The following is a 576,716-nucleotide window of genomic DNA, read 5'->3' as shown; positions in this document are numbered from 1 at the left end:
ATATAACTACCTGGCTTTCCAAAGGTGATTTGGTTTTTTTTTTAAAAGTCTCCCTCCAGTACCTTTTCAGGAAACTAATTAGTCATGGCATTGCATGGTGAATACTTGGTTAAAAGTCCGGAAACAGAAAGCAGGGTGAAAATCGAACAGAATAAGGTTAGAAATCTGGATTTATGATAAAATAAGTTGAAAAAATTAATGAATTCTGGGGATACTAAAATTTTCTATGAGGTCAAGGTGAGATCAGACAAGTCCCTGGAGAACTCCCCCTATATGCTTGTCCTGACCTTATAGTCTTTGTAGTAGGCATCTATTACCGCCTATAGCAAACTGAGCTAGAGGTAACTTTGGTCTGACCTGCTACCAGTATTTTGTTTGATCTGATCTCTGTTTTTATGGCATCATGCAAACAGGCAGTGTCAGGGCCTAAAGCGCATCTGCCTGCTCCTGGGGATTTGGCTGCCTAGGCTCAGGGCCAGCTTAGAGAGAGCACAGCTGCTGACTTTGAAAGCTGCTGTGAAGAAAACCAGAAGAAACCTCAGCAGACGCTGCCCCACCTTCCCTTGGGAGATGCTCTCAGCTGTGATTGTCGCCCTTGGCCTCTGCCGGAGCTGGATGCAGTCACGCACCTACCATGCCCAGCCCATACCCCACGGCCCGCGCTGTACCCCGACACAGAGCAGCAGTGCAGGAGCTTGATCGGTATCTTCTGCTAATATCCACCCTGGATCGGAAGAATACATCAATAAAATATGAGGAATCTGAACAGCCAGGATGCCTGCGACAGCATCTTTTGTCTTTAAAAGAAAAAGCATCTGCTAGCACACTGTCATCATTCAGAAGAGCTTCATTTATATAGAGATTTCTACTGTGAAATTCTATTGATTGCATAATACAACATTTCCTTTTGGAACTGGCAGCTAAAGTATATAAAGCCCTTTATCACAAGAGACTTCTGTCCAAAGTTAGTATACAGGAAAAGTGGAAAAGAAGGCTAAATACAGGCTGTTCTCTCCTTCAGTGTGCTTTTAGAACAATGTTCCTCATTCCTGTCTCTGCAAGAAGCACTGTGAGAAATAACTCAAACTGTCTGCTCTAGTAGGATAGCAAAATTGCAAAGCTCTGGCTCTGAACACAAGTGTAAAAGTACATTGAAAGCCAAGAAAAAAGAGGGAAAGGGGAACAGAAGCCCTCAATTGACATTTTATTTACTGTTTGGTTAACTGCAGTAGATATTCCCCTAAATAATACATTGCATTAAATTTTAAAGTACTACAGATTTCAAAATGTTTGATCCTTCATTCTGGTTTGTATACCTGTGGAGTTCATTTATTTGATTCTTTCTGTAGTCATGAAGATTAGAATTTTCCTTTTTTGTTCTAACGTGGGAATCTTAACTCATTTAGTCAGCTGATTCCAGGAACTGAGGTTTTAAAAGCAGAACATTAAACATTGAAAAATTAGCAATAAAGCCTCGAGAGTTGGCAATAGTTACCACTGCAAGGACTTTTCTTTTTGGCTCTTAAAGTTTTACAGTTCTGAATCAATACAGTTCAACGATGGAAACAGTAGACATCTTCTGATGCTGTCTCCCAAAACCTCTCCTCTTAAAACTAGAATTCCCATAAAATAAGTCCAAACAGCAAAAAGAACAACAGCTTTTATGCAGGATACCAGTTACATGTGCATGTACTTTACTACTGATCAGACGATTCACCTTTCTTACTTTCCCCACCCCATTTTGCTCATTTACTTAATTGTCTGTTACCACGCACAGTGAATATTGCTTTGTCCAGAATGTAATGATATTTCTAATGGTCTAGAGCAACAAGTTCACTGCTGTTCTGCTGAAGTTAATGCAAGTTTTGCTGATGACCTATTGACTTCAGTGTCTGACAAAATGAGGGGGTTTTTCTGCCTTGGTAAAACATGTTGTTAGCATTCAGTCCATGAGTCTAGAGTTCAAGCAGATTTTTCCTTTACAGCCAATTTAAAACACTAATTCTGTGAAGTCAGGTCTACATATATTGTAAAATTTAAATGTTAAAATTTAAAATAGAACATGAGCAGTTTCCATTTCACTCAAAAATGTCTTTTGTATTCAAGAAAAAAAAAAAAAAAAAGAGCAACTATAAGGAAGAGAATTGGAAAAAAAGACAAAGTTCAGGATAGGCTTAATTTTAATACCTGGTAGTTTACGATAGAATGAATTTCACTTGAATTCTATCAAAACTAGAATGAGATTTCAGGTAAAGCTTTCTGAAATAAATGTATGTATGTAATTATGATAGATTACATAAAAAGGAAAAACCAAGGTTTGTATTAGTAGACCTTCCTATCCTTCAGGCATTATTGCAGACCAGAACTGAGATGTGTCTGTGTTCAGGAAAAGTTGCTGCTGCTAACTGAGATGAGGAACACAGCTTTCTTTCCAGCTGCATTTAGATGTGAGCTGACCTGTATTAGCAAATTTTTGGGGAAGGTAGGCCTTCTGTCTTATGGTACTATGTGATATTTGGCTCTTTCCTTCATCCTGCCTCTTGAGTTAAAATGAGAAAGATAGATAGGCTCAACCTCTCGTGAGCATTCCTGAGAAAGGTATTTAGCAACTAAGCTTACCTTGTCATCTCCCTGCGAGGAGAAATTCAGATACCTGTCTTCCCATTTACAATGCCAAAACCTAAACATTATGCCCTGCGATAGTGTCTCTCCCTGCTAATCCACATATTAACAAGACTGAAGGTTTCTTTCCAAAGAAGCCCTGGAGCATTTGGCTGATTTACATAGGGGCTGATTTCTTCACATGTAACAGAAATACCACAGTAATCAATCCACTAAGGGAGAAAAATTAAATATTCCCCCAACTACTCAACTTCTAAAGGATTCCAGCAGTTTCTGAATTTAATTACTGACAAGTTTAGATATGCTGGGAGATTCCAGGGCTGGTTTTATGCACTTTCCCTTGAACCTCTCTTGTCAGACTTTCTCACAGTTCTTCATAAATGAAGGCCCTGATTGTTTAGATTAAATTGGAACATTGTGTTTATGTCCATACAGTGTAATACTAAACATAAACAAGTCACATGAAAATTCTTGGTATGAGAAAAAAAAGACAGATCTCCAATGTAACTCTGTTGTATCACAGAGCACATAATTTCTCTTAAAATCCAGAAACAATATTGCTATTTAAATCCAAACAAATTACAATGCAAAAGAACATACAGATTTATTCTCAATAAGGCAAGCGAGCCCTGATTCCTTCCACTGAGTATGCAGACAACTTGTTGTAGTACAAATAGGTTCAATGCTAGCTCAAAAGTCAAGGTCCCTACTCTGGCTCGGCTGAGCACAGTAAAGAACGCTGAACAAACTTGCACAAAGTTAGCTGTATCAGTTCATGCATTTTCCACTCCTTCAGCTGGGGAATGTTTGTGTGTACACAGGACCTTTGAATTGGAAATCAGAGCTGCCAGCTACACAGAGTTGGTGGACAGGCTGTTTCCCTTTTAGTCGCAACCTTTCTCGGCGGCTCCTGGCTCCTGAGCGCTGTAGCCTGAAGTCAAGTACATTGCTCAAAGACAACGTAGCTGCACATTCAAGTTCAGCTACAAAGGTCATGTGCTCAGGATGCAGAGATCCAAGAAAAAGGCTGAACAAGAGGCTGGTGGTTGGAAGCAAAGTTCTTGAAAATATTTTGCCTTTAAATTAATGTCAGAATAGTCTCAGTAGAGCCACTTTTTTATTATTATTAAAAACATTTCTTAATGGAACACCTGCATTTTCTTAAAAGTAAAAAGTAAGATTATTAAAAAATTCTTTCAGACAGGCAAAACTGAACATTTCTCTCAACTTTTCCCAATGTCTTTATAGAGTAGTAAGCTTTTTTCTTTTCCTTGTATGTAAGTAAAAATGCTGAGCATAGGAAGATCACAACTAAACACACAGTCAGCTGCAAAACTCCAAGAATGACTTCCTGATCCCTCCTCCATCAGTCCTTCTTCCATTCTTACTACAACTGTGGTCCATGCACCGCCAGTAATGACATTTGATATCACATTTTGGTACCACAATTTGTAATTTGAAACTCCAAGATGCTGCAATGACACTCAGGAAAGTCAAGTGTTTATCTTAGATACTGACTGGTTAGTAAACTGTCAGCAATCACATTATTACCTGCAAGATACTGAAAATACTAGGAATAAGTGTAAACATTTATGTATCTTAAATATAGGAGGATTTAAAGGTGTTACCCTTTCCTAATGCCTGCAGTGACTTTTTCATTGTAATGGCCAAGAGGTCTAAATGGATGTCTTCCAATGTCACTTAATAGAGATTGAACCAAGCCTTAATTAACAGGCACTTTCAACTTCGAAGAACCAATGAAGCACGCAGACACACACCCCAAAAGAAACCAAAACATATGACAGTATTTTGGGGTATTTTTACAAGATGTTTGACATACCTGCTATGGCATTACTACAAGGAAACAAACAACAACTGAACACAAAAGGATTTTTTTGCTGCGAGATTAAAACTTGAATTCTTTGCACTACCTGCATTCCCATGAAGTCATGAGAACTCGTAAGTCATTGCTGTACCTCAAAAAACCTACATTTTCAGCCTTTGACACTGTATTTTAGCCTTGATCCACACATAAGACCCAGGAATCTATTTGGAAGCATTAGAAGCATGCTCATGCATATGTAAGCATGTTTTGGATTTAATGAGCAGTGAAAAATTAAGTGACAATGATGACACTTCAGCATAGTTTATAAACTGGTATTTGGAAATGTGCATGCACTGTAGAAGCAGTTCTATACTATTATTTGAAACAAAAGTAAACAGCTATCAGTATGTACTTCCCCATATAAAAATACCTCATTTGATAACCTTACTTAATGTTGTGTAAAAACACCATATTTAGAAAATAACACGCAGCAGAGAACTACTCTGCAGAGGCAGCTACTCTCAGGAGCAGCAACTTTAGATGCAGAAGGTAAATCTTTCAGCTAGAGCTTACCTTGCACCAGAACTCATTCTCTGTGGACTAGAAATTAAGATTTTTTAGGTTCCAGGGTTTTTGTGAAGCTGAACTGCCTTCAGCATGAAGATGTGAGCAGAAAGGTAGACTTGAATTGCATGTAAAACCCCCATTTCACCACTCACTGCTAGCTACCTGGGTCCTCAGTCACTTCCTAAGATAATAGGTTTAATTTTTTAACACCATTGAAATTCAATCAGTATATGGTGTGACCTCCCTTCACTGTGCTGTGCTGATGAGGAAAAAAGGTAGCAGCTTCTCCCCACAGACTCTCATCATATAGGTTCCTTGGCTACGCTTGAGGTTACCTGGTGCGCTCTTAAAAATAGGCATTAAACAGGCATTATCATCATGAGGATAGAGTCAGACCAGAAGATGAAGTATCTTAGCTCAAAATACATTAATTTTGTATAGAGATAAAAAATTAAGGGAAGCAGTGTTGATATAGGTCACTGAGGTGGAAGGGGACAAATACTAAAGGAGAAAAAAGCCATCCATTAAAGTTAAGAACTGGGAATGGGAGGGAAAAATACTATACAGATGGAAAATTGCACAGTCAAATAAAGGAGTTAACAAAAGGACTGGAAATATGGACCTGGGAAAGTATTTCCTACTGGGGATAGCTGGGGAGGATATTATCCTAATTCAGAGGAACATAGTTATGTTGTCTTTTCCCTTTTTTCAACCCAGCAATAAAATGAACCACTGGCCATTTGCATTGTACTCCTACATAAACAGAGAAAACCCAAATCAAATATAAGGGAACCAACAAGTATATGCTATAGAGGGAATCCAAATTACCTTGGCTAAATGGTTCAGCATATATAGGAAAGAACAAGCAAGGTAGAATTGTTTCCTTAAACAAAAGAGTTTGGAACTCAGTATGATCCTAGTTTTGAAATTATAGCTAGGAGACCTGATCCTAGCATTATAACCTACACTCAGCTGCAATTTTCTTTAGAAGAGCTCTTCCTGTGGACTGCTATAGAGGGGGAACTAGACAAAAACTGAGCGGAATCCAGCCTAAAAAATGGTGCAATGGGATTTTATTCTAAAACCTCTATACCCGAGGGTACAGCAGTATAAGAAAATAATAAAGGTGTTGGATGAAAGTGAGGTGGAACTCGTCAGTAGGCACGTACTATGGGAGATCTCAGCTAAAGAAACGGGAATAGGTATTTGCAAAGACTACAGAAAGAGAGGTGTTTGTACACACATCAACAGAAGGCTTCCTTGTACAAAACAAAAGCAAGAAACAGAGACAGGAAGGAAATCGCAGGGAATAGCTTGAGTAATAGCCAAAACGCAGTTTCAGATCTGTGTAAATGTCAAGGTAGAGGACAGGAAGAGGGGAGAGCTCACATGTAGTGTTAAAATCAATTCTCCAATCAAAGAAAATAATGTGAGAAAGAGGGAAAAAGAGAGAGGTCGGCACAAGTACTTCGAACAAGAGTGTTACTCCCAAAAGATATACTTTCCACCTGTAAAAATAAACCCCAGAGTCCTAGCAGTGCCAGTGGGTATGAACAACAAACTGCAAACATTAGCTGAAAGACAAAAAGTGTAATATGATAAACAAAACACAAGGCACAGGAAGAATAGTTAGAGTAAAAATTGGTCAAGTGGAGAACATACTCCCAGATGAAAATTTAGTAATCTCTTCATCTTCCAGTTCCCAGATGAAAATGGATGACCAAAACATTAGAGCAGAGGAGGAAGAAGAGACACTAGCAAATACTCTTTCTGCCATTTTCACTTAAGGTAACGAAGACTAAAGGAAATTAAATGGCTGCCAAAGGCAGCAGTTAATGCAAGCAGAAGAACTATTTTTAAAGGAACATAAATAATATTAGAAGGAAGTAGACTGTGTGAAGCTTCTCAGGTGTCAGAGAGTGCAGCAGATTCATGAATTTCCTGGCTTCCTTTTTATCAGTGCTTACATAGCACTATTTTAAGCTTTGCTGGCTAACTCTTCCAGTCCTCCAACTCTTTTGCATACAGAATTTGTCAGATACTAGAAAAAAAAATCTAACCTCAAAAATTATAACACCATCTCTCATAAGAAACTTGTTTTGTTTCCATGATCATAACGATGACGCCTTGCTGCAAGGTGAGAGAAGGACAAACCAGTAACTATAAAGTGAACGTTTATCACCTGACCATGGTGGCTATGATACGGCCTTCAATAATAAACAAGACGCATAGAAACATCCTTTTCTACAAGATCAGGCTATGCATGTTGCACAGAAACATCATCCAGAGTAATTCTTGTTGAGTGCTTGCGTGGGAGTGCTATGCTCAATGTACCTTTCTGATTATGTATCTTTGATCAATATATAGCTGCTGGCATGGTAGAGCAAAATCTAAATATGGAAAAGAAGAGCTAAAGGGGAAGTATAAGAAATAAAATTTAAAATGGAGGTAGAAGACCTCTTGTAAGAGATCTACCTTTTAGACTTTCTTTCAGTGTTCAGCTTTCAGCCCTGGTCAGAAGGTGAAGCACACTGAAAAATCCTTCTCGGCATCATTCATGCAATAATCAGCAAATATCTTCAAGAAGGCCAAGTTACGTTGCTCATCAGTAACCATGGCTGATAACAAAACCAGACTATACAACTCTTTTTTAAGTCTAACTAATTTGAGGCAAGGATTTTTGACAATGAACTCTTTGGATTAACAGGGAATGTTAGGCCATTGACTCAGTATGGCTAAGGTTTCATCCTTGTTACATAGGAATATGTATAGTATAGCATTTTTTTTCCCCAATTCTCATTTCACTAGCTGATTCAAATGGTTTCCTTGTGCTGATCCACTGTGTGATCCACTAGATTTCCAAGTGGTAAAGAAAGGTTAAGAAAAGGAGGGTGACAGTTTTCACACTACCTTCAGAACCAATGAAGGAGGTTGCCCACCTGAGGTGCACATTTGGACTATCTACCTATCTGACCTAAATTAGGAGCTCTTTCTGACAGCTGGGAGAAAGTCCATCAAGAAGCTGAAACCTGTCCTTTTCAAAACATTTGGGACTTAAGTGGAACAAAACCTGTTTTCTTGAACAGAAATTTACATATATGCTCTTTTCTTTACAAGTGTAGGTATATAAATTGCCAAGAATTAAGAACCAGGTAGATGATTAAATCAAGTTTTGAGGCTTCCCCCCCCCAAAAAAAAAAAAAAAATCACAAAAATAATCTTAAATGTTTGGGGTTTGGTTTGGGGATTTTTTTCTGAAATTACTATAGCTAGAGTTTGGGGGCTTTTAAACCTAAAAATACCTTTAGTTTTTGAAAGACACTCTGCTTGCATGCCCATTTTTTAAATTTGAGATCAAGACCTGTGAATAAGACTGCATAGACAGACTGTTACCTTCACTTTTGAAAGAATAAGAGGGAGTTAAAAAGAAATTGCTCAGAAAATCCTACTGTGAAGCTCAGATGGCATGTGGGAATGTTCACAAGCTTGGTTGCTTACGCAGATTTCCTCAGTGAAGATATCAGATTGAGCCTCACCATAGGTTTCCTAGCATGATGCATTTCTGTGTTTTGAGGTTGACTCTGGCACCACTGGAATGGCTGCGTTGCAGATATAAGCCATACCCCAGCAAAGATCCAGGTCTGGCCATTTTTAATGCAAAAGATAAAAGGATGCAACCCTTTCCTAGAAAAAGGAGTACAAGCTCTATTGTCAATTACTGTGAAGAATAATTGACCTTAAAAGCCTATAAGTGAGTTACAGAACCACTCACTGCCAGGTTTAATTATAGGCAGAATGAACAGTATGTGACGGAAAAGAGGAGTTTAATTTTCTGCTGCCTTTCCCTCATATAGGCACCAACAGATATTATCAGAATATGATGTGGTGGCTTTCTACATTTGCTTTTTTGCCAGTAAGAAGTAACATACAATTATACAAAGTGGAGAACAAACATGGGGGGGGGGGGCGGGGATCAAGATTTTCCACTCAAAATCTCTCAAATCCTCTGCAAGCACATGCAAAAGTTAAGATAAAGACACTCTGGAAGGTTCTTTTCCCAGAAAGGGTACACAGTAGTTGCTGCAACTACCATCCAGTGAAAGGCTGAATTGTATCTCCTCATGAAACTGCTTCTTGCACACCACCTCCCTTCCCCTACTCCTCCTCAGCAAGAGGAAGAATGTACTACATTTTCTCTGAAACCTCTGATGAAGTATGCCCATTTACTTGCAGGTGTCTCATCCTGGTTTATTTTACCTGACTTTGCTGTCCCAATAAGGGCTTGTCCAATGCCTAATAACTGGGAAATTCCATTGATGGCTGAAAAAGGATAAATGGTCTTTCCTAAACCTTACATAATGACAAAAATATTGTCAATGACTCATCTCTCTGAGCATAATTTGATATTATACAGAACTGAAAATGAACATTTAGGGCACTATTTTATCTTTAATAGCAGTTGAGCATCCCCAGGAAAAGGCAACCTACTATGGGAAAGGATCACAGGACTTCAGTCTCTTTTTCATCTCTGACTGACATGTTCCAAGTCATATGGCTTTTTGAATTCTTACTGATCTCCATCAACATGTCTCTTTGATGTTTAAAGTCTCAGCTGGAGTCACATTTGTAAGCCAACAGCTCCTTTCAAAATATTTATGTCCTTCGACTCAAAGTTCAAAACAGAGCAAGATTCTTTTTGTATAATAGCTTAGAGCAAGCACAGTATTTCTGTTACACCAGTTCAAGGAACAGGCATGACATGTATTTTAAGACACTATACCTCATGCAACTTTTGGCACCAGCGTCGAAGAACTATAGCCTTTTAGTAAAGAACAATATGCTCAGCGCTTCTCACGTTAAGCCAGTTTTGACTGTACTGAAATCAACTTCAGTAATAAGTTTTCCATGAGGAGAATCAAGCTATAACAACGCTCTAAAAATGGAAGTCGTACACAAAGTTTCCTGTGACTCCAATATATACATAAACTACCTATGAAAAAAAATCCAATGGAATGTGATGGTGATTAAGTCAGTAGGGTTCATTAGGCATTTATCTTAAAGAACTTAATAAATTAATGGCATCCTTCCTCCAGAATTTTTAGAGTGATATGTAATTTCTCTAGCAGGAGAGAAAATGGTGAATCTCAGTTTCTAGAGCTCTGTGTGGAGTACCAATTTTATGTATATCACCACAGATTTTGTTTTGCAAGACTTTTAGATTTCTGGTTCCAGTGTCCTTCTGCTTCCTAGGTATGCTTGGCAAGATGCTGAAGCCCCCCTCAGGATGTCAGTTCTTTGGCTAGCTGATCCAGAGACAGGGTGTGAGACAGATAGGGAGGAGGAGCAGTTCCTTCACTTCTCACCAATTTGCATAGCAAGTTCTGTTTGGGCTGGTGGGCTCAAGCCAGCTGCTGCAGAAAGAGATGTCAGTTGCCACATAGAAAGATACACCCCAAATCATTCCATAACTCGTATTCCAGATACCCCTGTTCTCAAAGCAAGAGTCAAATAGAGGATTATATTAAACATAGGTGGCGGTTTCAACCTCTCTGCAGCTGAGCCTGACTGCTGCCACTGCCTTCTCTTTCTCATTTGCATCCTCCCATCTGTTCTTGCTTCATTTCCTGCCACCCCACACAAATTATTACACTCCTTTCTCAGCCCTCCTCCATCTCATCTCTTTCCTTCTCCTGTTACAGCTACTGTCACTGCCTTCTCACTTGCCCCTGCCTTTCCCAGGCTGTCACATTCCTTCCTCCTTACCCAGCCATCACAAGTCCTTCCCTGCCTTTCTCTGCCTTGCCTCTCCCCACCAGCAGCTGTGGCAGTGCCAGAACAGAGAGCACAACCACAAAGCTTCCTGAATCTGCTGACTTTATTACAAATCTGCCCCCTGCACAAATAGAGCAAAAACGTGGCAGTCTATAAGCCTTATGTGACATTACATTGCACTTTCGTCTCTCATCAAGCATGCATATAACCTTGGAAACAGTAGTATAGATAAAAGATGTCTCATTTAAATGAGATTTATTTTTTTCTTTTGTATTTCAATTAATTACTCTTCATGCATAGCATAATGAAAGAAATCTCTGTGCATTCTCTCAGCCCCAGGAATTTTGCAGAAAATTCTGGTGACTTTCTGGCTACACTGTTTGAGGAACATGGGAAATTACCAAGGGAACTCCCATGGAAATTATCTTTCAATATTTTCAACTTTGCATATCTGAGAACAGTGCGCCACACACAACAAAACTAATGCAATACATCTGCTTCAGAAAATAAATGCCTCCACACTCTTCTCCTTGTACTAAATTCATTAAATGGCAAGCAGAAAATGCCTCTGCAGTTTATGATGAACCAGCAGAGAACATCATGACCACTGAGGTGCTTGAGCAGCTCCAGATATACTACAAAGACCACTTTACATTGAAACCATCCACTACTTTTACAAGGGGTTGCCTTAGAAGACTGCCCAGGTGATTAAGGGATTACCCTGCCAAACTATGAAACGCAGCTTTTAACCACAGAGAAAACTAAGCTGACAACTACAATGTTGTGGTTTACTTCAAAGCCTGCACTTTTTGCTTTATTTGATGAATGTAAACTCTTTAATGCAAAGCATAGAAAACCTTATTCCTAGCATCAGGCTTTCCCTATACCCATGCTTGACCAAATAGGGACCACTTCTCTCTCAAATCAAACCTTGTATACTTTCATCGAACTGCAACAATTCAGAGAGAATTTCAGGCCCTACTTGTGCTTCACTCCTGTTGCACCCATGTTCTTAGTGTTTCAAAAAGAATGGCATGACACTTTCACAAACCCACTGTGAAGCTGATGGGAAATTTTGTCTGTAAGGTATTGTGGCGGAAGGGAACATCATGAGGATGTACAAGATCTACTTGACTCATGTGTCTGTGTCCTTCTCTAGCAAAGACAAGTCAATTCTGTGAGGAAAATTATCTTTAAGAAAGAATTGATGTGATGCAAATTGGCCCTGCTTTATTTCAGGCAGGCTTGTTATTATCTTGTGAGTGATTAGATGAGAAGGTCCAGTGAATTGATGCTCTGTGGAACAGGTTACAAAAATACAGAGAAGAACTTTGCTAAAAAAAAATTACAGTCACACCCCCACACACACCCCCATGATCTGCAGCATTACCCCTGGTCTGCAGGGTCCTAAAGGTTATTAGGGAAAGGTAATCGGTTTATGATGCAGGGGTTCACTCCATAGCAGGATTTTTTCCTGCTCACCGAAAAGGAGTGAAAAATCACTGCTCTAGACTCCTTACAATCAGATTTTCTCTGTGTGATTGTATTCTGCCAGAACAGCTACATAAGAGGATTTAGCTGTGTTTTCACTAAAGGAAAGAGCCGCAACTTCAAGTGGCAGAGAAAGCTTGCTTCTCTGTACTGCCCTATATCTACGTGTCGCTATTCTTACCCACCTTTACCATTAGCGAACCCTGGCTTCAGATAGGGCCTAACAAGAGTGGGTTGAATCCACCTACACAGATCTATAGTGAGTTTGCTGGGATTTCCCACACTGAATCAGGAACTGAAAATGTATGTGATGTGTACAGTAGTTGTATTTATAGGTTATGACTCCTCTGACTGACCAACCACACATTTGGGGATTTTGTTGTTATGGAAGCTCAGCTCTCTTTGATTTATAATAGGTGTCAAGGAGGAAAGCTGTACTTGTAGAAATAAGATAGCATAGGCGTCTAGACTAAAAGTACAAAAATAGGTCTATTGTCATAGGGTAGCCTTCAGTCAGGCCCACAAAAACTAGTTCTGCTTTGGCATCTTGAATTTTTGCTTTGATTTCAAGTGGGGAAGAGGCCACTCACGTGCATGACATAATTTGACTATGTACAGCCAAAAACCAATTTATTCTGGCTATTTACTTTGTATGCAGTCTTGCATAGGTTTATTTTTATATCTGTGACATCTTTATTTGCTGTTGGCTCTTTCTAAAAACAATAAGCCCTTCCTGTGCTTTTGCAGACTATTGTAAGTAAACAACTTTCCTTTTGGTTTTAAAATTACTTTTTGGACAAGGAACATTTGTCCTACATAACAGTCAGTAAATTAAAGAGGATGTTGACTAGAAGATACATCTGTGTATAATATATTACAGCCAGTTTGCTGACTTCCTACTTAGTGACTTCTCTACAATTTTACAAGTGTGGGCCACGAGCCATTCTGGGGTGATCAGGAAGTCAGAAACTCCTCAAGTGCCAGATTTTCCATGGAAGTTACAACAGGCAGCTGAGGTTTTATGTAGATCTGGACCCTCCCCACCTCCCGACCTCTTCTTCCACATTGTTTTATGGCCAGATTTTCAAAAGAGTTCAACCACAGTAGCAGACCATTTTGAAGACTTGACAAAAAAAACTTTAAAAATCTTGGAAGTTTGAAAAAAAACAACTCAGAAACCTGGAAATCTAGTCTGTATTCAGTACCTGACCTACTGTGCCAGGCTATCTCTTTTTTTTAAGTTTTCAAAATCACCTGCAAGATCTTAAGAAACCTGTTCAAACTGCTTCTGCACAAGTCCTACCTCACTGAAATATATGGGACCCTTAGAACAGTTGGAGCAAATTGCAGAGGGATTTTTTAGCCCAATAGCTGTTTGTGAAAGATTCCTCTTTGGAATATTTCTGCTTCCTACCTCCCCCATTTCCATCCCTTCATTCTTCCACCTATATTATTCCTTAGCTAAACCACATGCTGCTCTTCTTTTCCAGCCCACCTTCCAGTTCCAGTAAGTACAAGTCATGTATTCTCCTGGGTTTTCACAGCTGACATTACAGTCTTTATTTTCACCTGTTTGTGGACAGGGTTGAAAGGGACAGTTCTGCTTGGTTGAATACAGTGAGAAAGAACAGTTTGCTCTTCATCTTCCATTCTCCCTCCTGCCCAAGTGGAAGTAGATAGGGCATCCCTGATCCATGCTTTTGCTTGTTACAAATGCTGTCCCAGTTTTTCCATTTTGAAAACCTGCAGGTTTTTTAAGCAGGAAAAGAAGATGACACATGAAGGCAGCCCTATGCTTAGAAGAGAGACAGAGGGTTATGAGACCTCTGGAGATCAGTTTTGTTGCTGGATGAGAAAAGTGTGAAAGAGAGACAGCCTATGAGCAAAGACAAGGCAGGTAGGTAACAAGCTGAGAGAGCAAAGCAGGTTGTTGATCTCCAGAAGCAATTATCAGATCGACTCTGTGAAGCACATAGAGCAAACAGAACATGCAAGATTGGTGTCACAGGTAATAGAGAAATCAGGCAATGAGCCCAGATGAGAAGACAAGATGGTCTCTGGCAAATTCCACAAGCTTGTGCTCAGTGGTTGTCAGCACAGATACAGACCAGAAGCGACAACGCAGATACTGGCCATGGAAACCTGGCCGTCCAGTGCTCCTATCAAAATCACAGTGGTTTTTTGCTGACTACTAGAAAGTAGCTTGTGAAAGGTCTATGCCCTCTGATCCCAGCCAGCCTGGGCAAGGGATGAGCCCTGGCAATGTATCAGGAACTAGAACCTACTGTTTTATACCTGTCTCTGACCTTTCAGCACAAAAGCCCAGCTTAAAATATCTGTCACAGCTTGTCACAATGTACCCTATGATACCTTACCAACAGTATAAAAATAGTCAGTCAGCAGTAGTAGTATTTTATCAAGAACCTTTTTTAAACCTAACTAGTTATGGGAGGAAAGGGTAGGGGGGCTGCAAGAAAAGAATAAATTTGCAATTTTTATTTTATTTTAGCTATCTTTAAATACATTCTTCATCAAAACTTTTTCAAGTTTTGCCAGTCCTGTGCTGACGTGCAGCTTCCCTGGTACAGGTTATCAGACCCTGTGCTGTGGAGTCTAAACATGTTTGCAGAGATAAAAGTCAAATACATGCAAGCCCAGAACACTCCAGTGAAAACTGGAGAGTTATATGGGAAAAACAAATGAAACCTGAAGAGATATGTAAGGACATGCACTGTTTAAACAGCTCTTGTCCCTTTTCCATTGATAGTTCCTGAAGATCCATCAAACTGCATGTGATTTAATAACAGAAAAGTAGAATGCCCACCTCCATGTCACAGCTTAAAGAAAATAATGGTCCAGCTTTGTTTCTACTGAAACCAGCTTCACTTCATTTCCCCATGGCAGCCATCAGCATGACAAGAGGAACACTCCCCTGCCCAGGTCAGTCAGCTGATCCATTTAGACTGCGCCTAACAGCTCAAACAGAGCAGAGCTTGGCCTCTTGCACTGCGATGGCCACTCGCACGGTGTGACTCACCATCAAATGACTAAGCTTTCCCTTCCCCACACACAGCTGGATGGGGTCTCCCACACTGCTTGCCAGGAAATGTCCTCAGCATACGGTCCTTCCCAAACCATGCCTGGAAGCATGTTAGCAACCATGGGTCAAACAGGAACACGGTCTCAGTTATCAAGGGCCAGTGCCTGAGCCTCGGCCCTGTTTAGGGGACTACCATGCATGCAGCCTTGTATTGCTTTTACAGAAGAGCACCAGGAGCCCAGCCGAACTGTGACACAAGGAGGGGACAACAAGAATTGGTAGAAATTGATTCTGCTCAATTTAAGAACTGAGAGGAGATGAGCTGTGAAACATGGGGATGTTATTTCCATTATTTGCTCTTGTGACAGGCTTGCTGTCATCATCCCACTGTACACACCAAGTTCCAAAAAACTGGGGCCAAACACACAAATGAGTTTTGGCAATCTGTCACATACCTAGCAATGAGTGCATTTTTCCCATGAAAAATATTCTGCCTGATGCAACAAACTTCTTTCCTCAAAGGGCTTCTGTTGCCTTGCCCCTGTCAAATACTTTCACTGAAAGCAAGATGGTGCCAAAGGGGAGAAACAAACAAGAATAAAAACCCCTGTTCAGGCTATTTATCCTTAAGACTTCTACAAAGTACGAAACAAAGCTCTTATTTGTCATTGAATACCTGCACACAGCTTAGGCCACTTGCCTTCAAAAAGTACGGGTTTTTTAAATGTTGAAAGCATCAATTCCCAAAACATTCCCCATTAATTTCATCTTTCATCTGAAAGGAGTTTGATTATATCAAATGGGCCCTACATCAAGGACAGTAACCCCTCCTAGGATAAGCCTAGAATGAACTTCTAAAGGCTGCACACTAGTGTAAAACCTGGATACTCTATATAATAGTGGATCAACTATCTAAGAGGAAAGCCGTTTGCTTTGAATAGCTGAAGATTTCAAGGGGAACAGAACAGAGGGAATAGTGCAGGGGACAAAGTTTCAAGACTGTATCTGGTTTAGGTAGCAACTTTTTATCTGCGACTTCTCAGTCACAGTCAATGCTCAGAAAATGTTCTCACTCCATTTCATACACAGTGAACCTGGTCCCAGTTTGTACCCTCTCTTACGTTGGTGCAATACTGTTACTGATCAAAACAGATGTCCTAGGACCGAACAGTTTATTGCATTTGGGAAAGAACATCTGGACCTGGTCTGCAATTATAATGAAGGCACACAAATAAACACAGAGGACTCAGGAGTGACAGAGGCAGGCTATGAAACAGAAATAATCTGACAAGTTCGATAGAAATGGTGCTAGGAAGGCACTGAAGACATCGTTACACTAGAGGTTAAATGCTGAGCTGTTCATTTAGTGGTTATCCCATTAGTGCATAGACTGGAAATAAGTAAGCTTTGCTTTACCCAAAAGTGCACTGTCAGGTATCATAAAAATGCCCTTCCTCTTAAGGCTTTTTGGCCTCTGGCAAATCAGATCCAGACTGCTGAGGTATAACTACACTCAAATACATTTGAGGTCATAAGAAAGATTTGCACCTATGAATTACTTGGATCTCATCTGGAACAAATTTATTTATTCTAAGTGAAGAGATACAGAATTAAATGCTCGAGACATGGAAAGTTTTTATTCACCCCTTTGATTCAGCATCTTAAGGTTTGCCGTGGCACATGCTGACACTTTCTTTTTTTCTTCATGTGCGCAACCAGTTCATGTAGTTTCCTTCATTAATGGGGAAAGATTGTCTGCTTAGGTAATGACTTCTCTCTTATTGACATGACTTTTTCTTTTCTTGCATACTGATTCTGTGGGTTTAAATGAAACTATTCCCCTATACAACCCTCTTCCTCATTTCAACCCCAACGAAAGTAATGGATCCTATACTTTAACTTTTTCCTAAACTCAGACTGAAATTTTCTTTTAATAAATTTATTATCATCAATTGTTACTATAATTGTCTTATTCATTCTTCTGTAAGATTCTGCTCTGTTATATTGGTGACCTTGACCAGCTAAGTTTCGAGATAAAATTTTCTCTTTTGTTACTGGCTCAGTCTGATTTTTTCTGAACAGTTTTCCATTTACCAAACATCAGTCACTTTTGAAAGACTAGGGAAAGAAAAGCATGGGGTTTTTTCAGTATTAAAACTGGCGATATTTTCTTTGAAAGTTACATGGTTTTGAGCAGAAACTACAAAGGGAAGAGGTAATGGCCTTTGTATCAGGAAAATGTACTTTGCAAATATGCATTCAAAATGGATTGTGCTACAAGCCTTCTGGTGCTGGGGCAATTATCCAATTTTGCATATGTACAGTAAAGATTAACTAAGATTTGATAGTTAAAACTGCCGTTCCACTCATGTTTTCCAAGGATAGAGCAATGCCGCCTTTGCCACACCAGCTTCCCAACATGTGTGACAGATCCCAAGTAAGGAACAGGAATCTACCGGACTCCTATACAAAGGAAGAATAAAAGATAGGATAAGCAAGTAGATGTGGCAAGAAGAGGTGTCAGGAGGAGTAGCAAAAAGGCGACTAAAAGCAGCGAACCTGCAAACCAGTGAAAAGATGCCCTAAAGGATAGGTGAGACAGACTTGATGAAGCATGTGGGTATGGAGCTGACTGGGCAAAGATACCAGGACACAGAACTGTGAGAGATTCAGAACAGAGCCAGGGGGATAAGGAACAAGTGACTAGAGGCCAGACACAGAGTGAAGAGATGGATGGGACAGAAAGGCGAGAGTAACATTGTCAGAACAATGTTTTAGAGCTCTTCCCAAATACAAAATGCTCGAGTTTGTGAGAGTGGTGAAGACTTCACATGTGAAGGAAGGAACAAAGTATGAATGTGGTCCTGTTTTGACTACCTTTGCTTGTGCTTATGGACAATTACAGGATCAAAATTCAATGTGATCTTGCAGCCAACAAATATCATAAGCTAAGGGAAAATATAGTCCAGTGCCTTAGCAAATAAGCATTTAAAGAGAGAACATATAGAACTACACAGACATAGAAAGAAAACAACAGATTGCAACATGTGTCTAGAAAACAGGAAACAAAATAAGAGGAGCAGACTGTTACAGTTGTTATGGGCAAAGGTTTTCTTATACTTCAGTGACATCCCACTATGTCAACAGCAAGCAGGGAGAAATCTTAATGTTCCTGAGCATTTTAATTCATTAAAAAAATCCTGTTACATGAAAGACTCCTTTTTTCATCAATCAAGAACCTGCAGAACAATGGGTCAGAGCTTTGGCAAACTACACAAAGATGACTGATTCATGCAATTACCAAATTCTACAGGCTGAACTAATTTGCGATGGAATAAGGACAGGACAAAAATCCAGGCACTCAAATGAGAGTGTTTAGAGATCCCATTTACTCTACAGAGAACTAAAGACATGTGCACAGCTAGTGAACAAACTCACATCCAAATAGAGAATATAAGCAAAGCAGTCACAAAGCTATTTCAGAAGACAGAGCAAGGAATGCATGAAAAATTACTGAAAATTTGACAAAGGCAGGCATACAAACACAAAGCAGAGGAGAGGAACAAAATCCAAAGTCTACGGCTATTGTGGGGAAAAAAAAAAGGATAATAATGAAATGCCCTTTACATGGGGTCACATGCAAAAACTCTGACAAGCCAAGTCATTATGCGAAAGATTGCAGACAAGAAAAAATGCCCCCATATTGAGAAAGTAAGCAGTGACTCAGAGATCTTTGCATGTATGTGACATCAGTGCAGTGCAAAACAGCAAAAAATAAATGGACTGTGAAGTTCAGACTACCACCAGATGCAAAGACAAGGCAGCAGAACACAATAAGAAATGGAATGCAAATGAACAGTGGGCATCAATGTATGTGAAAGGCACAAAGACCTCTTCAGAAGTGTACATGAAGAGAAAGGAAAATAGTAGAACCAAATTTTAAATTCTCTGATAATATAATCAAACCACATTTTAAATTCCCTAATAGTATAATCACAGTACCATGAGGCCAAGTAAATTAAGAGCAGCATATCAAGTAAGAGGCAGATAGACTAAAATTTCAGGTAGCACAAATGTTAGAGACACATTTAGCAAAGAGAGTTATTAATCCCAGCACATTAAACCTAAATTCCACATGATTCCTATGAGACACACAAATAAAAACTATACCCTGTGTGGCCAGCACATTATTGCATGCGTGCAGTGAAGGACTGGACTTTTAAGGCAAGACATTAACCGAGGTGTTCAGAGACAAAAAATGATCAAATGCCCACTCTTAAGATAATAAAAAATGTTTTTTGGTTTTTTATTTGCTTTTACTATCACACATTATATAGCACTATTTCAGAAAGCAGCATAGGATATGTATCAGGAAGCCAAATGTATACCTTCAAAAATAAAAGGAAAATAATAAAAAAAAAAGTTTATATCTAACTACTCACAATTAAAGAACCATTACCTGATATACTAAGACAAAACTCTTCTTAATAAAATCAATACATGTTACCAAGTAAGAACAGCTGTCTCAGTAATTTTATGCAGTAAAACGGTTTGTTTTGCAGTTGCCACCATAGAAAATGATTAGTGCACATTATACAGTGCATAGGCTATGGTCTTTCACTTGGAAGCTTGGAAGGCCTCCAGGAATGAGCAGGAGACAGTGAAGTACCATGGGGCAAAGAGATCAGGCTGCAGCAGAGGAGTCTCTGTCTCTGAGAGTCCTGGTCTCTGAGAGTGAAGGGGCTGAGCCAGTATGAGAAGAGGTTTGGGAACACATAGCCTCCAAACCCGGTGGTGGTGGGGATACACAGTGGAAAAAAAGTGCTGGAAATAGGCAGAGGAATAGATCAAAATATTTTTATTTATAACATTAAATAGTAAATCATGCCTCTTACCATCTTCTCTTACATGACAATCAGCTGTGATTACACACCAAGACAGCAGTATTTGGACTTACATTTGCAGTGGAGGGACATGGAAAAGGAGCTGCCCAGGGGACATCAGCAGCCACCTTGAGAAGGGGCACCCCTGTGAGGGATGCTGTGGTAATCCTGCCAGCAGCTGGGTGCTGGGAGCTGAGGGAGACCATAGCTCCGCTCACCTCTCCTCCAGAAGAAGCCCAGAAAGAAGTCTGAAATTAAATTACATTAACTTGGGGCTCCACCCACCCTGCCCACAACCCAGGAGCCCATTGGAACCCCAGGACTCCCCCCACCACCTCATGTCAGCCCCTGCCTCAGCAATGCTGCAGCAGGGCTGGTCTCCAGCTCCCCACACCCTGCCCTGCCTGGCCACAGGCCCCACCGAGCCAGGCCCACCCATGGGCCCACGTCCCTGCCCGGACTCAGCCTGTCCCCAGGGAGGTGCCTGATGCGTGGAGCTGGAGCTGCCCCGTGCCTCCCAGCTGCCCTGCTCCTGGCTGGGGGTGGGACAGGCCCTGCTCCTGCCTGCAGGCCCTGCCATCACCCCCCCAGGGAGACCCTGTCACTCCTAACGCCCAGCCCCAGGGAGCCGCCAGTCCCCTCAGTGCCTTGACACTGGTAATGTGCTTGTGCCACCATTCAGGCAAAAGAAAAGCAGTTACAGCTCCTGCATCCAGGTACCCGCTAAACGCAGAGGCTTTCTGTACTAGCAAGTTAAACAGAGTGAGGACACAGGCTTGAGCCCTGGCACACAATAGCCCAACTGTTGAGCTGCCAGGGCGCCCTCGTGGCAATGTGCCATCTCCCTGACACGGCCCCACTACCCCTTTGGGAACCTTGCAAGCCAAGGGTCAGTGTTTCTCGCTGACAGCACAGGCAACCCCATTTGTGAGAAGCAGAAAGGGAGCAGGAGGACAGTTTAGCCATATGGAGATGCCCTGTAAGGCCTGTTTTATTTACCACTACTGGTGAAAGCCCAGTGGAAAAGGAATACCCTTCAGTACCACTCATGTGGGAAAAGTTCAAGCTGTATGTTCAAGGAGAGGGAACTATTCAGGCAGAAATGAAATACACATCACTACAGATCATTTTTAAGGGTTGCTACCTGCTAATCTGCAATGTTATGTCTTTGATGCATGGTACACGAGACAGGTGTGTGTTTACCAAGTTATGTAGAGCAGCCTCACACTACAAAATAAATAGTAATTAAGTCAGAGCATGAGACCTTCAGCCAGCTAGAAGGATGTTTATCTTTCTATAAGAAAGAAATATAAAACAGAAGGCTAAGGGACTGCTCTGTCCTGGTTTCAGGGTAAGGGGGTGAAAGCGTCCAGTAACAAATCTTCCAGAGCAAGGATGAATAAGTGTTCACATATGTTGCTGTGTTGGGCGCTTGCAGAGTAACCTCACCTCTCTTTCAAAACAGCAGGACTTCACACAAGCCAAATGTGTAGCATTTTACCTCCTATATTCTCATAATATCCACGCTAATGAAAACAGAAAATATCCTAAGAGAACAGAGCCACTCTGAAAAAAAGGCAACAGAGAAGGACCATATAGATTCCTACAGTTGAATTCTTTTAACTGCAGGCAGACAGAAGTTACACATGTCCTCTAAACTACTTGCTTACTCTGCCCTGAAAGCTAATAGACAGCTATCTCTGGATGAGGTAACCTATCCTGGAGGCACCTGTTTCTTCGTACTGATTTCAGGGGGAACCTTATAGCTAGCTCAGAGTACAGGCCGAGCTTTTTGCTAGCTAAAGCCAGGAAGATGAGTCCCAAGCAGCTCAGGAAATACCATATGTACAACACCACAGGAAAGGAATTAAGAAAAATGTGGAAAAAAATTTGCACATGAACTTCAATCCTTGAAGCAGAAAGAGAAGTGAAACTGTCACTGCAAACTACTTCATTATCATAGGCCACTAGAAATTAAATGAACTGCCCCAGTAGTCCTCTCAGACAAGACAACAAGACATTTTAGCAGCTATGATACCCCAAAAATATCACTTCAGCCAATGGACACCTGCTTACACAACTCAAAACTGAGAAGCAAAAAAATCTAGTTTTTTCAGTGCCAGTCAAATAAGCCAAATAAATTGTTAAAAATGGTTATATACTATGAAAAGAAAGGTGAAAAAGTAAAAAAAGTTATGGGATCATAGAATCGTTGAGGTTAGAAAGGACCTCTGAAGGTCATCTGGTCCAACCCACCATGCTCAAGCAGGTTGCCCAGGATCATGTCCAGATGGCTTTGGAATATCTCCAAGGATGGAGATACCACAACCTCTCTGGGCAACTTGTGCCAGTGCTTGGTCACCCTCACAGTAAAAAAGTGTTTCCTGATGTTCAGATGGAAACATCATATGGCACCATTCTTGCATTCCAAAAGATAGTCATAATAAAGCATGGGCCCACACTTTTGTGACAGTCCCTCTATAATAAATAATATTGAGGAAAAGGGGTAGTATTTGACCAAGCACCAATTTTTTTCTTCACTGCCTACTGCATCAATGTATCACAGCTGATCTGTAAGAAATGCTGGAGGCAAGTTGTGGGGTTCACAGGGAGTTCATGCCATAGTCATTTTTAAGACTGACTATGAAAGAAATTTTGCACCAAACAAGAAGAGGCTGTGTGAAACAGGACAAATGGCTTGGTTAAAGACAACAACTAAAACCCGAAGCAAACTCTCAGGTTGAGGAAAAAGACTACATTTACCATACGTGCTCAGTAAGAGAATGAATTTGATGGCAAGTGAAGCTAGACCACTGCAACAGGAAAAGTAGTATATTTATATTCTAAAGTTCTCATATATGAGGCGACTCAGTATTAAATTTGTATTTTCACTGACAAACAAGACTGCAACACCACTGAGTTGAATAGCAGGAAAAGAGGACTTAAGGTGTTTTTCTGAAATTCACTTGCATTTAGTCTTTAGACAATAAGAAGAAACATCTCCAGAAAGTCATGGTTAAGAAAAGGATCCAGATCTGTGAATCAATTAAAAAAAAAAAAAAAAACCCAGAATATCTCTGGAACTGGTCTCTCAGTAGGACTACCAGTAGATAACTTTTCAGAAAATACATTTCCAAACACACCACCAAGTTCCAAAGGCTACTCTTTGCTAAAATAAGGTTGATGGAATTCTTTCAATTAATCTTGTATGTTAATAAGATATTTCTTAAAATGGGCTCACAAATGCCATGGTTTATTTTTTTCCCCCTTAGCAAATAACTCTGCTTTGAGTGGTGCACAGATATACTCCTGAAATACTTCCCCATTACAGGTGCATTTTGACAATCTACAAAGTAGGAGCACATGCTTAACATGTGCTTGTAATGGTCAGCTTCAGTGATACTCAGATATGTATTGGATCAGTAAAAGGAAAGCTCTCCTTTTACTCTTCATCAAGCCCTATTCTATTCTAAAACTAAGCACCTTCAGAGAATCCACCAGTCCCATGCGAACAGAATATGATCCAAAAAGCAATAGATGACAAAATAGATTTAACGTGTCCCAGCACAAGGTGAAGGAAGTGCAAAGCAGTAGCCAGTCATCAAAAGAAAGACTTGAAGTTTTTCCAGCATGTTGCTAAATAAGCAAAAGACTTTGTACCAAAACACAGAAGACATTATTCCTGAAACAAAATAATGAAATTTCAGTAGAGTTGGTGTTAGTTTATCTGAAATGGATTTTCAAGGAGTGTACCTGAGAGTTCAGTATGTGCACAAGTTTTGTTATTCATGTTTCATTTCATTAACTCCCATGAAAGCAACACAAGGAAAGTTACAGTATGAACCTCCTAGCACGGGTCTGTTTGACATATGTTTATAAGTTAATGCTCAGGAATTTAAAAGCACTTACAGAAAGTACTTGGTGGTTGTCATAACACAAAGAGCAGAATAAAGCCTGGGTACTGCTTTTTCTTGGCTGCCATTTTACATCAATTGAATGTGAACAGCAAGGAATGGAGGCAGGCCTGAGAAAGGAGCTAGGAGAGAGAAAGTGTCTGTAACAGGGACAGATTAGATGTAAAGGAAAAAAAAAAAAAAAAAAGAAGCAGGCAGGAGGGACTATGCCCCTAGAGCACACTGTCCCAGAACCTGAGGGAGTCTGAGGGCTGTGAATCTCATCTCACATCCTCTGTTATGGAGCCACTAGGAAATCCATTGGAAGACAGCCTCTTCCTTTTGCAGCACAGGCTACAACAGAGGAAGACGCCCCGTTACTGGTGCCATTGTGAGCTACAGTAACCCACATGGCAGAGGTCAGGGTGGCACATCTAAGGGGCTCCAGTCATGCTTTTGAACAATGACATGTGAATATGGAAAGGCACAGTGGAAGCTGGGAGATGCAATTTGGTCCACTGCCTTTCAGCACACACCTAATACTGTTCAGCTAACAGTGGCTTCTATTGCTAGAGTGATCTACTTTTTTTAGTCTAACTGACAGTAAAACCCAGAGGACTGAGCTGTTTCTGATGACCAAGAGCTAAAACCAGGCTGTTTGCTCCCAGAGTGAGAAGAACACCATGTATTCTATGAAGTGGTACAAGGTTGAGCTTAAATTTTAATCTAGTTGGAAGAGAGATATTTTTAATAGAATTCTGATACAAGGAACCAGTACTTTTTAGTTCAACATTTCCTGAAATTTTCCCAAATGCAAAAGCAAAACCAAAATAAAATAAAAGATGTACGCAGTAGGACAGAAGATATCTGTGGGGAAATCCAGTTCTTAGTTCAGTAATTTAAGTGGAAACAACCCATGGAGGTACTGAAGATTTAGACTAGTGCAACGAGAAAACAGTCTTTACTGGAGACAAAAATGTCAATTAAAATGTTTACAGACACAGCATTTTGCTTTTCATTGCAGCATAACAGCCCAATATATGTTCAAATAGCAGGAATAAGCCGATTCCACAGCTTCAGAGAAGCACAAATGAGCAAATTCAAATAACAATACTATAGCAACAACCCTATGATCACCCTGGTGAAAGAAAATTGCATCCTTTTGGATCACTATGTGGACACTCGAGGTATTGACATGGAAATCCTCAAACCTTATAGAACTGTTTTTAATACATTTCTTTTGCTTTTTTTCCTATTGTGATTATCTAATTAGAGATGGGATAAATTAATTTTCCCACCTTTCTACACTGTGCTTTTTCTTCATGCCACAATTCACAGTCACTGATACTAACTTACTTCAGCACTGAACTGTTATTAGCTACAGCCTAGTGCAATTCTGGTTTAAAATTGCAACAATCTAATTTACTTTTGCAACAGCAAACAACATTGATATTAGATGTGAAGGGGAAAATGAAAAAGTCAAGGTTATTACTTCTGGGAAAAAAAAAAAAGAACCTAAATATTTTCTCTTGGGATTAGATAAGTTTATATCTGCTGGAAAGGAGTTGTGAGGCATCAGAAATCCAATGGTTCAAAACTGGAGGTAATCTGCAGGGATCAGCAAAGAACACATGGTAGACAGTGGCATACAAACAGGAAGAGAGGACATCCAGCTCCTGTGTCATTTACAAAAATTGCCTGTCACCTGCATACCTCAAGGATCACAGCACCTTCCCTTTCCACCTGTAGGAACCATGATGAGATGAGGTAGCCCACTCACTTCAGCCTAACCAAAGAGTCAGCCTGAAAAAAGGACCTGACCAGAACAGCCACTTGCAGCCAACGTCCCATCTCAGAGCAGCTGACCATTCATGAACAGATGCTCATTGCTGATCAGGTGCTTCACATACTGAAGTCAACAAAAAGCAAGAACAATGACAAAATAAAACAAACCAAAATCCGAGATCAACTAAAAGCTGTACTTTGTGACAAAATAAAACTCTTAAATTGTGCATCCTGTCTGGAAAGGGAACCATACGCTCATTCTGCATAACAACTTAATTGTGAAATAGATTTATTTTGATGGTATGTGTCCACATCATAGTCCATAAAATTCCTGGCTTGACGTATGTTTCTCTATTGTTTACAGGTATCTCTTTAAAGGTATCACTATAAAGAGTTTAACTACCATCTCTGCAGTGCAAATCAAAACCTCATGTTTACAGTGACCAACAATGTTAAAATCTTTGACTTCTGAAACCCATCACTTTCATCAAAATTAGTGATTCTCTCTATCCAATGGGTCAAAAAAATTATTGCTCACAAAGAAAATTGAAATAACTGAAGAGGGAGGCAGGGGTTCTCTAAAACAAACAACATTGATTTTACTTCTTGTCATGACTACAGGGGTTTAAATTACTCTTAGAAGCAGAGCCTTAAGATTAATCTCTTTTGCATTAATTTGTCTCCATGCACTGCATAGCTGTGGCTCCTATTAAAGAAATATTCTTTCACCAATAGATATTTTAACTTATAAGTCAAGAATTAAAATTCTAAGTGTTTTGATAAAAGGCCAAACATTGTACATATTAAAACCTTTTTTTTTTTCTGAGAAATTGAATATAGCTTGATTATAAGTCTTAATTTTTAGCTTTATTTTCTTTCTTTGACATTTCTGAAACTGATTTAGGAACAACAACAACAAAACCTCCACCAAATTCTATGAAGAAACTAATGCAAATGAAAAAGGGAAAAAGACTAAATATGCTATTTGGATACTTAGCCAGCAGTTATTATACCCACCTCTGTAAAAAAAAGTTTAATATTCTATCAATACTCCAGAGATTTTTTTCACCCTAAAAATGTAAGTGATCCTATGGCTACTGCACTGTGTTAAAGACACACATTGTAGACTCCAGTAAGGGGGTAAGATCCAGGAGGACAAGATGGTAAGATCCAAGGATCCAAGGTTTTGTTCATGCAGTTACAAATAACAATCTTCCATTGCACATTTTCCCCTCTTTGAGCAAATTATTAAAAGCCCAAAAATCAAGATGACATAAGGAACAGTAATAGCTGTCTACAAAACAAACAAACAAACAAAAATTGCAGCTGTTACGATTAAAGAGATTTCATACGGCAAATTTGCACTTCTAAATGAGATGTTAGACTATGCTATGCATTACTTGTAACTGTCTTGATGCAACTTTTATAATCATATGGGTTGGGATTCTCATGGTATCCTAATATTTATAGATTTCCCATAACATACGCCCAAACAGAATCCACAGCCCCTAAAATTTACTGCTTCCTCCCATTCAAAATTATTTGACCTCATTTGGTTTAGTGATAGTCTGATGGCCTTTTAGGAGAAGGTCCTCAAAAATTATATAAATATAAAAAATATTCTAATAAAAAGAACGCTAACAGCACACGATATTTCTCACATAGATGGAGGAAGCACTAGCAAAGAGGCAACATTTCACCTGAGATTTCAGCTGCTTGGGGAACTAACTGTTGATGGGTACTGAGAGCTTAATTTCCTACAGAACTGTCCCATCTTCTTTTTCCCCCACTACTTCCAAGGTACCCCCACAAACTCTTAAATTTCTCCTACTTTCTTCTTCCAAGCACAAACATGATGCAAAGCAGAACATAAGGTTTTGAAGAATATAGATTATTACCTGCCTGTCAACAACCAGCTGCCCTTTGTGGTTTGATTTGCAAGCTCATGCCCTCGAAACATGAAATTCAAACTTTTCTTTGTTCTCATCATTTCCTACCACAAGTAGGTGAAAGAGTTTGTTTTCAACTGCTCTTCTTGTCCTGTAGCAAATGTGTATGACTTAGATCATTGAATCATAGAATCATAGAATCATAGAAAGGTTTGAGTTGGAAGGGACCTTAAAGATCATCTAGTTCCAACCCCCCTGCTGCAGGCAGGGACACCCTCCACTAGACCAGGTTGCCCAAAGCCTCATCCAACCTGGCCTTGAACACTTCCAGGGATGGGGCAGCCACAACCTCTCTGGGCAACCTGTCCCAGTACCTCACCACTCTCACAGTGAAGAATTTCTTTCTAACTTCTACTCTAAATCGACCCTCCTTCAGCTTAAACCCATTACCCCTTGTCCTGTCACTACACTCCCTGATAAACAGTCCCTCACCAGCTTTCCTGTAGGCCCCTTCAGGTACTGGAAGGCCGCAGTTAGATCTCCCCGGAGCTGCCTTTTCTCCAGGCTGAACAACCCCAACTCTCTCAGCCTGTCCTCATAGGAGAGGTGCTCCAGCCCTCTGATCAGCTTTGTGGCCCTCCTCTGGACTCGCTCCAACAGCTCCATGTCTCTCCTGTACTGGGGTCCCCAGAGCTGGACGCAGTACTCCAGGCGGGGTCTCACGAGAGCGGAGTAGAGGGGCAGGATCACCTCCCTCGACCTGCTGGTCACACCTCTTTTGATGCAGCCCAGGACACGGTTGGCTTTCTGGGCTGCAAGCGCACACTGCCGGCTCATGTTGAGCTTCTCATCAACCAAGAGCCCCAAGTCCTTCTCCTCGGGGCTGCTCTCAATCCATTCCTCGCCCAGCCTGTAGTCGTGCTTGGGATTGCGCCGACCCACGTGCAGGACCTTGTACTTGGCCTTGTTGAACTTCATGCGGTTCACATGGGTCCACCTCTCCAGCCTGTCAAGGTCCCTCTGGATGGCATCCCTTCCCTCCAGCGTGTCGACCCCACCACACAGCTTGGTGTCGTCGGCAAACTTGCTGAGGGTGCACTCGATCCCACTGTCCATGTCGCCGACAAAGATGTTGAACAGTGCCGGTCCCAGTACCGACCCCTGAGGAACGCCACTCGTCACCATTCTCCACTTGGACATTGAGCCGTTGACCACAACTCTTTGACTGCGACCATCCAGCCAATTCCTTATCCACCGCGTGGTCCATCCATCGAATCCATGTCTCTCCAATTTAGACACAAGGATGTCGTGCGGGACAGTGTCAAATGCCTTGCACAAGTCCAGGTAGATGATGTCAGTTGTCCTTCCCTTATCCACCAACACTGTCACCCCATCACAGAAGGCCACCAAGTTTGTCAGGCACGATTTGCCCTTAGTGAAGCTGTGTTGGCTGTCACCAATCACCTCCTCATTTTCCATGTGCCTGAGCATAGTCTCCAGGAGGGTCTGCTCCATGATCTTGCCAGGCACGGAGGTGAGACTGACCGGCCTGTAGTTCCCTGGGTCTTCCTTTTTTCCCTTATTAAAAATGGGGGTTATGTTTCCCCTCTTCCAGTCAGTGGGAACTTTGCCAGACTGCCAGGACTTCTCAAACATGATGGAGAGTGGCCTGGCCGCTTCATCCGCCAGTTCCCTCAAGACCCGCAGATGCATCTCATCAGGTCCCATGGACTTGTACGCCTTCAGGTTCCTTAGATACTCTCGAATGTGATCTTCTCCTACAGTGGGCGGTTCTGCATTCTCCCAGTCCCTGCCTTTGCCTGCTGTGACCTGGGCAGTGTGGCTCAAGCATTTGCCAGTGAAGACTGAGGCAAAGAAGTCGTTGAGTACTTCAGCCTTCTCCATATCCTGGGTAACCAGGTCACCCGTTTCATTGCAGAGGGGACTCACATTTTCCCTCGTCCTCCTTTTCTCACTAACATACCTATAGAAACTTTCCTTGTTGTCCTTGACATCCCTGGCCAGACTGATTTCTGTCGGGGGTTTGGCTTTCCTAACCTGATCCCTGGCTGCTCGGACAGTTTCTCTGTATTCCTCCCGGGCTACCTGCCCTTGCTTCCACCCTCTGTAGGCTTCCTTTTTGTGTTTGACTTTGCCCAGGAGCTCCTTGTTCATCCATGGGGGCTTCTTTGTGTTTTTGCCTGACTTCCTCTTTGTTGGGATGCATCGCTCCTGAGCTTGGCGAGGTAACCCTTGAATATTAGCCAGCTGTCTTGGGCCCCTCTTCCTTCCAGGGTTTTGTCCCATGGTATTCTACCAAGCAGAAGCTTTATGATGGGAAGGGAGGTGAGTGGGCTACAGTCCTGTGTGTCTCCGTGGAGTTTCTGAGGGCTCAGCAGAGAAGGCAGAAATACCTGCCAGAAGTTCTGATGGGATTCCTGCTGAACTGACAGACGTGAAGAGCTGCTGACCCATACACACACTTGGGACAACTATGTTTTGTTAATTAATTTAAATCACATTTGGTATAGAAGAATGTGTTTTTCATCCAGAGCATTGTGTATAGCACCAGGTGAAGTTTTTCTGGCTCAGGCTGAGTAAGAGATCAGACGAGATAGTCCCAACAGTCCACTGAAAGTTTTGAAAAGCTTTTGAGCTGACCAGTAATCCAAAGACAGTTCTTACAAAACACAGATAACCATGAAATTGAGTCCTACTTTGAATTCATTGGCAAATACTTCATCACAGAAAGACTAGAAAATATAATTATGTAGAACAGCATGAAAAACTATAAAGACAATTAAATTTCTTGTTCTGTTTGCTAATATCCTGTAAGAAAACAACAGCAACAACAGAATTGTAGGAACTGGTGAAGAAAGCTCAAAAACATAACATAATGATCTGGATATTTCAGCTGTTTCTTTTCTCTCTGTCCAAAGCACGGATGTAAGCATTTTTCAGGTATTCTAATTTTACCAGCATTATTTTCCTGTCAGACAGTGAATATATTGATGAGAACATTTAAAACACAAAATATTCCTAATGCTCTCCAATTAGAGCTAAAACATTAGCTAACTTCAAAGAAGGAGTCTACTGCAAATGCCAGTGTTTTAGCAATTGCTTCACATTGGAATGCTTAACTGTTAGCAGAGAATGAGACTCTTGAGTATCATATTTGACTTTAATCTGTTGTGAGAGATACATTTACTTCATTAAAAAGACTGCTGTCTGTAGACACAGTTAATACAAACAAGTTTCCTTCTGGTAAGGTTATTTAATGCAGAACACTATCCCAAATGTTTATACCTTGCTTTGACTATATAGATCTGTGTACAGATATGTACATCTGCACAGATCTATTTACTTCTATATGAAATGCACTGTATGTATTATGTATCACATATGTATCTGTGAACTGGGTGGTAGGTTGTCCTCACATTCTGTTTTCTTAACGTGTAACAAATACTAAAATTAAAATTAAAAAAAAAAAAAAAGAAAAGAGAGGAAAAAAAAAACCAGCAGAACTTGTGGAAATCTGAAAATGTAATACTCTGGAGATTTTCCTCTCTGCAAAGGAAGGACTGCAGCATTTTTCCTATCCTTTCAACTATAAGGCTTTCCTACAATTCTTTACATGTCTTCCAAACTTTACCTGTTTGGACTGAAGCATTCTATATTATTATTTTTCAGAAGTAAATGAGCAATGTCCTCAGATATAAAACAATATAGAGGAACCACCATGTTAGAGCGCTCTAAGAGTATTTGCCAGGGTTCCTCTGTGGTTTTGAACAAAAGCTTCAGATTTGGCAGATGGATCAGCCCAGTATTGTGAGGGTTTTTTCCTGATGAAGGTCCAATCAAACTAATTTATAGGCTTCTGAATATTTCAGTCTGTATCTGTTCAGTGGTTTGACAGCAAAACTCTTAGAAAACTCTATATTCTCTGCTCAGACTTCCACAGAGCCTGAGGGAAGAACGGGACTTTCCCTGGAATTACATGTGCCATGACATAGTACCTGCTGCAGTGACAGCAGAATGACTCAGTGACTGCTCTAACAAGACCCAGGCAACTTAGAGACGGGAAAAGAAGCAGACTGTTTACGAGCAAGTAAGAAGAGCAGAAACTGAGATGCAAAACCAGTACAGATGCTGGAGGTGTGGGACACTGCGATAGGAAAGTAAATGAGCAGCAAGGAGTTGCAGAGCTGGGAGATAAAAGCAAGATTCTCCCTCTGCCCCAGATATTTTCTGTGACGCTGAATATACCACTGAGCCAAACTATTTTTCCACAACAGATGATCAGTGCACAGCGTCTTTTAAATATCAGTTCCCAAACTGATTTGATTTTCCACTCCCAGGCTCTGATCTGCAGGAGTGCTAAGCACTTTATGCCAACTGAGGGCCATGAGAGCTGTGCTCTAAGCAGAGGAGCTGCTTTCAGGAGAGTATCTAAAGGCAGCCACAGATAGCCCATGTTGCACACTTTCACATGAACAGCACAGTCCCTCTGACCCACAGTCTGACAGGAATTTAGGTGCCTAGCTTCCACGTAACTGATTTTGCTGGGAACTGAGAATTTAAATATCCTTTTTTAGTGTTTTTTTCTAAAAAAAAATAAGAAGTGGCCCTCAGTTCCATCTGTCAAAGGGCCCAGACTTTACTCAGGCCTGGTCTCCAGGTCTGCCATATAATCTTCTCAATCTTCTTCACAAATCTTATCATGTAATTTCCTCTTAGAACGTGTTAAACTACAACCAGAAGTGAGAGAGGAAGATCTTGATCACACAGGATTTTCTGAATCAACAGCAAGATCCTTTGAATACATTATATAGGCTGCCACCCTGAAAGTCCTTAGATTGATCTTACTGTTGGAATGTGTTGTTTTGCTGTTTCACAGCATGGAGGGGACTCTGTATGAAATTCACCAGCTGTTTTTCTTTGAGAAATGTATGGTATAATCACGTTATCAGTTTACTCATTTCTGTAACAATTTTCTGTTTCACATCCTTTACAATCTGATGTGACTGGATATGCTGGAAGAAAACATTCCTCCTCGACTTGTCAGCTTTTTTATAACACTTCAGGAAAGAAAAAAAGAAGGGAAATTTGCTCTGACTTGGCACATCTGAAGACCGACCTCTCTGCTATAAATATTTTTTTAAAAAAAAACCCAACAAAAACCCCACCCAAAAAAACCCACCTAAGCCTTTATTCTGCATCAATGAATTCAGTGGAAACTTTCCCTTTGACTTCATCAGATACAGAAATAGGCCACAGAAGAAGGGTGAACGTGAAGATCTAGTTATGTACATAACTATCACTTCATCAGCTGAGACTTTATCCCCACAGGAGGGACGAAGAAAAGAATAAATCACTGGATAACTGTGGTGCAGTTGGCAGCCCTGGGCTACAGAAGTTACACAGGGAGCTCTAGCTTCCATCATGGGACCTTTGCCCAGAATCTAAGCCCTCCAAGTGAGCCACCTTTGTCTTACACCATCCTCATTCTCTGGACCCTAAAGAGTCAGTTCTTTAGTTGCAAAGAGCCATTTGGAGAAGCAGAACTCCAGGCAGGTAGGTAATAAAGAGATGATGAGCCAGACACTGATTAGCAAAAGACTTTATTTAGTTGAATTTGGGGGTTGCTTGTCTCTCTGTATAATAAAGATCTATTCAATTATATCACTGCAGTCAGAAGAATACAGTAAATCTAATCTCAGGAAGCACTATAGCAAAAGTGTCTCAAGGTTTCTCAACCCCTTCCTGAAACACCATTCAATAAACCAAACATTATTGTCACTCACTCTTCAAAGTAAAAACACTTTCTCTTTTACTCTCAGGAAGAAGAAAATATGTGAGCTGCATTATAAGATGACTAACAATTAGCACGTGAGTTAAAGATGGAAGCTGCTAGCTGAAAGCAATACAAGGATTGCAATGGGCTTTACTGAATAAGATACCACCCTTTGAGTGGTGTGTGAGATAATTGGAAATTCTGAGCCTTATATCACACTTAATGACTTTACACTTCACTACAGCTATTCCTAATTTAAATCTGAACAGACTCATATACTCCCTAACTTTCCCCTTATCCTGAGACATCTTCCTCCAGCAAGATGTCTGCCATCTTTAAAACGGGAGTATCCATATTCCTCCTTATTAGACAGGCCTAGATATTCTTACATGTCTATTCTCAGACATCTAAATATTCCTCTGTTGTATATTAATCATTTAGCAAAAAGGAGTGAAAGAGGTCTGATTAATCCAGAGTCTCAAAGCTGTCACATCAGAGAGACACATCATAATGTGATAGATTTTTTTTTCATATGATAGTCCTTGGAGCGAAATTAGTTAAGAAGAATGTGGTCTTATACAGGGATTCCTCTCTATTCCCAGAGTAATAGTGTACATATACAAAAGACACGGCTTCAGAACCACTTTCAAATTTTTTCATGATTACTATAATAATGTTGATACATGTTTCCATGTGCTTGTCAAACTAAGAGATTAGCTCAGATTATTTGAAGGCTTCACTTAATTGATTTTCTGATACATAGCTAAATTCTCTGCTGGCTCAAATTGGCACAGCAGCACTGCATTTGACCAGGAAAGATACAGGCATTTAGAGGGTCAGCAAAGTATAATGGTCAAATTCAGCTTTCAGTTGCTATAAATTGAGAGAGACTTAATTGATTTCAACTAATGTATTCTATAGTTGCACTCGTACATTTGGGAGCCAAATTTGGGCCAAGGGCAGTAAGGACTACAGTCACAAAATGATTGTGACAGAGAAGTAGCATTTAAAGTCAGGGGTTTAGGGGCAGGTTATAAGCAGGCCATGGCAACAATGGGCTGGGTAACTGACCAGCCGAAAAAAGCAACTGAAATTAGCCCGCAGTTGGGTTACAGATAGATTTGTCCCAGCTCTAAATTTCTAGCACTAGCTAGGGTATTAAACTGTTGGACAGCAGTTTGTGTTGTAACTGCAGCACAGGTATATCCCAAGTTATACAACTCTGGAAAAAAAAAATTGATTAACCAGTCACCTACTGCTGATAACATGTTTTCAAACTAATTCCAAATACTTCCTTACCACAGCACCATTTCTAGAAGATAGCTTAGCACTTTCCCATGGTGTCATTTACAAAACAGCAGGAAAACAACAGCCTCCAGGTGCTGTGAATTTCAAGCTGTTCCTTGTGAGATAAGTACCATCAAGACTCCTTAATTTAGTTTTGGCAATCCCATATTTAACCATGTTGTTGAGTGTGCTGAAAGAAAAATCTGAAACGGCTTTTCTCAGTTTTCATGTAAGTGTTGCTATAGAGCTCGCAGGGTGATTGTTTTTTAAATTTCCTTTGAAGTACAATTGTTTTTTGGTCTCTTTTCTTGAACATGGGCTGTTACTTGGTTGCCTTAAAACCTCAGCTGAGAGCAGGGAAGTGCCTTTCAGAGTTAAAAGACACACACCAAGTGTGTGCAAGACTTCTCAGACTGAGACATTTTGAAGCTGACTTCAGATTTTGAAAGGGTACTGTAGAATGACCACAATGAGGAAAGATAATCCCGTGCTTGGAAAACATGCTTAAATGTCATTTCATAGATACACATTCTGTGTTTAATACGAAACAACACATTCTAAACTCACATTCAGCTTTTGAGATCACACCTTGCACTAGTTTCTGTTTTCTCTTTGAGCTAAAAGATATAAAAGATATTCTACAGTGAGCCATGTAAAATTAAATAAAATCTATGCCTTTCTGCTCCTCAAAATCTCAATGTGAGGCCCACTCAGTTTTGTGGAGACTGATAGAGAATATCAGTGAGTGCAGAAAGTTCTGTGAAACCATCTGGCTTTGGGTCAGTAAAACGTGAGACCTTCTGGGAGCAGGGAGAGGGGCACAAGTCAGGAGCTGCTGGCAACCCCAGCACTGGCCAAGCCCTTGCCAAGGAGGAACCAGGCCATGGCACCTGAGCTGGTGACAGAAACAGGTCTCATCGACAGTCTAGTGATCATCTAATGAAGGCAGTGGGGTGAGTCAAGTCAGGCCAGGGATCACCCCGTGAAATCCAAACAATTCAAAATGGTCACCTGCAACATAGCTCAGGAAGGGGCTGAGGGCCCCAGGCTGAGCTGAAATGGGGTCCTGGGCCATCAGCAGCATGGGGAGAGCCCCGGAGTAGGCTGGGCAGAGACCATCAGTGCTACCAGTGCTCTCAGAGGCCATACAGCAGCGAAAATAATGAATGTCTTGGACACTTTCAGTATTTGAGGCTGTGATTTTTGTGACTGGTTTTGTTACCTAAGCTAAATCCAGACTTTAGCCCTCCACTCCAGATCCTAATATTATTTTCACATACAAAGCCTAAACCCTAAAAGGTACCACTCACAGATATATGAAAGAAGTGTTTTAATCTACAGATGGACCAAGGAAGAACAGACCCAGGTTTAGTCCCTACACTAAAAATACATCACAGGTACTCCTTATACATACACAATCACCTGTAACAGTGGCATCTTTTGCATCTTAACCTTAGCATGTGAAATGAAAATGCCTTGATCAGAAAAAGTCGTCCTCTAGTATATGGAAAACTTTCCTGTACCTCATGTCTCAGAGCCAATGAAATCAGTAAAACCCAGTAAAAGCTTTCTTTAGAAGAGTTGTCATTGAGAGCCTCCTCATTCTTTCTTACATGCTGAAGCATTATTTCCCCAAAGTACACTAATTAGGAGGTTTGGTAAAGTTTCCAAGGCACATTTCTGTGGGATGAGGAGGTCCAGCATAATGACTATCTGAAAGACACAGCACATCAATTAAACTATGAATGCTGCTTCCTTTCCTGCTTTTCTTTGACCATTATTCATTTATTCATTAAAGTACTAGTAACTAGCACTAGTAACTGCTGTGCTTTCAAAATTTGCCACTCCACAGTCCCAGAGATGAAAATCCCCTTTCTCCTTTTGCACAGGATAGGAAACCTCCTGGTGTCCCTCTCCTGGTGCTTTGGAGCTGTTCTGGAAAGCCCAGCTATGGCTGAGAGGTTAGTTCAGTGGCCTCAGTCACTGCGCCCTGAGACGGTGGCTACCATACTCTCTTGTATGTGCAGGACAGAGAACTAGCTGCCCTAATTATGCCCGAACCACTGGACCACACGGTGACCAAGGTCACCAATAGACATCTGCAAATTCATTTTGCAGTACAAAAGTCCACGTGCCACTCACCCTTGATCTGGTGCAGAACTTCCACTGAGAGTGTGTGGATTTATGTGTACGACCTAAGGAGAAGAACAGATATCAGTTATTTATTATTGCTTATATTTTTTTCCTGGGGGAACTGCTGATATCCTTAGTTTTATTCTGCCTCTTTAAATAAATAGAATTCAAATGTTCTGAGCAACAAGCAGTGGTGATTCATCTGCAGCAGTGTAAGTCACTGTGGTCCCCCAGAAAAGGAACAGCAGGGGAATTATACATCCATGCCTGAGCTTCCCCAGCCTCATACTGTACACACAACTTCCTCAGCAATTTAAACACACAGGACCGTGATCGAGAGTGGTAAAGCTGCCATCTAACACACAACTGGCCATGCTACCCTTGCTACCACAAGCAGGAGAAGAGGACAAAAGAGAAAGTGGAGAGAAAGCATGGACGGATGAAGCCAGTCATTTCTTCAGCTGCCATGGTTAAATTCAGGAGTAAGAAGTAAGATCCAGTGCTCTTCCTAAATGAAATCTGATATAATCAACGTGATTAAAATTCCTGATTTGGAATCCCTGAGGTAAATAGCTCGGCTCATGCTTTAGAGGTAATCCTTTCAACAAGAACATTCGAGTTTAGGAAATGGTTTGAGGTAAAAGAGAGCAAGGCAGAAACCCAGCCTGGAAGAATGTCTCGATCCCCACAGGGCTCTGGCAGGTTGTTTCCTGAGGGTAAAAGATACATGCCAGAACTGCACTGTGGGCTTGTGAACTGGAAAATGAAAGGGAGAAACTAGCTACCTTCATAGAAAGTTTTAATATTAAAATAGAGTTGTTTTAAGTGAGCAGTATCCTGCAGAGAGCAGGGAGCATGTATGCTCATTTCTGCTCCTAAGACTTCTCCGCTGCCTGCTGCTCGGAGATCTGTATGGACACGATCACTAAGGGCTGTAATTTAAAACTCAGAACAATGCATTCATAAATCTGATGAATAACACAATGAGCACAAGCCAGACTTGGGAGCTGCAGTAAATGCTGGAAAGCTGATGTGGCTACAAAAATTTTGTCTCATGACCAGCCTGGATTGCTTTTCAGTGAGTCACCTGACCTCAGAACGCGGGCCTGTGAGGGCTGGGCTTTCTGATTACCCTTATCAGGGGTTTATTGTTTCTCAGGTTTCACACTGCTGCACTGTCATTCCAGAAAACGGCAATGCATCTGATGGAAGAATCCCCCGGGGGAGGCCAGTGATTCATTTTGAGTGCTGTGATAAAATTGCACAGATGTTTTGGTTACTAGATAAGCAGGATGCTAATGTGGTGACTACACTTGCAGGACTCTAATGTGGTATTAAGAGGACCTAGTATATATTTGTGATTCTGTTTTCACTGCATATCGAACGTGCCTGCGTTAGAACAGTAAGTCAGGTCCACATAACTGAATCACTCACTGTGCAATGGCTAAAATAAAAACAGAAGTACAATATACCAACTTCAGGGTCCCAATGTATTGAGAGACATGAAAGGATCGCCCTTGCTAAAAGCTAATGAAAAATATCCTTTCAGAATATCACTTCTAGTGCTAAATGCAAATCCAAACTTACTCAAACACTGTCTTCAGATCTCAGGTTTCAACCTACACAATAAGGTTTGAATTCTGAAGCCCGTCTAGATCCAAATTTGGGATTTAGATTCTAACCCATCTTGACTTATTACCAACTTCATATCTACTTCTCCCCCACACCCCAAGAATAGCTTTTCTTTAATGTAAAAAAGGAAATGTTCTCTTTGAAAATTTCAATCTTATTTCAATAGCTCCTAGCTGCCGAAATCTGTAAGGCTTCATTTTAAGCTGCATTTTAATTTCTATAGGTTTTTAGGCAGTTCTTCTACTCCTATTTTTAAGATAAAAAACCATAATCTATTTCTCGCTTACAAGTAGCTTTACTGTAGTCGAAGCAGGCAGTGGCAGAGGAGCGACTAGAATCCAGAAATGAAAATTTTTATTAAATGCTGTTTCACATTTCTTTTCCCTTCCGGGGCAGAGATACTGTGAACCAAACCTTTAATCTCAGTAATTGATATGCCAATTTATACCACCTTTGGCTTTGATCTTTCAGTCCTACCACAGTGCAAATTTGGCCTCATATTTAAAACTTGGAAAATCCCCTGGTTATAACGTCTGCTTTTTCTCACTTCCCATTCTGAAATAGTTGTCTTTTTTGTGGTTCCTTTGAGAAGTGTAGCCCAGCATCTCCTCTTGAACTTTCAATTCTTTGGGTATTTACACAACTAAAGACCACTACTTAGAGATTTTTCTTATTATTACATTGCAACAATTCACATGGTAGAGATCTTTATAAATTAAAAAAATTCGAGTGTGCATTGAAAAAAATGCAAGTGTGCATGACTTTTACATACCTGCTAAAGTCTCATTAAGCTCATGCCTGAAGTAAAATCCACCTAGGTATTTTGCTGAATGGAGTCCTTTTGGGTCTGATCCAATGCACATTGAAGCCAGTCAAAAATTCCCATTGACTTCAGTGGGCTCCCAGCCGATTCCTGGGAGGTATTGAGTGTGCGAAGTTCAGCACTTCTCCTGCCAAGCTTCAGTTCTTGCTCTGACATGTGTTCTTTAGTTTTTTTACACTTTCTCCTCTCAACAGAGGAATATAAAATTTTTAAGGCCTCCCTGAAAGGCCAGAAGAGTTTTTCACCACTGCTTTAAATACACTCATGTCAAAACTGAAGCATTTCAAAACCATTCATTTCCTCCTATGAGAAACATAAAAAACGAATAGTTTCAGGTCTAATATATAACTTCAGGGCTGATAAATGTCACTGTAGCTTTATAATTTTGAGGTTATGTTAGTATTTTTATACACATATTCAAGACATTCATTACAAATACTATATACATGTATGAACACAGAATGCAAACACACACTATTGTACATATTTGCAATCTTCTAATGGTTTAAATAGTTAAAAAAATGTTTTCTTTTTCAGAATTACAACTTTCATAAGTTTGGGTTCAGTTGGAAATTTTAACATAGAAGCATTTTCGGTTCAGATTAAAACCAAATTTCTAAATGTTCAACTTTCCATAGAAGAAAAATTTCATTTTTCTGTTGACATCTTCTAGAATACTTCAGATGATATAGCTTTATATAGTTACTTTTCCCTCCAGCCTTTTACTGGCAAACATGGAAATCCACTTTTCAACATCCTCCTTTATTACAAATACTTCTACGTTATGTATACAACCAGCATCAGAACACAGTACTCAACCTGTATAAATGACTCTTCCAAGTTACAGTGCATCAGATATTCATCTCAAATGGGAGCTCACAGCTAATCATAGTTTATGTCAGACTTGGAGATTTATACTACGACCATTCTGTTGATTAGCAAGTACAAGTACACATGGCACTTTCACCTTGGCTTGCCTGTTTGAAGTAACTTAGAAACACTAATAAAATCCTCCTTAAATAATCTTGCAGTTAAATAAATGAACTTTGTATACAATGTGACAAGCTAAGCTAAATTCTGCAGAGGAGAGCTCTGGTTTCTGGGCTTTGTGTTAATTTTGCGGCAGCTTCATTACATATAAAAAATGAAAGTCAAAGCTTAAGAAGTTTTAAGACCACCAAAGCTCTGAGTCTAATGAGCTACAGTGGTTCAATGCAGCTAGAGATCCATTCAGTTGAATATGAAATTGAATAACAGGAATTGAATAAAAAGAAGCCTCGATTTTATGAAGATAATATATTCAATTTATTTTTTGTGGTCCCTGAATTTTCAAAAAGCCTCTTTACCTTCTTGCTGTCTTCTCATTGAAGCTGTTAGGAGGGTGCTTTATGTTTAGACAGTGGAGATGGGGAGCGTGCACCCAAGAAGGTGTAGGAGGAAGTCTGAGACTCTCAGTTTGAGTCATAGGATATACCTGCTAGAGGGATCAAGGCAAAATTTAACCACAATTTAAATTTATCACTTGGAGATTTCACAGTTACTAGGCCATCGGAGTACACAGGGAATGTCACATCTTTCAGATCTAGGCACAGATTGACCCCAGGGACTAAGGGGCCTGTTGCCCCCCTCTCCAGAAGCCGTTGAGGGAGAAGCAAGGCACCACTAAAGCCGCTGCCCATAGCTGCCTTAGCCTTGCTGTTCCCAGGGCTGCACCAAAATGCCAAGTGCCTGGGGACAAGGGCATTGCCCTCGCTGGATCCCTGCCTATGGCAGCCAGCGTCAGCTGCCGGGGCAGCCCTGGTTTGGGATGGAGCCTGGCATCCAAACACGGCTTCCCCTGAAATACCTTGGCTCTCCGGAGCACATCCTGTTCTTACCCCACCACCCTCACGAGGGCAGGACTCAAATATTTCTTATCAGTTATTTGTATGAGAAGTCTTCCCCACATGTTCACAAATGCAGATGTGAAGGACTGTGTTTATTTCGAGTGATAGCTGAGTTATGAAATGTTTTCCACACCTGGAATATTACATAAAGCCAAGCGTAGTGGCAGAAAGAAAATAGAAAATAAAGCGAGAAAGAGAGAAAGGCAGCAATTAAAAAGAAGGCTATATTTATACAGTGAGCTGTATGTGAAAGATGAGGGGACTGAACTTTCTTCATGGGAATTTAAGTCTCTCTTTCTGTGCTTGGGTAGTCACTGTACTGGCTTCAGATTGGCCTTTCACCATAACGAGGATCCAAAGTGTGTTTGTCCTGTGAAGAGAAAAATTAAAATCATTGTCAGTCATCTCCTGCAAGCACGTTTTCCTCCTCCATCTTCTCTGCCTGCCTGTTTGTTCACAGCAGTGGCTCTTCTGAGCCAAAGAGAAAATCAGAGAAAATGGTGATTTGAAAAATTACCTGTTGATACTACTTTGAACTTGTCCTCTCCCACGCTAAAATCATGGGTGATTTAATTCATTCCTTCAGCGTGGTGCACAACCTGATCTTTGCTTTGCAAGGACCTTGTTCTTCAATCATTACCAGTTAAAGTAAAACTTCCCTCAATTTCATTCTGAACAAGATTAGGATATATATTCCTTCTTTTCTTTTGGTTTGTTTTTTTTACCATGTGAAGCTGTACTTGCTAGGATAAACACAGAAAAAGTAGAGAGGTTATTGGAGCATCTAAGTTCAGTGACTTCTTTTACTCCATGAGAAAAAGAACAGATTAATTGGGGTCTTTGTTCCCCAAAGGGAAAGCGGTCATGTTCTTTCCATCAAGATTTTGATGAGGAAAAAAAAAAAAGAGAAAGAAGAAAGCCTTAAAAACAAAAGCCTCCACCATTTGTGCTTCCCTGATCTCTTAAGTTTAGCTAGTGCTTTTAAATCTTCTCACTGACTGTTTCCCTGTTGCTTCTCTGGCAACCTAGCCCCTCCCCCCCACCCCCCCCATAGAATAATTAAACAAATAGACAGTAATTTATACTACTGTAATTCACATGATGCCTCTTGATCATTCCAGGATAATCCCAAACATTTTCTTTCTTAGTGGAGCATTAGCTTATGTTGTACAGATATCTACATAAAGGCAGCTTACCAAAATACCCAGTTGGAACAGCATTGTACACATAGTTTTAATAAATCCTTATACTTCCAGATAATTTAATAGAGTTAGTATTATTACAAATAGATGAAAACATAAGCTTTTAAGCTTTGCATCTCACCAGCATTATTTCTCTCCCTGTTTTATCAGCAGCTAATGGTTACACCAGAGCAACCACGTCACGCTTTTTTCTCCCTCAGATGACACTGCCTGGCCAGACTCCGATGCCTGGCTGCAAACCAGGAACTCGCCTAGACTCTCACAGCCAGGGAAGGTGGGGGGAAGAGTGGGCTACATGGGTAACTAGCACATGCTTGATTGCAGAACAGCAGTTAATAATGAACAGCACAGATACCTTGTCCAGGACAAGGCTGTGTTGTTTTCGGTTTGGCTTTCCAAAACCACAGTGAATTAGACTGTCACTCCGTAATGCGCACTACTTCTTTACCTGCTGCATTACTGCTTATGCGCTTGAAGCCCGAACTACATGTGACTGTTTCAGACTAATTTGAAGCTTTGTTTTAGACTGAGGGTGGTTTTTTTAACCTTCTATGTTATTTTTCTCTTCACTAAGAATAGATCCTGCATTTAAGAACATCTACAGAAAACTTCAGGCTCTAAAAACTTAAAAGTGATCTCCTAAAAAGGATATATGTTAGTAAAAAAACTGTCAAATGTTGCATAATAAGAAATTAATAAAAAATAAAAATAATTTTTCTTCCTGACTTTCCACCCCCTGCCCTCAAGCCTCCAGCATCTCTTGGGAGCTGTTCTGATTATCCTCTTAGATAGCTGCTTTAAAACTAAGCAAATTCAGGGTAGCAAGTTTAAAAAATTGTTTTGTCTTTGTCCCAAGGTAGAAAAATATCTCATTAAACATAAACTCATGACAGAGTACTGATATCTGTGACTGTCTGGGTTATCAGCCACAGCAGGAGTGGTATCTCTTACCATGTGGCACAACTGGATTCCAGTTGCGTGCCCTATGCGCTGTAACAGCTATATGCAATGGGAGTATATATACTGCCATTTATCTTCCATAGTGAAATCAGCTAATCAAATATACCTTATAGTCCATGAGGGAAAGTTGCCAAAGTACATATTATATATTTCCATTCATTTAATGATTTAAAATACCATCACTTCTGCACAATGAGTGCAGATAATGAGTCTTATGAGCAGTTGCAATCATTGTAATGCCAAATACTTTACACACAGGAGAAGTTTGGAACATTTCCCTAAAAGAAAACTATGAGAACTGAAAATATTGTAACTTTCCAGAGGGGGAAAAAAATTAAACCACACTGCTATTTCATGTCTCTTAGATCTTTGTTAACCACAATAGGAAGAGAAAAAGAAGCTCTCCTCTTTTTATTACTGTGTTTAGGTTTGATACAATGGCTCAAGGAACGCGGCTCTCCCCTTAGTTATTCAGTAACTTCTTATGATGGGTCCAATTGTACACTCTGTAAGAAACTCATGTTTCTTATTTGAAAAAGATAAAGTTGTTCAATAAAGATTAGGGACTTTGTGGGAGTATTATAGATAGAGACAGGCAAGTACTCAAACACTACATACCTGCCTGTATCTGCATAGCGATAAAACGCTGGAGAAAATCTACACGGTAACAGGGAAAGACACCCGTTGCTTTCAGATACCAGGTGAGCTGAATCTTTGGGAACCACCCATGAATAAACAGTCCAGATTTTGTGGAAGGGCACGGCTGATTACTCAGCAGCTCCAGTTTTTAATATGGAAAAGATGTTCAAGCATCTTGCCTACATGCAGTTGCTCCAGTTGCACAAACTCTCATTTTCTTTTTTCCTTCATTTTAATAGCTTTAATGATTATTTTAAGAGCATCATTATCCTGGCTAAAATCATGGGAAGCTGTACGTGCAGTCCGGTCCTTAAGCTCATTGAAATTTGGATGAATTTGGCCAAACTAAGATGGGAGGAATGGGGGAAGCATGGAAACTGTGGTGGTTTCCAAGATTTTTGCTATAAAACCCAGCAGTTTTTGCAGATATTTTGCTCTGAGGTTTAGGTGTTAATAGATGCCAGGAGTCAAGATAGAGTACAGAGGGAGACGAACCCATGGAGTTTTCAGCTGGAAAGAGTTTGAAGGAATCTTCAAAATTATTAGTTCTTGAGTTTCAAATGGATCTAATTACTCTTACGCATAGGGCTGAGTCACTTCTGAGCAGCTTCTAGTGTCCAAATGTGGCTGTGTGGAGATGCACAAGGACTTGAGAAAGTCTGACCTAGCATCAGTTTCTAATCCCATTGCTCCCTCCCCACAACAAAAATGAAAGGCTGAGAAAATAATTTTCTCTTCAGGGTAAAAAAAGGGAGTTTAAAATGTTATGATTTCCCCTATGCCTATCCCAGCTCTGAATTAACTCAGTACTAGTATATCTATGTACAGGCCAGCACAAAGGAAAAAGCACAGAACAGCAATGATTGCTCAGCAGTCAGCACTGTACATGAGACAGGGATTTTCCAGGTCATTTTTATCCAGTTCATCACTACAATTTGCTGGTCCAATTCTGCCAAATCAGCAGAAGTACTTCTTGAAAGAAAGCCTCACCCAGTTTTGCACAGGCAGCACTCTAAGAGCGTGCAGGGTTACTAGCACTTTTCATCAGAGATCCATTCTGAATTGCACTTTTAAATAAAGCACACAAAGATTAGAAAATTATCACCACTGCTGGACACCTGCATATCCCAAAGTCAATTTATAACACCTGGTAATTTTGCCCAGTTGAAATAGCAATATGGTCCTTGCCTATAGCAGGCTGAGACATGAACCGAAGCGCTGCAAAAATATATCCAAGGCAAGGTTGTGACCAAAACACATGCTATTGTTTCTCATTTGTGGTTTGATTGATGTACACAGAAAAAGGTAAACAGTTTTGCCTATTGATGGCCTGGCGGACAAAAGAATGGCTGGAATGAAATCATGTAAGAGAGGGGGAAAAAAGCAAAGTAAAATTGAGAAACATTTCATTCTGGGCACTCGGACAACACTACTAAATCCATTTAAAAGGGGGATAGTCAGTATCCCAGAGTAACAGTCTGCAGCTATTGAAGTACAGCACTGTGGGATTTATTTAAGACTGAAACGTACCTTGTACTGCCCTTAGTCCTGCTGAAGGCAATGTAGAGTGAATTATTATTCCACGAAAGTAGATATAGTCTAGCTCTTATTCAGGTGAAGGAAAACAGTTCTCACTGAGATAATCTTTGGTTATATCGCAGAACCATAGAAAACCTGAAAGACTTGGACTTTCAAAGTGGTTTAGGGCTTCCCATTCCCCTGCCCTAAGGGACATGCAACCATACCCACATAATTCCTGACAAATAGTTCTCCTCCCCATCCTTAAGCTCCCTCAGGGCAGTTCCACAGCCTCCCCAGGTGATTTATTGTCCTCCAAGCCAAGTCTCTTCAGCAGGAGAGTGGTGCAGATACACCCCAGGCTGGAGGAGGAGTGGGGGGCAGGCAGGGAGAGGCAGCCCACCTGCAGCCCACTGCAGGCAGCCCCGGCGAGCTACAGGTAGGCAGCTCTCCTCGCCCCCGCCGTCAGTCCAGGCCTGGCAGCACGCAAGGCAGACGGAGAAGTTGCTTATAAAATGATCTCTCTGGGTTAACAGGACCATTGTTGTTTCAGGTAAGTTCTAAAACACCCACCTGTACCTGCATAGTGATAAAACAGTGGGGAAAATTCATGTGGTAACAGGGTAAGGCACGCGATGGTGCAGATACCAGGTGAGCTGGTACGTCTTTGTTTTGTACAAGATGCTTTGAAGGGCAAGGATGTACACGAAGCCCCTCCAGAAGCACAGGAGCTCTCTGGAAGACATGTGGTATGTGTCACGTTCCTTTTAAATGGGTGCTTTGGCCACTTTAGGAAAATCTTGCATATCTTGGGGACAAGAAAGAGATGCTTGAGGGAAAGGTTAAGTCTGCAGGAGGAAGTGAGTATCACTGTGGGAGAAGTAGAGTGAAGGAGAAAAGAATAGCAGCATGTGACTTTGTGCTTTCACATGCAGGCAAAACCCCTGTATTTTGCTTTTGCATAACTTCACTGGCCTGCAAGCCATTCTATCTAGTCCAGACTCTCAGCTTGTGTCTTGTCTTCATACCCATTTGAAGTGGTGCTCTGAAAATCATTATCCTGGCCTTGCACATCGACCACAATCTTATCCTGACATTCCCTCTGTGACTGACTTCTTCTCAAATGCTTCTCTGACATCATAATGTCTTTTTAGTCGTCTTCTGTATCTACACCTACCCTGTCACCGACTTGCAACAGAAAGATTGATTCTTATTTTCAATGCTATCATATTAATTCTGGGATTTTCAAGCTGGAGAGCAAGGTTATAAAATCAATGGAAACAGCCATTCACATAGAAGTTGCTCCTTCAAAAAAGTCGTATCAATGCTGAGAGTTTGGGTCATCACCTGTTCAGATCCCCACTAATGTAGCCATGTTGGTCCTAGCACATTAAATTCAAAAAATTGTTATAAAATTAGGTCAGGTATGGCTACCAAAAATAGGGCAGTGCAGTGAAAACAGAGCTGCTGTTCAAATCTCATCCAAAAGTCTGGTGCAACATGTGTGGGGTGCAGCTAAGCTAGAACACCAAAATGTGGTGCAAGACAAAATTCAAGCCCAACATATTTAAGTGCAGCACGATGCAACAGTTTAAATTTAACATCTATTAGAAAGTATATACCACACCCCCCCGACCATTATTTTTTCTTCTCCATTTCATTTTTACATGCATATGTAGAAACATGTTGATCCTTATGTTGTCCCCCTTTGTCTCACAGAAATACTGTGAAGCATTCATAAAAATCCACTACCTAAAGTCTTGAATAAATCCTTTAAATTTACTATTTCTGAACTTATATTACGTTCCTAATTAGCACTCATACACTGCTTCAATTCAAATCCAAATCTGTCTGTCATTAGGTTATCACTAAGGTTAACAGCCTAATTCTCTCATATCCAGTCATTCAATGTTGCCTACTATAATGTGACATTCTATTGCTAATGATTTTTTTTTTTCAGATCTATATGGAATAACTGCCAATAAAATGATTTTCATACAGTTCAGTGGACCTGAATCAATAATTTTGCTAGCAGATGAACTGGCCTACTGTGTTCCAGGTTTTCTTTCCTTAGCCTGCGATGTGTGGCCAGATTCCATTAGGTTGTCCATTTAGCTTATCATCAACTGTTATGCTATAAAAGCATGCTTTTATGAATATGTCCTTGAAAAACTGGCTATCAGGAAACTTCTTTTAAATAAGATGTTGGAAATGATTCCTAAGTAGTGTTAGAGCTTCTTCTACTGGAAAAGGTTATTCAAGGTTTAATGGGATTGAAATTTTCCTTTGCAATGTACACGTGAGCTACTGTTGTTCAACTTTTGATACAAAAATGCTAGCTTGGGAATGCTGTCTTTTATTTAAAAATAAAAAAAATGAAGTGCAGCTGACAAAGTTCAGATAATTGGACAGAGCAGCAGAGCTTAAACCAACAATGTATTCAGCATACTGACATGTGATATCTTTTGAAATTTCCATAGGGTCTTTTAGCTCACAGTGAGCCATTTCAGAATCCTGGACCGTACAGAAGAAAGTGTTTGCTCTTTCAGACTTGCACCAATTTCCAATGATATAATTATTTTTTCAGCTTCTCCTTTCCACCAAATCAATTCATATTCTACTTGGTCAACATATATGTTTTTACAGACTCAGTCCAGAATCCTGCAAGTAATGCCAGAACTCTAAAAAAAAAAATTAAATCTACAAAAATGCTATCAATGGAGCATCAGTACAGTCCGTCATTACAGCACACTATTTTCATTAACACATAATAAGCCTAAAACTGGTAGAAAGCCAATAAAAGAGGGATAGGGGAAAAGGAGTGCTAAAAATGAGAGCCACTGGAACAGACAGAACAGAAGGCCAGCAGCTAGCTTCCTGCCACACTGGGTATCTCTAGCAGCCCAGCTTCTCAGCAGGGCTGTGTACCCTGTGATTAAAACACCTACCTTTCATTTTTAAGGTTTAAAGTACTAACTGTTAAGTTTTAACGACCATTTTTTGGCTAGTGTGGCTTACAGTCTGGCTGCTTTGAGCTTTACCCTGTTCCCAAAGCGAAAAGACCATCTAGGGACAGCCTCCTGTTGAACACTGGTTTTCTGAACTGGATGGAAGTGAATGGAGGGAAAAAAACCCTGAATTCTATTACTTTTCCACCTCCTAATGGGAACAGCTCTATTCTGTCCTTGTATTGAGCTGAGTACAATTTGTTTAGTTTTCAAATGAGACGGAATGCTGAACTTTACCAGGTGTTAATCTAAAATTACTGGCCAGCTGAACCAGCAGTGATGTTTAGCAAGTTACTCATTTTGCAGCAACCTGGCAATGTTCCACATAAAAGACTGGCAGGGCTTGTAGGAAGATTTCCCCTTACCCTCAGCAGGAACATCGTGTGAAGCCTTTGAACTTTTGCTTAGTAAGTGAAACAAAGTTGTAATTCAATCAAATCTGCACCTCACTTGACTCTCAAAAAAGTCATCTTGATCAAGCCAAGCCATCAAGAAGCTCAGTCAGCCTCCTGATGCAACGGGAGGGAGACTCTCAGAGATGTAAGACTTACATTGTGGAGGGAAGACAAGCTAAAGATGGTGGCAATACAACACGGGCTTCCCACGGGGTCACGGCCTCCTTCAGGTGCCTCCACCTGCTCCGGCGTGGGGTCCTCCACAGGTGGATATCTGCTCCCCATCAACCTCCATGTGCTGCAGGGGGACAGCCTGCCTCACCGTGGTCTTCTCCAGGGGCTGCTGCAGGGGAATCTCTGCTCCAGCACCTGGAGCACCTCCTGCCCCTCCTTCTGCACTGACCTTGGTGTCTGCAGAGTTTCTTACATCTTCTCACTCCTCTCTCCGGCTGCAAAAGCTGCCGCTCCTTTTTTCCTTCTTAAATATGTTACCCCAGAAGTGCTACTATCGTCGCTGATGGGCTTGGCCTTGGCCAGCGGTGGGCCCGTCTTGGAGCCGGCTGGCATTGGCTCTGTCAGACATGGGGGAAGCTTCTGGCAGCTTCTCACAGAAGCCACCCCTGTAGCCCCCCCCGCTACCAAAACCTTCCCACACAAACCCAAAACAAGCAGTCATGAGAGTAAGAGCTGGAATTAATATTTATTGCCTGCACAAGCAAATATGCGAAAAGAAAGACAAGTATCCTGACAAGTTGGAAAGACTTGGTAACCCTATGGTGGCCTGTTAGCATACAATAGTGTTGTCTCCAGGAAACAAAAAGATTGTGTTGTCTGTCCTGTGTCCCAGCTCCTGTGGTTGTATTTTGAAACATCCACTCCTTCCCTTTCTACTCCCAACAATAAAAACCCTAAAAATACCTCCTCCTGCTTACCTGACTCTATGGCCAGATCTGGAGCCCACTGTGATAAATGCAGCAAGCAAAGAAGCAAAGCTCTGCCAGTCCCCGAGAAGACTCTCTTTCACAGCAGTGAAGGAAAACACATGTATTCTGCTGTTCCTTGTGCTGTGCTTTTCCCATGACTGGAGGGCCACGGTTTCCAAATCTGACTGCTTAACAGCTGATATGCATTCATATTGCATGAAATAAGGTGGGGAGGTTAAATATAAAACAGGGTGTTAAAAAAAAAAAAGTAAATGAAAGGCAGAAAGTCAACCACATCAGACTCAGGATAAATGGGGACAGTTTGGTGCAGAAAAAAATGCGTGACCACGAAAAAAAAAAAAGCAAAGCAAGTGATTAGCATTTTAAAAATCTTTAAAAAGAGCCTTAAAGACTATGAATTCAGTGCACGGAGACAATGAAAGTATAGCAGTACACGTACTGAAGAAATGTACTGTGAGAAAATGCCTTCTGCAGCACTGGCAACAAATCTGAGATATTTCTTTGACACACTCCCCAGTTTGGCTAAATAAGGATAAATTCACAGAAATGCAATCTAGTGATAAGAAGCTCCGGAAGCATGACTGAGGGCTTGATTCATCCACTGCTTCAAGCTCAGTTCAGTACACGAGAACCAAGCTGGAGTTCAAGCCGATCCAGAGAAGGCAATTGCTAGGTGAGACAGAGAACGGATAGACCTCCTAGTTAAGTGCTGGGATAAAGGAAGCACCAGCAGAAATTCGGGAGTCACAGACTGTTTAGATACTGGCAGTCACACAGTCACATGCCTAGAAGTGCTGTCGCGTAAGATACCAACACATCCTATAATGTTTCATTTTACTGCTTCTTCATGGAAGTGTCTATCCTGTACAGACACATATGTAAGTGTACAGAAATCAGCTACAGGGCATTGCTCCTAGGAAGCTATTTCATTATGAATATTTTAACATAACTTTTGTTGGTTTTCCATCTCAAAATGTCATTATAAAAATACCAGCAGGTACATTTCTAGTACAGTAAAAAAAAAAAAAAAAAAAAGGAAAGGTTAAGTTGCTGTACATTTAACAGCAGCTGCATTTCTCCTTGCTGTGAAAGTGTGAGCAAAGTGTGAGTAAAGCTAATGGCACTGACCTTCCTGTTGTTGAAGGGAAAGCAAGAGATTCTTGACAGTCTCCAAGGCAAAACAAGGGAGACCTTGCAAACATCTCTCTGTAGGGGCTCTAAACAATAGCGAAGGTTCTTTCCCAGGATTGAATTTCTCTATTCCTTTGGCACACTTTCACAAAAGGGCTGGGTCCTTTGAGGTTATCTGCAACGTGCTTACGCTCAAAGCATTAACATGCCTGTTAGCTCTGTACCCTTAGCATACTTTTACTGTTATTAGAGTGATTAGAACTCAGAAAAAGAGGATCTTGGAGATGAGATACTGGACTGAGGTGAAGAAAAGCAGGGCTCTAGGCTCTTCTCATGCCACTTCAGGCAAGCAACAACCTTCACATTTCTATTAACCACATATGCTTAGTTCGTAAGCTCTTTGAACGGAGGTTCTTTCTTTCCTTGCGTAGGGAGGTATAGAGCAATGGCCTAAGCCAGAATGCCTCGGCACTACCAGTTACACACTAAGCATTTTAACTACTATGACAAGGCTAATTTTGCAGTCCCTTCTGTTAACAAAATATTTAAAAACACTATATGGCAACTTTCCTTTTTATTTTTTGAGAATACTGAGCACTTAATTAAGTGCATTGATCTTTGGCTGCACTGCCTCTCAGCTTTCCAAACACAAGTGCGTATTTCTTTGCCCGTATGCTAGTGATTTCCAGCCATAACATTCCCTCGCACCATCGACACTGTCAGGCAGAAACCAGCCTCAGGAAGCAGGTTGTGAGAACTGTAGCACGCGTGCGAACAGCTTGCTGTCAACTGCTGCAGTTTGGATACAGCTGTGGAGCCCTGGGGTATTTTTAATTGCCTCAAAGAATTAAAGTAAGACTGCGTTCAAGATCTTCGCACTAGCTCTAAGTAGGCCGACTAAAGAAAGCTCAGGAAAAACAAGGCATGTGGTGATTGTCAAACTATTTTAGTAATAGAGATTATTTCGAACGTTGTATTCAAAGTGAATGGGTGCGATACCAGCCAAGGTGTGATGTTGTTAGCAGGCATATTCACGTACCATCCCAGTAAACAAGTTACATACCTGTTGTCCATTGGCAGCCACTTCCAGCCCAAAAGCAGAGCAGAGGTTTAGTCCCATCAGCTTCGGGTCGATTCCGTACTATGCCACCACGAAGTACTGCAGGATCCCTGCACTCCTCCTCTCAATCCTGGACTCGTCTCACGAAAATTTGTGGGGGAGTTGTGGACAAAACTCCCTTTCCAGGACACACCTACATTGGGAAACGATGGCAGAGGGCTCCTATAGATTTGTAGGAAAGCCGCAAACTTGGCCACGCAAAGATGCTGTAGATTGTGACAGCAAAGGCTGGTAAACCACTGCAAATGTGTTATCTGCCCGGCCCCTTGCAGTGCTTCAGCTATTTAATCTAAAAAAGCCTGCCTTCTTTTTAAGCCAGAGTACTTAGCTGACCCTTTTCTGTGCAAAAGAATCCACTTTATTTTGACATGTTATGCATGAAATTGACTCTTTCGCATTAGGGATGCAAAAGCTTGATGGTGGTGCGTGCCCTGATCTAAACCCAGCAGAACTACTCCTGCCTGTTCCAGTAAGCTTTCCACAGGTTCACGATTGCACATCAGTATCCCCAGCGCGGTATAGGAACCTTGTATTTCTGAATAAAATAAAGGATAAGAATTATGGAAGTCTGTAGAATGAATCATCCTCACTGCATGGGGAGAGAGTATGTGAAACCATTTATATCATTTTAAACCACCATTTCCCTTATTTACTAAATACAAGTCCACTCATCCCTTTGGTATGTGTACACGCTGTGTTTCTATTTACCATTGCCCACTTCTCTCAGAACTTCTCTTCAGCTTAAGAGCTTAGTGAACGGGCAGACGCAATATACTTCTTTAACCAGTTTTGTGAATCCTGGGCTCTACGCTGAAATCGTTGTGTTTCCAGCAAGGATGCCACTCAGCAGACACTGTGATTATTCAGCAGTTCTGCTGCATAAAAATGGAGCAAATAGGCAAAACTATTGAAAAAATATTGTTTATGCTAGGCTAAACTCTGCTCAGCTACACAAGGTTACCCATTTTTGAAATACACAGAACTGGCCTTTTGTGGCAGCTGCGGTTCATCTCCTGCACAATGGCAATGGGGAAAAGAACAAACTGTATCAGCACGAGGAATATTTTAATAAGACTAGGGTTAAATTTAATTGCCTCATTTTAAAAGATCAGTTTATCAAACTGTCTTACTCCCAGTTAAAACCCAGTCAGCATGCCTCTTGCTCTTTAAATAGCAAAAGAGCATTTTTTTTCACGTTAAGGCAGGCAAAAGCCATTTCTACTTTGCCTGGGATAAAACATGTATGAGATGTGCTGTTCATCTGCCACTTCTTTCAGCCTCACCTGTGAATGCTTGTGGCTTCTGGCGTAGTAGCTTATGGCAGCACGTTTCTAGGATCATGAGGCTGATGGTTCTTTGCCTCTACTTCACTATAAATAGGAGGGAAAACAGCCCCAGATGTGACACTTCTTCTCTAAGTGTAAGAATCTCCTTTGCCTAGTTCCCAAGGAGTAAAAGTGAAGATTTAATCAGTCTTTACACTTTTATATTTTTTAAATTATTTAACTTTTATTACTGTTGCACCATTTATACAATTACATATAATTTCAATGCATCCATTGTACATTTTGTTTTTTTTCATTTGTTTTCCAATGAGCGTGTGTTGGTGTCTGTGACACAGAATGGAAGAGAAACTGGAACTGCAATGAACGCAGACTTTTTCATTTCCACTGACCAATAAACAGAACTACAGGTGCACCCAACCACGGACATGCATTAACTCGTCATGAGAAATCTAGGTAGGCTAAGTAGGATGAGAATGCTTTTTACTCCCAAAAAATATTTGGAGAGGAAGAATTGGAGGATTGGCATTGAGAAGTATGTGGACAGCTAAGTGGGTTTTGTCTGAAAGTTGGCATTCATCCACTGCATAAAAAAAATATCAAAATAAGAAAGGCTGTAAATAAAAAAAACACAGAAAATACTGCTTTCATAAAGATCTGATTGCCTTGGCACAAACCTAGTGGGCAGAATCAAACGCATCACTCCCAAACCCCATTACAGAACAAAAAGTAGGTTTTGATACATTGGTGGAGTGCATTTACAGCAGTTCAGATACAAAAGATGTGCTGTACTTTCAGACATCCATTTATTTTACTTTTTTTTTTTTTTTAAATCCAGGACTTGTGTCAAGTTGGCAGAAAGTATATTAGATATTTCCCCACAAAAATACTATTTGGATTCTCCCCCCTCCCTCCCTCCCAACTTGATGGGACATCCTTTTCATTTTTTCTTTTTCTTTTTTTTCTCCTTTTCTTTCTGGGCAATACATATTTGTTATTTCAGATCTGAAACGAGTTAGTATAGCTGAAAAAATAAAAAAAAGACACAGGTTGTTTTAAGTGGTTGTTTCAACAGGCTGTCCAATTTAATCTTGCACTGCTATGGTTTGATCCGAATTAGTCGCTGGAACTTCAGAAGGTTTCGCTTCCTCTGGTGGGGCTGCAGGGTCCGAGGCCTTAGCAGTGGAACTAGGTGCTGCTGTTGCTGCCGCGGTCTCCTTGGAAGAAGGCGCAGCCTCGCTGCTGCTAGGTTTTGAGTCTGAAGCTGGGGCCACTTCACTTTTAGTTTCTTGGGCTGCAGGCGTTGCGGGAGCCTCAGTCTTTTTGGCTTCCCCTTCCTCTTTGCTCTTGTCATCTGCTTTACTGGGAGCCGTGGCTTCTGAAGGCTGGGAAGCTTTTGCATCGTTGCTAGGCTCAGAGGTTTTGGGTGCTTCGCTACTGGCAGCGGGAGCAGAGGCTGCAGTCGGCTCCTCTTGCTTGGGTGCCTGTTCGTTGTTCTTCTGTGGCTCTACTTTCGCATCGACAACAGCCTCCGACTTCTCTGGTTCTGGTTTCTGAGTTTCTTCCTGGGTCACTGTTTTCTCCTTCTCCCCTTCTTTTTCTTCCGTCTTATTGGCAGCGACCTGAGTATCCTTTTCGCCCTTCTCCTCCTTGTTGTTCTCCTTCACTTCTGTGGTCTCTGTGGTTTGCTGGGCATCCTCAGCCTCCTTTGGAGTCTCCTCTTCCTCAGTTGCTGCTCCTTCAGCCTTCTTGTCTTTGTCTTTAGCTTTTTCATCATTGACACTGTACCCCTTCTTCTTCTTGCTCAGTTTGCCTCCCATGTTGGACCTCTGTAACAGAAAAGAGGAGGAGGTGGTTACCCAAAGCCCAGCATTTACCACAAAATCAAAATCAGATCAACTGAGATGCAAGAGAAAAATTGATGCTGGCTCCTGAAAAGGAGACTACGTCAGGTTTGGTCAGATGTTATTAGCTGAACGCACGGATGCTGCTGCGCACCACTGTCCCTGAGCTTACATCCTGCTCAGCCCTGCAGCATTTCAGTCAGCAAAACCCCTTCTGCCACATCCTCCTAGGAAGAGTCCTTCTCTGAACCCCTCCAACCCTGGCTACTTTTCAGGGGGAGGGAGAGGAGGGAGGAACAAGATGATGGAGGACTAACACACATCACAATCTCTTGTGTCCTGAGAAGGGGATATAAAGCGTGGAAGTAGAAAAAAAGCCGTATTTATATTCAGGTTAGGCACAAGCTGAATTCGACTGTCAGTCTTGGCACACCCACCCTCGGTTAACAGAAAGTCCAGCAAGGGCTACAAACAAGCTTTTCATTAAGGTTTGGAAAAATCGAAGCAAGCCTAGAGCCAGTGAGAAGGCTGATGTTCTCCCTAAGACAGAAGACTGCATCTACTCACTCCGCTCTCACCGCCTGTTACCCACACAGCCAGCAAACACGGCAGATAACAGCCTACGCGCAGGGTGACGGTACCCAGAGGCCAGGACCATGTGCCCTCCTCACCCAGAGGCAGGAGCAGCTCTGGAGTGGGGACGTCCCCACGCACAGAGTCCCACCCAGCCCCTTCCCACCCCGCAGAGCCTGAAACACAGCAAGCCTGTGACCACTCAGTAAGACAACAGAAGCAAACACAGGCGCTTCTGACTACAAGCTTACATGTGGCACGTGACATGACGCAATAAAAAATTGGGGGGCGGGGGGGGAAGATGGGTGCATGCTTTGTAGCCTCTGCTCACGGTTTTCAAGCATGACAAGCGATCAGGCACTTAGTTCAGTTCTTTAAAATAAGTTGAGCGTGTGTGTAACCATACCAGTACTTATATATCCTTCATGTGGGAGTCTTAGAATATACAAAATCTCTCACAGTACTTCAAAGCAAATTTTGTCTATTAAAACAGAAGGAGACACAGATACATTGGGTCATTATTGAACATGAAAACCTGTATGACTGGCTAAAAAATTACACTTCTGGTATTAAAACAAATATTCATACTCGATGAAAGGTTAAGAAAAAAAAAATCCTAGTTTCGTACTATTTGAAAATAGGAGAAGGTGATTTTCTTAAAGTAGTCAAACAAATGTTTAATTTAAGAGCTTTTCCAGGAGAGATGAATCATTCTAATTTTCTGTTTTCAAAGGCAGATAGACTTATAGGCCCTCTATTTTTCACACACTTGCCAAAATTCTGAATATGCACCAGTAAAAATTCATAGCAGTGCTCATAGAAGGCTGAATATTAAATAATTTTAAATACCACTAAGAACTAGCTGCCTCTCAGTAGAGTTTCTGCTAACACAGATACAAGGCCAAGGCACAGCCCAACAGTAGGTTTTCCATGTGTCTTGGGCACAAATGAGATATTACGGTCAGCAGAGACCTTTCCGATTTCAGCTCTCAGAAACAGTAAGAATGTACAAATACTGTTGAAAGGTTAGCACACAGCCCTGCAAAATGGTAATGTAGTGTTACAGAAACACTGCTTTGTTGTCTGAAATTTTATGGGGAACAGCAATAAAAGGATTAACTTCGACAGAGGCACAGTTGAGCAATCTAACCTCTACCTTCACGGCAGAGATACCAGCTTTTTAGGTATTTAGGACAGGCTATTAGTTTGTTATCTGACAAATTTACAGGCTTCTTGATACTCCATAAATATCGCTCCAGCTTATTGTTTATGTACAGTTACAACCAAATACTTTGAAAGGGCTTTTGCAAGTCAGCGGGATCAGAGATTTATACTGAAGTCATATATGTGTCCAAATTTACAGTCCGTAATTAAGCCTGTATTTGTTTCCCGGCAAAGCCCAGGTACTGTGAGCCTAATTTCATTGGCTGCGTCTTCTGTATTTTTCCAGATTTTGCTATTTCATGAATAGTAGTAACCCACCACAATTTGTATTTTCTTCCACAAAAGGTTTTTAACCTCAGATACATTTGGCTACAGAACGCGTATGCCAAAGGACCTTTAACAAGCAGAGAAGCATGCATGTGAGAAACGTGCTCCCAAACTATGAAAAGAAACATGCACTGTCTTTGCTCGGAGGTATACTGCGAAATCACTGTGTCTCAATTTGCATCACAGCCAGCTGGCTCAAGATACTGGAGCAGAAGATGGGGAAGAGGTTCAGAGACTATCATTATGCTCTATTAGTAAATATTTACAGTTACAAATGGACTGCCACCTTCCAGCATAGTTTCAACTACTTTATAACAGAATAGATTCACTCTTTGTGACGCTGAATCTCACATGTCCCTATTTAAAAGCTGCCTAGATCATCGTCATTAATAGCCACGCCAGGCTATCATGCAAAAGCACAGCAATCATCAGGGTCATTGCCTAGCCCTGCAGGTAACAATGCTACGATGTTGCTTTCTCCTTACATATGAATTACAAATACTCCTCCTCCTCCTCCTCTCCTCAGCCTCCCGATAACGTATTGGGGCTCTCCTGTCACGTTCTCCAGAAACAGCCCCCACATGCTCTACTGCCTCAAACAGATGCTGACCTAGTCCCTGTCCCACCTGAACTCTGCCTGAAGCACAGCTCTGAACCCTCCAGTGCAGAGTCTCAGGGTGCAGCAGACATAAAGCAGACCTTCAAAAGCACTTTAAAATTACAACCAGCTACAGATTCATAGAATGGTTTGGGTTGGAAGGGACCTTAAAGACCATCTAGTGCCAACCCCCCTGCCATGAGCAGGGACACCCTCCACTAGACCACGTTGCCCAAAGCCTCATCCAGCCTGGCCTTGAACACTTCCAGGGAGGGGGCATCCACAACCTCACTGGGCAACCTGTCCCAGTGCCTCACCACTCTAACAGGCAAGAATTTCTTTCTAACATCTAATCTAAATCTGCCCTTCTTCAGCTTAAACCCATTACCCCTTGTCCTATCACTCCATGCCCTTGTAACCAGTCCCTCTCCAGCTTTCCTGTAGGCCCCTTCAGGTACTGGAAGGCTGCTGTAAGGTTTCCCTGGAGCCTTCTCTTCTCCAGGCTGAACAACCCCAACTCTCCCAGCCTGTCCTCACAGGAGAGGTGCTCCAGCCCTCAGATCAGCTATACCTGGAAGAAAAGTAGCATGTAGATCAACCCACTTACACAACTCTGTGATTGTGCTGGATATTCTTGCAGGGATGCCACATGAAAGGGAATCTCAGTGAAACATCTCACAAGTGAAACAGACAGCAAAGTGCATTACATCATTGAGGTATGTATTCATACGGCGTTAAATCCACTCTGTATTACTACCTACATATTAACACTTGAAAGAGCACAGACCTTTTTGCTCCGCCCCCCAATGGACTAAAGTCTAACAAAAAGGAGATACCCTGTCTGTCCCAGTAAGACACTGATGGCCCTGGCTCTATTGCTTCAGCCTCTCCCACCTCCCCTGCCTCTCCCTAACCCCCATAACCATTGCATCCACCTCGTGAATGACAGACCCAGAAAAAAAAAAAAATTGCCTACAACTATTTACCATACAAGCTAAAACCCAGTATGACTTCAGTTATACTTCTAGTGGAGGGTGTCCCTGCCCATGGCAGGGGGGTTGGAACTAGATGGTCTTTGAGGTCCCTTCCAACCCAAACCATTCTGTGATTCTATGATTCAGTTATTTGCACTACCATTTGCACACACAGTGATTTTGAACTAGCCGTACCAGCTGAGTGCAAAGCACTTTGTAGCAAGCATGTCCAATAGGAAGATCCTTGAAAATTTTGGTGCTGAGCACCATTCCTGTAAAATGGCACAGCATTTGATGGCTGTGCCTCTTCGCTACCGGACAGAAGAGGGTCTAGAGAGAGAGAGTCTAGAAACAGATTTTATACAAGATGTTGCAATATATCAGTTATTTTCAAACGGGAACTTTGATGAACCAGTTGGCAGACCAGTGCTTCAGAAGAGCAAGGTTAAATACAACATTTGGAAGTTATAATAGACTTCATCTGCTTCCCAGTGGGCTCAGTATTCTTTGACTGTATTGCTCTTCTCATGGAAGAAACAAATCAAGACCACTGTGGAGGACTTCTACAAGAGGAGCAAGGGTTTCTGCAGTTTCTAGGAGCTCCTGTTGATTGTGCTCATCCTGAAGTTTCCACTCTCCTGCAGAAAGCAGGAAGAGAACTGGAGAGCTTGCACAGGTATCTTTCTATTGTAGAGAAGGAATAACCTGACTACATTTGTATTACAAAATACCATGTCTACAGGTCACCTAGACCATGTTAAGCACTTTGAAAATTGAATATTTGGGACAATCAGGATTTCCTGGGATAAGAGTGTCAAAAAAAAGAGTCAGTGTCCATAAAACCATAAGACAGCAGGAAGAAGAACTCACAGAAGACCTCAGACTTTACATCTGAGGACTGAGCTGATCGGATGGAGATGAGTCCCTGGAATACAGGTAGCATACATTTGTACAGTTTGGGAAAAGAAATATTATTTTGAAGTTTTATAGTTCAAATTGTGCTTCTATATTGAAAAAGTCCCTAGAATTAGATTCTTACTCTCTCTTTTGTCAATTATATTCCTCATAAGCTTATAAATTTCTAAACGTTTCATTCAGCATACACTTTTGCATCCCACGAAAGGATCTGGCTATTACAAGAATGGAACTGCTATCATCACCCTCATTCTCAGTACAGAGAACAGTGCCTCAGGGAAGGACAAAACCACAGATATCACCTGTATATTGCCATAGTCTGACTGCCAAAGCTAAACTTCCAAAGCTCCTGTTCAATGTCATGTGAAGTGTGGGGAACTCGGTCCACCTCCAGAAAAAACAGTTCAGGAAGACAATAGTTATCTTCTGAAATCCCACTGCCTTCAGCGTGACATAGGCACGTGCGGTGGGCCAGGCCAAAGTAGCCCTTGCACAAGCCTGTTCCCAGGCAGGAATTATCTCACATCACTGGCAGGCAAGAGCTGTAAAATGCACATCCCTCCCAAGGCAGGGTTTCAACACTCCAAATCAAAGGAAATACCGATCCCAGAAACTGGGAAGCTTAGGAATTCTAAGAAGTAATATTGCCAAGTCTAAGGGTTTAATTCTCAGCCAGATTTCGGTTCTACTTTCCTCTGGTGAGAAGCAGAATATATTTGATGCAAATGTCTTAACAAAAAATAAAGGTACTTTAATTTGTATATTATTTTAAAATTCCTGGGGACATGTACACTACACAAAAATGGGAAGGAATATGTGCTTTTTTAATATGGGTTGTTTGTCATCAATATATCTAAATTATGATCACTGATAATAGACTCCAATTATGAGTTATAATAATTTAAGCACACTGCAGGCTGATACAAAATTCTGCCTGGCTATTTAAGAACTTGTACATAAGTAACTGCTTCATTTGAGAAGCATAACTACTACTAATACCGCAAGGTATCAGAAAAGTTAATAATCACATTGCAATTATTTTGAGAGCAAATTAAAAAGTTGTACCTGAGATATTACTAAGATTCATGTGTGTCGTGGTTTAACCCCAGCCAGCAACTAAGCATCATGCGTCTGCTTGCTCACTCCTCCCCCCACCCCCGGTGGGATGGGGGGAGAATCAGAAAAAAGGTAAAATTCGTGGCTTGGGATAAAAACAGTTTAATAGGACAGCAAAGGAAGAGAAAATAATAAGAATATACAAAACGAGTGATGCACAGTGCAATTGCTCACCACCCGCTGACCTGCCTAGCCTGTCTCTGAGTAGCGATCTCCCCAGTTTATATACTGAGCATGACATCATATGCTATGGAATATCCCTTTGGCCAGTTTGGGTCAGCTGTCCTGGCTGTGCTCCCTCCTTGCTTCTTGTGCACCTCTTTGCTGGCAGAGCATGGGAAGCTGAAAAGTCTTTGACTTAGCATAAGCATTACTTAGCAGCAACTAAAACATCAGTGTGTTATCAACATTATTCTCATACTAAATCCAAAACACAGCACTACAGCAATTACTAGGAAGAAAATTAATTCTATCCCAGCTGAAACCAGAACAATATGAAATACTTGAGGCATATGTATTAATTCATCAATTAGGAACCTACTTTTCCAAGAACAGAACAGGAATAAAGACCAGCAGTTTCATTATAGGCAAGGGTTTTGCCAAAATTATCAATTCATTTAGCATCAACCTGAAACCCCAAGTACTTTGCACATGTAATTTATCTTTGCACCCTGTGCGGAAAAAAGCTAGCTAGATAGGCAGAATTCCTGAATAAAAATAAAATTTATCCATTATTTGATCAAAGAGTGATGGCGGTTTTGTGCATTACATTGAAAGCAACTATCGAAGATTTTGGACTTGTGTCCTCCTGACTTGGAGGACTGCACAGCTGAAGAACCTGGAGGCACATGGTGACTGAAGATCCACTACCCAGTCTGTCTCTGGTCAGACACACCAGCGCTACTTTAGCTGCAGGAGAGTCTGCAGAAACGCATACATCAAGGTACCGCCTTATGCAGTTTCTCTGTGTGTCACCCTGTATTAAAGCCACTTTAGTGAAGTACTGACCTGTGTGCTGCAAAGCCACTCTGTAGGAGCGTGCTCCCGAATGTAATACACCTCCTTTCTTTAAGCCAGCACACCCTTAGCTTCTCCAGCTACAAAGCCACCTTGTAGAAAATGCGAGCAGAACATGGACCGATACAGTCTTGCTTTCTGACTCAACGAGCAGCATGGAAGAAATGCTCTGCTGTGTGTGAAACCCCCACGCACCCCAGGCGAGGCTGTGCTTTGTAGGCAGAGAGAACTTCTTTTATTAGACCAGCCAGTATGGATAGAAATACCATCACCCCTGTTCTCCTTAGATGATTGTCTAGAGCTGATCCGTTTTGGTGTTAGCACTATTTGATCCTTTCTTATTGCTGGTTTCAAATCAGAATCGCACTGGTTTTGCCACAACTGGTTTTTTTTTCAGTGATCCAACAGAACGCTACATTGCCCAGCAGCGCAGATGCAATTGCCAGTGCCTCCACTTTCATTCCCGGCAGCTCCTGCAAGGCCGTCTTGCATTGTTTATAACAGCAACACAAGCCATATTAAAAACTGAACAACACAGAAGCAGCATAAAATAGGTTATTTTTACAGTGCAGTGTATGTGTTGCTCAGCCTTGCGTTCCGTTCATCCAGTGCTCCGATTGCTTAAATCAAAAATGCTGCCATTAATTTCTCTTTGCCTCCTCTGCCTCGTTCAGTCTACCAGCCTTCCTACAGACCTGAGACGCAGCTCACGTTCAAAGCATTTCTCCTGTATTCAGATTAACTGCACATGTTCTTTTTGTTGAATAATAAAAGCAGCTTGCAGACATGCTCATGCAGGTACACACATGCAGCCAAAAGTCAGCCTGCCCCAGACTGAGATCTTAATCACACTATTGTTAGGCGCACAGTTGGAAGGGGAAACTCTGCTGTAAACACCTGTTTTGCAGAGACCGAGATTAATTTTACAAGAGCACCTCTTATAGAAACAGTTTGCAGGCTTCAAAATAACCTAAAAGACTAAGCCAAAAATATAAGCATGTGCGTCCTCTTTATTCTAAGTTGCCACATCACTTTGGGGTTTGCACATGACACCCCAGGAAGCAGTTTAATAAATATTTTACATTAGCCTAAACTTTCTAATCTGTATCCTAGAATTAAGTTCCTAAATAGGAAACGATGCAAATTTCAGAGGTGCTTATTACCCACATCTTTCAAACTGTTCAGGTCCCAGGGAGACAGCCGAGGGAGAGGCGAGATTCCACACATATTGTTCCAATTATGGCCAGCCACTTTTTGCCTCCTTCAAATACTTAAGACACCACCACCGTGACTAATTGCAAAACACACAAGGCGATAAAAGCCTAGATAATGGCACGATTTCCTTCTAATTCACATTTTGTTCAAATTTGGTCCCTCCAGCGCTTGCTCTATGGTGGATCTCAATACCACAAATACACTTGGCTTGCAGACCCCTGAACTGTTTTGAGTGCCTCCAAAAGAGACGCTCCAAAAAATCTAACAGTCAGATGCTAGTAAGCAATGAAAACATTAGCCTTCTCCACACGGCAATCCTAGTGAGGGGCAGATGGGGAGACCTCATTCCCGGCGGGACGGCACACTGGGAAAGGGAATTTTTTTCAAGCTTAACACCTATAGCTTTTATTTCTCTAGCCTCATCCTGAACAAAGAACATACAGTACGGGGCACACGAGGAGATTTCAAATTCATGCTTTCTATTAAAAAAAAAAAATTACTATAAGATCCTCATTTACATGTTTTCTTCAATAGCAAATGTTCTTGGTTACTATTTGCATAAATAGCAAACTTACCTGCCACTTGCTTAACAAGGACATGGAGAGCCACATTCCCTTTTTGAAAAAGGCCTTAGGGTATTTAAGTAGGGAACTGTCACGCAAAAATTATTTATGGGGATTTACATTTACATTGTATCTGTTTAACATTCCACACTTAAAAACCCCTGCATTAGTTAAATGCCCATTTAACTTGTCAAACAGTTTTAATTAAACTCGAGACAGTCCTTAGAATATAAATTACAGTATGCTATAAGAAATTGATACGTTAACTTTGAAATCTTGGAACTACCACTTTTACTTTGAAAATGGATTCTCCAAGTGACTACGAAATTCTTCAGCATTTTTCTTTCCCATCTCCAGGCTGCTCGTGGTGCTGCTCACTGGAAAAGCCCTGGGCGTACTACTCCCCAGCTGTAAAAACCCCGTCCTATAGCTGGGAACAGGACTCTTAACAGACAGCTCAGACCTATGATAGATCATCACCATCCTTAGACTGTATATTTCCTTCTTCTGTTTGCATGACACCCCCACTACAGGCAATGAAACCACGTTTACAAATATGAACCAAACCCAATTCTCAGTTTTGTTGTTTGTGGGGTTTTTTATGTACAAGCTACATGGACAGCACAGCATTTCTGCCTGCAGCACGTGACTCCACCATTGCACCACAGAAAGGAAGAAAACGGGGAAGCAAGACCAGCCGCCCTCCACCTAACGCAGCACTCTCCGCTGTGGTGCGCGTCGTGGTGCTCATGAGTACGTTGCAAGTGCTTCCTTCCAAAATACACAGTCTCTGCTTTACTCAATAAAACAAAAGATGACCAAGTTGAATGAAGTATTTGTTGTTGACTTCTTTATTCCATTACCTAGCTACTGAAGTATTTTAAGGTTTAGGATCTAGTTAACACATTCGCTTCTGCTTTTATCTTTTTCAGCTCTCTATTAAGCTGCAGCACTAGCTTTTCTCTGTTTTTCTTGAAAAGGAAATGACTGCAGATCCACTTGATGCTCCAGGAGGTAGCACAGTTTCAGGTTTAGACATTGGAAGAGGTTGATTGATTTAAAAAAACCAAACCCCACAGTTGTCCCAAATCTCCATCACAGAACATGCAGCTGCCTCTGTTACTGGTGATGTCCCCACCTTCCTGATAACCTTGAACATTGCAATGGCATTCCTCAGGAATAAAGGTATATGCAAGAGTCATGGGATTAAACCAATGTCATCCTCCAGTTAATATGCAGCTGCTAATAACAGTTAAATTGGTAATTGGAATGTTATTGTGAAAATACCTGCAAGTTTAACATTGCATTAGAAAGCTGCGTGCACTTACGTCTGTAGGACGGTATTACACGTTGTGGAATTAAACCTACTTACCACCTCAGCAGCACCTACAGGGTGTTTTATCCTGCCTTCCTGAAGAGCTGCTGCATTTCTCCTTGGACTAACAACTTTTGACTTATAGTCTAGTGTACCAAGGTTCATTTTAAACAAAAAATCCTGTACTGAAGTCAATGTATGCAAGTCAAGTCATGTTTTGCGTAACATCAAAACTACCTATAATTAAACCCTGCAAGACTTTGGGCTGAATTACAAGTATTTTTCATGTTGTTAAGAAAAAACTCCTCCTCGTGACCACAGTATCAGTGTCAGCACCTTATCAGCTCTCAGCTTTTTACAGCTCTGTTGTAATCATGTCTTTTAGTAAAGACATGCTCAAAAGAAATGAGAGAAATGCAAGCCTTAATGCTCAACATCTTGGAAAACATGTTGCTTTCATGTTCCTGGACACTCGTTTGTGCCATATACATTTTCTAACAGACTGTAGCTTGGTCTATTATATTAATTTTGTCACTTGGGTCATTCTCACTTCCTGGTTCTCACACTAGCACAATATGTGGTTTTTTCAACAGCATACATTTGACACAAAAGAAAATCTCATGTTCCAGACTTTCTTTTTTGATCTGCATGTTTATACTGGATTTTGACTTTTTTTCCTCCCCCCTCCTCCCCCTTCGTTTTTTAAACAAAGAATTGCATTCAAACTACCAGGCTTACCAGTTTCACTTTAGTTACTGGGGGAGGATTATCAGAATAACATGGAACCAGTACACAACAATCACTGGCAAAGCAAAGAGCACTAAGCATCTGATTTCTGTTTGTCTCTTACAAATCTCTCTCTCCATCTTTTTCACCACTGCTCATTAACACTCCTCTAATGGCTGTTCAAAATACCAAGACGTCTTAGGCAAACTTCTATTAAAACTGGCAATATTCTCCAAAACCTGAGGAATGAGAGCTGTTTTTCTTGACCCAGATGAAGAACTGTAGGTATGCATCACTGAATGCTATCATGTGAAAGCTTTTACACTCCTTCAGTGCCAGATTTTGGTAATAAGGTAACACATATTCAGCATGTGCCATAGATGATTGAGAGGAAAGAGGCAGAGAGTTTTGTCTTGTGTCCCAACACGATAATGGTTTGCTTTGAGAAATCCACTTTGAAAATGTAAAGTGTTTCTAATAATCCCACATTAAGAGCTTTGCCAGGCAATAAGCCGTACCGTGTCATGTGTTGAACTGTTAGCTATGTCCCCGTATATTCCAGACTACCAGATCTAGATTGATAGCCTGTTTCTTTCTGACATCTTCACTGACTGTACTTTCTCTTTTCTTTTCCTTGATTTTGGTTCGGGTTATTTTGGGGTGGCTGATCAGCTCTGCTAGAGGGAAGGTTACGTAAGACTGGAGGCTAACAAGTCCATTTGGCAAGATGTAAAGATAGCAGCTAGTGCAATCCATGAAATGCACGAAGAGGTTTGTGTTCAAACCAAGAAAGGCAGAAATCTGATTTAATAATTACTCAGTCGGAACCATTCCAAGCTAGCAGCTACCCGAAAAGGAAAAGAACAAACAATACAGAAGGAATGAAAACTAGAAATGAGGAAAGGTGATCAGGTGTATATCTTCTTTCAATTAAATAGCTTGTTTTTCTTTTCCATTTAAGTAAGAAATCTGTCCATCTTAGAGCTATCAAATTTAAACTCACAAAATGAAAGCAAAAGAAAAATAACTTTGCAGGGATAGCTGTGGAGTTGGATATAGTCCCTTTCCCTCCCCCTCACCTGAGCACTGACTTGTATTTTATGCCAACGAATGTAATTAATACCTAATATGGCCACAATTAAATTTCTGCAGTTCAGAATGCATATCAATTCCTTTGATTATATTACTCTTGATGTAGACTAGCCCTCCATCAGGACTGTATGTATGCCAGTTTGCAATTTTGGTCAACCCGGACCATGTAACAGAACAGAGCTTACTTTCCAAGGCCCACATGCTGTACAGAAAGCTATTTATAGAACTCTTGGAGACACTCCTGCAGTTTAAAGGGCCTTTGGTCCATGGCTATTTGAAAAATTATTTATTCTAACCAAAGAAGGCAGGCAGACATCAATATAAAGTATAACCAAGCTATTTCAGCATTAAAATGAGAGAAGTCTATCAAAGATGATTTTTAAGGTCCCTTCCAACCCAAACTGTTCTATGATTCTATGAAAGTAATGGAGACTTGAGAAGCACGGAAAATTGGTTTTCATTTTTCAAGACAGAGCCATAAATAAAAAGAAAAATACCACTAGAAAGTTTCTGCTTGCTCTTTCATGGCTAATATGTTTCAGTAGCAGCCCATGCTTCAAACCAGCACTGGGGTCCCGTTTTGCTGTCCTCCACATTAGCACATACGTGGAATCCATCCACGCCCCAGGATGTCCACGTTTTAAAAGGAGTAAGAGGATATCAATTCATTTTAATGCTGTTAACAGAATATAGCTGCCAAGACTCCCGACAATAACTGGCTTTTCCAGAGGTTTTCTTGTAATCAGTTCTCCTGGCTGGTGAAGTAGCAATGGTCAGACCCAGCAGCACTTTGATTTATTTTTATTTCCTTCCTGCACGAGCAGGTCAGCTGGTGGGACGGAGCCCCTGCATTCCCCTAAGAGATCTCGTGGAGGAATGGGAATTGAGCAAGTGTCTCTGCCCTGCTGCCTCAGCTCTGGCTCCCAGGGTTCGGCAATTCGTTTGCTTGGAGGGTGGGGAGAGGGAGCTGTGCTTCATAAACTTTAAGATGTTGGCTGTCACAAGCCGAGAGGCATTCGGCTCTGCAGGAATCACATACGCAGTTCTGCTCACTGCAGTTTTCTGGGTAATCCCCCCCACACGCACAAGTTGAGCACTAAATTCACACATCCCAAACAAGGGGGCTGGGTCTAAATGTGATTCAAGCACATAAAAGTCTCGTACCCATATTTGGAAATATTACTCCCAAAGGTCTCACGCTATTTCAGAAAAGGCTGAGCCAGTATCAAGAAATACGTCTCAAGAAATGCGTAACTATTTTAAGAGTATTTGCAACCTCAGATCTTAATTTAAGTCTCTTACCCACCACAATCTCTTACCGTCTTGTATTTCTTCTATTTTTAATCACAGGTAATTGGTTAGCAATACCACAGTTAAGCTTATTCTATGATTTATACATAAAACAGAATAAAAAACTTTTTCCCATAAATGGCCAATTTTACTGCCCACTTTCAGCTTGGCAATTCTTCACTATAAAAGGGCAAGTCTTCTCTTTAAGTATTTATTAGCTTTTGCAAAGGAATGATTAATAAAAGGTTTCTTTTCAAGTCTATTCTGTGTGAATATATGGGGCTAAAAAGAGGAGTCCTTTTATGCTAGTTGCCAGTGACTGCGAACTTCTCTCATGTCACACGCTTCTCCTGACGGAATCTGACATGAGCCACTTCATTCAAATACAGAAATCAAATACAGAAGGAATTATTCTCTTTATTCAGGACAACTTAGATAAATAATGAAAAACTACCATCACAGCATTACATTTTGTCATACCCTGCCATTCACACTTCGCTTCACGTGTGAAGCCTGTCCCAGCTCTGCATCTTTCTGCAAGTCTGCAGAACCAACCTCATATCTCTAAAATCACAGCATGCTCATTGGGAGCAGGAGTCATCTCCTCAAGGTGAAATTGCCATCCAAGAGCGGTCAGACAATATCCCTTGGTTTAAGCTTCTGGGAGCTGTCATAGTACGAAGCCTAGCATGGTAAAAATGACAGACGAGATCTTCCCTTCCAAAGCCTAAATGTAGACACATATTACTGCAATAAAACCATAACGTACTACAAAATCATGAGAATATCTCTCTCTCCCTGTTTTCAGGGGTCCACAGCAGTCTGGGGTCAAAGGAGGCAAGAGCCCAAAACTCACTCAAGTCTTCCAGTAGCTGTTGCGTGGAAGGCCACCTCCCTTGGAGCCCAACTTCCACATTTGCAAAATGGGATAGTATCACTTTTCATCCTCAGAAAAGCTCTGCCTGATGCCAAAAGGTGCTATAAAGGGTTGGAAATATTTTCCCTTGTTTTAAAAAGCAAGCTCGTTCCGTATGACTTCTTCACCCCAAATCTTTGTTAGAGAAGGTTGTTTTTCTGCATATTGGCACTGTACTGAATTACCATCTCTGAAGCTTACCATCATATCACACGTATTAGAATAGCATAATGGGCAAGTCACTCATCTGGATTTTAAAGTACTGTGCTAATATTGTAATATGGAGCTGTAAAGCATCGCTGAAAATTTTCAGGTATTGCTGAAAGCTCCTTCTGGAACCAAGCTCCTTCACATTTATGCCTCTAGGCTGAGAACATCTGTATGTGGACATTTTGATTTATAGTTCCAAATACACACATTTCACTCAGTTTCGGTTCACTTGATGAGAAGGATTTTTCTCAGGCTAAGAAAGCTCAGGTGTATCCAGCTGGATAAAGATGAAGCTACTGCTTGGCAGCCATCTGAGTGCTTTATTAAAGACAGATGTAAGAAAACAAAGTAATTTTGCTTAAACAGAACATTGTAAATGCTTGAAAAATGACGATAAATCCCTTTTAACCTGTTTTCATTAGGTTTTCAGGTGCTGGACTGACACATCATGGTCACTGCTATGTTTTTTCTATGTTTATTAATTAGCTGCATGTCTTTGTTAAAAGAACATCCCTTTTAGGAGTACTTATTCAAATCTGAACAGATGCAAGAGGAAGCTCTAAACTGGTTCACTAACTTTCCAAGACCTTTTTAAAGATTACGCAAGTTTGAAAATTCTGAATTATATTTGTCACATACTGCAGAAGCTGCCTTTCCTACCTACAGATCTGAGCTGTAGCGACTGCGTTATTACCGTCATAGAAAGTCACGAAAATTAGAAGTGTCTTTCTTTAACGTGTGATTAAATATCAACCAGACGTAGCAACACGGCGCTGCTGGAGATGATGCTCAACACAGCAGGATAGGAAAGGATCATCTGCAAGGGATGGCAGGAATTAGGGATTTGAAGGGTGACAAGTTTAGGTAAATTCCTCTTAGTAGCAGCATTTTCACACTGTCTACTCAAACTAGTCAGTATTCTGGAGTTTAAGAAGCCTTGGAAAGGAAATTAAGATCAGCAGTGAAAATTTGGCCAAGTAAATAATATTAGGGGAATGAAGAACGGGTCTCATTTCTTACTACCTGCACCAAGAGGCAAGTGGCTACAAAGGACTGCACTGTGGGCTCGAAGTGACAGACTGAATTTGTGAACCCCTAACTTTGTACCCATTGCCTTTGATGTAATTTTTTTTAATGTACATTTTGATGCAGTTGGGGTTTTATTATGAGTAGATGAAGGGCATACACATGTTGTTGCAGAGACTTCCACTTCCATGCACGTTACATCATGGAAATTACATAAACATGAGGCTTTGGAAAAAAAATCTCATATGAGTATCTGTTGAGCAGGTTCACAACTTATTTTGTAGTCACTGGTTGGAAAATCAATTTATCTTAAAAGCAAAAAAGATTTTGGATTAATTTAAAAAATAAGCATAATTTCCATGTTAAAAGTTCAAGTAACTGTTACCAAGGAAGAAAAAAAAATTAAGAGGGGTTTTTTTTCTTTTAAATGAAAATTATTTTCATTATCATGTTTGTCAGAGGCTAGCCAGGAAAAATGTTATGTATGCCAAAAAATCTTAAAGATCGTAGCCTGAGAAAGAAGTGGGTTGAAGTAACTAAATAATATCGGATCATAACTATACAACACTCAGTTTCAAATGAACTCAGTTTCTATGAACTCTTATATTTGTTAGTTGTCAGCTCATAATTTTATCATAACCTCAGAGTATTTGGAATTTTTTTAATGCATCAGCTCTAGTATTTATTACAAAAATAATCTAAGCTTTCATTTCTAATCCTCGTTTTACCAAGAAAAGTCCTGAAAGAGTCCTAAACCCAGAAGGCATTTTTTGTCTCATGGTTTCTTACGACATCATTCATTTTAAATGCTTAAGGCTGGGAACACTGCATGCTTGCAAGAACAGAAAGGTATCTGAAACATCTGTTAAAAAAAAAAAAAAAAGTCAATTTATTTCAGTCATTCATACCTGTTAGCCTGGTATTCAGATTCAAGAAACACAAGAGCTCTTTAAATTTATTTTAAAATTTGTGTGAGTGTTTTTTCCTTAGCATGCTTTGTTCTGGCAAGTTAACCTTACGTATTCAGGAGTCAAAACATCTAGCACCATTTGAACTAAACCTGATAAAGGAGTGTACGACCAGGCCACAGGGAAGTCAGAAGAACTGCGGATGGGAAAGAAGAGAACTGAGTATCTGGTAACTGGTATGTCGGGAGTGCAGAGATGGGAGTCTGTCAAAATCAGTTCAGGTAGAGAAAGGAGGCATTCCCAACAATTTTTCTATTTCAAACCTACATGGAGAATCCAAAACTGTCCTAAAAAATTAAATTAACTTTAAAATGAAAAAGTCAAGAACAACTTTGTTGTCTATGAGCTAGCTACAGTGCATCTCTACAAGATGATCTATGCTATTAGCTCTCCATCTACTGAGCTTCTGGAGCATTTTGACATAAATTCCTTTGCTCATTTGCACTTAAGTGATATTTTTGGTGTTCTGAGTGGTTTTCCAGCTGGAGTACTGTAACAATAATTTGATTTTATTTATATTATTTATAGCATAGAATTAATCCACAAATGAAAACATGGGAATTTGAAATTGGCTGCCTGTTAGGCCACTTCAACTGTTTTGCCTGGATATTTTTGTCTATCATTTTTCCTATTTAATTCCTATTTTTAACAAATGGCATATAACTATTTGCTATCAGGCTAGACTAAAACAAAAGCAGTTCTAAAACTTGTCTGGAGCAATGATGTGGTGATATTATCTGCTTTACCAAGTAATTCAGATACAAATCAATGTGTAATCTCAGTATTGCTGAAGAGATGGGAGTTTCCTCACTTTTTTTAAGTTCCAAATTTTATTTTCATGAGTTATATTTTCAAAATTCAGTTAGGTGCTCTTGAGAGTTTTTCCTTATGATCTTTCTCTCAGAGATAACTACAGATAACAGTGCAAAGCAAGAACTGAGTCTTTGCAAAATGCCGCCATCATTAAGAATAATTTTGCAGTTTCTCTTGAAGAACTACAAAGTAATGCTTAGAAATGCTAAACAAAAGTTAATCTGCAATGACTGCCTGTAATTCAGTACTTTCAAATGTGTATTAAATACTAATTTTTTATTTAGGAGATTGAAATTTAGCTGGGATCTTTGATCACATCTATAGCATTTGCCAGTACAATTCTCTTTCAATCAAAAACAAGAAAAAGAGAGACAGAAAGACTCCAGCACTGTTTGCTAGCCCTACAAATGAAGTTAGAAACTAGATCAAAGCATGCTGAACCAAGGCCCTGAAGCTGGTTGGCTTTGTTGAACCCCACATTCAATAATTCTTTTTTTTTCCCAAAAATCATGTGTTTCATATGCAGCCCAACCGTATGACATCTACAGTTACTCAAATGTGATCCTCAGTTACCAGAAATATGCTCATACTAGCAAGCAGCAGCTGGAAAACATTAGTATCAATGGTAAACTTGGATGGATATCAATAGCTGCAAGCTAATAGCCAGAGAAAAGAAGTATTACAGTTGTACATGGCCACCTGCCTATACAGATTGAGAGCGATTAACTCTCTTCTCAACTCAGCATCACCCTCCTCAGACTGCTTTAATGACTTTAAAATATTGTTTAGAAGGTTACTGAGAGCATATTCGTTACATTTGCAAGGTACAATGCCATTTCCCCACTGCGAATCGCTGAGATTTACAGCCTCCCCTTGACTAGCACCTCAGCACGATGCTGCGGAGCAGAATGCACCGCTGGGCTTATGAAGATTTGGTGCGTGTGATTAAGCATGTGGAACAAAAGACTTAGTACTCAGCTGCAAAAACATGCAACAATTAATTAAATATTTGACTACAGCAGGATGAAATTAAAAGCCTGACTTTCCATTAGTACTTTGTAACTCTATCTCGGAATAATGTCTAAAAAAATTTAAAGCCCCATCTTCCCTCATGTGGCATTATCAAGCAGTGGACGGTTGTGTTAATAAATAGACAGGAGAAGGGAGCAACAGAAGAGCAACTTTGTGCACGTTCATATTCTTGTGTTAAAAAGAGAGACATTAGACCATGACTGCAATTAAATTTACCAGGAAACAAAGTTTGGAGTCTGTAAAGAGGTAATGAGAAATGAGAAAAGGTGTTCTTTCCCCTTCTTATTTAGTACTGGAAAGGCACAGAAAAAAGTTTGTTTTGTTTTGTTTTTAAAAAAAAAAAGAGAAAATGTCACTCTACATTCCCATTCAGATGTGGGGACTTCACTGAGCCTGTCAATCTGTGCCTGTTTTCAATCAATGGTTATCCAGACAATGGGAATGCATCACAGAGCTGTTTATTTTCCATTTAACACCCCACCTTCAAAGATCACCAATCCTGCAGCTCTGAAACCACTGCTGATCTTGCTAAGCTTTGAGAGACCATCAGCACTCAAGAGTGCTATGCAGATTTATAGGGCTGAACAACCAGTCACAGCCTGAAACACTGATGTCTAGAAGAAGACACTTCCATACGATAATTGTATGGACACCTCCAAGTCGTACTTTTGTTCTTGAAGCATGATATTGCTGGGAGGTTTCTGTAGCACTAAGACGACTCATTTTCTGATCAGATCACCAGAATAAATTTGGTACAATAAGTTCATGGGGGTGGTTACTCCTGTCCCCTAAATCCTCCCAAGATGTAAAGTTTTCTACTTTTAATGTAAAAAGAAAAAAAATTCAAGCAAACCCACCATTTTTTTTGCCTGAGAAGCTATAGGATTTTGCATCTTAGCTGTAAATAACTATTTGGTATCATTGGGTCATGGTGCCTAGCTGACCGAGGAATCTGAACAATCTATATCTGCCACTAAATTCAGTGGGGCATAAAAAGTGTTAAATGGTTCTTTCATTCTAGGCTATGCTTTAATTCTTTTCTACAGCAGTGTTTTAGATCCCAAAAATATTAAGGCATTAGGAAGTCATTTGGACATTACAAGCATAGCTGCCAAGAAAAGCTCGTGTAGAATCTGAGAGCTGAATGTAGCAAGGAAGGTTAAAACACACATTTGAACTAAGAGCACTAGCCGGAACATGAGCTACTGAGGTGTGAGGAATTATTGTAGTTCAGAAAATGAAGTTACTCACTGCCATTGTCCATACTGAGCATGGTCTAACAGCCAATATGTAATAAGCAATGCCAGAAAAAGGTTACCAAATTGGTCCTTACGTTTTTCTGATTATTCAAATGTTGTGGAAGTATCTGACAAATGGTAGACATCTTTGCAACTCCTAGGATTAGCAGTCATTTTAGGATGCCACTGATTATATCTGAGGTCAATCTGTGTAAATGTTAAAGAGGGAAACTGCTTTTATGTCTAACAGAGTTTGCAAGAGAAGGGAAAAGGACGAAAGGGCGACCCTTTCCCTTTAGAATATTTCTGAAGAAAGCATGTCTCTTATCTGCTTCTACAGTGGATACTGGAACGTGGCAGGTCACCTCCCTTCCACTGTCTTTCCTCCGTGTTTTTACCATGTTCGTCACGGAAGGAATATCCAACACATTATTCTAGCGTGCAGGGCAGTGTGGCCATCATACAAAGACGGCAAGATGTCCTGTGTTCTAACCAAGAAACCGAAGCAACTTATGTGCAGGGCCAGTATGGTCCATATTGCTGGGTAGGTCTCTGTTACCACGACAGAGCACCTCAGCTCCAAGCTGCCCTACGCACATGTAGCAGGGGAAGTGTCCCCTTCTCCCTTTCCTGGCACCCGTTAGCATCATCTTCCCGCGTCCTCTGCACTGGCATGAAACAAAAGACCCCTACGAAAGAAGCTGGAGTTTCTAGATGAAAACACAGAGAGGAGGAGATTTACACTTTCAGGGAGGAGAGGGACAGAAGAGAGGATAAAAAACTACGTAGAAGGATACAGAGGACATCTATTCTTCTCATGTTCAAAAAGAGTAAGAATATGCTGCCACAAGACCAGCTTTCACCTCCCTTTCCATGGGGCCCTGGCAAACAAAAAGTCCTCCCCACCCACAGCTGTGAAGTCAGATAATGCCCCGTTACACCCGGTGTTGTACACAGGTGTGAGATGTTCTCCCGGCCCAGATAAGAAAGGTGCAGAACTAGCAAAACACCGAAACAAAACAGCAAACCGGCAAACAACAAAAGCGCTCTCAGACCAGTAGTAGCAACTCCAGCACTGGAGCTCGGCATCTCTTTGGACACCAGCCTGGCTTGCCCAAAGTGCCTGGTGTCACTGAGGCAGCGGCACAGTCTGAACGCGCAAGACAAGGCCCAGCATGACGTCAGACGAAATTTAACAGCAAGGAGTACAGAAAAAAGCAGTATCCTTAACTCATGCTTGGTAAACAGCTATTCAGTGCAGTTGGGTTGAGATGCATAGCTGACCTAGGAATCTAAGCAAACTACATTTGCCACAACATTCAGCAGAAAAGGGGCATAAAAATTGTTAAACAGGTTGAAAAAAATTCTCACCTTGAGTTTAATCTAGAGCAGATAGAAAATAGTTCAGTTACTCAGCAACATATTTTTTATTTTTTTTATTTTAAGAGTTACCTGAAATTAGAGGCAATAATCTACGCCTCTATAACTACTTTTATAACTGTTTATATTGCTTTAACTACATAAACTGCATTTATATGCTGGAACTGATTTCTGGGCATATTTTCTGTGACAAACAGGGATAACAAATCACAGTCTTCTGTTCTCCACCGTCACCTTCTGCTGTATGTCACATTTTGGTTCATACGCTACCTTTCATACATTACCGTCCCTCTTCACTTAAGAGTGCCCCTTCCCTTTTATGAAACACAGCTGTCACGGACTTCAGTAACAAAGAAATTCCCAAATTCTCCCAGTCTCGGGCATTTTCCTGTCTATTACACTGCTCACAACATTAGAGAGGTATTATGTGAAATAAGGCTGCCTTAAGAGTATAGCTGCCACTATCTATTGACACAGGACACTTTAAAATGAGAACGTAGTAAGAGTCAGAGTTCAAGAATCGTGCGCTCAGTCCAGCTGGATAACATACAAACATCTTACAACTCAGTCTCATTAAATGAGTTCAGGGAAAGGGCATTGCTAAAAATGAAGAACAAATGTCTTGATTTACAGTACATTAAACAGTAACAGAAGTCATTTTTAATGCAGCCTCTTTCACTGAGAAGCACATAATGACACCGCATCTGTGCTGCTAAGGAGGAACCCAGGAAGGACACATACAGCGTAAGTCATTTGCGCTGCCTTTTACTGAAAGTCCATACCAGCAGCAGGTAATGACGGCGGTATGTTGAGGTACAAAATACTGCTCCAGTTACCTAAGCCAGGATCCTCAATCCTTGCCCTTCCTTTGTGATCACTGCCTGTCCAGCCCCCAGGCTGCGGACAGCCCAGGAGATGCTCTCGACGATGACCGAGTTGCCCAGTCTACTGTATGTCACCAAGCTTAAGAGACTCAAATTCATGCCTGTAAGGAGTGGGGTAGAAAATCAGAGACTTCACATTCATATTTTCACAGCAGGGACATACTAATACAAATCAGAGTACTGATTTTCCCAGTTTACCAGTAATAACCAACTGGTCCATAGTAACAATACTGGTTGTTGAATAAAGGTGCTTTTTTTTAATGAAATATGCACAGGCCTCTGCAAAAGAGCTCGGTGTCAGGGCAATTGCTTCTGAACTGCTACTCCACTCTTTCCAAAGATGCCTAAGCGACTTCCCGCACCCTGTTTTATTTCTCGGCTACTGCCAAACGCCACGCAGCACTGAGTACACAGCCCAGATCCCACTGGGATGGACACGAAGCACTGTCGAATGCATCTGCCATGGGGGAACCAGGTCAAAATGCCGGCAGTTGATTCAAAAGAGAACTGCTTTGATTTGGGATTTTGGGAGAGGGGCAGCAGCTCATTTCTCTAGTCACCGCTAAGGTGTCTGAGAAGGCAGCATGTTGTGACACGAGATTCAGTTTCAAGTTCCTGCTCTGCTTAATTCAGGGTGACCAGGAATAAAAGAGCTCTGTCTTGACAAACAGTTTGAACTTTGGATGTCCTGCAGCCTAATCTGGCCTTTAGCACCCACGTACGACATGTGCAAGACACCCTTCCCTCTTCCCACAACAGGAGAGGACCCGGGACACTGCCTGGGTCTAAAACCAGATATGTTTCCACAAACCAACGGTGCAATTAAATTTAATTTGAAGCAGTACAGCTATTTCTCTTCCATGCACTACTCTGAGGGGAGGAGGAATAGGTGGAAAAGGGCAAAACTGTGCAGCAATTTTGCAGCTCACAGGCAAGACCCCCCCCATAACCCTGTAAGCATAAAAAACAATGGCACCAATCCAAATATCTTCTTCCACCTTGGTGTAAGCTTGTTATCCAGTCTCTGGCAGAGAAACTTAGATCTCTCAAGCAAGCACGAATAATTTGCTTTTTTTCTTTCCTCACCTGAAGCTTTGAAGATATTCATCTTATTTTCACCTACATAACAGTTTCTCCAGGTTTAGGCACAGCATTAGTTAACTTGCTGCAGCTAAGTAGACAAGCAGAAAAAGACTCACAGGATTATAAGGATCATGTATCTGTGGTGATTTTAATAAGAAATCTTACTTGCAGTAGAATAGATAGAAGCAAGGAACAGAATCAGGCTTCACGGATGATTTATTTTAGTTCATCTCCTAGGAAGTAGGATGTTACTGGTTTGATTTGAAGCCAAAAATTGTAAGCCTGGATCAAGTTCTTGAGATTCAAACTCAACTATATTCTTCTCTCAGAAACCAGGACACTGTGGCTGTCTTTATCTTGAATATACCAGTTCTCTTTGGTAAATTGCTTATAATGTATTAAGCCAAGTTTTGACAGAGTCATGCTGTGAACATTAATTTCATCAACGTAAGTATCTTACTTCAACTGCCCTGCTTCTTTTCCTATTGCTTTCTGAAAGAGCAGTATTTATGGTACTTCTGTTCCTCCCCAAGGCCGCCAATGTTTAACGTGCTCAGGTAAAGTAGCCTAATACACATAAATCTAATTCTGTCAATTCTTCAGCCAGGAAAGGACAGGAATTTGCAGCACATGTCGGGATGCTGTGTAGAAAGGAGCACTAAACAGTTACAACTTTCATTTGTATCTATATTTAAATTACATTATTTTTAAGAATTTGTATGCATATGAATATATACATATATGCATATATACATATATAGGTTCTACTGAGTATGAGCACCCCTTGTTTACAAAAATTCTTCTTGGCTCAGCTGGTGAATGCCCCTTATTCCTTGCAGCTGATTGCTACATTTTCTGAAACACAGTAAGTTTATTGTCACTATTTATTTTAATAAGCTATTCTATCAGGCATTTTTAAATTGCTCACCACCACCATATTCCCAGAGATCCAGGATCAACAGAGCATTTGGGCTCACAGCACCCACAGGATTCTGTGACTAAGGTGCCCAACTGCAGGTGTGTCCTAAGCAGTGAAGCTATCTATGATGCTAGAGAGGCTGTTCCCTGCCCGTTTGGTTTCCCCTGTTGTCTACAGCTGAATTTTACTCAGTGTCCTTGCTCAAGTCAAGGAGGAAGAAACCCCAAGAGAACTACGTCAACAAAGTAGAATTTGATAGAAAGACTTGTAAGAATACGGAGAAAAGAGACCTGTTTGCCTTGAGACTGACTCTGTAGGAGGGAGATGCCACAGTTCGAGTATTAAGCTTGATCGAGCTAAGACCAGAATGGAAATTTCGTTAAGGCTTCTGAGAAAAGGACTCTGACAAATGGCACCAGCAGTGAAATGTTTGCATTCCTTTTGCAAGGTCCAATAGCTCTGTTCCCATAGCTACTGTATGTTGAGATGGATGATGTAGCTACAGCAACAGAGAGCCAACATCCATGTTCACGGTAAAATTCCTAAGTCATTACTTAATCCTTCTTTTACCTCCCTCCAAACTTCTAAAAGAGGAAAAAATTAGGGTTAGCTTGTTCTCTGAATGAGTTAAAATGATGCTAAAAATATTAAAACTAAAAGATCCACTGCAGACAACTGGAGCTATAATTCACTTCCCTGGCACAAATCTCCTCATCCCATGATTGCCCTCTCCACACTAACTGGGGGCCATTGCTGTTTTGCTAAAAAGAGAGCTGTCACTGCATTACTCGATGAGTGATGTTTGGCAGCCTGCAGCTCCTCCAGGTCCCACCATGTTCAAGTGCAGCACCTTGTCATTTATGAGCCAGTCCTTCCATCAGGTATACTCGGCTGTTTCCTATCTCCCACCCCCCACCATTTCTACCCCACTACTATTTTGAAGAAATACCTCTACTCAGAAAAGCTGCAAATTTTCACGGCAATTATTTGCCTCCACCTAAGAGTGCCAGTTCCGTACATAATTAAAAGGGAAATATTGCATCAAGCATGGAAAGGGGTGTTTAAAGCAGAGAGTCTTTTAATCTTCAGCATGTTGTTTGCCATGTGATTGCCAACTGGATAATGTCTGGCAAGCCAAGGGCATGTTTTGTTATATGTATATACAGCTAAACAGAAAAGAGTTTAAAGTTTAACCTACTAAAATGATTTCTGCTTTAATGCCCCAATTCAAGTCTCCCCAAAACCAATAGGATTCTCACTTAGGGGGATTTATACTGGAACCTTAAGAAGAACAGTCAGCACAAGCCTTGATTTCCTAAAGGCCCTACGCAGCACTGCAGGATCCAAACGTGGAGATACTGGCAAAAGTCAGCACCCTGAGCTCTACTTAATTTTGCTTCAATGTCCTATTTAAAACTGCTTTTTTTTCAAAGCTACATAATCTTACTCAAATGGTCAATCTTTGCTAGAACTGTAAAAGGATTAAGCAACACTTAAACCCTGACAATAGTGTAAATTAATCTGTAACCATTGATCAGAAAAGCACTGAGGCAGTTTTATGTTAAAAAGTCAACCCTAGAATATTCTTAATGAAAAAACCAACCAACCTCAGTGCTCAGAAATAATCTCACAAGAGTCCAGAAGGCAGCAGAATCTCAGTGTAAATATTTAAAGTTTTAATAACAAGATGTTTATGCAAGCTCATAAATCCATGTGTGGCATAACTACCCAACGTCCACACTGACATTGCTAATTTTGGTTTGTGTGGACAGAAGGAAGGCTCGAGTAAATACTGCAGAGAATTGTTTTTCCAGACCCCATCTTTCTGTCAGTGCAGAATTGTTAAGGCTTGCAGACACATTTGGTTAATGTCAGGATAATTTTTTTCCTGTCTGGGAAAGGTACCGCACAGGTAGCACGTATGCAGTTACTCCTTCAGCTACTGGCTTCAGTCAACAGTTTTCCATTAAAAATAAGTGAAAAAAGAATACGAACATAGCCCAGGTTTCACCTTTTTCAGAGGAGAAGATGACCACTCAGGTTATGAGAAACTACCATTTTAGAGATTAAGTTGGTTTGGGTTTTTTTTTTTCCCCCTCGTGGCATTACAACATCTTTTTCCCACTCCCTAGGGCATAGGTTCTGAAAGAGGAAAGTTTCTCAACACTGCGCCAGCAGAGCAGGCGTGCATACTGCACACCAGCCTGGGACGACAAAAATTGTGCAGGAAGTGAAACTACTGTAAGTTCACAAGTTTTCAAATACAGAGCTGAATATAGATACAAGCTAGCTGAAAAGTGGAAGAAAAGTAGAATTGATAGGGTTCATGCAACATAGTGAGAGACAGAAAAATGCACAGTAAAGAACTTAGGGGTTTTTAATCTGGATCTTTCTAACTTAAATCACTTGATGGGTTACCCAAGCAGGCTGGTATTTCATTCATATTAAGGTATTTAAAGGAAATTTACAAGTAATCTCTTTTTTATCTAAAAAACTGTATCAGCTCTGGGCAATCTAATAAAATAAGAGTCTGGTAGGTCATCAGGTCATCATTAACCTTGGTGATGTAATACTTTTGAAGTACTGCAGCAGAGCTCATTTGAACACATAAGGTTAGCTACCAGGTTGCACTGCTAGAATCCTCCGTATCTACAAATTTGGGGTGAACGTAGGCTCTGAATGAATTAACAGCAGAAAAGGAGATACGCTGCTCCATACAAGTTCTCCATACAAACAGAGGCACAGGCACCACTGGAATTTCAATCAGAACCAGGGAAAGGCTTGCAAACGGCTGCACAGAAATGTTTGTCATTGTGCTGCAAGTAACAGTTCTGAGGCCAAAAGTAAAAAGAGTAGCAGGTCATCAAAATTTTATCTTTCAACATACGAGATTCCACCTACATACCAGGTTAGTGTGCAACCTGTTTGGTACACGCCTAAGCAAGGAGAAAAGAGGATTCAGGGGGCATGTGTGTACTCTGGCACTTCCAGGCCTAAGCACAAACTGGTTCATACATCAACTTTTACATCAGATTCTGTAGGAATGAGTGACCTGGTGGACCAGGACCACCTCTTCTTCAAGCTGTGTCCATTCTGTGAAAACAACAACTAAATGTTGTAAGATACTGTCCCTTACCTCATCTGGATTTAGCTTCCGCTATTGACTTGAAAAGACTTTGAAACAAGGAGTCCCCGTATGACATAAAACAAGCCACGGTTCCAGAGAAACCCAAGCTTCCTTCCTGCATGCTGGCCATTGCAAAGGGATAGCGACAGGAACGCCGAATCAATATGACCATTTCAATTATTAGTGAAGAACCCTGTAAAAGTGAAGTACAAAGCTGGAAAATAATTTGCTGTGGGATTGCCCCAGGCATGCTAAGAGAAAGGAGTGCCATTGCTACTTCGTCCTGAAGGAGAGATGGAAATCACCTTGGCGAATCGGGTTCCAGTGCCAGAAAGGCAGCTTGAAGACTAACAATAGGGAATAAATTATAAACTGTGAGTATCCTCAAAACTCAGCATTTCCAAGATACTAGTTTTGTGATTCTAAAATATATCTAGAAGAAGAAATCCTCCAAATTGAAGAGAACTTATAAGAAACTGCCACTCTATTGTAGAGGCACCAGTCTTAAGTTACGGGTTTTACTCCACTGTACATAATAAAAATGCCAGATCTGGCATTACATTTCCTCCATTCTTCATTAGATTTTCTCCTTAAATTTCAGCACTCTGATCCCTGGCATAACTTGAAGAAGACGTAAGCAGTGCTTTCTCCCAGTAATGCAACGCACTCTCATTGCAGCAACACAGACTCGGCACAACAGCCCGAAAGAGAGAGAAAGAAACACTTCACAGATAGAGTCAACCTTACGACTTCCATCCTGCATTTATTCTAGGAAATGCAGTAACTTATTCTAGCCCACCTGCGCTAGGAGAAAGAACGTGTTTTACATGCAGGGACTTTGGTGCCACAGCATTATTTGATAAATAATTCCAGAGCTTCTCAAGCGAGCAACTGTCATGTTCTGATCACTGTGTCAAAAATGAAGCTTACATAGATGGTAATGAACTGTCAAGTATAAACAGCAGATGTTCTAGCTGTAAACTAGTACTCAGCAAGAGAATTAGTCTTAACCGGTATTCTGGAAAGGAATCTGCAAATGAGAGAGGCAGCAGGGAAGATCATCCCAGAGATACTCATCTCCGTACCTGCGACATAGTTTAAAAGAAGTTTGCAATTTTATGTGATTCCGCTTTACTGTGTCTTCAATAACGAAAAATAAAAAAAAAAGTACAACAGTGATGTGGACAATACTTAATCAGTATTATTTTGGAGGAATCAGCCATGCCATGGTGATGCAAGAGACCTTTATTCAGACAGCTCCATGTTTTTATTCTTTTGTTTGTGTGCACCAACAGATTAGAATAGAAAGTCCTTAAAGAGTCAAATGGATGCAGATAGAAGCTCTTTACAGTGAGTGGTCTGAAGTGACTGCAGGAAAACGCATTATTACTCAGCATTGACAGTGGCAGCAGTGAGGTGATCCAGGAATGGGAAGGAAAAGAATTAGGAGTTCCTGATATGGGTGAAGTCACTCATTTCTAAGAATGTATCCCAAAAGGCAAGATGCAAAAGTGATAGCTGAAAATTTTCATTTAAGAGTGAAAAATGTCCTAAGAAGTGGCAGTGGGAAAAGATCATAAGAGATCTGGAAGCTGCCAAGAGATGACTAGGCTGATACACTTTTGATCTGTATTTGCAAGGTAAAAACTTAAGAGCTTCATGTAGCAGAGCAGGATTGAGCAAATTCAAGTGTCCCCGCAGGCCTGTGAAACTCTGTTATATAAGTTCTTTCCATTTTACATACCTCAATTATTCACTACTTCCAACATACCAAGCACACAGGAAATTTTCTAAGTATTTAAATGAAAGCGTTTGCCAGTTAAAATTAATTATTTTCTCCAGCAAAGGAGGTGATCCAGAGAGTGAGACTTCTGCTTTGAGGTACTCATTTGCAAAACACCCAACTGTTGGGGGGCGGGGGATGAACTATCTCAGAGAATTTCTTAACCCATGAGAGAATTTCAACTCAGTGCAACTGAAGGAGTGGCTAATGGTCAATGAACAAAAGGAGCTGCCTGCTCAAGGATGTGCGCTTGCTACAGCACCTAGCGCGTGCCTACCGGGCTCCGTTTATTCCTATAGGCCTCAATGGAAAAACGATGAGAGAAAATTTAGGCCAGGTAAGCGAGGAATTTAAAATAAACCCAAAGTAAGGAAGGACCAGTATTTTTGGAGATACTACAAGTACACAAAAGAATGATTGCCAGCTGGCAGACTGTGGGGCAGATAGCCTGCCAGAACAAACTATCCTGTGCCCTGGCGCAAGGTTTTGGCAAGCTTTGCGGTGTCTGTTGGAAGTATATTTCCCGTGAGCCCTGGCAGCACCAGGCAGGCTCTCGCCTAAGCTGCAGGAGTGAAGGCAAGGAGAGGGGACACAGGAGAAGAGCAGGGCGCGAAGGGGAGCCTGTGGTCAGGCGGGGGTCTGGGAATACCGCGCACCACGCGGGAGCGCAAGAAGTAGAACTGGGATGGGAACTGACTGCAAGAAAAGCCCTGAGATCCAAACACATGAAGGATTTGGGAGAAGGATGAGGAAACCGCACAAGAGGGGTTCCTAACGGCAGAGATGTCTGTGCCAATAATTAACTAGAGAGGGCTCTGCACATTAAATCAACGACTCTGAAAGAGGCCGTTGCTGTGATAAGGGATAGGATGACCATGCCAAACTGCAAGGGCAACGTCTCCAGAGCAGGAACACAGAAGTGCCAGACAGGAGAAAATCACACTGTTGGGGACTGGAAGAGATTAGGTGCTGAGCTGAGAGCCCCCGGCTGGAAACGATCTTTGCTACCTCTTTTTGGTTTGGGGTTTGGGGCATGGAGGCGCTTGGGGAGGAGGGGGGAGGGAGATAAAAGGGGACAGAGATTGTTCAAGGCAACAAGGCAATCCTTAATTCATACAGATAGATTTTGGTCTTTGTTTCAACCTCCATAGCGAGCGCGAGTAAGTGTCTGTGCCTGCATGCTGCCTCCCAAAGGGCTGACAAAGGTTGGGTCAAGATTCAGGAGGGCTTGGAGAGAGCTAAATTAAGTCTGGAACTGAACGGGAGTTAAAATCAAGGAGTTTTGTGCAATCACACTCCTCTCTACCAAGCCTTCCTCATCGGTGTTTTTTCCTTTCCCATTATCTGAACTAATGAAGAATTGTCCATTACGTTTGTCCAGCCCCGAAGCGGTTGCCCAAGAGGAGCAGAGGTGAAACGGTCTCCAGTACTGCAAAAAACCCCACATATTGGCAGACAGCAATGGATTAAATACAAACACAGGGTTCATCTGTTTTTCCATTCACTCTAGTATTTAACTCTATTAAGGTTATTTTAAATACAGAGGTCTCACTCACTACTGTAGTGGGATATTTTTTGAAGTCATTCCAGAATATTTTTACTGTGTTGCTTTTTTGCTTTTTTTCCACTCTAATGGGAAAGCCTCACCAAAAAAAAAAAAAAGGCCTCAATTCTAAGAAAACATGTCAATTCTTTTATGTCCATAAAGACTTGGAAAGCAGGCAGATTTGGCAAGCGGAGTCATGGCCAGGCAGCAGCTTTTAAGTTTACGGACACGAAGGCCAGTGACATAAGGCACATACACTCTGTATCACAGCTGCCTGCTACTGAATTTCCACAGTGGGTCAGTGACTCAGCTACATAAACAGTGGAAATAAGAGATCAAATCATCCCCAACACAGCCAATCTATTAATAAAATAAAGTCTTGTTGGGTATGAAAAATCAGGAATTGGCAAAAGACAAGCTAGGAAGGTTCCCTGGCTTAAAAGACATCACAGACCTGAGTTTGAAGTTACTGGCTCCAGTAAACTTGGCTTAAATCAATCTCCAGTATCTACAACTTTTTGAAATATCACGCATGGCTTCACTGAACACATGGTATATTAGGATTCTGGCCATACAAAGAGGAAAGGCAGTACCTTACAGAACCTGTTTCTAACTCACACTTCTCATCTTTACTTTGCTTCAAAGAAATCCTCAGATTGTTTTCATCTCTGTCGCATCCGAGGTATGATAACCATGTCCAAATACGGTCAGCTAATTATCTTCAGTGGATAATTAGGAGGACTGAGGAGCTTGGCTTTCTCTGCCAATGGTAGATGTCAAGGCTTTTAATTTAGGCATTTAAGTTTGTTTCTTAAGCTACTCGGTGAGAACTGCAACGCAATGTTTTCAATTTTTATTAAACCTCCAGAACAGAGGAAAATCTTCCTTTAAATAACAAAGATGTGTTTCAGAGCACTACTAGCCCATTGTCGTAAAGACCTTCACACACGAACTAAGGCTTCAAAACACCATATAACGCAGGCATATAATTATAGTTGAATTTAAATAGCTGCTAACCATAGCTAAGTTACAATCCCCTACTAAGACTGAGGTCACACAGAAGGGATAAAAAGAAGCAACAAGAGGGGAGGAGTTAAAGCATCCTCTGTAACAGTTAGCTGAGTATCTTAATCAGCTGTTTTGTAATCATTTATTGCTTGGCCTAGGCAATTTGCTAAAAATGTCAGGGTTTCATTTGTGGTGTGGGAAATTAAATTTCAGGTGCCAGTATCTAACTATCTTAAGACATAATAACATGATCCAGTTTTTCTGGAAGAATGGTCAGGGAATTTCAGATTGCCACCACGCTGTGTCAGAGTGAATCCTTAACTAGTACCTGCAAGATACCCTCTGAAGTCTTGAAGTGCTCCACAATTGTGGAGGCAGCAGCTGGTTGAAAAACAAAACATACTCTCATCTTTGCTTTATTGTTGATCTGCATGATGTCCCTCTCTTGGCTACTCTATGTGTTGTTCTCTTCAAACAATTGGACTATTTGTCTGGGAATAGAAATATTCTGTATAGTGAGAAAATGGTCTAATTTTTAATTTTCTTTTAAGATGACGTGAGGAAATTCTTTCTGAAGCAGTGCAAGTTACATGTACAGTTAAAATGGAAAATAGAAACATTGTTCCAAGAGAAAGAGGAAACAGTCTCAAAATACTTAATGAATTTTCCATGCATTGCTCCATCTGAGCATTTACATCAATCACACCATACAAGACGCATTACACCTTCTCACCTCCCAAAACTACACATATTTTAGGCATGAGAAAATTAAACCCATGTAAAATTGAGAAATTGTAAGCCCCTGAAAACAGATGTTTAAAGAGTCTTATCAATCACGCTTGTAGCAGTGTTACGTTTGGAGAACATCTTGCTCTTAGCTTAAAGTGACACTAGTGACTGATTTGACTTTGATATTCAGAGTTGCTGGGTTTTTTTATTTCACTGTTTGACTACTTCACAGGAGAAATATTTGTACAAAAGTTGTACTTGTTAGCTAGGACAACGCATACAAGCCAGTTGTTGAGGCCAACAATCCCCCTGAAGCAATGCTTCAGCGCTAGATTGCGGAAATAGCGGAGCAGCCCAAATGAACTCAGAATTTCAAGGGAGCGCTCTTCATATCCCTCTAATTGGGTGGACACATCAATCCTTGTTAGAGCACCTCAGTGATTCATTTGTTGTTTACTGAGGCATGTGCTAGAAGTGTCCACTGGCATGCCTTCAAGGGTCACAGAGAAGCCTCTTCCATTGAAATTAAAAATCTAGTTGTCTTTAGCAGCTTTTTAACAAACAGGATTTCCATTTGACCCACATTAGAAGCTTGCTTTGTTGAGATTTAGAAAGAAATGTTTGTCCTTGCAAAAGAGCAGAGGGGTCTATTAATATTCAGATTAGATTTCTGCAGTGATTAGGTATTATTAGCACTTGAGTTTCGGCTCCAAATGACTGTAGTTTCTTCCTTGTCTCAAGAGGTTCTTCTCACGGAGTCACCTTTCTTCCTCTCTGAGTCAGCAGCCTTTATAGACCCTAGAACCTTTTTAACAAACGGATTTCCAATCAGACCTGCATTAGGTGAGAAGCCGGAGTGCTCCAACACCTCATCGGGCGTAGGTTCGTACAAGACCATCTGCAGCGCAGATGCACGCAGCCTAGCCTTAACACCAGCTACGCCAGGTGCCGGTAGCCATGTGGGCTACCCCAAAGCGCCGTGTGGGCTAACTATTTGTGTATTCACACTGCTGCCTGCACCGTTTCTGCAGATTGCTGAGCTCCGTGCTGCCATGCAGCTCTAGCACATGCCCTGAGCTAACTCAGAACTCGTGGTGCATCACAGAGCCATCACAGCAGCACCAGCAGTGTAGACCTGCCATAAAATTCACAGGCAGGAGGAGAAGGAAGCAATTTTACATCCAGCAGCGCAGTTGTGCAGCTTGCCCTGCAGGGACAGCAGGTAAGCCCTCAGGCATAGCCCCTCAGCCCCCCCACGCTGGGTAGCTTCCCCACCAAGAAGGCACGTGGCATTGCCCAGGGGTGATGGGGCCAGAAAGCTTCATGAGATCACAACTTCGCTCTAAATCACAAAGTGCTTTTTTCAGCCTGTTCTCCTTAACATGCTTTTAGCATTTATATCAGGGACGGTATGATTAGCCATATACTTGTTATCTGAGTATGTTACATCGCATTTTTTACAGGCTTAAATTCCTTCATTCAATGTGAGTTTGTTTTACAGAAGAAAAAGCACTAGAAAACAGAGGTTGGGTCCTGTTCCCTGCAACAGAGGGAACACTGGTTTGCTATAAATGGCATTTATGCTGACTACTTGTAATGAAGGAATGACACTGGACCCATTAACATTTGCATGATGGAGCCAGTCTCTGTAGTGCCATTCATGTGTAGAAGTGTGCAAATATAAGGTAGTGGGATTTCTGTCATTATTGTCATCTCTCATGTTGCCATTTTCTAATTATTCAGTTATTTAAGGTTTCAGTTAAGAGAGACTGTTAGATTTTACAAGCATTTCTGAAGAGCTATGTGCACAAAGAAGCTTTATAATGAAAGATAAACTGGAGTATTTAACATTGATTTTTAAATGTTATTGTTCTTCAATCTAATTCAATTGAAAAGAACGGAACAAGGATACTTAGTACTCCAGGCAATACAACGCTGAAACTAGTACTGAAACACTCAGTTGGAAGGCAGAATTATGGGGCACAGAGCAGTATAACATACTGGTACCTACAATAGTGGAAGCAGTAGGGTAAAATACGCATGAAATTCTACCAGAGGTGACTACACATTCTCCCGAGGATAAAACTCGCTCCGACAGAGCTTCCTCATGAACATGGCTATGGTGCGGCTGGGAACAGAGCTAACTCCAAATGCACTACGGACATATTCCCACTTTTATGGCTGCAATATAAATGAGGAGAAAATTGTGGATCCATAGCTGTAGATCTGATGAATTAGAAATGGTCCAACTGTTCTCCACTTCCAGATATAATCAGAAGACAAATTTACTTGCAGTTGCTTTCTCAAAAATCCCATCAATAGTCCTTTCTTTTTACTGTATTGCCTCAGGACATGGTAGAAAACACTTCTCAGGGAGTTTCGGTAGGCAGGAAGCACCCTGTGAGTTACTGCATGAAAAGATAACATGATAGCTGGGATAACCTCACAAAATACAGCTTTACACAAGCGCACTCACCTCGCTGTCCTGACAAACCGTCTCATGTTTGACTAAGTCCTACCTCGCCCTCCCACGAGCAAGTGGTACCGTTCTCCTGCAGCCAAATGGCTGACACAGTAGACATAAATATGAAAAACCTGTACAAAATGAAGCTCAGTTTTATAGCCATCTTGCAAGTACACTGAGTGAGAAAATGACACGTATTCATATCTTATGCTGAGCAGCTATCTACAGGATAAGACATTTCATAAAAAGTGCTAAGTTCCTGTTTACAATATAAAGGATTTCTTAAACCGGCACCCGTGTAGCAATTTGTTACGTGCAATACATCTTGATTGCTCCTTTACTGATCTAATTCTATCAAGGAGTACAACCTGTAGTTTACACAATCTGTTTTGTAGCAGGAATCAGGAATTACAGATGAAACAGTTGAGCTAAAATATCCTTTATCTTTTGAAGTAAACTATGAGTGACTCATATTAACCAAAAGAAAAAAAAAAACAAAACTCCTTTGAAGAGATCATAAATATGTATTAGGAATTAAAATGTAGTCCCCTTGATTAAAACTGACGGAAATCCCCCCAACTACCCCTAGTAAGCATTAAACGAACATTAAGAAACACTTGAAAGTATGAACCCAAGTTTCCAGTCCAACGTAACAGTTTTATCATAACAACCTACTCACTATTTTTAATATTCAAATCAAAAGACAACATTAAAGTAAGAATTTAGTGAGCCTTCTGCAGCTGTCTTGCAGTGCCAGGATCACAATATCCCTTGAGAGGTCTGGCTGCTCCCCAAGGCACAGAAGTGTTGGATGCTCCCAGGCATCCCTTTACTCGCCATACCACGTTACTCACACCTGAGTTTTACACATCCATCTCCATTCAGATGTAAACAAAAGGATTGCATCATAAACCGTAAGGGTTATTGCTTGCTTTTATGGGAATCATAACAACTTAAAAAGACAAAAAAAAATAAAGGAAGCTTAAGATTTGAGTCGGTCTTCATTTATGCAAAATGGATACGGATGGAAGAGATGTAGATGGTCATTAGAGGCCTTAGTCTGAGTTAACTCACTTCTGATGTCCCACACTGGAACTCCCTTGTCAGTTCAGACAAGTTCGGTGATCTTTGGGCAGATTTAGCTCCTTGGCACTGAGGCAATTCACTTACTAATCTGCAAAAGTTTGTGCAATTTTATTTTTTTTTTAATTCAATAACGTGATATTTCCATGTTCTAATCAGAAGATGGATAGTCTTAAAAATGTGGGTTTAGATGAAAAACATGCTTAGAGGAGTAACATTAAAAGTCATGACAATCTTGAAATGAAGGTGTATTTAGGTGATACAGCTAAGCCAAATTAAATAGCTTGCTGTTTCAAGTGGGATGGGCCCACTGCCCGTTCCCCTTCCCTTGCAGCTGGTCTGGCTCTTAGCTGAGCCCTGGGCGAGGTGATTCAGCTCACTGAGCTGGGAGAAAAGGAGCCCAGCCAGAAAAAAAGCAAACGGGAGAGCATGCAGCCAGCCCACCCTAAGGAGCTGCTGATTCACTTCAGCTGTCCTGCCTGCACCCTTGAGCTGGAAGCATCTAACACCATAGATGGGATTAGTTCTCAAATAAGGAAAAAATCCCCCACGCTGTAACGTAAATTTAAAATTTTCACGCTGTGTAATTTGCCTCTAACATAAAGTAGCGGAATCAGCTCCGTGGTTAAGAGTCGTGCCAGGCACTTAATTGGCAGCTGGGGACTTGAACATCTTCCCGGAAACTCCTACAAATAAAATAAAATACTGCAAAATGGCAGAAGGGGTGGGTATTTAATTTATGAATCCAAACAAAGACACTGGCTTTATACTAGAGCTACATGGTAAAAAGCTGCCCAGTCTCCCACAAGATTGGTATTTATGGCATTTTTATATGAGCTTTTGCAGTCACACAGGCAAAAAATGAGCCACAGGTTTAAACCCTTTGCTTAAAGCCAGTCACTTTATAAAAGAGTGTGTTTCAACTCTTCTCTGTCCTGTTCACACCTGGACCTCAGCTTTCAACACCTCGGTGAGTGCTCTGACCAAAGACGGTCTCTTGGCAATTGGTAGTCTATCTAGCACGGAGTAGCCGGCTCCATCAGCAGGGGCTGGGACTGACCCAACCAAAACTGGACAATAGTCTGCTGAATACTGCCCCCTCCCTGGAAGTGTCCAAGACCAGGCTGGATGAGGCTTTGGGCAACGTGGTCTAGTGGAGGGTGTCCCTGCCCATGGCAGGGGGGTTGGAACTAGGTGATCTCTGAGGTCCCTTCCAACCCAAACCATTCTATGATTCTGTGATTCCGTTACTCAGATGTTTTATGCAAGACAAGTCTAACATCCCAGCTAGCATCAGCAAGAGTAAAAATCTGAATCTCGGCTGTCCATATGGGTTTCTTATGCATTAAATTATTAGCTAGCTCAAAGTGGGTAAGTCTGTCCTTTTTTTCAGCTAGAAATAAAAACCTGTATGATTATTCCTACAGAATTTGAGCTGCAAGAACTCAAATATTTTCCAGTAGAAAACATTTCATTGAAAGATTCCCAGCCAGCTCCATCGTCATGGCCAAATCTCACACCTTTTTATGATAATCTTTTAAAAACATAAAAGAAAATAAAAATTATAAAGTCAAAAGTACTCTTCACTTGACTAGAAACTACTTACAGGATTTTATTTAAACTTTCCTCCTATCAGTATCACACTTTCCATTTGGTGGAAAAAAATGCAAAGCACATGGTACTACACGGGAAGCTACAAAATCTATTAAAATACATTCATTTTTCAAATAATTCACATTATAGTTTGTGCAACAAGTTTTCTTATTGCTGCACATCTTCAGGGCGCTTTACCAACAGGCATGTGATACATGCCTTTACTTTATTAACACTTGTTAGTCCATAGGCTTTGTATGCTATTGCATGCTTGAGGTCTTAAACCTCAAAACCCTATGAAGTGTGCTATTTATTAAGTGCTAGTTACCTTATGGTAGAAAATGGAAATGTTTTTACTATCCTGCTGTTGCAGATAGTAGTCTCAGAAGCATACTCTAATCCTGAAATACAAACTTGAGGGTTGATTTTAAAGTTCATGTTTATTTTCATTGGCCTGTCTCTTAAGTAGAAAAGGTTTTTGTAGAAGCAGACTAATTATGCCAGCCATATCTGGTTTATACATGTCAGATATTTCTCTATGACAAATCAGCCCAGCTCTGGATTTTAAACATCGGTATGCACATAATACTTAAAGATAAAAACTATTTTCTAGGGCCTATCAACCCTTGAATGACGTTCCAGCCTCGTCATTTTTTAGCACTTGATCTTGCTTACCTGTTGCCTGTACTGCAGAGCTCCATAAGGCAGCTGACAAAGCAGGCTTGGTCGGATGACTTGTGAACGGTTTTGACTGAAACCAGATTCATCACCAAAACACAGCTGAAGCCAGCTCCGACGCAGGATGCTGACTCAAACCCAGGACAATCAGTGAAAGGCCCACAACCACCCTAACCCACCATCCTCATTTAGTAGCTCCCACACAGAGATCTACTGCAGAGAAGAGGGCACTGCCTGTGTATACATTATAATACACTCCCTACATACCTTAGTATATACTACTGCATAGTAGTATGTGCTTGCATAGCCTAGTATATCTAGGACACACTCCCTCACTGCCGTAATGACTAGGTCTGCTGTTTCTCATGTACAGGTCCATGTACTGGGGAAAAAAAAAATCTCTGCTCTACAGACTATTCTGCAGCCTTTTGTGCCAGTTTATATGAGCTTATTAATATTAATAAGACCTAATGCCAGGGATTTTGTCTCTGACCAATATAATCCTAACCTAAGGCATATTTTTTTCTGACCTATCTACTCAACATGAAAACTACACTGCTGTACGCACTTACCTTCTACAGATTAAAAACATAATCCTTCTTCCTCTTCAGGCAGTAGGAAACTCACCTTCAACATCGATACTATCCAAATTAACCTACCATTGGTTTCTCAAAGGAACCAAGGAGGAAGATGGGAAGAAAAACAGATGACAGAACACTGAGATTTAATGTTTCGGTAAATGCTTACGTATTATGATTGCAAACACAAACACTGTTATATCACATAAGAGCATCAGACTCAATCAGTGCTGCCCACCCAACCATCCAAAATACTGTGGAATTCTAGCGGCTCACAGCTCTGACTTTATTAGTACAATTCAGTAAGATTCAAAGCAAGTACTCGCTGCTCAACAACATAAATAAAACCGGAATGAAGCCTACAGCTCTAGTTCTGCTCCCAAACACACCTCCCTCATTGAAAACTTTACTTTAGTACACACTGTTGTGCACGGCTCAAAATCTATATGTCCCTGAATAATCTAACAATTAGCAGCGAAACGAAGGTGAGCATTTCTTCATCTCTAATAATGCCAAGATATGGGCAGCTAGCCAAGAATCTGGTTCATTAAACAGAAACATACCTGCAACTGCTTCTTAAGAGCACAACAGTATTTCCAGTAGGCACACATGGAAACTAAATAAATCTCAGGTTGCCCTCAGGTACAAAAAGGTTGATTGATTTCAAGCACATAGTCCATAGTAGCTGCAGCATGGATAGCCCCTGGTATTGAACCAGGAACTTCAACGGCAGCTGCCCACCTGCACACAAAAGATAGACTGCACAAAGATATTTGTTCAGCTAAACACTAAGTCTATTCAAAACCATTTATGAATGCACACCAAGGATTTCTTTAGAAATGAGCCTAATTTATATCAGGCTTAACCTTCAAAGCTATTGTTATTATGCCATTAAGTTTGAGCAACCATGTGTTGAAAACGTGTGCATAGCCTTTGTTACGCGGTTAGAGCCTCCACTCATCTGTGGAACAACCCAGCAAACGTCTCTGCAGCCTATAGATTAAGTAACAAAAGACATCCTAGTGTAATATCAATCAGAATTACACAGCTGTCCTCAGACGCAGTCACAAAATTTCATCCTGGGCTTACAGAGTACAATTTTCAAGCACAGCCACATGACTACATATCACTGTCTGAAATAAAATTTAGGAACTGAAAAGCCTCAATCATTTTTGTAAGCTTTACTCCCCTTCTTGCACATCAGACCCAATTTGAAGAATAGCTCAAACTTACAGCACATTTCAGGAATTCTGTCACAAGTGCAACAAGAAATCTCTGTGTAACAACCTATGCTGTTCAGCATCAGTAAATTAAATCTCCTCTTGCGAGGTCTAGAAAAGCCTTATTTGTGTATTTCTTTCTAGCACATACCATATCCATAAAGCATCTTAGCAGAGATCTTTATCTTTTGATCTCTATTTTAACAGAGCTCAGACATACTGCCAATAAATTAGTACGCTTGGGAATGATTTTGTTTCAGCTGAACTAATTTCTCTGCACTCAAGAACAAGCTCGCTCCAAAGGTTCCCCATATGCCTGGTCCCACGAACCACAGGGCTGGAAGGAACCTCAAGAGAAGTCTCAATAGTCCCTCTTCTTGCCCCAAGGCAGAATGAGTTACATTTAAGTGATCTCTCGCTGGTTATTTTCTTACCTCTTAAAATAATGATTCTGTTCTTTACACTGCACAAAACCAATGTGTTCATTTTCCCTTTTCATAGGCCTTGTTTGATCACTCTTATTGTTTACATGTGCATCCACTTGAACGGTATCACTCTTTTATGTGGCATATGACCCGTGCAAGTAATATCTTTCAGCGCACAGTATATGAAAGGAAATTCTTAGATGTCCATTTTAGCACAGTCAAAAGGCAATTTATTCTATTTTGGTTGCAAACACTTAGCACAACTAGGGAGTGGACCTCTGTTATCCTTGTTGTCCCTTTCTGGTCAACAAAATCTTCTTTATGGCAATTCTGATCATATATTCTTTATGGCTACCACGTACTGTCTTTATTAGAAATTATTCCACAGACAAGGAATTTTTACTATGATTTATTAGTTTCAAATTATTCAAATTATTTTAATTCAGGTTACCGACCATCTTCCATCTGTTACAGAGCAAAGGGTAAATACTTTCCATAGAGAGGCTAAAGTTATGTTCATCTGCTCAACAGCGGAAATCCCATTTCTTGCTAGTTACTTGCACAGTTACTTGCTAGTCCTTAGTGGCAGAACAGAGGAAGATGCCTCCTTGTTTCCATGAAAGGCTGTAACGTGCTTGTAAGTGATGAGGTGTATTAATAACCAAAAAAAATATTCCACCATGTTAATTAAGATGAACTCTCTGTATTTTTTATTTCAGATGAAGGGCAGCTGGGAGGTATTCCCGGCTGTGACTCCATAACTTTGAAATATAGTCTCTTAGGAACCATGAACAGATTTAACCACAAACAGCTAAATGCGCCTAGATACATGAAGTTATATTTAACTATCTCCCTAGCTAATTAGATCAGGGAACCAGAATCATATGGCTAGATTAATTAATATAAAACAGGGCATTTGTAATAATTAAGTTAGCTATTTGGTCTCCTTTCCAGTGCAGGGAGCCAACGGACATCGTTAGCGCAGCAGCCGCTGCCTGGCACTTCAGACCCTGTTTGCCCCAGGGATGCAGTCCCACCAAAGCCACCGTGTTTGCAAGACAGCACAGAAGGCTCCTGTGGCCAGGCTCATTTTACTTGTTTGTTGGAAGAAGAAGATCGAGCAGCCAGAGGAGCGCCTTCCCTGGAGGAGTCCCTGAGGCTGCTCAGAGGAGAGAAGGTTTCCAGAGATGGCGGAGTGAGACAGGCAAGAGATTCAAGCCGGGAACCTGCAGCTCAGGAACAGAACTAAAAATGCTGTGAGGAGCATGTAGCAGACCCCAAAGGTGCTGGAAAGGAAGTTCAGGACCAGGGAGGACTGTGGACATTTGCTCCAATGCAGAAAACCATGGCCTCCTTGAAACCAACATTAGTATTTGGAACTTGCAAGGGCTCATGGGCAGAGATCAGGCTACAAATAAACCTTTCATCTATTATTTTGGTTCTCTAATCATTGTAAGTTTTCTTTATTTAAGGAGTTAATTAACTGAAATGACTAGTTGTAATTCTAATGAAAATAATGTCCTTGGAGTTTTTTGGTCTTCTTTGAGAGCTCAGTGTACAGGAGATGATCTAAATTGATCCACCTCAGTTCTCTGGCCCCCTACTTGGGGACCCTCCACAGTGACCAAAGACTATTTTGTGGTTTTAGTCTGTAGCTACAAACTTGTACTTCAAAAAAAAGGCATATATATTTGCCATCATGAACTCATTTGGCCCGAACACGGCCCTCATCTTGATGGCATTCATAATGAATTTGCACAGCAATCATGCTGTTGTCTACATCATTTATAGATGTTATGCTTTCTTTGGACACAATGAAAATCTCAAGCAATTAGAAGTAGATCCAAAGAAGGGTTTGTCTATGAAAGAAACTCAGGCCAGTGTAACTGTGACAGCTACTGCCCTTTATGCAATACGCAGCCCAGCAAAGCCACAGCTTGACAGACAAGCTTTGTCTATTATAATAGCAAACGTTTCCCCTAAAAGTGTGTTTTGGAAGGTTTTGCAACTCACCGATGTAGTTTAATTATGATCTTGCAGCAATCTGTATAATGGCCTACAGGAGTCAAACAAATCCAGTTCTTCTTGAAAATAAGACTGACAAAGCAAGCTATCACATACAGGTTTTGGGTTTGGTTTGGGTTTTTTTTTTCATTTAGTCAAGAGCCAGTTTTGCTTAAAACTAAAACAATATGTAAAAAGGAAAAATTTCTATTCCCTTTCAGTCAGCAGGAGAAATCACATTAATATTTTTCAAGTGATAAGAAGTTAAAAGTGTTGAATGCTTTTGGCTGGCGGAGGTCCAAGATTTCCATATTGTTACAGAATTTGCATAAAACTTTGTTTAAGATCAAGTTCTCATGTTGATATGATCTCACTCTAGTGAACACCTAGATTTGGGAGCCATATCCAGGCAAACGGTTGGGGTCTAGTAGCATTAGTTTTAGAGTTCAGAATTAAAGTTTTGCAATAAGTGGTTCTGTTCTCATATCTCTGTTTATTACACAGGAATGACAGCACACACTTAAGCTTATGACATAGATTCTACTGTGTTCTGCATATCTGCTAACACACATATTGCATGTTACTGTGTGATTAACAAGGTGTTCTCTGAAATAGGTTGAGGTAGTCCACAGCTGAAAACGTGGACTTCTAGAAAGGATAACCAAGGGCAACGGCAACATAGCCACTGTGATAATTTAATTGAAATACAGACAAATGATCTACAGGGACATGGCAAGGAAGGATACAGAGCCAAAGTTAGCTGAAAAATGAGTAAGCACTAGCTTGAAGACACCAAAACTTTTTTTACTGTGACACATTCACAAATATGCACAGAGATGATAAGGTACATCCCAACATGTTAGAATACAAAGTTTCGACCAAGAAGCATATTGAGTGGCTTCTTTAACCACAAGAAAATGTGCCAAATAACTTTGGTTTTTAAGTAGAAAAGAAATAAAAGCTGCTGAGATAAATATTTCTATTTTCAGATTGTAAATTTACTGTCATTGTTTCACAGCAAACTCCTGGAAAGACTTTCTTCCTGAACCACAAATCTGTCAGTGCAGAACTTCCTTTGCTCCCTATCACCTCTGTGTTTTAGATGGTGAGGCACTCGGATGTTCAGCCTCTTGCCTCACACGGTCAATGGCTGTGGGAGAACATGCAAAGCCAGTTCGTTTCCCTCAACACCATCCTCCATCTGTCAACTCCAAGTTAGAACAGAGATGGCAAGTATTTAAAGAGACAATATTTATCTTGCTTCAAGCAAGGGGGATCCATTATCTTTGTCATTTGTTGACTGATATGTTTGCTTTTCTCCATAATGCCTTGGTGACAGCATGGTTTCAAGAGATGTTTACAGAAACACCTATAGGTGATTTGCAGTAGAGTTTGAACCCTTGGTAACAGAAGCTACCTCAACACTGAAGGCCACTTTCAAGACATTGTGCCGTAGTGGATTGTCAATACAGTGTATTGTTCAGTCAGGAATGAGACACGCTGAGGAGTGTCACATTTCTCTTGCCATCACCACGAATAATTTGTTCATGAATCTGTCAGTCACTGACATCCACAGAAAAGGATGACAGCTAAACTTTCAGTGACCTAATAATTATTCTAGTGCTTATAAAAAAAAATACTGTAATATTAGTTTTCTTGAGCTCTGTTGAAGTTTTACTCAATATTACATGCACGGGGAAAGACTACATTCGGGTGAGCTTTCGTATTTCAGTGCACATGGCAGTTCTTAGCTTGGTTCTAAAAGTATTATTCATTAAGGCAATGTCATCAGTTCAAGGCAACTGGATGTAAAGCATGGAGCCACTATGCAGAAAGCTGAATGTTCCTCTAAATATCACCTAGGGAAAACAGCACTGAGGAAATCATTAAAACGTACAATACTGGTGGAACATCAGATGGCCACAAGCAGCTTAAAAGGGTTCTGCTGATACCTCTACACTGTAGGATTGTTTTCTTCAAGGTGAAGATCCCTGAGAGCAGGAAATAAGAAAAGGGAACAGAGTGCAGGAACAGAGAATGGATAAATCCTTCCCTGCAAATAATACCAGATCCATCAGAAAAAAATTGTCTGCATGGACAAATTCTCACTCTCCTTGAACTCTCGCATCCTACATGCAGTTTTCTAGAGCCATCAGGATGCTCTTAGCTATGAATGCTGGAGTTATGCAGAGCACGTATGGACTGCAAACAAGGAAAGAGTTTCCACATGTGCTTCAGTCCGCTAATTCAAGCATTTGAATTACAGGCTCAGGGGCTATCCTGGGCACTCAGGGACACTGCAGAGGCCTCACGTGCTCCTAGTGAAAGCTCCTAGTAAAACAAAGTTACAAACGAGCAGTACATTCTCCTCCATCTCAAGCAAAGTATGGAATGGAAGAGCTTGGAAAATCTGGCCAGATTTTCATTTTTACACTCTGGGGAGCCATCGTCTCCCTCGCTTCACAGGGCTTGTAGATGTGAAGAGGAAAGCAGTAGCCAACGGGCAGCTTTCTCCCACTCTTCAGCGAGAGCAGCTATTCCCAGCGCGGGCTGTACGTTCACTGCTGCGGAGTTTGCACACAGGGCTGAGCGATGCTGCTGGAGGAGAACAAGCCCCACTCTCTCAGCCCATCTGGTTCGGAAGCCTGATTGTTAGAGCAACTAGCACATCTTCCCTGTTTGCCTCAGCTTTTATGGTGACAGCACAGAAACCCAGAAGATCTGTTTTCCCCACCTCAGAGCTCACTGAATTTGCTTCCTCCCACCAGCTCAGCACAGTTAGTAGCAGAAGTCAATCATGCACTTAACCAGTGCTGGCCAAAATACAAGCAACAGGAAACTTTGCATATGAATGGGGAATGCCAAAATCATCTGAGCACCACATCTAGTGGTGACAGGTTTCCCCCTATCCTTTTCCAGACTCCTAGCTTTATACCACCTCTAGCCTGTTTCTGGTTTTGTTTTCTTTCTCCTGGAATGACTTGCTTCACTGCTTTGAGGAAGGATGATTACAGGAAGCTGATGTAGCAATTCTCAGGCTCCAGTCTGTCTTGGACAAAGAGATGTACCAAAGGGTTTCTCATGGCTTTACTCCCCCTGATGTGTTCGCAACTGGGTTTTCACCATTTTCTACATCCTGATTTGCATTTGTGTATGCTTTTCTAAGGTAGTTAGATGAGAGAGATGTGTATCAGTTCTATTATTGCTGATCCATTTTTTGTCTTGTCTAACTTTGCTTGATTTCTTCTCCATAGTTCAGCAATCAAATTCGTCTAGCAGATGCACATCTACAGCATCCTGCCATGCGACCATCTTCTACTTCATCTTAGAACAGTTAATAACATCCAGATGTAATTTTGAATATGAGTCCCTCCTTCACCCACCAATCACCTAAGGAAAATAGTAACAGCAGAAAATAAATTCACAACCTAAACCCAGGCTCTATCCTTTTGCAGGGGTTATGCTCCACATCCCATTGAGCATTTAAGGACTATTGAAACAGGACATGGCCAGCAGCCCACTGATTTTACTACTTGTACAGAAGTGGCTTCCATTTGTCATGTAAAGTCATGACGGTATAGAATTCTGTCATTAAAATTAATCCTATGGGAAGCACTGCCGTTATAGTTCCTAGGCTTTTGCCTGGAGTAAAAGGTTATGCTTCAACATTGCATTCACATCCTCTTCCTGCCAATGCGTTGGTACTGCAGCCACCATCATGACATCATTAGCAAGCATCCATCAACATACTTATAAAAAGTAGCAAAAGGTAGGTGGTTAAGTCCCAATCTTATTACACATTCAGTGTTGCATCCTTTGTAAGGACAGCAAGTCTGTAATCAAAATGAAGCTCCTACCATCAGTCCTACGGTTTACATTAAGCGCCAAGCACACGCTGCTCTGAACAACTGCTAGGGCAGTGTACATAAAATCTAATTTTTTGAAAAGACATTCAAATTCCTACAGGGTAAACCAAAATAAATCCCTGGATCAGCAGATCATACTCATATGTGGCACTACTTACCAGGCTAAAATCTAAACTATGCAGTGTGTGACTGAAAAGCATGTGGCTTTCCCAACGCTGCAGCGCTGGTGAGGTACCTGGTAGCCTACACCCAACAAGTCAGATCAACTATACAGCCTACTTCATTTCTATTCTGCAGAACACAATCCCAAAGACATCAAAAGAGACTGGCGTCTGATTTATATCCTAAGACAGAAGGTTTTTATTAATAAAACTGTTTCCTCAGAGTTAAATTCCATTAACCATACTTAAGAGGGAATTACTACACATCTTGCTCCCAGGCAAAACCTGACCATTCCACATGTGTTACAAATCAGTATCTCTTTACATTTATTGGTGTGCTGAAGAAAGTCAAAGGATTTTATTTTCAGAGTCTGGCAAGTCAGGAATCTTTCATGTTTGAGGAATCATGTTGCTATCAATCAGTTTCTATTTTAAACTCATGAATTTTCATATCAAATAACCAGCAGCTACATTTTTATACTAACCGCATTTCTCCATCTTGAAGTAAGAAGCTTAGCTGGCATCACGTTTTTAAGACAGACAGCTGTGAGATACAAGATGCTGTAGAGAAGACTTTAAAGTCCTTTCCATTCTGCACAAGGTGTTTCCCCCCTTCCTCCCCCTGCATTTTTTTTTAATCTTGAAAGCATTTCCTACTAATGCATGAAACCTCTATTATGCTGCATATGGTTTCTATTTTCAAGTCTCTAATGCTTTCAGGAATTTCTTTGATTTCTCTACTTGTTACCTCATTCTTGTCATCCCTGATTGACAGAGAAGAAGCAACCCTCCCCCCCCAAGTTTTCTTTCTTTAGTTATGAAGCTGTCTTAATGCATCTGTACAGTACTTCAAAATGGCCTGCCTTTACTACCCTTGTAGGAATGATGGTAGGGCCTTGAATGTTGGTTGATAACTCTTCATTACCTTTTAATAGCATCCAGTTTTCTTACTTGAAGAACTCAGATTTTAACCATTAAATTTACAGTGCACCCAAGGACACCACATTTACACCTACAGACCTAAATCAAGACCTGGGATTTGCGCACAAATTTTTACGTACAAATGTAGCGTCCTCTTCTTCCAGATGGAGAAAAAAAATATTCTGAAATACCTGTTTTCAAAATTAGTGCAAAATCAGTTTTCAATGGCAAATTTCCAAATAATTAGTGGCTCAATGGTAGCTAAATGCCTGAAAATGTAGCCACACAGAACTCTCCCAAGATTTCATGGGAAAATCCCATGGGTGTTTGCCATCAGGGCATGGGTGGATGCCTGCACAAGGGAAGAATTTAGCATTGTTCAGACTGAAACAGTCCTGTACACAGGAGGCTCTGCTGAAGGACTTCATGGTTTACTGCATGGGGCAAAGCTACTAGTGGAACACAGCACAAACACAAGAAGCTTCACTTGGAAAATACAATTTATTCCAGAGACTTAATGTTGAAAGACCAAAACACACAAATACTTAAGGACTACAGATAGCTCTAGAAATGGTTCTGAAATTATTGAGTGTGCACACTCTATAATCTCAGGGAAAGGCAATGCTCCAAAGGTATGCCACCTTCTGAAATAAATCAATCTTATCACCAGGTTGCTTCAGTGGGTGTTGCATTTCAAACGCAAAGACGCATGGAAAGAGAGGCAAGAAAAAAAATAAAAGGAAAAAAAAGCGCACCTGATCATTGCTTCATGCAATAACAGGAACAGTAATTTTACCAATTTTACCTTTTAATGTTGATTTTATTTTAACTGGATATGATATGCTCAGAGGTTCGTATCAACAGAATAATCTGCTGCATGATTGCTTTTTGGCAGCTACGTGCAATTTCCCTGAATTACACAATCACCTATTTCATACATGAAGCATACAAGAATAGACAGAGACACCATGAATTACTCAACGCTTTGGGTTTATTCTGTCCACAGACCAGAATCGGTGCTCTGCAGTGAAACTAAAACAGCCAGACAAAACGAAAATATTCACTGCATGCAATCCAGTAGGTAGGAAGATCACAAAGCAAAGCTTCTCCCTCATACGAAGTTCTGTGAGACAATGAGTAGAGACAGCAAGTGCAAAAACCTTTGGTCATGTCCTTGCTTCTTCCTTTTCCCTCACCCCTAAAGCTTGGAGGGTCTGCCCAAAATTCTCAGAAATACCCTGAATACAAAAGGATTGTGTGGGTCAAGGTATCTCCACTGGAGACAGCAGCAGCAGATGGCACTCCCAGCCGACGATCTCACCGCTCCCGTGCTTAATGGGGAACAGCTATACTGGGGAAAAAAACCCTCAGTGTTTGAAGCCTGGCCACTGGTCTGGGTGGTACCTGGCCAGCATCTGGCAAGCAGAGAGGGGACCTTAAGACAGGTTTTAGGGCTCCGATGGCAGTGCTTCTTCAGAAGAGACCTTAACTGAAAACACTGGAAATACCAAGTAATCATGCCTTGGGGTGCATGTTTTCCAGTGAATGTTCATCACCCTAGAGGGGAAGCAATAGAATCCCCTGCCACCCTCTGTTTTGGAGCCCACTCACAATACTCTTTTGTCATCTTTAACTCCGGCTTGACAAATACACCCGTTCTCTATGGTCAGAAACTAACTGTCATTTGCTTACAAAATTACCCATTTCCAACAGGCTTCAGCATGCTCACCCTAAAGAGAAACATATATACGAATTCTGGACAAAAGCATCTGCTGGGAAGGAAGAGGTGCGGAGGAGGAACGAGCACCGATGCCAGCATCGACATGCAACAATTCGAACAAAAGAGATTTCAAGATGTCGCACTAACACACACACACCCCCCCAAAAAAAAAAAAAAAAAAAAATCTTCCTCTTGAAAGATTGCTTCCCCTCGGCAGAGGGAGATGCTTCAGGAGACCGCCCGGACACGCAGAACACGAGTGTCTCCCCCTAGACGGAGCCCGGCAGCAAGCACGTCCCCGCGGCGTGGCTGCTTCACAGGGCACCCAACTGCGGCACGGTCACTGCACCCACTCCGCCCTCTTTGACCGAAAGGACCCCTAAACGGACCCGCGCTGCTGTAGAGGGCCCCCCTGCTCCCTCTTTTCCGCGCCGCCCCCCAAAGGCCGTTTTGCGGGGGGAAAGGGGGGGGAGTTGGAGCCCTGGGCGGGGGAGCGCTGCGGGCACCCCGCAGCCACTCGCCTTCCGCCGACCGAAACCTGCTGCGGGCGGGGGGCAGCACCGCCTTCCTTTTCCTTTTCAAAAATGCCAGATTTTGTCTCGGCGAGGTGAGGGGCTGCACGGGGCGGGGGGACACGGACGGGTCCGCTCCGCCGTCGCGCACGGTACCAGATGCCAAAAATAAGCCGGGCGCAGTGCGGGCACTGAAGGGTGTCGGCGTCCCACTGGGACGCCCCCATTTACCTCCCCCGGGGCCGGGTGAAACCCCGGCAAGACCGGGGTGCGGGGGGGGGGGGGAGGGGGTAGAGGGGGCGGCCCGGGGGTCGCAGCGCAGCGCGGCGCCTTTGTTCCGCCGCCGGCCCCAACCCCGCCTCCGCGCATGCGCTGGGCAGAGACAAAGGCGCGGGCAGGGGCGGTGGGGCGTCAGTCATCCCCCCCCCCCCCAGGCTCCGCGCTCCCGGCACTGGGCAGCGGCCCCCGCGGGGCGCCCACTCGGCGTGGCGGGTGGGTGGATGGCTGTCCCCTCCCCCCCCCGCGTGAGTCGCCACGCCCAGATGAGGCACGGGGAAAGTTCCTTGCGGGAGCCGCGTCTGAAACACGCGTGTGCGTGGGGAGAGGCGACACGGCGGGAGGAGAAAGAAAAAAAGGTGGTGGGGAGGTGTAGCTTGCTTTGGTGGGGAAAAACGGAAAATGGGGTAAAAGGGGGGGGGGTCTGTGGGAAGAGGGGGGCGGCATTCGATGAATATTCATGGCAGAAGCGCACCGAGGAGCGGGGCGCCGTGAGCGGAGCAGCACCGGGGGGAGGCAGCGGCGGTCCCTGCCCATTTTGCCGGCCGGTCCGTAGCCCCTGCCCAGGCGGGACTCGGGGCAACCGAGCCCTCAAAACCCTGGCATAACGCCCCGCCAAGAACAGGGATCAAAATCGCCGTCGCGTCCACGCGCACGCGTGACCGCGAAGGCAGCGCCGCTCCTTCGCTGCTTCACTGAGAACAATCCCATTGTTGCGAGCCACAATGGGCACGCGCCGCCCCGCGCCTCGCCGCTACCGCGGGCTGCGCTCCTCCGCACGCCCGGCCCCGCCCGCCGCCCCCCGCAGCGCCGCACCGCGCTCCCGGCACCGGGGCGCCGGCCCCGCCGAGCCCCCCGCGCAAGCCGCCTGGTCCCCCGGCGCCTCCCTGCACCAACCACCGACACCCCCCACCCCCCCCCCCAGCCGCCCTGCCATGTTCCTAGCGTGGTGCGTTTTCTTCTCCGAGCGCTTCGTTTCGTGGAGAGGTTTGGGGATCCTTTTTTTTTTTTTTAAGCAGCTTCTCTTCGGAAACAGACTCAAGGCACCGAAAAGGAATTGGACATAAACCACTGTTTTTCCCACCACACCCATCGCTACCCGCGCCCCCACCCCCCCCACCCCAAGAAAGGCTTATCGGGCATTTAAATTTCACGGCATAGCCTTCCGTCTGTTTTGTGCCTCGAACCCGCTCCTGGGCGGTCTCCCTCTCGAGGAATCGAGCTCCTCGCAGCGATACTTCTAAAATGTGCCCGGGCAGGCGGCTCCCGGTCTGCTCCGCTCTCCCCACTCTTTCCAATTCAAACGCACATCTGTCTCCTTTCTCCACATCCGAGACAACACGGGCGGGGGGGGGGGGGGGGGTGTGATAAAAAATCAAAAGCTCTCGGGCTCTGCTATATAAATGGCATAAGTGAGATATACCGCTTCTTACCTTTTTATGTTTTTCCGCTCTCCCCCTCTGTGTATTTGTGTGCTGGGGTGTCACAAAGAGAGTCCCAGGTAGCCCAGTGCCCGCTCGGCTTGCTCTGAGTGCTGTGGCTCTCCCCCGCTCGCTCGCCGGGACTGGAGTGACTAGTGCCTGCTGGAGCAATGCTGCCGCTACCGCGGCTGCTGCCTCTGCATTTCTCACTCTCCCCCCCCTCCCTCTTTCCCTCCCTCCCTCCCCCCTTCTCTGTCACAGTCTGTGGGCAGTTCAAAAGCCACACGCACTTATTTATTTATTTTTCAGGAGATGCGCTGCGCGATGTTCACGCTTAGGGGGCGCACGGACCCCAGATTTTAAATCCTTGCACGCTGTGGGAGGACTTGCTCGGAGGTCCGCAACGCACCGTGTAACCTTACCCTCCCCCGCCCCCTCCAAAAATATAATCTCGGGAAGGATCCCGTCGAAGAGGGGACGGTGAGCGGCAAGGGCGAAGCCAGCCTTCCTGCCCCAAGGAGAGCGGGCGCGGTGTGGGGGCCACACGCCGAGGTGCGAGGCTCACCGCCACCCTCCACACCCGCGCCGCGGCGGGGGCGGCTGTGCTGGCTGTGTCCCGTGGGGCGGCGGCGGGCCCGGCCCCGGCAGAGCTGGGGAGCTGCGCGGCGGAGGGAGCGGGCAAGCCGGGCCGGCTGCCTACAGGTGCAGCCCTTTCGGGGAGCGCGGGAGCCCGCTTTCCCCTCCGGAGAGGGGCGGCACAGGCGGAAGAGATTGAAAAAATCCCAGGCGCTTATGCTTTTGGCACGCTTAAGGAGAGGTTCTGCTCGTTAAACACAAAAGACAAAAAAAAAATAGAGGAAAGCAACCCCATTTCTCAGGAGAATGGATCTCTCCCGGGCGCTCCTGCAGCTGAAGAGCTGGCCTGAACGTCGCTGGGGCTTCAGGTCTGGTATCCCTCCAGTTCTCCCCCGTTCAAAAGCCTCCCTGGGGCCGCCACAGCACCCCCGCACCCTCCGCCACAACTAAGGGCACTGCCCGCATCTTCCCACCTCCCTCTTTTTAAAACCCTGCTGCCAGGCACAGCCCTGCTCGTCGCTCCGCGCTCTCTCCGCGCTGCGGAAGCCTGGCGGCGGCTGATGCGCGGGGCTGGGGCGCCCTCTGCTCCCCGAGCGGCAGGCGGGCAGGGGCTGCTGGGCCGGGCCGGGCGCTGGCTCCAGGGCGGGTGACCGCCCCCCGTGGCCCTGCTGCCGGGGAAGGCCGGTGAAACGGACCCGCTGGGAAGCGAACCGCGGTGGCGGCGTCTCCTCGGGGATGCTCCGGCTCAGGGGCGCGGAGGGGAGCGATCCGGCTACGCCACGGCTTCAAAGCCAGCAGCACCGTCTTTCAGCGGGGACAATGAAAGCTATTTCCCATTCATTTGGGGACAAGCACCGCGTGAGAAACACGTAGCTGGCCCGTGATACGGATAATTCCGGTTTGCGTTTCCGATAGAGACGGAGCGAAAAGGGCGCAGGGCGTGTGGAGGGGGCAGGCGCGGCGCGCTGCGGGCGCGGCAGGGGCGGCGGCGAGGATGCTTTGCTGCAGGGACGTGGTGTGCGGTGCGGTGTGCGACGCGAGGAGTCCCGCTTCCCATACATTCCCATGTAGGAGAATGATCGGGAAATAAAATGCATTTGGGGTTTATGTTTCACGCACCGCACCCTGCAGCATGTGGCCGCGCCGAGCATCCAGCCGCTCCCGGGGCGAGGAGTCGGCCTGAGCTGTCGGGAGGGAGGGGACGGGGGGGGACAGGAGGACAGCGCGGCGGGGGCCCCCGTTGTTCCCCCGCGGTCACACAAAAGCTCCGGGCGTGGAGGGAGGGAGCGAGCACGGGTACGACGGGTTCCCCGGGCAACTGCAGGGACAATTTCCCCTATTTTCGTGCAAACCTTCACATGCCAGCGTTCTCTTCAGCCTTTTTTTTTTTTTCCTCCCCTTAATTCTTCTCCGCATCTCCGGGTTTTTTTCCTGGTGGTTTAACCCTCATTCCGCAGCTGCGAGGCGCAGCAGCTCGCCATGCCCCACCTGCCCAAATGCAGCATCCCATCCCTCCTCAGGCGCGGTGCGGGGCTGGCCGCGCCCTGCCGCAGCTGGGGAAAGGAGGGCAGGCGGGACCCCCACACACACCCCCACCCGCGACATCTCCCTAGGGGCTCACGGTAACGGGCTACTGGGGGGCGGCTGCACCACACGGATGAGGCAAGCAGCATTTACCGTTAGATTGGGTAATCGAGGAAAAAAGGGAGGGGAGGAAGCGCCCTGACACGTCTGAGCTATCGGGAGAGAGAGGGAACTGCTCCCCGCGGAGCCGAGTCGCGTCCCGCCCCCGCGCTGCCTCCGCGGCTCTCCGCGGGGAGCGGCAGGCCGAGCGCCCCGGGGACCGTGGCGGCTGGCGGCTTTCCATGCAGCGCTGGCGAGCCGGGGTCCACCGCTCGTGTTCCCGGGAACGTCCCAGTAGAGGGAGCGGTAACACCGGAGCGTGCCCGTCGGTGGCCTGCTGCAAGGTCAAGGCAGAAAATCCCTCTCCCCAGTTTTATTTCCGAGCCATGCGTATTTGTGAGGCAGGGCTGGAGAGAAGTGACAGGCAAGACGGGTCCAAAATCTAGCCAGGAGATGAGACAGAGACAGGCAGAGCACAGCATGCCCACAGAATAGCTCAGTCAGGGACTGAAGGGCTGGGCTGGGCTGAAATGGGGTCCTCGACCATGGGTAGGGCTCAGGGGGAAACCCCAGGTTAGGCTGGGCAGGGACAGTCAGGACTAGCAGCCCCCATGGGGCCGTGACATTTTGACTGTTGAGGTTGTCCTGTAAAACTGGCCAACCACTGCAGAACCAGTGTGAAATAATACAATAGAGGGAAAGAAAAAGGCCAGCATTTAAGCCTGTATTTGAAGGTGGGCTTAGGCAGTGAACGTTCACCTGCATGGATTCAAGCACTAGCTGACTTGATAGGGGAGAGACAAGTTACATAGGGTTCCCAGTATATTCCTGAGTGTGTACTGAGTCATTTGCTTGGGAGAACCTGTACAAACAAAAGTGGCATGGAAATAGTCATTGCTGCCAGCAGTTCGAGAGGGGGTTTGTGAAAAGATGGAGAACCAGGTCTGTTCTGGAAATACAGGTATGTCCAGGCCCTTCTGTGTAACGTAACAGTTCACTGCTTTTCTGAAATCCACACTGTTACTCTGGTGTGACAAACGCCCAAGCTATCTCCCTCTCCTTAGCCAGGTCCTCTTGTCACCTCTTGCCAGTTAACTCCATCTCAGTGCCTTTCCCTCCAGCTTCAACCTTTCAGGCCCAACTTTGTTTAGCCCTCTCTGTCTTCCAGGTCTCACCTGCTGTCTTATTTCCATCTTCCCCATTAGGGAACAAATCCAATCCTAAATACATTTCCCCCCCCCCCCTTTAATTTGCATTCTGTTTGTTCTTCTGATTAATAAACAGCTCTTTGCTCTGTGAGTATCTTAGGTCTGACAACAGAGCCACAAGCCATGGCTCTTAGCCCCAGCATTGTCACAGCACAAGTCCGAAGGCCACCTTCCCTCTTCTTCTCCCACCCTGCCAACATCCCTCCATCCCTATCACCCAGCGCCTCCATTTATTTGTCTGATCACTCTCTGGTCTTTTTCCTGAAGAGAAGCTAGTATCAATAAGGAGCACCTACTCTGGGGAAGGAGGGGCCTTTGCATTTTACTCTCTAGGAAGATAGAAATGACCAGCAAGCAAGGAAAAAAAAATAAAAATCACCAAGCCAAAAATCCCACTTTCCCTCCTCTTTCAGAATCAGCCTAGCAAGAGAAACGCCTCCTTCCTTGCACTTATCATCACAACAAAACAACAGCAAACCCAGAGTCGTAACAGCTCAGGGCTTTCCAAACCTGCCGACTTCGGCTGCATCTGCCGGAGCAGCCTGCCCCCCCCCCAGCCTCCGTCTGCTGCCCTGTCTCCAACCTGACACCACAAGAGGGAGCATTTTGCTCAGTTTATTGGCAAACCCGAGGTTTCTCTACGTTAAGGCGAAGAGAATAAACCCAATTTCCCGTATGTAGAGGTTTTCCCAAGCCCGTTTGTTCAATAAGCATTTTCGTAATAACACTTTTTGTTTTACCGTGCAATGCAATTTTTTAACATTTCATAAGAGTGTTATTCGCACATAGTAAGTTTTATAATGAATATCTAAAATGTAATTAGAGTCTAATTCCTTGTTGATTCACCTGGTTATAGAGTCATTTATTCTGGGGAAAATAAAAGATGTCAGTGTAAGGCATATGTAAAGTGTTCTATTTGCGGCAGATATCATTCTCCTCATAAATGTAAATACCAGCTACACAAAGTTCAAAAATTGATTGCAATAGCATAGGCAGACACAAGGTGCTTTTTCATAGATTTGCAGGCAAAGCACATAAAATAAACAGCTTTGATAAAATCCTAAAATAATGTCTTTAGTAAACCACTACTGGAACACCTCAATCCAAATTTAAGTCCTGACATGAAGACAGTTGCAAGCCTCTGATAACAATTTTAATCTTAACGACCCAAAGTTGTATGGTGGTAGGCATAGCTAAGTCTAGTTTTACTAGACTGGGTGTTACTGTAAAAAGTGGCACTTCATGCCTATAGCCAGGTACAGATATGTGGATTGTACACCCTGCTTTACCCCAACATTCCTGGCTTCAGCTCAGTCTATAATTCAAAGCATGTGTGCCTCCCAGGAGGTCCTGCTTTAGCCATCGATTTTAAAAGGCTTCCCTGCTCCACAGAAGTCTGTATGCAAGTTTTCCCTAAGAAGGATATAGTTGCTGTTCTGACAGTACAATTATCTGGGCTATTTCTGTCTCCTACCCTAAATATCCTAAAGAATTAGAGTTGCTTATGTACAAAAGAAGCAAATGTGCTCAACTGCTATAAGCTTTCCTTATGATTTATTTATGCCAGGTTTCTCCGTGATCATCTGTAGGTTAGATCTTGGAGTCTTTGCTCCATTTTCACTTGCAAGTTTCACCGAAGCAACAGCTGAATAAGGTATTCACTGTTTGGCTTCTATGGCCACAAAACTGTCTTTCAGTTAACAGCTGGAGTGACTATATCAATATCTTGATAGTGATCAGAATTGGCTTCTCGTGTAGTATTTTTCTTCTGTTCTCAGTCAACTACAAGAATGTCAGTAATGTAGGATCAAATGCACGAATGGCTGGATGATCTAACTAATGTGACAGCTACGATGTACCTCCTACAAGGTACACAAGAAAAGAGTGTAAAATACCCTGAGAGAAGAAAAATGTGATTCTCTGCTCCAGTACTTGATGTTCTGATCTCTGCACTGAAGGCTGCTTATGTGCTTTACTTACTGGATTAAAACATTGCTCTGTTTGAAACACAAGTTGGATTCCTACCTTGACAGAGAACTGGCTGTGAACTCCAGGGCCGTGGCCCTGAGGGCACTGTCCCTTCCACGCTTCCCCTGAGATCTCTGCCCACCTCTGCCCAGGATGCCATTTCAGCTCAGCCATTAGTCCCTGCCACAGCAACGCCACAGTTGTGCCTGTCCCCAGCCCTTCTGACTGGACCTCCTGTATGGACCCTAGGTCTGGTTTATCTTCTCATCTTGCCCCCCTCAGCTCCTGGCTCCTCCTGCCTTGCAGAGCAGCCCTGCACTTGCTGCTCCCCAATATCCAGTTTGTCACAGGTGCCTCCTGGCAGCCCAGTTAGTCGTGCAAAGGCAGCACAAAATGCAGTTCCCTGAGATAACTCCAGCTTAAGCCATTAGGTTTACCTGGCACATTGCTCCTTGGAGAAGGCACTCATGACATTGGTACCACTGCACCGCTTTCAGATTCAAACTGGGTCACGTGAGGCCACTTCAGGAGCATCTGCATCCATACTTTTGCAAACTTAGTCTTATGATTAAAACTCTCCTAACAGTGCCAGTGTCACCCCAGAGTCATAGCAGAGAAAGGACAAGATGGACACCCACCTCTAATTTGTCTAACAGGGGCAAATAATCCTGACAGTCACCCATTGTTGCCGCCACTCCTGTCCTGGAAGGTGACTTCTGGAAAGCCTGGGGGTTCGTTGCAGGGGAGAAATTTATAGAATCATTTGGTTGTCTTCCTACTGCTCTAGGTTGCAGCACTCATTTATATACCTTGCCTGTCCTTTTCCACCCACTCCCAATGAAGTGCGTTCCTAGGTCAGGAACTGACTGAAATGAGGTATTCTGAGGATCTCTGGTGATTGAAGTGGTAATGGAAAAGAGTTTAAACCTGCATAAATTACAGCAGCTGTAGTCCTATACAGCCACCTTTCTCAGTCCCCTTTATTCCTTCAACTTGGAGGCACTAGATTTAAAGCCGTCTGCCTCTTGTACATTGCTATGCTATTTGTGCCAAGCACAAGCTGCAAATGGCTTGTTGAGAGTCTAATTAAATAACTATATTTGAGGTGGCTAAAGCTGAAAATATTTGTAAGCATTGAGATGGAAGTGGCTCTCCTGGAAAATGAGAGCCAGATAATACTCATGCCTCAAACCCGTTATTCCTCATCTAACCACCAGACATGTCAACAGCACGAGTTGTTGATATGGCTCCCTTGTATGCTAACACTCCTCTGCTTCCAGTCAAGAGTCAATTGTGGAGATTTCTCTGAAATTGAAATGTTAGCAGTAGATCGTCACAGAAAGGACCCGGTGCTCCAGACTACCGAACGCAAGTGTGAGCAGCTACACGGTAAGTTATGCGACCACACCTAGATGACCTGTCCTCTCCATACCAGAGATGGGTACATTCTGAAAGCACGCTCCGCGCGTTCAGCCGCAGGATTCTCCGTGTTGGAGCAAGACATGCTGTCTGCTTCCTGAATGCTTCTTTGAAATGCTACACTACTTCGATATTTTTATTTTCGTGTTTTTACGTGCCAAGTTTAGTTATCAGAGAGGGCAAGTGAAAGTACGTGAGCTCTAAATAAACCTTCTAATGTGCATTACCAGCTGTTTGTAGCTGAATGACAGAGGATCTGTAGCCAGGCTATACCTTTTGCCTTTATTGGGTGAATTTTGTGGATACTACAAATGAAAGAACATATGGGGAGTCCTGACATATGGCAGGATGAAGGTTGTTGCAGTGCATAAATCAAACGCTTACACGCACAAAATGGTTTGAGCTTTACTGAAACTCTTCAGAAAGAAAACGATAAAGGCCAATGGGATCTGTGGAGATCCAGAAGCTGATAATCTCCAGCACAGAAGTATCAGACATCTACTTTATCAGCTACAGTTCATTGACCGGTGTAACTGAATGACTTCATGTAATGGAGGCAGATGCCGCTTTTGCTTGCCCAGCAGCTCCTATTTGTTTAGCGACAGGTGACAGGCACAGGCTGCTATTGTCACCATACTACCAGTCTGTCCTTCAGTGAAGATCAGTTAATAGCAGTAATAACATCTGAATGTACAAACAGCACCTCCAGTTTGTATTTAGTGAGTTAAAAAGCTGAGAAAGAACTTTTCAATGTGACAAGCAGGGCATCATCTTTTCTCCTCAAAATCAGTGAAGGAGGCCCCACTGCTGGTAGGTCTGACACAAAGCTGACAGGACAAGCAGCCTGTTTGACTGGAAAGCTGTAACTTTCTATAAGGAATAGTTTCCAAGTGTTTCTGGAACATCATAGTTTCCAAGATAGTTGAAGTCTCTAGCACCTTCCAGAAGAGCCAGTGGGCCATGATGTGACCTTACAGCCTAGACTTCCTGAATGTATTGTCTGATAGGACTTCCGTGAAGAGGCATATGGTTTTACTTCTGATCAATCAAGTTCATTGACGCCATCTTGTACCGGCCCCATCTGCTCTGTAGTCTCAAGCGCACCTGTGTGTTTTAATGCATCACTCAGGAAAACAAGGCTAATACCACACCTGGGGGTAAGTCACGGGTTAGTAAATGTATCCTGAATTCCACGAGCTCCATAAGCCTGAGGCTGAGCTATTAATAAGCAAAGATTACAAGCCAAATCAGTAAAGAGTTTTTGTTCCAAATATGGTAGCCACCGCATTAGCAGAAGGGCTTTCATTCAGCTATTTCTTTGAACTGAGAAAATAAACTGGGCAAGGGCATAGTACAAAACAGTTGCCAGTCAGCTGAATGATTAATTGTTTAGAGTTTAAGCTTCAGCTCTTCTCTGTACTTTCCCTGCCCGTCCTTTCCCCTTCCTTCCCTTACAAACTTTGGCTTCTTGCCAGAGAGGCTGTGGTACTCGGGATAGCGAGGGTAGGAGTTTATACCACCTTTCACCAATGCAAAGGGAATGTAAGGCATCTGCAGGAATTCATAATGTAAGTAAAATCAAGTCATAATTAAAATTCAAAATTGCCACGGTCGCCTTGCTTTTCAGTCTTTCATGTGATTTCTCATCTGCACAGTCCATCCTGTTGCAGTTTTAGGTCTTTGTGACAAGGGCAGAAATTTTTCCTGCTCATGCACACCCATGCATTGTAGCTCCTAGCCAAGTCAAATAGATTAGTAAGATCACAATGCTGGCTAGACTCCTGTACAGTGTAAGGATCATAAAAAACATAAGGATGAGCAATGCCCCTATGGTGGGAATAAGAGAGCCTGGGAGGCAACAAGGCTGGATTTTGTGAGGGCTGTTCCACTCTGGTGCATGGGTAGCTAATGACGGCGCAGTTGGCTCAGGCATCTCCTGCTGCTTGTCCCAACATAGTCAGCATGACTGAAATTATGCATCAGGGAGGATTACTGATGCCAGAACTGCACCTCGAGCAGGTGATTTCCTGCTTGCGGAAAGAGAAGAAGGATGTTGGAGGGGGTATCAGATCAGTTCAGGAGGAAGCTTATCTACACCCAATTTTCGGCACGGAAACGATCAGTACTACTAATAAAAATCCTTATTGTTGCATTTAGAAAGAAAAACTGACCAGAGCATATTGGGGCAGTAAACGAGTAAATGTTCTGCTTTTCCACAACAGATGCAATAGACTTAGTTTTGAGAATTTCATGGTGAATTTGCAGTGGTAGGTAATGAATAAGACACATGACCATGTACACGGTCTGAAGCGCCAATCTTCTTCTGTCTACAGTCTACAGCTGGTTTTCTAGTTCTGCCACTTCTACTCCATATCTGTTTCTTTCGTTGGTGGAAGTTAGTAACAAAACTTAAAGCAAATCCTGTTGCCTTCTTTCTTTACATGTTCTTTTTTTAAAAATACTGTTTTTAAGCAAAAGTTACTGTATATACCTGAATGATGAAATGTACCATTAGAGGACAAAACCATTAACTTCCCCCTGTTGCCTTCTCAAACACTCTTTTCTATCTATAGAAGCAAGCACTTGCTAGCCTTTACTATGGCATAATATTGAAAATCTTTGCCAAAATTACCAGTTACGGTGTAGGCCTTTCTCATGGAGGAACTAACCTGTAGCCAGCAATTTATTTTACAGCCATGAAGCAATTTAGTCACAAGAGCCACTAGATGCCCCAAGTGGACAATGAAACAGGAAGCTTGAAAGAGGGCTGTCTTCTTTTCCTGTTCCCTGTAACCATCCACATTTGCAAAGCTGCTTTCAGCACAAACTGCAAAGACACTTTAACCTGATACGGCTCATTCCCGATACCATGTGATGAATGAAAGATGATGAAGATTTACCTCCATTTCTTTCAGCCTTTTCATACAAAAAAAAAAAAAGCTAGAACAAGATTTATGTCTGTTACTCAGTAAATAACAGGAATGTTGAGTCCACCACAAGGTAGTTCTGCTAAAAGGAACATTAGAAAGTATATACTGCAAGCTCCTGCATCATTACAAGTGGCGTTCCTCAGGGGTCAGTATTGGGATCAGCACTGTTTAACATCTTTGTTGGTGACATGGACAGTGGGATCGAGTGCACCCTCAGCAAGTTTGTGGATGACACCAACCTGTGTGGTGTGGTCGACACACTGGAGGGAAGGGATGCCATCCAGAGGGACCTTGACAGGCTGGAGAGGTGGGCCCGTGCGAACCGCATGAAGTTCAACAAGGCCAAGTGCAAGGTCCTGCACATGGGTCGGCGCAATCCCAAGCACAACTACAGGCTGGGCGAGGAATGGATTGAAAGCAGCCCCGAGGAGAAGGACTTGGGGCTCTTGGTTGATGAGAAGCTCAACATGAGCCGGCAGTGTGCGCTTGCAGCCCAGAAAGCCAACCAAGTCCTGGGCTGCATCAAAAGAGGCGTGACCAGCAGGTCGAGGGAGGTGATCCTGCCCCTCTACTCCGCTCTCGTGAGACCCCACCTGGAGTACTGTGTCCAGCTCTGGGGGCCCCAGTACAGGAGAGACATGGAGCTGTTGGAGAGAGTCCAGAGGAGGGCCATGAAGCTGATCAGAGGGCTGGAGCACCTCTCCTATGAGGACAGGCTGAGAGAGTTGGGGTTGTTCAGCCTGGAGAAGAGAAGGCTCCGGGGAGACCTTACAGCAGCCTGCCAGTACCTGGAGGGGGCCTACAGGAAAGCTGGTGAGGGACTGTTTATCAGGGAGTGTAGTGACAGGACAAGGGGTGATGGGTTTAAGCTGAAAGAGGATAGATTTAGATTAGATAGGAGGAAAAAAAGGCTTTACTGTGAGGGTGGTGATGCACTGGAACAGGTTGCCCAGAGAAGCTGTGGCTGCCCCATCCCTGGAAGTGTTCAAGGCCAGGTTGGATGAGGCTTTGGGCAACCTGGTCTAGTGGAGGGTGTCCCTGCCCAGGGCAAGGGGTTGGAACAGATGATCATTGAGGTCCCTTCCAGCCCAAACCATTCTATGATTCTATGATTCTATGATTCTATGATAGGAAGGCTGAACCATACCATTCTTACCAGGGTATATAGAGTTAATATTGTAAACAAAAATAAATGTCTGCAGTTTGACTTGAGGTTCTTTGCCATTTGATTGCTTAATTATCAGTTTCTGGATTTATGTGCAATGCAATTTTATTGGTTATCCAGATCTTTCAAAGCATAGTGCCTGAATATAATATTTCTCTTCTCTCTCCAAACAAATAACTCTAAAAAATACCTGCTTTGACATGACGGGGCGGAGGGGGGGGGAGGGCGGAAGAAATAGACCATAAACTGAAATGAATTCCTTAGCCAGAAGTTCTCCTTGACAATCTGATTTGTATATCCTTCACTGATATATACCACACAAGCAAAATAAACCCCTTGAAATGCAAAGTTTCAGTTTGAACTAAAGACACTTCATAGCACATTGCAAGAGCTGTTTGAGGGAAACTTGGGAGGTATATAGTTCAGTTTTCTGCTTAAAGCAGGACAATCATTAACACTAAATTAGACCCATCATGGCTTCATCTGGCTGAGTCTTGAAAACCTCCAAGGGTGGAGACTCTACAGAATCTCTCATAGCTTCTTCCAGTCCTGCACTACCATCTTGGTGAAGAATATTTTCCCAGTGTCTTATGTGAACGTCCCAAGTCACAGCAGATATCCTTTACCCTTGTCTGTTTTGTATTTGCTACTGTGAAAAGAAGCCTGTCTTTGTCACCTTTGCAACTACACTGTGTGCAGTCATAGGCTGCTATTCAATCTCACCTTCGCCTCTTCTTCACCAGACTAAAGCTCTGCTCCCACAGTTTTTCTTCACAGCTTATGTGCTCTGTGTCCCTGGCCATCTTGATAGCTTTCTGCAGGACCGTTTCCAAGTTTTAACCACCCTCTTGAAGTACATCGGGGGTTCCAGAACCAGACACAGTAGTCCAGCTGTGGCCTCCTCTACAGCAGATTAAAGCAAGGAATAAACTCCCTTGATCTGCTGGCCATGCTCCCCCTAAGGTAACCCTGAGCCATTTGCTTTATTCATGATGGGAGCACATGGCTGGCACATGTTCAACTTGGCACCCACTGTCATATCAGTTAACACCTGTAATCCCAGGTCCTTTCCAGTAAGGCTGCTGCTCTGCCGGCCAGTTCCTAGCCAGTACAGATGTATGGGGTTAGTCTGCCCTATATGTATTTTTCCTTACTGAGTCCCATGAGTCTTCTGTTGCCCCAGTTCCTGAGTTTCTCAAGTCACTGTGAACTAAAGTTCTGCCATTTGCTGTGTCAGTCATTCCCCCTAATTTATCATCAAGCATAAATTTGTGGAGGGTGTGTGCTTTCTTATCATCAAGGCTGTGGATGAAACATTGGATAATGTGGATTGTAGTGTTGCACTCCGAGGGACTCCATCAGTTACCAGTCAGAACTCAAGCCATTGATTTCTACCCTTTGAGTGCCAATTTCTACCCTACTCAAGCCCAAACTTCCTCAGCTTCTAAGTGAGATTTGGGATACAATAGGATGTGGTGTCAAATGCTTTACTAAAATCAGATGTATTATATCCTCCACTCTTATCTTGCCTACATAGTCAGTCATTTTGTCAGAGAGGGTAATCTGGTTAGCCAAGGATGATTTGCTCTTTAGAAATATGTGTTGACTAGTCCTCATTACTTTCTTGTCCTTTGGGGGTTTGGAAGTGTCCAGAGGACATGCTCCTCAGCTGCCTCTCCTGGTTGTCATTATTTTCCATCGACAGACATCACAATCACATCTGCCGTCTCTGTCAGCACCCACCTCTTCCCACGGACTGAATTTTTGCAGCTTCTCTAGGTAGTCCCTAAACTGCTGTGCCCCATACTCACCATCTCCTTCCCAATATGTGCTGGTACACACAGTGCAGGTTTTGTCTGTGGTACGCTGGGAGCAAGTTTTGTCTGTGAAGACAGAAGCAAAAAAGGACTTTGGTACTTCAGTCATTTCCATGTTTATTAGGTCTCCTCATTCATCCACTGACCTACCTTTTCTCTGAACTTCCTTTTCCAGCTAATGTACCTGTATAATCTCTTATTGCCCTATGTGTCCCTGGCCCGTTTTAGCTCCAGACCCACCTTCTATTTTGACCGTCCTGATATTGTCCCTACAGCATTTGTCCTTAAGCAGTGCTAAGCAATCTTGTTACACTCTTCTTTCATTGCCTCTCTTTGTTTCTGCTTCTTGTACTCTCCTTTTTTGTGTGTTTTAGTTCATTGAGAAGCTCCTGGCTTAACCAAGCAGGCCTTGTGCCAGACTTCCTGGTCTTCCTATACAACAGGATGGTCCGTTCCTGAGCTTTCAAAAAGTTTTCTCTAAAAATTAGCCAGCTTTCCTGGGCACCTTTCCCCTTCATGGCTGCTTCCCAGGGCACTCTGCCTAAAAGTTCCCTAAAAATAAGCCGAAGTCTGTTGTCCTGAAATCCAGAGTCCTAACCCTGCTACTTTCCTTCCCAGCCTTCCTTCAGGTCGTGAGCTCAATCATCCTGTGGTTACTGCAACCCAAGCAGCCAACTGTGACTGCATTTTCCACCAGCTCTTCACAGTTTGTGAGCAGTAGGACTGGTAGAGCATTACCTACGGTTGAGCCTCTGACATTTCTGTGTTAGGAAATTAGCACCAACACAATCTAGGGTTTTCCTGTAATGTTTACATAATGCCATGTTGTCAATGTCTAGAGGGTTTAAAACCGCATGAGGATGAGATCCTATAAACAGGAGACCTGTACTAGTCATTTTAGAAAGCCTCATCTGCTATGTCCTGTTGGTCAGGTAGTTCTTACAGACTTATCCTCAGTGTACCCTCCTCCTCTGTTCTTGACGTGGAGACATGCTCAATGAACATGTCCTCCAGCTTTATACTGGAGCACTGGGCAGTCAGACTCTTCACGAGCCCCCCTCCTCTTCTTCCCTGTTTGTCCTTTCTAAACAGCCTTTACTCATGCCTGACCATGAGCTTCAGTCTCTGTTCACCAGGGATTTATGTTATACAGAGCGGAATACGGGATCCACATTCAAGTTGTCCAACCTTGATGTCTGTTTATAGCTAGCTTACTGTTCACTTACATGGGTTAGGCAAAATCTGCTGGTTTAAATGTTTCGTATTTTGGAGGGAAAAGAAATCTAAGACCTGTTCTCCTTACCCTTCTGCAAACAGGGGTAGACTAAGTTGTGATCTGAAAGAGGACAACACAGCTGTTCCCTGTGACATGGCTCACAAGCACAGACAAGGTGTGAAATGAGCCAGGATGAGCCACCAGACAAGCCCCAGCACTCCAGTTTTCTACCCACGCCTGCATTTGCACCCACAGAAAACACAAGAATAGTTAGAAGAGCAATGGCTTCACCTGCACTGTGATACTACAGTTATGCTGCGCACATGACCGTTCAGGCTGAGGAAGAGCAGAAAGAGAACTTTCTCTCAACTTCAAAGTAGTAAGCACATTCCTTTAACTCAGGAAATTCTCATAAAAATGTAAATATATCCCATTTCCTATTGTATTCAGTAGTGCCTATATACATACAGCAATACAGTTCACAGCAATCTTTTACAGAGCTCCAGCCAAGCTAAATGCTTTTGAAATGCTAATGAACACAATGAATCAATTCTTCATAACCCAAGACACTGCTATGCGCTCAATAAGGGGAAAGCATCCTTGGGAAAGGCTGACTATCCCCCTTTGCATGGGAAACATTAGGTTTGGACTGTAGAGCTTGTGAGTGGGAATCCAGAGCCACCTTCAGGTTAGTACTCATGTGGATTTTGTTGTATGCTTGATTGTTTATAAAGCAGCTAACTTAAAGTATGTTTCAGCTACAAGCAAGGAAAATTATACTTGTATTCCATGTAATAAACTGTAAGTCAGACTGTGTGTGGCTTGTGGATCCCTCTTGAATTTGTGATGCCATAATCTTGAATGGTATCCAGTTTCCTTACCACCGCAAATAGGAATGCAGCGCCCTTATGGAAAAGGTACAAATATCTGTGTGAATAACCAGATACCCCCTGAAAAGCTAAAAATCACTAATGTCAATGAAAATGCATTTTGGCTTTATTGTCTCAGTCATAGGATGAATGACAACTGCAGAGAATGCATGTTTTCTGCATTTGCTATTTGCTGACAAGCCCAAGAATTCATGATGTGACAAGAAAAAGAGCTTTCTGGACTCCAGGGTACAGGACAATGTTGATAGTGCCACTGTTGATGCTCTATGTGTAGCAAGGTTTGTATGGAAAATATAGTGTTTGTGAGCAGAAATGCAAAGTCTAAACTTCTTTCCCCCACCACCTCCACAACTTTGAACCTACTGAGCAGTTTCATCACACAATGACAGAGATGTCACATGAAAAGCTTGCACATGTTCATTAGAGAAATGGCCTACTTTTCTAGAGAGACTCCATTTTTGCTTCACTTTAGGGGAAGGTTGCAATGTGAGCTTGCACCTCAAGGACATCAGAAAGTGCTTTTATGAGCATCCTGAATGCCTTGGGTTTAGGAAAAGCTTTAGACACATCTTTAGGTAGAGAGTGGAGTCACAAAGAAAAAAGTTATTAAGAGCACGTTAAGAACGTCTCTCTTGTGGCACACGCACATGGCAAGTCAATGTCTCACATAAATGAGGCCAGATGTGCTGCACAGATGTTGAATGGTCTGATTTTACTACACACATGCTTTGCAGTTGCTGTGTGCACACGCAGTGTAACGTGTGTGTGGTAGACACTGAACATCAGCTACAGGGATCTGGAAAACAAGTCTCCACTTGTTACAGTAACTTCAATTGCTCACAGAGTTCCTTGTTTTCTTGCACAAACCCATTTCTCTTGATATTGTTAATCCAACAAGGCCAGAAGGAGGATCACTTCCTTCAAGCACTGTGAAGCCCTATAGTGCATAATTCTCATAGCTTCCCAGTTGGCTCCTGCCTTTTGGGTGGGATCACTAAGCATCACAAACTTGCATGCTACAAATGTCACCCAGTGCTGTCGGAGGTCAAGGCAATGCAGCTCTAAGTCCTGGATGGAGGGTGGTCTTCTTAGACTCTTGGCTTTCTGCAACGTGTGAACGTGCTCCAGTAGCATCTTAAGCAAAAGAAATGATTTGTCATGTGTTTGGTTCCCGCTTTGAGAAAGCAGGCAAAGCTTTCAAGTTACCTCCCTTGGAATAAGCAGAGTGGCACTGTTAGCTGCACTTGTGCGTCCCACTTTGATGGAAACTGGTGAGCCACCCAGATGATTCAATCTTGGTGACAAGTGCACTTGGAGAGAGCAGATCAGCACAGTTGTACGCAGCAGGTTTTGCTAGAAGTGATGTTACCAGAAAGCTTCATGCTTCTGCTCATTTACCAAACCAAAAATCAAGCAGAATCCCATCAGGGCCATTTTTGACTGGAGGGGAATGACTCATTTCAACTATTTGCAGTCCGAGTGAACTTTTGAGAGAATAGCATGTTTATCTTTAGGTCCTACAAAAATATCAGTTGCTGATTCCAAATTTTCCTCTGTTTGAATCTGATACCTTTTGTTTTCTATTTTAAGCTCACGCAAGTGGGGCCAAAACCAGCTCTCAAGTAGTTCAAACATCCCAGGCTGCCTGCTGGGGCGAGCAGAGGTCCTGAGCTCTTAGAGCAGGATCTGATAGCTAATTCTAACTCCCAGTTTTGGAAGCAATACAGAAGTTGCACTGATGTATATTGTCTATCTGCCCTGGGCTCTTGCTATGCCCAGGCTTACCCTACCTTATCTTGGAGTGGGACTCCTGGAAATTCACTGCCCTGCCCACTCAATCTTCCACATGCAGGAAGCAAGGAACGGTTCCCATCTTCTGTCTCTTGGCCAAATGAAAGCTGTAGTGCATAGTTTGTAGGATCAGGCATGTTAGCCACAGTGCATTTGCTGCCTTTCCTCCCAGTAATGGGTTAGTCCACAGATACTCCACCGATACTATAGCCGGAATTAGCTGAGGGAGATAGCTCTGGAGGCAGTGCAGCTTTCCACAGGGTAGAGAGAATGGGAGACATCTCATTTTGTCAGCCAAAATCACTGCTTATTAGCTAACCTCAAGGGAGTCAGAACAACAGATTTACTCAGAATCTGACTGAAAAAAGTCTTTTTTTTTTTTTTTTTACAATTAAAAATATTCAAACTTTCCTGAAATTATTGCTAGTACTGCTATTGGAATGGCATTGTATGTTACAAGAGCGTGGTGTTTATAGTCAGTCCCTCAACTTCCTTATAATTTCACTCCAACTAACAGTCACCAGAACTAAACAAGATCTGAGCAAGACCATAATAGTACATTCATTAATAGAACACGAGTCTATTTGGGAAGTGTAAAACATCTGAGATTTCTCAAGTGTCTTTAAAAATTGGAGCATAGTGTGGTTTTTTGTTGACATTTGTTGCGCTTCCAGTGTACAAATAGGCTGGAAGGATACTAACAGGAAATTCTGTTCACAAGATAAGCAGCTGTTAGCCCCCAAAGCTTCAGAAGTTCACAGGGGCCAAAAAAAAATGTCTTTCTGTGTCTGATTTAATGAATAGTCAGCATTCCACATCAGCCAAAGGAAATGCTTTGGGGGCAGTTTTTACAGATGCAATCAAATCTTGTGTTTGTGTGAAGAAGGACAGAGCTTGCCATTTGTTTGTGAAATAACAGTTTCAAAGGTTATGCTTTCACCACAAAAATCTTGAACTGTTATCATTCCAAAATGCTCGAGAACCAACCTATTTTGTAACCTACTGTTTAATTTCTGGAAAGTGACTTGGTCCAGAACATGTCATTGTTTTCAGATTGGAAATCCTCATGATTTTAATGCACATTTCTTGAAAAGTGTTTTGGTCTGGCTCATAGTCATCGACAAAACAGCAAACAGAGAACTGCTTCAGTCTTTTGGTCTTCTGTTTGTGGCTCACAGATGCTAATGCTTTTCGAGTAAACTCACAAAGGAAAGAGTAACAAAAGTACATCAGTAGTAGACCATATGATCCTTTAGTAAGATCATAAAATGCGTATGTCTTCGCCAAATTTCTCTGTGCTGTGCAGTGAGGTACATCTTCAGCTGATGTAGATGGCATAACCTCATTTATTACTGCTATGCTAATTTACATCAGCCAAAGTTGCAGACCTGGTGAGTCACTGGTACTTCTGGGAAAATTCCATGCTTCTTTGGAAATATTTGTTCTTGGAAATGTGGTGTTGGATTTTTTGTATATAAAGCATGTTCAAGAACTGTCCTTCGCAGCAAGCAAGTAGTAAATTTAACTTTAGACATTATGATTTCCTATGAAAAGATGAAAATAAAAATGAAAATTGAACAAGTTACTGCGGGTTCTGTATGATCTATTTGTAGAAGGGTGGTGAAACTTTAGAGCCCTGAATTCCTTCCAATGGAAAAAGCAAGCTCTAAGGAGCTTGGCATTCATGAAATCTTAATCCAAAAGGGCCAGAGATGTAGCAAGCCATGCTCCTTGCAGGGAGATTGACATAATTACTCCAAACCCTTCACAAGCCTAGTGACAGAAAACATGATGGCCCTTCAATCAAGCTGCTCTTAAGTTGTCTTCAACATATAAGAAGCCAAATTATAAAATTTATATTCTTCTAAACTTTAGTAGTCTTCTAAACTTTGGCTCCCTTTCCATGTTTTCTCTTCCCAGTCTAGGAGAGAATGAAGTTTTACTTGCGGTGTACAAGAAATGTGTATTCAGATGCCTCTATGACCAAAACAATGTAACTGTGCATATGGAGTTCTCATCAAGCATAGGGTGGATTTATTTCCTCAAGAAAATACAATGGTCTTAACTGCAATTATAAACAAGCATTATGCTATTCAATTGCAAAGTAATGAAGTATAGTAGGACACAGCCTAGACAAGACAGAATACGTACAAAATGCAGCACTAATTGCTTGCACAAACGCTACCATTGATAAAGTGAGAATCTCCTCACGCGTTACGGAACGATGGAGCAGAGGACCACACAACTGCTCTGACCGTGTTGCATGTATGCACCAGGGCTCTTTTTGCATTCAAGCTTCTTCTGGGCCATGGCAATGCCAAGCTGACAGGCACTTGAGTATTCAGCTGCCTTGGACCAGAACAGATCAAGTAGGTGTAACCCAAGTGATTTTCCTGTCACTAATGCATCCTCAGAAGGTGCAGGTGTAACCGATGGTGGATATGACACTGTGAAAAGGGAATAAACAATTTTTCAGGAACACCCTGGTCCTAACATGACAAATGATGGGTTTTTTTCTCTGTATTTAGTATGTTGTTTTCTTAGTAATGCCTAAAGTGCACAGAAGTAGAAACAAATTGTGACATTTATATGCATTGATTCCTGTCCTCAAATTTGAAAATATATTTTCTATGGAAAAAGTTGAATGATTTTTATTTTCTTCCTCTGTTTTGGTTTGGTTTTTGGGTTTGGGTTTTTTGTTTGTGGTTTTTTTTTTAATAAAAAACTCTTTTCAAAATGGAAATAGATGTTTCAGTTTTGGTTGAAAGCAGTATTTTGTTGCAAGCGAAGACATTCTTTGAACTTTGTTATGTTTATGTGCACATGCATTTCATTAATGTGCATTTGTATAGAAAAGCTTATCTGAAATTTCACTAATTAAAAATCACTGCAATGTTTCAGAAATATATTTAAATGTCTAGTCTATAGGAAACTTGAATTTACCCTGGATCACATTCTAAATTAACCATCTATATTTTTGAATCAGCACCCTTCAAGACTGAACTGCTGCACTAGGTCATACCTCACTGAGTTTGGACAGAAATTGCATCTTTTTTTCATCCCTTTTTTTCCTGACCTGGGCATTTGTGCTGCTTTCACCTCTTTGCTTGGAGGCATTACTTGGGTAAACTGAAGTTCCTGCATCCCTGTTGCTAAAAGCAACCCTCTGGATTTAGCTGAATACGAGCACATTTTTACAGCAGTCTCACTGGATTAAGTTGGTAGGCTCTTGTGCTTTTATTTATCACACCATTTTCACTTGTGTCTATACATAAAAAGTGCTGAAGGGATTTTGTTTGTATTAGCGGAAAGGATGAACTTCCCAAAGGCTTCTGTGGAAGTGGTAAAACTCCCATTTTGTTCAATGGGAAAATCCACCCTGGGCTGTCTCTGGGACCCAAACACAAAACTGAGCGTATCACACTTAGCCGAGCTACTGTCTCAGGCTGCCTGCCAGCACTGTTTCAGAAAATGCTCTAGTTCAGCTTTCCAAGCTGTCCTTCAAATTCATACAGACAGCTGCCAAGAAGCTTTTTTAAGCAGGAGCGAGTCTGAGACTTACTGAGACAGAAGGGGAAGGCAGCTGGTTTTAGTTATCAGCGATAATACATATCACCAGGTATTCCCTGCTACGCGTGGAAAGGCTGATCGCCACAGAAACAGCGTGCAGCAACTTTTATGGAGATGCATTAGTGCCGCTGTGCATATTTACCTGTGTCCATGCCGTCTTCCTTCTTCACACAGGGAATTCACGCTCCAGCCTACACTGAAGCACTCACAGACAAGGCGGCTTTCCCTCCCCCTTAGTTATTTCTTCTCAAAAATAAATTTGGTATTTCGTAGGGTAAATTTTCACTTCAGTATGGCGTCAGCCATGCTACCACTCTACGGACTACATGGGCTGTCACTGAGGTAACCCCATACCATGCAACATCATCAACTAACTCTCCTTTCTCAGCAGACCTTGGTAAATACAGTTATATAGATGATACCATTTGTTCCAGTTCATGAATCATATAAACTTTCTGCATCTGCTCGTTAAGTCAACCACCTCAAAAGATTTCATTTTCCCCTTCCCTTAAGTGATTGGTTACACACAAGCAAAACACTGTCTGATGTTTTGATGTTTGCAGGCTACTTCCTCTTGCAGCTTTGAAAACTCCTTCCAGTGTTACCTATACAAATATGTGGTGTTCATTCATCTGGAATTAGAATAGGAAAGCAGTTGAAGCTGTGAGGCTCTTTGTGATGTAGTTAGAATTACGTAGTTAGAAATCCAGCTGCTCTCCTGCCTTCCCATCCCTTTTCCCATTGCTCATAATTCAAATTCCTTTTGGCTTCAATTTTCCACACTCGACCTCAGCCCAAAAGTGGTCATGTTGGATGTCTGAGTAAAATCTGTTGAGCCATTTTTGAATGATTCAAGTGTGAAAAAACACTGCCATATGCTCTGACCAAATATAAATAAACAGAGGGAAAATTTAGAGCTTTTCTTTTTTTTTTTTTTTAATTTCTGTAGAGATCATTGAAGAAAGTTTCTTGAGTCTTTTCAGCTTGATGCAGAAGTATAGAATAGGAAATTTTGGTACACGTTGCAAAGTAGCAGCTCCCCGACCTAGCCTCGTATCCCTTACTTTTCCCAGGTTCTACAGCAGGGCTCTGAAATTTTACCCGTAAGTGCATGTGGGCACACACGTAACAGGCATCAATCTGTGCTGTCTGTGCTGACAGCAGCAGAATTTCAGTTTCCTCTCTGCTTAATGGAAGTTTACCACTGTGTTAAAAAGGGAAACCCAAAGCAACGCACTGTTTTCTCTTCCAAGTGAACTTTGTTCATCTAAACAAAGTGTCTGAAGGGAAGAGAGAGCAAGGATGCTACCTGGCAGGGCTTCCCTCTCAGGCCTATCTGGACATGTACCCCTGGAGATCCAGAGGAGGTGCTTGATGACTAAAGAAAGGCAAAAGTCATATGCATCTTCAAAAAAAGGACAAAAGGTCAACTTGAAGAACTACACTCGAACTGGTCTCACTTTGATAGTCCCTGGGGAGATAATTAAGCATGGATTTACCAAGCGTAAATTATGCTTGATCCACCTGATTGCCTTCTGTGATCAGAATCTCAGTTTCTGGACAAAGGCAGAGCACTGCATGTCATTTGTCTTGACTTCAGCAAGGCTTTCAACACAGTCTTACACAATATTCTTGTATGCAAGTTAGGATGTTACGGTTTGGATGGATGAACAACCATCCATCTAAAAACTCATTCATTAGGCTCATAAGGGTAGGAGTTAATGGGTCATAATTTATCTGTAAGCCAGTAACAAGTGGAGTACTGTGGGGCTTTTTCTCTAACCTGTCCTACTTAACATCTTTATCAATGACCTGACAGCACTTTTTTCCAGTTTGTAAATTACACTAAATTGGGGGAAAATTGTCAGGGCTGCCATCTATAGGGACCTAGACAGGTTGGAGGAATGGGGCAGCAGAAACCAGCTGAAATTCATCAAGGACAAAGACCAAGTGCTGCCTGCGGACAGGAAGCATAGGTGCGAGGACACAGGTTGGTCCCTCCCCAGCTGGGAGCAGCTCTGCAGGACGGGACCTGGGGCCTTGGCAGACACGAGCTGGGCATGAGCCCGCAGTGTGCCCTGGCTGCAGGGACGGCCAACAGCGCCCTGGGACGTATTCACACGGGCGCAGCCAGGACACCAAGGGAAGGGTTTATCCTTCTCTACTCAGCATGTCTTAGATCACATCTCAAATACTGCACCCAGTTTTGGCTTCCCAATACAAGAACGATGTTAACAAACTGGAGCAAGTTCAGTGGAGGATCCCGAGCTGCTCAGGGCCTGGAGCACTTGCCTTGTGGGGGAAAGTGAGGGACCAAGGCTTGTTCAGCCTGGAGAAGAGATGGCTTCAGGGGCACCTAGCAGTAGCCTGCCTGTACCTGCAAGGAGGTCATCAAGCAAATGGAGCCAGGCTCTTCACAGCAGAGTGTGGGAGGACACGACACAAAATGGGCATAAGGTGAAACAGGAGAGGTTCAGGCTGGAAAAAGGAAAAAGGACTGGAATAAGGAAAAAAAACTTTTTTCACTCTGAGGATAGTCAAGCACTGGAACAGGTTGCCCAGAGAGGCTGTACAGTCTCCCTCCATCCTTGCAGACTTTCAAGACCAGACGGGATAAAGCCCTGTACAACTTGGTCTGATCTCACAGCTGACCTTGCTGATAGCAGGAGGTTGGAATAAAGACCTCCTCCAGCCTGAATTATCCTATCATCTTGTGTTACATTCAAGAGTAAACACAGCCTGTCCTCCCAGCTCTGCTGGTGCAAATCACTACTGTAGCCTCAGGGTACCAGTACTGTGGCCAATGTGGTGTCAGGAGGCAGCCGAAGAACCATGAGAGCACGCTGTCTGCAGGGTGGCACGTGTTCCCCACTCACCTGCTTGCCTTTCCCTTTAGTCCCTGCTGCACTCCCACGCGCATGATTTGGAATATTTTTCTATCATCTTATGTATCAAAAGCATTAAAGAAAATGATTTCATAATCCACTGTCAAGCCCTGTTAATTCCATAAGCATAAGAGTAGGATCCAGCTACTTTGAAGCTCAGGAATGGAATGTTGGTATTTGTTTCAAGAAAAGAAATTTAAGCCAGAATTGCTATTATTTCTAAGACATCTTCCCCCCAAGATCAGAAGGTGACAGCCTGCTTTGGCCGAAAGCAGATTCAATCAAATTCAGTGATGCAAATCTCCTTTTTTTTTTTTTTCCTAGACTCAGCAGTGACCAAATTAGTGTAAGAAATAATTTGGGACTTCTAGGGTATAAAACACTAAGTATCACAGAACATGAGGGCCACTGTTATTTTTACTTGAATACAAGGAGTTTTAATATGTGAGCAAATCATCATTTTCCAGACTCATTCAGAAGCTCAGTAAAGTAATTGGGTTTCCCCATCCACTGCCAGCTGGCACTGAATCAGACTTAATGCGCAGTAGTGGAAATAAGACTGGTAGGTTTGAGTCATATTTCAGTCATGACAATAGATCAGCTTGTATTAGGAAAGCGGTGGATATGGTTGTAAAGAAGATTAGTTCCCAGGCATATGAAGTAGAATGGATAATGAAAGACTGTAATAATGAAGGGTTGTGAGAGAGCAAAAGGAAACCAACGTTGCTGGACGAGTGAGTGCATGTGATATCAGAACAAGTCAGGCAGATTATATTGGAAACTAACGTGAACGAATGGCTGGAAACAGCAATAGAAGATGGAAAAGCTGTGATCTCAAGGTAGCAGGGCAAGATCTTTTTCAATGACTTGAGTTACAAAATTGGAGACTAAGTAGGAATTTAGATGGTTAGCAAGGAAGAGTAAGCACTTAAGTACTTAGGAATAGTGTAGGATCAATGGGTTCATCTTCACAATGATATTTACAAAAAAATTTATTTCAGTGAGGTATATTTGCAAATAGAAGTAACAAAACTTTTGATGTAACACACCTAGTGCTAAGCCATCTACAGCATGTAGTATTTTACTACTCTCATACAATCCAAAATATTATTGACTCATAATGGTGGTATGTGATGTAACAATTAGGTGGTGTTAATCTTACGTACTTGTCCTTAGCCCAAGAACATCACAGGACAGTTAACAGAGTGATAAAAATCTCCGTAGCTGGGATAACAATTTGTTTTCTCTTAGTTCTTCTTTTTGTGTTATCCTGTACTTAAACATAAGACTTTTTTATGATAAAAGCAAGAAAAGTGAAAAAAAAAAAATCTGAATGCACCAGCACGTGAAAAATATGTTTTCATTTGACAGTATTAAAAGACGCTTACTCCTAAATGAACTTATCATGGCATATAAGTCCTCCTCAGTATGAGTACAGTCAGGGTATATTAACAATGAACACTAAATAGTGAGATACTACAACTGAAAGAACAAAATCCTAACAAGTAAGATTATATTACTTTGGAGTGTGCAGTTGCCAGACCTGTTTGAATACTTTTGAAAATGGAATTTTGACTTGGAAAGTGAGACCTACATGTGTGATTTGAAGTCTGAAAGCCATGGTTTGGAATGAGAAGAGCAAATTCAGTCGGTTCAGTGAATTGAAATCTACAGAACTTAATCACTGTATCTGCCACATATAAATGAGCTCCAGTGTAACAGGACTTGCAAACAACATTGCAATAAGAGTAATTGGATGTATTTTGTTTAGCATCCAGGATTCATACTGATCATTTTTTGGTTTTGTTCCTGACCCTGCTTTTGTTATGTTTTCTTCAGGTTTATAGCACTGGAATGAGACTGAGCTAGGAAAAGCTCAACAGAAAATCAGTTTCACCCGAAATCATCAAAAAAATAGTCACTGAACTTGTCAACATGTAGAACTTCAGGTACCCCAAGAGGGAACAAGGAGGGAATGAATGCTGAAGAGCTCCTTTAATGCTTAGCTTGCTTTAAAGAATTTACTTATCACTCCTGTTGAAATGTGATATTAAAACTAAAATGTTATCTCCAGGGCATAAAGTCTTAAGACATTTGCAGGTAAGAAAAACTAGAACTAAGCTTAGATTTTTGAAAGAAAAATGGCAAGTATTTTGAAAAAGAAGGAAAGACTTTGTGTACCCCTCTTTAAATTGCTCAAGTCCCTTTGCTCTCCTCATTTTTTCCTACATGGCAAATTTAGTTTTGTCCCTAATACAGAAGTCTGAAACAGTCACTATCTTGTTCACCAGGAACGAAAAATAGCGCACAGCACTGACTGAGATGTAGACAGGGTCGTCTTCAGTACGGTCTGTGCGGTAACGGTTACAGACCGGGATTTGAGCTTTCAGTGACGCTGCTCGGTTGCCCGCAGGTTCTTCACTTCAGCGATCTGTCAGTGTTTGAGACCCACAGTGAACTCACTGCATTAGCAAGGTCATTAGGACTGAGCTCATCTTACCCCTGTGCTCCTCATGTCGTCTTATTCTCGTGCCAGTGTGTTTCCAGATGCAGAGGTAGAAACACAGGAAGGCTCAGCCAGGTGAAATGATCTCAGGGCAATGTAGCTAAAGCCATTTTACATATGAAGGAGTGCATATCTACATCCTTAATCACACGCTTACTTACTTTGGGTAATTCCATTAGGTAAACACAAAAATAATGTAAACTTGACAGCAAGTAGGTACATAATTTTGAAGGCCATCAAGTGAAAGGAGAATTTAGTACTGAATAAGTGCTTTCCTAGAAAACAGGTTAACTTGTCTAGAAGCGTCCTGGGTGCCACAAACTCGTTTGTAAAAGACGAATGACTCTGCTGGAAAACGGAAGGACTGTGCAGGCCATGTACTTCCCTTAAGCTATTGCAATGAATGACTCAAATGCCTTGTTAGTGTAAGAGACTTCCAGCAGGAACTGGAGCAAACTTTATACTGTTTATACTTTAAGAAAACATGGACTATGTTGATTTACAGCTCTCTAGGTTTCTCCTTTAAGCAAAAGTACAGACTCCAGATGAATTCCGTGGAAGAAAAAAAAATACAACCAAATAAAACCCCACAAAATTCAGCAGAAAGCACTGTGAGTAGAGTTAGACAACATTATAGTCAGGTAAGTAGCAGCATTCAGTTTCCCAGTTTCACCATCTGCTTTTTAACTTCACTCCTTATGTGCAAAGCTAAAAATTTTAGAAGGGCAGAGGGTCACCATTACTTCAGATAATTGGTATTTTAAATATGTTAGAAATACCATGAGTGCTGGCAGGAAGCCATTAGCTGCAGACAAGGAAGCAAAATTTGTCTTCTCCGATTTGTAATGAAAAGTCCGTGCATTACACTAAACCCCTGCAAAGAAAGAGTCTTTAGAGAGCAGTTCAGTTCCTTAAAGTTTCACATTTTCATCAGAATACTCCACTGCCTTGTCTATCTTAACTAGCTGTTTGTACAAGAGAATTCATAACCAACAGGAACAGAGTTCAACTGCATGAACTCTGACTTCATACTTCTCAGAACAAACATGAACTTAAATCCCTACTTTTGAAAGGCATTTGCATTGGGGCTCTTTGTGTATGTGTGTGAAACGTGTTAATCTTGTCATTTCCCCAGTTAGTAGCACAAAATTTTACTTTAGGTTCATGAGCACAAAGGTGCTTCTTCAATTTTGTCTAATTGTTAAGGGACAATCTTAAAACCTTTAGCCACTGTATCACAGACTGCAATGACTAAGCCTCTGAAGTAGAATATGCCACACCAAGATACTTTTCCACAAACAATTTAAAAATAAGAAGCAAATAAAGCCAAGGTTTTCAGCTTGCAGTGCAGCCCAAAGCCTAGCATTCGGTCCAGGTGAGGAGGAGTGTGCACAAAAGTCCACACATAGGACATATCAGCAGGTCGTCTTTAGTAAATAAATTTCTTCTTCAGGGTGACATTTTGGATAGCCTGACTGAAGAAAACAGGAATTCTTGCACCCATTTAGTCTGAAGTGAAAGCTTTGCACACATGAATGAGACTTGTTCCCTCTCCATCGAGTCACATCTATTTTGTTTTACTCTGGGGAGATCCCATCAACTTCAGTTGAATGGAGGGGGAGAATTTAGCAGCATGAACTTTTTAAAATTCAACATAGCTTCTACCAGTCCATTTTTAATTCACTGCTGCTTTCATGAAAATGGTACTTACTGGGTAAACTTTCATTTATCCCATATAATTAATTTGAAATAATATTGCTTGGACAGTTCTTAGAAATGTGATATTAGTTTTGGCAGAGTTTCCCTTATTGTCTGCCATGTTCTCTAAAATTATGCCAAGCCACAAGCTAGGTCATCACTGCTTTTATAGACCCAAGTAAAGCTAGCTAGCAATAGTACGCTTTTGGCAATTTTAGAGTTGCTATTTTAAAGCTCCTTTGCTTGGAGCTATTTAGTCTCAGGGGTTACAAAAGGAATCCTAGACTTTCCAATATAGCATCCCAGACAAGGATGTACCCTGAATTTTCAGTAATTGAGAATAGCCATAGGATTAGACCATCATTTGATACTGTGTTTGGATAAGACCTTCAATTTAGATGTTATTCGTATCAGATGTTTATTTTGAAGTGAAGCATATTTAGGGTTTTAGTAGCTCCAGCCAGATGCCACGTCAGCTTTCTCCGTGCTATACATAGCCACCATCTGGCACAACTGCACCAGCGCAGACCCCCAAGGTTACAAACTGCAGCTCTCAGTGGCACCAGTGGAGCTTAGCACAGTTTCAAGCAGGTGCGAATTCAACTCGAGCCGCAGGTCTAGCACTGGAGCACACCACAGGTTGCCGGTATCTAATGCGTCACATTGAGGCTAGCGTCGGCTGAAGATCAGGCATTTGTTCTCTATTTATCTGCATTTATCTAAATTATGGATTGAAGGGCTTTAAATGGGCTGTCGTCTTATTTAAATGAGACTGCTGGGCCCATTTTCTAACATTAATAATGCTGAGTCAGCTTACTCCTGAGCAGGGGCTTGCCAGTCAGGTCTCTAGAGCAACAACCTGGCGTGTATGAGAACTGCGTTACGAGAAACTTAACAAGGACAATAAAGTCCATGTAGATGAAAAAAATATTTTGTGTTGGGCAAATTAATCAGTATTCATTAATCGTGTTCATTGTTGACCTCTCAGATTGATCCGGAGTATATTGGCTGACTCTTTTAGATGAGGTGTTGATACTTGAAATGCTCGGAGCTTCACCTTTTAGAGTAGCCTTTAAACTACTATTCAATACATCCAGCTGCAGCTCTGACATTAATAAGTGATATCAAATATTTTATGCAACAAATAAAGATCAGCTGTAGATGCAAAATACACAGTAGTCTGCACGTTAATGCTTGAACTATCATTATACTTCTTTGCAGAAGCTTTGACAGACTGTCCTTAAAAAAGTGTACATAGCCTATTTCTATTTCACATGTGGCAGCAACTTCCAGGCAGACCCCAAAGAACAACGACTTAATTGGGCTATTAGGTAGACGGCCTGCATGGCCATATTTACCACATTTTCTCACTCTGTTTGCAAGGATAACTAATTAGAAGCAGCTCATCCAAACATATTAGAAAAGAGCTTAACACAACACCTGCTGTGCATAGTTTCTGTGCTGCATACACAAAGAGTGCAGAATTACACAGTGGAGAAAGCCAACTCTGACTAATGAGTGCCTATGCATTTGCAGAACACGTACTGAGGCAACCGGAGGGTAACAATTTTGAAGTTATCTATTTTATACTAAAAACCAAAACAGCAGTTTGCCGTTTGATTTGTATTCTGCTCTGCATTGTGATGTAAAACTGAAGCAAAGGAGTAAGAGGGAGAACTTTGTGATATCCTTAGAGGACCATCTGTAAGGGGCCATCCTCATGGCTGCCAGGACAGGAAATGGTGTAACGGTTCTGCAGGGTTATACCAAAGGTACGGCCAGCCTAACAGCTAATACCTAGGGACGAGGGTGGCAGAGAACTCATGTTGTGATATGTTCCCAGAATACTTTCCCATCCTTTAGCAATTTGCGGTTTGTTGGCTTCCAGAGGCAGATGTCACAGGCTTTGTATATGATAACCCTTGATGAATGCTCTTCTACAAATGTTTGGTTGCTTTTTGAATGCACGCACACTGCCAGTATCCACACCACCCCTTGGCAAGGCATTTCTTGCAACAGTTTAACTTTTACATTGGATGAGGAGCTACATCCTTTTCCTTTTATTTGGAACCTCCCTACTTCTAATTTGGCACAATGACCAAGTCTTCTTCTCTTGGAAGAGCTGTCAAACAGCCATTATCCTCCTCACCATCTCCAGGCTACTCATGATTTTCTAGCACTCACTTATATCTCTCTCTGGTTATCTTTTTTCCAAACTGAAGAGTCCTGATCTTAGTAGGGAAGCTCTTCCATACCTTGCTGGCTTTCACTAGACCTCTTCTAGTTTTGTTTTATCCTTTTTGAGTTGACAGAGCAGAACTGCACACCATATTCATGATGGGGGTGTGCCATGGAAGTATTCAGTGACATACTGATACAGTCTGTGTTCTGTATCTTTTCTAATAACTCTCAAAACTACCTTGCTTTCTGATTGCTATTGAGCTGATGTATCCACACATTAATAACTAAAGTCTCATTTGTGAGTTATACTAGTTTGTTCAGAATCCATCAGTTAATATTTGAATTGAGAGTGCATATTTTCATTAACACCACTGAATATTGATCTACAACTGAATTTCATCCATCATTTGAAATTCTGGTCACTCAATCCAGTAAGGGCTACATGCAATTCATTCTTATCCTGTATAAACTGACATAATGGGAAGACTTTCTTACCTTGCTGCTCGTGCCCTTCCAATTTTTTTATGACTGTGCTGAACAGCAGATCTCATCAAATCAGCCTCATCACATTTCACCATAATGTGCTGCTGATGTCCTCTCCCTACAGCTAAAGTTAACCATTTTCTTCTACCCTTATATATTAACTGTTTAATTATCTATGGAATGATCTTTCCTTTTATGCAAAGGCTTCCTCATTTCCTTAAGAGCATTCTGGAAATCCAGGAAGACCAAATCAGCTACATACTTGACTGCACCTTCAAACACTTCCAAGAGATTTACGAGATGTGACTTCCTTTACAAAAAACCACATTGATCCTCTGAAGTGTATCACTTATCTATACATGCGCTAAGTCTTCTACTGGTTCTGCAAACTTACCTCTGCAAGAACAGCAAACTCACTGATCGAGTTTCCTGAATTTCCCCTGGAATCCTTTTTAGCAAAAGGAAGTTTGTCCAGATAATTTTAACGTGTTAGGAAAAATCTGCAAGCCAGCCAAAACAAATCAAGATATTTATAGGTTTCTTGCTGAAATCTTCTACAATTATATTCAGGAAAACAATATACTAGCATGTAAAGTCTTCTGCGTTGTTCTTCACTAATTCATGGCAGTACTATAAGCAGAAGGGAAAAAATGAAGAAAAGCTGATATATAAGGGATAAAAGACTCTCAAAGGCCAATACATGGTTGAAGGGAGTCTATCTATAGTGATGATTACAGTCACGTTAGACACATATGTTCATCCAGAATCAGTATTTTCTAAACAGGTATATCAACTGGGGATGATAACTCCTAAATTATCTCACTTTCTCACTGTGAGAAAGAAAATGCTTGAATACATGGGGGTCCTGTGATGCCCCTGAGCCAAGGAGGGATGCAAGGCACCATAAAGCAGTAACTGACTGATAAAGCACGTATGTTTCATCTTATATTACAAATATAACACGAGAAAACAGAGCAATGAGGACAGATTGTCAGAGGTCACAAGATCCCACCATCCCTGATCAGGTGGTATTTAAGATGTTTCAGTACCCTGTGAAATGGGCTTTGTGAACATTTGCAAAAATGCTGACCAAACACTGCAAGAGCTTTTCTGGGCACCCTGTTCTGAAAAGAGGATTATTAGGTGTCTACACTTTTTCTAAAGTTTAGTCAACTTGGAGATCCTCCTCATTACTTAAATATTTCAATTAGAATATTAGTTGTTGCCACTGACAAACTGGAAATACTGCAACATAAAATAACATTTTATGTTATTTCAGATTCATCAGTGTAAACCCATAAAGTGTGATTACAGTCTGAAGAGAGAGCATATGTTTTGAAATTTGCATTCATAGGAATACTGCTACAAAAAATGAATGTCAAGTGACTTCAGTGCTGCAGGGGCACTTGATCAATGGGGCATGACTGCATAAACTGTGGTGTGTAACTAGTACATAACTAACTCTCACCTTTCGGTAGGATTTACAGTGGGGAATGGAAGCTTTAATCTCGGGAAGGTCTTTGTGGTACTCCTCTGATATGCTGGAACAATGAATATCTGCCGTTGTTGTTCTGGGAACAAATACAGTCAGGGACAAACTGCCAAATGTAAAAAGATTTCCAGGCAATCTAAATATATCACCTCACCAGCCAGAGATCTAACCATTGCTGTTATCCACTGGTGACTTAAGTGCCTGACTCCGAAACAAGCCTGTACGTATTTGTCTTCCAAACTACAGTGAAAAATGTCACAAGTAAGAAAAATAATTCTTTAATAGTGGTGATTTTCTAAAGTATGTTTTAGAATCTTCCTGAAGAATCTGAAGGCAGCTATGGAGTTACCGCCAAAGAGAACTAGATGTTACACACTCAGGGTTTACACCGCATGTATGCAAGAACTTCCCTTATTTTGTGTGTGGCCACAGTTCGACTAATGCTGATAGAGCATCTCTTTGGACAAGCAAATGGAAAACGAATCTGTCAAATTCTATGAAATAAAAAGTACGTCTTCCTGCTCAGTGAGTCTCAGCCACAAAATGCTGGAGGCTGGGAGAGCGTTTAGAAGACGTGTCATTACAAAATGGCCCCGCTTTTGTATTCCCGCTATGTCTCCTGTGGGCTATTGGTTTTCCCTTAAGCATGGGAACCAGTCCCCCCCCAGAAAACCAAATGAGGGTAGAGAAACACCAAAAGGGAGAAGTAGAAACAGCAAGCTCAGGAAAAAGCATAAGTGGTCCCACAGGAGATAAGTGGAAAAAGGATGGGGTGAAGGATTAAAGAATCAAAAATGCAAAATAGCCAGAGGAGATGCTTAGCTGAGATCTCCAACAGTGACCATTGCTCCATGAAAATGTCTGATGCTGCCAGGGTGCTCTACTGGGACACATGACAGGACAAGGGAATTTGTTCAAAAAAAAAGTTCAAAAAGAGCAAGGAATTATATTTCACTGATTTTTCAGAGAAAAGTAGGACATGTTTAGTTTTGCATGAAGTATTGCATATTACAGCTCTTTGATCCATAGAAAAACATACATCAAACGTATGTCATATTCTAGCACCCCAAATCACAAATCCAATAATGAGAAATTTTTGTTCCCTAAACTTGAAAAAATTGTCCAAGATAATGTTCTGTGCTATATAGTGCCTTTTCCAGTCACAGAAGACAGAAGGAAGCTGTTCTGAAAGCACTTGGTTACAGTGAATTAAGAAATGCAGAAGGTATACAGATTGTGACCTATGGGATATTTGTGGGAGCTGTAAAGCTATCTTAATGTTTCTGTGGTTGGGCATCCAGTTAAAATTATTTCTAGTAAGGTTCTCCCTGTAATGATACTCCTGTGTCTCTCAGGTATTGTGAAGGTTGCTTCCTTAATATTCGTACAGCACACCTGGATTTCTTGACAGAAAAAAATTGAAATGGTAGGTACTATTTTATCCCAATTCTTTGCTATTGAACATGAGTATAACACCGAGAGATCAAGATACCTTTTACTATACTATAGAGCTTTCTCTTCCTTATTTGAAAATGGCAGTACTACCATAATTTATTTTTAGAAATAAGACTGCATTTGTTTTAGCTTTGTCTGTTTAGCCTTCTTCGTTCTGACAGCATCGTCTCCTGAATTCATCCCCTTTTTGGTGAGCATGTGTCTGCATTTACATGGCAACGCTATGGGAAACAATAAGAAGTTGCATCTTGGGAACTCGACCGTATATGGATGAGATTTCAGCTCTGTCCTTGGATCCAAGTGATAGAATTAACTGCTTCTTCAGCATATTGGTGAGAAATGTTTGAGCTGGTTGGCTAAAACTCAATCTTAATTTAGGTCACTATATTTTAATTTCACATAACCTTGCTGATAGGCTGAAAAGAACAGCTAAAATAATACTGCCTCCCCAACATTACCAAAGCTGCCGTTCTCAGGAAATGACATAAAATAGAGAGGAATTCAAATTAAAATTGAGTCTGAGTAGCTGCAAACATTGCAAGTGTTGGGAGTTCAGAATCCAAACTTGGCATCATCTGTTATCTTTGACCCTGCATGTGTGAGTTGGGCTAAATGCATGCATCTGAGAACCACATCACTTTGGAGATCACCTCTCGTATTTCTCCTCTCCCTAAACCAAGACCTAGTGCTCATTCCCTCTGACTTCGAATCTGAATTCTGTACATGTTGCCGCAGCTGTGGGGTGTCTCTCACCGGGAAGCCTGACCCCTGCGGTCCCTACCCAGGGTGTGGAGGAGCAAATGTGTGAGATGGGAGCTGCTGCAGGCATTGGACCATATGATCATTTTCAGCCAGTGGCTCGTATGAGCTCACTTTCCTTCTCCCCACGAATAAAGAGTGCTTTGTCTGTACTGCAGAATCAAAGGCTACATGCAGGCAGTTCCCATGGTATAGTGGGTTTGCAGAAACTTGGCAGGAGGAGAACTCAGCTCCAAATATACTGTGTAGCTCCAACCAGCCTGCACCCCGGTCTGCATCCCACAACCATCTACTATTGCAGACTAGGAAGATTAGTGAGATTTTTTTTTCAAAGAGGAGGATGATGGAAGGGAGCCCAGATCTACCTGTCTGCTCTGTGGAGACCTGATCAGCAGAGAAAAAGCAACTGGGGAAAAAAGCGCGGTGCTCCGAGACAGCCAGCCTTCCTCCCCCGGGGCTCTGCCGCCCCACTGCTCTCCTCTGCCCGCTGCGTTGTCCCGGCTTCACGCCTAGCTTTTGTCTCCTGGACTCGCCTGCGTTTCTCATTGCTAAGAGCAGGGAATTAAGACCTCTTTTTCTGGCTGGTATTTGACATGTACTGTCGTTGCCAAGAGAGAGCAACCCTTCTCAAACAGTACTCACTCTTTGCTCTGTGCAAACACAGCGCTTAATTGATTTAGTAAATGGTGCAGCCTGCTTTTCCAAGGGTTATAGCAAACTGTAAAGTTTGCACTTTGCACTAAAACTTAGTGGGGAAAAAAAAAATATTGATTACTCTCAGGCCTTGAAGAGTTTCCGCACTGGATGGCACGAGCTGCTGGGAAGGAGCATTGCCAACTGTATGTGGTGAAAGATGAGGAGTTGTCCCACGCCAAGGAGAAGGGAGCACTTCACTTCCCAAGGACGTATTTCTGTGCTAGTAAGTAGCAGCTTCTGTTAAAAGAAAACATATTACACAAGTACATGATTATAACTGGGAATAGGGACTGTTACTCATCATCCCTAAATGCAAAAACATAGCAAACCCTTTGGTACAAACTGCCACATGTGGGTAGGACAAGACTGTACAGTCTGAAATCATGGACCCGTATTTTAAGGCAGAAGCTGTTTTTTTTTAAAGCTAACCATATGTCAATAGCAATCCATTGACAGAGGCTTTGGAGACTGACATTCTGAAGATGGAGAGACTATCAGTTATTTTTCACTTCGGAAATTAAAGGCAGGGCACTCATTAGTTTTGAGAACAGGTTAGATATCTTAACCCAAACCTTTGCCCAGAAGGCTTATAGTGGTGCCACGTTCTCCATCCTTTCCTCTTTGATCTGAAACTATATCCCTTTGTATATTCGTTTGGAGTCAACAGGATACTGCATCATTACCCTTCCTGATGGTGCTTTCCTTTATTTTTCTGAAGGAGACACGATTGTCACTTGTCAGTAAACTGCTGTAACCAGCTCCTAATATTTACCCTTCTTCAACAACAAACTTAATACTACATATGGTATCTTTTAACTTTTGAAGTTGATGTAGGCAGTGAACTTGCAATCACAATATCTGTGTGAGGTAACAAAAATACTGTTAAATTTGGATTTGTAAATCTCAAGCTTTTTGTCTAAACTAGCAAGTACCATGCCCATTTTATGGGCAGTAAAAATGGAAATTAACATCTGGTGATACATGTCAGTTGTTCTTTCTGTCATAGTGAGCATTCAGTTCCTGGGTCTTGGAGCTCCAATCACAAATACCCCTGTTCTGCAGCAGTGATAAATCCCTACTCCCCCTATACTGTTCAAGATCTTTAGATCTTCACATATGTGAAAAAGAAAAGACATGTTACATAGCATTTTCTTAGAATATATGTATAGGGAAATATTTCTTGACAAATATTCTAAATAGAACCGTAATTATATCTCTAAAGTGTAAGGCCAAACCCAATTTTTTTATAAATATAAAGATCAAAATACAGAAATATCTTATTTCTTTATTTCATTTTACTCCAGTGTGTTGTACCAAGGTGACACAACCTATCTTATAGTGCCTTTTTACTGGGCATGTAATAATTAGTATTCATCTTGTCATTTTTTAAAGTTGATAAGTCCATGATAGTCAGTGTGTGAGAATTACGGGAAACTAATTAAAATTCCATCAAATTGACTACTGTAGGTGTATTAATTGTTTACTTTGAGAAGCAAGGCCTTGACGTAATGCCTGTGATGAAAAACCTCATTGGTAACTCTTATGGGAAATGAGCAGTCACTTACTAAGGCTTTGAGAAGTCCCCGCTGGCGCAGGGAGCGGTGTGCGCTGGCGGCTGCCGCTGTACAGGTTTGGCTGGGTGGGCCAGACCTGATCTGCAGAAATGTTTGTGCTACCACTGCTAAGTTTTAAAATTGAGCACACTGTTATTCACGTTTGAAACAGGGGACAAATAACCTGTTTGCTGTGCCCAATCAGGGTTAAAACCTGCAGGGTGAGTGAGTCTAGGTCAGTTTATAAAGGCACGGACGGAGAGCCGAAGCAGTAATTCCCCCCTGCGCGGCATAACTGAGCACTGACAGTTCTGTCACAGCTCGTATGGCACCTTTACAGACCATTTTCTTCTTCCATTCCTAAATCCCAGCGGTCGGGAGTAGCACCACCAAGAACGTCCTGCATCCTGCAGCTGCAGGAGGTGAATTGTTGAAGGATGACTACTGAGCAGAGTATGACATGTAGCTTAGCCAGAGAGGTAGCCACTCAAAAGCTTAAGAGCTCAGCACAGGGCTTGACTGCGGTGCCCAGAGGCAGCAGCCTTGCTGACTGAGAATTGGGCTGTTGCTGGGTTTCTTTGTTGCTCTTGGCCCGGTAAGGCTGGGTTCACGTTCAGGTCTGGCCAAGGACCCAGCTGGTCTATCTGACCTTCCCAACGCACTGCCTGAGACCGAGTGCTCGCCAGGAACCTCCGGAAACCAGGTCTGGTTCCTCTTACTCCTGTGCAGCACAGGGTGACAAGGTATGTCCTCTTCGTTGTCTGGAGTGTAAGCAAAGAACATTTCATTTATTTTTTGTTAGTTTGGTTTGTTTTTTTCTTTTTTTTAGTTTATAATACTACATCATAATACAAACGAGGAATTTCTTTAAAATATTGAGGGAAGTGATTAAACTGTCAGTGAATTTGACAATATACCTGAACGGTCAGCATGCAAAAGCAGAACAGATGCTAAAATCAGTTATAGATGGCTCTGGTTTACTTTTTCTAACTCTGCTTCTCTATACATATATTTAGTTCTGACTGTACCAGCATGCACACAAAATGGCTTAGTGGCCACTGTAATGGAAATGAAATCAGTTAGTAGCCACTGTAATGGAAGCTGAGTGGAATACTAAACACCTGTTTTCATCAGTGTTCATCCACACAGAGAGGAGATTAACATTTTCCTAGAGAATGAAATAAAGTAATAAAGCAGAGCAAATCCCTGGAGCACAGCATCACTTGTCACATAATAAATAACAACATCATTACAGATGCTTCTGTTCTTCCAGGAGTTAAGACTCTGCATGACATTATGGTTATAACAAAACAGATTTTGGATGCAGAAAATGAATAAAGTGAGATTGATAAATGAATCTCTTTGCTTTTTGGGAGCGAGCTCCCCACGTGGTTTGACGCTTCCAAGTCAGGAGGTATCCGCCACCCTTTCCCTGCTGATTGTCCTGTAGCCTGTCCCTCCTGTGTGCTGCTCCAGACCATGCGAGGGCACAGGGCAAGAAGCAGGAGGCCCACAAGAGCTCCTACGGCATAGGTTCTCCAAGCAATCCTTACCTTGCCAAGCCCAGCAATCTTAGTTCCTTTGTACTAGTTTATCCCTCTTCCACAGCACAAGGAACATAACACATTTTTCATGACGAACAAGGCTGGCTTTAAGGGAGGTGAGCAGGTTTCGCTGACACCAAAGTAGGTGGGACTGAGGTGAGGCTTAGTTTGTCTTAACGCAGGCTGTGAAAAATGCTATTGGCAATAAATGCAACAATGGACATAAAAAAAGAATGGATAATTGTTTAGTCTGAGAAAATGTGTGAGCTGGGGATTTCCAAGGTCTCTGAGGATATAATTATTATAAGAAAAATTGCCAAAGAGCTTGAGTTCAAAGGAAAGTACAGTAGCTCCTGGTGAACAGGATGACTCCTTACTGAGCCTCAGGGATGGCAGGGCTGCCTTCCTTGGTACTTCCCTGGGAGATGTGCTGTCACACACTGGAGTGCTGTGCACAGCACCTGCATGGAGCTAACGGCTGATGGACCTGCTTACACAGAGTGAAAAGGTCATGTTGAAACTGAGTTCAAAATTAAAAAAAATTAAAAAAAGTTCAAAACATTCTTCTATTACAAATACAAAAATAAGATAGATAGCCAAATATTGTGCTGGTTCTCACGTGCAGGGTGACTCAGGTGTTAGACCTGAAGTTCAGGTAGTAATAGGCAGCATAAGGATTCTGTTTCTCAGCCCACACTTGATGGTCAGAAAGAACACCAGAAAAGTGAGTTTTATCTTCACTGGGCATTTCTACATTGTGTTTGTCCTATTACTTGGTCTTGCTCTGTGGAATGGGAGATGTTTGATTTTCACATGTTTATCTGGGTGGAAGTGAGATCGTCCTGCAATGTCTAGTACCTTCATTAACATGTTGAGAATGTGTGATCCAGCCATACCATTCTTCCAAGAGAATAATGTGAGTTTCGTAGATATGAAAGGAGTCAAATGAGGGAAGGATTTTCTCAGTCTTGCTTGTGTGGACAGAGAGTCATAGGAGAAGTTTAGACAAGCACTGTTCCTCTAGTTACTTTATCAAAAAAGTAAGCTGGTTTCAAGCCAGAATTTGACCTCATTGTGCATGGAAACTGGGGAGTTCAAGCAGGTGTGCTTGAGCCACACTGCCCAGGTCACAGAAGGCAAAGGCAGGGACTGGGAGAATGCAGAACCGCCCACTGTAGGAGAAGATCAGGTTCGAGAATATCTAAGGAACCTGAAGGTGCACAAGTCCATGGGACCTGATGAGATGCATCTGCGGGTCTTGAGGGAACTGGCGGGTGAAGTGGCCAGGCCACTCTCCATCATATTTGAGAAGTCCTGGCAGTCCAGCGAAGTTCCCGCCAACTGGAAGAGGGGCAACATAACCCCCATTTTTAAGAAGGGAAAAAAGGAAGACCCAGGGAACTAAACGCTGGTCAGTCTCACCTCCGTGCCTGGCAAGATTATGGAGCAGACCCTCCTGGAGACTATGCTCAGGCACAGGGAAAATAAGGAGGTGATTGGTGACAGCCAACATGGCTTCACTAAGGGCAATTTGTGCCTGACAAACTTGGTGGCCTTCTGTGATGGGGTTACAGCATTGGTGGACAAGGGAAGGACAACTGACATCATCTACCTGGACTTGTGCAAGGCATTTGACACTGTCCTGCATGACATCCTTGTGTCTAAATTGGAGAGACATGGATTCGATGGATGGACCACTTGGTGGATAAGGAATTGGCTGGATGGTCGCACTCAAAGAGTTGTGGTCAACAGCTCAATGTCCAAGTGGAGAACGGTGACGAGTGGCGTTCCTCAGGGGTCGGTACTGGGACCGGCACTGTTCAACATCTTTGTCGGCAACACGGACAGTGGGAATGAGTGCACCCTCAGCAAGTTTGCTGACGACACCAAGCTGTGTGGTGGGGTCGACACGCTGGGGGGAAGGGATGCCATCCAGAGGGACCTTGACAGGCTGGAGAGGTGGGCCCGTGCGAACCGCATGAAGTTCAACAAGGCCAAGTGCAAGGTCCTGCACATGGGTCAGCGCAATCCCAAGCATGACTACAGGTTGGGCGAGGAATGGATTGAAAGCAGCCCCGAGAAGAAGGACTTGGGGGTATTGATTGATGAGAAGCTCAACATGAGCCGGCAGTGTGCGCTTGCAGCCCAGAAAGCCAACTGAGTCCTGGGCTGCATCAAAAGAGGTGTGACCAGCAGGTCGAGGGAGGTGATCCTGCCCCTTTACTCCGCTCTCGTGAGACCCCCACCTGGAGTACTGCGTCCAGCTCTGGGGGCCCCACTACAGGAGAGACATGGAGCTGTTGGAGCGAGTCCAGAGGAGGGCCACGAAGCTGATCAGAGGGCTGGAGCACCTCTCCTATGAGGACAGGCTGAGAGAGTTGGGGTTGTTCAGCCTGGAGAAAAGGCGGCTCCGGGGAGATGTAATTGCGGCCTTCCAGTACCTGAAGGGGCCTACAGGAAAGCTGGAGAAGGACTGTTTATGAGGGAGTGTAGTGACAGGACAAGGGGTAATGGGTTTAAGCTGAAGGAGGGTCGATTTAGATTAGATGTTAGAAAGAAATTCTTCACTGTGAGGGTGGTGATGCACTGGAACAGGTTGCCCAGAGAGGTTGTGGATGCCCCCTCCCTAGCAGTGTTCAAGGCCAGGTTGGATGGGGCTTTGGGCAACGTGGTCTAGTGGAGGGTGTCCCTGCCCATGGCAGGGGGGTTGGAACTAGATGATCTTTAAGGTCCCTTCCAACCCAAACCATTCTGTGATTCCGTGATTCTATGACCCTGACCCTGGTTTGTCATCTGCTGTGCCTGGGGCTGCCGATGGACCATGGTACCAGCCCAGGGTGTTCAGACCCTGTGGGACAGCACCTGTTGGTAAGGGCACCAAGGAGGACCCCAGCTTCTCCTCCCTCATGGAGCAGCCCCACTCTCACTGCTCCCTGAGACTCTCGGGTCAGATCTTGAGGTTAAACAGCTCAGGGATGGTATAGAAGAATGCCTCAGCAATGTAAAATAACAGTAAAATGTGCAAGCAAGCCTCACAGCACTAACATATTTTTTGCTTAACAGGAAATGATCTGTGTTTTAAAAGGACTGTGTTGTGTTCCTTCATAAATAAATTCCTCTTTTGAAGAATTTTTCATAAGTCTTTCATTCTTAGTTATTTATTTGTGACTATGGGACTTTCCCAGTAACTTTATGTTCATGAAATAATAGTTTTCTAGAGGTTGTATATGTCACCCTGACACACACAAAATCATGCTGGATCAAATTGGCTCTGTTCAACCCATATTTGACACTTCTTACTGTTGCTGGACCAACCAAGTAGCTGGGGTGTTTGGCATGTGTAGTTTGGATGCTTCCTTCCTTTTTGCCTGTCTCTCGAAACTCGGCATTAAAATTCTCAGGCATGACTTCTGAACAGAAGAAATTATTTCTATTGAGTTTCCAGGCAAGGGTGAGGAAGAGAGATTAATAATTCAAAGATTTCTGCTGTTTTCAGAGTTTCAGAAGCCAGGTGTGTTGTTTGATATTTTCCAAAAGGTCAAATGCATGTAGTTACTGCCAATGAAAGATTTCGTATTTGGGTTATGACTGCACTTTACAGCAAGCGAGCAATAAAAATCTGACAGTTAATGCATATTTAGGAAGTTTCACTCAACTTGCCTGGCTCTCCTGGAGATGATTAGTACGGCTGTATCCACTCATCCTGTGGACAAGGGAACTTTTTCTCTGAACTGTGGAACTGCTCAGGGAGAGGAGCAGTCTCAGGGTGACCTTTAGCAGTGTTTATCAAGGACTTCTGCATTGTATCAGTCCATGCTACAAGAAGAAAATTTCCAGTACATTTTCAGAGTAGCTCTAAGGAGAGGTGGATGGGCTTTTCTGGTAGGGTGGGAGCTTTCGCTTGGAAAAAAAGAAGCACCAGCGTAGCCTTGTTCTGCTTCTTTGTATCCTACAAGCATATCTACCTTTAGCAACACTTCAAAAGCCAGTCAACTAGCTAAAAATAGAGTCTTCTATGGAGACACTGCAGATTAGTTTAAAAAAACAAAATTGCATGATTTCTTGTGATCTGGAACTAACTTTTTTTTTTTTGTAGTGGTAACTTACTGCAAATTGAGCATGTGCAAATTACTTTACCTTTAAAGTGGCATAACTGTGATAGCCTAATGCTGCGCCTAAGCATGTAAGCTCTGCTCATAGCCATTAATTTTGGATAATGACATGGCAGAGCACACAAAATTGCTGCAGCCATTGTTGCAGCTGTGTGTAAAAAAACCCCCAACTTCTCTGCATAGCAGAGACAGTGAAGACAGTAAATCCAAACTGTTGGGTTGGTATAGCCGCAGATACAACTGAACTGATAAACTCTGGGAGCCAAAATCATCAGAAGTTGGTCTGTTTTCTTTATCCAAGTCTAATTAGGCTAGAAATCTTGCAAGATTTGGGTTTCTTGTAAGATTTCCGGTCATATGTAATTTTTGGCTTGGGAGGAAATATCATGAGAACAGTCTTTTCATGGACATTTAAGTAGTAAATTTTGGTTGGAGCCAGCAGCACAGGACATGATGAGGTGTTTGCCAAAAGGGAATTGGAAAAGATGAAAAATTTTAAGCATTTTTAGGCAGAAAAATAATGATGAGATTTAAGCTTCAGGGAAAATTCAAACTGGTTCCTATATTATCTAAATAAGTTTTTTTCCCTCAAAGGTGATGTCAGTGTTCCTATTGACTTTGTTGTGCTTTGAACTGTATCTTTAAGCATTAGTATAATTCCAGTACAGTTGTTCATTCTGAATACTTTAAGTGAAGATTTTGAGGGCAAATACATTCAGCCTCTGCTTTTCTTCCTTAACATGGATATATCTTTACCTCTTCCACATGCTTACTTTCTGCAGAGCTGTCTTGAGTGTCTGTTCACTTACTCATGGGCACAGCCATATCCTTACAGTCATTAACAGAATTTCTTTGGGCTTAGCTGCACCACTCTGCTGGAAAATACCATGGCTCATGTATCTGTATCATACATACATCTGTATGTATGGATTTTCTTATCCACTAAAGAAAAGACAGTACTTTGAGATGTATTTATATCCACACCATTCAGTATAGGAGAAAAAAACCATAAAATATCAATTACAGCAAAACTGAATCAGTGGAAAAGATTTTCCTAGTTGTGTTGGGTTTGTGTGGCAAGGTTTTGGTAGCAGGGGGGCTACAGGGGTGGCTTCTGTGAGAAGCTGCTAGAAGCTCCCCCTGTGTCTGATGGAGCCAATGCCAGCCGGCTCCAAGATGGACCCACCACTGGCCAAGGCTAAGCCAATCAGCACTTCTGTGATAACATATTTGAGAAGAAGAAAAACACTTAGAGAGAGAGCTTTTGCAGCTGGAGAGAGGAGTGAGAAGATGTAAGAAACCCTGCAGACACCAAGGTCAGTGCAGAAGGAGGGGCAGGAGGTGCTCCAGGCACCAGAGCAGAGATCCCCCTGCAGCCCGTGGTGAAGACCATGGTGAAGCAGGCTGTCCCCCTGCAGCCCATGGAGGAAGGATGAGGGGGTGTAGAGATTCCACCTGCAGCCCATGGAGGACCCCACGCCAGAGCAGGTGGAGGCACCTGAAGGAGGCTGTGGCCCGTGGGAAGCCCACGCTGGAGCAAGTTCCTGGCCGGACCGGTGGACCCGTGAAGAGGGGAGCCCACGCCAGGGCAGGTTTGCTGGCAGGACTTGTGACCCCGTGGGGGACCCCATGCTGGAGCAGTTTGCTCCTGAAGGTCTGCACCCCGTGAGAGGGACTCCACGCTGGAGCAGGGGAACGATGAGAGGAGTCCTCCCCCTGAGGATGAAGAAGCAGCAGAAACACCGTGTGATGAACTGACCGTAACCCCCATTCCCCGTCCCCCTGTGCCGCTGATGGGGGGGAAGGTTGAAGCCGGGAGTGAAGTTGAGCCCGGGAAGATGGGAGGGGTGGGGGGAGGTGTTTTAAGAGTTGATTTTATTTCTCATTCCTCTACTCTGTTTTGCTTAGTAATAAATCAGATGAATTCCCTCTCTAAGTTCAGTCTGTCTTGCTCGTGACGATAATTAGTGAGTGATCTCTCCCTGTCCTTATCTCGACCTACAAGCATTTCGTTATGCCTTTTCTCCCCTGTCTAGTGAATGAGGGGAGTGATAGAGCGGGTCTGGTGGGCACCTGGCCTCCAGCCAGGGTCAACCCACCACACTAGTTTAGTATGGTGTTACAGAATATCAACCATGATCAATTGTTTAGTCCTCTATAACACTGAATAGATGATAAGTATGGTTTAACAAGACCAAATAGTTTTTAACTGCTTCTATTATCTACCGATACTGGACATTTTTAGGTTTTGGCTTATTTTATGAAAATACTTTATGTTTCAAAGGGCTTGGGGGAAGGGAGCTTTTATTGTATTTGGCTAGTCTTCAGGACTCTCCTCATAGCTACCAACATTAGGTAAAGTCGGGTAGATTAAACCAAATGATAGCTGACATGACAAGTCACAAGGGATCATCCTGTGCCTTCTGTCATTCTGTCAGCTCAGGTCTACCATGACTGTTCCACTCTGCAGTGATAATTTGTACTTTAATTTCTCACCTGCTGGAAGTATGTCCTGTTTAGTTCGTTGAAAGAATAAGCCATAGGTGATTACACTGTGCCCAGCCAACTGTGTCCATATTCTCCCTTTGATTCTTTGACAGACTTCAATCAAATTTACTAGAGATGAAGTCTACAATAATTACTGTAAACTTTATAAAAATTAGTGACTCCAGAGTTTCTACTTGGACACCTACTATAATTTTTTATTCCCTTATAAGACACTAGGAATTACATCCAGAAGAAATATGCAGAACTGGAAGGACCAGGAGCACATCTGTAGGAAACCAGACTCCTTTAGTACTCATGCGCACAGCACCGCTGGTTCCTAAGATGCTCTGCAACAGCTAGCAGTAGATGCTGCAGATCTTGCTCTCTTTCTTTTTTTTCGGTCATATATCTCATTATTCCTGTAAGGCAAGGAAACAAAGAAAGGAGGAATGAAGCCAGGAGCCAGTATTTGTTCTTGTTCACTTCTTGAGTAAGACCAGAGCTAGCAAGGAACAAGCAATACAGCTAAGGGGAGCTTCTTGTCTTGCCAAGGAGAACTACGGTCATCATCCCATTCCCTGTTCAATTTACACTTGATGTGTAAAGAGGTCTGGATTTTCAGAAATTTACCATTTACTTCAAAATAAAGTGAGCAAAGAGGTGAATTGTATACTCTTTGAGAGAGGGAGATGTTTTTTCTTCTCACCAAAACTATTTTCCTTCATTTTGTAAGAGGTTACTTGATGTATTAAGTCACATATCAGCAGAATTCCCAGGGCAGGTCTTAGCCTGTCTTTCTTTCTTTCTTTCTTTCTTTCTTTCTTTCTTTCTTTCTTTCTTTCTTTCTTTCTTTCTTTCTTTTCTTTTCTTTTCTTTTCTTTTCTTTTCTTTTCTTTTCTTTTCTTTTCTTTTCTTTTCTTTTCTTTTCTTTTCTTTTCTTTTCCTTTCTTTCTTTCTTTCTTTCTTTCTTTCTTTCTTTCTTTCTTTCTTTCCATCTTTCTGTCTTCCCCCCCCCAAACTATGCAAGATTTCTAATTCTGGGTTTAGCATGACAACTTCCCCAATGGCTTTGACACAATCCTAACATCAAAATAGCTTTCAGTGCTGTGCAGTCCAATATAAACAGCCCTAGAAAACACCTTCCAGACTTCCAGCAACCACTTGATATCCCCTTTGGATAACTCTTTTGCTGCAGTAGAGTTGCAGAGAATCTATGAATTTATTGTTTACTTCTTTGAATCTTACAAATGTACCTTCAGCTCTGCAAGTTATATTAGTCCTACTGCAAAGTGAGGTTACTGCTCCAAGCATTACTTCTCCCAGTGCTATGCAATTTTTACCCACAGTATCCTAGATTTTTCTATGGCCTTTTCCTTTTAGTTCTCTTAAATTAACATGCCCTTGATTGGTATTATAGTCCCAGACTAAGTGTGGATCCAAGCATTCTTGAACTGAGTGGAAATTCATATCCAAATTTTGGTTCTGAACCAAACCAAAATCTTAGATGACAATCCCATTCTCAGGAATAAAGTTAAAATTGGCTAGAGATCAAGCTCACAGATCATTAGATTGCTTTGTATAAGCTTTGTATATGTTATGTTGCAAATAGCAAGATTTCCTTTCTCTCCATCTATTTCCTTTCTCCTGATACATTTTTGCAGTGTTGTAGCCCTGATGGCAGTTAATAAAAGAAAGGAAAATAAATATTGGGGAGAGAATCTGAAGTAAGTTTCATAGCACTTAAATCAGTTTAACTTCTGCAGTAATGAACTAATCAATTGCCTTTCTCTTCAAGCTGGAATTTGTGACTTAAGTTTTCTTTAATTTGGCATTCTTTTTGTTCGAAGGCTTTAGAAAGTCATAAAATTAGCACATAGTAAAATGAAGTGCTGAACTCTACCATTGAGAAAAAGAGCTGTAAGACACCCACATACATCGTGTCTTATGTTGAAGACCAAAAACAATACTAAGCATACCTAATATTGCTTGTTCATTATTTTTTCCCTGTAAAAAGTAAACACTAAATATTATTAATTCATGTAGCTATGTTAGAGGATTTGGATGAAGATGTTGGAGCTGTTGCTCTCCTTGGGGGGAAATTATGTTTTAACATAAAACCGGGTAGAAGACATCAAATCTGGAAATGAGTTGGAATCTGGAAGAAGACTGTCTTTTAATATGTACTTTGTCTTGGGCACTACATCAAGGAATGCAGATCACCCTTTAGACCATATGTCTGATATAGGTTATTAGCAAAATATTTCATATCACATTTGGTCTTAGTGCTGGCTGCTTACCAGCTTCCCACATAGGTAATTACATTCTACTTGTAGTGAATAAATGGTATTAGAGGAATTTTTGATCATGTTTTAGGTGGTATTCTGGAAGATTGATAGCCAAACTAGAACAGATTTTATACATAATAATTACATCAGGCAATAAAAAGGACTGGATTTAATGTCTTGTGTTTGTTATTGGCTCCAATCCCACCAAAAAACCTCACCCCAAAATAAAAAAAAAAAAAACAAAAACCCACCTAGTAAAGAGAATTACATTTGAGTCTGAGACACATTTCTCTGCTTGCGAACATTAGCTAGGATTTAAGCTAAGAGAACTTGGAAGGGTAAGGGACGGGGACAAATAGGATTTGGGAAATCTTAACAACATGGATTTGTACTGGGGAAAACAACCACCTCCAGAACAGCAGTGCTACTAGAGGCTGAGACAGCTAGCTGCTACCCATCTCTCATTATAACAGCTGATGGGCAGGTTGCTACAAGGTATGCTTAAATTCCAGAATCTGTCGCTGGTCTCAAATTTAATGATTAATATTCCATCTGCTCAAACATTAAGACCAGACTTTGGTGCTTTTAAGTGCCGTCTCATTCCTAGCTAGTCAGTCCTGCTGACAATGACTCCTAGCTCTTCTATAATATGAAGTTTACAAATGCAAAATGTTTCTACTGTTTTTCCCCCAATATGCAATAGGGGATGATGGAAGAATTATCGTCAAGGTGTTGGCATCTAGATCTGGAGAGATCTAAGAGAAGATTTTTCAGCTATCCTGAAAGAGGCATTTGTGCAAGCCTGATGATGATAGTCTCAGCACCTGATGGCCAGCAGAGACAAGAACTGTCCTTCCCCAAAAACTCCAACTAAACAGAGCCCTCTATTAACACGGGTTCCAATCCTGTGGTTGAAAGAGCAACTTGTCAGCAGCTTTGGAGAATAAAGGAAAGGAACTGCAATAGCCCAGGCTTAGGCAGGCTTCGTTTTCACTGATGGTCTATTATATTTGGAACATTTCTGTTAAAGACAGCCATATTTTAACCTTGGACAAACATTTATTTGCACTGTGCAGTCAAGAATGCTGCACTCTGAGGAGTTCATATAAGTTCAGTATTGTGGACTAGAAGCCAGCCTCCAAGTGTCAGAGCCTACACAAGTTTTGGTTTTGCAACCATCTGCATTCTTTTGTGTTTCTGGGAAACTGGTCAACAACAAGACATGATCCCAGTGTGGCAAAGTCTTAATTCTCAATGTTTGGTTGCATGCTGCCAAAACCACAATGCAGAGGGCTCTTCTGCTTTAACATGGTATGTGAGGTTAGTAGAGAGGTGTTAGGCAAAATTGTGAACTGATGGCAAGTACATCCAGGTAGGTTTGCATAAGGTAAAGTATACAAAATATAAGGACTACAAAGTTTTCAGCTTTGGTAATAACACACGTTTTGGCTTTCATAATTTCACACGTTACCCCAACAGCACACATTATGCTTTCTGGCCTCATTAGCCCAGGCAGCAGGCTGAGCATGGGCTTTAGCTGTTCCTGTGTTGTTCCTTCCTTGCACACTGACATACACTCTTTCTCCCAGGAATGCTTTGTTCATGTGCTTCTGTGACCGAAAATTTCTCAATGGAGAACAGGTCCTGTCCAATCACACATGGGTTTTGGCCTAAATTATTGGGTTTTGTGTCACAGAGCAACAAAAATGTTTATGGCCAGAATCACCTGTACAGAGACATGCACCTCAGCAGTATTTGGGGCAAATCAACGAGACAGCTAGTGTCATACTGCAGACCTTATACAGCCTGACAGTCACTGTAAACAAAACAAACAAACAAAAAATTGAGCTCTGCCAAATACAGAGAATTTGTAGAAGCAGCTATGGAACACATGCAACTATCTATTTTGTAAGGATTGAGTTGGAATTAGAGTGGGATGTAAGTCATAACATTGTCACCCCTGTGTGAACCTGCCTATGTGAACTTTCCAATCAACAATGAAAGGTCAACCACTTGTTTTTTCCTTCAGCAAATAAAGAAAGTAATAAGATAGATCAGGGCTATGGGAGCTCAGGGAGCTGCATCATTTGTCAGTTTTCCTTGCAGAAAATCTCACACAATCATAGAAGCATTGGTTGGAGTGGGCATCTGGATGTAATTTAGCCCTTTCTTCTATTTAAAGGAAGAACTGTTGCCATTGCTAGATGACTACATCTATCAGCAGATATCTTTGACTATCACCAACACTAGAGCAATGGCTTTGCTTAGCTGCATATTGAAAGGCAAAAGAGAACACGCACTCTCTACCTGGCTGCTTTCAGTGCTGCACCATCCTGCTGGTGAAGAAATTCTTCCTACTGTCCAATCTGAACATCCCAAGTCACGACACATGTCCCTTGCCCGTTGTTATGTTCTCTGCTACTGCTGAGAGAACTCTGACTTTGTCATGTCTATAACTTCCCTTCCGGTAGTCATAGGCTGCTACTCAATCCCCTCTTAGCCTCCCCTTTGCCAGACAAAAGAAGTACAACTCCCTCAGGTTTTCCTCATTGCTCATGTGCTCTGTGTCCCTGATCATCTTCGTAGACCCTTTATAGACCATCTCCAGATTTCAACATCCCTCATGAAGTGTATGTGGGTTGCCAGAAGTGGACACAGTAGATCAGCTATACCCTACTCCTCCAGCAGCAGATTAAACAAGGAATAACGTCCCTTGATCTGCTGGCCATGTTCCCTCTAAGGTAACAGGTTTACTTTATTTACTTTATAAATAAAGGGTTACTTTATTCGTAATGGGACCACATGGTTGGCACACATTCAACTTGGCATCCATGGTAATGCCTGAGTCTTTTTCATGGAGGCTGCTACTCTGCCAGCCAGCTCCCAGCCCGTACTGATGTGTTGGGTTATTCTGCCCTAGATGTGCTTCTCCCTACTGAATCCCTTAAGTTTTCTGTTGCCTCAGTCCCTGAGTTTCTCAGGTTGCTATGAACTAAAGTTCTGCCATTTGTCATGTCACCCCCTTAATTTAGCATGGAAACGACATCCAGATTACTTTAATGATTGATTAAAGAGATGTGTTATATCTGGATGCTGAGAGTTGATTTTAAGCTCTCCTCCTGGTTTGCATTGCAAACCATCTCTCCTGCATGGACTGGACCCTAGGTGAATGCTGCTGAGAGGAGAAGGTGACCTGTAATACTCACCAGATGGCTTCAGCCCACACTGTACTTTTTAGAGGAGGACTTTTCCGTGCTGCTTTCTTACAAGCTGATCTACTTTAGCTACTCAGAAAACAGCTGTGGTAGTTCTTAAGTACTGTTTACTTATTGAAACCAGGTAATATTATTAGAAACATTTATAAGTATTGAAAACATAACAATGCTAAATGATCTAGCATCTTCATGGAACAGCTGGTACCATTCTCTGAGATATGTTTTTCAGCTGTAAATTGTGACTAAAAGAGGGGAAAAAATGAGCACAACAGTGGGAACTGTTCCAAGGGCAGCGATAAAGATCTCCTTCCTTGTCTGGAATTGCCCTTTAAGCCCTAGACTCTTAATCAGCAGCAAAAGGAAGCAAAAGCTTCCTTCCCCAACCGGACCTGATTTCAACTAAGATGTGAGAGTGTCTTTCACAAAATACTCCCGTCACAATCTGTGTAAGAGCCACTTTAAAAAAAAAAAAAAAAAAAGAAAGAAATTAAAATAGTTTGGTCTTTTGCTTCCTTCAGTTGTTAGACTAAATAATAAGAGACTAGCACCCTTTCTGATGGTCACTTTCATGAATACAAAGCTGTCCCTGTTTCACTGAGATAAAGCAGCTTCAGCAGCGTGTGTTCTGCTTTGCCAGATACAGTTTATCTTATTTAGACGTTGACATTTCTGCAAGCAATCTACATTCAAAAAGTGAAATCTACTCATTTTTACAGGAAAGAAGTCTAACTGAAGTTTGCTGGTAGATGGCTGTATTCTTCAAAGCTTCCCATCCCTGGGAAAGTTTTCCAACTCCAGATTTGCCAGGGAATTAGGACCATTGTCCTAAAGTGGATTTCAAACCATGTCATGAGGTCTGCCTTTTTTTTTTTTTTTTTTTCTTTTAATGAAAATCATGTAAAGGGCATAAATTGCTATCTTCTTAGCTCATGGCAGGGAAGGAACACAGGACAGAGTAAAAAGCAGAGGCACATCTATACCTCATCACTGTAAAAGACCCTCTGGCCTTTCCAATGCTAACTTAGCCCAAAGACAGGGCAACCTACTGCAGACAGTGACTAGGTCTGAAGAATGTTGATTCCATATGGAAATGGAATTCATGAAAGGAATGGAGGAAGACTGACAGGAACCGGGATCAGAGACAGCAGCAGAATATGCTTTATGTTTTGAGTGTGTGGCTTGAGTACCCTCCTTTGAATACACAGAGCGATTGGGGAAAATACAAAAGAATGTTGAAAGGTATGTGAGTGATCTGGTCTGAGTGAATTAAGGCAGGACGTTTCCTGGTAGAGCATCTACATGCCAGAACTGAGAGGAACTTTTATTCCACGTATAGTTAAAAATTTGGGTGCTTTCAAAAAGTCCCATTAAACATTTCTGTGAATCCTTAAGTGGAGACAGTAGTAGTTTTAGACACCTGAGAAAGTCTTCCATTGCATCTCCCAAGGAGAAAGTTTTTGTGGGTGATACAGGATAATCATTACTCAGAATACAATGAGTCAGGCTGTAGATCTGTCATGGAGAGCATTGAACTCATAGCAAAAAGCCATAATTCATAGCAGTTGCTTTTTGGAAAATATACACAGGACGGCATGTGGCCACGGCACTCCACAGAGTAGGAAATGTTGCTAAATCTGGTAAGTCAAACTGACTGTATTGTAGTGAGTGTTGCTCCCACATTTCTTTATTATTTTATTTTTTTTTCATCAGTCAGCTCAGAACTAGAGCCCTGAATCTGCCTTCCCCTAGAGGAAAAACATGTTTTCCCTTTGTTTGCCTATCCTTGTTACTTTTATGACCTTTGGCAGCTTCTGGAAACTGCCACATGGAAGACAAAAGAGCTACAGTCTCTGATGTAGGACTGATGAAGTAAGCATGTAGTCATGCCCATAAGAGTTGGAGAACGGAGCTGTATCATACTTTAAGTGCTTCTGTCTGGGGCACAGTTGAATATTATGTTAAATTAGGTTTTGCTGCCGAGTACCTCAGACCAGTCTGTGAAACCTCTTTTCCTGTTCAGGTTTGCTAGCTTTGATGTTCTTATCTACAGTACTTTCAAAATGCAAAGTCTACCCAGGAAGTTCAACTCCTGAACTTAAGTGTAAATTTAAACCAGTATAAATGCCCTCTTTTTCTCGGACCAGTTCCAGTGGTCTTCAGTATAGTTATTTTGCTCTTGCAAAAATCTGTGAAATTTGTGGATTTGTTTGCATAGTCTGCATTTTTGTTCCTGACAAGTTATCTTAATTTGCAGCTGATATTCAGGTTAATTGCTGGTAAAAACACTTTATTAATTGGAGAGAGTCCAAAGAATACGTTTCAACTAAAAAAATTTGACAGTTTAGATTCCTGACCCCAATAAATAATTTAAATTAAGCGTGTTGGTCAGTGTAATTTGAGAAAGATTTTAACTTTGCAGCAAAAACTTACTAGCTTAGACAGAAAATATATTCACAGAAATGGGGTGTTTGGTAGATCTTAGGAGTCAGTGAGGGAAGAGCAGGGAAATAATGAGTGAGCGGGACCATTTTCGGTTGGAAACTAGAAGGTGCAGGGCTTACAGGTGGCTGCAGGATATTCTTTGTATCTGGTCATGCAAAGCAGATCAATAGGAAAGAGCTGATAGCAGGGCTCCGAAGGGCAGTGGGTTTCGGTGAGCACAGGAACAGGGCTGACAGTGACGTGGACTTACACAAGGGTAGTGTTGTTGCTGCGAGTTTTAATCTAAGTAAGTTAGACGTATGAATACAAATGTCACTAGGAAAGAATTTGAAATGTTCAGGTTGCCAGAGGTTGTGAAAGAAATTAATAAGGGGTGATAATGCGATTGGTCACGTGTTGGTTCTCAAAGTACTTTTTCCCAAGACAGCATTAGTCTGGGTTATTCATCCTGCCCACAGTGGAGGAGGGTGTCCGTGATTATTTTGACTCTGCGATGTTCAGTGTCATGCAGTGCTCAATTCAGAGCAATAATCATGAATTGTGGGTTTTCTTACCCATGTATCCAATTGTCATTCATTAACTTTGGGTTTGGGAGGGGGTTTTGATATGAAAATAGAAGCATATCTAAAAGAATGTATGCCTGCAGGGTGCCACTGTTTCTCCTTGACTATTAAAATTTTTCAGAAAAAAATATCAAATTGCCACTTTCTCCACAGAAGCTAATGGACTGCACAAACATCACTGGGTGAAGGCAAAGCCGGGTTGCAGATGTGGCAATGAGGAGGAAGGTTGGCTCCTAGTTTCATTTTTAGCGATTGGACTCCAAGTTAAATTTAGAGGGCCTTCTTTATTACAGGCTTTTCTGACACTGGCAAAGGGTTAATTAGCTGTTACAAACAGCTTGGTAACTAGGATTTTGTATAAGCTCCTATTTACCAAATTATTATCTTTGCCGAATGCAATCGAGATTGAACTTCCTTTGGGTATTTGTCTAAGAAGAAAAGGTTTTTGAGCATGAGCCTAAATATTGCAGTTGTTTCTATTACCAATACAAGAGAAATAGACATAGTTTTGTTGATAGAAATAAAGCAAATTGGAGAAGATTAAGGAGACAAAGTAAAGAGGATAGGATGGGGTAGCAACAGGGATCAGAGTGGGGAGGGAGGAGAGCAAAGAGAGGGACAAGGAGCAATGTGGGTGTAGACAGAAACAGAAAAGGTCTGCAAAAGTAGGATGAAAGAAGGTAGGCAGTAGGGACTGTGAGGAACTAGCGATTGGACTCTAGTATCTGAAAAGGCTCAGCAAAAGCCACGTGTGTCTCCTCCAGTGATCTGCCTGAACAAAGAAGAGCAGTCTGCTGTGAATATCACTGTTGGCTCAGATGACAGAGGTCTGTGCCATGATATTTCAAATTCCAGCTCTGCTGACAGGCACTGCTAGGATTGTCTTTTATAAGATCTGGAAAATGGTATGCAAAACACTGCATGTCAAAAATATTAAGTCCGTAAAATCAAGCTCTCTTCAACCATGCCAGAAATATTGTTACCTGTATGGTTTTAAGCTGATTGTCTGTAACATGCATTATCATTGTTTCTAAATAGAGCATAGTAGGACTTTTTCCCCCTTCAATGGCTTCATAGGTTTGCATAACATGAATTATGTCACCTTTAGTGACTTCCAGGTTTTTTTCAATATATTGAGAAGTACTAGTAAAACATTTTGGAGGCATGGCAAGTATTTTTAGAGGACTAATGATTTCTTATACCATAATGCAAATCTGAGCCATACTTGTAACAAATTTCTTTACTGAATAATATCATGAATTGAACTACAAGAAGATGTTATCTGTGTGAAATACATTAGAATTGCTTTGTTTTCCTGACAGGATTCAGCTTTAAAAAAGGGAAGTTGTCTGGGGAAAAAAAAAAAATCTCATAAAATGGCTCTTACAAAAGTTAATTTGATATTGTCAAACTACTATGTTCTGCTGGTGTATGAGAAGATCTAGAGAGCTTGTAGGGATTTAGTAAAGTACCAGCTTAAAAATGAGCTAAAGAATGCTTAATGTCTCAGCTTTCTCACTGATTACTGTGTATTTTTAGTGGCTCCATATCTTTTAACTAATTAAAACTATGCTTGACATACTCCAAATAACTAACATATTAAAGTTAAGAAGAGGGGATTGTTGATTATAATTTATAAATGGCACTACTAAATACGTGGCAAAAGGACACTGCTCTTAGTTATATAAATTATTCTTTAGCTTGAGGGCTGCTAATGGTGCTGGTGTAGCCCATTGTTGAATTCATTCCTACTACGAAGTTTTTAGTACCTCTGACTTTCATTAGGCGAAGATCCTTGAGTAGGTCTTAATCATGTTACCAATTTTTAAGCAGCTTTGAGACACCAATAGAAATTACTCCTTTAAAACCCAGTAAGTCCTGACCTATAGTTCTTAACCTATCCCTCCTTAGACAACACCACTGTTGATTTTAACGGGAGTGCAAACAAGTCCTAAATTCAAAATCAGCATGCTTACAGAAGTAAAAAGGTCAGCTTCACACACCCCCACATCCCCACACCCTTCACTACCCCAGTGGTATACAACTTCAAAAAGGGGTAATATGTGAAAATCAGGAATTTGTTAAATTGAACCTAAAGGGAGTAAATCTTTGCAGGCTACAAGGAGGTTACTGAAGGACAGCATACTGGAAGCCCAGCATTAGTGTGTGCCACCTGTTAAGAAAGGCTTGAATAAGGGTGAAAAGGAAGCAAGCATGTCTAATCAGCACAGTAAGTAGGTTATTAGAATAAGAAGACATCTTTCCAGAAGCTGGAATTGTATCAAAACAAGGGAAAGACAAAGGATTGTAAACTCTGGCAGATTAATTGTATAAATGCAATAGTGCATGTCAAAATAGAGCTCAAGGAACAATGAGCAAAAAGGATCAAATGAATACTAAATAATCCTTCAGACATATCAAGAGCAGAAAGCATACCAGAGAGGCTGTAGAGTCGAATGGAGCTCATGGCATTAAAGGAGCACTGAGAGGGCAAAACCACTGCCAAATGAACTCTTTACATAAGCTTTCACTGTGGACTAAATTGTAGATCCATGTTGGATCCCTTTGGAGAAGGAGGGTGTTCCTCAGAGGGCAAGTCTGACACTGAAGTGGCTAAAGAGGTTGTGGAAACATTGACAATGCAAATATTAACCGGTGATGGACAGTGTTCATCCAAGTGCTTTAAGAGAAGTCAAGGATGAAATAGATGAATTGCCAGTGGCAATGTGTAACCGCTCAGTTTAGAACTATTTTGGTACATAAGGACTGGACCAATGGCAAATGTTGTTCCAAGGAGAATGAAAGAAACTACACATCTGTAGCATAAGATCTATACCCACAAAGTTAGTAAAACTCTGAGAAATGATTGAGTTAGTGGACATGTGAATATTTGTGATCTATGTGGGAAGAGACAAAAAGGCTGTTTGATAATAGCCAAGCTAGTTTCCTTTAAGAGCTGTTGGGAATCCAAAGAGCCGTGGGTAAAACATGGATTGGCTGTGAGATAGGATGCAAGGGATGGAAGGAAAATGTCATTTATAGCAATTGAGAGAGATCACAGAAGTCTGTGGAGGTCCATGCCCAAACCTGTGCTGCTGAAATGACTAAGGAGGGGGAGGACAAAGGAGAAAGTGAGCGATAAGTGAAATGATTTATGGAGGATATTAAGTTGTTCTGATAGTAAGGATGAAGACACACAATGAAGAAGTATAGGAGGAATTTTTGAGAATAGTGACTGGGCAATAAAATGTTAGATAAAATTCAGTGCAGATAAAGGTAAGGAGGAAAAATCCCATTATACATAAAATAATGGGCTCTGTGCTGACCAATGACGTTCAGGAATGAAGCCTTTGGATTATGGGCGGCAATTCAATGGAAAATGTCAATTCAATGTCTGTTCAGTAGCGGTCAAAAAAAAAGCAAAATAAAAGTTAGGCATGATTTAGACAGGAATGAAGAGCAAAACAATAACATTGTTTTGCATGCATAAATGCATTGTTTGTCCTCAACATTAATACTGCGTGCAGTTCTGCCTCCCTTATCATAAAAAAGGGTTGACTAAAACTGGAAAAGACTGAAAGAAGGTAAACAAGGATGATCGAATGTATGCCAGGAGACTGTCCAGGGTAGGGTTTGTCAGTTTGAAAAAGAAAGAGTTTACAAGGCAATATGACAGAGGTCTTCAGAATCACACATTGTGTAGAGATGATGGTAAGTATTGATGGCTTACTGTCTCTTGCAGCATAGGAGAGGCTTCTAATAGGAACTGGATCCGAAACAAATGAAAGAAGGTAGCTTTTGGCACAATGGGTGGTAGACTTACAGAACTCCTTTCCAAAGGATGTTGTGGATACTGAAAGTTTACATGAGTTGAAAAGGATAAGGAGGAAAGATCTTATGCAGAGTTGCTAAACAGACAAATCATCTTAGGCCTAGACTACACTGATCTGAAAATATGTAGCAGCTAGGAGAATATGTGAGATAAATACTGTGCCCTATACTTACTCTTCCCTGGCATCTGTTTATTGCCATTGTTGAAGGAGAAGAACGCTTGGTCTGTATTGGATTCTCAATGAGCATGCTTCACTGTATGCTTTCCACTGTGATTATTCTAGGAGAATAAAATTTATCACTGACATCAACCTCACTTGTCTGGAGACTTGTATGAATTATCTGCACTGAAACAAATTTAATCTGTGGTTTATGATGGATATTCTTAAAATTAGAGAATCATTCAGCCAACGTGCTTTATTGTGGTCAAAGCTGCCTAGGGTTTGAAAGAGTTAGGTGTGTCTAATACTCCAAAACAAAAGGAAGGAATGATACAATATCTTGAGTTGGAAGGGACCCATAAGGATCATCGAGTCAATAGAAACGATACTCACTATTTAACCCTTGTACAATGCTTATCATTGCCAGCAAACCCCATCATTCTTTAACACAGGTGAAATTGTACCAACTACATGGCAGCAGAGAGCTTTATCCAATAAGGATAAATATGCTGATTCCTAGTAAAAGTCCATCTACTATCTTGCCTATGACAGAGGCCAACAGTGGATGCCTAGGAAAAAATATACAGCGTAAGGGATACCTTCCTGAAGCATCTGGGTCTGTCCTCAGCCAGAATCGTGTCTATAAATTTGTCCAGGGCTTCTTGAACCCATCTACAATTCCAGTATCATCAGCAAAGCTGTGAAGAGTTGCACAGCTCAACTACATGTTGTGTGAGAAATGTATCTTTCTGTTTTGAATATGCCATCTACTAGCGTCATTACTCCTCCATCGTCTCTCTTTGAGCCTGAAGTATTCTAGCCCATTTAATCACTTCCCATATAGAAACTGTTCCACATGTTTTCCCTTCTCTACACCTTTTCCAGTTCTCCTGCATATGTTTTGAGATGGTAAGAGAGCTATATGAAGTATTTAAAATGTAGAAGTACATTTAGTAGGAGTATTTAAAATGTAGAGGTTTATATTGTGGCATGGTATCTTCTGCCTTGTTCTCCAGTCCTTACTTAGAATTTCCTAATATGTGGTTGGTTTTGTATTTGCTACTGGACACTGAGCCAAGGTTCTCAGTAAAGTATAACCCCTAGATCTTGTTAGTAGGTGGAAATACTGAGTTCAGATCCTATACTAATAGGTATATAAAGTTAGGATTGCTCTACGTTTATCTGAATTTCATCTGCTATTTTATCACTCACTAAACCTCATAACATCTTTCAGTTAGACATTTCTCTTTATTGTCCTCAACAACTTGCCTCATAAGACAATTCTCTTGCCTTACTCTTTGGGTGTTTCTTCATAGTGACCTGCAATGAAGGATGTCTTCAAAGAGAGAATACGTTTAAAGCCCTGCTTTATTTAATTTAGCCTGACTCTGCTGCTAATCCCATGCTTTCATACTGCAGTCTGTCAGATGTATTTCTTCTTTGAACATTATGCTATGAAACAATAAGTACACAGGTAATGTAAAACAATACCATTTACCATTGGTTTCATGCTAGGCTTTTCTACAGCAGACCAGCAAATGCTCTGAAATACTTTCTTTGTGGGAACTTGAAGATTGGATTGCTTAAAGTTATTAAGCTTATGACTGCTGTATTAAGGAAGGAAAAGCTTCAATGGAAGTCTGTGAACTTTCCCACAAAAGTTAAATACTTTTTTTTAACAGCATTGTTGGGCAGATCCCTTCAGGATCGCAATACAATTGAAATTAACTGGGTGCTGCTCGGTACTGTGTTTCTCATTGCATGATAACATGCCATTGTGCATCATAGTGAACTCTGAGAAGAAAAAAATGTATAGAACATGTTCATTATTCTCCTCCAAGAACTTCTATGGTAAGTGGCTGTGATACTATCAGAGGAAAATAAATGCTAGTGCAAAGCAAAAGCAAATATAAAATCAAATGGAGATCAACAGCTAAGATTGCATACAGTTGAAAAAGTGTTGTCTATGGTTGGGACAGTAGCCGCAGAGTGTGGCTTCAAGGCAGCCCAAATTTATTTAAACCTGCACTGCTACAATCCTCTCATTTGCAACAGCAATATTGCTTAGGTGATTTCTTGCTAAATCAGTTCTAGAGCATGAAACCAATTGTTGTGGTTAAACCCAGCCTGCAGCTAAAACAACTACACAGCCATTTGCTCACTCCTCCCACCCTCCAACAGTGGTGTGGGGGAGAGAATCAAAAAGAAAAAAAAAAGGTAAAACTTGTGGGTTGGGTTGAGATAAAGACAGTTTAAAAGGACAGAAGAGGAAGGTAATAATAATAACAATGATAATAGCATATAAAACCAAATGGTGCGCAGCACAATTGCTCACCAACTGAAGCCAATACTCAGTTAATTCTCGAGCCGCACTGCCTCCCGGCCCACCACGCAGTTAAATACGGAGCATTATGTCATACAGCAGGGAATATCCCTTTGGCCAGTTTGGGTCAGCTGTCCTGGTTGTGTCCCCTCCCAGCTTCCTGGCTGCCCCCCCCGCTTCTCGTTGGCAGGGCATTGTGAGAAGCTGGAAAGTCCCTGCCTGCTTGGCAACAACTAAACCATCAGTGCGTTATCAACATTATACTCATCCTAAATCCAAACCACAGCACTATACCAGCTGGTAGAATATTAACTCTATCTCAGCTGAAACCAGGACACCAATCAAAAAAAAAAAACCTGGCAAAAAGTGAAAGGATTTATTCTTTTTTACTATGGACTGGTTTACTGCCAGATCAAACTGGCACAAGGAAGTACAAGAAGGGGACTGGGAAGATGTGGCTAGAGAAGAAAGAGGCACCCATAGTAGTCCACAGCCTATAAGATGTTCTTTTCTCAACATAATCTTGACGTGTACTGCATGATTGCAGAAGTGTTTTTTCTTTGGTACCTTTCTTCCTTCCGCAATTAATTTTTAAATTGGCAAGAGAATATTTCATATTTTGTGGAGAGGTCATAGCACTAAGTGCTACTAAAATCACTTTTCTTACTAAGCCATTTCTCAAATTTGCACATAAACACAGGGCAAATACTGCACTTTTCCACCTGTAAAACTTCTAGGACTTCATTAGCCTTGATGGATTTTGTGAGCAGTGTATAATATCCATTTTAAAGGAGAGTAATTACAAGGAGCCTAGCAGTGCTATTTTGATGGTTCTGCATTGCAAAGGTATAACTTGCAAGTAAAGGGAGAGCAATCGCACTTGTAGCTACTGCACATTCTCAGATCAGTGATGATCTGTAAGGAAGAGCGGAACAGGTCCACCTTGGTTAAAAGCCCAGTTTGACAGCAGCCAAAGCTGAAACACAGCACCATCTGTTCCATTCTTCCCATTGTTGAACTTGTTGAATTTGTTATAACTAACTCCCAAAAGTGTGGGCAGAAAAGAATTTAGATGATTCATGATATGGTCACACTGTTTAGCCTCTTTTTTTTAGGGCTGTAGAATTTTGTTCCTCTGTACCTACAGCCTGGCCTGAAATCCCGAGATGATAAGCATCGTGAAAGTGTAAAACTGAAGGCTTTTTACTAAAGCTGCCTGTTTAACAGGTGTGTCAGTTAGCATTTAAGTAGCCCGGCAATAAGATTTGTGCATTAGCACTCTGCTGTGAGAAGTTCTGAGAGCAAGCACAGTAAAGGCAGGTTTCTTTTATTAATCCAGGTGGATAAATGTAATCTCTCTACAGAGTGATAGGCTTTACATCATAAATAAAAACTAAAGGAAGAACAGTTTCGCAATTAGTCAGGGAAGAGGGAATTGGGATTCCTACTTTTCTCCCATTTCTGCCACTGCTTTATGGTGCTGCGTTGGATGAGTTGCTTGCTTTATAGAGCAGCTCCACGTGATGGTGAGACGGTCTCATTCGTTAAGTACTGGAATGCTCTTGCTGACGAACAAAACATAGTTATGGCAAGCTGCATTTCAAAGACCTGTCTGAAATAAGTTTTCCATAAAGAACAGAGTTTACGAAAACTGGTTTCTAAAGGAGTCCCGTGTTCCTTATATCTCACCACTAAGAGTATCGCTGGTTTTCTGGTCAGAGATCCCCACTGGGCACTGGGCAGGATGTGCTGTGGCCAGCCCAGAGCTGCGAACCTCTTCTGCTTTCAGCCAGCTGGCTGCGGTGTCGGGGAGGGGGGGGGCGGTCAGCCTCGGCTCCGCTCCCTGGGGACCCTCTTTCCAATTAAATGCAAAGCTTGGGGAAAGGGAACATCAATAGAAGTCTGATAATCGATTTGATTTTTTTTTTAAGTCAATTAAAAGTAAGTGTCCCACTTAAAGCTCACTTAGAAGAGTAAAATTTCTTACTAAAATAAATGCATTTCAGTTATGCTTTACCATGTGAGAGTGAGTCATGCTTCCATCTTTGGATTTTTAACCAAATACTTATATAATTCCAGACAAAATTAAAGACTTTCACTTACTTTCTATAAAGGACGGTTGATTTCCCACTTCACAGGGATGCTGTTAATAACACAGTTTACTTAAATGATTGCCATATGCTCAGGACGCATCGTGGGTTGGGAGCACTGGAGGCTTCCCGGGTGGGTCCGGGCAAGAGACCGGCCCTGCTGCAGCATCACTGGGGCAGGGGCTGGTGGCCCCAGGGGGCTGACATGGGGTCCTGGGCCCTGGGCAGGGGGTGGGGGGGCCCAGGGGGTGGGCAGGGACCGTCAGGGCTGGGGGTGCCCACCAGTTCTACTGTTGTTTCAGCCCCGTGACATTTCTTTCTGCGAGCGATTAGAAAGAAAGGGTTGAGGTGCTGAGGAGGAACAAATGAGGACGCCTTTAATCATGCTTTTTAAAACTATATTGATTAATCTGCTTAGCCCAGTATCTGTAACTGAATCCCTGCAACTGTTTAGAGAAAGGACATATTTAAGGAGCAGGTATCTTCAGCTTTTAATGATTTAGCAGAATTACTTCAGCTGTCCATTATCCAAGAGACTCCCATCAAAGCAGAGAAGACTTCTGGTGTGCTCAGAAATGTTGTGTTCAAAAAATAATCGGGCATTTCATAAAAGGAATCCTAAATGGTGCAATTTGAATTTTCAAGACATGCGAGGCTTAACCTTGGAAGTTTATGTTAGGTATTTAGGTCTCTGTGTAATGCAAAGATCATTGTAGTTAACCACACTTCAGAGTATACATCAGTTTCCTAAATGTACTTAAAAGTCATCATTGCCAATTTTTAGAATTCTTACTAAGAAATGGTACAAGCTCCAGAGCAGAGATGACTTACAGTTGACGTAACTGATATAACTTAACCATTAAAAAAAAAAAATCCTTCTGATTTATTTCATATATTCATTAAACAAATTTAGGATATGTGGTGTCCTCCAGTACCTTTGAATGCAGGCACACATTCCTGACAGAGTGTTTTTTGAGTTTGTCCCTGTTGTTTCTCAAGTGGCTAAAAGGTGATGTTGCTTTAAAATAATTCACCATCCTTTTTTTCTGCATTGCATAATCACATGTGCAGACTTTGAAATTAGACATCTGATTTTAGAGGACTTCCAACAGCCCAGACTAGAGAAGATCAATATGGACTATATGTATGTTAAGAAAAATACGATTAAACAAGAAAGCATTTGAATTGTCTATTAAAATATGTAACCTGACATGAAACAAAACAGATCATTTCTTCCATACAAAAGTGAAATTAAAATGGTAACTCTAGCCTTTGGATCTGTCCTTTCCTCCTTTGAGCAGAATTTCACATCTGCAAAGGAAAACCTAGAAGTAATGCTTAGATGCAATTGCACCTATGGGTGCAAAGAAGATACCTGTAAAAGCAAGGAGAGGCTAGTGTGGCGAACACAAATCTGACAAATTCTTTGAAGCTCCCAATCCTGACCTCAACTGCCAAATCTCTTGAGATATGCCCAGCACCACCAATTTTCAGTCCTGGATGTGGATAATTATACCGCTTCCATGCACAGTGAGGATGCCACTGGACCAGGCATTTTGCACAGAGCCCCATTTCAGAACTGCTGCCCGTCTGATAAGAGGAAAATGAAATTAAGGATGTTATTTCTCCTCCAAACAGTCTATGTAGCCTCTTGACTTGGTATCTGAAAATTTCTCCTTTGCCACACATAGTTTTAAAGAGGGGAATGTAAGGGGTGGGAAGGCATTCAAACAGGCCTATATGGATTAAACAACTGTTCATCGCTGGTGGAGATTGCAAGAGCAGAACTTCCAGCCCTGAGCTCCTAATAGTTGCAGAAAATAGTTTTGAAAATTAAATAAACAAAAAATAATCTTGGTAAGCAAGACTGAACTTTGCCTAGTTAGGATTTACTGTTCTCTGTATTATTTAACAGAGGCCGTGCAATTTCTTCACCAAGCAATTTCCATCCAGCATGGTAAACTGTAGCATACTGTAAAAGTATAGCATTCTGAAAGGAAAACATGATGTCTCTGTGTAAGCAGTATGAACAGCTAAATTTACTTTAAAGCTTGTACCTGATTTGTGGTGTGAACTTCACCCCTGTGAGCTTCAGCTCTGGCCACTGAATCTTGGAAATCCTTCCTTTGATAATGGGCTCTCTCTCAGATCTTCCCTCCATCCCAGCATTTCTGACTAGGATCAAGATTCCTCTTAACCATGCTGCAAATAAACTAAACAGAAACAAACACAGAACTCTTTTTTTTTTTTTTTTCCCCCCCACTGGCTGCTTCTTGTTGGTCAGACCCCTCCTATTTTCACCCTCAGCAGCTTCTTCCAGTGCTTATGACTTTTAAATTCTCAGTCTAATTTAGCTCATAAACTCCAGTCAGGAACTATTTTTACCTGATGCCATGTATTAGCACTGCTAGCTAGTGTCAAGTTTTCACTATTAGAATATATCATGTTGCGTAACCAAGCATTAATTTTAATGCCAGTGTTCTGTTATTAGCATAAATACATATGTTGAGTGGTTTTTCCAAGGTTGCCACAACAGTTGGGGCTTTTTTTATTATTTTTTTTTAGAAGTGGTCTTATCTGATTTTTAGTCCTGAAGTACAGAACTTTCATAATGCTAGATTAAATATATATATATATGAACTTTACATCCAAATCTGAATTCAGCAGAGTAAAGGAAGAGATTTATTTACACAATACCCAGGACTTTAAAGAATGAGTAAATACTTTCCTATAGTTATGTCTCTGACTAGGTCCTTTTCAACACTCATAACTTGTATTTGGTCAAGTCTTATGTTGGACATCCTACTCCGAGCAAATTGTTGAGTCCTTCCAGTGAAGCGTTTTAGAGGTTAAAGTACATCCTCACCTGAGGGTGAGGGAAGTGTGATCTTAACCATGTATTTTGTAAAATGGTAAAATCCTGTGAAGTTCCTATAAACTGTAATTTGTGCTTGCATTAAGAAGTTAAGGTTAAAATTATTCACGAGGGCACTTGTTTTACTAAAACTGACAAGATCTATTTTAGATATGACATTGCCTGTGATAGTGTTAACAGCAGAATGTAGTGCTGCTTTTTTTCTGACCTAGTTATTGGATACAGATCGTATAAATAATTTACCAACTGCTGATAGCATAGGTGAGCTCTCTTTTTGACAGGAAAGTTTACTCAAATGTCATTAATATTAGAGAATTATTATGAAGACCATTAACCTCTACCTCCACATGCACCTGCATCTAGATCTGTAAAAGTTTATGAGCGTGTTTTGTTCTTTCACTCCTATTCCTCTGGTCTCATTCAAAAGTTGAATGATAGAAGGAAAAACACAAATCATTAATGTCTTTTGAGGGCTCCTTTGTGATAGGTTGTCTATGTTGCAGCCACTTCTTAGAGGACAGTATAACATAGACCTGACTAAACCAGCTATACACTAGTTAGCATGGCCTATGAAGTACTACAGACACTTGGAACTACACTGGGCATAAACCACATTAATTGCCCCAGTACTTAAATAGTTTTTGAAGTGAGCTTTCCAACCCAGGTCAAGTCTTGCATTATACCATTGTTCCTTTTGACCGGAATAGCTTAGTAGGTTGCTGCAGTATTGACAGTGAAGATGTCCTCTTTGATTTTCAAGTCGAGCAATCCCAAGTCTAAAACTGCTTTGTGTGAGATGGAAATCCACTGTGTATTGAACACAGGGCTAATGCCATCATCATGAAATGACGTATGGCGAAAGGAGCCCTGAACCAGCTGAGCAGATCTGGGCAATGCAGGGAAGCAGCCCTGGGAGCAGTGTCATGCTCTGGAGTCGCACTGACTGCAAGGAAAGCAAACCTGCCTCTTGGACATGAAGTCTCTTGGACCTCAAGCACAGAAATTCTCAGACCCCTAAGTACTGCTTCCTTTTCTGGGGACTGCCTCTAGGATACGCAGGCCCTACTCCATTGTACACATGCATGCACTCGGAGAGCTTTTGTACAAAATTCCAGTCCCCTCTGTCCTTGCCTTGCATTAGCTTAAAGGCATGAAAATCACAAATATTAATTTCCTGCAGATCCTTGTCAAGTATAATAGAAGAATATCTTGGCAGACATCTTCCCTCTGTGCCACAGGAATCAGGGGCAACATGAACTCCTCATCTGCCTTCTGCAAAATTTCATTAAAAACACTTTTTTGTCATGTTCCCCCAATAGTCTGAAATAGTCTTAACATTGACTCCTTGAAGGGTTTGCTAGCTTTCCAGTTGTGTAGAGTTCTTTCTGAGAGAGGATGCACCTCCAGTTTATGGACAGCTGTGTCTCTCCGGCACTATTTGCCTTGTTCCTTGTCCTTCTGACTACCCTGCCAGTAGCTCAGCATCAGGTGCAGACTGTTTCTGTGCTGTGCTCGAAGCCCGAGTGGCAGCCGGCTCCCTTTCCTGCAGCCACTTACAGAGCTGTAGGCGGGGGTGCGGCTGTAGGAATCGCTGTAGAAATCCCTGGGAGAAGGGACGTGGGAGAGGGACTGGGACCTCCTTCCCCTGCAGGGTAGAGATCGCTGGGTTTCATGTTGCCTGAGACCAGCTCAGGCAGCAGTTTCTGGAGGAAGGGGTAGCAGCAGGGAGCAAAGTATGCCCCATGCAGTGCTTGAATGATAATACCAATGTATCTTGCTCTTACAGAAAGCACAAGGCAGGCGTGAGTAGTTTAAACTTTGCCCACCAGTCAGTAATGAAGTTCGTTCATCAGCATGTTGTTCATTCACTTGCTGATGCCATCCTAAATGTTCTCACATCTCTCTTCTTGACTTTTTCATATCACCTGAAAAATGCTGCTATCTCAGTTTCATTGTTTTCTTCTCTCCACCTACACAGTGATACTATTAGGAGGCCAAGTGTAGTATCTGAGATCCCTCTGTTACTGCCCCTTTGTCATGATGGAAATTTACCATTCACTACAATTTCACTTCTCTCCTAGGTAGTTTTGATCAAAAGCAATACTTTGACTCTAATTTTACTCAACTTTTCACTCAGCATTCATAGTATTATACTGATAAACTAAAAGCTGTAGAGCTTGTGTAGCTACTGCATACCTCATTCCTCAGTTACAAACGTGTTGGACTGAACAGTAGCAAAAAATAGCTTCCAAAAGTGCCAAAGCTGGGAGAAAATTTTTGATACAGTACAAAATCCTAGTGTAGAAGATGAGGCACAGAGTTCAAAAAATATTGTGAGTCTGAATACTTTTTCATGGCTTTGAAGTCATGGAACAAGGAATTTAAATTACTGGGAAATTGTGCACTGAAATATACGAACATTTTGGCTCTTTCTTTGAGTAACTTTTTTTTGTCTACTGAACATATGAGGAAATACCAGTTCTTTGATAAATTTCCCTAAGAAAATGAAAATAGCTGACTTGTGTGAAGGTTTCTATTTCCTGCTGAACTCATGTTAGCACAAAAATTAATTATGGTTAGCCTTTTCTTTATAAGATGACTGAAGTTTTAGTAGTCTTTAAGGAAGACTGAGAACTCGGACACTACATTTTCTGCAAAAGACTTGACCATTTTTCAATTTAAGTTCATCACTAGCCTATATGAATTTACCCAAAAATCTCTTCTGTTAGGAAAAAAATATGTGTTTCAGTTGCAAAATCTAGAGATTTTTCCCTGTCAGAAATATCAAAACTTTCACAGCATCAAGGAAAATCTAACTACTAGGAAAACCGGAAGGAAGGAAGGAAGGAAGGAAGGAAGGAAGGAAGGAAGGAAGGAAGGAAGGGACAAACTACTTACCTACCTGTGAGGAGCAATTGTGTCTATAGCAGGTGGTTGAATCTGTTGTTCTTTTGATACCATATTGTAGGATCAAACTGTAGAAGAAACAGGTACTGAATTTGAACAACACAATGCATCAAGTAATGTGCCTTTGAGCATGTAAGACCGCCTCCATGGTGGGAGCGCTGCAATGGAGGGTACAAGCTTGTCAGGAAAGACAGGCAGGGAAGAAGCAGAGGGGGGATGCCCTCTGTGAGAAGGAGCAGCTGGAATGTATGGAGCTCTCCTGTGGGACGGACAAGGGTCTGGTGAGACCTCATGAGTCAGAACTGAGGGAAGCCCAGGGCAGGCGGCAGCCAGGGCTAAGCCAGGAACTCTGTTTAATATCTTTATCAATGATCTGGACAAGAGGATTGAGTGCACGCCCAGTAAGTTTGCAGACAACACCAAGGTGTGTGGAAGTGTTGATCTGCTTGAGGGTAGGAAGGCTCTACAGAGGGATCTAGACAGGCTGGATGAACGGGCCAAGGCCAACTGTATCGGGTTCAACAAGGCTCAGTGCTGGGTCCTGCACTCGGGTCGCAACAACCCCATGCAACGCTACGGGCTTGGGGAAGAGTGGCTGGAAAGCTGCCTAGAGGAAAAGGACCTGGGGGTGTTGGTCAACAGCCGGCTGACTATGAGCCAGCAGTGTGCCCGGGTGGCCAAGAAGGCCAACAGCAGCCTGGCTTGTATCAGGCATAGCATGGCCAGCAAGCCTAGGGAAGTGATCATCCTCCTGTACTCGGCACTGGTGAGGCCGCACCTCAAGTGCTGTGTTCAGTTTTGGGCCCCTCACTACAGGAAGGACATTGAGGTGCTGGAGCATGTCCAAAGAAGGGCAACAAAGCTGGTGAAGGGTCTAGAGCACAAGTCTTATGCGGAGCGGCTGAGGGAACTGGGGTTGTTTAGCCTGGAGAAAAGGAGGCTGAGGGGAGACCTTATTGCTCTCTACAACTCCCTGGAAGGAGGTTGTAACAAGGTGGGCGTTGGTCTCTTCTCCCAAGTAACAAGCGATAGGCAAGAAGAAATGGCCTCAAGCTGTGCCAGGGGAGGTTTAGATTGGATATTAGGAAAAATTTCTTCACCAAAAAGGTTGTCAAGCATTGGAACAGGCTGCCCAGGGAAGTGGTTGAGTCACCATCTGTGGAGGTATTTAAAAGACATGTAGATGTGCTGCTTAGGGGCATGGTTTAGTGGTTGGGCTTGGAAGTGTGAGGTTAATGGTTGGACTTGATGATCTTAAAGGTCCTTTCCAACCTAAATGATGCTATAGTTCACGGCACAGCTCCACTGCAAAACGACCACGTATAGGAGGTGGAAGCAGGGCCAGGCTGCAAAGGAGGGCTTTAGAAATATCGCCCAGGCATGCAGGGGTGGGGCTGGGAAAACCAAAGCTCAGCTTGAACTGGCAGGGACATCAAGGGCAAGACAAAGAGCTTCAGCCTCTGCATGAGCAGTAGAAGGCCAAACAAGATGATGTGGGCTTGCTGCTGCGCAGGGCTGTTGATTTTGTGGCAGCAAACATGGAAATTTACAAATTGCTTGTATATCCTGGATTATAAAACCAAATCTTGACCCATTAAATCTCAATAATATATGTTGTTATTGATAAATAGAGGAAGAAGTGCTTTAGGACTACATACCTGTGCATTTACATGCTGGCATATGGCACACATGTTTTTATCACGACTCTTTCCTCACTAGAACTTTAATTCTTAAAGTCAGACAGATTTTAGTACTTAGTAGGTTAATCTTGTGATATTACCAAGGATAGGTGAAGTGATAGGTGCTTTTTAAAGACAACACCAGAAATGAAAGAATATAATGTATTTTCAAATTAAGTTGCATGTCTTTGTAGCTACAGAAGAAACTTGAAAACATTAGAAAAATCTGACGAGTAGGAGGCTAAAAGAAAAAGGAGTCCAAAATGATTACTGAAGTCTTGAAAGATAAGCTCATCACCTGGATTTTCAGGATCAAATGAATGTTTTTGATGAATAGTTTAAATTGCCTGATACAAAGCTGGATTATATCAATGGACAAGCTCTCATTAGTTGTGACATCTACTGCAAGAGGAAAATTACAAAGCAGAGGTATCTTTGCTAAAGCACCGTTAAAAACTGTTCTGTTGAAATGCTTTCTGATTCCCTGTTGGTATTGGGCAACATGTCTTGTTTGTGGTTATGACTTTAACATAATGAAGTATAAAATATTTGCATGTATTGCAACAAAAAGAATAATTTCTTTCATCATGATTAAATAGAATTGAGAAGCCTGTGAGATGCAGGGAAACTTTAGTTTCTTTTAAATACAAGGAAGCTGACTCATGGCACTGTGTCCCAAGCTAAGGTCAGATTAGAATTTAGCAGTATTACAGGGAGTAGGAGATAGACCACCGGATTCCCAGTTCTGTACCGTAAACACAGTAATCCCTTCTGGATTGCTTAAAAAAAAAAAAAAAAAGAGAGAGAGAGAGTGCTTTGACACATAGGAAGTTGATGACATTAGAAGAGCTGATGATCTAAAAGAAGCTATCGGTGACTTGTTGCAACAGACCTGTGATGTGTCAGAGAATGAGAAAGATAGACTTAACCGTCTCCCATCTCCAGCCAGTGTTGCAGGAGGTTAATATCCCCCGTCCTTTGATGGTTTAGAGCAGCAGTTCTTGCAGCACTGGATGACTAACAGTACGGCGCAGATCCAGACTCCATGGACATTATGCATATTTCCTTCACCCCCTGCAGCTCTTTCCCTCTACACTTCAGTCATGATTTGCATCATCATTGCAAGCCCCGTCTATCATGTTTCCTGAATGAAAACAGTGTCAGTTTGACACATGCACAAAGAGCTGGAAATGGAGCCCCTAATTTTATTTTTGCTACCGATCTGTTGAGAATGTGAGTAGCCTTGTTTTTCCAGCAAGAGGTTTAATTTGCAAAACAAGACTGGAACCTTTCTTCTGACTCACCTGTTTTGTACCGTGTATGCCCCATCTTAAGTACTTCCTTTGCATTCCCTTTTTGAATACCATCTGTTCTAAATAAAAAACAATTCAGGATGCCGTGTTTATATTCAAGTTCTTTAATAGTGCGTGTAGATACTACCATATGTTTTTCTTTCATTTCTAAAAGGAAATTCCTTCAGGGCCCACCTGGGTAACAGCTGAATAGGAAACCTGCAGAGCAGTTACAGTTCCCAAATACATTACTTCCTGCCCAGATTTCCACACAGAAGTTCTCCAAACATGCAGAGAGCCTGTGTTTTTGACCAGTCACTGTTTGTCCTCTGTCTCCTAGCTCGTCTACTTTAAAAGCAGACAAAAAAACAACACAAAACCAAAAAACAACCCCTTGTATGATGTAATAAATATCAGAGGATGTCGGTAAGAGAGGATGTTCTTCAGACTGAGACCTCTTTTCATGGTATCATTGGCGAGGATGGTGGGACCGTACCTGAGCTCAGCACTCCTGGGCACTACTGCTGTACAAATCTTCTTCTTGTACCCACAGGCAGAGTGAGAGACGCATATGAAAGTCTGTATTTGAGGATCATGCAGGGGTGGGCAAAGCAAGCTAGGATTAAGTCAAACGTATACTTTAAATCTTCCCTGAAATGTTTCTTCTGCAGATGCAGAAGAGAATTTATAAAGGGCCAGAACTAAGTCATGGTAATCTCAGTGCAGGAAACAATTTTAAGCTAACTTTGTGTTTGCCTAGATTCAGAGGCCTGGGAGCCAGATGAGCTTTTGGTGCAACTCCATATAGCCACAGGGCTAGAACAGTGTGGGAATGTTTGTTTTTACACACCAATTTGTGTGTTAAAAACTGTTCCAAATCCACCAAGATGGTGAAGGAAGTTGTCCCAGAATAGCTAATGTGCCTGGGTGATCCTCTAGGCCACTCGGGTTAAGTCCTTGTTCTCGTGTCTTCATTTTATGGGAACATGTTACCTGCCCCCTAGGCTGACTATTCTTGGAAAAACTAGAAATGGGTAGGATGTTTCAATTTCTCCCTTTGACGTTTTTGCATGTTAATTATTAAATATTTTGGCAAGCCCAACTGTAAAGAGTGTAACTTGGGATGGTGGGAACTCAGGTTCAGGTCCTTGCCCCACAGAACACCGTGGAAATCATGAGAAGTGGACCACTTCAACAGCAGAGACTGGGAAATCCACTTGGCGTTTGCCTGCAGCCTGGTGGTTAGGTTGCAGAGTTGAGTCAGACCAAGGAGTAATTTAAAACTGAGCCTGGCTTATTGGCTATTGTAAGGTATGTAATTTGGATCAGAAGTCTTCTCAAATTAAATTTCCATCAATACTAACACTTTCCCACAACCTGTTCTTATTCATTGGTATCTTCTGTCAGTTTGGTTGGAGAATTCCCAGTCATCTGTACTGGACGTTAATTATGGTGCGGTATAAATATAGCCAAAGACTCGTAGGACCAGCTGAGATGAATAAGAGCTGGAGAAAAGGAGATGTGCTAGTCACGGACCTGCTGCCAGGGAGAACTAGCAGAGGACCATGCTGGTGTCTTTGCATCTTCTCCAGAATAATTTTCCTGTAAGGTATTTCCTAGCAGGCCTGTATCTGCCCACCACTTCCATAGCCTGCTTACTCTGTTTTGATTATGTAAAAGGACCCTTGGAATTCACAGCAGCCTAAATTTCTGCAAAATACAAACGTGAGATTAATTGAACCTACCTCTTAATTTTTACAGAGGTTTGCCCAGTGTACAGAAAAAAATATATTCCTCTGCCCGATGGTGACCTGAGGGAATCAGTCACAGTGCTAGCCCAGCAGACTCATTCCAGCAGACCTCGACGAAGGAAAACAACCTTAAAGTTCCTGACCAGACATTTAAGCCTCGTCACAGACAATATTCAAATTTGGCTGTGTGGTCACCTATGTTGAAAGTGCGCTGTTTGGCAATCAGAGCATTTCAAGAGATGCAAATGTATCCTCATCCTTTAATTTTGTTGGATCCAGGGTAACTTGAAACACTTCATTGCTTTAGACTTTCATGTAGACCTGTTGTTTACTCATCAGTCCTTTATGCTTAACTGTACCTAGCACAAGGAAATATAGGAAATAGCATAGGATAACCTCAAGAGGTAGAACAATATGATAATATGGAGAACAGAATATGACAGTATTGAGACCAACTTAGTATATATGAAAAGTAATCATAAGAAGGCTATGTTCAGTTTAATTTCACTTATGACAAAAGAAAATAAAATGTCTGCAAGTCACTACCAGCTAGCACCGAGAAATAGAGAGAGGCTTTCCTGGGGCAGAAGTCAGAGCCAGTTTGATTGTTACTTTACTAATAAATTACTTTATGTAAGACAGGACAATTGATAATATCAGTAAATATGTTTATTTACTTTATCAGAATAATAATATTTTGTGTAGGTTAGGATACTTTAACATTGTTAATAACACAATAAAAGAAGAGAGATCTTCCTAGACACTGTTAAGCTGTACTTTGACCTGCTATTATCTTCAAATCTTCTTTGAAAATTAGTCTCTGAATTTATGGAAGCAAATCTTTCCTAACTTCTATAATGGGTTAGCTACCTGTAGTTTTTTTCAAATAACATTCTAGTTTTTAAATTTGAACACTTTCTGTTCACTTAATTACTAAACTTACATGTTCAGTATCACTGTAAATATTATTATAAATCTCTCATGAGATACCATTTTGTATTATTGTTTATTTATCCAACATATGCACATTTGAAAATTTAACTTACCTGTTAAAAAAAACATATGTTGCTATAAAAGCTTACATTTTGGGAGCTGGATTCCCTGAACTCTTCTGGTTTCCCAGCGATTAACATTTATGGGTTTTCTTTTTATTTATTATGTGTTCACTATTTACAAAAACAAATTACTCTTTTTTTCTTTTTTTTTTTCTTTTTGGTGAATGGTAATGTTTTGGTGAGTCGTGAATGTACTCTCCTTCATATGGTATCACAATCCAGACACTCTTTCAAGTATTAGAAACTATAGTCATCTGACAGGTCTTACTGCAATTTTAAGTCTCTCACTTCATAATCCTATTAATTAGCTAATTTTAGCAGGGCAGGCTGAATACCTAGTCCCAGTAGAATTGTTCTCTGACTAAGGCATGAGTCCAGGATGTCTGGGTTATGTGTCCCTTTTTGCCAAATTACTCAACCTCTTTGTGTGTCACTTTTTCCTTAAAATGTGAATAACACGTGTAGTGTTTAAGCATATTTAATATTAGGAAAAGGCTTTGAGATCCAAGCATAAAAGATGCTGTAGAAAATTATAGCCATTGGACTTATCCATGAGTAGTTTATTTCCAAAAATACTAAAGAGTTCCAGGTTGTTGTGTATATGAATCGGTTTCAGTATGTTTTGTAAACTGAAAATAAAAAACAACCTTAAACCTCCTTGAATACATCATCAGCTCCAGACAAGCTTATACCAAACTTAATTTTGAATTAAAAGGGGTTTTCTTGGTTTTGAATTCAAAGGGTTCGGAATTAAAAGGGGGTTTACACAGGGATATGGCTAGAGATGTAGAGATAAGTGAACTGACGCTAGACACCGGGAAACGGATGTAAATTATCCCAGGAGGAGAGCCACGGGGATGTGGTTGCACTGTTGCGCCCAGCTCAGAGCGCGTTCCCGCAGTGGCACAGCGGCACGTGTGCGCGTGTTTGGTGAGTCCACGCTGGCTCCCCGCTGGGGCTTGGGTCCTCTTGCTTCCAGCGGGGCTTGCAGAAATGGGAACGAGCACTGGCTCTTTCTCTTTCAGCCCCTGCCTTCAAGCTATTGGGTTACACTTAATTTAAAATCCTAGCTGATTTTAGGGACAATTTGCATCAAAGCTGTTCTGTAAAATCCTGAGATGTGGTGTTCAGCCTGTGTTAGCTGGGAACGGCAGCTTGGCTTGTAAGTCATACCACTGAAAACCAAAAAACAAGCAGAGCTCCATTACGATGGTTGTAAACCGATTTAAGTGTGTTATAGTACCATTAAGCTTTAAATCAGGTTTGGAGAAGTATCTAAGAAATATAAGAGGTATGAAAACACCAAGTGAACATAGCACTAAGGTTAATGAAGACTGGAAAGTGCTGATGAGTTGAATTACTGACCTGGAGAACAAGCTCAGATCAAGGAGCTGAAGGAGCAGCGGGGATGGGAGCTCCACTATCAAAGCTATTTATCAAAATACATTCATGATACAATGCATAAAATATCTAAAGTATTGCCACAGTTTTATTTCCCTGTGGGCCACATCCTGTTGCTATTTTCACAATAAAGAAAGAAAAAAAATTATTTACCTGAATGGGAATAGTAGAATTACTACATTCTCATGGGGAAATGAGAAGAATACAGAAACACAAATGATGGTTATGCATATAGATGTAAATTTGATGGTGAAGGTAATTCACTTTCCCATGTTCTTTTTTGCCATTTGGTACCTGGTGAATATTATGCAAGCACTTATAGCCCTGGAAAATGTGGGCAGAATTATTAATTGTCAGTAAACAACCACTTACTGTTTCTGAATTGATGTATTTTGAAATAGATCAAACCTAAAGTTTGTTAGGCAATACAAGTGTAGATTATCCCCCCCAAAAAGCTTCTTTTTACTAATCTTTTTACTAACATGAAGCACTATAAATAATTCAGCCCATTTGCAAGAACATTAAGTGAATTTTGACCTCCCAAAAGTAAATTTAAATTTGCTCCTGGCATGAATAAGAAAACAATTAAATTAATAGCAAGAAAATCACATTCCCTAATTTAAAGCGGGATCTGGACTTTATTATCCCACACAGCAGATGAGCTGCCTTAACCACCAAACTGTTGGTTCTTTTGGCACATGTCTTCCTCATTTCCACTGACACTTCATTCTGGACTGAAAATATAATTCAATACATTACACTTCTTTCTTTAGCGTATACTTTAGAAAAAGCATTTTGTCCAAAGATTTTTTTTTTTTTTAAGATTCTTGCGAGTTTCTAATCGTAACTGTTGTAGTGAATCTCTATTTTAAAACTTTTGGTTACAACATGCCTGGATTTTGCCTTTGTCCCAACTGCGCGGTGTTTTTCACATCGCTATAGGAGGTCCCCTGCTGCTCACCAGTGCTTGGGAGAACAGCTGAGGGGGGTAGAAGACACACAACCTCCCCCCACCTCGCTCTGCCCCACACACGGATTGAGTCAGCTAGATCTGCATCTTCCTGACCAGACCTCAAAAGTAGAGTAGCTATGCTTTTAGGTGGCTTTGGGCAAAATTTGTTTGCTTGCTTGTTTTTAATGCCCAGCTCCTAGCACTTTATTGCACTTAACAGAAACTACCAGAAGTACTATTAGAGTACTCGGTCTTCTTGCTGAAGTAGTGCCTGCCAATGGAGGCGATGTCTGGGTTCTAGAGGAATCTTGATATGGGATTCTTCCAAGAATTGTACACCATATTTCAAAGTTAGTTACGATCCCTTCAGTGATCTAGTTAGAGCATGAGGATGCCCATGCCAGGTCAGATCCAGAGTCCACTTCCTGGTGGCCAGGGGAAGGCACGCGGTTTGCTCTCCCCGCCCGGGTCTGTGTGGCACAGCCATATGCCAGCCAGCTGCCTGTGCCAAGGCCCGCCTGGAGATGGGGCCACATCTGTGGCTTGGTGGAAGGGCTTTTTGCCAAGGAGACCATCTAGGAGCTGCCCAGAAGTCTCTGTAGGGCACCTTCTTCTCCAGGCTCTGTGGGCTCCACATCTGCTCTGCCACAGCCCTCAGTAGTGGTCCCCCACCAGGGTCACTGCCGTAGGCTCCTAGCTGTTCCTCCGGTTCACCCTCAAATCCCAACATTTCCAGCTTCCCCCGGGCTCTCCCCTTGCCAACATCTGCCCTGGCCCCTTCCAGCCCAGGCCTGGAAGAGCGGCCAAGCCTGAGCAGCAGGACTGGTCAGCGGACATCTGCAACAGCCCTGCTCCTGACGGTGTGGGGCAGGGAAAACACTGCCTCTGGGAGCGGCGGCAGACGCACCCTGGGGAAACTTGACAAGACAAGACGCTTTTTACCGTCGCTTTCCCATCTATTAGCACCTCACGCCAGCCCATATCGTGGTTTTAAAGAAGAAAAAGTAGAGGCAGAGAGTTGAGAGAGACCTTTGTCCTCCCTGCCTTGCTGGAAAACTTAGAAAGAAACATTGCGAACATGCAAACGACCCACCCCAATTTTCAGTATCGGGTGACGTGTAACCCCTATCCTATTGTTTTAATTAAGTGGATGGAATATCTTTGGACTGACGTTTTCAGTTGATTTTAAACTCCACCCTGAAATTCGTATTTCAAAGTGGCAACACTATTTGCCCTTGGGTATGAAAGTCTTTGCATCCTGTTGTAATGGGAGATAAAATAGAGAAAAAAGATTGTCATAAATACTTCTGAAACTCTTTGATTAATAACCTGATTTTAGTTTTGAGGCCGCCATGCTAAGCTTTAACATGAGATCTGTTGCGAGGGATAACTGACCCCAGAAGAGACGTGAGGGATTGTTAATGGATGCCTGTGATCTGCTTGCCTCGTTCATCAGAGCCTTCAAGTGCAGAGATTGAAATTTGAAGGAATTTTCCAGATGTTGCAGTACTTGCACATCAGCTTGCAAGGTTCTTAGATGAATTCTACACTTGATTTAGTATTACTTCATCTTTTCTATTTTATTTATTACTCTTGCTTGTGTACTTTCATGTTTTCTTTCTACAGCAGATACCCCAGACTCATTTTTCAAAGGTAATCCTTTTGCTTGCTTCACCAGTAATAGATCACAGCCTCCTACTGCCTTTTGACTTAAACACAGATTGCTGCTCTACAACTTTGGTCCACCTATAACTGAAAAACAGTGAATTTGACACAGGTAGAATCCTTGTATTCACAAATAAATAATAAGGTGGCTGGTTACTCAGCCAGTAGATGCTACATTGCAGACAGCATGGGTAAATTTCTTTTTCTCTTTACCGTCTCTACTTCTGTAAAGTACTTGTCTTGGATAAATCAGTAGCCAATTGGCTCTTTAGTACTTAATATTTCATAAACACTAATGCAGATACTCCTCAATTGCTCTAGAAGCTCTTCTTAGCCTGATTACTAGCTCCACTGGCTAGAGAGGAGGGGATTATTATTTATAGTTTTAGTACTGGGGAAAACTACAGTTGCTAGTCTCCTCAACACAAAATCCTAGTGTAGCTAATCCAGTGGGGGTGAGGAGAACAACCTTGCTGCATTTCCAGCTGCAGTCTCTCTATAAAATCAAAAAATCGGCAACAGCGTTTGCTATAAACAGTGGCTATATAAACAGTGTGAGAGTTACTGTTTTGCTGCTGCCTCCACATTTGTGAGAGTTCCAGGGGAATAATTTCTCCCAAAAAGGACTTTAGAAAGAAATTTGATTTGTGTTTGAAAATTGTATATATTGAGGAACATTTTGTTGGATGTTAAAAATAAAATGTTAATATAATGAAAATATATTTTCAGTAAAGTGAGTAAGCCCTTGTTTGAAAAATAATCTTGAAGGCTAGGAAACCTTGAAAGATGGAGCTTGGTAGTGGTCAGAATCGGACTTCCAGCAACATAGCTGCTTTTTAGATACATTGAGGAGTTGGATAAACTCATGTCAACATCCCAGAAGTATCGTTTCTACGTAAGATGGACTGTTCACAGGCTTTTTGTGTTCCTTTTCCCTCAGTTTTTCCCCTGTCTTGCAAGGGAAATTTGAATGCACGGGAACCGTGGGGTTCTTGTCAGAGCTGAAAGATCAGTAAATTTCCATATGGGCTTTACCACTGTTTTTTTGTTATTTTTCCAGCACAGACCACCTATACCTTAAACCTGGTGGTTGCTGGTGCTGCTCTAAACATCTGGCAGGGAAGTCTGCTGAAGGAGAGTCATTACTGTGCGATGACAAAATTAAAGACTGCACAAATGGAGAAAATTAAGGTTGCCTGGGTTACCTTGAGGCATTTCCTGTCCACTCTGTACTTTGCTCTACAGACTTGTTTGCTCATTTTGATATGGCATCTGTATGTACGTAAGCTTCAGGACTTCAAAATTGCAAACAGAAAGATGTTCTAAAGTGAAAGTTTTTGCCACAGATCCCAAGGGTAATTCTCCCCCCCTCTTTTTTTCATGCAACAGTTTTCCAGCTGTTCTCACCATGGATGAGGGGCTGGTGCTGCAGAAAGCAGCTGCGTTGGGAGACTTGGTCTATCAAGAAGATTCAATAAAGGATTAGGGCCTGTCAGTGAAGGAGGTTGTTTTTCTCTGTCTTTCTTTGCTTAGGATGAGTTGAAGAAAAGAGTACCAGCTAAAATTTCAGGTTTTAAATGTTTGTCAGGGACACCTTTGCAAACAAGGTAATCTTTCCTTTGAGGATCCAACTATGTAAATGGATGCAGGGACACAGCATTGACGGTCTAACCCTCCCACACATCTTACTAAGTCCTGTGGGAGTCAAGTACGTCTAGCAGCGTGCCAGTAGACCTTCTTAGTGAGTTGCCCAAGGTCAAGAGGAAAATCACTGGCAAACTCACGTGCAGAATCCAGGTCTCCACATCCCGCATCACGTAGGCACGCTTCATTCTGGTCATGCGGATGCACTGTTAGGGCTAGGCAGTTCAAAAAGCATGGTAGGTCTCTGATCTTGATAAAAATGCACTCGTTATGCTCAATTGGACATGTTATAGATGATATTATGGGCAATGTATAACATTAAGCACGCGCATAAATCTCTGCAGTGTGATAGAAAACTTGTGATTATGAACTGCTCACAATGAACAACTTAATTATCTTTCATTCCAAATTTTTATGACCTGAAGATCATGTTTGTTATTCATACATATTTTGCACATCTTTGCAATGCTTGAAATAGAAGGCAGTAAGATTTTTTCCAACGTGCACATTTTAAAATGTTGTAATAATTTGTGTTTAACACACTGTCCTGACACAGTGGCCACTCGGAGGGGTTTTGCCTTGTCTATGCCAGTGTACAATGCTTTTTGATGGATACAGTTTCCACATTTTTTCCCCATTTTCTTCTCTTGCAGTAATAGGATTAGTATTATATTAAAGAAAAAAAAAAGTCAGTATAGCAGACAACCATCTTGGTGGGAGCTTTATTATTGCATTTTCTGATTTGACTTTAGTTTGTTATTTTAGAAATAAGTTAGTCTAGATTTTGTATACAATACATGAGGGACATCTTTTAAAAAAAACCTGAATCTTCAAAAAACCCCGAATCTTAGAAAAATTTTCTGGATTGTTGTAAAGGCTTGACATAAATTGCACCATGATTCATTTTTGTGAAATTTTCCATTGACATAAATGGGACTGTTCATGTGCTTAACACTGAATGTATGTTTACTCTGAAAAATCAAAGATTAAAAATTAATACGGCTTTTTTGTATTGATTTATTTTCCTCTGACCAGTTACATCCCAGAGGAAATAACTCACTGAAATTAGGTTATTCTCTTACGCCAGTTCATGTTCTTTCTCCTAAAAAATCATCTGCAGTTAAGCTAGCTGGTGGTGAAAAAGGTATACTACCGGTACGGGGAAATTATCTGAACTTTGCTAATCCACTTGGACTAAGGTGATATGTCCAACAAGCTGTTTGTTCTACGGATGTTTACAGTCTCGATAAGTGCTTTGTAGGAAAGGTTAAAATTGTAAATCAGGCAGATGTGACTTCCACCTTAAAATGTTGGCCTGCGGGTTCTTTGAAATGCTTCTCTACATCAGACTTCAAAATGGGGTCTAAGATCTTCTGGTCTGCAGAGACTTTCCCCACTGTTTAATTACTGCTAATCACACAAAACATAGCTAGTGTAATGAGCATTCATTTCACTTTGTGAAACCCTGGACTTGTGAGCACAAACTTTGATGATGTGCAGTGTCTCTGCACTAATTGCAAGAGAATTTACAAGAGCAATTTTAATTTGTTCCTTGGCTATGATAGTACACAGCTGTCATATTTCTGCACCTGTACAATCTGTTTTCAAGTGCCAAATTCTGCAAGTCCTGGCTTTTTGCAGCTCTGGATTCCGTGGTTTCATTGCTAGCTATTTAACCCTTGCTGGCAATTAGATTTACTGAACTTTTGCACTATGGCTTGATCTGCAACATTTTCAGAACACTACAAAAATCTTAAATGGTGAGCATTGGGAAAGACAAGCTGAGGTGTAGCTCATCCAGGCGTAAACTATATAAACTGTATCGTTTTATTCATTGACATTTCATTAAAGCGTGGGAGGGCATTGAGTGATACGACTGAGTCACACTGACAAGACGTACGGAGCGTGTTGTGCTTTGAAAGCGTTTTGCCGGCGAGCGTTGGGAGTCCTGGAGCCCCGGGGAGCCGCTGGCACTGGGCTGCACCTCCCGGGGTACTGGTGACATGTAACTGGTCCTTCCTCTTGGCTTCCCTGACTCTGCAGGAAAAATATTATATTAAACTTCTTTTCTTTCCCTGCTAGAAATGGAAGGAACCACATGTCTGTAGCTGTCAGACACAGGTTACAGAGTTGTGGACGGGCTGGCTGAGAATGCCACAGCCAGAATGCAGGTCACCTGCCAGACTTACTCCGATGCATCCTTGCTAAGAAGAAAAATTCCCTTCCGTACTGTGCCATGCAGTTCAAACTAGGTAAGAAAATGCAAAATGGATCATTAAAAGGGCTAAATTTATGAGTGATCTGGCTTGCCTCCTCCCTTAAAGAGGGTGGAAATCCTTTCTCCCAGGGTTGTGGTGACCAAGGCGGGACAGGCTGCCAGCGCCTCCTGGGAATCTGCATCAAGACAAATAAGTATCAGGACAGGGGTTATACCACACCCCATATACACCAGTTCTCCACCCAGGCGGTTAGCACAGCCACTTTCACTGACGGGTTCACTGGCCTGTAAACTTGCGTATATTGTCTGTCCCACGTTTGCTTTTGCTGACTTTTCTGCAAGGGGCAGTTCAAACAGTGCTAATGTAAAATAGAACAGACCAGACATGAGGACTTGTGAACCTTAAAACTGCAGCTGAGCCAGTGATTATAGTTGCCACTCAAAGCAATATGGCCCAGTATGAAGGGACGTGAGGAGTTGTGAAAAGGAGGAAATGATGAAGCAGGATGAGTTCAGAGAAGGGAATCTGGACAAGGAGGTGTAAATGTATCAATATTTCCTCGCATAGAGCTTGTGTGTAAAATTGCAAGTAAAGTGGAAGTCACAGATCTGTAATTCCATTGGTATTTTAATGAATCAGGCTTCTTTCCTGTGGTTTATAACATTACCTGAATCTTTTGATACAACTGCAACCCCATAATTCACAGCTGGTTGTAATTCATGCATAATATAAATCTGTTAAGGGCTTTCAATGATACCATAAACTATAAAAACACTGCTCAAAATTTAAAATAAAAATCTTGACACTGTTTATAATTGGATGAGGTAGTGGCATCCATTAATTTTCATAATATATGGCAAAGATGAAAACTTGTATTTAGCTGTTAGATGCACATGTAAACATACATGCCCATTATACTCCTTTGATGGTGAGTATCATTAAGATCATCTGTGCTAATCAAGAGACTCTTCTTTTTCTGCATTTCTATATGTGTGCATCTCGTCTGTGCATCATGACATTTTGAAGCATCTCAAATGTATGTATTCCAGAAAACTAGAATAAAGGACATCTGCCACGCTGTCATCTAGCAATGAGCAAAAGTAGTAAATAACCGATCTAGGAATGGGTCAGTGGGTATTTCATTGTGCCTGAGCCAAATCAATAACAGCTTATGTGCTGTATCTCTTGTCGTCTTCCCTGGAGTCAATGGTGTGCTTTATTGACCTTAATAACTACTGTAATAAATCCAGTATAAATGAAATAAACTCTGCTCTGTAATGAAAATCTGATTGTTTATCTGTCATGCTGTCCTATGTAAAGAGCTATGTTCAGTCTGCCCTGTCCCTGAGGACATTGTCATTAGATATGCTGCAAGACTATGAACTACCACAGAATTTTATATGAGGTTCATCTTGTAGCTTTTCTATACAACGGTATTTCTCCCAATCTCACTTTTGATCTTTAATAAATTGAATCTTGTTTGCTTCTATCTTCTATTTTTATGACTTCTTTAACCAAATAGACTTATCAGCAGGGGAAAAAAGTGCAAGTGAAAGAAAACTAGGTCCGTGTTGTGCATCATCACTTTTCTGTTTAAAGTAAAATTAGATTATCATAATAAGGTGCGTTCAGAGACCAGTTCCTCCATTCTCACTGCTTACGTTTCAGCCCAGGAAGCAGCTCTGAAGTGCACATTTTCCATCACAGTGTAACTAAAGTACCTAAACCCATTGATTTTGAGAGATCTTTTAAAACATAGTTTACCTGCAGAATTATTTGGACTCCAAGTCATTAGATATAAGTATGGTGGTACCAGTTTTGAGATGCGAATGTTTAAGGGCTGTTTCAGAATCTCCTTATTGGCAGTGTTTTCTTCATTTCACCCTAGTTTAGTAGAAATAGAGACCATTTGCTGATTTTATATAAAGTCTGTACTTACGGACTTTAAAAATCCGATGTTTCACTGTCACCACTTGGATGACCTATTCATGTCTGCAGGCCTTGCTCTCATTACCATCCCTGTAGACTGCAATGTTCCCGACAAAACACAGTTCTTTGAAGAAATACCAGCTGCTTCACAAGCTACATGTGTAGTTGTGTGCTACTATCAGGACTATTCACTACTGGCCCTTTGTGGCAGCCTTCCAAGCAAAAACTGGATTGTATTTAGAAGCTGGATTGCACCTTGTTAAGTGACAAATCTTCCTAAATACTTTATTTTGAAAGATCTCAAAAGCTGGATACTGCCAGAAGTTGAGTCAAGAAAACGTTTGCTGATTTGTATTTCTCCACTGCACAATGTTCAAGCTTCAGTCAGGGTAATTAGACATAATGTGCCCTTTTTGGCTGCTCTTTTATCATGGTGAGCATAAAGACCAACTGCAAAAGATGTCGTGAAATTACTGTATTGTGAGTACTGATGCCGTTCTGTCAGCATTTCAAATTTTGCTACAGAGCAACATATAGATAAGTCTAAATTTGAGGTCAAAGCAATTTGACAATAAACTTTTACAAATTGAAGACAATATTCTCTTTGTTGGCCTGCTTCTCAAGATGAGAATGCTTCAGTCTCCATTCTGTTTCCTGCTGGCATTATTTTTTGGAATATCAATTCTGCCTTTGTGAATTTTTAGGAATACTGTAAGACTGGAAGAAGAAAACCTCATGAATGGATCTGATGTAGTTTGGACAAAAGATGCTGGGGGAGGAGTACAGAGGAAGAAGTGGTCACTGTGAGTGTCCTGATCATGCCACCCATTGTATAGTCTGGGTAATTTAAGGTCACTCAGAAAACAAAATCTCCCATTCCCCCAAAACCAAAAAGAAACTCATTTTGACTGACAGTTTTAAAGCAGTAGAGACCTCTTAATTACAAAACACTCTTGATATATATGAACTGGGAAGCCTTACGTCGAATTTATGCTCTTCCAGACCAAGGCACTCCCTTGCTGTGCCAGCGCAGCGTTGCGCTCTGCAGCGGCACATTGCACAGGTTAGGGAGCAGCTCTCAGAGCTCAGATAGGTGCAGAAGAACACCAGAAAAGCCACGGGACCCCAGAGTGGAGCACAAAACCTTCCTCTTCAGAGGCTCTCCACGTTGCTGCACAGAGGATAGGCATGGCTTAGCCAGAAAGTGAAAGGATTTATGGATTTGCCCGGTCCATGAAGTAGAGTGCAGTAATGAGCACTTGCAGACTGAGGCTTGAGCAGCAGTGGCTCGGCTGAAACGGGAGCTACTTTCCCACTGCATCGCTGTTCAGCGTGCAGTCCAACTGCTTGGACTTCATTTGTCTCTCAGTTACACAACTGTAAATCCCAGCACATTTCTAATAAGACTGGAGTAACTTCCAATGAGACAAAAAATAGCACCGAGTGTATTTCATAAATGTTCTTATCTACTGTAAGCATTTAAAACAGGAAGGATTTGAAAATTAACATTTTAAATTGCCCACACATCACTTCAGGTTCCTGGGGTTTATTGCTAAACAGTCGTTAGGTGTTTTAAGGGCCACTTTAGGCAAGATGACTGTCACTTGATCCAGTTCAGTGAACACTTAAGCACAAGCTCATCTTCGTGCAGCTGAGACATCACACCAAACCAGACGTGCAGTGTGACGTGTGAGCCTGCGAACCACTGCCCGCACTGCCTGCTGCTGCATACGCAGAGGGCTCCCTGCCCTTAGCAAGGGCTCCAGGCAGTTCCAAAAGCCCACTCACACGGCAATAATTTGGAAACCAAAGGAACCTATTAGCAACAGCAACAAACAAACAGAGGTGAGTATGTGAGGGACGAGAAGAAAACCCTAGGAGTGCTTGACCAGGTTCCTAGCTTGTGAGCGTCTTGAGGGCATCTTTTCACTGCTTCCATGACTAATTTGCTCAACAGAACCCTGCTCAGACTTTAAAAACTGCAATAGCATTTTACATCTAAATATGGAAACCTTTTTGGGTTTAAAGTTTCTTCAGATAGGGTCCTTTTAAAATCACTTAGACTATTAAGAATGATTAAATGTTGCTGCACAACCATAAGTAAAATTAAAAATACATACTTTTTCTGTAGCATTAATTATGCTTTTAAAGCTGGATAGCTATCTTACTGAGGTCAGGCCAAATATTGGGAAAACAAAAAATGGCAACTTTGAGCAAAGTACTCTGACAAGCAGAACCCTTTAACATCTTACTGTCGGGAAGCTCCATTTCCTACATGTCACGTACTTAGTGCAGCATGAAGGCAGAAGAAGCCTTACAAATGCTACTTCATTTCAGCAGTGCCAGTATCACACAGTGGAGACTGCCAGAAGGTCCCAGTAAACACCAAGCACGGTGGTAGAAGAAGGTGACTTTCGGTACAAGGTTTGTATTATTTATCTCCTTTCCCTAAAGGCAGGTGCTTCCCACAGCAGTAATCCAGCCACCTGAGTAACAGGAAGAGTTGAATTTCTAATCAAGCTAAAAGGTCCACGTATAAACACAGTACTGAGCCTGAGATGTGCAGCCCTTTAATCTATCATTTCCTGGGAACAAAAGAAAAACGACTGCAAGTGTGTAAGCGTTGTGCAAAGAGAAGCGACACGAGTTTATGCCAGAGAGAGAGCCTGAAGGCGAGGTGAGATCGCTGCAAACACCGGCTGGCCCCTCAGCTCTGCTCCTCAGACCACAGGTGAGGTCTGTCTGTGCCCGCGGCTGACAAACCCCTGCTTGCCAAGTCACAGCTTGGAAAACCAATCCTTGGTCTGACCAGGTGTGAAGGGAAGGGTACTCAAAGGCCGCCAAACCCCCAATTGTTCCCTGTTAGAAAACCTTGCAGGTAGCTGGATAACCTCACGAGATGGTAACTTGGTTCCTTTTAGAGAGTCCTAAATTGAGCCCTTCGCTGCCCATGTTTCTTGGTGTTTAAACAAATGACGACTGGGTCTGGAAACTTCCTTATGTAAAGAAAAGGGAAGAGCTTCCCTGGTTCCAGGAGTGTTGGCTCAGGATGGGTCCCAAACCACAAGCACTTCAGTCATCGAGTGAGTCAGTATCCTCTGAGGATGCCATTAATAACAGGAAAGACAAAACACACAACCCTAATTTAGCACACATTTTGTTCTTGACAAGACTCAGCTTCATCTTTTGATGTTTATTTTTTTATGTTAGTTTTTTTCCCGAGAAAGGATTTACCTATTTTTTCTGAAGATAAGAGGAAACCTTCTCCCATCACTGCTAGACAAAAGTTGATTCACTAGATAGGAACCTAAAAACTGAGCTGCTTGTCCCTTTCAACTAGTAAAGTTTATTTAGGTCAGTCAGCAGCAAAGGCTGCTCTGAATTCAAGCAGGCATTTTTATTTTTAGTAAGGACAAAATATCCTTCAGATTTGTTGTCACCAAGAAATTCAGTCTAGCTCAGACTTTAGAGATTGCCTCTCTCAGCCAGGGCAGAGCCGTGCTGCCAGATTATCGTTCAGCAGATGAACGGTGGCTGCAGTGCTTTACCTGTGCACAGAGCTTGATTTCCTGCAGTTTTTACTCCGGTAACTGTGACTAGGAGGAATACCGCTATTCTGCTCACCCTCCAGCTGTCAGCTGGCCATTCTGCCAAATTTCACTTCAGATGATTTCCCTCCATCTAACTTGACACTGCTGGGATTTTCACACGAATACGTTGGTCCTGGCTTCCTCTCTGAAGAGGTTTTCACTTGCTTTTGAAGATTTAAACTTGGAAGAGAATTTGTGCTAGAGGCAGAAGAAGGGATTAGCTGTGTTGCAGCGTTTCTAGAAGGCTCTGGAATGCTTTTGAGTAAAAATCTCTTGTAAAATTTTCTAATGGAAAAAGATACGGACCTAATAACTGAAGGGAAAAAGCCACATCTTTCTGGTTGTGGAATGCCGAAGTAGTTGCGGGGGGGACGGGACAGATAACATAAGCGTCACTAGTCACTATATTCCACTGTATCTGGAATTCTACCTATTTGCAGCAGCTGGGCAGAAAAGGCATAAGGTTCTGGTAGTGCACTTGCTTGGATGCATCCCCACAGGTGTTAACTGTTTTGAGAAAGAATTTGCAAAGATCCAAATGCAAGTTATTTTCCTGTTTCCCTTTGAATGCCCAATGGCATTAGGGGGCTTGCTGCTGTCACATTGTTGAAAAATACCTGTTTTGCTACCATGTTTGTTACTCAAATGTTGATGACTGTATTTATGGAATTGTTCTCCACTTTATTTTCTGTTTACAGTTTGCTGCTGCATCCTGTGCAAATCCTGTAATTCACTGAATACAAAAAGAATGAGCATTGCTACAGTTTTATGGGTGTTAGGGGAATGGTATACGGTAGAGCAGTTGGGATAAGGATCAAGGGAAATAGAAGATACGGTCTCATATATCCTTTAACGAGCCTGGAAGTAAACATCACTACCGTGTCTTTCCAGTCTACTAATTGTCATATGTTGCAAGTAAACACAAACACCAAATACTGCTCCGGGCAGACTGCACGCCAAGAATGTAGCTAGCACTGGGCTTGCTAACTTCCCCAGCTTCCTCCAGCATCTCAAGTTGAAGTGCTTTGTATCTGTGCACACAAAACAAAGGTTTTCCTATTTCTAAATAGGGACGTAAACTACCTCAGCAGCCTTTGATTTTATTCTGGGACAACAAGCTGATGTAAGCCGGGGACTTTGCTTTTGTTTGTACCAAAGAAGTGGCATGTTTATTCACTTGAATGCATTCGGTAAATAAGCAAACCCATAAAGTACAACTGAGACCCAAACACATCCTAAACTTATGCATGAATAAGATATTAAAGCAAAACAAGTGTATTTGGGCAAAACTTTAAGCTAACAAAATTGAAGGCATCACATCAATGCAATACCGGAGAAGGTTTTGAGAGGAATTCAGGCAAGATTTGTTAAGTTGTAAATGTGATTATGAAAGGATACAATAACCAAATTTCATTTTTGTATAATTAAATGCAGTTTTCAACACACTTCTTAAGAACATCCTCCTCTACAATGTGTAGGTTCACAGCATTCTGAGTGCCTCGCTAAGACCGTGTGGTTGTCATTTAAGCCCTCCCAGAGTTTGTGGGAAATTCTGTCCGCTTTGAAATGAATATTTTGCTCTTCTGTGCTATGATGGGATTTCTTGATTTCAGATGCAGGAAGGAATCTACGGACAAGGGGGAAGAATATTTCTTACTGTGGCAGAGCACTGACGGGCAACATTAATTACACCACAGGCTGATAAAGTCTAAATATCTGAAAGGCATGAACTTTCCCTGAAGCACAAGGGACTGTGAAGGATGTTCCTCCTGGCTCTTTGAAGCTGTGATCTGGTACGAGGAATAAATGCTAGCAACAATGCAGAGCACCTTTGTCCCTGTACCTCTCCCTCTTGCAACAATATTCGTTTGCAAGGTATATATCTGAACCTGCTGAGGGAATTGGTCAGATTCAAAACTTTTTTCTGTTCAAGTTTTTGTTAGAAAATAAAACCAAAACCAGAACCCAAACCAAAAGAAAAGGTTTGGGTCGGTTCCCCCATCCCATTTGCTGCATTGACCCACGGAGACATAACAGCTATGCTGCACAAGCAGATCGCGCAGGGAAACAGGAGCATATGCGTAGAGTGAAACATCATGCTGGGGACCCGGTGTCCTGAAGTGCTCCTCAGGAGGCTGTATTTCAGGCTAGCTCTAATCTGACCCAATGTCCTGAACACCCTTTAGCTGGTCCAGAGCGTTTCTGGAGCGTACCTTTTAGCTTCATTTCCTACGGAGGGCGTGCAGTTTGCTCCGGCACTGCTCCCCAACGTGAACCGAAGCGTGAGAAGTGGGAGAGACCCAGAACCTCACTTCTAAGGTGCCAAGCTGCAGTGCTAAGGCAAGCTCACCTTTTCCACATATCACAACTGAGGGGGCGATAAATAGTGGGGACTGAGCACGGACATTGTTTAAACTGGCCTGACACCACAAGTGCGAAGGCAGCCTTTCATTTCTATTTGCTGACTGAACAGCTGCAGTGGCTTAAGATATGACCGGCCCTCGCAGGGCTTTGCTGCCCTTTCACTGAAGGCTTTTCCTTCCGTAGCACTGCCAGTGGCAGGGAAAGTGTGAGTGTTCCTTGTTTGTCTCGGCAGAAATGAGGATGACCTAGTTTAAATTGCTAGCGGAAGGGTTTTGAGCTAACCTGGCTTACGTAGCACCGAGGCAGCAGAAGGTGCCCTCGCAGGTTCCCCCGCTGGGCTCTGCTCTGGGGGTGCCGACCTTCGGAGGGGGGTAAAAATGTTTTGCACAGGTGTCCTGGTTTCGGCTGGGATAGAGTTAATTTTATTCCCAGCAGCTGGTGTAGCGCTGTGGTTTGGATTTAGGATGAGAATAAAGTTGGTAACACACTGATGTTTTTAGCTGTTGCCAAGCGGTTGAGGACTTTTCAGTTTCTCACGCTGCCCTGCCAACGAGAAGGGGGGGGTGCACAAGAAGCTGGGAGGGGACACAGCCAGGACAGCTGACCCGAACTGGCCAAAGGGATATTCCATACCATATGACGTCATGCTCCGTATGTAACTGGGAGGTGGTGTGGCTCAGGAACTAGCTGAGCATCGGCTCTGGTTGGTGAGCAATTGTGCTGCGCATCACTTGTTTTGTACAGAATAATAATAATAATAATGATGTTTTTATTTTTGACTGAGATAAAGACAGTTTAATAGGACAGAAAAGGAAGATAATAATTTTTTAAATTGTTTTATTATTATTATTACCACCTTCTTTTTTATTCTCTTCCCCATCCCACTGCAGGAGGAGGAGTGAGCAAACGGCTGTGCGGTTGTTTTAGCTGCCTGCCGGGTTAAACCACGACAACAGGTCTAACTACCTGATAAATGAACATGTGCATAAGCTGCGGCTGCAGGATTTGCAACTATAAGTTGTGTTTAAACAGATATCTTTAAACAGGCTTCCTGGGTGAAGACAAGGAAAACATGCTCACAATCTCATTCAGAAGATGATGAGAAAAGCTTTCATTTCTTTTTATCCCTTTTCTTATGCTTTCCCACTATTTTTTTCCCTTAGCCAGTTCTAAGCTTTTTGAAAGTTTTTGCCTGTCACTCCTCTGTTTTACTTCCAGCAGATGTCTTTATGGGATAAACCAATGCAGCTGTACAACACAGCTTTCTCTGTTGCTACCTTCTCTAAAAACTGTATTCCAACCTGATACGCAGAATTAAAGTCAATAGGCTGCAAGCAAGATTTTAAGAGAAGAAGAGCTGGATGAAGAGATGCAGCAGCTATCTTAAATGAGAAGAAGGGTCAGTGAGGCTCAGACAGCCAAGGGTGACAGAAGCTGCACGTGGGGAATAGCCTGCCACCACGAGCGGTGATGCTGCCTGGAGAGCTGAGAAGGAAGCAGGTGGCTTCATGGTATGAGGAACTGCGTGAGGAAGCAGTCTAAGAATGATAAGCAAGGGAGAGCAAGGCTCTGCATAGGCAGTGCCTGGGGGCTGAGTAGAATTCAGGAAATAGGTAAAAATATGGGAAGTTAGAAGGCTGTCCATCGTCATAGGTGTGCTGCCAGCTGTTAAATCAAGAGGTGGCTCTGTGTCATTGGGGACAAAAAGGCTGGAGTCTGTGAAATCATATTTTGAAATCTTATAATAGAGACCATTTTCTTATGTGGAAAATAAAACTTAGAATCTCCCAGGTAGAGGTTCTGGTCAGAAACTGAGATACTTAATGCCCTTCGCCAGACCCCAAGCTGATAGGGTTCAGCTGCACTGTTGTATGTCAATCCAGCTCCATGATAACACTCCTGGATCTGTACAGCCCAAACAAGGAATGGGCCTGCTGTTTTGGATATCTGGTCAGCCCAGCAGCACAGGAGGTATCACATCCGTGGTGTCTGTGATTGGTGTTTGGGACTTCTACAGTTGGTATTTTTTTTCTCATCCTGGACTCCATAAAAAGTACTTGCACTGAAAGTACAATCAAGAGAATTAGGGTGTAAGGAGGTCAAAGTGATGGAAGAAGCTGTTGGGATCCAGAAGAGACAGGGAGGCTGAAGAAGCCAAGAAAATGTCTCCCAGCTTTTTTTCTTCATTCCTATAGGGAGGTTGTTTACATAAAAAGAAAATGTTGAAATGACTTTATGTTACAGTAGCTATAAATGAAGCTGCTACAAAAATCTGCCAGCTCTTAAGTTTTTATTTATTTATAACTCCTAGAGGTTAATAACTAAAGTTCATCTGTGATCATGAATAATTCATGTGATGCATTGCTTGTCACAGTTAGGGGCTAGGCTCATCCTGGCAAGATGTAGTTGACCATAACAGGACCTAACGCTGAAGCACCTCGCATCTCACGGAGCTCACAACTGCTAGCCAGACACTTAGCTCCCGGTACAGCACACAGGGAGAGCTGGCTTACTACAAGCTGGATTCAAAAAAAGAGGAAGGCTGAGCAGCCCTGTTGTTGGGTATTCATTTGAAGAGAATCCATTAATTATTTTGAAAGCTAGGACCATGACCTGGAACTGCCTTTGAAACCGGAGCACATGTTTGCGAAGGAGTTACGATGGACAAGAACGTGAGGAATCTGGGGTTTTTTTTGCTCTGCACAGATCGTGACAATTTTGGCTGGAGCAATCTTTCATTGTGTCCTTCAAAACTTGCATGGTAGGAAATTGTGCTCTGTGCTAGCAGTCTGCTGTACGCTGTCACCCACTACAGAAATATTTGAACTCTGAGATTTTGTTGGACAATGTCAATCCCAAACATCTTGTCTACCAAAAGTTAGCTGAAACCGGATTGGAGCTCACCAGTGCAATAGCAGCCCTGGAGAATAAACACAAGTAGTGGTTAAACTCCTCTTTTGGAGTAAGTTTAAAGAAACAGCAATTCTTACCAGAAATGTAGACCATATACAAAGCCACTCTGAAAATGAAGTATGCCATGGACAAAGACCCCAAGGCAAAAAACCTGAGAGCAAATTTTAGAGATAGTACTGGATGAAATGAGGCCTTGAGCTGTGAGCAAAGAAACACACTGCCTCATTTTGGTGAAAAGAGAACTTTAATTTAGACTTCTTTTAATTAATCAGATAGAGTTAACTGAATATATCATTTAATTCTTTGACTGAAAACAATCCATGTCAGACAGAAGGGGTAGCAGTGCTGTCAGTAGGGAAAGGAAAGCTCCTCCAGAGGGTGATGCAGAGGGAAAGCTTTTGTCAATAGACGTGTCAGGCATGCAAAAGTTAAAATCACTCAGTTCAATGATACCATTGTAGATAAATGGTACATAAAAAATAAGGTAAGCCAGGCAAAAACAAGGCATCACATGCATGTAATGAAAACTCATCAGCCTTTTTAAAAAAATCATTGAATATAAAGCTTTTTAGCATGAAGTTGCCCCCCACAGATTTTGTATTGAGGTTGGGGCAATTGAATGAGTGTTTCCTCATTGAATAGGGAGCGGGATTTGTGAAACGCACGGAAACCGTCTTCATGCACAGTAAGACACGGTAAAGACAGGGACTTGCACCAGCACAACCTGTTTGGTTTCAAACACAGTTACTGTCATGGCCCCGAGGGCACCGCCAGCCCTGACCGTCCCTGCCCACCCCCCAGGGCTCCCCCTGACCCTGCCCATGGCCCGGTGCCCCCGGCTGCCCTGCCATCACCCACCCGGGGAGCCCCCAACACTCCCAGCACTTGGGAGCCACCAGCCCTGCGGTGCCCTGACAGTTTTGGTAGATGAGAATGAGAGAAAAGTTACTTTGAAAAATGGACATCTAGAATTTGACCAAGTGTGCTCGAGGTACTGAATGAGTTAATGGTTCGTTGGGATGCAATCATGTCTATGAACTTTGTACTAAATGCAGGTGCAATAAATCTTTAAAAAAAGGTCCTACAAATTTGGTCTGTGGAAATTCCCTGTGAAGAAACACGGCTCAGGTGAAACATAGGATTTATAGACAACTGGGCTTCAGTCAGTAAATTGGTTTTGCCCCTAGAGCAGAAATGGAAAGAGCTACATTTTATGGGAGATTTCCAGTCATTGATAGAGATGGGAGTGGTTAAAATCTGTTTTAAAAGTCCAGGGTCTTACGAAAGTTGCAGCTGCTAAGATTACTTTGGAGCTAAGGAAGAAAGAGATGTCTTTTGTTGGACATTTTGGTCAAATACGGACTTTAGCAACTACTGGTAGGGGGAAGAAATGTCAGAAAAGCTGGGTGAAGATGCGACCTGACCCATGTAATGCAGCGAATTTAAGCGAAGAGTATTAAAATTGTCTAACAGCCCGGCTGAGAGTAAAGCCAATCCAGCAAATGCCAAAGCTGTACTGCACGGAGCAAGGGAGAGGCTGGGGGAAAGGGGCCGCTGACCAGCCACCTCACCACCCATCACCAGCACGAGGTGGGAAGACCTTTACGGCCAGTGAGTAGGTGTCTCATCAGGGAGGTGGAACTGAGCCTTTGGTCTGTTCCTGGTCCTCAGCCGGGCTGAAAACCGAGCCAGCATGCATGTGAGCAGCTTCAAAAGGAAGTAATTTACCTTAGGCACACAATCAGTGAAGGAATTTCTACCGATTAAAAGAAAACTGGAGCTGTGTAGAACTGGCCAAGTCCCCAGATGTTCATAGATGTACGGAGCTTTGTACAGCGTATCTGTGGGGTTTTCCAAATTCCAGAACAATTGCCTAAAATGAGTAAGAAACTAGTTTGGGGTCATTTTCAGAGCGGGAAAAGGAAACGCTGTGTTTCAAACCCCCTTTCCTATGAAACACAGATGCTAGCGCTTACAAGCTGTGAGCGGGACTGACATGAGAAGACAAAGAAGGAGAAAAGGAAGAAGTTTGTTGGAGTGACTGTACAAACTGCTCTTCCCCTCTGCTGCCCAAGTCCCTCTTCTCTGCAGTTGTTCTAAAGCATAAGAAAAGTCTTAAGAGTTTTACAGTCTTTTGCAATACATCCACGCCACAAGAGAATACTCATTCTTTCTGCAATGTATTTTTAGGCTGCATAAATCTGGTCCTATTCCATTGGTAATGGTTTCTTGTAATTTACTGAAATTCTCATTTTAAAAAAACACAGGCTGCTTTTATTGGACAATGGATTCAAAGTTTTCATGAATTCCTACATTTTTTGTGATTCATAGACCTGAGTACGTGCAATGCAGTAGCCAGACATGCGCGTTACATTCCAATAGCACGGTGTCAAAGTACTCAATCAGAAGTCAAAATAACTTAATAAATACCTCTGATCCGACTAAGCCCTCCCCAAATTTGGGCTTGTCTGAGTGGGGAAGCTTTCTGGCACAGTGATTGTGGAAAAAACCCATTCCCTTGGAGTAACTTTGGAAGCACGGTAGTTTGGAATAGAGTTACAGAGCTTCCACATCGGGATTTATACCATATAATCTACAGTGGAATAATTGTAGTGGAATAACTAGGCTAACTGCACTGTTAGTACTGTGTAGACAGGTGAATTCAGGTGAAATCCTCTGCAAACCTTGAGTTTCGAAGCAACCGTAGGAAGGTACAACCTGTATAGCCGGGTGTAGAGACTGGTGGGGCTGGCAAGAGAAGTGACACCCCCCCCACCCAGGCAGCTCCCAGGAGGCTGCAGGATGTCCTAACGGGATGTCTCCCAGCTGGGCTTGGCAAGCTGCAACAGGGTGCTGCCCAGGGGACTCCATGCTGAGCTGCGAGTGAGGTGGGAACTGTTTCTGCTTTTGCTGCCGGGAGCCATCGTGGCTGGCCACGGTAAGGCGAGCTGAGGGGGCTGCTGACCTATAGAAGATGGCCATGCCCATGGCAGTTGCCGTCTTCCTGAAGGCTTCCCCCCACCTTGTCTCTGTCTGACGGGGCAGGCAGCCACAGCCCCCACGCAGGCTCTAACAGGTACCCAGTGGACAGAAAGTCCCTCTTGTGCTGGATTGTCCCAGCTCTAACCTTGATGGCGCAGCAGTTTGCCTGGATGTCACTGTGTGAACCTCCAAGACCTGCAGAACCCCATTTTGGACATTACGTATCTCAAAGCCAAACTTCTTTTACCTGCTCTCTTCTTTATTCAGATTTTTTTGTTGTTGGACACAAAGATGAAAGAAGAATGTTTTTCCTTGCGTAATGTATATATTCTCAGACTTGCTTTTTAGCGGTGTTTGTTGTGCTCTATACGTTAGCTCCTGTGACACCTTAAAAAAATGAGTTGCACACTCGTGATTTTTTCTGATCTCTCATATCGCTACTCACATGCTCAAGCATGCGACCAAAAGCAGCCAAGCATGCTCTGCCTGTGACCAAAAGACTGAATACTGCATTCACTTTCTTTATGGCTGAAACTTACTTTTTGTACACTTCTTTCTGTAATGCGAATGAAATAGGCCCATATCAGCAAGATTTGATTTTCCGTTGCCGTGTTCCTTGTGCTGTTACTTACCATAAGGCAAGAGTGCAAAACGATGACCAAGAAACGTTTCCAGAAAAGAACACTTTATAGCTGCTTTGCAGAAATGTAAAGGACTAAAAAACCTATAGAGTGAGCTGCTGAACCAAGCCCGGTGCGTGCCTAGGAGGTGGCCCGAAGGCTATTTTCATCTGTGCTGTTCTGTCAGTAAAAGTAATGGCTGTTGCAGTATGCATTTAGTAAAGGAACATAGGTACGGCTGACACAAGCCCGTACACAAATTGGCCACAAACTTAAATAAGAGCTTGTTGTATGCAACGGAAGCCTGCAGGTATATATTCTTTAAAAGTCATTTAACTCCGCCAGTAACTTTTGCCGGATGGCGGTGCTTTGCATGGCTTTGTGTTGCAACGCAAGGGAGCGGAGCCCACCCTCCGACCGGCGGCCAGCCCCTCGCTTCTCTCCCGTGCCCGCGCTCGTTCGACTCCGCATTTGGACGCGGGTTTCCGTGCCCCGAGCAGCCGCCCCGGCACGGCGCAGGGCAGCGGGCGGACCGAAACGCGCGCCCTGGGGCCCCCGCGGCGCCGCACCGAGGAGCCGGGGCGGGGGACGGGGGGGGACGGGAGGGGGGCGCCCGGGGGTCGCTGCCCGCGCTCCGGCCGGGGCGGGGCGGGGGCGCGGCTGAGCGCGGCGCAGGGAGCGGCGCAGCCCCGGCCCCGCCTCTGCTCCTGCCCCTGCCCCGCCGGGACGGGACGGGGCGGCCCCGGGAGCGGGGCAGGAGCGTGTGGCGGCGGGAGCCTCCTTCCTCCTCCTCCTCCTCTTCCTTACCCCCTCCCCCGGCTCCCAGCGGCGGCATGCGCTGCCGGGACCGCCCGGGCGAGCGGCTCTGAGGGGGCGGGCGGACAAAGGCTGCGGGCTGGTGCCGGCGCTGGGGCGCGATGGAGCGGCGCGGCGGCTGAGGTGGCTCGGTAGGGCCGAGCCGAGCCGGGCCGGGCCGGGCGGCGGCGGCGGCACATGGTGAACGGCTGGGGCCCGGCGCTGCGCACCCGCGGGCGGGCCCAGGGGCCACCATGGACAACTTCTTGGCGGAGGTGAGCGCGGGCCGGCGGGATCTTCCTCCCCCCTTCCTCCTCTTCCAGCGTGGGATCGCTTTGTGGGGCAGGAGCCGGCAGCAGAGTGGGCTCCCGAAAAGTGTTGTGTGTTCCCCCAAGCACCTCGGCTTGCAGGGGGTTTGCAGGAGCAGCCCCTCGGGGGGGTCGGTCGGAGCTTCGTGAGCGGGAGGGAGAGAGCGGCGTCCCCCCCAGTTATCAGCCTTTCGGGCTGTGACCGGGGACGGAACTCGAGGCTGCCGAGCTGAAGCCGGGGAGTCGCTGGGCGCTAATTGGGGCTTACTAGAGCGGGCAGGGGCTGGAGGCGCCGGTACCGCGGCTTTCCCCGCGGCGCCGCCCGAGCCCCCGCTGCCGCCGCCCCGCGCTCACCGGCGGCACCTCCCGCCGTGGCGGGCTCCCCCCGCGGGAAGCAGGCTGCCGTGGGCTCCGGCGGGGCTGGTCCGGGTCCCTGTCTTCCTTCCTGCACTCGCCCCTGCTCCCGGCGGCGTGGCAGCCGCTGAAACCGTGTCTCGGAGGGGAGCGGGGGGCTCCCTCCCCAGGAGTTCCCTGCGCGAAGCCCGGGGAGCGTGCTTTTACCGGCTTGCGTGGGCACATGAGGCTTCAAGTGATGGAGGTTTCAGAAGCAGAGCTGCTGTTAGGCAGTCTTTTTTTAAGGTCTGTTTATTAAGTACGTGCTCTTAAGGGTAGACAAAGTCTTCTGATAGAAAATGCAAAGTAATGAGGCTTAAGTCTTGAAAGTGGTTTGAGCTTTACCATTATCTTGTGGATCTTGACAACTTCATCGTGTCGGCTGAAGAAACCAAATCAAAGGCGCTTTGCTACTTACTCAGGGTATGCGCTAAAAATCAAAACTGCGATCCTCTTCTGGTCTAAGTTATCTGAATTTTATACAACAATATTTTACTAAATCGGTTCAGCCTGCCTAGTGTCGACACAGCCTTGTGAACGTAAGGTGTCCGGTATTAATGCAGCGACTTCTGTGTGTGTCTGTGCTTGTAGATTGCTGGCAAAGCCTGCGCCTGGGTTGTGATTTCTGGTGACTGACTGCATGATTGCTTTAATCACACCCCTTGCTGAAGCAGTTGCGCTGTCACGGCTGTAAATACAAGCCAGGCATCTGTTTTACAGGACTCTTATTAAGCTGCAAAACCGTCCTTTGCCCTCGTGAAATAACTTCCTTCTTGTTCTTGGTGCTGCTATTGAAAAATAGGTGATCTGTTTACCAGAATAGTAATTAGTCAACTAAATGAAGGTCATACACCTTACTGCTTGTTAGCTTTTCATTTGTCAGGCAACAAAAGTTCTGTCAAGTGCAATAAGAAAGAAGAAACGCAGGATTAACTTTCAAAAAGTCTGAGTTAAGTAGTAATATTGCCTTTTTTTTTTTTTCCCCTGTAGAGGATGTAGCCCTTACCTTTCAAAAGCTTGCAAGCCGTGAACAATATGCTAGTATTAGCTTTGCCTTGCAAAATTAATCTGAAGAGTCATTCGCTCTGACACAAAGTACTGTAGCGTGCCCTACATAAAGGTGAAGAAGAGTTTTAATGGGTTTGACTCCCCTATTAGCCAAAATTACTTGCCCCAGGGAAAATGCAAGTACATTTTGCCAGTCTGTGTTAGTATTTCAGCATGTATTTATGTTAATTTGTGGTTGCTGCATGCAGACTTTGATCCTTCTTAAGAACTCTTTCCCCCTTTCAACATGTTGATATTACTTTAAAAGATCAGTAAATATAGCACCTTGACTTTAATCTGCATCCAGAGTTCCACCCATAAGTATAAACATTTTCCTTTCCTCACACCAGAGCGTATGTAAATTGCATATAGGGAGTGTGAGGCACAATAGCAGAAATGCACTGGGCCTGACCCAGCTACCACGGAAAAAACGTCTGTTGAAGGCATTGGATTGATCCACTAGCTGGATAATTTAATTTGTGCGAGGCAGACATCCTGCAGCTGCTCTTTATGAAAATATTTGCTGACTTATCTGAGAGAATTATTGTTCTCGTTAAAATAAGCTGTAGTGCGTGGAAGAAAGAGGAAGCTGGATGAAAGGCACAGGTAAAAAGCCTGGTCTGCTCTGCTCTCGTTTGTCAGCAATGTAAGTCCACTGATACAATTATGTTTTGGGAGAAAAGCTGGTAGGTGACAAGGGTATATACTGGCATTTCATAGGGATTATTCCTCAGTGTTACCACGAAGCCCCTGTTCACTGCACTGGAGTCAGGAGTGTCTTCGATCTGGCTGTTGCAGAAAAATATTGTACAAGTAAAAGGTGTTCCAGGAAAAAACCCTGCATTACTATTTCTCCCGTATTTTTCCATAGCTAGATGCTGATTGTAACCTGCCCTCAGTATAGGATGATGCTCACTGGAACAAAATGGGGCAACTGGGTAAGATACTGCTGGAGTGCAGGAACCTGCGCGTCGCAGAGGAGACGCTCCTGTTGCAACTTGCCGCCCTAAGTGAGGTGTGGGATAGTGCCAAGCTCCCGCCGATCAGCTGGTGCTGCCGTCATCCATGACTTAACAGCTTTTTGGCTTCTCCATCTTGCTGCCCTGTTTCCTTCCTTTACTATTCCTTAGCATTCTTATCTTTTATTCTTATTGGACAACAAGTGGTTGTAGCGGTCTCCAGAGGAGCCTCAGTTTCCATCCCTGTCCCAGTTTTCTAACTCAGGCAATTAAAAAAATAATAAAAAAGGCTCTGAGTAACAAATTAGGCTAGAAGAGTCAGCCCTGGAACTTACTCCCCAAAATGCTTTTATTGCTGGAAGACATTAAAGTAATCCCAAAGTTGCATTCTAAATACAGAGGAGAAGTGTTTTCTGAGACTTTTAAAAACTTTCAGGCTGTTGATTGGGCTGTGCTACCTTTTGGTGTTTGAAGGAAGGTCAGTGGTGGAATCGTAACTTTTTCAGTATAGTTACATAGTCATATTTTCATATGTGTTAAAGCCTGTAGAAATCCTGGAGATCCGTACTCAGAATTAAAAATATGGATGTATGCAATAGAGTCATTTGTATGTGTTGCTCAAAACAGCCTGAAAAAATTGTTCCCATATGTTTTACCAACATCTAGGGTGCTCGCAATGGAGCAATCTCTTGTGGTAGCTGAGGTCAGACTTCTTTTTTCCAGTGAGAATGCATCCCTGCTAAAAGGGGATGTATACCATGAGGAAAGGAGGAGAGTCCTTTCAAGATGGGGTTACAGCGTCCGTGGATAAGGGAAGGGCAACTGACGTCATCTGCCTGGACTTGTGCAAGGCATTTGACACTGTCCCGCATGACATCCTTGTGTCTAAATTGGAGAGACATGGATTTGATGGATGGACCACCCAGTGGATAAGGAATTGGCTGGATGGTCACACTCAAAGAGTTGTGGTCAACGGCTCAATGTCCAAGTGGAGAACGGTGACGAGTGGTGTTCCTCAGGGGTCGGTACTGGGACTGGCAGTGTTCAACATCTTTGTCGGCAACATGGACAATGGGACCGAGTGCACCCTCAGCAAGTTTGTGGACGACACCAAGCTGTGTGATATGGTCGATATGCTGGAGGGAAGGGATGCCATCCAGAGGGACCTTGACAGGCTGGAGAGGTGGGCCTGTGTGAACCGCATGAAGTTCAACAAGGCCAAGTACAAGGTCCTGCACGTGGGTCGGCACAATCCCAAGCACAACTATAGGCTGGGCGAGGAATGGATTGAGAGCAGCTCTGAGAAGAAGGACTTGGGGGTATTGATTGATGAGAAGCTCAACATGAGCCAACCATTGTGGACTTGCAGCCCAGAAAGCCAACCGTGTCCTGGGCTGCATCAAAAGAGGTGTGACCAGCAGGTCGAGGGAGGTGATCCTGCCCCTCTACTCCACTCCTGTGAGACCCCACCTGGAGTACTGCATCCAGCTCTGGGGGCCCCAGTACAGGAGAGACATGGAGCTGTTGGAGCGAGTCCAGAGGAGGGCCACGAAGCTGATCCGAGGGCTGGAGCACCTCTCCTGTGAGGACAGGCTGAGAGAGCTGGGATTGTTCAGCCTGCAGAAAAGAAGGCTCCAGGGAGATCTAATTGTGGCTTACCAGTACTTGAAGGGGCCTACAGGAAAGCTGGTGAGGGACTGTTTATCAGGGAGTGTAGTGACAGGACAAGGGGTAATGGGTTTAAGCTGAAGGAGGGTCGATTTAGATTAGATGTTAGAAAGAAATTCTTTCCTGTGAGAGTGGTGAGGCACTGGAACAGGTTGCCCAGAGAGGTTGTGGATGCCCCATCCCTGGAAGTGTTCAAGGCCAGGTTGGATGGGGCTTTGGGCAACGTGGTCTAGTGGAGGGTGTCCCTGCCCATGGCAGGGGGGTTGGAACTAGATGGTCTTTAAGGTCCCTTCCAACCCAAACCATTCTATGATTCTATGATTCTAAGATGAGAAGGAACACAAGGAAATTTTGCACAAAAAAGGCAGGAGAGGGAAGCTCAAACTGCCTCTTCAGCATCTGTAGTTCCCAAGCAGTACCTACCAGGGCAGCAGGGAAAGAGGATGCAGAAGTCAAGTTCATCTTCCTCCTCTTATGCAGGGAGTCACTTTGCCCAATATATACAGTGTATTGCACTGAACCATGGTCACTGTCCTTGTCACAGGAGAAGTGTGGCAGTTGCTGGCCCAGCTGAGGTCAGAGAGCAGTTGAGGTTGGGGGGACCTTCTGGGGGTCATCTGGCCCAAACCGTCCCTCTGAGCTGGTGCTCAGCCTCTGGGGAGCTTGCAGCACAGTGTGCATAGCGGTGGCTGCAGGGATTGATTGCGTTTAGCTGCTGCGAAGCTTGAAAGACAAAGGATTCCTCCCCACTTCATTTCCACAACTGGAAGAGAAGAGGGGAGAACAATGCTGTCTCCTGCTTTCTGTCTACCATGCCTGGATAGATGATGTTGGAGAGCATTATAAAAGCATCATCAACATAGAGGTCCTACTGATGTTTCTCTGATGTTGCACAGAGGTTCATTGGGAACTGCAGAGCAGCTTCCTTTGAGGCACAGTAGATACTGTGTCCAGCATGCTTTTATTTTTAGCAGTACTGCTGGTACCTCGTGTTCAGAATGGTTTCCTTCATTTCTGCTTTCCACAGTTGCACCTATTTGCTTGTGTACCCTGTTCTAAGGGCAGGACTTCCGACATGTGTCCTGAAGGAGCTAGTGTTGAACCTCCCTCTGTGGGGAGGATATGGGGCAAAAATGAATTCTGAGGGTTTGAGCTTAGCTTCAGGGAGCTGTCTGAGGAGGTATCTGCCGGGCCTGGAATCTCTTGTTTTGGATACATGGCTTGTGGCAAACTTTTCTTTGGTGCTCCTGTGCTGTGGCATTTGGCAGATCACTGCCTCCCAGCGCAGAGTCCCTTATGGAGACCTTTGAGAGGTTCACCATCTCCTGCAACCAAGTGACCTTGGCACTGCCAAGTTTCTGCTCTTAAAGTGAAAATCTGGCGATGCTAATAAATTTCTGCATCGATATACACGAGTTCTGGCTGTGCTGTGCAGCATAGCATACGCGTTTAGGACAACCTCGGAAGTCTCCCAGTTGTTGTTTAGAAGTGTTTTACTGATAGCATAAGTACGGGTCTGATATTCCAGCTTGCGATATTGGTGTAAACTTTGCTGGTGTAAGCTACACAACTGTGTTTCAGACCAGTGGGGGAAAAAAACATCATCCCATGAGCGATGGTGTAAAGATTACATTTCTGGAAGGCTTCTGAGCACCAAAGCCATGCCAAGCAGGAACAGTGCCTCTTTCGGTTGTTGATGTTGGCTGCGTTTTCCGAAGTTTCTGAGCTGTGACTCCTTCTCATATTTAGGTTTTTTTAAAGGTGATGGTTGTTTTGTCAACAGTTATTTTTAGGTTAGTTACAGAGCATTCATGTTTTGAGTAGAAAATGTTTCAGGGGGGCTCGGGACTACCTTACTGAGTTGGAAAGAAAAGAAAGTTTTTGCAGGTTTATTTCTGTAAGTTGGGAAATCACATTCAGCTCATCAGTAGCACGTCATCGTAACTGCCTACTACATGTACTTCACATGTGCCTTTCATAAGATAGATTTGTGCAACTGAAGCATAGTTATCGTCGCTGGGCTGGAGCCTAGCAGCCCTGCTGGCACCATGAATATTGTAAAAAGGACACAAGAATTCTCTTAAAGCTGCAAAACACATAACTATTGAAATTGGCAACAGAGGCTCTACATTGTGCAGGGTCTGCTCGTGGTTTTTTAGGTATGTTCAGTCAGGCTCCAACCAAAGGAGAGCTGTGAAAACCCCACCATTACAGAAGTCTTGGCTGCTTCTGAGTCTTGGCTTTTTTTACCTTCTGGTGACACTTCACTGAAATGGTTACTTTTTTTTGATCTTTTCCCTAATTGTATGTTTGTGTCAGCACTTTGTGTGTAAGCTATTTTGCTCTAACCAAACTTTTTTTCTTTACATGTATGGGTGGTACTGAAGGTTGTGAACGTCTTTGGCTCCTTTTGGTTTTGGAGCTGTCGCACAGCCTGCTGCCTGGTGAAAGGGAATTGTGTTTGAAAGCATGGCCAGTCCCAACTTATTTTTGAAGCTGAGTGGCATGGGCTTTTATCAGAAACTTTCTACAATTTTTTTCCATGATTCTGTGGAGACAGGAGAGGACCGCTTTGCAAGAGAGGGAAGCAGAAGGGAAGGAGAGCTTAAGCTTTCCATGTCATATGCAGAGTTCAGTATGCTGGTCCTGTGAGTAACCTGAGAAATCCTGCAACCTTTCCGTGCCTTTTTCCCCCAGTGTGCCTCAAAAGATGGAAGAAAAAGTTTGGGGCCCCTTATCGATGATAATACTGTCAGTTGGCTTGGTTGTACCATGTTACACTTCTGCTGTGGTGATTTTAGCTGAATCTTGGGTTTCAGCTTGGTGAGACCAATGTAGTCTCATGAATGTGCTTTTTGGCTTTGGAAGGTAGCTGAAGGAAAATTGGTAGGTCCTTGGTTCTGTGTGTGGGTGCATGCGTGTGTGTGTATTTATATAGTGTCACTGTGTTTGCACAGAACAAATCGAGACCGAACACATAGCAAGTGAATAACTGGCCTACATTTTTTTTTTAATATAGGGAGTGAATATTGATGTTACTTAAAAAAAATCTAGCAAGAGAAATGCCTTTTTGTGTTTCTAGGGTGGATGCAGCCCCAGTGGAAGGTGCTGCAGACTCCTGCGAGGGGCGGGAGCAGTAGCTCCATCCCTTGCACGCCCTTCATCCCTTGCACACCCGGTGTGGTGGCTGTGTGCGCATTGCAGTTCTGGAGGGAAGCGTGTCCTCTAGGTAGTTTGATCTCACTAACCTTTTTGGCCGCAGGGCTGGTATTTTTCCTTAGTGAATCACAGTCCCCAGCTGTGGTCAGAGCCAGGAACGTAGTTTTGGGTGGAGCCTGGGACAAGGGCAGGAGGTAAAAAGTCACTGTGAATTAAGACTTTTGCTGAGGGGGGGGGGGGGAAGAATTACCAACCTGAAGTCACTAATTGTGACTACTTTACAAGTTTTGGGATGTGACCTCAAAACTTGCTAGATTGATTATGACTTCAGGCTTGTACGAGAGGGTCATGGCTTAGGTGTTCTCACTTCTCTTGATCTTCCTGTCATTTATTATGTGACATTTTAAACCATTAGTGAGACATGAAGGAGGATGGCTTGGTGTTGGGGCAACAGTTCAGGGCAAGTTACTGGGTTTTGGGTATTACTGGTTCAAATTTTGCATGGTGGCTTTTTTTTTTTTTACTTATTTCAGATTTTCTAAGATGTCCTGTGTATGTCTGAAATGTGCAACTTTGTTTTGGACAACCCTCTGATTAAGAAAAATTAAGTGGACTATCCTTTTTGTTAGAAGTCCATTAAGTAGCTCAAACGCTCCACACTTTAAAAGACAGGACATTTCAAATGTCCAATTTTGGTTCAGATTTGAAGCATGGCAGAAATTGGTGTATATTCTGTTTTACTGACCAAAGTTAACATTTCTGTTTTGTGTAAACTCTTCTGTAGAGGGTTTTAACACACAGTTTCTGTATGAGATCTTGTAATTTTTCCTAGTGAGCAATTGGGCTTAGTTATTTTTCACTAAAAAGGAGCAGCCACGGCCAGTAGCTGGAAAAAACCAAATAACACTCCAGCCCTTTTAAGGCTTTGAGGAAAACTTTGCAGTTCAATCTTGTGTATGGAAGGAAGTCTTCAAAAGTGAATGATACTGCTCACTTGTACGGTTTTCTGAGCTTGCACTGAAAATTCAGATCCAATACATCTTAAGCTGGATTTCTTCCATGTCTCGGTGGCCCTGACCCAAATGGGTACATATAAGCATGTTGGAGCAGAGCCTAAATGTGGGAGTCAGTATACTGCCTTTTACTCCTTCTAGGATTAATGGCATGCTGAAGGAAAACATCCTGGAGGATAGGCTTTATCAATCCTCTGTACAATCCAGCGGCCTGCCAGGCTTTGAGTCGAATAGGGTTCCCTTATTTGTATGTTAATACATTTTAGCAAACACTTACATTGCTTCCTTCAATGGGGCATTTCACCTGGTTTATGGTATCAGACTTTCTTTTCTTCGAAAGTATGTAATCATCTTGTGGTGAGCCTTGCCAGAGATTTTTGACTGAATATTAAGCGAAGGTGAATATTGAAGAAATCAATATTCTCTTTAACCCATGGGTTAAATCTTTCTGTGAAATTATTTGGGTGTTGGTTTTGTTTTGTTCCAAATGAGGGAAAGAGGAAGGAAGAGAGAGGAGCTCAGCAGCAGACTTCAGGAGCCGAGCGGTCCCTTCCTTCACACGTGATCCTGGCTGATGGCATGCACGGGGTGGACAGCTGTGCTGGAGGACACGAGAAATAAAAGGCTACGTGCACTTTGATGTGTTAGTGTTGCCTCTTCCTATATATTCTTGGGAAACTATTCATAATCCTTTATTATGGTCAGTGATACAAGAGTGTGTTAATACAAGTCGCTGTTTTGTTTTGGGGAATGCCCTTACGGGAGATGCCGTAAGGACACCTTAGCAGAGGAAAATGGTTGATTGTTGCTTTTTCCCCTGAGGGCAGAACTACATTCCTACCCTGAGCAAGTTTACCCGAGGGCTTTTTATCATGGCACATCTGCCTCTGTGCTGGGTTAGTCGTTGAAAGTAGTGAGGGTTTTTTGGTTCGTTTTTTATGTTCTTACCTTCTTGATGTGGTAGTGCCGGCAGAATGGCACCCTGCTGCCCAAGCCTGCCATCACAGCCTCGGCATCAGAATTGATTTTGGTGCCTGTAGCATAACCTTGGGTAGGGACCTGAGGCTCAGCCTGAGGTTGATGAGTGCTATCTGCCATTAACTCCAGCTGGAATTACAAAGTAGGATATTTCTGAAAGTTGTCATCAAAGTTAACACTCCGAGCCCCTTGGCCATCTTTCTCCCTCTTTCTCTTACAAACCTTCAAAAGGCTTTAGAAAACTCATTTTGATAAACTTTCCGGCATCTGGAAAAACCATTTCTGTAGTTCCTGAAATGATGTTGGACTGTAAAAGTGGTACTACTGGCAAAGCCCTGGAAAAGCATGGTTTTGATGTTGTTCACTGTGTGCGTCTGTTATCCTTCTTCCTGACCTTGGTAATAGAAATGCAGGATTTCTCTGAAAGGATTCTTGTGCTTCCCATTTCAGTTCATCCAAACTGGCCCTGGTTTTGGGGACAGGAGATAAGAGAAGTTTATTCCTTGTTTTGAAAAAGTATTGATGTTTCTAGCAGTATCGGAAATGGATTATTTGGTCCTATTTTAGTTGCTGTTTAGCGTGCCATTAAAATGTTTACTCAGATGAAGTTAAATATATTTGTTAAGAGAATGGGATTGTTTTTCTTATAAAGTTGTTTATCTTGAGGAAAAGTCAAATCCCTTTGTTTAATGTACCCGTCTGACTTACAGAAGCAGTGGAGATCATTTCTGTTTGACCATTTTAGTGGGTCAAAACCCAACTATGTATCTTGGTTAGGGTATATTTTTATTTGCTTCAGAAAGGAGCCAAGTTGGCAGGATGCTGGAGTTCACGTCGGGACAAGGAGTAGATGGCGATTCTGTAGGTCAGACTTCTTGCTTTGTTGATTGTCATCTGGGATCTCTTCCCCTTATTAAATATAGACTGTGGTTTTGTGATTAGGGTTTATCTCCTCATTACAGCTTTCTGGTGATGGGTACGATGGATAGGTTTGTTTGGCGTGTGCAATCAGTTAGTATATTCCCTAGAAGAACATGAGAGCGACGTTTACAGCAGGGCTTTGAAGGATGGCATTTCCTGCTGCTTTTCAGACTGTGTACCAGGAGGAGTGTCCGATGAAGTGAGCTCTTTGTTGTTGCATTCCTAGAGTTGGATTCTGCTGTGTGACACTTGATAAGCTATTTCAAGGAATAAACAAATGCAGCAAATCTGAGCTAGAAAACATAATTTGTGCAGCCGCCTCCCCCTTTTTTTTTTACCCCCCTTGTAATTACATTTCTAGTATTTTGTGCGCCAAATCTGAGAAGTTTTTAACAAATGACAGATGGGATTTTGGCATAAAGTTGCGCAGTGCTTGCAGTGAAAAGGGTAATTCTCTGTTTTGTGTTAATTTTGAGAGTCTCTACTCCTCATTTCCGTTTTTGTCGCACCATTTCTGCCATCATTTTGCTTTGGTGATTCAGTACCTTAAATGACTACAACCCTAGTGCAGTAGTAAACTCCCTGGGTTTTTTTACAGAAGCCTATGAATAAACTTAATTGGAATGTAATTAAATAGTTGTATTCAACTTCTATTGCATAGTTACACCTTTTTCAGTAGGATACCTTCATACCATGCAGTTAAGGTGGAGATGCCATCAGTAGCTGGTGGAGGACAGGAGGTGGTACCCAAATCTGTGCATTTTCTTGTGAGTGTCCAGCGGCTTGTTCTTAGCAGTCCTTACTGAATGCAAAGGGAAGACATCGAGTTGTGGGATCCTTTTCCTTCGGATAGTGATTCAGCATTTACTGAGTTCCAGGTGCTTCTGGAGTTGGGCAAATACAGGCTGTCATCCTGAATTTTGATTTCTTGAACTTGCGTGCTACTTACAGAAACACTCCTTTATATGGCTTGCAAATATTTGATTTGAAAAGTGCACAGTCCCTTTATGCAGTCAGAGAGGCCACAAAAGCCTTGCTGTTTTCCTGGGATTTTTGTTTTTTCTGCTGGAAGGCATCAGAGGTTTTGGTAGACAGCATGAGCTGCGGCTGCCCCGGAGCACAGGGAGTCGTCTCCTGTTAGGAGAGCAGAGTGGGTGCATGTGTTAATCAGTGGCTAAATTGAAGGGATGAGAAAGGCTCAAGGCAGCAATGGTCTGGACACCTGCAGCAGCAGATCATGGGTCACATCATTGCTGCGGGGATCGCCCGAGGCGCTCCTGGGGAGGTGGAGGAGAGGAGGCACCAGGCCCTGAGCAGGGGCAGATGCTTTAGCAGAACGGCTTCTCAAAGGGGTCTCCTTGTCCGATGGGACGATGATGTCTGACAGCTACTGCTTTAAAATGCATAAAATAGGCTTTTTTTGGCTTTGCAATTCCTGTCAAAGTCAGAGAATAATCTTCTATTGCTCTCCTGAAGCCAGCTGGAGTTTTCCTAGCTGTAGGTTTTGAGTGGGGGGGGGTTGTGTTTTTTTGTTTTGTTTTGTTTTTTCCTGGTAGGGTCTCTGGTATTACAAATGCTAACATTTTGGGAAGTCTTACTTTTTCAGGTTGTCTTTTTAAATCTGTTTTTGGTGGTATTGAGCAATGATGTGCTTCTGGGTAGTTTCACATAGGCTTATTGGAGAAATCTGGCTTTATTCTCGAGAAAACTGCAGTAATGTATGTCCTAAAAATAGGACTTTGGCATTTGTTATTACTGCTCTGTTGGCGGCAATATTATTGTAGTAAAAATTGCCCTTTTTAGTTTTATTGACACTAAGATTCCTACTTTTTCTTGTCATATGATCATCTTTTCCTGTAATTTTGTTCCAGACACTGTACCACATTAACTAGTAATCAACGAGTGGCTCTTTCTCTCCAGAAGAGCAGTCGTGGTGCTACCACTTGCTCTTCAAGAAACAGCTGGATTTTTACCAGATCTTTGTAATTTTTAGAAGAGGGAGAAATTTCCAAAGATTGCTGTGACACAGTGAGTGCTTTACCTCTGAGGCTGCTGGAGGTAGCCCGTGCTTGGGACTATTGGGAAGTCCACTTTTTACATCTTCATCTGTGGAAGGGTCTGAGACCACCTGGAAGCTAGGATGCTCCTTGTATGTACTTTGAGAAAGAAAAGGCTATGTCAATAAGTTCAAAGTTATGGCTGTATAAGCTGCTGCTTCTCTCGTGGGTGTGTGTATTTACTTAGCTTGCTGATATTTTATTGTAGTCCTGCTGCAGTGCTGTGCACTGTTGTTTCCTTTCCCTATATATTGATGGAGAGGAATGGCAGAAAATAATATCTTGTACTCTTTGCCAGTACAGATCTAAATATAATATTTGTGCCTTCTTTTTATATTAACCTGTTGTTCCTTGCTAAAGTTGATGTTACCTAACGTTCTTGTATATTGCACATGCTTTTTTCCATTTCTTAAATTTAAAGTAAATTATTTGGCGCAGCTGTGGGGAATGTCTGCGTAGGAGGAAACATGACGATGAGTTGCTACAGGATTATTTAAAAGCAAAAAAATTGCAATTGGTTTGTATATCTGCTCCCTTTTTCTGACTTCTGTAGTTGGAATTAACTGGAAGAGTAAAAAAAAAAATTGCTGTTTGAATAGCTGAAAGCTTAAATTCCCTGCTGGAAAGGTGGTTTGTTGAGGAGAAAAAATAACTTCAGAAGTGGTAACCATTAGTAGCTATAAATAAGGAGTTACTCATTTAGACTCTCAGATGGATAAAAGAAGGAGGTTGTTCCAGTTTTTCATCTTTACCCTGTAGTAAAAAGTAAGGTATGTCGTGTCCTGCCATTTTTTAGATAGCTTTAAAAATAGCTGCACTTGTGCTGTTTTCTGCTCAAAGAAAGGTCTTCAAGTATACTTGCATAAATGGCAAAAGCTGTTTGGCCCCAGCCTGAAATAAACACACGAATTTATGAATCATTTCAGTTTTAATAAGTTGTGTTCCCTGCAGGGCAGCATCTCTATTCTGTCACTACATTTACAGTTGTGATAAAACACTGAATTTTGTTCTAAACCAGTATATGTAATCGTGTGAGCAATATGGAAGCAGGGTAGGGGAGTAGCTCATGTGTACCTAGTGGGTCAGCAGGTCTTGTCATTTGGAAAATAAAAGCTGGTTTGCAACCTCGTGAAGCAGCAGGCTGATTTTCTTCCTCAGGGACAACAACTGTGTGGTGAGGAGCATGCCACAGACCAGCCTGAAGTAGTGATGCACTGAGACTCCCCTGGGAACCCTGGAAATGACCTGAAGACCCCAGGGGCTCCCCACGGGGTTTGGGAGCTGCTTCGGAGGGGAGGCCGGTTTTCCTAGTCTCCAGGTGTTGGGATCAACCTTTTCCAGAAGGGGACCTTGTGCAGCCTGGGTCGTTGGATTTCCTTACTTGTACTGCCTACAGTGCTGATCCCACAAACTACATTTGTAGTTTAAAGTCTTTGTTTCAAGAAGCAGCTGTCTTTTACACCTAATTAAGTGAGGAACTGGGGGCTTACATGAATAGCTAATGAGTAGTTAATAATTAACTTCTCTTTGACTTCACTGGTGCAGAACTAGAACGTTCATCTTCAGACCTAGGTATCTTCTGCCTTGGCGTTGACCAACCAAGCATTGACGCTTGTCATGTCCTCTTTTACCTTCAATGCCAAGTGCCTCTGTGTACATGTTACACTTCTCAGGCTCCTTTGGAAAGTAATAATAAAGATGCAATGCTCTCGGGCTTATCCCAAGTCAGAAGAAGTTTGGTTTTGAGTGTCCTACTCGTTGTGTCTCCGCACAGTGCATTTTGCACGGCAGCTCTGCGGCAGCGAAGAGGGCTGTTACAAAGGTCTCTTCGGAGCTGTGGGTAGTAGAGGTGAGCAGACCGTTCCTGGTGGTGAGCTTTGCTTCTGTTATCAGCAGACACGGGCACTTTCCAAACAAGCGGCTGTGATAGCGCAGGAAGGGGAAGTTGTTGGCAAAGGAAAGGTGTGCAGGAGGGTACATTTAAAGGTGCAAGAGAGTTTTAATGATCTATAGCTAAGCAATGTGATCATGGCAAAAGATAATTAACCCAAAAGAAGCAGTGGGAGACAGTGTTTGGGGTTGGGTTTCTAAAACTTGGTGCCTTGGCTTGCATAATATTGGGATGTGTAATTTTTTCCACGGAGATTTACCTTCTGATGTTGCTCTACTTAAAATAAGCAGAGAGACCTTGATTCAGCAAGGTTGATAATCCCGGGATGAATGTGGGACTCACAGTTCCACCTGAATTAGAAAAGAGTCATAATGTATTTAAAATTAAGGGTGTTCTGAAATTCCTTGTGGTTTTGGCTTCTAGCTGGGTACAAGTCGCTCGGGTTCCTACACATCGCAGTCCAGGCTCACCACGGGAGAGTTAATGAACGTCTAGGGAAAGATGTCCCTGCCCATGGCAAGGGGGTTTGAACTAGATGATCTTTAAGGTCTCTTCCAACCCAAACCAGTCTGTGACTGTGAACACTACTATCCCTGCTGGGACTCGGCAAACCCCCCAAACTCCCCTTAACAGTAACTGGTCAAAATGACTAAAATCCAGTAGGTAACAACTGCTGATCTTTGTACAAATTAAGTTTAAGTAGTAGTGACCTTGGTTCAAGCGTAGCTTCTGCAATGCTTCCATCAGGCTTGCTGTGACATGCACACGGAAATGCCCTTCTGCATCGCTGCTGTAGCTCCCGAGTGGGTGAAATAGCCCCACGTAAGGGGTGCTGCCTCGTCCCCCTTTCACCCAGGGGCACTGGTGCAGCCTCTGCCGCCACGTCCCTACCATCAGGGACAAAGGCGGGAGGTCTCTGCCACAGTCAGGTCTCTGTGCTCTCCACACAGATCTGGCTTTGTGAACAAATGACGCGTCTAACTTAGCGCCCTTTTTTTAATCTGTCTTGGGATCATTGTTAAATTGATTTGTACATTGACTGTAGAGCTGCTGTTATTGCAGACATGTTCCTGGAAAGCTAGAAATGAGGCGTTTATTTGTTTTTTTTTTTTAAGAAGCCAGTAAGCCATCTCCTTACTGATGCAGTGCATGGCATGTGTTGAGTAAGAACATTTAGCACTGGTGACTTTTGTAGTGGAGATGTTCAGAACTGACTCTGAAGTTCTGTAGGAGATTTTTTTGGCTTTTAAGGAAGCTGTCCTTAAGAGACAATTGGCTTTGGAAGAGTGCAAATGTTGCTACTATATTAGCCCACAAAAGGCTGTGTTTCAATGACGCTTCCTTTAATTTAGCAGAAAAGAAGCAGAGCAGTGTATGAAGTCAGGAGTAAAGGAGAGGGTGTCTTGTAGTTCCTAACTGCTGAAGAAATTGAATTGTATTAGTACTGGATAAGGGATAATTACATGCCAGCCTGTGTCCTTCAGGCACCAGATTGGTATCATGAGAGCTGTTGTTAGGAGGAAAAGAAAAAGTTGGAGGCATTGTGTAGAAAATAGACTTAAAGCAGGATTGGACATTGCTTTCTCCTTCAAATGAGCAGGAAGAAGCAGTGTATGATTTTATACATTATTTATTATTGGGCAAAGGAAAGTAGCAGCTCAGTTTTACAGGGCGGGTAAAATGTTCAATGCCTGTGGCGCAGCACTGTGCGTGTTACTCACACAGCTACCCCGGGAATGGCGGGGGGGTGGGGGGTGTGTGGGGGTGTGTGAGAGGAGGGGGGTGTGTGCAGGGCGATTCATGGCCAGGCCCTGCTTGCTGTTGAATATTCAAGAATCAACTTGCTGGGAAAAAAATTCTGCTGGAAACTCATTTTTGCAACAGAAGGACCATTGAATGTGATCACATACTTGATTTCTGTAAATGTGTCCGTAAATTGATTTTAGACAAAAGATAAATGTATACAATTTTACCTGAGGGAGAGACTTCTGCAGTGTGTGGGGTAAAAACCCAAACAAACCCCCAAACAAACTCCTTGCAAGTTGGCTGAAGTTGCGTATTACCTCTGGAAGTTGGGTATGTTTGAGATGGGTCTTAAGGTGAGGAATTAAAACGAAGCGTGTGTATCTGCATACTTCTAGCTAAAGGCCTAGATTTTGTCATTGTCCTGTACAAATGGGATCTTGCTTACGTGAATATGAGGTGGGGACTTAATTCTTAGGAGAAGAAAACATCGTGAAAGCACGTGTATATCTGAAAATATACACAGAAGTTCTGACGGTCACACTTGTGCATAAACAAACATGCTCATGGCTGTCTGAAGACGAACGGGAACCGAAAACATGACCAAACAATGTCTTATAGGCGCTCTCTTCAAAAGATCTCAGTTCAGTGATAAACATGCTGCCAGAGTTTAACTGTGCTCATCATATGCGTGAGCAGCTGGAATTATGATGAAAATAGAGTCGCTTCTTCAAAACAAAGACAAGTTGATACTTGAAACAACAGGGGAATTGTAGGATGACCGGCCCGTGAGCAAGAGGGAAGGTGATGTCATGTGAATGCTGTCGTGGGATTTGGATGATTTAAACTGTATCTGCCAAAGACTTGCGGCCCTCAACAAGTAATTCAGTCGGCTTTTGCCTCAGCTCTCTAGCTGCAAGATAGAGCCAGAGGATTTTCCATTTCCAACATCTTTTTCCCTTTTCCTGGGTAGAAAGGTGTGATGCATAAGGCTCTTGCCCTCCCTGGGTCCTTGCAACAATGCAAATAAAACCAGATCTACCACCTGTGCTAAGCGAGGGGCCAAGTTCTGGTTGACTTCCTTGGTGAAGGAGCATGCACATAGTCCTTGTGGTTTGCAATATTTTCCGCTGCACACATGAAAGCAGTGTAGAGCTCTAAGGATTCAAAATTAATTTCCTTACAGGTGAGGAAATCTCTGTTCGTCCCTGTAGAATGAAGTATTTTATATGCTGCATAGGGAGTTAAAGGTAGTATGTGCAGTAAGCAGAAAGTTATTGTTCCATTTTGAGATTACTTATGACTTCTTTGGAAAGAAAACTGGGTGTATTTAAGGCCAAGTCTTTTTGACCGGCCAAGTCTTTTTGACCAGCCAAGTCAGAGCTTGAAGGAAGCTAATACAGGGCTGGCAGCAGAGGAACACATTGCTACTGCAACATTTACTTGCAGTAAAGCTTAAGTGGCTTTTTGTGATTCCTGCTGTCCTAGTGTTAAGGAGCACCACAGGGGCACCAGCTTCAGCAGATATGTTGCGTGGGGTTGGGTTTTCTGGTAATCATGAGCAAGATGCTTTTCAGATGTTCTACTGCTCCAGGATTAATGGTAACGGACTATTTTTTGTGTTTTGAAGAGTAAAAATACCATTTTGGCTAAAGCAGTCTGAATAATTAGGATCATGCTTAAAAATATTTACTTTTTTTTTTTTAAAATGACACTTATAATAGGGACAGGTACCCCTCCAGGTGACTTGAGTTTGAGCACTTTACCCAAAGGAAGTCTGGGCTGAAGAAGCACTCATTCATTCTTGGGTGTGCATCTTGTTCACATCAACTGAAATCAAGCACGTGCTTTTCTGCCTGAGGAGGATTTCTTGAATCCTCTTCTGTTCTACAGTACTTTGCCCATATAAGCTTCTCTTTGCACAATTCTATGCTTCAGCATTTGTGGAAAAGTTGTTTTTCAACCGTGTTTTAGGTCATTTCATTTCACCTAAGAGTTAGTAAGAAAAACACCACCCAAACCCAACAAATAGCTGTTTTGTTGACTCACAGTATAGTAATATGAGTAGTGACTTTATTACTAGTATGAAAAGTAGTAAAAGATACTGGCTGTGTTTAGGCAAAGGAAGAAATTTATATTTGTTTTAGGCTTGCGTTCTTTAGTGCCATAAAAATCTGATTATGAGTATGTAAGATTAAATATGTTTTAATAGCACTATGTCAAGCAGTCATGGAAAATTTCCAGTCTGAGCTTGTGCAGGCATTTGGATACTATGAAGTCCATACACTTCGAGGTTGGGGTTTTTTTTCTTGTTTTTCTTTTTCTTTTCTGTTTTTAGGGTTCCTTTATTTAAGAAAAAACACCTCTGTGGGCAGGCAAGAATCAGTAATACTGCATTTTGAGTGCTACACTTGCGTTTTAATTTCGGCCCCCTGCTAATTTGACTTGAACTTACTGTGCATGCACCTTCTTTATAAATAATTTAAAGCAACATCCTTGTGATGGGAAGCTAATGAAGTCCTCCTAGGTTTCGTGAACTAGGGATCTGCACCACGCTGTGGGAAGTAGATGTTCATGGAATTGCCTGGGTTGACGTTTACAGAAGAGTTGGTTGACCTCATTGCCAAGTAAAATAAATTGCCATGTAAAGGTTCGTGCTCCTGAGTAGACATACTTTCAGAGGCAGCTGAGAGAAAAATCATGGTGCCCTGGACTTTAGTGTCAACAAGGGTTGCTTGTGAAAGCTTGTTGTCTGGTGTGTTGACTCATAGCTTCCAGCACACCTTTCGGGTGGCGGAGGGGGGGGAGGGAGGGAGGTGGGAATGGCAGGGCAGGGATGTGTGAGTCTACTGGAGCAGTTTCCTTATGGGAGAAAAGCATGCTTTTGTCAGACTTAAAGTTGCTGCATGGTTTATGTATTTTGTCTATCTGTTTCCTGCTAGAGGTATGTGTTAATCTATATATAGCCTATGGTACTGGATAGTGTGTTTTGAAATATGACGACTTCTTGAAGAGGAGATGGCCAGAGTGGAAAGTGGTGCCTGCTCTGAGGTATGCTCTTGCTAGCAGCATGATCCCCTGCCTATTCCTACATCGTGAGCTCTCCAGAAAGATATTTGTGCTTCACATGCAAATAGACTTCACACCCCTTAGGGCTCCATCCTCATGTCATTGTTTTCACCAGCCTTGAAGTCTGCTGGGTGCTGGGGTTTACTTTTGACTATCTGTCTCAGAGCAGCTCTGTTCTTGCCACATCTTTCTCTGGCCTCGCATCACTTCTTCTAACCTGAGGAAGCGCAGCTCTCCACAGCTGGCACTCGTGGCAGCTCCAGGCTGGGGGAGACGTGGCTGCTAGTCACAGCTGGCAGGTCTTTGTGTGAAGGAAATGGGATCTCCTCCCTGGATTTAGACCAAAAAAAAAAAAAAAAAGAGTGTAGCATCTCAGCCTAGTAAACAGTACGGTCTGATTTCAGACCTGATCCTGGAGGGGGGGGGAAAAATCTCCCTGTCTGCTGCGGTGACACTCTGCTTCTTGCTTGAGCTACTCCCCTTGGCTAACGGGAAGAGCTGGGGTGCAAGGGGTTCCCGCCTTGATATATGATGAATGATGCAACTCCCTGGGAGATTACAATGTATAATCAAAATCGTTAGGCTGAGAATGTCCTTTGCCAGCTGAGAGGCATGCAGCTGTTCAACCCTGGTTTTATTAATCTCTTACATACTGGACATAGCAATCTAGAACAGAGTCTCAGCCCGGATGCATTTCCTTGTACTTCTCGTTTATTTCTGGGATAAATGCCCATTTTGTCAGGTAGTAATGCTTTAAATCACTTCTGTTTGGTTAAGCTCTTCTAATTGCTTTATGGTATAGTTTTGGATTAAATCTTCTATCAACCTGCAGTACAGTAAAACGCACATACATGCAAAAAAAAAAAAACATTTACAGAAGCAAATGCTCTGTGTTTCTGCTCCTGCCACAAGTACTAGGTTGAGGTAGTCATTTTTTCTGCTAACAATTACCAGCTCATGTAAACATGCACTGAAGGGGAAAAAAAAAATAAAATCAGTGCCAGAGTGATGCAGGAAATTTTCGTCCTTGTCATGAACACAAAGAATGAGAATGCGTCAAATCTCTAGGTGTGCCTGCAAGTGGGGAAATGTGCCACACCTTTTTGTTGCAAGGTGGAGTGCAGATTTTAAGTTTCTTTGGAAAGGTGCTACAAGCCATGAGGAAAGGTCTGTTGCTCTACATCCTAAGGACCTTTAAGCTGCTTTGTATGACCTGCCTTGGGGATTGGTCTATAGATGTGAGATGGGAAGCAGTATGGAATTACAGGGTTCATTCCAGTGTATGGTGTGAAAATATTCATGACAGGAGAAGAGAAGGGTTGCTAATATATATATACCTGCTCCATTTCTGGGTTTTCTACTAAAGCTCTTCTCTTATGGCAGTTTGGTGAATTAACTTAAAATGGGGAACTTCTTGTAATTTTTATTATACGTAATATATATGAAAAAATCCCAGTAAAAGAATAAATGACTTGAGCCAGAATGACTCAGGTGACTCTCCCTGTAGATGCTTCATTTTATAGTTGCACAACTGCAGAAGAATCACAACGTGTATGCTAATAAGAGTAGCATTGCTGGAAGGAAACGTATCTGGTCAGGGAGAAGTAGTGGACTAAGCAAAAGCAGGAGATTGCTTTTCAGGGGGTTGTGACCTTGAGGGGCTGAATATAATGAATGCAGTGTTTTGGGCTGCCTTTTTACCTTGCAACTGCTGCATTCCATTGGTATTGATCAGCAGTGTCAGGGCTCTGCCACGTAAAGCCTTGCAAAGCATCACCTCATCCCTGAGAGAAGTTTAAAGCCAATAAAGTGCAAAACTGTTCAAAGCACATGCAGGAAACACTGCCTTTTATCTGAACTTCATGGCTTTCTAACTTTACCTAAAATATAAGCTTTGTTGCTGATTTTGCCTTTGGTATAGATCCCAAATTCACTTTTGGTTTTTAAGACATGCATTTTGTTGCCGTATGCAAGGCGGTGACCTGCAGGAAATCGGAGGGCAAAAGGTGTTGGATATCACATGCCATAAAAAGTGCAAACGGTCCTTCTGAGTGATCCCTAAATAAGGGAGAGGGGGATTTTGGGGGTTTTTTTATTGTTTGGAGTGCATGTCCTCCCTGCTCAAAGAGGGGTGCCTGCAGCGAGGCCAGCCGTGTGCCTGCTGTGCGAGGAGCCAGGCAGAGCTCAGCCGATGCTCAGCGGGCACAGCAGCGTTCCTCTGCATCCCCCACGCTCCCCGCGTGTGCGAGCCCTGAGCTGCCAACTGCCAGCGTTTTTGCTGCTGGAGGTGCATGAGAATAAGCCGTTGCTCTGCCCTTTAATGATAAAGCATGCCATTACATTTTAATTGGTTGTGTTTTCATCAGGCGATCTCCAGACAGGCAATTTGGAGTTGCTCAGTGATTATTGTGGTTTGCAGCATACAAATTAGTGTGGGAAGTTGCTAACGCTAGCCTTGCGACTTAGGACTTTGGATTGGCTTTTTCTGTGCTCACCCGAAACGTGAAAGGTAAGAAGGGAGAGCACAAATGGGTGCCGTGTTGCCTGCCATTTGTCGGGATGTCCATGTGTTGCCCTGGGGAAAGATCATCCCATCTTCCAAACCTCCTCGTAAAAGCCAGGCACCACAGGAGGGCTTCGGACATAGAGGGGTACAAATTGCTTAGCTCCTGGATTTTTAAGGATTTACAGGATTAATTACTTTAATTTTTAAGTGTGGTTAGGGCCTGGGTGTGAAGTACTGGTTCCCCACCACCTCAGGTTGTTTCGTAACCCATGCTGGACTCGTTCTGTGTGATGCTGCAAGTCTGATAACGTCTGCCCAAGCTTCCCAAATCAGCCTCAGCGCTGCTGCTACCAGGTTCCTGCAGTCACTTGTTGCAGGCCAGAAAACCACATTTTCTCAGCTGGGTGTCAACGTGGCATATGTTTATTCTTCATGGAGCTTCTCTGGGCTCCTGTTCCTGCCTTTGAGCTGTAGTGCCGCTGCCCTTTGCCCGCCCTGAGGGACGATGTGTGCAAGGGGCAGGCTGCGGAGCTGTCGGAGCTGGTGTGGCCAAGAGGTGCTGTGTCCTCGATTCAGGACGTTGCCCCTCATTTCTAACAGAGCATAGGAACGGGGTTGAATGGGTGGTGGTAGTGAATGCATCGCTGTGGCTTGTGGGAATGGAGGACCTGAGCTCTGTCTGCAAAGCTTGGTACAGCCCCGACAAGTCAACTGCTTGTGGTCAAAGTGTAAGTGGGGTTTGTTCCTCGGTGTGGGGTCAGAGTGGCCAGGTGGGCCTTCAGAAAGGCGAGGGTAAACGGTTGTTGGAAATGCTCCTGAACAGGTCCAGCAGCACATCCTAATTTACCAGCTGTCCAGTGTCTTCCATATGTTCCTCCTGGTTTCTACATTCCATTAGATATTAACCATAATAAGTCCTTATTTTACAGATGTTTACCCATATGCAGGGTCCTGTTGATGTCTGTAGGACATGGTAGTTAGGCAAAGTTAGGAAGGGGTTCTGGTGTTTGTAGGGCAAACCCCATGTAGCTTGCCAAATGAGATTGATTAAAAAAAGCCCCAAACGACAAAAAAACCCCCGCAAAACCAAAACAAAACCCCTTGAAGCACAAACTAGCAATGTAAAGAAATAATTCAGTGCAATTACATACTTTAAATACTTGTATTCCTGTGGTGAAATAGAGATATGTAGTGATTATATTGTGAAAGCGAAGCTGCAAAGAGAAATGAAGCCTACTGAATCATCTATTGCAAATTCAATGGTAGGGGATCAGTACAACTTAGGAAAAGCAGTTATGACCTGATATTTAAATTTTTCCTATTTTCAATAATCAACGTTTCTGTCAGTGAAATAAATGAGTAAAAGAACTGTGGGCTGACTGGTCCATTATTCTCTTTTCTCCCTCCTTTTCACACTTACTAGCCTTGGAATACAGCATTGCAAATTCTTATAGCGCCAAAGTGTGAACAGTGTCTTTCAAAAATCCTGAATTTTCATTTTAGGAATTAAATCTATTGGAGTGAGTCCAGAGGAGGGCCACGAAGCTGATCAGAGGGCTGGAGCACCTCTCCTGTGAGGACAGGCTGAGAGAGTTGGGATTGTTCAGCCTGGAGAAAAGAAGGCTCCAGGGAGATCTAATTGCGTCTTACCAGCACCTGAATGGGCCTACAGGAAAGCTGGTGAAGGACTGTTTATCAGGGAGTGCAGTGACAGGACAAGGGGTTATGGGTTTAAACTAAAAGAGGGTAGATTTAGATTAGATATAAGGAAGAAATTCTTTCCTGTGAGTGTGGTGAGGCACTGGAACAGGTTGCCCAGAGAAGCTGTGGCTGCCCCATCCCTGGAAGTGTTCAAGGCCAGGTTGGATGGGGCTTTGGGCAACGTGGTCTAGTGGAGGGTGTCCCTGCCCATGGCAGGAGGGTTGGAACTAGATGATCTTTGAGGTCCCTTCCAACCCAAACCATTCTATGATTCAGAGAAAATATGGAGCTTTGAAGAAGTGGGGGGGAGGGAAGGAAAAAAAAATACTTATAAAGACTGTGGGCTGAGTGGGTGAGTTTGTTTTTGTCTTAAGGCTCTGATCTTATGGCTGGTTTCTGCAACAATTAAGACTGGAAATATTTTCCCTTCTTGCCCATCCCTACTCTAACCCAGGAAAATTATTCGTATGTAAACTGATATTTTTGAGTTGCAGGGAGATGTAAGCAAAAAAAAATAAAATCCCTGTAATATTGTTAGACCTGTAAAAGGATCATGAAAATTGACAATATGGAAGAGCTGAGGTGGAACCTTTTCTACTTTGATGCCAGTAACTTGCAAAGTAAAACTTGTGGTGGTGGTGGTGTGAGTGTTTTTTAAGTGTGCTTGTTACCTTGCACAATCTACTGCTTAATACGAATCATCTGTTTCACACAAGAATGCCAATAAAGATAAGTTTTCCTGGAATTGCCTGCCTGTTTGGCATGAGAAGGGGGAGAAAAAGAAAGAAGAAATGACAATACTGATTGTCCTAGAAACCAGGAATAGTCCTTGCCTTGCTAAATTCAATTCCTCCTGTGTGCTTTCAGGTGCAACACTGGCATTTTACCGATGATACTTCTTGATGCAAGAAGGCTTTGATAAATGCTACCAGAATAAAATCAGATGGCTAGCAAAAAGCAGTCAATGGTAGAAAATGTATCTTGAATAAGAAGTTTCATTTGCTTTGCAAATTCAAATTGGGCTGAGCCAGTATAATGTCCTTCTAGACGACGCATATCCATGCTTGTATAGCGCAACTGGTATCTGTGGAAAAACCGGTACTGTATAGGTGTTCTGTATTACCTTTTCTTCTAAAAAGTCAGTGTCCAGGTACACTGTAGAACAATGTTAAGAACTGAACAGTTCCTTGACTGATGAGCCTAATAATGTCCCATGAAAATAAGTGCTAAATGCCTCTCTCCAGGATCTGTTTGTCAAAGGAATGCTTTTTTTCCCTGTTGATCAGCTTTTAAGTACTCAAATTTTAAGATTTTCCTTCTAAATAAATGTTTTGTAATGAGACTGAACATCTGTCTTTCCAAGCAGGAGTTCCCATTTTGCAAACAAGACTCTCTATGGGCTTCGCAGGCGGTGAATAAGAAACATCTTTCATGTTCAGTCTCAAACTAAACCTCATTTTGGAGTGGTTAGTCTCTCCCATACCACGGGGCTGGTGCTCATGAGTCCGCTCCCCTGGCCTTTGCTTTGCATCCTGCTCAGGCAGAAGAGGCAAGACGAAGGTGGAAGAAAACATTCGGGTGTTTTATAATACTTACGAAAAATGGTTTTCAGACCATTAGCAACCTGTGGCAGATAACAAATTTGGTACCTGGGAGGTTTTAAGGGCAAAGTTTCTTACAAGCAGCAAAGTTGTGTTGCGTGTAGAAGACGAAGATATTTCTACCATTGCTTTGCCTCATTGGTCTTTGAGACACCAGTCCCAAGAGGGTTGCTGAAGGAGGGAATGAGAAGAAGGTGCTAGTATGACTTCACACATCTGGATTTAGAAATACTTCTCCACCTTGATGTGAGTTTATAAACTTGTTGTGTAGCATAAGCGAAAAGTTGCCAAGCTGGTAGCTTTTGGATTGGAGACTGCCAAGCCCAACCAAGTGTGGTGGATGAGCTACAGGCATTTGGCAGGCTGTCCTCTTGGCCCCGAGTCAGTGATAGAGCTGCACGGCAGTGTAACAACTTCCTAGACGATATGGAAAAGATGATGTTAGCAGAAGCTAATGGTGATTTAAGTTGGCTTGTTTGGGCAGTCATGCTGGGATAACTACCCTTGCTATATTGCTGTAGGCTTTGGTGAACGGTTTTTGGAGTTGAGTCTCTCTTGCCCTGCTGCTTATATGTGCACTGTCCTTCCTCTGTTCTGCCTTATTAAAATACCCAATGAGGTTAAAAAACCCCTCAATTCACATGGATGAAGAATTGGGGTATGTGCATGCATACAGATTGGTTAAATTCAGTTGGTTTTAAGGAAGCAAAGTTTTGGGGTTTTCGTTGTGGGTTTTTTGTTTGTTTAATTAGGGTGGGGTTTTTTTTTACATTTGTAGTGATGACTAATTAATAAAAAATTGTGGTTTTGGAAAAATATGAGTGCCTAGCAAAATTGTGCTGTCATCAAAGACAAAACTGCAACTTCTTTTCAGAGCTGTGAAGGCAGAGTTAAGGCTTGTTTGGTTCTTAGAGTAAGTTTTAAGGTTTTTGTGAGGATATTGTATATTCCCCTTTAGGAATTCAAATAAGGAGAGAGAATTACATACCACTTTTAAGATGACCATGAATGTACCAGGAGGTCTGTCATTTGTCCAGCCGCTTCTACCCCCTGCCCCAATATAGACAGTGATGGAAAGGTGTACAGTGGCCCCAAGCTCTTACATCTCTCCGCTGTCATCAGTAACTGTCCCCTCTTCCTTCTCCTCACTCATATGTTGTCTTTTTAAATTACTTGTCTTCATTACTGAGTTTTAACAGATTAAAATTGCTCCCCACATGCACACACAAGATAGGTGGGGGGGAAGAGAGCGGTGGAGGCGGTGTCCCATGCTGGGCGAGTCTGTGGTACCCACTGATGGTGTACAGTGGGACCTGAAACTGTGGATCCAGTAAATAGAGAAAAGTTGCCATAAGTGTTCCCCACTCCCCTGATTTCTCATCTTTTGCAGTTTTATTCACAGTTGGTCGCCAAGTAGTAGTTGAAGCACTGATTTTTAATTTTGGAATTAATCAGAAATGCCACTGACTTGAATGCATGCAAACTGTTATTTCTTTACCTAAATTTGCAGGCACAAGAGTGAGCTGTTGCTCCCTAGCAGCCTGTCTAGCTTGACTGCAACTGATAATGACAGTAGCCCTTCCAAATTCCTGTATTGCCATGTTTTTCCAGCCATTATGCCATGGTGTAGGATGGGCAGTCTTGAAAGGGCAAAAAGGTATTTTACAAAATCTGTCAAAACGTAAAGGTAACGTTTGAATCTTTCTCATGAAAGTCGTAATTCAGGCTGTAGCAATACTGGTAACTCTCCCAAAAATACTTGATTGCATCTCATTGCTATATTTGCTTTTGAGGGTATGATAAAGCTTTTGTTTCCTAGCAGTGTGGAAACTTCATCGTCCTCAGGAGCTGACAACCATGTCTTCAGAGCTCTAGCAATTGCTTTTGAGCTTTTGAGCAAGGTCTGTTAGGAATGTTTGTCTTCACGCTCAGCAGCAGAAGGTGGGGAGGAGTGTGCTTGTCCACCTGCACATATAGAGGCTAATCTCTGTGTGCTGTTTGTGTTGGGAATAACTGGCAGATGAAATGTTTTGGGTTTTTTTAATTTAAAAAAAAAGCCATATTATATGAAGCAGTGATCTTATAAGAAGTGCTGATGCTTTCAAAGGGCTGGAGAAGGTATAATTTTATGCTAGTTCCTTCTCAAGTCAGTAATAGTAATAATATATGTTTTAATCCAGTTTCTTGTTTTAAAAGTGGTATGCCATCGTCGGCACTGCGCTATCTCTAATTACTGAAACAGAAGGAGATGGAGCCTGTTCAAGGTTAATCAGCAGCTGTTGTGCAGACCTCAGGAGCAGGGGAGCTGGAGCTTTGATCTGGAGTGGGGGATGGACACACAACAGAAACATCTCGTGTTCAAGGAGATTTTGTTCTGCAGGAGACTAACCCTTCTAAACTGACCTTATATCCCATGGAAACATCTTCATGGCTTTGTTCTGCTTTAAAGCAGTACTGTTCAGAAGGCAGAAATAAATAAATAGAGAGAAAGGTGTTAGTAGTTTACTCCTGTGCTCTCTGAGGAAATTGTGATTTGTGTTGTAAGTGTTTTGAAAATTAATTTTATCCCATTCAGTTGGATTAAATATGTGCCTAGATTTAAATATATAGTCAGTTCATGAAGTTGAGTTTACAGTACTGAAATTTAGATTACATGCTCAAGTACCTGCCAAAGCTGTGCTTTCTCTCACTGTCTACAGAGACGTAGGGTTCCACTGGTCCTTTTCCATAACTCCATCCATTCCTCAGCACCCCACCATCCCTGGCCAAAAAGTGCCGGTTTTCCGACTGTTGGCAGAGGGGCTGCAGAATGGCTGGAGAGAAACAGAGCCCGTTAGCGGCACTATCTTGGGGTGGTTTCTGGAATATTAATTTATTTCCCTTTCATAGGTTGTGTGGTGGTAGGGTACGCAGACTTTTGTAGTAGTTTTTGTATTTCAGCCACCACTGCCATCCAGCTGTTGTGGAAGCCTTTTGTTGATGAGCGCGGGGAAGCTGGGCACTGCAAAGGAGGGGATCTACATCAGTACTCTGAATTACAGAGTAATACATCAGGCAAATGGCCATTACTACTTCTTTGTTTCCCTGGACTTAGGTGTGGAAGAACAGGTCCAGTTTTCTGCTTAAGAGGCTGAACGCTTCATTTTTGGATTGAAGTTGGTGAGGGACATCCAGCTTCCAGTGAACTTCATGAGTTTGTCCATGAGTAGTCCGGCCAGGCAAGCGTGTGGCCTGTTATGGCCAGGCAAGCGTGTGGCCTGTTACGGTTTTTGAGCACGTAAACTGAAGAGTTTTCAGTAGTTCTAAGCTAACAACGAGAGGCGAGTTTTTGGAAGCAAAACTGTTCATTAGTATGAAATTAGCAAAGTTGCATTTTGTCTGGATAGCTTTTTTCTTGCTCTGGCCCTCCTTGTGATCAGTGTGTGAAAGAGGAGGAATGAAGATAAATATGGTTTTGGTTATCTTTTCCATTAAAAAACTATGTCTAGCTTGACCTAGTTAATGACATCTCTTCCTGTCTCTCAAACTTTATATTTGGAGCCAAGCTACTGTGCTGCATGAACAAAAGGTTCTCTAAATACATATTGACTATTGTTCGTTTTGCTTTGCCAAGCCCTAGTAGTGAAATGCTTTTTGAATGCAGATGCAGCATGTGTTCATTGCCCTTAATTTAAAGCAGTTTTAACTGCTATGGATCAACTGCATTGATGAGTTGATTGGATTTTACATTATAAAATGACTGAGTAGCATTTTCACTTGGATGACAACACAGTTAGTGTACAATATCTGCTTTCATATATATGAGATATATACCGTATACATAAATGTTATTAATGTGCAGTTATTTTATTCAGCATACCACCTGTATGCATACAAAAATCTAGCTTGTTAATAACACTTTAGCAATGAATGCTCCATCATTTTACTTAGTTGAGATAAAGTTCTTAGCTAATTTTGTGATTTCCAGTGTATATGTCCAAAAGAAAGTAGAAAAGATTGGACTTCCACCATCTCCAAGAACAGAATACAGAGGAAGGTAAGAGGTAATGTTTGCATTTTCAGCTGTAAAATCTGCAAGGTAGAAGGACTAGGGACTTCTCCAGGTGGTCTTGCAGCTGTGAGATTTGCAGACCTATTTCCTTTCTCTTTTGCAGTCAGGAGAAATTTATTTGCAATGGAAATGATGGCATATGGCCCTTCTTCTGCAAATGCTATTCCAAGTATTTTTACAGCCTCGCTCTGCAGAAATAAAAACCATTGGGCTTTAAGTGTTCCGTGGCTTTGCTTTCCCCCTTCTCACTGAATAGCAGCATGTTAGATGGCTTGTCGGAGAGCTCTGGAGTAGCCAAGTTACCAAGCTTCTCCCCCTAAAACAGGTCCTGATCAATACAATGTGCCACCCTGTGCGTTGAGTGGAGTCCTTCCTCAGGTGAGTCCTGTGTGACAAGTCTTGTCCATAAATTAACTACTGGTGAGGATTTTGCTCTCAAAACCGTCACTTGTGCGTCACTAACGCATCGCAGAGGGATTGCCGTCCCGTTGCAGAGCTAGCTGGGCACAGGAGGTGGCTGTAACCTGCGCAGCTCCTAAGGGATCTTTTCGCCAAGGCTTTTTTGTTTTTTCCCTCCCCCAGACTGAAGGCCTTGCAGTGCACCCAGCCCATGGACAGATACTGTATTGTTGAGGTACCTTGCCAGGGAACACGTTGTATTTGCATTTCAGATGCCTCGGGCTTTGTGAACTGCATTGTTCCAGCCTCCCCTGAATAGCAGCTATTGACCCCTAACAATGTACACTTGTTTAAATCAAACCCTTTCTACTTCTTTAAAAAGCTTATTTTAGGACTAGCCCAACCAAGTGAATGCTTCTGTGCAGGCTGCTTTTTTTGCCCTTCATAGCTGGAAAAAAAAAATCAGGATTAATTATTTAATTTCAAGATGACAAACATTCTCCTCCTTGTGAGAGGCTATTTTCAATGCTGAGGTTTTGGCAAATTTTGTTTCAGCTTAATGTTTATGTTCTTTCAAGGGCAATGAAAAGCTTAAACCTTCACGTTACTCAAGCTCAGAGATCTTGGCGAATAATAAACCAGCAGAACAACGGGGGTTTGGTTGTCCTGAAGCTCTTGAAGAACTTGACTGCGTTTTCACAAATAGGGGTTTTTTTTGCTGTTTATGTGTGCATTTAGATGGATCAAATTAATCTAGGAGGAGATGCAGACTGACCAGTACAGACACTTAATGCCCAGCAGCAGGCTGGCAAAAGCAATTCCCTGGGTGGTGGGAGGTTTGGGGCCAAATTCCCTTTGCTGCTTGATGACTGTAGTGCATACCTTCACCCCTCAAGCTGTCAGGTCTCCGGAGCTTGCTGACGTCAGTGGCCACCTTCATTAAACCAGTTACAATTCATGAACAAAACTATGGCTATTTACTGGTGGGGGAAGCTTTGCTATGCCTTGCTCCTGTGGGGTTATTAGGTCAAGGCAGAAATGTCCGATGAAGTAAAAATTTGCTATGAGCTGGACAACCTTGTAGTCCTTCTGTTTTATGCCAGAATGATTCCACTAATAACAAAAAAATACTCAAACATGAAACAGCAATTGTCAGACCGAATGAGGTTGTTTTGTGGGCTGACAATTCTTCGGTGTCCTGCATTAACTCAGTAGTATTGTATCTCATGAGGTTTCTGTTGGTATTTGTGTTAGATGCATTAGGAGGAGTGTGGCCAGCAGCTCAAGGGAAGTGATTGTTCTCCTGTGCTCACCACCGGTGAGGCCACACCGGGTGTGCCGTGTTCAGTTCTGGGCTCTCCCATACAGAAGGGACATGGACATACTGGATAGGGTCCAATGAAGGACCACAAAGATGATAAAGGGATTGGAACATCTCTCTTATGAGGCAAGGCTGAGAGAGCTGGGACTGCTTAGCCTGGAAGAAGGCTCAGGAGGGATCTCACCAACGTATATAAATACCTGGAGGGAAGGTGTAAAGAGGAGGAAGCCAGGCTCTTTTCAGTGGTGCCCAGTGGCAGGACCAGAGGCAATGGGCACAAACTGAAGCACAGGAGGTTCCCTGTGAACATCAGGAAACACTTTTTTACTGTGAAGGTGACTGAGCACTGCCACAGGTTGCCCAGAGAGGTTGTGGAGTCTTTCATCCTTGGGGATACTCAACAGCCATCTGGACATGGTCCTGGGCAACCAGCTCTAGGTGACCCTGCTTGAGCAGAAAGGTTGGACTAGGTGCCCTCCAGAGGTGCCTCCCAACCTCAGCCTTCTATAACACATAAGTGAAGTGAAGTGGCTGAGGACATACAGGAATCCAAGGCAAAACACTCAGCTCACCTTGCTCTGAGCATATTGCATGGTATAGCCTGGGTAGGTGATCTCTTATGCAGTGCTGTGTGCTCATGCCTTATGAGCTTTAGACCTACCCCGTGGTGGACTAAGCGGGGCGGGTGGCAGCTGTGGCCAAGCACTGCATTGTGTTGTCCTGCTGGGGCTGATGGCCAGCTCCAGGCCTCAAGTTTTCACTCTTGGGACAGTGGGCTGATGGCAGCAACTGCATTAACGTGAAAGAGCCCTTTGTCTCCCGCCCTGGTGGTTGTGGTAGATATTCCTTAATACCGAGGATGTCACCTTCAAAGTTGTCGTTGCTCCTGCCATTGTACTTAAGGGGCATAAGATATTTCCGTTTGCTGGCTCTGGTGGGGAGGTACCAGAGGAAGTCCAAGAGCAATGCTGGCTCTGGTGGGGAGGTACCAGAGGAAGTCCAACAGCAATGCCCTCGCGTCAGCCTTCCTCCTTCTGGAAAGCGCGGGGTGTTTGTGCCCTTGGACCTGTCAGCGTGAGGGTGTTCCTGTTGCTTGAGAAGATGAAAAACAGCAGCACCTTGGGTTTTCTGATGGCCAAGTCTGATGCAGACCCAAGGGAGTGGGTGGAAGTCTTCCCACTGTTGTCACTGGGTTTTGAATTAAATGTTCAAGTCCTCTCTGTTGCTTTTACCACTTCTGGGGAGTCCTCTCTCAGCTGTTTCCCAGTCCCCTGCTCCCTCCCCGCTCACCTGGGGTGCTAGCGCTCTCCCTCCCACCCCCCTCTGCCCTCACCCTGTGCTTTTGAGTCAACATACCCTGCGTTTGAACTGCCTTGGGCTCGCTGTAAACATGGGAACCATCTGGCTCTGGGTTTCGGAGGTAAAAGGGCAAACAGCTCCGCAGGCATTTGCAGCATTTAAAATGAAAAGCAGTTTATCAGAAGATGGAGAGGGGGGGAAAAAAAGAGGGATGCTCTTACGTGGTCCTCTGTGCAGCTGAGCTCTTGCCATTCAGAGAAACCAAGCAGCAAGAGATTTTATGTTCTCCATGAGCATTATTTTGTGTCTCAGTGCTGCTGTTCTCCCATCACAGAAACAAGAATAGTGTTTATTCAACATTATCTACAGCACATGCAACTCGTAACACAGCTGAAATCCGTGGTAGACTCACAGGCCACTCACCTTAAATACGTAAGAGAAATAAAAATCTGTATTTGTTGTGATTGTTTATCAGGACTCAGCACCCCACCAGCTTTAACAAGGCTGTAAGTCTAGTTTCTGTGTGTAGAAATTCAGACAGGACAGCCTTTGGATGTTAGTATGAAAAATTAATTATTTAAATTGTTTTTTTCAGTGATCATACACCAAAAGTCACAACCTTCTGATTATCATGGTATATCCCAACCTTTTTCTGCCACCCCTTTTCTTTTTCTTTAGGAGAGAATTTGATTGTTCTGGTGAAAAAAAATCCCTGTTCTCTTAACACTGAATTATGGTCTTTCTGATATGGAGCCTGCTGTCTGTAGACAACAGGAGTATGGTTTGGGTTGGAGGTCAGACCATGGGGTGCTGCTGCTCAATGTTTTCTTGCCAGCTGAACCCTTCTCCTGCACTGGAGCAACTTGCGTTGATATGGTTAATGGGATGGCTTTTGCTGCAGCATCAGCTGTGCTTCCCCCTCCCATATCGTCCTCCCTTGTTCTCAGTGATTCTGATGTTTCTGTTTTCTTGATGCTGGATCTACCAGCCAGGTGAAAATTAAAATAGTCTGCACCTACCCTGTGTTACTAGACTGACTAGGTGTCTTACTGATGATGTCTCTGTTTCCTCCTCACCTCTAAAAAGCAAATGTTTTTTTTTTTCTTTTTTTTCTTTAACCTCACTTGCTAGTAGTTTATTTTTTTAAAATCCTCTGTGGTGTTGTGCAGTCGAGAGAGGAGGACTGCATAAAGGGCAAAGTGCGTTAGAAAAAAAGGTGAAAGATGATAGGGGAGGAAGTGCTGTAAGTGCCTAACAGAGGTTGAAAATAAACAGGTAGGGAGCCAACCGGCTTTGAGGAGGATCTTTTAAACTGTGTGTAAATTCAAACACCGCTTTGTAATTTTACGTGTGCTAACATGAGGCACATGACTCAGAGAATTGGCTCCAGCTGCTCTTCCCGGCATTTAGGAATTTCTACTGGGGAAAAAAAAAAAAAAAGGCACTCCAGTATAGTTCTCCTGTGTTCTTGTGTCTGCTGTTCTGGCAGAAACCAACAAATACTTGCTGAAAGATTTAGATTATTTAATTTCTTTCACTTGCTTATTTGGATTTTGCTCTCATTTTCTTTCCTTTTATGTGATGAGTATTTCCAGAGAAAAATGTTGAGTGAAATTTTTCTTTCAGCTTTCAGTTATGCCATCTCTAACTCTGTTTTGTTTATCGTAGGGGTCTCGGGTCTGGCTGCGAGAAAATAATCAGCATTATCCCAGTACTGTTCATTCCTGTGCGGAAGGAGTCGTCGTATTCAGGACAGACTATGGTCAGGTATGGGCATCACTCCTCTATGTTTTCTCCGTTTTGCCACTCTGTGGAAAAGAAGCTGTCGTCGTTGTGGGGAGGGCACAGGGGAAACTAAAAGCGTAAGGTCTGTGAATAAAGTATTCATTTCGTATGACCTGAATGCGCAACTTTGATTTTAATAGCTCTTTCCATTGCCTGCCTAGTCAGTTGCTGTGATCATGGCTGACAATGCTGAAGCAATACTGCCAGGTGTGAGAGCCTTGTTCCACACTGGTCAGTGGTTGTGTAGGTTCCTGGAGGTAGGTGGCCTCTCCATCCTTGTATTCCTTTACAATAACAGAAGTGAGGGGGCTGGCATGTGGCGCTGATTCAGTAGGAGGCAGCAAGGCACACCTCCCAGAGCAAACCCAGGGCAGCTCCACCAGCTCCGGTCGCAAGAAGGAGGGAGAATGTTGCTCCCCTGTCATTGCTTTTTTGGTTTGGGTTTTGGTTTGGGGTTCTTTTTTGTGGGCTGTTTTTGTGTTTGTGGTGTTTTGGTTTTTTTCTTTCTTAATTTTAACTGCTTTCTGGCTGTCAAGTGCTCCTGGCTCCTGCCTGCCTGCAGGATGCAGATGGGTCCCAGCATCTGCTAGGGTTACCTGGTCTGTCTCAGGCAGTCCCTGCCTGTGTGTCTGGCTGCCAGCTGGTGAAGGAAGCTGGTGTGGAGCTTGTTTCCTTCTTTTTTTTTTTTTTTACCCCCAGAAGAAGGCAGAACTAGCCCTGATAGTTGCTGACAGCTTGAAAGTACTCTGCTTTCTCACGCACTTACTTTTTATTTATCTATTTATTCTACTTTCTGTTAGGCCACGGTTTATCCAGACTTAGCTTCCTGCAGCTGCTCTGAAGAAATTTCAGTTTTAAGTCAGATATGAACAGTTAGGCTGAGAGAGTCATCAACCTCTAGAGGACGTTTCCTTTGACTTTTGGAGGATGTTTGTTCCCTCAGTTTTGCTTCCTTTTCTTAGTTATTTGCACGAGATGAAGGTAGCTTCAGGTAGTGAACGAGGCTGAGAAAAGCATGGTGGACTGGAAAATATGCTACTTCTTGCTGCCTTCACTTAAATTCTTTCTGGGTAAGCATGGTGCGAAAGCAAGGAGGCCTTACTTTCCTTGCATGCCTTTCTCTAGGCAGGGAAGGAACCAGACAGAGTTGCAGAGTGGTTTTTGATGAGGAAGTTATAACCTAGTCGAGGTGGTGAAACAACCAGGGTCGGAGGCAGGGAAAATGGTGTCTTCCTTCTCTTCAGAGTCCCTGGGCACGTGGCAAAGGAAACAGGGTGACAGAGAAGCCGTCACGTCCAAGAACCTGTGTCTGGTCATGTCTCTGGTGGCAAAACACAGCTGTGCTCTACATCCCTGGGGAGGCAGAGAGATGGGTGAAAGTCACTGCTGTCCTCAGCACCTGAACAGGTAGTCAGGGAGCCCAACTCCCTGATAGCTGTTGCGTTCCCACTCCCATCCATTGCTTTCCTAACGTCAAGGGTTGTTTCTTGGGCCAATGCCTGCATTCTCCTAGAGTTATGCACATGGAGGACATAGACCTGATTTGAGACAGCCAGCATGGCTTCACCAAGGGCAGGTCCTGCCTGACCAACCTAGTGGCCTTCTATGATGGAGTGACTAGATCAGTGGACAAGGGAAGAGCTACACATGTCATCTGTCTGGACTTCTGTAAGGCCTTTGACATGGTCCCCCCCCAGCATCCTTCTCTCTAAAATTGGAGAGATATGGATTTGATGGATGGACTGTTTGGTGGATGAGGAATTGGTTGGATGGTCGCATCCAGAAAGAGGGTAGTGGCTAATGACTCAGCGTCCAGATGGCGATTGGTGACAAGTGGTGTCCTTCAGAGATCTGTATTGAGACCAGTATTGTTTAATATCTTCATCAATGACATAGAAAGTGGCATTGAGTGTACCCTCAGCAAGTTTGCAGACAACACCAAGCTGATGGGTGTATTGGACATGCCTGAGGAATGGAATGCCATCCAGAGGGACCTGGACGAGCTCAAGAAGTGGGCCCACGTGAACCTCATGAGGTTTAACAAGGCCAAGTGCAGGGTCCTGCACCTGGGTCGGGGCAACCTCTAGTATCAATACAGGCTGGGGGATGAAGGGATTGAGACCAGCCGTGAGGAGAAGGACTTGGGGGTACTGATGGATGGAAAGCTGGATGTGACCCGGCAATGTGTGTTCGCAGCCCAGAAAGCCAGCCATATCCTGGGCCACATCAAAAGAAGCATGACCAGCAGGTCGAGGGAGATGATCCTGCCCCTCTACTCCACTCTTGTGAGATCCCACCTGGAGTACTGCGTCCAGCTCTGGGGCCGCAGTACAGGAAAAATACAGACCTGTTGGAGCAAGTCCAGAGGAGGGCCACAAAGCTGATCAGAGGGCTGGAGCACCTCTCCTATGAAGACATGCTGAGAGAGATGGGATTGTTCAGCCTGGAGAAGAGAAGGCTCCAGGGAGACCTTATAGCAGCCTTCCAATACTTAAAGGGGGCTTGTAAGAAAGACTGTGACAGACTTTTCAGTAGGGTGTGTTGAGTTAGGACAAGGGGTAATGGTTTTAATTTGAAATAGGGTAGATTCAGACTAGCTATAAGGAAGAAATTTTTTACAATGAGGGTGGTGAAACACTGGCACAGGTTGCCCAGAGAGCTAGTAGATGCCCCATCCCTGGAAGCATTCAAGGTCAGGCTGGATAGGGCTCTGAGCAACCTGGTCTAGTTGAAGATGTCCCTGCTTATTGCAGGGCAGTTGTACTAGATGACCTTTAAATGTCCTTTCCAATCCAAACCATTCTTATGATTCTGTGATCCTTTGCACCTGTGCCAAGTTACCAGATATATTGGATTAGTGACTCAGACATATATGGTGTGTGGGAAAACATCCACAAAACTAGACTGAGAGGTGCAAAGCCTCCTCACAGAGAAATAAGAAGGCCATCTATGTGCTGGTGTGTTTTCTGTGGGTTGCATGTTAAATTGAGCATTTATTGCTGCTCAGATTTGCGAGGTTGCATATTTTGACCTGTCCTACTGAAATTTGAGGTCCAGTGAAGTGGAGAGGCTGAGACTGTTTCCTCTGGCTCTTTGAAGCCGAAAAAAAATGGATCCATCACATTAAAGCATCACCATTACATTTGGGTTGCAGAGTAGGAAGGCTGCCATGTGTGGTGTTACACTAACATGCGCTCCAAGCAATGTCCAGCATTGGGCCTTTCATTTAAGCAAAAACCCTCTCCAGCTCCTAGTAGGAGTGACCCACATGCTCATAGGAGGAGCTACCTGTAATTTTCACAGGATTTTGTAATTGGACGTGTAGCTGTGAAGAACTTTTAGAAGTGTTTTGAACTGCAAAACCCTTATACTTACAGGAACTGCAGATGCTGTTGTAAAATGGACAGCTAGTTTTGGTGCCCTAGGAAAGGATGGCAGAGCTAATGCTGGCATCTGCAAGTGGAAAAACTGCTTGCTAATGGTGTTGCACACATGTGTTATGTGTGGTGTTGCTGCCTGTCCGTGGTGTACATAATTGCAAACTGAAACTTCAGGTAATATGGAAAAAAGCCTCAAGTCATTACCATGATATCATCTGACTGATTAAATTTCCTTAGAAAACCTTGGTGCTATAAACATCACTTGGAAAAAAAACCCCGAAAATCAGCCTCCTTTGGTTTGGCTTGCTTTTGTTAAAAGCAGGTGGTGCGAAACGGGAAGGACGTATGGAGCAGCTTTCAGACCCATGACATGGCATTCGTCTCCTTGGCGGGTCTGAGCTGGCTGCTGCCCAGCCGACAGCATACTAGTGATTTGATAACTTTAATCCTTTTCAAGGCTTATGTTTTCAGGAGTGCACTTTGTTTGTAAAGGGACCGTGCCACCTGACATTGGCCAATTAATATTTTTCCTCCTGTCGCTTTTCCTGATGTGCTTTTAGACTGTCATGCCCTTGCTGTTTGGTTACCTATGGGCCGCAGAAGGTTGCAAGTGGGTGAAATGAAACAGATAATGCCCAACAATTACCTCTGCTGGCTTGGCATTCCCTGCAATGCTGTATATCACTTTGAAGAACGAGACAGGGGAAGCAAGGGATGAGGTTGCAGAAATACGGCGTGATGATGACTTTTGAAGCGTGGCTGGCATATTGATTTCCAGACCCTTTTGATAGCTGCAGCTCATGTTCAAGTCTAATGACAAACTGATGAAAATGTTGGGACCTTATCAAAGCACAGCATTGTTATTCATCTTCTCTGATTCAGTAGCTTCTACTAGACTTTGCACTTCTCACCTTTCCACTGATCATTTTGCATGGCTTCTCAAGACGTGATTGAAGGGGCGGTGAGACTAGGAAGGTGCGTTTGCTGGAGTTGTGCTCAGATTTTACTTTTATGAGTTCAGACTTTAAGTCTTTGCCAAAGTCAGTTTGCAGAATAATGGAAAAATCATAGCACAGTACATTACTTCTTAATTTCTTCTTTCTCTTCTGTTTTGAGTGATGGGAATAAATTTCCCACAAAAACTTGTGGCGGCAGATGGTTGTATGCTGAAGGATGTTGGTTGTAGGGAATCCTACCCAATGTCAATACTCTTGTGAGAATATGCCATAACCTTTCAATATTTTAACGAGTTGCTTATCAGGTATTGAATCCCTTCTTGATAATCACATGGTGATATAATTGCTCCTTGAATATTCTTCTGCTACTGAATGTTTCAATTAAGCAGTCCATTAGTTAATTATTGTTAAAGATGATTGTGGTACTGTTTTCTGCTGTTGTCACCCTCTGAGATGGTTGTACAACTAGCTGATTTATCATAGAATCATAGACTGGTTTGGGTTGGAAGGAACCTTAAAGACCATCTAGTTCCAACCCTCCACTAGACCAGGTTGCCCAAAGCCCCATCCAACCTGGCCTTGAACACTTCCAGGGAGGGGGCATCCACAGTGTCTTTGGGCAACCTGTTCCAGTGCCTCACCACTCTAATATCTAAATATACCCTGTTTTAGTTTAAAGCCATTACTCCTTGTCCTATCACTACGTGCCCTTGTAAACAGTCCCCCTCCAGATTTCCTGTAAGCACCTCCAGGTACTGGCAGGCTGCTATAAGCTCTCCCTGGAGCCTTCTCCTCTCCAGGCTGAACAACCCCAACTCTCTCAGCCTGTCTTCATAGGAGAGGTGCTCCAGCCCTCTGATCAGCTTCGTGGCCCTCCTCTGGACTCGCTCCAACAGCTCCATGTCTCTCCTGTACTGGGGCCCCCAGAGCTGGATGCAGTACTCCAGGTGGGGTCTCACCAGAGTGGAGTAGAGGGGCAGGATCACCTCCCTCGACCTGCTGGTCACACCTCTTTTGATGCAGCCCAGGACACGGTTGGCTTTCTGGGCTGCAAGCGCACACTGCTGGCTCATGTTGAGCTTCTCATCCACCGACATTCCCGAGTCCTTCTCCTTGGGATTTGATAGGCTATGTGGAATGTCTGACACGCATGGTATAGTATACAGAAAAAGGGAATTTCAGGTTGTAGGTTTGTGTTTTGTAACTATGTGCTCAGGGAAACTCTCTTAACTCTTTATGAAAAAAAAGAAAAGCATGGCACTGTATGGGGGTGGATGAAAGCCTCGTTAAATACAGGAGATGAGAAGTGTAACATCCTTCTCAGCACATGTTCATGGCAATGGGTTGCAGCTGGCTCTGGAGTGCCTCTCAAAAGCCTTCTGCAGGCTGGTCTTCAAAATGAGGGGTCTGTGGTGACTCGAGAAGCTGCAATGAGCAGACAATTCATATTGTAACTATTTTTCTCTTTACAAGCACCTCCCAGATGCTTTCCAGAAGAGAAGATGCTGCATTCATTTGCTGTTCCATGGGTGGGTTGGTTGGTTAGTTTGTTTTTTTGTTCCATTAGTGTACACAGAGGTGGTGAAGGACTCAGTGCCTAATGTTTTGGAAACACCGTGTCTGTGAATATATAAAGTATGTCAGTGCAGTCTGTCTCAGACTTAGAAAAATAAGTCCTAATCTTTCCTTGTGTGTGTGTATATATATATTTAAGATGGCATTACAGTTACTACATCTTTTTTTCATGTCTGAGGGTATATTTGCTACTTCTGTTTTTAAGGTTAAAATTATTTCTTCCTTAAGGGTTTTATTTACAGTGAAGCAGATGTTTCCTCATCACCATAATCTATAAATTTTTAATGAAGTTGTGTGAGCTTATAAAGAACTCAAGTGAATGATTAAATAAAATTTTAAAAGCTCTGCTGTCACTGTATGTTTTGTTTGAAATTACTTACTTGCATATTTTTGGTAGAGCATCAGTGGTTCTGTTGAGGGGAGAAAACCTCTTTCTAGTTTCTCTCCTTTTCTGAGTAATGTGAAGTTATAGCTTATTCCAGATAAAATACTAACTTTTTTCCCCTTGCATGAAAGAGGACTGCATTGTGCTCTTAACTTGCACAGACACTCTTGAAACTGTCCCCAGTGAAAGCATAGATAGCAGATAGAAAAAGCTTGTTGGGGAGTGAAATCTTTCAGGAGAGCTGTCTTTAGTTCTGTGGCATTAATTTCAAGAACATTTTTCTTGTCTCCCAATGAGGACTCTCTACTTTTTCTTCCATTTGTACATCCAAATATACAAAAATAATGCCAAGAAATGTATAGTCAGCATTCCCTCCCCACCCCCCCTTTTTAATGTAGTTGTGATGATTTAAGTAGCACTGTGTTTAAGCCTGTGAGTGTTGGGGACTTTCAGAACAGCACCGGAGAGCACACAATTTTAATAATGCCCATTCCCTGGCAAGGGAAATTTTCTTTAAACGTAAGACACAACATGTGTCTGTGCATTGGGGAAATTTGCTCTGAAGAAGCTCATCCAGGGAGAAGTAAAAGTTGACTGATTGCTGCATTACTGCAGGCTGTCCCGAGTCTGACACTGAAATTTCACGATATTTAATTGCATACCTGCTTAGTTGACTGAGAGGAACTTTTAAGTCAAATATGTTATAAACAGAAGCAGCTGAGCGATAATATCCCAGAAATGTAGGCTCTTCACAAACAGATGTCACATTTCACTAGTAAAGACTTTGTCAGTTAAACCAGCTTTCTGTGAACTTTCTTTACAAAGAAGTCCTTCACGGCATGGTGTTATGTCAGCAGAATGCAGCTCAGTATCCTTAGCTTCAAATCAGAGGCACCTGTAAATGGTTTGGTCAGCAACAAAAGTATTTTTTCCTGTGTGTTTAACTTAATGTGGCTTTTCTGGGGCATTTCTGCATCTCAAGAATTGGAAGGCTACAGATGTTCCTTGTTAAACACAGCTCAAGTATGTTTTCCATGGAGGTTTTCACCTTTTTTTTTTTTTCCCCTTCTGGTTTAAAGGCTGAGAGAGTTTCTCATCATGACCTCATTCAGAAAAGTTAGACCTGGGCTTTGTTTGATGTTTGGAGTTTCTTTTTTTCTTTTTTGCTTGGTTTGGGGGGGGTTCTTTTTGTTTGATTTTTTGGGGGGGTGGGTAGCAATAGGATTCTATTGGAGTTACTATATGGCTATACCAGAGAGTTCATGTTTTCTTCATTTTTCATTTTAAAATAATAATAAACACCCCTCCAAACCTGCAGGCAAATGGTTAAGCACTTTTCATAAGGACTCTTTTCTTCGCCTCGTGTCCTTTCTCACCCTCGCTTGGGACTCTCTTGTGCTAGCCTTCGCTACTGTGAGGAGCCCTTTTAAACAAGAGTCTTCCGTTCATATTCACAGGGCATGAATGACACCACTGAAGTTACTTGGCTTAAGTTATTAAAGTCAGTAGGACTGTTTATCAGTAAATGCTGTGTTTGGCTGCATCGGTTCATAGGATCGGGCATCAGAGAAGTAAATCCTTCTGGACAAGGATTTTCTTAGTTATCGTTGAAAAGGGTTGTGCTCGCTTCTAGCTCTTCCATGTGAAGATTTGACAATATTTCCAAACACTGGGTTTTTTGGACATTTCCCCGAATTCAGTATCTATTACCCTTGAAATACACCCTTACAAGGGAGCATTTTATAGAAGCCCTTTGTGCACTCCCTTGTATATACAGCCTCTTAAGAAAATACACAAATATATACAGTGGGCTCTGGTCTTGGCTGCTCTTAGCTTTAAATGAATCCATCTCTTTCTGCAAATTTTTTTAATGAAGACTTCCATCCTTTTTAATTTAATGGTGCTTATGAAGAGTAATGACTACCAACTCTGGCTGTTGGGGTAGGTAGCTCATGCGTGTTTTGGGCAGCAGATCTCTCCTGCCTTTGGGGCTGAGGGCGAAGGCCAAATTCAGCGGCTTTACATCAGGAAATCGGATTCCATCTGTCTAAACATTGTAAAGTTCATTTTATTCTGCAGTTAGTTATATTTGGCTTACGTGTAATAACTCTCTTGATTATTTCTAGTGTTCTTAAAAAGCTTGGTGCTGTGGCTATTTGAATGTTGGCTGCTTAGGGATTTTTTTTGTGGTTTGATTTTAAGGGATGTGTACTTGAATTTTGGGTTTGGAGGATGGGGTGGGACTGGGGATGGCCAGAAGTCAGCTGGAGTGCCTTTTAGTACTCAGGATTTATCTTCCGTAGAGAAATGTTTACATCTTTGTGCGGGATGTCAAAGTTCAGCATCTCTCGCTGCAAGCATCTGTTGACGAGCCTGTAAACAGAGCTCAGGACAGATGCCATCCGGGCGCCGGGAGCATCCGTGGGGAGACCAGCCTCCCCACCTCGCACGGCCCACGCTCGCGCTGTCCTGGGCGCTGCCCAGCTTGGGGAGGCGGCGTGTGGTACCCAGCCTGTGGGGCATCGCCTGCGAGGGGCTGCAAGAAGTGGAGGGCTGCGCCCCGCTCGCTCCTGCTTTCTCTGTCCCGTGCTCTTGAGAGAGTTTTGTGGACCGAGCGAGGCTGCAGAGGCTGTATGTGTCCCGCAAGCCCACGCGTGTCCCGCAAACCCACTGAGCTGCGTCATCCTGTCCCTCCTGTGAAGCGTTTAATGGAGCGTAACTGCAATGCACAAAAGCCTCCCAGCGCCTGGTAAGGATTCGGTGCAACTGTAGGGCCTCGCAGCAAACGTTTTCCTTAATGGAAATGCTGCTTCAAAACCTTAAATGTTTGTAAGTATGATGTTTGACCACTGGTTCAAGTGGCGGTGCTCATAAATTGGACAAGTTTTTTTTCTGATGTGCCATCTTCTAGTTTTTGAGTACTTGCTAACTGGAAAAATCATTCATTTGCGTCTCTTAAGTTCTCTAAAATATTAATTGGTGTAGCATAGAAATATTAAGACATTTCATAATGCTAAAGAAATCAGTATCTGTAGCAAAAACCTTTTTTTTTCCTGATTCAGGAACTAATTCAGCTAGCTTTTTTATCTGCTTTATATCAAGTGTGGCATTTTTACATGGCTGCTATTCTCTGAATATTTGTTAAAGGATAATAGCGAAAAGCCTCTTTTTGTGCATGTTTTTGCCTGAACCACTGTGTATTTATTACATAAAAAATACAGAGCAGGTTATGAAGTACTTCTTGGATACGTTGCACATGAGCTGTCCTTACTTTTTTCCTGTTATTTGCCTTTCTGCCAAAACCACTATCAGTTTGATTAATTCCAGGAAGGGGAAAGTTTTAATCCTGGAGTGAGACATTTTAAAAGAAACGTTGAATTGTAAAAAACCCAAACAAAAAAACCCCCCACAAAATTCCCCCCTCCCGCCCCCCAAAAAAGCCACACCCCAAACAAACCCAACAACAAAAAACCCCAACCCTGACTGCCAGACCAAGCTGACTGTCTTATTCCTGCAAAATGAACTTTCTGGCTACCAGCGCATAGCCACTTTTTGTCGGAAGTTGGGGCGTTTGCTAGTGAGCAGCCCAGAGTCTTCTAATGCACGAGCGATGGGGGCAGGAGGGCTGAGCAATGACCATAAATAACCCCTTTAATGTTGGGTTTTCAAGGGTTTTGTTCTGTGTTTCCTAAACATAATGGTAGTGTTTGCTTTAGCTTTACTGAAATTAATTCGTTTGGCATTAGTGTGGCTGTTGTTAAGTGTTTTACTAACAATATAAATTAAATCTGTATGAACAAAAGCCTTTGTCTTTGAGCAGAGAGTTGCTTTATGCTTTTTATAAGACCTGACTGAGAGCAGTCCGTATCGGAGATGCTGACAAAGAGGTACTTACTGTGTCCCCTCCGGTTTGCCGTGGCCATGTAATGGCTTGTGGCTACGTAAATAGTTGAGATGTCAGTCTTCTCTCTTGCTTTCTGCAAAGAAAATCCAAACCATCTGTGCTTTTTTGGTGCTTTTATTATGCTTGTACTAAAGATAGCAAAACTGCTTTTGTTTTAAGATTAAAGCAGAAGTACACAGGCTGCCATATTAATTTCTTTTGTAAGGGAACACAGTTCAGCTGTTCACAAAACGGGAGGGAATTCAGACTGCATCATGCCAAAAAACAATGACGACGAAGTTGAATCTGTAGCATCGTGATGAGCAAGCATGTCACTTCAGTTGTTCCCTTGTTCCTAAATTCCCTTGGATGTGGGGCTGGTCTCATTGTTCAGTGTTGTCGGTGTTTTTAGGAACACATGGTTTAGGTTAAGCGCAATTACGTGCTGGGATACTTTGCAACAGGGCACTGCTCAGTTTTTGCTCTGGTGAGGTTTTGTACCTTACAGTGCAGATAAATGGTGGATGGACACTGAGATTTTTACTTGGAGAAGACTCTCATCAACTTGTGTGTAAACTTATCCCCGTTAAGAGTTGGGCAAAACCCAAGTAGTATAGAGTGCCCTAACTTTTTCATTATTATAAATTACTTATGTTATTATTCTTTATTTTTTTTTTTAAATTAAAAAGCCAAAGAAATTACTGGGTCATTTTGGATAGGATTTTACACAGCAAGGGCTTGTGAGAAAACGCTGGCGTGTGTGCGAGCAGCCATTTTAAAAAGTACTGAGAGTTGTGAGAAGAGGCTTCTCTCTCTCCGTGATGTCCTGCCTTGATGTCCGTCGGAGACAGAGGGCTGCGAGCTCCGAAAAATCCTTTTAGGTTGCTATTTCAAATCAAATGAGTAGTTTAAAAAGAATGTAGCCATCTGACAGGTGTGTAGGGCACTGCGTTAGGTGTGCCGGTGGTCCCAGCCCGCACCCTGTTAGCAGGTATCGCGAGGTGGGGCGATTAATGCGTGGGGAAGTAGATGGTGTCTGCTGGCGGGTCCTCTGGGGAAGGCTGCGGTGGCTTTGACTGCCTGGTGCTGGTTCTGTAGATGAAAGGCTCATTTGATCTTTCCCCTGTGGTCACTCAAGTAGTTCTTGAGGTTTATGTTACCTCTGTGCACCTGAGAAATACAGAAACGAAGGGGGATCCTCTACATCTCCAGATACCCTTCACTGCATAAGTTAACTTTGTTTACAAACTAAATCTGTGCTGTCAGATTACAGTTTTGATGACAGATTACTTTCAAGGCTTGATGTCCCAAATATTCTCCCCTTGAAAGATGCAATACTTTTTGCAGAACTTCAGGTTCTTTTAGCAGGGAACGCAGGAGCTTCCCGGTGGGATAAAATGTGTCATAGCACCTTTGGGAGCCACATGACATTTGTGTTCTTGAACATTTCAAAGCGACTTGTTGTTTGAAAGCATTGTTTGAAACCTCATGAGAAGGTTACCGGAGCGAGATTTTCCCTAAAGCATTTCTGCAATGTGATAATAAACTCTTTCAATATTAGTTGCAAAAGAAACTTTTAAGTGCTCTTTCATAGTGGTGCTTTTATGGTTGCTAAACCTGGGGAAGTAAATGTTAGTGTAGGTCATGTGCCTCTTCCTCATCCAGCACACTTTATTTTGTAAAACAAGCCAGGTCCTGTTTAGCATGCACTTAATGGGGCTGAGAGACACTTGAAGGACATTTATCTATCCAAGCTGACTACTAAGGACAATCATAAAATGTACATGGAAAAAAACCCACTGTGTTGCAAAGTCAAACCCTGGAAAGTTAGGAAATGCTGCACGGCCTCTTTTTCACTGTAGTTTTGAAAAGCAGCGTACTGCCCCTCTGCAGTTCGGTGGTTGTGGCGCACACAGGAGAGGGGAGGGACCGGTACCAGGGAAAGCAGCATCGGTTGGCTCTGAGCATCTTCTGGGTGTTGTAGAGTTACGGGGATGAGTATACATGAGGGTGGAAGTAAAGGGTGCTTGTTCTAATAGTCCTTACTTTTGGTTTGTTTGGGTTTTTTTTCCCCCCTTCTTTTTTTGGATGCCTCCTACCTGCCCTTTTTGTCCTGTCTTCTATGCACGGGCTCCTGCGCTTTTACTTGTTTGGTCTCTCCAAGCTTCTGCTTCGACTTTGCTTTCGGTACCGTGTCCCTACTCATTCAGCCTCGCAGCCCGGCTCCCATTTGCATCTGCTTTTCTCTCTGACACACGAGTGGACATGCACACACGCCAGCGCACACCCTGTCCGGGCACAAGGGTGGCTGATGGCTCCCTGGGGTGGGAGCATGGGGGCTCCCCATGTGGGAGGTGGCAGGCAGGGCCCCTCACAACCCCCAGCCAGGAGCAGTGCAGCCAGGGGCACTGGGGCAGCCCCAGCCATTGGGCACATCCCTGCAAACCTTAGCAGAGCACAGAACCTCATCAAGCTTCCTTCAGCTCTTGAGGAGCACAAGGGTCGGGTGGTCTTCTCATCCTCCTTTCGCGTGCTTCGGTCTGGGTCAGCGTAGGTAGCGGCAGTGTGGAGCTGCAGGGGGAAGCACCGGGAGGTCTCGCTCGGCAGCAGCGAGAGCACGCCAGGGGCAGACGGGCTTTGCCAAGGTGTTTAGCTGCTAAATGTCTGAGGCTCTGCTGAACGCTCACTGTGGGATTTTTCTCCAGTGATTTATAACTTTGTCGAACTGATGACTTTTACAGGAAAGATAAAATCTTGCCTCTTGGAAACAATTCATTCCCTTTTAAAATTAAACTTACCTTCTCCAAAAACAGTCTCGTAGAATGTTCACGTATGGAATCACCAGAGTTATTGTAGGCCTCAACAAGACAAAAACACTGTTTTGCCTATGGTGATAAAATAAGCTAATTTGAAAATATAAGCAGTTAGTATGATATTTACGTGCCATTGAATGCTTTGTCTGAAGCTTTCCACGTGTAGCAGAACTGTAGGCTATTGAAAACAGATTTGGGAAGGGAGCAATCTTAATAGCTAGATGTGCCACAAGCCTGTAATGAAAATAATGCTATGTCTTCTATTGCTGATTATTTCTCTTCTGAAAGTGCATTTTTTCACTAGCATCAGCAAGGAGTTCTAATTAGAAGTAAATAATAAAATCTGTTCCATTATTAATGCTGCTTTCAGGCAGGCATTTAATATACATTGAAATCTGATGGCCTGACTTTGTTGGCATTATCTGTGCATCATCATTGGCTTAAATGCAATTATACAGGGTTTCTGTCACCACAAGATTTGCCCAGGAAATGTAAAGTTCTGTCAAGGATACTTCAAGGTCTGCTAGGCATTTGAGATATGTTAATGTTTTTCACATGTCCTCGGTGGGGGGGAAGAGGGAGCAATATTTCTGCACGGTCAGGAAAGCAACAGAAGCGTGACAAAGGCTTGGTAAGTCCAGCATACGAGCGTGTTCTTCTAAGGAGAATGTGCCTGCTGCACCGAGTTCGTACGTGAGCAAAACCCTTGCTTGAGGTGGGCAGGGGCTGCATCCAGCAAAGCCTCTGCAGGAGGCAAAGAGGAGGCCAAGAAGCAGAAGGCTGCAAGGGAACCACATTTTCTTAAGTATCACCCTCAGTTTTCTTCTGGGTTGTTTCTTTCTCTGGGCACTTTTTTAAAATGCTTGGCTTGTATTCCAGATGTATGACAGTGTTAACAGATCAGACCAGACACTGCTGTGCATATTCAGTTACTCAATATCAGTTGCTGATATGTGTTAGTCCCAAGCGTGCCCACAGTGTACATATCAAATGCATTTGTTCAAATGCTTTCAGAAATGAGGAGAGCTATTGCAATGCAATGCAGTATCTTACTGCTTCTGATAGGTGGATACAGCTCTTATGGAATGCATTAAGTCACGTGTACATATGCTGTGTAGATGATGAGGTGGGCAAATGTTGTGTGTAGCTGCTCACATGTATACAGATGCATACATGTACTGCTTCCCAAAAACACTGGACTTAAAATGTGTCTACTCTGCATCAGGTGCATGTCCATTTCTGTAGGAGAAATCCTGGACAGCACTAGTCTACAGAAATTTTCTAAGTGAAGGCTTGAAGGCTTGGTTTTTCAGTCACAATGTCACACCCATGTTAAAACAAAACCCCAGGCCTTGGCTAAAGAAAACACGATTCAGTATAGCAGTATTCACCCGGTGGTGTTGATAAGCTCTGCAGCTGCACTTTGAAAAGTCCTTGAACATCGCTACCTGAGTCAGTGCTGTCTGAATTTGAAATCTTTAAATCTGACTTTCCATAAGCTGAACAAACTGTTTACTGTACCTGATGTCTGTAGAGCAGATTAAGTAGCTTGAAGTAGACAAAGATTCAGTCACCATAAAGATTCAGAGCTGCTGAAGCTGCTCTCAAGTCATGCACTTTTTTTGCATGACTTTTAACCTGTGTGCTACGTGATGTACTTACCAGTTTCAGTGTGGACGTTATGTAAATACTAAGCAGCTTATCAGATGCAGTTTGGGGTTGCAGTTACAAGCAATGCTTCCTCTATTTAAGTATGAAAATGGAAAGAAATGGCTGGTTAGAAATGGTCAACTGGTTGGCAAAGTAGGGGCAAATGTTACCACGCTGATGCTTGTAAAGCAAGCTCACCTTTGAAGTGATAGTGATGGAAAAGAGTAGCCGCTTGTCATGGTTTTACCCCAGACACCACTTCTCTTGAGAAGTTTCTGAATGGACGGATTTATTTTTATAACGGACAATGAAATAAACTTATAAGGAAGCTTTTGGAACTTGGTTCCAGATTCTTGCATCACTTTTAAGTTGCAGACTTGAGCTGTTAGTACCAAGGAGTCAACGGAGTCAGACTTTGCCACGTGAAAGGGAATCCAGTCAACCTCCTTCCCTTACACATAGCACAGATTTTTAAATCAATTTTTAATTTGCATTTGGATTTACGTGTCACCAATCTCAATACCATAGTAGAAGCATCAGTCTGAAAACAGTGTCCTGTAACCCTCCATAGGAGCTCAGGTATGGAGGGATGTAAAGTAGCACGCCCTGCATTTGCACCAGGACACAAATGAAGCAGCTGAGTTACTGGCTGGGGTGGCCCTTCTCATTCCGATCTTTGCAGGAACTTTTCTTCTTGGGAGGTGTGAGAGGCAATCAAGCGTAAGTTCCATCAGAAGAAATAGCTACCCTCTGTGCTTCCAGGCTTGCTTACCAGTCCAAAACACATTTGCATTTTGGAAGAGTTTGTGAGATGATGGAAAAGTGGAAAAAAATCTGGATGCTAACCTAGTAGTTTCATCTACTGCTATAATTAAGCCCCGAGCACTTGTAGCTTTATTGAATTTCTGTTTTGTTTGAAGCTAATTTAGTTTCCAATCTGGCAAGAACTGTCCCCTTAATGTCAGGTTTTCTTTACCCTTCTTGGTGCAGTCCATGCTTTCTGGAGACGAGCGCACTATTTCTGTCTACCAAAGGCACCTCCAGTATGCTGAGCTAGTTCTGGAATTATACAGCTACCAGCATACACATCCCTAGAGTGAGTAACAGCTCTTTGCAGTACTTGTGTAAATATTTACATTTATTTCCCTCCCACTTGGTGAAGTACTCCATTTTTGTACAGTACAGAATGCTTTGTGTATAGAAAAAAAACCCACATTGTTTAGTTCTTTGGTTTTGTTTTGAGGGGGCGTTATATTTATTTAATAAAAAGCCAAACTAGACGCAGCATGCATTTTGCAGGGAAGTCCTGCTTTCATCCAGTTTCACAGCTGGGCCAACAGATTTATGACGAGGTGATGGACTTCTTCAAGGTCAGGCGGTGAATTGGTGGTTGAGGAGAACCTCAGGTCCTGCTGACTCCAGCCCTTTGTTTAATAGTTTGAGCGAACAGCTTTGTCTTTGCAAATGACTGCAGCAAATAAACCAAAACTATCCCCAGCCCCACAGTTAATTTCAATAAACAAATTCTGTGGGGGCTGTTACGCTTATTTAAAATGAGGTTGATTGGTACAGATAGGCTCAGACTTGTCCTTGCAGTAGGGAGGAATTCTGAAAATGATTGCAGTGATTCTTTTTCACTCTTCGAAAAGATTCGGATGCTTAAAAATAGGTGTTTAATACAAGTAAATGTGCGCATCAGCTACTGCTCCTTTATGTTCACTGCAGAGCAGTAGCATGTGCAGATCCTCTCCCATTTGTTACACCACTGTTCCCAGTAGTGCCCGTAAAGGCAAATGTCAGAAGCGAGGGAGTCGCAGTGCCGGATCAGTTGGAAGGCTCGTAGCAGCTTTGGGCCGGCGCCTGCCTGCGTTGCACTCGGGCAGCGCGGACAGCTGGGGCTCCTGCAGCCAGCCCTGGCATCAGCTGTGCTCCTAAGGAGCGAGTTCCTCCGCGGCAGTTGCCTTTCAGGGAACGCTGTGTGGCATACGTATCGTCAGAGGGGCCGGCTCTTGCTCCCCTGGACTTGCAGGAGAGGGGTTCCTTGGCGTTAGAGAGAATACCAGGCTTTTCACGCTCGAGGTTTTAACTTTTTCCAGCATTTAGGTGCATGGTGGGTTCTGGCTGTTGCCTTCAGCAAAGGGCAACGCAGGATATGTGGTGACTGAGGCAGAAATGACTTTGTGAATGCTATCCGCTAATTTTCAGTTGCAAAACTTAAGAAGTGATCCACGTTTTTGTTAGAGAAAAAAAATCAGCAGTCTACCAATTGAAAATCATTTAGTGTCTATAGTAGCACAGGCTTGCCAACAGCAAAGCACCTAGTAACCTTGTCCTCGCATGTCTGCTGAGTTCAGTGTCACCTGGAGTGCTGTGACTTCCGTAATCTGTCAGCACGGCTTCCAGCTTCCTTCCACATTTTCTTTTATGTTGCTTCACCTGAATTCACACCTGGCTACCCCTGTCTGCATGTGCAGGGTCTCAGGAATATAATCTGAGAGGCTTAGTAATAAAGTTATTTTTTTAACCAATTTTTTTTTTTTTTTTTACTTTTTCAGCAAGCAGTATATTTAATGAATTTAATTGAATTTAATTTTCTCATCAAAATGTGCTATTGCTAACTTCAGGTATTAAAAATTTCTTTTGTTATGCATCAAGTGTAGTATTCCTGGGGCACTTCTTTCTGATTTGTTTTTTTTTTTTTGGTCCTCTACATATGGATGCAAATGGATATACTCCTTTAACTTCTTTTATGATAACTGAATTTTGGCCTTGATTTGAATTCCTCTTATCAGTCGCGTCTGCTTGCAGAAGTTACGGCATGTCGGGAAAGTAAGGTGTGCTTTCACTATCTGTCAGATGCAAGGCAAAAATGAAATCTCTAGCTTTATATATTTAATAGTAAATTAATAGAGATCTTATCAGTTGTTAGAGATGTATATTGCTAAGCTCAGCTGAAAACTTGATGTGTGGTAGGAAATCAAGCTAATACTTGCTCCATCCGTTAAAAGGAGCAGGCACAGCAAGAGGCCAGGATAATGAGATGAGTATGAAGGGAGCAATGAATTTTACTATTAGACATAGTTTTTAAAGCTCATCAATGAACAACAGGTCTGTGAAGAGGCTTGGAAGAAAAGCCAGCTCTTACTGTTGGAGTACAAATCTTGAACTTTCTTTTAGAGGATCTTGAATCTGTTACAAGTGTTTTGAACTACACGGTAGTGGTAAGTGTCTGAGTTTTGGTCTCTGAGGTCACGGAAAACTTAGTTTCTGGGACAAGAAATTTAGTATTAAAAGACTTGTCATTCACTTCTTGCTTTGTGTTTGAAAATAGGTCTGTGAGTCAAAAAGAAAAAAATACCCAAACCATCCCCAAACTTGTGCTCTTTGCTTTTACGTTCTGCTTGAGAAGTATTGCAGCTTTTCTTACTGTAAATAGTCAGAAACAAGACTATAATCATGGGAGTGTAAGTGTTTTTCTTAATAGAAAATACTAAGAAATACACCCCATTACAGGTGGAGAGAATCTTTGGCAGCTGTATGTGCAGGAATACCTGTGCTGTGTTCCCACGTGTATGTGTTGCGTTTAGCCGGAGACTCCCGTTGCCTTTCCTGCAGGTTAGATCGAGCCTGGGGATGGTGAGGTTGAGCATCCAGCCAGGCTGAAGGTCGTGTACCTGATGTGGGCACAGCTTGTTGAGCGTGGCTGCTGGAGTAACCAGAACCTGCACTCCTGACGGCCTCTTCCAGCTGGAGAACTTGCTGGTGGCTGATCTGAACACGCTCCTTCGCCCTACAGCGAACACGCTCCTTCGCCTGATCCAGCATCAGTTGTGGGGAGCGCTTGTCTGAACTTGTATCAGCAGTGTTGTCTTTCGCAATCTCAAACCAGAGATGGCAATGGCTTGTTAACCTTTAAAACTCTCTTGTGTTTTGGGAGCCTGTCCCGTGCCTTTCCTCCATGAAAGGTTGCTGTGTGCCTGCCTCGATAGCTTGCAATATGAAATCTCCGTTCCCTGTGGTCAGTATCCCGTTCACAGCATCTGCGTGTCACGCTGTGCTCCAGGGGGATGTCTTTCCAACGGTTCAAAACATCTTTCAGATCCCTGAGTTGATGAGGCTTTGCATCCTAACTCACATTTTGGCACCATCGTTTGGAAATGAGCTTGTCTTTCTCACCAGATCAGATAGGCGAACACACATCCATGTTCTCTGTCCTTTGTGGAGGATCTTCATGTCTGAGGGAAATACACCTCTTTCTTTGATTCTCTAAGTGAAATGGCAGCCCCTGCTAAATGCAAGTACCTCCTTTGGAGGGATGTTTTACAAAATAACTGCTGAACACCGGAGTCTCGTCTGAAGAAAGCTGTGAGCTAAATTGTGACTATGAATGTTTTAGCTACAATGATACAAATTCTGACATTAGTGTTTGATTTTAACACTTCCCCCTCTGGGCCTCCCTTCTTCCCAGCGCTTTTATCTTTTACTTTCTGGGAAGTGGTTTGTGCCAAAGTCAAAATAAAAATACCTGTGTGGGCACCGATACCACTGTCACTTCAGCTGATGTAGCAGAGTGGTTTAACTGCAGTGGTGTGGTTCTATCAGTAGAAGGACATGCTTGCAGTTAAGTGCTGCCGTTCTCAACTTCCTTTGCAACTGGGTAGAAAAATCCCATCAGGTCCAAGGACCCCAGCCTGCCAGCATGGTTTGAGTCTCAGGTGCACATGGAAGAGGGTCAAGTGATGTCAGTAACAGCTGAAACAACTTTGTTGGAAAGGGTTTCACTTCAGTTGCTGGTGCTGTAGTAGAGTGAAAGGCCTTTGGACTGCTGGAGTCCACAGCACCAAGGGAATAGTTTTTGAGTTTTTATTACTTTTGTGCATGTTTTCATTGGATTGAACTGTTCCCCAAGGGGCCTGGAAAAAGATTTTGGCAGACGTGCCAGCACTTCCCAGCTGAGGGGACAGCCCACTAACCCTGAAACAAGTAAACCCAGTAGCCCTATGAGCAAAAGAAAATTCACCAAAAAAGCACCATTGGTGTAATTGTGCTGAGGTCAAGGGCCTCTGCTAGGAAAACCTCCCGTATTTGTGATTCACAGGGCTGCATCAGCAGGATCTAGTGCAGACCTGTCTTAATGGGAAAAGCCTCTGATGTCGAGAAGTGTATTTCTTTGGAAACCAGCACTTGCTTATGCTCTGTCAGCAGCCCAATGTATCTGAGCTGCAGCAGACAGAGGGGATTAAAACAAGTGCTTTTTCAACTTTGTTACCTGGCTTAATCTAATTGAAAGGTTGTATGCTGGGCATGTGCTTTTGTTGATTTGTCTTCTCAAGAAGTGGATCTTGGTAGTCTGGCAGTAAACCTTCCCCTCACCAACAGGCTACAAGCTTCCTCTGCTGGTACCTGGGCTGTGTGCGGTGTGTTTCCCTGCCTGGGAACGTGAAGCAGTGTTGGATGGACATGGTTGTATGGTAGAGTGGGAATTCTCAGGTTTTGTGCAGCCTCTGATGGGGGTGCCTATTTTGGTCTTGGGCAGATCAGTTAAATCAAAACCTATAAACGATGGTCAGTGAAATCAGGCACTGTCAATTACACAACGATGGGAACCTGCGTAGCTTGCTTTTAGGAATGCTAAGTTTCTTCCTAGCTGTTTACAATTGCTCGGTATTTCATATTAAGATTTTATGCTTGACTTCCAGCACCTGAGTTTGAGCCTTCCTTCCTTTTTGGATCCATTTCCTTCTCTGAAAATTTCAGCTACAAAGGAATGTAGCTAATACAAAATCATGAGTACTGTCTTTTAATTTGGCACTTTGGAAACTCACATTTATGCCTGTGTGGTTATTGCAAGTGGGTATTCTAAAGGTATGGTCCTGTGGGGTGTTTTTTCCTCCCCATAGTGTATTTGTGCATAAAAGCACAAGAAAAGGTACTTCCGTTGCATCTGCTAAGTATACAAGGTTTTGTGGTGGTGGTGTCAGCAAATTCGTTGGGTTAACTGAGCTTTTCAGGTGGGTGAATTCCAGAATGAAACAGTTCCAATGTAACAGTAGCTTTTATTGTCTTTATAATACAAGGATATCCTAAGAATAAATTAATATAGTTTAATTTTCAACCTGTACCAGACACAAGTATGATTATTTTGTACTTACCTGTCTTGAACTAAATGAGGCATTGGATGATCATGCACTGGTGGAGTTCACAGTCCTGAGGGATATGGGTCAGGTGGAGAGTAAAATCAGGACCCTGAATTTTAGGAAAGCAAACTTCCAGCTGTTCAAGGAGTTACAACCCCCTGGGAAACTGCCCTCAGGGACCAGGGAGCAGAACAGATCTGGCAGATCTTTAAGGACACTTTCCATAGAGAGTGCAAGAGCTCTTGATCCCCAGGTGTAAAAAATCAGGAAAGGAAGGCAAGAGACCAGCATGGATGAATTGAGACCTGCTGGTCAAACTAAAGGGCAAGAAGGAAATGCACAGGCAGTGGGAGCAGGGACAGGTATCCTGGGAAGAGTATAGAGACGCTGGCCGGTTGTGTAGGGGTGGGGTCAGGAAGGTCAAGGTGTGGCTGGAGCTGAACTTAGGAAGGGATGGAAAAACTAATAATAAGGGCTTCTATAAGTATGTCAGCCAGAAAAGGAAGGTCAAAGCAAGTGTCGCCCTCAATGAACACAACTGACAAACTGGTAACAACAGCTGAGGAGAAGGCTGAGGTATTCAACAACTTTTTTTTGCTTCAGTCTTCACTGGCACCCTCTCTTCCCATTTCTTGAGTGAATAGACTGCAAGACAGGGCCTGGGGGAGAAAAGTCGCTCCAGCTGTAAGAGAAGATCACCTGAGAAACCTGAACGTACGTAAGTCTATGGGACCTGATGAGATGCATCCCAGAGTTGGCTGATGTAGATGCCAAGCCACTCTCCATGGTATTTAAAAAGTCATGGCAGTCAGGTGAAGTCCCAAACGAGTGGAAAAAGGGAAACATTGCACCCATTTTTAGAAAGAGTAGAAAGGAGGACCCTGGGAACTACTGAACTGTCAGCCTCACCTCTGTGCCTGGGAAGATCATGGAACAGATGCTCCTACAAGGTGATTTGAGACAGCCAGCATGGCTTCACCAAGGGCAGGTCCTGCCTGACCAACCTAGTGGCCTTCTATGACGGAGTGACTAGATCAGTGGACAAGGGAAGAGCTACACATGTCATCTGTCTGGACTTCTGTAAGGCCTTTGACACAGTCCCCTACAGCATCCTTCTCTTCAAATTGGAGAGATATGGATTTGATGGATGGACTGTTTGGTGGATGAGGAATTGGTTGGATGGTCGCATCCAGAAAGAGGGTAGTGGCAAATGACTGTCTCCAGATGGAGATCAGTGACGGGTGGTGTCCTTCAGAGGTCCGTACTGTTTACGTGAGGCACTGGAACAGGTTACCCAGAGAAGCTGTGGATGCCCCCTCCCTGGAAGTGTTCAAGGCCAGGTTGGATGGGGCTCTGGGCAACCTAGTGTAGTGGAGGGTGTCCCTGCCCATGGCAGGGGGGGTTGGAACTACATGGTCCCTTCCAACCCAAACCAGTCTATGGTTCTGTGATTCAAGTCAGGTTAGACAGGGCTCTCAGCAACCTGATCTAGTTGAAGATGTCCCTGTTCATTCCAGGAGGGGCTGGACTAGATAACCTCTAATGGTCCCTTCCAACACAAACTATTCTAGGATTTTATGATCCCTCATGGATATTCAACTTTTATGGATATAATTGACTGTTGGAGGTCTCTGCGTGTTTTGCCTGCTCACCCATATCTTGTTTGTCAGTGTGGATATTAAAGAAAAATGTGTGAAGATACTAAGTCTAAAGATTTGTATTTGAAGTTATCGTAATACAGAATGACAGACAAATGATGAATCTTTTATTTGAATAATTGGTAAGTGTTCTACTGTTCTGAAAGGAAGGAAGATATATATCTCAATGGATTCTTTTAGGAAATAATCTCTTGCAGATTAAATACTTTATACACATTTGTGTTACAGTGTAAGAAACCTGCTGTTAGTGCTGGTGCTCATGCTTGTTTTGATGATGAAAGAGCTTGCAATACAAATGTTAAAGCTTTTTTTCCTATGATCACAGCATTTTTCATATTTTGCAGTGGTCTTATAGGCAGTCACTAGTTATGAGTCACCGGGTGGTGAGTCAGCTCAATACTACATGACTAATTTGTCATGTCATCTTACTATTTTTTTTTAAAGTCTATTGAGATGATAGTTGGGACTGCAACTCTGAAGTCACTGATTGCTATTGCTTTCTTGTTAATGGGAAGTATGACCCTGTGTTGAATTGGCTGGTTACGCCTCAGTTCCATACCTTTAGGTAGCATTTAGCACAATAAAATGACTCCAAATAAAATACTTATTGGAGATACTTGTGTGTAAAAGTCCTACTAATGTGATGCACATTTTTGTCCATCTTGTTTGGACTTAATTTCACCTTTTTGTCCTAGCTGTGGCGAGCATAACCATGTAGTTGAAGACACAAGTCTGGTTTTTAATCCAGAGCATGTGACTTTTGAGAAGAGATTATGTCTTTTTTAGAGACCACCTGTGCTGCACGTGTTGGTTTAGTGAGAGCCAGTCTTGCACTGCTGTGTCCGAAGACGCACTTTGCTCATTTGCAGCTTCATCTGTCTGTATTGGTGAGGATGGATTTCCATGATTGCCTTGATATTAAGGACCACTGCATTCCTGTGGCCACACTTGAACTTGGGTATTAGGTGGGTATATCTGTACCACCAGCTGTATATGACTGTCTAGTTACACCCATCCTGTTGCTCTTTGCTTTCCACACCACTGATAATGCCTTTCCCTGCACGTTGTATACTGTGAAACGTTATTGGTGCCATGGTCTTAGTGGCAGTGGGATGAAGACAAGTGAGGCTGGGTACCACACAGAACATCACTAAACCCGGGTTTTTAAAAATCAGTAGGACGAGAGTTGGGAGCCATAAAATCTTGTGCAAGAACTGTCTGTGCCTGCAGAAAAGTTTCTACTGCTCATTTAAATTAATATTGTGCGCAACAAAATGCAATATCCAAACAGATAGTAGTAAATGCACATATTTTAGGGGGAAAGAAAGAGCTTTGCAGTATTTCAGGGCTGAGACTTTGCTAAATAGAAATTGAATGTAGGTATGTCTATATTCTATGTTACACAGCTGCTCAGATGAAAAGATCATGGCGGTCTCTCTAATTTCATAATCTTTGGCTGTAGAATTGAAACATGCCCTTGTTTCTAGAAACTTCTGATTTAATCTGCCAGGCTGAAGATGAGGTAACAAAAATCATTGTGTGGTCAGAGCAGGAAAGAGTTTATGTGTAGAACTAAGTCACTGGATTTGGCCAGTGAGTCTAAGCCTAGGTCTCAGGTCTAAAGCATACGCAGGTGAGACAGGAGAGGGGGAGAAACCACTTGAGTCATATTAGGTAAATACTCTTAGGGTAAGGTGGCATTAGTTAGGGCCCTGAGTAGCTAAATGAAATGGTTATTTAATGTGTCCTTCTAATCTGACGCTGTTCTTCTGTAGGAGGATTTTGCAAAGTTATAGCTTGTTTGCTGTACTGCAATAGGTTAGGGAAAATATACCCATCAGCTTGTGAGTTATGTGGATAAAATCGCTCAATAATTTTTTTTTTATTCTACATCCCTTGCAGCAGAAGTTGCTTTCTTTCCTCTCACCTTAAAATGAGGCAAAATTAAATAGAAATCATTGCTCACCTTGCATTCCACCAGAAATCATAATGAACAACACAATGAACTTTGGAGACTATTTGAAATTTACAGTGACTTATAGCGTTTAGAGCAATAGGGGCTGGGATGTAAAAAGACAGGCAATCTGTCCTGCAGTGTGGGGTATCAGGACTCACACTTTTCTGGGCATATTTACCATCGGTTCAGTTCTGTCCCAGGTGGACATACTGCTTTATTTCCTGCTGTCGGAGCCTGTTTTGCATTAAGGCCTATGTGCTGTAAGTGCCTGTAGTAACAAGAATAGCTAGTTGGCATGCTAACGGGAGGACTGCACCCTTGAAAAGATTGTGCATGCAATAAACTGAGCGTGTTTTGGACAGTGAGACGGGTCACATCTTTAGGTGAAGAGAACGTTGATTTTGATATGGGAAAAGACAGCCTTTTGTCGCTTGCAGGAGGGTTTTCCCCGTTGATCTCTAAAGCTGAATTTTAAGACATGATATTTATCACACAACACAGTAAAATAAATCTGTTTGGATAGTTGAGAGTAGCCTGGAAAGGTAAGTGGGGGAACGTAAGTGGAGGGCAATGGTATTTGCTAATGCACAAGATTGCTGTGTCCACATATCTCTCTCACAACCTTTCCCCCCATGCAAGCAATCAGAAAAGGTGGTCCAATTTTAATCCGCTTCTTCTAATCTGTTTTTAGTAACATGTCAGGGTAATCTCACCATATTTCCTGTTGAACTTACATCTAACCCTCATTTTAAAGAATATAGACTGGGGCTTGTACAGCTTCATGTGCTTGAGGTTTGTCAATGCAAATTCAAAAATAAACAACAGTATCCTTACAAACACAGAAAAATGCTGGTGTATTTTTCTTTGCAGCAAAAGTTTGGGTTTTTCATTCCAGGACTATAAACATGACAGTTATACGTAAAGCTACTAAGTAATTCTCTGAATATAAGACATCTTTCTTGTCTGCCTCCTACATAATTCTGACACAACTAGTGAAGTAGTACTGTCCTTATGTGGGGGGAAAAAAAAGATGCTATGAATGACTTTTTGCTGGTATCATGGGAACCAGTTGTAATTGGGCTTCTCCTATATACATGTACATGCTATCTGGTGTGTAATACAAATGTAGTTTTCAAATATAAGCACAGACTAGCTGTGGAAAATTAAATTGCATACACATGTTTAATAAGCAGGCCACCTTCTTAGGTGTTAAATTTGCTCTTTCGCTTCTTGCAAGGCAGGAGGTTCATAGTTCAAATGCAAACCAGACAGTTTATATGCTCATTTTATGGGAGTGACTTACAGAAAAGTCTGTCAAACTTTTGCAGCCAAGAGCAACTTCTTTTTGTTATTGGTATATAATGCATGTTCTCACACATGTCAAAGCAATATCCATGCATACAGTAAGACTTACGACACAGCTTTGAAAGGTGTTGCATCTCTTGACCGCTCCATCTGCCTGCACCTGTTGATTCATGTCCTGCAATGGGTGCTCCAGTCTCCTGGGCAAGTTTTAGCAGTGCCACTTACTTATCTTTTTCTTAAGAGAAGTCTGCTACAGGAGTATGGCCCAGACCGGGCATATTCAAACCTCCTACCTGTTCCTTTTTTTTTTCTTTTTTCCTCCAAAAAAAAACCTTTAAGGTTTTATATTTAACATCTACAGGCTCTCCGTAAGTGCAATGAAAAGAGATTCTTCCCTGCACAGTAACAGAAAATTAATGGTAATACATACAGTATTATCTCTAAGGATGTAAAAAGAGGACCTTGCGGTGGGTCTAAGAAGAAAAGCTTTTCTAAGCCATTCTGTGAATCTCTTATGGCTCCTGGGCCTGCTATGTTCTTGCTCATTGTAACAGAACCAAGCAAAAGAATATAATATTGTTTTCCCCCAAACCAGACATATTAAAATGCAGTAGTGTTTTCATATTTGTACTTCAGTATTTCCAAGAGGTCTTTCCGTCTTTGTGCCAGACACTGTAAAATTTTATAACAAAGAGGTAGCTTTTTTCCAAAAAAGCTTTCAGTCAAAGAGCTCACTTTGGCATACCTAACAATGTATACTTTATTTGAGTAATAATCAAATTTACTAGCATGCATTTGTGAAAACCTAAGTAATTACTGCCTGACTATATGATCAGTCTGATTAATGCTCCTGTTCAGTGCAAATTAGAGGACGACTGTGGTGTGCTGCTTGTAACTCAGCAGTTTCTCTTTTTCCCAGTCCAAACTTAAAAGATCTCGGACTTTGGGATAAGTATGCATTCATGCCCACTGCAATATTTTCTTACAAATGAAAGTTGCATGTTGAGATACACAAAAAACCTTAAATTTCTGTGAGTTTACACATTTTGAGTCTACCCTCCCTCTCATTTCTGCACCTTTTCAAAACAAGATAAAATAGAGGGGGGTTTATTTATTTATTAGATGTGTCTGTCTTTTTTTTTCTTCTTTTTTTTCTTATTCCACTACTTGGCTTTCTCTTCACCATGGTTTCATGATGATTGAACCACTGTGGAATATTCAGCTGTTTTTGTTGATCTTAAATCAGAGCAATTCTCGGGCAGAGGAGGTCTGGAAAACTTCAGTTGTGTGGTATGTGTCCCCATAAAAGTAAATAAACAGCTGGAAAAAAAAAAGTAGCTACAACAGGAAAATCTGAGGATATCATAAGTGAACTGTCAGGGGCACTTTGGCTGCTCTGACTTGGCGAAGGCTGGCACGGGGCGGCAGGAACCCTCCGACTTCAGTCATGTGCAGGGCTGGGACATCTTGGTTGATGGGAGCTCATTGGCCTCTTAGGGCGTGGATCTGGGTTTCACGGTTGTAATGAAAAATGCATAACCGACTTGGCTGCTATCTTAAGATATGTGCAGCTTTGTTTCATGCTTGTCCAAACCTGTTTCGTTCTTTCTTGCAGCAAGCTCTCCTCCTGCTGCAGCTAACACCGCTGGGGGGTAGTGATGGTGGAGAGCCAGTCCCAATTATGCCGATTTTATGTTTCAGATTTCCTCACAGGCAACGGTTGTGACTCTCCGTGATAGTTGAACGTAACAAGACATGTTGGTGGGCACCTTGTGAGAATATCACGCAAATGTGAGAGCCCTGAGTGTCTTGAAGCTTTAACCTTTGCTCTGTGCCACAGCTAGCCAAGTGCCTCAGTGGCTTTTTGGGAGCACCTTGGGGTCAAAGAGAGCGGAACAAGGCCCTGCTGCCACAGGCTAATGTGTAGCCATACTAACTGACCTGCAGCACTTCTCCAGGAGCTACGGATGGTCGTCTGCTGGAGCCTGCTGCTGTTGTCAAACCACTGTAGTCCTGGAGAAAAGCAAGAATCTAAGGGCAAAATACACTCTGTATGTCTTTAAAATAAGGCAGCTTTGTGCTTTTTGAAAGCAATGAGGTTTATGCTGATTTTTGATGACAAAACCTCCTCAGAATATATTATAAAAAAAAAACCAAACACTTTTTGCTTACTGTATAGAAATTCAGAATTATTTCAGCTTCTTGCTCCCTTCCTCCACCTTTCACCTGTCGTCTACTCTTTCTGCCAAGTAGTCTGAGAGACGGTAACAGCAGAGGGACCCCCATCCCTCCTGGGACCAGTGGATGCTGCCCATGCGGTCCATGCAGCAGCACGTGGTTGCCTGCTGGCAGGGAGGCAGGGTCCCTTGCTCCTTCGCTCTGCAGACACAGAGTCCTTTGTCACGGTCCTGCTAGCAGGGCATGCGAGAGCAGTGCCCCTGGGGAGGGATTATTGCAGAATTATTATTTCAGAGGATTTGCAGACTTGGGCAAGCATCCCTGCAGTAAATCATAGACTGTCAGGTTCCTCTCCAGAGTATGGAAGCTGAGATGTGTAATTTTTTATTTCTAGACTGAAGCTGCAGATCTGGTTTACAGCCAGCTCCTCATCTTCTGGGAGAAACAGGGGTGTGAGACACCTCAGGTTCACACAGGACATGCTAGGAAGAGCAGTGTACCTACGAGAGCCAGCACTGCATGCCAGGGTGTTGCTGGTCATGGCGTCCCAGTCTCTGGGAAGACTGGTTCACTGCGGTGCAGAGCCAAAGCTGTGCTGCCTCTCTTCATCTCTGCTGTGCTGTGGCAAAGCCAGGAAATCTTTCCAGTGTGCTGTGTGAAGCCTTCCTCTGTTGCAGTGTCCTTGTCCCCTTTCGGTGCTGCCACGACCTGTAGTGAGCTTTACTGCTGGGGCCGGGCAGGTCGGTAGCGAAGCCGAGTGAATGATTGGTCCCCGCTTAGACCCAGGAGAAAACTCCACTCATGCTGTATAGAGCCAGCTGAGATTTGGCTCCAGCCTAGACTATGAAATATGGCTAAAGCATTTTCTGTCCACAGCCTGTGCTCTTCTTGCCAGTGCTTATATAGATTTCATGTGCCATACGAATGGCGCCGGCTAATTCTGAATGCGGATAAACCACCTGCACCTATTTTTTTGATTTGACAGTACTTCCGTCTTAGCAAAAAAAAGTTTGTTGATGTTTGGGGTGCATTCTTGGGCAGGGGAGACTGCTGTTGTGGGGCACAGCACTAACCTGGATAGGTTCAAAGGCAGCTTTGGAGACCCAGTGAAGGCTGGTCTGTTCCTGTCTAGGCTGTAATTACCTCTGTGCGTCAGAACTGGCCATGTAGGTAAGGAGGGGTCACCCCTTCCTGCTGTTGTCTAAGGGCATCTTCCAGTTATCTTCAATCAGAGCTGGAAAAAATCCCGATTGCTCTTTCACTGAATTAATAGCTGTCGCAATAGAGGAAGTGGCCTTGCAGCATTCTCCACAGTTAGCCCTTTCCTGAAAGGCCGAGGAATTGTTTTGAGATCAGCATGCATGATAAAAGTTACCTTTGAAATAGCATAGCCTTGTAAACAAGGCTACCATAGAAACTTAGGTTTGGGGGAAATGCCATGTCTAAAGTTCACCTACCTGTAAGTCTACTTGGAACATTCTCTGTTGTGTGTTATGTGCCATCGTGTACATATTTGCTTTCACAGATAGACGTCCTTAGGAGCTTAGTGTACTCAGGGCTTGAGTTCCTCCATTTTCTACCTCCCACCCTCCATGTAAGTTACCATTATACACCTACAATTTTTAGGGAAGGGGGATTGAAGAGACAGCTACTTCGGTAAAGGACTGCTTCAGTGAAGAAGCTTTGAGCTGTGAATAAAACATGTCCTTGGCTGTCTTGGTAGCAGTATTGGCTGTCTTAGTAGCAGTACGGCTGTGTCAAAACCTCATACCGCGGGCCACCTGCAAGAAAAAAATGGGTAGTAAACACTGGCTTAATGAAAAGTCCCTCTGATCATTTAAAACACAAGAAGAGGATGAGTGAGGGACTGATGTTCGAGTTAGGGAGTTTGCACGGTGTTGGGATCACTTACTACCTGGTTCTTATTTTCTAGGTTAAAGCAACAGTGAGTAGTGGCAAGGATGGGGGTAGGAGCAGGGAGTGCAGCTTGCCAGTCAAGTGGGGTTTTTGGCTTGTCTTTACAAGGCAATTGGTGATATTGTAGGCATGTTACTTTGTGTTATCGTAGAAAAAACATTAAAAGTTATTTTTAAAAACAAAAAGGAAAAAGGGACTCTGGCTTTTGTTGTCCTCTTCAATTCAGACTTATGTTTTCAGGATCTCTGCAAACTCATACAAAGCTTTGTACCGATCTCACATATTCAGATTTTTTTATTCTTGTAACATAAAAGCAAAGAAAACTAAACTTATTTTTTTTTAAACAAGCAAAGATTATACTAGACTCTTACCTAAATTTCATCAGTTGCATCAAATGATCTTGGAAGTTAGTCCCGCAAAGATCACTTCAGAGCTCTGCCAATTTACTGTCATGGTAACCTTTTGCCTATTCTGCTTCTCTTGAAACCTGTCAATATGGAAAGATCTAAAAGGCGTTTTTTAAATTAAGTCAGGAAAGTCCTACTGAAGCAGACACATTGGCATTGTTAACAAAAAGTCGTTTGATTAAAAAGTGATTTGAGTACAATGGAATATTGTTGCTGTGAGGTGTGCAGTATTTACAGTAAGAGAAACCAAGCCAAGGCTTGGAGAAATTAAAATAAAATGCAAACATACTTAATTTACGAGAGTTTTATGGTTAAATGTTGTCAGGAGATCTGAAAGCTGACATTGCGTGTATGTGAACTTCCTCTGTGCAGGTGCGAGTTGTCATGTCTTTAATTCAGAGATGGCTTTAGAAATGTTCAGTGCAGCAGGCGTTCTTGCCTCCAGCACTGGATTTGTGAATAACGCCTGCCAGTATCCTTTTCTTGCTTTATATTATTTTATTGCCCTGATGTTTTAGGGTACCTCACATAATGTGTACTTCCCTATTTTCAATAAAAGCTCTACTTCGTTGCCTGCCGGCACTGGCGCATTACCTGCAATGTTAGGTCCTCCCTTGGATGTGGGCAGGGCAGACGGGGAACCAGTTAGCTTATGTGCACCTCTGCCTGTGTTTCAGGGACTGGGCAGTTTAAATTCAAAATTAAACGGAGGCGTGGACTGGAAAGCCAGTTCTCGCCTCGCCAGGCTGGCCGGCGCAGGAGAGTTGGCTGGGATAGGGTGGCTCCAAAGGGACAGGCCTCCCTTTGGGGGGGGTAGTGGCAGGAGAGGGCACCAGGAGGCAAGGGAGGGAAACTGTACACGTAATGGGGGGGGGAGGAGAAATGAGTGCAAATAGGGCAGGTTTGCAGGAGAAACGCAGAGTTGGTTGTTGGTGGAAAGCCCTGGAGGAGAAGCATGGTTTGCTCTGTGGCAGTGGTGTAAGACCCACAGGAGGAGAAGGTGGGAGGGAACTGGGGCCGTGCGGGTCACTGCTTTTAGGACAGAGGTAGTTCTGGGTTGCGAGACCTCGCAGGTCTCCCTGACTGGTGCGTTGTCCTAGGAGTGTGCTGGATTCTGCGGCCGATAGCTGTGCGCTGCCCACACTGGCCCTTCACCAGGCCAGCTCCTTGCCATGTTGGTTGCCTCATGGCTTGTGGTGGGGCAGCTCCAGCACTGGAACCTTCTGGGGTGCTCCTGCGAGTCTGTCAGCCGGCGACCCCCAGCCAGAGCCAGACGAGGGAGCCATGAAGCTGGAGCTAAAACTGCGGTGTCCAGGAACTGAGGGGCTGGCTGCTACCTGACAGGAGTAGTGAGGGAAACCCAAGCCCTATGTTGTCTCAGCACAGTGAAATTTGCTACAGCAAGGCCATCTGTTTCAGAGTAAAAACCTTTCTTCTGGCTCTGCTTTCTTTATCTTTCCTCCTAGCCCTCTGCAGCAGCCTTGCTGAGGGAGCACCCCAGCCCAGCAGCTGTGGTTCTGCGCTGCGGGGTGGCCAGCTGGAGCCCGGGTGCTGCAAGGACCTTTCAGTCTTCATAGCTGGTGCTGCAGCAGAGTCTTCTTGGTTTTGATACTCATACACTGGTAATAAATGCCGCAGACTTTCCTGACATCTTCCCACCAAGCAGCTGTGCCTGGCAGCAGTTCCCCGGGCAGCCTCCCGGTCCCCTGCGCATGCCTCCGGGCTGGCGGCAGGCAGGACAGTCCCCGCAGGGTTTGGGCACCATCTGCACTCCCAGGCCACGGTGTCTGCACCGGCAGCCTGGGCAGGGTTGGTTCATACGAAGTGTTGGGTTGAAAAAGGCTCGCACTGGCATGGCTTTTTTCGGCATCTCGGAGGGCATGGTCGGAGTATTGCCTTCACCAGTGAGCCTTCGTTCAGGACAGGGCTTGATTTACAGGGATGGCCCCTCGGAGCTCCAGCTCCCATGTAAGCGTTGCCTCTGATTTCATTACTGCGGCACTGCACACAGACTGCTCCTATTCTAGACTCGGAGGCAGTCCAGTCAGCTGCCTGCAGGGCTTTTTCTCTTTTCTCTCTCTCTCTTTTTTTTTTTTTTTTGAAAAAGACCTATTGAGATTAATTGCTTTGTGCCTCAAAAACGCTGGTATAATTTGTAGGCTGCTTATTGAACAGAGTTGTTCCAGTTCTTGATAGCGGGGCATTTTATTCATATTCAGTCTTGTTCATTCAGTTGCAAATAGTCATTGTTTATCTCATATGAATCATTGAATAAATATGAGTTTGAAATTGAGAGTTTCACTTGAGCTCTAACCAATGTTGACAGTCAAGCTAATGCTTTCAGTGCCTGGCATTGTCCATGGATGTACTTTCCATTGTGTGAAAAACGATAGATAAAGGGTGAGGGTTTTTTGGTGGATTTTTTTTAGTGCTTTGATCTTCCTTCTGAGAAGAGAAAACCATCAATTTTCACCTTCTTGTCCTTGGAGCTAGTTAAGGTGATACACATTGAAAGCAAAAGGAATATTGCCATTACATCTGTTTACTGGGTGCTGCTTGCAGTAGCACTGACTTGGGGGTGCCTTTGGTGGGGTGTCCCAAACCAGATGGAGGATTTAACCCACGGGGGATCGTGGGCCCAGACTGTCCCCCATTCCTCTGCTATGTGCCGGGATTTGCTCTCCGCCTCACATTGCAGTGCCCGGCAGGTTGGAGGCCTCTTCCCTGGTCAGAGCTGGCTTCCTGGTGAGACCCTGGTGTTGGCCTGGCAGGGAGCCGGAGGCCCATCTTGTGGTGCATCTCCTGCATCCTGCCCTTGGACTACTTCACTTGATCCGGCGTTCTGGGAAAGCCTGGGCAGCTGCCATCTCTCTGGTTCACGGAGAGAAAGGGGTGCTTTTCCACGCTGAAGCAAGCGCTGGTGATGTGCCAGGAATGTTTCACGGTTTTTTTTTGGCAGTGCCATGGTCGTGGTATTTGTAGGTGGGTGGACTTCTTAAAAATTGAGTTCCATGGTGTCTTCAGGTTCTGAATAACTTACAGGTTATACAAGGTAGCTGGCAAAGAAAGTTAAATTAAAGATGCTTTTTTTTTTTTTCTTGTAAGAATTAGCACGGGCTGCCTAGAGGCTTACTATGGTATAATCAAGGTAAAATTGATGTCTTTAATTTGAATTAAATTTCTTTATTGTCTGTGTAGGCAAGTCCAATTGAAGGGTCATAAGCACTGAACCTGTAATTGGAAGCTTGTTGGTACTTGATGATAGAGCTTGTCTGTGAATGGAAACATGTCGGTGTGTGGAATAAACTACCTTGAAATACCTCTTGTGGAATAGGTGTTAGGCGGGAAGTCTTGATCAGATAAGCTTATCGACAGTGGTCAACAGATAGAGTAACAACAAAGAGGTGCGATTTAGTGGGTTTGCTGAGCTGTGCTGCAGCGATGACCGGGATTGCCATCCTGGCAGAGTGCTTCTCCACGCTGTGAAGCTCGGCAGCAAAGAGGGATATTCTGCATGGGTGTGACAACCTGACTGTTGTTTGAGGAAAGCTGTTCAGGGCAGGTGCTGCAAGCCATCCCTGGTGCTGTTGCTGCTGGAGGTCGGGGAAAGGGTGGGGGAAGGCACCAGGATAGTAAGAAAAGGCCAGTGTTAGTCACAGTAGTAACGTTACCGGTTTAGTTGGCATATTTTTTTCTTGACATCAATAAATGTCTTACATAAAATTATTTCATTTACCTCCATAGTTAAATAGATAAGAAACTTAATTGTAGGGAGTTTTTGTTGCTTTTAAAAAGATTAAATTATATTGCATCAAAGCAAGCCTTGGACCCTGGTACATCTTGTTGCCTGAAAGATTGTTTTGGGACAATGGAATGGATGTCTAAGGTCAGCTGTTACAGAGAAAGAGTAAATTATTGGACAAAACCATTACTTGAGTTGCACTCTTGTCATGATCAACCATAGAATTTAAAGTGTCGGTAGTTAATCTGCTTTACATTTGGTCTTAAATTGCTTTTGATTTATAAGAGAGCCTCCTTGTCCTGTATTTTAAGTATCTACTTAGACAGTAGAACTCTCTAGGAAAAAGAGTAAACTACCAGATTTTTATTTTTGTTTTTAATCTGTGGGTCCTTGGGCTTGTCGTGATTTATTTTTCTCCCTGGAACGCTGCATTCCACCGCTTGTAATGTGAGCCCAAGGCCTCTTTTTTCTACTTGGGCTCATGTATAAAGACATTTTGTAAGATTTATCGCATTCTTTTTACTTCTAAACACAAGGGAAACACAAATGATGATCCACAGTTCAGACCAACAGCAGAGAATTAAAAAAAAAAAAAAGATATTTTTAAGTGGATGTTTCTCTGTACAGTCCTGTGTGTTTTGCTGGGCTATGCTTATCTCCCTGCTGTGAGGTCAGTGACTGTAAGCAAAAAGGTGCCGTAGAAAACTGAGGGCGCTGATGTCTTGAACGTATGAGCCAAGTCCTCTGGAGTTGCTGTCGAGTTGTGTGGATTTTCATGGGCATCACTGTAGCAGTTGGGATTAAACCTGTGGAAAAACTCACATAGAGCAGACCTTGGGGCAACGACAGGAAGGCTGATTGCTTTGGGGTTTGGGCCATGATTAGCTTTGCTTTCTAGTGTCTGTGGGCTGGCCAGATTCTGTAGCAGTCTGTTTGCTAATATTATAGAAATTCTTGAAAAAAGTTTGGTTGTTTGGTTGTATCTTCTACTGTTTGTAAACCTGTCCCCCAGATGACATCTGTACAATACCTGTTTGCTTTCTCCTTCCCTACTGTACTGAATTTTATGTTTAAATTACCATTTTTTACATTATCCCTCTGGTTATAAGGATTTGAGTAACCTAATTTAAATTGAATGCATGACAAGACTTTGATATTTCTGTTTTCTGTGCAGGGATATCAGTATTATCTTCTGTAATACCCTGCAGTTGGTAGAGTACCCCTAGGGCTCATAAAAAGTTTTCTTATGTAGAAAAGGGCAATGGAGGGAGGTTGGTTGCTCCTTTTCTGTTACCCCCACCAAAAACGCCCTCTTGATTTCAACCTTAGCAGCGACAGGGATGCATTAAGCTGCATAACCGTTCCCGAGCACCGCAGCATGCAGTCAGATGGTCAGACGCCACCACATCTGGCGTGTGTTACCGATGGTGACTGGCCGGAACGTTTGGTGCCCACGTGGTGGGCGATGGCCATGAAGGTTGGTCCGGCTCGAGGCCATGGGCACGTGTCTCGTGCCTGTCTAGAGGCATCAGTGGTGAGGAGCCAGTGCCCATCACTGCCCTTTGCTCTAATCCAAATCTCAATCTTTGAATTAAACAAAGAAACCTAAGCCTGCACTGACTGGGACTTGTGCTTGGGAGGGGCAAGGGTTCAGGTCGCTGTATGGAAGGGGCTGTTTTAAAATGCTTGCAATATGTAAACTTTTCAGTAGATGATCTTGCACGTTTTCAGAGAGCAGATTCAGTAATGATCTAGCTTGGTCAGGGTTTCTAAGATGCAGACAAACGCATTTCTGCCCTTAAGTAAAAATTGCACGGAAATCTTGCTAAAATGATGAAGATTCAGTCACCAGTCAAATACTGAATTATTGATTAGGAAACTTTTAGAGGATCTTCTACCTTCCTCCCATCCAATATTGATCAGTATCAGACCAAAAACCCAGCTGCTTGTGAAAAACACCCTGAGAGATTTGGTTCTGTATTGGCTTGGTACAGACTGGAAAGCCTAACTGTGACTTGTAGCTTTTGCAAGAAATGGGGATTGTGCAGGGCTTTTTGATGTGCTTTACCTAAGCACTTAATTCAGCATTCTCCTAAACTCACTTGACTAGGCTGTTGTGAAATCCCTTGATACCATTTAATGACCTTATTCAAGCAGGGATTTTTGTCACTTGGCATCATGTCACAAAATGATACAGCGAGAGGGAAAGCATGTGTGCTCCTGTCATTGAGGGCCCACTCTGACATTCTTTCCTGGTGTTAATAAATTGTATTGCAAATTAAATCTTTTGTTAAAATATAATTTCCATTAGGTCTTGAGCTTAGGGGTAATTTGTCAGTGCAGACAATTAATTAGACATTGTTTTGTGATATTCCCCTTAAATGGAATACTTGAAAGACAACTTTTTTTCTCATGCCAGATTAATTGCGCAGGATAAAAATGTCATTTTCAACGTAAAGAAGTGGGGAATATTAAGGTCTTCATGCTGGTGGTTTTCACATTCTTTTAAAAGCATCAGTGAAATTAATTTAATTGCAGTCATATGCCTCAAACTCCTGATTTGTTGATGGGTTGTTTTCTTTACTTGCTCACTAGTAGATTTAAAAGAGTATATTCACGTGAAATACTCATTATTCCAAATTGCATGGAGTACAATAAATGCTTTTCTGACCCAAATATAAAGGTACAGACTCATCTAACAAATACTTGCACATTGTGGAGTACAATATTGCACTGCTAATGCAGAGTATTTATGAATAGGCATGGTATTTATGAACAGGGAAAATTATGGATTTATTTGCTAAAGCCATCGTTTTCATTGTATGTCTCTGCCTTAGGATGTGGTTTAGGAGTTGTTGGCTTTACAGATAGAGTCCTGTATGAAAGGAATTATTTATGTTCCTCCACCATTTCTTAACAAACCCCTTCACAAAACATCAACCACAAAGCCCATTTACCTAGTGCTCATCTGTAGTCTCACCTTTAATCTCAGTGCATGTTGTTGTAAGTTCTCCAGCTTCTTACAGCACATTAGAGAGCGTCCGACTGGCATCTTCTGCAAAGAGAAGGTGCTTCCTGCAGCTGCATTTGAGGATCCGCATGGTGTTTCAGAGGATGACATGGATGTGTCCTGTCTGTGCAATGCAGTCATGCCCACATCCTGGAGATGTTGGTGTGCTGCTGAGGACTTTCCTCTAACTTCTTCTTCCTCAGTCCCATGTCCAAGGCTAATGTTCCTATTGTGAGATGATGAATTCATTTTCAGTACCTTTCCTTCTTTCTCATCTGGGTAGTACTTTTGGGAAGCATGAGTGTAGTTCTCACTCTCGGTGTCTAGAGCTTGACATTGTGTCCTAAAGAAGATCTGGCAAATGCTGTGGGTATCACTATGGTTGAGCAGGCGGACCTTGACACTGCTTTGGGTATGTCCCTGTCACAGCAAGGCTGATGAATTTTACCCAGTTCTGGAGAGAACAGAATTGGGTTAATAATCCCGTTGATTTCTGAACAGACATGAATCAGGACATGGGGTCATGTCACCAAAGCTTTGAAACAGGCTGTCACAACCAGACCAATATGGTTTGTTTTCATACTTTCTGCATGTCACGCTATTTTTAATGTTCATTCAGATATTCCTGTGTCACTCATCTGTCTCTTCAATCTTTCCTTTTTTACTAGAGAAAGAAATCTGACTCAGCAGCACATGATTACTTTTTTTCCAGTCATATTTGCTTTCTTCTTCAAGACACACTAAACAGCACTCCTCCAGCCCTCAGGCGTGGGTTCTCCTTTCAGCAAGCTGTAAATATTTCGATATCCGATAGGTCCCTCCTGTGTTATATTTGAACTTCAGGGTGCCACTTACAGCTTTTTTCATGTTCCCCAGGGAACTCGGTAGCATTGGTCCCCTGGCTTTTCAGGTTGCTTCATCATTTGAGTCCATTTTTGGCACTAATAAGTTATGGTAGGGAAAGTCAAGTGGTTTTGAAGTGTTGCTCTCCTTTCCCAGTGAAATGCTCTTTACTGTTTAGCTAGGTTCGCTGTTTTGTCTTGTATTGAGCTTGTCCTTTTTATTGTTGTTCTTTGCGTTGCTCCTTCCTATCTCAACCTCTAATTTTCACTTACATGATAACTTTGAGAGTTCTTATTTTGCATGCTGTCTCTTTAGGGTTTAATTTATAGTCTTCCATGTATTCAGCATGTTTGTTACCTTGGACCATTTATATCTTGAGAGGAAAGAAGTTTTTGCTGAATTCTCATTTAGGCTTGTCTTAAATCTTATTTCAAGCTTCCTGCATGTTTTACTTGACCTTTCAGAAATGCTGGCAAGATCCTTGAAGATGGACGCTCCTGCGCTCTGCCAATGGGTTCCTCTTGAAGTTCAGGAGCCAACTTGTTCATCTTCCTTTTCTGCATGCTGACCCTGCCATTGCTCTTGGTTCCTATTTCCTGAGAATTTCATCTGCTGTAATATTTCATAACATGACCGTCTAATTACTAATGATAAAGTTCAAGGTAGCTTTTTCACATCCTTATCCTAATAAAGGCATGAGTCAAGATGAAATAAAACAAAGCAGGCCTTTCAGGTCTTGAGCAGCAGGACTGCTAAAAGCCTGTGTAAAGGAAATGAGGTCTGCGCATGCGATCCCGCTGCTCTGTCTGATTACTTTGATCCTGTTAGATGATTTTGACCACGTTTTACAGTGGGTTTAGGAAATCTGAAGGATGCGCGGCTCTGGTAAAAATTAAAAGTAAAGGAAAAGTAACTCCTCAGCATTGGGGAAGAGACCCTCCTCCTTTCTGGTCTGGGTGGCAGCCATCATGACCGGTCATTGTGTTTTCTAGCTGGTTGACACACAGGCATATCTCTGAGTCAGCTCACAGAGCTGTTTCCTCACCCAAACAAGGAGGCAATGCGTGGAAGAGCTGGAAGTGTGAGAACAACCAGCCTGAAGAAGAGAAAATAGAGGGTTTGAGTGGGAAGGATGAATCTGCAAAGAACATCTTGGATAGTCCTGCTGCTCACAAGTCATTCATCACTTTGTTTTTCTTGGTGCATTTTTATTAATTCCTTATGTTAATAAATGTGCTTAGTGATGCATGGAGTGCTCTGCCTACCCCACTAACCTGTGCATCACATATCAAAGAACAGGAATCACAAATAAAAAACCTCTCCTCCTAGAAATGATGTTTTGTTTCCTTTCCGTGTTCACGTGAGCTGCACTCACAGGGTATATGTCATCCCCTTTTGGTTTCCTAATTCTCTTACTGAGTCTGTTTTACTGTTTTTATTCCATGCTGCTACATGGCCTCTGTTAAGTTAGTTACTTTTCTAGGATTTGCTCTCCTTAAATCCCTTTTATTTTCAAGTCTTCCAGCTTATAATATTCTTTGTTCTGCAGTATGACTTTTGGGGTTTTTTTTGTCGTGGTTCTTCTGACCAGGAACTGCAGTTTATTACATTTGAGATGTCATTACCTCTAATTCCGGCTTGCAGTTTGTGTGGTTAGTCTTGGGACTGCTAACACTGTTCTCAGCCCCAAAGCTTTGCTGTCAGTTGATACTGTTCACATTCGTTCTGTCTGTTAGATATCTGGACCGCTTGCCCCTGGATCATGTACGAGTGTCTGCTTTCTCCATCCTGGCCAGCATCTCTCTGCCCTGTACAAATGCTTGTCCTGTCATCTTGATGGTTGTTTACCACAAAATATGACTCAGATCTCTTGGTGTCTTTTTCCCCACAGTCAGGGATTATGCTTGGGATGCTCTGAATGTGTAGGAACTTTCTGATGGATTGCTTGTGTGTCCTGTTGACATCTGTGCTGCCTTCCAGCACCTGTTAGAAATTTGTTTCCTGGATCTCCTTTCTCCCCCAGCCTTCCCCCAGTCCGCTTTGTGCTGGTGCGAGTGACAGCTGTAACGGTGTGATGGTCTGTGCCAGCATTTGGTACACCCAGGATATCATTTTAATGAACAAATTTCATCAGGCAGTTCTCCTCTGTCAGCTGGTGGGATATCCGAGTACAGAGCTGCGATGTTAAATTGAGTCTGCATTCAGCCTCTTGCTTCTTCAGCTTCTTTTTCTCACTTGTCTCAGCAAGACAGACAAAATCACTATTTTCCTGAACGGCCTCCTATGATGACACAACTGTCCTTGTTCAGGCTTTTGTTACCAGGAGCAGACATATGTTTTTGTGCTGAAATCCTTTGGGGGGTTTTCTCTTCCCACGCAGACGTGGCCCCTTGCGCTGCCCCGTCGGTGGGGCAGTGCTGCGTGATCTCCAGCCCGCAGCAGCAATCCTGTGGTGCTCGCCAGCGCTCGGGCCGCCAGTTACTTCACTGCTTCCATCAGTTTTATAAATGTTATTTCAAAGGATTTTGGAAGTTGGGGGTTTTTTTAATGTTTCACATCATTAAAGTATTTGCATTAACCCCACACTTGACTTTCTTACACTGTGCCATTAGCAAGGACTAGTATCGCCTGAGTAGCATTGGCTATGAGATGCAGGCATATGTCTGTAAGGATGAGCTGCCAAGATGTAAATTAAAAGGAAATGGGAAGCTGAATTCCAAAGCTATTGTTTTATTGTCTTTAGTCATGTCATTAGTATTCATAAAAGTTTAACTAGATTGAGGATGTGTACATCATCTGAGTATATTTATGATAGTTTTACAGAAGATATGTGGAAGTGTTTTCTGACTGAGCATTTAAATTGTGGCTTTTTCAGAGCTTTTACTGTCTGTTTGGAACAGGCTTCAGAAATCAGCCTCAAAAGTCCATTCATTAGAAATCCGTTCACCTATTCATTTTCAGATATCTGTAGCACACTGACCTGAGTGTGCTACTTAGATTAGGAATAATGACCTGACCTGATAGTGGTCCTGACCGGAGAATTGAATGGAAACATTTAAGTGGATTTCAGATCAAACATATAAACACTTGCAGCCTGTTAGAGCAATAATTTTCATTTGCTGTTTTGGACTGTAAAACATTTCCTCCCAGAGTAACTGGAGTAAGAGTGGGGTTTACTGTAAGGGGTGGGGTTTTGTTTGGTTGGTTTTGGATTTTTTGGGAACAATTATTGCTTGATTTATTTTTATTCTGGTAAAGTCTAACAGTAGTCCAGTGTGAAACAAGATTGCTTTTGCCCTTAAAAAGGAAAAGACCTTATAGTCTTCAGTGCATTTTATATGACTCTTGTGTACATATTTGTGACCCTTGTGTACATATTTGGGGCTTCAGTTATTGTCAGAAAAGCTGTCAAAGAAGGTATGATGGCAGGGTATTATATTTTACAAGTCTTCACACTGATAAATTGGATAGGGAATATGAATGGGTATGAAAGCTCTGTTCTCAGATAGTTGTTGTTGAATGTGTGCTCTGATTATTATATTTTCTGTGTTTCCCCTCTTTCAGGTGTTCACTTACAAACAGAGCACGATCACACACCAAAAAGTAACGCCTATGCATCAAACAAGCACAGAGAGTGTGGAAGACATGGCAGCACTCATAGATCTCCATGAAGGCTCCATTATGCACAACTTATTCCAGCGATATCAGCAAGATAAAATCTATGTGAGTTTCTTCTAAAATTAAGGAAAATATCCAGAGGGAATGTTTTGGAGTGTGTAACTGCTGTGTGTGTTTTGCTGTTCTGTGGTATCTCCCCTCCTAATGTTCTCCAGTTCTTTGTGTATCCTCATAGAGCTGAAGCGTGCCTCATCTAGTGACTTCTTGCCAGCAACGATGGAAGGAGAAGGTAGCTCAGGGCTGGCCAGGCAATCCCTTGGAAACCTTGAAAAACAGGCATGCTACATACGCTTTTACACTTCCAGTGACTGGGTTGTGTAAAGGGCTCTTGTTTTTCTCTTCTCCTTTAGAATCTCTGCCCCAACAATATGTGCTGTGTATGTCACCAGAGAGGATGTGATGGGATTTAGTCTGTGACTGTCATTTGAAATCTCATCAGGCCAAGATCCAATTCTGATCAGCCTTCCCTTTTCTATTGCAGTAGAAAGGTGATGGTATTTCTATCGTCAAGATGAGGACCTGTGCCATTACCTACAGATAGTTTGAGGTTGGGGTGTATGAGAACAGGCAACTGTTTATCAGTTTCAAAAACTAGGAATTAGTCCACACAGAATTGTTTTTCTCAGCTCTGTAATGAATATTTTTGTGATTAGATTTACTTGCTCTTTAAATATTTTCATTAATCTTGAACTGACAAGATATGAATCTTTACTGAATATGGAACTACAGTAAATGCGAGAAAGATACAGGGAGTGTTAGGGGCTGTTACAGATTGTGAAATCTCACTTTTCAGTGGTTCTGTGGTCAGTGTTTTTCATTTTTGTTTGGTTTTTTTTTTTTAAATTAATAATTGCAGAACATAAAAAATTTTGTTTGCATGACCTGTCTAGGCCCTTGATTTGGCCATATACTTTATTCCAAGCTTCATCCATTAAGTTTGCCTTCTTTATTTTTAAATATGAATATATCTTAATGTAAAAATAAACTTTCCCTGTATTTAGAAATTTCTTTATGATAAGAAGCAAAAAAGGGCACAAGGAAATCGTGTTCTTTTGCACATTACCTTTAAAGTGGCTAGTACGGGGAACAGTAAATGTTGAGGTAGTTCTCTTTACAGTGTATGTTTTTTCCTCAAAATAAATGAACCATTTTTCCATTCAGAAAAAACAGTAAACAAAAAATGAATAGCATATATGAACAATCCTGCACGTGTGGGGAAAAATAGCCACTTGGTAAGAGTTTAGTTTTCTACTAGTGTTACTAGATTAGAATACTCAGTGTGAGTCAAAATAAAAAAAAAATAAATTGTTTTCTGAGCCATTATGTGTACTCAGATGGAGGCCACTTCCCCCTTTCAAAAAGCGTGTGTGTAAAAAGGGGTGATTTTTTTTAAGAGGCAAAGAATAGCCTTGTTCTGAAGAGACATGTCCTAGCTTATTTCTTAGCTTGTCAAGGCAAGTTTAGGGTATTCTGATACTTGGTGCTCAGTGCGTTGCATGTTTCTAGACAAACAGGTTTGTGTGCTCTTAATGATGACGCATCTTCAGTTGCTGCTGAATACTCATTGTCTCTTCAGTTTTGCTAATTTTACACCTTACTCTTTTAAGTCCACCTCACCTGAAAAATGATTGAAAAGGTGGTCGGAAAAAAGGTGTGTTTTGAAATTTATATGAAAGACTCTCTGCTGTCCTATATATGTAACCAAGACCTGATGTGAGAAGGATCTTATTTTCTCTGTCCTCATTGGTACCCCGCTCCTGCTGTACCACTGCCAGTGGTAGTGTTTTAGCAGGACAGGGCTCCAGGAACAGAAACCCCAAGAAAAGCCGATTATATTGCTTGAATATTTTTATGAAACTTTATAGATATATATGAGCATGTGTTGTAGGAGGAGCTGTTGTCATTGCAAAGTGAACCGTGTCTTTTCAAGCCAAAATCTCTTAACTGTATTGAACAGTAAATGATATTTTAATGTTTGATGTTAACAAAATAAAATGGACTGAAAGGTGCATTAAGTTTACCTTTGTTGAAGGCATATTCGCAGCTCAAGACATTGGTTTCCTGGTTATTCTGCTTTGGGACCAGACTAGTTCTTGTACAGGACAGTAGAAGCCATTGGAGTTCATGCCAGGAGCAGTCAAAGCTTTCCAGATTGTACATTTGCCTTCTCCCTTCCCTCCAAAAAGTCCTCTCCCTTGGCCAGGAATTCCCGCATCAGTGTAGTGCACATACTGTCTCTTGTATGCACCTCACCACCTCAGCTGTATCTGTCCCTTGTGTATTAGAGATAAATGGGGAAGGTGCATGCCCCTCTCCACTCCGAGCTTAGGGGCTGATCATCCCATTGGAAGACTTCTTGCCATCCCCGAATATAAACCACCGTGTAATTGCCGTGTCCGGGCTTTTAGCTTACAGCTCCCTCTTTACTTCAGCTCTGTGCACCTCCTTCTCCACATCCCGAGTGGGGGGAAAAGATACGCTGGCATTTTTTGAGTTATGTGCTTGTAGTATTACAAGCATATTAGCGTGGTTCTTGAGCCTGGCAGCTTTTTGTTAGTTTTCTCAGTGGCAATAAGACTGGGAAGCATCTTTGTACCCTTAATGAGGAATGCGCTTAATTAGCATGTAAGTTTTGGGGCTTGCTTCTTCACACACATGCACACAAATTATATGAAGTGCAATATACCAAATTGTAATGTAAAGTATATATAATTTCAAAAATACAGAAGAGACAATTAAAAGGAAATTTAAACAGTTGCTTTCTCAGGAAGACAATTATTTATGCAAACCCTGCACTGTTAAGTTGTGTGTTTGTCTGTATATGAGGAACTGTTTCTCTAGCAATGAGCATTTAAGTAAATATCTTCAGATGTTTGAGTTCAGTTTAATCTTACTTTACTTAATAAGTTTTTTATTCTTATAAATACAACACATTTATAATGTCTCACATAGTCATACCCATGTTCCGAAACTCTTCACTACTTCCTAATTAATACTATCAAGATATTTGCTGTGGATGCCAAGTTTTGTCAAACGTGTCAGTGACTTTCTTTGCTGCTGCCAACAACTGCAGCTATAAAGGGTCAGCAGAGGATTTTCTGTATTTCTTGCTGTTTCTTGGAGAGGAAGGAGCATTGATTTAGCATACAGGCTGTGTTCATATTGTGAAGGATGCCTGGCTCTGTACTGAGTTGAGGCTCTTAGTTGAACCTGTGCTGTTAGCGAGAAAGTGAATGTCAAGTTGTTTGTGACTATGTGCAACCATCTTTTTGTATCACTGTCAAGTATGTTGACATCTGCTTGTGATACTTTTTGTCTGAATTTCCATAAAAGAAAAGACTGCATGATCTCCCTTTCTTTGGCCTGTGAGAAGCATGGGATGTACAAGCCCTTTCTTAATTACTTAAAGCAGGCTCCTGTCTGGTATTTTTTCAAGTGTCTTGATTAATACAGCTTTTATCTAAAAGTTTGCTTCTGGGCTATCACTGCTTTTGTCGTCCAGGAAAGGAGCAGAGTTCGGATGGCTGTGATCATATGGTGCAGGGGTTTTCATTGCTACTCCCTCTCCTATTTTACTCCATCAGGAACAACTTGATATGGGAAGTCTAGCTTCTGGACATTGACATATGAGGTTTAATGTCTGTCTGTGAAGGCTCAGATTAGCTTGGGTGCTAGGCTGGTATGTGGCAAGATACAGAAAGATAAACACTAGTGCTAAAAGCGAGTGGTGCCCACATTTGAAAATGGAGCCTTTTGTGAAGGCGAACGAGGGATTTCATCACTTCTGAAGCAGGGCCAGCACGGGGCACACGATGCGGAGAGGGGAAGTGCTGCGGCCGCCGTTCTTGTCGCTGTTCAAAGGCGAGTTGTTCCTGAAGCTGTTGATTCTGGTTTACTTTTAGTTAAGTACACATTGCGGAGGAGACTGGCTTAGCCTCAGAGAGGACACCGTAAAACATGCCGCGTGGATTGTGTTGCAAGACGCACAAATTACGGTGTTTGAACTGGCTCTGGGATGAGCTGCGGTTGTCTTGTCTCTGTGGCCAGCGGTTAGTTAGTGATGCAGAGCAGACCAGAGGATTAGAGAGCAGCTTTGGCTGAGGTGAGAGACGGGTTGGAAATAACTACAATATACATTGTGCGGGTCAGTATGGAGGTTTTCAGCGTCAGATCCACCCTTGTTTGCCCAAGTTTAAGCAATAAACAAGTTTCAAAACACATCTGATTAATTTTTTCCTTTTGAATTAAGCTCTGAAGTGCCAGGTAGGCACGTTCCCTTTGAAGTGGTGATGATTTGACATGTGCCCGTCTTGTTTAGGTGGACAACATGTACCCATGCCGTTGTGCTGCGTGGGGTGGGGTGTGGTGGTCCCTTGGACACCCTGCCCTGATGGGGAGAGTGACCTCCAGGTTGTTCAGCGGTTGGGTGTGGTGGCCGTGAAGGGTGAGAGAGAACATAACCTATTTTTGCTCACTTTCAAATTAGAACTGCAGCTTGCCTGCTGATAATTACAACCATCTGTTAGGTTTGTGCACGTCTGTATAAAAGCTTCTGTACCAGCCACGTAGACATGTAGTGCTGTACCAGCCACATCCACATCAGAGGGAGGATGATGGTAATTAGTAGCTCAGTTTTCATGGCTGGCTTCCTTTCTCTTTTCGGCTGAAGCAACAAACATGGAATAACTTGGATGAGAAAGCAACATTTCTCCAATTTTTAAAAAGCATTAAACTGGAGAAGTTGTCTCTTCCCTGATGCTTGCAGAGTTCCTAGCCACTTCATTACACTGAATGCTTAGTTATCTGTTCTTAAAAGGTACATTCAGTTATTTATACATCGATTTTAAATATGTTTGTGTTTATTTACTTTAGCAGCATGTTCAGTTGTCATTTGTTAAACTTGTGGTAATTAGATAATTTATCTCCCTCGAAGTCATGAGGGTTCCCTGAGGCAACTAGTTGATGTTTGTGGAATATTAATCAATAATCACTGTCGGGTTTTTTTTTTCAAATTCTGTTTGGAAGTGTAGATGCTTGGGTATCTAGGTCAGTTGCTCTCTGTGACTTGTTTGTCTAGATTTTTGCATTAGCTTTTTTTTTTTTCCCTGAGTAAAACTCATTTCAGATCCAGTGTAGTTGCTCTGTGCCATCTTCCAGTGGTCAGCAGGAACTGGATGTTGCTGCATGTTACAGTGAGAAAATAGCAAGGCACACTGAAGTCTTGGTTAATTAATTAAAGTCAGTCAGACATAATTCATGCACTTTGAAAGCACTCCTGTTTAGATGTCTTCTACCTCAGACACAAGTTTTAGGTAGAGGCAGAGAGACAAAGTAAGATCAGTAGAAGACAGTGGCCCCAAAATGTTTCTTATAAGGACAAAAGCTGTCATGACTGATATCTTAAACAGAAAATCTTGGATGCGCTCCCTGCAGAAACTAGACCTTAAAAGAATGTGTATCAAGGACCCATATACCATCCTGGACAGCTGACTAGCCTTGGTCTTTGACCTGTTATGCTCTGTGGTATAAATAAGTGTGAGACATTGACTTAACAAAACCCAAACAATATTACACACAAATTGTTTTATTAATTACTACCATAACACATATATTAAGTGTTGTACATTTAGACCAAGTCGTTAGTTATTACACTAGCTCCTAGAACTACATTTATCCTGGTCTTGCCTGCAACCCAGCTGTGGTGCCCACTTCCTCTCCACAGGCATGTTGGAGATACCCAGCAGTGCTCTAGAGCAGTCCCATGTAACTGGTTTGCAGGTTCCTCTTTATGGTCACTGAGGAAACTGTTGTTTATTTAATTGCTATACTTCTCCAGTAAAGAAATTTAAAAGATGTACTGATGAATCACAGTGTTTTTCATGGCTTCCTATGCTACTGGGGAGATGAGGAAAATTCTCTTCACCAGCTCCTTCAGTGGAGGTGCAGAAAATAGAGAATGCCATTGCTAAGAATACATGACAGATGTCTATAGATAGCTACTTACTTCCATAATTAGCATGTTATGCTTACACACATCAGATAATGTTTTCAAAGTGAGTTCCTGTCTCCAAGCATTAATTACAGCTTCCATTTCACATCTGTTACTAGAGAGCAGCAGACAAAGATCTATATAAACACAGCAGGCTTTTAATTGGAAATTAGTGGAATTTATTTCTGGTGATTGCCATTTCTAAAGGATGGTCAGTTATATAGATCAGCAATTGTCTGCCAAAGGCTAATTACCATTATTTCTTATTTGGTTTTTTTTATACATGTTACAGGAATAACATAGCTGTAACGATATGAGAAGAAGTAAACACATGCCACTGGTTGGTTAACCAACTTTACTTCTGAATTCCTCCTTACTGCAGAACTTGTGGGACTGCTAACAATAATAGCAACAACAACAACAATAAAGAATGTTTCTCTGAACTTTGTCCTCACAGCTGAAAATATTTGGGATTTTTAAGGTGCATATTTTCAGATCTTAGCAAATATTTTGGTCTGAGGTCTTGTGATCAACATGATGTCATTAAAAAGGGAGCTCCTCAGAAAGATTTTTCTAATTTGGGGCTTTGAACGACCTGGTCTAGTGGAAGGAACTCCCCATGGCAGAGGAGTTGGAACTTGGAACTAGATGATCTTTAAGGTCCCTTCCAACCCAAACCATTCTGTGATTCTATGAATTCAGTACACTATCGTGTAAAAAGCCAACCGCGTCCTGGGCTGCATCAAAAGAGGTGTGACCAGCAGGTCGAGGGAGGTGATCCTGCCCCTCTACTCCGCTCTCGTGAGACCCCACCTGGAGTACTGTGTCCAGCTCTGGGGACCCCAGCACAGGAGAGACATGGAGCTGTTGGAGCGAGTCCAGAGGAGGGCCACGAAGCTGATCCGAGGGCTGGAGCACCTCTCCTGTGAGGACAGGCTGAGAGAGTTGGGGTTGTTCAGCCTGGAGAAGAGAAGGCTCCGGGGAGATGTAATTGCGGCCTTCCAGTACCTGAAGGGGCCTACAGGAAAGCTGGTGAGGGACTGTTTATGAGGGAGTGTAGTGACAGGACAAGGGGTGATGGGTTCAAGCTGAAGGAGAGTCGATTTAGATTAGAAGTTAGAAAGAAATTCTTTCCTGTGAGAGTGGTGAGGCACTGGAACAGGTTGCCCAGAGAAGCTGTGGATGCCCCCTCCCTAGCAGTGTTCAAGGCCAGGTTGGATGGGGCTTTGGGCAACGTGGTCTAGTGGAGGGTGTCCCTGCCCACAGCAGGGGGTTGGAACTAGATGATCTTTAAGGTCCCTTCCAGCCCAAACCATTCTATGATTCTATGATATGGGAAGCTTTAAATAAAACTGCACTGCATCTGGCTCACTAGAAAGCTACTACATGGCACCATTAGACAATGTATGTGAAAAGATTTTTATCACTGTTCCACACAAGTTGAGCATCTCTCATACCTTTAAATCATCAAGGCTACAGTACTGTTACCAAACTACAATACCACTGCTTTCACAGCACTTACAGAGGCAGATGTTTGAAAGACCACAAAATAGCCGACAAACTTCTTTATCTTTACAAAGCCAACTTTCAAAGTGTCAAGATGTAAAACTTGTGAACAGAAGAGTTTGCCCCACACTGCAGGTACAGCCTCCATCGTCCCCAGTTCTCCCAGGTAAAAGGATTGATCGATGGTGATCATGACTGACTTTATTCTCAGGCAAAGATAACTAGGTCAGCCACCACATACACGTCAGCATAAAAAGGAAAAAGACGGCTAGACCATATTTTAGTGTGCTTTTTAGGGGAGGGAGGAGAAGGGGCAAGGGTATGCCATAAACAGGATGATAATTAGTGCCCTTGTTCTTGGTAGGACCTTGATTTATCCTCTCTGTGGTAAGCATGCCCTATCTTTCAGTTAGTCCCACACTAATTTCAGTGGGACAGAATCCAGTTGTCTCCCCAAATTATAAGCTAAAATGTCTGAAGCCAAGCTCCTTTCTTAAAAGCCATAATCAAACTGAAGTAGTAAACTACAAGTTTAGATGCCTTCAACCAATCAACCCATTTCTGAGATGGAAATGTCATACTCTATAATCATCCTTACATGCCTGGGCTTCTGCAGCCCTCACCATATTTGGTGACTCATGGTGGATTTCCAACAGCCTCAATTTACTTCAGCTTTGCTTTCCTTTATCACAGTGTTCCTTGTCAATGTGCACACCATTACGACCCCTAAATTGTCTTTTTTTCTTCTCAAGGTCAGTTTAGGTCAATTGATTGCAAAATGAGAAGCTTGTAAACACACAGGCCACACTATGGAGACAAGCTTTTGAAGGGAACCAGACCAAAATGAAGAACATCACTAAGAGTATCAGGTGCCAATAGGCAGCTACTTACATTCAAGACCCACCTGCTAAATGCTCTCCCTGTCATTGTTTTCCACAGGCTTCTTCTCAGGCACATTCACAGTGCTTAGCTGCACCTTCCCATGTGCTTCAGTCCATGATATAAGCTGCTGCAGCAGCCTCTCCTACCACCTCCCTCCCTCCCTCCCTGAAGACCTTTTCCCTTCCTGTGCTGAGCACAGATCAGATCCAAGGCATAACAGACCAATGGATTTTCAAAGTCAGGCTGTATTCTTGTTTTCACTGGCATAGCTCGTAGCAAGATTTTTTAATAATTTTGGAATTTTTTCTATACATGATTTAAAACAATCAGCAGCAACAGTTGGGCAACAGCATCCACGATTAGTTGCACCTTTGTCTGTTATGTTCATCCTTCAACCCAACCAACGTGACCTTAAGCTTCCCTTGACATACAGCCTTAAGCAACATCATGGTATTTTGTGGCCCAGCTACCTTAACTTCTAAATTAAGTAAATCCTTCCACTCCCCACAGCTTCAACCTTGCACATTCATAGTGTCCTTGTTGTAGGTGGCTAAATGAAGCTAGAAAAATCTATTTCTTAAGGGTTAAAAACTGGGTTTTGGTCACCTGAGCTACCCCCAGAAGTACCGAAACAGTGCACTGAGGCAGTCATATCTTCCAGTTTCACTCCAGAGACAGCTCAGAGATGGTGAAGTACCTGCACAAAACTAAGACCTCTCCACAGGTTGAGATACACTCATAGCTTAATCTCATCTTATTTTCCTATTAATTTTCTCCTACCGAACAGACTGTTCCAGGTGGATGGAGATACTCAAGGAAACTCTACAAGTGTTATCCAGAATCTGCACAAATAATCCAGCTAGGAAATAAGAAACCAATATTTATAAAACTGATAGAAGAGCATTGTTACCAGCCAAAGGTAAAAACCAGAACAGACTGTAATACTGATGCCAGATACACATCCTTCCTTAAGAACTTCATAAGTTTCTGGCAGTTTTTCTGCTGTATAAAAAGGACCAAGTCTCCTTGGTTTTATTGCATTTTTTTCTGACTAATACAAGACAATCTGATTCTATCACGTAACAGTACTATGTACTAGATGCCAGGATAATGATCTTTTGTGATCTACTGCATGCGCTGTTTATATGAACAGTTATGGAAGAGTATCTCTCTACACTATTGCCAAGTGGAGAGAGGAGATGACCTCCTGAACAAAAAACCACGATCGATCAGGATGAGACATTGATTTTTGTCATTTTGATGGGCTGCAATACAGCATGTGACTGCAGGTTTGCACATCAGAGTGTAGCAATCTGTGTGCACAAGTGCACAGCTTAATTCTAACAAGGCAATCTCTAGCTCAAATCAGAGAAGGCCCCACAAAGAGCAGAGACCCCATGGCTCATCCCTTCATTTCAAATGGCCTGTGGCCACACACTGGTTCTTTTTCCTGCTTTGTTGTTGTACAATGCTCAAATGAGTCTTTCAAAGCTGTCTGAAGGTCTAATTCACCCTCCAGCAAGGAAAAGAAAAAAATGGTGTTCTTCCTTCCTATAGATTCATCTTGGGAAGATGAAGGGACTTTTCAGAGAAAACACATGCAAACAAAAGCAAAAATTCTGGTAGATGATATCCCAAAAAGCAGTGTCTCTAGAACGCAGGAGAAATATTTTTAATATAAAGCTTTGGAGATCTGTTTCATTCTGCCTGCAGGTATTTTACATACTGATAGCCAGATTTTCATAACTTCTATACTCCTTTAATGTTTTAAGACCTCTTCTATAGAAAAGGCTTTTTTAGGAGGAGAGCAGGAAGAACAGGAATCACGCTTTAATAGAGCATGAAAACAGAAATCAAAAGCCAGAATAACTGAAATCTAAGCCTATGCCAGGTAGTTGGTTGGATGGCACTGAACTGCTGCCAAATAGCTGTCGGTCTAGAAATCAGCACTGAGATGGCAAACAGTATTAGCAGTCAAATGTCTGCTAAATGGAATTTTTGGACCCCATTCCCTTTTAAAAGGAAAGACTGACAGACATCAAGAGGAAATAGCTGAAACTGCTCGCAAAAAATGGACTACATCTTTTCAAATCAAAGTAACAGCCTGGCTATGAATCAATAGTCCTTTTGCTCAGGTAGACAATAGCTATAAAAGTAATTATTTAATTCATTCTCAACTTGAATGGTTTGTCTGTGGCCCTTCTAGTATTAAACTGCTGGAATATGTGAACAAGGCAGTTGGACAGTGTAGCACAAGCAGTAAATTTTGTCCAGCTCACTTTACAGTCGAAGCCTAACTCACATAAAGAAAACATGCGCTGGTGACAGACAAGTGGCTTAAGTTTCACAGTCCAAATTCCTGCCCTCCTTTCAATGTCTTTGTGGAACCAGGAGCAACAGACCTTACAGAAAGAAGCCAAAGCCTACCTGCAAGCGAGGTAAAGGTGCACGCAGAAGCGTTCAGCATCATTTGCAAAAGCTCTTTCTGAACAGCACTAAGCTGCTGCTGTCAGCACTTTGGGAAACTACTGAAAATTTTTCTTTTTGATTCTGCATGTTGATCTGCTTTCTCTTCTCAGCTCGTAGAGTTACCAGTAACATTCAGTGAAGGTGTGGAGAAATCAACATGAAAACAAGCCCTCAAATCTGAGAAGGCATTAGCAATGTATACCATCACCAATGACAAAACCTGCACAAGATGATATATTTCTACTTTGTAGTTTTCAATACAAATTATCATTAAGTAGGGCTTAGGTATCATTCAAAACTCCCAGAAGTCAATAGGAATTGACCCATGTATTATTTATTCTCCTACCAACTAGCCAAATGAGAAGAAAAACAATGGTACAGAGCAGATAGAAAGAGCAAATTTTTTGATGTTTTAACAGAACTTTGACCTCCTCCTCCTCCCCACCTCCCTCACTGAAACAGCCCACTGGTGAGAGAGGGTAAGATCCCTACTGCAGCATATACACACAGCAGGTTACCAACAAGTGATGTGCTGCAAACTAATACAAATGTACATGTTTGTGTAATCTTCGCATGCATGCACACATGTAGCGAGCGCACACTGCCAGCTCATGTTGAGCTTCTCATCAATCAATACCCCCAAGTCCTTCTCCTCAGGGCTGCTTTCAATCCATTCCTCGCCCAGCCTACAGTCGTGCGTGGGATTGCACCGACCCCACGTGCAGGACCTTGCACTTGGCCTTGTTGAACTTCATGCGGTTTGCATGGGCCCACCTCTCCAGCCTGTCAAGGTCCCTCTGGATGGCATCCCTTCCCTCCAGCATGTCAACAGCACCACACAGCTTGGTGTCATCCACAAACTTGCTGAGGGTGCACTCGATCCCATTGTCCATGTCGCCGACAAAGATGTTGAACAGTGCCGGTCCCAGTACCGACCCCTGAGGAATGCCACTCGTCACCATTCTCCACCTGGACATTGAGCCATTGACCACAACTCTTTGAGTGTGATCATCCAGCCAATTCCTTATCCACCGAGTGGTCCATCTGTCAAATCCATGTCTCTCCAATTTAGACACAAGGATGTCATGCAGGACAGTGTCAAATGCCTTGCACAAGTCCAGGTAGATGATGTCAGTTGCCCTTCCCTTATCCATCAACGCTGTAACCCACCAAGTTTGTCAGGCACGATTTGCCCTTAGTGAAGCTGTGTTGGCTGTCACCAATCACCTTATTTTCCATGTGCCATATATTAAGGGCATGCTCAGAAAATTATACTTGTTGGATAAATTGTCAGGTTCATACTAATACCCCTTTTTAAAAGAAATACCCTTATTTTTCACACAGAATCAGTTTCTTGAGTGACTCCAACCAAGTCAGGAGTTGCTCAAAAACAACCCAGAAAGCTAATTTTTGAGGCATCTGTTAACATGCTTTTTGTTTCTGTAATGAGGATATATTGTTTTCTTGTCCCAAAGCAGAAGGTCTTGAAAGTGCTCTTAAAAGAAAGTTGGCCAAAGTGTTATCTCTCAGTGTTAATGTATGTATCTGTAAGAAGACATATAGATTCTGTATTGGATTGGTTCCCACATTTCCAGAACCATATTGCAAAGAAAATAGTGATTTTTGGTGTCATTGAAGAAACATGATGAATGAAGTCTCCTAGTGCCTGTTTTAATAGTGCAAGCAATTTTAGTTTGTTGTGTTTGTTGATCAAAGACTTAGTTCAGGAGCAGCACATGATGCCCTTTAACAGCATCCTCCAGCCTTCTCTCCCATTCTCCCTGTAGCATGAGATATACAAAGCCTGAAAGAGGTCCTTTTTTTTTTTTTCCTTCTTCTCCCACTGACTTATTAGTAAATAAGTAAATAAGAAGGAGGAATAGGTTGTCTCAGATGGCAGAAGTCTGGGAGGTACAGAGGAGTACCTTGATGCAGAGGGTGAAAGGAGATCATGAGAAAAACAGTGTGGGATAAAATTGGTGACCTTACATGGGTAGAGCAAGCTTGGCTAAAACGCAGAAATCGGAAAGGATCCTCAGAAATAGAAATGTCATTGTGGAGATGCAGAAATCTTAATACAGAAGAAGTGGGTGGTGAACGGTTGCTGGATATGGAGCAATTCTGAAAGGATATACCCCCAAAAAAATCTGTGAAGGGAAGAAGATGGAGAGCATTGTGGTCCTGATATATTTAGTGTGTTTCATTTGTAGTATTAATGAAGTCATCTTGCATGAGGGCAGTTTCCTTTTTTGTTGCTTTTCTGTGTAGAGGACCTGAAAAAAATTTTGAAGAGGAAATTTCTTACTCTACTTTTTCCTCTTTTTGTGTGAAAGCTTTTTCTACATAGGAAAGAAAGACATTTCAAACTGTATTTAGTTCATCTATTGCAAACTTGTTTCTTGTAATTTGAAGCTAACTTGAAAAAGTGTACTTTAACTAATAAAACTTTCTCCATCATTTACATTTGTTGGCATCAAACTAAAGTAAACTGATTGTGTCTTCCTTAAAAAAAATTAAAAAACCCTCTCATGTTAGATGGGACTACTCTGACTATTGCCAAGTTTTTCTGGAGTATTTCTGTAGGTATGAGAAATCTTTGCGAGCTCTTGAACCTTGTTAAAGAACTAATTGTTTTTGAGTGTTTGAAGAAGTCTGGGGTGATATCAAGACACGAGGTTCAAAGCTGATCGCTATCAGAAGGCAACAAGCAAAACAAAAAAAAGCATTTGGAGAACCAATGAAAAATCTCTTCCTTTCTCAAGTACATCTTTCATTTTGACTGTTGCAGTGCCATCGCTTTACTGAATGCCTAGCTGATAAGACAGGGCTTGAACTTCTAATTTTGAAAGTCTTCTTGGAGGATCAGCAAACAATCTTATTTCGTCTTTTTGTGCTTAAAAGGGAGAGAAGGAGTGTCGGTGGTTTGTGACCGAAAGTGTTTTGGGAGATGCATTATCAGTGTAAAATTTCAGTAAAAATTTGAAAGTGGAAAAGGAGCCCAACCTTTTAATATGGTAATCAAAGCACTGTGTTGGGACCCAGGCTGAATAACTCAACCTTCATATATTCTTGGGGTTTAAATAAATATATTAGCAGGGATGTGATAACAAGTTGTTACTGGTTTAGTCTCTAATAAAATAATTAAAGAGTTTGTGTGCAATTCTGTCTGAAGTGTTGAGTTGGTCATAGAACAGAGAAAAGTGAACTGTCCCCGTTCATTGCCACAGATTTAAGAAGTCAGGCTTGTGATAGGAATGCTACATAGTATTTCCCTGAAATACCTCTCAAAACAATTTCAGCTGGAAATCTTCAGAAATCCTGTCCGCTTGCTAGTGCTTTGGCAGATGTATGAACATTTTTCCTATTCATAACTGCTTTGGAGTGTTTTCATTAAAATAAGTAATTATTGATTGCGAGAATCAGATTAGAAATTGCAAAGAACAAAGAGAAAATTTAATGAGCTCTCTTCTAAGCAAAGTGGAAGTGACATTCTTACGTGAAAATACCTGTTCTGAAATTTCATCCAAAGGGCTGCCTTGTGATGTTAGCATAATACGGTAATTTAGAGATCCTACTTCTGACTGTTAACTGCTTTAATTTACTGTGTGGTGATGCCTGGTGCAGAAATAGCATTGAGGAGACAATGCCCATCAACTCAACATCTCCCCGCATTTTTTGTGTATCTTTGCACTGGTTTAACTTGCTGCCAAGGTGCTTGCACTTGCAAAACCGGAAAGTCTGCCCTCCAAGAAGGGGTTTATGCTGGGCAGCTGCTCGGAGTCCCGAAGGGCAGGGAAAGCAGAGCCCTGCGAACAGGGAGGTGCTCTTCTGTACGGGGGTGCAGGTCATGCTGCGCCTCAAGTACTTGACTTCATGGCTCTTAGAGCTGCCAGGGTAGAGGCTAGCAGGAGCAGGATCTACTTTTAAATAAAATACTGCTACCGTAGTAAGAGTGTGTGATAGTGGATGGGAAAAGTAGAAAGCTAGAAATGACGTGGGAAATGATTCTTGCAGCGGATCTTGCTGCTGTTGAGTATCCCGGGGGAAATTTACAGAGTCTTTCGAAAGATTTGTCTTTTAATGGTAAATTTTTTTAATAATGGGAATAGTTTTTAATAACAGTGCTGCTTCAGCTCATTGATACCTTGCTGAACTACCTGGGGAAACTTGGGTAAGGTGGAACTTTGAGTTAAGGTGGAACTTTCACTTGGGCCAGCTAACTCCTGTTGTGCAGATATCTAGTTGTGGCTGCTCGTGTGTGGGATTATGGCACTTGGTAGATGGTAAATCTGATCCAGTGTGTCTGTGAAGAACATACCTTTTTTGTGATCTTGCCTTGGGATGAGGAAGTTGTTTTTTGGAGGGCCTGAGTTTGTTCTGTCTTGTATCATTATAATTTGCTGGCAATTTGTGCACGCATTTAACTTGTTCTGCAAAGAGGTAATATGTACTCAAAGCACCAGAAGACTGGAACCACAAAATTTTTAAAATAGTGGCGTGTCCTAAGCGTTACTCCATGAGGTGATTTAGGAATTTTCACCAGTATTGTTTCTGCTGTTCAGCAGGTTTCTGTTATTGCCATAATACACTACCTTTTTGTCTATCATACCTTACATGAAGTATGAGGAAATGAAACTAGCTGACTTTATATAATAAAAAACTTTTCTTATTCACAGTAATGACTAATATTTTGGAAGTGTTTACATAATTTTTTAAAAGTTACGCTTAAGCCGTATGAAAGACTGCCTCATGCTAAGCAAATCTGTGCAGAAGTGGGCTGCTGTCGCCTCATCATATTTAGCGTTTGAAATAGGAGAAGCCAGCGAGGGTGCAGTTTTGCCAGTGCTTTACCACAGGACGATCAGGGAGCGTGGTGATGTTGTTCTGTCAGGTACTTGTTCACGCAAAAGCTATAGAGTGGATGCTTACAGTTATAAAGTTAGATGGTATCATGTTTTGTGAGGATTTTTTTTTATTTGCTGCTTTGCCATGGCATCTGTTGTGATGGTGTGCCTCAAGTTACTCTTCTTATGTTTTAGTAAAACTTTAGTCAGACTTTAATAAGGTGAAGAGGAGGATCTGTAGCAATCTGTTTTATTGGTCATGCTTGACTGTATTCATGTAATTTAAAAAAAATCTCTTAAAATTTTGCCCGTGCAGTCTGTGCTGAAATATATATTAAACTGAGGAAGTTTATTCTCAAAGACTTCCTTGTTAGTTATTTAAGAACCCAAGAGGGGATGATCCCAGGAAATTAAGCTGTTGTCTCAGTGCTGTAATTGTCCTGCGATATGATCTTGTGTTGAAATAGTATCTTTCCTCTAGATGAAACCTTCTGAGCCATTGCACAGCATGGGGGTTTTATAAAACACACAGATTGAAAGTTCACAGCTCTGTAAAAGGTACTTGAGTTACAGTGAGGAGGAATATTCCCCTCACAGCTAATAAAATTGTCATAATTTCAAGGACACTGCTGTAGTTCCCTGATCAGAAGCCCAAAGCTGCTGCTTGTGTTAGGCCTGATGGAGGACGAACAGGTGGATGATGGGGAACGTAACAGCAGGGTAACAGTAAGAAAGGAGAGCTGATACACAGCAATAATTACATGTTAATTAAGGAGAAGAAGAGAGAGGCAGGTAGATGTGGAATATCAATGCTGTGGAAGAGACTGACAGAGAGGAAAGGAAAACGTGGGGGAGCTGATGGTCTCAGGGAGTCCCCGGTGGTGGCTTGCTGGAGAAGAGGGTGGCTGCAGGAGGAGCGCATGGCGCTGTGTTTCTGTGGTGTGCGAGATGCTGCTCGCCTTATCCAGCCCTTTCTGGGTAGGGTGCTGTGGAGGTGAAGAGAGCCCCAGTCCTGCTGTCAACTTCACGGCTGGTTCCTGTCAGCGACGAGAGGGTTGACTGCTGGTGAAGCATCTGTCTGTACACAAGGACTGTGTTAACAGGGCTGGAGGCTTCGCAGCCCGGCTCTTTGCAAGTCCGCAGCAGGGCTGTTGAAGCCAGGTGTCAGCTTCCTGGCTGTAATTGCAGAAAGGGTGCTTAACGAAATGAAATTAGTATTACAGCAGTAACACTGCACACACTGTACAATGTATCAATTAAGTTCACATGCCCCAGAAATGTACTGGAAATTCTGGAGATAACATACTTAATATTATCTCCTACCTCACTTAATTTGATTTTATTTGAAAAATATATTGAAGTGGATAGAGGGTGACTGAGAAAATGAACAGCATTGTGAAGGCACTGTTGCAAATTATCACGTTACCTAATGAGTTAAGGCAATGGGAATGGGCATAAGCTGCTACCTGGGTGGTTTTAACTGATGTGCTCTCTAATTGTAATGGGATAGAAATGAATGCCTTGTCACCTGCCATTGTGCATCAGACTAGTAATAAATTAAGTTGCAGAAACCCAGTGTTTTGGGAGCATCTGCCAGTTCACGTGCTTTTCTTGGGGCCTGCTACCATATGATGGTGCTAGAGTCTACCATAATGTCTGATACTTCTGTTTTAAAAATGAGTAGCGGAGAAGGACTTGGATACTCTACAGGGAAATACGTACTTTTGCGCCAACACTTGAGACACAGTCAGGTTTTCAGTAAGTTCGGCGAGTCCCTAAGAACATGTGAGAAGCAGCTGTAGACCAGGGCTTGTGGGCATTACTGGACAGCTGTAAGCAGCACTAAGGCGGGAATTCGTACAGCCAAGAAGCTCTGTGCTGTAGGTGAGGTAAGCATGAAAACATGACGGTGGTGGAAACAGCTTTTGCCCTTCTGTTGCTTTTGTTGAAAGGAAGAAAGCAGGGAAAAATACTAGCCACCTTTATCCAAAGGATTGCTAGGCTTTTGCAAACATGTGTTTGTTGTCTTTCATTTGGGAAGAGTGTTAATCTGTTCCACCCTATGTGTAATAACAACTCTGGGGGGGCTGTGTGCTTGCAGACCTACATTGGTTCGATAGTTGCCTCTGTGAACCCTTACAAGAGCATCCCGGGACTGTACGACTGCGCCGCTGTGGAGCGATACAGCAAGTACCACATGGGAGAGATTGCACCTCACATCTTCGCTGTGGCGAACGAGTGCTACCGCTGCCTTTGGAAACGCCATGACAACCAGTGTATCCTCATCAGGTAAATGGCTGCTGCTGCTGCTTTGATTGTCCCTGCCAGTGAGCCTTCTGAGGTGATTTAGGAGCATGGGTTTGCGTCATGTGGAGAGGAGAACACCAGAAGAAAGCAGGCTTTTAAATTATCAGAGTTTCAGGAGAGAGTTCTGAACTCGCTCTGTGTCATTCTGTGGACCTCTTACAAAATGTTAATTTTGCTTATGCATCTTACAGTTTCATTTAGCGAAAAAATCCATTGTATTTCTGTGCACTTTTTGCTACTCACCCATCTAATGTTACTCTAAGTGCTTTCCCCACCGGTTTAAACATCCCTGTGTAGCTCAGTAGTTTGTCACCACTAGACCCTGAACCCTGTATCGAGAGGAAAAGGAAAAATAATCCACCGGTCTTGAGAAATACAGTAAATAAGAATAGCAAAAGAGAAAACCCGCCACATTTCAGCCACTTAATTCTGCCTGATTAATCTTCCTTGCTTAATCTCATTGTGCTTTAATTTAATGGTGATTTAATAGCTTCCCGTTTGATCCACTGTGCCAGTGGTATTCAGGATCTCACTGCTGCTGAATGTATGTTGAGAGCAGTTGGCATTTCAATAGCTTTTCGCTGCTCTCGGCTCCTCCTTCCCTCTTGCTCCAGAAGAGCTGAAAACGCAGCCAGCTCTTTTCCCTTTCCCCTGCCTGCCAGCTCAGCTGCGTTGGCTCACTCGCGGGCAGGGAAACCGAAGCCTTGCCCGCCGGATCGGGAGGAGCAGCTCAGTGGTGATGGCAGCGTGGCACCAGCTGTCAGGCTCAGGGTGAGGAGTGATGTTCGGGGGGTGAGAGCCCTTGTGTGTCCTCTCCCTCTCCTCTCTCACCCTTCGCAGTGTTTTTGTGATTAGGCCTGTTTGCTCTCGCCTTCCTGTAGCACAAGTTAAGTGTGGAGAGCTCTTCAGACACAAGGTGACACAATTTCGACTGTCTCCCAACCTCTACCGGAGTCCATGCGACAGCCATGGGACCACAGCACGGGGCAGCCGGTGGGGCAGAGAGGGGATGAGGCAGAGTGAGAGCAGCACCTTTTGCAACAGCCAGTTTCAACTGGCATTTAAGATTACAGGCCAGTTTGTGAGGCTTCCTGGGTGAAAGGAGGATCTGGCACGCGTGGCTCAGCACCCAAGCTGTTGTTACAAATGGGGATCAGATGCAACACAGCGAGGTCTGGTTCCATCTTTCTGCAAGCTCTCAGTTCACAGTCCCCGCCTGCCCTCGCCTCTAGGCAGGTTCTGCGTGGCAGTGGCACAAAGATGGAGAGGGCTGAGTGGGTTTTTCAGCTTTCTTCAACTGTATTTCTCCTTTTTATTATTTAATGCATAGTGCTGTACGTATAAAGCTGAGTCCAGATGACACTCCGAGAAAAAATGAAATGCACAAAGATCTTTGTCATGCAAAAATAGCTAGCCTGGAGTCATGATTTCATGTTTTAAATGACAGGTAGTTACTTGTGACCAGCCCATGTGCCCAAATTCTGGGGACCAAAATAATTTCTGATGCCTAGCAGGTGGCCATTGGTATTTCTGTCAGTCTGTACTGGCCCAAATATTTTACCTTTCATTCCAGTTCCCTACAAGCTGCCAAGAGAAAAGCAGGTTGTGTCCTAAAAAGGACATACGCAGAAGTCTCTGATATTCCAGAGGAGTCTCCAGCAGTCCCCCCTCTGCAAACCATGTGCCTTGGTACAGATAAGCCATAATATGGAGAAGTTTTGCATTAGCAGTCCCTTTTAAAATTGTTTACTATGATCATGGATTAAAACAGTGGTTATAAAAGTTCAGTGTTTCAGACAAGTCCTGCAGTACAACCTTATAAGGGTATCTTGTTTCTACAGCAATTGACAGCACATGCAATTCAAATAAAAAAATGAAAAGTCAAATCTACTTTCCTAAAACAGTATTATCTACTTTATCTGTGAGGGACTCAGAGCAGGATTTTTTTTAAATTACTGAAGGTTTTCAGTCATCCTCCTGAGGTTTAGGAAAGTCCCTTGCTCATATACTTATTTTGGGGCATCATCGTCTTCGGCATCCTGGTCATTCCTGCATCTTTTATGGGCTTAGAATTAGATGTCGCAACAAGTCACCATCAGGCTTTCTTGGTTACTATTGGCATTTGAAAAAATGGTCAAGTGGAGCTCTGCAGTGTCTGAATTCAGGCAAGGATTCTGGTCTTGTATTTAATGCAAGACATGATAAAAAGGAAAATTTAGTTGCATCACGAAAACACAATGAACAGTTACATCCAGTTAAAATGAGTGAATTGTTCGTGTAGGCTTCACATTCTGATATGCAGTTTGACCTGCTCCTACCTTCGGGATCTAAAAACTCAGCAGCAGGCTGCAGGAGCCCCATGAGGTGAGGTGCGGAACTCTTCTTATGATCCTCCGGGCTTGAAGTGCCCTCTGCTGGCATCTGGAATTAGCTCAGCTTTGGTTTGGAGCTGCTTGCCTAAGGCATTGATGGGGTTCAAAACCCTGTGGAAAAGCTTCTACTGGTTTGAAATGCTTGGGATATTTGCCTGGGTGAGATAATATGAGAGGGTTAAGGCAAGAACCTGAATTAAAAACTGTCATCAGTAGTGACTTAAAATGCAATATAAATGCGAGACCATTTTTGCAGTATAACCACCCAGACCAGAGGTGAAAAGGAAGGAAATACAGAAGAGATACTAAATGGAGTCATCTGAAGATTCTTATTTATCCGTTTGTGTTACACAGGCTTATTTTAATTCATGATAATGCCGCATAAAAATTACTTAGCAGCCTAAAATGTCAACAAAATGGCACATCGAAGAAGCTGTGCACAACCTGTGCATTAGAATATTTACACAGTTGTGAAATAGTATTTTTGCTCTCTCAGGCTAAAAATTGTTTATCTGGCTATTGAACTAGAGTTTTCATGTAGATAAAAACATCCACATCAATGAATGCTCAGTTTCATTTTGATCTGAACCTTACTGCAGAGTCCAGTTTCATTTAAAACAGATGAGGGGCAGGGTGGGGTGGGGGAAGCCTACCACAGTTAAATTTGATGCTACAACAGACATGTTAAAAAAAAAATAAAATGAACATAATTTGATTTTTCATCTGGCTGCCTTGGCAGGAGTATGAAGGGAGTCCGTCTCACTCAAGGAATAGCCAAACAGCTTGTCCTGGTGTAGGGAAGGGACTGAGTTCCCCCACAATGAGCTGATGTTCACAAGTTTGGGACCAAGTTCAAATCTCCAACCCTTTATTGTAAGAATAGGAAAATATCTTTAGGGATTTTTTGTTGTTGTTGCTGCTCTGTTTAAGGTAGTCTGAGGTCTGTGATAGGAAGATGTTCTTCTGAGACCAACACACCAAAACTCACATGTGTGTTCGTTGAACTGTATTTGCTGAAGGGACCTATTTTGACTGTCTTTGGGGTTTTAAAGCCAGCAGACAGAACTGAGAAGTGGTTTAGAGTAGTGTTGATACTGCCTCACTCATGGTATGTCCTTCAGAATGAGGAGTCTTTCTCGGTGACCCCTTTTTCCACTGCAGCAGTCTGGAGCCCAGGCTGCCGTGCCCTCAGCGAGATGCCCTGTGTAGAACAAGTCACGGAGAAAGTCTAAAGATCTCCTAAGTGGGGGCCTTGTGGGTTGCTGTCACACTTAATATATTCACAATACTGAATGTAGTGATGTGGAACGAGCTGGGCACTTAAACTCATGGGGTGGAAAGGTTGCTGGAACGGTTGGCTGTGCACTAGAAAATTCATCCTTTTACTGACCTTGGCAACTTCTTGTAGGCGTAGGCTTTCTAAGGAGTCTTAAACATTGATCCCACTTAACCTACCGTTAGTGTATGTACTGTAGGGTTGAATAAATAGCTTTAAAGTTTAGCATGCTTGTTCTTGATTTTAATCTCATTAATACTAACTGTTTTTTATAAAGCATTTTGTAAAGGAAAAATACAGAGCCAACTTGATGCACATAAAGTTATGGGTCCTGAGCTGACCAACACCGGGCAGAGGTGAGATCTTACTGTCATGGCAGAGGACTCCACTTGGTGCTCAATAGTAATTGTAAAACTGAATAGAATAGAGTGGTTACTAGTAAATGAATAGAGAACATTAGGTAAATCCATCCTTTGCTCCTATCCTGAGTATTTTGCACAAGCCTTTTTCTCCCTTGCTTGATATTCAGGGGGACTTTGTGGAACTGTAGGTGGGTCAGAGGAGAACAAAAAGGAGCGATCAAAAGTATAGCGTGGCTCCATGTATGGGAGTGGCTAATGGAGACGGGTAACTCAGACTGGGGGGGCTATGCATGAAGTCATGCACAGCAGAGAGAAGGGAGCGCTGGGACAAGTTGTTGGTTTCTCCTTCCAATATGACAGTTAGGGGGCATCAAATGAAGCTAATAGATGGCAGATCCAAAACAACGAGAAATGTTCATATGCTTTTTAAGGCAGTATGGCTAGAAACTCATGGAGGATAAATCCATTGAGGGTTACAAGACACAGAGAAACCAGGTTTAGATCAGGAACCTTCGGAACAGCGAGTAACTGGAAGCTGGAAGAGCACAGGAGGGAAGTAGCGCACGTCTTCCCTGGGCATCTCCATTTGGCGACTGTCAGAGATAGGACACTGGGCAGGTGGATCTTTAAGCCTGACCCGGTTCTGAGCCTCTCCTGTTCTAAGAAAAAGTCAAGAGCATATGATTGTGCATAATACCAACTGTACCAGAGATAGGCACATAGGAAATATTTTTCTGTCAGCTTTGAATATCTCACTTGAAGAATTGTTCTCGAATACGGTGGGGTAACTTTCAGCTTCCGTAGAACTACAGATGCTGCAGAGCATGGGACAGAGGGTGGGGGCAGAGGAAGGATGGTGTCAGTGAAAGAGCCAGTGTCCTCCCTGGCACCCAGATCCCTGCTGTTGAGCTATACACTGCTCAGAGGGTGAGAATTTAGGCAGGAAGAGGTATGTACAAGGATAATGCAAACTTTTGTGAAGCTCTTTCAAAACCAGTAGTAGAAATGTTTTGTACAAGGAGCAAGTATTAAATACAGGGAATATTAAATATTTGCTTTGTCTGCAAAGGAGTATGAGTGAGTGAGGGCCTGCAAAGAGAAGGGGAATAAATACCAACAAGGCCAGATGTCAAGGGTAAAACTAAATTAAAAATACTACAGAATTTGGGATGGTGTAAGTGTGATGGATGAATCATACTTGCTGGAACATATCAGCAGGTACCATATCTTGTATTAAGTTTTATGAAACATTTTAAAGACTCTGATTCTTCCTGGGAAACACTTAAATCTCAGGTACAAAACTCTGTGTCTCATTATGTTTTCTGAACGCCTCTTCCCTGATTATTTTTGTAATTGTTGGCATTCATTTGCAGGAAAATGCCATGCTGCTTTCATGGGCTGTACCTTTCTTCTTTGCTTTTTACTAGAAAGCATAATTATACTTTGCCATAACCTAAAATCACCAAGGTCACCGCTCAGCAATGGCACATCAAAAGACTGTCAAATAAACTAAGCTTGCTCCACGTGCCCAGTTGTGCTCCATCAAAGTCAGTGACAAAACTCCTGCTTGCTACAATGAAAAGGGTAGGATAAGACAAAAATGTACCTCCGTTCATTGGGAGTAAACTGGGATTAGGCACAGCTTAATTAGGAATTAGGAAAACTAGGAATTAGGCTGCAGCTTAGGATATAATGCCATAACTTCAGATGGAAAGTAAGCAGACTAGACAAACTTTAAGCATAGGTTATGTTTCTTAATGGCTCATGTTGTGTTTTTAATTATAAGGCTACATAATTGAAGGGAAATGATATTGGGGAAATGAGCCAAATTTATACCTTCCCTTTTTGGAGTGTTGATTTTGAAGAGAAATTTAGTGTACTGCCTTCAATTTATATCAGCAGGATTGCTTAATAACAGTTTGTCTTTAAAATGTCAATTTAGCATTATCAAATAGCTTTGTTCTGCTGTGGGTGAAGATGAGAGGTTTTACATCTCTGGTGATGAGAGAAGAAAATTGTATATTTTTAATTCATGTGAATCTGGTTTATTTGGATGGGCATATAAAAAGTTTGTTTAAAGAACATGTAGCTCACTGAGAATATCAGAATTAATTAATACTAGTAGCCTTTATGTGTTATAATATACATTGATGTCTCTTACCTCCTCCTCCTCCTCACAGCAAGGCTCCCTCCTTAGCTAGATTGCTGTATCATAATCCCAGATTTTCCCAGCTTAATTCATATTCTGGACTTTCTCCCCGACCACTGCCATGTCTTTGTTCTAACTTTGTTTCTCCATGTTGGTGAGAATTATTGGATAGTTTTTTGTTTTCAGAGAGCTCTACGTTGCCTCATGGGTGTTGTGTACATCCTTACACAATCAATGCCTTGAAATGCTGTCTGAACAGTGGTATGAAGTCTAAGGTAGCTTGCATTTTGTGTTGAATGTCATATTCAGCAAGCTTAAAGGGGTATTCTGCTGCCGTTTGCGTATCATTTCTAATCACCCAAGTCTTCCTGACCTCCAGTAATTTAGAGTTTGGAGGGCTGGCCAGACAGGCTTTTTCCCTGGCAGCTGGAACTGGAACACTTTCCTCCTCCTCTTCTTTCAGTGGTGAAAGTGGTGCTGGTAAGACAGAAAGCACAAAGCTGATTCTCAAGTTCTTGTCTGCAATGAGCCAACATTCGCTGGAGCTGTCCTGCAGAGAGAAGACCTCCTGTGTGGAACAAGCTATTCTTGAGAGCAGGTACTAGATCTTTCAATACACAAGTATTTTTTCCAGAAGACATAAACCTTGTCTTTGAAATAAAAGCTTGCAATGTAATTAAAGATTTGAGGGTGTTTACTCACCCATAAAATTAATATTGGAAAGGGGGAAATTTTCTATTAAACAAAATTACCTGGCTGCTCCAGAGAGCTGTGAGCACGGAGTTTTGAAATGGAAGATGCTTTAGTGGTGGCTTTCATTTTGTTTGGGGCTGAATTCAGATAATCAGAGTGAGGGAAATGGGTGATGGGAGGGAGAAACCATTGGTTTGGTTTGTGTAGCCTGAGGATAAGGTAGAACAAGATACAGCACGGTGAGGATAAAGTGTACAAGTGGTAAAAGCATGCTGAGGAAAGGGAGGGTAAGGAGAACTGATAAGACAGATGAGTAAATGCATCAGATAAATTGGACACACTCTATGCAAGCAAAAAAAAATCAGTGTTCAGATGAAATAACGCATGGCTCAACTATTTAAAAACAAAGATAATTTGAGATGCTATTACTTTTGTTTATCATGCTTCATCTTTGATTTACCTGCTGTATTTGATGTAATTATTTTTTTTTAATTGCCTTGGGACAAGAACTATTTTCCCTACATCTGTATAGCAATTTGCACGTGCTGAGATTTCGTATTTCTATAATTTGAGTACTGCAATGAGAATTGCGTGCATCTTTTGAGCAGATTAAGCTGCAGAGTAATTTCGTATGATTAATCTTCCTGTTGCTTGAATACTTGCATCTTTTGGTAGAAAATTGAGATGCCCGTTGTTAATAAATTGAGGCTAATGCTGAGGACGTAGGCTGTGGCTGAGGAGAGTGTCAGAAGCAGCCTTTCAGAGTGCTATTGCTTTCACCAGTCCCATGTGAAACCATTGGCACGCTGCTCACACCTTAACACTCTTGTCATTATTCTGTATTTTCACAGCCCAATTATGGAAGCTTTTGGCAATGCGAAGACTGTTTACAACAACAACTCAAGTCGCTTTGGGAAGTTTATTCAGCTGAACATCTGTCAGAAAGGAAACATTCGGGGAGGAAGAATTATAGATTGTATCCTCGTTTGGTGATTTTACCCCTTTTTGCAGGCAGCCCCCACGTACCTCCTCTGTGGAGGGCTGAGAAGTGGCTCACCCTTTTCTGTCCTTTCACCCCATCCTGAAACATACACAGTTAAATTGAGCTGATGTAGGTGGGAAAGCGAAGCAGTAACACCAAATTCTCTACATGTGTTTATGCACGTGCACGCATGCATTTGTAGCGAGGTGGGGTTTAGATACTCTCGGGAGGACCAGGATTTTGTATTGCTACTGCTAGCATGGCTCAGGTGCCTGTTCCTACATAGTGAGCTAAAACAGCCTGAGTGCTTGGGTTCTGAGTTCTTCAGTTGTCAGCTATTTCCCTCATTTATTATATCTGAAAATAAGCTGCTTACTTTTTTGGAAAAGTACTTGAAAGAGCAGAGCTGCTGAATTTCCGCAGTGTGAGCCTGGGTGGGTCAAATCCTTGGATTTGTCCTGCATTTGGCAAAATCGGACTATGGGCCAGCTCCACCAGAGCACCAGCGGTGTGGGTACAAGGAATATACTGAGGGGATCCTCCCTAGTGTTTTGAATATACGCTGCTTTTGCAGCAGGACAACTTTCATCCTTAAAGCTGTTTCCAAGCTTTAGGGAAAAGAAAAAGTAAAGGATAACAGATGTCGTTTAACATCCGGAACATGACAGTTCCAGTTTTGATGGGATGGAGGAGAAGAAGGTGTGGGAACACATTGGTATTAGAACTGCTGCAATATTATCGTTGTTGCTACTTTATTCATCTTGTTATGGCAGTAGGCATGTCATAAGAAAAGACCATGATGCTCCTCCTGTTGTCTCAAATGAAAGAAGAAGGATTATAAATAGCTTGTGCATTAATTGCTTTTTACTTTATTCCTTGACTGAAGTTTTTTCTTCCTGGCTATAGATTTATTGGAAAAAGTAAGTTGATGTTTGCTTTTGCTCAGTTAATTTTGTTTGATTTAATATTTTCTTTGAAATTTTGGATAAAAAATTCTCCATAAAAAGGATTGCTTAAATTGAAACTATGTTTTACTTTGACAGAATCGTGTAGTAAGACAAAACCCCGGGGAAAGAAATTATCATATATTCTATGCTCTGCTGGCAGGGATAGAAGAGAGAGAGAAAGGTGAGTGGCAAAATAGTGTCTTTCTGCTAGCAGTCAGCCACGGTGACAGCAGTGGAGAATTTAACTGCAAGAACCCGCTAACCCAAGCAGAGAAATAGGTTATTTATTCAGCCGGGATTCAGTGAGCGTGAATTTGAGCTCAACTTGATGAAACAACCTGCTTAGTTGAGGAATGTCACCAAGCTGCTGATAATTTTTCTCCGAGCTTCTGCTGTGGCCCTGGGAAAAATACTCGGGGACGAATATGCCTCATTCAGATCAACGTGAATATTTTTGCTGGTACTAAATAACTCCACAGCAACAAAGAGAAATAATTCTGGTTCCTCTAATGCTCTCTCATAAAGAATAACTCCACTGAACAAAAGAAATCACATTTGTATATGTGCAAAATTGCCTAAAGCTGTCTCGGCGTCTCCCTTTGGGCCTGCTGTCTTTGCATGCTAAAAAGTAGAGTTAACTCCATTGTGCAGCTAAATAAAGCAAAAACCAGCAAACTAAAACCCCGTATCTGATTTTAATATGAAACTTTGTTTTGTGCATCATCATAATTTCTGAGCAAATGAATTGTGAACTATTTAACTGTGACATAGTAATTTGTGGAGTACTTTTGGTTTGGGATTTTTTTTTACTTGTCTTTTCTCTCCTCATTAGATGCCTTTTACTTATCTGTACCAGAGAACTACCACTACCTGAATCAGTCTGGATGTATAGCGGATAAGACAATCAGCGACAAAGATTCGTTCAAGGAAGTCATTGTGAGTTGTTTCCCCAGTTCTTTATGCTTTAAAAATGCTGGAGGTTCGGGCGCCTGGTACCTGTTGTCAGAGCAGGGGACAAAGCCTTCTTGTGCTCACCTGCATTTGCAGCGCTCTCATTGAGGCACTAATCTTACAGTGACTTACGTTTGCTCATAACACTTCACTGTCATTTTGAGCTTGTCTTTACCTTCCCTCCAATATTTGATTTTTACTCTTATCATTTCAAAGTGTGCTATTATTTAGTGAACTGATTACATTTTGGAATGAAAAGAATATCAGCTGGGAAGACAGTAAGGCATTTACATTCCTTTGCACTTCCCTGCATTGTTCTATATTACAGCTATGTCTACTTCCACTGTTTTTCCATCCTAAGGCTTTGCCCAGATCACGAGGCATCTACTGGGTCAAGTCCACAGTGCAGCCCATGGGTTGCAAGAGTTTATCCAACTCTTTAAGTTGCAGCTGGAAAATCCAGTTGTATGGAATAATTTACACAATAGAGTTCAAGAAAATGTAAACACAGATTAAAAACCAGGTCCTGATGGAGTCTTCCTCTGAATGGCTTTATGTCTTACAGCCACACCAATTAGGTACAGCCATTAGTCTGTACTGTTAGGATAATTGTTAATTGCTTACTATATCACTGAGGTGATATGTGTTAGATTTTGAAAATCAGACAAAATATTTAGGTTTATGCCCTTCATCAAACTATTTTTGCTTAACTATGTTAATCTCTTTGCCAAAGCGACGAATTAATGTGTAGTGGGTGCAGCAGTTATTTTAGTGTTAAAAACCCCTCATCTAGTATGGCGGAAGGAGGCATTGGAAAAGTTGGTAACTTATCTATATTATAGTCACATGCTTAAGTTGATTAGCATGACGTTTAATTTGTGCTAATCATCTCAGGGTAGGCAGAGCATGAAATCAGCTGTGCAGGTGATGCTTGCGTGCTGCCTGCAGTTCGGGCAGGCTTGGAGCAGGGGCTGAGGCTGCCGGGCTGCATTCCCAGAGCAGGAGGCAGGCAGAAACCCCCCCAGTTCGCCCTCGCCTGTCTTTTCCTATTATAGTCACCTTCTTTGCCTATTTTTCTTGCAGTTTAAGTCCCGGAAATGTTACTTAAGTGAAACTATTTTGTAGGAGACAGGGAGGAACTGCACGGTGAGCGTGGAGATGAACTCCTAGTGCTGCCGCCTTTCTTAGAGCTCTGTTGTGAAAGGTCTATACAAAATAAACCTTCAGCCACTATCTCTCCTCTGCTTTTAATTGTGGAATGAGTATGAGACTTTTCCATTTGTAATTGATTATTTATGACAGACAAAACGTGTCATGTGTCATCTGTCAGACGCCTGCAGTGACCATAACACGATGAGTCTAACTGTAAGGCTATAAAACTGTGCTCTGGTCTCAAACAGGCTCATACTAAACCCAAATTTGGGAAATTCTGGTAATTTCAAGAGGCATACAGTTAGTTATCCGTTCTATGTCAGAGAAGAGTGTGTGCTCCTCCTCGTTTTAACATTTCTTTAGACAGAGATTTGCTGTTCTCTTCGTTTACATAGCTGAGCCTTGATCATTGCCATATTGGTTATAAATTCAGCACATCTTATATAGATCTCTTTTTCTTGCTCAGTTTTGCTGTAAGATGTGAGACCGCACTGGCAAGATGTGTGTTTAAGCTTCGTGGCTTGCCCAGAACACGCTGCAGAAGGCCTCCTCTGAATTCTCCGTGGCTGAGACAACAAATGAGCAAATCTTCCATGTAGCTGTGTTTCCTCCCCCATGCCTTCTTACCTACAAGGCTAATTGGCAAAATTTGATAAAAACACAGAGGAGGTTATCAGTTACTAATGCAAATTAGTGAAATTGTGTCTGATGCACAACCCAGTAGGGCATTCCAATATTTATACAATTTTAATGAAGAATTTGAAAGCAAATTACAGCATCCTTACAGATTCAAAAGGAGATTTCTTAAAACCAGTGATACTTACGTGTTCCAAGATGTCCCCATCATCTCTTACGATGTATTTGATTTGGGATGAAACCAAAGGAATTAACTCCTGCCAGCCCTGACTTGCTTTTCTAAGACCTGACAATACAGTTGGTGGGTTTGTCCTTGTCTCCATTTTTGAGTCAGTGTGCATGTTATTGAAGAAGCTCACGTGTCATTCCAGACTGCAATGGAAGTGATGCAGTTCAGCAAAGAGGAAGTGCGAGAAGTTTTGAGGCTGTTGGCTGGCATTTTGCATCTAGGAAATGTTGAGTTCATCACTGCTGGTGGGGCACAGGTGTCCTTTAAAACAGGTGAGAAGGCTGTGCATCCAAATGTAAATGTTTCTTGAGGTTGTAAATATTCATTGCTAGCATATCTGACCATAGCAAGGACAACCAGTGAAAGGGTCTTGCTGCTTTTTAGCATCTGTATATGTTGTTTAAAATGTTATTTTTAGGATTTTTTTTGACAGATAAGGCAAATTAGTCTGCTGCTGGATGCTAGGTCTTAATTAGGGAGGACCTTGGGCACATTTATTCCATTAACATTAGTGAAATTCCATTTTAATCTAATTCCTTCTTTGAAATATTCTCAAGTTGATAAAACAGAAGTACTCAAGTACATTCCTTAACTGGGATCTCCACTGAAGCTATCTTTTATTAGAGCTTTCAATACTTCAGTTCCAAATCTGAAAGTATGTGCTGTTATATCTAAAGATTGGGCTGGTGAGCATTTTAAATGTTTGTTCAACTATGGTAATAAACAGTAACATTATGTACTGCTTTATATCCCACACTATAGCAAAATTTCAAATTAAAGTATGCATGTAAGAAGAAAAATTCAGTGGTTTTCTTTATCCTTGTCATCTGTCATCCTGCATGAAGCTGAAACGCATTCATGTGGACAAAGAATGAATTACTGTTTGCATCTGGAAAAATATGTTAGTGTAAGCAGTAGATTGAATCCTTGAAATGTAACATTAAGAGGAAAATAAATATTTGTGACTTACTTGTGATGAATTTCTACTGCTAAATTCCTTCAGTTGTGCGTATTTATGATACTGTGCCTTTTCATGAGCAGCAAAAACATATCCTAGAGTTTCTACTTGTGTTTTTATCTCTAACCCCCATCATTTTAGAAGCATCTTAAATGGTGGTGGTAGTAATAATACTACAACAAATTAGTTTCAGACCCATATACATTTAAGGGCATATTTGTATTTGTCTCTTTCTTTTGCCAGCTCTGGGTAGATCTGCTGAACTACTGGGGTTGGACTCCACGCAGCTAACTGAAGCATTGACGCAGAGGTCAATGATACTCAGGGGAGAAGAAATCCTAACACCTCTTAGTATACAACAGGTAAAGGCATCTCAGTTTTGACATGGTTTTAGGGTCTGTAAAATATGTGGCTCAGTCTTCAAGTCCATGGAAATCAGCGGTCACTCAGGAACAGAAGCTTAGCTCATGCATCAGAGTTGCTATCAAAAATGCTGCGTAGTTGGGTTTTTTTGGGAAGGGTATAATTGGACTTTTAGAAATCTCTACAGATCCCATCCTATCCTTCTGGCCAGGGCTTATAGCTTGGCTCTTGTGATTCTTATTAAGCCTGAATGCTTATCATTTTTTTCAAATTCTAATCATGTAGGCTGTTATTTTTCATTACGGGCATTTGCAGGTAACTGATTTGAAAACTTTCAGCAGAAATAATTTTACTATTTACAAGAAAGGGATTAGAAATAGGTATACATAATGTTATGCTTACCTCTAGAAAGAGGTAAATGAAAGTGTTATTTCCTACCCTTCTCTTTTCTTCCTCCCCACCTTAAGTTTGTAATTTCTTAGTTTTTGAATGCTTTAGCCTTGAAATGTAACTTTAAAGCCCCATAGATGTACAGCTGTTATAACTTGCACTGTTAAAGCTTAAATTGTGACGCTCTGTAACTGCTAATACAATTGCTGTCAAGGTACATAGGAATACAAACCTGCTTGCATTATACATTGCTTTATGCTGTGGAAAGGACACTGACCAGCAAAGTCTGGTAAGTTCTCAGTTAGTTACAGGGATGATTGATGTGTATTCATTCTTTAATGCAGGCAATAGACAGCAGAGATTCTATGGCTATGGCACTTTATTCTCAGTGTTTTGCTTGGGTCATTAAGAAAATCAATAGCAGAATCAGGAGCAAGGAAGACTTCAAGTCCATTGGAATTTTGGACATATTTGGATTTGAAAACTTTGAGGTAGGTTTCAAAAGTTTGTTTAAATGGATCGTCTGAGATTTATGCTTCATTGTTCTACATACCTTTGTCATCTTCACTGGAACTTGGTTATTAAACATGTTATGATTTAAACCAGTTCCTTGTTTGCGAAATAAAATACTTGGAGTGTGTACATTTTTGAAAAATTCTTGTCTCTTTAGGTAAACCGTTTTGAGCAGTTCAATATTAACTATGCAAATGAAAAGCTTCAGGAATATTTCAACAAGCACATCTTTTCCTTGGAGCAACTGGAATACAGCAGGTAAGAGATACAGATGAAATTTGAAAGAATTTTGAGAATATCAGTACACACTTGAAATCTGGGTTCCCAGCTACCTTAGTTTCCTTTGAAAGTCTCTGGAGCTGTGTGTTTTTTAAAAACAAGCTGATTTTGCTGTAATTTGCAAGATAATTACATCAGTTCCTCCTATTTCTATATTTAAAATAATTTCATCACAGCTGTCAATAAAAAGGCCTTCTTATTTTCATTAGGGAAGGACTGATTTGGGAAGATATTGACTGGACAGATAATGGAGAGTGCTTAGATCTCATTGAAAAGGTAATAAAGAATTTGATACCGGTACCTATTTCTAGTTTTTGTTCTGAGGTAATATGTCTTTAAACACTTGCCAACACAAAGAACAAATGAAGAGAATGGTGGATCTTCCATGTTTAAATAGTGAACTTTTAATCAGGTCATTTTCATGCATGGATATATTATAGATTAAATTGTAAGCTCAATATATGTATCTTTCCTTGTAGTAATTTTTAACAGTGTATGATTATATACAAAAGCAATATTTGGAGATGATTAAAAAGAATAGAAAGAGGGAGCAGACAGTATTGTGCTCCTGTAATGGCTTTTCCTGGGTTGTGGGTAATCTTCATTTGTTGCCTGTCAGTTTTGGCTTTGTCCATAATTTTGTTTGTGTTCTGATTTGTACTAAAGGAACATGTAAAAAGAGCATGAAGTTTCTGCAGAGTTATTGGTAGGAACATTAGCGGTGAGGGGCAGATGAGGTCTGAGTTCACTGCTTAGATGTTTTAACTCCAGATGGATGACAAAGCCAAAGTTATATGCCATTTCATCCACGTTCCCTTCTGCCAGCAGTACAAGTGAGTTTATCCCCGTAGCACGGTGCGGGGCTGCAGTGAGAAACTGATGTCAGCAGGCAGGGGATCCAGCTGCCATGCCGTGGCCACAGTCAGGACGGTGTGGTTTGCCAGGAGCTGCGCTGGGCCGATGGGAAGTGGCTTATTAAAATGTGCACCTGCAGAACCATGTTTTTTCTGAGAGGCTGGATCAACCTGAAGCTTGCTGGACACATCAGTTAACTGCAGGGTAGCTTGCTTTGTTTACCACCTCTCCTAGTATGAGAAGTAGGGAACATCAAAGGAAATTACACAGAGGCGTATGCAAAGCAAAGGGAGGTTGTGTTTCACGCAGTGCGTAGTTAAACTGTGTATCTTTCGCTCTGCCCCCGGGCACTGTGGGTGCTAAAATTTTGCATTGGTTCAATAGCTAAGTAGATAATTTTATGGAAGAAAAAAATTTTAAAGCCTGTTTATACAAACTCCTCAGATTTAAGGGATTCCTGATCATTGGAGATCTTGAAGGCTGGGGATGTATTCTGGGGCAATGTCATCATATGCACCTAAAAACTACCTGCATCAGGAGAACTATTGCTTCTTCCAGTAGCTTCTTTTTCTTTATTTTGCCCATGTATCATATGCTGCATGTTTCAAAAGGAGTGTTGCCAGAAAAATAGGATTGCAGTCCTCTATGAGAGTGAGCTTTTAGTCACGTATGGTGGCTTTGCACCTCTCTGCACACAACAACTTCAAGGACTTTGTGATTTTTCCAAACTGGGGACAATGCGTCCATCTGTGCAATAATTCATCTTCTGCTTCTTCTTGCTGTTCTAGAAACTGGGGCTGCTGGCACTCATCAATGAAGAGAGCCACTTTCCTCAAGCTACTGATTCCACCTTGCTGGAAAAGTTGAATACTCAACATGCTGTATGTGATGTTTTGTTCATATTTTCTGTACAAATTATGGAGGATCTCTTTGCTTCTGTAGAAATTCATGATTCAAATATATGGGTGCATGGTTGTAGAGGCTGTTTTGGACATGATCCTACTTCCATGGCAATCCGTATCATTTGCTGTGAAGACTGAGTCAGTTACCTGGAAGAACATAACCTTGTTACTGTCCAGATAAATGTTTCTGTATTGGTGAATTAGCCAAATCCTGCTCTTAGTGAGAGTTCTGATTCTGACAACCTGCAGCAACTCAGTTTACTTAGATCTTCAATTTCCCTTAATTTAATGAAGTATTCACCTTGATGTCATTTACCAAAACATTGCTGTTTCCTCTGTCCAGATCTTTATTTGCAATCCTAGAATTATTTTCAAGGATTTCTGGGATACAAGTGTATCCACCAGTCTTCATAACTGCCAGTTTAACGCAGAGCCTTCTTTTTCAAAGTGCCTTTAATAGGTGGTTCTGCCAGATGGGTTCAGGTTTAGTATAATGCCTTTTTAGATACTACAAATCTGTTATTACTGCATTTGAAGCAGCCCAGACTAACAAATCCTATTATCGTTATAAGTTGGTTGTTTGCTTTTGGAGCACTAATCTTCCAGAGAGTTCACTGGAAGACAATGGTTTATTTAGGTCTGGGTTCAGAGTATAATGTGACCCTTTGTATCATTCCACTCCCTGACACCCCCCTCCCCCAAATATTTTTCTCTTTTCTTTCTCCTCCAATTAGAACAATCCTTTTTATGTAAAACCAAGAGTTGCCGTTCACAACTTTGGAGTGAAGCACTACGCTGGGGAGGTAATTTTCTTTTCTTTATTTGCTGAAATTATTCCAAACAGAGTTTTAATTAGCTTAATTTTACCCTGAGGCTGTTCAAAATTAACTAAAGCACTCTGTTCCCTCAGTGCTTTTTACAGTACCGCTCTTGTGAGAGGTGCCTGACTACTTGGCTTGTTGTTTGAATCAGCTCTGTTTCCTGCTAGGTCCAGTATGATGTCAGGGGGATCTTGGAGAAGAACAGAGATACTTTCAGAGACGATCTCCTGAACTTGTTACGTGAAAGCAGGTATGTTTCCGTGATTTTTGTTTAGGACATAATGTTAAGGGGTGTTGTATGACATAATTCTGCCAGGATTTATCACCTAATTCTGCCAGGGTTTGCATATGTTTGATGTTGCGTAGCATCAGACCTTGACAGAGTTGGAATGAGCCTAGAAGAAATACCAGAGGTGCCTGTAAGCAGGTCTGACTGTAACCAGTTCTCACAAAGTCAGATTTTCCTACATTGTACAGTACCGCGTCCATTTTCAGTCCAGGTGGTTGCTAGAGAGCTCTCTTGCTACTCAGTGGTGAGTAAGATGCTGAAAGCTGGTTGTGGTTTTTAACCGTTTGAGGGTGCCTCATAGGCAGCGTGCATGTGTGGTTTTTTGCTTCACATACAGCCCAATTTGCTTGTATTTCCAACATTCCCTAATTTGGTTGAAAGCTTAGTGTCAGGGACCTACCACAGTGCAAACTGCCCTGTAGTAATTGCTTCAAAGGGAAAATTTCTATAAAGATTTATGTTACTGGAAGTCTGAGCTTGGATGTCTTTAGTAGCTGTGTGCCTCCTGTCATTCTGCTGTGTAAGGTCTCAGGATGCTTACAGCGCTTACACTGTGAGCTGGAGCCGGTACCACATCCCTTTTTGTAGGCGTATGGTTGAGACTCCGGGACAGAGTCACAGAGGGGTGACAGAAGAGGAGGGAGCTGAGCCCGGGTGGTGCTGTCTCAGCTGCTGCCCTCACCCATCCCATCCAGTTATCCTGGCTTGCTGTGTGACTTGCTTGTTTGTAAATCCCTTAAGCTCTTCTGTGCAGGGGAAACTGTTAATAAGCATTTCCCTCTCTATGTTTTTTGTTCTGGTTTCATGACATATCTGACATAACATCTGTCAATCGACGTATGTAGGTAAAAGTAATAAATGAGTTAAAGCTGCTGGGCCTGGTTTTGCTGTTGCACCAACATCTGTCTGGAGCTCAAGTTAAAATGTCTGTGTTCCTGCAGAAGTGGTAAAATGAAGATACCCGACTGATAGGGTAGAAGATGGCATAGACAGCTGGTATGTGAAAGTGAGGCTCATGTGGGTGGTTTATTTTGTGTTGTGGCCCCAAACAAGCTAGAAGTCCTGTTTTGTAGTCTTTGCACAGTTCCCATTACAGTCAGCTGGAGTTTTGGTTGAGCGAGTGGAGTAAAATGCAGTAAGGACTCTAGGACTTCACACTTCATTTCCTTAGTGATGTGTTAGGAGTGGAGAAGAAAGAACCTCCTTGTTTTGTTTTGCTGTGCTCTCTTTTGGTTTGCCTTTTTTTTTTCCCCTGCATAAATTCTGCAAAGGCAAAATCTATTGCTTATTAAAGATTATGGGAAAAATCAATACGCATTTTCTGGATGGAGGAGCAGCTTTCTAAGAGACAGTGCTTTCTTTGCATTCTGTAGTGGTAAACCTCATAGTCTGTTAAGATATACTTCAGAAATATTCTTTTTCTTTCCTATTTCAGTCTTGATTTCATCTATGATCTATTCGAACATGTTTCAAGTCGCAACAATCAAGACACTCTTAAATGTGGAAGCAAGCACCGAAAACCCACTGTCAGTCTCCAGTTCAAGGTTAGTTAATGTGTCATCTCTGCTCTGTAGCTAATCGGTGATAGATAAGCCCTGTCCGATAAAGAACATTTGCAGATTAAAACAGGCAGAACTTCAGCATCGAAACATTGCTGTCTCTCCTATGAAACGGCACTTACTAATCAACTGAATGACCATACTAGCTGCCTTCAAGCAGACACTAACCTTCACATCACACCGCCTGCACAAAATTCCCATTGCTTTCCACTTCCTTGTTTTAAAGCTCATCTATGAAGTTAGTCTCTCTCATCCTGGTGTGTCTTTCTAATCTAAACCCAACCACAAAATCGCACAAAGCCTTACAGCAGTGCCTGTATGCTAAGAAAAATAAGTACTGGATAAACACCTCATTAAGGTGTTGCCTTGCTCTTTAACTTAAAGTTTGGAAAGCATTTTTATTAAACACCTTTTTATGAGGCTTTATAGCCTTCCCATCAAAAAGGGCACCAAATTGAAATCCAGCATAAAGTCTATCTGCAAATTATTTAAAAGAGAAAGATTGGCACAAAACCTTTCCTAAATTGCATGAGTACAAGTCCGGATTAGTTGTCTTTCATTTTGTTTGAATTAATATACATTTGGACTATTCATTCACTTTTTTTTTTAAAAAGAGAGCAGACTCAAACCCCTGAGGGCAGATTTTATCCTAATAGACTATTGCTAAGTGTTGGACAGAACAGCAAGGAGTGTATGCTGGGGCACACAGAGTGTCTTTTATTAAAAAACACTGATGTTATATTCCCTGGATGGCTTGCTTTGTGCTACCATCGCTCGTCTCAGACAATACCCACTTCTTGTGGTGAGGTGGTACATTTGCTAGCTCGCTGGGATCGCAGAAGGAGCTGTTTCCACTTCGTCATTTGTATCTGTACAAAGTAGACCTTTAAGGTCTTACTGTATAAAATTTGTCCATATTTTTGCACCCACTTTGCAAGGTACAACATAATGTAGAGTTACTTCTCTTCTCCATCAGGGCCCCTGGACAACATAAAGCATGATAAAACACAAAATCAAAACATTGTTGCCTCCTCTCTAAAGCTGTAGTGACTGACCGTTAACCAGCTGGGCTGCTTTGCAAGAGGTTGACCTTCACATCATACCGTCCTCAAAGAATTAGGTTGGGTGTTTTTGACATGTTTTAAAGCCTTCCAGGGATTAGTCCATCTCATTTGAACTGAAGATAAGAACTTTGCCTTCACAGTTTTATTCTCATGATAGGTTAGTTAACCCTTCTTTTCTTTTGACAGCCTACCTAATGTGGTCCTGGGGGTGCACGCAGAATAGCTGAGGTTAGATACCCTCTGTTTCAGCCTATTGCTTAAAGCAGGGCGAACTTCAGATTAGCTTGTCACCTGGCAGTGACTTAGAGGCATGCAGCACTGTGCAGAATCTGGCTGTCTGTTCCACAGATGAATGTGAAAATACGTTAAATCTTTTTTGTTTAGACTGACCAACTTTTCCAGTCTCTCTAAGTAGTAGCCTGAGAGAATTGGCTTAGTTGTCCACAGATGATGTAATGTTCACACAGGTTTAATACAGATGAAACCTTTACTTTTTGAAGCTGTAAATATTTGTCTTTACACAAAAATATTTGTCTTTGTATCTTCTGGCTGTTTAATGTTTGCTGCCCCCAACTCCTGGTCTCTAGGCTGGCAAAGGCAGACAAACCAAGAACTATCATTTATGTTCCCAGTCACTTCACCATTTGCTCCCCTTGCTCTGTACCGGCTCCTGTGCACAGCCACGGCTCTGCCTGTTGCCTTTATCACTTCGTATTTTATCATCGAGAAAGCCCATGGTTTGCAGATAAAAGCAAGAATTTGTTGTAACAGACTGCCATTGGCAGATTCACTCCAAAACACATGGTAGGACAAACAGTGCTGCTCCTTTAAAACATGAATTTTCTGTCTCCTTGGCAGCCTGCTCTGTATTTTTTCCTCTGCCTGGCACACAGTGCCACCTTTGAGGGGCAAAACACTATCATTGCTAGCTTTCTGGGTTCTTCAGAGCCTGGGCTCCTCTCCTATACAGTTATTTCTATCTCTGCAAAGTAAATGCAAGACTTCAGTTTAAAATGGTTTATCATACTTAATGATATAGAATGAGGCAAGTTGGAATAAGATATGGAACGACAGCTCAGGCGGGAAAGGGGCGGATGTGTAATTAAAGTAATAATCATAAAAGGACTGAGGGATTTTTGTGATTTTTATCTCCAGGCTGAGGTTCAGACAACTGATAATCTAATGTGTATTGGGTCATTCAGAGTTCTAAAACTAGGGGAAAAAAACATCTTTTCTTTTATTTTTTTTAGCTGAACCTTATAATCTCTCTTTTTATTGTTAAATGCAATTAGCTATCATGTGAAATAACTGTGAAACTGCTTAATGCTGTTAGGATTATCTTTCAGTAAGATGTGTTTTCTTTACCACTCTATCCTTTACTTATTTTTCGTTGATTTCAGGAGGGAGATGTTTTAAAATCTAGTATTGATAAAACAGCATGTACTGTATTCTAAAGTAACTCTTTTTTCAGAAATTTTTAATATTTTTTTCTTCCCTCTTGTTGACTCATATTTATTATAAGTGTCCTTTTAGCATGAAAGGGTGAGACTGCACAGGGGAGAGGAACTCCCTGTGCACAAAATGCTTCTGATAGCAGGGAAAATGCAAATTGAGTGGGTATGGAATGGCTGAAATGAAAAAAGAAAATCTGGTTTTGTGGGTATTTAAGTTTTACCTTAGACTCGTCATCCTTCTTTTTGATTTGCTTGAGTTTAGCAATTTGGGAATGTGGATCCTAAGTCTTAAGCAGTCATTCAAAAGTTCCCTGAAACAGCAACTTTCCAATTTGGTGTTTCCTTATGAACAGTTTTCTTCGTATCAATCTGTGTCTCTTGTTCACTCTAAAATGGTGATGACAGTTTTGATCAGAAGGGCCAGTGGAAGAGACGAACATGCATGTATTGATTCTGTATGCTCACAAGCAAGAGCTTACATGGTATGGTAATTTCTGGTGTATACCACTAGGTGTTGCAGTTAGACACTGTCTGCAATACCAAGCTGCAAGAGCTTGTGCCGGGGTATGTTGCTCGTACAAAAAGTCGGCTTGTGAAGTGCTGTCTTCTTTCTACCTGTGTTTTAGGAATCGCTTCATTCTTTAATGGCGACACTGAGTTCTTCAAATCCTTTCTTTGTTCGGTGCATCAAACCCAACGTACAGAAGGTAAGATTTAAAATCACTTCTGTTTTTTCTATATGTCTGTTTTCTATTCTGTCTGTTTATTTACTGCTGTATGAAACAGAGGGTAGTGTTCTTCACTGACTTTGTTCTGTTACAGAATTATGTTTTTAAACCAGACTTGGAAACTAAGGCTTACTGTATCGATTTGTCTTTTGAGTCACAGATAATGAAAGGTAATGTCAAGACTTTTTTAGATATGTTGGAGGGCTCTCTAGAAATGAAGCAGTAATGGTATAGTGATTGCTGAAGTTAATATTGTTAGCCTGGTCCTAATACTCTGGGGTTTTGCGCATCTGTTTCTGGCTTTATAGACCGTTATTCAGGTATGGTCTGCTTATGTCAAAAATGCAACAGGCAGAAGTGCTAATGAATCTGATTTATGGTTTTCACTTGGCAACTTAGAAATAGGTGGCTTTGCTATAAATCCAGTTTTACATGTTACATTTTTCTGGGATGTCTAGTTAATCGGGACACTGACACAGCAAACCTGGCAGATTTCATTGCAGGTTTTTGTGTTACCTGGACGGTATATCCTTGACATTACATGTTTTCAGTTGCTAACTGTTAACTCTGCTTTTGCACTGTTACTTGTGGTGTGTCAAATAATATGCAGATTGCAGTGGGCACCTTGGCAAGAGGGAACAGCCTGGAAGCATATATGTGCAGCGAGCCCCTGGTCACTGAGGGTGGGCAGTTCGGAAAAGCTTGTTTTCCTCCCTGCTCCCCTTTCTGCCGAGAAGCCCCATGACCCTTATAAAGCCCACCTGCTGCCACTGGAGTATAAGAATTTCAATAACTCACATGTTTTCCTTATTTGTCCTTTTGCATCCGAGTAAGGCTCATCTCCACAGTACTAAGGTCACAAGAATTTGCCATAGTTGATGCCAGAACCAGGCACTTGTTGCGTTTCCACAGCAAAGAAAACACTGAGTTCCCACTCCCATGTTCCTTGTTGCTCTACCAGTCTTTTCCCACTAGAATGCTCCATCCCTGACAAATTTGGCATACACTACTGTATCTGCACATATATTTTACTATCATTAAAACAAAGTTCTCACAGAATTAGCAGCTGTGCAACCAAAAGGCGCTTGAAACAGCCTCAGTCTCAGGAAATCACATCTAATTGCAGGAGTGCATGCAGGAACAGATTGGGAAATTCCTGCAGACAATCCCTTTCAAAGTATGTATAAAATGTTACTGAAATCTTACACAAAAAGTTTGTCCTTGTTTTCCATTTGCTTTAATTTGATTGCAAATTTAACTTGATTCAATGGCTTTACCAAATAAGAAATCCTATTTGAAGAACAAGAGTAGAGAAAAGGGTCACACAGATTACCTGGTGTTGTTGATTCAGTAGACTTCATGGAATATGAGAAGGAAAGCCATATGTAATACCTGTCGATTCTTTGCGCAGGGAAGCGTTCTCAAAATGCATTTTTGCGATTCACTGTTTTAGGATTTGTCTGCTGTGCACTGCTCTCTGTTCCCCGTCATATCTCACAGACAGCAATTTTTAGTGATGATCTTGCGGCGTTGTTGGTGTTGTTCCTTCTGCAATGGTGCAGGTACAGGAGCAGGCACATGAACAGCATTTGGCTCCTCTGTAGCTCAGCTGGATTCTGTGGATGCACATGATATTAAACATTTCTTAGTTTGTCCTATCATACAGCATATCGCTTCTTTTCAGTTATACAAAGGAAAATAAAGTGAGTCAGTTTGCATAGCTCTGAACCAGCACGGCTCAGACATGTTAGCTGTGCATGGACTACCAGGGATTATCGCATACGTGACTCACTGTGCAGGGTTGGATAGAAGCAGAACTGCTTGAAACATTCAGATGAGCTGCTGGAACAGAGAAACTGGAATTGAAAGAAAGTAAAAATCTTCACTGGGCATTTTCCTCTGTGTTTTCTGTCCATAGTTTTTACTCTGCAGTGATGGTGATATGTCACTCTTCAAGCAGTACTTAAACAGTACTTGCCAAATAACAAATGATGTGAAAGAAAGGGGTGTTTTAATTGCTTTTTTGAAATATGCAGAATTAAAGGAGAGCTGGCCCAGGGAGACTCAGCAAAGAGAGAGCTGAAGCTGTGTTATCAGGAGCAAAGCCTCTCAAGCTACTCATTGCTCTCTGGGTTGGGTACAAAGAGGTGACACACCTGTCAGCGAGCATCCTCTGTAGCTCTGGAGGGGAGGAGGTGGTGGTGCTCGAGAGCTGTTTTACTCTGGAAGTATGTTTGAATTCTGTAGGTGAATGAGGTTGAGCAGTTGGAACACAAATTCAAGCCTTTGAAAAGCAGAACGTGCAGCAGAGAGTACTTTCTGTTATAGACATTAAAGTGTATTCCTGTTGGATAAGGGCTGTGATAATTTACAGTAATTATTTGATTTTTAATTGATCAAAAGTTTAATTTTTAAATATGTGACAGTGGCAAGCAAAACCAATTCAGCATATGCAGTAAACCACCAAACATTTACATATCAAAGCAGGATCTACACTCATTAGCGCAATTTCCTAAAGGGAGCGCACAGGGTACCTGACCTTTCGTCACAAGACATTTCAGCGAGCAGGCCTCAGACAGAAGAACAGAGGACCCATTAATCTTTGGGAGAACCCCAAACAATCAGTGTATCTGTTTTCACAGTTTCCAGCCTGTTCTGAACTAGCCATAATGTGGAAACTTTTCCACTTGGTATGCTTAATGAGTATTTTCTGCTAATGATGGGTCTTTCTCCTCAGCTCCCCTTATCTTCCATGCAGCTTGTGGAACTACGTATCATTTCATCCTTTTGAACTTTGACACATCTTCCTCTGTTTCTTGGTCTCATGTTTTTTCCCTGCTTCCTGTTCTATTTGATAATGATTCATCCCTGCAACTTTGCCTGTTCTGGTCTCCATCTATACTTTTTTGTACACCTTAAATAAATTAAAAAAAACCTCAAACACCACCACCAAAAAACCCCAAGAAAAAAACTAAACAAAACTGACTGTCTTTTTAAAACAAACTACAACCATTGCAACAGCCATCAGCTGAATGTTTCTTCCAGCTTGCTGCTATTAATAAAGTTGCTAAGCCTTGATGCCACTCAGGAGATGGTTCAGGGTAAATTTAAGATCTGAACTTCCTATGCAGGCTGTTTCAGAGGCAGAAATTTTCCTGTTGGCCAGATAGAGCCAGCCTCAGTCAGATTGGCTCAAGTGCCTTCTCAAGTTCCCTTCTCCATTTAGGATTTTTCTTCAGAAAATATATTGGCATAATCATAGCGAGTGGCATAATAGTGGCATCATTGTTGTGAGTGGCCCCCACCTCCCGCATCCCATGGCCTCGTCTGTGCTGGTCTCTTAAAGCCTCAATTATTACAGCTTGCTTCTGTAATTCCCTGTTCTTGAGACTTCAGCAGGTTCAGACGCAGCTGTTCTCTCGTGCACCTAGCTAGGTACGTGCACTTCTCTTTGGTTACAGATCTAAGTCCAGCTTGGTAGGAAACCTGTGTTGGTGTGTGCCACCCCAACAGGATTGCAGGGTCTGTATTCACCTCCCTGTCCGCTCATTTATTGTCTGTCTCATTCCTCTGTTGCAGTGATGGTCTTGCCACTGGTAAGATAAAAGCCGCCTTCTCTGAAGCTTGTGAGCTCTGAAGGGGCAATTCTGTTTCTCTGCAGGTTTTTTTTGTAATAATTCATTTTTTTAATCTTAAAATTTAATTAGGTAAAGAAATGAGACAAAATTAATTCTGTATTGTAAACCTACTGCAGGGTAGGGGTTATAGGGAGCAACAGAAAAAGTGAAACTAGTAATAACTTTGCAATTCAAAGGAAGACTGGTAGAAAAAGGTCTGTAATAAATTCTGTGAGGCTTACTGCTGCTTAGGAGTCCTATCATGCTCCATATTCATTCTGGGAAAATTACTATCAAGGCAGTAAGATGCTAACATCGCTGCTGGGGACAGAGCCATTTAAAGGGATCAAGGTATGGCTATTGGCACCCGCAGTGAAGTTTGAGGCGTAGGTCATTCATTAATAGCCATGAGACACCCTGGAATAGCAAGCAGTATGTCCCCTAATATGAAATAAGATGCAAATCTATTTCACCTGGCGTTTCAATTAAACTTGTGCTCTTAAAATAGCTCTGAATCATTACAAGTGTAAGTATAGCATGATACCAACCTAAACACTGGTTACAAGTACAGCTCAGGAACGCGGTACAAAGGAACAATGAGAGAACAGCTCGGCCCCATCTGTGAGGATGATTGTATGCAGGGTGTGGAGCAGGTACAAGTTCAGTGAACGCAGTGTGCAAACTGGTTGTCAAGCTGGAATTGCAATATTGTCATATTGAGGCTTGACTGTATGAATTACTGAGTTTGCCTTGTAGAGAGAGTCTTTTGCAGAAATAGGGATAAGGACAGTGCAAGTATAATCCCACTGCATTGAGAACAGCACTGACATAAAACCTTGGAAGATGCAGGGAGGGAGACTCTGAGCTTGAGGGATATGCTCTGATACCTTCAGCACAGGATTGCTAAGCATCTGGATAAAACTCTGCTTTTAAAAATCTTTATTTTAAAAAATTATCCTAGTACAGTGGTCCAGCTTCAAACTGTGCACATCCTACTGCAGTTATATACCAAGCATGTGCTTTATACACCAGCCTCAGTCACTCAGCAGACTCTGAGTCTCATTACTGGGGAGTAGATGCCTTTGTGGGTTTTTAAAGATGCTGAGCCCAGCAGTTAAAAGTTAAAAAGTGTTAGGCCCTAAATGGAGGTGTCTATGGTTTACTCAGTTGCAGAGCCCTGGGGTAGCCCTTCTGCAGTGAAGCTGCAATGTTCTCTGGTGCTGGGAGCTAGCAGATCACAGGGTAAATTTGACTTACTATCCATCAGAAAAAGGGAATAGAAAGCCTGTTCATCACGTTAATAGCTACTCTGTCATACTTTGGAAGTAAAGAGAATAGATTATATGGCCCAGGTACAGCTGCTGGGTATATGCAGTGCTATCTGTAGAAAGTTAAGGTCTAGTAGTATACAGCTGTAGAAGCAGCTCGTGTATTGCCTATTTTAAAAATCTCTCTTTAATCTCAGTTGTTCTCAATAAACACTTGTTTTAAGAAGGCTTTCTGGCTGCCAATTACTGCTGTCATTGCTTCTGGAGGAAGCAGAGCCACAGGCTCTGAGCAGAGATCGGGCTTGCTAGGGCAGCGTGGGTCAGGCTCAGGGAGCAGCTGTTCGGGCGCATCCTTTGGGAGACGAGCCACCATTTCCAAATACATAGCGTGTTGGCCCCATCTTGCAGGCCAACAAGTGCATGGGGCCAAATACAAACTATTTAGCCTTTTAACTAGTTCATAAAGCTTTATTGTTCGTAATCAGGAAGGCACAGTCGTAAGATGTGGCATCATGCCCGGCCAGCGCCACTTAATTCAGCTACCTGGATCTTGTCGCCTTGGGTTTTGCAGAATTACATAGCTTCAAATCAAGACTTGTGGAGTATGTCCCAGCTGCATCATTTTCTGGCACATCACTTGAGTAATTAGGTCAGGCGCTAGAAGAATCCTTAGGTAAAAGTGATAAGGAGAGTGGGTGTGAGGAAAGCAATTGCTCCTGCTCGCAAAGTGCCGGCAGTAATGTTACGTGTGAATCTGAATCCCTGGCTGAAAGAACAAGACGATTCCTGCAAGGAGTTTCGTGCTGCACAGGCAGTGCCTGTCTTCTGTGTCACCTCCGAAAGATCGCTCCCATCACTCCTGCGGTGCAGCGTGTCGGTGATGCTGCCTGGGAGGCACTGGGTTGTTCCTTTGTCCCAATCTCAGAGCGTCGCTGCTTGCGGGGCTGAAGTAGGTCATTCCACTCTCCAGGCAATCACCCAGACAGGCATGTCCTTCTTCTTCATCAAGGTTTGTTGTTTACTAAGCAGGGCTGACTAGGCATCCCTTTGCTAAGTGTATTAGGGTTTGTCTTTCAGTGACCATGGTATAAAGAGTTTAAAACTGAGGTGTCGAAGGCTGGGCTTAGAGAGCTGAGATGGGGTGCTGCCGGGGAGGGAGCAGACGCTGTGCTGTAGAGGTTGCATCAAACTCCAGGCAGTGCAGGCAAACAGATTTTTGCATGTTTTGCAGCACGTACGTGCACAGTTACCAAGTTTCCCGGAAAGACCATTTGACAGGACTTTGTCCACAGGTGGTAGGAATAATTTTTGGATGTGGGATAGTAACGGTGGCAGCGTGCTCTTGTGAGCAGGATGGGGGGACGCATGGGGTGTAAACGCTACTTCAGGAGGGACATGGGAGGAAGTGGCCTGAAGGGCAAGGTACCAGAACCATTCTGGGGAAAGATAAAATGCCTAGGAGTGGGGTATTTTTAAAATGCAACACTTGCTGTGTAGTTCAGTGTAATATTTAGAAGTGAGAAGAGTTTTGACTGCCGCAGCAATTGATCTGTCAGCAGGAGAGGGTCTGACCACCTCTAGCTGACTCCAAGCACTGCAGTAATTCTGCATTTTGTGCCACCTGATGGATTTTTTGTGTTTTATGAATTCCTTCATATGTGATTGTGTGACATGGATGGGCATTTGTGGAACTGCAACTACTGATCTCAAGTCTGAAGTATTTGCTTTTTATAAATACCAAGCAAAGAACTTGGCTTTTCTTCCTTCTTGTGCACTCTACCAAGTATTTGAATTGCAAGCATTGTCATGCAAATGTATGCGTAGAAAAAGCGTGTACTTCATCAAGCTTTGGAAGTTTTCTTTTTTAACTACAACAAAAAAAATCCCCTACATCTCTAGATGGCAATTTACATTCAAATCCTGTTTGCTGTGTTCTCATGGTAACTACTCCAAGGGAATATGCACAGTCCATGATAAATAGACATCCAAAAGCATTGCTGGGGTACAGAGTATTGTTCTCTAGCAAAAACGTTAACGTACGTAACTCCCTTGCTAAACTGCGTTTTAGGGCATTTTGCGCATTTTATCTATTAAGGTTTAGGAATCTGTTGGCTGTGAAATATATTTACATTCTTGATGCCTATAAGGTGAGATTAGTGTCCTGTTAGTCAGGAATATCTACAGCAATTGCCGTAGAGCCAGCCCTCGCTAGGCTTGACTTCCTTTGAGTAGCAGCAGGAATGAATTAAGCAAGTACAGCCAAAGATATCACATGAAAGACTTGAAATACCAGTGAGCTGAAGAAAGCTCTGTTCTGTGTGTGTGTGCATAGCTGCAACTGCTAAAGATTCAGTTTTTCACAATGGGCGAACGCTGAAGGGTGAAAAAGCCTTAAAAGGTAAGGGATTTAATTCATGCAGGTTTTTTAATAATTTTAGTCTTGCATACTTGGAGCAAGCAGTGGACTTGTAGCAAAAGAAAAGAAAGTGCCTGGAGTTTGGCTGAGCAAGCTGGACTGGAAATGTTTCTGGGCTTGTATTTTCTTTTAAAGAGGGTAAATGCAAGCAGAATCAAGTTTACGAAAAAATGACGATATCTACTGGTCTAATCATATTTTTGAATGCCAGGAGAGCTTTGCTGCCAAGCAGTCTCCTTTAATAAATCACACTCCGTTTGAAAGTTAAAGGGGTGATTGTTCACAGAGCAGGGAAGAAGTCAGCAGTAGAGCTGTGCGTGCAGAGGGGGGACGACCTGTGTTGTACTGATGGGCTGCTTTCTGGAGAAAGATCTTTTCTGTTTTTCAGCAGTCTATGGTGTAGATTCAGGAAAACCAGCTATGTAAAGTTTAGCACCGTAGTATTCCTGTAATTTATTAAGGCGTAAGGCATGGCTGTAGTTTTGCTTTGATTACATGATAAGAAAGCGACACTGGGGGTGTGTTCAGGGGTGGGGGGAGTCCAGCGAGATACCTGCAGCACCCAGAAGTCTAAACTAATTTTGTTTTACTGGAGAAACTTGATGCGGCACATTTGAGACAGTAATTTTTTCACCATAGAAATACAGGAAACAGAATATGCCTGGAAAAAAAATAAAATAATTGCAGTAGTAATGGAAAGGATACTATAGCAGCAGTATATTTTGACTTCATTTGCTGTGTCAGCTCCTTCCTTCCACCCCCAATGAAATAAACCCCCCAACCCAGCAGGTAAAATAGCTCTGTTCTTCACCGCTGATTGCCTTTGCTTCTGGGATCTGCATTTTGCTCCTTGCTTTCCCACTTAAAGAGCTTGCCTCTGCAAACATTAGAATTCAGCCACAGGGTAGAAAATTAGGATAAAATTGCTTGAGAGAACCTGTTATGAAGGGAGTGGGTTTGATCCTGCATCATTGAAGGCTATGGGAGTTTTATTCTGGTCTCAAGAAGAGCAACCCTAGATTTGCCTTGCAAATCTAGATGGAGGAGATACCATCTGATAAAGTGCCTATGGGACTGGGAAAGGGGGTTCTCATAACCTGTAGTTGTTCTTCTCTCACTGATGTTAAGATGTGTCCTTTTAAATCCCAAGTGGTAACAGTGGTGATAGGTCAAAATCATAGGTGTTTTTGTTGTGTGGAACATCAATGATACATGTTCAGTATTTCTTTTGCTAAAACTGCTTAATCTCAAAAAGATAATATTTGTTTGTTTCTCATTTGTTGGCTTATTAAAAAAAAACCTGTATTTACAACCTGTAACATAAATGGAAGCATAACAACAATGATTTTTTCCAATACAGCTAGATTACTGATAGGAATTATCTGAAAGTTACAGTACTGTCCCAACTGTTCGCAGATCTTTGTCAGAGCTAACCTCAGAACACAAAATCCATGTCAAGAGCAGAAGGTAATGTTGTTTAAGAATAGATTTGGGTCGGTTGCTAAAGTTTTTTCTCTTCAACTGTATTTATTTGTTTACATGTAGATATATGTGGCTTTTCTTAATTTAGTCACAGGATGTGGCGAAGCAGCAAAGACTTCATGGGGGGAAAACCTCATTGTGATGAATTTGTAAGGACAAAGTACACTTCAGAACATCTGCTGTCACCTTGTAAGATGAAACTTTAAACATGAAACATTTGCTGAAAGTGCATTAAAGCATCTTTGCTGTCTAACATGCTCAGAATTTAGTGATTCTGGTGGTTTTAGGCAGTTTATAAGCCTAAGAAGCAAGGCAGGTCCATTCCTAACACTGTTGTTATTTCACTGTGAAGAGTTACAGAAGTTGAGGCTGTTGTTTCAGTTGTATGCAGTAGAATGTAGTAGGTGTAAAGTCTGTGTTTCAGGACATCCGCTGAGTTGTAGCTGTGTGGCAGCAGTCAGCGTAAACTCAAGGAAGTTTTTGGCTGACACATGATGAGGTTTGAGGTTACTGTTGTTGGTTTGTCTCCTCCACGTTCCTGGTGTGCGTTCCCTGCTCAGGCAGCTGTTTCGCTGTTTGTTCCCAAGCACAGGGTAAGTGTACGCTCTGGTCAGGTCTGTGAAGTTGCTGGTGAGCCAAGAAGCCCATTGCACTGTGTCAATCATTCAGGCACCAGGAAGTTTTTTGTTTTGGCTGCTACCTTGGATTGTCACACACACTTGTGAGCATTGCACAATGTTTAGTGTAGAAAAGGCAAGTTTGTCACCAAACTCATAGTGCAGTGTTATATTTCCACTGTTTACATGATGAGATCTATCATGGCATTTTTGAAGCTTACTTTCTGAAGATGTAGACATCTCAAGCATTAAGTATGTAGTAAATAGGGGCTTTGGGGAGGGTGGGTCTCAAAACTTTTAATAGTCAAGGAGAGATAAAGTAGATGGGTTGAGAGAGGACATCCAGTTTCAGAAAGCCAGATAAATGCCAAATTCTCTGTGATACTGCCTTTCTCAAATGAATGGCTGCCCCAGATTCAGCATGAAGAGGATGAGTACATACATCTGCAGCTTGCCAGCCACATCATTTGTGCATATTTAACCAAAAAGAAACAGTGTCCAGCCTCATTAATTAAGTGGTCTTTCAAAGAGAGAAATGATTGTTTCTGTTAAAAGTGGTTTAGCACTTAAATTAGCTTCAGAGAGGTTTTTAATGTAACTAAAAAATTCACAAAGTCACGTTTAGGAAAGCTGGTCCTATCTTCAGGGTCTCTTTCTGACTCTTAACATTAAGGGCTATGTTTCGTTGTATATTTAAGTGAGCCTAGGAATTTTTCAGGGGAGAAATGGCTGTTCAGCCATCCAAAATTGCCATTTCCCTCTGACTGCTGGTGTGCACAACCTGGCACGTTCTTAAGGGGCATGTGCATCTCATTGGCCTCAGTGAGTTCCAAGCACACGTCTAAAAGCTTTGCTTAAGTTATTACTAGTTCTATGCTGCTGTGGGTGTGCTGGCCAGCACATAACAGAGTACCTGGAGCCACGATGCCTCCTGTCACCCAGCTTTGAAGAGGAGCGAGGCATATGTACAGCTCCCTTACGGTCGTGTACCCAGCCTAAAGTTGGGAGTCGCCTGTGCAGAGGAAGAGGGAAGACTTCTTACATCTATTGCTCCAGTGGCCTGGAGTCCATGCTGCTGGCCAGTCCTGGGAGAACGTGGAACTATGATAGTGCTGGTATGTAAGCAGTGAAAATGCATCCAACCAATCATGGAGTCTCAACGGTTTGTTTTTATCACTATCAGAAAATACAGAAGATGGTTAGAAAAAATCTACTTCTGGGCCAGGAAGAGCCATATTCTTATTTAAATGTGGCACAGCAGATTGTAAAACCATAAGTAAGGGCAGAACTTTTCTCCACAGGATCATCTTAAAAAATCGGTAAAGTCAACTGAGTGCTTCACGTAACTGAGAAAAGATGGAAATTGCCTTGAAGAAACAAAGGGCCATTGGCCAGCGTCCCTGCCTGTAAATTCTGCAGGCTTTGTAGAGATGAATAGTGGCATCACAATTAAATCATTCAGAAGGTGGTTCAATATTAAATTAGTTAGGTCCTGATGTAATTTTACCGTCTATTACAATTCATTCTTTCTCTCTGAATATGCGTGTGTGTAGTTAGATCAGTTAATAGTTTGATGACACATTGGTGTTAAGGGAGGTTTCTTGCCATCCATTTTGGGTAACTGCACTATGGTAATAAAGCAAAGTTAATTTACTCTGCAGTTAACTCTTATTTCACAGATGTATAGGAATTGGAACAAAGTAGTAGTTTGTGCAATTTTTTTTTTTGTGTGAGGGGAAAAATATATGGTGACTTTCATGGCAAGTGTTAACAGTTGCCAATATATAACCTATAACAGTGAGATGACAATGTTTTTTTACTCTGCCAATTGCAATTATTAGCAATGCTTGCAGGAAGCACAGGAGCTACCTCATGTTCTAGCCAAGATGGTGTTGACTCACCTGTGCCTTTAGCGTGGCCTCTGTGGCAGCACAGATAGCTGTGAACTGCAGGGCTCCTCCATCCCGTGTTTATAAAATATATGAAGAAATCAGTAAAGGGGCTTTTTGTTTGGGTTAGGGTGGAAATTTCATAATTATCAGAAATATCTAATTTGATTTTGATGTGGTTCTCAGATACATCAAAGAACTTGAGTAGGATACTTTCCAACTCTTAATGGGGGGCGGGATGGGACGGGACTGTTGCGTTACAACAAAGCAGTCCAAGAAGAACATACTTGTTGCCTTTTTCTGTGAGATGACTGTACATAAGAACAAACAACTACCTTCATTTTCTGTCCCTTTCCCGCAAACACACGCACATACACGTTTCACTAGTCTTTGATACCCCCTTGTCTAGTCGGTCGCAGATCCGCAGGGCAAGTCCTGAATTTACAATGTAAAAATCTGTAAGGATTCGAGAGGAGCAGCTCCAAGGACCAAATTCTAAGAAAAATGCCAAAGTTAGACTGATGCTATTTGAGACGTGCTGAGATACAAGGTGTAGGAGTAATTAACATACTGACTACATGGGACTGAGCTGGGTCATTTATCTGGGCCATCACGCAACTCTTGCTGTGTGCCAGGTAGATGTCTGTGCTGATCACGGAGATCCCCATCGCTCTCTGTAAACTTGAATTTCCCCTCTCTAGACTTAAAAAGTATCTTAACTGCGGTGTTACAGGTTTCCTCATACTTTTAAAACGTAAAGCAGATCTCCAGACCACCCATTACAAGTCTGCTGCAGCATAGCTCTCGGGCAGCCCCCCCGATATCCTGGCCTCTCTCAGGTTGAAGCGAACCCTCGGTAAATGATGAAAACCAGCAAGAACCATGCACAGCCTGATGGGGCATTTTTGGTGCAGAGAGGCCCACCTGCCGGCTACTCTGGCGGGGGCCGGTGCGGGGTCCCTGGGGGAGCCAGGCAGCAGGGCTGCTCTGGGAGGGCCGGGTCGCGGCACCCATGTCGGCAGCAGCCCGGAGGCAGCAGCCCTGCCGTGAATGGAGCCCTGTGCCTGGGTGGGAATAATCTGCCCTTTCAGCGCTGCCCGACCTCCGGTGTCCTAGCAACCCAAAGCTGCTCGGCTGAATATTTTGTGGCGTTCCTCATTTACACATATCAGATATTGGCTGTGATTTAAGTTTGGCTGATTGCCCATTATGGCTTTCAAACGAAAGGCTCGATACAGGAAGGAGAGGAGAAAGGGCTCCTTAGGAGATAATTTTATAGAACCGTTTATTTTTTTCGGCGTAGGAATTGCACTGGAACGTTTTCTTGCTTGAGAAAGCACCGAGCAGCAAGTCTCCGCGTTACGTCAGCCTTGTGCTTTGTAGGCGTCTTTTATGGGCCACTGAGGGAATGAACTGCGTGCAGGGTGAAATGCGTTGGAGAAGGAGAAACTGCTTGTGGCCTTAGTATTGAAAAAGGGGTGCGATCAAGTGCTAACTTTTTAACGTTGCTTGAATCTGATTTTGACTTATAGCTAGGAAGTTGCTGGCCCTCATGGCCAGACAACAAACACGTATGCGCCACACTTAGATCAATTAAAGAGAACTCGAACTTCTTTATTATTTTAAACCTTACAGTTTGTGGAGATGTGATTCATGATAGTTGCAGGGCTCTTCCCATTTTTAACAATTGGAGTTGATAATGTGGAGGAGTTTTTTATCATTTTGTGGTGTATGTGTGAAGGCTTTGTAATGTCTTAATCTAAGCTAGTCCATAGTGCTGCAGCCTGTGTCTTCGCAGCCAGTCAGCCCCAGTAAACTCTCAGCCAAACTTCCCTTGCTGGACCGCCAAATACTTGCGTAAGTGATGAACTTGCTTCCTGCCAAGGTGAAGTTTGCATGTGGGAAGCGCGGTTCCGGACCGTACCGTCCGCTTGCAAGCCGGGAGCTGTCTGTCTTGTTTCTCTCGCTGATGCGGAGTCGGTCTTCAGGAGACCCAATACCAAAGGTTACAGAAGTCAGCACTAAGCTTCTTCAAATAAGTACAAATAGTATGTTTTCCACAACTGGAGAGCTGAAAGGGGACTAGTTTGATCTTTTAGTCTAACTTGCTGCATGGCAAACTGTAAGGAAACCATTAACACCTGCTGCGAGGAGGAGGAGGAAGAGGACATCCTGTGTTTTCTTTGAAGTGTCTGGTGGCTTTAGATGGTCCTTGGGTCCTTACCACCTTGGGTGAGCTCTTCCAATGAATACACTCAGTGAGAAAAAGGTGTGCCTTCTGGTTTGGATATGTCTTGCTTTGATTTTCATGCTATTTATGTCTTTATCTGCTGTATATTAGAAATGGTTGTTGAATGTATGCTCTTGGTATAGCTACTCACAGATTACTATCAAGGCATCTCAGCTTTCTTATTGATGAGCTCCTTAAGGCTTTTATTGAAGTCACTTACTGCTTTTTTTACTCAGATCTTTATTCTTATGGCTCTTATCTAAATGGTTTCCAGTGTAGCAGTCTCCTTTATTGCGCTCCAAAACTGGACACAACATTTCAGTAGCAGTCACGTAGCTGAGGAACACAGGTTAGCCCACAAATCACTAAACTGACTTCTGAAATATCAGAGAACTTTTAGTATTCTCTTTAAAGCAGTGCCCCGTCTCAAGACGTAAATGGCATTTAGGCATGTGGTCCTAAAGGAATAGGGTGTGACCAGGTCTAGAGAAGCAGCAGGTGGGTGCCCAGGACTGAAGCAGAGAATAAAGTGAGATTTGGATTTGGAGTCCTCTTCTCATCTGCTTGTGCTCCATGAGTTGGTATCTCTTGTCCCTCTGTGGAGTGCGATGCTAGCTCCCTCCACCCGTGCATCGAGGTTCTTCCACCTCCTCCTTTCTACTCACCTGTAATAGAGAAGAGGAGGCAATATCCACGTATCCTGTCTCCCCCATATGGAGCTGCGGTCTGCAAAAAGATTGCTCAGTTTCACGTCACCAGGGAAAGCAAGGGGAGTTGTGATAATGTGGATCAAAGTTATCATCTGCAATACTATTTCAGGATGTACTGCTGAAGTGACACTGTATTAGCATTTCAGTGAGAACTAGCTACATGGAGGGTTTCACATATTCAAGTGTGAGATTACTTGTAGTAACACTACACTAGGTAATGGAAGTACACAGGATTAGGTTCTTAGACGGGTTGTTACAAGAAAAGATTTTACAGCTATGTCAGACTTTGGCCATGCAAGATGAAATTCATCTTAAACAGTTTTATTTTTAGTTTTTTCATCCTAATTTTCTATCCCCTGATGAAACTTTACATCTTTCAGGAATAAATGCTTGATACTATACAGCGTTATCTGAAGATACAGTGTTAGAGAAACCATCTTAAAATATGATTTTAATTATAGAAATGGACTTATACGCCCAGCCTGCCCATAAGCTGTCAAATAACAAAAAAACCTGTAAGGTGTAGACAAAAAGTCTGGCATGGAGGAATGAAAGTACAGTGGAAAAATTTACAAAAGAAAAGAAAAATAAGGATGGGGTCTCAGTCCATGTAAGTTATTTGATGTCATTGCTGACGTGGAGGGTGAGGATTTCACCATCTGCAATTGGTCTGTATGCAGCCTCAGCAGACGCGGAGCGGTGTGTGCAGTTGTTTTCTTTACCATTGTAATGAACAGCGGTGACATTGGTGTTGGCTGTCCTGACGTGGGGTCGGTGAGGAAGGACAGCTGTCCTTGCGGTTAGTACCTCACAGCGTGTTTCTTCACGGCATGTCTGCGGCTGTCAGGCAGCCTGATTGACTTTCTTCAGGAGAAGCCTGCTGACCGCTCACAGTGTGGGGAGAATGAGGCCAGATTGGGGCTGAGTCTGCAGGGACTGGAGGCTTTAGTGAGCATGACCTCCGATGAAATGGCAACAGTTTGCTCGCAGGTGGAGAAGGAGGGTCCATGACCAGTCCCAGCTGGGGCCCTTGCTGCGAGTCGCACCTTCTGTCAGCGTGCTGAGACCCTGCCAGAGTGGCTTCAAACCTTAAATCCCTCTTTTCCCAAATGCTCTTAATTGCCTGTCTCGCATGGACGGTCCTGCAGTTGCTGTTTGGGGACAAACAGCCCCTGAGACTTGCCGTGCATTTCAATGGGCTCCCTGAATAATGTATTCAGGCAACAAGGGCTCGCTCCAGCTGAAAATTCAGGCAATCACGTAGATAGCTCTAAACATGCACTTAAGAAAACTTAAATATCTCTGGTGTTCAGGCCTGTGTCTCCAACAATCCATTCCTATTCCATGAAGTTGTAACCTGTGTGTAAGAAATAACACTGTCATTTTGAGGAGGTAGCATTCCTCTGGGCCTGGATGAGAGAGGTAGACAAATTTTGTCTTCCTTTAGAAGAAATTCTGTATACCTTTAGAAAGGAAGGTTCACAAAGAGGCCGTTGTGTGTTTACTAAGGGGTACCATTTAGTCCATACAAACCAAACAAAAAGATTATTCTGAAATGCGAGAGTACAGTGACAATGACTAATAAAAAGTAGATTAAATACCTCCAGGATTGTGAGTTTATTGATTGTTGTTGACAAAAGCGTGAAATCGCAGCAAGCTGGTCAGAATCATTTGAGCATCTTTTCTCCAACAATGAAGCTAGTTCCAGCTCTTATCTTTGCTATATATAGACAGGCGGGACCTAAAATATGATACAGCATCTTTGTAGATGGATCTAACTCAGCGGTGTCTTGACCTAGTTGAAACCTTTAAATGCTAGTGCAAATGGTCAGTGTGGTAATATACTGCTTCATAGCTCTTAAATGGGCTGCTGCCTTAAAAATACCCTTGAGATGCCCTTGCTTGTAAAGCAAGCTGGGTGACAGGCTGAATAGAAATACCAAAGCATTTTCACATTTGTTTATTGAGTCTCCTTCTTTAACTGTTTTGGTACAGTAGAACAACTCTAAAATTACAGTGTTCCTTTTATACAGTATTATTTTTAGTACGGGCAACTCTAACCTGTGGCATGAGAGTGGCTAATTCTGAAGTCTGTCTCTTATCTGAAATACACAGGGCTGGAAGATGAGTCACACAGGTCAGATGCAGTAGTTGGAGTTGAGATCAGCTAATCGTGTAAACGTTTGCTGTTGGTAAATGCAGTACTTTCAAGTTCAGACCTGCAGCGATTGTGTAAAAGAGCCAGCATATCATTACTGAGTTTACGGTGAAATCCGACCTGGAGTTTGCAGGAGAATTTTTTAAGACACAAGTGTTGTTGCGATATACCCATGCTCTTTTTTTCTAGCAAGTTACCACCAGCAGCGTTAATAATTTTTAAAGGCTTTTTATGGGTTTTGGGGGAGGGTGTGTGGATAAAGGCCAGGAGAACTGCGGAGATGCAAAACACTTACCGTTATTTCAAGTTTATCCAAATATTCCTTGACTTGCCAGTGCCATACAGTAGAAACACCAAATAAACTTTTTAGCTGTGGCATGTTCTTTGTTTTTATTCTCCTATGGTGTTTGTCTGTGCACACAAATACTCCGGGATGGTAAGGGAATGTCTTCAGAAACAAAGCAGTCATCAAACTTGTCTATGTTTTGATCTGAACCTGTTCTGGTTACAGCTAGCTGCGTGCTAGAGATGACCATAGAGGGCTTCTTTCCTTGAAATACTCATGCTCTTAGGTCAGCGGGACCTGCGTTGGGCAGGACACGCAAAGGTTTTAATGTTCCTTGTGCTGTAAGAGCAGCAGTTCTGAGCTTGAAACTCTGTTGAATAAGCCAATGCTTATTATGTTTACAGTGCAAGCGACCGAAGAAGTGATGGCTTAGAAGAGCAGGGGGTGAAATAGTTTGTTGGCGGTGGGAGGGTGACCAACATGGCACTGCAGCCGAAATCTCTGGATTTGACAGGGAGGTTGCCCTAGCCCTGTCTGTCCGTCCTGGCTTCACAGTGCATTTTCCTATTGCGGGCGCAGGCGTTTCCCTTTCACTTCTTTCAGGTCTCTGGCTTGAATCCTTGCCACAAGTAAAGGCTGCTGAGCAGTATGTATGGACAAGAATAGCTGAGCGTAATGTGGTTTTAAAAAGGCCAACAATGGGCACGCAGAAATTTTCTTATCAGTTCAGCTAGATTATGTATTAGAAGTTAATTTATTCACACTTTTCAAATTTGTCTGAGAGGAAAGGCTGGAATTGGTTTTGACTCATGGAGCTGGTTACTGAGATCAGAAGATCCTGAAGACTGTTTCAGAGAGACCTGGCTTAGTAAGTTCCCCTATTTCTGAAGAAATATCAGTACATGTTTGGATGTGAAAACAAGTTCAAAACCCACTATAAAGCAGGGGAAGACTGACATCTTTTAATTTCTGCTGCTTTTCTCCAGAGTAAAATTGCCAAGACTTCATTTTAGAAGTAAAGAGCAGATTAAAAAAACTAATAAATTGAGAAAAACTATTGTTTTTTAAATAAAAAATACTTTTTCACATCCTGTTACTTGTTTGTCATCTTTTCTCTGTACCTGTCTTTCACCAAACACTTTCCTAAGCCAGGAAAATCAACTCTTTTAAGACACAGTAGCAAAGCTGATACAGTCCTACTCAAGTTCTCACAGGGAAATCGAGAAACAAGGGAATGGAGTTTTTCTTTCCACCTCCCCAGTCTCTCTGTGAAGTTCCTCCTGCCTACATAAAATCCGTGAGGCTGCTGTAATCTGTCATTATTGTGCCTGTACCCTTCTGAGGCAGCCAGTAGTTCAGGGAGGAAGGATTTTCGTGGGGGAAAGTCAAGTATCCTCTGTGTTCAAATGGAGCAAATGATACACGCAACAAAAAAATGTTGTGTTCTCTGTGTGTGTTATCTGGGTGCTTGGGGTCTCCATGAAGGGTGCTGTCCAGGGAAAAGGGATGGTGTTTTTTCGATCCTCAGTCAGCCTGTAATCTAAGGAACTATTTTATCATGAAAATTAAGCGTAGGTGTTAAATTTCTGCCCTAATGGCTGCTTCTAATTGTGATTTCAGGCAGAAGCTTTGCCCTTTAGGAGGCTCACAACAGATCAGAGCAAGCATTTAGCAGCTTAAGGAGCCGCAGTCTCGCCAGCAGAGACTCCAGATCGTATTAAAGCCTTGGCTTTGGTGCTGTCTGGCGCAAATTCAGTGGAGACTTTTGGATTCAGGAAATGATAAATTACAAGTTGTGCTATGAAGGAGTGCACCACGAAAAACACCTTTATCAAGTAGAACAGACCTGACTTGTAGCTATAAATTTCACATTGATGTTGCTCAGTGCCCTAATGTGGCTGTGACCCACGTGAGTCTAGCTGTTGTCTGGCAATTCTGCATGTCAGAGTGGTTTAGTGCTGCCATTCCCTGATAAAAGTGAAATATCTATTGAAAATTGAGTTGATTTGAAGTTGATTGCATTTCTCAGACAGTTTTGGAAGCTATCAGTTGACTTTCTGTTGCCTTCTCTTTTACAAATTTGATCTTACTTTGCAGGAGTCTTACTTTTAACAAGTAATTCAGATTTTTACACTGAAGGACATTGTTTTAAAATCAGTTATGGTTCTGTTGTCTATCTGAAATTTTCCTGCAGAATACAATTTCTTCCCAAGTGTTCATTTGTAAAAAAGTCCATTTTTTACAGAAACACTGGTAAAAATTTAGCAGACCCCAGAGGCGAGTCCTGTCCTGTGTTACTTTGGTATAAATCTGCAAGTTAGCTTCCTTACCACAGAAGTCTGAAGGAGCACCAAGATCCAAGACTGAACATCAGCTGCATAGGTAACCTTTTGTGTGGAGATTTTACACTATTGCAAGTTTAACTCCTTAGTGCTGCACTGAGCATCGTTCAAGTGGAGATGGTCATCATTCTCTGTCTTAGAAGTGTCTGCAGTCTAATAGTGGGGTATAGACAGTGCTTGCAATCTGGTTCAATAAATGTACATGCAATTGATTTTTCAAGTATGAGGAGTCCTGCTGACTCCAGGTTATGCTTAAGGTTACCCCTGTCTGCAAGTGTTTATGTGACCGAGGCTGAAATCCTCTTCGTCCACAGAGTAAAACCACCTGAGGTGCAATGTCTTGCCCAGTCGTAAGGTGGATATGCTGGATGCTGTGGTGTTATGCACAGGACTGCGTTTGGTACTTCTTCTGGTTGTTTTCATTAGGCATGGGAAGCCATGGATGCATTTTAGTGTTTCGGCTCCCTCTGTGGCTGGCTGCAGCTCTCCTCATCGGCTGAGTTGCTGTGATGGCTCAGTCAAAAACCCCCAGGTGATGGGGAGTATCTTCTGATACTCCGTATTTGAAGTGTAAAATAGGAGTCCGGCACATCTCTGACCACCCCCCCCCCCCAGTTTACTCAAAGCAGCCAGACTTGTTGCAGATGTAATTCCAGTAATATGCCAGGGCAGGATTTGACCCTCCAATTGAATAACCTCATGTGTCTGTGAGTAATTAAAAATAACTAGTAATGTAAAGTGAAGGAGTATGCTTACGTAATTAAAATGATGATGGTCTCTATGTTGCCCTGCTGTGATACCGTGATAACATCTCTTGCAGTGTTTCATGCTTTTCTTTAAAACGCAGGCTTCTGAAGTTAGATGACTGTGTGACATTCCCAGCTTCTGGTGACAGAGCAGGGCTGTTTCTAACTTCTGTAGTTGCTGGGAAAAGGTCATGAAAATGTTGCTGCTTCTTCTGCGACTCAAAACAGGGGTGGAAAGAGAAAGGTTTTTTTAAAAGTAACATGAGCTTTCAAGCCAGCCTTGTGGCTGACTTTTGACTTTTTAAGTGCCTGGGGCTGGCAATAAAAGGATTAGGTGGTGTAGCAGCCATCTGGCTCTCAAAGCAGGAGGTGCTCCCTTGCAAATTGAGAGCCTGCCTTGCATCACCAGAATTTGGCCTGGCTTTGGTGTATCCCCACTCCCATCCATGCATCTGCTTCCCGGCCTCACTGCCATGAAATTAAGTGTTTTGTTTGCAAGTCTTGCGAAGAACATCACCTTTTCAGCCAACAAGTATGGGTGGGGTAAAAGGGCTGAAAGCATGTACAGTGTCAAAGAAAAAAACATGTATTGACCTCTGGCCATCTGTGGCACGAATCAGCCTTGGGTTACGTGAGGCAAAATGTGAATAAGTTTTTCCTCGTGGTTTGTGCATGCGTCTGTGTTCAGTCATTCCCTTTCCTGTCACCATCATCAGCCACCTGCGCAGAAACAGGCAGGCAGGTGTGTGCGCAGGCATTCGAAGGGCGGCTTTGTGAGGCTGGTTCCATAGGGTGGGCACCTATGGAAAAAACTGTTGGCAATGCCAGTCATGACTATCGATACTTTTATTGTAAGAATTCATACTCTTGTGTTCAGTACAATACAAAGATTTTGCTTGTGGTGTATTTTACTGGTTGTGGCAAAATCTAAATTAAACACGTTGCTGAGAAAGAAGACTTTATTCGAATCATTCGCAAAGGCATTTTTCCCTCTCTGGAACTTTAATTTTTTTTTATATGTGCAGGTATGGAAAGAAAAGGTTAAATTGCATTTGTAACAGAGTTGTATGTGTAACTACGACCAGAGTGGCACAGAGTGGATGTAGCTCCTGAGCCTCCCCGGGATGCAAAGCGCCTGTTTCAGAGGGGAGGCAAAAGCAGCTGGTGGCTGAATTTCTCAGTGTCCCCTGTCCGCCTGCCTGGGCTGGATCAGGTCCTGCCGGCAGCACTGATTACCCCAGGCAGAGCAGGGCAGGGCTCACCACGGTGACCAGCCACTTCCAGAAACACAAATTGTTTTCATTTTTGTTCTGTGCTATTGATTGTGGAGGAAGGGCTGGGCTGTAGTATTTTTCCATATGAATTTTAGCCCCAGTACCAAAGGAATGGGTTGGAACGTCTTTTGCTGTCAGAGGAACGGTGAGTGCCGGGGAAGCGTTTGCTCATGTGGCTCGGCAGCAGCTTGGTGCAGAAGGGCTGTGGCATCAACAGAGGAGTCTCCCACCTCTGCTCCAGAACCAAAATTAATGAAAGGAAGAATAGCAACATTTTGGTTTAGGTATTTTGCCTTTTAAAGGAGGGGGGTAGAAGCTAATCGATCAATATTCTTGAAGTTACCTAATTAACAAATCTGAGTTATCACTGGCACACAGTGTTTTGTTTTATATGTAAAGGCGCTGATGGAAAAGTTCAGACTAGATATTTTTAATTAACTATGTTTGTGCTTTGCTGAAATTACTTTTGAGAAGTTAAAATGTTGGGGAGTCATTTATCTGATAAGTTGAACAAGAGGCATGATTAAAGCCAGTTAACAAATACCAAGAGTCCTCTGATTGACAGTTGCTCAGGGCTTGATCTTGCTGTAATTTCTATCAGCTGAAGAACTTCAGGTCTTACATAAACCATTGTCTTTATCTATGAGATCCCACCTTCTGAACTTCTTGCCAAATACTAAGCACTGTACTCCAGCCCTGGAAAATGACTGTGCAACTGATGGGTTAAAGTGGATTTTTGGGCTGATGTGTGATAGATGGTGTATTTACATGGGGTGTTATTTTGGTACCAGGGTTGCCAGTGTTTTGCAAGGTAGCGATAGCACTGTCTTGAATGTTTCCAGGAATGGGGCATCTTCAACTTCTCTATCAATTCTCTTGAGTAGCTTTGTGTGGCTGTGGCTAGTTTACCTCAAAGCATGGTGAGAGCACAGGTGACTCCAGAGCCTCTGAGATGGGACAAGAGGATTCCCGAGGTTCCCAGGGGCAGGAACATACTGATCAGTATTCACAAGTTTTTGTGACTGAGTGGCTAGAGTTACCTGTTTTCTAAATGAAAAATGATGCCAAAAGAACTGCATGCAAACAAAGGGAAACTTATTTCAGATAAGCAGATTATTGGGGTTTTTTCTGTTTACAGATGAAAATATTTCTGCTGTTCAGAATAGCAGCAAACAGAAACTCATTGAAATACAGCTTGTTTAAGATTTGAGGTTCCATTGGCGAACTTCCATCCCTGTCCATAGTAAGATGAATTGTCACTACACTAAAAATTAAATCTTTTCTGCCCTTCTGGTTTTGGTTTTTTTTTTTTTTTAAACCATATCACACCACTGTATTTGTGTATCTTCAACATTTGGGATCATCTGCAGGGACTGTAAATTCAGTTGCTAAAGAAACAACATAGCCAAACTTGTAGCTGTGGATTTGTTAGCTGCCTTTGCTTCTTTCCATAGTTTCTTCCTGCACAGCAATGGCCTGGGAATGTATGAGGAATGAAAAGAGAGAGCAGATTGGATTAAATGGCTGTAAATGTTATGTTTATGGAAATTATATTGTGTAATTACCCATTTATTTCCATCCTGTAGATATATTTTTATGTGTTCTGAACTGCTAATGTCCTTTAGGACATTGTGCAGGCAGTTTTTAGCCTTTGTGCATTGCAGATTCATATAATTTGCCCTTTGTTTGGTTCCCCTGACATCTCTAACCATTGCTATTAAAATCTTTGTTTTGAACCTGCTTGTTTTAGATGCCAGACCAGTTTGATCAGACGGTGGTGCTTAACCAGCTGCGCTATTCTGGGATGTTGGAGACAGTCAGGATTCGGAGGGCTGGCTTCCCGGTCCGGAGGCCCTTTCAAGACTTTTATAAAAGGTAAACACACTGACTTGTGCGCTTCAGATGCAAGTCATGGGTACCAAAGCGTTCCCATGTTGAGGAATAAAGTGAAAATCTAATAACAAAAAAATCATATGGCAAAAATAGAACTTGTCTCTTAAATGAAGGCATAAATACTTTTTGATTGCCAGGTATAAAGTCCTCATGAGAAACTTAACTCTGCCCGAAGATTTAAATGAGAAATGTGCCGTCCTACTTCGTCTGTATGACAACACAAGCACTGAATGGCAGCTTGGAAAAAATAAGGTAAAATAATCTGACTGTGCGTATTGTGGGGCTGCTGCTTATATAAAGCTGAGGGGACAGGATTTAGGCTGCCCAGCTGCAGAGATGTTGTTGTAATGGTAATTACTTCTGGCCTTAAACAAAGCTGTGCATGCCCATTGGTGCTCTTGAAACCCTTACAGCAACAATTAATCGTTGTGCTGTGGAATTTGCTGTCTAAGGCACTTAGACACTGGTGGTTTCACACATGGAGAAAGAGTCCACTTGAATTTTCTGCCACTGCTTAAAACGCGCTAGCTGGATTTTATCATTTTTAGAAGTATTGAGAATGTGAGGTAACACTTTTGTTCTGCAGGGAGCTCCACTTATACTGGTAAACCCACCTGCGTGAGACCTGCTCAGTGGCTGAAATAAGAGGGAAGAATTTTGGCCAGTGTTCACGTGTCAGAGTTGAGCTCTAAGTGTGTTTGCCATCCTAGTCTGAGAGTCTTTTTCAGAGGTACATTAGACCTCGATATGTGTCCTACCGGACAACCTGAACTTTGCCCGCAACTTTTTTTCTTCCCAAAAAAATTCAAGTTATTTTAATTAAAAGAATGGAATTTTAATTTGAGAAATAGAACAATCCAGATGGTTTTGCATGCTTATTTTGCAAGTCTGATTTTGGACAACAGCTGTTTGCAGAGCTTCCCTTGCAAATTTGTGCTCTCAGACTTAACAAACAATGTGAAAGCATTGCATACTCAGGAAAGGATTCCCCACTGCAGGATCTGAGATTTCCTAAATATTAAAAACCCCTGGTGCAAAGGACTAGAGAGTGGATTAGAAACATCAGGCCATCACTGCCAAGGATCATCCCCCAGGCATCTGCAGACAGCTTTCTCTTCTTTTTTCTCTGGCTAACTCCTGTTGGTGCTCCCAGGGCTTCTGTAGTGGAGAGAGACCGAAAAACGGATCCAGAAGTAAAGTTTGCTGAATTATGTGTTACACTTGCAGTTTTCCTGCCAATTGTTAGAATTGTGAAAAAAACTTTCTCATTACCATAAGGTAGCAAAAATATTTGGTAAAATCTGATTGATTTCTGTGTGAAACGCCCTTCCTCCTCATCCTCCCCACAACTGCATAGTTTGGAATGGGTTTCCTCCGTTCCTCTGCACACTTAAGGAGTCTCAGAGATGCTATTGAGAAAGTTGATTTAATCATTTTACAGTTATTGTAAGAGAGAGAATCTAAAATATTCTGATGGCAATTGAAGTATTTTTCATCCGACTTTTGTAGACAATGGCTTGCAAATAATACAGTGATAACGTTCGGCTGCAGAGCTAGCCTGTGCTTCCCATTATACTTTAAGATGTAGTATATTAACAGTATTTATGCACAGACCCCAGACAGTGCTTTGGCATCTTAGGGACATATATTTGTGAGAACCTGAAACTGTTTTAACCAGCTGCTCATCGGGACCTCAGCAGGAGCCTGAGCTCTGCTGTAACTTCCCTTACTGGGGCCTGGGCTCATCCCCCCCCGGAGCTGCCTGCACGTTTGTGAGAGTCTTCGTAAACAGCTTATTGTAGAACAGAACAAGAGAGCATTGGTTTCAGACTGAACGCGGGATGGGGTACTAACCTGCTCGTGTTATTTAAAAGGGGTAGTAACAATGTTGTGATGATTTAGCTTCAGTGTGATTTGTTTTGCTTTTTCCTTGTCTTTTCCATCTCAAGCTGCAATGCACCTGCTCAGGAAAAGGCATTAGCCTGGCTTGACATGTGTTTAACATCCACTCGTGTTCAGGGAGTAGCTGAATGCCTTTCTGAAGCAGAATTTCGGTGCGTTTTTAAAGCTGGTGTGTGTAGAGCAAAGAAAGATTGCCCACTGAATGAACGAAAAGGCTTTTTTCATCAGTAAACTTTACATGGAAAATATAGAGCTGCCCAGTGCAACTCAGATACTGGAACTTTGGGACTTTCTGTGGGATTTTTTTAATATTCCTCAGTGTTGGGTAATTTGTGGTAAAATGTAGTCCCTTTCTAGCTACAATCAAAGCTCAGAACTGTGCCTTTCCTCACGAGTGCTACTGCTTTGGCTTTCATGATGGGCTTTTTTCTCCCCTAAACAGAGAGGGAAACACTAAACACTACCTTTTTTCTACTTGAACAGTCCCAAAAGTACTTGGGTTTTTTGTGGGTTTTTTGTTGTGGGTTTTTTTTTTCACAGCAAGGAAAAACCCAAAACATTTCAAAGAAGCATTCCTGCTTTTAGATGTCTTTGCAGCCCTCCTCCCTTAGCAGAGCCCACACTGCCCCTGTGCTTTCCTCGTTGCCACATTACGGTGTGCAGCCTGGCTCTCATCCCGGATCATCAAACTGTCACTGAACTGCCTATTTCCTCCTGCTCATGTCTTAGGCAGCAGCATGCCAGCCTGTGGCTGATACCAGCAGACTTAGCCTTCAAAAAATCAGAAGTTGAGAAGACCTGGAAAAAGCGCTGGCAGCAGCGTTTTGTGAGCACGCAGTAAAGAGCAGACGTCAAGGCAGGTGGAAGACAGAAACCGCACGCCCTGTGCCTCTGCTTGGCTGGAGAAGCAATTTCATTCATTTAAGGCAAAGCAGGCTGGATTAGCTAAATATATGTCAATGCTGTGTGTTAAAGCTGCCTCTAAGAGGCACTAGACAGTCCAGGTGAATGATCAGGTTAGTTGAATTATCAGGGTGATATTTCTGCCCCTCAAATCAGGAAGTTCATGCTAAGTCCTACAACTTCTTTGGCCTGTGTTACTCTTTGGTGGGAAAAGCTGTTTAATGAATCCAGTCATAAGTTGCTTTTGGAAAACCCCTCCTCCTAATGAAAATTTCCATTACTGTAATCAGGCTCTTCCCACTGAAATCCAAAGTTAGAGGATCATCTGCAGGTATTTTCTTTTAAGAGAAATACATTTTGTTTTTTTCTTTTCCGTTGAGGAGACGGTATGTTTGTCTCTGAATTCAAAGCTGAGGTTTGCTGTCAGACTGGTATCAGCAGCACCCTGGCTGTCCTTTATATGTGATGCTCTCCGCAAGTTGTTAAGCCAGAAATTTTCTTGTGTAGGTGTTTCTCCGGGAGTCCTTGGAACACAAATTGGAGAAACAGCGTGAGGTGGAAGTCACCAAGGCAGCAATGATTATCCGAGCACACATCTTAGGTTATGCAGCCCGGTAAGTGACGAGATGAGAGTATTAATAATAAAACTTTGGGATAGACGGGTGGGATGTCATAGAGTTAAATCCTTCTGGCACAATTAACTTTTTCTAGGGACCAGGCATCCAAATCCTGTAAGTGGCTTTGAAAATACCAGCTGGTATCTTTGCCAGACCCATGAATAAAACAAAATGGAGTTTGAATTGTTTTAATATAATGAATAGGACAGTATGGAAGTTTGGAGGTCAGCCAGTATCCATATAATTGTATCATGGCATTGGATCCATGGTAGGAATTCAAGCTGGATGGCACCCAATGGGGCTGCCCCAAGTTACCAGCTGAGATTCAGCTTTATCTTTGCTTTGTCATGGTAAGAAAAGAGAAGGCAAATAAAACTAAGCAGTTTGGTTCTTAAAGAACCGTGAAATTAGGTAACTGAGTAATGTTTCACTTGTTTACCTGGCTTCATGCATTATGTATTAGGTGGAGTTGCTCATCCCATCTGTTTATTTCTCTGCTTTTTCTACAAATCAGTTGAGGACAGTTTAAGGAAACTTGTTTGCATAATGAGGTAATTTGTCTTCATGTGTATATTAGTCTTGTCCTTATATTCTGACCAGTATGTTACTTAAAACCTATATTCCTTTTTTAATGAGAGAGCTGTCCTGCTGTTCTCAATCTTTCTTTTCAGAGATGTGGCATGACTAACTATGTATATTCTTTCTCCGCATGTATGCACACACACAGAGCTGTCCTTTTAGCATCTCTTTGTCAGGGGCATAAGAACATGTAAGACAAGTAATGTGCATTTCCTTAACGAAGACACAGCACTGTCATAGAAATGAGAGAATCTTCTTCCTCTCCTAGGGAGGAGAATGTGAATGAGAATGGGGAAACCATTACAGAGATAGAAATAATAAATTGTTTTACTACCGTGGGCTCATTATTGCAGGTCACCATGGCAAGACCTCTCGCAACTGCTCGTTAGTTACTTGTTTCCTTAGAAATTTGCTTTTTTTTTTTCCCTCCCTCTCCTAGAAAGCGATATAGAAAGGTTCTCTACTATGTGGTTGTGATACAGAAGAACTACAGAGCATTCAGTGGTAGGAAAAAGTTCCTGTGCCTGAAGAGAGCAGCCATAATCCTTCAGAAGCAGCGACGAGGCCAGCTTGCTCGACGTGTTTACAGGGAACGACTAGAGGAGAAGCGGAGACAAGAGGAGGAAAGAAGAAGAGAGGAGGAAGAAAGGTGCAGAATGCTGTCTGACATCACTCTTCTGTCTGTGCTGTATTAGGTTTTGGTCTGAATGGACTTTATTTCAGGCCGTTCTTGATCAAGTGATTTTGGAAACCCTTGCTTCTTTTGCTAAAAGATGCATGTAGTTATCATGGTAGTTTCATACTCACAAACATATCCTTGGTGACCTTATTTTTGGCTGTCTTTTCCATGTGACGGATGATCTCTGTAAGTTGAGCTATTGCCCTAGCAAAGGTATGTGATGAGCTTATGTTGAGCTTAATTTACTAACTTCTTTTCTTCCCTTGCTTTTAGGGAAAGACAAAGGCAAGAAGCAGAGCGTCTTGCCCAGCAGGTAAATTATATTCTTAATGCTTTCAGCCATCCTGTTTATTTGAGTTTCTCAACCCAGTCATTAAAAAAATAAAGGCACCTTTGGCATTTAAACTGAACTAAACTTATTACAGGAGTTCGCAGATTAAGCCAAAGGAAACTTGATACAGTTGTTTGCATGGAAATTTCTTTCACCTCATGCTTCATTTAATTTCTGGCAAATATCGAACTTTCTGCATGTACTTGAGCTTTCCAGTATCTGTGAGCAAATGTAATCATGGTTTCATTTTTCTTTTTCTTTCCTCTTTTTCTGATGTAGGGATAAGGGTCTTTTTAAATGAACAGCATGGTGGGAACATAGTGCTTTAGAAATACATAAATAAATTTTTAAAAGGAATCTTTCACTGAGGGGCTTTTTATTTTAATTTTAATTTTCATTTTATTTTGAACGCAGGCTGAAGAAGAGAGAAAGAAGCAGGAACTGGCTGCCATTCAGAAAGCCCAGAAGGAGGCAGAGCTGAAGCAAGAGGTCGAGAAACAGAAAGAAAGCAGGCAGGTGGAGGAAATCCTGCGTCTGGAAAAAGAAATTGAAGACCTGCAGCGCGTGAAGAAGCAGCAGGAGCTGTCCTTGACAGAGGCTTCATTACAGAGGCTGCAGCAGCTTCGAGACGAGGAGCTCCGGCGGCTCGAGGACGAAGCATGTCGAGCAGCCCAGGAGTTCCTGGAATCTCTGAACTTTGATGAGATTGATGAATGTGTCCGAAACATTGAGAAGTCTCTCTCTGTGGGCAACGGGTATCCTGCTGAGCTGACTGAACAGACTGGAAATGCCTGCAGTGAAAAACCCAATTTTAACTTCAGCCAGCCATATCCTGAGGAGGAGGTAGATGAAGGCTTTGAAGCTGATGATGATGCATTTAAGGATTCACCCAACCCAAGTGAGCACGGCCATTCTGATCAAAGGACCAGTGGCATCAGAACAAGCGATGATTCCTCAGAAGAGGATCCCTATATGAATGATACTGTGGTGCCAACAATTCCTGCTGCTAGCAACACCATGCTTATACCTCCTACCCATGATACAGTCAGTCTCCACAACTCTTCAAGTGGCGAATCCACATACTGCATGCCAGAAACTGTGTCGTGTAGACCCCCAAATTCTATGCAACTTATTTCTCCTGATGGAGACTATGATTACGACCAAGATGATTATGAAGATGGTGCTATTACTTCTGGTAGCAGCGTGACCTTCTCTAATTCACACAGTAGCCAGTGGTCACCGGACTACCGATGCTCAGTGGGGACATACAATAGCTCTGGAGCATACCGATTTAGCTCCGAAGGAGCTCAGTCTTCTGTAAGTATCATTGTTTTTATTATCTAATAATTGATAGATGCTTTCTGATTGGTTTTTTTTTCCACTCTGCAGCCATAAAGTCACTGTAGCTGTTCTTACAAATGTCTGTGTTGTATAGCTTGATTGCTTAGGTTGGGTATGGACATAGTGGTTTGTTGCCATCTAGATGCCACTGGGGTGAGTACATTAGAGTTAAAGACAGCTCTGATGCTGCTTGCAGTCCTTGGCTTCTGTGAGGATATTGCTCCATCTGTTTTAATGCACAACTGCATGTTAGTTGGTGAGGAGCTCAGTGCATGGTCTTGGGTGCAATTCATAAGCAAAATTCTTCTGTGTGTGTTTCAAGGGGGGATACCAGGTAGCATGGCACAGAATTGATTTGAGGACAGATTCAGTTATACATGCAAGTTGCAACAGGATGGAATAAGCTGCTTGCAGAAGTCCCTGAAATGCCAGGTGTATTTTGAGATGACTTGAAGAGTAAATTTCACACGATAGCTAAAATTATTGAGGCAGACTCTAAGGAGCTCAGTTTCAGTGCCATTTATGGAATATACTATGGGGTTTACTCCTACAAATATTTTTGGAAGAATATGATTCCCTCTACCACTCACAGCATACTTCTGTGAGACTGTGTGACTGGGAAAGTGAAAAAGTATTTCAGCAACGCTGGCTTATTTAGAAGGAAAATGTTCGCACTAAAATATCTATTATAATCGAGGTTATGAAAGCCGGTCAAAGAGCCATCGTGGTCGTTGGGATAAGTTGGTAGTTCTTGCCTAAGAGGAAAACACTTTTACTTGTCTCTATTGAGGACTCCTTCCTGTTGCCCGGCTCTGGGTGTGTGTCAGATACAGAACAGAAATTCTGATGATTTGCGGTGAGGGTGGAGGAGAGCCATTACCACAGCTTGTGGAATGTTTCTTTTTCGAGACTTTTCTAAACTGTTAACGCATGGCACTTCAATGATAGAGGGAGGTAGCACAAGGTATCATACCCTGGCCGTGGTCTTGCAAAGGGATAACTTCTCAGAGCAGCTACAGAGCTGTTCCACAGATTGTTATGTGACATGAGAGCTAGTGTGTGATTGAACAGGACCAGCTGCAACTTACTATGGTGTACTCCTTCCTTTATGACCTAGATGAAAAACAATGAGGAATCATGACCTTCTAGTACAATATAAAATGTTTTAGCTGAAGACTTCTAAACCAATTTCATCTAATCTCTTTCCTGAGAGATCATTTCACCTTTATTCATTCCTTCTGTAGTTTGAAGACAGCGAAGAAGATTTTGACTCCAGGTTTGATACAGATGATGAACTTTCCTACCGGAGGGATTCAGTCTATAGCTGTGTCAGCCTGCCCTACTTTCACAGCTTTCTGTACATGAAAGGTACTGGGTGAAGCAGAATTTGCTAACTATACAAAATAACCAGAAAAGTTTATTACACCTTGCACTCCGATTCCTGTAGAGTTATTTTCTAATTTTTCAAAGGGTAATAGAAAAGTCTGGAGAGAGCTGCTTTCAAATTAAGTTACTTTCAGTGGCTTACATCTAGCAGCATTTTTCCCATCTGCAAAGGAACATCAACATTTTGTGCTGCCTCTGTTTCATTTTGCATCTTTGCTGGCTCATAAACAATGGAATATCCGGTATAAATGTAGCAAAATAACTCACAAAGTCAAATTGTACCAAATTTTGAGGAAAGCTGATTCCTTCTCCCAAAACCTTATAACATAGACAGCATTCTACATTGCAGACCAGTTTTACTGACCTCAGTCGACTTTCATTTTGAATCTGAAAGACACAAAGAAGGATATGTGTAGCAAAGGGGTGTGAGAGACTCTGAAAGAATATACACAGGAGTTCTCTGCTTAAGATTCTTGGGTTTGTCTTCTGATGATTGATAGTAAATTATAATCTAGATGAATCCTTTTATGATACTTATCACTGTAGAATAACGTATTTTCCTGGAATAGGAACAGTGATGAATGTGCGCACAGCTATGTTTGTGTGAAAAATGGTGTAAGCAGTCATCACTAGCATGGCTTTTACCTTCTAACATAGTTAGCAGTAAGTTTTTGTGGAATGACAGGAGTATATTGGTTTGGTTAAGGTTTTCATGACTGTCGTGTAACGACAGTGCAAGGTGTATTGTCTACTGTAATAAAACTCACAAGAAGTTTAAACAGTATAGCCGCACTTTGGTATGACTGAGATAACACTGGTCTATTTCCTACTGTAAGTATAGCTTTTCCACATTTTGTGGTTTTGAGTTGAACATCATTACCTCCTAATAGCCATAAGTATTTCAGAAAACTGGAGGAGGAAAGAGTTTAACACTGAACTTTTCTTAGATTATCATTGAGATACATTGAAAACATTGAAGTGTTGAAGATACAATTCTCATATGCAGTAAGACCTTTTTAATAATTTATTATATATGTTATGTATAATTATATATGTTACTTTTTTATAGAGAGATTTATTATAATTTCTAGTTTAAGAGTCTTTAGGTTGCCAACAATATTGGTGGCCTTAAGGGTATGCAAAAATGAGGTCTTTGGTTTCGTGGCTTAGAGCAGAGACTCAGTGTAAGTACAGCATTGTTGGTCACATCTTCCAGCGTTGGTTTGGTCACAGCTTCTGTTTTATAATATAATTGTTTGTCTTAATTATGTATAAGCCCACATCTGTCTCTCTTGCCAGGTGGCTTAATAAACACATGGAAGCGACGCTGGTGTGTCCTGAAAGATGAGACCTTCCTGTGGTTTCGTTCCAAGCAGGAAGCACTTAAGCAGGGTTGGCTCCACAAAAAGGGGGGTGGATCATCTACACTTTCCAGAAGGAACTGGAAGAAACGATGGTTTGTTCTCAGGCAGTCCAGGTTGATGTACTTTGAAAATGACAGTGAAGAAAAGCTAAAGGGTGCCATTGATGTCCGAACAGCCAAGTAGGTTTTGTGTGTTTATATGTTAGCCATAGTTCCTCCTAAATACTTCTCGGGGCTTAATCTGGGAACATGTTGAGTGCCCTGCCTTCAAATTGTGTGAATGCAAGCATGAGAGTGTGTGTGATGAAGTTGTTGAAAGCAAGTGTTGTCCTTACTTGGCTCTCTCTTACGTCTACAGAGTGCTCCAGAGCTAAGCTAGTGCCAAATACTTCAGAAAACTGCTGCTGTAATGAACCTGTCTATGCTTTCTCCCAGACTAGAGGTCCTACTTAGTCTGTAAGGATTCCCAAGGCAATTTGGGGTGTGTTGCCAAGTCCGTAGCTGCAGGCAAACCTAGAATGGAGAAGGTGGAATTAATAGGCCCTGAATATATTTAAGTTAGCATGGGTCAAAGCTGTATCTTCTGTATGCATTTACAAATTTTTTCATGTTTAAAATAATTGTGGTAGTGTAGGAAAGTCTTTAAAATGCATATATTCATTAAAAAATAGAATTAATAAACCTAACTTAATAACTTACATCTTGCTAACTAAAGTTCCTTACCCCTTAAAATTCTATGCTTCCTGAGGCATGCATTGAAAAGTTTTCTAAGAGATGGTATTTTTCCTTCTAAACAGTCAGTATGCTTTATGAACTTATGGATTATCTAACTAATTTAAAAAGTAGAGTGTGCTAATGGTGGTAGTCTCATTTCTGTATAAAACTGTACCTAAGCTTTCTTCCAAGGTAAAGAAAAATAGAAATGGCTGTAACACTTGATTCCTCTCTGCTACTTGTAATCTGCAACTATCCATTTTGTTTTGTTAATTTAACGGACTACTTAAACTCAGTTGAAAGCTTAGATTAATCTTTTCTTTGGAAGTCCTGGCTGGAGCATGATTTTAAGCAGGACAAAGTAAATAGTTTCAGTGAGTATCCTGACTTGCCCTTGTAAAACCAATGGGCTGCTGGCTGTCAGGTAAATGTCTGAACAGAGACTGAAGTTCCTACCACAATTTTTTTTGTTGTTGAAACTGAATTTGTCTCTGTCTCATGTACCATAGCATTTATTCAGCATATTTTTCTAACATGTTTAAGCCTGGGGTTTTTTGTTGTCACCACATTGTTTCATTTACTGTGTCCTATAGAAGTTCTTTGCTGAATGTACCTTTATAATTGTCAGGTAAAGGTTGTTGAACCTAACTTGAGCTGTAGGCTCACTCAATGACTATTTGTGTATAAAATAGCTAAAAGAAAAAGTATTTGTATTTAAAGAGTTGTACGTCATGAGAAATAAGTAATAGCTTTTCTAGGTAACTTTAATAGTCACTGAGTGCACTCCCAACATATTGTGTGACTTACATATTTCACCACTCCACATTAGGGACCCCGTTCAAATTAAATAATCTTAGGCTAAGTCACTTAAAACACAGAACAGGGAGGTATTCTCTTGGACACTGTTATTGGGAGGGAAGGAAACCAAATTAAAGAAAATGGTAGAGAATTACAGCTTTTTATTTTAATAGCAGATAAATTGTCCTCATGAGTCTGGTAAGCAGAGCTCACATATGTTGTTTATAGGATAGAGAATTATGAGAATAGTATAGCTGGTAAGGAAGTATAGCTAGGTAAGGAAATAATAAGCTTCAAATACAGTAAAACAGCAAAAAGAAAATCAAGTTGATTTCTTAAGCTTTAGGAAAACCTGAAGTAATACATAAATTACTCCTTAAAAATCTTGTGCTTTGTGGTTCACGATTGTTTAATATATTGATAGTTAGATGTCCAAACTACAAATTAGAAAGATGTAACTTTTCAGCAGATGAGTGCTCAGCTTTTTCTGGAAGTCATGTTTGGAATTGTCTTTATGCTGACTCACAACCACACAGAATCACTAATCCAGGTTTTGTTTGCTTTTTGCTTTCAATCTTCAAGAGCTTTTTTTTTTTTACCGCTCCAAAAATTAATTGGGTATGCAATCAGTTCAGAAATATATCCATTTCTCAACTCAGTTATCTTTGCATCTCTTGAGGTTTGATAATGCTTTTTCTTTAGTTCGTGATAAAACAATAGCAGAATAGTCAACTAGGTATAGAGACATTTATAGTAGTTTGAAAATTTGTACCTCATAGGCAGAAAACACAACAACTATAGTTTGGTGAATTAATACTGTCTGATATATCACATTGTGAGTCTTGCAAATGAACCTGATTAAGGCAGACTGCTGCTATTTTAAGTATCAGTAGTTTGCGAGCCTCTCAGCAGAACAGAATTTTCAAAATGTTGAAAATCTCTAATGCTCAATCTTGGCATTTTCTTCTTTTCAGAGAGATTGTTGATAATACAGGCAAAGAAAATGGTATTGATCTAATAATGGGTGATAGGACCTACCACTTAATTGCTGAGTCTCCTGAGGATGCAAGGTATGAAAATCATCAGGCCTTTTTCTTTTCTTATTTTTTTTTCCTCTTTTTAACCTCTATGCCATTCTGACTTGTGCTTGTCATTAATTTGTTTGCCCTCTGTCACAAAATATTCAGTCTGTGTTAAACACGTGTCATTTAACACATTTTCGAAAGGCCTGCTGAGAAGAAAATTTTGTGGCAGAACATTACTGGGAAGAGTCAGATTGCCAGTGAAAATTTGCCTGGAACTTGGCTGTTACTCATCTATTACTAGCAACTTTTTGAAGTACAGCATGTCTGTAGAGAGGCAGTCATCAGCCATTGATGCTTGTGTTGTGCATTACCCTGCTGTGTTTAGCTGCAGAGATTAAATCAATATTTAAGACCCAGTAACCTGCCTGAAATAAAGTACTGTTCTTTAGGGTTGGAATCTGTTTGCCTAAGCAGAGCTTAAATTTTTTTCAGATAAAAGTTGTTATTTGGTCACTGGATTTTAGGGTGAAAGTGTGTTCATGGATAAGAAGAGCGTGCAACAGAGTGTTTCCCTTTCTGCTGATTTAAAAAGGGTCTTGTTTTGTTGCTAAAGGATCCATATCAAACTGTAGGGGGAGGCTGGTAGGTGAGGAGCAAGCTTAACTTGTCAGATCAGTTATAGTGCATCTTTTAAAAAAAAGAAATAATCCCCACACTACAGTTCATGCAAGATAATAATATGCTTGCCCATAAAAATCAAGCATTTAAATAAAGTGAACTTAGTAATCAAAGCTTATTACCCACTGCCTAGCTGCCCCAAGGCCAGAATACAGGATATTTATGTCAGCATCACTTGAGCTAGTTTTACTCTGAAGCCTTGATAGTTGCTTCGTATTCTGTTCTTTTTAAAGGTATGATACCTTCCTATGTATATCACAGGACCCTGAGTGTAAGTTTAGCAATGCTTGCAATGCAGAATAATTCTTCGTTTTTTAGGCATCCTTAAAATTACCCTTGAAATAAGTATGAGCTTTCCAGTACTCATTGTTAAGATTCTTGTGTGATGTGAGTATATTTTAAAATGAAGGCTTAGCTAAAGTGTCTTTTATTTATGACTTGTGTACGTGCCCTAGGGACCAATAAGAAATTATCAGACAAGAAATTGTCTGTTGTCATGCATCTCTCTCATTTCTTTCTTAAACGTGGAGGAGGAGAGACTCTATGCTATTGTGTATAGTACACATAACACACCATCCAGATGAAATTACTTTTTGCCATTGTATTTCATGTTTCTTTTTCCTTAGCCATCCCAGGAAAACTTTAGTGAGGGAGATGTGTAAGGATCTGCAGATGGGCTTAAGTCAAAGCCTCGTTAATGTTTGGCATTGTTAAAAGTGAAATGCAAAATTACTGGACTGTGCTGGTTCTGGATCTGCTTTTGAAAAAAATATTTTGTACATGGGCTAGATCATGATCTGAGGTTGCTTTTTGTTCAAATGATTGGAAAAAGCAAGAGAAACCTGACACTCCCCCCAAAAGAGGAATTACTATTTTGATCATGGAAGTGTATTTGAGGAAAGAAGTACTGCTTCAGAGGGCAGCCATTGCTGAGGGTTTATTCCTTTCAAACCCCTAGTCTGTCTTTTTCCCTGTTCCTGGGTTCTAGGACTCAGCTGAAAACCAAAGGAGGTCCTGAGAGGGATGAAAGCAAAAGGAGAGTAGAATTTGCCTTTGTCCTTTGCAAAGTGCCATGATTAATTTCTTTTTCATTGTTTACACAAAGATTACATGAAATTCTGAAAACTCTTCATTGTTCTTTAAAATCCAGTAATAAATGATTACTAGCTGTGCATACAGTGGTATGAAGTCTTTTTTTGTTTTTAAATAGAAGACTGACATTTAAATGCATTTGCAATTCCTGAGCGCAAAAAGGGAAGCTGAATTTAATTTGTGGGAATCTTTTGGTAGCTGACGTTTAGTTTTCTTCAGCTGATGGTTCCTTCTCTTGAGATGACCCTTCCCTTGTTTCGAGGGTTTTTCAGTGACATTGTCTTACATCCAGCAAAGTAAGTGTTAAGCACAACCTCTCTGTGGCTATCTCTGAGTCTTAACAAAGGAATCAGAAATAAGTGTGTTCCCATCTTCTGTATTGTCAGGCACTCTAAATCTTCATTTTTCTTCATGCCTTGTGCTGTCTCTAATGAAAGCATAAGCTGTTAGAAAGGATTTAGGGCATGGCAGCAACGGTACTGTTTGACAGACTACACAGGTTTTCTCAAGCTATTTTGGCAGTTCGGTTTCCAGATACCTGCGTGATGGGGATCAGTTGGCTTCTGAATGCTGGAGTTAAGGAGGCAGCACTCCAGTGTCATAGGCATAAATACTGTGACTATCAGCAACTGCAGAAAAGATAGCTTTGTATTTCAAGCCAGTAGTTTTGCATTTGTTTCCTCAACCTGGTGGTGGTGGAGAAGCCTCTGCAGAAAAGTGAGGAGTCTGTTTTGAAGGCTGGCCTTTTGAGCCCTTTGAAAACTTGGCCCCGGGTGGTTTTCGTTAGAATGGCAAATTCATATCTCAAAGAATGGCATTCAGGAACCTGCCGAACAGGCCAAGCTCTGCCCTCAGATTTCAGTGGGATTGCTTAGAGCAGTTGAGCTTTATCATATTCAAGTGCCAGGAGGGTAGAGGTTTCCCAGAAGCAGAAGGTGTGGTTGGAATTAAATCCTTCTGCAATTGCTGCTCAGCACTAGGGACTGAAGTACTGGAAACCTCTCTGCCAGTTTTCCTGTTGTGGATGTACACAAGGCCACTGGAGTGGCACAAATTGGCTCTGGTTCAACTTCACTGGTCCTTCCAGCAGCTGGATTTTCCAGTGCTCCATAGGGAACAAAAAATGTAGAGGTATTTGCTTGGGGTTTTTATTCTTTTTGCCCTCTCAGTTGTGCTTCTACAGAGGACTTGATGGACTTGGGTGGTCCTTGCAGAAGTATCATTATAAGAAACTATTGCCAGTCACGCTATCAGTGCAGCAGAATTTATAATCTGAAGGCTGGGTGTCCCATTAAAGGCTTTGTGTGCAGCTAGTAATGTATTTTTTTCCAGATGAAATGTGTGGAATGTATTACAAATACTCTCTAAGCACTCAGATGTGTCAGTGTGCTTATTGCCACTTTTTGTATGAGGTATTTGTCTTCAGGAAGAAGGGTATGACATGAGCTCAGATGGGAGATCTGGAGGGGCTTGCTTGGACCCAGTATTACTTGAACTGACATAAAGCCTTGCTGCTTTTATGCGTGTTGACAGAAGGAATCTTAAGCAATTTCAAAAACCTGCAGAACCTGCTAGATCTCTGCAGAACAAAGGTGACAGGAGGCTTGTGCAGAAGCAACATTTTACTTACACTGCTGCCTTTCTCTCCACAGCCAGTGGTTTAGTGTACTGAGTCAAGTCCATGCGTCCACAGAGCAAGAGATACGAGAGATGCATGATGAGCAGGCAAACCCACAGAATGCTGTGGTAAGTCTAAATCTGAAGAACTTTTCAGAGCAAATATTTTTAAAAAACAAGGGGTACTGTGGTGGCCACAGCTTCTAAGAGTCACAACCTGGGTTTCCTTAAATGCAGTGGTAGCTGTGACGCTGGCTGGAGGCTGATTCCTCTCCCGTCATTCACCTTGATGAAAAGTTAGTGTTGCTTTGGGGGGAGTTTTTTTCTGGTCTGGTTCCCTATCACACCACAGTGCATGCTTGAATTTGAAGTTTTGCAAAGATACAGTTAATGAGATTTCTCTGGTCCTGCATTTATCATTCTGTACAACATACACTGGGAATATATGGGATAAATTTGGAACCTAGTATCAAGGAAAGGGAAATAAAAACTTCTTCTTAATGGCTTCAGAAGTTTGTTCTGAGAGGATGCCATTTATATTTGGATGGCACTTTTAGGGGAAAAATTCAAGCAGATTTGGAAGCACAGAAAAATAAGAGCAGTTTTTGAGCTGCCTCCATCTTAACTAGAGATAATCTGTTATGGATCTGTTTATCTGAGTCTCTTAGTTTTCCCCTCAGCAGTTTTAATTTTTAAGAGAAACTGATGCCCAAATCTGGAGTTCATTTTGCTTGATTAAAGCTGCTGCTCCTTTCACCTGTCTCTGAGAAGTGTACTGTGAGTAACATAATAGTAAATGTCTTCCTCCTTTTCTGGTTGGATCTTTGTTAATAGGGTACACTCGACGTAGGACTAATTGATTCTGTCTGTGCTGCTGACAATCCAGATAGGTAAGTCAGAACCATGCCTGGTGACTTTCTTTTTCTCCTTTCTCCAGCCAAAATCAGATGCTTTAGTCTTTATATTCTACTGACCAACCCATGCATTAAAGTGATTCATTATTGCCTCCCTTTTCATAGTACTAAACACATGTTCAAACATGGAATAGGAATGGTGGGTTTTGTGGGGGCTTTGCTAACTTCCCTGACACTGCTTTGGCTGCTAAAGTAATCTAAAAGTAGAAGATTAAATATTTATTTTATTTATACAAGTAATGCTCCTGAAAAAGAGCAGCTTATTTTTGAGTTCTTTAGCAATATAACAGGCAGAAAAAAACATTTTAACATTTCTCTGTTCATCTTCTCATGCAAGAATGTTGTATTCTACAGGGATGAGAATTATTTCCCAGAATAAAATGTCTTGGAACAAAGAAGACAATGCAGCACAAATAAGAACTGTCAGGCTAGTCTTAATTTTTGAACTAGTAACGGTGTTTTGGGGGATAAAAAGTAATCTGGGTTCAGGCTATGATGCTGGTTATAAGATTACTGGCTGTGAGGTGTTATTTGTACTATTGGAGTTCATTCCAGTCTCCTCATTGCAGATGTGTGAAACAGCTGGGTTTAAGTTACTGGTTTGTCCTTGGCCTGCCAAGACCCTGATACCACAAGTAACAGTGGTTATAAGCCCAGGTTTCCTAAAGAATACAACACAAATGTCCAGAGCTTTCAAAATTTTAAGTTAGAAAGTCATTTCTCCTGTAAGCATTTTTCACACAGATTTTTTTTTTTTTCCCTAATGGTTTTTTTTTCAGTTCTCTGAGTCTAAATCAGTGATGGAAAGTTTTTCAATTAGGAAACGAATGAGACTAATACAGGCAATAGGTTATTTTTATCTTGACACATGTGAACCCACTATTGCAAGCTCAAAAAAAGAGAAGCTGAGCAGAGAGCCCTTTGCATCTGTATTCAGAAAGAATCCCAAGAACAGGGCTTCTGTTATTTTCCTAAACTGGGGAGGAGGAGGGGGGAGCCTGGAAGGTTGGCTACTGTTGATCATAACCTCCTGTTCAATAGCTTGATCTACCTCAGTTTATACCTTAGCCCTCTCCTTTTTCAGTTCTCTTGCTACAGCTCATCTATAGCTTCTGTCTTGTATATTCCATTATCCAGCTTTCTAGAGTGTGCTTCATGTAGCTCAGTCCAAAGCTTCCTCCTCTTCACGCATTTTACAGCATGGTCAACAAAATTCTTCTGTTCAGTTTACATGCCCACTTGTTTCCTCACCCACCACTCTTCCTGAACAATGTAACACTTCAGCACCACAGTGAGTGTAACCAAAATGTTGAATTCTCATCAGTCCCTTACCCCCTTCTGTGGCACTGGTGAGCACTAGCCGTACATAACTCTGAGATAACTGTTAAGATAACTTACTTCTCATGTTACTTGATTTACTGTAACCTCCCTTCACACAGTTTTCTAATAATTTCATTTACTTTTTTCTTTATTCTGTCATCCATTTAGCTTTTACATGGCACACACCGGTTTCGGAGTATGGTATCATATTTGGGTGAACCTCTCCATCCCCATAAACAATTCTTTGATTGGTTCTGATTTCTACCCAGTTACCTTCTTGCAAGAACCATAAAAGGAAGGCCTGTGAGCTTCTTGTGCCTGGGGTGGCCCAGACTGCACTGTTCCCATTTTCTACATCTGATACAGTTCTTAAAAACTGTGTGTGTTCCAGGATGAAAAAATAAATGGTAAAGGGTTAAAGCAAGTATTTGTAGGCTGAAGAACCTGCCTCTCTGATCCAGAGAGCCATCAGCACAGTTCATTTGGGCTAGTTCTTCATGCTTCAGTGAATCCTGGTGTAGGACTGGATAAAAGCCAGACTCTCATTAAAAATAGATTGTACTCTCTGCGAATTGGGTTGCACTGCATTAAAAATAAAAGAATCTGTGTTCACGTGCTGCTTCACGATAGACCTTTCTAAACTGTAGTTGGTTTTAGCTAATGTAACTGCTGAAGCAGACACTCTAAATAGAACTGACCCTGAAATAGAGTTCTGATTCATGTCCAAGCTGATTAAAGATTGCAGGTTTTTCTCACCATAGGTTTATTTTGAGATAGGATGAGTTGCAATTTGATGTAAACTTTCCCACCATTCAGAGCCTGAGCATTTTGGTGTGAATCTACTGTAATTGAGTCTTTACAAATGCTTAAAGCTTGTTAGGTTTAGTGGTGGTGAAATAAATGCTTTAGAGGAGGATAGTATTTAAATAGAAAATGCAAACCGGGGATAGTGTTTATGGTTATGGTAGTGAGGCAAACAGTACATAAGTTGATTGTAAATGCTTTTTCAATCTTCATTTATTTTTGTAGACCCAATTCATTTGTGATCATCACAGCTAATCGTGTTCTTCACTGTAATGCTGACACTCCTGAAGAGATGCATCACTGGATAACACTGCTGCAAAGGTCGAAGGGGGACACTAGAGTGGAGGGACAAGAATTCATTGTGAGGGGTGAGAATCGAATGGGGCAGTAACAAAGTAATTAACATCTATTAAGCTTCAAAGAGATTTTTCCCACAATACAGTCTGGGTAATATTTTAGCATTGCATGGCAGTGTTGGAGCCTCATCGTTGTACGGTGGAGTTTGCTCACAAATTAATACAGCTGAAATTACACTCCTGCTGTGCCATGTAAGAAAACACTGTGATGATGACAAAAGTTGACAAAAGAAGTTTTTTGAGGTAAACACCAAAGTAGAAAAGTTTTTATATGGATTTTACATAGTATCTTCATCATTTCATTGTTTGAGAATTTTACTCAAAATTGTTTAGAATGTGGGCTAAACAATTCACATCATATTTTTGTTGTTGTTAAAAGTATACAACTAACTTTTAGCAACTCAGTTTGTCCAACTCTTTAAAAAAAAAAAGTGTGATTCAAATTGTGTCTTTGACAGGATGGCTACACAAGGAAGTAAAAAACAACCCAAAGATGTCTTCATTAAAACTAAAGAAGCGTTGGTTTGTTTTGACACACAATTCTTTGGACTACTACAAGAGTTCAGAGAAAAACGCTTTGAAATTGGGTACACTGGTCCTGAACAGCCTCTGCTCAGTGGTCCCACCTGATGAAAAAATCTTCAAGGAGACAGGTAATTGTTTGCTCTTGTTCAGATATGCTTTCAGTTGCCTTCTGCCTACTTAGTGATGCAACAAACAGTGCATAAGAATATTTTAAATGGATTATTACAGTTGCAGTTTGATGAGCAAATCAGGTTCCTAAGTCACTGAGGCATTTTACTGGGAATTACTGGGTGAAAACCAGAGGTAATAACGTATACAGGAGTAAAATTTGTTCTCACCAACATTCACGTTATCATAGACTGACACTGCTGCTAAGTCAGTGTGAACACTTACGCTTACACATCAAAGACCTCGGGAAAAACATGGGTAGCACTCTCCTCATACATTATTTTATGTGCTGAGGAACTATGAGGACTAATATTGGTGGAGCAAGTATAGGGAGATCCAGAGTAAGAGTCCAGTTTGTGCTAACCTACATACTGCTTCTGAGTCAGCTCCCCTGTGCATTTTCAAAACCGGTTTTCAACTTGGAAGTGGCTGTTTGCAAATGAGAAGCAACTGTTGGCAGTCCTATAGAATCTCATTGGGGTCACTGACACTTCAAAGAGGCTTTCACTAATGAAAGATGAAATAGATTTTCTTTAATTGAATCTGCTTCATAAAAAGCCTGTACAGTGATGCAGAGAGAGAATTTGAACTGAAATGCTCTGTCTGTTGCCACTTCATTGGTGTGAAATTAATGACTTTTTTACAGAAGAGGTAGTTCATGCTCCACACCTGTTTGTACGTGTGCCACAGGTGATGAAAGGACTCGCATACAAAGCAAGACTGTCTCAGATTTTCCTGTTGCAGTCAGAACTGGAGAAGTAGCTAGCAGTATTTTCCATAGTGTTGTCTTATGGTCACTGTCACTAAGATTACTGGCTAAAATGGGAGGGTGCATGATGGTGGCTGTACTCTGAGATTACTCCTAGGCTTTTTTAAAGGAGAGAATCTCCTTTAATACCATAGTATCTGTATTATGGTACTTAACTAGTCATACATCATCTTAGTTCCTGAAAAACTGCCAGCCAGATCCAGAATGCAGCACTCAGGGTCTGATGGGACTACAGCTGTTTTCAGAGAGAAGTTGGAGTATTTTTATAGATACAGCTTCTATGATTATTAATTCCTACTGTTGTGCTAGGTTATTGGAATGTAACTGTGTACGGACGCAAGCATTGTTACCGTCTCTATACAAAATTGCTTAATGAGGCGACTCGCTGGTCAAGTGCCATCCAGAATGTGATTGACACAAAAGCGCCAATTGATACACCAACTCAGCAACTCATTCAGGATATTAAGGTAGGCACAAACAGGAGGGCATGGAGTGGAAAAGAATGGTTGCTTAAATATTTGAAATCAGTCTCTTTTTTTTATGTTGGCTTTGCCACATGGGGTGCTTTATTAGCAGAAAATGAGAGTTTTAATCACACAGTGACATGGACAGAAACTATCAAAGCAGAATTTATTCACTGACCTGATAAAGGAATTTCTGGCTAAACAGTAGAAGAGCAAAGTATGAAGTGCAACTTGGAAGGCAAGAGGGAGAACTTTTTTCCATGAAAACAGTAACAAGTTTTACTGGTTTGCATAACTTGACTGACATTGCTGTACCAGGCAGTAGAGCGCAGTGTGCAGGTTAGTGAGTTAGCATGTCCACAGTGAGCAGCCCACCAGGACATGGACTAGACCGATCCTGTGATTTTTTTTCATTATAGTTTATTTCTTGTTCTATGATAGCACAGGCTAAGCATCTCGTGTCTCTGTGTGATGAGAACTATATTCAGTTAATGCTTACTGCTTTATGCTCCTGTTGGAGACCTTGCATGCATAGCTCGAGAATGTCTTTCTGGAGATTTTTGCTAATGTACTTTCAGGAGAGAGGAAGACGATTCTCGGAAGAGACAAAAAAAATAGACAAGGGGGAGAACTGCTACTAATCTTTTCCCTTAGAGAGTGCCACGTCATCTCTCATGGAAGAGAAGTACCAAGTCCTAAATTGCAAGACTATGAACACTATTCTTCAGAGCAGCAGACATATGTGGAAGTTGAGGGTTGATACAAGGCAGTGGTCACACATCTGTCAGATGTGGCCTAAAAATGAACAATATTTGGACATCAGAGTCCAAACCTCCATTAGGTTTACAGCAGCAGTTTTTCTGGACTATTTTGTTATGATAGCTCCTGTAGATTCTAACTGAAAAGGCCAACTAGTTACGCTGGAGAAATATTTTTAAATAAAACTTGAATACAGATGTCTTAATTCCAATTATGAAATATTGGAGTAAAAATGATTGTAAAATGAGCACACACTTCAAAAAGTTCTATGAAAACTTTCTTTTTATCTCCTGCAGCTCTGTGGTGGTTTGTTTTTTACTGCACAGATAAGCAAGCTTATGCAAGGCCTGAGGTTAGCAGATACTGAGCATTCACAGCGGGCAGGGTGCCATGGGAGCCACAGTACCCACAACTGGTTTTAGCACCAAATAGCGTTGGTAGCATTGATGACTAATTTTTTCACAGCCAACCTAAAGGCACAAAGCATTGCATTATTGTTAATGCTGGACCCCAAATCCTACTTTTTTCTTACCCCAATAGGAAAACTGCCTGAATGCTGATGTGGTTGAACAGATTTATAAAAGAAACCCTATTCTCCGTTACACTCATCATCCGTTGCACTCGCCGTTACTGCCACTGCCATATGGGGACATCAATCTAAACTGTAAGTTTTTCAAGCATAGAAACACTTTTCCTTATGAAAAACTAAACCAGAGGACGTGAGTTTTTATTTAGTCAATGGGCTATAGTGAAGTAATGGTAGGCAAAATATATGCCTATAATATAAAGAGGCAATTTACCCTGTTCTCTTCCAGGAGGTAGAGGATAGCAGTTTGTCTAGCGTAGAGCCATGGGTTTGCAGGGCTCCTGCATGGGTGTTAGAGAACGGAAGGTTGCTATTGCTGCTGTAATACAAGTTTGTTACCCTCAGCAACATAGCTAAGACCACTGAGTTTCAAAATCCTTGCACTGAAATAAGTAACTGAACCCAACCCATTCAGTCTCCTTGAATCGTATTCTCCAATCATTGTTGCTTCCCACCCTGTGTGGGGAGCTGCAGCAGCCACAACTTGCAATTGTAAGTTTCATCAGTTGTGTTGGGAAACATTATTTATGGGAAACAAGATTTGAGTGGAGATGATTTTAAAAAGCAATGATTCATTTGCTCCTGAAACAGGTGTAATCATGTTTTTTAATATCTTTGGCTCAATCACTAACTTAGAAGTCTGTTTCGAATGAATGGTTCAGAGCTATTGATGGTTGTGAATTCAGTGTCCTTAAATTAATTTGCTTATCTTATTTTGCAACTGTGTATTAAACAAGATATGATTCAGATCAGAAGTTTCATCCTTAGGAGGAGGGTGAGAGGTCACAGTTGATTAAAAGCTAAGGTATTTCAGGTAAGACTTCCTGATAACTCAAGCAATATCCTTTTGCTCAAATGACAAGGAAGAGGAAAATCCTAGGAGAAACCTTTCCCTTCTCTTCCCGCTCTTCCTCCTCCTGTGCAGTGGCAAGGCACAGTTCTGGTGGTCTTGGCACTTGAGCTGGTTGTCCCATGCTCAGGTGTGCAGCATGGCTGCTCTCTATGCCCCATGGACAGGAACGGCTAGCTCCCTCTGAGGCAGAAGTCTTGCCAAAGTCTTTCTATCCTGAATGTAGCTCCACAGATGGACCGATGCTCAGTTATTGCCTTCACTTGCACTTGAGTTCTAGTTATTTTCTGTATTAATGTAACGTCACATTTGAAGCTTCATATTCATAAGACACATTTGTACTGTTTTGTGCTTTGATGGCTAGTGGGCCTAACTGATTCAGACATCAGAGCGATCTCTTCCATCTCTTGAACCCAAGAACTGCACACAGCTTTTAAGTAGATTGTAAAGTTGTTAGCCCATGCTGAATAACCTGTAGTACAAAAAATAAACACCACTTTTTCCAGCACTCAAAGAGCAAGTTGCAGTTTCATGGCAATGATTTAGTTTAGTAGTAGCGTTTGGGTTTAATTGAAATGCTACTGCTGTAGACAAAAGTGATGCCATGTATCTTTGTCACATTCCATAACACAGTCATGCTTTACCTCACTTATGATCTGATTAGATTTTCACTTTCTGGTGACAGTGAAAAAGTGATAGACACTGCAGCAGTGTGTATTGCTCTGGCAGGAAGATTCTCCATCAAAAACATACTGAGCAAGCAAGATACACGTTTTGAGTTTATGTTGTCAGAAAATGTCAAAATGGGATTTTGTTAATTTCAGATCAAATCTCAATAGCAAAATAGCTCATAAAACTAGTTTGCATCATACATTTGAATTGGAAAAGATCCATTCTAATATCCTGCATAATAAGGGTCACAGAATAGCATTAAGCAATTCCTGTATTAAGCCTGACTGCTTTCTCTTTCATATCTCAGTCTAAGCACCTTTCTCCCTATTTTTCTTTTGTAGTGCTGAAAGACAAAGGCTACACAACTCTGCAGGATGAAGCCATCAAGATATTTAATTCTCTACAGCAGCTGGAGTCTATGTCCGATCCCATCCCTATAATCCAAGGTATCCTGCAAACAGGACATGATTTACGACCTCTTCGAGATGAGCTCTACTGTCAGCTCATCAAGCAGACCAATAAAGTGCCTAACCCTGGGAGCGTGGGCAACCTCTATAGTTGGCAAATACTCACCTGCATGAGTTGCACGTTTCTGCCAAGTCGCAGCATCCTCAAATATCTGAAGTTCCATCTCAAAAGGTGAGAAGCTTTGAACTACTAGAGCATGAAAAGAAGTTTCTTCACTCACTGGTTTCTTCCCCACCACCTGTAACAGCATTTAAACATCTTGAAGTGAGACTTCAGGATGCATTCATTCAGTGAACTGGTTATGCCAAGCCATGAATCTAAAAAAAATTGTTGTAGAAAAGTGTTTGATCTAGGTGGAATTATTCCCATTTGAAGAATCAAGCAAAATCCCACTAAACTGAATACATAAGTCCCAAGGAGGGACACTTTGTAATTGTATAAAGTTGCTTAAATGACTCACAGCCAGTATCCCCAGGTCTCATTCTCAACTGTCCAACCAGTTTAAAATTCTTCATCCTGCTTATCTTAGCGTTGTAAGGTATGCATCATGCACATAGAAGAACATTAGAATGTTTAAACATGTATTTGAGGTAGAAACATCTGTCTGCAAATCTAATTTTAAGACACTAGTGACCATTTTAAAAAATAAATAAATAATTTTTGACAGTTTAGCATTAACCAGAATGTGGAGTTCCTCTTGCTGTGATGCGGCAGAACACAGGGAGTGTGTAAATAGCAAAGTTAGTCCACTAACAACAAACTGAGCGTGGACTTTGTAAATCACTTTGCTAAATGTAATTATTTTATAAATATTTGTAAAATGCTTCTGTTGAAGAGACACCTTTCAACCAAAGTAAGATTAGTGCAAAACATCAATTACTTTATATAACTGTTAAAGTGAAAAAATCCAACATTGATTCACTTTCTCAATTTAACTCAGTTCATAAACTGGTCTCCCAGTTAAAAATAATTGCAGCTAATACAACATTTGTAGGTTGGTTTCAAGATTACAGATGCATAGTCATCTTACAGCATTGCTGTAATCCTGCAGTAATCTTTGTATGTCTTGTAGATCACAAATTGCTATACTTCACATAAATTAAACCTTAGTAGCTCTAAGAAGCTGGTATTTTATTACTCAAAAAACCCAAACCACTCTGTACTGAAAGCTACCTGAATTCAACAGTTTTCAATAATTAAGAGTTAAGTTCATTAAAGTTGTTAGTGAATATTCGTAATACTAACTGCTGAACAGTAAGGTCTAGAGAGAGTCTTTAAGAAAAGCAGGAATCTAAATCAAGTATCCTAAGTGACACTACCACAAAACTGAGCAGTCAAAAATATGTTTTATTGCTTTTTTCTGAAGTACCTTAGTGCAGTTTTGTCTTCATTCAACAACTGTTACTGACAAAAAGCAGAGTTGATTACAAGAAGATTTTTATAGCTATCTTGCTGTCAAATCTGAGTCATTACAAGGTTCTGGTAGTTAATGCTATAAAGGTAGTTCAGGTTTTGCTTTCCATTAGCTTTGTAGAACCAAACGATGAACACAGATATGTTGTCCCACAGTAAATCACAAGTTAGTACACTTTCCTTGACAGTGAAGATAAACCTTTGAGCATGTCAATTAAATAGCACACTTGATACAGAAATACTTTCAAGGGAGAAATCCATTCTCAAATAAGTAAGCTTTCTGTTTCACAGACTGGCAGCTTAAAGTAGTAATATTTATCTCACAGGGTTCGTGACCAGTTTCCAGGAACTGAAATGGAGAAATATGCACTTTTTACTTATGAATCCCTGAAGAAAACGAAATGCAGAGAGTTTGTGCCATCACGGGATGAAATAGAAGCTCTGATCGGCAGGCAGGAAATGACATCCACAGTTTATTGCCATGGTGGGGGCTCCTGTAAGATTACAATCAACTCACACACTACGGCTGGAGAGGTGAGAAGTGGTGACAGAATGGCTTTGGCACAAAACCAGCATGTCCCTTTACGTGCCAGTTCCAGTGTTAAACTTTGGAAGCACTGAGGTTTTTCTTTCAGGGGAGGGAAAGCTTACAGAGCTCTCCCTTCACCCCCCCAGCATGTTTGAACTGTCTTTACTCTGCAGAGGATTACCCAGCTATATTTCTCTCTTACAGGAAAAATTACAGGAAAGACTAAGCAATTCAGTAGAGGCATTATTGGAATAATGTCAGTAGATACCGGTGTCTATGAGAGCCAAGTTGCTTCCTAAAGCTGGAAGACTCTTGCTGAGTTGGTGAAATACAGGGGTTGTATCTGGCCCGGTGGTAGCACACACATATTCTAAAAGAACCAGCATTATTTAGTATAAAAATTAAAATGGAATTTGACAACAATTAATACTGCTGATGAGAATGTGTTAGCAACATTTTTAGTCTAATGTAAAACCTAGCTCTGAATTTTCTTCTAATTATTTGTCTTACTCTGTGGTGCTGCTTTTCCATGCTATGGTCTTTTCATGTGCTGTTTTTCTTTAGGTGGTTGAAAAGTTAATTCGTGGCTTGGCCATGGAGGATAGCAGAAATATGTTTGCTTTGTTTGAATACAATGGAACTACTGATAAAGCAATTGAAAGCAGAACCATTGTGGCTGACGTCTTGGCAAAGTTTGAAAAGTAAGTGTGTCTGTCCTTCTCCCTTCTCTCTCACCACTCTAATAAGTAGCAATTAAATACATTTCCAATGTCAATAATGCTGAATTTTCTCTTTCTCTTGCTTGTTTGTGATGACGCAGCTGAATTACACACATGGCCATTTCTAGAACAAAAGCATCTTTATTTTTTTTCTTAAAGGAATTAATGAGCCACCTATTCACTTGTGTTTGGTTTTCTTCTGTCTTGACACCAGTAGAGTGATATTTTTCATCACTATTTCCACATGTTCTTTTCCACTACTACAAATTTTTTGACCATTACTGGCATTGTCGCTGCCTCAGTACTGGGAGAACTGAGCTCCAGGCATTAATTGCCATTCTGACTACCCGTTGCCTAACTTCATGTAGAAGTCACCACTGTGCAGGTCACATCATTTTTCTTACCAGTAAAATTGAAACCACCCCTAGCACTGTAGTAAGAAAATGTAATACAAGCCTAAATACCTGTTTGTCATCCTTATGTTATATGAATGGCAATCAGCCTCCTTTATCCACATAATAACAAGGGCAAAAGGAATGTCTGAAGTGTTGTGCAATTACATTTTATAATGGCCTTAATAATGTTGCTTTTATCAACACCTGACTGACCCACAAATAAAAGTTTAAGAGAATTTGGCTTAGAAACAGTTGACTGAGAACTCAGTCAACATTTGTTAAGTCCTCGATTTTTCTGTAGGCTCTAAATACGCACACATATATCTCTATCTATCCACACATATATCTCTATCTATCTATGTATCTATCTGTATCTCCAAATGACATCGGTCGGGTATACTGCTGAAAACAATATGCTCCTATCAACAAGACCAGGTTGATAGCAGGTCTAACAAAGCAAAATTCAGCTGATGCCTGCCTTAGATTCTTCAGGTGTCAACTTAGGAGTTTGATTTCACAGATCTGATCGATCTCTCCCTTTTCGCACACCCGTGCAGGCTTGCTGCCACTGCTGAAGCTGGAGAGATGCACTGGAAGTTCTACTTCAAGCTCTACTGCTTCCTGGATACAGAAAACGTCCCAAAAGACAGTGTGGAATTTGCCTTTATGTTTGAGCAGGTAAAGGACAATGGTTCTATTCTGAGGCACTTCTAAGAGGAGGAAAAAAGCAAGAGATCTAGGCAGCACAGAGAGAGTTTTGCTTATGCTTCTGTTTAACTAATGCACTTACTACTCAAGCATCAAGTGTAAAGGAAGCAGTTCAGTGGTCAAAATAGGCTTATCCTGACATAAGCGAAGCATACATGACTTTTCTTACTTCTGCATTACTTGTGAATTGCTTTATGTATAGTGGTAAAAAATTGGATAACTGGGTCTAAGCTGTATAAAAAAGAAAAGGATAATACTTGCTTTTAATTTTGCTCTTATGAAACCATTTTCTTAAGGAAGTGCAACAAATAAAGTTAAAAATGTGCATTGGCAAGCAAATTAATTATTAGAGACCCATGTTGGCAACTGTACGGGACTAATCGAGCAATAGCTTTTTCTCTTTTCAAAAACTGATTGGTATTTCATAGGCACCATCGTAAAACAAATCAGTCCAGTCTCAGCAGTAACCGTAAGACAGCTATGATGAGCAGAAATCCACTTAATGAATGTGCTAAGCTCAGGATGAGGCCATTTTGCAAAACATAAAATAAGTGAAATTGATTTATAATGAAAATTAAATGCATCAGCAGTTGGATTTCTAGTATATCAAGTCCTGTAGTTGCTCAGAAACTGTCACCAGTGGCATTTGTTATTGTTGATTGACCTTCTCCTTTTCTACTATATTGCAAATGGCTCAAAATTCTTCCAGTGGACAGCTTCTTTCAAGTGGGCACTAGAGACAGATAAAGATTTCTGTGTAAGGTTATTTGCAGTGCCAAGACACTTCATGTTCTCTTGGTAAGCAAGCCTGATGTGACCAGAACTGACATCCTTCAATTTTCAAATGTATGAAGCTTTTTCCCCTTCCACAGGATCAGAAACATGTTTACTGTAATAGAGTATTTCTTCCTTGTTCACTGTTTAGGTTTTAAGGCACCATATTACATCATGAGCCTACCAAAACTCTCCTTTCAGAGCCTACTACTGTAGCTCAATCCAGAACTGCTTATTGCTGGATGAAGGATCTGGGCAATGGGTTGCCTTCGTTGGGCTTAGAAACATTGCCATTCTGGCTGGCTGGCTGGTTTTACATATAGAAGAGTCAGCCAGCTAATGCCTCTGCTTTGGGGTGAAGTTTAAACAGTAAGAAGAAAATTCCTGAGAGCTCTGCATCAGAAATTTTACGTTACATTATTGGTTTAAGAGGCAGATTTAGATAGTTTTCCCTATGAACAACTAAAACAAGCACATTCACTGCAGCAGATTGTTTTCATACAGCATTCTGTGCTGTGGCTGGTGTTTAGCCAGATATTTTATGCCTTGCCAAGACCAATAGTATTTCAGTTAGAAAGCATTCCATCCCCACAATTAATATTACAGCAATACCTTAAAGAGGTGACTTACTACATTCTAACATCAGTTCTGTTTTGTTTTTTTTCTAATTGTCTGCTTTGATGTCAGTCATCAACTTTTTAAAGCCTTTTGTCATCAGTTTTAGTTCTGTTAAATACTGTACTTCATTTCCACAAGCCAGCTCTTTCTTCTGCATGTGTACAATCTCAGGTAAATCATCTTGCATGTTTAAAGGCACATTTTGTCTCCATCCTAAGCATACACCTAAATGAACTAGCTCTTACTTAGATGTGAATTGTCTCTGTGAGTTTACTAAACTGCTTGAAATCCCTGTATCTCCAGACATGAGGCATGTTTGTTTCCTGTTTTAGTGTCATACAAACAAACAAAAAAAAAATCATCCTAGCTGAGGTTTGAATGGGTGTACAAAGAGCTAGGATTTGAAAGAGTCTTCTTGGTTCAGAATCTCATCCGTGATGCTACAGACAGATTACATTTATTTGTAACATATAAATCCTTTACTAACTATCTGGGATCCATTGAAGATTGACTGGTTTCCCTCAGTGAGGTTTATTACAAAGCTATCCTAGGGCTTTGCTTGTTTGGCTGGAAACGTCAGTCAACTAGATATCCATTGCTTCTAATGCCCTCGAACATAGATGGCTTCCTCCCAATCAGGTGTTTAGGTCCTGATTTTCTCCCTTTTACATTGTATGTTCCTTTTTAGTAATTCAGTTGTGAGTTCACTAACAGCTGTAGTAGTAACAGTAGTTCCCGTTTAGCAAGTTCATCAATTTCCTTGCAGGTAAACCCTGTCTTACCCAGTTTAACAAATTTAACAAATTTGCCAAGAGATTTACCACATTTGATTTATTTAATGGATCATTTATTTCAGATCCTGGGTTTGCCTGGCAGTAAATCTACTTCCCATTTCTCTCTTAGTCCTTTCAAAGTCTGGTTTGTACATAAAAAGCTACTTTTTTCCCCTCGATAGGCTCATGAAGCAGTGATTAGAGGACATTATCCTGCTCCTGAAGAAACCCTCCAGGTCCTTGCAGCTTTGCGTCTTCAGTACCTTCAGGGAGATTTCACTGTGCATACCACTGTACCAGAAATGGAGGAAGTCTATCCCTTGCAAAAGCTGAAGTCTCGGATTACACAGTCTACCAAAACGTTCACTGCAGCAGAGAAGGCTGAGAAGAAACGCGCCAGCTTTCTTGAAGGAACATTGCGGAGGAGTTTTCGCAGTGGATCTGTCAGCAAACAGAGGGTTGAGGAGGATCAGATGTTAGACATGTGGGTCAAAGAGGAAATCTCAGCTTCCAGGACTAGTATTATTGACAAATGGAAAAAACTCCAGAGGATGAACCAGGAGCAAGCTATGGCAAAGTATATGGCTTTGATTAAGGAATGGCCTGGCTATGGCTCAACACTCTTTGATGTAGAGGTGAGTACGACCTCCTGAACGCTCAAACTACAGTTCATACTGTATAGATGGTAGTTTTGTTACAGAGTAGGGAAAGCATAAATATGGTATCACAGTGCTCAACAGCTGATGTAATAAAGTGTTAGATATTAAAAGCATACTCCCATTAGCAAGCACTGTAGGCATTTAAGTCTACTAGTTAACCATAATGTACAGAGGGACAGAACGCTAGCCTGATGGGCTGCAAACAAGTTTAGGAAAAGTGTAAAAAGCTATGTTCAAAGAGGGACAAGCAATATGCACTTTAAAAAAATGATGGTTACAGACAAGAACCTCAACAGTAAGTGCTGCGTGGCTCCCACCGTTCCCTTTACTGTTAATCTACATTTTTTTCCTCTAGTGTAAAGAAGGAGGATTCCCACAAGAGCTGTGGCTTGGAGTGAGTGCTGATGCAGTTTCTGTCTACAAGCGAGGGGAAGGAAGGCCTCTGGAGGTGTTTCAGTATGAACACATCTTGTCATTTGGTGCACCGCTTGCCAACACCTACAAGATCGTGGTGGATGAGAGAGAACTGCTTTTTGAAACTAGTGAGGTAAGAGCAAAAAGGAATTTTGTTATTGTGGTCTTCCTGTTCTGATAGCCAGGCTACAAATGTTACAGGTTTATTCAGGATCTCTGTAAAGCTAAAGGGAAGACATAGTGAGATGGATGGAAGTGCCGAGTATTTTTCTTTGTTTAACCACAAAAGGGTTTTGTTGAAAGCTCCACAGTTTTATATTGTTAGCATCTAAAGAAATTCATTCACATACTGTTACCTTACTAAGAACTTTGCTCTTCATACTCTTTTGGCAGGTGGTTGACATTGCAAAGCTGATGAAAGCTTACATCAGTATGATTGTGAAAAAACGCTACAGCACCTCCCGATCAGTGAGTAGTCATGGAAGTCAGGGCAGCTCCAGGTGAAAACAAAACCAGTTCTACTGTGCTCTAAAAAGAACATATCGCTGCTTGACCTCAAAACGACCTGACAATACTGATCACATCTGTTGACAAGCTAACAAAGAACCGGAGTTTCCACGGAAAATATCTTCAAACATTGTTTTAGAAAGACCACAGGGTGGGGAGGGGAAAATCAGCTGAAACAGTCACATACTAGAACTGCTGGCTCGTTCAAAACTTTCCAAAGCGTTATCATCTTCAGTTGATGTAACAAATGCCTTAAGACTTGATCCACTGCAATACAAGCAGTAATAAGTGCCTTACAATATTAAACCCAACTTGTACTGACCTAAAATTGCTGATAAAAGTCAAGAGGATTTTTTGTCCTTCCAGAACATGAAAACACAGTTATATTCATCCATTCTGCACTAATCTACTGGCCTGTACACATGTGGGAAGGGGGAGGGGAAAAGAGCAAGGTATATTTTTTTGGAGAGCTGCTGGCAGCCTTCCTGATGGACGCCAACATTTTGTTTCCCCTTGCTTCCATGGATGTGCACACTGTGCATGCATATTTGAGCTGTCAGTAAAATTTGACTAATAATACTCTGTATTTCCAAGTCTTCTGAAGCAAAGGGAATAAGTATGTGCAATGGTGTAAACAGTCTTTCTGTACATTTTAATAGTTCAGAGTTATAGTTGTTACAATTGTATGGTTACTTTATAAGCAGTTTTATTAACAAGTAAATTCCAGAATTTTCATACATTGATTTTACTATTGCAAATATGTATTACCATATAAGTAGCAGAAATCTGCATTCTGTATCTGCTGTATTATATAAAGAGAGATGTAGCTGAGACTATTTATAGACTACCCTAATATGGAAATACAATTATCAGTTCAATACTCCATAAAGCCAGCTTAAGTTTTTAATACTAATTTTTTCTTTTAAAGACATCACTCTTCTATAATTCTGGCTGGACTTTTGAACCCAGACTGACTGCCAAAGGTCAGAGCCCTTCAGAGTTGACTAAAGAAAGCAAAGTTATACAATGCAACTGCTTTAATATTGAGTTCTCGATTTTACCTGGTTGCTTGATGAAGGTTCTTGACAGTACCCTGTAAATAAATTGGGGAGTATCAGCTAATAAGAAGCTGATTTTGGACTTCTATTTTTGTACAGAAATACTGTAATATAAGGCAAAACTTTGATCAAAGGTATCTTTTTGTCCACAGAAAAAAAAGAAACCTGAAAAACCTTACTGTTATTAAAAACCTCAGCCTTTAAGGAATCATGCCTACTTACTAAAAAACAGAAAAAAAAAAAAAAAGTCCAGCAATAAAGAAAATATATGTGATGTGCTCTGTTTCTACTTCGTACTGCGTTGGACTTGCAGCAAAGCCCTCATTTCCTCTGTCTTCTCAGGAGCCAAGCCAGGAACACAGTGTAGGAACACACATGCTTTTGCTTGGAATGCTTTGTGTTGTAATGGGGCAGGTTTCCCTCTGTGATCACAACTTCCTCCTTGACCATGTGATATGTGTCAGTTACACCAACAGACAGCCGAAAAGAACTGCTGAGCAATTCCACCCCGCAGGGAATGAGCAAGTAAAGCTTTTGCTATTTGGGTAGCCCTGATGTGAGATGGCTTGTTTTCACTAGCCAGCCACAGCATGGTAGTGCAGCATGCGCTGCCCTCGTAAGCGTACGTAGCCTTTATAGACCACAAGGCTTGCTTTGAGAAATCCTCCATCCTCCTCCAACAGGCAGATACTTTTAGTCACTCCGCCTGTGACACTGCTCCTCAGTCCCTGAAGACTTGCTAAATTACACTACTAATTTCATGTCCCCACACTCCCAGCAAAGGTGAACTTGCCTAAGGAAGACAATAAAAAATGAGAGAACTGTAACTCCAGTATGTATAGCTACATACACACAGAGTATCTCGGATTGTAACAGTTCTGATTTTTTCCATATGCAAGTTGTTTAGAAAGAACTTAGCTGCTTTTAGCAAGGCATCCTTGGAATGACACAATTTATAGATTTCAGCCAGCACAGCAAGAAGGTTCAGTTTTTTCTATGTGCTGTTTATAAACATGCTCAGAGAAGTCCCTGACACATCATCATCATTAATTGGTCAAAAAACCAGGAATGTACAAGGTGACAATCTTGTTCAGGGTCAGTCTTAAGAAGCTGACACCACTTCTTCAGTCTCAATTTATTTACCTCCTGACTGACTTCTGGATGCTATCAACAATTAGGAGGCATGTTCGCTTGTAGTCAATACACAGAAGTGCCTGGCACTACATCTGCCAACCTGCCATGCAATAATAATAAATAAATCAACCTTACTTCAGTTGCTGCTACTGAGGCAAATAAAAGCTTTCATCATTGTTGATACAAGAAAATGCACAGTTTATCAAAATAGATACTGCGTAATCGACACATCTGGGTTTGGAAGAGAGAACAGTGTTCCTTAAATTATAAAATATTTAAAAATTGATTGAGGAGATGATATATTCTTGCAAATTATTTTGCTTCAGTAAAAGTTTATTCCAAGAATACATGAAATTTTGTGCTAGAGCCAGAAATTCTCTCCTGCATATGATCTTTTCTGTTACAGTAGCAGCTGAGCGTATCCGAACAGAGGAGAGGAACTTCCGTGACAAATCAGAACACACTTTTATTTTTCTTTTAAAATAAAGACTTATGTTTTCAAAAGAACAAACATTGTAGAAGCTTACCACTACTTGTAAAAGAAAGAGTAGATCTGTACTTCTGGACAAACCATAGCATTGCAACTGCTACACACAGTAGGTTGAGTGCATCAGAAATCATGAAGAACTGAGCGTTATAGAAGTTAAAGGGTTCTGGGAGGAACAGCATGCCTTGTCCAGTCAGTCTAGAGGGAAGGGGAGTTTTACTGTACATGTTGTGGTCTTCGGGATTTGAAACTACCACACATTTTCTGAGAGAATGAAGAGCAGCCGTTCCTGCCCTGTTGCCCACCTCCTGCCGCCAGGCTGCTCAGCTCACATAGCCTCCCTGCCTGGTGGTCTCAGAGCCGCCCGACCCTGCCCTTACTCCATTCCAGGACACCTCCGGAGATCCGCCACCCCCGGGCAGTTGCACCGACCCTGTGGAGACCCTCATGGGGGGCACAGCGGGTTCCCACGCCCGCTGGCTGTGCATTGTGTAATGCCACCACAGCAAGAAAAGGCCCGGGACCACACCAGCTGGGTGTGTTGCCAGAGCACAGGCTGGGTGGAAACTATGCAGTCCGGCCTCAGAAGAGAGTGGCAGCTGCCACGGAAATACAATTGTATGTAATCTTCTTAGCGCGCCTTAAAGCTGGCCGTGCCTCAGTTCCACCTATGTCCTCAGGCTTCCATCTAGCACTTTCCCTCTGCCTCATAATACACATACATCTATTTGTCAGGGTGCCAGAATTCTTAATAAACTTAATTACACAAGTTATGCACAGGAAATTGCTTCACCCGAAAAGCGTTGCATCAGAAACGTAGGTTTCAAGCCCCACATTTCCAAGGCATGCGGCTATAACAGGTACACACGAGTTTGCACCAGTACAGACACCTAACACAGTCGTGCTACAGCACTGCAGGTCATGCTGGCCCAAGTCCATTCTGCAGCAACTCGGGCAGAACAGTGGCAGCTTCTTCAGTACTGCCAGACTATTTCTCACAGCACACGCACTCCAGATCATTTACAGTTCTGTGGTGTAAATACAAAAGAGTACCAGCCAAATATGACAACACTGTTCTGTCCTAATTCTGCATGGTGCCCAGCCCCAGAAACAGCATTTCACTCCATCAGATACAGGAATACAGCTACCAGCTGTGCTGTGGCACAACCATACTGTCACACACACAGCTGCAACATGGGTGAGATTGTGGGGACGGGCATTTGCAATTGGTTCCTGGGACTTTCCATCTACTCCTGTTTCTTTCAAACTACCGAGTTATTAAGTCGAACTCGCATCACAAGCAAATGTCTGATAAAGTTTAATCTTGAAGGAATGCACCAAGAATATATCCCACAACACATCACAACAGACACAAGGCCTTCAGTGCAACACATCAAAAACCACGTGCTACAACAGTCACGGGAAGCAAGCAGAAGAGGGCAGCAGCAATCCAAAGAAGGGAACTATACCTAGAGCGGTTCCATCTGTAGTATGATTTTTACCTGGCCTTCATCAAAAGACAACAGGCTGGGGTAGGAGAAGGAAGAGGGAGTCCTGTCCTCATTCTTGCTGTCCACCAGACATGTGATTAGGGCAGGCAAGAGCTTCTCAGGCTGCTTCTCAGACATGCCAACACCCCCATCCATCTCTAGCTTTGGGCAATCATAAAGTGAAAAAGACATTAAGCATCAGAGGGGCTGGAGAAGGCGGGGCACCAATAAAGCAAAGAGTAAAACTTCAAAGGCCAAAGTTGGAAGTTTCTAACTGAACAGTCACTCCTTTTTAGTGATTTTTTTTTTTTGGGGGGGGAGCAGGACTGCTTTGTTTAATTCCGTTTACTTACCCACATTACCCTGTTCTGAAGGCTGTTCCTGAACTTCTCTGTACACATTTACAAAATTTCTTGTCTCAAGTTGATTCATGTCCAAATTATTTGTTCCTGTGCCAGCACAATCTTTTGATTTTAATACTTTTTCCTCTATGTATATATTTTTACCCACTCCTCCCTCCCAATACATTTTATAAGGAGTAGTTGCATCATCTTCCAGCCTTCATTTTGCAAGACTACTCAAGCTAAAACTCTTTTTTTTAAATAAACTTTTCTCAAAACCAAATTTTCCATTCTCCCTAATCAGTCTCATAGCATCTTTCAGCATTTATTACACTTTAAGTTCTTTAAAAACAAAGAAGGTGGGAATGGTACAGTGTTCTAAACGCCTTACTGTTGTTATAACACCAGTACTAATACTCTCATTTACTGAAAGTACTTTACCTGTATCTCACAGTCTCACTAGTCCTGTTCCCTTTAACTCTGCATGGGAATTCTAGACTGATAAAGATGAAAGAAGGGGACAAAGGGCCAAATTTAAACAACTGACAAGACTTCAACTGATTTTTGAAATCAGCTCTCAAGTACGAGATTTTTCAGTCTATGTTGTTACATCTCATTTTTCTTTACTCCTATCCATAAGAGCATCCAGTCCTTCCTTTATGATTATCCTACCTAGTTCTGCTTCATCCACATCAAAACACAGTTCTGACAATCATTCTGCTAATGAAAACATTTAAAATGATCACCAACCCATCCTTAGTAACACAATTATTAAACAAACTTCAGTGATTTATATTAGCAAGGTCCCTTAAAAAATAATTAAAAAAATCTCTTTTTATGACCTTCCCACCCATCTTATTTTTGTAAGAATTCCTATCTTCTGTATTTTAAAACAGGAATTCTCAAACTTTTTAGATCACTACCTTTTTCTCCCATAAGAGTTTATTTTTCATTTGCTGCTCATCACACACACACGCACATCTCCTGACCTGAATCACAGTCCTGATACTTACCAACTGGCCAACAGTATGATCACAAACATCCTCTCATTTGTGCCAGAATTAAAAAAATGGTAGATGCCAAAAGTACTTTTACTTTGAAATTCTGTCTTCAAGATCTCTTTTCTCAATTGTAAGAAAGGATTTTGAGTGCACTTCGGGAAATTCCATAGAAAGGGGACCGTATCTGGTTTGCATTCTGAAGGACATTTCCTTAACTTTTTTCTTAAATGCCCTTTCTGAAAGAAAATTTCCACACCCATGCTACCACAGTCAGCCTTGCAGGTACAGTGCCACAATCCAGTTTTCTCTAGTGAGGCATTACCTTAACCTTCTCCTTACTAGGAGCTTATCGGTTTACTAAATCCAACATCGCACCCAACTGTTGTCTCCACAGATTGCCACCAGGAATTTCTACCTTTTACCCTCAACTGAAATTACCCATTAGCTACAGCACACCGATACACCCACTGACCTCACACAGCCTTAGCTGTACAGACCGCAATTTGAAGCACCTTCCCTGGCAGCAGCTGGAGTTGCAGTTCTAGCTACTTACACAGCAGACATACGCTTCTCTCCATTCTCAGCTGCTCCCAATTTTGAACGTCCGACGCTTCTTCCCACTTTGAGAATCTCGATCTCTTGAACTACAGTTTTAAGACAAAGCACACCATGAGACATCAACTGTTGATAGAACAGATCACCCACATAGCCTGTGTCTAAAAAGTCAGTTCATAAAGACACAGAAGACAATGTAATAATCTTATGTATTAAATTACTTTCCTCTCCACAATATTTAAGGCATTGTATAGTTTTACCACAATACTAATGTTTTTTCTTAGATCACTCTCACTACAAATAAAGCCAAAAGACTAATGTACAAGTTTCCTGATTCCCAGTGATTTTGATTCTTCCTTGCCAATGATGACTCCTGTATGAGCTTACCTGTTTCATAAATTCTAAGCAATTGCTAGATCCAAAAAGGTTGCTGACCTGCTTGGCCTGCTCTCAGGCAGAGTTGACCAAAGAGTGGAGCTAAACCTATAAAGGCATTATTGACTGTCTATCACATATATTCAAACAGATAATGCTATCTAAGAGATTACAATAATTAGGTCCAAAATTAGATCCATGAAAAACAATTATTTTTATTTATCTTCAACATGGCATTATTAAACAGAGAAGAACAGCAACATAGTTTGCTGTTAAACACCTATAAATTGTATAAATATTTTATGAGATTGCTGTACAATACGATTTCTGGGCTAAAACCACTTAGTTTAAGTGGTTTCTTAACTGGCTTTGACCATAACTGTTGAGCCTGTCAATATACATTTTCTTCTGCAAATTCCTTTGTCTCAGGTCCTAAACAGTTACATCAGAGATATTGTTCTTTCTAATTTAAAGCTGATCTGTCTTTATTATCCATCTAATGCCACAACAACAACTCAAAACATAGAAATTTATACTGTTATACTAGCTCAATTCTATAAAACCTGGATTCAGAAAAGAAAAACACTGCATTTGAGAATGGAACATTTACTACTGTTCTCACACACATTAACCATACAAAAAGGAATATCTAATGCAAGGGTATCAGAGCATCCCAATCATGATCTGTATTACAGAAAAACTAAAACAGAACAATAAGCATGATTCTTCTATACATTACTTCATTGTTGGGTTCCAGTCTTAAAGCTTTGAGTTCACAGGCATTAAGCAGCAGCATAACCTAGCAGAGAGGGGAAAAAAGCCCCAAATATTAGTATTTCTGGATAAGAAGCAGCATCAACATTCATATCATTTTGTTATTCTTTCGTTACATTTTTTTCATCTTGTACCACCTGGCAGTTTTAGCTTACAAGGCCAATAGATCCCATGAATTCCAGCTGTCCAACAGATAAGCATTTCAGTGTTCCCCAGGGCTCAGTATTGGGGACAGCTCTCTTTGACATCTTTATCAATGATCTGGACAAGAGGATTGAGTGCACGCCCAGTAAGTTTGCAGACAACACCAAGTTGGGCAGGAGTGCTGATCTGCTTGAGGGTAGGAAGGCTCTACAGAGGGATCTGGACAGGCTGCATCAACAGGCCAAGGCCAGCTGTATCAGGTTCAACAAGGCTCAGTGCTGGGTCCTGCACTCGGGTCACAACAACCCCATGCAACGCTACGGGCTTGGGGAAGAGTGGCTGGAAAGCTGCCTAGAGGAAAAGGACCTGGGGGTGTTGGTCAACAGCCGGCTGACTATGAGCCAGCAGTGTGCCCGGGTGGCCAAGAAGGCCAACAGCATCCTGGCTTGTATCAGTGTGGCCAGCAAGACCGGGGAAGTGATCATCCTCCTGTACTCGGCACTGGTGAGGCCGCACCTTGAGTGCTGTGTTCAGTTTTGGGCCCCTCACTACAAGAAGGACATTGAGGTGCTGGAGCATGTCCAAAGAAGGGCAACAAAGCTGGTGAAGGGTCTAGAGCACAAGTCTTATGCGGAGCGGCTGAGGGAACTGGGGTTGTTTAGCCTGGAGAAAAGGAGGCTGAGGGGAGACCTTATTGCTCTCTACAACTCCCTGGAAGGAGGTTGTAACAAGGTGGGCGTTGGTCTCTTCTCCCAAGTAACAAGCGATAGGCAAGAAGAAATGGCCTCAAGCTGTGCCAGGGGAGGTTTAGATTGGATATTAGGAAAAATTTCTTCACCAAAAAGGTTGTCAAGCATTGGAACAGGCTGCCCAGGGAAGTGGTTGAGTCACCATCTCTGGAGGTATTTAAAAGACATGTAGATGTGCTGCTTAGGGGCATGGTTTAGTGGTTGGGCTTGGAAGTGTGAGGTTAATGGTTGGACTTGATGATCTTAAAGGTCCTTTCCAACCTAAACAATTCTATGATTCTATATGGGCATTTTGAAAAGTCCGAATTGGGAAACTTAAATTTTGCTTAGCACACTGTGCTCATTAATGTATTTTTCCTCTAAATATATATATTTGCAGACCCTGTGTTCAAAGCACCAAGTTTTAATTTTGTCATACCAAATAATATTGCCTACCACAATCCAGCATAATTATTTATATGCTAAGCAGTCTCATAACCTCAGGCAACTATTTCATTCTAAGGTCACTTACAAGCTTTTGCAAGCACAGATCTTTCTTAAGATTTGTTTTATAAATCAACCACAGTTTTGATTTGTAAATTACAAGTTCTCATTTTTTTTTCATTATTTATGTTGGGAAAGTACCTGGGAATTCTGTTTGAGATTGCACCCTGCTTAGGCTTGGCACTGCACACACACATATGAGGACACCCCCATCTGTAAAGACTTCAATAAAACAGAGAAGACCAAGAGCAGGTTGGGAAGAAACAAGGAGTATTAAGCGTATCAGGAGGATACAAGCAACCTTCCCCATCATGCGGCAGGACAGTGGGAGCACTAAAGGAGAACACAGGTCTCTCCACTCTTGACCAGTGCTCTATTTCCCAGATTAATGGAACTTTAAAAAGCCAGCAGAGGCAGTGCAAGCATTCTAAACAACATCATCCTGCTGATGACAAGATGTTCTTTTTTTTTAAATTACGTTCTCCCATAAATTGTCCTTTCTTTTCAGACTAAAAAACAGGAAAACGCAAATTTATGAACACATGAGAAGTAAAAACAGACAATAAGAAAAAACAACACACAGTCCTCATACAGTACCAAACAAGACCTTAGTGACTGAAGTTCTTTTTGTAAAATATAATTTGGGATGAGATGTACTCTGCTGGATTTGACACACAAAACTTAAAAATATGTTTATTTTGCTAGCCTGTGTTTACTTCAAGAAGGTAACAAGAAAAAGCAAGAAGCAAGGCTGACGGCTGGGAGCAACAGCAGAGGGCAGCCTCTGAAATAGAGTGGGTTTGGATTACGCTCCCTCAGACGAACAGGCAATTACGCCTCTGAATTTCCCTGCATTTCCCTGAACTACAATTAGTTATTTAGTTGCTACAACTCACGTGGTTGTACTGAAGCCCAAAACCTGGAATATGAAACTGAATGCTGTGGTTTTGAAGCCTGTGGCAGGGGACAAGAGTAGAATAGGACTGTTAGTGCCTGCCACTTTAACTGATACACAAACTTGTATGTAAAATACTTTAAAAGATATGTCACAGTCCTAACTGCATCTTGCATAACATAGGACAACACTTAACACCTTCCTGCTTCATAGTTTAAGATTATGATACATTACAGTTAAATGAAAGAATAACCAGTTTGGGATGTAGTTTCAACAATGCTCCACAATAGAGACCTTTTGGATGCTAAAAGGCTAAGAGGGTGTGCATCAAAGGAGAAAACTGTTTGCCAATTATTAATTGGAAAGTTATTCTGCATTTAAACAGTAACTATAAAAGCTATCAGAGTTTGGTAAAGAGACCTGCGAGAAGGTCCACAAAAGCATGCGTGAAGCTTCAAGCAGAAATAAGATTAAAGAAAGGTGAACAAGCATTGAATTGATCATTATCACTAAGGGACAAAATCACGAAGTTTTAATAGGTTCAGGAACATATAAATTCAATGTTTTTCACCAGTTGGGGAAAAAAAAGAAAAGGGAAAAAAAAAGGAAAGGAAAGCAGACATTAGAAAGTATTACAAAAGGCATAAAGCAAACCACTGAGCATTGCTATGAAACTATTTAAATCCATGACCTACTCCCACTTTGAACGCAGTGATGATGTGACTAGAACTGCACAAGAAATTTATCTTAGAACTGGAAAGGTTCAGGGAAGAGGAACAAAGATGATCAAAGTCACAGAACTAGTACCATATGAAGAATGACTTAGATGCATCTCTTCAGCCTCAGAGCAGACAAGTTAGGAAGTGCCATGGGGATGACTGGATACAGAGTCAATAATCATGCACTAAGTATGGGTCATTAGTAGGACAAGGGAAGTGATTCTTCCCCTCCTACCATTTGTAAGACCACATATGTTATACTTTGTCCAGTTTTGGGCAACCCAAATCAAGACACAGGCTGGAAAGAGTCCAGAGGACCCCTGGAAGGTCAGTGGCATACAGCATGTGATGTAGAATGAGAGGCTGAGATGGGTTCGCTCACACTGGAGGACAGAAGGTTAATAGGGATCTACTTGCTAAGTACCTAATGTGTGGTTATAGAGCAGACAGGGTCAGAGTCCTCCTCTACAAGGTGCAGACCAAATAAATTAGATGAAATGGGAAAAACTTGCAGAACAAGAGATTTTTAACAGATAATAAGAAAATATTTTTCACAATGAACCTGGTCAAATGTTGGAACACGTTTCCCAGAGTGTGGTGTAGAATCTCCAGTCCTCAGAGACGTTCAAAACTAAGCTGGGCAGGACACAAAGCAACCTGTCACAGCCAACTACCAAGGTGCTTTGAGTGAATGTGTGTGTGTGCAGGGAGAAAGGTCAGATCAAATGTCTTCCAGACGTTCCTTCCAAAGTAACTTATTCTGTGACCCCGTGATGAAATGAAGCGAATGGAAAACAAGTTTAAAAAAAGAAAAAAGAAAAATCATACAGTTTTGAGCTGGAATCCTCAATTGAATTCAACAATGTTACTCTACACTGACGTCAGAATTTTCAAACATAGTTCAGAAGCATTAGAATACTTTGATATTTGTAAGCTCCTTTGATACAACCATTTAGAAAGCTTTCTCCTCAGTATTCATCCAATCACTTACACTGTAGTCCCTGACACTAGAACTGCAGTCCCTAACCTAATTCTGTGCATTACAGCTCACACATGCAACTGTGCACTGGGTGCTAGTCCTAGTTTTTCCCAGCTCAAATTCACAAACTGCACATAAACTTTTAAACCCTGGCAGGCAAAACATCAAAATACAGAAAGATCAAAGACAGAGATCATATTTGCTACTATTTTTTCTGAAAAAGACATCTAAATTTTCAATGGCTGGGAATGAATGTCTCTCACACTGATGTCTACACCAGAGTGCTTTTAGGAAGCTCATTCCTATAAACCTAGCCCAATAACTATCAACAGTGAAAAAAAGAAGAGCTGCTGTCCATCAGCACTTGAAGCATTTTTTTTCCATTAGCTAAATTACAAAACCTATCCTGGAAGAAGTTTTCACTAATTTCTATTCATGGTATAGGTCAGGAAAGCAGAGGCCAGTAATCTAGAATGGATGCAAGTTTAATGAAAATCGGAAAGAGTTCCCACATCTACAGTCTACCCTGCCCACTGAAACCCCACCTCATCCTCCCCTCCCAGATTCCAGTCCCCCTTCTCTGAGGAGAGGGAGCATTCTTGAACTCCTGTGACTGAAGGGAGTACAGTATAGAGTATAAATTATGGGGAGTAGGAGGCACACAATCATACTCCAATGTTTAAAAAAAAAAAAAGTGGAATATTGTCAAGGGTGGATTGCCTAAAACCTGCCATGTTTTCAGTCCTTAGGCCCATAGGATTACATTGCCATTATCCACATTTCACAAGCTCAGTACAAATCAAGACCTAATATTGGTTAAACCCAAATTTAAACATTTTAACCCCAGTGTGCCTTCTGGAGCTGACTATCCCGTGGTGACTTTAAAAGTGCCTAAGGAACACCTGACTTCTTTCCAGGCTTATCAAGTAACGGCTTGGAATTAGCTAGACTTAGAAGCTGGGTAGGACAGCCCACATGACTGACGTATCTGAATGCTGGCAAGGGAAAGCAGGCTGCTGCTGGCTAAGCTGGGGATGGTTTTGGCAAGTCACGGACAGCGTTCACTACAACAGCAGCTCGGCATAGATAACACAGCATCCTACAATGGCCTGAAAAAAAGATAAGTACAGGAGAAACTGCCCTATTTATGCTCCTCTCCCTACCTCTTTTTCCTTGTGCGAAGACCCTATTTTTACTCCCATGAGCTTCTAAGATTCCCTCTGCTCCCTCTCCCCAAACTAGGGAATCGGCATCTGTAGGCAACCACTGCAAACACCCCAGAGAGGGTCAGATGCTCGAGTGACACCAGGAGCGCTCAGTAAGCAGCTGCTTGTGCACATCTGAGAGGCCTGCCTGTTTTCCAGCATGGGAAGGATACCCTGTTTTGACTAATTCTTTTTAGGGCAAAGTTTTATCCATCAGCATAAAACTGAAGCAAAACAAGTTGTTTCTCCAGCCTCGCTGCAACCACTTCCCAAAGTCTTTCTTTCCCATCCAAGTGTTTTGGGTTGCTGTCTCTTTCCTTGTGCTCGCTGAGACCTTCATAGACAATACCTAATCAATCACTTTTTAGCTGGGCTAATTGTTCAGGCAGGTCTGCCTGGTCTAAGGTTCTTAGAGGTGCGAGGACAGCAGCATAACAAATTAGCATAAAACTAGAATGTCCTTTAGAAAAACTTTAATTGCTTATGTAGAATAACATTCCCTATGTTTCCTCTGGGGTACAATTCATATACTAGATAGAGTATGTGGAATGAGAGAAGTAACATAACTCCTTCCCAAGGTCATCTGGTCAAAATACACAGCAGATTTGCAACCCACAGTTAACAGTGCAACTCAATTAATTTTGTGATCTTATTTTGTTTTCCTTTACCTCAGAGAAAAAAAAAAAAAAGGCATGTTGACCTTGAAGTGAGTACAACTTATTTTTCTAAAAAAAAAAAAAAAAAAATCAAGCTAACAGGGGGTACTCAATTAAGCTAGAAACAGACGTTAACTCCCAATCCAAAATTCTTCTAATTTTGTTGCTTTCCTCTTGCAATAAAAATTATTTAATTTCACACAGTTTACACTGAGACACATGTTCTTTGATTCAAATTTTTGGCTGTTCCTGTTCAGCAACAGGTGCTCGAGTGATGTTTCTCACCAGGCACACTCTCCAGAAGTCAGGTCCCTAACAGTCACATTAGCTATGATGCACATCATCACATTAAAGATTGCGTCAAGCTTCCATCTTGAGCCTGAGGCTGGCTGGTTATTTAGTAGTGCAGATGAGAGGGCAAGATGCTGTAAGTTTCTGGGATACTTAAGATGCAGATGGAAGCCTCCTTCCATCTGAAGGTCTCAGAAGAAGCTCCCAGCACTGTGGCAACAACAATTTACTTTTTCGGAGACTGTTGCTTGGCTGTGGGATATACAGGAGGAGGAGATGAAGAAGTCATAACGCCTTCTGGGAGGCGTCATAGAGTCACCACACCACCTCCTGAATCAAGAAGGCAAATAACTGGTCCTCCAGCTTTCCGCAGCAGGGAGTCAAAATCCTCGACACTTTTTACCCGGTCACTCCCGCAACCTGGGTGAGCACCCACGAGCCCTCCACTCACCAGAAGACACGGGCAGCTCGGAGCGCCTGCTCCCTGTACAGACCGGGCGGCAGCGGGGCGGGGAGTCACAGCAGCCCGCACGCCCGCTCGCTCTGCACGCGCGGCTAGGACCTAACGGCCGGGCAACAGGCACGCGGCCGAGCACGTCACCCTCCCCGCGCGTATACCCCCAACTGTCACCACCCCCAACTGTCACCACCCCCAACTGTCACCACCCCCAACTGTCACCACCCCCAACTGTCACCACCCCTGCCCGCCTCTCGCCCCGCCCACAGAGGCACCGCCCACAGCACCTGTCACGCGCACGCGCAACCCCTCGTGACACCTGCCTGGAGGGCGGTTCTCCCCCCCCCCCCACACACCCCCACTCAGTGTCTGGTGCGCGGTTTGCGGTGACGTCACCGGCGCCGGTGGGTGGCTGGGGTGCGGCGGTTAACGGCTGCGCTCCGAGCCCCGCCCCTGGCGCTGCCCGGCCGGGGCCGCGCCCCTGCCCCGCCTCCCGCCGGCCCGGCCCGGCCCAGCCCAGCCCCGCCCGGCCGAGCGGCAGCCCGGCGGCCGCTACCGAGCCATGGAGAGCGCCGCGCCCGCGCAGCTCCGCGAGCTGGAGGCGGGCGGGGAGCGTGGCGGCGGGCGGGAGCGGCAGGAGGCCCTCGAGGAACGGGGCGCGGCGGCGGCCGGGGATGCAGAGCCGGCGGAGGTGTCAGGCGGGGCCGGGACGGCCGCAGCTGCGGCGCTGCTGGGGGAGACGGGGCTGGCGGTGGGTTGCTGCATCGCGGCGGCGCTGAGCTGGGAGCGGCCCCTCCACAGCCTGGGCGGCTTCGTCTGCGCTAACCTGCTCTTCTGGTGAGCGAGCCTGGCCGGGGTGGGGGCCGGGGTCGGGACCGCCTCCCCCCCCAGGAAGAGGAAAGCCCCGGCCCACCGCTGCCCCGCCCGGCGACGGGCGCCTCCTCCTGTCAACCCGCGCTTCGCTCGTCCCCCGGGAGGAGCGTTTGCCTTGCTCCCCGCTTCCCCGACCCGTCCCCCGGCCGCCCTTTGAGGGGAGCTGACCCAATCCCCCCGCTCTTCCACGGGGAAGGTCTTGCTTTCCTCATCACCTGCGCCATCTCCGCCCCTGCCCCCGGCAGCCGCTCTGGGGCAGGGTATGGCGCTTAGGTTGTGTGCATCTGCTTCATTGCCTTCTGTCACCCTCTGCGGCTGCTCTCTGCCTCCCCTTCCCCCCTATTTCATGGAGTAGCGAGAAACCTCGGATCAAAGCTGACCTGAGCGGCTGCGGCACGCCCCGCTGAGAAGTTGCGTTTCTTGCCGTTGAGATGAGCGATGGGCCTGCATTTCTATGCAGAGTTTTGAGACCTTGTGAAATCGGGCCTGGTGCCCATAGTTAGCACTGCTGCCGTGGTCCATTACTTCAGAGTTCGTTTTGGGTGTATGTGCTTTTCCAAATTGGCGGCCTAGTTAGTGGAGGCTTTGTGGAGTGGGGACAGCGGGAATGTTACTGCAGTGCACCAGTTCTCTTTTTTGACTAAGCTTTTTCTAGTCAGATGCAGTTTGTGGAATAAAACCCAGAAATGAACATAGGGATGTGTTCGTTGTTGTATTTGTAACAACTCCTCTGTTTATTTTTGTAGGAAAAACTTGTCTTTCTATGTGAAACTTCTTCAGGACTTTCCCCTGATCTTAGATTTTGGCGATGCCTACGTTTTTGGTTTTCTGATCTCTGAAGATGCTGCTGTATGCCTGCGTGCTCGTGTAGAGCACTTTGTGTTGCGGCTCTGCCTAATAATACTGTTGAGACTCTTAAGACTGAATTGTTTCCCCTCCTGTGGCTAGAACTGCCTCCTTTCCTCTTAAGCAAATGAGAGGCAAACAAGCAAAGAGGTGGATTAATTGCAAACTCCACTTAGTTCCTTATAACCCTAACAGTATGATGTTTAAGTCATGGAAAGAGAACTTTCTGAAGCTTTGCATCTCTCTGTGCAAATATTTTCAAAATCATTTTACCCTCTTTAATCCCAGGAGCAATTGTGTGTGATGTCTAATTTAGACTGACTTTTATTATCCATATTGCTCTTAGGTATCCTTGGTAAATTCTTTCATTGAGAAAGTTATATGGTTTTGCTCTCATTTTCTGCGTACTTCAGAGATCATGTGTTATTTCAGTGATTTGGAAGGGCCATAATGTGTCCTGGTTTCAGCTGGGATACTTTTCTTCCTAGTAGCTCGTATAGTGCAGTGTTTTGGATTTAGTATGAAAATAATGTTGATAACACACTGATGTTTAGTTGCTGCTAAGCAGTGTTTACAATTAAATGAAGGATTTTTCAGCTTCCCAGGCCCTGCCAGCAAGGAGGCATGAGCCTTCTGCAGGAGGTGCACAAGCTGGGAGGGGCCACAGCCAGGACAGCTGACCCAACTGGCCAAACGGATATTCCCTACCATATGTTGTCATGTTCAGCATGTAAACTGGGAAGAGTTGGCCAGGGAGGGTCATGGCTTGGGAACTAGCTGGGCATCAGTCAGCAGTTGGTGAGCAATTGTGCTGTGCATCACTTGTTTTGTATTTATTATTATTATTATTATTTTCTGCCCTATTAAACTGTTTTTATCTCAACCCATGAGTTTTACTTTTTTTTCCCGATTCTCTTCCCCATCCCACTGGAAGGGGGAGTGAGCGAATGGCTGTGTGGTTGTTGTAGCCATCTGCCCGGTTAAACCACAACATAATGATTTATGTTTCTTTGCGACATGGCTCTGATAAAATTTTCAAGGACAGCGTCTGACAGAATACATTTCTGTGTCTCAAGGAATAGTAGCTGCTGGGCAACGTGTTTGCTGTTCTTTTGTCCAACTTTGGTCGTAAGCAAGGTACATAGTGCATGCATTATGTAATGCCTATAGAAAATCTCCTTTGGTAGTCTTAACTGGCAATTTGTGACCAGTATTTGAAGGGTTTTTTAATCAAAATTTATAGTTCACTCTACTTTCTTACTGTCAAAATGAGTCAGAATGGCAAAAGTCAGAGCAAGGATTGCTTTTATTGTGGTGGTGGTGGTGTACCTCATCAGGAAGCTTGCTGTGCTAGTGCTAGGGAGATTTGAGAGGTGGAGGCAAGCTAGGAAATACGTAGGAGCAGGTGTGGTGGCCAGTAAACACCTGTGGTTTGAACCTGAAGAACATCAGGAAAGATCTTGTTAGCAAACCTATGAAATCTGACACTTTGAAAATGAAACAATTGTTTAAATTTAATTTCACATTTCCCTGCTTTGGTGTTGGCATTGTGAATGTTTGCAGCACTGTGTTTGCTGCTTCTCCTTTTCTCGTTTGAGATCCAACTGGTCAGCCTTGTTTGTGATGACTCAGCCAGTTGCTACTGAATCAGGACTGGGAATGAAAGTTCACCCCTGCTGCCTGTGAAGTCTCTCCTAAGAGGGCTTTGTGCTGGCTGGAGCCTGGGTTGAAAGAACATCTCCTAGTTACTACTTCACCTGCCTCATCTTTCTTTGCCGTGCAGAGGGAGTTTTGTGTAGGGGTCCCAGTGTGTAGGGCCTCTAATCTCAGTATTTCTCAAAGCTGAGAAGTCTGTATTGCTGGGTGGGAGACTTCTCTCACTCTATCAGCAATAACGTTGGTGGAAAAGGGAGGAAGGGGAGGTGAAGTTTCATTTTACAGTTTTCCAAATGTTGGAAGAGTGGTGATAGTTCCTTCCTCCCATGCCTTTAATTTTGGTGGGACTATGTTTTTTGTTCACAGTTAGTTTAGTTCTTGTATGTATGCCATTCAAAACACTTCATATGTAAACTGTTGCAGTAGGAGCTGCTGAGGGTCAACTATTTCTCTGATGTCATGTCACAAAATAATTTTCTTTTTTTTATTTTATGTATATTTGATTGTAATCTCTTTCTCATTAAAAATCTTTTAAGCATGGTACTGTATATAAATGCATTTTAGATGTTTACTACTGAAATAACTGTAAGTACAATTTAATTTCACTCTATTTTTCTTCTTTTTTTTTTTTAATATTCCTAACAAATCCTCATGGACTCTTTAACAAGGCTTAAAGCACCTAGTTCTTGATTGTGACATCAGGACCTTCTTAGACTAGGCAGTACTGTACCATTTCTCAGTTTCCTTGGATTTCTAACATAAAGACTGCACTAAAATTCAGACCCTGCAAAAGCTGACCCGATATAAACAGATATACTTAGTGAACTAACATTTCATAAATTTTTCTCAAAACTGAATGAAACAAGGCTGTCAGTTAAAAGAAATCTGATTATTGAAAAATACCTCACCACTCCATTATTTATTCACCATGAATAGCTTTAAGCCCTCTGCACCAAATGACCCCAAATGAAAATCCTTATAATGAACAAGGGTTAAATATGTATTACTTAGCACCTAATAATCTGAAATGTGATATGAATTCTACTTTTCTGCTGTAGATATTTTACAAACTGAAGTCAAAATGCCACATGAGGAAAATAAGATTTTTTTTCCCTATTTTACATGCATAGTACTGAAAAAGTGAGTGATTTTCCCAAGAGCAGAAAATGTGTTGGTGCCAGAAGTTTAGTCCAGGTATTCTAAGTATTAAGTTGCTGACTGATAACTTTCAATCTCAAGTTTAATCTTGGGCAAATAATAACAGTCAATCCTAGATTTTCACCTAGAATTCTAGCCTAATTATTACTTTGTGTGTGTATGGGATAGGGGAGATAGTGGCAGCTTTTCATTTTTATTCTCTCAATCTGTCATCTTAAATATTTCTATGGGGTCAGGGGAACAAGTTTATTTTTAGTAATTCTGTGCTGTTATATATCTTTTGTAGTTTGCAGATAGTTGTTTCAAATATGTTTTGTATTTGCAGATGTATGTTTCAGACATAATAGATTAATGTCTGCAAGGTCATCCTTAGATGCACCAGTTGCATCTATTCACCAGTTGCCCACATGACTGATTTCCATAGGGTTTCTTAGGAAGTGAGGCAGTGGGAAGACTAAGACACAATAGATCTTCTCTCTGTTTCTGTCTTCTTGTGGAACAAATTTATTGCATTACCCTGGTTGCTGTTCTCATTGCTAGCTCAAATGCAGATTTTTATTTGAGGATTTTACATGCTTTCTGAGATACAAATTTGTATGTTACTGCAGGTCTGTTGTTAACAACATTATATGATGTTGTTATACTGGATGAACAAATTAACTGACCAACTGTGTAAAAGACAAGTATCATTCCTCTATTTAGATAACTATGCTGGCCAAATCTAACATTAAAAATAGTGTCTTTTGCCACCATCTATACCCAGATTTGTTTTGTTTTGTCTCAGACCTAATGAATTTTTTTTTTGTATGGGAAAATTAATCAAGAGAGGAAACAATATTTCTTCATCTGAACCAGCCATGTGCATTGCGTCAGGTAAAGACTGTGCTAGAAAGGTTATTCCAGATATAAAATCTAATTGCTATTTAAATGTTAGTAACAAAAACACACTCAGAGTTTAGAGGTTTGGGGTGTTTTGTTTAAAGTATCAAATTTGCTTTAAGATTTGATATTAAGTGTTTGTTTTGTTTTCAGTTTAAGTATACAATTCACTTTAAGATTTGTTATTAAAGTGTTTCTTACTTGAAAGCTCAGCTTGGCAATGATAATGCTTACCATGGAGAGATCACAAAGTACTTTTCATTATTTTATTCTTTTGATGTTAGAAAATAGTACTGGACTAAGCATTTCTTTCAGGTGTTTGCACACAAACTATAAATGGTGTCACTACTGCATCTTGATGGAAAGCTTGCCTATAAAGCAAGGTTTCTGCACTTTTAGAGCAGTGTGCATATGCAATGTATGCCTGCATCTAGATTCTTATTCTTCTGGTGGCTTGACCATGGCTGGAGGTCAGGTGCCCACCAAAGCCGCTCTGTCACTGCCCTCCTCAGCTGGGCAGGGGAGAGAAAATATAACGAAAGGCTCATGGGTCGAGATAAGGACAGGGAGAGATCACTCACCAATTACTGTGACAGGCAAAACAGACTCGACTCAGGAAAATTAATTTAATTTGTTACCAGTTAAGTAATGAGAAATAAACCTAGATCTTAAAACACCTTCCCCCACCCCCCCCTCCCTTCTTTCCGGGCTCAACTTCACTCCCAATTTCTATCCCTCCTCCTCACCAGCAGCACAGGGGGACGGGGAATGGGGGTTGTGGTCAGTTCATCACACGTTGTCTCTGCCGCTCCTTCCTCCTCAGGAGGAGGACTCCTCACACTCTGCCCCTGCTCCAGCATGGGGTCCCTCCCACAGCAGACAGTCCTCCACAAACTTCTCCAACATGAGTCCTTCCCACGGGTTGCAGTTCTTCATGAACTGTTCCAATGTGGGTCTTTTGCACGGGGTGCAGTTCTTCAGGAACAGACTGCTCAAAGCGTGGGTCCCCCATGGGGTCACAAGTCCTGCCAGCAAACCTGCTCCAGCGTGGGCTCCTCTCTTCATGGGGCCACAGATCCTGCCAGGAGCCTGCTCCAGCGCGGGCTTCCCATGGACAGCCTCCTTTGGGTGCATCCACCTGCTCCAGCATGGGGTCCTCCATGGGCTGCAGGTGGATATGTGCTCCACCATGGTCTTCTCCATGGTCTGCAGGGGGACATCCTGCCTCACAATGGTCTTCTCCAGGGGCTGCTGCAGGGGAATCTCTGCTCAGGCACCTGGAGCACCTCCTCCCCCTCCTTCTTCACTGACCTTGGTGTCTGCAGCGTTGTTCTTTCATCTTCTTACTCCTCTCTCCAGCTGCAATTGGACATTTTTTTCCCCCCTTTTAACTACGTTATCCCAGAGGCGCTACCACCATCACTGATGTGCTCAGCCTTGGCCAGCAGCAGGTCCATGTTGGAGCCAGCTGGCATTAGCTCTGTCGGACGTGGGGGGAAGCTTCTAGCAGCTTCTCACAGAAGCCACCCCTGTAGCCCCCCTGCAATCAAAACCTGGCCACACAAATGCAATACAATTCTTTGAGACACAAGCAGCAGGCACATTTGTATGGCTGTTTATAACTCCATATATGTTTAGTATGGCTATGTCATGTTCCATTTTGAGTTTTTGAGAAAGGGGACTGTAAATTTCTGCCTATTATCAACATTGACTGTGGGTACCACTGGAAATGAGTTGTCAGGGAACTGCTCAGTCAAACAGGGCATCTTGGTGAACTTGGCATCTTGAACCTTAGGAAATCCACTGCTTATGAAATATTACTTTCTTCTTGGTTTTGTCTCTATTATGTAGTCATCTTATTCTAATGATGTTATTCCTAGAAGGCTGATGTGGTGATCACTAGTGTTTTTCAGTCAGTGTAGCAGTACTGCCTGGTGGTTGTGAGGTTGGTGGTTGTTGTTCCTCAACAGTTTGTGGTCCCTTCTTTAAGGATGACTCACTTAGTCCTTGTACAAGGATCATATGTCTTTTATCCATCCAAACCACTCTTCATTACCAGCATGCCACCAGATGTCATTAGTAAGAAATTCACAGAGACCATACAGATTGTATTGGCTATGTAAATTCTACTTCTAATTTTACTTAAACAACTGTGGATTTTTGATGAGTCCAGTTATTGAAATTGCAATGCATAAATATTTTATTCCCTATTGCTTTAATTCAGCTTACACAGTAATTCAGCTGTTTCCGAATCCTTTTTTTTCCCCTCTCAGACTTAAGCTTTCCCAAAACCACACTCAAATCTGAGAGCACACTGAACAAAACTAATACAGAAGGAATTAATTCTGCCCTAATTTAAATCCTTAGGAAGAAAGTATTTGGTTCAAAATACTTGCTTTCATTTAGAATATATGTGGGAAATTCATCAGTGGTGGCGGACAGGAGGGAGATTACCAAACTAAATTAAGTGAGAATTCAAATAAAAGAAATCTGTGAAATCAACACCTAAAGAAAAATGCATGAAAATTGAGTTGGAGTAAAAAGGGGTATTGACACTTCGAGGCCAGTTTGTTGTATGTTGACCTTAAATTTGCAATATCTCCCAGTTCAGGAGAACACATATATATGTTTCTGTGACAAAATGTTTTTCTACTTGCAGCAACCAGATGCTAAATCTGATTTTTAATGTGGGCAATTTCAGTCTTCAGCTATCTTTATTATAAAGGTATCTTACAACTACCTTTTTAGTCATTTTGGGATTACTTTCCCAAAATCCAAAGTATCAGGATAACACACAAGTGAATAGTTTAATATAGATTGTAGTCCTGCCTCAAACCCTAATAAGAGTTTCTATCTCTTATCCCTTAAATTAAGGTAGTAGAATAGGTTATGTATTGACGTATTTCTTTTGTAATTATAATACATTCATTATCAGAAAAGAGAAGAAAAAAATTCTGGCATAAGCAATTTTGAAATTCACTGTGCATCCACATGAATGGGTTTCTTACATGGATGCCAGTTTGTGTCTTTTAGTCTGATAGTCTTAACTTACTTAATTTGCTGCTTTTTACCAAGCTTTTGTAACTTAGTGGTATTATGACTATTTTGTTATACCCAGCTACAGTACAGTAATTTGCTGTTTGTTCTGCAGGCTTTAAAAATGTTTGCAGGTTTTTTTTTCCCCCCCTAGAAAGTGATATTCCAAAATACACTTTGTCAAGTAAAGCTAAAATTCCGATGGCAAGACAAGATGTGATATAATTCTAGGGTCTGCTTGTTTTCACTCAGGCAGTTTTAAGCTTATGTTCAATGCAAATTATTAAAACTTTCGAAGGCTTTGGAGGTAGAAAAGTGGAACAGAAATTTAATGTAGTTAGCAAAAAAAAAAAATAAAGCCATTAACAGCTTTTTCATGACAGTTTGCATAGTTTTGGCTGAGATATTGGTTTACAGGAATGAAAATTGACATTGTTTAAGAGCCAGGCAGTGTTACATAAAAACCTGGATTGTTTACAGCATTTTTCAACCAGTAAGATGAAAACAGGATCAATCAGGAAAGAAATCAAATGGGATAATTGAGAAAGTGAGGGAAAGCAAGCATTACTGAACAATTTAGGACCAAATCCAGGATGAGGACTTTGCAGAAGATGAAAATCCCGAACAAAGGAGAACAGAGGAATTGCAGCATGGCTTAGGTTTATTCTGTCTTGCTAAAACTTAGAAATTCTTTGTCTAAAGCAGTTGTCTTGAGAGAAATGGTAGTTTCTTCATGTATTAACTCAAAATAATGAGACCTTTCAAATAGTAAGTAGAATTTTGAGAACAGTGGAAGTTTTAGGGGGATATGCTATACTCCATGGTAGAAGTTACAGGACTAATGAGAGCATTAAAGAAAAGGAGATTTAGGGTAGCATGGTAGAGGTGGATTGTTTAACATCAAACTGCTGCTACTGTATGAGAAAATGGGATTAAGATTTCTTCTGTACTTTGCCAGAGTACAGGTTAATTAAGGTCATCTGGGCATGTTTCTGCAAAAATAAAGGAAGCCAGGTTATTTGGTGTTATGTGTTTAATTCAAAATTATTTTAACTTCCATGGACAAACCAACCCTGTTGTCACTGATGTAACAGTAGCATTTGATGTCATGGTAGACTCAAGGTATGTACTTTAGGTCATTTAAACTTTCTCCTTCTCTAATTTTTTTTTTTAATATGCCTATCTGAATGCAATAGGTTACAGTAAATCTGATCCACAAGCCACAGATGTTGAAACATTATTCTAACTACTGCATTCCCCAAGAGGTTTCCTTGCAAACAGTGTGAGATAATTTTGCAATGCGACATTTTATTATTGACTTGATCCTATTTCCCAGACCACCAATATACTTCCAAATTTACCAGCTTATAAGCAAATTTCTCTTTGGTGATTAAATGCAAAGCATGTTAAAGATTTTTCTAATATTTTTGCTTAGAGTTGTGCTATTTTAATTTTTATTTAGACTTACTTACAAGTTTAAAGTGTCGTTTCTTGTAGCTGGGGTAGAGAGACTACGGAATTTGAATTCCTCTCGTATGTGTTACTAACATTAGTTAGAATTGTCCAGCAGTCTTTGCCTTTTGCCCGGCAACCTGTGCGCACACCTCCAAGAGAACTACCACTTCTACAGGTGGCTGTCAAAGTAATAGTAGTTTAAGTTTGTGGGAGTTTGTTTCTTACGACAAGAGATTTATTTATTTTTCCAAAATCTTTATTCCTAATAAGTTCTGGAAGGATTTCTAAGAAATAGCTGTCCAGATTTGATTTGATCTCTGCTTTCTGGCTGAACAAATATGATCCTAATCTTTTGAATAAAACCTGACAAATAAGCCTCTTGAATAAAAGGTTGATGACTGAATTGTCTTTCTCTTAACAGAAAGAATAAAGAAAATGCTGCATGTTTTAGAATAATAGTCATGCCTCTTCTGGTTTTTTTTTTTTTTTTAATTTTTATTTTTATTTTTATTTTTTTATTTTTATTTTTTTATTTTTATTTTTTGCAAACCTGCTTTGGGATGTTCTTTTCAATTAGAAGAGTCAAAGTGTTAAATTACCTTTAAATAAAATATAGTTAAATTTAATATATATTACTGCTTCTTGATTCACAAGAGGGCAAACAAAATGATTGAGCCAGTGATCAGTAGGAGCAAAAGGTTTCTGATACTGCCTTTGTAGTGTATTTCAGCAGTGTTCCTCAGGAAGTGCATTTCATGCTGTATTTAGAAGAAAACTAACCCTCCTGCCCTTTCCCAGACTTTTTGCCTTGAGATAGGCATCAGGATTTGTTGCAACCAGACTGGTGCTGATCACTCCAGCAGTAAGCATGGAAGAATGGTCTGCATTCAGCTCCAAGCAGGAAACAGTTACCACCAGGAAACAGTCAAGACCACATTTTTTTTCTTATCTACATGCCATCATTGTAGACATCTGTCCGAAACAGTGTTGGGCAGTTCCCTGTACTAGCAGGAGTAGACATACCTTTAAAATTAGCAGATAAAAAAGCAGAATATCCCTTGTCAGCAGTTGAGCATTCTCAAAATGCCCTAGAAATATTTGATCTGTACAGGTGAGAGCCATTCTTAAGCTGGTTTATGTCATAGCCCACTCTTGCATACAGGTTTATCATTTGGAGCTGTGGACAGTTCTTTCTTTTGTTCAATGGTGCATCATAGCTGTGTCTTACGGAACAAGACTGGGTCTGTGAAAAACTATGGCTGGAAAGTGTTTAGTGGATTTTTACCTTAGCGGTTAATGAGGAAACAAGTATATACCAACCTATGCTATTTAAAACACCACAAAGCTACTCTGAAGAGTTTGAGCTCTGGTTTTAAGATGTAACTATGTGTTCGTTGGGCACTGAACTAAAGTCTGCAAATCACTCATGCAGCCAATAATGTGTTGTAATAGCTGATGGTGAAGAAAAGCTCTGTGTCTGTGTTATTCACAGCTTTTATGTATTTGTGTGGTTATTTCTGGAATTCATCTAAGGATAGTTATTAAAAGTGTACCTACTAAGGCTTTCCAGAAATAACTAGCTCTGGCTGCTGATAATCTAAATTGTTTAATTCTTAATGAAATATTTTCTTATGATCTGTGTTTGCAAAGTGCAAGTCATTCATAGTTCTAGAATGTATTGTAAAAAATAGACCTTCATAGCTGAAATGAGGCTTGTATCATTAAATCGATATATTTAACTTCTAAAGCAATTCAGTAGGTCCATACCTTCCCTGTATCTCACAAGTACAATTAAAACAATTAAAAATAGCTTTTGCCATGCTCTGGAAGAGTTCATTATGTTTACAGACTGCAGTATTGTGTGACAGTGTTTGCCTGTGAAATTTCTTAGCTGGCTTGTGCCACTTGAATGACTCTTTATGATCAGGTTTGTGCAGTTAACTCTCCCAGGAGCTCAGCACTGGGAGGTGGCTACTTCTTGATATAACGGATCCAATGGATGATTTGTTGTGTTAGGTAACATATCTTGCCAGTATTGACATATGACCATCCCATACAGTATAAAGAGTGGGAGAAAAGGCAAGAAGGACCAGGTACCTTAGGATACTTTTCTATCTTTAGGTGATACGATATTAGATACTATCACCTCCAGGAGTAAGTGAAGGAGCTCTCTAACCAGATTAGGCCTAATCATTAGTTTTAATGTGTTGCTTTTCTACTATGTACAGTCTTACTTTTGCCATTGGGATTTCAGCTGCGTTTGTTGTCCCATCTTTTCTTTCCATCTGACCTCCATGGCTATGGGAAGCTTCTCAAAAGGATATTCTTTTTTATTTTTAGTGAGAGCATGATTCTTGAACTTAAACATAACATTTTAGCAAAATATGGAAGTTGCCAAAATACTGAAAAGGTGACATTTGAGTTTAGCAAATTCTGAATAGGTAATAGAGATTAATGGCAATGCATACTTATTTGCGTGACACTAAAAATAAAGAAGCACAACTTGCTAAGAGAAGTTGCATTATGGGATTTAAGAAAATAATTTTGTACTCTGTAATTGTATGTAGGTAGGAAGAAATGAAGGTGACTGAAATGCTGAAGAGCAGGTAGGATAGCTCTCAGTGGAGTGTCGGAATGAAGTACTCTCTTCAGTAAATCTCACACTTGTATGTAGTATTGTTTATGTGTATTATTGCAATAGAAAGAGTTTACTTTTATACAGTTGAAGAATTTTGACTTCTAATTGTGAAAGTAGTCAAGTTTTGATTCTTAATTTTGCTGTTTAGAATCATTTCAGTCCAGATGTAGTACAACCAGGCCAAGAACTAGAAACTGTTATGCGTTAAAGTTCTAAGTTCAGCGTCTTACAGAAAAGGATTTGCTAGCCACTTTTAATAGACTACAATAGTCATAGAATGAAAATACAGTTCAGGTCAGTAGGGACCTTAGGAGGTCTATAGTGCAACTTCCAGCTCAGAAAAGATCTGTACTTAATTCTGAACAGGTTGCTCAGCGTTTTGTCTTGACAGCCTTCAAGGATGGAAATTCCACAACCTCTGTGGGCAGCCATTGCTTAATTATCCTAACAGTCAATAGTTGGTATCTCTCCTACTTCTTTTTATAATCATGGTTTCTCAGTCTCCCGTAGTGGAATTCAGTAGCAGGTTAGGCTCCATCAAGCCTACATTCTTCCTACATAGAATGCGGGTTGGAACGATGACAGAAGGTCAGCTAGTCTGAACTCCTCCTCAGAGCAGGTGCCATCACATCAAGTTGCTCAGCCGCTTACCCAATCAAATTTGGGAAATTGTACTCTGTAGTGGTCTGCCACGTGCTTACTGCCTCCCGTCACTCCTTCATTTGACTGCTCTATATGTCAACCAAAACACATCTTTCACAGGTGAGGTCACTGCTACCATCAGCCTAGGGGAGAGGCTTGAGGCATTTTTTGCGTGCCTGGAAACCAGATGGCTGTATCCTGCCTCTGGAGTGGTGTCTCAGCGAAGGCCTCCCATGTGCCAGGAATGCCTGTTTCAGCCAGTGCTCTTGCCCTCTTGTCATGCAAGCTGCCCTGTTAACTGCTGAAGTCATTATGTAAAGTGCAAAGTTCTATACCTTGTTTTAACCTTTACTTTCTGAAAAAAAACCAAACCCTGTATCTCTCAAAATACTGCAGAATTTCATGGGGGGACACATCTTGTTTATGTCTGTAATGGTTGTTACTTCCACTTGTAGAAGAAACTACACAATTTAGAATTCAGTCTTTTTTGTTTATTTCTTAAAAAGAGAGCATAAAAGTTTGTTGAATAAGTATAGCTATTGATTCTTCTACTAAACAAATATTTTTGTGTAGTATATGATGATGTCATTCTGGAGCCTTTCAGTTTTGTCAGATATGCGTGTGTGTTAGAAATACTTAAGTAAACTCTGTTGTTTTCCTTAAAAAAGAAGAATGGGAAAAAAAGTCCTAATAATAAGCAAAAGTACCACTGAAAATTTTTGTTAGTCTGATTGCTATGCATCTTGTTGATAATTCCTGTAAGAATTTTGAATCCTGACACTGTTAGCATAGTAAGTGGTTTTCAGATGCCAGCATTTTTTTATAAGTTTATGGTAGAGATATGCAAAAAAACCCTACTAGGGGCCCTTACCAGCTTATAACCAGTAAGGCATTCAGGGACATAGGTCTGTCTGACATGGCTCACAGTTTTGCTAATCCATATTGCTGGAGCACCTGAGGGCTGACAGACACTGGCTCTGAATGAATTTATGAGAGAGGGTCTTTCTTGCAAACAGCCTGGGGTAAATAACAGTACTGAAGCAGGGGAGGAAGGAGCGTGACACCTAATAATGTTAAGGCATGGGAAGTCCAGTCAGAACAATTCAAAGCTCTCCAAATAAGTGAAGAGTCCTTCTTTGGCTACTACATTAGCTGCTCCAACTAGATTACAGGGATTTTTTCCCCAAAAGCTATGGAGCAGAAAGACTGCAGTATCACAAAGGTAGAATGACATGACTTGGAAGCATCTTTCAGAGAGGATGCTACCTCGTTAATCCTTGTTTGCTAATCCTTGTCCGCATTAGTGCACTTGTTTTTAACAGCAGGTGTCAGCTGTGATGGCAGTGAAACTAGGAGTACGGTTTAGTTGTGAGCATAAAGTAGGTCAAACGTGTTCTGTATATTCTTTGAAAGACAGGCTGAACCTTCTTAGTGAACATCCGATCTTGCTTTTAACAACTAGTAAAATGTGTGCATGCATGCACAGGCATTTGCACACACTTAAATTTCAGTGTTGATGTATTTCTGTAAACCACTGAGGACAGCCCAATGGCAATTGCTAAGTCGGGGCGTACTGTTTGAGTCTATATAATATTAACGCACAAGCACAATAAAGAACCTGTAGAATAGGCATGTTATTAAGCCCACATAACTTAAAGGTCTGCGTTTCTTACAAACTTCTGATGCTTACAAATTGTGTGAAAAATTCTTCACTGGATCTTTCTTTACAGTGTTGCATCTCCTCCATTGTCAGTAAGTTAAATAAGTAGGTTAAGCAAAGTCTTCAGTGCAGTTAAACCTGATCCTTAAGCAGAATCAAGGATGTTTAATGGTGAAGATTATCACCAAGAAAAATAGTGGGACAGCATGATGCAGAGCTGTTAGGAGTTTTGATTTAATGAGCTATGCATGGGGAGCTTTGAAAGCTTTGTAATCATTTTTCTTTAAACATCTCTGTTGGTTTTCTTGAGCCGGCTGAGAGTATACAGATGTACTGATTTCATGCTTCTTTTTTTTTTTTTTTTGATAGAGTAGTCTTATAATTCAAACTCTGCACAGATGTAGAAACCCTTCATATTCAGAAAAAACTTTCAGCATGACCTGAAATCATATCCTGGTCTGCTCAGGGCAATCGGGCATTATGAGTTTGTCTTAAATGTGCAAATCAGTGGCACGGACATTTTTTTAATATAGTCCTGTTTTTTGAGAATTGCAAGGAATACTGGGACAATTTTCTAAAACTGCAGTGTGTCCTGAGGTTGTTAGAAACACCTGCAAGTCAATTTTCTTTCTAAAAATCCAAATGTGCTCAAAGGATGTCTCTTGGCTTCCTTCAGTGGCCATGCTTGCTACACGTTTTCACTTCTCTTCCACCTCTTGAAGAAAAACTCTGCAGCAGCAACTAGTTGGGTGGCCAATTGCCCTGTTTTCAAATCCAAGAGGTTTCTTGGAAACCTTCCAGCTTTGTATGATTTTGTTTCTGTTGGTATTCTCATTTGGTCCACTGCCTTGGACAGTGGCTTCTTACTGGTTTGGCTAGCCTCAATTTTTTTTTTTTTTTTTAAGTTAATTGGTTTTGCTTTTACCTTGAAAAAGATATTAATGTGCTCATTATCTTTATTCAGATCTCTGACTTAAAGCGCTTGAAACAAGCTATTGAAGTACTTCAGCTTTTTTTTCATTTAATTGAATTTTAATTCTTTTACGCTTCCAATACTTTTTTGTGAGTTAGGATATTTGTCAGTAAAACAGATGGAAGAGCTAATATCCAAAGACACCTGGATAGCAAATTCAGCAGTGCATGAGATTATAAATCGTACATTCTGAGTCTGAGGCTGTTTGACTTGACTAGAAATGCTCTAAAACTTTTGTGAATTTTGTTTTTTATTACATAAAAACTCCTTATGAAGTTCGAGTATTATACCATGAATGATACAGTTTTACTTCATCTTTGCATTTGAAAGAATCATTTGTATAAAAATCTTGTCCTATAGGAAACACGACAAAATATCTAACCTTTTTTTGTATATGAATAAAAAAGAATGTTGTGTGCCAAGACAATTTATGTTAATAAAACAGTAATTAATTTTAAAAGTAATGTGTCCTATGCAATAATTAATATTTTGTTTCCTACACTTCCTCTGTGCTTAGATAACAGTGTGGACAGAGATCTACTATGAACACAATCTATGTTTAACAATTGCATCTTTAAATGAGACTGTCATGCTTGGAGCTCTCAGTATTTGCTTACTGTGAAAAGGTTGTGGGGAAAATTCAATTAATATAATATCAATCTATTTTTTTCTCTTTATTTTCAGTACTAATAGCAGCTCTCAGTTTATGTATACTTCGAATAAGTTTAAAAGTATTCAATGCGTATTTCTTCTTGACATTCTAGGTTTGTTGCACTGACCCCTTGGAGAGTGTATCATCTGACTTCTCTCATAATACTTGGAGTGCTAGTTCTTCAGATAATAAAGGATTTGGTATTCTCGAGGATAAAAGGTAAGGCAGTATACTGATAGAGTTCCTTGCTTAAACACCTGCAATTCATGTTAGTTCATTACTAAATCCACTTTGATAGTATGATTATTTTAAAAGCATTAGTTAATTTCAGAGAGAAATAATATATCTGTGATGATCTATTACCATTTTCAATGAAGTTTTTCCTATATTTTATAGAAAGGGCATTAGGAGATTTAGTTTAGCATGGGTATAATTGGTATCAGTGAACAATCATTCTTGTTTCTTAACTGCTAGGTCTGAAAATGCATTATTTTCTAAAATACAAAGTTTTCCTAAACATTCCTACTTCTTCTGACATTACTCTAATCACATCATTGTTGGAAAGTTTCAAACACCAAATATCAATTGGTCAACTTTGTAAATATATTGAGAAATTACCTGTCTTAGCACAACTGAAATAAAAAACGAGCAGTATTTTTTTTCTGCTTTATGTAGTGTCTAGTTTCCAGTGTGTACAAAGTCTTTCGTGAATTCAAGGGATTTTGAGTTGGCCAGACTGGTGTTTGGGGCTTTCTATTTGTTTGTTTGTTTGTTTTTCATTCCTGTTCTGTGTTTCATTACCATCTTGAAAATTCTTTGGCAAAATGATTGTCATCAGTCTGTAATTTTCATTGTCAGGGAGATCTTTTTAAAGTATCTTATTTTGCCTTTTGTTTGATGTTGAATCCCAACATAGTACAAAAGCAGGAAATAGGTGTCAGAGAAGCATGGTATTCCTCTTTGATGTACTACCACGTCATTTCTGACTGCTAAAGCCTATTGTTCCCTGCTAAGTTACAGCAGTTATTTGCAACCTTTTTTTAAGCATGGTTCATTGTCATTGCCTTCTCCAGAGTCTTCAATACTGTTGTGTTTCCTAGCTGAGCGTTGCAAGCTTAGAGGCCAACTTAAACAGCTTAGCAGAATTTGATGTTTAGGCTCTGTGTTGTATAAATTGCCGCTGATGTTGAATACCTCACTAGTTGGAAGGTGGTGATTTTATGCAAATCCTCTCTTAGCTGTAATTTCTAATATTTTTGTATTGACCAAACCCAAGATGTACCAATATTCACCAAGCTAAGAGAGTAAGAATACCATCCCATCTTCATTTGTGTTTCACTCCTGTTTCTATGTGAATTTTTAAACATTCATCATAGAGATGAGGCTGGGAAGACTTGTGTTTCCCAGCTAACAGAATGATTATTTTACTACAGTAAACTTTTTTATTTTACTATTGCCTTTGATGACATTGTACAGAGAGTTCAACAACAATCAGGTTCTTGAGGTAATACTGTAGAAATCTTGTGGTAGTGACTTGAAGTCAATAAAGTGTCACTACAAAAAGCAGACAGAAAATTATTTCCAGTGTAAGGCTTTTGTGTAGCTACTTCGCATTTCCAGCCAACCACTAGATGGCAAGACTATTACAGATTCATAAGGAATGTAATGAAAGCGGTTGACAGTTTGTAGATGTAATGCGTAAGTTGTGTTGGTTATCTTCTCCTTCCATGTGAAAATGTAGCAATATAAGGTACTGATTTTTTTCCATTTATTTTTTAACTGGTATGTTAAGTTTACAGAAAAAAATTCAAGGACTGTTACTCTAAGTTAATATATCCTTCCTGTTTTGACTGTTAACAGACACTTCCTTAGTAATTTTGTCCCAAATTTGAGCATTCCTTATGAATAAAGAAAAATATAATAATATTGTTTCTGGTTTAATGCATTGTGTTTCATCTTACGTTCCAACAATTGCAGGTGCGCAGCTTTGGAGGACCATCACTAGCAAGTAGGTATATTATTTTTAATATATTGGCTATTTAATATCCTTTTTTTTTATAATTAGTCTTGAATTTAAAAAATAGTCTATTTTCCCTCTAATTAAAATAAAACTGAATTATTTTGATCTTATCATAATTTCTAAGTTTATGACTGCTTATCATTTTTAATTTTAATAACGTTGTAGAAAGTGTATTTTTTCTGATTTGAGTTACATTAAAGTATACAGTAACATATCAAAATACTTTCAGCAATTTTTTTTTTACAGTGGGATTATCATTCTCTGTGTGTTCTGGGAATTGGTGTTTTCTTTGAAGTTTTTTATGAGGGAAATATACTGTGTTGGTTAAGGAGGTAGCTTTCTTTTAGAACATTGTTATACTAGTGCTGTCTAGAAGTAGGTAAGCTTGCTGGGGTAGCCAACACAAGTAATTGATCATTATAATTTCAAATAAATATTAGTTGATATCCATAGGAAATTAATCAATAATTGTGAAGTCTGTTGACTTGCCATTGGGCTGCCTCAGTCCACAGGCAAGTGTTTGTATGATGTTGTTAGTGTGGAGTATATCACTGATTTGTTTGCAGTATAAACAATGTCTCTAAACGGTTTGCAGACAATCTGTTTTCAGAATAAAAGTTTGTATATATAAGACATTATTTTTCTAAACAGACCACCAACAATTATGGCATATCTGACATCATTTAAAAGCAACTGCTGTATTACAAATACCCATTAGTACACTACTGTATTACACCCTGACACTGAAGAAAGACTAATGCAAAGTTGAAAAGGGAAGATGCAGGGCTTTGTGTTCTGCCTAGAGATAGATACCAATATCATGGCAGTTACAGAAAGCACTTCAGATGTGCAGTCATTCCTAAACTTCTAGAAGTATGAACTATCTTCAGGCTTTCTTACAAATCTGAAGTGGAGCTATGTGGAACTGATGACAAGTTAGTTCATGAACCGAGCAGCATAAAATGGTTCTTTTACCATAGCTAGTACTACTCAGTGTATCTGTGTAGACCGGCAGCGCTTCAAAGACTTTAATTGAGAAGCCATTGCTGTGGCAAAATAGTGTGACTTGTGTTTAGTTCTTTCACCCTGTTCCTTGTGAGAGAAATTTACATAAAACTTACTATCTTTTTGTGTTTTGACATCTGAATTTACCAGTCATGGAATGGAAAGAAATGTAGGATTTTAACTGTCCTTTGTTTCCATGAACAATAATTCTTCAGTCTGAGACAATTTTTTTCTCTCACTCCCCAATTCATTGCATCCCAAAACCAGAACATCTTTATGATCTTTATGAAAAGACTATGAAAAATACTTTACATATTTTGGGTTCAGGTGTTCAGGTATCCACAATCTTGGACTTGACTCGCTATTCTGTGGAAAGCCCGATACAGAGAGTGGAAAAGAGAATTTGATGAGCTCACTATAGCTTGTTCTATTGGGTAATATAATACAAGCATTCTATATATTTGTGTAAAATAATTTGCAATGGTAAGAACACAAGGTCAGTTCATACATCCATGTAGCACAGTACCTGCTCTCTGAAGATGACCAGCCAGGAGAAACGTGGCTTTTGGGTAGTGTATTAAAGCAGGACAAGCTTGCAGCATACGTCTCCTAGTGTACTTTCCCAGCCTCCTGCAGCTTCCAGTTAAAGGACTCCTAGGTACCAGAAGTGGTCTTTTTTTTTCCTTTATCCCTAAACTGTTGTAGGTGGACCTTTCATGAATTTTGTCTCATTGCTTTTGCTCTTACAAACTTCTGATATTCGCAACATCCTGTAGCACAGATATCCACAGCTTGAACTATGTGTTTTGTGAACACAGCCTTCTGTTTGTTTACAGCTATATAATAGTTTCTTAATCCCTTTGTACTTTTTTTGTGTTGGAAGAAATAGTGAGCAATCACACTCTATAAATATTCTCCAGCAAGCTGTGACTTTATAAACCTCTATCCTGTCCTGTTCAGTTCATGACTACTTAATTGTTCCTAAAATAGAAGTTTTCTGTAGCTTTGGTATCTTCATTGCACTTTTTGCACTTTTCTTCCATTTCTGTTATCCTTTTTGTCATGGGGCAGGTGCAGAATTAGAAATACTGTTCAGCATTTGGGAGACCTTGGGCTATACATTGGCATAAGACTATACATTGTTACAAAAAATGCCCTCTCTTCAAAATAAATCCCAATGCTTGATTGGCTTTTTTAAACCTTTACTGAGCTCTAAACTGATATTTTCATAGATACATAATCATTTCAAGGTTATGTTCCTGAGTAGTAAAGGTCAGCCTAAAGCCCACGTGACCTTTTTTCCATATGAATCTTTTCACATATCATCTGCCTTTTGACAAGCAAATCACTTGATACTTAATACTTGGTTAAAGTTCTGTCATTCCTTGCAGTTTGCTCCATCTTTACCAGAATAATTCCTCTCATATCCCATGACTTTTAAGTCTCTCTAAGAGCATTTGATGAGAGACCTTGCTGAAAGCCTTGTCAGGAATACAGGTGAATTTTTTATGGGTATCGACGTTCACTTACAAGCTGGTTGACTCTTTGAGAGCACAGAAGGCTTGTGATGTGATGTTCTTTACAAAATTGTGCCATAAGACAGCATGCATGTCCTTTATTAGATTTCCTGACAGTTTGCAGAGAACAGAGATGACTTTACTGGTTTGCAGTTCTCTGGCTCTTGCATACCATCTCTAAAAATAGATGTTGCTTTAGACACTTCACAGTCCTCTGGTGTTAAGGCAGCTTTGAGAGGTTGTTAAGCATAAATGAATTTTCAACTGTTGCACCCTAGCTTTCATTTAGAACTTTTATAAGTTCACATAAAGACTTTAAATTTGTTAACACCGTGGGTGCATATTTGTGGGTTTGTAGTTTTTCCTCTTTTTCTGAATGCTAACATATAAATGTGCCTGTTGATTGGGTTGAAATTGGAAGAACTATAAGATGCTGAGGCTGCGTGTATGATTGCTTTTCATTTTACTCAAAATTGGATATGAAAAACTCTTTTCATGTTATCTTATATAACCAAACTGTGTCAAATGTATCCCTATACTGTCTATTTACAAAAAAATGCCACCCAGCAGAGAATCACACGCTCTTAAATAACATACAGAGAAGAAACCCCAGATCTGTAGTACTTTGAATGAGAGGCAATGCTTGTTCTAATAAATTGTGTTCATGACCATTCTCTGGCATCATGGCCACCCCCAAGCACAAAACAACTGTGTCCGTAGCATTTAACTGCCTTACGGTCAACACCGAATGGCCCTGTGCAGGCTGTAAAGGATTCCTGGGCTGTGCCAACTTTGAAACTACCTTGGGTTGTTAGGGAAAGTGCTAGCTGGCACGTGCCAAAACTGTGCCAGGAGCTATTTTAATGGTTTAACTACCTAAATGTCCAGTTTTAGTGCCCAACAGCATTGCCACATACTGTTCAGTGTATCAAAATAGATACAGTGAGAAAGTAACAAATGATCTGAACAGACTCGTTTCCTGCCTTACCTTTGTGTTACATAATTCTGGTTTTGAAAATTAATATCATTCTGTCACTATCACACTATGTTGTTTCATAAATGGTGGCACAGTTTTATGATGATTTCAATAGTGAATGGTATGCTTTGTACTATTGTTTTTGAGTTAAAGCTTATGGTAGTTGGAAGGTGAATGATTATCACTGTTCTGAAACTTGCATTCACATGCATTGTGCATCCCTTCTGCTGCACGTACAGTCCAAGTATCAGAGATGGAGTTCTTCAATAAAGATAGTTAACTTGTTGCACTTCCTTTTGGTCCTCCCTGGTTTTTGTTGACTCATAAAAATTGGCTGCTGACTCATAAAAGCAAGAGTAGCCTCATCTTTTTTATTGCCCTAAATCAAATGGTGAATGCTAGTTGGCACCTATTCAAAATATGTCTATGTAAGAAGACCTGTGCTTTTATTTCTAATGGACTTATTTAGTACTATATTAAGTTAAAAATTTTAAAACTGAGGCGAGATGAGAACTCATCCTGAACCTTTCTCAGTGAGGCAGACTTGTAGTATGTTCTGTTTCTGAATCTGCTTCTGTTTCTAAGGAGCTTCTCTATTGATATCTTGCCTTTTTTAAAAAATGGTAACGACTGTTAAAGGAGCACTGGAGAAGGCCACCTGTTAAATTACTTTCTTTTTCTTTATAAAGCTGTTTCATTTCTTCCCATCCTAGCAAGATTTCTGTGAAACCTGGTGCTTCCCTAGTCAGTGCTAGCAGATGTATTGGAATATACACAGGAATTGTGCCATGCCTTCATTTCTTGAGTAGTCAGACTTAAGGAGGTGAAATTAATATTCATTCAAAATTATCCTTTTATAGCATGCCTAAAAGAAATCAGTTGCAGCCTGAGAAGAGGCTAAACAACAGTCCTTTAAAATGCCACCAGAGGGTGACTGAAGAGAATAAGCCAGAATGAGTTAATACTGTGAAAACTGGGAGATCTCATAGCTAGTTCTCAGGCCTCTCTGTGCATTATCATGTGCTTAACCGAATTAAAGCTACTGACTTCCAGGAAGAGACTTCCCTGACCAAAGATTGTGTTAAGCACCCCATTGCACTAGTAGCTGCAGCAGCTGCACAGACTGCAGTAGGTGTGCAGTAATTAATACATTTTTATACATTGAACATATTGTTTATAATTTTTTTAGGCCATGAAAATAAGTCCTGAAAGGGTTCTCCTGGCGCTGTATTTTGAAAGGAAGCCTTTTTCTTCCCTGAGCAGGGCTTTCCTCCCAGGTAGACTTGCATGTTCTCTTCTGGTCCCAAAAGGACCAAGACTTAGACTTCTGTAAGAAGAAACAGGAACATTAGAGAGAAGAAAAAAAAAAATTTTTTTTGGTTGCATTTTTTAACTGGCAGGTGTCTTTATTGAAGCAATTTAGGACTTGATGTTGAAAACCATGAGCTAATATTGAAGCTCTCTTGAAGCTCAGTAGTTAGCCAACTGGAATATTTCGAAGATAATAGCCTTCACTGACAGAAGGTTGCAAACAGACAGAGGTTATTGTCCAAGCCCAGGACATTCCTGTTTCTCGACACCTCCCCTCCTCCAGACACTCCTTCAGAGATTCCTTTTTGGAGAGTTTACTATGGTGATACTTGTGGACCCCCAGAGCCGTCAAAGTTGCTGCCTGCTTCATGGGGAAAGAGTGGTACTGCTTGGTAGGTAAATACAGCCATTATTGGGCCAGCAAAATCCCTGTTGTGACAGATCAGCTTCAAATTCAGGTCTTAACTTTCCAAGAGCGGAATTTGTCTTTTCACCTACACAAATCCACGCTTGCATCAACCCAGCTCATAGACGTTTGTATGCACTGCAGTGGTCAGTGCACTTTGAAGAACAATATTCTGTGTTAGCACCATTCAGAGCTTGCAGACTTCACACAGTGTGTAGTTATTGGTTTTTTCATAGAAGAAGAAGAAAAATCTTTTGAATCTAATCATACCTCCATAATGCACTTGTGCAAAATTCTTCCTAATATGTCAATGACAGCTATGGAAAAAACTCTTCATGTTATCACTAAAGATGAATGAGACAATTCTCCCTTTCATCTAATTACCATGCTTCATTTGTTATGTCTGAGGCTTTACATACCTCGGATTTGCATATGCTTTGCCTGCTGGATTGGCTTAAGACAATCTACAAGTCATTTGCCTTAAGATTTCTGATATAGCCTGCCTAGTCTTATTTTGTGATCAATGGAGAAAGAGTTGAAATGCTTTGTGAGATGGAAAGCATCATTCATCTTGTCCCAAATGAAATGTCTGTAGGCTGGTCAGGTACATTGTACCTTAATGGTGACTTTTTGTTTCCCTTGAATATCTACAGTAAGCCTAGGGTGGTGAGATGAGTAAGAGCATTTACAACTCTTGTGTCATTATGTTGGTCTGAATGCCTCTCTGTCTTAAAGATGCCATTGACTGGTGCCCTTGGTTACAATAAGCAGCTGACTCTTGCAGCAACATGTTGAAATACCATTGCACAGCAGTAACAACTGCAGGGCTCAACAAACAAGCATGGGGACTAGATTTACCTCTGTCTCTTTGCAAGCAGTTTCTCTGAAATGAATCTCTGGCACAGTATGATTGTGTATTCAGTTCACTCTTGAGACCTTGAGGATATGCTGCTTAATCGCAAAAAAAAAATAAATTTTGTCCTTCAAGGTGTTGAAAAGAGATGAGCGGATTAGGAAATGAGAGGTCTTTCTACTAGAAAATCTAAACAGAATCAAGGTTGTAATGGAACTGTTTCTGGTTTACGCTTGCAATCCATTTCCTTGATGTTGCAGATAGGAACAAAGCTAATGTAAGCCAGGGCCAGTCATGTGAGCCAGTCAGTACCGAAATATAGGACCATCAGTGTCGGTTTCTGTTGCACAGTCCCTTAGTCTTGGTTTGGTCATCCAGACGAGATCCGTTCTTTAGATGGCTGTACACAACTGCATGAAATCTGGTAACAGACTGAAGAAAACACTTCCTGTGGACCTACAGGAAGGCAGAGAGCAGAATATAGTCTAATAGATAAATAGATGAAAATAAGCTTCAGAGTGCAAATATTTCCTTCTTCAGTAGTTTCAATATAATCTGAAAGCACCTACTGTGGTCAGAGACCTGCACTCCTGGTATTTTGTAATGTTTGCTGTTCTGTTCATTTCAGCTCATATATTCATATGAGCTTGTGCTAGAATATATATATGGCTGAATACCATACCTCAAATTATTCTACTTAAAAATATGGTTCTCCCAAATGTTCTTAATATAAAAAAGTGGTTGCAGTCCTGCAGAAAGTGGATGCATACTTGTGGAACTGTAGTCTTAGCAAATGGAAATTGAATTTTATTTACAGTTTAAATCTATATTTTATTTATTCAGTGGCTACTGTACTGTTCAAATATCAAATTGTAATTATCCTTTGGTTTATATAATGCATTGTCACAACTCAGCTAGCAATATGCATGGTGGGGTTTTTTCCAAATCACAGAGGCACATTATATATTAATGGTCAAACCTCCTGCAGATTGCAGAAAGAATTGTCTACATTGTGAAGGTTTCTTGACACTTTTTTTTTTAATATTGTGTGACTTTATTCCTGCTTTCTGACTAGGTATTTCCAAATTGTAAGCTTAGTTCTCAGGTAATGTATTCTTCAGGGTTTATTTTTATATTTGATAATCGATAAAATCAGCATTCTGGTAAAATTTTGTGTGTTCATTTTTTTTATAGGAAGAAAAAAAATATTTTTATAGAAAGGCTTTAACTTTTGCAAAAGTGTCACACTTAAAGTCTGAAGACCATTTAATACCTTTTCCTGTACTTATCCTTGGTTTTTGGTTGGTTGATTCTTTTTTGTTTAAGGGAAGGGGAAACAGAGGAGATGGCACAGCCTTTGTAGGTGTTATGCATCTCACTGGTAGAAATAGTTACTTTGTTTGGCTTTTTTTTTCTTTTATTTGCCAGACATAATGTGTGCCGCATATAACCGATTTCTTCTCACATAGAGTGGTTTGCAAACTTTTGAAGTCAGGCCAACTATCTGTGGTTCTCTAGTAATTTGGTTATAACGTGATTCTGCCTTAACCATCACAAGACATTTTCCTCTCTTCCTCATCTCCAGGAGCTCAACTCACCTTTCATTATGGAGGGTGCATGGAGGAGATGAGGAGAAAATGTTGGAATTGTCCAGTCTCTTTACAACTACCAAACAAATATTGCATACCTCTTTCTGTAAGCCTTATTTGTCTTCTGTCCCGATTAGTTAAAAATAAAAGTTAAACATTATTGTGGCTGCAAGGAAAGAGTAACTTCTGAGGAAGTAAGGGCAGAAACAAAAGGCCAGCAGAATTTTACTGGGGCTGCTTTGACTTTTTTAACAAGGATATATTCCATCAACCCGATTTAATATTTTCTGAATTGTGAGTTGTTTTCAGAAACTTTTATCATTCATGTTTGAGTATCTGTATTGGTCCTAGCATGATGCCCAAACCAAAGCCTTACCAGAACCAAGTAAAAGAGATTACTTGTGCTGCATATCATAAATGTCTTATAAATGCATCCCAAGCATAGACTTATTTTTTCTAAGACTATTGCAAATAACTCAAGTAGCTTACATTCTGTTGGGAACATTCTCCTTTTTTGCTATGCTGCTTGTTTAGTAAGTTGTTTCCCATTTTGCATTGATGCATTTGGTTTGTCAATTATAGTATGTCCCCGATGAGTTTGGCTGCTTAATTGTTCCATGCCGTTTTCCAGTGTGAGCTCCTCTTTGAACCCTAATTCTGTCCTCTACAGGGCAATACTCCCAGGGTATTGCCACTCACTCATCTGAATGAAAACGGTGAGGACGTATTGATCTCGTATAACAAGACACTTCTAATACCTGCCCTTTTGTATGGCTTTTCAATTAAACATGAAGTTATCTTAGGGGTATTGCATATAAGCCATAACTTTACAGTTTGATTTGAAGTGTCATATAGGAAATTTTCAAAAGCATTGCAACAGTTGAGATGTATGCTTTCATCTTTTCTTTAGGATGGGCTTTGTACTTTTTAAAAAGAAATATGCCTCTTTTTGTACTTGTTTGGATACTGAATAATCCTCATTGTCTGCTTATACAGCTTCTCAGCTCTGTTACTAACTTGGTCAGTATCCAAGTGAAATCAGTTCATCTAAAATTGCTTGTATAGCCCTATTTTTTCTAGTTTTAACTTCATAAACCATAATTCCTTGAGAAATGTATTACTCTTTTCACAATCCTGTCCCTTCCTCTAACCCATTCACTAGTTCGAGTCAAAATTACCAATAATGATTTTAAACTTTTCATTCTATTTAGAGAGCTCTGCAAGATTTCTATATTGTATATTTTGGTTTTCCAGCACTGAGATACTAGGGAGTCATTCAGAAGATTGCCATTGTTTACCTCTGGGAAATTTTTTTTCTTTGTTCTTCTGATAACAAAATGTTTTTATACAAATATTTAATTAAAATTTCAAGATACAGAAGAACACCTCCTGTAGTGTGATTTGACAGCTGTTTTTTGGTCTCACTAATCTCTCACAGACAGATTTCAGTAATCATTTCTAAGCATATTGTTTGAAAGCTTTTTGGTTTTTTAGTGTTGTTTGTATCTTCTCAGGGATAAACAAATATTATTCCTTGAATAAGTCAGAAGGAGTAACTTCATGGAACAGCTTCAGGAGATTTCACGTGGAGGCTTCTAAAAATCCTTATACCTAGCATTACAGTTGGACTCGATGATCTTAAAGGTCTTTTCCAACCTACTGAGTCTATGATTTTGCCAGTTTGCCTCCATGTTGGAAGAAAGGTCACCTGGGCACCAGCACAGTGAGACGTGTATTTTTACTATGCTTAAATAAACTAGACTTGAAATATTTTTTATTCAATTGAAGTCACTGCATCCATGATTAAATGTGTGAAATAAATACCTGCCATAAGTGCAGTCTTCGCAAACTGCAGGGTATGCTGCATCCTGTGCAAAAGTGACTTAGTAATTAATTTCCTTTGTTACTCATTGGTAAAAATGAACTGTTACACTCAGTTGAAAAATGCTAGCCCCATAATGATGGGAGGATGGAAATACAGCCTTTGTTCGTCATTTTTTTATTTAAACGTAAGGCAGTTTTTATTCAGTGATTTTCAATGTACAGTAAAGCCATTTCTAATCAGTGTTTAATTTTTTGAGGTATGGAGCTGCAGTCACTGTTCAATTATTCATGAGAGTTTTTGCTTCTGGATCTGCTGTGTCAAAAATGCAGTTCTGTTAAAGGTGTCTGTGAGCACAGCCAGGTGGATTTGTATGTTGTGAACTACCTAAGAACTGCTAATTCTGAGCTGACCCAGTTCTGATAGCCCTGTGTCATGCTCACTGACATGTCACATAATACCCGTATTATCATCACTGGGGAAAAAATGCAACCTCCCTGCTGCTGCCTACCATCATCTAGGCTGACACATCTTTTTTATTGTTATGTTTATTGTAATGATAAAATGTTTCTTTTCATCACAGTAATCACTGAACATTAAGTACAAGATATGTAAAATTGCAGATATTTTGGGGTTTTTAGTTCAGCTTGTTTCCAGCACTGAGAAAACAAAACAGGTCCTGGAAGCTAATAGGAGTTGAAAGGAACGTGATAAAGCAAATGCAGAAAATTCCATGGAGGAGGTGAGTGGAGAAATGAACCAGAGTTTCAGAAAGAGAAAATCGCCAAAATGGTTATTGTTACTCTGGAGCTCTCCATGCCACTTGTCTCTTTCTCAGCTTTGCTCTGTCTCAATAACAAGTGCTTAGATTACTCTTCCGTCTTAGACAAGAGCAAGTATGGCAGGGGCTGCATTTGAATTTGCTGATTTGTACGGTGGAGTTCCCTGCTGTTTGCCAAGTTTTCCCAGCTTTAAGCAAGGGAGTTGGGAGGTGTCCTTCACTTTTTAATATTTTTATGTTTCTTACTGACATAGCAATATTGGCACCAGTATTTTTCAGCAGCAGAGGTAAAGCTTTACAAGTCTAATTACAGGGAAAACAAAACATACTCTCTTGTGTATTGAATTGTGGGCCACACTTTGGCCTTACCGTGAAAGATACAAGCTTCTCTTATTCATCTATCCCATCTTCATGGGTTGATTTCTTAAGCCTATGAACATCTCTATAGAAAAACTATATCTGAACAACTGCAGAGGAATATTGCTGGTACCATCCATCTCGGATCACTTTTTCTGTCTTCAGGGATCTTGAAGCAAGCAATTAATCTTTCCTTGTTGTACAGAGAGTATCAAATGAATTAAAAGGGACAATATTTGGGTACCTCCTGAATCTAAGAAAATGTCGCTCTGATGATTTTTGAGCAGATCAACTTTCTCATGCTAACCACAGCATCTGTTGTTCTTTCCCTATTCATTTTTCAAAGCTGCTTGGAAATTGTCAGCTACTGGCAGGCACAGTTTATATATTGCTGTCATTTCTGAGTATTACTGCACTTTCAGTATAAAGCCCCTGCTTTGTTTCTTTTTTTGACTTGTTTATATTTACAAAGTGTTTATTATAAATAGCATGCTTCACAGGCAGGGTGTAGAAGGGTACACTCTTGTTTTGGCTGCCGGCCTAAATAGCGTTATAAGAAAACCTGTCCAAGGATGTGATTGACAGATATTTCCTCAATAAGAAAGTGAAACTTGGAATAAAGTGAATGTGGGGGAAAGTGACAAAGACCCCTCATATCCTAGATAAAGATCCTTCCAGTTGAAGGATCCAAAAGGTTTGGACATACTCTTATAAAATGTCAGCCAAAAAGTAATGTTCGTTCTTAGACAGGTGTACTTCAATTCACATGTTGAACTTAGGCTCAAGTTATGAACTGCCTCTGGAAGGGTAGCAAAAGCCTTCCTACCCAGCTCAGACAGGGAAAGGAGTAGACTTGGATGCAGTCGTGTCATTCTGAACGGGAGAGCTGGTCACTCCCTGCCTCTGTCAGCCCTCTCCCTGAATATTTATCCCTAATCCATAAAGACTTTTGAACAAGTATTCAGTATTCTGGGATTTTCTAATTTCTGGTGGGAATTCATGTCAAATGTCTCACAATTTGTAGTTGCGACTATGCAGAAGTAGCTGCATATCAGTACACTAGAACTAAAACTAGGTTACTGGTTGGAGTGCAATCTTTAATTCTTTTTGAAGTGGAGGTACTGCATTCCAAGGCTTTGCAGACAATGCAAACTGTAAAAAGCTCCTTCTAAGGAATATCCTTTTTTTTTTTTTAGGGCGACTCTCAGAGTTAGCAAGGCTATCTTCCAGTTAAAAGATTTCAAAGAGCTTAGTCAGACTTAGTAAAATGTCTAGACAGGTACAACTTAGCTGCATATTGTTTTATCTTTGAATAGGTTAACAAGTAATAATACTTTTTTAGAGTAGCAAGGTATCAAGCAATGTTAAAGAGAACAGAAAGCTGACATACAGTCAAAACATCAATTTTGTAACTCTTTGTAGGGTTATACCATACAATAAATTTAACTACTGCCTAGTCCAGGAACAGCCTGTCTGATTGCCACAGAGCTGTTGGGCATGTTTGCCTGCCTCGGAGATTTGTTCTGCTTGCAAATGTAATGTTGATATTTTTCACCTTTTGTATATAGCTAAAAATGTTCTTTATTATATAATTAGGTGGGTTGTGTCAACTTACTATTAATGCCTAAACCAGCAGAATATCATTGCAGCAAGTGGCAGACAGATCATGAGTAGAGGAAGACTGCATTTCTGATCAGTGTGGAGCTTTGAACAGAATTACAGACTTCAAATTGCTCATCAGGAGAGAAGTTCGCAAAGCTGACCTTTTTAAAGGTTAGAGAGTAAATTTAAGTGGAAAGATTAATGTTAAAATGGTTGTGTGTCCTATTCCCTATGTTTATTCCATTGCACACGTAACATTTTCACCGTGGGTATTTTTATTCTATTCTTACCGCTTTCCATTTTAACAGTTGAACAACTGTGAGAGATAACTTACAATCCTGAAGTCATTTGACTTGTCATCTTAAAGGGTATTTATAAACTATAGCATTCAGGGAGCCCCCAGTGTTACTATAAATAGACTGCTTTTAGGATTAAGGAAAAAAAACGGACTCTTTCATTTTGGAATTGCTTTTCCTAAACACAAATCAAATCATATTTGATAAAAAACACCATAAAAACAGGTAGCAAGCTTAACCATGTTCTGTATTTTCATATTATCACTAAAAACTGCATAGAAGCAAATGGTATGCCTTGTGTCAAACACAAAAATGTGAAAAAGATGTGTTTACCTGCAAGTACAAACAGCTTTTTCCCCCTTTTAATATTGGTTTGTATTATCTGTTTTCTGTATGCAGAAATGCTGCTTTTATTATTTTATTATTTTGAGGAGAAGAATGGGGGCTGTTCAACACAAAAAAGTTACTGAATCAAATACTCAAACATGCCATAGGTATATTTATCAGAGGTGTTTGTCTCCTGATTTCAGTGATCGCTTGTCACAGTTGTTGCCAGTCACAGATTATTTTTTTCTTGCCACACAAATCATCATCAGTCTGAGTCTGAGAATATATATACATGATGTACAGAAATGGTTCTGGGCCAATTGTCCCTAAGCATTGGTTTTAGCATCCTGAGAGCAGCTTTGGGGTCATTCTGCAGACAATGCAAAGGTTTCTAGAACCTGAAACCCAAGTCATTGAATCAGTATCTGTTTTGTCTGCTTAGGAAGCTTGCTTTTCTGTACTATTATATGTGGTTTGAGAAACTGAATTATTTAAACAGTATTTTGTACTGTCTTATATCTAAACAAGAACAAAGATTAGAAAATTCTATACTGCTACACAGTTTTCCATATGCACTATGCCCCCTGTATGCAGCAAGAATACAGAAATTACATTTTCAGTTTTGTAAAAATGTTGTTTTTTTTTTTTTTTTCACAAGAAGAAAATATATGCAGATCTCCGAACAGCCTATTGAGTTAATACCTCTCAAGTTTTCAAATTCTAAACAACTTATAAAGCATATTGGAAATTTGAGGGTAATAAGAAGGAAAAAGAAACCAGGAACTTTGGTCAATTTGAGAACTTGATAAAAGAAACAAGAAACATTTATGATTAATGAAACAAGGTATTTATAAATATATACTAGTGATTGCCATGGAAGGAAAAAGACATCATTACTTGGAATCTTTAGAACGGTGATAGTCAGGAGAAAGATCAGAGTAAGTGGAGTTGAGTTTATATGGTAGTTGGGTTTTGACCTTTAATTGCATCTGGTTTGCCAAATACAAGCATTAGATTACAAAACGCATGATGGAAATTATTTACAGGGGGCATGAGAACCTATAGTCGTAGTTCCCTTTTTTTATGTTGCAGACGCCTGGGTTGATGTAACACGTGAGGGTGTGTTTCCCAGCACAACATCTGATTAGTCACTAATTTAGTAAGGAATGTCCTGGCACACGGTTTTGTTGAAGCATGTGAGCCTATCAGCAGAATAACATATTATATTCTTTTAGGTGTTTCGACATACAGTTGAGCAAAGCAGCTCAGCTGTTTTGAAACAAACATGATATTCCTTCCCTGAGTCTCGTTTTCTTTTCTGTTTTCCTACTGGCAGAAGAGATGTTGCATGTTTACCTATTAAAATATATTTCATGCCTTAATTTTTTTTTCTTTTTGGTTAATATTCCAAGATGGTTTAGTGTCTAAGTAACACTGGAAATCAGCTCTGTAAAGCTACACATCTTTTATTTTTACACTGAAGAAAATAGAGGGTAGCATATGCTCATTAAGTTTTTTCATGCTCTGCAAGTTACCCCACTCCCTTGAATAAAGATGATCAGACATATTCAGGAGACTAGTTTAATAAAAAATTTCAGAGATAAATATTTACTGCAGCACAAAACCATGAAAGTTCTCTCAAGTCCACCTGAATGTTATGGTCACAGCACCATATGACACACACTTCCTTTTCCTACCTTAGATTTATTATAAGAATGATACTCTCTGAAAAGTTGAGCCATTTTTACCAAGTGCTTGGATTGGTAGTACAATTAACAGATCACTGCCATAGCTGTGGCCATTGTCGTTACTGTAAGTCAGCTCATAGTATGAGGTAATGCTTAAGAGAATTTCACAGTGAGTATAAAAATATCCAATATGAAAGTAGTAGAAATATTTTTTTTAAATACTTTAAAATATTAACATTCTTTATAAATCTACATTAAAAATTTCAGGCAAGACGACTGTTACAGAATGTGAGTAGAGATTGATGTAGTCAAGTTGAATTTCCAAAAGGCATTAGCTAAAAGCAAATAAGTAACTGAAATACGAGAGAAGATCCTCCCATAAATTAAAAAAAACCCCCTCAAAACCAGATGGAATATAGGGAACAGCAGTGAGAGTAAATGGCTAGCCTTTGTGTTAATGGAAGGTTGGAGAACAAGTCGTGCAGCAGTGTGTGCTGGAACCGTTCTGATAAATGTACCCATAAGTAATCCTGAAAAGGCAGTGAATAGTGGGATGGCCAGGCCTACTGGAGGTACCAAATTATTCAAGGAAATGAAGACAAGGACCGACTGTGAAACATTTAAGAAGATCCTTACAGCATTATTTCACAGGAAAACAGCGTATGAAATTCAGTGTAGGTAACTGTAAAGTTATGCAGGAATACCAGTCCTAGATTCACATATAAAATATTAGTGTCCGAAGGTGACTGTAACCACTCATTAATAAGATGTGGTGTCACAAACCGAGCATTGATCAACAGACTAAATCTACTGTTAAGTATCAGTAAAAAAGACATGCATGGCAAAAGTAAGCACAGCCACATGCCACTCTTATAAATTTCTTGTATGTCTGCATCCTGAATGCTGTGTGTGGTTCTGATCTGCTGTCTCCCTGAAAAAGATACAGGAGAAAAAAACATCCGGAGTAGAGCAACAAGATAGAGCAAATATACGGAACTATTTGCATATAAAGAACAAGTAAATGAAGTAAGACTTTTCAAAAGAGAGAAGGAATGATTAAGGAGAAATAAAGTAGAGGTCTCTAAGATATCTCATGCTATTAGAATGAGGAGGCATTGGAATAGCAGGCAGCAAGCTGAGGAAAAATAAAAAGTGTAATTAAGCTTTAGAAATCCTTGGCATAGGATTGTTGTGAACGTCAGAACTATACGTGGATTAAAAATATAAATTACAGGATAGTTCATTGAAGAAAATTAATTGAAGGCTATTAAATAGAAAAATCACCACCTCTGGCTTTGAAAGTCCCTGAGCTGCAGATTGTTGGAGGCCGTATTGTATTTTATGTAGGTATCATTACATATTTTCCCTTGTTCTTATTCTGTTGCTTAGGTATCCCCAGGTATTCAATTTTGGCAACTACTGAAGACAGGGCACAGGGTTAGATGGACCTTTGGCTGTCCCAGTATAGCTGTTCTTGTGAAAAGTGTTACAAGCATTGACTTTTTATTCAGTTAAGTGACATAGACTGAAATAAACAAACCTATTTATTTCTGTATTTGCATATGTTGTTAATAAATTGTATATAAATGTTGAAGTCTGAGAAATCCCAGAAGGGCACGTGAAGTAGCTGTTGCCCAATTTTAGACTGTCTATTGCTACCACCACGTTCCATGGAAGTTGCAAGGTCAATGTGTACCTTAAGAACTTGCTTTGATGCATTTAGGCATGAGATCAGAGTAATAAAATCAATCAGAGCAGTAATATCTGAGGTTTGCACGTCTGATGTTTAAAAAAAAATATTGTTCTAAACATTTTTAAGGACTTTTAGCTGAATGCATGCATATGTTTTCTTAGAACATAAACTGAGACAAAAGCACATAAGACTCTTATGTATTGATAGCAAAGACTCCAAGTGTATCTGAATAATTATTGTATAAAGTTCTCGTGTCAGGGCTGTACAGGAACAAAACTGTTTCCATTGTGAGTTTACCATAAGCAGACAATTTTCCTAGGATGCATAGCTTGGAAGCTTCTGTCCTAACTTGTTAGCTGAATTAGATATTTCGTATTATAATCAGAGTCTCGAAATGTGGGAATTCAGCTGAAAATTCAAATTAATCTGGTGATGAATAGAAATATGAAGAAGTTTCTGAAAAGGACACATAAACAGAATTTTTTGTTAAAGTTTCAAATGCTTTGCTCAAAATCCTTCCAGATGTACCTTGGAAAATATTTATTTCATCAATCAGTAATCAAACAAAAAACATACTGAAGAGGCTTTTCTTTGTAAAGAGTAACTTTAGCACATGGAAATTAGTCTTCTGGGGCTTGCTTTGTCAGTCACTGAAATGAGGTGGAGAGAAATGCAGGATACCTGACAAGTAGTTGAAAGATGATGTATTTAAAGTGCTCTGAATATTTCCCAAATGAAGTCTTGTTTTTGGTTTTGGTTTGGTTTGTGGTTTTTTTTAATACAGAAAACTCACCTCACTGGACTAAAGTAAAAGTCTGAGTGTTATTTTTTTCACCCTTCTACTTCCCTCCTCTATAGGAACATCTATAGGAACTTTCAGGGAGTTGGACTCAATGATCCTTATGGGTCCCTTCCAACTTGAGATATTCTATGATCTGTATATCAATCAGCAGAGAAGATTTTTCAAAGCAAAGGATGCTTTCTCATAGGTACCTCAGAAATCAAGATTCTGAAGGAAACGGCAAAAGCTGCAACAAAATATGCATTTCACAGATTTATATAGATAAAATGCATGTATGAATATTCACTTCTAAATTGAAAGTTCAATTTTTCAGTCTTGTTGCAGCAAAATCTGCTATTGAAATGTATTTCCTGGAGCATAACAAAAAGATTTCTATAAAAATCTTTAGATATCCATGAAAAATGAGGGGAAATGAAGTTTTAACAGTGATTGGAGCTGCTACTGTGCTGTGCAAAACAAGGTGTTCTGTACACGTCTTCTAAACCACCTTATGAAATGGATTTAATTTAAATAAAAATTAATAGTAAAGGAACAGGGAAAGGAAAATGTGTCTTGCATACTTTGAGACAAAAGTCTAGATAACTGAAGTTAATTTGGCTTCCCAGTTGTGCTGCCAGCCTCTCAGCAAAATGTCATGCGTGTTATCATCTTCTCAAGGCAGGGCGAAGGTTATCGGGTGCTCAGCGCTTCTGGCTGAGTGTTCTGGCAGCGCTCGCCCAACCAGTTCAGGGGATTCCTCTAAACCACAGGTCGGTGTGTGCCCTTGATGACAAATGAGTTAGGCTGCAGGTCTCCATTGATCATCACTCCTGGTCTCTTGCTTGACTTCTGTTAGCCCAAGAGCCATTTAGCTCTGTAGGTTTTTTGGGAGGTAAGTGTGATTGCGGGAGGGGGTTGAAATCTCTTTTGCAGTCTTGGCTGCCCCCTTGCCTTTTCTGTGCAGTTGTGTGGTGTTTCATTGGCCTCCATAGCTTTAAATTTGCAGTTATTTCACAGAGGGACAGATGTTAAAAGAGCAGAATGATTGTGGTTTGACAAGTATTTACTTTGGAGAAACTCTGGTAAGAAATTGTACACTCCAGTCACTCCAGGATAAAGTTAGTTTTGTTTTCAGCAATGCGTCTCAGAATTAGCCATCCTATCCAGTCTGCAATTGTGTATGTGTATGAATTGTCATCCTGTGAAGCATACCATTGCTTTGTATGCAGTGTGATAGGACAAGAGGTAATGGCTATAAACTGAAGGAGGGTAGATTTAGATTAGATATTAGGAAGAAATTCTTCACTGTGAGAGTGGTGAGACACTGGAACAGGTTACCCAGAGAGGTTGTGGAGGCCCCCTCCCTGGAAGTGTTCAAGGCCAGGTTGGATGGGGCTTTGAGCAACCTGGTCTAGTGGAGGGTGTCCCTGCCCATGGCGGGGGGGTTGGAACTAGGTGATCTTAGAGGTCCCTTCCAACCCAAACCTTTCTATGATTTCTATAATGTATTTCTTGCTGCTATTTCTCATTATTGCCTATCTTACCCTTGTACATTGTTGCCTGTGGTATTATATGGAAGTATTTTCTTTAAGTTTTGATGTTAGCATTTAACAAGGTTATATGTCTGGTTTCTCCTTCCAAGTGGTAGAGCTGTGAGATTAAATGGTAACATGAACTGTGGTGAGGTGTTCCTATATTTTTGCCTTTTTTTTTTTTTAACAGGTGGATCTGCATACAGAAGTATGTGCCTTCTAAAATGGCATGCACTTTGACTTTATTTCCCTGATCTGTTTTGTTTGTAAATACTTTAAACTTTGCTTATATAAAATTACATTTCATTGCTTTCGTTACAATATATCAGATTTGCTAATGCACTATTAAGTGTGTTGAAGGTGGAAAGTAGTGACAGATAGCATACAAGTTACCAATTGCTCCATCAGATAAAAATATGCCCTTGGAACTGAGTCACATTAGTGACAACCTAATATTTTCTTTATGTCACAGTTGCACAACTTAGCACAGTGAGACTGAATAAAAATAATTCTAATGAAAAAAAAAGCTTTTTTAAAAGGGACAGAATATTACTGAAATTTTACCATCAAGCATATTAAACACTAGAGACTTTATCTCTTCTCACATAGTAAACCATCAAATAAATAGTAAGTTGATGAGAAGAGTTAACAGCATAATATGGTAATCTGTCTCATTATATAGGCATTGAAAAAGGCTATGGCTCTGAAGGAATCAAGATGAAGTTATATTTAGTATGAAAATGTTTGGCTAGCAATTCTGAATATTAATCAAGAACATTGGTTCTCTGAGCTGGGACATAAGAACAGGGCTGATGTCAATGAAAATGATTAATAATATATAACTATGTGCTGTGCTGTGCTTCCATTATAATGTACTTGAAGTCCTGCAGTTATTCATCCTTAAGCTTGTAAAGTCTAATTCAGGACTGGTGACCTGGACTTCAGTCTACTTCTGGCTTGCAATTGCACTAACCGCTCTCTGGTGAGATTTTCTTACATTGCACAGAAGAATAAATTACAGGATTAGGTGGAAAACTGGCTCATATTCTCTTCTTCATAGGATGATAGCAGCATCAAAGTGATGGTGGGTTGTCTTAGCAAACTGTAAGCATACCAGCAAAATCTTTTAGACATAGGCATTGTCAGTATGGGGCTCTGAGTGTCCTAATAATCTTGGAGATTCTACATAGCTGAGTGACTTCTGTGGTGGGTTGACCCTGGCCGGAGGCCAGGTGCCCCCCAAGGCCGCTCTGTCACTGCCCTCCTCAGCTGGGCAGGGGAGAGAAAATGTAATGAAAGGCTCATGGGTCGGGATAAGGACAGGGAGAGATCACTCACTAATTACTGTCATGGGCAAAACAGGTTCAACTTAGAAAAAAAAAAAAATTTAATTTATTACCAAGCAAAACAGAGTAGAGTAACGAGAAATAAAACCAAATCTTGGAACACCTCCCCCCACCCCTCCCTTCTTCCCAGGCTCAACTTCATTCCTGATTTCTCTCCCTCCTCCCCACCAGCAGCACAGGGGGATGAGGAACGGGGGTTGTGGTCAGTTCACCACACATTGTCTCTGCTGCTCCTTCCTCCTCAGGGGAACGATTCCTCACACTCTTCCCCTGCTCCAGCATGGGGTCCTCCATGGGCTGCAGGTGGAATCTCTGCTCCCCCACCATCCTCCATGGGCTGCAGAAGGGCAGCCTGCCTTACCATGGTCTTCTCCAGGGGCTGCAGGGGATTCTCTGCTCTGGTGCCTGGAGCACCTCCTCCCCCTTCTTCTTCACTGACCTTGGTGTCTGCAGAGTTGTTCCTCTCACATCTTCTCACTCCTCTCTCTGGCTGCAGTTGCTCCTGCTGTTTTGTTTTTACCTTGCCCTTTCTTAACTCTGTCACCCCAGATGTGCTACCATGGTCGCTGATGGGCTTGGCCTTGGCCAGCGGTGGGTCTGTCTTGGAGCCGGCGGGGATTGGCTCTATCAGACATGGGGGAAGCTTCTGGCAGCTTCTCGCAGAAGCCACCCCTGTAGCCTCCCTGCTACCAAAACTTTGTGACACAAATCCAATACAACTTCTTATGTTCTTAATTAAATTACATATAGAATTGTCTTCTAATTATTCTCCTTTTCTTGGTAGCTTGCTGGCAGTCTGTTTTTCTTATGTTTTGTGCTGTGTTTAATACCTAAATTAGAAAACACAACAAACTTCAGGTTTGTGCTTTAACTCTTTGTATCAACACTTCTGAAAAATATTTTCAATTCTTCATGCATTCTTAACTATTTTTAATCTTTTGACCAATTTGTTCAATGCAAGCTGATTTCATTGTATAGCTATCTTGCTATTTGGTCTGCCTTTCATATAGGTCATCTCTTTTCAGTGGAAGAAGAAACCAGTTGCTGAGAAGAAACAGATTTGGATTGCTACAAACCAAAGGAGACAGCTGGAAGGGCAGGTTTCAAACTCTTCAGTAGCACGTTTGACTAGGGAAAAAAAATTACATTTTAATGTGACTTTACTGAATTACAGATCATGATTATAGACAAACTAGTACATAACTACCTTTGTAGGGCTTTGGGTAAATAGGAAATGTGGTATAGTAAACAAAATAATTTCATGAAACACTATGTAAAGAGTCTCTTGAAAAATTTTGAAAAATATTCAGTTATCTTTAGAAATTGCTCAGATCATTGCTAGGTGATGTATTATATGGTTTTTCCCCCTCCAAAATCTGTTTGTTTTATAGCTATTTAAGATCCCATGGCCAAAAAGTCCCAGAGCAGTTGAGATTTTTACCCTTAGTGGTAAGATCTTCTACTGCCCTCTCTCCAGCTCTTCTCTGTCACACAAATCCAGCATGGTCTATCATATTTCTACGAGAGGAAGATTTGCTGTCTTCATGTGATGAAAATGTAGTCATTTGCTTTCTAAACTGTGGTTGAAGTGTCTCATACTTCCTTTAACGCTTCCTTCGGCTTGTGTTCAAAAACTTGGAAATACTCTCATGCGCCATGGCACATTATGATTTGTGCTTTATGATGAAACACTAATACCTCGCAGTGACAATTCATTGTTGCTGATAGAAATCAGGTTTTGGTGTCTGCTGATAGTCATGTTGCTTTCATACTCAATTTTTTATGATTCTTTAAAAATACATATTCATGTGCTTTGTTCTGCCAAGTAAATACTTCTTGTATGCAATATCTTGTTTAGCTTTTTGAATGTTGCATAACTTTTTAATGTCAAACCTCAATGCTGGTTTGTTTTTTTTCCTGAATTTCATTTTAAAAATGTTTTAACAATTACTTATTTTATCCAAGTACAAAGACAAGTCCTGCATTATATGCAGGATTCCACAAAGAGAGAAAAATTTTCCTGAGTGCTTATTTTGCTTGCTTTTGCTGGTCTTCAACTGTTGAAAGATATTTTTTTTTTTCAAATTTATTTTTTTGCCATTCCTAGTCCTAGGTACAGATAAATACAAAACCATGTTTCGTGTGTAATAGGAGTCTTAAGTTTTTTTAGCACACTGCTTACCAGGTTGAGATTATACCTGCTGTAATACTCCAGCAAAGAACTGAGTATGTTCAGCAGGTCTGTCTTGATGATTTTTCATTTACGCTTGTATGAAAGGCTTGCTCTCTTCTAAAACAAGCCTCTGTGTATATCCTACAGTGTATGAAGACATCTCAAAGTTAAGTAAAGTAAATAGAATAACCATTTACAATTTGAAGTCAGCTTTACATAGTCAGAAAGAATCGGGATGGGTGTCATTCAACAAATTTGGATGTTGAAAACAGGGGAAGATTGGGTGTGCATTTCAAACTGATGAAATACATTAAAACGTTTACTTTTGTGTGTCTGTGCTTATAAATACATAAATGTGCACATGCCTGCATATGCGCACTAATGTGACCAATATATTCACTTTTCTATAATGGAAAAAGGGGGAGGAAATATTCCATTTTAGGGCACTTCATGTATGTTATTAATATGAATCTTTTTCAGTAGCAGAAACATGCATTTCAAATTAGTTTTAATCCTCAACATGCCTTTGACAATGATGGTAAATTTTAAACACATGCTTTTGCTAAAAATATCAGCATAAACCATCTACAAAAAATAAAATGCTAGACTTTCCATTCCTTCTGGAAATACGAACTAAACTAGATGTTCATTTTGGAGTGTGATTTTTTTTTTTCTATGAGTCAGTTGAGGTTTTTTAGGATGTCTTTAAGTGTACAGTATGGTGTTCATTATTTTTTCATCCATGTTATTAGAAGTGAGACTCGTTCATAGCTGAATAATTAGAACAGGGTCATATGTTGAAAGCACCATCTTACTCTCCTTTCAGATGAGGAGAGACGTAGAAGGCGGCAGTGATTGTGACTAGTTCTGGAGCTGGTCAGCCAGCTAAAGCGTGCCACAGGCTAATTAATATCTTTGAAAGCTTGCAGACTGGGTGGGGTACAGCGTCTACACGCAATGCCAGATCATCCCCCTTGCACTCCACATGGTCAGCACGCTGCCTTTCACCCACCTGCTAAAGCCCTCGAGCATCTTCAGTATCTGAGTATGTAAAACAGTGCATCCGACAAAACTTCTGATCCTCTCAGCTACTCAGCAAGGCTACTTCCTTGTCTCTGGTAAGAATATAGCTTTTACTTTTCTTCTCTTGCTGATGACTTCCTCTGAAGTCTTTGGTGCCTGCCTGTAAAAGGAAAATTTCACACAGATGTCTATACTGTTTGGGGGAAAGGCTATTTAATTGATAATTATGATATATGTTGAGTCCAAATCTGTACTCAGAAGACCAAAACTGGTAAGATTCCCTGATCAAGCAATATTTCAGGCATCCGATCTGCATGCCAGCACATCTTTTGCGGTATCTTAATACCTGATGGTAGAGAGCGCCGTTACCAGCTATCAAGGAAGTTTTGAGAAAGGTCTAGAAGAGGTCTCTTTAGTTGAAGAACAGGGTAATGGAGATGAACAGAAGTAAGAAGGATTGATGCTTGTCAAATAAAATAAAGACAACTGTATTCTCTGGAAAACTGTGTATAAAACTGTGGTAACGAGGGCCAACAGAGCACAAGGAGCAACTCACAAAAAGGGTCAAAATGTGTAAATCAATAGTATGCCCTCACTGGGAATAATGGTGTACATTTCTAGTGTCTCCCACCTTAAATCAGTTACAGTAAACGTAGGAAGAGTTTGGAAAAGAACAGCGAGGATGTTTCAGGGTGTGTAGTAGCTTACATGCATGAAACAAGTGAGCAAAATAGGACTTCTAAAGCTGAATGAACTGACCAAGAGCAGAACACGATCAATAGTATCTTTTTCCTTTTGATTACAAAGTCAAGTCCTTTCATGTTCCTTTCAGAAGTAACAAGGCTAGGGGAAAGGGGTTGTTCCTTCTGTTGAGGAACCAACAGAGTCAAGGGGAGGGAAAATTTCAGAAAATGCTGGATATGAGAAGCGAGACACACACAGCAAGGCTGCGAGGTGGCAGCTCAAGCAAAAGGGTTGCTGGGAAGAGCAGGATTAGTCATGTGAGGTGAGACCTCAGAAATGGCAAGAAGGAACTTAGAAGGGACAGAGAGGACTGACCAAAGTCCCCTGCAATTCAGAAAGCTGTAGTGTTAGCGGCAACTAAACAAGGAAGTAAGAAACTCCCTGAAAGATAACATGAGTAGTGAAAGAGCTTTTCCTTCCTCAGTTCTGTCATTTCTAGTCACTTTTGAGTTTTGTTGAAAAAGTTTAAAACTGATTTTTAGCAATTCTAATACCAAGCAAACTCTTTTCTAGGCAGCTCCACCTTTCAATTCTGCAGGCCCATCAAAAAGAATATGATAGTGGTCTGTAAAAATGATAAATAGCTGTGAAAAGCTAAAGAGAGATAACTGTCATCTACCTGTTCCAGTATGACTTCTTAGAAATCAGTTGAAATGGCTAGATCAGAGCAAACAACATTGGGTGTGGTTTGGTTGTGTTTTTTGTTTTCAAACAGTATGTAGTTAAGCTGTGGAAGTTGTTGCACAAGATGTTATAGATGCTATCACAAGGATGGAAATCCACTCAGAGCTAAAATTATAGACATCACTGCTGGTTCAGGAAACCCATGAGCCACAAGTTGGAGTCTGGAAGACTACTTGGAGAAAGCAGCAATGCATTTTTCCCTAGGCTGCACTTTCGGACACAGTAGGAGATGCCAGAAGCCCTTTGGCCTAATTCAGTACAGTACTTTTGCTCACCTGCTGCTGTTCCACCCAAGTGTACTTGGAGAGGTCATTCTATCTCGTGCAACTATGAAATAGTCTGGAGCCTGATCTGCTGGAAACCTCCAGATGGGCCAATACAAGCTTTAATTCCCTCCAGTGTGGAGAATGCAGACTGATCAAAAAAATGAGATTAATTTTGTGGATAGTCATCTTTGTGATACTAAAGAAAATACTTTAGTGTGATTGCCCTTCTGCTAATTATGTGCTCATGCTGTTCTGAAGTCTGATTTGCAAAAAAGATGAGCTCTGATATTAGTAGAAACTAGTCTTTGAGTACTGAAGTGTTTTATAAATGCTGTACTTCCAAGTTAACAGGTCCTTGATATTTCAGTTAAGTACTCATTTAGTAGACTCTTTTGAACCCAATCTTTCCAGGACTTCCTTATCAGTAAGTAAATAAGGTGATATTATCCTCCTTACCTTACTGAGGGCTGGGGAAGAGTTCTAAGGAATTGTAAAAGTAAATAGTGACCCATTTTTCTGCTGTAGCGGTGAGCACTGTGTACAGAGTGTGACAAAGAAATGAGCAGTCCGAAGTTGTACTTGAAGAGTCTGGAGTTTCCAAGACTGAAATACAGGGATAGACACATGTAAACAAATAAAAGCAACTCAAGGTGCACTGGGGGTTTAGTTTTTCTTGCTTTCATTTTTGATGCTACATTTAAATTGTGAATGATGCTTTTGTGTGTTTGCAGTTTTCAGTTACTTCTTCTGATGCTTTGTCTAATAAGAGGACTTCCGAATTATAATCTGAAAATGAAGCTGTTACAGAAAACCATTTTATTAATTAAGATTTTTTAATTTAGCAGCTCTGTTGTTTCAGGGTAAGCTTGAAGGAAATTCAGCTTGAATTATTTCAGCTATAACTATCAGAAGTAGAAAAAGAAAAGAAAATAGAAGAGAGGATAATAGTGGAATATGCAGGTATAGGTGACTGTGAAATGTCTCTGTTGAGTAGGGCAGGACATTTATTAATATATATTTATACATTGCCTGGCATAATTTAGACATAGGACTTTATTCCTGTTTTTCTTCCCCCTCCTTTCTTTTAAAAGTCCAGTATGATTAAACTGCTTCAGGAAGAATATGTCTTGTGAAAGACTGAGGAAAGTTACGAATATGGAAGATCGGATGAGATTAAGAAAAGGAAAAAGGAACTAACTGGAATGTTGGGAGAAGAGTTAAGGAAGTTGTCATTCGCAGATAGAGTTCCTCTTTGTTTTGTTTTCTTACCATTTCCTGAGGTCATTTTATTAATTCAGATACTCACATCATAAATATAAATCATGCAATTTAAAGTAATAGGTCTATGATTATATGGTTTGGGGAATTTCTGCAATTTTTATCTAGATCTTACTAGTCATCTAGTCATATTAAAATAAGAAGAAAGGATAGAATCCTTAGTAGTTTTTAACGTTAAGCAGCTTTCCAGCAAATGATGCATTACCCATAATGCACCAAATACAGCTTAACAACTCCAACATATGAGGTGGTTGTTTTTTAATCTGACATACCTTTTGTTCTGGCTTTGTTTATTTTTTTTTAATTTATTTTTAAGATGTGACATCCCTGGGACAATTCCTCCTATCTCATGCAGGACAGGCAGGTGTTCCCTTCTAGAAAAAAAGATTTCTATGTCAAAATCTCGCAATGTAATATTTGTTTGAAAATAATAAGAACAGTAGGTCAAGCTGTTTAATCGAAGAAGGAAGCCACGTGAAGGAGCAGTGCTGAGCAATGTGCTGAACAACCTACATATGTGATCCTTGGAGTCTTGGGCTGCACGGCAAAGCTTCATCAGCACAGATAAGGTTGCCAGGGTGTTGAAAATTAATAGAGACGTAGCTGGTGTAGCTGGAGTGACAGAATCCCTGTCATGCACACACCAAAAAGCGGTATGAGGAAATTGAATTTGTCGATTCACTTTAGGTTGTTCACAGAGGCATTAAAAGTATTTTGGCAGAAAACCTCCTCATGTTGGCATACTTTCATTTTGAGGACTCTTCCACTACAATTTGCTGGTATCCCTATACTAGCTGAGACTGCTTGTGGCAGACAAGCTTGGAATCAGAACTTAAAAACAATGCATTAATCTTTATTGAAAACTTGTTTTCCTATGCCTTATTTTCAAAGAATTGAAAAGTTTTTATTTCATCTGTGACTTTAGTCAATGGAGAAGAATTTTGATCTTCTGACAGCTTGTGACTGATTCTTTGTGGGGAGGAAAAAAAAAGGATATTTTTACAGTTGCAGTAAGCTCTTTGCTCTTGTATTTTTAAGTGTGTTACTTCAACATCTGCGTCATTTAGCTTCCTATCACTTTGGTTGCTGCTCACTTAACCTGGGAGTAATGGGAGACGTTGAGGAAGACTTCCAGTGGAAGCAGAAAAATAAAATGTACTAACTGGTTGGTGATTCTCCCTCACATGACTAAAAGAAAAAAAAAAAAACAACAAACTGTTTTGCTTTCGGCTGTGCTTGCTACTAAACACCCTGTCATAGTGTGTGAGGTGAGTCACGACCTGTTTATTTATAGCCTTGGCCAATCAACGCCGAATGCTCTGAACTTCATTCAAGACCAGCAGGCGCTTAGGATGTCTTGTAAACATTTGCTCTCTGAGCAAAGAGCGCTCTTCTCTGCAGCAAACAGGACAGGTGCCCGGGTTGTCACTTCTAAAACACAAAACAGACTAGAAGATCATTGCCTGGATTATCTAGATTGGTAGAGAGAGAGAGAGAATTCCTTTTTACATCTGAAATGCCAGACAGTGAGGATCTGGGACAAGATGAAAGGTACTGTACGTTGATTCTGATGGCCTTCTCATGCAGCGCAGTACGGACCGAGGCTTTTGTGTAATTAATCTGTTTGCACTCCTAAGTTCTCAGCCTAAGATCAGTTTGCTCTGTGTTATAACAGATCACCTAATTCTTGAGGTTTGCCTTTAATGCTAACCTGAGGCTTCTTAGGAGAGAAGTGTTAGATCTTAATGTTTGCGTGGAGGTTAAATTGTACAGCTGTTATGTATGTCTTAAGCTAAAGCTGAAGGGAAGAAAATACTGGGTGGTTTCTAGCTAGTCACATTTCCCAACCATGGGACAACTTACAAGCCTCCAAATGTCAGAGAGACAAATAGTTTAGTTGGAGCCACGTTACGGACAGAACCATAACTCATTACTATGAGATAGGGCACTGTGTCCCCTTGAGGTATGCCTGTCTTTCTGGAGTTTAACTTTTATCTTTCTTAGCTTATAAAACCAGTGATAAGGACAAGAAGAAAGTGGTTGGATCTAAAACTTGGTAACAATTTAACAAATACTACTTTTTCAAGTATGATCCAGCACATTCCTATGACATAAATGCACTAATTAGATTTAGCTAAATAAACAGATTTTAACACAGGTATCTTAAAAGTAGATGTTATTTATGTTTGGCTTTGACAAAGTTTATAATTTAGATCTCTTAAAGTCCACATGGTCTTTCCATACCTGTAATTTTTACTGTCTTGATGCTAATCAAAAGGTTGGCTCTAAAATGGTATTAATGAAATATTTGATATTGCAAAAAAGAATTGTCATATATGTGGAAATAGACTTTTTTATGTAAGTAAGTTAGTTAAAATGCCAGAATATAGAGGCAAATTTAAGAAATTAGAAGAATGAGAAGAGAGCATTTCATTATGGCTTGGGATTTGATTTCTTCTAGTTAGATTTAAATTTGACCATTTATGTGGATGTTTATTCAATATGTATGTCAATGTGTAGTTGTAAGATAGATGAAATACAGAAGACATTTCAGGTTGTCTGTTGTAGATCAGTATATTCAGGCACAGTCACCTGACTGGGTGAATGTGGGTGAAGGGATCCCCAGTGGCATGATTGGGTCTCTGCAAGGGTGGGGTCACCTACGCATTTCCGTTTGCAGGGATCTAAGTTGTGCCCTATATATGACATAGATTAAAAGTAATTGTAGTAGTTGGTAGCATTTTTTTCTTTCCTTTAAGGAAATGTTGAGTCATTACTGATAGCCACCAAAGTGTTAATTGCTATTCATTAAAAAATGTTTAGCTGGATCTCCAGTTTGTTAAATTGTATATTTTTCAATACAGAAAAACAGCAATATGTATGACACATTAAAAAAGGAGGTTTCAGATCATAATCACCTTTTTTTTTGAATCAATTTTATAAAGGGTATACATTGTGTCCTTCCTTGAAAATATGTTGTGTGGTTTTTAAATCAACATGGGAGAAAAATCTTACCAGCTGAGAAGAAAAATAATTTTGAAAAAAAAATTATTTCAAAATTCAGATTTGGAAAAAAAACCCAGTGTTTACAAATGTGTAAAAGGATGCGATTGGTATGCAAAACATACAAGCTTTGTAATATCTAACTTCCTTTGTTCACAATTCTTTCTCTATAAAGGTTTGTAGCAAGCTTTGGCAGTCACATAGAAGTAATACGAGGCCTAAACCTCTAAGACTTCATTTTTATGAATCGAAGTTGTTTCTTTGTTTTTAAACAAAAAAGATGAACATTTCTAAAGCAGTAACCTGAAAAGGCATTATAGGGCCTGCTCTCCCCATTTGTCATTTCCAAAACTACCATTAAATTAATTGACCCTGATCCTAGTCTCTTATCCTTTTGTTGTCTTTGCTATTGAGCAAAAAGGTTTGAGAAAATAGTTTAATCAAAAGGTTCTGATTTTTTCTGGAATTCATTTGCCTTTGTGTCTTGGTGGTAACAAATAGGAGATAACTGGAGAACATTCCTACAGAAGTGCTAATGAGATTTGGCGGAGGTCAGAATATTTTGGTTTGAGTTAAACAGGAGGGAATACAAGGAGGAGCTATGGGAACTATACCAAAGCAATATGGGAACTGTACTGGAGCAATTCATTTTAGAATCGCAAAAGAAGAGATAGTAATTGAAATGCACAGATAATGGGATAATTTTGAGGGTGCACTGAACCAAAGCTACTGCTTTATATATTTAAAAAAGGAGGGCAGTGGTATTTTTGTAGAAGATGTAGAATGAGCTTTGTTTGCTAATTGGTTTCAGCACACTGCACGCCTTGTAGCTCCTTCTCAGATGCAAACAAATACTTCTTACATCACCTCCCTTCTTGAGTTCATGTCCTACTTCAGAAAATATGTAATATTGCATCATAAGTGTATTTCATGAACATTATAACATCATAGTTAAAGATGTGACATTGGTCAACAGTCTGTTAGTCATACGGTGAATTTAAAAGTATAATAAGCAAAGGAACATAAGCACAAATGCTTCTTAGTAAGGCTAGTAAAAAAGCTAGGAGTTGTGAAAATTAGGTACCCACTCATATCTTCTGTTTCGTTTTGTCATATGATCCTGGGCATTAGCAGATCAAGAACAGTGAGGAAAGATGTGGTGAACAGTCCAGGATTGAAAACAGTTTAGTGTAAGGACCGTATTTTCCGCTAGTAACTCTTTATAATCAGGTCCCCTACAGTTTTGGTGTAAGATGGTATCATTTATTTAAAACAACAACAAAAAAAAATTGACGACTCATGAGGAATCTAATGATGGTCAAGAATGTATAAAAGGTACTGTGAATGATCGGTCCTGAAGTGGTGGAAGCACCTGGCTGTAGGTGCTTCAAAGAGATACCAATGTGTAACTTCCTCTATCAGAACAATGTCTATGTTGTTCTATTTGCTGTCACCTCCCTGTTATTGAAAAGGCTAAACTGTTAGGCAGGAATCTTCATGAATTGAATAAAAATGGGAGAGAAAGCTACGTTATTTCGAACCCGTTGTTTTTGAACTACAGTCTTATAATGCATGACCTTTCTCAGTATGTGCTTAGACTTAGGAAAATGGAGATGCAGTTTAAAGTCAAATCCGTGTGTTATTTAATTACTCAAAGCATGTTGATTTGTAATTGTATAAGAATACTTGTTTCTTCTGCTAGTATTAGTTAATAAAGTGGAAAGTATTTGATTTCCTTTTATGATTGAATTCAATGAACAAATGTAGGCAATGAGTGGTTAGCTCGTGCCAGGAACTCTCAGTAATGCGTCGAAGTAAATGATCCCCTGCTCATACTAAATACATTAAAACCCATTGAAAAGAGCCAGAATTAAGTTCTTCACAGAAGGAGTTAAAGCCACCTTGTAATATTACACAAAAAGTCATTTTCATGTTTTTGCAGGTTAAAAGTATTGTCTGGCACTTGAAAATCCAATTTTCCTTTTTTGTGCAGCTGTTCTGCAACTCAAGGAATGCTCAGCTCATCTTTCCTAGCTGTTTGACTTTGAGAGGCCTTGAACTAGGAGTATCCCAGCTGAAGAATGTGGAGGCTGAAGGAGGGAAATGAATTGAGTTTGTGAGAAAGGGTTACAAGAGTTTTCTTTGCAGGAGAAAAATAAATGTGAAAGCATTGCTTCCAACAGCTGGGCAGAGCTGTTTAAAGCTCTGCAAACAGAACTTCATGCTCCTGTTGATAGAAACAAGACTTCCTTACTTTTCTGAAGAAAAATAGTGCAATAAAAATGTCTCTTCTGCATCACAAGTTTCTATTATAAATGGGAAGCTGACCTGGAAGATCCCAACCCTTGTGCTGTCTTGGTAAAAAGACAACAGCACGTAGTAATAGCATTGTAGTCTTTGCTAAACAGAAAGCAAATCTATAATAGTATTTGTGTGGCACTGAAATGCTCAGTTTTCATGGAAAGAAATGTTTAAGAAATCTATGCTTATTGACCAAGTCATGCCTTGGGACTAATAGCACTTGACTATCAGATCACATTTCACACTTCGAATGACCTCGAACTGGAGTAGCTGGTGTTCTCAGGAGAGCTGGACAAGAGTAGTATAGGTCAAAGGAAAAGTTTCTCGCGAGAGCTGACCTGTCAGTTTGCTTAGAAGAGTCTGTCTAGAGGTGCTGGACAATGAAATGCCCCAAATTTAGTTGGAGTATATTTTGTTTATTTTAGCAGGACTTTCAGCAAAAAGTGACGACATTTAGGACAATCTGCTGTGTTGAGTAACTTCTGTACTGGAATCACCTTCAAAAAAGTTGGAGTTAACCAGCTAAAGACAGACAATAGAGCTCCTTATTAAGACTTTATAAGACAACTGATGTTATACTTGACTAGAAGAAATGAACGCATCCCCTCCAAAATAAAATCCTGGTAGTAGTGGGTCGTCTTTTTTTTTTTTTTTTTTTTCAGGAACCTGTAGGACAAGACGAGTTCCCCTATTCTTTTGCAGAACACTCGAGTGCATTTTTATAACAATAGCACTGGTTTCTTTTTCAGAAAAGTTTGTTCTTGACTAGTAATAAAAGAAAAAAAAAACCCAAGCCTTCATTTATGAGATTGATATTGTTTAGCAGCACACCAGTGGTAAAATGTTCCCATGTCAGTTGAAGAGAAGAAAATACCATTATGATTTTAGTTTAACACACTGTGCAAGAAGTATATAAAGTCAGGGATAAGGGTTGCTTATATTATGTTTTGTTGAAAGTCACGTGTCCTGGCCAGTCTGCTCTGCAGTCCATTGAGAAAAACACATCCAGCCTCATCAAATGGTGATGATTTAAGCATGTTACTTGTACAATAATATTGCCAGGAAATATTCTTGGTCAAGAAATAAAAAGGGTCTGCATGTTACTGAAAGCTGTGAAATAACATTTTTTTTCAGCTTTTTATGGCACATCTTTCCCTGAAAAAAACAGTAACAGCAAATTGGACTGACTCACTGTTAATAAAAAGCACAAAATTGAAGCGTCAGATGAAGATAGATGAGGTCAGAAAGAAGACACTTTAAAGCTTGAGAAGCAGTGTTGTACAGTATTAATGGAATTCATAATTTCTAAGAACTAAATGTATTTGAACTACAGAAGAGATGATAATTAAAGGAGATTTTTGGATTGAGAGATGTTGTTAGTTACTCTTTAAGGTTGATAACTATATTCTCCAGCTTCAGTTTAAAACCAAAATCTGTCTGACTTTGTAAATCTTAGAGGTTACAAGTGTGCCTAAGCTTTGACATTGAAGGGATGTCAAATGTAATCAGTTAAAGGATGTTTGCCACAGCATTACATGTGGGCAAAAGCCTAACCCTGTGCAGCACCTATAGATTAGCAATGGGAAATAAAGTGCATATGGATATTTACAAGCTAAAGAAATTTCTCTTAGAAAAGCTTTGTCGAGTTTGCAGCAAAAAAGTTGTAGATGAAGATTCTCCCTAAAGTTTGGGAACAGAGTGTATTTGTGGATGCTTCCTGTGCTCCTCATTTTTTCAGTGATACAGCATCCTTTCGTTTGAAGCAAGCAGGATTTTGCCCTAGTGATTCATTTAAATTGCAAGTCTTATTGACTTGGTCATAGCCACATGACTCAAATATAATTATTTTAGTATGCTTAACAATTGCATAGGATCCAAAAGTGGCACAGGATAAAGCACAATTCTACATAATCACCTTTTAAATACCCACGTAGGTCATTAAAATGCTATGCTGTTAGTTCAGTGGTGCTTGCTATTATGTCTTTCCACGTACTGCACATAACATATACAAATTTGTTACATTGTGTTACAGTAGGGCTAATCAATATTGCACTGTTTTCTACCACACAGTTCAATAGTAGATTTTAGAAGTTTTGCTGTTGGTACTTTAATACACTTAACTGTAAAATGTACTTTTTACACTATTTTATGTTTTGGAGAGAGAGGGATGGTTATTTTCATTTTGAGTATGTGATCACTTGAAATTTAAATGTAAAAAAAACATTTTAAATGTCTTTCACAAAATTTGAAATCTAAATACTATTTTATATCCATTATCTCTGTACCTGAATAATTTAGAAGACAAATTTAAAAAAATATTTTTAGCATAGGTCTCCAGGTATAAAACGTTTGCTTCAAAGAAGGGTAACTGCATCATTGTAATCACTCCCTTCTGCACTCTGGTGATTCTCTTTCTTCCCAGGAGAGACCTGTGAAAGCTCTGGAAAGGTAAATCGGCTTGATTGGGTTTTGCTAACAGTATACACACTTGATTTCATTTGGTCGTTTCGTACTTAACTCCTGGTTGTCTATGAGGTTTGTCCTTAGATATCCTTAGATATCAACATCCTTTACAGCCACATCATTCTATAAGCTTTAGATAGTACTTTGTAAAAGACTACAAAATAGCCACATTACCTATATTGTGGTTTACATATCTTTGGGAATGTAACTTTCAGCTCTTCCACCTTGACTAATGCATTCTATGTTACCCTTAAAATTACAGAGTCTGCACAGGTTTCAAGCGTGTGTGGTTACAACTGGGAAATCAAGAAGGTTTAGAAGCTCTGTAATTACTAACTCTTTGTTTACGTAGGTGCAGTCCTTCAGATCCACCACATCATGGTGTACTTTGTCACTGCTGCAGTTCTGAGTAGCTTATCTACGTGAAGATACATATAAAACTGTGTACACATAATTAAAAAAAAATCCAGCACATCACGAAGAGATCTTTAAACCAGTAACATGAGAGCTACTGACCTTTCTGAGAGAAATGTGACGGGGCTTTGCCTGAACAGATGTCTAGATACAAAATGAGAGCATGACACCATCAGTCATTTTTAGAGAATGTAATGCCACTGACTCTTCTGGCCAGAGTTTGTGACTGTGATGGGTTGAAGCATCTGGGGCGGGAGGGTGTTGTGGAGGGGTTTTTTCAGCTACTAGGTAACAGTTTATGCATTTGCTCAGTTTTAGAAATGAGGCAGTAGGTAGTCAGAAGGATATGAGTAATTAAGTTTCTCTCTGACCACCTTCAATCTTATTGACAGTAGTTTTAGAATAAAAGTGTATTACTTTGTATATCAAACTTAAGTGATGGGAGCATAAAATTTTATTCTTTATATATCATACACCAAAACCTTAGAAGGTGTTCAGAGAGAGTTGGCTACTCATGTCATTGAAGGGGCACCTTGACAGGAGTCCCAAGAGCTGTTTTGGCAGCAAGTACAGGGTTCATATATAAGTAATTTATTAAGGTACTGTAAGTAACTCCACTAATACTATCACAGAATCATAGAATGGTTTAGGTTGGAAGGGACCTTAAAGATCATCTATTTCCAACCCCCCTGCCATGGGCAGGGACCCCAGAGCTGGACGCAGTACTCCAGGTGGGGTCTCATGAGAGCGGAGTAGAGGGGCAGGATCACCTCCCTCAACCTGCTGGTCACACCTCTTTTGATGCAGCCCAGGACACGGTTGGCTTTCTGGGCTGCAAGCGTGCATTGCTGACTATTGTTGAGTTTTTCGTCAACCAAGACCCCCAAGTCCTTCTCCTCAGGGCTGCTCTCAATCCATTCCCCGCCCTTGCTTGGGATTGCGCCGACCCATGTGCAGGACCTTGCACTTGGCCTTGTTGAACTTTATGCAGTTCACACAGGCCCACCTCTCCAGCCTGTCAAGGTCCCTCTGGATGGCATCCCTTCCCTCCAGCATATCGACCATATCACACAGCCTGGTGTCATTGGCAAACTTGCTGAGGGTGCACTCAATCCCACTCTCCATGTCACCAACAAAGATGTTAAACAGCGTTGGTCCCAATACCAACCCCTGAGGAACGCCACTCATCACTGGTTTCCACTTGGACTTCAAGCCATTGACCACAACTCGTTGAGTGCGATCATCTAGTCAATTCCTTATCCACCGAGTGGTCCATCTGTCAAATCCATGTCTTTCCATCTTAGAGACAAAGATGTCATGTGGGACAGTGTCAAATGCTTTGCACGAGTCCAGGTACATTGGGAACTTCACTGGACTGCCATGACTTCTCAAATATGATGGAGAGTGGCTTAGCAACTTCCTCTTCCAGTTCCCTCAGGATGTGCAGATGGACTTGTACACCTTCAGGTGCCTTAGATGGTCTTGAACCTGATGATCTCCAGTTGGTGGTTCTGCGTTCTCCCAGTCCCTGCCTTTGCCTTCTGAGGCTTGGGCAGTGTGGCTTGAGCACTTCCCAGAGAAGACTGAGGCAAAAAAGTCATTGAGTGCTTCAGTCTTCTTCATATCCTGGGTAACCAGGTCTCCCGTTTCCTTCTGGAGACAGCCCATATTTTCCCTAGTCTTCCTTTTATCACTAATGTACCTATAAGAAGCTTTTCTTGTTGCCCTTGATGTCCCTGGCCAGATTTAATTCTGTCAGGGTTTGGCTTTCCTAACCTGATCGCTGGCTGCTCAGACAGTTTCTCTGTATTCCTACCAGGCTACCTGCCCTTGCTTCCACCCTCTGTAGGCTTCCTTTTTGTGTCTGAGTTTGTCCAGGAGCTCCTTGTTCATCCATGCAGGCCTCCAGACATTTTTGCCTGACTTCTCTTTGCTGGGATGCATTGCTCCTGAGCTTGAAGGAAGTGATCCTTGAATACTAACCAGCTTTCTATTATGCTGAAGTAGTTTTTTATGTTCTTGGTTGACTGAAGTTGTAGTCATGCACTCCACAGTCATCATCTACGTCACTTCACATATCTTTTTTTCCTTTTTGTCTTTAAACGTGATCATTGAGAAATGAATTTGTTTGGAGTATGCATCACTCTCTGTCTGCCAGCTTCTGATCTAATGCAGGTTTAATGTTTGTCTCTATACAAGGGCATGACGTAACATATCTTTGCATAGATACACCTATACGTTTTACCTCCTTTCTTTCTCCCTCCCCCTTCACCAGGATCTCTGTTTCTGCCCCCTTGCTCCAACCCTCTGGCCTGTGGGTAACACTGCCGCTCAAGCGGGCTTTGGGGAAAAGGGACAGGAGGGACAGATGTTACCAGGGCTGGCAGTTGTTGGGAGCTGTGAACAAGAAGAGGCAGCATGTGCATCTGCTTGTCACACTGAAGATCAGCAAGCTGACTTTCTTACACCTCTAGTTGCCTAAGATCAGAATAAGGCTTCAAAATAGTCCCTGATATTCCTTGTAAAATAGGAAAGTGTGGCTATAGTAGAACTGACAAAGTTCTGAAGAACTGACAAAGGTGTGTCATGATTTCTTGCGGCGTACAAGAAACTGCCAAGTATTTTTTTGCGGAGCAAGCTTAATAGTGGGTTTGTAATGTTTTGAAGCAAACTTCACCTGTGCCATCCACTCTTCTTACTTGGTTTGTTCTTTGTCAACGCGCCACGTGTGGACCATGGGATGAAAGCATCTAGCAATACATTTTGTCTGCACTGCAGCTCATACTTTCAACATCTTTTAAACTTGGCAAACGAAAGCATTATTAACAACCAAGAGGAGCAACTCCAGAGAACTTTGCCTGCAAATGTGCCATTTTTCTGCATCATTTGCATGGGTTTTTTTGAATTGTTATTAGTTATTCCAGTGTGCCTTGTTGTATCTCCTCCTCTTTATGTTGTCTTTATATTGGTATAAATGAAAATAGTTTGCATTATTATTGTAGTTTATGCTTTCATCTCCCCATACTGTTTTCGCAATTACCTTAAAGTTAGTAAGCCAACTATCTACAATTATCCTATGTATTTCAAAGCTCTGTTTTGATAGTAGGCATCAGACCTATCCATTTTCTCTCTGTGTGCTTCCACAAAGTTCCACTTTGTCAACAATTTTAAATAAAGGATAGGAGTAAAGTCTGTAAAATGACTTTATAATTCAGAATACTGTCATAATAGTAGTTTCCAACGCTAGAATAAAGAGGCGACTCTTAAAATACATATTATTAATGCTGCAGAATGGTTTACAAAAGCTGGAAGCAATGTTTCTTTAAGGAGAGTAGCCTATCCATAAAAATTGCAGTTCTCCTATGACAAAACCCTTGTATACTACTTCTCTGAAGCCACTAATTATCAGAGGATGGAAATTGAAATCACAGTTGTGGATGGGAGGCCGACAAAAGGTCTGTGTAACATTGCTAATCCCTGCCCTCATGTTCTTCATGACTTATGTAATGGTTTTATTTACATCCTCTGTCAGAGACATATACCTGCATGCAGTGCCATGCATAGCTGGAAAATATGTTGCATTTTCTCTGTCTGACAGAAGTCACCTAGTCCAAGACATGAGACTCTGACCCTATGAATTTCAGGTACACTGTTTAAAATTGTTTATGTTTTTTTTTTTCTCAAAGGGGTTGAAAAATACCCTCACCCTGAATATTCTGTAATGTAAGAGGAAATCACACTACTGCAGTCGTATAAACAGTATACCATAATAAAGTCAGGAATAGGGCAACAGTTTGGGTTTTGAACTTTAATCAGTTTTACATCGTGGTTGAAACACTTTAAGTCACGTTCTGCGCTCCTCTATGCATACAATAGTTTGAATATGAATTCCCCATGCATGCTATTTATGTTCTGTATGAAATGGCTCCCAAACCTTGCTCTAATACCGATGTTGCTGTGTCACCACCTCGTGGCGAAGCTGCTGTACAGGACTTAAATATAGGCATAGACAAAGCTGAAGTTTCTCCATGTGTGTTTAACTAGACATTTTTGACCTGACTTTTTTACAAAAATGAAGCTGTTCAGATTATAGGAGAAGATGGTTAACTTCCATTATATTAGGAAAGCTGCTTCCAAGTAATCAGTATGTCTGCAGTGCAAAATAAAAGAAGGTAAGTAACAGTCCCATGCAGAATAAAAGTGGATGTCATGTATGTGGGAGAAGACAACTTATTCCTGGCTTAGATATAAGTATGTAAAAATTCACAAATTTAAATGTGGGTCCAGCAGTTGGACCAAAGTGTACAATTCAGTATAAGCCCCAAATCCTCTTATCCTGTGTGTTTAGGAGAAATGAGAGCCAGAATTTATAATTGTAAGAAAAAGTGGCTTTAGACCTTGCTGAATTTTATGTCAGACATCTTGTCTGGTGTTTGGCTGACATGTCAGTTAAAGATTTTAAGGAGAACTGAAGTTTGGTGTTCTTTTTCCTGAGTCATTTGGTTTGAAATTCAGAGTTCACTTTCTCCTTTTATCATAGTTTGTAAAATAGAAGTGACATATCTTTTCGGTTATACAACTGAAAATTTGTAAAGAGAGATTTTTCTTAGTTGGAAAATGAAGTGAAATAGGCATATATATATATATAGTTACCCATCATTTGCCTAGTTTTGTTACTAATCTGTGACTAGAAAGCTGAGGTAATAATGTAATCCCAAACTTTTCTTTCGTTTGATGTTATAATGTCATAAACAGTGTGGACTACTTTACTTGCTATCATGATTCATTGATCAAAACTTCTGCCTAATTTAGGCCACTTGACCCTTTTACTAACCATCCCTTCAGTGCTATGCTAGTGTATCTTGCTTGCTGCCACGTAAGAGATCACTTCCCTTTCAGTGCCGTATCAGCATATAGCCCCAGCTCTGCAAAGAGAAACAAGTCAGAAGCTCATCTTTTTAGGAAAAATCAACATACCTCTTGTACTCCAGTGTAATTATACATGTAATTTGCAAGTAAATAATTTCCAGAATTCAAATCCATTTTCCTCCAACGATTATCTCCTTGGGCTGTGTAAGTAAACCAGTTACTCTTGCTAGAAAGATCTGCATTGCAGTTCTTGGTGCAAGTGGGATGTGAACTCATGCCGTATAAAAAACATTACTGTACACTTTTGTGTTATAGACTGAATAAGTAAAAGTAACATATAGCAAATTTTTTTTAAATGCTTTTAAAAAATCCAACTTTCGGTTTCTGCGTTCCTGAAAGTTTGTGAAATAATTCTAAGGAATCTGCAAAATACTTATGAGGAAAAATAAGCCTATTTTGGTAGGGTTAAATTTGCTATGTAAGGATCCACATCTGTTTTGAAAAATGTTCGGTGTTAAGCAAATTAAAAAGCAGTACTCTAATTTTAAGACCATGTTGTTGTCACTTACGGGAACAAAACTCCAAAGTAACACCTAAGCCAGGAGTCTTGAAAGCCTGTGGACACCAGGACTGTTGTACACGTGCATCAATATTGCCAGTGGCTCACAAAAATACAAACATACGTTCATAACTTTAAAATCTTCATAGCTTTTCTTGTATCAGGAAATGAGAGACATGAACAAGTTCAGATCCTAAAACATAATGGTGCCTTATTAGTAAGAAAGACCATTAAATCATAGGTAATAAAATACAGTACAGCAAAGGTAGGTTATGCATGTGTCCTCAGCTGAGAAGGTAGACAAAAGCAATCTGCTAACCAGCTTTCAACTAAGAAAAGTCCAAGTGTTCATGATGGCTTTTAACTTCTACAATATGTGCCAATAAAAATGACTAAGCAATCTGTTGTTGAGCAAGGATCATATTAACATGGAAGTTTTCAATCACTACAGGTATTTTTGCAAGTGATGATAGATGATTTTTTTTTTAGTCTTATGTTCACTACAAAAAAAATAAAATTTTGTATCTTGTTATTCCTAATATTAAAGCACATATTTAAATGTTACTCTTGAACACTAAATTCACATAGGGTAAAGTTTAAACAGCAAAAATATGAATTGGCAGTTGGATCTGACATTCTATGTGTGTGTCCCTATTGCTGCACACCGACCCTTGTACATTCATTTTTTTCATAACGTAGTTTCTGATTTAACCTGTAATGTGATCCACTAATGAGAAAATGTTACTATTAATGCAGTGATGCATTGGACATTTAATGGAGTCTGTATCCCAGTAAAATGACTGTGGGATTTTTTATGGCTTACTTGCATTCACTGTCATCAAAAGTGTGTGTACTGAGCAGTGAATTATGTGAAAGATAACTTTGTAAAACTGGTGCAGAATTTACTTCATATTCTGAATATTTACATCATGGTACATCCATGCTTTGTACCAGTTTGATTTGACATTGACTGACCTGTGTATGTTTTTCCTTTCATTTGTTGTTTCATAAACATGTCTGTTGTAGATGTTTTGTCTACTCCAAAAGGGTATATGATGTGATCATTTAAACTGGATATTGTCTAAACTGATGAGCCCCAAATTAGATACATATGCTTTCTCATGTTTTTCAGCAAATTCTTCAGTACAGTTTTTAAAATGAAAATGAAAATTAAAATGAACAGTTATAAGCTAAGCTTCAGAAACACTTCTTTCAATATAAAAGAAAAAAATTCAGTAAGGAAATGAATGTTAACATCAAGACTTCAAGATCAATTTTTTTTTTCTAAGTTGGGTAACAGTCTCTTATGGATCATCATAGTTTGCAGAACAAGATGAAAAATAGAAAATGCACAAGGATTATATGCATGAAATTAAATGTATTAATGTGTTTGGCCATCCTGTGGCAATGAAAAGTACTGTGGTATTTTTTTTTTTTTTAAAGAAAAAAATAATATTACAAACAAGTTTGGGGTTGTTTAATTTAGATGACAACCATGCCTTGAACTCATTGTTTTCATATGGCAAAGGAATAAGCAGTAATTGCTTCTGTAATTGCTTGTATGGACTGAGAACTGCTACTACTGAGCAGAATTTTTTTGATTTAAAAAGATCAAATCAGCCCAATGTAAAATACGTGGAAACAAGCAGCGGTTTCTGTAGCAGAGCAGCAGCCATTGGATCACTGGAGGCTATAGCTTTCCATATGATGTTTTCAAGCAGTTTCAACTTTCACATGAGTTATAACCAAAGTTGTTGGGTATTTTTGTTTGTTTTACTCAGCTGGAAAGTCATCAGTTCCAGGCAAGACTACAGACCCAGGATAAATCAGTGCATTTCAGAAACACTGATGAATTTATTTGTATTTCTTCAAGAAATGTCCCACTTCAAGGAACAGAACCCTGGCAAGGTAAGAATTCCCAAGTAAGATTAATGGTTCAATATTGTTTAATAAAAAGGTGAGATAGATTTAAAAAAAACAAGCAAGCAAAAAAATGAAAAATAAAATACACATTATGATACATTCAGTAATGAGTTTCTGCTGACTTTTTCCAGTGCAGAACACAGGTAGGTCATCAGTGAGCAAAGGTGCTCACAGTAAAGTTTACAGCAGTACAGTCCTTCCCCTCACAGCTGTTGGAACCTCACCAGTCCTTCCATGGAAAGGAAATGAAAAACATCACAATTTAATAAAAACTTAAAAGGCAGGAAAAGTATACAGTTATACAGTCCTAAACATACATGTTTTTTCCAAGTAATTGTAGTTTTCAGAAACAGCTGCACAAGTACAGATAGAAGAGAATCCTTCATATTTTTTGGTGATAATTTTTATTCTATACTGATATAGTTGTTTGTGGGGTGTTTTGTTTACTGGAAAGACTGAGCTGGAGAACCTAGTCCGAGAAGAGACAAGCAGGAGTAATGTTTCTTCTTTCCTAATAAGAAGAAGATTATTATGTAGTTCTAGCCAAAAGTGAAGCACCTTTCTTTTCCAAATAAAAATATAAATAAAGTAGAAGTATATCATGGCAATAGTAGATTTCATTTTTATATATGTATTGCTAAATATAAAAATTTAAAAGAGGATTAGGAGGTTTTTTCCTCTCTTTTGATCTCAGTTAACTTTGCCACACAATCTTTCATGAAAACAAGCCCTTCAGAATTAGCAAAATTGAAGTATGTAGTACCACACTCCAATATTAGCAGTTCAGACTGAAAATACAGATGAGCAACAGGATGAAATACATTTCAAAGATGAATAAATTATACAAAAAGCAGTTATATGTTTAGGATTATAAAGTTATGTTTAAAAGAAGTAGGTGTATATTGAGATAAGGAAATGCAGTGTCAGTATACACAATCCCATAATTTTGTCATGTAGTAACATGACACAGTAACTGTATGTTAAGATACATCTAATACTTATTTAGAAAAGCTAATTTAGACAGGATGTTTTCCTTTCTTTTTCCTGACCTCATTCTCTAAGCCATGTCAGTATTTTACTGCTATAATTACAAGCAGATTAGGCACTGATGCTGTGTGCAAATTTTCTTTGAATTAACCGTTCTATTCCAATTCAACTCCAAAAGCAAATAGATTCTTTCTGTAAACTTCCAACGGATCAATTCTGTACTTGGCATTGTGAAAGATGCACTGTATGTCTCAGTCACAGCAGAGGCTGAGACTCAAGTTCTATACTGAAAATTCAGCTCAGTCTTCTTGTTATGGGGATGCTAGAGTAGCCAGCAAGCATCAAGAGAATGCTTGCCAGCATATGAGAGAAGACAGTTTCATGAAGCAACACAACAAGGGAGACAACTGTACTCATCGTAAGGATTTTTTGCTTTTGTAAGCATGCAGCAAGTATGCATTGTTATATTTCAATTAGTGATTTGGGTTTTTTCTCGTGCATATCAACTGTTTAGCCTTTTTTTTTTTTGTGTAGTGAACGTGAAGTAATTTCTAGTAATTTTAGCAATAACTATGAGCTTGTTAAACCTTTACGTTAAATGAATAAAAATAGTATATTTTTATAATGGAAGAGGGAGTACATCCGAATTAGCCAAAATGGACTGTTTGATGCTTATTTGCATTGGATGTGTTAAAGTATTTCTTAATTTCAAAAAAAACCAACTTCCATTTTCCACTGCATTCTAGATTCATTTAGCATGCAACATTTTTCTTTTGCAACATGATCTAAATATTTAAACAGTGGAAGTGTTAATGGCCAATTTTAATGTTTTTGCCAGTTTTGCCTACTGGTCTGCAGTGTATGTACGTTTTTCACTGTCTTGGGAAGTTACATTCCTGGAGTTGTCCTCTCCTATGTCCTATGTAAGTATAGGCTCTTTTTCAGTCATGATTTATGTATGTGATTTGTGTGCTATTTGGTCTCTGTACAGGGAGTTGGTTTGGGTTTTTTTTATATATATACATACATGTATATATACACATATATAGATATATGTATGTAGGTTCTGACAAGTGCTTTTTGTCATATAGAAGTCAGCTTACAAGGTTTTTTTCAGCCTGTTGATTCTGGCATAACATTGCATAGTTGCATTTCTCAGGTAGAGATATCAAAATGAGACTAAATCAAGATAATTATAAGTGTTATATAGGAGTTATCAGGGCTCATTGAAAGAGCTTTAAACTAGATTTGAAGGTGGCAAGGGATAAAACCAGGTTCGCTAGAGATAAGCCTGAGGGCAGCATGCCAATGTTTGTGGGACAGTGTGCTAGCAAGGTTCTTTGGTCTGCCATCTCAGTGGAGGTAGGGGATGGAGCTCCATGCAGCAGCAAAGACGCAAGGGTTATTGATGTGTTAGAAACCTTATGGAAGCACCTCAGAATGGTCACGGAGGAATTAGGGCTTCTCCCCGCAAAAAGGTGGTGGGATCAATAGCCCAACTGAAATGCATCTAAACCAATGCATGCAGCATGGGCAACAAACAGGAGGAGCTGGAAGACATTGTGCAGCGGGAAAACTATGGTATACTTGCCATCATGAAAACATGGTGGGATGACTTGCACAACTGGAGTGCTGCAGTGGATGGCTACAAACTCTTCAGAAGGGAGGAGAGGCAGTGGGGTAGCCCTGTATGCTAGGGAGTATTTTGACTATCTGGAGTTTGACGATGGTGATGTGAGGGTTGAGTGTTTATGGGTAAGAATAAAGGGGAAGGCCAACAAGGCAGATATCATGGTGGGAATCTGTTATAGACCACCCAACCAGGATGAAGAGGCAGACATAATATTCTGTAGGCAGCTGGGAAAGTCTCACAATCGCTAGCCCTTGTTCTCATGGGGGACTTCAACTTACCAGACATCTGCTGGAAATACAATACAGCAGAGAGGAAACAGTCCAGGAGGTTCCTGGAGTGTGTGGAAGATAACTTCCTGACACAGCTGGTGAGTAAGCCAACTAGGGAAGGTGCCCGCTGGACCTGTTCTTTACAAACAGAAAGGGACTTGTGGGTTATGTGACAGTTGGAGGTCATCTTGAGCACAGCAATAACAAAATGATAGAGTTTTCGATTCTCGGAGAAGTGAGGAGGGAGGTCAGCAGAACTGCCACCTTGGACTTCTGGAGGGCAGACTTTTGCCTGTTTAGGAGCCTGGTTGACAGAGTCCCTTGGGAGGCAGTCCCGAAGGGCAAAGGAGTCCAGGAAGGCTGGACATTCCTCAAGAAGGAAATCTTAAAGGCACAGGAACAGACCATCCCCATGTGCCGAAAGACGAAACAACAGGGAAGAAGACCAGCCTGGCTGAGCATGTCCAAAGCAAAGCAACAAAGCTGGTGAAGAGTCTAGAGCACAAGTCTTATGAGGAGCGGCTGAGGGAACTGGCGTTGTTTAGCCTGGAGAAAAGGAGGCTGAGGGGAGACCTTATCACTCTCTACAACTCCCTGGAAGGGGGCTGGAGCCAGATGGGTGTTGGTCTCTTCTCACAAGTAACAAGCGATAGGACAAAAGGAAATGGCCTCAAGTTGTGCCAGGGGAGGTTTAGATTGGATGTTAGGAAAAATTTCTTCACCGAAAGGGTTATGAAGCATTGGCACAGGCTGCCAAGGGAAGTGGTTGAGTCACCATCCCTGGGGGTATTTAAAAGAAGTGTAGATGTCGTGCTTAGGGACATGGTTCAGTGGTGGACTTGGCAGTGTTATTTTAACAGTTGGACTTGATGATCTTAAAGGTCTTTTCCAACCAAAACAATCCTATGATTCTGTGATCATAAATTGTGCCTTACTGGAAATAAAAAAGGTGTCAGTTGATATGAATACAATGGTATTTTCTGTGACGAATGGCTCCTGGAAACTGGATTTGACATTAACAGTTTGTCTGACATGGGCATTTCACAGTGCTTTTTTATGTAAAACCAATTGCATTATGTAAAATTAGTAATCTTTTGCAGAATTATTTATTCTTTATTAACTTCTTATAAAGCAATATTTCAATACAATTTCTCTCTCTGTCTTCATTTTTATCACAGTATTGTGTGCCTTTTTATGTCCCTTCCTTAAGTGCAATGAATTTGGACAGAAAGTATGCAACAAAATTAAGACTGTTCTGATGAAACTAGATTTTGGAATAGTGGAATATATCAACCAGAAGAAAAAAGAGAGATCTGGTGAGTAATAAAGTATAGTCCCAAGTAATGTATTTCTGTATGCAGAGAAAATTTTATTCACCTTGCAGACAGTTTGGTTTGTCTTGTGAAGCCAAGTGTAAAGTTATTTCTTGCTTTGAACCTGGCTACTATTCTTAGCTTTATAACAAGTGATAATGTATGTCAGATGTCTGGGTATGGTAAAAAAAAAAAATTCATGGAAGGTAACAATGCAAGACTGATGGTTCTCTTCATACTTGATTAGATGTACTGCTTGTAGGTTTTCAGAAAAAATCCTAATTGCTGTAAAGTATGCAGTGCTTATCTCTATCTAGGTAAGGCAAACTTAACCAGGAGATTCATTCAAGAACACAAAATGAGTACATAACAGAATTTTCAGTTAGAGACTGAGCTCTGTTCCAGCATCTAAATCCACCTTGTTTTCACTCCCATCAGCAACAAGAATTTTTCTTCCCCAAATACTCAATAAGCATTTAAGAATTGCAGTAGGATAGTAGCTACAAATTAATAAAAGTTTTTAGTTAGAAAGTGGAGAAATCAGTTTAAAATGAAATGTCACCTGTCTCACCTGAAAACATTTATAACATTGGAAATGTTTAGATTTTAAGTAATAAAGCTATTTCAAGAAAAATGTTTAGATGAACAATGTTATCTCTAGCTTGCTTTTTGGGTGTGCTGCAGGTTTGGTAATTAAACTTTTGTAGTGTAGCCACATGACTTGCCGGTAGCCTACCTCTTAGTATAACATCAGTAGATTTCATATCTGCTTTAAAACGTGCATTTCTTATAACAGTGCATCATACAATGTGCTGTTCCTAGACTCAATGAGAGGAATCATTTGCCTTTTTCCCTTCTCCTACATATAATGCAGCAGTTGTTGGAAATAAGGAATAATGGATTGAAAAATTTTTTTCATGTATTATTCTACCTTGTTCTAATTTTAAGTGAAACTGGCAGAAAGATCAGAGTATTGTTTCACAAATTTCATAAGCCAGAGCTGGGAAAATGGTTGAGGTTAGATTCATTCTTTCCTGTTTCTCACCCTCCAGTTCAATTTAACCCAGACAAGTTCCCTTCGCCACTTGGGTTTACCACATGGGTTCACAAACCCTTGTACTGGCACAAGAGGAAATAGCAAATTGCAAGGATAGGCAACCAAGAATATGATGACTGTGGTTTTCAGCTGACATTGGTTTAAAATATTCATGAGCCTATTCTCATACAGAGAGAGGAGAGGAAGCAAAATTTGTGTCTCCATTCATCTGTTAGGAGCAGCATTCTACCAGACTTCAGAGGACGCTTTGTACGCATACTTGCTTATAAATATTGTGAATGCAGGGGAATGGGGTGCAAAGAAGAAGATAGGTTTTGTGAATGAAGATTACACGCAATTATCCAGAAAATTGCACGTTCTCATGTAAAAGCAATGTGCTGGGGTAACTACACTGCCTGTTTTAATAGTATGTTACAACTGTGCATTGTACCAGCTGTGTAGTTTAAAAGACAGATATATATTGCCAGGGAACATTATACAACAACAGAGACTTCTGAAACTAAGTAAATAAATGCATTGGAATGTATTTCAGAGCAACAATCTCTCTCCTGCTTTGGGTGCTGCATAATATATTTTGATAACTACCTAGCCTCTCAATCAGTCTTTTTTCCCTCACCTTAGTAGCATACGACATAAATGATGCACTGTGTCAACAAGTGAAAGTTTACTGTACTGCGCAAGCGGTGTGACAGGGAACGCACACTGAACCTCAAAGTCTGTTGTCATGAGTAGGGTAATTTATTTTTTTTCTTTCAGAAACAGCAAAAACAAAACCCACAGAAGATGACAGTGAATTAGACATATCAGCCCTGTGTCCTAAGGTGACTTTGTTTCCATCAGCCCTATCTTGCTTTTAAAATCTATATAGATAATGGAGACTATCTAGACTACTGTCTCTGTTTTCTGTGGAAGACGTTAACCTGCCCAGGAGGCTGTGTTCCTGAACTAAGCAGTATGCTTTAAAAGCCATTCCCAGTCTCCATCTTTAGGCTTATACTAATTACCTTAGTGCATTCGTGACTTCTGGCCTTCAAGGTAATGGTTTCTTTGGCCTACTAAACTAAGAATGTATTTGTTTTGTAATGGCTGTGGAATGATTAAACTAGAATTTAATAGCCAAGGCAGCTATTTTTATTTACAACAGTGAAATTGCAGTTAATTTTTATCAAATTAAAATATAAAAAGGGAAACAATTGTAGAAAACTTGTGTAATTTGTCAGATACTTGTGTAATCACTTGTCTGATAATTTTTTACTATAGTGTAAATCAGTATATTATCTATAAATATCTTTCTAGATATGTATGAGAACACTCTAATATCTCCTTTCTCTCTTAATATTCTAGATAACTCTATGGCAAAGGATTTTCCATTATAATCAAAATACTGGTTGATATAAAAAACCCTCTAGTTTTCTAGGAATTCTTATGCAGTATTTGATCAGTAGTGTATAGAGCCTGACTTTGACAGTGATCACTTTGAAGGTGTTTTTGTATTCTGAAAAAAAATAAACTTACATCCTATGGAATAAAAATTTGTATCTGATGTAATTGGATATTGTTGGATAAATTCATAAAGGATAATGATTATTTAAGCTAATTTTTGACTGCTTACAGATAATGGGTTGGGTTTTTTCATCGAAGTTTATGCATTTCTTTACATTTATGCATATTTTGTATTTGCAGGCTCATTCTTATTTCATTACAGTAGGATATTACTTTCAGAATGAATAATTGGAATTTTCTATGCTTCTTTAGTATAACACAGCTTTCAGTTATTACAAAGAGGGATGCTTCAATTCTCCTATTATTTTCATGTTTCTACCAGTAAAGCTTAAATAGGAGACAATTTATATTGCTATGACATGCAAGAGGCTTCTTTTTCAGTATCTAAGCATTGGCTTCCTGTAGTGTGAATTTTTTGAGTGTAAGAATACCATGTATGGGACTTTTTTATGTTTAGGTTAGTCCTGCCGTTGTTGCCAAAGAGCTGTCAGTGTCTGACACAGATGTATCAGAAGTATCTTGGACTGATAACGGGACCTTTAACTTATCTGAAGGGTATTCTCCACAGACAGACACATCTGATGGTATGTAATGGCTTCATCTATTTCATCAATGAATTGCAGTCATGCAAGTTACCTGAAAATGATAGAGAATTTGAGGATAAAATTTTTTGGGTCAGTTTTTTCCCCCTCTACAATGAATTCAAAATTAATTCCAGTGATTTATGTAATTTTGGATACATCTTGTGTAAGAGCTGTCCTCATCCTAAAAATAATAAAGTCCCTCAGTAAGTGTCTAAATAAATAAGTAGCGGTGGGTGAAACAGACCCATTCCATAAGTGCCAGATTTAGCGCTCTCTTCCGCCAAACCTTTTAAGCAACTAAACCTTTTAAGTTAGTACCAATGCTTTTGTGGAGCTATACAAATAAAAGCTGAGGAAGAAAAAGTAATACTTTGAATTGCTAAACAGCCAATTAAAGAAAGTATTATTAGGTTTTGGTTACTAAAATGCTGATGAAGACAGCCAGCAATGAGCCTAAATGAGGAAAAGATTCTCAAGCACTTGCCTTGATCTTGACCAGATCTTTAAGTTCTTATTTTTTACAGACCAAGCTTTCAGTTAGCACTTTGTCTGAATAAAGATTAAGGACAACATTAGTTTGGTGTAAGCTTATCTGCAGATTTGTTGCTCTGCTCATCTTGCATTTCTCCTCATTCTAGGAAAAATTCACTGTAAATGACAAGTAGGGTGATATTACTTAACGATATTATACAGGCCAAATGAATAATTTATTTTGTTAATATTTCAAGTTGCAAATAGACGGCATTGTACGATCACGGAATCGTAACTTGGAACGAGCCACTGTCGTTCATCTGATCTAACCTCCTATTCAAAGCAAGTTCAACTTTATCAAGTTGCTCAGGGCTGTGACCAATTAATTTTGAGCATCTCCAATGGCAGAGATTCAGCAACCTCCCTGGACAGCCATTTTCAATATCTGATCACCCTCACAACAAAAAAGTTTTTTCTTATAGTGAGTCAAAATTTCCCATGCTCCAGCTTGTGTTGATTTACTCTCATCCTTCCACTGCGCACCTTTAAGAACAGTCAGGCCTCATCTTCTCCATTCCTTCCTGTCAGGTAGTTAAAGACAACTGTGTGGTCCCCCCTTTGCCACCTTCTCTTGAGGGTGAAGAGAGCCCATTCTCTCAGCATCTCCTGATACGTCATGGTCTCCAGCCCCCTAATAATCATGCTGACCCTCCAGGGGACTCACTGCAATCTGTCATCATCTGTCTTGTACTGGAGAGGTCAAAACTGGACCAAGTACTCCAAATGTGTGTGCTCAGGTGCTGAATAGAGGGGGAAATGCCTTCCATTGACTTTCTGGCTTTGTTTTTGCTAGTACAGCTCAGAATGTGGTTGGCCTTCCTTGCTGCGAGGGTACACTGCTGACTTGCTCTCCACAGGTCTTTTTCTTGAAAGCTGCTTTCTGTCTCGTTGTCCCCAACCTGTACTGCTGCACAGGTTATTCCATTCCAGATGCAGGACTTCACATTTGTTGTTGCTGAATTTCGTTATGTTCCTTTTCAGCCTGTTCATTTCTGCAGCCTGTTGAGGTCTCTCTGAGGGCGACCTGCCCTCCAAGAATACCAAATACACCTGCCCCACAGCAGTTCCTTTCTGCCCGTGAACTTGCTGAGAGTGCACTCCATCCTGTCATCCAACTCATTAATAAAAACATTGAACAGTGTTGGCTTCAGAGGTACACCACTAGTACCTGGCCTCCGGTTGGACCTTGTATCACTGATCACAGCTCTTTGAGCCTGGCAGTCTGGCCAATTTTCCACCCACCTTACAGTTCACGTACCCAGTTCGCTCACCAATTTGGCTGTAAGGATAATGTGAAAATCTGCATTAAAGGCCTTGCTAAGTGAAAAATAAACAACATCCACTCTTCTGCCCCCACGGAGCATTTCAGCAAATGGGACACACACACAAGTGCAACACCAGATGGGATGCATCCAAGGACTGGCTCATCTCCTCTCAAAGCTCTGCGCATTTGAGCCACCACTCTGCATACAGTACAGCCCTTCCTCCTCACCTTCCCAGCCTGTTTTTCCTAAAGAAAATGGAGAAAATGATGTACCAGACATTTTTAGGATTCATTTCCTTAGCCCTTATGAATGCTCCTCTTGCTTGTTTTCATAGAAAGTAAGTTCAAACTGATTATTTTTTACCTTCTCATTCAAATACTTGATCAGAATATTCCCTTATGCTCATTTAGGTCTCTTCCACAGGCCATGTACAGTATATTTTACACATTTATATAAACAAGTATCACGCCATTAACGTAGTCATTAAAATCCAGTCTTTTATTTGTCTACATTCTGCTTTTTACCCTCTTGAAAACATGACGCTATCCTAGTCATCTGTAGAGTTTCCATTTTCCGTTTCCTGTTTAATACAAGCATTGGCCAAGAAAGGAAAAAGTTATAAATTACGTCCTTACATTGGCTTTATGTCTTTATTTAAATATGTAAACATTCTTTTTTATTCTACAAGTGTTTTAAAAGCTTGTAATACATTCATGCACACATACTTGTAATTTATATATATTGTGAAGAAAAATGTTTAAAGACCTGTTGTGACATTATAAATTGTAGGACTTTATGGGGTTGTGCTGAAGATTTGGAAGGCTTGTTTCATATACAGCTAGATACCATTTTAAAAAGGTATTTTCCTCAGATAACTTTCAGAGTTAGGCTGATAGCAGGTGACTTGTGGTAGTAGGTTTACAACCACTTTATTTTAGATGTAACACAAAGCTCATCTGCATTAAGAGTACGCAAGACTACTAGACTATGGATTTGTAAATGTATTTCAAGGAAAACTTACTAACTGCATTTTTACATTTGGCTGCTTTTTTTGGGGAAGCCTTTCATGTTTGCTAACGCTGTTTCCTTCTGTTTGTCCTGTAATAGATTTTGACCGACCTAGTGATCATGAAGAAGCTTTCGCTAGAGATCTTTCAGAATTTCCTTCTTTAGAAAATGGTGCCGGAACAAACGATGACGATGACTCAAGTATTGGTATGCCCATCCAGCAAAAACGAAAAAAAGAACAAACATATTTGAAGGTGGATCATGCTCCCAGACAGAGTAAAGAGAGACCGTCCACTGCAGGGCTCTCCTTGCCTTTGACCAGTGACCAAACCTTTAATTTAATGAGTGGAATTGCTGGGGATGTCATCGCAGCTGCGGTGTCTGCTGCCATCAAAGACCAGTTGCAGTCCGCACAGCAAGCTCCCTCACATGCAGTGCCCAGTTTGAGCGAGGAGACAGACACAGAGGAAGCCGATGATTTTGAACTGCTTGACCAGTCAGAGCTAGAGCAGATTGAGAAAGAATTGGGACTTTCACAAGGCCAAGAAGCAGAAGCACAGGAAAAGAAAAAGTCTTCAGGCTTCCTTTCAAATCTGCTTGGAAGTCAATAACCTAGAAATTGCAGCTGGTAACATAGAAGAAATTAAACATAAAACACACACACACAAAAAAATCAAATGCAAAAAAAAAAAAAAAGGAGAATTCTGAGCTGTAAGCTTGAACTATCCCTTTAGATGTATTGTAATAATTTCCCTTATGCAGAGTGAATTAACTGGATAAATATCAGCTGATACTGATAGTTTAATGTTTCTGGTAGTTTTACCTCAATGTAATAGCATGGAAATGAATTATCTATCCACTGTTTGGTTGCAGATGAGTGTTGGAGGTCAGTTGTTCAAAAGAGCTGAGGGAGAGGATTTTTTAATCTTTTTTTGCCAACCATGTATTTTGGGGTCCTGAGCCAAATTTTCAACATTGGCAGTTTATTCTTGGTTGCCAACCATGTAATACAATTAATGATTCACACAGTGAGGGTAAATTATCAGAGGATTGCAATAAGATTAACTAAATCTCACCTCCTTCAATCATACCGACAAGTATGAATCCCTGCAGTTAGCGTTATGTATAGTGCACCTACTATATATGAAACACATTAACCAGCACAACTCTAGTTTAAGTATGTGTGCAACACTATCAAAGAACTTGATTTCATACTTAAAACCTTTGAATTATTTTGGATATGGTGATGCATTTCCAAGTTTTTTGCTGTTTTAGGCTTGTAGAGTTGTAAAGTGGCATGCTATTTGACTGACCACCTGCTGTGTTCCTTGATAGAGTCTGGTCCTTGGCAGTATTGGCCATGTAAAGTCAGCCAACACATTTTCATATTTAAGAGTTAATATCATGTAAACTGAACAACCTTTTTGGGAGCAGGTGAGGGTAGTTATTGTTTTGAATAGAGGTTAGAGGTAAAAAATATAAAGGCTTTTTTGATGCCACTCCCTTAACTCAAGATTCTGTGGGGTTTGGGTTTCCTTTTTTCCCCCAGAACAGCTGCCATCACTTGCAACAAAAGTTGTGTTGCAAGCTGAATATTTTAAGATACTTAAAAGTATTCGGTGAGGTCATTTGCTATAGGAGACACTCAGAATCTTCTTCGTGGCATGTAATTTAAAACAAAGAAAAAAAGTTGTTTATTTGCCAGTTTAAACTCCACACGTGCTGAGTGAGTGGCATGGGATCTTAAGCAGGTAACTTATTTATCTTTTTCTAGAGCTTTTTTGTTCACCTGTGACAAAACTGAATTGTAATACCAAGCAATAGTAATCAAAGAAATAGGAAGAAGTAAAGCTAGTTTTTTTTAATGTGATGTAAACCATTAGCAAAATTGAGGGACCATGTCAGCTGCTACTACTACTACTCAAGTGATTTTCCATTTGCTGGCATTTGAAGAGGTGAATACTGTCATCTAGGACCCTCAGAAAGTACAGCAACAGATTATAAAAATCTTCCACTAACATATATGTGTAGGTAAACCTGTGTTTAAAGTTAACTCCATTTTAATTTTTTTTTTCCTTTTGAGGTGAAAAAATAGGCAGATGGCCAAAAAGAGTGTAGCAAAAGGAAAGATGCTGAGAATTTTTGACACTAGCTTTATCGTTGCTTGTGCTTTTGTGTCAGTAATGCATATTGACTGTGTTTGCTGTCCTTTACCAGTAAAAATGTGAGCGTGTGCCTTCATTATCAAATCCATTACAAAGTAAGTGGATGCTGGATATAGATCCCATGAGATGCAGCTTTGCAACATCTTTAACGTCAAAAGCGAGTTTCTGGAAATGATTAAAAAACCATGGCCACATCACTTCCACAGCGCTGGTTGCTAAGTTTCCTTTTCAGCTTCCCCCAGCCTGTCCATCCCATTTGGCAAAAAAAAATACAAAAATAAAAGAAGCTTTTGCTGGGAAATCAGTAAGTTTAAAGGCCATTTAAATTTCTCAGATGAGTTAAAAGCCTCGTTTCCTTGCTGCATGTTTAGGACAATCTATACAGTTAGAAGAGTACAGCTTCCAAGTTGCTGACAAAACTTTGTAGGACACCCAAACAAACGTGTGCTTCCTTGTACAGGACTACTGGTGCCAGGCGGGGAAATGGGCTACGGGATGGGGAGAGGTGGGAGGCAGCCGTCCCTCACAGGCTTTTCTGGAGCGGACTGATGGGACGCACTAGCTGGCTGTCAATGGCGGCATTATAACAGCATGCACTTTATTGTTGTTTTATGAAGAATAGTTGTGGTTTATAAAAGTAAGGAATGCAGGGGCGCTCTTCTAGAATAATAGATTAGATTAAGAAGGAAAAGCAGTTGGAGGAATTTCTTGGACTTTTTGTAAATGATCCATTTTCTGGTTTCAAGATAGAAAAATAGATCGATTTTTCTCTGGAAGAGAAACAGAAAGAAAACCAGACAAAGAAAAAAAACCAAAACTTGAACAAGCAAATCTTTAAAGCTGAGGGGCATAATTGGTTATATGAGTGTCTTTAGAATTTTATTTTTCTGTTCTCGTGGTAGTTGATTACATTCAAGGCCCTAAATACTGTGTAAAGGGAGGCAGGTCATTCTGTATCGTTTAATATTCTTCCTCAGGTAGTGAAAATATGCTTAGTTTTCTGCAGGAAATTACCTTTTCCCTCCCAAACAACTGCATGTAAGAAACACTTTGCTCAAACACGATACATTCCACTGCCAGCAGTTTGATAGCAGAACACACAAAAAACACATATCTGTCCTTTGAGATCCCTTCCACACTGCCTTCATTTGGAAATCCCTCAAGAAACCTTCATTTCACTGTACCCTAACAGCGGCCACAAAGTAGTTATTCAAAAATTCCCAGCACAACGGTCCACAGCATCTTTCCTACTGACCACTGGTCATCACCTTCCCATCTTCCAAAACTGAATACATGGCCAGGAAGAACGGCAAGCGAGTATGAGGTAGCGTGTAGCTTTGAAACGTGCATTTATTCTGTGGAAAGCCTGCCTCCTTGCAATTTCCAGTCAAAAGCCCGTACAGCCAGCATGGAGGGCGCAGACAGAGTGTGGACATGTGAGCAAGTGCCCATGGGGTAACGCAGGGTACAGCCTTGCCATGGGATCAGTACTGCCTGCGTTATCTGCTGTGCGCTTACCCGGTAGTAAATTGAGGACGCCGTGTATTTTTGCAGTGGCGTGGTTAAAGCGCTCACCCTCCCTAGCAGTAGCTTCTTCACACATCCCTGCTGGAAGAAAACGATGTGTGACAGGACAGGATCCGTGGGTGCAGTTCAGTCCTTCCTACTCAGAAAATTTCCCCTTGCGTTAGTACATCTGAGTGAGATGGAGAGATCACCGTTTGATCGGTGGCCTTAGATGTGTCAAATCCAGTGTAAAAGCACCTATTTTCATCACACAGGGCTTTTCAGGTGTATGTACGTGTGTATGTACTACGCACCTACTTACCATTCTTCATTTGTTCGTGAAAATAAATTATTCTATGCAGAGGAGGGGAAAGAATTTTAACCCAAGGTAATAGGATCTGAGGAAATACTCAGTTTACTTGTTTTTTGTTCATTTCGCACTTTCCCCCGACAGTTTAAGCCTTCTGAACAAATTCCCTGCAGTCTCCATGTCTGTTCTCAGCACGCGAGCAGCGTCACAGCCTGTGACCACCACCTATCCGGGTAACCAGAAACTGGAAAATTACAAAATGTCTACATTTAAAATATTTTGCAGCACTTTACCTAGCCTGATTACTATTTTGTAAACATGGAATTATTATATTGATTGTTTGTAAAACCATTTAATAAATATGTGTTAGTTTTTACCTTTCATCATATCTAATTGCATGTTTGTTCCCAGAATAGGGGGGAAAAAACAACCAACCAACCAAGAAACAAACCCTTTGGTGGTTCCTGCCGCTCCCTTGTTTACTCCCGTCCTTAGCCCGGCGGGACTCGCACCCCGTAAACGCTGATCCTGGCTCTGGGCCGCGGGCCTGACAACGTGAAGTTACTTCCCAGGAGCAGAACCGGGGCTGCCCGGTCTGAAGGAGGGGCAATTTCCAGGCAGACAGGGCGGGGGGTAGGAGAGGACTCCCCCCCCCCCCCCCGCGCCGGGGTGCCCCCTCCGGCCCAGCCCGCAGCGGCGCAGGCCCACGGGAGTGACAGGCCGCCTCCGGGGCCGGGAACGCTGCGGGGCCTCCGCGACGGCAGGGGGCGGGAGCGGCGGCGGGCGGGGCGGGCCCTCCTTGCCGGAAGGGGGCGGCTCGCCCTTCCTGCCTGGCGTGGCGCGCCTCTTCCTGCTCGCGCTTCCTGCTCTACCGGCAGCGGCACGGAGGCGGGGAGGGCTTCTCTGACCCCACCGGCGGCAGGTGCGGGGCCTGACGGCGGGGAGGGTGGTGGTCGGACCAGGCCGGGACGACCCTGTTCTGCTCTGTCGGGTGGTAGCGGGGAGGGCGAGGCGCGGCCCCGATCCGCGGCGGGTGTGCCGCGCGGCCTGGGGTGTCGGCTGCTCCCGCTAAGGGCGGCGCCTCCCCGCGAGTCATGTCTCTGTCACGTCTCTGTCACGTCTGGCGGCGGCCTGGAGGCTCGTGGCTTCCGCCTGCGCTGCATCTTATAATTTAGTTTATCTTATTTTAATATTTGTCCTTTTTTCCCCCGGGTTTAAGTTGTGCCGTGACTTCTGGTGTCCGTATAATAAACACCTGCCGGTCAGTCAGGCCTTTCTGTGCCATGCCTGTCTTTTATGGACACCGGCTCAATTTAAATTCAAATACAAGTAGGTGTAATAAAGTCCCTGCGGGGAGAACGAGATTTTTCTCAAAGGACTTGGCTGTTCTTTGGGCTGCCTCACGTTCCTTGAGTGCCTCAAGTTTTGTTTTCCTGAGCCTCACACAGGGGAAGATTCAGTGGTTTGGTTTTGTGGGTGAGGGCGCATGTGGGTAATGGGAAGTGTTGGTGTAACTGCGTGGGACCCTGTAGCTGCTTTTTCTGCTTTATGCAGCTTGAATTGTAGATGTGATCTCTCCGCTTAGTAGCCAGATATAAATTATGGTTCTAGGTCCTCTCAGTTACATACCTCTTGTTCTGGTACAACAACAGGGGTTGGTTTGTTTGTTTGGGTTTTTTTGTTACCCCCAGGGTAATCTAATGTGCAGCTGCCGTCAAGCTGTAATGGATCAGATCAAACTGTTCTATCCCTGCAATTCCTGCAAGGCATTTGTGACTAGCAGCAAACATGATTCTGCATAGGTTGGTTTATAGCAGTAAAATACCCACTTGGGCTAGGAAAGGGATAGGGAGCTCTGCAGGTGGGAGGAAAATGCTTCACAGAGCAGTTGGGATACCTCAATGGGCAGAGAGTTTTCCCCTGAAAGAAAACTGAATGGATGCTTACAGTATTTCAAATAAAATAGCATGGCCTTTATTTTCTGGGTTCAGAGCTGGGATGCTCTGGTGCTGCTGTGATATAAGTAATCTCTGATAACTGTCAGAGTCCTGTATTTTTTTTGCTGCTTCTAGTACGTAACATGCTATTTGCTAATGCTGGTGTTTAATAAACAATTCTGTATGAGAACTGTATTTCTTATGCTGTCTTACATGGGTGCTGTCAGGATGTTGGGTTTGGGGGTTTTTTTGTGGTTGCTATTTATTAGTGTTATTTCCCCCCCACACACTTTCTAGTAATGGCAACCTACACTTGTATCACTTGCCGTGTGGCTTTCAAGGATGCTGACATTCAGCGTGCCCATTACAAAACTGACTGGCATAGGTACAATCTGAAGCGTAAGGTTGCTGACATGCCTCCTGTCACTGCTGAGAATTTCCAAGAGAGAGTCCTAGCACAGAGAGCGGTAGCAGAGGAGCAGAACAAAATCACTGCCACTTACTGCACAGTTTGCAGCAAGAGGTTCTCCACCTTCAATGCCTACGAGAATCATTTGAAGTCCAAGAAGCACCTGGAATTGGAGAAGAAAGCTGTTCAAGCTGTCAGCAAGAAGGTGAAAATATTAAATGAAAAGAACCTGGAAAAGGGGCTGGCCCCAGAGAGTGTAAACAAAGATGAAATGAACGCAGCTATTCAGCAAGCCATCAGAGCTCAGCCATCTTCGTCTCCGAAGAAGACGCCTTTACCTCCTAGTAATGCAAGTGGCTTCCCAGTTTCTACAGAACGTGCCAGCTTATCACAGAGTAGAGAGCGATTGGAAAAACCTCCACGGCTACAGTGGTTTGAACAGCAAGCAAAGAAGCTGGCCAAACAGCAAGCAGAGGAAGAAGACAATATGGAAGAAGGTAAGGCAATAAACATACTGATGAGAGATAGCTTGGGATAAGCTATGCAGTTGTTGGTTTTCTGTAAAAGCCGCCTCCTATTTCTGTAGTAGTACAGCATTTTCCATCACAAAAGGTCTTCCTGTTGATTAAATTTTCAGTTTAATAAAGGAGTTAAGCTTCGCCCATGGCAGGGACTTTGTGTTAGTTTCTGAACTGCCAGCTGCACAAGATATTAAAGCATGTGAAGGATGAATATAAACAGTTACTAACATAAGCACTGTTTCCCACGTAAAATTCCAGGGTAAGTTTCCTTTAAGGAAGGCTAACATAAAAGGTTACCCTAAAACTACTTCTGAAAAATAGATTAATAAAAATCTAATCATGATCATTTGCTGTTGTCCCGTCAATCACTTTATTGATCTGTTGAAGGGAGTGGGGTTGGTTTTGTTTTTCTCTGCCCATCAAGACCAGAGGAGACAGTTTGCTCCTTGGCCTGACACTGTGTGGCATAGCTTCTTAGCATGTTGGCATCTGTATTAAAATTAGTCTAAGAGCTGCCACCCCAACTGCCTCTTCCTGGTGCTTCACCCTCAGCACTTGTGTGGATACAGTTCTTTGTCGGAGGTCAGCCTGGAAAATGAACAACTGGAAAGATCAGAGCTTCAGAATTCCCAGAAAAGGGGTGTTTTTAACCTGAATGCTTTCAGTGCTCTGGTTTACGATGCCGCTCCAAGTGCATCTATTGGAGTTGAGTGGGGTGATTAAACTACAGCAAGGGGACAGGTATGAATGAAGTGGGAACATACTATGCCAGCTTCGTTACTGAAACTGTTGTGTCACATTATTACATCTGTTATAGCAATTTTGTGCTGTTTAAGTTTCACTTGTAATTCAGGTATCTGTTCTGCAGAGGAAGAAACATATACCTCTACACGTGCATCTTAACATCTAAAGAAGGAGCCAACTTGCACCTGTTTTGTATTAATGTGTTAGTTATAAATTGTAACACTAAAATCTCAGTAGGCTTCTGAATGTTAATTTTCCTTTTAACTGTTTGTCCAGGAGCGTTTCCTACAAGTCCTGTTAATGCAGTGTCAGGCTTTTAAAATTATTAAACTGTATCCTATAGCAAAGATCTCTAATTAGCAGCCTACAACACTAGGGAGCACCATGTTTCCTCTTCTCAAATGCTGTGTGTGCATGGCAGTTGGAAGGGGACCAGTAGGAGTAGAGTACTGGGAAATGCTCACTGCCCCAGACCTGAACTGTTTAGAAAAGATTTCTAGACCCCTCTAGCAGTATAATCAGATTGCTGGATTGTCTGTCCGTTAACGAGCTCTGCAGTAATCTTGCAAATGTGTAAAATTGTTAGGATATCTTGGTATATACTAACATATAATGTGGCATAGTATATCTGACAGCTGGCTTTGTTATTCTCTGTTGTTAAAGATGTACATGCGAACAGGAGTGTGTTTTCCCTCACTGCTGGAAATGAATATTTTCACGATTCTATCAGAGTTGTGGTGTTTTCAATGAGCCATACATGTGTTCTTGTGCTGTGGTGAATTAAATTAAAGACTTTGAAACAGCAATGAAGTGTTAATAGTTGAGAAAATGGAGAGGGGAAAAAAAAGGCAGATCTGCCAACTTTTTAATGAGCAGACTTGAGCTTTGCCGCGCGTCTTAGGAGGAAATGTGTTTTACTGGCAATGGTATATTCTTGCACCTGGCAGTGACTCTGTGGCACTTAGCTGCAAGAATACAAAATACAGTATTTTCTATGACAATTTTTTCTGGCTTATTTGGAACTTGTTGTGCTTGTGAGAAGTAATCATGTAAATAATTTTTTTTTTTTAACTTCCATTAAAAGACTGGGAAGATATTGATTCTGATGAAGACATTGGATCTGAAGAAGAGATGGAAAGTGTGGGAGAAGAGGAGGAGCAGGCAGAAGCTGAAAGCACTCCTGCTGTTGGGGCCATACCAGTCACAGACTGCTTGTTCTGTCCACACCATTCAAGATCTCTGACAAAAAATGTAGCCCATATGACAAAAGCTCACAGTTTCTTCATTCCGGACATAGAGTACCTTGTGGATCTCAGAGGACTAATCAAGTACCTGGGTATGCCTGTAAATGTTCTCTGATTTTTTTCATCAAGATAATGAGACACTGTTATTCCTTTTTTTCACTTGGATCTCTCTTAAAATGTTTTTTTGTTTTGGGGGTTTTTTTTGGTGTAAAATCTCTGGTACAGTATTTTGATCATGAACAGGACCACAGACTTTCCAGGGAGAGTGAGAGAAAACCCCACTGAGCAAACACATGGTCTTGTACCCTGTAGGTGTCTCATAGTTTTTTACAGCTTTCTCAAAAGTTGTTCAGCTAACATGAAATTTGGGACAAAACTCTATTGCTAAAGTGAGCATATGAACTGTCTTATCTTACTAAAGAGTTGTAAGTATTTGCCTCATCAGTTTACAATACTTGTGAGAGAGCTAAAAGCTAGAAAAAATGTATCTGCCTTGAAGTATACAAATAATGATGAGACTAAAATAATTTTGGAGTATCAGATAGAAAACTGTATTGGAAGTATGAAATTTGTTATTGAGCGTACATCATAATCTGTACCTTGTCATATGAAATCTTTAAACGCACAGACTTGTCCCTGGTGGAGCCATATGGTCACAGCATAGGAACAGCAGGGCTTTTCTGGAAATGAAGGGCTCAAGGCTCGTCCTCAGTCTCTCTGCCTGCAAGCTGGGAAGCCTACGTCACAGAAATGTTAATTATTGACTAGGGATGCTCTGCTCAGACCAATAGAAGTGTCAATGTTTTCTGCAGGAGAGAAAGTTGGCATTGGGAAAATCTGCATCTGGTGCAATGAAAAAGGGAAATCCTTCTACTCTACAGAAGCAGTACAGGCTCACATGAACGATAAAAGCCACTGCAAACTCTTCACAGATGGAGATGCTGCCCTGGAATTTGCAGACTTCTATGATTTTAGGTGAGGATGCTTTTCTTTGCTTGGAGCGCAGATGGGGCAGACAAAAGGACAGTTGGACATCACATCAGAAACTATTATTCATACTTAAAATTTACTCCTGTTTCTGGTTCTGATGCTTATTTTGCATAGCTGGTTCACCACTTTTCTAGGCAAGCATAACAGCATGATTGGTTCTTCTCTCCTGTGACCACTAATACCAGTCCTGCATGAAAATATATTTTGAATTCTGTTTTGTATGTTTGCTGTTAGTGAGTTAGGTTTCAGTGCACCAGCAAAGATCGTAAAAGGGCATAACTGTCCCTTCCATTATCTTTCAGGGAGACTGTGGGCTTCGTACCTACTGTGGATTTTTTTTTTTTTAAAGTAGCTGGAGTTAAACAGGACTGCTGTGGTTTAGAGGCCTCTTGTTGAACTTCCCGTAACTTATCCTGGGCTGTATGCATTTTGGTCAGAAATACCTCCTATTATGGGGACAGATGGATTTAGCGGAGCTTCTTGGAGCGCTCATTCAGTAGCTGTGCAGAGCTGGTGGGCTGCACAGTGGTGGCTTTTCACCATAAGTCGCTGTTAAGTGTGCAGCAGCAGGACCATGCTGGGTTATGGAACTGGGTGGAGGAAGGGTGGTCCTTGTCTGCAGCCCCTGTTCAGGGCAGGGTGCTACTGGGAAGAACTCTCAAACCAAGATAGGTGAAACATGACAATGTTTGTGGCTTGCTGTAGCTGCGCGTGGCAGTTCTTTTGTGTGGTGGGTCTGAGTAGCTGTGACTGCTCACCACGTACAAACCATGTACTGTTACTCTTCCACAGGAGCAGTTACCCTGATCACAAGGATGGGGAAGATGTGGAGGTGCCTGGAGAGCGCCCAGCAGAGAGAGAGTTGGATTATGATGATGACACCATGGAGTTGATCCTTCCTTCAGGTAGGCATAGGATTTGTGTTATGACATACTTTTTCTGCATTGCTCATAGCTGCAGCCATTAGCTACAGCATAGGTGATCGTGGTAAATGTTTTCCTTTGGCAAGGGAGAAAGTAATTTTGCATCTAAGTGTCTTTGGGGTTTTGTCCTCACCTTCCATTACTTTCACTACCAAGTAGTTCAGCTTCTTCAGCGTTAATGTATACGTGGACTAGGGTGAGGGGTTCCTTCCCCGACTTGAACTCTTCATTAACATGTGACTTGCATGGTATACTCCAAGAGTTTCCATGTCTTGTTTTAGTGCAACTTGGAGAGGCTATAACTTAGGTTTTCTAGTGTAGGGGTTTTTGCAGAGAAGCAGCTGGTAACTAATTTAGTAAACTAGCTCAGTAAAATTAATTTATTAAAACAACCTTACTCTTGCTTGCATTTTTTTTGGTGTTTTTTGTATGAGGAGACAGCCCTTTCATTCTGAAAAGTGCTGCCAACTATGCAGTTACAGATTTCCTGAATGTCAGCAAGTTACTTCCCTAGTTACTTGAAACAGCATCGCCTCTCTGCTCATTCCCCTAATTAAACTTTTCTGATAACTGTTTGTTATCTGACCTAAGGTCCTCTTGAAAAACAGCCCTCTTTGGGTTTTTTTTTTTTCTTCAAGGTAAAGTGCAGTACAGCAGCTCTTACAGGAATTACATTGAGTTTGTAATAGTCTTAAAGTTTTTAAGTTTCTGGGCCTTTTAAAAGCATGTCTCAGCATAGGGATTTTCCAGTTTTCACAATATGCTTGCTGCATTTCAGAAGCTGCTTCGTTATGCATAATAAGATGTCCCCTCCTCTGAACAGGTGCAAGAGTGGGTCATCGTTCTTTAATGAGATACTACAAGCAACGGTTTGGTCTGTCAAGAACAGTGGCTGTTGCGAAAAATAAGAAAGCAGTGGGTCGGGTGTTGCAGCAGTACAGAGCTTTGGGCTGGACAAGTCAGACAGGTAAGTGACAATGTGAGGTTTTTGCAGAGGTGTCGTTTCTAGGGTGTCATCACTCTACAATTAAGTATGTCGAGTTTGTTTCACATTTGTGGGGTTTTGTGCAGTAGTTTGTCTTCCACTCAGTTCCCTTTCATTCCTGACATCCAAGCAGAATAAGTTACAGGAAGTCATTTGTGTCTGAAGTGTATTGCAGCTTCTGTGCAAGCCCTTCAGTTCATTAGCACACATGTCTGTGATAGTGACTTCCTAAGATTTGTTGGTGTCTAGGGTAATAATTCTTTCTCTGCCTGTCAAAACCACTATTGTTGCTATTTAATAATGTAACATAAATCACTCTTTGACAGTTGGAATACTTTTTCAGTTGGGGAGCAGTGATGTGATCTATATCCACTTTTGAAATAAAGGAATCGCACACTAGAATGCAAAACAACCTTTTCCCTTAATCACAGTCATGGGTGTTCATAGAGGGAACTGCCCTTTCCCAAGAGATAAGTGAAAAGAAGTGTGGCTGTATGGGAAGGAAAACATATGGCTAACTGCAAATTTAAATGGACAGATTAGCTAGTGTGCATGTAAGTAGTAAGTAATCTTACAAACATTTATCCCTCTTTCTCTTCCTTCTCTCTCTCTGAAGGGGCAGTTTTTGCTCAGCAGCGTGATATGCAGTACCTGCAGAGGATGAAGTCAAAGTGGATGCTCAAGACAGGAATGAGTAACAATGCTACAAAGCAGATGCATTTCCGGGTGCAAGTCAGGTTTTGAGTTCCCAACAGAGCTGCATGCAACTGGTTTTGGGAAGGGGGATTTAATGGTTTCTGGGTCGAGGATTGTGTTACTAAAATGGACTTGGTACCTATCAAATGAGGATGTGTATTGCTGGTGTGTCTTCCTGTCTGTGAGAAGAAGAGCAGGGAGCTTGTCTCTCTTGGTGCAGTGATGGTTGGCCTAACATAAAAAATAAAATCTCTTAAATGGAATATGTGGCAAAGTAGTCATGGCTATGAATAAAGACGCATGCACATCTTTGTGCAGTCCATTTCTGTGGGGCAATTAATGGTGTCATTTATCTGAATGTCTTTAGTTTCCAATTCTGCAAAATGGTTGAGGCCAAGAGAAGATCCGAGATCTAAGAGCCCAAGATGGAGTGTATCAAAGGTGTTCGCTTGTGGTGCCAGGCATAAGTTAGCTGGGTGTTTTGGACTTCTAGCTGGCACTATTGCGGGGAAAATGTGAGATTCTGGGAAGGTCAAGTGATAATTGAAGAAATGCACTAATGGAAAGCATAACTCCAGGATTAATACTGTCCACAGAAGTTGACTGTACTTGCCTAATGCTTCAGCTCAGGGCTGGATTAATAACATACGGTGCATTTGTCTTATGTTGAAGTTAATGAATTTTCATTACCTAAAACCTGCTCAAAATTACCATAACGTTTAGATGAATGTCAACCAAGATTTCCGATGATCTGTTAAAGACTTCCTGATGAAAACTCTGAAGTTACTGTTGATGTCAGCTTTTGTTGTTGCCATTGAGTACTGGTGTTTCCTATGATGTTGCTGAAGGGAAGTGACCCAAGATGTGCATTGGCTGAAATGGAGGCATGCTCTCCACTTCAGCAGGTGAACTGTTACAGGCAGGTGTGGAGAAATCCTGCTTGTTAAAGAGCTGAGTGCTGATGCCCTGGTGGTGTAGATGTTAAAAGCTTCCATGACCTTACCAGTTCTTCTGACCTTCATGTAAGTAGGTGGGCAATTACAAAGGTGTAGGCTAGCTCATGAAGCCCCCAGCTGTGGCTGGACACTATGAGTGTATGCCACAGGAAAATTGCTATTTATTTGCTTGTCTGTCGTGAAGGCAACTGCAGCTTGTTACAGTCAAGTTGCACTTCTGCATTTTAGGATTATTCTGGATTCCCTAGCAGTAGCTTTCATTGGCATAATTTTAATATAAGTTTTCTTCCTCTCCTGTGAATGGCATGTGCATAATATCAATAGGAATGGTAGGAGGAGACTTTGTCAATTAACACTGTGTTTTGACCTCTTAAAATAATTTACTGGAGTCTAAGAAGTAAGTTCAGAAAAAGTAGTTCTGTCAGCACATCAGCACTTCTAAAGGAGTGGTATATTTACAGGACTCTTAGGAAAAGTGGTCATTTCACAATGGAGATGCATGCTGTGTATTCTTGTGTGGATTTGTCTGTGGTGTTTTGCTTTTCTGGTTTTTGGTTTTGTGGTTGGGTTTTTTCTTTTTTTTTTTTTTTTTTGTTCCTTTTTTAGTAAGTTCTACCGCTTTGGAAGTTTTTTACTGTTCCTGTTTTTACTGAGAAGACAGAACTTGATTGGTAATGTAGGCTATAGATTTAACACAGCATTCTAAATCAAGTGACTGCTACCTTAAAAAGGTGCTGAACGAGTGAAGAGAAAACTGAAGCAGAGAGAATTTTAAAGAAGGGCTGTGTTCACATCCAAAATCTTAAACTAAATTTGTGCTGATGAATGAGGACCTTTTTTTTTTTTTTTTTTTTTTTTTTTTTTTTTGCTGGCAAGGCTGAGTTACTGCCATTGTGTATCCATAGCTGCATCTCACTGACATTTGAATTTATTCTAGAGGGTTTGGTCTGGGTCATTGGGCTTTGCTCTCAAAGTTAGAAGTAAGAGATCTAGTCTCAGCTACATGACATCATCTCCTTTATTACACTCATAACCTGGCCCAACTTGCCATTACAGATTTCTAGCACTGAGGGTATATCTTACTTGTATTTGTCAAACCTCAGCATCTGACCCTTGGAACTGCTTGTATCTTTTTCTTCAGGGATTACTATCAAAGGGTCTTATGCTCACGGACAAGTTAGATTGTCTTTACACATAGAGCAAAATGAAATGCCACAAAATTTAGAAATAGAAGGGTTAGACTTCTTAACCAGAATCTTAACTTGAGGCCTGCTGAACTGGCTCTGAATACCAGTATTAGCAGTGAGTATCAGAGTGGTGTTCAGTCTGTAGCTTTCAGAAGACACTCATGGAATATCTGAAACTTACATTTAGGACAGGACAATTACCCTGGAAAAGTCTTGAGCATAACCTAGTACAGTTGCTAAAGTCTTAAAGGTAGGTGTTAAAAGTGTTGACAGTGAAGGCAGAAATACAAGGAGATAACTGATGCAATGACAAATGACTTTAGGTCCATAAGGTTCAGGCTGAAGGTGCATGGAGTTTACTCCTCTCCTCAACATGAAAGGGCCACCAAAGGAAACTACTGTTCTCTGCGCAGACTTGCTCAAAGAAACCTGCTGTTATGGGAAGAAGGAGAATGCCTGAATTTCCTGAACAGTCTAGTTCAGAAAGAAATGCAAGTAAGTGAAATGAAAATTGGTAGTCATTTGTCAGGTCGCAGGGAAGCTGAAGGAGGCAATTTGTGTAGTATGCACCTATGATTCTGTCCTGTACTTCTTACGGCAATTTAGTCAAAGAAAATGGAGGAGAGGTATGGAAACCTACTGGTATTTTAAAGGAAGAGTTTTTTAACTCTAAGCTGAAAATGGGTGCCTTGGAAAACCAGCAGAGGGCACAGGAAAGCTTCTCCCAGATTTGTGTTTACTAGGAAAATAAATAAAGTCTAGTAAGAGTACATTTGTCCAGAATACTGGTAGGGTGAGAAGGCAAAGCTCACCACTAATGTGAGTTAAGATTGGTACTAGACTTCTGTGAGATGAATTGCTATAAATATTTTTATGTAGGTCTGGGGAGAGCATTGCTAGCAAAGGGTAGCTACAAGAAGTATGCACCAACAGTGCTACAGTCTGCACAGCTTGTAGGTAACTCCAGCTGTGTCAAAGCATCTGAGAGTGTTTTTATTAAACACGCTTCCCAGTGTTATAGTTTAGTCTTCGGCCTCCCTAGGCTAAAGACTGTACAAAGGATAGCTTCTTTTGTTTCCTAAAGGAATTCCAAATGACGATGTTTCCCATCAAGGAGCGATGTTTCCAGCTATGACCTAGCCTTGCACTTGTGCTCCCCTGCTCTGACCTTGCGTCTCTGGCTCTTGGTGTCAGAATGAGAAGAAGGTCTAGAGGCAACCAAGTAGATTCAAGACAGTTTCTGGATATAGTGGGGTATGCTGGGGCAAGAATTCCCTGGTATGATTGTAATTCAATGAGTGTGCTGTTCCCAAAGGAGGAGATGATCCCTTGTCAAGCTGGTGCATCCATCGTAGGAAAGGCTGGGAAGAAGCAGAGGTATCCAGTTTTGGACAAGGTTGGGGTTCTGCCTGCCTGTCCATCCAGTCATGGCTGAATGTTGAAGTGGTCCCAATGCTGTGTCAGGCATTGCAGAATGAATCAGCAGAATGAAAGAATTAGCAACACTGATACAGTACATCTGCTGTCCTCTTTTGGGAGGAGTTCTGGTTTGTACACTTAAGTTACCTAAAAACAACCCGAGTGGTACTAGAGGGAAAAACATGCATCCATTATCTGGGAGGGAGGGGTGAGAAAAGAAGAGAAGCTTATGGGTTGTAGAGTGGCAGATGCACAGGAGAGTCAGATATGTAAAACATTTTAACAGCTTATTACGACAAAGTTGCAAGTCAACAAGTAAAGATCAATTTGAGTGAGCACTGCCTTTAATAGTGTGTTATTGATCCCTAATTGGTTTCCACGAGGTAGGGGGCCTGAAATGTAAAGGAGTTGGACCGTTGCCCAGGGAATATAAGATGTTTGAGGGGCATCTGAGAGAGGTTCTTTGCTACAACTTTTAAGAGCTATTTAAACTGAGGCATCTTGTGCTAATGGGTGTCATCTGCTCAGGGGTTTGGTCACCTTCCTCCACCCTATCTGCATAAAGTTGCTGGTGGAAAACCACTTCAGAGACCCAAGTGGGTTTATACTATGATGACCTGTAATAGATCAGAGGTTAGAGATAAGCTTCAGGGCACATCTGACTGAAAATTAAAAATATATCTTAAAAGCTTTGAATCTTAGTGGTTAATTGCTTTAGTCCAACTGACTACCATACTGCAGCTGGAGAACAGCCATCACCAGACTGTCATCAGATCCTGAATCCTCAGCAGTCAGCAGAGCTTGGACAGTTGAGATGACCAACTGATGGCACTTCATGCATCAGAGCGAGCTAAACCATCTCTCTTCAGGAATCTGACCCAGAGGAAACTTCTGTTGTCTCACCTGCTACAGCCCAAGCTACCCTGAGTAAGATGCAGCAGCCAGGCACTTCAGGAGCACTAGAAGCAGAAACAGAGAGACCTGTAACCAGCGTTGTGTTAAGGATTTCTGCCCATGTTTAGGGTACCAGGCTAAAAGCAGAGTGATAAATGCTAGCTGAGCCAGGAGGGGAGTCAGAATCACTCTCCTCTGAAAGTAGTCGGCGCCTCCCAGTGTAAAGATATGGGACTCTTCCCAAAAGCAAAAAGGGACCATTAAACGGGTTTTTAAATAATGATGTTACCAAACAAACATTTATGTCTTTGTGCAGTTCTCTGATGCAAGAAAAAGGGTTGTATAACATTGAGACACATTTTCTATCATTCATTACGCTTGTTGTGGTGCAGTCGTATTTTCTTCCTACTTTACTGTTGGGTTTTTTCAACTTTTTTATCTTTGCTGAGTATTTACAGTGGTAAATTCCATACCCTTAGGTATGGAAGTAAGAGGTTTGCTCCTCCTGCATCATGCATTAATAGACAAAAGTGAATGTGTACCGGGACCTAGAAGAAGTGCGTATTCACATCATCAGATTACCTCATATCTTGAAGGATCTTCAGGAAACAGATTTGGGTAGGAATTACTGACAGTCAGTAACTTGAATAACAGAATTAGCAACAGCAAATGCTAATGGTTAAAGAGGGGAAGAAAAACATTTACATTTCTTAGCAGCTTTAGAAGGTGCAAAGAATAACCTAATGCTTTAAAAAGTGAAATTTGTAGCAACATAACGTTTCTCCTTAGAACACTTCTTAATTCTGCTAGCTCAATGAGTCCTTTTTTTTTTTTTTTTTTAATTGAGGCATGCCTGGAAGATCCAGATGGATTACAAAACTAAGCGGCTCAGACCAATGGAAGTTGCATTTCTACAGCAAACAGTTAAACCAAGCACCTCAGACGTTGTGTAAGGAGAGTGCCATAGGCCAGGCTAGCGCTCGGCCGTGGGGGCATTTTCCAGCAAGCTGGGAAGGAAAAAGGTGCCTTCCTGAGCCTGCGCCCTGCGGCACGCCAGCTGCAGCGCTCCAGAGGGGATTTCTGCCTCTGCAGTACACTGGTGTCTGGCTCTGCAACACACACAAGGAGCCCCAGATACCAGCTGAGGCCGGAGTGTGGTCTCCTTGTCTCTGTTTCCTCAGTTATTTGTGGTTCTTTTTTAAACTAGAAGGGAAGGCATGCTTGTAAACCTCAAGGCCAATTTGCCTTACGTCGCTCCACCTCAATCAAATCCCACCACACAAAACCAATTTCACATTTCCTATCCCTGCCAGCACCTGTTAATGATTTGGCAAGTCTCATACAGTCATCTATAGATATGTTGGCTTCTTTTTTTTTCTGGCTTGGGTGACTTTCCAACCTTACATTTCTGCTCTTTACAGACATGAAAGCAATCTGGCTTTCCCAGACAAGATCTGCCTTTGGTCTTGCACAATTTTACTACACTAACCACCATTAACACCTTGAAAGGTAGGGCAACTACGGCTTTGCTTAGGACATATGCACTGAAAATCTTGATAAAATATTCAGTGACGTGTTCCTAGATCCAGGTATTTTCTGGCATCTTTCATAGGTGCAGTCATACTTAGCTTCCTCAATTCCTTGCAACTGTGGTATTTCAATAAATCCTGCCATTCAAGTCACTGTGTTTTAACTAAACTATACTGATGAAGCACCTGCTTTCAAAATGCAGCAGATGAAGAATTGTTTCAAGGGTTTTTTTTTCCCAGTGAGTATTAAGTGGTACCAACTGAGGTTACCTTGAACAGGCTATAGACCAAGGATAAACCTGGACTGCTATTTTTATTCAAATGATGTATTGTAAATTGATCCCACATCCAAGTGCCTGTTAAACGGTGGTGTCTGTCTTTATCGTTAATATAGGACGCTTGCTGGCTGCATCTGCTTTCCTGCCTGTGGAAGGCTCATTGTCCCACAGAGAAGGGAAAAGTGACATGTAAGGTGCAGAGCTCTGTCTGTCATCCTCAAATGCTTTAGAGGCTGGCTGACTGGTGTCAGTAGAAGCCCTGCAGTTCATTGTACAGTCTATTTTTGTTTGCTTACTTGTCTGTTTAGCTCAGCCATGCCTGCTGTAGCTACGTGCGAGAGAGCATGTTATGCTTAAGTTTGTCCTTGACTCTTCCAACTCCTAAGTCACCATGGTTCTTCCTGCAACACCGGTCCTGTCGGAAAAACAGCGTTTTATAGGAGAGGGGAGGAGCAGTACAATTACGGCTTAGTCCCATAGCTATTTACAGAGCACAAAGAGAGGATTAGGTGGCTCAGCTGAGGACACACAATTCTCTACCAAGGAGCTACCAAGAACTAATGAACAGGATCTAATGCATCATCTCACCTTGCCCCAGGGTCTGGGCACCTATCTTCAGCTGTAATCTGGAGCAGAGGCTCCTCTCCTGAGAGCAGATGCTTTTCAGATACTGACCAGAACGGATTTAAATGTTTCAGTCCTTGCAGGAGGGTGCCCGCTTCTTAATTAATAGTCCGGCTGTTCAAATTCTTTGTTACTAGGCAGTTAAATATAGAAATCAGCCACATGCCTTTGAAGTTTTATTTTAAATGACTCTGTCTTTTGGCCCCATGAATCATCCATTTCTTTCTGTACTGTGGCATAGCTCCAATAAGCGATCCCAGTACAGCCATTAAGGATGGCTGAGGTACTTTGGGCAGGATTACAGCCAAAGCTGTACGCGCATACCGAAGTTACTCGGGGTCGCATATGCAGTAAATCGGTGCCAGAAACTGCAGTCAGCCCACCTAAGACATTTATCATGTCTTAACAGCAAGGTCACCCGGACTTAGGAGGTCACCAAGCATTGAATAGTTTGGCAATCCACCTGTCCTTACCGATGGTTACATACCCTTGCGCTGTGCACTTGTTTTGCTGCTGCCTGTATCACCTTGTTTCTAGGCCATCCCAAGATGGCTAATAGCTCCCAGAGCTCAGTAGAGTAGCCCAAAATCTAGGCTTTGTTCCTTGACACCAGCCCTGTTAGGACATCAAACTCCCAGTAGAGTAAAAGAAGCCCTTTGATAACTCTAGCAAACAACCAAAGGAAATCTGATAGCAAAATAACTTTTTACATGTTCTTCTTCCTGCAGTTTGTGTCAGCAGGAGCGGGTCACAGCTGACGTTCTCGCATGCCCACTTAAGCAAGGCATTCCAGCATGCAGGCTCTTGAACTTCCAAGCCCGTTTATATGCCCATCTGTGACAGCTGCAGCTATTAACCACAAATCATTCAAGCAGAGAGAATAAATAAATCCCCTGATACTCTGTATAATATTTTACTGGCTCATTGATCGTGAGGAAATAATCCTGTTTTGACTGGCTAGGTTGGTTGGCGTCCAGTGGCAAGTGCAAGAAGTCACCATGCCTAGGACTGCAGGTTGTACGAATGCACTAAATCGTGTCAGGAGCATCCAGTTTAACTGTGCCCCACCTGCCCGCATGGTCAATAGTTCTTATGAACAATTTTCCCATAGGTCTTTCAAATCTTCACACAAAAAAAAATCGTAAGAAGATTAAAAGGCAATGGTTGCCTTGATATATTTGATCAGATGCCGTTCTGTGTTTTTGTCTAAAAGCAACATTACAAGAGTAGTTTATGGGCTTTCCTCCCTCATTAGCATTCCATTCTTGCTAAGACCTTGCACCTTTAATAAATCTTTGCTTCTCGCTGTTTTATTTTGTACCACTTACATCTTGGATGCTCGCGAGCTCTGCATGACCAAGGCATTCATTCCCCTGGGCTACTATCTCAAAGTGAATCTCTTGAGAATATTCTTAGGAATATACACATCTTTATCTTCCCTGTTTTAATTCATTAGTTCCCTTAACAGCACCTCTCAAGGTTATCACAGCAAAAAATGAAATCTGCAGCACAGCTTTAGGGGTTTGGAGGAAAAGAAAAATGTAGTGTGGTAAGAGAAAGAGCTTTTGTGCAGTCCAAGACCCCTGCATACTGAATGTGTAAAGGTTTGCAGTCTGCAGGAAAAGAGTCCCAGTGGGTCTTTAGAGGATAATATTTACAGAGTAGTTGCTTAATGTTCTAAAAGCCCGTTGAAGAAGCAGGTGAGTTATTCCTAAAAACTAACCAAATGCTTCAGGAAAATAGGAACTGTAGCCACTTCAGCATTTTCTAGCTATGGAATTGGTGCTTGGTTCTCAAGGAGATGCTAATTTATTTGATTTACTTCCTTTTTAACTTCTTTGCTTCTCTTATTTCTTAGTAATCATGTACACAGGGCTTTTGCTTTTCTCTGTACTGTGCCATGACTAGCTATTTTATCGAGCCATTGAAGACTAGACTGGAATTCCTTCATTAATACAACAGCAACAATTTATGAACGAATATCCAGCAGGCTTCGAAAGGCTGTCTTCCTCCTTGGCCAAGGTGAAAATATTGCAAAAAGCCTCAGCGTTCTTGCACGTCTGTTCATCTTCCTATCTGACGTGCCCTAGCTACAAATACAGCTACAAATCAAGGTTACAGCAAGAGGTAAATGTATCCAGACAGAAGGAAAAGGAAATCTTGCAGTAGGGACCGAGGTCTCTTCTACAGCTTGGAGGGTCACACAGCGCTGGGGATGTTCTCCCCAAAAGGTTAGTTTTTTGGATGGGCTCTGACTGCAGCTGATCTTTGAGGTTGGCATGCTATTACCTCATTGCTTTGCTCTTTCTGCTGTCCGTTGTTTAAGTTCTGTATTTGAAGACTCTTAAACACAGAGAAACCCTGCTGATTCAGTCATCAGATCAGTCCCTTGGGTAGCAATCTCTAAGCTTACTTCTAACAATGTCTCCTAGTCATTTATTTACAGAAGATACTTATCTTTCCAAGGACCCAGTACATTCAAATGGCTTCAAGAGGGACAAACCATTGGTTGTTTCTTACCTATTTTAGTACAGTGCCTCACCTGGAGACAGAATTTGCTTTCTTACATCCAAAAACTTGTTACAGTTTTGCCCAGACCTGTAAAACTTTAGAGATCACTCAGCAGCCTCACAGAAAACACCAACTTCTGTCCACAACTGATAGCAAACACACAAGCTGCCTTGAAGTCAAATATAGCCCACAATAGGAGCAAGACAGGGCAGACCAAACTATTTGCCACTGTAACAGAAAACGGACCTTCAATAAGTAGTATCAAGGCAGGTGTTTCAGAAAACACGGACACCAGTCATGATGCCCGTCTGGCAAACGATGCCGGCAGGACCCTTGGGGACAGAGCCTCCCCTCTGCCCTCTCCGCGCTCGCTAGGCTGTTTGCCCTGGAACTACTCCAGCTTGCCCTCGCATGGGCGATGGACCGGGCAGGTGGCGTGCGGGGGTAAGCGGATGAAGAGTTTCACATTTGTTAGGAGCAGCCTCGTTAGGTGTCCCCGAGCTGGTACTTCGCACAAGCTGAATGCTTCTAATATTAGCTCGGGCACCATATGGGTGGGAAGTGTGGAGGCTTCCTGCTCGGAGCGGGAGGAACGTGCTTTCGGTGGCTCACGCGGTCCCTCTGGCACCCGCTCGGTGGGACCCATGGCAGCCACGCAGCTGCCTCTCCACCGCTGCCTCCCCGGCTCTCCTCCTGGTTTCACGCACAGTGTCGCCATCTGCCCCGCTCCACTTCTGCTCCTACAGCCTGTCCACAACCACATTGAGGCTCCAGCTGAGTGTCAGGCCCCTAGGATTTCCAGCCAAGAGAAAACAAGGGGTAGCCTTTGCATCTCAAGCAGAGCCGTGTGCAAGGTCGAAGAAATAACAAACTGGACCTGATGGTCCAAATCCAGCGGTCATAAATCCTGTGTAATCTTAAAGGGAATGATAGCCTCTCTGTCCAGCACGCCTTCCCCAGCCTCCCAGCTGAACGGCGGCAGCTTTTAGATTTGTTGCCTGCTCACGAATGCCCTTTCTTCCTTTTTATCGCCTTTCAGTACTGTCATCTTGTATGATTAAATAGGAGTCAATAGTGTCACTGTATGAGATCTAGATAGCGCAGTGGTATAGCATATGCTGATTCACCTAGGCTTGCTTTTTATTTGGCTTCTAAATGCAGAAGCCCAGCTCATCAGCATACAGAGCTTTATTAACCATATTCATGAGCTGAAGTTTTTATCTCACTTGGAGCTACATTCTGGAAGTGATAATGAACTTGAAAATGTCCATATTGAGAAGATAGCCCTGTAAATCAAACCCTTTTTTGCATATGATTAGCATAGTTAGACAAGCTTAAAGCAGTTAATGACTGAATGGAGGAGGAGCAGCATGCAGAACACCAAGAGTGATGCCAGTGCAGCTGATCAGCATGAATTATTTGTGAATGGGAATTGTGCTAAATACTTTATCACAGTAGGCACGGTGCTGTAGACTCAGCACCTAGGGGTTCCCTTTTGCCAGTGCCATTTCATAGGTACCGTACTTGCAATCCTTGACAGCATCTGCCGTTATCTGGGCAGATAAGCAGGCTCCACACTCAGCGTTAGAGCTTTGTCCACCACCTTAACTTTTCCCCTGGATCATTTCTAGAGGTGTAAGGCAGTAGGGGGACTCTTCTGGGAAGGGGAAACCAAGAAGTACTGGAGAAATGGCTCCATCCAGCCTAGGGCCTGGTTGTCCTTAGGATCTACAGGAAATCCCCTCAACCCCACTGAAAAGTCTCCTCATCCGAGATCTGGGCTGAAGTCAAGAAGAAAAGCCCAGGGCATTTTGCAGCATTTTAGCAGTATTTTGCTTACTGATGGCTGCTTTTGGCAAGCAAACATCCCTGGGAGAGTGGTGGATAATGCAGAATGGCAAGAGACATGATCATTGATCAACGGGACTAAAATTAATATGTTAGAAGAATCAGCCTCACAGTGAATTATATGTGATGTATATTTATGCGGAAAGTCTGTTCTTTACAAGCCCACAGGCTTAATATGCAATTGGAGGAGTGCCAAGGCAAGGGAGAGGAATATTAATTTTCTTACTACAGTCTACTTTAAAGTACGTTGGTACCGCAGCTTGAATGATGAGTCCAAACTTCAGGTTTTGATTGTTTTCCTTTTTAATGGGAAGAACTCCATGCTCTTGTCTTAATGGACTAATCTGTCCTGCTGAACTTTATATTCTTTAAAATACATAACTGCAGCACTGGAAGATGTTCAATCCTTTCAAAAGAGAGACTACAAAAGATGGCTTTCATCTTTCTCACATTACTGTAGGGACTAATAAAAGTCGACACTGCACAGACCAATGATGCACCAGGTGCAATTCCTTGTCTTCGTGGCAGCCAGCGAAAGCCAGTTTCAGAGAACTGTCAGTGATGACTCCAAGATCCTTCTTGAGTTATAACTGCAGGTTCCAAGTTCAGCATCATGTACATGTGGATTAGATTATTTTCACCCTGGATCCTTAACCTACCTTCAGGGTGGATTTATCTACCCTGAGGCTCATCTGTCCCCACCCCCTCACCCCCCACGCCCCCAGTTTTGTAAGGTCCTCACCATCAGGCTGGCATTTTTCTACTAGAAAGATTATCATTACCTCCATGATTTTGGAGATTTCAGTGTTCCTTTTCCAGGGAGTTGATGAAGATATTGAAAAAAACTGATCCCAGCAGTGGTTCTTAGGTGAGCCCTTCAGTAGTCCATCCTAAGAAGTCACCATTAAGCTAACACTTTGTTTTCTATTCTTTAAATCCACAGAAGGAGCTTGCCTTCAAGGCAGCTCAGCATCTTTAAACAGCTTCAGTGTGGAACCTTGTCAAAGACTTTTTGAAAATCCAAGTCTAAGACGACAACTGGATCTCCTTTATCCACACGCTTACTGACACCCCCCAGAGGTCCTGCAGGCTGGTGCAGAGGTTTCCCATCACAGAAGCTGTGCTGGCTCTTTCCCAGCTGCTTGTGTTCATCCAGTGCTCTGAGATCTCATTTTCTAAGACAGACTCCCACTTAGCAGGGGTGGGAGGGAAGGTGGTGAGTCTGCAGTTCCCAGAACCTCCTCTGGGCTGTGTTTGCAGATGGGACTCACCCCGGCAGACTGCATGTGTGCTGGTGCAGTGTTGCAGCATTGCTGGCCAAGGTGTGGGATATGTTGCACAGCCGCATTCATGCCGGACTCCCAAGTGAATATCGCCTCATCCAGGTGACTTGTTAACATTAACTTACTCATTTCATCTAATGCTTCCTGTTGGTTTACCTAATATCAAGCTAGATTTTCTGACCTATCTGCTACACAGAGTGAGTAGAGAGTTGGCATCTCCCCGCCATCTTCATCAGCAAAAAGAAAAGCAAAGAATTAACTGAGCTTCTCTGCCGTGGCTTTTTCATTCCTGAATGCCCATTTTACACCTTGGTCATCCAACCATCTCACAACTCCTGGTACTTCCTGCCTTTGAGTATTTACATATTTTTTTTGCTGGCACATGAGCATCCAGTCCAATGAGTCCATCAAGTTCTTTTTTAGCCCTCTTAATTTCCTGTCTACATTTGACCCAACTTGCTTTATGGCCATTCTTGTTCCCACTTCAGCCACATTTCCGTTTTGAATTACTGACCTTTCCCCCTCTCCAATGGTAACCTACCTGACTCTTCTATTGAGTCTATTCTATTTTCTGTTTCCTATTTTCTTCTATTTTCTACTTCTATCCAGAGGTTTTATTGTTCTCTTTTTCACTTATGCTATACCATTTACTTGGGTTTCTGATATAGTATGTTTGGACAGTCTCCAGGCTACTGGAAGGCATTTGAATTGGTCTTTATATGTTTTATCAATTCCCTAATTTTTCATTTTTGCATAGCTCTCTTAATTGTAATTGACTAGCTACGGCTTGACTCTATTTGGCTTGTTCTTTCCCACTGTAGTGTTAAGCCTGGAAGCATCATGGGTGCTATTACAGACCAACTCTTTAGCTAATATGTCATGAACTAAGTCCCACACCCCTTGGGGAGTCTAGGAAAAAGTTCCTGAAGTGCTTCCTGAAATTATTTATTCTGTGTCTCGTCTGGATGATGCATTTATTCACTTTGTGTAGAGATAGCTTAAAATTTCTACAGTCACAAATTCTCGGGTTTTCTGATCTGAGATAGCATTTCCTAAAGTTTATCATCAGCCTGATCATGGTATTATTACCTTTTTCAGTATTTCAACTCACAAGCATTCTACAATGGGTCTCTTTCCTATGATGTATTTCTGCTATTATAGTTCATGTAGTCCTTCATGTAGTGTCACTCCCGCACCCGTATGTCCCACCCTATTGTTCCTGTAAAGTGGGTAGCATGGCAGAGCCACCATTGATTATCCTCCTCCCACTGCATCCCCAAGGTGCCAGTTTGATCAGGATTGCCATTTGATGCCAAGCATTCTGGCTCCCTGTGTCATTTTTTAGACTTCTGGGGCTGGTGAAGTGCACTCGTGAGTTCTGCCCTTGCTCTGTCACTCAGTATTGGCATTGTAGGCAGTTTGATTTTTTCTGTTCATTGTGATTGTGCTATTTATTTCCCTTCTGGCCTTTTCAGAGACCCAATGAGCATTAGCCACATCCCTTCTGAGGAGTGTGCCAGCTGTAAAAAGAATTTTCCATGCCCATCAGCTCCCTTAGCCGTGGTTTCCTGCACCAGCAAACTGGATCTGTTTCTGTTAAGGTATAGCCCATCTGTCCTTTACAGGTTACTCCTGTCTCCTGGGCTCAACAGGCATAAACCCCTCCTTTCTAACCCAGGACTCATCCACACACTGGCACTCAGGACCTCTACCCCAGGGTCTCTCCCAGGAAACTGGAAGTATTCTGAAAAAAAGTCGGGATAGAAGTGTTGGATTTGAGGCTCATTCTTGACAACCAGACCTTATCCTACAGCTGACCTTCCTGCCCTTCCCTACCACTGGTACCAGCGTACCCACACACTGCGGGCTCGTTCTTGCACCCGTAAGTACCCTCCCTAGGCATCGAGCTTCACTGCCTTGGTGCTTAGCAAGCAAGTTGCCACGCCATCCTCTCAGCTGCCACAAACCCAGAGGTTCGTTTCCAGTAACAAACCCGCTACCACCACCACCACCACCGTCTTCCTGTCCTCAAAGATCCCCTTTCCCGATGGATTGTATTCAGTGCAAGAGGACCCTGATATGAGCTGGAAGGCAAATCTCATCAAAGACAGGACATCTTTCCTTCCAACAGGACGCCTCTCTTCCTGGAGAAATTGCTAAAAAACCTGACCGGACCAAAGGCGCACAGGGGACCGGTGAGAGCATCTGTATCCATGCTACAGTTCACAACCCACCAGTATAAACCACCCATGATCAACAGATCTGACTCTCTTAAAATAATGGCTTCTGTACAGGCTTTTCTGTTTAGATGGGTACACGATGGTGGTTCTCTCCACTGTTCAGTGTTCCTGATGTGCACTGCTTAACAGCACGTGTGGTCCACCCCAGAGGCGGCTGCATTTCACTGACACAGTGTGTACAAAGTGTCATTTGACTGATCTTTTATTAAATGATCTTCCTGTGACCATCGTTCTTGATATACTGCCATTGCAGAGCAGTCTTTTCAGGATTTTTTTTTTTTTTTACTTTTTAAAATGCAGATTAGATTTAAATAGATTTAATGGAAGTTTTCCAAGCAAATAAAACAAATAACAGTAAATGGGCTTCACAGTCAGACTGTGCAATGAAAAGATGTTCTTGCACTTTTTAAGTGTTTTAGTGGCATGGACCTTTTTGGTTTGGTTTTTTTTTTTTTTTTCTTGCTTGAAAGGATTCTGATATCTCATCTGATAGAAAAGCAATGTTTGATCTTCTCTTTGCATTCATCACCATGGTATCAAAGTGCCTTAAAGGGAAATAAGGCAGGACGGTTGGCAGTCTTTTCCTTGAGACTTCCAATAGGAAAAGTGGCCCTTGTGGGATTATGATAGCCTGCCCATGTCAACCTATTATTATTATTATTATTTTTATTATTATTACCTTGGCACATATACAGCAATGAAACAAACCCAAGGATTTCAGAGCTGCCTGGATGCCATTGTAACAGACGGCTGGGAGTAGGAAAACAGCCCAGAAAGCATTTCTGCATGCAGCAGTGTTGCTAATTGAAGGCAACATTGATAACCTGAAAGTGTTTCTTCACCCTGTGTACATTTTCAGATGTTTTACAGGATGGACCTGTGTGGTGGTTGACCATGGCTAGAGGCCAGGTGCCCCCCAAAGCCGCTCTGTCACTGCCCTCCTCAGCTGGGCAGGGGAGAGGAAATGTAATGAAAGGCTCGTGGGTCGGGATAAGCACAGGGAGAGATCACTCACCAGTCACTGTGACAGGCAAAACAGACTCAACTCGGGGAAAAAATTCATCTAATTTATTACCAAGCAAAACAGAGTAGAGCAATGAGAAATAAAACCAAATCTTAAAACACCTCCCCCCACCCCTCCCTTCTTCCCAGGCTTCACTCCCAATTTCTCTCCCTCCTCCCCACCAGTGGCACAGGGGGACGGGGAATGGGGGTTGTGGTCAGTTCAGCACACGTTGTCTCTGCTGCTTCTTCCTCCTCAGGGGGAGGACTCCTCACACTCTGCCCCTGCTCCAGCGTGAGGTCCCTCCCACAGGAGACAGTCCTCCACAAACTTCTCCAGCGCGGGTCCCTCCCACGGGCTGCAGTTCTTCATGAACTGCTCCAGCGTGGGTCCCTTCCACAAGGTCAGAGCCTCCTTCAGGTGCCTCCACCTGCTCCGGCGTGGGGTCCTCCACGGGCTGCAGGTGGAATCGCTACACCCCCTCATCCTTCCTCCATGGGCTGCAGGGGGACAGCCTGCTTCACCATGGCCTTCACCACGGGCTGCAGGGGGATCTCTGCTCTGGCACCTGGAGCTCCTCCTCCCCCTCCTTCTGCACTGACCTTGGTGTCTGCAGAGTCTCTCACATCTTCTCACTCCTCTCTCTGGCTGCAAAAGCTGCCGCTCTTTTTTTGTTTTTCCTTCTTAATGACATTATCCCAGAGGCACTACCACCAACCATCGCTGGTGGGCTTGGCCTTGGCCAGCGGCGGGTCCGTCTTGGAGCTGGCTGGCATTGGCTCTGTCAGACACAGGGGGAGCTTCTAGCAGCTTCTCACAGAAGCCACCCCTGGAGCCCCTCCGCAACCAAAACCTTGCCACGCATACCCAAGACAACCTGTCATTGATAAAGTAGCCAATTTAGTGAAGCACTAAATTTTCATCAGTTTCAGAGATGGATTTCAAATGTCTTGGGCTGAGCTTGTTACTTAATGGAGAAATTAACACAGATGTATTTGCAGTCTCCATGAGAGGCTACTCTCTGCCCATCATCATCAAGGGAGAGAGTGCTTTCGGACTGACAGACAGGACAGACTCTTCCAGCAACACGTGAAAGTACACTTTTACATTCGTGAAAGTCAATGACAATAGTTCAGAAATGTAACCCCCAATAACGGATAGGAACACTTTTTAATCAAAAATAGCTCTTTTAGTTCTCTTTCTCCTTTGCCACCCCTCCCACACACTTTCCCCCCATCCCACATGCCAGCTTTTCCACTTGCTTCTGGGGTGCTGTGGAATTGGTACACAAAATTTAAGTTGCTCTTCCCATTCTGCTAATTCCAGTTGACTGCAGATACATGTAACAACAGTGCTCATGCCATTTCATCACCAGAGAGAGGATGCTGTAATGTATTTTCTAAAAGAACACTGTTATTTTCCACTTTGAGCTCATCTGGCTGAAGACAGACCTTGAGCTTATAAGTATTTGTGTTTATCATTGTCCTGCCCTTTCCATCCTACAGCAATTTCTTTCCTTGCAGAGGCCACAGTGTGGATGAAGTGCCACGAGATTAATTCTAATGATAGTTCAGTTTCCAGAGGGTGGAAACAGTTCAATTTCCAGCAGAGGGTGAATATGCAGCTCCGGTGGCAACAACAATTAGTCAGAGGAGAAATACGCATGTGTTCATCTGCAAGATATCTTTTTTTAGTTAGGCAACATCAACGCAGATGTAAGGGAGCAAATACCTGTGGAGAAAGAAAATACCTGGCATGAATTTTACCCTTACGAGTATAAATACCGAACACATCAGATGTTTGGACAACAGGTTATAATACTCCCTTACCACTAACATATGTTAAAATGGTAGAAAACACTTTTTAACCTAATCCACTATGAAACATGAGCAAGAGAAGGATTAGAAAAAAAGAAAAACATAATCTCAGATTTTTAGAGGTTTCTTTAAAATCTTGGCACCATGTCAGGCAGCATGTGGTATATATTACAGATAGCTCAGTTGTACCTCACAAACATATCTTAAAGGTTTGATTTTTCCACATACCATTTAGCAACAGCTGGCAGGGGTTGCTTTTCCTTTTTTTCTCCCTTACTAATATAAAGTTCTTGAGTGGGTTGGCTGTGCTCTTGCATCTAAGTAGTTAGGCACCAAATTCTGCTTTTTTTTCCCCCCATTTTGAAGAGCTGGACGTGAGACATAGTGGAGAGCTGAGGTGAGACAATTTCTGCATCTGAAGGGGAGCTGGGTTATGGTGAAAACCAGGGCTGTCCTGTGCAGAGATGAACATCAACAATATCTCTTCATGAAATGACACCTCCCCTTTTATGAAAGGAAAGAAAACCCCAGAGCCATGGACACAAAGGTCACTCTGGATCTCAGGTTGCTGAGAGACAAGCATTTCCATTCTCCCCATGTCCATCAACAAAGAGGGAAACCCCAGAGCTGGGCAGAAGAACGGTGGGAAAGCAGATAAGTTCCTAGCAGAATTCCTGTACAAATTCCACTGAAATCATGTAATCTGCAGAAAATATTTCTATCTGAAAGAATCAGCAGTTCTGGTGAAAACATGTGTGTTTCTGAGCAGACCTAGATGGACTGGTTTATGGTCTAATGGCTCATAACAGTCTCCCCTCCCTGCAAATATCTTCTGTGTACCAGCATATCTCCTCCTTTTATTAATTTGTCAGTAATTATATTGTTCTTGGTTTAGCGCTGTGGGCACTGTGCAAACGAGGGAAATCAGGCCGAATATCAGGACTTTCCCAGCCTTAGCTGAGATAAAAACTTACAAGGGAAAAGTGAAGATGATTTAGCTTCAGTGGGAACATGCAAACTGGGCACCATTCCTGAATGCAATTCCACTTCAGGTCCAGAAATTGTAAGAACAAGGCACTCCAGATCCTGAGGAAGAGTCACCGAGTAGATTAACCCATCCAAAATATTAGAGAATGAAACTGATGGTTAAAAATGATGGGATGGGGAGAAGAAGGGAGCCTGCTTCAACACCAAAGCTAGATTCATTTTGACAGGTGCCAATCTGGTGAGTAGTTGACATAATCGTAAGTATATTTCTAAAGAAGAATTTTAAAAGGTCGATAAACATCACAGCAACGTAAGCTTCCTGGTTACTTAGAAACAGAGCTCAGTGATTCAGAGCCATTTCTTAAACATATCTTTGATACAGTCTCTCCAATGCAGGTAATAGAAGACAGATTCAATCTATCTGACACAGACGATCAGGTCTGTACTTCCCCCTGTTCCCCCATCTCCCTCATTTCCTTCTCTGAATCAATGCATTTGTGAATCTTGGACTGGATGCCAGCCAGGAATATCTGAAAATGCAGTCTCATATTGCCCAAATCTATACAGAGGAAACTATTCAGACAACTGATGCACCTTAAGGGCAGAACATTAAATTGATCCTTTGGCAAGGAACACCATGTGTAACTTTACACAGCAATTCCCATAAATACTAATAGGATTATCAGCCAAAGCATAGATTATCTAGAGCTGTGGTTTTGTTTCAGGAGCAGCTATGAGGATAACGGGTTGTACTGCGTGCAAGCACTCGCACAGTCTGTATGCTTCCCTCCCCAGTCTGTGCCTTAAGACGAGCTCAGGACAATGCATCGTCATGTATATTTGAGGTGGCTGCGCTACTGAAGCATGGCAAATCATCCAGGGGAAACAGCGCTATTAGATAATCAAAACGCAGTGGCTCAGATCTGCTGCTGCCCTGAGCAAGTGGAAGGGAAGTAGCTGTAGCTTCCTACATCTCCCATTAGTTTTTTCTAAGTGTTGGAAGACCTCAGGGTAAGTCGTGTAGGGTCTTTCTGGGGCAGCCCAAATCTTCATTCCCCTCCTCCTCTTTCTCAGCTGAGGGGGTGGCCCACTTGCCAGCAGTGTAACACTGCGCGTTCCAGCTCCCCCCTTCTCAGTCTCTAGATGCTTTCCGATCGATTCGCATTTCTGGATCGGCACTGAAGGGCATAATATATGCAGTTATATACACAGGTAGCTGCATCATACGCAGCTCTCTGGATGCAGGATACATTTTTGTAAATACCTGGTTATTTTTTTCACTTGTTTTTAAGTACTTTACTAGGTAACAATGGCACACAATATCATTGTCCCTACCAACCTACGCTGGTATTGAAACGGTCTTCTGATTTTTTTAAGTTGCTGTATGGTCCCATCTGATACAATAAACATACCGCCATCTGTTAATGAATGACTATGGATAAAGAGCCCCCACGTAGAAAAACAGCTGAACCCAAAGGTCCAGAGCTAAAAATTGCCATGCATATTATCAGGGCCAAAAATTAAAATTCGAAGGCATGTGATGTTATTTAGAGGCTTGTTTCCACTCTTCTGGTGGTTATTTGAGCTTATTTAAGAAAATCTTTTGTGAAAGAGGTAGCAGCTCTGGCTTCCACATTACCTGCAGTCCCTCACCATAACAGGCGAGACTCACACTGACAGCAGGAACGTGTTTGCGTGGCGTCCAACACTGAAACCCAGGGCATCCTTTTGTGATGGTTGCCAGAAAAGCAATTTGCACATTTTCCCATCCAATACCAGCTTTTCCATTTCAAATAGTGGATATATAAAAACTTTCCCACCAACCCTTGCCATTCTAAACAGTATCTTTCTTTTTAGATTTCTGTGCTAATAAATAGAAATGAACTGGACTAATTTAGCAGCTTAAAAGACACATTCTAAGGGTTGCTCAAATCCATCCTGACAGAGCAGTTTCTAATTTGGTCAGTTTGTGCCCATGTCAGAATACGACAACTTGTTGATCATAATCTTGCCAACTTGTATCCATATAAAACCAAACAAGCTTCAAGCAAATATTGCAGATAGATAGAAATCTGCCAGACTTTAACATGAATTGTGGCAGGAAAAAATTATGCTCTAATATGTAAATTCTGTAAATTACAAGTTATTTTTAATATTTTAGTCAAAAAGAGGGGAAAAAAAAAGCGGGTGCATGCAGCATGCCTACAGAACTGCCATTGCACCACACTAAGGAAAACCGCCATTTTTGCTTTCTTTAACTCTTTCCTAACTGAGGGTCTGACGTGAAGTTCACAGAAATCAATAGCAAATTTCCCTGTGACTCCAGGAGAATCTGTATTAGATCCTTGTTCTTCGCTAGGGACTATCAGGTTGTGTTGATACCCACTTCATTAAGAAAAATACTTTTCTAGTCTCAGTAATCGTGTGGCATGCTACGGAAGGTCCAAACCCCAATGTTAACTGCTTCTCTCAGCAATTACATGCAAGCTGGTATATGATGGCATAGCTCCAGTGAAACTGCTACATTTCAGTGGCTTTTTGACTTTGGGGAGCTTTGAATAACTTTTGAGAGATTCACAAGGCCTGACTTGAACAGGGAGCTAAATAGCTCATTTCATGCACATCTCTGTAGGGATGCATGAACCACAAGCGATACAGAGATAGGGATCAACCTCAGTGTTGCAACTGAAGTTCTCGCGATCAGGAAATCTAGCTGGCAGAATAAGAAATCTTATGATACGGTCTTTCAGTTTTGAGTAGGTTGGTGATATCAGCATTTTCAGATTCCTGCTTGCATTTGAAATCAAAAATAACATTGCTCTGAAATTCCACCCTCAGAGGGCTACCAGATTTCACCATATGTAGAGCGTGAAGGATGAGGATGCCTTTCCTAGTCAAACTGATTCATCTTTCCTTAACACAAGGCTCTGAAGTAGTTAAAATCTCAGTCTAGTAAAGACTGAGTTCTTGCCAATCTTTTTTTTTTTTTTTTTGTAAGGTGCCAGACATAAAAATAAAGGAGATGTATCAGCACACTTCCTTAGAAGCTCAGCTTCCTGATTAAGAATAAATGCAGGATATACAGGGTATTTCATGCTGAAATGCATTCCCTGCTAGAATTTCATGAATACAATTAGCCATTAGCAACATCTCTTCGCACAGAGAGGACTCAGATCAGGAAATAATAGAAACAGCCATACACTGCTAAAATGTGGAGAGGGAGAAAACCACAAAACAAGAGCCAATTGTTGAGTAAGGATTGTCCTGATGCTGCTCCATCTCCGTTTCTGTCTGTAGTCAGGCTGAGGAGAGTGAATGAGCGATCGTGTTGTAAAATGCGCAGCAGGAACTACGATGCAGCGGTTTTGTGCTCGTTATTACCGTGCAGTGGTGATGTTTAATCCTGGAATGCTGCATTTCACCAGTTTAACCCAGGATATCTATATGTGTTGTTTTTTAGGAGTGCTTCAAACATCCATTAATGAGAATGATTTCAGTGACAGGAAATCCTTTTTTTTTTTTTTTTTTTTTAATGCCCTAGTGCTACAAATACCCGTGACAATCCTGTGCACTCAAGTGTGAAACTTATTCTGAAGTTTCCCTACATTTGGTGCTGCTCGGGGCCATCTCAGTGTACAGGAATCTCTTCTGTTTGTTTCTTTTGTGATTTCTTTACCCTTGCAACATTTTCCTTGTTGGGCACAGGAAAGACTTCTATTGGATTGGCAAGTACAGTGTTTGCACGTGTGCTTGGTTCTGAGCTTCCATCACCTCTTGCCTGCAGTGCAATAGGAAACGTTTAGTCACTTTGCAAAATCTTTACACCTGTGGTGTCCAGAGAACCTGGCTGCTACCAGGTTTAAGACATACGTTTAGGCAATTGAGTGTGCTACAGCTTTCTTCAGTGCTTGGGGTTACCTGAATCTGGTGCTTTGAGGAAAGTCTTCTCTATGTACTTTCAACTTTCTATTGTGTGAATTGCAATGTTTTCCATTTTAGTGTGTAATACAATTAAACATTGTATCTTCCGACAGTACTTCCACGTATTTCTGACGCTCTGATGAGAAGCCAGATTCTATGATGTTAGGGCTAAAATGCGTAGAAACACATTGGGTTTGTGTCTCTGGTGGCTGGATTTGTGAGGCAGCATCATAGCTTGGACTGAACACTGTGAAAGGAGGGACACCAAGACTGATGCCCAGAAGCAGATGTGAAGCATCCACAGCAGGTTCAGAGGGGATAGTTTCAGAGGACTTTCTGATGTGCCTGATCTGTGTCTTCACAGATCTACAACCCTCCCCCCGCCCAAACTCCAAGAAAACTTCTCCCCACACACTTACGATTTTAATTGGGAATTGATTTTATTATCCATGTTTTAGTGCTACAGCTGGTTCTTATGGCTGAGGATTTTTTTCTTCTCCCACTGAGTCTAATTTCCTCAAAACTGAAACAAATCATATAATTCTCTCCATGATCATGCTGCAATGATGTTGTCATATTTATTTTAATCTTCACTTGAACAAGCCACATTAAATAGTGAATATTGTAAGGTTATTTAATTTGACTTAATTGGCAATCTGAAATCTACACTTTTTTACTATTCATCATAATGACTTTAAGGTGTATGTGTACTCTGCCTAAACGCTGGATCCTGTAAATCAGGAACAGGGTATAGCCCTAGGAAAAGAAAGAGGCCTAAGGAGGAAAGTAAAACCTGTAGGTAGAACCCACTTGAGATCCAGCCACGTTCCTATGATGAGGCAAGGCTTGGAAGTTCATTCCCCAGTAATAAATTGCAATGTTCAGTTCTGAAGAAATCTCTGACGGACAGATCAGCTGAACAGACATTGTAAAGGTTTGGGAGAGTTTGTGGCTTGTATTGAGAAGGGAAAAAACCCCCATGTTGCTGAGCAGGACTGTAGGGTGACCATATATTCTCAGCACATCTTTTCTTCCTGTTTTCCTTGGTGAATGGGAAAACCCAAAACCTCACCTCTGTTTTCATGACTTAGTTACGCTCAAGAGAGAGTAATTATGCCAGCTGAGCTAGGAAAGCTGTATACAGGCTAGTAGTGCCATGCCAATATGTACAAGAAAAAAACATCAAACAGGATGCAAATTCTTCTGTGGAAAACCTGTTTCTGAACTGTGCTTGAGCCCTTTGTGCCAGACTTGCCCCGTACTCGCTCCTCTGACTCCTAACCAGAGCTGAATGCTGCGCTTCCCATGCCAGTTCCTACTCGGAGCTCAAGCCTTTGACCATTGGGATTTCATTCTGATGCTCTCTCTAGAAAAGTAAATGCAGACCTCAAGGCTACTGTGTAAAGCAACCATGCTTGCGTCTTGAATAGGCACATCTTCTTGTTTAAATGTTCAAGACGTATTGTATAAACATACAAGGCACAGCAATTGCCTCCCTCCCTCACACACACAGAGACAGACAGACACACGCGCGCGCGCACACCCCCCCCCCCCCCGATATCAATGCATACCAAACTGGAGAAAAATATTGTTTTTTCTAAAGTTTAGGATTAAAACTGAAGTTTACTTAATGTCTTAGTTGTCCTGGACTTGGACTACCAGATCCCTCCTTGGTTTATTTAACTGACCCTAAATTAAGTTCTTTTTGAGGATTTCTGAACTACATATATAAAGTAGTTCAGAAACATACCTAAAAGGAAAGAAAGAGAGAAGGTTAAAATATCTGATTTAAGCTGGCCTAAAGGAATGCCATTGTGCTACCTATAGATTAATTGATACAATGCACATATATATATATATATATTTTTTTTTTTTTTAATGTTTTGCCCTATGCCCCCAAGGCTCAGACCCTTATCGACAGACTCTTATCGACAGCCTCTTTATCGACTTCCTTTGGCAAGCAGCTTTTGCTTTAGTTTACTCAAAACCTGAAAACAGCATCAAGGGTTAGAGAAATCTGAAATTCATCATCTGCAGCTCCTCAAGTGTGAATTTAATATGAGAGTAAAGCTGACAGTATTATTGCTGCCAGGGTGCATGGCTCTGAAACCATTCAGCAGGGCCAGAATGAATTAGGTTTCTATCTGAAAAGGATGCCTATTGACAAAAAAATGCTCCAGCCCATTTCTCAAGGGAAAATCAAAACCATTCTTTTCCAGGATTCACATACAGAGTTTTGGAAAGCATTTATTTTACAAACAAAACCAGACATATTGCTTCCTCTCAGTGCTGCATTCATCATCTCAATATTCTAATAGATGTAACAAGAGGCACTAATAAAAAACATGGTTTGAGCTGAGAAAATGATTTATAATGAATAAATTACAAACTAGATTAATTTAGTCGCATTCCCCTTAAAGCAACTAGTTTCTCTATGGTGGTGTTTCACCTTACTTTGCTAACAACGAAAAATCTAGCTTTCAGGATGGCTATGAGTGACCAGCTGCATCAGAGGCACATTCACATAGAGTTATTCATCACACTGCTTCCTTCTTCTTCCTATTGCTGTTGGAGTAGTTGCCTTAAAGTACTTCAGATTTTATTATCTAAACTATGGGATCAGTTATAATTCATGTGAAATTGTTAGTTTCCTGGCAGAATGATGCCATGTCTGGGGATGGGAGTAAACTGATTGTGATGACTGTGTTTCTCCCTTTGGATGAGGAAAATATGGAAGAAAAGCTGAGGAAGCCACATATGCTTTTATTTCCTCAGTAAATTGTGGCAATTTAAAGCCAGGTAGCAGAGAGAGTTACAGAGCTTAAACTAATAATATTGATTTTAATTTCTGGAACACACAGCCCCTCTCCAAAGCATTGTTCTGAGAAAAATATTAGGCATTTGTCCCTATAGCTGGGCTTAGCAGAAGTATTTGTGTTACTCTTAGACGGAATTAAGCAGGGTGACATATAGCAAATACATAGCAATAATTACATGATTTACTAATTTTCACCATCACTACAGTTATTCTTGTAATCTTACACACACTGAAACTGCAGAGATTTACCAGAGGCCCTAATATTGTCTTTTAAGCTTTCAGAAGCCTCTTTTGCATGTCTCAGAGTTTACATAGTTACATATATATGTTCCTGTCCATATTTTTGTAACTAAAAGTCTTTTTATGCATTTTAAAGAAATTGGATGAAAGAAGAGTTGTACTGAATTTGTGTGGCAGGGTTTGGTAGCAAGGGGGCTACAGGGGTGGCTTCTACGAGAAGCTGCTGGAAGCTTCCCCCATTGTTTGACAGAGCCAATGCCAGCCGGCTCCAAGATGGACCCGCCGCTGGCCAAGGCCAAGCCCATCAGCGATGGTGGTAGCGCCTCTGGGGTAACAGAGTTAAGAAGGGGGAAAAAATACAAAACAGGAGCAATAGCAGCTGGAGAAAGGAGTGAGAAGATGTGAGAGGAACTACTCTGCAGACACCAAGGTCAGTGCAGAAGGAGGGGGAGGAGGTGCTCCAGGCACCAGAGCAGAGATCCCCCTGCAGCCCATGGTGAAGGCCATGGTGAAGCAGGCTGTCCCCCTGCAGCCCATGGAGGAAGGATGAGGGGGTGTAGAGATTCCACCTGCAGCCTGTGGAGGACCCCATGCCGGAGCAGGTGGAGGCACCTGAAGGAGGCTGTGGCCCGTGGGAAGCCCACGCTGGAGCAGGTTCCTGGCAGGACCTGTGGCCCTGTGGACAGAGGAGCCCACGCTGGAGCAGGTTTGCTGGCAGGACTTGTGACCCCGTGGGGGACCCCACGCTGGAGCAGTTTGTGAAGAACTGCAGCCCATGGGAAGGACTCACGTTGGAGAAGTTTGTGGAGGACTGTCTCCCGTGGGAGGGACCCCACGCTGGAGCAGGGGCAGAGTGTGAGGAGTCCTCCCCCTGAGGAGGAAGGAGCGGCAGAGACAACGTGTGATGAACTGACCACAACCCCCATTCCCCGTCCCCCTGTGCCGCTGGTGGGGAGGAGGGAGAGAAATCGGGAATGAAGCCTGGGAAGAAGGGAGGGATGGGAGGAGGTGTTTTAAGATTTAGTTTTTATTTCTCATTATCCTACTCTGATTTGCTTGGTAATAAATTAAACTAATTTTCCCAAGCTGACTCTGTTTTGCCCGTGATGGTAATTGGTGAGTGATCTCCCTGCCAGGAGCCTTTCATTACATTTTCTCTCCCCTGCCCAGCTGAGGAAGGGAGTGACAATGCAGCTTTGGTGGGCACCTGGCCTCCACCACAAGAGTATAGTAAAAAAGGACTCCATTTCTTCTCCATTTGAGGGAACATGGTCAAGATCTACTGAGCTATGATATGGGGAAGGATCTACTGATCAAAGCAGAACTTCCCTGGTGAAAGTTATGAGTGCAGACTACAGACCAAGCTTACCTTAGTCCTTGCTGCCCGTGTAAAATACTGTCAGGTCAGAATGGTAGCTTTTATATTCAATTCTCTTGAGATAAACGTGCCAAATGGGAAGAATTCATCCTTGAACTTTGACATACCAAGATCTATATTGCAATTAGGATGTAATTTGACAGTATAACATTCTGCTAACATTAATAAATGTTGTACCTTTGGTGTAACATGAGATGATATAGCTAGGCACAACCCGAAGGTTCTGCAAGTCTTTCTCTAATTGGCAGAACAGAAAACATGCCAGGTTTTGCAGCCCATGAATTTTGGGACAGAAGTGAAGGGAATTGGAGGGAGCCTATGAACTGCCTTTGGCAATTATAAGATTAAATGAAGACACATGTCTTAGTTCTATATAGATTTTATCAGTGTACAGAATAGCCCAGCAGACTGCATTTTCCACATTTTCACCAATCCTACACATCTTTTTGCAATTAACACATGGTTCAAAGACTGGAATAAAAAAAAATCATTGATACTTTATGTTTATGTCATCTGGCATTCATCCATCATTTCTCACTGAATTATTCCATGTTGTCTGGGAACAGCATTTGACAACAGCAGTCTTCAAAGGGTTAGTACTGCAGGAGCTATGTAAAGCCAATTCTGCAAATTCTTACATGGGTAGTCCTGGTTTAGTCAGATGATGATTAACAAGAAGAGCTGATCCAAAACAATTAAAGTAATGTAATGTCATTTTAATGATTTCAGGCTGCTAGGCTGAAATACATGTTGTTGTGAAACTCAGTGGTGTAATGCCTAAGAGTTCGGTGTCCATCCAGCAACGCAGGATTTACAGCACTCCAAGCAGCCATCCTACACGTGTGCGGGGAAAGCACCTATGAGGGACCCTTCCACAAAACTACAGTGTCTAAGGGTGTGCGAACAATGAAAGCTGCAATTTTTCTTTGTCAATTGCATTTTGATTTTCAGTATATATTAACTTTAGAGAAATTCTATCTTGATACCAAATCTTGGTTTATTTTTTTTTCTAATGAGCTTAGGTTTCTTACCAGTCGCAGTGGTCCAGGTTCTGATATTCCTATGCCTGTTGAGTTATAGTTTTTTCTGTCAGTATTGCCAAACAAAAACATGAAAATGAAACCAAAGAGGACCATACTTAGACAAGGAGCTACTCATTGAAACAGTGGCAAAATTTAGCTTTTCCAAAAGAAACAAAGATTATTTATGCTTTATTGAATGCTGTCACAATTATTATAACACACTATTCTTACAAGCAGAAAGGAATTTCTAGAACATAAAAGTTTGATATAATGATGGTGGTTTGTTAGTACTTTAGCTAAAAGCTATGGCAAATAGAAACAGGACCGGTTCTATGTATGCCACATATAGTCATAATTCAAAGTTTATGAAAGTGCATGGATTGATTATCAGCCTCTGGCAGAGCATTATTGATGTGAATGGCTGCCTCACATAGATTGGCACAGGAGCAAAACACTGGGCTAAGGCTTGGCCCACAGTCCATTTTACAGCTTTGCTGAAATTACTTGCAAGAAGTTACAATATGCAGCAGCATAGTCACTCTTTTGTACTCCAACTTAGCATTGCAAGACAGTATATTTGCAGGGGATGTACAGAAGTATTTGTGCAATTGCATGACACTGATTATGTTTAATATAGATGTACAATGAAACCAAGATAGAATAAATGCAAGAGAAATATTAACACCCTCATAGGTGTGGCAAGCCTATTTGGCACAAGCAAAAACTGTGGATACATCTACGCTGCCAGATACCTGCACTTTCTAGCTGATGGAAGGCTTCTACCCAGCTAGACCACGTCGTGATACGTGGCAAGCAGTAGCTACATCACCTCACAAAGCGTGGTGCTGACAACGTGGGGCAGATACACAAGGTGAACTTCTCAGGAATAGCCTGATTCTGTATCAGGACGAGCCATGGGTGATACCCTTCCTCTTCTGCACGTCTGGTTTCCTTTGCAAAGCCCTAGGAGTGCAGGCAGGAAGGCAGATGCAGCACATGCCAGCAAACACCTGGATCTGAACAAGCACCAGACCAAGACTGTGAGGCACATCGTGGAGTCCATTTGCCCCCTTGGGCACAGAAACAACCACTGTGTCTATCAGTGGTCATGTCTGGGATTTGTGGGGGCAGGACTCAATGCCTCATCACTAAAACAGCAAGGCTGTTGTAGTTAATAATCTGTAATGCATTATTAGATGTTGACTTTAAACAAATCCAACAGTAGATTTATTTTCATGCTACTTGATACTTTACTTTTGTACCAATTTGCAGGAGCAGAAACAGCCATAAGGGGTAAGACCAAAGGTCCATCTAGCCCAGCAGATGCTTTGCAAAGGGTATAAGAACTGGACAAGTTTATATGATACTCCTTAGTGTTACTTTCAGCCTCTAACCATTTGAGATTCAGGGAGATCTAAAACCAAATGTGGCTCCTGTGTGTTTAGTTATCCGCAAGGGATATCTCTTTCATGAAATAGACTCATCCTCTCTTGTAAAAGTGTAAAAATGTAAACGCTTTACCATCTGCAAAATCCTGCAAGAAGGACCTCCACAGTCAGTGCAAATACTTGGTGTGAAGAACCACTGCCTTTTGTTTGCTCTGAAACAGTTACCCACTACTTTCATCTGATATTCCCTACTTTCTACCATGGAAAATAAAATGAACAATTGATCCTCCTTGCTACTCGTGACTCCATTAGATGAGCTGCTCTATTTAACAGGTGAACTACCTATGCTGTAGATACGGAAAGACTTTAATTTGTAAAACACAAGAGTAAGAAATGCAAAGAATGAGGTCAAAAAATTAGGGACAACTTTAGCTGATACTATAACATTTGCCATCAGTATCTTTATCCTTACCAGAAAAGGAACTAATTTTATAGAATCATAGAATAGTTTGGGTTGGAAGGGACCTTATAAGTCATCTACTTCCAACCTCCCTGCCATGGGCAGGGACACCCTCCACTGGACCAAGTTGCCCAAAGCCCCATCCAACCTGGCCTTGAACACTTCCAGGGATGGGGCAGCCACAGCTTTTCTGGGCAACCTGTTCCAGTGCCTCACCACACTCACAGTGAAGAATTTCTTCCTAATATCTGATCTAAATCGACCCTCCTTCAGTTTAAAGCCATCACCCCTTGTCCTGTCACTACATGCACTTGTAACCAGTCCCTCTCCAGATTTCCTGTAGGCCCCGTTCAGGCACTGGAAGGCCGCAATAAGGTCTCCCTGGAGCCTTCTCTTCTCCAGGCTGAACAATGCCAACTGTCTCAGCCTGTCTTCATAGGAGATGTCCTCCAGCCCTCTGATCATCTTGGTGGCCCTCCTCTGGACTTGCTTCAACAGCTCCATGTCTTTCTTGTTTTGGGGCCCCCAGAGCTGGACGCAGTACTCCAGGTGGGGTCTCACAAGAGCGGAGGGGCAGAATCACCTCCCTCGACCTGCTGGTCACGCTTCTTCTGATGCAGCCCTAGATATGGTTGGCTTTCTGGGCTGCAAGTGCACATTGCCAGGTAATGTTGAGCCTTTTGTGAACCAAGACCCCCATAAGTCCTTCTCCTCAGGGCTGCTCTTAATCCATTCTCCTCCCAGCCTGTAGTTTTTCTTGGAAGTATCTTGCTGCAGAATATCACTTGAACATCACTGGACCCTCATGGAACTCATTCAATACAAACTTCCATGTTGACTGTGCCCCTCAGTAACCTCTCTGTTTCTGAGAATGGCTTTTCCAATGTGGGTTGTGTCTGTCCTCTTCTAGACTCATCTACATCATGTTTTGTAATTTTCTAAGGAGATTGTCATGAACAGCAGCATCAAAAGCCTTTCTGAAGTCAAGAAATACAATAGCAATTGCTTTTCCTTTGTCTGCAGTGTCTGTTACCCATCATAGAATGGAAGTGGATTATTCTGATATAATCCATTCTCCAAAAAAGTGTCATTGTTTTTTACTCTCTCCTTGTTATCCTCCAAGAAGTCTTAGTTACTTGTTCCAGTACTTCTGTTTCCAGAAACAGAAGCTTTGCTGACTGGCCACATTTTCTTCCTTTCTTTTTAAAGCTTACAATATGTTTACTCTTCCCATTATTTGAATGCCACCCATTCTCCATAAATTGTCAAAGGTAATTTTTACCGGCATTGAAATTTTATCAGCCAGTTGTCCTAGGACACAAAGGTGCTATACTTTCCTTGACACCGACCACTCGGCTAACAAAGCTAATTAGCAGTAGTAAGTCAGTCAGCTGCCTGATGATGGTGGAGGTCTGTGGGGCTACAATGAAGTTCATTTACTCACAGACTGGGGCCCATCAAACATGCTGATAACAGCTGCCATGGAGAGAACAAAGTTTTCAAACTCTACTGGGAACATGACAGGACATTCCCACCCGTTGTCTGAGCCTTTTAACGGGACTGAGAATGCACTGCTGAGACCTTGTAGGGGCAGGTTCATCACTTCTCATATAAGATTCACTGGTAAAGAAAATGCCACCAAGATGATGAAGAGATGAGGCACATACATGCTTGGATAACCTGCGATGTTTACCATATCATCTTGTCGCAACAGTAGTAGTAAGTATCGTGACTATTTTGTGGGATAAAAGCTATGAAAAAAATTTTGTATTGTGTTCCTATTTTCTGCTATCACCAATTTAAAAATCACTGAGAGACACAGAAAATTTGATTACACTCTTACTAGCTGCACAGAGATAGCAAGAGTGCACATTTTGAAGCTTAAAGGCAAGACGGGGGTGTTTCCAAAGTACCTGGGATGTAAATGTTACAAAGACCTTTTTAGTGTGTGTGGCCGTCTGTGCTCTATGCAACATCTGTAAAGTTATAAGTGTCTCTTTCCATATGGTGAAAGTTCTGGAAGTCAACAGGCTAATTTGTGCAACCAGAACGTACTCATATAAATAATACTACACTAGGATCTGGGGGGCAAGGGAAATTTGCAACACCATATGTGTTAATTTCTGTGCCAGGTACAATGATTTTAATGAATAATCCACTGCAATTGTATGTGCTTTGCCCGGGAAAATGATACCCTTGATATCCTATTCTCTCTGCTGCATTTCTGAACTTCTCAGACAATGAGAATGCTAATCTTTACTTGAATAAAATCTCATATATTATGTTAGTCTCCATGCTTGCTTGCTTGATTACATAGCACGCCATGAAACCAGCTGTTGCAGTATTTGCTCTTTCCAACAGTTGCCAAAGAAGGTAATGACATTTTAATAAGCGGGGGGAGGGTGTCACTTTTGGTATAATTGTTGGTGAAAGGAAGTCATAGTTTTGTGTGCCTTGAATAATTTCTGGAAGTAAAGGAAAGAACAAGGCAGACAAATCATCTGGCTGCAAACAGTCATGAGTTGTGCTTTTTACGTAACAAAATGCAACCTGTAAAACAAACTGAAAACAGAAGACAAAGAAAATCAGTGGTGCAGTGCCCTCCTTATTTTCATTTCATACTTGTTTCTCCTGCTGTGGAGTGGGAACTGTGCAGTGGGCAAGGTCTATGTCTGCCCACCAGCTGCTGGTAGAGCTGTCTCTCCTACAGAGCTAGAGGCAGTTCCAGACTGACCAGGCTACACAGGCAGCAGCTGAGCAGGGGTGTGGGGAAGCAGTGAGCTGCAAAGTTTGTTAGTCTCAGCTAGACACTTGCAGAGATGCTTGTAGTAACAAGGCTCTCGTGCTTCCATAGGGATCACCATCAAAGCTGACATCCAGAATTACGGGACATCTGAGTGTCAGGACTCATTTAGGACCATCGTTAATGGGTGGGAAGAATACCCCATTCCCTCTCCATAGCCAACATAGCTCCCATTCTTTACATTCTTATCTCATTCTTTCTTAATTCAGTGCCATTCTCTGGCACCTTTCCAACAGTCTCATGTTTTCATCTCAGTAACAGTTTCTGGATGCACCGCTAGGTAGAATGGCTGGAATTCTGGATTGCAACATACCTGTATAAACAAAGAAATGGTGGCAGTTCTTCCTCGAAGACCTTAAAACATCCAAATACGCAAACCAAAAATCCTATAACTCTTTTAGCTAAACAACACAAAACACCTTAAAGGATAACTCTAATGGGCACAGAAGTTTTATTTTGAAATTTCCAGTCAGTTTCTTGCACTTCCCTACAGCTGTTTCTCATGTATGAAATGCAAATGCAACATTAGTAGCTTTATGATCTATATTAGTGTGGCCATGCTATACAGTTTATACAGCAAAGACTCCATTTGTTTGTACAATAATGAATTGTGAAGGCACAAGCGAGTGAGAACCATTTTGACTGAGCAAGACAGGCATGTTAGATATAGGAGAACAATTATTTTATTCCATGAAGTTCTCACTATAAGCCCCCTCCTGATAGCTGAGCAGATATATACAGATATTTGGCTATTAGGTTTGACAGGAAAGGAAATGCAGACTGACTATGCTGTTCTGTACAAGTTCTGTGCATAGCATAATTATGGATACTGTCAGTGTCCCTGTTAAAAATGTGAAAGTATTATTGAAGTCAAAGTGGGACTTGTTATTTATTTTCCCTCAAACAGACAGACGAAGAAGTCTTCACAAAGTCTATTTTGACAGTGAGTATAAAAGTATCTAAAATGAAGACTGTCAAGGTGGCTGAGACCACCTGTAATTCATTGGTTTGGACACCTTTCTCCCCAGTTGGACACCTTCAGAAATTCCTCAGCTTGAAAGAATTATTTGACCAACATGCTGTTTCCAGACCTGGTTTGTTATTCAATGTAGGTGCAAATACAATAAACTCAAGTAGAGTGAAATGAGCTGATGCTTGAGATTAATGTCAACATCTGTGTGCAAATACTCACCATCATTGGATAGCACTGTTAGCTGTATCTAGTTTATTTAGATAGCAGTATTTAGCACTGCAGGTTTCTCTACGTTGCAGCTGCAGGCTATTAACCTAGAACACGACCTCTTTTAGTTATTAGTTAAGGCAGTAATAGTAGCAATACAGATTACAGTGAAGATCCCTTGAGAAAAAGTACAGTAATTAAACTCTATGTCACCAGAATTTTTAATGTCCTATAATGAAGCCGGTGTATTAATGAAAAATAAATAAATAAATAGAGGGAAATCATGTGGAAACACTTAGCTAAAGGAATCTCATTTTTTGGATTGACTTTTCTCCTAAGTATCAAAGATGAGATTAAAGGAGTGTGGTTGAGAGCAATAAGAAGAGCAAACTCATATTAGACTTAGGAAAGCAAATCTAGCGCTTTAGGGCGCAAGCAGATCACCCATGTGACTAGCATTTGAACATATATTTTTACCCAGATAGGCTTGACCCAGTGTGGAAATAAGCCATGTAAACTTTCTTTGAAAGAAAATTAAAGACCATTGCCAGAGGCAGGACATTTCAGCATTCAGACTCTTGATCTTTTCTGGCTTGTTGAAACCTACGTTTCTATGAATATTTGAAGTTACTACAGGCTTCTCTTCATGTACTTGCCCTGAAATCCCTTAGAGATTTTTATGCTGCAGTTTTATGTTTATTCAGAATACAGTTATCAAATTTGATAAAAAGTAAATAATGGCATGCAATTGGATAAAAATTTATGCACAGTGGTTTTTTCTTAGATCAAAGTTACTAGTGAATGTATAGAGAAGATAAAGTACATAAATAGGCAGAAAGATCAGTTAATTGTACAACTGAACTTTGTTCCCAGGATCTACGGCTTTAAAGTGCTAATTAAGGTTAGTTGGTAACTTCTCATATCTGTATCAGCTGTTGTAACTGACAATCACTGCAAATTGGGCATATGTCCCAAGGCAACATTTTTTTATTAAAGATGCTAAAACTAATTTTCCCTGGGATTCAGGTGAACATGACCCAGATATAAAAATATAAAAATCACTGGTTATTACTATTTATTCTGGACCAAATCATCCAACTCACTCCACACTTTGAATGATTCATTGCATTATTATCAAGAGAGAGTGGGGAACGCTTATTACAAATAAAAAAGGACAAACCAATTTCAAAAGAGCCCATGCTGTCAGGAGAAACATCTATGATAATAAAATAGATACAGGGTTGAAATTTAAGGTAACATATTCAAACATTTTTCTTCGGATTTTAATTAAACACCCAGGCTTATCTTTCAATCAGTGCTATGCTTCAAGCGCTTGGCTAAAAAGAGACCTGAGGCTCTGGGACACGCAGAATTTTAAAAGCTCATAGCCAGTCATGTAAGCTCTACAGAGGCTGCCCTATTTCGCCTGCAGACAGACACGGGCCGCCTACGCATATTCGTGCATTCTAATTCAATAAGGGATAACAATTAGGTTCTAGTATGCACAGCTTAACGATAGTCCCTTCCTCTCTTGAGTGCATAAGCTTCTTCAGTTAAACAAATGCCATGTGTCCATCCTTAGTGTAAATCATGAAAAAAACCCTTTTAGTTAATCCTAAGGCATCCTACAGATTGATTGCTTTGTAAGTATCCCTCATCTATTGCAGGAGGTAAAAAAATAAACAGCAATATATGGTATAATACCTCCATACTGCGACATGCCTCCATAAATATATAACGCAGCTAGAGCAGCCTATGGCTGCCTTTCAAACTAGCAAGAAAGGGTACTGATTTCTTCTGTGTGTGTTGGCCAAAAGCCACTTTCTTTCCTGCAGTGGGAAAAGTTGGAAAAAGAACACTTTTCTAGTTAATTCTGCACCTTTCTCCTCACAACATGATTTGCTACTTTCCAAACAGTTAGGATGGCTCCCTCAGAGTAGCTGCCCTGCAGGGTCCTTTTACCCTTGGCAGCACGGCTCTTAAAGATGTTGTGCTGCTATTTGTGGCTTTCTACCACAGCTGCACATCAAATATACAAAGCAGAAGCCAGGCATGCTTTGGCAGCAGAAATGAAATTATAATATGAGGACTGGAAGAGAAGTGACTTGGGTTTTATTGTTCTGGTAAGAAATTAGTAATCAAATATACAGAAGAAGGTAATTGCTTGCTGTTTCAAGCAATTGTTCCAGAAAGAAGTGTTTGTTACTGGGAGAACAAGGGTCAAGTTCCCTAATTGTAGACTCATGATTAGCAACAGGCTTAATCTAGGAACATTTTAAAATTGTATCCAGGATCTGTTCATCCAGTTTAGTACTGCCCACGTATCTCTTTCTCTACCATTGCCACCCCAAATGACAGAGAGAAAAAGAACTGTGCCAAAACAGAAGTGGGAGCGGTAATGCTTCAGTTCTCAAGAAGCCTAGAGAAATAGCGAGAGGTTGAGATGCACTTAAGTGCAGTCTGACTTTGCCCCACTCCTCTTTCTCTAGAGGTGATTGATTCAGGTTTTAATTAGCTGCATGCACATAGGTATTTGGTGCCATTTTGAATGCCCTTAGGTATCCAGTTTCATCTCCAGACCTCCAGAAAATGCCCCAGAGGGGCACGGGTTTCTTATAGGTGCTATGGCGTACCTGTAAGCTCTGTGTGAATGTCTCAGAGGAATGCAATCACAGCTTGTGTCCAAAGGACACAGACTTCAGATGGGCACACTTGAAGTTTTTGCTGAAGTGTCTGCCACTGGATCTGAAGCCACTCCTGTCCCAGTGCCTCCACAATGGCCAACATCACTCAGATGTTGGACATCACATCAAATGTTTCATTTTGCAGTTTTAACAGTCAGGGAATGTTCAAACTGGTTGCAGGACTAGCCTGTGGTCTATCCTTTTCCTGCAGCTGTGCTTCAAAAGGGTCACACATGTAGATAACACATGCCTGCATCTCTGCAGGAGATTTTATTCAATTCAGTGTTCGGGTTCAGGTTCAGGTTGTACAATGCACAGTTCACCAGGGAGGGGAAGTTTAATGAACGACTGGTTCTGCAGCTTTTTAGCATATTTTGTCCAATTTTTCTTTGCATTAACCTCAGTAACCTTGCAGACTCTGAGTGTGAAGCTATATCTGCTAGCGAGAACACTTGTCCCTAGCATGCCTTCCCGCAGTGAAAGCAAAAAGTGTGGAGTGAAGGAAGCAGGTATCCAACAGATGTGTGCTCTGCCCTTTATATACTTGATGTGTTGGGAGTACATGCATGAAAGGAGTTCAATGAAAGACAGTAACTCTTGCCACACACCAGCTCTGGGTGTTACTGCACTGTAGGCATGTCCATGGTTCCCTTTTCTCTCCTTGCCCTGTCCTGCCTTGCTTGCAAAGTATCACAGTGCCATAAATAAAGAATCCTTCCTAAAAACTATCCTTTACTTCTCTGCATAAACCTCTACTCAACTCCAGGACTGATCACCAATGCACAGGAAATCCTACATTTCCTTTATTAAAGATTTCAGGCCACAGACCTTGATTAAACACTCGTGAGCTTCCACCAAAACCAACCATTTCCTTTTCCTTTCCCACACCAGATGACAAGATCCTGCATTACCTCACATTGTCTGCAAGTGTCTTCACAGAAAGAAAACAAAGAGAAAAAAGCTAAAATAGCAGATTTAGCTAACGTCTCAGTTTGATAAGGTAGTCATCTGGCAGGACTGTGGGATCAGCGAGGATGGAGTATTTACTGTTTCCCCTTTAAGAAGCATAAAAAATGTCACTTCTTCTGGTTTATATAACTGTCTTTCTGAAACAAGATTATTTAACTGGCAAATACAGTGAATTTTGTAAGAACTAGAAGAACTTCTTCAGTGATGTAACACCTTCCTAATCTAATCTAGCATGGCCTGCGATGACTATTATATATTTTCTTACAAATTTATCACAAGAAGCAGAATTTTGGCTCCCAATACACATGGGCAATCTCATGAGATACTATTTTCTTTTCTTTTTTTTTTTTTTTTACTTTTTAAGAGGGCTGGTGGGTGGCAAGATAAAGAGAACAAGAGATTATTTCACAGAAAAGCACATTCAAGCTGCAACCTTGAAATTGTAAATTATATCTCCAGCTTTTCTGTCAACTCACATTAATGCTTTGGAACCCCTTAGGAAGCAAAGTTTCGTATCTGCAGGAGTTGGTCTCTTTTTTAGGAGCTATATAACAGATAACTGATGACTTCCACAAGCCACTTCTGGTAGAGCTGCAAAACTCTCAGTCCAAACCTGGCAGTTTGCCGTTTTGCCACAGGTTCTCAGAAAAGACTTGCTAGATTAGGTAATTTCATAAGTTACACTGATTCATCGTAGCTGTGACGCCTTCTATGGCTTAGACCACACAGAGAAGTTTACAACTGCTGCTCCGTCAAGGGTGGAAGATCTGGTCTTTAGTTCAAATAACAGGGGCTCGTATTTTTACTTCCAGAGTGAGACTGAGCCCTTGGAGACAAAACAGTCAAGAACTGCCTATGGTGTGAGAAACAACCAGACCAATGCTTCCTCAGCCAGGAAGGAACATCTCAAATCTGGATGCATGCCCTTTTCCTTTCACCACATAAATAGCAGTAAAATATTTCAGCAAAATACATATTTTGTTGCCCTTTGTGGTTTGGTTTATCAAGAAAAACATCCATTTTCATTTAATGGGTATCTGTTGTGAGTTTTGACAGCATGATGTAAGTATGACGAGCTCCAGTTCCCACCATCACAAACTCACTGTTGCATTTCCTTCTTGCCTGTAACTACTTAGGGGAAGTTCTCTCTCCTGCATTGTGTACACTGAAGTGCTGACCACACCAGGGTTCAGATCATGGTGGTATCTCCCAGCAGGCATTTCAGTAATAGAAGCCACATTTCACTGCCTTGCTACAAGTGTCAGACAGTTTGCAACTTTTTAAGTTGTCAGACATACACTGGAGATGTACAGAATAGACTAAAAGCCAACGGGCAAGGATTTGGTGTTATTTTGGATGTTTCACCACTACTTTTCAAGGTTTGAGGTAGCCTGTACCACTTATTACAGACATTCTGATGCTTATAGACAAGAAGGAAGAAGATTGCTCTGTGGAGAAGGACCTGTGAGTCCTGGTGGACCACAGGCTCTCCATGAGCCAGCAATGTGCTCTCGTGGCCAAGAAGGCCAATGGTATCCTGGGACGCATTCAGAAGAGGGTGGCCAGCAGGTGGAGGGAGGTTATCCTCCCCCTCTACTCTGCCCTGGTGAGGCCACATCTGGAGTTCTGGGCTCAGTTCTGGGCTCTGCAGTTCAAGACAGACAGGGAACTACTGGAGAGAGTCCAGAGGAGGGCTACGAGGATGATGAGGGGACTGGAGCATCTCTCGTATGGGGAAAGGCTGAGAGAGCTGGGTCTGTTTAGCCTGGAGAAGAGAAGACTGAGAGGGGATCTCATCAACGCTTCTAAATATCTAAAGGGCGGGTGTCAAGAGGATGGGGCCAGACTCTTTTCAGTGGTGCCCAGTGACAGGACAAGGGGCAACGGGCACAAACTGGGACACAGGAAGTTCCATCTGAACATGAGGAGAAACTTCTTTACTGTGAGGGTGACCGAGCCCTGGAACAGGCTGCCCAGAGAGGCTGTGGAGTCTCCTTCTCTGGAGATATTCAAAACCCACCTGGATGCGATCCTGTGCAACCTGCTCTAGGTGATCCTGCTTTAGCAGGGGGGTTGGACCAGATGATCTCCAGAGGTCCCTTCCAACCCCTCTCCTTCTGTGATTTTGTGTTTCTGTGAAATCCAAGGGGGAAAAAAGGTTTGTTTTTCTTTTCTTTGTACACAGATAAAAAGGGATCTGCACAGCTGATGCTAAAATAAATTCACTTTAGCCTTGCACAGTAGCTTTTGCTCATATAACATGTAATGGAAAAGCTAATTGACATTCTGTCATTTCTGTTTCAATAAACTGAACTCAGTGATGCCACCCTCTAGAATCTGTGACAGCTGATCTATTTCCAAAATAAACCAAGGAACTAAATTTATTTGCAAACAAAGATTACCTCATTCTGGAAGCCATACTAAGCCTTTTTTTCCCCCTCAACAACTGGTACATTGAAAATTGTTAAAAAAATAGTTCCAAACAGTTAAAGGTCAAAATGGAGACTATATTTCACAAGAAGCTATAATTCATGGTGGAAGAAAAATTAACCATAGGTAATTTCAAATGTTTTAAAAATAAATTAGCAGCTCTGAAGAAAAACAGTATACTGGCAAATAAGACAGGAAATCAGTAAGTAAAACATAGTAATTATGAATGGTTTGATAATATCCCAACAAGAAAAATTATATTAAGATAAAAATTTTAACCTTTTATATCATCATCCCTGTAAGCATCTGAAAGCACGTTAAAATAATCAGTGGATGCATGTTTTTGTAAGTCTCCTGTAAAAGGAAAAGGATGCCAATCACCATTTCTTGGACAATAGAGAAGAAAAGGCGTTACAGAGAACTGTCAGGGCACTGTGGGCTCCTGTGCCAGGAGTGCTGGGGGCTCCCCAGGTGGGGGATGGCAGGGTCTGGCAGCCAGGGCAGCCGGGGGCACTGGGGCAGCCCAGCCCCAGGCATCAGGCACCTCCCTGGGGATGAAGCCAGGATGGGACGTGCCCATGGGTGGGCTGGATGGAGCTGCCATGGCCAGGCATGGCTTACGACACGGCAGGAGCTGTACCTCAGGCGGGGGCCAAACAGCAGAGGCTGAGCTTAAAAGCGGCTGCCACGGGCAAGGGTTGGCCCCAGCAGTGGTTCCCCCACCATCCCCAGTCACAGAAGGAAGGAAGGGGATGGCCTGTGGCTGCCCTGTCCCTGAGCCAGCCCTGAGTCCCGGGAACCAACCCTCCGGGGGGCGGGGGGATGTGCTCAGGGCCCCAGCATGGACGGGAAATCCCTGTAAAGGTTTGAGGAAGAAATGCCAATAGCTGCTAAGGTTGGACACTTGTGCTATGCAGAGATGTACGAGTGCTGAGCAATACTGCATTGGACAGGAATCCAGGTACGCACTTCCAAAAAAGCAAGAGAGCAGTGTGAAAATGAAGGTTTTCATCAGACAGTAGATTTCTGTCTGCATGAGATTTTAATTGGTTGACATAACTGTAAAAGCTTTGACTGCAGGATGAGTGTCTGTTCATAACAAACATTGGGCACGTTCAGTGAACCAGCAAATAATACGCAGCCACTAGCATGGCCATTAACCATCTGTGCAGATCTTTTAGTGTAAGAAAGTTGAACATGGAAATTTAGCAGATGGGGATATTACGCAGAAGCACATTTTATGTTGCATTAAACATGTAAAGCGCATTTCAAATTAAACTGAAGCATTTGCTTACAGCCAAAATGCCTTATTTTTATTTACAGGTGATCTCCACCAACCTGAGTTTTATTCTGAAAGGGACATATACATGCTATTCAGTAAATAGAATAATAATGTGTCTGTACTATTATTTAAGTAGATTTCACTTTCTACTAGCTCATTAGTATTTTATTTTGAATGTAAGACACTGGCAATTACTTTTTACTCCTTTATTAATATTTTAAAACTGCATCATCTTGTTTTCCTCAGAGATACAGGAAGCAGCAAAATGGAACAAACCCATCACTGAGCTGTTCTGTTACTGTATTTATGGTACAGGCCAATGCATTACAGAAACTTTTTGGGAAAAAAGAAGAGCAGGGGTTGGTTTCTAAATGTGCAGTAACACGGTGCTTCCATTCTTATGATATCCTCCCAGTAGTTTGTTACCTGCACGCGTTATTCCTGTGCAACCTCTTCTATACATAAAACTACTTACGGTGTTTATCTTGATAGATAATAATTAAAAAATCAACCCCCAACTCTTCTGTGAATTCGCTGAACATTTCCCCTCTGTTCAAATGCCTTCCTCTGTTTTTTCTTCCTGGATGTTCTACCTACAGCTGATCATCCTCAGGTAAAAAACTGGGCTGGAGTTTCCATTAGTTTATTTGGAGGAAGAAGTTGCACAGTACTGAGCTGGTGTAGTGGGAGCAGGACTGAGAGGAAAATAGAGGACAGACAACTTCCATTCCCTCAGGGGTTGTACTTCTCCTGCCTTTTCCACTGCCTGCTGAAAATGCAATTCATTTCACTGTCCTACAGTCTTATTACCTCAGTGTTATTTCTACCTGTATCACTGTTCCTTATGAGTTTTCTCTAATGCCTAGATACCTCAGCCAAGATCAAGCCTGTACAAATAAGGCCTGAATCTGCCAATGGAATATTGCAATTTCTAATGGAAGAGGCAGGAGTAAGAGCAGAGAAAGCAAATGTTATTGTTTCAGATTTATGTAGAGAACAAGACAGAGAGAGACTAAGGGAGATGTGCCTGCATCTGGGAGTCTAGTGCCAGTTTGAATGTCCCACTGTTCCCAAAAGAGATGGCAGATGTGACAGCCACAGTCCTCTGGAGGCTGCTGGACACCGACTGGGAGTATGACTACCTGCCTGCGTTTAGGTAACCTACGCCTATGTTTAGCCCACTGGAGGTCATTTGCTCAAGGTTGTTCAAGGAGTGCGCAGCAAAGCTGTGCTTGAACATAAATCCCATGAGCTCCAGTTCATTATCTTAATCACAGATTACTTCTTCCTGTTTGCAGCCTCTCTTTTTTTCTTTCTCCCAACCACCTACATTACTGCTGTTATGAAGCAGAATATCCTTTCCTGCTTTAAATTTTTCTTCTTTCTGTTTTGATCTTTGGTTTTGGCTCCTGTCCCCCTCTCTCGCTCAGCAGAAGGCTGAACGCTACTTGGGTTGGAGGCTGTGTTATATAATGTTCTCCACCCCTTCTGCTCTTTTGTCGGCATCTCCTCCCACCCCCAGCATGCCAAACAGCACTATGGTACTCCCAAACGTGGGGATCAATAACCTTTGCGATTTTATTTTGGCTAGTGTGCCAGTAGCTATTGGTGGACATGCGAACAGGTGGTGTGTTAATTCATGTCTATGAAATACCCACTCACAATCAGCTCTCCAAATTAATTACATATGTGTGAAAGAAACATTCTTCTAATTCACATTAGATGTGTTCCCTTTTAAGAGTCATGTTACACATTTATTCTGGGCAAGATTAAGTAGAAAAGATTGACCTTCTTAACACACTCTATTATTCTCTGTAGTGACATCTTTCTTTTTTCTCCTGACATTAAGGAGTCATTCCATTTCCGTGTTGACATTTTTATCTTCTCTTTATATCCTTTCCAAAAGCTGTGTTAGTTATTGAATTTTTGCTGACAAACAAAAGGATGAGAAAGAAAAATGGTATAAACCCCCACATACAGCAAATGGCAAGGCCATGCTGTATTCCTGTGATGCAGATGAGTAAATTTTTAGCATTCATTTCTCACTTCACTACTTTAGTTCCACTGCCTTTTTCTTCTGGTTCTGCTTTAGTTCTCTTCTACCCAGTATTTTGGGCTCATCTCTTTGTTCTGACATTTCCTGTTTTTTCATTGTTTGTGATTGCCCCTTCTTTCCTTAGAATAGTCTGTTTGATTAATATAGAGAGAGCTTGATAGCCGCGTGACCAGGGGCTGAGGAGTCCTGGTTTGGTTCTGTGTACTGACCTCTTTGGTCTTCTAATAAAATCGCCCTGCCAAGAAAGCCACTGCTGTCAAAACACGTCTGCTGAAGGCAGCGGCTGAGCTCATCCAGGTACATCCTCATCTTGAGACTCTGTATGAAGCAGCCAATGAAGAAGATGGGTGATTTCATCACACTTTGAATCAAAATGTGGCTATGGAAGAGCATATGGCTTCACAATTGTTTTTTGAGGTGTTTTTTCTCTTTCCCGGCACAGACAGTTGCTGTCATTTTCACGAGATGAAATGTGCACTGGTGCTATACTTGATGCTGAAATTCACACATACTTTCCTTTAGCAGCCTCAGCCAAACTTTAAAGAATTTCTAACCACTCTGGAGGGGGTTTTTTAGAATGTATTTGATCATGATGCTTTCAGCAGATTTAATTTTGAAAATGAGGTGATGTAATGAATTTGGAAAAAAAAAAAGCCAGCCACAAAAGACTAGGAGGACTACTGTTTCACACCCAAAGCGCAACTGTTGAATATTTGTTCTGTTGAGCTTTTACAAGTGCAATTTTTTGCAACGAAAAACCCAATAAAGTAAAAAATCCATAAGCGTTCCCTAAAGGGGCTGGTCCCCCAATGGGGTGCCAGTGCTGAGGAGCCCTGTGAGCGCTGGGGTGCCGGGACCGGCAGCGGGATCAGGGTTTGTGCACGGGCGAGGAGAGGAAAACAACCTGCGCCAGTTCATGGCTGGGGCCAGACCCAAGGCCAAGGAGGGGAGAGAACGACGGCGACGCTCCCACGAAGGGAAGGAAGGACACTGTGCAACGCTAAGCCGTCCCCTTGGGGGCGGTGGGGTTGCCGCGGTGGCGGCGACGGGCCGGGGGATGCAGCCGCTGAGGTGTGGGGGGAGCCGGTGCTGAGGGGAGGGACGCAGGGAGTGGCGGGAGGGCAGGTGCGACTCTGGCGTCCGGGGGAAGGGAAGGGTTTTCTCCCGGCCGGGCAGGCGCCGGGGTGCTGGCAAGGGTGGCGGGGCTGGCCGCGCCGGTGCGGGGGAGGCGGGGAAGGCGCGGAAGGCGCCTCGGCGGCTGCGGGCCCGCGGCGGTTGCGGTGACTGACTCGCGCGGCCCCCGCCCCCCCCCCCCCCCCTCCACCCGCCGCGGCTCGCGCCGAGTAACGGTCCCTTGCTCGTGCTCTCCCGGGCGTTCGGGGGCGGCTGTTGGCGGCTGGACCGGGCCCGGCGCGTGCCGGACCTGCCCCTCCCTCTCCCCCCCCCCCCCCCGCCCCGCTCCGCCCCGCCGCCTCCAGACCCACGCACACGCAGTCCCACACGCGCTCACCCACACACACTCACGCTCACTTACACGCACACACGCCGCCGGGGCGGCTCCGGCCTCGGCTGACGGAGCGCGGCGGAAGGAGGCGGCCACGCCGGGTCACCTTCCCGGCCGCCGGCAGCGAGAAGGGCGCCTTCGCCGCTTTCCCCTTTGGGCCGTCTCCGCCCCGGGTGAGCGGGTGCCCCGGGCCGGCGCGGGCATGAGCTGCGCCGGGGGGAGCGTCGTCCTCCCTCCCGGGGAGCCGCAGCGAGACCCCGCCGCCCCGCTGGAGGTGCCGACCGGAGCGGAGGAGGAGAGCGGGGACGCCCCAGAGGAGGGAGAGAGCGGCGGCCCCAGCGCCGGCGAGGGCCGGAGGGGCGGCTCGGAGAGCGGCGGCGCCGAGGCGGGGGCCGTCGCCGGCGACAAACCCGAGACCCGCTCGGTGTGCAGCAGCGAGAGCGGCAGCGGCAGCCACCCCGGTGGGGCCGGCCCCATCTGCAAGATCTGCTTCCAGGGCCCCGAGCAGGTGAGGAGAGCGGGGCGGGCGGGCGACTCCCCGGCGCTCAGCGCGGACGGACCGACCCTTCACACACACACACACACACCCCCCACACACACATCCCCCCGCGGAAGCGACGGGGGCCCGGGGGGACGCGGCGGGGTGCGCGTGGGCCGGCGGCGGGGACCGATCAGCACCAGGGACAGGGCTCGGCACCGCTTGCCCGGCTCCCGCCCCTTCTGCCCCCTCTGCCCGGCAGCGGGGCGGAAAAGTGGCCGAGTGCTGCCGGCTGCACCGGGGGAGGCCCGGCGTCCCTTCGCGGACCTGCCTGCTGAGCGGCGGCCGGCGCCGTGGCAGGTATAGCCCTCCTCGGTGTCGGCGGAGAAATGGGTGCAGCGAGCCTCAGCAGCTGTACGAGGTGGTTGTGACAAACGCTTGGGGCAATTCTGAGTCGGCGCAGAGCTCGAGGAAAAATCAGAGCTTTGCTATGGCTGGCTTGCACACTGTACATCTTACCATCATACTTGCTGGCTCTTCGCTCAGGGACTTTAAACAATATGAATTTCTCAGGTTTCTATTAGACTTTAAAATGAGAGTGTTAGCTTACAGGTAATGCTGAGAAGACCTTCAAGGATCTCTGTCATTACATTACTGGGCACAGTGTCGGCAATGGATCCATAACTTGCATTTTATAGCTTGTCTTGTAGTTTGGCTAAAAAAATCTTTTCAAGGAAAGAAGAGAATAGCTTGTTTATATAATACAGAAATATGTGAACTACCAGCGGAAGTTTTTAGTTACATTATTTGAGGTCCTGCCTGACAGCTGCCTAGCTGACCAGCTCAGAACCCTGCTCCAAGAGCACGGTTCTCTGTTACGTCACCCGTTTCTTTCCTAGTGATGACTGCAAATAACTGTTGGAGAAATGCATCTAACCACTTTCACTACCATTTGAGGTATTTGAAAGGGCTAATGCTACCGTTGTTTGATGCACAGTGATCTTTAACTAGTTTCACATATGTACATATACATGCGTGGACACTTATCTGGCTTTGTCTCATTAAAAGCAGCTAGATGGTTTTAAGGCAGTTTAATTTTTGAGTATTTTTATAGCCAAAAATACATGCTTTTTCATGTATTGAAATTGAGACCAGTTCATTGTTACAGACCAGTAAATATTTTGATATTGAGTATACATGTACATAAAAGATTCCTTAAAAATTAATGTTTCTGTGTTGCTTTTTCAGGGTGAATTGTTAAATCCTTGCCGCTGTGATGGGTCAGTACGATACACACATCAGCTTTGCCTTTTAAAGTGGATAAGTGAAAGAGGGTCATGGACCTGTGAACTCTGCTGTTACAGATACCACGTTATAGCAATTAAAATGAAGAAGCCTTGCCAGGTAATTTGTTTGTTTGTTTTGTTTGTTTAAAAATATATATCTTTCCAGTCATTTTTAAAAACAAAATGGTACTTATGTTCATTTCAAGGTTTTCAGAAAATACAGTGGAAGAGCCTATATGCTTTACCAGTTAGCACTTGCACCCACTTGAAGTTAGTTTTTAAGACCAGTTGCATATTAAAATGTGCATTTATTTGATTCTATTATGTTGTTCTAGCTTTTGGCTTGCCATAGAAATGGTCTGCAGAGATTGTTAAATTCTGTAATTAGATAAGTCATACTGTGATATGACAGAACTTGGATCTCCCTGATTCACTTCCTAAATTTTAAACATGTCTTTATAGTTTGTTAATGACTCAGTCAAAGGTTGATTTCATTCATTCTTCAAGCCTGGGGTCCAGAGAAGAGAGGCAAAGAAAACTCCTGTTGCCTGTGTATTCACCTACTGTAAAAACGTAAAAGGAAGTGATTTCATAGTCTTGGCACAATCCAGAGTAGCAGAACGCTCTTTAAGTTTTGTCCACCAATAGCTGTTTCAGAAGCTGAAATGTGCAGTAATATTTTTCACAGCTCCCTCTTAACAGCATCAAAACATGCAGCTGGAAGTTAGAATATTACAGTGGTGACATGTTCAGGGAGAGGGAAGGAGAAACTCAAAGCTTTAGCAGATCTGTTAGGGAAGCCTTAATACCACTTTGCATATCAGAATTCTTTAGAGGCTTAAAATTCCATCCTAGAAATTGTATTTCATACATCTGAGGAATGCATTTAGTAAGATAATGGTATCTTTTTTTAAAGTTTTGATCCTATGAGCTCAGAGATGATGGAGCTCTCAAAGGCCAGAGTACTCGGGTCATTTTTCTGTGCCTGAGTTTGATTAGACTTTCATAGAAAAGACATGCTTGGATGGTAATGGCACTTGTGTGAGCACGATAAGCTTTCCTTGGATGTAGGATATCTGGAGTATTTGCTTACAGTTGTTCAGATTAGGTGCAAGTACTTTCAGAGCCAGTTGTGACGTCAAGTTTTTTCTTTATGAATCCACAAAGGAAACTTTTTTATAAGCTTTCCTTCATAGAACCTTTATGATGTAAAAAAGTCATGGATTTGTAAAATGCTCCAGAAAATTAAGGTGGTAGATTCTGCTTCTACACTGACTTTACCTGGTGGTTTGGCATGGGATTCTGTTTGATCCTTTTAACTTTTTTTAACCTCTTAAAAATCTTTTATTTCCTGTATATCCACAGCAATCTCATCCTTTTCCTAGCAAAGGTTATATCATTATCATCAGTTTGCAATGGTGGTCTCTGAAAATAGTTGTTTGACAGCATGGGCATGACACAGTTGCCTGCAGAGAGGGATCTAGCACTATATGAGACGTAGCCAAAATATCTACACAAGATAGCAGATGAGACACAACTTCCGAGAGACTTTGGAACTGCAGCTGGAGGCCAAGCGGGATATTAAAGGACATCTGAAATATCATTAGACACCTATCTGTGGACACAGAATCAAGCCCCAGTTTGAAGAACAGCTATTCAATTTCTGTGGAAAACAGAAGCAAAGAAGAAGGAAGGTGTCAGTAGGTGGCACAGTCGAAAATGTTTGGCCAAGCTACAAGTCAAGTAGAAAGAAACCAAAGAGCCATAAGTTAAATGCCATTCTCTTCATGAGTTATGGCACATTTTTGAGTGGAGGGGCAGAACTAGATTCATGTTTCTCCTTCAATAGCTTAAAAAATACTTGATTTATTCTTAACCCTGTCTTTCATTTTTTATGTAAAATATTTAAGTCTGACCTTTCTATTCTTGGCCAAAGATTTCATGGAGTTGCATACTCAAATAATAACTTAGACATACATAGACAGACATACACTCTTTACACCCAAAAGGTCACGCATCTCTTTGGAGGGACTCAGTGGTACCTTTGTCATTCTCCTACACTGAATATTCCTCTTGTAGTTACAGAATCTAAAAGGAACTCTCAAAACTGCAGTTGTATGTATTTTTGTAAGGGTGATCAGTCTTAAAATGCCCTCACTCTTCTTCCATATTCTTGATTATAATAGTATTGGCCATTTTTAACAGCTGTCTTCATTTAAGCTTTTGGACAGATTCTGAATCATTTGCTTGACTACATGAATGCCTTTTTTCAGGTAACTTTCCAGTCAGGTTTGGTAAGAAGCTAAGATTTAGATTGTTTCAATATAGAAGTAGTTTACAATGTCTTCACTGAGGTAACTAATGTACTTAAAAGTTCCCAAGCAAGTAAGACTTCTTGCTTTACATTAGATACAGTATTTGGACAGGAGTAGTTCACTCTCTGGACAACTAGTAGTCTGCCTCAGCCCATGTTCTCAGAATGGTCTCTACCAGTCATTTACATATTAGATCTGTGTAGGCAGTCTCATAAGAGAGAAAAAGGATGCTATTTGCCAAAATAACTTTTTCTCAAGTGAATTGTCTATGCAGATTTACACCAGCTCCTCAGATTTACTTTTACCTCAGGTATTTATGGAATGTAACAATGCCTAGGGAGTGAGGAAGTAGGAGATTTTTCTATGTTTTCTTCCAGAACATTGGAATAGATGTGAATATTCCATTTAATATCTAACATTTTCTATGGTTTCTGTTGCTTCATGGCAGGGAAAGTAATCCCAAAGGGGGGGCCTCTTTGGAGGCAGTACATTCAAGGAACAAAATTTACTATGGTAAGTGACTATTCCAATAGAAATTTTTCCAGCGTCACTTTGTATATTTCAGCAACTACTACTTAATTCATTTTTGAGAACCCAGTTCTGGAAACATGTAGACTTTTAATATAAGAATAGATCGTAAAATATATAAAAAAATATAACCAATTAACCAATGGGCTCACAGTGGAAGATGAGCACACAAACAAATTGATGATGTTTGATGCAACGTTTCACAGAGAAATGCAAATTTGGATTTTTTTCAGTATTCTTTTCAGGATCATATCAGAAAGACATTTAACCTTGCACTAGTCCATTAATGAAAACACATGTTCACGTTGCTGGACTTGGTCCTTATGGCAGGATGGAGTTTGATGCAATAATAGGCAAGGTTATGTTAATAACTAGAAAAAAACCCAAATTATAATGAGGTGAGATGGAGCAAATACTGGTTTGGGCAGGGAGTTTTTGAAACAACTTAAAAAGGAGAGAGAAACTTTAAATGTCTGACTTGGAAATGAAACCCACTTAGAAATACATTTTAGATTAACAAAGAGAAAGAAAGCACAAGCAGAAGTATTTTTTGTATTGGTTTGTTAGGATTTATAATTTGTCCAAATTTCCTTCCTAAAGGAAATACAGTGTTTTATTGGTGCTATTTAATTATTAAGCTGTTAGCAAATTAGTTCACTAGACTTGCAGTTAAACATGAATGTATATTGAAGAATGTCAATTCTCTTGTAAGATTCAGAAATAACGTTTAAAAGTGGAATATAGTCATGCAAAGGCTGAGAAAATATACTTCAGTGCTAAACCTCATAATTTCTATAAAAATGAGCAATAAATATATTTAGAGAATAGTCTTTTCTAGACTGTTACTGTAGTCTGTCACAAAATAGTATTACATTAGATGTTTAATATACCCTGTGCTTCTGCTCATTAAAATGTTATATTCTGGTACTTTACATGAACTGGACCTATTCCAAAAGTGATACAGTAGATTGGTGTGCTAATTTGAAAGCTAATTGCATGGCAATTCAACACCTCTTCTGACATCAGGACAATCACAAAGCAGTTATTTAAAAAAGTAAGTTCTTAATTGTTAGGTCTGATTTCTTAATACAGACGAAAAAATTAAGGTTGTACTATTATTATAATTGTGTATTATTATTAAGTATTATTTAAGCAAGTATGTAGTTACTGGAAGTGGAATGTGGCTCATGAGTTCAATGGCTTTCAGTGGCCCAAATTGTGATTATTAACATCTGAGATATTCAGCATAAAAATTACTATGCTCAACAGTTTTCGTGAATTACAGGTTCATTTTTTCAAGTCTTGTTAATGTGAGTAGTACTCACTCATTTGAGTAATCTCACTGGCATCAATTAGATAAGCATGAGCAAGACTTTGTGGCAGACTGCATGTATGCATATGCATGTTATATTATAAAGTGCAAAAGACAAGTTCTTCAGATACTTCAGTATGGAGGCCAGCGTCCAGAAAAAATGTGTACTAAATGAGTAGTAAAAGTTACTGGTAATGATTATGCTCAGCTGGATGAAAGCATTTACTTTTTGTAGGCATAACTAAGAAGGGGAAGGGAGAAGGCTCAAATCTCCAGTTGTGATTTTTAAACTACGCTATGTACTATCAACAGTCTGGTAATGTTGCTGCTGTTACGCTGCCTGTAATGAAGATCCAAGAGGATACATTGTGCTATTTGCTATGTTAACACACACAGAGAATCAAAAGGATTGTCCCAATCTTGGACAATTTACAAGGAAGTTGTAACAGAAAAGGACATAAGGGACAAGTCTATGGGGTATATAAAACCAGTGGTCTCTGTACACTAACCATTTTTAACTATCATTGAGGTTTTGGCATCTGAAATAGGATGAGTTTTAAGATGTATCTTGAAAAGAAAATCATGAAGCTTTGCAGGTACCCTTTGAATGTGAAGGCAGTATGGAAGGGCTGCAAGAAAGTGAAATGCTTGGCTGAGATAGGTGTCATGAACCAAACAGAGATGAGATTCAATGTCTGAGTAGTCATTAGAAGGTAATTAATATGTCAGTAAAAGCCTGGAAGGACTTTAAAAATCAAGTCAGGTCTTTTTTATTTGATGTGATGGGGAAGAGAGGAACCAGCATAGTGGAGAAAGAAGGGCAGTAACATGGTCAAAGTAGTGGACCAAAAAAAATTGTATTTGACAGTCTTGTGGTCACTGAGAAAATTACATTTATCATGAACTCAAAAGCTGTGTTACAGTAATTGAGACATAAAATGGAAGCGATGATGAGAGATTAAATTTTTATATATGAATAGTCTTAGATATGTTAGATAGAAAACACCTGCAAGTTTTAGAAATATTGTGAAGGAAGATTCAAATAGATATTTAAGGTAATTCTGGGTTACAGAACAGATTGATGGATTGGAGGATGAGTCCATACTGCTTGAGAAAGGCAAGGGGCATAAAAATCTTTGAGATTTTAATGAACTTAAATATATGGTAAGAGCTGTACAAAAGGTGGTAGAAACAGATTAATATTTTAGTTTTGACAGAAGAGAGAAGTCTGAAACAGAAAAGTAAATCTGTCAGTCATCAACATAGATACAGTAGTTGTACTTGTCACACTATTTCTTTTCCTAATTGTCTACTTTTGGCCACTTCTAGGGAGAAATTACTAGAGTAGATAGACATTTTGATTCACACACTCTGAGTCATTTCATTGACATGCACTGAGTGGAAGCTAGTGATTATGATCAGTTCTAAGTAGCATGCTTAATGAGTTTAGAAACAGAAGGATAGCAGGGCTGTTGGAGAGGCCAGTGGTGTAAAAGTTGTGGCTTTTTTCTGCGGTGGGAAAGGCAAAATACATTTCTTGTGTACTTTCTGGGAAAGATCTGAAGGTGAATGAGAGACTGAAAAAGAGAGTTGGGGTAAGTGAGTGGATCAGGAGGAAGGACAAAATGATGTCACTGGTGCAAAGTAGAGAGATTATAGAAGAAGAGAGGACAGTAAAAATTTCACCACTGATGGAAAGGACAGAATTGCAGAAATAGAAGGTAACAGAGAGAAAACGCTAAGGGGATAATGAATTTTATGTTGTATTATCTTTTTTTTGTGTACTTGTAATTAATGCACAGAGAAACTCAGACAAAAGTAGAGAGTTGGAAAATAAAGGCAGCAAAAAGATGTGGAAGCAAAAGTCAGTTAAACTTCAGAAATACATTTTGTTAGCCATCACTAAGAGAAAAATTTGTCACGGAGCAAGTGAGCAGCCCACTGGTGCACTACTAGCATCCTAGGAGCAAAATACGTGGCTGTTAGCATACAGAGCTGAAGGAGTGCAAGAGGGACATTACAATGGAAAGGAGGAACAAAACTGTAGAAGCTTTAGAAGGGTGGAAAGAATTGGTAATTAGTGACAGGTAAGAGGCCACAGGGGATAGAATCATCATCAGTACCAATGATCTGAAAATCACAAAATAATGAAGAATAATATGCGAACAAATGAACCGATTCTATTGCAGTGATAGCACAGTGGTAGTTGGGTAGGGATAAAGAGAACTAATAACAAAGGAACAGGTATAGACCTGAAAAGCTAATCAAAGCAATGAATAGCTGTTTTGTTGACTACGAACACTGAACCATATTTGTAAGTCTAATGAGGAGAAATGATATTCATCTAAGAGGTCAGAGGAACAATCAACTTGGGAGCTGAAGCCATCAGGAAGGAACATAGGAGATTATAAAGACAGTTAAGATTTGAAATTGGAAGGATCAAGTAGAAAGGGGTTAAGTGCACAGAAAATAGAAGGTTGAAAGAGGGGAAGGAGAGTGATTTTGTTTTAGAGAGTCCTATGAAAGAATTGACAGTGAGGAAGGGAGGGGGAGATTTAGGTCAGAACTGCCAAAAATTGGAAACGAAATGTTTCAAACCTGTAATTCAGTTCAGAAACTTGGATATTCCTAGTCGAGTGAGAATTTTAAAATTGTATGGCAAAAATTATGCTTTCTTGCTGGTTGGAATGGATGAAGTTTGGAGTGATGACCTAGAAGGTGCAGTTAATATCTGGGATTTTGCCACAACGGTTGGAGTGCCACCAGCAAATACCTGAGATCTGCTTTCCCAATTCTCTGCGTGTTCATACTTTGCTAGATGAAACATTTGGTCATAGTTGGCATCTCAACTGATAGAACTCAGGAAATCTGTTATTCTTGTCAGAGCATCGGCTACAGCATGCAGGGAGCTAGACAAGCCACTCTGGTGCTCACATCTGTCTATGTAAGATAGGGGATTATCAGTGAAAAATAGATTAGGCGAAGAATGGTGATTATAGCATAGAGAACAATTTTGTACTAACATATGGATAGTGATTTTAAACTAGTTCTCTTGTGTTCACTTAGGCAGTTCTGCTGGACTTCTAAAGTGTATACTGAGGTAAGCAGGTACCTACATAGAAAAAATAAAATAGAGCTTGTTTTAACAAGCAATAGCATTAAAGGTACACAGGTGTGTGCCCCTCATACATTACTCTTTTATTGCCTGCATGACTTTTTTCCCATAGGATTCTTTGGGTTTTATTTTAATTTATTCCATCTTTCCTTTTTATTTTCTTTATTTCTGCATTTCTTTTCCTGCTATTTTTGTTTACATTTCAGTGAAGCCGATACAGAATGAGTATTCCAGTTTTAGCCACATGCTGTTTCTCTTCCCTTTATTCCCCGCCCCCCCCCCCCCCATATTTTTGCATATTTTTCTGGCAGAGTCTTCCCTCTACAGCAGTATTAAACTTTGCCATATCTGTGACAAGCATATTCCCAGTACAGGAATGCACCATATTGATACCCATGCAAACTATTACTGGAAGAAGGCCGTTTCCTGAGCTAAGGCTCATTCTTTCAGGTCTTTTGTGCCCAAACAACAGATATAATTTAAAAAAAAAATTCCTTAGTAGTTTCGGAAAGTCATGAACCTTACCATCAAGATGAAATACTTGCTAGTTTCATGTTTATTTAGGTACTCTGCTGACACTGGAAGAAGATTATTCTAAGCACTACAAGGATCTTGGAAAAGGCAAATTCCATAAAATTGGCATCCAGGAAACTCTGCAGAAAATGAGAGTAAACTTCTGCATGCCTTCTCTTCTTTTGTGCTAAGGAAGCTCCCTCTGCTCACCGGACAAGAACAGACAGACAGAGTCTACTTCTTAATGGAATGCTTTTTGTATCTCTCACGGCTATTATTTGAGCAATCTGCAATTTACAATCTACTATAACTTGTGATTACTCCCAGCACATTGTGTTCCTCCTTGGATGACTAAATTCTGCATCTCAATTTCAGGGCTGCTATTTCATAAGAGGAAAGCAATCTGACATATTTTACTTGAAGGAATTGGCATAACAGCTGATATGAGCTCACTGGTTCACAGCAGAATAGCACGAATAGAACATAGTGCAGCATTTTCCTACACTTGCAACACTGTCCTCCACATAACGTCCTTCTTTAGTGACCACAAGAAATATCAGAAGCTCCAATCATTCAATGTCACCTTCCAAAAAGGACACTTTACCTGTATTTACATGTACAATGATGACTTAAAATGCTCCTGAGACTTAATAAAGAGGGTCACTTCCTCTTTAAGCAGCATTTACAGACTGTTGCATATCATCTCATTGCTTTATGGATGCTTGCAACAAATAGTAATTTGATTAATTACTTATGCCTTCTAATATCTGTCAAAGTTAAGGGGAAGATCTTCATATTATCTGCTACTCAGGATAAGGAGAGGGACCATCAAATGCATCTTGGGGATTTCAAAATCCTCTACTTTAGCCTGTCCTTTCCTTCCTGTAGCCTTGGGTAAAAGACCTAGAAAATACGGGAAATTGCTGGTTATTGTAGGGAAATGTGTCTACTTCAGAGTTTCTCCGCTGAGAGTTGATATGGTGTCATGGTTTAACCCTAGCCAGTAATGGAGCACCACACAGCCGCTCGCTCACCTTCCCCCTGCCAAGGGGATGGGGAAGAGAATGGAAAAAACCTCGTGGGTTTAAAGACAGTTTAATAGAATAACAAAGGAAGAGAACAGTAATAGTAATAGTAATAACAATAATAATAACAATAATGACAATAATACAAGTGGTGCACAAATGCAATTGTTCACCACATGCAAAAATAAAATAAAACAATCCAATGCCCAGTCTGTTTCCAAGCAGCGAATCTGCCCGGCTAGCTTCCCCACTTACATATATACAGAGCATGACGTTCTATGGCAGGGTCTATCCCTGTGGCCAGCCTGGGCCAGCTGTCCTGGCTGTGCTCTCCCAGCTTCTGCTGCACCTGGCAGGGCGGGGGAAGCTGAAATGTCCTTGACTTAGTGCAGGCACTGCAACTACCCAGCAACAACTGAAAACATCAGTGTGTTATCAACATTACTTTCATACTATATCCAAAACACAGCACTATTCCAGCTACTAGGAAGAAAATTAATTCTATCTCAGCTGAAAGCAGGACATATGGATACCACATACTTGAATGTGTTTAGAAATTTGTGGAAAATCTGCTGTGCATTCACTGGGAAGAGTTTATGACTGTGGGGATTTTAGAAACTTATCTTTCCTCTGACCTTTTCCTCATGCTTTTGTAGATCTTGCTGGTATAATTGCTATGAACCTAGCCACAGCATTAGGACCTACAAGATCTAAGGACTTCAGTCTTCTGTCCTAGACTATTTCAGAAGAGAAGGTAGTTTGGGTAGTTCAAAGTTACTCTCAGATGTCTTGGTGTTTATCACGTGACACAGGTGAATCTTTGTCTTCTTTGTACAACTTTCATGCATCGGGTCCTCATGATAACCTCCAAAAGGTTCCTTTCTTGTTTGGGGTCAAAGGTACAGGCTTCAAGTCTGTTTACTTAAAAATCACCTAGCATTTCCTCCGTGCCATGTCCTCTGACCCTGAATTAGCATAGCTGAAGTGGGAATAAGAAGCCATGTCTTTGTCCCAGTGTCACTCTCTCCTTTTTTAAAAGTCTTTCCCTAACTTTGCTGATGAATTGGCCAGGTTATCTAAGTACTGAACCATTGTTGCCTCTGGCATATGAACACCTAAGCATGTGACCCTTGGTTACGACATTAAATTTGTGACTATTTCTCTACCTCCCTCAGTCACTATGCTGACTACTCTTTTTATTCACAAACTCAAATTCATGTGGAAATTTGCATTGCTCCAAAGGGGTGACTAATTTGCATGCCTCATGTTTATTTTCATTCATAAAGCAAAGCACTTTCTGAAAATTTCTGTATGTGCTGAAAAGCCGCGATCCTACTGCTCAGCCAGTCTGTGGTATTCAGCATTGCTGCAGGGTGTTGTGGGTCCAAAGTAGCAGCTGCTTAGCTGCCTGCTGGAGAATTCCACCACTGGATTCGGTTAATGTGTTGGCTGAGAGCCTGAGCTTCTTCACTTTGGTGGACCACAAGCAGGCGTTCAAAAATGACATTCTAAAAGCTGTTCTTTGACTGGAAAGTTGCCGAGGCTTGTTTTCATAGTCACAAAAAATACCAACCTTTCTCCTTCAGCACTGAGGCTGCCCACTCATTCCCAGCTCCCTGAGTGGAGAAAGGATACATTCCTTCCTTCGATCTCTTTTGTCCCTTAGAATCCTTTACAAGTTAAGGCAAACAGGGCAGAAATGGTCCTCTTCACTACAGCATAGCAAAAGCTGTCTGGTGTCAGTGTCAGAATACTGGCCATTTTCCTGATTTTTTTTTTTTCCATTTAGTTTTTTAGGATATTGATCCATAGATGATATTCTCTACTTCAGAGTTGAATGCTGGATAAGTTACTAACAGTCAGCCAGGTCTGACTGGGCAAACCTACCTGAAGAAGAGTATTAGGTTTTCCCCTTACCAGATGTCTGAGACAGTTATCTCTGCATGCTGTTAGCCATGAGATCTTGTGCTTGCTATTACACAGTGCTGAGACACGTTCCATTAGCTCTGTCTGCAGTCACCAGTCTTAGATGCTCTGTGTTTTCTCAGCTTGCAGTCTTGATGTTTCTCAGAGTCTAGTGAGTGACTGAGAATTCCATCTAAGATGGAGAAACCTTCCCTACTGTCTTCATTGGTCATCATCCTTGTAAGGATGAGTTGCTCACAGACTTTGGATATCAAGGAATTTTTGTCTTATTACACTGGCAGAACCAGGGCCTTTTGAAGATCTACTTGCCTGTTTCTATCCATTCCAGAGAGGTCAAAAAGAGCAGCAGTCTATGTGCAAAAAATTTTCCAAGTGGGTAACAAGTTGTTTCAGGACTTATATCCTATAGAACCACTAGGAGGGTGTTTTTCCAAGAGTGCCCTAAACTAGTTTCATTAGAGCTCAAGTGTTATTGTTAATATTGTTAAGGAATCCAGAAATAATGCCGACTGTAGGACAGAGCAATCTGAGAGCTGCTGTTCTGAAAAGAGGACCAGTACCTCCATCATACATAATTAGTGAATGTAAAGAGGGGACTATTGTCTAGAGACAACAAAACATGTCTGTGTTTATAGACATAAACTTGAAAAGCAACAATTTGCAGAAGAGTAAGTGGTTCTTTGATAAGTGGTTTTTTCCATATGGACAGCATGTACTTACTTTTCGTTCTCTGAGGTACTTTTTATATTTGAGAGAAACTGAGGGTATTTTTATTTGTATGTCTGTATTTGTGCTGCAAGAGATGGTACATGGGTTATGTGTAAGTCATATAAGCACCATTAAGCCAAGAACAATTTATAGTTTAGGGATTTTCAAACACAATGATATGAACGGATATTACAGTTTTTGATATTATAACCATTGCTTCTTGCAGTACTATGGATGCTGATGCACAATATAACAAGTCAGAAAGCTGGGTATTTTCAGTGTTCAGAAGCATCAGTTATATTGTGCAATTTAATGTAATTATTCCAAGGGATTTCAGACACATTCATGATGTCGTTAGAGAGGAATACAGAGTTTCTGGTGTAGTGTATACTATAAAGGCAAATGTTTTATTTTTTTTACAGCTAGAGCTATCATATTTGATGATACTTAGTATCCAAATTACCACTTTCTGTAATTAAGCACTACATATTATACATTTTCAGATCTTAAAAGTGGAGTCTTATGAATAACTAGGTGATCAAAACCATGGCTACCCCATACTATTAGAAAAAATTTGATTACTGATTCAGATAACAGTACCTACTAGTTTGTAGTTGTGATTATGTAGCAGTAACTGAAAAAACTAAGGCAATTGACTTTTTAATATTTGCTGATAATTAGATTTTTAATTAAAAACTTTATTAAAATAATTAAATTAAATTATTAATAGTTATTAATTACAGCAAGCTAACATTAATTCTTATAAACACATTGTGCAGCTTTTTATATCAAGTTTTAATTGTTATACCTAATATGTAATATACAAAACAATTATAATAAATAAAGTTAATTCTTCCATTAGGCCAAATTTTCAAGCAATATGTTATTTACTATATTCATTTTTACAGTCTAAAATTTTATAATTATGACTGAATTGTCAAGTGAAGATTTATTGCTAATTTAATTGATTACAGAATCAAATTGATTTGCTAATCTAATAAATTACATTCTACCTGACTTTTAGAGCAGGCTCTGCCAGATTTTGTAGAAGCCAGAACCCAGGATTGTCTTCATGATTACATGCTAGTAGATAATACCTTGGTATTCTTATCATCCTGCCTTTTAACCTTCACCCAAGATACACATAATTTTGCTTAGTGATTAGACAAGGCAACATCCTTACCTCTGAAATCAGGATGTTTCTTTAGTCTTTTTGTTGCCCTCAAAATCTGAAGTTTCCTTTGTTTTGTATTTTACAAAGCAGCACATGAAATCAGGATTGTCTCTTCCCTCATGTTATGCATCTTTCAGATTTTCACATGAAAATTCTGATCCTGTTCTGTGAATTAATTTTTGTTCAGGGCCAAATAAGGCCAGATGCCAATATTTGTACTCAGTTGTTTTCTGGTGAGGTAGTACCCTTCACTGCTGAAACACATCATTGCCATATAGCAATAGAAAGAAGACTGGACAGTTGAAGGCGCTTCTTCAGATCCTGCGCCTAACCAAGGGTAAGGAGTTGTTTTGTGCCAGAACTATCGTGAAGTCCCTGATTCTCAGCTGTGAATAATGTTGCTTCAGGATGCAGGGGAATCCAGTGACAATAGATGGTGATGCACTACTTGATTTCATGTCTTTGCATTCATAGACTACCTGGAAGCAGATAGTGGGAAGAGGTAAATACTGTGTACTTTAAACAAAATGTTGGTAATTGATGCTTTATAACTTAACTGTGCTTATCCAATTGAATTTGTTTGTACATCTGCATTCTTTGGCTCCTTCATCTAACCATAATTTTGTGTTGTGCCTGGATTGGAAAAACACATTAATGCTTAGCATTTTCTACCCCTTTTACAGTACTTAAATGCTTTAGAAGAGTCCTCTTTCAATCTTCTTTCAGTAAACTGGGAACTTTGAACTTTAAAATTCCAATTATATGGCATTTCTTCCACCTTCACATCATTTATATGGTTCTTTTCCAGGAAAGGCCTCTTTTTCAGCATCCAGAACCCACTGAAATAGGCCAGTGTCAGAAATAGTTCCTCATGCTTTGTACCATACTAAAATCATCTTCCTGCTCATCCCTATGGAGGTGACGTGAATAGAGGAATCAATTTCATTTACTTTCTCTTTGGTTCAGTGAACATCTATGTATTGTATGGGAACTGGAAGTGTTCCAATAAATTACTTGGAAGGAGTTCTACTATTGAATATCCTGAAGACCATGCAGATCTCAGTTATTAAAATAATATCTTCAGAGGTGGAAGTTTAAAACCTTGCATTAACTCAGGTGAACAATGGGTTTGCGTCAAGGTGTCTTACAAGGGAATGCTCCAACCATTGGGGTGTAGAATATTCTCAGATGAACTCTCTGTGTTTCCTCTTGTATGGGTTGTAAAAATTATTTAGAGTCAAAAAGACAGAAAGAGTAGCTAGCACTTTTGGAAATTCCAGCTAGCAGATGAAATGTGAGTTTCAGAAAATGAACTGGAATTAATACTTGAATACTTTCAATAAGATAGACAAGAAGACATCAACAGAAACAATCAAGAACAGATGATCCCTCTATATACTAACTGGTGGCCAGGGCATTTTTGTGGAAGAGTCTTGTTCTGTCCCTCCATGCTGAGCAATTTTTTACACATCTTTGGTGAATGCATTAATATCATAATGACCTAAGCACACTAAGCATTTTTTTTCAGTTAGAAGTATTCAACAGTTTTAGCTAGAATTTGCAAACAGTTCCTTTCCCAGGAGAGAAGGAAAAAGGAACTGCAGAACCCTTTTTGATACTGTCTGTGTCCAAAGAGAAGGACAGAGTTGTATAGATCAACCCTCCTAGATGACTAGATGGCATGAAAATTGTTAATACCTCCTTCACACAGCTGTTTTATAATCTTGCTGAGATTTACTTCCTCTGAGTAATTAGAATAAATGTTTTTTTCTCAATGTTGTTCCAGGAATGTGGACCTACCCATAACATGACAGTCTATGCTTGAGCTAAGTTTTCAGTTTAGTTTTGCAGATAATCTTTAAGTTGCAGAGAATGCAACAACCATGGCAGGCTTTCATTTCCTCCATTCATTCATATTTCATTTTCAGATAATGCTATCAAGAGTACAGCTAGGTTGCAATGAAACTCAGTATTCCCAATAAAGCTGCAACAGAAATTGAACAGTTCCTACTTTACAGTAGGAATAGTATTTATTCACATAAGGTGGTAATTTTCATTCACTGGCTTTCACCAAATATACACGTCCATGGCATGTCCAAAATACTGACAAACTAAGCCACAAAGCTAAACTTAATTGCTTAGAGTCTCATATGAGTTAAAAGCTGACTTGAGGATAATTCACTTTAACCTTACATATTTCTCACAGATACATCTCTACAACACACCATGACTTTTAAGTATTCTGTGATAGATATTTTGGGCAGAATTTGGTCCTGGTAGATTGACAGGCAATTCTTAATGAAAAGGAGAAATCAGGAATTAGAAAAAAAAATACTACTTGATACAAATAGGACATTTAGCAGGTTTCATATTTTTGTTTCATATGCTTTTAGGTGTTGAGAATACTATATTAGTTACTGTGGAGTAATTCTTGGTTCAAGTATGCTCATTAGTAAAGGGCCAGCCTTTCTTTTGAGACTGGATAAAATTACAATCCTTATTTTAATAGACGGAGGATTAACAGACAGGATTAATAGCCTTATTTTAATCAGCAGGAGTTGATATTTCCAGAAACTCTGAATGCCTCAAAGTGGAGAGGGAGTTCACCTCCATGTACCATTAAAACTAAATACTCACTTTCTGGCTCTAAGAGAGTGAAAATGGTCACACACAGTGCGGCAGTCTTGCCTCATTCCTTTTATTTTTGGCCAGCAGCAAATGATAACTACTAATAATTTCTTAGAGAAAAAATAATGTGAGACTAATACAGTTTTCATCACAGCTCTGCTTGTGGTCTCAGATCTTGTTTCTAACATCATTTAAAAAATCATAAGATAAAATGTTAAACTATTCTGCTTAATAAATAATAAGATTTTGAAAGGTGAATGTAATAGCATGTGAAGATTTTGTACATTGCGCAGGATGTCCAGGCTTCTGGGCACTCAGAAATCTGAGATGCATCGACTGTAGGTGTAGATGTTCTACTCAGTCGTGTACATGCTCTCTGATACATGAAAAGATAATGGGCATTATGGCTACAGGCACTCTAATTGTTAATAATTTATCAAAATAGGTAAGCATTAATGGCGAGCTGCAATTTTTGTGGCGTTGATTCTTTTTTTTTAAAAAAAAGACATGAAAATAGAAGCCTATAGCTTTCAAATGGGGTTTTTTTGTGTGTATGTGTATTCAAAACTATGCATTTTTCCATCCAGGCTGGTCAATAAGTTAACAATATCACTGCATATTAAATCATGTAGTCAATGTCTGCTTACTGCAAAACATGTTAGAAAATTATCTAATCATCTAGACTACTAACAAGTAAGGCACAGGCATTTTAAAAATGATTTGTTGGACCTAAATAATTGTGTTCTTTTGCTTTTGGAAGAGTTTTGTTCATACATACACAGACTGCAAATCCTATTATGTATAGCGAGTGACAGTAGGAAAGAACTTTTTCTTGTCAGAGCTGTCTGATTCTAGCAATTGGAGCAATTAGAGCAATCTAACAAAAACTTTTTGAAGTCATATAATTGATACATCTTCAGGTTAATCATGTTATGTTATAATAAGTTACAGCCAGCTATTTTTAGTTACTTTTATATAATATCTGCACTCCAGAATGACTAGAGGGAATGAAAGGCTTCAGTCAGCAGTGTCCATAATAAGCTGTGTTTCTGAGAGAACAGAGTGAGGTAACCTCAAACAGCTCTTTGGTTTAAGGAATTTTGGTGGATTACAAATTGGAACAGTTGAAGCAGGTACGCATTTGGGGACTCATAAGGAAATTTCGTATGTTCTTTATTAAGGATGTAGGAAAACGTATAGTTTCATTGCATTTTTCATGTAACATTCTAAGTACAAGCACGGTCTCAGTCAATACTTTTTAGATTACTTTTCTGCCATGTATTTTACAATAATCAATGGGCTTTTACAAGGCACCATTAAAAAAAGTCAAGTTAATATCGATTTATCTCAGAGATGACAGATCTTTGAATATTACACCCATCTTTATGCTAGTAAGGACATGCATATAACTGTATTAACTCCAACAATTAGTCCATCAAAGCAATATGTTTCTTTCAACTTCTGGAAGTCTGAAGCTCAAAAAACATGAAATTATGCAGTATTTCTGTTGGACGGAGCCCTTAGAAGAAGAGGAGCAATGTTTCTGGGGTCAGCATTAGAACTATAGTGTACCATTAATGTACTACACTCCCAAATGATTCATGAAAGGAAGACCAGTGTAAATAAAAGATTAAAAGAGCCAAACTTAATGAAGTGTCAGTAGAAGTAAAAGTATAGGAAGTTTTCAAGGGACAGACAGTATTACATTAAAATCAGAGGTATGAATTATAATTTGTTTATGAAGGTGCCATTTTCAAAGGAAGATTTCATCATCATTTGTATATTAAAGTAAAATGCGTTCTTTTCATGGGCATCAGGGAAGGCATGGTACATCATAACACTACAAATATGATGGGAAGGAATATGAAATGACATCCTATTTCATAGAAATTTAAATGATTTTTTTATGAATATGTCTGAAAAATTACTCACAGCATCATTATAATTGATACGAAATAGTTAAAATTTTATTTCAATTTTTAGTTTTTAAGCAAAAATGGTAATCTTTCTCATAATATTTTTTAGGGTCATGTGCTTTAGAGAAGCTGACGCTAAAAGGCTGTATAGATCTTTTCTAACTTGGCAAAATACTTAGCTAAAAGAACTGTTACTGATTATGGAATGTATAATCAGCAAATGACAAAAACAAATTAGGAAGTCATAATATAATTTATAATCATGAGCAATTAAGAGTTGTGAGACAAGTTATATGAAGAAAATGAGAAACACTTATATGGAAATAATGGATTTAAATTATGACACACTAATAATGAGATCATTCAATTTGGAATGTTAAATAATTCAGTCTGTTAAGTTCTCAATACAATTTCTCAATGTTAACTATCACAGAATTATTTTACTACATTATTTTTGTGATCTCTTTATTGTAAGCCGTTAATTTGACATTAAAAGGTGAAGTGATTATAACAACATGTAACAGGGCATACAATAAGGTAAATGATTGTGAGAAATCAAATAAAGTTTAACTGGCTTTTGATACTATAAAAAGAATCTTACTCTTTGAGAAAGAGCCTTCTGTTCCTGGGTGTCTGGCAGAGTGTATACTTACACATATTAGTTATGCTGTGAGTAAGATTTCAGGTAGAAGAAAACAGTGTGACCACAACTCCAGTTCCTCTTCACAAGCCTTGTTATGAAATGCAATGCCATGAAAAAATACAGTCCTATGTAGTTCCTCTCATTGCCTATAAGCTAATACCGTCCATGGCTAAGTAAAGGACTGAACCTTCCAAACTTATTTACATATGAGTCATGTCATAACTACAGAATACCTTCTTCGTTATGTGAAACATATGCCTATCTCAATAAGATCTGTTCACTTTTTATAATTTGTACCCAAACTCAGTAAAACTTGCGGGAAAAAAATCAAGACAGTCATTTCCCAAGAGGCAATCTCAGACTGTTCTGAATCAAAACTGATTGGAGAGGGGCAAGGAGGAGGAAATTTCAGTTGAGGTAAGTTAGCCATTAGGAACATCCACCATCTTTTTGCCATTAGTATTAAGGAGAGATATACACAGAAACCAAGGTCCTCAAACTGATCACGTGTTAGAGCTTAATAGCAATCCATCCCCCCCATCACTTTTATGGTGTTGGATTCTTATGGCAGACTGCCTAGCACTAGTTAGTTACTGCAAGTCAGCAGTTTCGCATAAAACTTTCTGGGCCTCTTGAATGCTTTCCATCTCATGCATACAGACCTTCCTCCTCTGCCTACTGTGGGATGTCATCAATTAGTTTAACTTAGAGATTACACTAATAGGGAGGTAACTTTCCTAAAAATGTTTAAATTGCTTGGTTATTGCTGACCTTCATATTGAGGAAGGTGGAGGACTCCAGTTTCTTTTGTAGAAGAAAGGCAGTCAATACCACAAAGGCCAAAGTAGATGAGTAATAGCAGAAAACATCCAACCCCCTTTTGTGGTTCTTGGTTGTTTTGTTTTGCTGGTTTTTGTTTTGTAACTGTTCTTTGATTTTTACAGGCAAAGGAGTTAGGAAATACAACCTGTGGAACACTTGAGCATTTTCTCAGTAATTGGGGTGGCTCCCCTTCCTGGTTGCTAGTGTGCTAATTTGGTGAATCTTTGGAATTATTGAATTTATTGAGGTTGAGAGATTCTATTGCTTGTATTCTCGACAGACAATTAATCTGATCAAGAGAACAGCAAAATAACTAGAATACATTACTGAGAAGATGCTAGGAAGCGGTGAGGGTCATATCTGTGTTTCTTAGGACTTTTCAAGGTCAAGCTTTTTTAGAAAGAAAAAGTTTGGGTAAGCCAACAAAAGCCATCATGAGATGGAAAAAGATGGTAGGAGTGGTTATTCTGGTTGGAAGTGGGAGACTGGAATAGCAATTGGTTGTCAGACAACACCAGAATAAGGGATGGGCTTTATATGTAGACTGCATGCTACATTACTTATCCCAAATGTTTGGACTACTTTTCCTTCTGTTCAGTGCTATCTTTGCAGAATAATTAGAATAATTATGAGTAATCTAAGTTTAAAGATAAAAAAGAAAATCAAAATAAGCTGATATATTTAGGAACTTCTGCATTGCTGAAATTACATTGTGAAAGATCTGATATAACAATTTTTTCCATTTATTGCCAGCTTCTTCCACGAATTTGACAGTCTAATATTTTCTGACACTTAAAGCTTTACTTCATGTAAATGCACTTTGATTTCAGGCATTCTGAACAATTTTATTACAGGTCTGTCTCACACTGATAATGAAAGAAGATAGAAAGAGATACATAACCAACAGCATTTTTGACAGTTTTCTGCCAAGTCACACTATGTGGCTTCAGCTGAGAAATGAAAAATAATTTTGTTGAACATATCCCTATAGAGTCTAAAGAGAGTTCTATGAATTTCAGTCCTGACATTTAAATCCTGTATACAAGTAATATCTGAATCATGAGAAGCTCACACCATTCTGTCATGCATCACTTGTTAATGATCTTCCTTCACCTTAGAAAAAAATTTCTAACAAAGAAAATGAGTATCCATAGTTGCTTTACCATAAAAAAGGTATTCTTTAATATGAATAGCCCTATGCCAAACCCTGAAGTTCAATGAAATAGCTAGTACAAGTTTAATAAAGTTTATTATAAAAGGATGGTATTTCAAGATAGACAATTTAAAAATTGTTATACAGCTATCTTTTTGTACTGTTATATTCAGAAGGCTACAACAAAAAAAGGCATGCAGCACCAGATGTGCAAATTAGGCAGGCAACAGTAAAAAAGTTAATGGCAAATGCTGAAAGAGAAGAAAGGGGCAGAGGGCCTCACTGGTCACCCAGGCTCTTCACAGGGCTACTTCATGGGAGGAAGTGAGCATAAGTTGGAATGAAAGAGGATCAGCCTGGATATAAGAAAAACTTTTTTTAAGAAAAACATTTTGCAACCTGAGCACAGTCAAAAGTGCAACAGGCTGCCCAGAGAGGCTGAACAGTCTCCATGCTTGGAGGTTTTCAAGGTGTTACTGAATAAAGCCCTGAGCAACTTGGTCTGACCTCATCACTGACCCTGTTTTGAGCAGGAAGTTGAACGAGACACCTCCAACAGCCCCTTGCCACCTGGCTTATTCTAGCATCCTATGATCATATAGTACTGGGTACCCAACTGCTGGTAAAAAGAGAAAGCTTTCATAAAGTAGCAGTAAAAAGGAAAAATTATTGCCAGATGGAAAAAGAGGTAATAGAACCCCTACTTCAGTAGCTCTTTCTCCACTTATTCTATGTTGGAACCGTATAAGAGGGCAGGTATGTTCCAAGTTAGGAACAGAAAAGATAGCAGTCTACAAAGTCTGCGTATTAGCTCTGGAACAGGTGATGGGGTTAGACTGGGGAGCCTGCCAAGCTAATTTCGACAATTATGGCCAAGAAAGACCATATATGTCGAAGGTAATCTAGAATTCTTTTTTCCTTACGCTGTGTTTTGCTTTTGTGACTCTGTTTTAACAAAATTTTATTTCTGTTCCTATCTTGACAGAATTCAGTAAGCATACTCTTTTATGTTTAAATCTTGTCACACCATAAATCTGAGTCACCTCACATACAGAGGATACAGCCTTCCCTGGAAAGGAGGAGGTAATTGAGGTGCACTGAAAAGAAATGTTCACGCTACCTATATTCAGGGCTCATCCTGAGTCTTCAGGTTGCTTCCATACTAGGCTGCAGGCGTCTCTTTGTAATATTAACACTGGCTAATCCAACTACCTCAGTATGTCTGGAGATAGCCTGGAACTTCTTTGATGGGCACCAGGAAGGTGGAAAATGGCTTCAGACTTGAGGGGGGCAGGATGGAAAGGAAAGTTGTCACTTTCAACTTGTCACACTAACATGAAACATACTTAAGATTGTCTTCCCAACATTTTTTTTTTATTGTCTTCATTAGCCTACAAATATGAAAGGCTGAGTTCCATTACCAAGACTAAATCTTTTTTTGCCTGTGTATTCAAAACAAATAAAACTACTAACTCTTCTGAAGTTCACAGCTAGATGGTGATGGTAGTGACGCTGGAGGGGATGGGGAAGCAACTATTAGTTTCACTTTAACCAAAAGTGAAATAGGTAAAAAAAATATATAAAATTTCAGTATCAAGGATATTAGTAAAGACCTATGAAGATATGTATAAGTATTAAAATAATTTCTGATTTCAGGAAAAAAAGTGGAGTTGAATGTACAATCACAGAAAATAACATTTTTATCTTATACAACTTTGTTTCTCTTTTAGTGGCAAAGCATTACTATAACACTGGTTGAGAAAGTGCAGATGGTTGCTGTAATCCTAGGATCTCTGTTCTTAGTAGCAAGTGTGACTTGGCTTCTATGGTCAGCCTTCAGCCCTTATGCAGTATGGCAAAGAAAGGACATCCTTTTTCAAATCTGCTATGGAATGTATGGTTTTATGGATCTAGTATGCATAGGTAAGCTCAAAATCTTTAAATAGCACAGACTGTGGTTTAAGACTGTGACTATATCTATTTTTCTAATTGGTCACTCTAATCGATCACTCCAGTTCTTTGCAGATTTATTCTCAGATGGTACCTTTGGCAAATACTGCTTTTTACAGTGTTACAAATACTGCAAAGAGAAAAGAACCAAAGAAACTTTACTTTCAGATTCATCAAAGTGTCTCCCCAAGATCTTTGTGATGAGAACAGGATCAGTTTCAATTTCTTGAAAAAATTGGCACCTAGCAAAGTTCAGGAAGTTAAATAGATGAAAATAATCATAGAATCATAGAATGATTTGGGTTGGAAGGGACCTTAAAGATCATCTAGATCCAACCCCCCTGCTGTGGGCAGGGACACCCTCCACTAGATCAGGGTGCCCAAAGCCCCATCCAACCTGGCCTTGAACACTTCCAGGGAGGGGGCATCCACAACCTCTCTGGGCAACCTGTTCCAGTGCCTCACCACCCTCACAGTGAAGAATTTCTTCCTAATATCTAATCTAAATCTCCCCTCCTTCAGCTTAAGGCCATTACCCCTTGACCTATCTCTACATGACCTTGTAAACAGTCCCTCTCCAGATTTCCTGTAGGTCTCCTTTAGGTTCTGGAAGGCTGCTCTAAGGTGTCCCTGGAGCCTTCTTGTCTCCAGGTTGAACAACCCAAATTTAACTCTAGCTGAAATTTTGTAACAGAAAATGCAACTTACTGCAAAGCTATTTTGACCAGTTTTGAAATTTCTGAAAATATACTGGACCCAGCAATCCCTTTAATATTTGAGAAAACAGCCTTGAATTGATAGAATAGCTATGATTATTTGCAGAGAAAATTTAATAATTACGGTAAAGCTTAAACCACATTCTTAGAATTTCAGTTCTAGGAAAATCCAGAAGTCAAATGCTATCTGATGTTTGCTTTGAGATTTCTGAGTCGTAAATGTTGATGTTGTCCCAATCTCATGTATAAGAATTCAGGAGGACAGTGCTGAATTCTGCTCAATAAGGTGCAAAGAAACAGAGTGAATCCTAATATCAAGGCTTTTGCTCCAACCATAAAGCCATATCATCTTTTATTGAAACCATCCCATTACTGTAAGAGTATTTATATTTCAGCTGTATCAGCAGTTCTGTTTATTTTGTAATTTTTCTAAGAGAAGCCCACTCTGGAATATTTCAGAACACAAGCTTTCTTCTGTGAACCCAAATCTTCTCAGACAGAAAAATGAACAGAATCTTGGTCTCTAATACTCTGGACAAGTGCTCAGCTTTTAAATGGAAAAAAGGGCTCTGCTATATGCCCTCTTAAATGCTGGTTCCTGAATACCACTTTTTCTGGCTTAACACTTAATATTAAGGGTTTTGCTTTTATTTAAAAAACACTAAATGAAGACAAAATGTGCTTCAGGCATTCTAAACTTTTCATGTCTATGGAGTTCTGTTTGTTTGTGGTTTTTTTTCACAAAGATTACAATTGTAAAGAAAAAATTACTTTGGTATGCATCAGCTAGTTGGAATAACCAGTTTTTTCAAACTATTTCAATTTCTTTCCATTTGTTTTACTGTTAAAACACCTGAACCAAATTAATCTCAAAATCAATTGAGAACATCTATGGGTGATGAGAAATATTAGCGTATTTATCTGTAGAAGTAAGCTATTATAAGGCGAGCCTTTAGTAAGTTGGTACATGCAGTTACGTAGGCTGCCTTTCTAGCCAGCCAGGCTCAAGACATCTCTGGACTGGAAGCCACTGAACTAACACGTACCTCAGGTGGCTATGCAGCTTCTAGCCTAAGTGGCACCATGCAGGAGCAAAGTCAATGTGCAGCTGTCTTCACCCACCAGATCAACTGACTTGCCTTTAATTACATAAATGCATGTTTTATAGTCCCATCATAAATAACACATGGAAATTTTTATGTAAAACTGACTATAATTAAACATATTTGGACACTGTTTTGTAATTATGAAGTTCAGTGCAGATATGACTTCACAGTTTACTAAACTATATCTGGAAATTCAGAAAGCTGTACAAAGGAGGTCTGCTAGTTGTAGAATTCTGATGATCCAGATTCATAGACCCCACTTATTCTGCATATATTTTCAAGTAATCTGCGTTCTGTAAGCTTGTAAGACCAGGAGTTCTTGTAACTCTTGAAAATATTTATTAATATATTCAACTTTATTCAATATTATCTTTTTCTTTCATCATAAAGTGAGGGATTTTAGGTTGATAGTTTTAATTTAAAATGTTTGAATAAAATTCTCTAATAGATGGATGCAATTATTACTCATTAATGATTTAAAAAACCCACAACACTGGCTATTATGCTGATGACTTCCCAAAGGTATTAACATATGATCTTATCATTGCATATTGGATATAATCTCTTATATCATAAAGCTTGTAATGCTTACAGTTCTCACTTAGTATCTTCTCTCCTCTCATTTGTGTTTAGTCATCCATGGCATTCTCTTAGTTTTCAACAGGATTTACAGTGAGCGAATACCTATACTCCCACTGGAATCTCTCTTTATTTCAATGAAAAATCTATGCAGGCATATGGGTTTTCATGTGCAGCACAAATTTCAAGACAAGTGCTTGAGTTACTGGTGGTGTGACCAAGACTTATTCCAACTGCCTTCAGTTATGTCTCCCTATAGCTTTACATAAACAATGTGAATATTTTTGGTCATTTGTGAAGTGTAAATAACTGTACTTTTTGAAATGTTTTGTTGTCATTATTTTTAAAAGCAGTTTGCCTAAAGGTACTGATGTATTATATGACATCTTTGAAAACTTGCATATTTTAATTTGTTTTCCCAATGATTGATTTATATACTGTATGTAGCATGCCACCCACTTTCTTCTCAATTAAATTACATGTAACTTGTATTTTAATTCTTGGTCTTGTTTCACTTTTCACAAAAAATAATCCCAAAGATTACAGATCACCAGTAGAATATGTTCTTTTCATTCCAGTGTACATATTTTATTGGTATTCATTGTTCTCCTTGTTCTACTCTAAATTTTTCCAGAATTCTTCCTGACAGGATTGTTTTTACTTATCAGAACCTCAAGTCACTAGTTTCTACATTTCTGCGTCTAAACTGGGCGTAAACCTATTCTCTCTTACTGATGGTAGTTTTCCTAAGGGAAACCTTGAACATTTTAATCAAGTAGAACTAGGATCAGGCCATCCATGTAGGGATTACCAAAGACAGTGAGTTCATGAGCTGATATGAAAGGAATTAATAATATAAAGCCCTTATTTAGCTGCTGAAGGACAGTACACCAAGCCTTTGCCATTCTACTTTATAGACCTAGCAATTATTTCTCATAACAGTGAAGTCATATAATTTTATATATTTTCACCAGAATATAATCATAACTACTAGTCATAAATGGTTCTAACATGAACAAAATCTCTCACAAATAATAACAGCTCACTTGCAATCCCAGAACAACAGTGCAGCTCCTTTAGAGCGTGAAAAGCAATTGTAACATTGCACTAGAGACGTGAGTGGTACCAGTAGTACTATGGCTAGGGAGTAAGAGATGGGAGCCAATGTGAGGTGTGAATAGCCCTCTGACAGCCTCTTTCTTCCTCATCAAGGAACTTGAAGCCTAGCAACATTTGTGTAACTCCTTAATTGTAGAAATGTACAGGCTAAGGTTACTTATAATGAGCACATCTAGTGGCAGTTAATACTTCTCTAGTCAGAAGTATTTTTGGTTTTCCACATTAGATCTAATTGTAAATAGTTTAGAAAGAGTTATATTGCTATTTTTAGAGAGGACATGTTTTACTTTAATGCTTTGAGCAATTTATTGCATTTTTTTTATGTCTGTGGGCCCTAGAATAGTACTAAGAGATGGCATTTTGTCCAGTGGTAAACTCTGTTTCTGAAAAGGTTCTTTTATTCCCTCGCAAAAGTTTGTGATGTTTCTGGGAGGACCATTCCTAAATGATTATAAGTAGGATTAGTGTGATAAATAAGACAACTTTAGAACCTAATACCACCAAATATGAATAATATATGATGAGTTGCCTGCTTGTAAAGACATTCAGTATAAAAAACTTCAAGTGGGCTTGTGACTCAGAGTAAGAAATCCTTTGGATAGAGTGAAAGAATGTCATAACACTTGGCAATAAAAGAAAAGAAAATTATGATGTCTCTATAATCCTATTGTCTGGATCCCAGTAAAATCCCTACATCTTAGACATAAATGCCAAATGTAAAGTGTTCTTAGAGCCTTAGGAGATTTTGCCAGGTCCATCATCCCAAAACTCTGTTCCTTGTAGATATTAATTGGACAGAAAGTCAGAACAGCTAACAGTAGTGAATTCTAACACTTCCTCTTGGGATCATCTGGGTAAACAAGTAATTTTTTTTCCCTAGAACTGTGCAACTATGTCCTCCGTGCTGTTGGAATCATGGTGTTTGGAACAAGTCAGTATTACGCATGGATTTATCCTTGTTTTCTCTCTCATATCCTCATTCATTGCTGTGGAACTCTTAAGAAAAAAGAAGACTCTCTGCCATTTTCTTACAGCTTCACTGTAGTTACTTATATTTTGAACCTCAGAACTTCTCTGGAACTGGAAAATCTCCAGCATTTAAACCTTACCCAGATTGTTTGTGGTCTTGGAAGCATTGGTATTCAGAGCTTTTTCTCCCCCCCTCCCTGGAAAATACCTTTCAAAGAGACAAAAGATCTATCGGAATTCTTTTGCCTCTTCTACATAGGTCTTTTTCAATCTGTAGTTTTATCAGGTGGGAAATAAAGCTTTTTATGGAAGGAATTATGAAAGTGCTCCTTTTCTCCAAATCTGACAACTTTATTTCAAGCCTTGCAATATTTGATCCTTTGTTCGGTAGTTCTTTTAGAGCATATGTGAATAACAGCTTCCATTTTAAAGAAAAATTCTCTTCCTTGCCATTGTCGAAAAAACTTTGGAAACATAATTTCAGTAAATCCTGAAAGCTCAAAAACAGTAAAAAAGAGCTCCCCAAAAGAAGTCCTAAGACTTCTCTGTCATAATTTTGAGAGGATAATTTTGACTGTTTAATTCATGTACCTCAATGATCCTTTCTTAACTGCTTCCTTCTCTATTCCGAAAGTTATTATTCAAGTTCCAGTGGAGTGTAGGCAGGTATCAAAAATCTTTACACTGGAGTAAATAAGTTCTCTCAATTTTGCTTCATCATAGTCTTGAGGGAAATTGGGACAAAAAATACTATGATCCAGTGACAAGCAGAGGGAAAATTTTGCTCATCTCCCTTACCATTCTATAGGAAATCCAACAGAAAAAAAAAAGGGGGGATCTTTGTCACAGCAATAAAACCATGGCTTATTTGGTTTGTAGATTTTGTACATGATCAAATGCATTTATCCTTTTTAAGGCAATATAGCCAGTCTTGAAGGTGCATTTATGTATTTACATGACTGCTAAATTTTTAGGACAGCTTTCTTTATATATATCTGAAAAGATGAAGATAGACATCTTGCAATCAAGAAAATTTTCCACTAAAATGCTGTGCTGATACAAAATACATTTAGAATATGTGACATTTAATTAAGTTTATATTGTGTTAGTTTTGCTGTATCGGATGCTTCAATAAAATCTAGGCAACTTGAACACCTTACAGAGATGCTACATTTGCTATCATATCCTTCTGAAAGCAACCTTTGTGTTTCACCATCTTTCAGTGTAATGATCTTTAAAAATGTGTTAGAGTAGGCATTGCTATCTGCAAATCATTGCACTTGAATCTGAGGTTTGCTGTTCATATAAATGTTTTTATCATCTGTTCTGCTTGTGCCATCTTTCTTTGAATGTCTCTTTTCTGGTATCAGTTAACCGTGCTAAGAGACCTCAGACACTTAAATCACAATTTTGTTGTGTAGGAACAGGTGATATACAATCTCTTGGGATAAAGGACTATATAGGCTGTGACACTGCAGATCATATTATAGATGTGACCATGTATAGGAAAATTTTAGGCAAGAAACACACTGCACAAAAAAGTTACAAATGTGTTTGGCCAGGCAGATTGTTCTCCTCCCAAAGCAGGGAGTCAGAGGAAACATGTGACATTGCTCAGGACTGTCTAAGTCACCAGGCAAGTTGAGGAACAGGGGAAAAACCTGATAAGAAGGCTGAAGCCCCTTGTGTCTCCCCACTAAACCCATGTTTGAAATATTTACACATAAAGAGTGTGTGTATGAATACATATAGATATAAACGCACATACAAAAAATGAAGAGTTTCATTTAAGTAAATAAATTGCTTGTATGCATACAAAAAGCATAAATATTAGCTACATGGAAGCTTATAAGCAGATTGGTCTATTGAGGACTCCAGATACTCTGTATTTTCCTTGAAGGACTTTTTAAAACTCTGCCTCAACAAAAAAGATGTTTCTTAACTGTTGGCTACTGAATTTTGAAGAGACAGAAGAAAGCCTGTCATCCTTGCCATACTAATCATAGTTAATAATAACATTTAATTTCTTCTCGCTCTACTGAAGCAAGACAGGACAGTCATTATACTTACAGCTGTTTCAGGTTTTCATAAATCTGTGCTCCCATGTTGAACTAAGAATGTGAAAACAGTTAAATTTGTTTGTATCTGTACTGAATTCTACAAAACGCTCTTAAATAAATTTAAGACCATTCTGTCCATTACAGAAGGTCTAACTAACTTGAAGATCTACTTACACCAGTACGAATCTCAGTAAATAGTGCTTACCATGAACAAGGATAACAGTAACATAAACAGTCAATTTACAAATCTGCCAGTAAGGTTATTTTATATTGGTTTACTTAAACCTAAATACTTTCTTTAGTTGGGCATGCTCTGATTATTCCAGTATTGGCTATGTTGAGCTTTCATTCAGAACAATTTTATTTCCTCTACATGTTCCTGCCTCCCAATCTTAAACATATAAATATCCAGTTATATTGCATATGTACAATTTATTTGAATTATCAGAGTTACAAGTAATTTAATAGGCTCTGGCAGTTGCCAGATTCATTACAATGTGTTACATCTGTATTTGCTCTCAAAATGGTATCCAGTGACATTTTGTACAAACTGATTTTTTTTTTTCTTCATTTCAGGACTGATAGTGCATGAAGGTGCATCTGTTTATCGAGTGTTTAAGCGCTGGAGGGCTGTGAATCTACACTGGGATGTGTTAAATTACAATAAAGCCACAGACATAGAAGAGAGCAATCGAGGAGAACCCTCAGCAGGAAGGACATTGTGGTTACCACTGACTGCATTTCGAAACAGAAGTTTAGTTCATCCAACACAGTTAACCTCGCCAAGATTTCAGTGTGGCTATGTATTGTTACATCTGTTCAACCGCATGAGACCTCAGGAAGATTCATCAGAAGATAACGGCTCTGGGGAAGTAGTGATGAGAGTGACCTCAGTGTAAAGATTATGCTCACTGTGCTACACACATAAGGGTAATGTGCCTGGTGGTACAGGACTTTGGAATGTAGTTGCAATGAATGGTGAAACCATTAACACTTGAAAAAATATATACACATTTTTTTTAAAATTCAATGTTTTTTATATGATCAGCTAAAACACAAATACATTTTTCTGAAAAAAAAAAAAAAAAAGTCTCTTGCTTTTTATATAGTCTGGTTTATTAGACCTTTTGGTCAATTTATACCTGAGGTGTATACAATGTAGTTTAACTCTTAGGTCTTTGAATGATGAGGAAACTCATTTTTAAGCAAAAAAATATATTTAAATGTATTTTCTTAAACTCTAACTTTAATCCACTACTGTTATTTCTCCCAATTCCATGAGGATTAGACTGAATAACTTTCTTCCAAAAAGAAAAAGAATGTTGACACAAGTCAAGTATTCTTCCTTTTCTGTCTTTATTTTGTTGTTTGTAGCTCAGTTCAGGTGTATGAAAGTAAGTAAAGGATATATTGTCCCGTGCCTTTAAGCAGAAGTCCAATGGGTGTTCTACAAAACATGAGGGAAGATGCCAACTCTTCTTTTAGCTTTCCCACATGGACATGCAAGGGGTCAGACACAAGTCAGTCACAGACGGGAAGAGTCTTGCACTTCCTCTCGAGTCTCTACGATCTGCAGAGTGCTGGTGCTGTGCCTGTGCACAGAAACGACGTTACCTTCTGAGCAGTGGTGCTGAATTTAGCATCCTGTGAATTTCTAGCACCATTCTAACATCCCATATTTAAAAAAAGAAAAAGAAGAAATGTACATTACAACTTCTGGAATAATAATAAATCCTAATGGGAACTGAAATAGAAATAATGCAGTGCCTTAATTTTGCCAGGTAACAAATCATCATATTAAAAAATGAACCAATATTCATCTTTATCATGATAGCTAATCAATGCTGTGAAGTTTACTCCTCTGTTTTTGTCTCATGGCAAAAATTCTCATATCATTTAATCAAATGGAAATGGAAATAATTTCCAAGTTAATAATTAAGTCTGTTGAAGATCAAGATGAAAAAGTAGGGCTGAAATGACTCAGAGCTCTAGCTTAGTTTGTAGTGGGTTGACCTTGGCTGGCTGTCAGGTCCCCACCCAGCTGCTCTCTCCCCCCTCCTCAACAGGATGGGGAGAAAATGGGATGAAAAAGCTTGTGGGTCAAGACAAAGACAAGGACATCACTTACCAATTACCATCATGAGCAAAAAAGAGACAATACGGGGAAAATTAATTTAATTTATAGCCAATTAAAATAGAGTTGGATGGTGAGAAACAAAGACAAAACCTAAACCACCTTCCTTCCACTCACCTCTCTTCTTCCCAGGCTCACCTTAACTCCTTCAGTCCCAACTCCTCTACCTCCTTCCGTCCAAGGACGCAGGGGGATGGGGAATGGGGGGGCTGCGGTCAGTCCATACCAGCTCCTCTCTGCTGCTCCTTCCTCCTCACACTTCTCCTTGCTCCAGCCTGGGGCCTTCCCACAGGCTGCAGTCCTTCAGGATAAACCTCCTCCAATGTGGGCTCTCCACAGGCTACTTCAGGGCATGTCCCCCTGCTGTGGCGTGGGGTCCTCCAGGGGCTCTGGTGTGGAGATCTGCTCCAGCATGGTCCTCTCCATGGTCTGCAGGAGACACCTGCTCCACCGTGGTCTCACCAGGGGCTACAGGGAAATACCTGCTCCTCCAGCGTCGCAGGGGAATCTCTGCTGGGACCAGCTGTGTCCCAGCCTCTCCTCACAGAGGCTGCCCCTGCAGCTCCCACTCCCACCACCCTGCCTGGACACCTGCACACAGTACACAGTTAAACATTTTTCTGTTTCAAAATAAGTTGTAACCAATGGCTGAACATTTTTGACTTATTTTGCGCAGTAGCTGGAGTGCAGTGACTGGAAAATTCCCTCTCGAGGATCAACAGGATGGTGCTGGAATCAGTGCATGCCTTTCCTTTGTAAGAAGCTCATGTGCCAGGACCAGACACAGGAGGCTTCTGCAGCTACACCTGGAAGGGAGGTAGAAATAATTTAAGCTTTGGAGCTAAGAGCCCCTTGTATATTCACAAACATTTAGCCAATGAGCGCTACACAGGGCCCAGCATTCTGCGTTACTGTCTCACAAGCTCAAATTTACACTTGCTAAATCTACAGATGCCTTATTGCTCTTTAAAATATTAATGTGGAAAGCAGTACATAAGAGTAATGAAAATTAGTAGTAAAGAGAATTGTTTACGGCAAATATCAAAAAAGGCTTTTTAATAGTAGGATTTGTCATCATTAATAATTTCCATGGCACAATAATTTTGCATATTTCTGCATCTACATATTTATATATAAAGCAAGATCAGGAAATGATAAACAGTGACAGGATTAGTATGGGCAGGGTGCATTTGTGAAAAAAAAAATACTAAATTAAATCTATGGCTGTATTGTGCTGCGGAATGTTTTCAGTAGCAAGAGTGCCTAGTGCAGGACATGAATATTTCTTCGTTGACCTTATATTTGGATTTGTGCAGTACTGCAGTGCTGTGATCACCTACATGCAAGACAGATGAATTCAAATCAGAACAGATGCAGAGAGGGGATATTAGGATGAAAAAAGAGTAGGGACTCTATTTGACATAAGGAAATTAGAAGAGTGTGGCTTGTTCTGCTTAACAAAAGTTGAGAGCAAATGTTACTGTTCTCAGTTAATACGTTGCAGAATAAAATTTATTGTAGGCAAAGAACAAGCCTAAGAAGCAAAAGAACTCAAGGACGTAAACAGATCACAAATAAATTTAGCTGGAAGTTCAAGGTAGTTTTAAAATATTCATATAATGAATCACAGACAACAATTCCAGTTGGAAGGGCCTGTGGAAGGACATCTAGTCCAAGCTCCAGGGTCAGCTCTGAGGTCAGACCATGTTGCTCAGGTCTTTAAGCAGTCAGGTCTTAAAATTCTCCAAGGATGGGAGTTGTATAACCTCTCTGGGCAACCAGCTTCAGTTCTTGACTGTCCCCAGAGTGAAAAAGTATTTCCTTCTACCCTACCTCTTCTCATGTTCCAACCTATGTCTCTTGTCCTCCCATAATGACCTACTGTGAAGTGGATGGCTCTGTCTTCTTGATAAGGCCCTTGCAGGTGCAGGCAGGCTGATGCTAGGCCTCCACTGAAGCCATTTCTTCTCCAGGCTGAGCGGGACTTGGTCCCTCAGCCTCCTCTCACAGGGCAAGTGCCCTTGGGGGCCTTCTGATGAACTTATTCCAGTTACTCCATGTCTTTCCTGCACTGGGTTGCCCAGGGCGCTGTTGGCCGTCCCTGCAGCCAGGGCACACTGCTGGCTCTCGCTCAGCCTGTGTCTGCCAAGGCCCCAGGTCCCTTCCCGCAGAGCTGCTCCCGGCCAGGCAGGCACCAGCCTGTGTCCTTGCACCTGTGCTTCCTGTCCGCAGGCAGCACTTGGCATCTGTCCTTGATTAATTTTGTGAGGTTTCCAGTGGTCTATTCCTCCAGCCTGGCTAGGTCTCTCTGGATGGCAGCCCTGACCTGACTCTGTGTCCCTGCAATCTGACATCATTTGTAAAACTGAGACCAGAACTGTCTGTCACCTCTTCCAGGTCACTGATAAAGATGTCACATGGGACAGGGCCCAGTACAGACCCTTGCATTACTCCACTTGTTACTGGTCTACTGGCAGTGTAGGTCCCATTAACCACTACCTTCTGGACCCAACTATCAAACCAGCTTTTTTGCAATCAAATTGTTCAACCATTCAGACCTCAATGTCCTGACTTTCAAAGACGACTATTGCAGCAGATGCTGTGGAAAGCCTTGATGGGATCAAGGTAGATGACGTCCACTGCTCTCCCCTCAACCACAAATGCAGTCTTTCAAACATAGAAGGCAATCGGGTGGGCCAGGTATGATTCACCTTCAGTCAAGTCAGGTTCACTGTCCCAAACAACCTTCCTCTTCCTAGCCCAGAAATGGGCTCCAGGACAACTTGCTCCATAATTTCCTCAGGGACCAAAGTGAAGCCAACCAGCCTGTAGGTGCCTAGGTTGTCCTTTGGGCTTTTCTTGAAGATGGGTGTGACATTTGCTGTTCTCTGAAGTCACCAGGGAGCTCCCTGATCTCTGTGATTTCTGGCATACAATCCCCAACTCAGTTTTTACCCATTGATCATCGTTCCTATTCTCCTTGAGCCATTTCACTAAGCACTGAAGGCTGTGAGAACTTGGCCGTGAAGACAGAGACAAAGAAAGCATTAGGGACACCAGCTTTCTCTCTGTCCAGTGCCACAAAATCACACACCTCACTAAGCAGCGAGCCCACATTTCCCTGTTTGGTGTTTTACTATTCAGGTAGAAGCTGAAGCTCTTCATCGTGCCTTCGATGTCCCTGACAGTTCAAGCTGAGCTTTGACTTTCCTATCCCTAGCCCTGCATGCCTGGGTGATATTTCTAAAGCTCTCCTTTGAAGCTTGGCCCTCCTTCCACCTTCTGTACGTGGTTGTTTTGCAGTGGAGTTGTGCCAAGACTTCTTGGCTTAGCCAAGCTCGGATCCTGATACATCTGCTTATTTTCCTGGTCCATTCTCACATCTGGAGGACATGGTCTGTACAGACCTGGTAGCTGCCCTTATTTCATTCACCCTTCAGAGCTGCTCCCCTGTGATCCCAGCTGCCCACATCCTGGACAAGCTGCAGGCTGCTCGCCTGGTGCCCTGTGTCTGGGGCCTGTGACTCTCCTCTCTCCCTCCTCCCTCCCTCCCTCTCCTCAGGATCTTCATCTCCACTTTCACACTCACCACGGCCAACACTGCCATGGGTCAACACCTCCCCCGCTGGCACCTTGTCCCTTGGCAGGGACAGCAGATCCATCAGTGTTATCCCCTGGGCTGGCCCAACCAGGCTCTGTATCAAAAAGTTGTCTCCAACACCCTCCAGAAATCTCCAGGCCTGCATGTGTCTCGTTGTGCTGCCCTTCAACTTACTGTTAAAGCAAGTCATGTAATATTCGTCGACTGGAAGAGGGGGAACATAACCCCCATTTTTAAGAAGGGAAAAAAGGAAGACCCAGGGAACCACAGGCAGGTCAGTCTCACCTCCATGCCTGGCAAGATTATGGAGCAGATCCTCCTGGAGACTATGCTCAGGCACATGGAAAATAAGGAGGTGATTGGTGACAGCCAACACGGCTTCACTAGGGGCAAATCGTGCCTGACAAACTTGGTGGCCTTCTATGATGGGGTTACAGCATTGGTGGATAAGGGAAGGGCAAGTGACATCATCTACCTGGACTTGTGCAAGGCATTTGACACTGTCCCACATGACATCCTTGTGTCTAAATTGGAGAGACATGGATTTGATGGATGGACCACGCGGTGGATAAGGAATTGGCTGGATGGTCACACTCAAAGAATTGTGGTCAACGGCTCAATGTCCAAGTGGAGAACGGTGACGAGTGGCGTTCCTCAGGGGTCGGTACTGGGACCGGCACTGTTCAACATCTTTGTGGGCGACATGGACAATGGGACCGAGTGCACCCTCAGCAAGTTAGCTGACGACACCAAGCTGTGTGGTGTCGTTGACACGCTGGAGGGAAGGGATGCCATCCAGAGGGACCTTGACAGGCTGGAGAGGTGGACCCATGCGAACCTCATGAAGTTCAACAAGGCCAAGGGCAAGGTCCTGCACATGAGTCGGCGCAATCCCAAGCATGACTATAGGCTGAGTGGAGAATGGATTGAAGGCAGCCCCGAGGAGAAGGACTTGGGGGTACTGATTGATGAGAAGCTCAACATGAGCCGGCAGTGTGCGCTTGCAGCCCAGAAAGCCAACCAAGTCCTGGGCTGCACCAAAAGAGGCGTGACCAGCAGGTCGAGGGAGGTGATCCTGCCCCTCTACTCCACTCTTGTGAGAACCCCACCTGGAGTACTGCGTCCAGCTCTGGGGGCCCCAGTACAGGAGAGACATGGAGCTGTTGGAGCGAGTCCAGAGGAGGGTCACGAAGCTGATCAGAGGGCTGGAGCACCTCTCCTATGAGGACAGGCTGAGAGAGTTGGAGTTGTTCAGCCTGGAGAAAAGGAGGCTCTGGGGAGATCTAATTGCGGCCTTCCAGTACCTGAAGGGGGCCTACAGGAAAGCTGGTGAGGGACTGTTTATGAGGGAGTGTAGTGACAGGACAAGGGGTAATGGGTTTAAGCTGAAGGAGGGTCGATTTAGATTAGATGTTAGAAAGAAATTCTTCACTGTGAGGGTTGTGAGGCACTGGAACAGGTTGCCCAGAGAGGTTGTGGATGCCCCCTCCTTGGAAGTGTTCAAGGCCAGGTTGGATGAGGCTTTGGGCAACGTGGTCTAGTGGAGGGTGTCCCTGCCCATGGCAGGGGGTTGGAACTAGATGATCTCTGAGGTCCCTTCCAACCCTAACCATTCTGTGATTCTATGATTCTATGATTTAAAGCAAACCTTTTCACATATTCTTCTCTTGAAACTGCAAATCATCAGTATTAGCCTGCTCTTGTGTGTAAATCAAATTTAGGAATTCAAACAGCACTGTGATGAAACAGGCAGCACGCTTACTGAGCTCTGCCAGTCTGAATTCACTCCAGAACAAGCCACAACAGTTTCACAGGAGTTTTTTGACTCTGTTCATTCAGGTACCATTGAACCCGTCATGATTGCAAAGCTGTTAGATACTCGGGAATTGCTTTGCAACTTGGGCTCCACTGCAGTGGAAACTTTGAGGAAAGAATATATGTGATTTGGTTGGTGACATTTCATACTAGCTGCTTGATAATGTTTTGTTGTTGTTTTTTTTTTAACTTCAGAATATCTTAGTTTGTTGCATCATTATTCTGTAAATGACGTATCCAAGGAATGATTACCCACATTGAAATCTACCTCAAATCTACCTATGGCAGCACAGGACAATACAAGCAGGGGCTACTATACTGAGAAGCACAATTCTCCCTCTGAAACCTCAGCAAGTGTTTTAATGAGAACTGAAGATTTCTAGTGGACTAAATCTGAAAATAGTTTTTATTACCTGTCAGATCTGTGACTCCAATAATTGTACACTAAGAAACATGAAAATTTTCTAATGCTTGAAATCGATAGCTGGTTTTCTGAAGAGAAGTGAAGATGCTCTTTAAAACATTTCATCTTTCTTGTTTGCCTTACATAAAAGAATTCATTTTCATAAACCTCGTAACAATTTCAAAAAACCCCAGTGAGTTACCAGTTCCTAGAAACACCTCTTAGCTGTTGTGTAAGAGGAGATAAAGCAGTGTTCAGGGCTGAGAGAGGACACCAGAAAATCTATAAAAACTGGTAATACTTGTATTTCATTTTATTCAAATCAGAAATGAGGTTTTAGATCTTTCTACATTCAGAAAGTTGTCAGGTGGATACTGACATTTCTCCTGGATTCAAGAGGAGGTATTTATAACACATTGCAGAGTGCAACCACAGTCTGAATTAAAGGTGATGCGTGCATTAAAACCAGTTGCATGGCAAAAAATAAAAAGGAAACAGTAGGAGACGGGCCTCTGAGAAGCATAAACACCTTTCACAGATCACCCACAGATAACAGAAAAATAGCAATCAGTAGCCAGTCAGCTATCCTGCAGGTGTGTAGAAACCCATTGATCATCTCCCTACTTAATGAGTTCTCGCCAGATAGACTGAAACAATCCTCTTCCCTGGACTCTCTGCATGTACAGACTCCAGCTGAATTTGACCCTGACTTGTCACCGTTTGCTCCCTTAGTTCAGAAGACCTTAGCAGCAGGCTTGAGGAGCTGTCATCTGAAGGATAAAAGATGCATCAGCTGGCTGAAAATTTGTAAAAGCCTCATAAAATGACATTTTCAGCATGGGGCAGCTGGCTGGAGCCAACCACAGAACTTGTTTTAACACCAGTCCGAGCAAATAGTGTTGACTCCATCTGAGTGCCAGAATTCAGGATCAGCCATGGGCAGAGACCAGAAATGCCACTGAGGTCACCAGAAGAGCAAGAGTTAAGGTGAGTGAAAGGGGCTTGGACAGTGGTGGCTTGGTGACTTGGAGAACTTCCTTCAGCTTCCACAGTTCGTTCCTGTCCCAAACCCTTGCTTTGTCCTACATGAGCGTGGAAGAGGAACAGCCAAACTTGTGAAAGGAAAAATTACGTTGAATAATTATTCCACAGGTCTCATTTTCTAGGCCTGACCACCACTAATTCTTGAGGAAAGAGTACTTCTTCCCTCCCTTGTTTGCAGCTTTTGCCCTGCCAGTTTTCAAAAAGGAGGAAAAAAATGCAGCCAAACCCAAGGAACTTGGTTTTTCTAAGGGATCGTATCAAAGTCACCACATGCTCCTCATCCAAATTTTGCTAGAATTCAAAATGTTGAACTGGAGCAGCTAAGCCTTTAAAGAGGGGAAAGATGAGTTCTGCTGTAAGAGACAAACTGAATGTGAGCGACATCGACCCTTCCCCACGCCCCTGCAGTAAGGCTTCACATAGTGCAGCACTGCCTGGGAACCGACCCAGTCCTTGGGAAACCTCAGTGGGATCCGTCGCTGCTGGGGCTGGCTTTGGCTCTGCTCTCTGCTGCAGGCAGGGGCCTCTGGCAAGTCCTCGCCTGCATGCCTGCATTGGGTCCCAGCCCCGCTTTGCCTTTCTGCTCTGCTCCAGACGCCCCTGCCAGCAGAGCTGCCCCGGGGGCTGTCCCCTCCTTCCCCGAGTGCAGATCAGCCAGGGAGCTGGGTCAGGGCTTGACAAACAGGCAGCTGCCTTCCCTCCTGCCCACCACAGTCTATACACCGCACAGTAACCTGAATAAGCAAAAGAGTGTTGCCATCGGTCGCAAACATACAAACTCCTGCGTACATGCACAGACATACTTGGTGCATGTCTTGTTTTTTTTCTAAAGCAACCAGTCAAATAGTAGCTTGAGTCAGTGTAGGAACAGAAATTCAGTGCCAGCTGCATTTCTCCTATCAGGGAGCATCCCTGAATATCTCTCTCTCATAAAGAAAGCAATTAAATCCAAAAAAAGGCCTAAATAATTTTAATATAACATGTTTTGTCTCCTCAGACATAGCTTAGAATCATAGAATCACAGAATGGTTAGGGTTGGAAGGGACCTTAAAGATCACCTAGTTCCAACCCCCCTGCCACGGGCAGGGACACCCTCCACTAGACCAGGTTGCCCAAAGCCCCATCCAACCTGGCCTTGAACACTTCCAGGGAGGGGGCAGCCACAGCTTCTCTGGGCAACCTGTTTCAGTGCCTCACCAACCTCATGGTGAAAAATTTTTTTCCTTCTATCTAATCTATATCTACCCTCTTTCAGTTTAAAGCCATTACCCCTTGTCCTGTCACTACGCTCCCTTATAAACAGTCCCTCACCAGATTTCCTGCAGGCTCCTTCAGGTACTGGAAGGCCACAATTAGATCTCCCCAGAGCCTCCTTTTCTCCAGGCTGAACAACCCCAACTCTCTCAGCCTGTCCTCATAGGAGAGGTGCTCCAGCCCTCTGATCAATTTCATGGCCCTCCTCTGGACTCGCTCCAATGGCTCCATGTCCTTCTTATGTTGGGGCTGCCAGAGCTGGACGCAGTCCTCCAGGTGGGGTCTCACAAGAGCAGAGTAGAGGGGCAGGATCACCTCCCTCGACCTGCTGGTCACGCCTCTTTTGGTGCAGCCCAGGACTCGGTTGGCTTTCTGGGCTGCAAGCGCACACTGCCGGCTCATGTTGAGCTTCTCATCCACCAACACCCCCAAGTCCTTCTCCTCGGGGCTGCTCTCAATCCAATCTCCACTCAGCCTACAGTCATGCTTGGGATTGCGCCGACTCATGTGCAGGACCTTGCCCTTGGCCTTGTTGAACTTCACGCATTTGGCATGGGTCCACCTCTCCAGCCTGTCAAGGTCCCTCTGGGTGGCATCCCTTCCCTCCAGCATGTTGACTGCACCACACAGCTTCCCAAACCATGCAGTAGGTCCCTGATCGACTGATCTAACACGACAAGGAAATCTATCCTCCAGGCACAGACTGGCTCCATCTGCATAGTGTTTCTTAGACTTTGCTGTTTCTTGTCCCATGCAGATTCAGCTTGTATTAATGAAATTTAGAAAAGAAACTATAAAAGCTTTTACACTTTGAAATGGAAACTTTTCTGTACATGGGCAGATATTAGCAAGACATTTCAAGCTAGTGCCTCACATTCAGCACATGCTGGGGTGGGGTGTTTGTTCGTACCCACTAAACACATCTGGGCTATCACTCACTCCCAAATGTTAAGGTAATTTATCCACATCCTAGTTTGCCGCTAATAACAATTTGGCATTTGTCCATGATACAAAGGTTTCTAAGAGACCTGTTCAACATTTATCCTTACATCAAGTGTTTATCACCTTCAGAGGACATTAATTTGGGTTTTACATATTCAATAAAACACCCATTTAGTCCAGTGGAGAAAAGTGTTCTTCATGGTTTTTATTAATTAAAACACTTTAAAAAAAATGTAAATACAATCTCATGGTAAGTAACAGCCCATAATGACCAATCCACCATTTTCAGTCATTTGTAAGGATAAATTAGTTTTCCTGTCCATTTCCCAAATTCTTAATGTTTTTGTGGCAGTTTCTAACCCATCACTCAAGAAAAGCCCCAGACACACCATGCTGCATACACTGAAAGGTGTATGCTTTGCACGATAGGACAGTTTTTAACTCATCATTTAGGTCAAACATTCAGCTCTTGCACCTTCACCCCACTGGTGGAACAGGTCGAGGTCAGACAGGGTCTTCTCAAGCATCATCCAGATGGGCTAAACACTGTAGCTAAGGAGAAGTATGTCAGTGTTTGCCCATTTCCGCAGCTGACATGGACTCCGCTCATGCTGCAGCAGCCTCAAGAACTGAGACACATTGTGCCCTATGAAAACCATCGGAGGCCAGCAGCTGTCCCCTTACGTGCACAGAAAGCATGACCACCCATTGCACAGTTCAGCTGAACAGGCCTCCACTCTTTTGCTACGTCTCCCCATTCTGCCTTTCCCTTTTCATCACCTTGTTCATCTTGCCCCATAGGTGTCGAAATGCAGTAGCCCCACCAGAAGGAAAAAGGAAAGTTACTTATAACCAGATTTCTTGGCTATCAAAGATGTTCTGTTCCCTGTCCAGGCCTTTCATTACGTAGGGCAGCAGCAGCAAGAAGGAGCTGTGATGGCTGCGGTGCTGCATCCTTTTACTGCTGCTCTCTGTGAACTCAAAAACCAGTCTGTGAGGATGATGCTCCTCAGGAGAGGGACTGCATGTAAAGCCCAACCCTCAGGACATTGCTGGATCTGATTGCACCACCACCACCAGCCCGAGCCAGGCATGCCCTGCCAGGAGGGACAAACTGAGCTCCCTGGCAGTGTACAGACTGCTTTCTTACCTCGTTAGCGACTCCAAGCCTGAGGATGCCCAAGGCTTCCCTTGTTCCATCCATGCACAGTCCAGCTCCTCTGCTGCTGACCTTCCCCCTGGTGCCTGGGACCCCCCTCACACCTCCCTGCCCTGCTCTGGGGCACAGCGACTGGCAAAGCCTGCCTTTTCGGCTGGCTTTCTCCAACAGGAGGGGAAAAAGCTTCACCTCTTCACCTATTGGAGCTTTCCAGACAACACAGATAGCACTTACTAAACTCCCAGCGAGAAGCGACATGCAGAAAAGGAGACTCCACGTCTGGGCAGGCAGAGGTGGGGGTGCAGCAGGAGTGACATGAAATAATCCCACCAGATGTCACTTCAGACAAGGCTGCAGTAGATTGGGATTAGTTCCGAGCAGAAACAGGCAGAGGAATGGCATTGATCAGCTATTCTCCTTAAATCCATTTGCAAAGTGTCACAACCATCTCCCAAGCGCCTGCATTCGTGGGTCTCGGGTGCTGCCTGCCCTTTCCTTTGCTTCTGGGTGGGGAAAGCAATGGCCAGCATTCACTATAGGACCTACCATATGTTCAGTATAATGTGGGAATATAGGCCTGGCATCATGTCTAAGCTATAGCTCCCTGCTGGCGCAGCATCTGTCCCCAACACTGTCCTGCTAATCCCTGTTACATTTTCTTCCTCCCAATGCCTCGTTGGCATGCCAGTTTTGAGGGCTCAAAAATGCTGAAACCTGTGGAGCTGCCAGTTGTCAGACTGAGATGCCTCTGGGTATTCAGCATAGCCATACCACTATGGTATTTTGCCATTCACTGACCATTCCCCAGTTCAAGGGAAATTTTACCCTGTGAAGATTATCCTGTCAAAAGCAAAAGTAATTTCTGCACACAGGGTATTGTTCTCGAATACAGAGTTGCTTCCTTTGAAAGACATCCTCCAGTTGTCCAAAATGGAAAACTTGATTTATCTTCCACTCCTTTATTGAAAGGAAAATGTGTAAGAAGGCAGGAAGAAGCCTCTGCCAGTGACCCATGGGAGGACATGAATTCTCCCATTGTTTGAGGTCTCTTGATTGTCAGGAAAAGGGCTGAGTGAGGTGGACCCTGATGAACCTAGCAGACAGTCCTGCTTGACACCCAGCCTCCCAACCCTGGGCTCAGCTCCATCCCTACCTGCAGTGAGACTGGAGAGGCTCTCCTGAGGAGCTCCATGCTGCTGCCCTCATGGCACATGGGTTTATGGTGCTCTCATCCTCCTCCTCTGGCATCAGAGTACAAGAAATAAATCTTCCCAGCATTCATGGTAGCTCTTCCCTTAACCGAGGGAAAGCATCAGCAGCTTTCCCCACACCCAGTTGCAATGCTTGCAAGGACATAGGACATTTTGGCACTACCAGCTGGATTCTTATGTCTAAGCTCTGACGCTGTTTTATATTGGCAGTGCAAACCTCTTAGAATGAAAAGAAAAAAACCTTCCTAACTGATACAGTTCAAATCAAATTTAAATGATTTTTTTATTGAGATAAAAATACAATATAAAAAAGAGAAAAATCTCTTCCCAGGCAGATGTGGGAGGTGTGGAGAGGTTAGATGGGAGCGGGGCATGAGGAGACCGCCTACATGAGAGGTGACTTGAAGAAAGTGTACTCAACTGATGGTGGCAGCCAACTGGTGCTCCGTGCTGCAAAGGATGGTGGAAAACCTGCCTTGTCCCAGTCACTGTGACCTGGGGAAATTTCCTTCCTGACCTCGAAGGTGGCAGTTGGCTTTACACCAAGCACAAGAGCAGAAGTGGCACAGTCAAGTCCGTGGGGCCTCCCACGCATGCATGTGTCCATCACAGTAGCCTTCTGATGTTCTGGATCATCTGAATCATCACCATGAAGAGGGTCAGGAGAATCGGGATCAAGCCAGACAATTCCTGACTATTCATTGTCCTCTGTATACATAGCAGCCACCACTTTAACAGGGTCTATTTGAGCAGACCATAGTAAATGATCATAGAATCATAAAATCATAGAATCACAGAATGGTTTGGGTTGGAAGGGACCTCAAAGATCATCTAGTTCCAACCCCCCTGCCATGGGCAGGGACACCCTCCACTAGACCACGTTGCCCAAAGCCCCATCCAACCTGGCCTTGAACACTTCCAGGGATGGGGCAGCCACAACCTCTCTGGGCAACCTGTTCCAGTGATCCCTACACATGTGGGAACTGGCTGTAGTCTGAGACTGCAGTTTTGATTCTAAGAACCTATTTTGACTTTCTAGCTGTGTACATTGTTTTTTATACACCATATTATCTTTTATAGCTGTTTCTTTTTCTCTTTCTAGTATTTTGTTCTTATGTACCTCTTCTTCTTTCTCCACTGCTGCTCACAAGCAATTTCCTAACAGGCAGCACAAGCCTGCTTTCCCCATGTCTCTCTTCCACTTACAAGAACCTTTTGATTTTTCAGATTCATCCCAGACTTGGTGGCTGCCTGGCCCAGGGGCCAGAGCACCCCCACGGCGAGTCTGCCTGTTGTGGTGCTCGGGTTTGTAGGAGAGTCCCTGGTCCTCGTACTAAATGTTGAGCCTCATCCATGGTGAAGGTAACCTGATTGACTCATAATGAGCTTTGAGAGAGTTTACTAACTATCTCAGGTGCCTAAATACTGCCGCAGTGGGTACTTAATCCATCTTGTTGTTTTAATACAGGTCTAAAATGTCTCTGTTCAGCCATCATACAAGGGTCATGAGCCACCTTGGTCGCTGCCAGGGAGGTCCCTTTACACACTGAGAGCTGCCCAAATCACATCACTTACGAACAGCAACACAGCAAAGCTTATCTGTAATTCCCACCACAAACTGCAGGCTGCTATTCCTCTCCCTCCGTCACATGGAGGGCTGAATGAAGCAAATACTCTCAAAGTCTCTCTGTCAGATTAAGCTTGATGGAGAACCCAGTAAAGGACGACACACCCAGCAGCTCCGTCATTAGCTGACTCCTCCATGCCGTGGGAGGCTGGGATTCAATTCCTTCTTTTGCTGAGAAGTCTTGAACATGCTGCAAAGCTTTCCCTTTTTGTCCTGGAGGTGGCAAGGCCATGAAGAGGATGTCCACAACTAGTGCACCCATCTGAGTATTCAGCCACCAAAAAACCCCCCAATGTCATGACAAATCTTTTGAAAACTATTTTTGCAAAACTAATTCAGGTATTTAAGGAATTGTTTTCTATGGATTCTCCAATTCATTACTGCCTTAACACCATATAAAGCACTTGCTCGTCTAGTTTTGAGTATGTTCTCAGCAAGGAAATGAAGCTTTGTTAGGCATTGCAGTATAAAAAGATTTTTTCCATGGGAAACAGATGCAAGCTACCAAATCACATCCCTTTACACACAGGAAAATTGATTTTGAAGTGAGGTTTTCCGAGAACTACCAGGCTACGAACCTGACTTATTGTGTGGCCCTAGCCCTCCAATCTGTAGTATGTATTAAAATACAGAGCTACCTGAAAAATGCAGAATTTTTCATATCAGCAGAACATTCATTTTTTTGACTAGAGTATAAGGCAGCCCAAATTTGTGAGCTTACAAGCTTGTAAGATTCCTACTCCTTTTATATTTGTATTTTGTATTTCTGTATTACCTTTTTTTTTCCCTTTCCCATTTTCTTTGTTTCCTCTTCATGTATGATAAAATTAATCCTTTGGAAGACAGAGTGATTCATCTTCAGGTCCAGCTGTAACTTAGTTTTTGTTACCTGATGATCTCCTTACCTGCATTTTGTTTGCAACTGAGAAACCTGTACAAACTGCATGGTGAGTAATACTCCCTACATATCTTTCTAGATATTACCCAGAAGAACCACATTATTGATTTTGGGTATTTATAGATATTGTTATAAAGATTCCCACATGTCAACACCACAGAGCTGGAAACCACTTCTAAAAGTAGAACCTGAGTAAAAAATACATTGACAGTATACAATTTAAAATAGACACTTAGGATAATCAGCACACACAGTTTTAGAAAATTTATTTTATGATGAAGTGAAATATTAATATTTAGGCCTACTATAGTGTATCTTCTTGAATACTTCGGTACATATCAAAATGGGGCAGTTTTTAGAGGCAATACGGCTGTTTCATTGTTGCATTCATTTATAACTAACAACTTCAGGATGAACAACAGTTCTTTTTGCCACATGTACAATTTTCACCATGTTCTATAACAGAGCTTATCCAATACCTTCTGGATACGATGCAAGAAAGCATGTGAAAACTCTTAACCCCGTAGGGTACATGACGCTATGTTCTAGCTGTGCGGAAATCTCCCTCAATTACAAGAGGGATGATAAGCTCTGTCTTGGTTATCCTCTCCAGAACTCAGAAACTTCCTTCACTCTAAATCTGAATCTGCTGAAAGTAAGCAGAAAATTGTTGGGGGGGTGTGGGAAGGTGGATTTTTATCAGTGCCAGTCTTTCCTTGAATAAATACAAGAATGCCTTTTCAAGTTTTCATTCTTTTGGTTACAATTTGTTTAGGACATACTTCCATTTGTATTTGAAAGTAATTTGATGCCCATCATCTGGTGACTCTTTAAAAAAAAGTCATTCCATCCTTAACTTTCCAGTAAGGTTGGTATTTGCATATTTACAAAAAAACTCAAGCATGTTGACAGGTTGAAGAACTGGTTGAACAACTCGCAAATAAAGCCCAAATTTCTTCAGTTCAGTTGGTAAGTGGCCAAAGTAGAACAGGACAAAGTTATTGATGGAAAGGGACACTGGCAAACAGGGTCCTAGGTCTCCATCTCAGTTCTGCTGATGACTTTTTACTCACTTTGCTTCTCCGTGCCTGGATTCTCCTCACGCTTTATGTAGCTAAAGTAGATTTTAGGTTCTTAGATTTTTTTTTAATTTTAATATCCAGCTTCCACGCTGTGCATGCATAGCGTATCACAAGAAGCCTCTGCTCTCCAGCAGGGTCTTTTAAAGCCTACTTAAATGTAACATAATGTAATATAACAGCATCCTCACTCTAAATCTCTGGGATAATATTGAACTTGTACTAAATATGAGTCCAGTATTTGATGCTGGCTTGAATTAAATTATTTCAATGAGTAGAGACACAATGTAGAAACACATATGCAGATTCAGTAACATAGACTTACGGTTTCCAGGAAAATATTTACAGAACTACACGGGAGTATTGAAACTCTGGTTCTACTGCGTGCATTCAAATACCATCATTTTGATGGCGGGGTACGTGTGTGTGCGTATCAAAGCTGCCAGCCAGGCAGCCCACCAGCGGTGAGGCCCCTGCGCCCACCAGAGCTTGGCCAGGCAGGGGTGAGGGCTCACGCCTGTGTGACAGCGTACGACCTCTCTCCTACGTCTCTCGGAAACGAAGGCAGAGAAACGGCAATGCAAAACCGTACAAGCCAGGAGCTTGAGCAGGATGGGATGAGTTGAGGAAGGAGCTTTGGCTTGAATCACAAGTTTCCAGATCGCTAGAGTCAACTCGAAACTTTAGTTCGTCTTCACTTTGGTTTAGGTTTGGATATATTTCCCTGCTATATCAACTATAGCTGTACAAAGTTTAAAAAGAAAAATATAAAGCCAGTGATCAAGTTTTTGAGGCCAGATTTCATAAGGAGAAAACCCCCAACATTTTACAGAGCTTTCCTTTATATAATAAAAGGTATATTTCTGGGGGGGGGGAAAAGGTCATCCAGATCGTACAAAGAAACTTAAGACCCTGTAGCATTTTAGCTTTTGCCAGCCTGCACCTCTCTGCTTACATGAAGTCTCTATCAAACTGAGCTGCCATTTGCTCTTTCAGATTTTTATTTTTTCCTTTCATTCTGTTCAACTCAAATTCTCAAGTGGTTTCACAGTGATGAAATAGTTCTAGTCAGCCAAAGTGGAGGACAGCCAAAATACCCAGATAAAGAGATTTTCAGATGAGCTGGGGGAAATTCATTATGCTGAAGGTACATTATTATTTTCAGTAGCATTTAGTAAAGTGGAACAGGCAGTAGGTGATTATTAATCATAGAAACATCAGCACTTTGGCTCCTCTATGCAACCTTTCCTCCTCTACTTTAGTACGTTGTTTCCCTGCAGCCACGCTTCCTCTGGGCTATTAGTTCCAGACTTAGGCTGTACGCACTATCTCAGCACCGATAGTGACGTAGAAGGTTTCTCTGCAAAACTAAAGTCAGGGATGCTGCTGTTGTACAAAGGCAAGCGATAATGCTATTTTAACCCAGAGCACTGAGAAGGCTACAACCCACAGAGCAGAAGTGTGCTAAGATTAACTATTTTATTTCCCACTTGTGTGAAGGAAATACCATTCTTACTTACAATCTAACCTTTCCTTGGCTCATCTGCAATTTAGATAAATTAGTCTTGATGATATCTGGGAAAGGGGATAACTATTTTTATTTGTGAGCAATCACTTCTTTTGTCCTCTTCTGCAGTATAAAGTCCACAGATTAATGCCAGTGAATTGCATGCTGCTGTTTAAAGGAGAAAATAGAGCAGAAGAGAGAAATATTACAGAGGAGAGAGTAGATTTTTCTGGAGAGCCTTTATGCAATCACAGTATATTTAAATGCAAGTTTTCTTTAAAAAGGACCATGTAATACAGTAATCTACCAGTGGGAACCTGAGCTCAGAGCCGGCCTCTGCCTCTGACCATGAGAAAAGAAGAACAGAAGCATCTGACACAAGTTTCCACGTGCATACTGCAAATCCACCAGTAATTGTTGGCTATTATTTTTGGAGGGAGCTAAAGGATTAAAATACCTGAATCTAGAAGATCATAATGGTGGCATGTACCAAAAAAAGAAAAAGTGACTTTTGGTAGGGACAAGCAGGGCACAATTTTGGCTTATTTAACCCAGAAAATGCTCCCATCTGGCTTACGTGGTAAAAATCACGTCAGCTGTCTCTGAATGTCAGAGAGAGCATGTTGCAATGAGCTCAGGTCTTAACATCTTTTACAAAGTGACAACTATAACAATTCAGCCACCTGTATACCAGCTACTTTGGGGCAGTGAACTACTTGTGCTACATCAAGTACACTGTACTGTTTAGGCTGTTTCAGCCTACTTACATTGATTACTAGAAGCCAAAATTATTAGACCCAAACTGCAATTGCTGTTCCGGCATTGGAGGTCTATTCTTTCATACACAGTGGTCAGAGACTGTTTTGTCCCCACAGAGCTTCAGTTTTAGTAGAGGAAGAGAGAAACTAGTAGATAGCAAGAGACAACAATGTCGTAGATGTGCTGCAGCCATCTCCCCTGCCCCCACAAACCAGCTGGTTTAAAGAGGCATTTGGACACCAGGTAGTGCAGATATGAGCTTCGCGACAGATGATAGGGGAATGGGTGATTTTCCACAAAGGAGCTCCCTTCATTTGTATTATTTCTAAATCAAAGTTCAGGCTTCGCAGTCTGCAAGCAGATTAGGTTACTTGATGACCAAGGGGTTCCTCATGAAATCTGGACTGGGCTCCCAATGTACATGCACGCATCTGTTTATCCCTGAGATCTGAAAAAAATCTAACCTCAATAAACTACAGTATCCTACACATTCCCCAGTCATTTTGCCTGAAAAGAAGAATTAGGTCACTACTAGCAGTGAGAAAAGTCACAGGATCAACACAGTGAAGCGGCACCAGACGACTTGGTCCGGAAAGTAAAAGAAAGCGTATGTGTGCCAAGCTGCTGCATAGTACAGGGGCTGGAACCTCACGTCGTAGATTTAGACTTTCTCAAGTCACAGCAGGATCGTCTCAGTTAAGACACAGAATTCATTCCCCACCACCAAAAAACGGGGAGGATGCTTGGGTGCTTTGTTTGTTTTTCAAATGATACTCCTGGATGACAGCTGTGCCTGCTCTCTCCGTTGGAAGAGTGCAGTGATAAGAAGGGATGCAAAGACCTGTAAGAAAACCATCTTCTCTCTCCCTCTCCCTTGCATCCCCGCTTCCCATTGTGTATCAGTATCGATGCTCACATTTCAGAAGTAGGCAAAGTGATATCCAATTTGTCCGAGAAGTGTTTTCTCCTCTAGAGCCAGATGTAATTGAATATAGGGTGTATACGCAATTCCACTATCTAAATTGCATACAATTTCTTCTTATTAAAAAAAAAAAAAAAACAAAAGAAAATGGATTCAATTCTGCTGTTGTGAAATGCTCTATTCAAGTCAGGCTAATAAAGCCAGTACCATTAGTTGTGTGGGAAGGAGGTTTTTTCTGCCCAGCAAAAGGAAGGCTGGGAGATTTGGCCCTTGTATCTTCTTGGGATGATCAGTTAGAAATGTAAAATCACAAGGGCAGTTTGCATTTGTCCGCAGTGACTGAACTTAGCTTGACAGCTGGCCAGCCTAATGGTAAATGTGCTAATCACGATAAAAGCAGGGCAATTAATCAGAGCAGGGCAAGGACATGGTGTTAACAGTGCTGAAAGCAAGCAAAGGAAACCTTCCCGCATTACAATACATACTTTGCTTCCCTAGGGAGCTTTTGTGATACCTATTATGGAAATGTTTACTTCAGTAACACTAGGGGGGAAATGGTGCAGTGACGCTGCTAATGGTTGTAGCCTTGATGGTTTAGAACGTCATCAAGCAGTTATCTATACAGAGGGAGGGCAGTACAAGTATTTCCTACTTCTTCTGTGATGAGTCTCATAAGAAAACTTAAATCAGAAAAGAGTACACAGTATAATTCAGAAACTGACCTACTAGGGCAAGGAAAGACCTTTTCTGAAGTCAGAGGGATTTGGATATGGCTAGTAATTAGGAGACACCTTTTGGTCAGCTGTAATAATCCACGGACTTAAAGGGATTGCTGTCAAAGCACAGAACCTTCTAGCTAATACTTCAGGTAAAAAGCTACCACTTTTATGGCTTAACCATGGCTACTTACCAGATTTTTATTTTAATTTTTGGGTAGAGATACACTGTTTACTTAAAGGAAGAAAATTCCTCTTGTAACAAAGGCCTGGGTAGCCGCGGTTCAATACCCGACTCCTGGGCAGGTCCCCAGTACGCTCAGAGAAGCACCTGGACGGGTCCGCAGCACGAGCTGCAGCCCTTCGCCTGCGCCCCAAAGCCACACACGGGCTCGGCCCCTCCGCCCACGCGTGGGGTCCTGCTCCCCGACCCACGGCGCAGCATCACCGGGCCGCCCAGCGAAGGGCTGAATGAGGAAGAGGAGCAGCGCAGCCTCCTAGAAAATGGGCAGGGGCAGGGGCAGGAGTGCGCCTGGGCTTTTAACAGCTGGCTCTGCTCAGCTGGCGCAGCCCTGGGTAGCAGAGGATGTGTTTTGAAAACTGAACAGTTTTCAGTTGTGCTAATGCAGTTGTGCGAGCTCTGGCGTTTGCTGCCCTTGGGTATAAGGACATTTACTCGCTTCGCAGGTTCGTTGTTTTTCCCGCACAAAAACTACACTGAGCGAGACAGAGCAAATTTACAGCAGTGTTTCATGTTTCACCCAGGGTCACTGAACCTTGGGCTCATGCTAAGCCACTTGTGAAGCTATAGGAAGATTCTCGTGTGAAGAGATCACTGATAGGGCTTCGTAGCCTCTAAGACCCAAAGGAACCATTTTCACAAGCCAGGTGGGTATCCTGCAAAGCCCCGGCTGCAAAATGTAGGTCCGTGTGTGGGGACCTTTTACAAAACCTCCCCTCTCTTTTATTAACAAGCAACTGAGCTTGGACCTCCTAAAGAAAAAAAAAAAAAGTCCCATTAAGACCATCCAACATGGTAAGGCATGGCATCCTTCACTAGCTGATGACAGAAATAACAGACAACAGCTATGGTGTGGAGGTCTCTGTCCTCAGAAATAAAACAACATCATTTTCACAACAGCAGAAGAGACCCCAGCTACCAGTGAGCCATGTTTCTCCCTTGCCGAACAGAGGGATTGCACTTAGCTACATATAAACTCAGAAGATGACAGCTTACAGACAAATTACATGAGGTAATAAAAAAACCTAATAGGGAACTGCCTGCCGGATTGTCACGAACGAGGGCTGTGAGAAAACGTTCACCCTGCCAGTCATTTCCAGGAGCATCAACATTCAGCTGCTCTCCCGCTATAAAGCTCTCTAGGAACGGCAGCTGCTGCTCCGCCGAGTGATGCTGAACAGACCTGGCCACGGCGAGGGCACACGTACAGAAGACGTGTTCTTTCTGACATGTACAACACCAAATGCCCGTGCTTTGCATATATGACAACACCAAACTTAAAAAACCCAAAAGAGCGGGAATGCAGACAGAGAGGGAGCAGCGTGCACACACGCGCACACACACGCACGCACACGGAGCCACTTACGAGAGTGGTCCCGGTTTGCTCTCATGCTTGAAAAGTTCAGACAACCTGTGCTGGTACGCGTTCCAGGCAAGCCCTAAAGCTGTAGTAACTTAACATCAGAAAAAGCAAATCCTTACCCATCAGCATCGCCACTTCAGCAGCGCACAGCTTGCTTTGCTAACTACTGGAATGTGGGTTCAGAGAGTTAATTTTTCTGTGTGGGTTTTGCAGGCAATGCATTTTAGCAAAACGGTAATTCACAATGCATTTGGAGAAGGAGAAACCCGAGGGTTTTTTTTCCCCTTTTCTTACAAAAATGTAATGTCTCCTCAGTAAGGATGCTGGTCCTTTTCCCGCAGATGGAGCCCTTGCTCAAGCGAGCGGCAGCGCAGCCGCCCTGCGTGTTGGCTGAACCCCACGCCGGGGGAAAGGCAGTCTGCTGCAGAGCTGGGTTTCAGCTCCTCATTCCCTCGGTCTTATCAGATTGTGATTTTTTTTTTTTTTTCCCACTGCAGGAGATTTATATTAAATGAGCTGGTTTTATTAGCAAATTCCAGGAGAAGCCAGGGTGGTGGGGAAGTGTAGACTCGCTGCTGGCCTTACAGGGGATCAGGATCACAGGGGGACTTGAAAAGATATTAAAAGTATGTAAGCAGAGTTGTCAAGTAACCGGGGGCGGGGCGGTGGGGGTTTCAGGGAAAGATCCCATTCTGCAGAAAGCTGTAAAATCTGACAACATTTTGATCCCATTTCCTATCACTGCTTGTGATTAGCAGTTGACCTTTCTGTAAGATGCATTTATGGATCACTCTGTGCTTGCACCGGTGGGGTGTGCATTACAGTTTGCCACCCATACTGGAGGAATGGTGAGTGGTTGAGCACAGCAAGCCATGTCTCCTGGAACGAGCCAACACAAATCTGCAAATGCCATTTTCCTCTCAAACACTGCAGGTTTCAAATTTTGTTTTATCCTGAACTAGGAGAAAACAATTTTAAAAGTGTTCGCAGAGTAGAGCTGTACATCCAAATGAATCATGCGAAACCCAGTAAAATGATACATGTTGATGAACTCCAAATGTTTTATTTGGAAGCTGCTATCATTTCATTGAATTGTTTTTAAGTCCTTTTGTTTGAACAGTGAACGGAGACATTTTTTGAGGGAGGCTGGTCAGGTTGGTCAGGAGGCAGGTCAGACTGGGAAGGACGGGAATGTAACACGGGTTTTATCCAACCCAAAACGAAAGCCCAGCATTTAAAATAAGTTTTAAAATTGTTTTGAAAATATTTTGGTTCTGTGTCAGTGAAACCGATCTCATTTCACAATTCAAGGAGAATTGAATTGTTTCATCTAAAAAGTATTTTTTTTCAAGAACAAACTCAGCGATATTTTTGATCCCGAAGCACCACATTTCTTGGCTGCCAGTGCAACAGAGAACTAGATTATAATACTGAGACAGATGTTATCAATAATAGCAGGCCAAGAAATAACTACATGTCTCAGTATGAGAGAGTCCTCTGTATTTTGAATCTGGTCAGGCTATGAGGAAACACAACAGCATTCCAGGAAAATCAAGAGCTGTGACATTAACTAATGTCACTACTAAGAAAATATGATGAAGATAAATGCATGTACTGAATACACTGCTTTCACACTGGGCGAGCAATGAAGCCTGAGCCCCCACAGTTATGAAACTTTGTGTGATACTACAAAAATAAGTAGTTATTTATGACACAGAACCATGAAATCTTCATTGATTTGGAACCGAACCTCCCAGGTTCTCGCCTGAACCTCAACTCGAGTGAATCCAACAAAAACCCGCCTACTCTTTTACTTCGAGAAACTGAGGTTTTAAATGAATTGCCGCATGCCAACAAATCTGCAGCAGAGGAAAGGTTGTTAAGACTGCAAGGCTCCGCTCGAGGACCACTGTGTCCAGGCAGCAGGTCTCTGGAAGAAGTCTCCCTTGCTCTCAGAGGTGCTGTCTTTCTCAGCATGACAGGGGCAGCAGAAAGCCCTCAGGCCGGCTTTGCAAGATGAAAGAAATGTAAACAGTAGTATCTAATTTTCAAAATTGACATGAACACTGAGACATCATGCAACCAGAATACTACTTACATTTTTTTTTTCTATTTGCTATTTGGCACTTGTATAATTTGGCATTTTAAATATAAGGTATCTTATCATGGGTGGCATGATTTTTCCTAGCGATTTAAACTGCCCAATATGGGAGTGGACTGTTACAGGAGCCATAGCTTTTAATCTAACACTGTTATGACAACACGTGGCTTTATTTAGGGTAATTTCTACCACTTCGGTGAAAGAGAAATTTGATCACCTTGTTCCTTAAGAGTATTTAATCTTATTAGAAAGGATGAAGAAGGAGAGATGGGAAGTTTTCTCTGCAGAATAAGCCCATTAACACCTCCTTCTTACAAAATAAACGAGGATAACCTTTCTGCATGTTATGAGGATAGAAAACTCATCCCTACCTTTTTATTTAAATAGGCACTGTTGCTTAGCAATGAGAGCTGATATTGCCTTCAACGAGTATCACGAACACAGCGAATCGGCACAAACATTTATCATTTTCACATGAATTGTTCACCTTGGGTAATGATCCAGGACGAGCGTTTTACAGGAAAACATTCACGCGCCAAACAAAAATAAATTAATTTCATGCTGTCATGAGCCGCCAGAGTTTTCCACACAAAACCCGCATTTACTTGCAAAGGATCTATCAACTATTGTAGCTACTGGAAAAAAAAACCCAAAAATGTTGGGGATAGCTTTCAGTATTTAATAGCCTGAAATCATGGAAAGCAAGGCTCTGGCTCTTCTTTTATACATGCAGTTAATGGTTTATGGTAAAATCTTCCCAGTTTGGCCTTCTGAAGGAAAAATAAAAAAGTTGAAGGATTTCTGAGAGACCTTCAGGGCATCTGCTAAGTGGAAAGAAAATATGTTGATTTTACATCAAAAAGAAGCAGGTAGGGTGTGAAAGCCACTGCAGAAGCAGGAAAGATGAGGGAGGGGGAAAAAAAAACCCCAAAGCAAAAATACCTAGGGAACAGACAGAATGAATAGACTATTTAATAGCAAATTATTTAGTACTCAGAAATGTGCAGCAGTGCAAATTGTCATTACCTCGTAGAACATAACGCAGGAAAAGAAACCCACGTCAACACTTGCAACACCTAAAAGCGTCCAGGTACGCTGCAAGCAGAGGTTGTGCAGCCGCTGACAGCAAAGGCCCCTCAGCACCGGAGCCTGCGCTACGGCCCCTGCTTCAGAAACTCAGCTGGGCTTCAGGTCTTCATCCCTCCCCGTCTCTGCTCGCCACTCACACCTGGGATGTGCGGAGGAGGACAGGGAGGAAGAAGGGGACACTGAGCCCTCCTGGGGTTCGCCATGTGGAGGTCCCCAGTTAGGGGACGAGTGAGGACTCTCTCGCCCTGGGCTCTGGGGCTCGAGGCCAGAACTCAGACAAGCGCTGCAGGTCTTGCTCCACACCCCATCCCCAGCAGCGCCCTTGGCACGGCACGCTGAGCTCTGCACCATCCCCGGCGCAGGGCCGGAGAGGAGCCCGAACCTAACTGCAAGGTGCAACCCGCTCCACGTTTCTTCCCGCGACCCCCGGGCACAACACGAGGTGCTGTTTCCTCAGCAGCTAAATGGCAGAACCGAAAGCAGAGCAGGGCTGTTTCCTCGCAGCTATTTTAGGTGTTAGGATGTCCTCAGTGATTCCTAGACTGTGACTCAACATCCCTTCCCCTTCAGCCGGGGGTGGAGCCAGTGCTATAGCTTGAGATGACTTCTTCCTTCAGCTCCCAGAGAGGCAGCTAGAGACCTTCAGCAAAGCCCAGGCGGTAAGAGCTAAGATGTCTGACTTTTTTTTCTTTTTTTTTTAAACATCAGACACCTTTCAGTTTTGAAAAGGAAGCCCGAACTGTCCTTCCTCCAAGAATAAATATTTGCACAAAAATTGCGGCAGCCAACATTACAAAATGATCATACCCTCACATGATAGTCATTTCTATACTCGCCTGCATAGTCAATCATTTGTGGTTTATTTCTTGTGTGTTTGTGGCCCACTGAAAGTCCTGCCTGACCTTAACCACAAACATCTTCCCTGTAACTTTCGGAAGCATGTTTGCCTAAGTAAGGACAGCTAAAGGCGTTTGAGATGCCCGATGGCATCTGCCTGGCCTCCCTCTGCCGATGCAAATGGGCACAAGTCTGTCCGACCCCTGCCAGCCTCCTGTGGATGTCTCGGCTACCCTTGTGCATCTCTAATGGCATCCAGTTCCTGTGTTTTGACAACTAAACTGAGCCTTTGGTCTAACGCTTTTCCTGAAACTCCGGCTCTAATAAGGAATAAATGTAGGCCTGCAAATGTGCCAGGAATTCACAAATGTGTGGATTCCTTTGCCGTGACAGGTCTCCCTGCAAACTGCTGCTCTATACTGTGATTATTTTCCCCAATATGAGTCTACATTTATATTAAACTGTAAGGGTATTACAGGAAGAACACCTTATTTAAAAAAAAAAAAAAAGGCAGGCTGAGATTACGCAGGAAGGAGTAGCTATTGACGACCCTAGAGAAGACCCAGAATACGTGTAAACATCGGCAGTGTTTATCCACGCACTGCGCATTAAGGGGCAAATTGAACAAAGCTCTTAAATATATGAAATATTGCAGCACTGGAGGCAAACTCTGCGGAGAAAATTTCAAATAATGTCCCAGTACTCTAAGGTTAGCACAGTAATTCTGTGTGCACCTTTTTTCCCCATTTTTTTAGTTTAATGTAGGTGACTTCAGCCATGCGCAGAGCAAGGACTTGTTCCTCTCACGGTGCCATAATTCCCTCCTCCCTCTTTGCTTCCAGGTGTTGCCGATGCTCTGTGCCCTACATAAGAGCACCCTGAACAAACCAACCTCTCAGCTGGCCTTGGAAGGAAATGATAAAAAAAAAGACATGATTCCCCATCTTCTTAGCTCTGTTGTTAACTTAGGTTGATAATGGTCTTGCTTTTCCTATTTTTCTCCAGGTTTCCCTAAAAAACAATATTAAAGAAAGAGTTAAGTTCTCCAACACTCAAGTCTTGGTCCAGTCATTCATTTAAGTGAGAGCATTTGGGGCATTTGTCTGAAAACCTGGGTGTACTTTGACATCCAGCTGTGAAGAGAACGGACTCATTTTTTCCAATCTTGGCAAGACGAGCACTCTTAAATCAAAACAACTTAGTCATATTATGAAAGCTGAGACCCTTGCGAGTTTATATTCCTCGCTGTGTTTGGGTATTTGTATGGGCCCAGGGCCAGAAGTAGGCAAAGGGTTTGAAGAAGCAGAGAAGGGACTTTGCTTTGCCGATTCGGGCGGCACTTCTGCCTCCTCCAGATGAGTCTGGGAATCACCCCCCCCCCGGAACGGCCGCCTAGTGACTGTACAGTTTGTACCACGTCTGTGTTCACTGGGCATGCTCTGGCTTCCAGGCATCTAAAGGAGATTAAATTTTGATGTCAAGCATCGCAGCCGGTTGTTTGAATACTGCTGAATACCTGACTGAGCAGTGAACTGCCCTTATGCAGCCCCTTGTGTCGTCTGAAATTATCAGAACAACTGGCAGGTCCTTTTAAAAATGAGTAAAGGGAAGCAGGGATGCTTAAACTTCTCTGGCTGAGCAGAGGCTACAGATGAATTCTCGTGTTGATTACAAAGATGCAGCACAGCTGTCTTAAAGAAACCAAGAGGTTTCTTGATTTCCCAAATTCTCCCTGTAGACGAGAGGAGTGAGAGAGACCTGAAAAAGCAATGTGTATCCATGACCAGCTTCTCAACTTGCAGGAGTTTGCGGGAACACAAAATGCTCTCCTTCCCCTGGTCCTTCCTCCACATACAGAGACGCTTTTATTGCAGGCCTGCAGCAATAGGGCCTAAATATATAGGGTACTAAGCCCCCAGCAAAATTTCAAGTGCCTACTCCCATAAAAGTCAATAGATGAGGATATTAGCTCCCAACAAGATTGGGTTTTGCACTCTGGAGCATAAGGATTTTTGAAAAGAGAGTACCAAAAATATTTAATTTGGAGGACCTTGAGCAACTCTGACTAACGGCATCGCAAGCAAGAAGCGAGCGTGTGCTTTGTGTCAGGGATCGGCTGAGACAAATAGCAAAATATGAAAACAGCTGCTGACAAAAGGTCCGTGTAGCTGAACAGTCTGTCTGACAGTAGCCAAAAACCAGATGCCAAGAGAGAAGCACAAGAATAGAGCAAGCGCCTTTTCCCAGCAGAGCCTGCCAGCCTCCAACACTCTGTGCCTCAGGCATTTCCCGAGCCAGAGGTTGTCTGTTGTATTTAATAGCTGCACACAGACTTCTCCTCCACAAACTTGTCCAGTCTCTTTTTAACCGATATGAACATTTAGGATTCACAACACCCTGTGGCAAGAGTCCAAGGCTTTAACACATGGCAAACAAAGGACTGCTTTAATTTGCTGCGGATCCATTACCTGCTGGCTTCACTTGATGCCCTTTAATATATATATTTTTTTTAACTACTAGTCATGGTAAACATTCTGTCCCTTCATCCCTTAAGCCACCCATGATTCAGTGACCTTTGTCATAGCTGTCATATCCCACCTTACTTATCTCTTTTCCAGCAGTAGCATGCTAGCCCACACTGCCATGCCAGACACAGCAGCTGCCCTCAAACCTTTTCTGGTGCCCCAGCACCCCGGCTGGACAGGGGCCCCCATGTATTTGTTGACCCCATGGGAGGATTTGTTGCAGAAAAGCTGTGTTGCTTCTTCCCTACTGGCATGTTTATCCGTGTGCCCACTACATGCAATCTTTATGATAGCTTTCAATTTACTCTCCAGCTTCACAGGACCACATTTGAGTCCTGAGGGAGAAAATATCTTTTAAGCAAGAGATTACGCATCACCATTTGCAGTTCAGCCCCAAGTTCCTTTACTCTGTTGGAAGTTTTGATGCAGTTTGCCCTTGTTTTTTCTTATTTTTTTGGCAGGGGAAGGGGAGGCTGCTTTATCATGCTCTCAACTTTAACCTGCCAGAGGTTTATGACCTCAGAAGTTCAGGCCGCAAGGCTCTCTCCTGCCTTCATCAATTTGCCTTACAAAGAAGTTAACCAGCGTTCAGAAATCAGACCCCCCTCCCATCTGAAGATAAGCCAGTCTTATGTGGTTTTGAATGAGCTTCCCCTACAGACAGTGAATACCAAGCAACTCTAAAAAAAAGGTAACTTAAAAAAACCCAAACCAACAAAAAAATCCCACTGTCCCTTCTGTCTTTACAGTAATAAGCTGGAGAGCCTGGAGTCTTGTAGCATGTGCCTGTGTTGCATCTTCAACAACCTCTCCTCAGGTTATCAAGACACGGTCACCTCTGCCTTCTCACAGCTCCGTTCGCTGCTTCTGAGCAGCCCTTGCACAGCGTAAACTCTTTGGAGAAAATCGGGCCTGTCTGGATGCCAGGAGAGCCCCTGCTGCCAAACACATGTTTTTAAGAGGAGCCCCTGACCCCTTTTCTCCCCTCTTTCTCCTTGGCTTATGACAGGACTCCAGCAGCCTCTGCAGTAAGGACCCCTCACCGGCCACACCACACCAAGCAGACTTTCCACTTGTTTGCACCTCCAGTATCCAACAAATGGCATTTAAATTAAAGTGACCCAAGCTGCCAAACACCTGACATGAGGCCCGGCATGCCCCAGGGCGCCCCAGAGCCCCCTCCCAACTGGCCAGAGCTTCCCTCCCTCTCAGACCCAGCTCCGCCGGGAAGGACAGTATTTCTCCTCGCTGGCGAGATGTTGACAGTGGGATCCTTGCTTTAACACTTCAGGTCCCCCAGCACACACAGCCGTGCAGACGCCGTGATGCCACAGCGGCAAGAAGGCACTGTTGTAAAACCCTTCCCAGGTTTCCCATTGCATCCCAGGCCGTTCCAGGCAGCTGTATTTCCGGGACATCCCTCTCCATGCTGACAGATGAGGTTGCCTCCCCGCTCCTTCCCTCCCCCAGCTGCCCAGCTCTCCCGTTACTGCCGCACGCCAGGCACTCCCTCGCTTGCTTCATCTCTCCCTTCCTCCGCAGCTCTGGAAAAGGCAGCGGGTCCCGCCGCAGTGGTGCAGGTACAGGAGTACAACACCAGGGAGGAAAAAAGCCAAAGCCGGTGCTGCCCCAGCAGCATCCCTGAGTGACGACCTGCTACGTTATGAAACTCACCAGCAGCTCGCTCTTATGCTGGCCGTCAGTGGAAGCCGTTGTGGCTCGTGATAAACGTATACTTGATTTTCTGCTGCGCTACTTTCACAAAGATGCTTTTAATGATTTGATTATGTGGACACACCACCTCCTCCCAGTTGATTTATCTTGTAGTTTTACATATCACTGCAAGAACAAGCGTTGGGAAGCATCGTATTTACTGACGTTCATGCACAGACTTCCCACCTCCGCTGAGAAACATGAGCAAGGTTCAGCCACTGAATGGTCACTGGCTTGCAGCAATCGCCTCACCTGACTGCCGGCCAAGTAAATAGCCTTACTCCTCCTAGTAATACCGAGCCATTCAGTATTTGTACTATCCATGACTACGTAGGCAGAATACCTCAGACTCTCCCAGGAGCCTGGATAACTCTCTGAGGGCAGAAAAGAAAAGTACAAAGAAAAGGTCGCAGCTGTACTACCTTCACCGAAGCAGGTGTTAGAGTTTGTTCCTACAATTCATGCCCAGGAAGATACTTCATGCAGTTAAGGAATGAATCACTACAAAATTACTGACACTACTGTGATGGATATTTTCAGACCCTCAGCAGCCAGTTGCACACGAGATCTGAGCTCTGACAGCTGTTGTGTGTCGCGTACGTCATGTGTTAGGCAATCCTATTTCCATGCTGAAATGCAGGTAGCCGCTCTGCAGTGTCATGTCACAAAGGACACATCAACAACCGTAACACCACAAGATACATGACCATAGGGTAATGAAATACAGTGTCATTCAAGTCCAGAAATAAGCTCTAGTATTCAAAGTATTTTCACAGCATACAACAGAGCAGGAACAGATAACTAGAGCAAAATTTGGGTGTCAGAAAAATATTATTTGTTATTAATAAATATATCGGAATTTTTTTCAGTTGTCTTGATAAAGGCTTAGGATATATCCTGTATATGACAAGTGATAAAGATGTAAAAACAGTTGATAAGACAAATTATAAATGGTAAATTAGCTACACTTCTTTTTATAGCTAGAAATTCAATTTTTCTAAAGCTCTGATGTCTACGTGCTAAGGCAATTGTGTGAATGGAGTATATTCAAGAAGTAACGTAAACTTCTCAAGAATCACCATTTACTTGATTACAAAAAAAAATATTTTAGGAGCCATCAAAGACAGACAATGCAACATGAAACTGTTAAAAATATTCATTCCTTTTGGCACAAGTCCCTTTTTGCATTCTCTCTCATCTTTTTAAGATGACTTTTTCCATCTCTACCATTTATGGGAGCTTGAGGCTACAGCATGCAATGTTTCTTTAAAAAACAAAGGAAAACTAATCTATTCTAACCCAAAGAACACAGTATCTTTAGGGCTAGAAGGAATGGTTAAGATTTCTGTTCTGCATTAAAAGTATCAGGGTCATTTATAAAAGCTTGTGTTTTTTTTATTTTTAAAAAAGATCCCTCCTTCTGGTCCCTCTGGTTCTCTCTCTGGTGCCTGTTTAGTAACTTTTATATTTATAATGGCTTAATTTGACATACCCATGGCCAACTGGATTGTTGCACTCATAATATTTTTTTAAATTTGTATTAGCACAGCCTACTTGGAAAAGTTTTCCATTAACTAGTTTAAATCTCAGGCGCGCCTCTGTGATCATCCAGAGGACAAGGGAAAAATGACCTGACATTTCTGTCCAGTTTTCGCAGAAGACAAAAATAGAGGAAAAACCTGCTCTGAAGCATACAGCTGTACAGCAGGAGTGCATGAAAATAAACATTGCTCAGCTATTTTATGGAGAAAACTGATTTAATCTGTTTAATAGCATGCAGTAATGCTGTAGAGTTAAATGTATTTTTTTAAGCTAAGTTTAAACTCTGATGTCTACTGCCTGGCAGTAACTTGAACCTGTTATTATCATGCCCTTTCAGAGTCATCAAAAGGGCGCGGATTTGGCTCCACGCTGACGCCTGCACCTTAGCAAAGCAGAACGGCTGGTGGTGCTGAAGTGCAGTGCCAAAGGAAGAATAGATGTTACAAACCCGCCTCGCCTCCTTCTTCCCGACAGACTACCTCGCGCAAAGGCGTAAAGGCAGGAACAACGCGCTGAGGTCGACAACGTCTCTCAGGCCTCCGTATACATTTGCTGGTAAAGGCAGAAGTTCTGCCTGTAAAGATTTCCTGGCTTCACAAACTATAAAACAGGGTAGATATTGGATGCATTACATGCAAAATTACTGTTTCAGTTTTGAAAGGCTGTTTCAAATTTGAGGCATCCTTGCTGCAACAGTTTGTCAGCCTTTCTCAGAGTCTGATGTTCAGTTAATTTTCTTCATGTTTCTTCTCCTGCCCCAAACTTCATTCTTCAGTACTCACACTTTCTCTGGCCCAACTCCCCCAGCTCAACAAGCCACACAAACCCACCTCTCCTAACTTAGACCCAGTTTCTTTGCTGAAAATCATTCAATCTCTTCTCATCTCAGCCCCAGTCCCCCTTGTCCAGGAAATTTCCTTCATCGTTCTTCTTGTCCCAGTTCTCAAAACCCCATCTTTCAGACCTGCCCTGACTTTCCAGGCAGCTTCCATATAACTCAGGTCATTTCCTCCTTCACGCTGCCAGAGTGATAAAATGCCTCCTGGCTTGGCCAAATCTCAACCTCGCCAGACTACAAGCTCCGAAAGATCTGACCGTGCCCCTTTTCTCCCTGGCCGTGGAGTTGGAGATGTTCAAAGACATGTAACATAGGTAAATTTTGGTGACTCTTAATTGGGGGATCAGTAAGAGATGCCCTCGTCCCAAAGCTGACCTCCTGGCAAGGCTCGCGCTTTCACTCTGAAGGCCTTAGAGGAGAAGAAGAGCAGCGAACCGTTTTCAAAGGAAAGGTCATCAGGAGTTTAACATGAGCAAAATTACATCTCCTCCTAGCTTTATTTACAGAACCAGATGAACCATTTCAACTAACATTTTCAAAGCCCAGCATGGGAAGTTGCAGCACGAATAGCTAAATTGACAAAATTATAAAAAACTGAGGGCGGGTTACTTTCCTGGGGAACGCTGCGGGGAAGAAGAGGCACGCACCAACTCTGTGTCAGGGAACTTTTCCCCTTTAAACTAACGCTGGCAGCTGTGGGGCAGCCAGTCTGCAGTCCAAATGGTCACTGTATTTCTTTTTAATGAGAGTTTGGACCTGCTTCAAGCCTAGTGCTAAAATTAGATCTTTTACTAGCTTTTTAATTTTCCCGTTCAAAGGCTAGTAGTTTTTAGAAACCACGTAAGCCACTACTGAAGGTTACAGTCCGGACCATGGTTCTGAGTCTAAGACATCCAACAGAAGCTGTTTTGCATTTTGTACGAAGCCAGATGAGCTCAAAGAGGCAAAAGTTCATATCAATCTCATGCTGCTAACGGGGAAAATACAGCCCTGCTTTTTACGAAAGCCCAGGGCATGAGAGGGATGAATACCTGGACACAGAGCTTTGGCTCTAACCGCAGCGCACGGTAGTTTAGATGTGCCTTTTCTAAGACACCTCTCTCTACAGGAGTCTAGTTATTCCAAAGACATAAACAACATGCCAGCCTGACTGATGTGATTCATCGCCGCTTTCTTTGATGAGATCACCACATGCTATTGCAGAGCAGAAGAAGCCTCAGCGCCTGAGCCCAAATTTTATGGTTCAAGAATCAACAATGTTTTCGCTCAGGAAATTTATAGTCTTTGCCAACCCCAAACTGGAACGGAGACACATCAGTCACATGTTGCAACCTTTGCAGCAAACTCAGTTCCACATCCGCTATTTCAGTTTCTTTTCTGGTCGTGTCAGTTTGCAAGTAGACATAGGAAAAAGGTTA

The 576,716-nt window shown here is 41.7% G+C and overlaps 5 protein-coding genes across 7 annotated transcripts; 4 read left to right on the top strand and 1 right to left on the bottom strand.

Moving 5' to 3' along the window:
• Positions 1-53,721: 53,721 nt before the first annotated feature.
• Positions 53,722-106,044, bottom strand: BASP1 (brain abundant membrane attached signal protein 1). Its single transcript, XM_054818086.1, has 2 exons — positions 105,848-106,044; positions 53,722-55,351 (listed from the first exon to the last, which is right to left on the bottom strand). The coding sequence occupies exon 2, from the start codon at positions 55,340-55,342 to the stop codon at positions 54,608-54,610; it is 735 nt and encodes a 244-aa protein (XP_054674061.1). The 5' UTR covers positions 55,343-55,351; positions 105,848-106,044; the 3' UTR covers positions 53,722-54,607.
• Positions 106,045-201,312: 95,268 nt separating this feature from the next.
• MYO10 (myosin X) lies at positions 201,313-372,109 on the top strand. Of its 2 annotated transcripts, XM_054817072.1 has the most exons (41): positions 201,313-201,677; positions 235,155-235,253; positions 276,632-276,790; positions 294,537-294,724; positions 301,365-301,499; positions 302,446-302,570; positions 303,483-303,496; positions 303,620-303,704; positions 304,356-304,459; positions 306,634-306,763; positions 307,693-307,811; positions 308,547-308,693; positions 308,873-308,973; positions 309,204-309,270; positions 310,638-310,730; positions 311,486-311,554; positions 311,740-311,822; positions 313,297-313,405; positions 316,565-316,645; positions 339,452-339,576; positions 339,732-339,846; positions 342,907-343,013; positions 344,035-344,244; positions 344,548-344,587; positions 345,020-345,922; positions 347,191-347,314; positions 348,632-348,875; positions 351,182-351,277; positions 354,655-354,748; positions 355,454-355,509; positions 357,883-358,025; positions 358,472-358,666; positions 359,785-359,942; positions 361,239-361,362; positions 363,148-363,445; positions 365,014-365,221; positions 365,781-365,917; positions 366,888-367,008; positions 369,386-369,838; positions 370,218-370,409; positions 370,670-372,109. In XM_054817072.1, exons 1-41 carry the CDS (start codon positions 201,657-201,659, stop codon positions 370,778-370,780), a joined length of 6,183 nt encoding a protein of 2,060 aa, XP_054673047.1. In that variant the 5' UTR covers positions 201,313-201,656; the 3' UTR covers positions 370,781-372,109. The 2 variants fall into 2 exon arrangements, with proteins under 2 accessions (XP_054673047.1, XP_054673048.1); XM_054817073.1 differs by lacking the exons at positions 201,313-201,677; positions 235,155-235,253; positions 276,632-276,790; ... (3 more) ...; positions 303,483-303,496; positions 344,035-344,244 and having other exon boundaries at positions 303,572-303,704.
• A 12,879-nt stretch (positions 372,110-384,988) lies between these two features.
• On the top strand, positions 384,989-459,158 carry RETREG1 (reticulophagy regulator 1). 2 transcript variants are annotated; one of them, XM_054815309.1, is made up of 9 exons: positions 384,989-385,413; positions 401,157-401,263; positions 403,022-403,052; positions 444,505-444,631; positions 446,472-446,556; positions 448,714-448,851; positions 450,662-450,726; positions 451,866-451,992; positions 454,896-459,158. In XM_054815309.1, the coding sequence occupies exons 1-9, from the start codon at positions 385,139-385,141 to the stop codon at positions 455,405-455,407; spliced, it is 1,467 nt and encodes a 488-aa protein (XP_054671284.1). In that variant the 5' UTR covers positions 384,989-385,138; the 3' UTR covers positions 455,408-459,158. The 2 variants fall into 2 exon arrangements, with proteins under 2 accessions (XP_054671284.1, XP_054671285.1); XM_054815310.1 differs by lacking the exons at positions 384,989-385,413; positions 401,157-401,263; positions 403,022-403,052 and adding an exon at positions 430,419-430,665.
• Positions 459,159-459,592: 434 nt separating this feature from the next.
• Positions 459,593-467,489, top strand: ZNF622 (zinc finger protein 622). Its single transcript, XM_054817847.1, has 7 exons — positions 459,593-459,699; positions 461,012-461,620; positions 463,473-463,724; positions 464,445-464,607; positions 465,415-465,527; positions 466,369-466,512; positions 467,147-467,489. The coding sequence occupies exons 2-7, from the start codon at positions 461,014-461,016 to the stop codon at positions 467,272-467,274; spliced, it is 1,407 nt and encodes a 468-aa protein (XP_054673822.1). The 5' UTR covers positions 459,593-459,699; positions 461,012-461,013; the 3' UTR covers positions 467,275-467,489.
• Positions 467,490-511,616: 44,127 nt separating this feature from the next.
• Positions 511,617-543,040, top strand: MARCHF11 (membrane associated ring-CH-type finger 11). Its single transcript, XM_054816748.1, has 4 exons — positions 511,617-512,445; positions 513,664-513,819; positions 535,210-535,402; positions 542,555-543,040. The coding sequence occupies exons 1-4, from the start codon at positions 512,140-512,142 to the stop codon at positions 542,875-542,877; spliced, it is 978 nt and encodes a 325-aa protein (XP_054672723.1). The 5' UTR covers positions 511,617-512,139; the 3' UTR covers positions 542,878-543,040.
• The last annotated feature ends 33,676 nt before the right edge of the window (positions 543,041-576,716 follow it).

This window comes from Grus americana, chromosome 2 (assembly GCF_028858705.1).
Source record: "Grus americana isolate bGruAme1 chromosome 2, bGruAme1.mat, whole genome shotgun sequence".
Classification (NCBI taxonomy): domain Eukaryota; kingdom Metazoa; phylum Chordata; class Aves; order Gruiformes; family Gruidae; genus Grus; species Grus americana.
Note: the sequence above shows the minus strand (reverse complement) of the source record. Positions and strands in the feature narration are given on the sequence as shown.

Bases quoted from the DNA above. Each gene is read 5' to 3' on its own strand.
- BASP1 (XM_054818086.1), bottom strand. From the start codon at position 55,342: ATGGGAGGCAAACTGAGCAAGAAGAAGAAGGGGTACAGTGTCAATGAT.
- MYO10 (XM_054817072.1), top strand. From the start codon at position 201,657: ATGGACAACTTCTTGGCGGAG. The intron at 339,847-342,906 runs GTAAAATAATCT...TTTCTTGTGTAG, and splicing joins GGCAGCTTGGAAAAAATAAG to GTGTTTCTCCGGGAGTCCTT. The intron at 370,410-370,669 runs GTAAGAGCAAAA...CTCTTTTGGCAG, and splicing joins TGCTTTTTGAAACTAGTGAG to GTGGTTGACATTGCAAAGCT.
- RETREG1 (XM_054815309.1), top strand. From the start codon at position 385,139: ATGGAGAGCGCCGCGCCCGCGCAGCTCCGCGAGCTGGAGGCGGGCGGG. The intron at 444,632-446,471 runs GTAAGAATTCCC...TGTTTTTGCCAG, and splicing joins AGGAACAGAACCCTGGCAAG to TTTTGCCTACTGGTCTGCAG. The intron at 450,727-451,865 runs GTGACTTTGTTT...TTTTATGTTTAG, and splicing joins TATCAGCCCTGTGTCCTAAG to GTTAGTCCTGCCGTTGTTGC.
- ZNF622 (XM_054817847.1), top strand. From the start codon at position 461,014: ATGGCAACCTACACTTGTATCACTTGCCGTGTGGCTTTCAAGGATGCT. The intron at 461,621-463,472 runs GTAAGGCAATAA...TTCCATTAAAAG, and splicing joins AGAAGACAATATGGAAGAAG to ACTGGGAAGATATTGATTCT. The intron at 466,513-467,146 runs GTAAGTGACAAT...CTCTCTCTGAAG, and splicing joins GGGCTGGACAAGTCAGACAG to GGGCAGTTTTTGCTCAGCAG.
- MARCHF11 (XM_054816748.1), top strand. From the start codon at position 512,140: ATGAGCTGCGCCGGGGGGAGCGTCGTCCTCCCTCCCGGGGAGCCGCAG. The intron at 513,820-535,209 runs GTAATTTGTTTG...TTTCTCTTTTAG, and splicing joins AAATGAAGAAGCCTTGCCAG to TGGCAAAGCATTACTATAAC. The intron at 535,403-542,554 runs GTAAGCTCAAAA...TCTTCATTTCAG, and splicing joins TATGGATCTAGTATGCATAG to GACTGATAGTGCATGAAGGT.